Genomic DNA, 576,716 nt, shown 5'->3' on the forward strand with positions numbered 1-576,716 from the left:
AATACCAAAGTTAATACATGAAAGTTTTGAGAATTTGATGTGATAATAGATGCCTAATACAGTGCCTGGCACATCCTACTTCAAAATAAATGGTAAATTCTGTCATTGGTGTCATCTCTATATCTCCATTAACCTACAATAGCTCTAGGAGCAGAAATAGCATTCTTTAATATTTATTGAATGATTGGAGTTATTGAAACTTATACCTTTTATAAAGTTAAATAAGGTGACAGAAATAGAGAATCACTTCACCAATCCTTATAAAAATCTAGTGACACCTTGCAAATTGTAAGGGACATATTTGTTTGATCTATATTTGAAATACCTGGACCAACTCTGCCCATTCCGGAGGAATTCCCAACAACTTACAAGGCTCTGTCTCCTGCCTCATAGGCACTACCTGCAATGGCTGGTGCAGGATGAGTGATAGCCAGATCAAATCATCATGGGGTGTAGTATGCAAAGATTCTGCAAGAAAAAAGACAATAAGAAACAGAGTGTGTGTTGGGGGAGTGGTGACACATTAAAAAGCATTGCCAGAAATTACACCACAGACCAGGCAAAAAATGGCATCAAGTGTATCACCATGAATTCACAAAAGGAAATAAACCCACTGATTTATAAAACAAGAGTTTAAAGTTGGGTTATGAGGACCCATTAGGAGATGAAACAAACCCTCACAGAAACATGAAGAACTTTGTTTTGTTTGTTTGTTTTTAATTAATTAATTTATTTATGGCTGCGTTGGGTCTCTGTTGCTGCACACGGGCTTTCTCTAGTTGCAGCGAGCAGGGGCTACTCTTCGATGCACTGCGTGGGCTTCTCATTGCAGTGGCTTCTCTGTTGCAGAGCACGGGCTTCAGTAGTTGTGGCATGTGGGCTCAGTAGTTGTGACGCACGAGCTTAGTTGCTCCACGGCATGCGGGATCTTCCCGGACCAGGGCTCGAACCTATGTCCCCTGCATTGGCAGGCAGGTTCTTAACCAGTGCGCCACCAGGGAAGTCCCAGTAATATGAAGAACTTTGGAAGAAGCACAAAGGAGAATAGATACTGCTGAGAACACAGTAAGGAATGTGGAAAACAAGAGTGAGAAAGTAAAATAGAAATAAACAAGAGCAGGAATGGATTGGAGACAAAGGGTAAATATAGAAGACATATTAATGAGATCCAGACTTAATGGGAGGCTTGAATCTAAATTTTAGGCACATCTTATTCCAGGAAAAAAAACTTACATCAAATTATCAACACTGAGACACATCCTAGTAAAGCTACTGGATAACAAAGAAAAAGAAAGATTTCTTAACAATGGGAACATTCTAAAATAACAAAGTTCAGAGGAAAAGGAGGATATAAAGAGGAAAGTAATGTAGGTTTAGAGAGTTCCTTATCTTTCACAGCCAGGCATCAAAGCCGATAAACCAATTAATAGGAGTTTATTTTAAAATAAACATTGGACTTCCCTGGTGGTCCAGTGGTTAAGAGTCTGCCTGCCAATGCAGGGGACACAGGTTCGATCCTTGGTCTGGGAAGATCCCGCATGCCATGGAGCTACTAAGCCTGTGCACCGCGACTACTGAGCCCGCATGCTCTAGAGCCCTTGCACCACAACTACTGAGCCCGCATGCTGCAACTACTGAAGCCCATGCACCCTAGAGCCCGTGCTCCGTAACAAGAGAAGCCACCACAGTGAGAAGCCCGTGCACCGCAACGAAGAGTAGCCCCCGCTCGCTGCAATGGGAGAAAGCCTGCACGCAGCTATGAAGACCCAGTGCAGCCAAAAATAAATAAATAAATAAATATTTTTTAAAAAGCAGTAAGCTCGTATAAAAAAAAAAAACATTGAAAAGAATAATGAAAGTCAAAGAAAATCAGCTAGTAGAGGGAATATTGGAGAGAGGAAGTGGACATTAGCGATTTCAACATTAATAAAGTAAGGAGTCAAAGAACGCTGATAAGAAACAGAGGTCTTAAGTATACTATATTTTATAAAAACAAACAACTAGATAAAGTATTTAAAATTTTTCATATTATCAGCAAAAAGAAAAACACAGACCACACAGTGAAAGATAGAAATGGAAGTGTTAATAAAAATCAGAAGTATATCATTAATTATGACAAAATTAAGATCTGTCATATCCACTTCAAGAAATTTATCCTACAAATATATTAATATATGTGTAAATGATGTATGTAGAAAGATGTCTACTGAAGAGTTGTTTGTAATATCAAAAGACTGGGAACAATTTAAATGTCTATTAACAGCAACTGATTAAATAAATTATAACACATCCATGAAATGGAATACTATACAGCAGCCAAAAAGAATTGAAGCAGCTTCAAAATCAAATTGTTAGCTTTCACAGTAAGGTAGAGAGCACACAACCATTTGTATGAAATATCATATGCCCATATAACATAGGAAGCTCTCTATGTGTGTGTACAGGTGTAGGCATTGACTGTCTCTGGAAGGATAAAGAAATGGGTAAAAACATGTCACCAGAGAGGGAAATTGGCTCTGTGGAGGATGAAGACAAGAAGAGTTCACCATGTACTCCTCTCTACTTCCTGAATCATGTGCCTGAGAACATTCTATGTAGTCAAAACCATATAAATTAAGAAATTTACAACCACCAATCTACTCTTGGTAGATTATTGATTGCCAGGGGATGCCGGGAGAGGGAAATTGGGACTGTCAGCTAACGTCTACGGGTTTTCTTTGGGGGATCCTGGAAATGGTCTAGAGTTAGTTTGATAGTTGTACAAAACTGTAAAATATTAAAAACTACAGAATTGTTTAAGATGGTTTAAATGGTGAATTTTATGTCATGTGAATTTTATCTCATTAAGAAACAGAAAATCTTTCTTTTCATAGGAAAATATATATGTTTGTTTGTTTGTTTGGCCGTGCCTCACTGCTTGCAGGATCTTAGTTCCTGGACCAGGGATTGAACCTGGGCCACAGCAGTGAAAGCACCGAGTTCTAACCACTGGACTGCCAGGGAACTCCCATTCATAGGACAATATTTTAAACTGAGTATGAATAAACATTATTTGGTTTTAACAGACACACACAAAATGAAGTAATTTACAGAAGGCAAAGACAACCTTGATCGTGTTATGCAAGCGCCAGTTTATAAAGGGTTGGGAAAGGGAGATGGTTTGACTCAATAATTCCCCACCAAGGATGCCTCTGAAGTGCTCTGAGTGTCCAGTCTGCTTCTGTGTCCCATTGAGGGTTCAGGTTTCACTTTTGCCTTGGAGCCACTTAGAGCTTGACTTAGAAGGGACTTGAACCCAGAGATCACCCTTGAACTAGATAGAAACGGTCCAGACCAGCAGCCTAATGCCTGCTTCAAGAAAGGGTAGAAAATGGACACACTGTATGCACGCCAGTCAGACGCAAGGAAGCTGAGTGTAATCACACTGAAGCCACAGTTAGAGGTACGGAGTGCCAGGCCAGCCTGTAAGGCCATTGCTAAGTGCTCTTCAGTTTCTAACATTTCTAACTGAACGTCCACTCCCACTAAGAGCGCCCTTTTGCAGACTTCATTTGAAGTGAGAAAACGTCTTGCTTTGCCTCTAGTGTGTGGACTTTTTCAGCTTTCTGCTAATAGATTATAATCTCTAGACCTAGGTCTGAAGGACAATTTACACGAGACTCTTCAAATGGTAGTCCACAATTTGCTGTTTCAAGGCATGAAAAAATGAATCCCAATGCCTAGGAGGAAAAAAGAATTATAAGGGCAGCCTCCCTCTTGAGAGTTGAATTTGATCCTTTAAGGCCGGCAATTCAATCTTTTAAAAGGCACATCTCTGTTCTAATCAATCAAGCTTTCATTTCCATCAGCAGTAACCTCCCCATGGCACTCAAAAAATTAGAAACTAGAGTCTTGGACATGAAAAGTCAATATAGAATTTTCTACTAAGTTGACATGGTCGTACAAACCTACCCAGTATTTTGTCAGCAGGAAATCTGATGTTCCAGTATATCATGGGATGCCAACACCATCTATCAGCGCAAATCTGTCACATTAAATGGAAAAGATGTGGTTTGCATCTGGGGCTCAAGGAATAGAGTGATAAATTTGAGAAGAATCAAAGATAAGCAACAGCCTCCAGTGTGCTTTCCAACCTCTCATCTTGGGTTTATTGTTCTGTGATGACTGTATCCGAGGTTGATTGATTAGATATTCTGGGCCTTAGGTGTTTTGATCCTAGGTACTTAGCAAGTGGCTTTGCAGATGCTCTTGGCAAATAAAAGGGTCAGAAGCCATGGAGGTGATCCAAGTCCTCTGTCATCTTCATTAACTAAGCTTTGTGTGAAGCGACAGGAAGAGTCATACAATCTAGGTGACTCACACACAATGAAATTTACAGTACAAGACATTTTTAAGGGATTTTCTCCCCAAGGTGCCACATTAGAAATTTGTTCAGGGAACATCCAAGTTTCCATAAGACTAGAAAAAATAATAGTTTAGGCAAACATGTTCTAAGGGTTGAATAGTCAATATTATATCATGATGGAGTTTGTATCTTAACTTACTGATGTCTGGGTAGTTAATGGATGTGAAATCACATGGTGTGGCTTCAGGTCGAAGTCCTCACCCCCACCCAGACCACAGTAGGAGACATGTAAGATTTGGAAGCCATTTGACTTTCTAAGCCTGCAAAACAGGGATCAGAATAGCTGGTTTTCTGGGAGGGCAAAGGAAATGAAGTTTGTGATTATGTTTTGCATTCTGTAAAAGTTATGTCTGGGCAGTTTTCAGTGGTAGTAGCTCTGAGATCCTCACGAGTGCACTGCATCTGTACGTTTTATGGCAATTTCCCAGTCAGATGTAACTCTTTAAAAAAAAAACCACTGTATTGATATATGATTGACATACAAAAAGTTGTACATGTTTAATATGTATCCAACTTGATGAGTTTCGAGATAAGTATTCACCCATGAAACTATCACCACAATCGATGCCAGAAACATCTTCATCACCACTGAAAGTTTCCTCCTGCCCTCATTATTTATTATTATTTTTTGTGTAACCTAAGGTTTACCCTCTTAGCAAAATCTTAAGTATACAATACAGTGTTGTTAACTACAGGCTCTGTGCTGTTAAGTAGCCTCTGTGCTGTTAAGTAGAAGTCTAAGGACTTATTCATCTGTATAACTGAAACTTTTGGATTTAATTCTTAGTTGAAAATTTCTTGTCACTAGTGTCATGAAACTTTTTTATAGCTTAGTTGGAAACTAATCTTCATATGTTAACAGTACCATCATAAAACAAAGGTAATATTGCATTTCATGACCCTTTTAGATAAATTCTGATCATTTCATTAGACATGCAGTTATAAAAGACACTCGTTAGGACTGCATATTTAGATTTTCTTTAAGCAGTCTAAGCCTCTCTCTACTGCTTTTTGTTCAATGAATACACAAAAGTATTCTGAGTCAGCAGAATTGCTTAACAATCTTCTTAAGCATTTATCTTCTAGGTATTTAATAGGACAAATTTCAGCAACGCCGTCTTTCTGAATCGCTCAGCTGCATGTAGACATGATATTCCCCCTTTGCTACCGACTCCTGCTGCTGAGCCAGCCACCGACGTAGGGCCTGAGCCAGAAACGCGAGCAACAGCACATCAGTGGAGGGATTCCATGCTGGCAGGTCTCCGAAGATGCACACAGGATGGAAAATGAATCCATCCTGTGGCCAGAGTTGGAACTACCTAGAAATCCTCCTGACTCCCTAACGACTCTGGTTAAGACAGCCTGGTAGTAGTTGTTTTTAATTAGCACACTGCGTGAGCTTGGGCGCCCCAGGATACCTTTCATCACGTGAGAAGGGGCAGGAGACAAGTCACATTCACAGTTGTTTAAAGGTTTAAACAAGCACATCAGTCGCTTAATCAGAGGCTGTGCTGGAAAATGTTGTCGCCCAAGAAGCGGTTTGTGGTTTTCAAACAGGACAAATGGGTGTGGGCTGAAAATGTGGCATAACCACCCAGAAAGAACTGAAGTTGCCAAGCAGGAGGCATAACTACACACCCTGACGATATTCTGTTGCCTGGGCACTCCCTATAACATGAGCCCATGTCAGTTATCTGTAAGAAAATTCAGTTATCTATCTGAAAGTGAAGAAGGGCTTGAGGCATGACTTCACCTATCAGTGCGGGTCTGAGGGCAGCACCAAGGGGAGCCCTAGACGTGAAGGAGACCCCAGCGCTCCTGCCCTGGCTCTGTCACTGACGAGAGCAAGTCTTGCAAATGCTCTGGGCCTCAGCGTCCTCATTCATAAAATGGGAATAACCATCCAGCTGCATCTTCCTTGCAGAATTGCGCTGAGGCTCAAGAAAACCCATCATCAAATACCTATGAGCTCCCAGTTTCCCAGAAATATAGATCCTGAGGGGGGATGGCAAGTGGGTAAGAAAGAGTATCTGGCCTTGAGTATTTCATAACAGATTTTGCAGGAGATGGAACTCAAATCTGAGAAGTAATAGTAAACCATTGGACAGTATTTGCCCAAGGACTCAGTTTCAGAACAGAATCTCTAATTTCTCTAAAATTTCACAGGTAAGAAGGGAGTCCACTGAGGGGCAACAGCTGGGCTGGATCCTGAGTGAGGAGAATTTGGCTGCACAAAAGGAGAGGAGGACAGGTGTTCCTCATGAGAGGAGCTACAGTCAAGGAAGACTTGAAAGGAACAGGGGCCAGGGTTATTCGAGGGGCTACGAAGCGACTGGCAAAAAGTTAAAGAGTAGGGAGTAAAATTGTGTAGGTAGTGAGACCTGATTAAAGCAACCGTGAAACCAGATGGAAGAGGTATTTAGGAAGAAAGGGAAATAAGGTTCCAGGATAGTTTCAAGCAATAGTGACCCAGCGTTGAAGGAAGATTAATCTGGCAAATAATACACAGGCTGGTTAGAGCTAAGATGGAAAGGAATGTGGAAAATTATCTACTACCCATTCTTAGTAGTGGGAACAGAGAAAAATGGAGAGGTAGCAGAAGCATGATAAAGGAAAAAACTGAAAAGCGTAAATACTAACTGGATGTACAGGATAGCCTGGGTGATGACTGAAGTTCCACTCTGGCAGTATAGACTGAGACTGCTTTGCTTTGCTTTCTTGGGCCGTCATTTCAAGCCATTGCTCTCCATAGTACTGTGCATGCATTCATTGCTGACAATTCTTCCTCACTGCACACAGCTGTTCGTCACGTGGTTCTGTGAGATTTTCTTGATTCTTTCCATCTTGATTTAACATAAACTCCTGCTCTCCAGCTTTGCAATAAATGTTTATCATTGTGTCCTTTTCATTGGTTTTTTTCCCACATTATAGGGGTGCGAGAAGGAGAAGAGCGAGACAAGGGGTCCAAGACAATATTTGAAGAGAAAATAGCCGAAAACCTCCCTAACCTGGGAAAGGAAGCAGTCACCAAAGCCCAGGAAGCACAGAGAGTCCCATACAGTCAAGACGCATTGTAATCAAAATGACAAAACTTAAATGTAAAGAGAGAACACTAAAAGCAGCAAGGGAAAAGCAACAAACAACATACAAGGGAACTCCCAAAAAGCTATCAGCTGATTTTTCAACAGAAACTGCAGAACAAAAGGGAATGACATGATATATTTAAAGTGATGAAAGGGAAAAGTCTACAACCAAGAATGCTCACTTTTTTTTTAACCTGTGGAACTCTGAAGCTTGAAAGTAGACTTGTTTGTAGAATTCATCATTCTTTATCTGAATCAGTACACTATTTGTATGAATTTTAGCTACTGGATCTTGGCGGCAAGGTGCAATTCCAACTCAGTCCATTAGATGGCAGACAATAACTACATTTTCCCCATCCCATTCCAAAAACATAAAACGACAGGCTGGAAAAACTAAGCACCATGGCTCACACATTTCTGTTTATCCTCTAATCTCTTATAAGAAAACAAAACCTCTCATACCTACATCTATCTGCATTCCGCTGAAAAAGTGAGGATTTTCAGACTATTGAGACCTGAGTACACGCACTTTGTTCTTCTGAAGTTTTTGGTTTGATTGACTTTGTTTGGTTTTGCCCAGGAAGGAAACAGTGGAGGGAACAAATAATGAAAGTGGTCTTGACAGTATGAAGTGAAATTATACTGATTACAATACAGTATTTATTGATTGATTTTTGCAGGGCAGAGTTGGGGGGAGTTCCGGTGGGAAGGGCACAGTGGGAATATACAGACGGAAGCTATGGTCAGGATGAACAGCAATGAGATTGTTCCCAAAAGCCATAGAGCATCATCATCCGAGAGCCTGTGCCACCGTTTCAGAAGAGCCCTGACACCCCAGGGCTGAGAAACCCCAAGTTACTTAAGGGAGACATTTAGTTTATCCTTCTGCTTCTGGATAGAATTGTACTTCAGTTAGTAGAAAGCAGCTGACAGTGGACTTCACACCTGACTCTAATATGTAATTGCTTTGAAGAGTGACCCAGGAGGATAACCGCCCTGCGCGATTCGGTGAGATCTCGGGAGGGAGGGTAAGCACTTCAGCAGCAGCGGGGGCGCTGGGACCCGGGACCCCGGCAGGGACGGAGGACGGCAGGTGATGCCGCGCGACCTAGGGGAAGCTGGTGGCTCCGGGCAGGCAGCGTGGACTGAAATCTCTCCAGGAAGAGGTAAGTCTTTCTTAATCGCCTCTCACCTCTTCACTGAGGAGGAGCTGCCCAGGCCAACCGCAGGCTCCAGTTACGCTCACGTGATTTCTCTTTCCAGTTTTCCTCCGGGAAGCGCGCGCGGATCTGCTGAGCATTATTACCATATATAGAGAGAAACTGACGGGCGAAAAACCCCGGGGAAGCCTGAGTCAGTTGCCTTAAGTACGAGTGACTCGGGGGTGTCAGGACAAACCTGCCCTTCAGATCAGAAAAGGGAAGTGTTGCAAATGGAAATCTAACTGCAGGAAAGGTTGGTAAACAGTTATTAAAATTCTGCAGAACTAATGAAAGGCCTTTCTCAACGTTGACTTTTAAAACTAAGTTCCTACCTTCTTTCTACATGTACTTGTTTTTAATTTAAAGAAAACAAAAATATTCTAAATAGAGTCCAGGTGATGATCTAGGACAAAATCTCTGTGACTGAAGTATTGCTGTCGGTTAAAAAATAATGCAAAGTACATATAAGGCAACCTTGCTGACCAGTCGAAATGATTATGGATGTGTATGGTAAACTGCTTTGATGTTTGTGACATAATTGTTACTGGCAGACTGAAAAATAGAACTACCAGGGATTTTGACCAAAAAGATTTCAAAAGGAGGGAAGGGACTTTTGCATGAATGTCTGGAAAAGAATCAAAAGCTTTTACACCTATTCCCAACGTTTCTATTTTTCCAGTGTGTCCATAGCTCAGGCTACCTCAGTTTTCCACTCATAAAATGGTCATAGCATCGGTCTCTACTTAGTTTTTAGTACTGTATTAAATTTTTCTGTGATTATGCCCATAGAGCTTTTTGCACCTCTTGGAAGCAATATATACTCACTCTTTAAACTTTTCTGTCACAGCCTATTATCATCTGATCATCAATATATGGTTTTTTATGTTGTATATAGTGCTATTATCAGATGACAATAATCAATATATAGGTTTTTATATCATTATATTGATGATCAGATGATAATAAATAATGTCTGTAATATGGGAAATTTAAACATTACCAGAATGAGCCCATGGGCTTATTCTTGGATTCCATAAAATTGGCCAGAAAGGGGTGGGGGGAATATTGATTCTGTGCAAATTAACTAGGAAAATACCTCTATAATGCTGCTAAGATTAGATGAGCAAGGTAACATAGGAAACCAATCACCCAGTAAGCATTTCCTTGCATAAAGTAATACTTTGCAAATTTCCAAATATCCAAAAATATAACACTTTCCCACTAAATTGACTATCTTTCATTTCTTTAAGAGAGGTTAGCGGAGCGGCTGGGCCCGTGAGCCATGGCCGCTGAGCCTGCGCGTCCGGAGCCTGTGCTCCGCGCAACGAGAGAGGCCGCGGCGGTGAGAGGCCCGCGTAACGAAAAAAAAAAAAAAAAAAAAAAAGAGAGGTTAACATTCTCATCATGGAAAAATCAAGCAGTACTGAAATGCAAAAAAGAAAAATGTGACTATCCCTTAGAGTCTCACACTCCCCAGAGACCAGAGAGATCAAAAATATCCTGCCAGCCCTCTTTCTAAGGATAAACACACACGCACACACATGGATGTGATCATAATATCATGCTCTGCAATGGAATTTCTTTACTTAATGAATTTTATATAACTTTACAGATTAATATGTGTAAATCAACCCCATTTTTTGTATTGGCTGCAGCCATTGACTGACAGAACCGCCTATCAGTTGTATCTCCTCCTGAAGAAGTCTTAGGGTTCCCCTCAGTGATGTTTCTTGATTACAAAAAACACTGCGGTGAGCATCTTTGAATTCTTACACACCCATGACCAAGTTTTCCCCTGAAGGTAAATTATACATGAGGAATTTCTGGGTCAAAGTCAACAGACTTTAAAATGTTACAGTTTCATTTCTCTCCCTTTCCTCAAAAGCCTTTACATACCTACCTACTAAATTGTACGAGGGTCAATTTTCCGTTGTTGCTGTTTCTGCAGCTGAAGCTGTTCTTGTTGAGATGTGTTTGAAGTTTTACCAGTTCAACCATCATGGTATTATGATCAAAGACCCCTCCCCAAGTGTATCAGCTGATCCAACCAATCAGTGTCGGTCCCCTCGGCTTTCCACAGCAGGCGAAAAGACAAGGGTGCCCCTTTACTCTTAGCTACGTGGGTATTTAAACACTGAGCCCTGAAAACGCTCTCTCCAGAATGTGGTTCAGACATGAAGTGTGGGAGACGCCCTCACTCCCCTCCTGCCCAAGTCTGAATGGTAGGATTCTCACTTCCCCACAGTCCCGAGCAATGATGAGCTTGCCCAGGCGTGCACGTGAGAGAGAATCTGCCGAGCTTCCTCGGGCCCAGGGTCAGTTGACCCACCAGACACAGGGAAAGAAAAGGTGAATGTGGTGATGTCAGCCATGAGTTCATACCTGTTAACACCCAGTGCTTCGGTCCCCAAGTCCATTTTAACACCCAGTGCTTCGTCCTTTGGTACAGATGACTCTTCCGGAGGGGAAGCTAGGAAGGGCATGGTGGGAGGCAGGTCCCATGAGGGAACACTGCAGAAAGGCCCCCTCCCCTATTGTTTTTTCCTCCTCTCTCTTTCTCTTTTTGTATTTGGGGCATATTGACATGTAACATTATGTTAGTTTCAGGTGTCCCACATGATTTGAAATTTGTACATTTTGTGAAGTGACCACCCAATAAGTCTAGTTAACGTCCATCACCACACATAGTTACAGTTTTTTTCTTATGATGAGAACTTCTAAGATTTACTCTTATCTTCCTCTCTTGATTTATCCTTCATTAGACCAGTTTTTATATGTTTTTCTTTATTGACTAGGCAGTTCTACGTATTATTTTAGTCCTACTGGTGGTCGCTATTATATTTTACCAAAGACATGTGAGTCTGCATTTCTCTGTCGGAATCTACGTCAAATTAAAACAATGTCCTGGACTTCCTACCCCAATGGGAACCCTTTGCAAGCTTTTATTTTTCCCTCCTTCCCTTCCTCTGTCCTTTCCCCAGGTTTTACTGAATAATCTGCCCAATTTTCCAGAAGCTCTGATAATTATTTTCTTACAATAGGACTTCTTTTTCAAGATTACTTTTAATTGCATCACACTTCATTTCTCAAATTTTATTTAGCTTTTACTCTAAATTTTATTGGATTTTTACCACTTAGTGTCCCTTCTTGTATATTGTATCTTTTCCTTTCCTTTGGTCTTTACTGTGATTCAGATTTTATTTAACTAAAGTATCTTCACAAGTAATTATCCTAAAAGCGTACATGGTTGGTATACTATTACATTCTGAATCTCTGAATTATCTATGATGCTGAGTTATTCTTTTCCTTGTTAACTTGTAACTCTGGTAAAACCTCACACCCTTCATGGTTCTTGATATTAGAAATGGGCTTTTGAAAAATAATGCTGTGGTTAGTCAATGAACATTTTCAATCTGCAGGCACAATCCTTTCTCCAGCTCTGAAGAATTGCCTTTTATTATTTCATTGATTGTTCATTCTCTACTGCTTCCTTTTTTTTTTGCATTTAGAACTCTGATTATTTTTAGATTAGGCTTCTAAATCTGTTCTCCAAAGTACTTTTCTTTTCCCATGAGCTCTCTTGTGTGTACACTCCGTCAATATCATTCAGATTTTGGGATCGTCTATTACATTATCCACTGTCATTATTTAGATTTTTATTTTGGCAATTACGGTTTAAAATTTTTGTCAAAGAATTACTTTCAGAGCATTTATTTTGATGAAAACCTGGTTGGTTTGTTTGTTTAATGGATGCAATATCCTCTCAAATCTCATTGTGAATACGAACTAGGATGTTTCTTCCAAACTCTCTCCTGGTTCTTGTTTCATAGAGGTTCCTTTGTTCTAAACGGTCATCTTGGCGCTCCTCTTCTGACCGGAAGATTCTACTTCTGTAGTTACTGATGTTGCTGCTGTCTAGCTTATTTACTTGTATTAGCTGGAGTGAGTCTCTTTAGCACTCACATTGCTCTGGCTCTGGGATCTCCCAGGAAGAAACAGCCTCGACCAATAGTGAGTGAGCCTATTTTTAGGTGGGTTGGAGGTGAGGGCATAGAGCAGGTGGATACCTTTCAGGTGTGCCAGAGGAAAGCCGGCTGGCATGCCGAGTCCTCTCCACAAGGCAGACAGCCATGGGGCCAGCTGGGATTGGAGCTATTCCTCTGGCCAACTGGAAGGATTTAGGCTGGTGAAAGGATGCCCTCAAACACAGATCTGACCATGGAGTCCAAGGGTTTCCCCGAGGAGAGGTGGGCAAGACCACACAGGCTTTCTTGTAATCTGACTCTCCCCTGTATGGCCTCTGTATTAGTCTTCTGTTGCTGCATAACAAATGACCACAAACTTAATGGCTTAAAATAACATGCATGTATTATGTAATAGTTTGCGTGGGTCAGGAGTCCAGGCGTGTCCTCTGATCAGGTGCCACCAGGCCACAATCACAGTGTTGTCCGCGGCTGCTGTTCCCACGTGAGGCTCTGGATCCTCTACCAAGCTCATTAAGTGTATGGCAGAATTTGGTTCCTTGCCAAAGGACCGAGGCCCCTGTTTCCTTGCTGAGAACTGTGCTCAATTCCTAAGGCCACTTGCAGTCTGCTGCCGCGTGGCCCCCGAAGGCAGGTCACAAAGCAGATGTTTGCAAGTTTCCAGGCCAGCAGAAGTGCATTGCTCTGACTGCAGTCTCCTTAGTGTCTTGCTACAAGTGTGTCTTATGAAACATCATGCGATCAGGGGAGTGACTATCCATCCCATCAGCATTTGCCATGTGACACAATGTAATCAAGGGAGCAGCTACCCTTCGTATTCAAAGGTTCCCTTCACATTCAAAAGGAAGGCGTTACCCAAGCTGTGTACACCCAGAGGTGGGACTCTTAGGGAACCCTCCTAGAGTTCTGCCTGCCACAATCTCAAGAATGCAAGAATATGTTCCAGTTTCCACTGGTGGGATGAAATTCTCCTTCTACGTTAGTTGAGTCACTTGAGCAGAGAATCAGGGAGGGAGAGTTATGTTTAAGACACTACATCGTTAGTTAGGTAATTAACTTTCTACCTAAATGAACTGATGTTTTTAACTTTTTGTTATTGTGTTTACCTTTTTAAAAAATGTTCTTCGAACAAATCAACTAATCTGAAATGTAAATAAAACTACTTTATAAGGTTGAGGCAGTGTATCTGTTTTAAATAATAGACTTTATTTTTTAGAGCAGTTGTAGGTTTTCTGAAAATGGGGCATGAAGTACAGAGAGTGCCTGTACACCCCTGTACCACAGCACCCAACGCACAGTTTCATCTATTATTAACGTCTTGAGTTAGTGTGGTACATCTTTTACAATTGATGAGCCAGTACTGGTATACGATTATTAACTCAAGTCCATAGATTCCATTAGGACTCACTCTTATTGTTGTATGGTCTGTGGATTTTGCCTGATGCATAATTGGCGTTTGACATGTATACATGTAACAGCATCCATGACATGCATCTACCACTGCAATACAATACAGTATAGTTTCAACTCTGTATTTTTTGATCCAAAAAAAAATTTTAAATCCAATCTTTGTCCTGTCATGGATCACTTATATGATCCTTTCAGGCAAATGGAGGGTGTCCAGACAGCTATGTCGTGGGTTAGCACGTAACAGAGCCTTTTGTGACTGCATAGAGGTTGGCCTGAGAGCCCTGATATCCCAAATCAATTAGGCATGACGTGGTTCCATCTGTTTAAGAACACAGTCTCGAGGGAGGGAATTTTAAGACAGAGGGTAGTGTAGGTAATAATACTGATAGCATGATCCAGACCGAAGTCTAGCGGCACAGCAGAGCAATGAGTTGTCAGAAATAAACTTATCTTGAGGATGCCCTGCGAAAGATTGTGGAGAGAATGAGAAGCCAGGGAGAAAATATTTCACAAGACACGTCTGATAAAGGACTGTTACCCCAAATATAGAAAGAACTACTAAAACTCAACAATAAGAAAAGAACCAGATTTTAAAATGGGCAGAAGATCTGAATAGACACCTCACCAAAGAAGATACACGGATGGCACATAAGCATAGGAAGAGATGCTCTACATGACGTGTCATCAGGGAAATGCAGATTAAAACAACAATGAGAGACTAACACATACCTATTAGAATGGCCAAAATCCAAACACTGATACCACCAAATGCTGACAAGGAGCGTTTGAACTCTCGTTCATTGCTGGTGGGGATGCAGAACAGCGCAGGTACTTTGGTAGACAGTGCGGCAGCTTCTTACAAAACTAAACATACTCTTACCTTATAATTCAGGAATCACACTCTGGTATTTATGCAGATGAGTTAAAAACTTATGTCCATATACCAAAAAAAAAAAGAGTTCTCAAGCCACGAAAAGACATGAAGGACACCTAAATGCATATTGCTAAGTGAAAGAAACTGGTTGGAAAAGGCTGCATGCTGTATGATTCCAATTACATGGCATTCTGGAAAAGGCAAAGCTACGGAGACATAAACATAGTGGTTGCCAGTGGTTAGGGGAGAAGGAGGGATGGATAGGCGCTGCAGAGGATTTTCAGAGCAGTGAAGCTATTGGGCAGCTCTCTGCACTTCCTGCTCAATTCTGCTGAGAACCTAACACTTTGGTTAATCTAAAAAACAAAGTCTATTTAAAAATTATCTTGAGGAAAATGTGTTTCCAAGCCGGTAACCCAGACTAAAGCCGAGCTCCACAGGATTTGTAAAGGCTGCTTGAACACATTTGTGGCTGTGCTAAGTGTTCCTTCCAACCCAGCCACTCTGGCTGGCACAAAGCTTTTTTTTCCCTGCAGCGATGGCCGTGTGTGGCTGTATTCACTGTAGAGGCAGCTTGATTGAGCAGAGCAAACTCAACTAAGCTCATTCTCTCTAGGACTACGATGGGGATCAAGACAGAGCAGTATTGTGTGGAGTAGACTAGCCGCCTCTTTTGCCTGAGGGTGACAACTATGCAACGAAACTCCATTTGGCAGTGAGAAACAATGGCAATGCTAAATTGTTGAGATATAAGTATTGTGCTCTCTTGGGTATAGGAATCAGACGACCCTTTGAAGGTCACTGAAACCCAAGGGGGTGCTTAGGTGAATCACAAGTGTGATGGAAGGGAACACTGAAGGAAGGGTTAGACACTGATCTCCTAGATAATCTTGGTATTGGAGGTTTCCATTTATTTTGGAAAAGTAACATCCACTCAAACATGACATTCCAGATCTAAGAATGTGTAATTTATTTTTTTCTGAATTCTTTGATTTTGCTTTATGTCCTTAAATTGCCATCTATGTATTTGGAACTCAAGAGTATGCTTTGCACAGGAGACGGGTTTGGGAGGCAATCCATCCACCTTAGAGTCTATATAAAAAGTAGTTTAGTTAATATTGTATCCACAGAACTTTTGATAAGGTTGCTTCAATCAGATATCCTACCTATGACTCCAGAGAACAACAGATTGAAGTCATAACATATTTGGCATAAAACATAATCGTGTGCCTCTGCTTTCTCATTAGTGTATGGAGATCCCTAGGGAATATCCACAGCAGGATGTGGCAAGGAGACCCTACAACCGCTGCTTAGATGAAGTCTCTGAGTTGCTTTGGTTCTGCTTTAATGTCACTGGGTTCTTATGCTCGTTTGTTTCCTTTCTTCTTCAGCTTCTTACTTGATTAAAAACTAGTCAGGCCACACCCATCAGAAAGGCTATTATAAAAAAAAAAAGGAAGGAAGGAAGATGGAAGAAAGGAAGGAAGAGAGGGAGAGGGAGAGAAAGAAAGGAAGGAAGTAAGGAACAATGTAATTGTTTGCTCTCCTCATTGTATATTTTTCACATTCAGATATAGATTTGATTCTGAAATCAGAGTATCACAAAATATGAAAGCTGGAAGAAAAATTATTTAGCCTAGTAAATTATTTAGCAAAGTAATATTTTTTCAAATAAAATTCTACAGGGTTCACTAATATAGCAAAATAAAATATTAAAACTGGTACATAGCCTTCTTGGATAGTCAATTTTCACGGCTGGGCCAAAAACATGACATCAACTGTGGAAGACTTAAGCATATTCAAAAGCTCCTGATTCCTGAGGTTCACCTGAGCTTTTAGGCATCCACAGAGCACAGGTTGAAACCCCATATCTAGTACTACCCCTTCGTTCTACAGATTTAAGTGATCTGCCTAACACATATAACTTTTTTGTTGTGATTTTCAAAAAATAGTTCTCTAAGTTGCAATTGAAAATTGAAATCGTTTACTCTTTTACTCAGTTTTATAAATCTGTGAAACATTTGAAGATTAGAAAAGTCGGAGTGTCAATGAGGCCAGTTAGCTCAATATGGTAGAGTACAAGAGTATGGACTTGGAGTCCAAAAATCTAGATTCTGGTTCTAACTTTGCTGGTCACTAGTGTGTGACTAGAGAAGAATCAGCTCACCTTCCTGATCTTGATGCTGCGTTACGTCTGAAAGTAAGGATAATAATGCCCAATGCACCTAGTGTCTGAGGCTACCATGTACATGTTAGCTAAGTTTATATTTTTGAGGATGTTTTCGCCATGGTAGAAGAAAATGATAATAGCGATCACCAAAACGGAGTTCTTTTAAGTTTTAATAAGATGGTGTATACATTTAGAACTGTATGTTAATAAATGTTAAAAGTTCATGTTAGTCTGAATATTTTTAATTTATAAAAATAAAGTGTTACCAATTTTTGAAAAGCCAAGTATAATCTGTGAACAAGTTTTGAATTCTACATCTGTCATTGGGCAGGGATTTCTAGAGATTTAAAATAGTGGTTATTCCCGGGCTTCCCTGGTGGCGCAGTGGTTAAGAACCCGCCTGCCAGTGCAGGGGACACAGGTTCAAGCCCTGGTCTGGGAAGATACCACATAGCCTCGGAGCAACTAAGCCCATGCGCCACAACTACTGAGCCTGCTCTCTAGAGCCTGCGAGCCACAACTACTGAAGCCCACGCACCTAGAGCCCGTGCTCCGCAACAAGAGAAGCCACTGCGTGCACCGCAACCAAGAGTAGACCCCGCTCGCCGCAACTAGGGAAAGCCCACGTGCCGCAACTACTGAGCCTGCGCTCTAGAGCCCATGAGCCACAACTACTGAGCCCATGTGCCACAACTACTGAAGCCCGCGCACCTAGAGCCCGTGCCCTGCAACAAGAGAAGCCACCACAATGAGAAGCCCGCGCACCTAGAGCCCATGCTCTGCAACAAAGAGACGCCACCGCAATGAGAAGCCCGCGCCCCGCGACAAAGAGTAGCCCCTGCTCACCGCAACTAGAGAAAGCCTGCGCACAGCAATGAAGGCCCAACGCAGCCAAAAATAAATAAATAAATTTATAAAATAGTGGTTATTCTTGCATCAGTCAGTTTCCCCTTCACAGTAAGGAAAATATAATTTATTTGTCCTGCAAATTTATGATCACTCCATCTACTCAGAGTTCAGACTACGTAGTTCTTTCTCTTAATCAAATTTATATTTGGAATATAGGGTTTTAGAACATTAAATTTATTATTCTATTAAAATAGTTATATTAATTTAAAGATTTTAAGCTACATGCCTTGATAAGGTTATTCCTTTTCTGGAATGAACAGAAGCACAGAACAGGTAACAATAATTTGTATTTCATACTGATTCCTTTAGATAATCATCAAAACAACTAAAACAGAATACACCCCTATAAAATGTGAAATTATCTTTCTCTGTCATGGGTTCTTTTTTTAATGGTGCTTTTTGATCAGCAATTTTTAAAGAAAAATCAGTGCTCTAGGGCAGGGATTGGCAAACGAAGGCCTGCAAACCAAATATAGCCCACTTCCTGTTTTTGAAAATGAAATTTTATTGGAACACAGCCATGCTCATTTGCTTATTTACATTTTGTCCATGGCTGCTTTTGCACTTTGACTGCAGTTGAATCATTGCTACAGAGACCATATGGTTTGCAAAGCCAGAAATATTTCCTATTTGATCCTTTGTGGAAAAAAATTGTCCACTCCTGATCTAAGGACTAAGTACAGGAAAAAGAAATAGATGGTCCACTTTCTTGCAGCAGTGGTTTAATCGAAAGGTTCTAAAATATAAATATTCCGCACTGGGTTGAAAAGCAGGCATTCTGCCTAATGCTCATGAAAGCCTTACCTTGAAAGGTCACCCTGTGGTCAGTGTTCATTACTGCTGGATGCCAGGAAGTGTGAGTTCCTTTCCTCTGTCTGTGGAAACAAAGACCAAGTAGCTGTGTCCAGACTTCTTAGGTGATAAGATTTTTTTTAAGGACAGACAACAGTGATACATAAACAACAAATAACAAAATGATGCAGATCCTTTTCACAGATTTTTGGATGGGTGTTTGGACCACCTTGACCTTAGTTGACTTTGAGAAGCTGCTACTTTGGGGCCTCAGTTTTGGGGACGACAGAGGGTGGTCAGTGGCATCGCAGAGGTGTCTTTCCTACGGTCCCCTCTCTGCAGTCTTGGGAGAGGATTCTCTCCTTTTGTAGGAAAAATGTTGACTGTACTGGCCACAACCTTAACCCTTGCGTACAGCCAAGCCTCCTGCGAGTTCCACTCTTTTCAGACTTCGTCGCTATGTAAGGCAATACATTCCACTTTTGTTTAAGTGCTTTGAGTTGGGTTTCGATTACACATAATCACAGCTGTTCTTCATCTGAATGTCTGCAGCTCTAACATCCTATGATTTTTTTTTCAATTTTTATTGGAGTATAGGTGATTTACAATGTTGTTAGTTTCTGCTGTACAGCAAAGTGAATCAGTTATACGTGTATCCACTCTTTTTTAGATTATTTTCCCATATAGGCCATTACGGAGTATTGAGAAGAGTTCCCTGTGCTATACAGTAGGTCCTTATTAGTTATTTATTTTATATATATGTACTTAACGTCTCCACAGAGACTTTATTTTTTATTTTTTTAAAATTAATTTATTTTTGGCTGTGTTGGGTCTTCATTGCTGTGTGCGGGCTTTCTCTAGTTGCGGCGAGCAGGGGCTACTCTTCGTTGCGGTGCGTGGGCTTCTCATTGCGGTGGCTTCTGTTGTTGTGGAGCACGGGCTCTAGGCACATGGGCTTCAGTAGTTGTGGCTCGCGGGCTCTAGAGTGCAGGCTCTATAGTTGTGGTGCATGGGATTAGTTGCTCTGCGGCGTGTGGGATCTTCCCGGACCAGGGCTCGAACCCGTGTCCCCTGCATAACCACTGCGCCACCAGGGAAGTCCTATCTATTTTATATATAGTAGTGTATATATGTCAATCCCAATGTTCCAATTTATCCCCAACCCCACCTTATCCCCTGATAACCATAAGTTTGTTTTCTACATTGGTGACTCTATTCTCTTTTATAAATAAGTTCATTTGTACCATTTTTTTAGATTCCACATATAAGCAATATCTTATGATATTTGTTTTTCTCTGACTTACTTCACTTACTATAATAATCTCTGGGTCCATCCTTGTTGCTGCAAATGACATTATTTTGTTCTTTTTTATGGCTGAGTAATATTCCATTGTATATATGTACCACATCTCCTTTATCCATTCCTCTGTTGATGGGCATTTAGGTTGTTTCCACGTCCTGATTTTCCACTCCCAGGAAGCTCATCTATGAGGGCTGCTGCTTGTGATGTTTAACATCAGACCTATATTAAAATTGCAGCTCCACCATTTGTTCGTTGTGTGAGCTTTTAAGCTTCAGGCCTTACCTCTATAAAATGGAGATAATAATACCTGCTTTCAAGATTGTTGTGATGGTGAAAGGAGATTGAATATTTGAAAAGCGTAAGGCATAGAGGAGACAATAAATATTCTGAAAGTGTTCCCCTAGTCGTCCTCAACCAAATCAGGAACAGTGGAGTCAGAGGTCCTAACCCTCACCTCCTCCAACTCATCCTATGCATACTCATTCTTCTAGAATTAAGTCAATGGTTTCTCCTTTGGGAAGCCTTCCCTGCCCACCCACCACTCACTAAGCCTAACTCAATGCCAGTTCTCAATGGTCTTACAACCCTCTGAGATTAGCACTGACAACATTTATAGCACTTAACCCAGCTTTTAAGACTAGTTTTCCACTTTATTTATAGTAGCAATAGATGTTCATTATTTTAAAAATTGGAAAATATAGAAAAGTACAAAGATAAGCATAATAGATGCACAAATCAGCCATATTCCCATTCCTACAATTCAGGCATAAGTGAGAGATAATTCCCTCTCTCTCTCTCTCTCTTAACCTACATGTATTGATATTCATATGCTTTCAGCTGCAAGTAAGAGAAAACCAGGACTCAATATTCATTTGTCTTAAACAATCAGAAATAATTGGCTCACGTAAGTCCAGAGATAAGGTGACTTCTTAAGAGGGACAATTAATTAAAAGTCAGTCTCAAGTTATAGCAACAAGGAACTGGGACTAAAACAAATTTAATATTCCTTAAGTACTATTTTGAAGACTAAATGAAAATCAGTCAACTATATCTAAATATCTAAATAGTTGAAATAAGTGAGTAAATTCAGCAAATTGGGCGTATGGGGAATTGATTACAGTGGGTGGGCATTTGATGAATTGACTTTTGGCCACTGACCTACAGCAGATGATGCCAAGGTTGAGCACCCAGTGGATTAGCAGCCGCCCCCTCCCCTATCTGGGCCTTCCCATCTTCCCGCCTTCTCCTGGTGTCAGCTCAGCCCAGCCTCGCTGCGTGGCAGCCACATGGTGCAGACATCATGTGCAGACCCACCAACGTTTAGTAGAAACAGAACTTTGGCTTCTTGCTTCTCTTTTCAAGATGGAGGAAAACTTTTCCAGAAGCTTCCTCCCCTCCCCAAACATTTCACTGGGCTGAAATGACCTCATACCTACCCACGTCTCAACCTACCACAAGGGGCATTCATGGCGACCACTGGTGATGGGCTCCCCAGAGCAGGGCTGCTCCCTGAAGCACACAGCTATGCAGAGGCAGGTAGAAACCTTGACAAGACCGTGTTGTTCGGGAAGAGGTGGGAGATAGGGCTGGGAGGAATCAACAGTTCCTGCTACCACATCTTTTTTTTTTTTTTTTTTTGCGGTACGCGGGCCTCTCACTGTTGGGGCCTCTCCCGTTGCGGAGCACAGGCTCCGGACGCGCAGGCTCAGCTGCCATGGCTCACGGCCCCAGCCGCTCCGCGGCATGTGGGATCTTCCCGGACCGGGGCACGAACCCGTGTCCCCTGCATCGGCAGGCGGACTCTCAACCACTGCGCCACCAGGGAAGCCCTATCACATCTTTTTGATTTAACACATATAAATTTCCCCATGACATTAAATGTTTTTGAAAACGTGATATTAACTAAAAATATAATTGCACGAAAGCATCATAGTTTATTTAACAAGTTCCCTGTTGAGTTAGGGCAATTCAAATGTTTCACTATTATAAATCACTCAATGTTTTGTCCTAAAACTATCATATTAATGTTCATAAACCCATTTCCTTGAAAAATGCTATTTCTCTTACTGAAATAAATATTGCCGTTGATAGTTAGGTGTCCTTAATTGTTCAAGAAAAAATTGTATGTATAACTTATATTATATATACAGCCTTTTGTAACCTTTACTACCAGCTCCTTTGTTGACTCACTTTCCCCCCTAACTAGAAGAGCTCTTGGCCAACTCATTTCAACAAATGTTTACTGATGTTGTCAAGCCCCACAAAATGAATAAGAGCTAATCTCTGCCTTTTTGAGCTTATAGTTTAGTAGAGTTTTTCCTGAGTTAACCCTCAGCAGGTAGCAGTCTTTCGATGACCAGAGCTGTCTGATCCATATATTTATTTAATATTTCTTGAGCATTATTATTCACCAGGCCCTGTCCTAGGATCCAGGGGTGCAGTGTCCTCTTGGAACTTGGTAGCATCCCTAGGCACTGAGAAAGCAGTCCAAGTGGATCTTTCAAAGTTGTTCCTCCTACCTATTTTTCTCAGGCCCTTTGTCACTCAGAAAGGAAACATCTGGCCTCCCTGCCTTTTTCTGAGTACTTTTGAGGGAATAGATTCATATATATTTTCTTGCTTTTGGCCTTGTCACTGATGTCATAGATAATGTAACTTTCTCAACAGAGGCCTCAGTCAGAAACTTTAGTTTGACAGTCTTTGTTTCCTAATGCAGTTGGTAGGAAGGCAGGAAGCGCTGCTCACAATGAACTTGGCCAGCTGTGGCTGCAAACCGCATGGGAGAACTCAAATCCTACTGACCCAGCCAGCCGACTGCATTCTCTCCCGGGACCTGGAACCTACCCAGGCAGTGAGAGGCCAGAGAGCACTGGGCTCTGACTTGGGACTTCCGTTCAGTTTGGAATTTTTCAGGACAGAATTTCATGCTTACAAATTTCATGCTTAAACACAAACAGTTCTGCAGTTGCCCAGGTGAACTTGTTTTTTTTAAATTTTACTGAAGTATAGTTGATTTACAATGTTGTACTTAATTTCTGCTGTACAGCAAAGTGACTCAGTTATACATATATCTATTCTTTTTCATATTCTTTTCCATTATGGTTTATCACAGGATATTGAATATAGCTCCCTGTGCTAGACACTAGGATCTTGTTATTCATCCAATCTGTATATACTAGTTTGCATCTGCTAATCCCAAACTCCCACTCCATTCCTCTCCCTCCCCCCTCCCCCTTGGCAACCACAAGTCTCTTCTTTATGTCTGAGTCTGTTTTTGTTTTGTAGATACATTCGTGTCGTATTTTAGATTCCATATATAAGTGATATCATATGGTATTTGAACTTGGTTTTTAAAAAAACATATAAACATTTCATTCTTACCAAAATAAAATTATAAAAATCTTTCTACCTTTTTGTGGTCCACCTAAACCTACACAGTTAATAATTCCTTTTTTGACTCAGGGACTTGATTGGGGAAAAGAAGATCTTGATTCATAGAATTTTAAATTTAGATTCATAGAATTTTAAATTTAGATTCATAGAATTTTAGAGTTAGAATTTTAGAGTTAGCATTATTGGAAATGATCTTGTCCAATAATGCGCAAGCCCGGCTGCCCATCCAAACCACATGGGAAGTTTTTATGAATATAGTTTCCCAGGCTCCACCGGGGCCAAAGGAGTCAGATTCTCAGGACATCAGGTCCCAGTGCCAGAAACATTGGTCCAAACCTCACATTTCACAGATGATGAAATTATGGGCCAAAGATTTGTGGAGTCACACAGTCATATCATGTCACTGGGGTTAATACATTTTTTTACTCAAACATAAGCCTCTTTCTTTAGTTTATTACCCGAGAAATTTCAGGGAAGCTGGAAGAGAGGCACTGCTGAGTCTTGAATCCTCGTAAGGACATGGAGAGAGGTCAGTAAATGAACAGCAGGGGCAGAAAAAGCAGGAGAGCCAGGGAGGTCTGCAGAGTCGTCAGCGAGATGGCAGAAGCCATCAGCAGGCAGTGATCTGAGTGGCAACAAGGCAGTCTGTCCTGCTCCAGGAGCAAGGCCTGCCCCTGGCCCGCACCCCTCCTTTCCTGCACAGACTGCAGAGCGGGGAGGGGCTGAAGGAATGGCGCCTGCAGAGCAGCATCACGTAGAGATGCAGCAGCAGGATCTGACATCCGTTCTGGTGCTGGGAGAGCCTGACTCAGGGCGACAAAACCATGACTCAGGCGGCTACTCAGCTCACCCAGTGCACAGCCGGCGCTCCCTGCCCTGCAGGCAGGAAAGAGGCGTAGGTTCAAGGTGGCAGCACTACACACACCTTCAGCTGAAGCCCAGGCCTGCCTGTAGCCTCGGGCTGCTCTTTTCTGCTTAATGTAGATAAATACAGAAAAGTGGCATGATATAGCTTTTTAGTAGAAAAACAGCAAAGGATGTTATTATTTTTTTAATGATACATATTTTAAAAAGCAGACTTAAATAGAACTGAAAGGAAGATAACTTGCTGGGACTGAGTTCTCCAGTAAGATGCACTTGTTCCGCAGGTATATATGGAGTACCTACTATGTACAAGGCAGTGTTCCAAGCATTGGTTTCTGGAGCTTACATTCTTAGAACTGAAATCATAAATATCTTGGTAATTAACAAACAGTGCATAAATGATGGTTTCCTTTCCTTGGAGTAACAGCTTCCTGATGTTTTTTGAGCTCTGCTTATTTCAGTATTTAAAAGAGCAGCAATTTAATGAAATGAGAAGACCTGAAATAAAGATTGTGGCATCCTAGCAAATAGAAAGGAGGTATTAGGTTAATTGTGCTCTTACGTAGCATGTTAGATGGAACTCCATAAAGCCACACGTTATTGTGAAAAGCAAAATTTTGTAAAGTCCGACCAAGAGTCAAAATCCACAAAGTATAATACTCCACATTGTTTTACTCTTGTGTCAACCTAAAAAGTGCTGATATATAATTTTAACAATATTACCAATTGCTACAATGTATCGAATACTGTGTGCCAAACAGTGTGCATTTAAAAAATTGAATCCTGGGGCTTCCCTGGTGGCGCAGTGGTTGAGAGTCCGCCTGCCGGTGCGGGGGACACGGGTTCGTGCCCCGGTCCAGGAAGGTCCCACATGCCGCGGAGCGGCTGGGCCCGTGAGCCATGGCCGCTGAGCCTGCGCGTCCGGAGCCTGTGCTCTGCAACGGGAGAGGCCACAACGGTGAGAGGCCCGCGTACCACAAAAAAAAAAAAAAAAAATTAAATCCTGACCACAAGCTTTTGAGGCAGGTCTTCTCCCCATTTTACAGACGTGATAACTGAAGCACAGAGAGGTTAAAAATCATGTCTATGATTCCACAGCTCTTGAACCAAATTTAAACCCAGTTAGTCTGATCCCCAAGTCCCCATTATTCACAAACAAGCTTGAGTGCCTCCCCAGACATCCTCGTGAATCTGTCACGCGTTATAGGTGGGGAAAGTAGAGCACAGTGGTTAAATGCCTGGGCTTTGGTGTCAGGCACATCCCCTTTGCATCCTGGCTCTGCTGCTGCCTAGCCAAACAGTGCCTGCCTCACTGACTTGTCCTGGGACCACAGGATAATTCATGTTAAGCACATGGTACAATTCTTGGCTCTCAGTTCTCAGTCCATGCTGACCATGATAACTATGGTCAAAAAAGATGATGGTGGTGGTGACCGTACAGCAGCAGAACCTTGGCTCTGGTATGACAAATTGACATATGACATATTTGACATATGACAAATTGTCATCAGATTGCTGGCTTGTTTCTTTCTTAACTCATCATCACCATTATTGACTTGGGAAATAGTAGAATGTCATTCTAAACAGCAAGCGCTTTGAAGCCAGGAGAGGGTGTAAATCTTTATTCTGACATGCACCTGACATGCAACTTTGGACTAGTCATTAAATGTCTAAGCCCATATTTCTCAAGCTGTTTAAAGGAACAATCAATTTCTTTTTTCATCCTTCCTTCCTTTCTTTCTTCCGTCCCTCTTTCTAAGTCCCTTTCCTTCCTTCCTTCTTTCCTTCTTCCTTTCTCTCCGGTTATTTCAAAACTATCGTGGACTGATACTGTTGCGAAATACAGTAGAAATATTTTAGCCATGTCAAATTGCTACAAACACACCTACATGATTTCAGTTTGTGTTCTAATCTCACTGAGGACATTAGCAGTTTGTGGACCTCAGATACATACTTCTCTTAGCTTTTATTTCATAATCTATAAAATTGGGACCCTACCACTTTTTTCACATGATTCTTACGAAAAATCAAGTGAAATAATGTGGATAAAATTCTTGTCTAGTGTGTCATGAGCACTGAAGAATTGGGAGCCCCTTAGGAGTGCCTATTCCTGGCCTGTGCCAGAAACAAGGATAGAGAGACATAAGCAAGAGCTGTAAAAAGTAGGCATCTCAAGTATTCACAGCTGAATCCCATATGAGTCCATTTTCTCCCTATCTCTGTGGGCAGCTGAGTTGCTCCTTGGGAAATATATTCTACAACTCCAGTTTTTTCAGTGATGTTTTAAAAGGGGTACGTGACCAGCTTGGGCTAATCCCTGAGTCATGCCAAAGGTCTGTTCACTCTGAACCCAGCCTGTGGATCCATTTTGCTCAGTATAAGGATAACCCTAGAACGTTACTAAAGAGAAGCAGTATGGACATCACCGTGCCTGTCTAAAAGTGAGTGCATCATGGTCAGGCTTTCAGTTGTGGCTCAGAAGTGAAATAGCTCTGCCTGTAATGCCTAGTTAAATTAACCTGAGACAACACGGTTAAATTACATATTTAATAACTGTAATCACTCCGTTGATAGTATCATCCATTTGGCTTTAGAAGTGGGATGAACAGAGTTCCCAGTGGAGCTGAGAGAGGTGCTGGAGTGGCCCTGGAATGCTACTCACCAGGACAATTCCTATACTATACAGTGATGGGACAATGAAGAAGTGAGTCACATCAGCTATCTCCAGGCAACAGTTGAAGGCTTGGTGAGTGTCTAAGTGATTAAATCATGATGTAGACAAGAGACAGGATGACATCTCCTTGGTCATGATATTTAATTGAACCTGGCACAAGTTGCAATCAAAGCACCAAAAACCGTAAATAGGAAGATGACAAACATCTCTAAGATTTGTTTGATGACTCTAGCCCAGACCTCTCTTTGAGCCCCTGGGTAATGATGAGGCCTTAGGGTAGTTCCAAAGTCAGAACCACAGACCTCAAGTCTGAGCAGCTCTTTGAAAGCTCACTGGGCTTCCCTGGTGGCGCAGTGGTTGAGAGTCCTACTGTCGATGCAGGGGACACGGGTTCGTGGCCCGGTCCGGGAGGATCCCACATGTGCGAGCGGCTGGGCCCGTGAGCCATGGCCGCTGAGCCTGCGCGTCCGGAGCCTGTGCTCCCCAACAGGAGAAGCCGCAACAGTGAAAGTCCCGCGTACCGCAAAAAAAAAAAAAGAAAGCTCACTGCTCCTTCCCTGGTCCTTTCACGCCACGTAGAGAAAGCACCTTTAACCTTCTAGCTGTTTCACTTTGAGCCATCCTGTGTGTCTCTTCTGCCTTCGGTTTTGCCTGTCTCTTTCATTTCCTCTCTCTGGGATGGCTCACGTACTCTTTTGCCCCTCTCTCCAGCCTCACTTTCAGGACAGTTTCTCTGCCCCTTATATTTGACTTTCAAGTTTCATAAACTGGGAAAGAGAAGAGCTATCAGTACATATTTCTGTGAAAGAAAACATTATCAGAAGTCCTCTAAGGAGAAGAAAACTAGAATAATACTGAAGATTGCACTTTCCAAGGGAACCTACAATAAGATCCATAAAAGATTTTTAATAATTTTATAAATAACTAGAATTGCTGTGGACTAATCAGCTGAAAAAGTTTGAAATGTTATATCAACATTTACTAAGAAAACACTACTCACAGTAAAAGATTTTGTGATGAAATTTAGAGTAAAAATTTTTTAAATTCTACGCTGGCAGTGTCCCAAGCTCAAAAGCAAACTGCAAATCTGTCAATACTTGTAGCTAGAGGCAATATTGTCTTATTTTACAAATGACATTAAGATTACAGGAAAAAAAGAGGAAAGGGAATTTATTTTCAATGAGTTACGGGAAGTTCAAAATTTCAAAATGTAAGTACAGGTATCCAACCCAACACTGGTAACATGAAAATCTAATCAAAATGGAATAGTAACAAAAGCTGTTTTCCTTCCCATCCATTTTTGCATAACATCCTGATTGACCAGCTGCAAGCATTTTAACATGCTTGAGGTGGCAGCTCTAATTTACATCGCAGGCTCTCTCGGATTAGTCATCCTGCTGTAAAAACTGTGGCCTCGAGTAAGTGTAATCTTTGATGAGAATAATGTCATTAAGTATCTCTTGTAACATCTGAAAAAAATCTGCTTTCTGCTTTGTCAGCCTAGTGCTAGCCCCAATTTTTCTCTTTAATAGCCCAAGGGGAAGAGCACCCGTAGCTCTGAAAATCTACAAGTCTAGGGAGGGATGAGAAATCACGTAGCATGTTCCTCAGGCTTCCAGTCTGAATGACCTAAACTATTTAGTGGCAAATAAAACTACAGCCTGCTTGTAAAGATCTCTGGAGATGATTATGCAATGACTAATTCCTACTCAACAGTTCTTTGTCTTATTTAACCAGAATCCAAGGGCTGAGTACATTGCATTTCTCCGCCGAGAAGCAGGAGAGCTGGACCTCCCCCTGGATGGGACTGCAGCGGGCTTGGGTTTCACGGGGTGTGTTGTCTGAGATGGCCTGGATATGCCAGCAGGGCTGAAGCACCTCATGGTTATCAAGTGTGAGAGGTGTTTTCTGTGCCTAGATACACGAAATCCCCAGCCCTTCAGTCGTCCCTGAGCTTTGTCTCTCACCTGAGCGTTTCACCTGACGAGAAGGCTCACTTTTACTGCTTCCCCACGGAGCTGTCTCCCATCATGCCTCACACTCCACCCCACTTGTACATTCAGATATTTAATGGAGCGCAGGCTTCCATTTTCTGTCTCAGAGCTATCGCTTTTGAGACCTCTTCATCCTCACAGCCACCAAAAGTTGACTTCTTTTCCTCCCTAGAGATGGGAGATTGTTTTTCACCCAAATATAAGATTTTTTTTTCCTTTTATTCAAATTACTCTTTTCAGTGATAAAGAGAGAACTTCCAGGCTGTGGTGAGCTGTGGCTGCTTCCTGAACGCCCGCCTGCAGGAATCCTAATCACACCTCAACAAAGGTGCCAGTGACTCTAGTTTCTACTCTAGTTGCTGCAACTAGTGAGCACTGTAAATGCTACAGTGCTAACACCAACCAGTCACTTCTGATAACTGGGATCAGATTCCCCTCCTGGCTTAGGCCGGCTCTGAGCTGCAGAGACTACATCTGACCAGCTCTACTGTCTTCTCCTCTTTTTCTCTCCTCTCTCGTATTTTTTTGCTTCTTGGTTATATTCAAGTCTAATCTCTCTAAGCCCTGCCCCTCCCACGCCCATTTTTGTCAGTAGGGTGTGGGTCCCCAGGTGCACCAGGGCAGAGTTAACGTTTTTCAGAGTGCCATGGAGAACAACGTTGAGTGGCTTCTACTTTACTGAATAGCGTGGTGGCACTGGAATGCTATTCTCAGTAGTAACCAGCCTTTACTTTTCCTGGTACAAGAATCCTACTTGCTCTGGTTTTTTCCCTTAGTGTTTTAGCCTTCTGTCCTTTAATCTTCCCTGTGGCTCCTCTCTGAACTTTTCCGATTGCTCTGAGGCAATCAGTGCTTTACACAGCATTCTTGGAAGGATCTAATCAGCCCCTTAAGGAAATTACATGCCAGAGACAATAGGAGCTCTTGAGTGTTGAGGGTACAGAGCAATGCCCCTGGGTAGTTTACCCCACCCAGCCGGGCTGGTGAGGCTGGAACCAAGGTGCTCACAAGTGTGGTCTTCTAAGATGTTTTAAAGGAAGGGAGTTCAAATAGGTACCAGCACTACTATTTTCATTACAGATAGTATTTCATTTAACTTTTACATTATATGTATTGTGTCGTCTCCTTCGTTGTCCATAAGAACCATAAGAAGAAGGTCATTACATCTCCATTTAACAGGTGAAAAAGCTAAGCTCAGGGAGGAAGTATTTAAAATCAGAATGAGATTCCAGGTCTGCCTGACATCAGAGTGCAAGCTTTTGTACTACATCATGCTGTTTTGCAAAATGCAGTACGCAAGGAAAGACTTTTCTGCCTCAGAAACAGCCCACCAGAGTGCTTCTGGGCCCTCCTCAAATCCTCAAAATGGCATATTCATCCCCATAACTTTGCAGAAACCAGCAGCTTCTATTTTCCCTCTCCTTCCCCAGCTGAATACTGCTTGGGAGGGTGGGAGAGGGAGGTGGAAATATAATGAGAGGCAGAAAAAACATTGATATGGTATCAAAGATGTAGGATTATTGTTGAAAATAGATTTGAGATGCATGAATGGGATTTCTAAGAGACTGGATTGAAATTAGTGATAACTTGTCTATGCTAGGAATCTTCTTGATCCGTATAGGATGCTTTGGCTGCAATTTCTGTACTAGTGGAGTCTGCAGGCATGCCATTTTCAGAGGGACATTTGTCAGGGGCTCTACACTGTCACTGTTCAGCCATCTGTCAAATCTGTAGATAAATGGTTTCCATCTTGAGTTTATGTAAATTACCTTATGTTAATGTTGTCATTTATTCTTTCTGGGGTTTTCATTATTTTTTTTTCCCTGACTCACTTTCCAATACACCAATCTGCTTTCGATACTAATTCTGTTTTCCACAATGTCAGCAATCCACACAGAGTACCAATAAATGAGTCTCCTCTGTACTGCCTAGGACTGACTATGTATCTCTGACTGACTCAGAATCGCTCCTTAAAGAAGGAAATATCAACATTTTAGAAGACAATTATGGAGTAAGTTGTGAACATACCTCATCATCTATATACCATACAGTATCTTCTCTTTTTTTAAAAAAGGGTGTAATTATAATCACCAAATATTGTTTAACGTCCGTAAGGGTACAATTGGTGCTGTACTAGATTTGCTTCATTCTAAAAGCCAAGGTATTTGGAAGAATAAGTCTTTTCCTAGAATCAACAGAGATTATTCTCCTGAAAAGTGGGATTTATTTTGAAGTAGGTACTTACTTTCAAAATAGTTTCCAATTTTTTATGGTTTTTAAAGGTTTATGTTTTGGGGGAAAAAAGAACATGAAAAGATCTATTTATATTTTTATAAATGTAATTTTAACAAGTTTAAAGTATGAAAATTGCCTTCCTTATTTTTATTTACTCTGATTATGATTAAATTATATTTATTTATTTACTTATTTTTGGCTGCGTTGGGTCTTTGTTGCTGTGCTCCGGCTTTCTCTAATTGCTTCAAGCAGGGGCTACTCTTTGCTGTGGTGCGTGGGCCTCTCACTGTGGTGGCTTCTCTTGTTGCGGAGCTTGGGCTCTAGGGCGCAGGCTCAGTAGCTGTGGCGCACGGGCTTAGTTGCTCTGCGGCATGTGGGATCTTCCTGGACCAGGGCTTGAACCCGTGTCCCCTGCATTGGCAGGTGGTTTCTTAACCAGTGAGCCACCAGGGAAGCCTGATTAAATTAAAATTAAAACTTTCTTGTTTCCATCAATTTGAGGAAAACCAATAGAAAAGATTAGTGCAGTGGACAAATCTATATAAGGCACAAGGTTAGAGTAAGTTGAGAAGGAAATCCAGAAATAGGGAGGGAATTTTATTTGTTGAAATGTTGAAATTGTAGAGTATGTTTTAATTTCTTTACAGTTTAAAAGGCAGCATTTGTAATACATAATAATTTTAACCCTATAACATAAAAATTTATGAAAACACACAAAAGCAGAGACTAATATTATGAACCATGATACATCTTTCTCCTCTTCAAGTTTTCTTTTCAAGATTTTTACTTGTAAAAACCAGGTCAGTAGTCCTGTAGAGTATCCCATATTCTGGAGTTTTTTGATGTTTTCTTGTGGTGTCATTTAAATTGTTCCTCTTATCCCCTGTATTTCCTACCAATGTAAAGTAAGATCTAAATACCTGATTAGATTCTGCTTTTTTTCTGCACAACTATTCCACAGGTGGTGCTTTGTACTACATAATGTATCACGTTAAGAAGCACCTGTCTGGTTGACAGACTTTTAGTAATGCTAAGATGACCTGAGTTCAGGTGGGAGAAGTCCAATCCTTCTCTTGTGCAGCCCTCTGCCAAACTTTACCTAATAGCTTTTAGAAGAATCAGTTATTGCAACAGAGATTGCCAAATAGTATTTTTGTCACTTTTATCATTACTTCTATAGTTGTTATTGATGGCTGTCTTTCTTCTGTAAGGAAGAGCTTTGCTTAATCAAATACACTAATATAGATACTTTGCAAATCAATTCAAACAAGAAAGGCAGGATAAATGCTTAATTCTTTTGTTCTAGTTACCAGTTTCCAGAGTAAAAAATTAGTACTCTGGCCACCTCCAATGGTGACCAAAGAGGGTTTTCTTTTGTTGTTGTTGTTTTTAAATTTTTGTCTGTTCACTTTTTAACCATTTCTGTTTCTTCTTTCTTAAAAATGAACTCATTACAAATGCAACAAAAAAAGAATTAAATACCTAGTATTAAATCTAACTAAGGCGGTAAAAGACCTGTACTCAGAAAACTATAAAACACTGATTAAAGAAATTGAAGACAATACAAACAGATGAAAAGATATACCATGCTCATGGATTGAAATAATTAATATTGTTAACATGACTATACTACCCAAACAGATTCAATGCAATCCCTATGAAAATACCAATGCCATTTTTCATAGGATAAGAAGAAATTTGTACGGAAACACAAAAGGCTCTGAATAGCCAAAACAATATTAAGAAAGAAGAACAAAACTGGAGGTATCATGCTCCCTGATTTCAAAGTATATTACAGGGCTACAGTAATCAAAACAGTATGATATGGGCACAGAAACAGACACATAGATCAATGGAACAGAATAGTGAGCCCAGAAATTAACCCACACTTATATGGGTAATCAGTCTATGACAAATGAGGCAAGGATATACAATGGGGGAAATATAGCCTCTTCAATAAATGGTGTTGGGAAAACTGGACACCTACATGCAGAAGTATCAAACTGGACTACTTTCTCACACCATGCACAAAAATAAATTCAAGACAGATTAAAGACTTAAATGTAAGACCTGAAACCATAAAACTTTTAGAGGAAAATACAGGCAGTATGCTCTTTGACATGTCTTAGCAATATTTTTTTGGATATGTCTCTTCAAGCAAGGGAAACAAAAGCAAAAAAAAAAAAAAAAGAAATGAGACTACATTAAACTAAAAAAACTTTTGCACAGTGAAGGAAATTATCAACAAAATGAAAAGGCGGTCTACTGAATGGGAGAAGATATTTGCAAGTGATATACCTGATAACGGTTAATATCCAAAATATGTTAAGAACTGATACAACTCAACATCAGAAAACCAAAGCACCTGATTTAAAAATGGGTAGAGGACCTGAATAGACATTTTTCCAAAGAAGATAAACAGATGGGGACAGATGAAAAGATGCTCAACATCACTAATATAAGGGAAATGCAAATCAAAACCACAATGAGATATCACCTCACACCGTCAGAATGGGTGTTATCAAAAAGACAACAAATAACAAGTGTTGGGGAGGATGCAGAGAAAAGGGAACCGTCACACACTGTTGGTGGGAATGTAAATTGATGCAGCCACTGTGGAAAACAGTATGGTGATTCTTCAAAAAATTAAAACTAGAACTACCATATGATCCAACAATTCCACTCCTGGGTATTTATTCAAAGAAAATGAAAACATTAAGATATATGCACCCCTATGTTCACTGCAGCATTATTTACAATATCCAAGATATGGAAGCAACCTAAGTGACCACCAATAGATGAATAGATAAAGAAGATGTGGTGTATATATGCAACTGAATACTATTCAATCACATAAAAGAATGAAATCTTGCCATTTTTGACAACACGGATGGACCTGGAGGGTATTATGCTGAGTGAAATAAGTCAGACAGAGAAAGACAAATACTGTATGATTTCATTTATATGTGGAATCTACACAAAACAAAACAAATGAACAAACATAGCAAAACAAAAATGGAGTCATAGATACAGAGAACAAACAAGTGGTTGCCAGAGGGGAGGGAGTGGGGGAAGGAGAGACATAGGGGAGAGAGATTAAGAGGTACAAACTTTCAGTTACAAAATAAATGAAGAAAAATAATGAACTCATGAATTTTTATATATTCAATGTGTTTAAATCAATTGCAGTCATTTTTTCTCTTCAGTGCTCAAAATGTCGCATCTCTTTTCAACCCATCTCTGGTTCCTATGTCCTTTGATATGATCCAGTTAATCCTGATAGTTTCCTCAGTTTCAGGCACACATGTACACACACACACACACACACACACACACACACACACACTCACAGAGTCTCAATCCATCTTGTACATTTCCTGTTTCAAGTTTGGAATCAATCATTTTCCAAGCACCTAACAGGTGGGGAATTTCCAGTAGACCACACTTTTGACACTAAGGGTGATCATTGCTTCTAGGCTACCATTTGTTTCTAAGTCTTTTCAGTGTGTGAACTAGGAAATATGCATTTTTCAAAATTGTGTGAAACACAAAACAAAATTTACCATCTTCACTATTTTCAAGTGTATAGTTCAGTAGTATTAAGTACATTCACATTGTTGTACAACAATCTCCAGAATACTCTTCATCTTGCAAAACTGAAACTCTACACCCATTTGTTGCTGTTGACAACTCTCCATTTTCCCAACCCCTAATCCCTAGCAACCACATCTTCACTTTCTGTCTCTATGAATTTGACTATTCTAAGTACCTCATATAAGTGGAATCATACAATATTTGTCTTTTTTGACAGCCTTATTTCACTTAGCTTGATGTCCTCAGGCTCATCCATGTTGTACCATGTGTCAGAATTCTCTTCCTTTTAAAGACTGAATAATCTCATTGTATGTATGTACTGTGTTTTGTTTATCTGTTCATCCATGGATAGACATTTGGATTGCTTCCACCATTTGACTATTGTGAATAATGCTGCTGTGAACATGGATGTACAAATACCTTCTGGTGACCTCACTTTCAATTCTCATAGGTATGTACCCAGAAGTAGAATTGCTGGATCATGTGGTAATTCTATTTTCATTGTTTTAAAAAAACCACCAGAATTTTTCCACAGCAGCTGCACCATTTTACATCCCTGTCAGTAGTCACAAAGCTTCTAGTTTCTCCACATCCTCAGCCTGTACTTTGTATTACTTTTTTCTATAGTAGCCATTCTAATGGGTTTAAAGTGGTATCTCATCGTCGTTTTGATTTGCAATTCCCTAATGATTAGTAAGGTTGAGTATCATATGCTTATTGGCCATTTGTACATCTCCTCTGGAGAAATGTCTGTTCAAGTCCTTTGCCCATTTTTTATTGCATTGTTTGTTTTTTTGTTGTTGAGTTGAAGTTCTTTATATATGCTGGATATTACCCCCTTATCACATATATGATTTGCAAATATTTTCTCCCATCCCATAGGTTGCCTTTACATTCTGTCCATTGTATCCTTTGATACACAGAAGCTTTTAATATTGATGTAGTCCAATTTGTCTATTTTTACTTTTGTTGCCTGTGTTTTTGTTGTCACATCTAAAAAGTTGTTGCCAAATCCAATGTCATGAATCTTTTCTCCTATGTTTTCTTCGAAGAATTTTATAGTTTTGGGTCTTATGTTTCAGTCTTTGATATATTGTGAGTTAATTTTTTTTAATTTATTTTATTTATTTATTTTTGGCTACATTGGGCCTTTGTTGCTCTGCGTGGCCTTTCTCTAGTTGCGGAGAGCGGGGGCTACTCTTCGTTGCAGTGCGTGGGCTTCTCATTGCGGTGGCTTCTCTTGTCGTGGAGTATGGGCTCTAGGCACGCAGGCTTCAGCAGCCGCGGCTCACAGGCTCTAGAGCGCAGGCTCAGCAGTTGTGGCACACGGGCTTAGTTGCTCCGTGGCACGTGGGATCCTCCCGGACCAGGGGCTCAAACCCATGTCCTCTGCATTGGCAGGGAGATTCTTAACCACTGTGGCACCAAGGAAGCCCTGTGAGTTAATTTTTTATATGGTAAAATGTAAGGATCCAACTTTTGCATGTGGCTATCCAGTTTTCCCAATACTATTTGTTGGAGAAATTGTTCTTTCCCCATTGAATAGTCTTGGCACCCTTGTTGAAAATCATTTGAGCATATATGTGAAGATTTATGGGCTCTCTATTCTTTTCCATTTGTCTGTATATCCATCTTTATGCCAGTACCACACTGCTTTGATGACTGCAGTTTTCTGATAAGTTTTAAAATCAGGAAGTTATGAGACCTCCAAATTTGTTCTTCTTTTTCAAGACTATTTTGGCTATTCAGGGTCCTTTGAGATTCAATATGAATTTAGGATAATTATTTCTACAAAAAAAAAGTCATTGGGATTTTGATAGGGGTTGCACTGAATCTACAGATCACTTTGGGTAATACTGATATGTTAACAATATTAAGTCTTACAATCCATGAACATGAGATGTTTCTCCATTTATTTGTTTCTTCTTAATTTCTTTCAGCAACGTTTTATAGTTTTCAATGTACCTTCGTGGTTAAGGTTACTCCTAAGTATTTTATTCTTTTTGATGCTATTGTAAATTAAATTGATTTCTTAATTTCCTTTTTGAATTGTTCATTATTAGTGTATACAAGCACAACAAATTTTTGTGTATTGATTTTATATCCTACAACTTTGCTGAAAAGAACTAACAGTTGTGAGTGTGTGTGTGTGTGTGTGTGTGTGTGCATAATCTTTAGGGTTGTATACAAATTAGATCGTGTCCTCTAAAAACAGACATAATTTTAGTTTTCCTTTCCAATTTGGATGCCTTTTGTTTCTTTTTCTTGCTTAATTGCTCTGTCTAGGATTTCCAGTACTATGTTGAATAGAAGTGGTGAAAATGAGTATCCATATCTTGTGATATCTTGTGATCTTAGAGGAAAAACTCTCAGCCTTTCACAATTGAGAATGATGTTAACTGTGGGATTTTCACATATGGTCTTTATTATCTCGAGGTAGTTTCCTTCTATCCCTAGTTTGTTGAGTGTTTTTACCATGAATTAAATGGAATATTTTTAATAGCAAGATTTAGAATGAAAGCTGCAGTAAGCAATTGCTTTCAAAAATGTTATTTTAATGTTACTTTGTAATATTCCATGGTATTGAAATAATCATCATACTAGTTGCTAAATAAATAATGAATGATACTGGGACTTCCCTGGTGGTCCAGTGGTTAAGACTCCCTGCTTCCACTGCAGGGGGCGTGGGTTTGATCCCTGGTTTGGGAACTATGATCCCACATGCTATGGGGCATGGCCAAAAAAAAAAATGAACAAGTACTTATTCATTCATTCAATGACTATTTCTTTGCTCTCTACTTGTTCCAGGCACTTCTGGGAGCTGGGATAGGCAGACAAATTAGCTGCTCTTCTGGAATTTGCACTTTAGTGGAAGAAGATAGAAAATTATCAAAGAAAAAATAAATAGAAAAATATCAGCTAGACTGGAGCCATGCAGAGATTTAAACTATGGCAATGTGATGGAGAGGGCCTGGGAGGCTACTTTAGGTTGGGGGTTAGAAAGACCTTCTAAAGATGTGATAGTTAAGCTGAAATCTTATTGACAAGAAGGAAGTAGACATGTGAAGAGCATTTCAGGTAGAGGGAATGACAAGCACAAAAACTCCAAGATAGGAACATGCTTGGTGAAGTCATGGAAATATGGCTAAAGTATAGTGGGCAAAGGGGAGATGGTTTAAGATGATGTCAAATAAGACAGGTGGTGATATTATTTTCAATGAAAGAGAAGCAATATAATCGTATATGTAAAGCACTATGTTAGACATATAAACACATCAGATATAGCCACTGCCCTTAAGAAAGGTAGAATCTTATAAGACGTCTAATGAAAAATACGTACCTGATCAACATTGGAATAATTTGATTCAACAACCTCAGCTATGCCTGTATGCTTGTTCGCATGATATATAACAATGACAATCTTGTGTCATCCTTTCCTTCTTGAGAAAAAAATATAATACCGATATATGTGTATGTATTATATATATATTTCAATTAAGAGGTAGACAAGGAGTAACATAGATGGAGATGAAAATGTCCCCTTATTATTATTGGAAATGCTGGTATTGGAGAACATGGGTTATATGTGCAAAGAGATTGACGTTTTATTCCTGACCTTCAGAATTACAGACTTACCTGACTAGTCGCAGTGGAGGTGGAACAGGGCAGACAATATCTCTTGTGTAAAATGACAAAAGAGATCAGAGACGGTAAAGTGCAGTGAATAAACGTCTGGACCCTAGAGCCAGACTGCCTGCGTACCAATCTTGGTTCTGTTACTTATTCGTTTCTCAAAGTAACCTCTCGTCTCAGTTCCCTTGCCTATAGATGTGGATAATACTAACACCGCTTCATATAAAGAATTACGCACAATGTGTTCTTCATCTTGTTCGTTATGCACACATAATACTTACTAAATATCTTTCCATAATCAATGCATTCAGTTCTAACTCATTCTTTTTTAAAGCTGTTGATGATTTCATTCCCTGGACGTATTAGAATTTATTTAATCAATTTTGCCATTTCCTGAATGTCACACAGTTGGAATTGTACAGGATGCAGGCTTTTCAAAAACTGGCTTCTTTCACTTAGTAACATACATTTAAGTTTCCTCCCTGTCTTTTCATGGCTTGACAGCTCCTTTCTTTTTAGCACTGAATAATGTCCCATTGTCTGGAGGTACCGTGGTTTATTGCCCCACTCACTTACTGAAGGTCATCTTGGTTGCTTCCAGGTTTTGGCAGTTATGAATAAGTCAGTATAAACATTCGTGTGCAGGTTTTTGTGTGGACAGTTTTTCAACTCCTTTGGGTAGATACCAAGGAGGGTGATTGCTAGATCATATGGTCCGAGTATGTTTAATTTTGTAAGAAGCTGCCAAACTGTCTTCCAAAGTGGCTGCACCGTTCTGCGTTCCCACCAGCAATGAACGAGAGTTCCTGTTGCTCCACATCCTCACCAACATTTGTAGTATCAGTGTTCCAGATTTTGGCCATTCTAGTATGTGTGTAGTAGTATTTCACTGTTGTTTGAGTTTGAAATTCCCTAATGACATATGATGTAGAGCATCTCCTCCTGTGCTTACTTGTCTTCTGTGTATCTTCTCTGGTGAAGTGTCTGTTAAGGTCTTTGGCCCATTTTTTAATCAGGTTATTTGTTTTCTGATTATTAAGTTTTAAGAGTTCTCTGTATATTTTGGATAACAGTCCTTTATCAGCTATGTGTTTCGCAAATATTTTCTCCCTACTGGTGAAATTTTAATTGATGAGTTTCATTTCTACAGCCGATGTTGTGACTGTAAGAGAAAAACAGTCTAGCTGACATTTTAGGCATGTGGCAGCCATAAGCAGTTATAAATAGGGAATTCTTGTGATCATAGACTGAAAAGCCTATGACATCAGCCAACAACAATGCAGAAATCCTAAAAAAGAAGAGCCACAGGGCTTGTTATTCTTAATACTAAATGGAAAATATTCTTAGGAAGTATAATTAAAATTAATTTAGAATTGTTCTCAATCTAATTAAAAATTTACAACAGTTTTCAATCAGGGTGATTTTTAGATATAATTTGAAGGCATTTAAGTCCTAGTATGTAAAGTTGGAAATTTGAAATAAAATGTTCTGGTTTTCCTTTGAAATTTACTTTACATTGAAAAGTAAACACAAACAGCACACTCTTTAGTCATGTGGTTTGATCACAGAAGATTGTACTTTCTCTGTTCTACCTCCTACAGGTTAAATAACACTGCAGGGAAAATCTTATTATTGCAAAATATTTGGAGGTGTATCTGATGTTTAAAAAAATTGTTTTAGATAAGATTAATTAGCACACAAGTCAAGATTCCAAGCCCACAACAACAAAGAAATGTGTTTAGGCTCCTGGTCTATAAAAGGGACTTTGTTTAAAATAGTGATTTTTAATGTTTTGGGATTAAGATCCCATGAAAACCAGAATTATCTGCAAAAATGCAGATCTATATAAGTGAAATTGTGTCTATAGTTTTGGGGGGCCATGGATTCATTGTTTCCCATACCCAGGCACACGGCAAGAACTCTCTCTAAAATGTTATGGGGATTAATTTGGGGGAGGAGGGCTGTATCACTTACCAAACAAACACACCTTTCAGCTAACCTACTTGTCCCACTCCCTGATGAACCTGGCCCCAAATCCAGCTGCTCCTAATTCAAATTGCCAGATTTTCTCAAGATACTCGAAAGTATTTACATGAGGAGAGAAATAATGTTGTTTTAGAGTCTCTAGCCATAAGTTGCTGGTAGCACCATCATTTCCTGTACTGAGTGACCCCAGTTCCTAAAAATACCTCCAGCACTATTCAACTGCTTACATTTGGCATAGTCTTCATTCTTATTTGGGAAGGCACATTCCCTTCTCCAGCTGAAGAAACTCAGTGTCTGAAAAGAGCTGCCTAAAAACACTGTTCCCTCTGGGCTCTTAAAAATGTTCAGCCTCTGAAAGCTGGCGGGGAGTGCTCACACCCAGCGGAGGCAATACTCCATGGACTGAGCAAGAAAAAAATGAGCACGCTATATATGGAAAACAGGAAGCTGAACAGTTGAGGCAGCCTTACTCATACGTGGCCCATATTCAGATCCATAGCCCAGCAACCGTGAACTGTCTAGAAAAGGAAAAGACTCAGTGGCTAGCCCTAAGCTGGAAGGGCAGACTGTTCTGACACTTTTCCAGCTTACTTTTAAATAAGCAAAGGAATAAAGCACTAACGAAAGCCTCAGGATGGGCTAGTCCAGTACACTGCCACATACCGTACATACACAGTTGCTGATGACCTTGTGGCAAACCAATGGTTCCTCTGGCAGTTAGAACAGGGTATTGAGCAGTGTTCACTCAAAGTTCCAAGGACAAAAATAAGAAGTTGCAAAATAAGTGAACTTCCAGTTTCTTTGCAATATTTGATTATTTGTATGTTATTTGTATATTTGGAGACAGAAAAAGGAGGAACTGGAGGACCATCTCAACATTCCTTGGTTTTCAAAATGTTAATCATTCCCAGGGCTATTTTTTTTTTTTTTAAGCCAGGGCACAGAGATTCACACTGTAATAGAGAGAGTTTAGTGTCTTAGGTAAAGGAATGAAGTTATTTATGATTCAGAAGCACATCCACATACGTATTATAGGGAATTATCGGAGACTTCTATTCCTTCTAACATCATCCGCTCATCTTTTTTTTTATATTTAAAGAAGGTGGCAGATGAGAAAAATATATCCAGATCACTCTGTAGAAACATTTCTTAGAAAAGCAGCTGAAGACTTACCTAGCCACTGGCAATCAATCTGCTCCGGAAGCCATCGCACACTTTTACAATGGTATTTAAAACCCAAGTCTGTTGATCAGCCAAGCTACTTTCTAGGGTTTTCTTTCATTAAATCTTCTGGTAGGGCATCTATATCACATAGGAGCTGCCTAATTCATTTCACTTATCCCCACACAATTTTTTTCCTGATGATCAGTGTTGGAATTGGTCTTCACCTGTAAATCTGGGATCTGATTTGCATTGTGTCCCTATGTATCCCCTTTGAATTGCTAAAATTACTTTTTTTTTTCCCTCGTTGTCTGGACACTCTTATTTATAGGGTGATGGTACGATCTATCATCTGTATCAGGAGGTACTTTTGAGAATGAAAGGGGGTGCTATTAATAATTATGCTTGGACAACACACAAACTGGGGTTATCTGGACATACTGGGACACAAAGTCATACTTTTTTTTAAAATAAATTTATTTATTAATTTATTATTTTTGGCTGCGTTGGGTCTTCGTTGCAGCACAAGGGCTTTCTCTAGTTGTGGCGAGCAGGGGCTACTCTTCGTTGCGGTGTGCAGGCTTTTCATTGTGGTGGCTTCTCTTGTTGCAGAGCACAGGCTCTAGGCACGCAGGCTTCAGTAGTTGCAGCATGGGGGCTCAGTTGCGGCACATGGGCTTAGTTGCTCTGCGGCGTGTGGGATCTTCCTGGACCAGGGCTGGAACCCGTGTCCCCTGCATTGGCAGGTGGATTCTTAACCACTGCACCACCAGGGAAGTCCCCACACTGTTTATTTAAAACTGATCTGATATGGGTTGAGCCATAATGTGCCAGCCAGTGGTCAAGACCAAAACATTTTTGTCTTGGGTATACTCCTGTTCTCACAATGCGGGTATTCACCCTTTGCTCTAACCCCATGGAGTCTTGCCCAAGTGATATGATTATTGCAATTGGAAAATCATTTATAAATGAATGTGTACTAAAATATTTGCCTGTAAAATGTTATAGTTTAGAGGCTTTTCCACTTTCAAAAGATTGAAAAGGCTTCAAGTTATCATGGGATGATTTGTGGCTTACTGGACAGGATAATATTTGACAGGCTGAGTCCCAAAAGTGTTCAAACTACAAGAGAAAGACAGCATTCCACTCCTGAGTCAACATTGACTCACTCCCACTCCCAATTCTGTATTCCATAATCATGTGATTAAAAACAAGTGGAGTCATATTCATGACATGTTTCTTTAATTTCTTGTTTCCTCAAAGCTCATGACTTCTGTACATAAATTGCTTCTCACACTTTAGTTTAGCCAAATGTTCTGATGTGGTCCCAGGGGAGCAAAAGGACCCATTTAGTCATTTATCAACTATTAGCTGAGCCCCTATTGCGTGACCTGGAACAGTGTTTGACACTGGGATTAAAAAGATGATTACACTGCCTTTGAAATAATTTAGTTTAGTGTTGTGTAAATGTGAACCTCTTAATATTCTTGTGGCAAATCACATAGGGATGAAAGTTCTGGGAAATGTAGTGCAAGTCAAGCATGGATAAATTACGCTTTACCTTTGGAACTGTAATCTATGCTGAGACCAGGCCAGTTCTGATCAATTTTGGAGTGGTATAACCAGTATCTTTAAATTCAAGGATGTTGAGGTGTGATGGCAGCCGCACCACTGGGTTATTAATATAGAAACATTATTTTTTTATTTTTTTTAAGTACAGTTGATTTACAATGTTGTGTTAGTTTCAGGTGTCCAGAAAAGTGATTCGGTTATATATATAATATTTATGATATATATTATATACATATTTTCAGATTTTCCATTATACGTTCTTATAAGTTATGGAATATAGTTCCCTGTGCTATACAGTAGGTCCTTGTTGTTTATCTGTTTTATATATAGTAGTGTGTATATGTTCATCCCAAACTCCTAATTTATCCTACCCCCCCCTTCCCCTTTGGTAACCATGGGGTTGTTTTCTATGTCTGTGAGTCTGTTTCTGTTTTGTAAGTAAGTTCATCTGTATCCTTTTTTAGATTCCACAAATAAGGAAACATCATTTAGTCTCTTAGGTTTGGTCATCCATTAAGTGGGAAAAATCATTCTCATTTCTTTAGAGGTTTCCAGAGATTATCTAACCAACAGATTCGATTTTGCTGGCGAGCAACGGGCAAAATTTCCATAGATGGGATTGTTTTGTTTTCTCTTATTTAAGATTGGCAGCCAAATGGGCATCGCGGCTTCTAATCTCCCCCAAATGAAACACCAGTTTCACAAATCTAATAATTCGAGTTCTGTGCCCAACAGGGTGCTACAGCTCACCACGTGGCAACACACATTTTCAGCTAACAGAATGGCAGCCTGCCAGCAGCATATTCTGAGTTACCGGGTTTCAGTATGATGCCGGTTGGCACAAGTTTCAATCCTCTTATCAAAATGCGCCCAGCCATGCTCATAATGAAATGTTTCACTTCTCTTAAATGTCCCTTCTCCAGCCCCCTGTCCACCTACTCAAAAAAGTGAGGATGAACAGAAACTGTATCAAGGATGAAACTTTTCCTTCTCATCCCTGTGCCCCAGATTAACCTAACAAAAGCTGCTCCCCAACTCACCAGTTTTTCTCTAAAACTTTCCTCATCTCCATCTTTCCTGGCACCCATTTCCTCCCTGAGTCTTCCCCTTTCTCAAAGACATAAGTCAAGCAAATCCTCACGCCAGAAAAATAATACCGGCTTTAGCCACTTCCCTTCCAAAAGGGAAACGTTTTTGGTCCCACGAAGCCTTGCAAGGTGAGTGACTAAGTGTCTCGATTTGTCGGGGACTGAGGCGGCTCCCGGGAGGCAGGGCTTCCAGGGTTCAAAACCGGGCAGTCCTGGGCCAGCCGGACGGACCGCGAGCCGGACACACGTGGGGCTTTGGGGAAGCAGCGCCTAAGACAGGCCAAGAAGGAGGCTCCGGAATTCCCTCACGGGAGGATATTACGGCGCGCAGGGCCGCGCAAACCCTCCCTCTCCCGGCAGCAAAGGAAACTGAGGCACCGCGAAGGCCGCGGCGGAGTCTGTCGCCCGACCCTGCCGTTCCTTTGTCCCGGGGGCCCCCTTCTCTCCCCCGGTCCCGCACCGCCCCTGCCCGATTCCTCCCCCTCCCCCAGCGGGCACGGCTGACGCGGCCCGGGAGGAATGCGCTTCCGGAGGGAGAGGGCGGCGGCGGCGGCCTGAGGAGCGGGATCGCCGCGCCTGGGAGGCGGTGCCGCGGGGGTCGTTTCCTGCCGGGAGGCGGCCCCACGCCGCTGAGTTTCCTCCTCCCGCCCGAGAGGAGGAGGCGGAGCCGCCGCCGCCGCGCCCGAGCCCGAGCCCGGGAGGCCAAGCCAGCCCTGGGGACAGGCCGAGCGGGAGCCGCGGAGCACAGGCTGAGCCGACCGCGCGGGCTGGACGCCGCGGGAGAAGGTGGGCCTGGGCGGGCGGCGTGTACGGTGCGCGGCCGGGCCAGGGCCGCGGGGCAGGCGTGGGGGCCGCGGCCTCGGGGCGGATTCCAGTCGTCGGGCGGGGGAGGAAGTCGGGCCGCGCCCGCTCCCGGACCTTCCCGGCCGGGGGGCGTCGGAGGGCGCTGGCCTGCCCGGGCTCTGCCCTCGCTCCCGAGCCGCGGTCGCGGAGGCCCGGGGCCGGGACCCTCCGCTCGGACGCCGGCCGTGGGCACTACCCCGCGGGCTAGGCGCGGACGGGCCTCCGCGGGCCGGCGTCCGGGGAGTGGCCTTGACCCCGGCTGCTCCGAGACGGCGGCTGCCCCGAGACGCCGGCTGCCCCGGGATGCCGGCTGCCGGGCCTCCACGCGGGGACGACTCACCCCCGGCTCCAGTTCTGCGCCTGGGGCGTCGCTGAGCCGTCTGGAAACGGGGCGCGGGGTCGGCGCGTCCTGTGGGCCCTTTGCCCTAATGCTGGGTGTAGACGCCGCGGCGGTGTCCAGGGCTAATGCCCGACCTGTGCCTGATTCGTGCCGTTCCTTATGCCTCAGAACAAGTTGAATTTTCAAGAATGCTAGTATTTAATGCCTGAGCAATTTTTGTTTCATCAGATTTGTGTTTTTGAGTCAAAACCTAGCGCTAGTAAATTACGCTCTTTAAGGTTCCAATTCCCCATCTGTAAAATGGGAACAATACCTACACTAATAATAAAACTAGTAACTGTTATAATAACGACAGTAAGGGCCAAGCTTAGCTCTACGCACTTTACCTTTATTTTCTCGTTTAATCCCGGAACCGGTCCGACGAGGTAGGTGCCGTTTTTATCCCTGTTTTACAAATGAAGAAACTGAGGCACAGGGAGTGTAGGTGGTCATCCACCTGTATGAAGACAACCCGTGGGGTCTAGCAACCCATGTTTGAACCACAAGTAACTTTGCAAAAGTGCAGTGTAGTGAAAAGCAAATGTAAAATGGAAGACACCTAGAGTAGATGCTCAATAAATATTAACTCCTTTTCTTTCCTTCTTGGTATATTAAAAAGATTTTTTAAAAAGTCTCAGCATGTGATTGGTAATGTTATTAGTAAGGTTTCTTTGGATCTGCGTTCCACAGAAATAGGTGGGTAGAATTACTGGATTATTTTTTATTGTTGTTTTGATTGTACAAAAATAACAAATGCTTATTGAATTTTGATTAGGCATCTTTCTTAAACTACATCCAGCCTTTACAATAGGTTGTGTAATAGACCACTTTAGAAATGACTAAGGGATTTTAGTTGCAAGTTACCTCTTCTAGCTTTGTGGACATCTAGGCCCACGGGGTCAGGGCTTACTTAAGAGTCCCACTAAAATGTTCTATTTGAAAATAATTTTAGTTCATTGATTGATAATAAATGAGGGACTGAAGATGATTAACTGATAAATAGAAAACACATGAAACAAATCAATATTTTGGTTACAGGTGTTTGAGGGGAAAGCCATTTTACTCACCCTAAAATTCATTCCCTAGTTAAGAAGACAAGGGGATGTGGTTAATACTTTACTCTTGTGAATAGAAAGCAAACAAACTCCAAATTAAGTCATGTATGTTGACTTCACAGGCCTAAAACGTTAAGTTTTTGTAATGTCGATTCTTTTTAAAAGAATGTTAAGTTCTCTATTAAGATTATTTTCCCAATATTCTGTGTGTGCACAGAATAGAATAGAATCAGCAGTATTGAAAATCACTGGATTTAGGTGGCTTTCTCCTCAACTTTCTGGTCAGTATAATTAAAAGCTGCCCCAGATTAGCATCACCGAATGACCATGTAGTTCTATATTGGGGTCGATAAATTCCTAACGCCTGGAGAAACTCTGGGGACATCTGGTCACTTTAAAAAAATAGTGAAAATTAACAGTTTCAGGTGGTGCTAGTTTTCATGGAATGCTTGCCGCTTAATAGCTTCATTGCTTGGCTTCTTGCCAAATTGTGGCTTACAGCGTCGGGGGTAATATAATTGTATCTGAAGAAAATATATATTTTAAAAATCATTTTGTAAGTGCACTGGTTTTGTTCTTAAGTACTCTGCTGGAGTGATGAGATGAAACATCTAACTGGTAAAAGCTTCAGAACTTTGAAGTTCTGAGAATTGTGATTTCTGAACGTGTATCAAGCTGAATTAGTATCTGAGAGGATTCATGTGGACTGATTTCCCCACTCTGCATGGAGAGTTAGGAGCTGTCAGGTTGTCAGTAGAATTCTAGAAGATCATATTGTGCAAATATGTAAATTCTTTTATTGTGTTAGCAGGTCTATTCTGACTGGTTATATGTTGTGGGATTTTTGTCCTTTTATATTGCTATTGCAGAGGTGGGAGTCGGGGTCCGGAGGGTGGGCTTATAGGAGTATGAGTAGGGAAGAGTACATTAGTCTTCAGAACCCTGAAATGATAGCAGTATCTGTAGCTGTAGAAAACTGAAAAAATTGTGTGTATCTAGGTTACAGGAGGTGCAGTCCGTGAAACCCCCAGAACATTAGCAGCCTTCAAATATGTCAGTAGATGGGTGAAAAAAATGTGGTATCCCTTGTTCAGGAGCTGTATGCAAAAGGAGCTAAACTGTACTTTGTAAATTTCACATCTTTTTAAAGATGGCTAATTATGAGACTTTTACAGAGTTTTATTTATAAAATAATTTTTAAAAAAAGCCTCTAAGCTTTATTTTGGGTTTGTGGCTTTGGAAGATAAGGTTAAGGTTAGCTATATTTAGCAGTATGCTAAAGCGTGTGTATATCATCTCATCATGAAATGTGTGTATGTGAGTGAAAAACTGCTTCAAATATACATAGTACATACATGTATAAACACACAATTATAGGACTAATTTCGGTAAACAGTCTCCAAAGTACAGCTTCCTGGACCCCAGGGATGTATAAAATAACTCACTGGAGTGTAGGAAGAAAATATTAGACTTAATTCTATATGTATTTTTTAAACTCATATTTTAAAGTTTAAACTTTTATTATGGTTTATAATATCCTACTGTATTGCTGTAGAAGCACATGTATTTTAATTGGTAAGTAAATACATATTTTGGAGTACATGTATGCTCAAGTTTTTTTTTTTAATAATAAAGGTGAGTATTAAAAAGCTTTGGAGATCCTTGGTGTGGGGATGCCTTGGGTGGGGCTACGAGGACTACTTATTTCGGAGGGAGGACGGGTCAGACCTGGTGTCCGAGGTAAGAGAGGAGAAAGGAACTGAAGTGGCCCGGGTCTCTGCTTAAGAGGTGCGCTTGGCCGAGGCAGGCAGCGCAACCACAAGGGGGTGGTGCTGGTCGCCTGGAGGGAGGGGAGTGCTGAACTCATCCTGCTGAGACAGCTGGGGTGTAGTGGAATATGCCCATTGCGAGCTCAAAACCAGCAGTCGGGCTGGGAGACTGAGATTGGGGAATTCCTCGTCTGTTAGTACTGGTTGAGTCTCTAGGCTGCAGATGAAAATACTGGAGAGCGTGAAGAGTGAAAAGGGGCCGCGGAGAGGCCCTGGGAACACTTTCACAGTCAAGGGCCGGGTGAAGGAAAAGGAATCTAGAAGAGCATTTTCCTTCCCCAATTTGTTTGAATTTCTGATTCCTTCCTATGACAGCTAAGTGAGTGACCTGGGTATTTTCAGGGATTTCCTGTGATGGGCATGTTTGAGGTGAAGAGAGAAGCATCATTAGGTAAGCGGTTGGATGCAGCAAAGGCTTCTTGATTGGGGAACTTGGGTTTTGGGCAAGCTGGGCCTGAACTTCTCTGGGACGATTGTTGGAACACCTCACCTGGAAAGGGCTTTGGTTTCTGCATCTGCACCATAAAGTGGTCTCTTGGTTTCTCTCTCTGTGTCACCGAAGAGCTGAAGGCCAGCTGTTGCATGACCTGGCCCTGCAGAGTGCAGGTCTTCCCTCTCCCGTGAGCAGCCATCCTCTCCTGCCCTTCACCCCAGAGGATAGGTGCTGTGCCAAGTCGTGGCTTTGAGAGGGCTGCCAGTGCTGGCGAGCCAAGTGGGTTACTGTTAGCTGTCTGTCCGGGTGGAGCTCTGTTGTCCATGCCTTTTTTTAAAAAAAAAAAATGTATTTATTTATTTTTGGCTGCGCTGGGTCTTTGTTGCTGCGCGCGGGCTTTCTCTAGTTGCAGCGAGCGGGGGCTACTCTTCGTTGCAGTGTGCGGGCTTCTCACTGTGGTGGCTTCTCGTTGCGGAGCATGGGCTCGAGGCATGCGGGCTCAGTAGTTGTGGCATGCGGGCTCTGTAGTTGTGGCTTGCGGGCTCTAGAGTGCAGGCTCAGTAGTTGTGGCGCACGGGCTTAGTTGCTCCGCGGCATGTGGGATCTTCCCGGACCAGGGCTCGAACCCGTGTCCTCTGCATTGGCAGATGAATTCTTAACCACTGTGCCATCAGGGAAGTCCCGTCCATGACATTTTAATCCATCAGTGTACTGAGTGCCACTTCCCTGAGCAGTGCAGTGCTGAGTGGGTGTAGATCGAGGAGTTGACCTGCACCTTGCTGTTGAGGATACTGTCTAGTTGGGACAAGTTGTGTTCAATCTAGGGAAACATAGCAAATACCACAGAATGTTTTACACAAGGTACTGTACCAGGTAATATTCTCTAATAGATTTTGAGGAAAAGATCAGCATTGGCTTAAGTGGTTTTGGAAGGCTGTGTAGAGGAGCTTGGAATGGTATGACCAAAGAGACGGGTGACAGATGTGACATGGTCAAAGGACAGTATAGTTAGAAGGGAGAACACAGTCTAATTTAGCAAATAAATATTGCTTGACTACTTTGATATATAATCATACATATATAAGTATATATGCATTTATAGTATAAATATATATAAATGAAGGCTGTGTAAAATGAAGGCCTGGATTCTTGCCCTCCAGCTCTAGTCCAGTGTGGTTCACAGACATTGATTACAATCAGTTATAATAGAAATTTGAATTAAAACAACACTGTGTTATTGAGCATCACTGAAGGTTTGTCATTTACTGCGCTAGACACTATCAAGAATATCTTTTGGGACAAAAAAGGAGTAGTTAATTCGCTTATGGTGGTTGGTAAAGAGATTAAGAGCCAATGAAGGCTAAAAATATTTCAGAAAGGTAGAAGAAAAATTAGTATTTTGTTGTAGGGAATGTAGTTTCAGTGGAGTGATGAGGAAAGCATTTATATGAAAAATTGTGTACCACTTGATGTGTGGAGGTCACATTTCCATGTACAAATGTTTATTGAATGAATCTGTAAATAACAAGCTTTCATAGTCTGTGAAATTAGGAATAATTACCTCCAATATTTTATAGTTCATTATTTATTTCAGATAGTAATTTCTTTGCTTCTCAGAAGGCATGATGGTGGGTCATATTTGATTGTTGGAGGAAGAGATTGTAGTTTTAAAAGTTGCATTTAGTATTATGTTATTTTAGGAAAGCACAACAGAAACACAATAGGGAGTGGATTTGTGCTTACTAAAGAAGCATGGTTTAAACAGATTTCGAACCATTAATTAAGTAGTCACTCAGGTTCTTATGTTTAGAAGGCAGTGAATGAGTTGAAGCAGTAATCAAGTAAGCTGTGATCTGTAGGTCACTGTAAAGATATTTGTTTTACATTCATGGTAATATTTTATCCTTGCAATAGTTCTAAGGTAGACATTATTCCCAACATAGTGCTGAGTAAAAGTGAGAAATTGCTTTCTACCTATATTTAGTTAGGCTTTAAAACATTTATCCTCTCTCTCTCTCTCTCTCTTTCTCTCTCTCTCTCTTTCTCTCTCTCTCTCTATATTTAAAATATATTCAGCACTATGTTTGTTTCAATCCAGTACAGGGCAGAGAAGAGATGTGACAAAAGATATGGTCAAAATTTATTAAAGTTTTGATCAAGTAAGAATTTTGGAGTGATCTACCTAAAAAGTAGATAAAATTACACAAGGGAACATAACTTACAATTCTCCTTAATTGAAATTATGTGGAACAAATCTTGCTTTTAAGTGGTTTTTGATACCATTAATTAAGGTGGTAAACTTTTTTCTGCTAGCTCCATTCATAGTTATCTTTGTAAACTTGTCCCAAAGTAAAATTTCTCAACCAAAGCAGTTGCTAACTTACGCTTCTTTTCCCTTAGACATGGCCAAGTATAAAGAAGGAACAGCTCACTAGTCTGGTTTGAAATATGTCAATTGCTGGGTAATATCTGTTGAGTGGAAGGAGGATCTCCGAAGAATTAAGTTCAGGCAACTTTTCATGCTCGTTTTGGATCAGCCCTTAATATTATGCCTTAATAGCTTTGTTTAAAGTGTTTATTTTTTGCTTGTATTTTAAGTCCTTTTGCAGTCTTTATTTTGTGCCCCTTGACCAGTTTTTGGAATTTAATGCTTAATTCATTTTTTTTTTTTGGTCCTCATGTAAAGGCTATAACCTTTTTGATAGGGGAGGTGGTGGTGGTGGTATACCAGTTATCTACTTATTGGATCACTATTGGCTGTATCATAATGTTTCTAATTGCCTTGACTTACTTTGAATTCCCTGTGGTCAAGCCTGCTCTTCCTGGCATGTTGATTCTGTTCCTCATGTGTCTGAGTTTTACAGAGGATTTCAACTTAAATTTCCTTCCTTATCTCTGTATACTTTTCCTCTAGTTTTGTGGTTTTACTGTTTCTGATTGCAATAAAATCTATTTGAGATTTTCTAAATTCCTTGAAGAGCATAATGTGTTCATTCTCCTTTTTTCTTCAGAGAAGATTCTTCATTTTCTTTCTACTTTTTCTGCTGTAGAAATTTTTCTTAGATGTTCAGTTCCATGCCCTTACGTCTCCCCACTTCCAGCTTCTTTATCTTCGAGGCTTTTTATTTGCCCACTAGAAGTATGTCCATTCTTTATCTTTCCGTTACAGTGTGTGGTGGGTGGTGATGATTGATTTCCATGTTCTCATTTTCCTGGAGAAGGTGGGTAGAGTAGTCACTTGTGATGAACTTTGTTCTGTTACTGTCATAAAAGTATTAGCCCTGTTCTCAGGTTTCAGATTTTTTTGTAAGCCTGTAGCTTTGGAGCAGTTGAACATTTGTTGTTGGAACTCAACTCAGGCTGTTACTACCTTTGGGCAAGAAGGGGTCAGTGCTCAAAAAAAGCTTTTTTTTTTCTTCTGGGTGTGAGTAGTGAATTTTAGAAAGTTTTCTACTTCAGACTACTATTTATCGACCACAGTGGGTGGAAAAGGACTTCAAAGGGGGTGTTGTGTCTTTGCCTTGGAGTACTCAACCTCCTCTCTTTCCTGTTCCCTCTCATTTCCCCCTTTCATCTTATCTGCTAAGTTTTGTTAATCATTAATTCTAGCTTATTACTTGGGCCATAAGCACCTCCATGGTCACTACCAGGTACCTCTTCCTGCCAGAGAGAGGGGAAAGATGTTTAGTTTTAATTGTTCTTCCTGCAAGGGGGAAAGGTGCTCTTGCCCTGGGGGAATTCATCCCCAAGCACTCACTCTTAAATTGGCATAGAGAAGAGCAGCCTCTCAGAGTTCCTTCCGTTTACATTCTCCCATCTGCTTGCTCTGTGTGGGGAGAAGCAGGATGAACTGCACGGTAATTCCCTGAGGCTTTCAGCTTGGCTCCGTGTTCCTTTTCTGGACTGTGTTGATTTGTAGATATTAATCTATTATTGGACTATTTTTTTCCTTTTAAAAGCAGATACAGAAAATAGTGATGGTGGTACAGACTTGAGATGAATCTAACCTTATTATAGTTTTAGGAGAGGCTTATAATATATCTCAGTATAGGTATTTGAATCTTTTTCACCAGTAAGGTGAACAGATTTAAAATGTTACGGTATAAAAAAGGAAGCAAGTTCTGTTCTCTGGAAGAGAGTATTTGACTGGTGAGAACCCTTAACCTTTCTTATTGGAAACCTACTTACATTGAAAGCTTGGGCTTTCGAATACTCCTGGGTTCCCAGCTTTGTCATCTGTGTGTCTGGTACGTGGTAGATATGCAATAGGTATTTGTTGACTTGAATTTAATTAGTTGTATTGAATAAAAATGTGTTCTTGTGCAAAGATCTTGTAGGAATAAATCTTTTGTGGATGACTTCCTTTTGTACTATGACCTTTTGGGCATAGTTGGCTTCTGGGCACCAAATTTTAAAACTTGAAGTAAATGTAATAAAAGTAATTTTTCTCTCAAGTGTAATTGTTTAATTTCTACAAATAAAGTACTTATAAAATTTCTGAAGATTTTATCTGTAAATGTAAAAAGAAATGCCAAATGAGTGATTTGTCATATTGTTAAAAACATTAATAGATAATAAGTGTGTATTTAAAAGTTTGAACAGCTCATAAAACCACATTTAACCTTGATGAATAAAGATGAGTTTACAGTGGAGATAAAAGTAATTATGTACAATTTTTTTTTTTTTTGCATTACGCGGGCCTCTCACTGTTATGGTGTCTCCCGTTGCGGAGCACAGGCTCCGGACGCGCAGGCTTAGCGGCCATGGCTCACGGGCCCAGCCACTCCGCGGCATGTGGGATCCTCCCGGACCGGGGCATGAACCCGTGTCCCCTGCATCGGCAGGCGGACTCCCAACCACTGCGCCACCAGGGAAGCCCAATTATGTACAATTTTTGACAAGGGGAACAATTGCACATATTTGAGGTTGTTAACCACTAAAAGCAGATTGTTTCCGGGAGGTGTTTAACATTATTTACTGTTCAAGGGATGAGTTATGACCCTTTAGATAAAATTAAGCATAGTAAGAAATATTAGGATGAAATGCTTTTGTAGGAATGAGACCATAACTTGTGGGTATACTCATGAAATTTGACAGTTAAAATACTTTTGGCCTCCAATCACTTTGAAGGACTAAGAAATAAACTCACAGAACATTTTAAGTCCTTTCCATTTCTGTGCTCTGAGTCACTTCTAACAGTAGAAGGATGTTCTTTTATCTTTGAAATAGTGACTGAGTAGGCCTTCAAAAAATTGTGGTTTAATGGAGCACAAAGTCAGGTCATAGCTTCAGAATTCAGATGGTCTGATTTCAGTTCTACCTGTGCAACTTTGGAGAAGTTGTTTAACCTCTCTGTGGTTTGGTCTCCTCATATATAAAATAAAGGTAATATCATTCCCAACCTTGTAGAGTTACTTAGAGAAGGTAGTTAGCTGCTTTATTTTTATTATTATTGTCATCATTATAGTCATTTGAAGGTGTCGGAATAAAAGTAAGATAACTTTCTGTTACAAATTACCTTAAATCATCAAAACCTCAGTTACTGTATTACTCTTGTCTGCACCTGGTGTGCCTCGTCCGGCCTCTTCTGAATGAGCAGATCTCATGTTAATTTAAGTAGTCCTCAGTGGGCAGCAGTCCCTGAGCGAACCAAACTGTTACAAGCTTCTGATCCAAGTTTCTCCTGTATCTTTTCAGGGCAGTTTCCTTCTTTCTTTTTGCCTCTGCTAGATTTGCTTCCCCATGACAGAAGAAGCCTCAAGTCATTCTTCCTTATTTCTATTTGTATTAGGTATGTTATCCTCCACCCTGATCTTTTTTTAAGGTGATTCGTGATACTAACATTCAGAAATATCTGTGCTTTATCTAATGTAGTAATAAAAAGCACTGAGGTGTTGCTGCTTTTATTGTTTTACATACAAGTTGTTCTAAATATAATTGTTAGAAAGTAGAATAATCCTACTTAAATGTGGAACTGAAAATATTATCTAATTATACTTAACATAATTAGTATCTAATTAATATAATAATTAGCATCTGATTAACCTTATTATATACAATATAAGGTTTTGATGTCATATCAAAATAATATTTGAGTGGCTATAAAAATCAATCTTAATCTATTGTTCGCAGTTGTGTTCTTTCTAACCCTTACACTTTATCCTTTCTTCCGTATCTTGTGTTTCACGTAACATGGGTCAATTCAGAGTTTTTGGTTATAATTATGATTGAAAAAAAGCAAAACATTCAAACATGGTTACTTTTAAAAAAAATTTTTTTTTAATTGGGGTATAGTTGTTTTACAGTGTTGTGTTAGTTTCTGCTGTACAGCGAAGTGGAGTTCCCTGTGCCGTACAGCAGGTTCTTGTTATCTATTTTATACATATTAGTTAGGGTATGTATGTCAATCCCGATCTCCCAATCCATCCCACCCACCCTTTCCCCCCTTGGTGTCCATATGTTTGTTCTCTACGTCTTTGTGTCTATTTCTGCCCTGCAGACAGGTTCATCTGTACCATTTTTCTAGATTCCACATATGTGCATTAATATACAATACTTGTTTTTCTCTTTCTGACTTACTTCACTCGGTATGACAGTCTCTAGGTCCATCCATGTCTCTACAAATGACCCAATTTCGTTCCTTTTAAAAACATAGTTACTTCTTTATTGAATCAAGTTGTTGAGCTCCAGCTGTAATGTGTAGTAATAATGATAACAAGTACCGTCTAGGTAGTGCTTACCATGTGCCAGATGCTGTTTTAAATGCTTTATGTTTACAACTCATTTAAACTTCACGTAACCCCTGTAAGGTAGGAACTACCTTGCCCATTTTAAAGATGAAGAAACCGAGGCATAGATTAAATAACTCCAGTATCACCTACCTAGTTAGGGGTTGATCAGAGGTTTCAGCCCGAGCATCTGGCTCCACAGTCCACACCCTGAACTCTGCTACGCCTTAGCAAACAGTGGTGGGCACAGCACAGCACTCTTCTTGCCCTTGTTAAGCTTTTTTTTTTTGGATACCTCAGAGTATCTGCAGTTGTCTTTAGATTCTTTATTTATTAAATATTAAGATACCGTGCTAGGTACAGAGGACACGGAGACTTGACTTCTAGAAGATGACAATTCATAAGGCAGGTCAGCCTTACTACACATCTATAGTAGATGGGTAAGAGCTACATACATCTTAAATACTAAATCTTTTGAACAGAGGTTGTTGGTGTTTGTCTTAATATGTGTGTATGTCTGTATGTGAATCGCCCAGCTTAACTCCCCTCCCCAGTTCTTGCCATCATTGAGGCTCTCAGGAGTTAGTCCAGGTGATACTTCTCACATTCTGGTCTAACACTTTTCTGGCTCTTTCAACTCCCGTGGCTTTGAGCTCTGAACTAGAAACCTCTTCTGTCCTCCTCACTTCCTCCTGGCCTCCTGTGGGTCCCGCCGCTGCTGCGCAGAGCAGTTGTGTGACTCACTCCGGCTGACTGCATCTTGCCTCAAGTGCTTCTGTCTTTTCAATCCCTGGGGCTTCTCCAACAAGCCCTGTCTGTCCGTAGGATAAGAAGCTGGCAGCAGCCTTCTGGGCTGCTGCACTGTTGTTCTTGGAAGTGTAGGGCAGCTCATGCCCTTGGGGCAGACTTCTACCTGTGGGGACTCAAACTGACAGACGTGTCTTCACGGTGATCCTCCTCTGGACACACTTTCTACAGTTGTCCCTGGTATTCTAGGGGGACTGTTTCCAGGACACGTCCCGTCTGCCCCACCCCCACCCAAATCCGCAGAGGCTCAGGTCTCTCTTATACGATGGTGTAGTATTTGCATGTAACCTATGCACTTCCTCACGTACACTTTATATCACCTCTAGATGACTTATAATACCTAATAAAATGTAAATACTATGTAAATAGTTGCCTGTGCAGGGCACATTCAAGTTTTGCTTTTTGGAACTTTCTGGAATTAAAAAAATTTTTTTTTCCATCTGTCATTGGTTGAATCCACCAATGGAACCTATGGATTCAGGGGGTGAACTGTATACACGTCTCAGAACTTCTCAGTAAGACCAAGCCCCCAGGCACCGACTGCGGTAGCGAAAGCGCCCTGGCCTTTTCTCTTCTTGGCGTGCTCTCTTCAGCACCTCTCTGGTTCCCAGGTCACTTTCCAAGTGAGCTGCTAGCACACATGCTTTTATCTCAGGCTCCGCTTTGGGAACAAATCCCAGCTAAACCAGTTCCCATAGCTGTCTCCTCACCTAGACCTTTTACCCAACACTGCCTGACCCTGAAATGTTACACCCGGCTCTTTAGCCCCTTTCTCTCACCCCTGATCAGCCCCTGATCTCTAGGCCTTTGACTCTGTCGTCTTCTCTTTGTTGATGTTTGTCAGCACTGCCACTGCTTTGACCCCTTCCTCCTCTGGGCACTTGCTTTGTAAACAATGGAATTAATTCAGCAGTTTCAGATTGGAGTTTAAGGACCCATGGGAGGTAGTCTCAGTGATTTTTGAGTGTTTCTACAAGAATTTTTAAAAATTTTGGGCTTTTGTGCAAATAATTATAATAATAAACAACCAGTATGTGGATTATGTGGTTGACCACCTTCTGAGTGTGTGTGTGTATATATATATATATATATACACACACATATATGTTATTTCAGTGCCTATGTTTGTGTGTGTTTGTGTAAATGAATTTTGGTTCATAATGTACAAGAGCCTGGAGCATGAGGCATTTTATATCTAGCTGCAAGTTGGCTTGCATATACTTAAGTGAATTGAAAATTGTTATCCCTAGGGTATCTACAGTAACTGTTTGCTATTTAAAGAGGGTCTGCATAGTAACTAATTCTGAGAAACTCTTCTTTCCTGGGCTTCTAAATAACGTCCAAGAAAAATGTCATACAGTTTAACATATTTCAGCAAAAGTTTTTGAGCATTGATTTTATGCCAAGTGCTTCTAGGTCCTGTGTTCTTGGTGCTTAGAACCTGTCAGGGCAGACACTTAACAGGTAGTTTCAGGTGAGATGAGTGTTAGAAATGTGTCTTTATAATTAGGGTGTCCGGCACCTGCTGGGCCCTCAGCATTGCTCTATAATCCTGTCGCATCTTCTTGATTTTCTTCAGTCTCCCAACTCCCCTCTCCCCTTTTCTCCCAGCACTTGTCCTTGCTTCCTATTTCAGGAAGAAACGTGAGCTGTCATGCGTGAACTCGCTCAGCTTTTTACCCCCTGCCCTGACTTAGAGAAAGATGCTGCGCCTCTATTCAGGGGAATATGCCCCTTGTGCTGCCCGCCTCTTTGCTCCAGGGGGCCCTGGCTCCATCACTCTCTTCGTGTCTGCCTGCAGCTCTCCTCTCTCCTTAGTATTCTTTTCTTCACAATCTCAACCATCTTCATAATTTCATTGCCATCCACAACTCTTGGGTATGTATCTCTAACCCTGAATTCCTGAAAGCTAGGCCCATAGGTCTTAATTTCCCAGTTTGTATCTTTCCTAGATTTCACAAAGGCCTTTCACATTCGACATTTCTAAATCAAAATCAGTACTTTCTCCCCTAACTCCGTTCTCCTTCTGTCTTCTTCATTTGAAAGTGATGATTCCCTTCTTCTCTCACCCTGCCTTATCTAAGCAACCATCTTCCTTATCTAAGCAACCCTCAGATCCCTCCTAATCACTGATTTGTCTTCTTGTCCATTGTTACTCTGAAACCTCAGCAGTAAATTTTGTACCTGTCCAGTAGCTCCTGTCTTGCCATTCATCCCCTACCCCACTGATTTTCTGCCACTTACATGTTGTCATGTTACTACCCTGTGCCATTTCTTTCCAGCTTCCTTGCTACATGTAGAATAGAATCTAAACTCTCAGCATGAATGGCATTTAAGGCTCTCTGTAACCTGACTGTAACCTCCTGCCTTGCTGGTCTCGGTTTCTGTTATTTCCAGCTTATAATTTAAGTCTCAGAAATACCTAAGTACTTTAAGATTCTTTTTGGCCTTTATGATATTTTAAGATTTTAACATAATTTATACTTACTGTAGAAAATTACAGGGATAAAATAATCACTCATCCCACTGACCAGATTTAACTGCAAATAACATATAAATACATTTTTTTCTGTAGTCTTTTTTCTGTAAAGCTAGAGCAAATCAATTCCAGTTTGCGGGGAGAGAGAGAAGTCACCCAAACGTGTATGTTTAGTAATAAGATTGGAAAGAAGTTATTACAGTTCTTCTCAGGACTCCGTGGCCTTGCATGTGCAGACCTTTTGCCTGGGGTGTTTCTCTCCGGTGCCTACCCGTTTCCTATGAGGCTGCGGTTTGAACCTCCCTGAAGCTTCTGAACTTGCCCCGGCAGATTTTGGCATCCTCAGTGCACTTTGTCCTTATCTTCATTATAGAAACCAGCATATCACATTGTAATTATTTGTATTTTTTGTCTTCGAACTGAAAATTCCTTGAGACAGCGATCTTTGTATCTCCAGTAGGGCACAGAGCCTGACAGGGTTGGCAGAGGAAGCACATCCAGAGGTAAGGGAGAAGCCAGTAAAGTTCATGGGAATAGAGCATGTTAAGAAAGAACAGTGAGGTGTAGTCAGTGTTGCTGTGTAAGTTCTTTGGGTGGTAAACTGATGTATGTCCCCAGGTACGTTTTGTAGGCAGGCACTAAAGTTTTGAATGAATGAATGGATGGATGGATGCAGACAGTAGGATAGGCCTGGGAAGTTTTCTTTTTCAAGAGCAGTTTCACATGCGGATACCCAGTTACACAGGTGGAGGAGGGAGACAGAGACCCAGGTAGACAACTATTTCTAGAGCTTTGATCATGAAGACGGTGAAAGTTAAGATGAGGACAGGACCTGAAGGCATCTCTCCCTGGTGGCCTCTGCTCAGGAGCTGTTCTGTGTGGAGTGCTCCTGGGGGGGAGACTCCGCGGGGCACCTTTCTCAGCCTGAGAGTCACCTGGGGTGTAGGCCCCACCTCCCAGGATAGGGGTTTTCAGGCCTGGCGTTCTCCCGGGACCACACACTGACCGGTGCTGCCTCAGGGCCTCTGGAAGTCTCCGGAGCTCTTGGGTGCCGTCCTTCCTCCCTGCCCCCTCGCCCCACCGCCTCTCTGCTGCCTGCTCTCCTCAGGGCCCTCCTCGCTGCTGCTCTTGTCTCTGCCCGGCCAGCCTCGTGGCTTTCCTTTATCCCTAACTGCCGCCGTCTTCCGTCTCCTAGGGCTTCTCTGCTTCCCGGGGAGAAAGCCTGGCCTTTGCAGGCCTGGCCGCTGCCCTGGCGGGGCTGCTGCTGGCCTCGGGCTGCCCTCCCCGCTGTGTGCTGCCTGATTCCTCAGAAGGCTGGTCTTGGGCGCATCAAGGTTTATAGAAGGAAAAGAAAAAATAGCGTTAAAGTAGTATTTTAAAGCTACGGGACCTAAGAATGTTAGGAAACTTTTTCTGCTACCAAATAACTTTATCTTACTGGTGCTTCTCTGAGTTGTGTAACATTTTAAAGGTTTCCCAAGGTAGTCTAGTGGTCCTTAAGGTGACCTGAGTTGAATCCTGAAGACACACGTGTCAGAGTCCATATATGGACCAAATATCTGTTCTGTTCTCTTTGTGTAGAAACTGCCCAGATGTTCCATTCATCACAGTCATGCATTTCTTCGGGCGTCTTGCTGTTCCAGGTCCTTTTAATCATAGCTTTGGAATTGATAACATTATTTGAATTGTTCAGAATTAGAGTCTGCGTGGATTTTTTACACATTGAACCTTTTAGTCAGGCCTTAAAAGGTAAACTGTCAGGCATTTCACACTTCAGTGACCTGGCTTTTGTTGGGCTTTTGGATGCAGTCACAAGTAATAACGTAAGCAGAACCGTGGCATAACAGGACTGGCTGCTCTGAGCACGGTTGCAAAGTGGATGACTGTGCAAGTTATTCATACTGCTTTTCTTTGGGAAACCGGAAAATGGGAGCAGCATCTGACAGAGGAAACCCAGTATCCCAGGGGTACTCAGAGCATAACTTCAAAGCATTTTCCTGGAGCTGTGGGACTGTGTCCTGGAACATAGCCCTTGAAAATGAGGGGTTTTGAAAGAAATTTTTTTTTCTTATTAAAGGAAGTACACCAAGAAAGAAAAAAATTCCACACAGTACCCTGCCGTAATTGTTTTTACTAAGAAAGTGAAAAGAAGAAAACGCTACAACAATTTAAAAACAAATGAACCCATTGTCTTTATATTATGCTTATAACTCTGTCATCTCCAGGATTCTTTGGTTACTTTATACATTTATATACTGTTATTTTTACATACCTGTCATCTTAATGTGTTCTTTGCATCCAAAAGTTATTCTGTAAACCTTTTGATGTTACTACATTTTATTCTTTTGACTCTAGTACTCCATCAAGTTGACACGGTTAGCCCTTTCCCCATCATTCTAGAGGACGTTGGCACTTTTGTCTTATAAACATGCTAGAGTCTATACTGAAAGTGTATGTGCATGTGTATCACTTTTTATATTTTAAATTATTAGGATGAATTCCTAGTAGCTCGTTTACTAAGTCAGAGGGTAGAAACAGTTTTAATGCTTTTTGATATAGATTGTTAAATTATTTTCCCCCAAGTTATACCAGTTTACAGCCATCTCTGGTCTCTCTTAGCCATCTGCGGTAAGTCTTTGTTCTGTTGTTTTGTTGGGTTAAAAAACTTTTTATTTTCCTGCTTGCTGGTTTACCTTACATTGCTTTAATTTATATTTCTTTGCTAAGTAGTAAAGCTAAACTTTGCTTGGTGGGGGGGTGTTATATTTGCCTTTGGTTTTTTTGCATTCCTGTGGAAGGGGCAGGTGTTCATGCATAATTATCAATCAGACTGGCTGCTAGTCCAAGAGCAGTAAAAGTAGTTAAGGGATAGGGTCAGCGACCTGTGGCTATAGCCGTCTTTGACCAGCTCTGGTAAGGTATAGATTGATGTTGTGAAAACTTTGATTCACAGAAAGCAGTTACATACCTAATGGTTGGAGTGTGAGGTATCCTGCTTGGTATACAGACTCTTACTTCATTTTTCTTTAGAGATTCCAAAGGACACTTAAGCCTCTTTCAGGTCTTCTTATGTCCCTCTCCCCCACTTTTGTGTAGTTTGTAGATCTAGAAATTGTAGGAAATTAAACTGAATATTTTACTAATTCCATGCACAGAAGTTGATTTTCTTAAGAAATAGTTACAGGACATCAAACTCAAAAATTGAGCTGGGGCCTTGTGCAGGATGTTGGTCTTAGCCTTAGGAGAAATAAAAACGATTGAAAAGTTGTAAGCAAGGGGATGACATAGTCAGGATTTTTACAGGTTCACTCAAACTAACACTCAGTGTTGAGGTAACTGAGGCATAGGGATATGCCTGTTTGGCCCCCTCGGAGTCATAGGAGGTAATAGAGATTCCATGGGACAAAGACTTAATAGCTTTTAGGTGTAGGAATACTTGACACTTTTTGTTTTGAGCACTGTTCATTAAGTATTAATGTATAATTGGTGTGGAGAAAAGTAAGAGTGGATTCTGGGAATCTGGAGCGGAAGGTGAGGTGCTGGGGGGAGAGGTGGATGTTGAGCATGGAGAAGGGCTGGGCAGGAAGATGCCTTTACACTTATAAATTAGCGGACGATCAGGTGCGTGGCAATGATTAGGCTTTATATGTTGTTTTTCCTTAATATAACATGGTACATTTTATATTTCAGATGAATTTACAACTGATTTTCTGGATTGGATTGATCAGTTCAGTTTGCTATGTGTTTGGCCAAGCAGGTAAAAAAAGTTTCATAGTTGTCTTTTCAGTATCTTGTGACACTTTTGACCACTTTAGATTCCTGGAAAAACCTACATCCCGTCGTCTTGCTCCTTCTGAAAGCCTTGCCTTGCCGTGGCCTCACCTCCCTCAGAGTTGAGGGCGGGGCCCTTCCAGTGCCTGCAAGGCCCTTTCTCAGGCTCTCCCCCAGTCACCCAGAGCGACAATGGGAATAGGATGCGCTGCACAGAGCTCTTTGGGGAATATCATAGGGTGTGTAAGTGAGCATAGAGAAAGCAAAGGCGTGTTACATCTTTAGAAGGAAATGAAGTAAATGTGTAGAACAGTGGACTATGAACTCTCCACTACTATCTGAAAGAATGAAAGCAGGAACAGTTGGCTTTCCAGAAGATGTTCTTGCACTTTGATCACAAGTCTTGCAAAATGTTGGCATCATGTAGGAGAGGAATGAAAAATAAAACTGAAAATATATTTAATCCTCTTAGAAACCATGGTGCATCCACATCTGGAATAACGGATGTCCAATTCTGTTCTCCAAATCTCAAAAAATACACTGCATAGAACAATTGTTTGATATTAGGGTGGAAGGACTTAACACACGGAAAAATGAAGAAAGAAACCGTAAGGGACGTTATTGATAAATTTAAATTACATAAAACCAGCAATAACATAAAAAACCAAAGTGTCTGTGTCAAAACACCATCGACAAAATGAGAAACTAAATAGGATTTAATTTCACTTACAGATGTAGAGCTCTAATAAAAACAGATGAACATGATAATAGAAACTTTGCAGAAGATGTAACAGAAAATTTATAAAAGAAATGGCCAGTAAAAATACGAAAAAAAATGAAACCTTCAGTAACTGACAATTAAATTGATGTTCTTATTTATACCTGTTAAATGAATTAAAAAAAATCTTTGCATTAAAAAAGTGTTTCTTGTTGAGGGTATGGTGAAGTGGTGTGTGTACTCTGCTTGTGGGAGTGTGCGTTTGAACGTTACTGCTGGAGAGAAGTTGGTGTGTATTGAGAATCTTTAAAAGTTAATACTCTTTGCCTCAGTATTTTTTTTTTTAATTTGTGATAAGGAAATAATCAGAGTTTTACATTATAAGAATGGTCATCAGAGTGGGTGCATATATATATGCATGTATGTGTATATATGTGGAGGGTTCGTGTGGCATGTGCGAACTATGCAACTAAAAACAATCTAAATTTATCCATCATTGAAAAGGATACATTAATATAATGGAATATGTAATCATTAAAGCCATGTTTTTGAAGAATTTGGAATGAAACATTTGGATTAAGTATAAAAAGTAGTATATAAAATGTATATCCTTGATTTCATTTAAATAATGTCTGTATGCCTGCTTCCTTGCTATTGTTTTATTTATCTGCTTAGAAGAAAGACTGGGAAGAAATATACAAAAAGTGTTAACAGTAGTTATCTCTTAGTGAGCAGGTTTTGAGTGACTTTTAGTTTGTTCTTTATACTTTTACGTATTTTCCAAATTTTTTATAATGAGTGTGTGTTACAAAAACATACATTGGAGACAGTCCATATTAGTACTTACCACACGACAGACGTGCTGATCCTTACATGGATTTAAAGAACCATATGGCATACTTTGAACACAGACCTGAAAAATCAAGGGGTTGTGGATTGGATGAATGTGGACTTTTCAAGTATTTAACAAACGAAAATGAAAGTGCCTGCTTGAGGGGATGGGGTATGGGCGTGGTGGGGTGAGTTAAATGAAGAGAAATAATACTTTTACCCAGTTGTAAGAACACTCCTGAGAATTAATGACCATCCAACATGAGAGAGCCTGAAATCATGCCTTTGAAAAAAAAGGACAAATGTATAGATTAAGGGTACCTAGTCTTTGCTATAGAAGAGAGATAACTGTGTCTTTTTATGGTTCTCTGTGACAGGATGATCCAAAATCACCTCTCTCTGGGGGGGGGGGGGTAGGTCTGAATCAGCTTAGTAACGAGGTTCATAGTGTTTATATTTAACGTTTGTATATGTTGTATTATTTGTCATTGTGATCCAGATTTTTCACTGTTCTCTCTCTCGAAACTTCAAGTAAAGTGGTCTATTCTTTGTTTCTCCTGACAGATGAAAATAGATGTTTAAAAGCAAATGCCAAATCATGTGGAGAGTGTATACAAGCAGGGCCCAATTGTGGATGGTGCACCAATTCAGTAAGTAAGATTGTTCAGGTCTTCCCATCTATTCTCTAGTCATTTAGTGTTGCCCAAAACGGTATCCTTGGGAAGTGCTCGATGTGACTTTTCACTTCCTCATTGTTGACTGAATAAGCGTCAGCTCTGTGTAATCCTGTGTGATGCTCTGGAGCTGTGCTGCCCAGCACAGGGCATGCTAGGCATATGTGGTGATGTTGAGCACCTGAGATATGGGTGGTCCAAACTGAGAATTGCCGTCAGCCTTAAATACATACCAGAGATTGAAGACTTAGCATTTCAACGTTAATGATTTTTGAAATCACTGACATTTTGTATATATTATTAATTTCCCGTTTCTTTTTTTTCTTCCTCTCAGCGTGGCTACTAGACAATTTAAAAATACATACGTAGCTCACCTTTGTAGCGTGCATTGTTTCTATTGGACAGCTTCCCAAAAACCTCTAGCCATTTCATTGGACTGTTTTAGATTTTTCCCTTTTTTTATGATGGGAGAGGTATACATTAACCTGCCTAATTGTGTTTTAATTAAACTAATATGCACTTGATTTGCATCCTAATCAAAGCCCATTGAGGTTAGGCTTTAAATTTTATTCACTCTTGTCATCTCTGTACGTTGCTCAACATGGTACCTTCCACAAAGCTTACTGAATATTGAATGGATGAATGAATGAACAGATGAATGCTAAGTTGGTACTGGAGGTAACGGGAAGTCATTTTGAGGGTATATAATTTATTTACAGAGTGAATAATATCAGAAGGTCAAAGGCTTATTGTTTGTTTTTACTCAGGTGGTTGACCCCGCAGTCAAGTGCCTGTTTTGTGGGCGTTACTGGTCAAATGTCAGATATTTCGTATGATTTGACCTATGAAAGACAAAATGAGAAGTTTTCGTTTTGTTATTTTAAAAATTTTCTACTGGCACCTTCTGTCCTTCTGAAAACGGTATTCTGGAATTAAATTGGAGACAGTGAAGGAAATAGGGAGTGCCTTGAGTTTGTCTCGGACTGGGCTTACTTCGCTGAAACGCTTGGTTTTCTTACCTGGAAAATGAGCATGATCTGCCTCCTTTATCTCTGTTCTTACGAGAATCAAATGAACTTAAGGCAGTTTCACTTAGAAGATTATGATAGTGGTACGTGCTGTTCTCAACAGCAGCGTCCATTTTCTGAGGGTTACAGTTTATCTGGGGTTTAGGGTTATCCTAGCCAAACTGTTCTTTCAGTAATTTAGCCATCTTTATGGCATAATTCTTAAACTATTACAGGTATTTGGGGATATCTTCAGTGAAATTTTACTTGAGTGTTGTGATCTTAGTTTCCTGGATTGGCTGATATTTGGAAGCGGATCCTGCACTGGGCCCCTGTGCTCTGGCAGCATTGTAGGTTTGACCACACATAAAAGTTGTGCAGCTTTGAACTGTTGGGCCCATGGTTCTCCCTTCCAGTTTTTCTAAGTACAGAAAGGCTCTCATTTAGTACTGTGTTTCCTGTAAAAGATAACTGATCAAAACCGCTGTGTAATCTTCGTATATAAACACCTCACTTTATTCAGCACCATGAAATCGGTAGATAATAAACAACCATACAAAACATAGAGGGACCCCAAACGAAAGGCATTTCCTCATTTTCCCAATGTCAAGATTTTAAAAAAGATTTTTGGAAAAAAAAAAAAAAAGATTTTTGGCCAACTAAATACAAATTTTTAGGGGTATATGTGAAAAAGTTAGATGTCTATTAGGAGTACACATTTTAAAATGATACACATATACATGGATACACCGTCATTGTTCCCCTTCCTCACATTTATGAAAAACATATTTAGAACCTTTACATGCATCTTAACAGCAGTGTTTTTGCTTTCACTTAGTCAGTCATCTGATAAAAAGAGCACAGTTTAAAATCACGTCACTAGTGGAAATTTTACCCCGTGCCACAAGTACCATTCACACACCATTACAACGTTTTTTATTTTAAAAAAAATTCACCCTGTATATATTTTTGACCCTGTCGTATAATCACTTACTATGTTTTTTTAAAAAAATAAGTTCTAAAAGGCTTGATTACAATAATAGCCAATACCTAAAATATTTTTAAAGCTCCAAGAGTACTTACTAAATCTGTGGTAAATTTCTTGTTCTCCTTTTTAAGAAAGGTTTTAGGGTGACATGTTTTCCCTATACACTGAGTTGTTCAAAATATCGTGAAGGATGCTGCTACATAATATGAGAGACTCTAAGAATTTCTCTCAGGGAAATTTTGGAAAAAATATTTGTCTGATATTTGGTTATATATATTATTAGTGGCTCTTAACCATGCTAAATAAGTAATTTCACAAAAGAAATTTGAGTAGATACTCTGAATTTGAACATGAAACGGTTAAAATGTACACTTAGGTCAGTCCTCTAAGTGTTACTAAAGTAACACGGTACTAGTAATACATCAGCAATAACGGTATTACTTTCAAGGAAAAATTTTTGTTTATCTGTTTTGTTTATTATGGTTTGGATGAAGGGAGCATTTTGTTTAAAAACCAGAAATGAAATACATTAGATATGTTACCTGGTTTTTGCAATTTAATTAGTTATTTGCAGTTAGGATTACGTAAAAGGTTTGACCACTATACTTTTTATTTATACCTATATTTTACATGTCACTTAGACATTTTTACAAGAAGGAATGCCTACTTCTGCTCGATGTGATGATTTAGAAGCCTTAAAAAAGAAGGGCTGTCATCCAGATGACATCGAAAATCCCAGAGGCTCCAAAGATATAAAGAAAAATAAAAATGTCACCAACCGTAGCAAAGGAACAGCAGAGAAGCTGCAGCCAGAAGATATTACTCAGATCCAACCACAGCAGTTGGTTTTGCAGTTACGATCAGGTACAGAAATCTGCTTCTATGAATGCCTTTGTGTCTACTTGAGCTTTTTGACAACTTTATGTAAGTTTCTGTTGAGGGTTCATTTTCACATGTGGACTGACACTCAAACAGAAATGTTGAATACATTAACTTTTAGATATTTTTGGAGGTATAACAATTTGTAAGACACATGTACCTGAAGTAAATGTTACCTGTGTCTAATGTAAATTCTGTTAAAGATTTAGAAAGTATTAGATTTAATGTGTTTTTAAAGATAAAAATGTCCATCTTCTGGTATAATTACATAATATAAAGACAACATTTTAACCTATTTTTTCCTTTGTTTTTGTTCAGTATTGATAAAATATTAAGGTTTTCATAAGAATCTGGAGCAGTCCTGCATCTGGGAAAAAGAAAGAAGAAACAAGCCCCCTTTCTCCTCTTCTAGTTTCCCGCCCCTTCCTCTCAGAGGACTGTCCCGTGCCTGCCTCCCCGCCGCCCCTTCCCCTCCTGCTCTGTCTTCAGCCTGGTGCCGGCAGCCTTCCACTTCTAGAGCAAAGCTCTGCTGGCACCTGGAACCATCAGGCCTGGTGGACCCTCGTCAGGCCTTTTTTTTTTTTTAACCTTCCTGTCCAAGCGATGCCTTCGAGCTTCTTGAAATGCCCTCCTTGCGGCTTCTGCGATAACATTCCTACTTTTCTTCTTATCTCTTAACAGTGCTTTCCAGTCTCCTTTCTGTGTCTTTTTTCTTCCTTCCTCTTTGTAGTCCACATAATTGTTGGTTTTCCTCTCATGGCTTTAAAGCCACTTGTGGGCTGTAACACAGACTTTTAAGCTCCAAACCCAGTTATCCAACTGTCAACTAGAAGTCTATATAGAGAAAATCTGCAAGTTAAAAATTTAATGACTTTTCACCCAGACCTCTTCCTTCTCGTGTATTTTCTGAGTGGATTATATCTCACGCCTCTGGTACATCTCTTCTCCTTCCTCATTGTTTCAGATCCTTATCATCTTTTTGTTAGATTTTTGCTATAGTTTCTTAACAAATTTCTTTGTCTCTATAATCATCTTTAAAACTATTCTTCAGGTTTTCTACAGTGAAAATCAGGTTATGTTATTCACTGCATATAGTGCATCCCATTAAACAAAGAAGAGTCTTCACTTTACAACGTTAGTCTCTAGAAAGTCTGGTGTACCCTGGAGTGTATCTGCCTCACCCACCCAGTCTAGTTTACGTTGTTCTGGCTGTCTGTTTTCTTCTGTCATAGTTACCAACCCACTGTTTGCCTGTCTTGCCTGCTGTGGATGGGGAATGCTGTCTTTTTCACCATCCCCGGGGCCTGGCATTTTAAGTATTTGTGATTGAAATGAGTACACTTCCATTTATTCAGTTACCTGTGGAATGCCCAGGTTTTTGTAAAAACTATGTCGATAATACAGTTTATAGTGTTACCTTATCGATCGAATTTACTTGGTTTTGCTCGTTCGCTTTTTGATTGCTGGCAAGCTAATTTTCTTCTCTAATCTCTGTTTAATTAGGGGAGCCACAGACATTTACATTAAAATTCAAGCGAGCTGAAGACTATCCCATCGATCTCTACTACCTTATGGACCTCTCCTACTCTATGAAAGACGACTTGGAGAATGTGAAAAGTCTTGGAACTGATTTGATGAATGAAATGAGGAGGATTACTTCAGACTTCCGAATTGGTAGGAATTTTGAGAAAATTAATAGTTTTCATTTGTATAAATACTGGCAGTTTTGTTCTTCACCACATGCATGTGAGATAAATAGGCCAGGTTTTAGTCTTTTCTTTTTGAGAGAACTGATATTCCTGTCACACGTCTAATAATTTTTCCGCCTCCTTGTTCCTCTGTTACTGTAGGCGATCATGTTATTTGACACACCTTACACCACACGGGTAATAAAATGCTTGCATGTTTTCACAGGCATTTATGCATTGGTTTGTTGATATATTTTATAAACATGTTGATTACAGTTTTTTCATTACTAGTTAGTATGACCACACCTGCCTATACAGCCTTAATCTCACATCAGACCTGGATTTTTCATACAGTGATCTCCTTTCCAAACCTAATTATTAAAACCCTTATTATTTCTTATTAAAGAAAAAGATTGACTTACAGGCGGTAATGTACTTGATTTTTTTCATGCAGTTTATCCATCCGTCCATCCATCTACCCTCCATCTGTCATCACTGTGTGTGCATTTTCCTTCACAGGGTTTGGCTCATTTGTGGAGAAAACCGTGATGCCTTACATTAGCACAACACCAGCTAAACTCAGGAACCCTTGCACAAGTGAACAGAACTGCACCAGCCCATTTAGCTATAAAAATGTGCTCAGCCTTACTGATAAAGGGGAGGTATTTAATGAACTTGTTGGTAAACAGCGCATATCTGGAAATTTGGATTCTCCAGAAGGTGGCTTTGATGCAATCATGCAAGTTGCAGTTTGTGGAGTGAGTGCATTCATTTTCTACAAAAGGATATTATTTGTATGAATTTTGAGTGTGATTTTGCTGTCAGGAGAAATTACCTTAATTACTGTAGCATACTTGACTAATCCCTAAGTTCCCTCCAACTACAAATGCTTTATAAAAGCATAGTTAATCGTTATGCCCCTATCTAAACCAGGCAGTTAGTTCATTTACACAGGGTTCTAAAAGCCAGGATGCTCACCGCTTGAAACAGTGGGGCAGTTTAGCTTCAGCTGGTGCTCTAGGTGTTTAGAAGAGGCCCAGGAACCCTAGCTTTCCGGCTTCGTGCCTGAGATGGAGTTGGGGTTATCTGGGACGTCTCCAGGAGCATTAAAAGTGCTCAAATGGACTGTGTCTCAGACACCATTTTCCTCTGGTCAGTTTTCTTCTGCTTATCATCTTTGAGAGTTATCTTCCCCATGTCTTAGTCATTCAAAAAGAAAGAACTTTTTAAGTCTTAGTTTGAAAGCTATATGAGAACAGGTATTTTGAGAAGTCATATAATTGTAATTTTAATTGCAAGATTTTCAGTAGTAGTAAGCTGATCTCCATTGGACTAGTGGTTAGAATTTTATGACCCATTTACCAGGTGATGATTTTGAGGTGACCTTTTAATGATTCAGCTGAAGCTGAAACTAGAAAACATTGTGAGGTAGATGAAGTTTAAGTACCTGTCTCATTCCCCACCCCCCCCGCTCCTTTTTCCCTAGAGTACCCCTATGCTCTAGAAGACCTTTCTTGATTCCAGATGCTTCTTAATGGTTATTTTCCAACCAATTTTTAATGTGTAACTTGATACCCAAGATGATAATATGGTATAGCGTTTAAGAGAACCGTCCTTAGACTGTCAGGAAATGGCTTCAGATGTTCCCATCACTGCTCATCTACTAGGCAATTTCCTTGCCATTCTAGAGGGCTGTTTCCTTCTCCTTAAGAAGGGATAATAACAGATAAACCTCATAGGGTTGTTATGAAGTTTAAATACGGTAATCCATATACAGTGCCACTAAGCCCCCAGCAAATACTAACTATTAGATTATCGTTACTCTTGATCTCTCACTGGGGTAGTTGCAATTTAAGGATAGTCTCTGCTTTTAAAGGGGAAGAGAGTGATATTCCAGGTAGTGCCCAGCCTGATGCTTGTTTTCTTTCCAGCCATTCATTTGTGATCCTGTTAGCAGCTCACTGTGGAGAGAGCATTCTCTGGGCTGCCTGTACCTGTGCCTTAGCCTTGGGATTAAAACAAACCATAGCATCTGTGGCCGCTACTCTCGGTTTTCCTCATGCTGACTGAGAGTAACTGTTCCACTTCTCTACATGAAAAAGAGACAGACATTCCACTTGGACTGCCGGCATTAATAAACTTAATTCCTGCCTTCAAGGATTTTATAGTCTTATGAGGATATATACAGATATAATTGAGTATTTAGACAGATGAGATTATAAAATTACCATATTAGAGGATTTTACTGCTACTTTAAATTCTTTGCTGAATAAGGTGGAAAATAAAATAAATGAATAAATAAGCAGTACTGATGGGTTAGAATGGGTGGAATTAAGCAGGGCAAGTCTTTGGAGAAGGTACTTTTTTCTGTAATTAAAAAAGGAAGGCCTAATGTGGTGGCTGATAAAGGAAGTATACGCTACGGAAGGTGGAGCAAGGATGGATGGGAATGAGACAGTGACATTTGGGCCAAGATGGGTGTGGGCTGAGACATCTGCATTTACTCATTAAGCACGTACTATGTGCCAAGCACTGTGCTGCCCGCTGAAGATAAGATGAAGCACAAAACCTGATGGTGGTCCCTGCCCTGCACAGAGCGAGTGTACTTTCTAATGGGGAGAGAGACATGGACTTTAAAAGATACAGTTTTTAAAAAAGAGCTGAGAGAGGTGGACAGCCAGGCAGGGTGGAGTTCTACAGTGGGGTGGGGAGTTTTATTCAGTGGTCTCTGTGCCCTCATCCGCAAGGATATTGGCATCGTGAAAAGAGAAGGTACGGAATTAGGTTGAGATATAGTGGTAGCCTACATAAAGATGAAAAGATTTATGCTGAATTGTGGGTAGTATTTTAAAATTGAAATCCTTTTCTTTTTGAGTCTTTGATTGGCTGGAGGAATGTGACACGGCTGCTGGTGTTTTCCACGGATGCTGGGTTTCACTTTGCTGGAGATGGGAAACTTGGTGGCATTGTTTTACCAAATGATGGACAGTGTCACCTGGAGAATGATGTGTACACAATGAGCCATTATTATGTAAGTGCTTAGCTCCTTACGTATTGAATGGATGCAGGTTGAGCTTAGCGTCTAATGCTAAGAGTGTTGTGGGTGACTGGCTTGTGGGTTCGTCAGGGTTTGGGGTTTTGTTATTTTGGTAAGTTGGGCCCTGACCTAATGTGCAGGAAAGCTCGTGCTGCTGTTTTGAGGCTCTGGCTTTGTGCTTGCTTCCTTCCCTGTAGATGAGGGCCCGGGGGTGAAGGGAGCTGCTGACTCCCGACTCTGCGCCTCAGCCCAGAGCTCTGTCTCCTCTCACTCGCGTACGTCAAGGGGTAGCAAGCTTGATATTATGTCTAATCAAATCATTTGTATAGTCTTAACACTCCTTGTCTTATTTATACATGATTTAAGAAAGCAGGCACCCTGCCTCTGCTGAAAATAAAGATTGGCAAATTATTCAAGGTCTGGAAGAAATCTAAACCTTGCTGAATCTTGGTCTTTTTCTTAAGTGATACGTAGATAATATAACCTTTAATTACTGGCAGTTCTTTACTTTCATTGTTCTGACATTTAATATACACAGATAATCTTGCTCTTTAAAGTCTTTTTATTATGGAAATTTAAAATTTACATATAAAGATAGAAGAGGATTAGAAACCCACTAGACAGCACCCACTTCAGCAATAATTTGTGTTGTTTCAAGCAGTCTTTTGTAAGTAATCCAGTTGATATCTGCAAATCATTATTTTCAGCAAGTATTGAAAACCTGGAGTAGATTGGATGTAATTACATACTAAATTTTATTACTTAATTTCTTAGGATTATCCTTCTATTGCTCACCTTGTCCAAAAACTAAGTGAAAATAACATTCAGACGATTTTTGCAGTTACTGAAGAATTTCAGCCCGTTTACAAGGTAAATATATACATGTGAGATCAAAAGAGGAACACATTTCTAGACCCTTTTTGTTTAGTCATTAGAGGCAAAATGATATGTCTGAATTGAAATGCGGGCAAATGTCACCAGCTAAAAAAAAAAGTGGTGTATATTAATTTTAGTTACATTGTAAAGCTAGTTGTTTTTAGGTCTGACTCCTTAAGTTTATTTAGGAAATGTATCGAGAACTGTTATTTAAAAATAAATAGTAAGTACTCAGTAGATGCTAATTAGTTGAATGAGTAGTACTTGTATTTTATGTTTTATCTTTTAATTGCAGGAACTGAAAAATTTGATCCCTAAGTCAGCAGTAGGAACATTATCTGCAAATTCTAGCAATGTAATTCAGTTGATCATCGATGCATACAATGTGAGTGCATTTTAAATAAGATCTGTTTTGGGCAATACTCTGTGGAGAATACTTTTCTCAAAAAAAGTAAAACTCCTTTCATACACAATTCAGCAAGCCCCAGAAGACAACATAAAACTTAAATTCTGCATCTGGAGGAAAAACTCATATTCTCTTACAAATACATAATTATCTGCAGAGCAAAATGTCACAAAGGCATGTGGGGAAAATTTCTAAATTCTGTTTTAATGTTGTTAAGTAATAGGTCTCCTTGTTGGAAAGCAAGTGTGAAACAACTTATATTTAGATTTATAGGATGACCTCAGTCTTTTTCCACCCCTTCTTTTTATAGATTCATCTATTTTGATGAATTGTGCCAGAAAAGCTTTTTCTTTTTTTTGCTACTTCTTCTCTTGACATATATTCAGGGTATATAGTTCTCTGTTTTCAAGAGGTACACACAGTCATATATGCATGTACCATGAAGTATATATGAATGTATTTACATATATTTGACTTACCATTTTAATAAGATTTATAAGATTTTTTTTCCCCCCAGATTGGAAGGAAGTTGAAATTAAAGAGGAATTTTCTCCATCTTGAGCTTTAGTTCAGAGTACTTTAGTGATACTCATTCACCATTGGTCAATAACTGTTGTAAGTCGTCTGGAGGCCTTTGTAATATAACAGTAACCATCCTGTACTGTGTACACCACCCCAGCCTTTTGATGGGTTGAATTTTAGATATTTTCTACCTCATGCTAGGGGTTCCCAGAATTTTTTGGAAAGACCCTACTCGAAGAGAGAGGTTTTTACAGAGATTTTCTAGATTCTGGTTGTTCCCTGTCTCTCCCATAGCTGTTTTGTTCTCTGTCTTTACAGCATATCTTAATGCTTTCCTAACTCCATCCATGCAGGAGTGTGACCAGGAGAGAGCTTGCTGCTGCAGCCTTCTCCATTGGTCCTGAGCAATCTGCTGTTCTAAAAACGCAGTGCCTTGAATCCTCCCACTTCGGGTTTTCTTTTTTTGGGGGGTGAGGGCGCAGGGCTGCAACTGCGCCTCAGCAGATTTGTTCCCAGACAGTGTAGTAGATCATTTACTTTAGTCCCTAGTGAGCTGGAAGTTGGTAGGGTCAGAGGAGAGCTGTGTTGCCCACTGGGGGAGGAAAGTGTTCTGAGTTCTTAGGACTCCTCATAATTAATATCAGCCCTCTGTGCTGTATCATCATTAAAATTTCAAACTCAGTAATTAAACCATAAATACTTTTTTCAGTCATGTACATTATTTTGAAGAATTGATCCTTATTAATTAGAGCCCATTTCTCTGGGTTTTGTGTTTTCTGGTCACTCAAGATTTGGCTTCAGATATTTTATTTAAATGATACTGTTTCTTAACAGTTCATTTTACCCATTGGATTTATGCATTCAACTTATTTTATAGTAGCATTTGTTTGCCTTTCCTCTGTTTAATAGTCTTTCTTTTAGTCCTTGTCTTCAGAAGTCATTTTGGAAAACAGCAAATTACCAGAAGGAGTAACAATAAATTACAAGTCTTACTGCAAGAATGGGGTGAATGGAACAGGGGAAAATGGGAGAAAATGCTCTAATATTTCCATTGGGGATGAGGTATGTTACATAAACGTTTTCTGAAGAAAAGAAAAAACTGCTTGTTTACAGGCAATGTAGTTTATAATTTGAGAAACAGTTAAAGAAATATAATTTGGAGTGGCTTTTTGCAATTTTTTTAGTAGATTTAAATTGCTTAGTTGTTAACTTATCTTCTTGTTTTCCCTTAAGGTTCAATTTGAAATCAGCGTAACTTCAAATAAATGTCCAAATAAGAATTCTGAAACCATTAAAATTAAGCCTCTGGGCTTCACTGAAGAAGTAGAGATTATTCTTCAGTTCATCTGTGAATGTGAATGCCAGAGTGAAGGCATCCCTAGCAGTCCCAAGTGCCATGATGGCAATGGGACCTTTGAGTGTGGAGCCTGCAGGTGAGCTGGGGCTGTGGAGAGTGACGGGGTGCGGGGGGACTGCGGCTGGGACGGCTGCAGGGGCAGGCTCTGTTTGGGCGTCCAGAGATATTCTGTCTATTGGAGCAAATAAATGATTGTTCCAGCCACTGTTGCTCACCACAAGATCAATTTGATGATCTTGTGTGTGCTATTTATGGAAAGCTCTTCCCTGCCTTTTTTTTTCCTTAGGCAGACTGTCCTTTACTGTAAAATAAAAGCTTTTATAGCCATCTAAGATGTATATTTAACAAATGGTTAAGGTAGCATTTGGGTTTTCCTCTCATCATAGCAGTCTGAATTCTCTAGAGCTAAATAAGCTTATATAAAATAATAGTGATTGTATCTGGGAAATGGAATTAGGAAGCAGTAAAGGATGTTCACTGTGTATTACATGTACTTCTGAATCGCTGGAATAGTTTTTAAAAAACCAATATACTTCGTAAAATTGAAAAGAAAACAGTATTCTCAGAACATAGAATCTACTACTAACAAAACTATAGTCAGATTATTTTAAATTTTATTTTCATACTGTGATTACTTTTTAATTAAAAATTAAAATTGAATGTACTCTGAATAATCTTTCTCCTTAAAAGAATAGGAGGAGGGAAGAATATTTTAAAAGAATAGGAGGAGGGAAGAATATTTTGATGCAGATGTCAGCCCCAAATGACTATGCTTTGAAGCGTTTTTAATCATGAGAAAAATAGATGGCTGTATTTTGCCATCAGTTATTAGCTTTCTATTGTAAATAACAATTAAAATGTTACATTTTTAAATATTCCATGTCATACATATCCTGACTGAATTGTGTAGATCCATTTTTAGTAAAATATTACTTAACTGAAAGATCATCTTGAAAATGCTTTGCCTTCCTTCTTTTTGCGTATTTACCAGATACAGAACTAGTGTCTTCAGTGCCTGAACACTAGGTGTTCTGAAAATATGCAGTGTGGCTGAAAAGTCTGGATCCATAGGATAAATTTATTTTTAAACAGTGTGTTAGTTATATTTTCAAATGATAGGCTCAGTATGTTTTTCTTCAACTTCCATGCACCTTTTGGGGTGTGTTTATTAGATTAACAATTGGACGGTTGCTTCACCTATAATAGCAAATGTAATAAATAGCATATCATTTGAAAACATAGCACTTTTAAAAATAAGTTTATCCTATGTTTCTAAATGTCTTGTTCACCTGCTCATTGCTGGATTGTATTTTCATCTTGATCAAAATGGTTACTTTCCTGAAGAGGGCTTTTTTTCTTGGGCCCCTGTGTAGATTCCATATGGATTTGAATGGCTCTGTGTGTGTGCATAGGTACACTTTTGTGCACGTCTGTGACGTGTGGCATGACATGTAATAAAATTGTAGTTTGAAGATAATGTTCATAGTCTTACTTCCTCTCCCAGTCTTTCTCACAGCATGATTTGTTACTTTCACTTATTTTTATTTTATGTGATTGAAATTTTGGACTCTGTTTAGGTGCAACGAGGGACGTGTTGGGAGACATTGTGAATGTAGCACAGATGAGGTGAACAGTGAAGATATGGACGCTTACTGCAGGAAAGAGAACAGTTCAGAAATATGTAGCAACAACGGAGAATGTGTCTGTGGACAGTGTGTGTGTCGGAAGAGGGATAATACAAACGAAATTTATTCTGGCAAATTCTGCGAGTGTGATAATTTCAACTGTGATAGATCCAATGGCTTAATTTGTGGAGGTGAGAAGGGGTCTGAAAATGGTTATAAAATGTGGTCCTGTCTAATACAATAAAAAATCCTGAGAGTTTGCTTAGTGGATAAATAGAAAAAGGGCAGCATTGAGGGTCACTCCATCCCACAGACAGCCTTTCTTACATGTTATTGCTTGTTTTCCCTTTTGGGTCAATGCTCTGATTTTACATTTTTACCATTGTTATGAGAAATGATATTTTTTATTGGCAGGAAATGGTGTCTGCAAGTGTCGTGTGTGTGAATGCAACCCTAACTACACTGGCAGTGCCTGTGACTGTTCTCTGGACACTACCTCCTGCACGGCTGTGAATGGGCAGATCTGCAATGGCCGGGGCGTCTGTGAGTGTGGCGCCTGTAAGTGTACAGATCCCAAGTTCCAAGGGCCGACCTGTGAGATGTGCCAGACGTGCCTTGGAGTCTGTGCCGAGCATAAGTGAGTATTTCCGAATTGCTTGAAATGGGTGAGAACTCGCTGTCTGTTGGCCTCTGTATCAGCACACAATACAGAGAACAGCGCTAACATCAGGTTACGCTGTAAATAAACTGTCACATTGAAGCCCAGTTTTTAAATCTTAAAAATTATTTCTCAGTAGCTGGTGTTTGTCACATGATACTGAAATGTGTCGTACGAGAGTGATGGTACAATTATTTCAATCTGAGTTTGCTATGTAAGTGAATCCATGTGGTAACCTTTGTTAAATTAGCATTACCAATTGCTTAATTAACTATCTTTTGACTAAACTAAATAAAATTGAGTTTTGTCCCTTGAAGAAAGGACTACTATTGTACCAGCAACACGTTTCAAAAGTTATTTTGGCTTTAAATTGTGTATTAAATATCTGATAGGGCTAGTTTTATTTTCCTACTCTTATTTCTTTTGGAGGATTTTAGTTTGAGCTGTAATAAATCTATAATATCACTTGGGAAACTAGCATCTTTATGTTTAGTTTCCCCATCCAGAAATATGTTTCTTCGTTTATTTATATCTTCTTCTATTGCTCTTGGCTTAATGTGGTTAAATTTTGAGTCTAGCACACAAAATAATCTTTAAGCAAATATTATTTTAAATAATAAATGTAATCATTTGCATTTTAACAGGGAATGTGTTCAGTGCCGAGCCTTCAACAAAGGAGAAAAGAAAGACACGTGTGCTCAGGAATGTTCACATTTCAACATTACCAAGGTTGAAAATCGGGACAGGTTGCCCCAGCCAGGCCAGGTGGATCCCCTGTCCCATTGTAAGGAGAAGGACGTTGACGATTGCTGGTTCTACTTCACATATTCAGTGAATGGGAACAATGAGGCCACTGTTCATGTTGTAGAGACTCCAGGTAGAAATCTGATCATTTCAAAATTCTTTGCATTTTCTTTTATGTCTTTTTACTGCTTAGGGCTATTGGCAGTTGCCCTAATATCTAGGAACAGCTGCCAGCTGGACTATTATATGTCCAAGTTGGGACACTTTTAATCTCTCAAAGCTTAAATTAGTATTTAATTAATAAGTAAGGGAAAGAGAAAGCAGGTTTTAAGTTTTCTGAATGGGGAGTCCGAGGAGTAAATGTAGTAGCCCACACAGAGCCCTCAGCACGGCACCTGGCAGTAGGCTGTCGGTAAGAGCAGCATCATTATTAATGATATTTAAATATGAGTTGATTTTAGGCTTGGACACTGGGAAAGATAATTTGTTAAAGGATGTTATACAGCGTGAATTTGTTCAGCTTCTCAAAAGATGAAACATTTTTATCTTGGTTTTTCTGGGTGCTTTTAATATACTTTGGAATTTTCTACATTTGTGGTCAGATTTTTATGGGAATGTAAGTTTTAATTTCTCCTGGATAAATATTAGGAATGGATTTTGGAGGCATATAGTTAACTTCAGAAGAAACAGCCAAACTGTTTTTTTAAAGTCTCTATTGTTTTGCATATGTATTTTTCAAATATTGTCTCACAGTCTGTGCCTCCTTGTCTTTTCATTTTCTTAAGTGTTTTCTGAAGACCAGAAGCTTAAATTTTGATGAACTACGATTTACCAGGTTTTTCTTTTATAGATCTTGCTCTTTACTATTATGTCTTAGAACTCTTTGCCTAATTCAAGTTCATAAGGATTTTTCTCCTGTGTTTTCTTCTAAAAGTTTTATAGTTCTGGTTTTCCATTTAGGTCCGTAACCCACTGTGAGCTGATCTTAGTATATGGAGTGGGGTCCAGTTTTTTATATGTAGATTTCCAGTCGTTCTTGCACCATTTGTTGAAAAGGTTGACCTTTCTCCACCTTGGTTGAAAATGAGATGACCTTATATATGTGGGCCTGTTCCTGACTCTTGATTGTTTTCCATTAATCCAGGTGTCTGTCCTTTAGCCAATACCACACTGTCTCAGTTAGTGTTGCTTCATAGCTAGTTGTGAAATCTGGTAATACAAGTTGTCCAACTTTGTTCTTTTCTGAAAGTGCTTTTGAAACACTTTCCTAGTTCTCCTACTTCTTTGTAAATTTTAGAATAGACTTGCTTGATATCTACACGTCCTGCCAGGATTTTGATTGGGATAGCATTGAGTTTATAGATCAAATTGGGGGAGGGACTTCCCCGGTGGTGCAGTGGTTAAGAATCCGCCTGCCAGTGCAGGGGACATGGGTTTGAGCCCTGGTCCAGGAAGACCCCACATGCTGCAGAGTGACTAAGCCCGTGCGCCACAACTACTGAACCTGCGCTCTAGAGCCCTTGTGCCACAACTACTGAGCCCTCGTGCCACAACTACTGAGCCTGCGCGCCTAGAGCCCATGCTCCACAACAAGAGAAGCCAGTGCAGTGAGAAGCCCGTGCACTGCAACGAAGAGTAGCCCCTGCCCGTTGCAACTAGAGAAAGCCCACGCGCAGCAACGAAGACCCAATGCAGCCAAAAATAAAAATAATTATTTAAAAAAAATTGGGGGAGAATTGACATTTTAACAATGTTGAGTCTTCTAATCCATGAACATGGACTCTCTGTCCATTTATTCAGGTCTTTTTTTCATCAGTGTTTAATAATTTTTAGCATGTAAATCTTGCACATATTTTCTTAGATTTATACATAGGTATATCATGATTTTTGGTGCTATTGTAGAAAATACCATTTTCTAAATTTCAATTTCCAAATTGTAGAAATCAATTTCTATATAATACATAGAAATACATGACTTTTCTTTATTGATCATGTACACTGGGGTCTTGTAAACCCATGTTACTTCTAGTATCTTTTTTATAGCTTCTTTGGGATAGTGTACATTCACTTACCTTGGGATTTTAATTCCTGTGTGTTTTTTTATGAGACTGCCCAGCTCTTTGTAATTTTGGCTGTACCTTCACATTCTAATCCCTTATGTGCTCATCCTTTGCTTCTTACTTTACAGAGTGCCCCACTGGTCCAGACATTATCCCAATTGTAGCAGGTGTGGTTGCTGGAATTGTTCTTATTGGCCTTGCATTGCTGCTGATTTGGAAGCTTTTAATGATCATTCATGACAGAAGGGAATTTGCCAAATTTGAAAAGGAAAAAATGAATGCCAAATGGGACACGGTAAGTTGGAAATCGTGTAAAAAGCAGGGTGATTCATAAAGCAAATGTAACACTTCTAAGACTTATTAGCTCTAAAGCTGATTATTAAAGTCCTTTAAATATTTTATTCCCCCCAAAATTTATTATTCAGAAAACTTGCATTTAGTGAAAAATAGAAAACATCTTAAGTATATCCTATTAAAACAAAACAATTAAGAATGTTTCTTCTGGTTACTGTGGTCATTGTTTTTATTTCCTTAATAATTTTAATCTTAAATCTGCTCTTCTGCCTTTTTTTTCTCATGTAAAATAGAATCCTAAGTAATAGCAAGCTATTCAGTAGAAAGCTTTTTCTGTTTTTCTTTTCCCCCAACAAAGAAACCTAAGTAGAACGCAGCCAGACTCAAAAGGCTACATACTGTATGACTCCACTTATATGACAGTCTGGAAAAGGTAAAACCCTAGAGGCAGGAATGAGATCCAGTGGTTTGCAGGGGCTGGAGCTGGGGGAAGGGGCCCGAGGGATCGTGGGATGATCTTCACTGTGGGTGTGTTTATACATTTGAGAATTCATGGAACTGTGTACTTAAAAAGGGTATTTTTATTCTCTGCGATTTTACAACTTAATAAACCTGGCTTTATAAAAATTTAGAAGCTGCAAGTGATGAAAGTTGACGCCAGCAGTTAGTGCTTTGAAGCGTGGGGTGGGAGGCCAAGGTGGCCAAGCGTTGGCCTTCGTGTATTCATCTTTTGATACAAGAAGGCAGTGACAATCTTCAGTATTGTTAAATTGTAAATGAATTTTAGTTATTTGCATTTTACTACAATTTGCTTGGGTTTTTTAAAAAAATTAATTTTGGAAGTGTAAAAATAGTAAAAATTCTCTTTTATAGTGTTTAAACACTATACATGTCAGCTTTTTTCTGATGAAGTCATTAGAAACTATTTCTTTTACTTTAGCAAGAAAATCCGATTTACAAGAGTCCTATTAATAATTTCAAGAATCCAAACTATGGACGTAAAGCTGGTCTCTAAGTTGCCGTTCGTATTTTCTTTCATTTTTTGTCTTTGCATGTGAAATTTATCCTTTCTACTGCACTGTGTGCCCTTTATCACTATTGCTGCCTTTTTTTTTTTTTAAGTCTGGCTTTATTTATATGGCTATACTATGGCTTTTCTTTTTGTGTGTTAATACAGTTAATGTTTAGAGGGGCTTTGGATTAAGCTTTATGGTATAGAAGCAGCAGCTGTGTTGTAGTGAAAAGAGAATGTGCTTTGTGATCAGAGAGACCTGGGTTGAATCCCAGCTCTTCCACTTAGTAAGTAGAATGGCATTGGGTCACTTCCCAGAGCTTTAACGTGGAGTCAGTAGTGATATTGTTTGGTGTGGTTGTTCTTGGCTAATGACTGTAGTGTATGATAGCAGCCTGTCAGTTATAATCCTTACTAGAGTCCTTTGCTTTAGGTAGTATTATTATCCTTATAATAATATAACAAATCATTATATGTAAGTTTTAGGGTGAAACAATGAAAAGTGAACATGAAAACTAAAGTTCAAAATAGAATAAATGTAACCTGGTATAACATTTGTATAATATATAACTACAGTGTCATCGTTATTGATTCTAGAAATATTTTGAAAATCTTTAGTTCTTGACTGTAACTTAAAATTACTTTAAAAATCAGAACCTTTTATTATAATATTTATAAACCTATTTATAAAATAGGTTTATTTTATGTAAACCTTTTATTTATATATTATTATATATATTTCTTCTTCTTAGTTATTGAATAATTCTAATACTCAAAGCTAACACTGAACTCTTATTGAAAGGTAACAAAGACTTTAAAGAGAAAAATCCTATTATAGTTTTAAATAAAAACTTAGTTGAAAATTTCATAGTGGTAATAAAGCTTGGTTAACGTATTCTCTAAGCTAGGGTAAGTTACTTTGGTGAGTATATGCTTTACCTGGATGACAAATTTATCATTTTCTCTTTTAGCAGTAGTGGACAGGCTTCTTTCCTTGTAACTGAGTTTTCATGAAGTGCTTCTAGCATGTTTTAATATAATTATGTAAGCCCCTAAAACTCTCCGATAAAAAGATTGTGATTAGAACCAATTCTCCTGACTGGTGATCCAGAACTCTTCTTTCCTTTCCTAACTACTTTTTTTTTTTTTTTTTTTTTTTTTTCGGTTCGTGGGCCTCTCACTGTTGTGGCCTCTCCCGTTGCGGAGCACAGGCTCCGGACGCGCAGGCTCAGCGGACATGGCTCACGGGCCCAGCCGCTCTGCGGCATGTGGGATCTTCCTGGACCGGGGCACGAACCCGTGTCCCCTGCATCAGCAGGCGGACTCTCAACCACTGCGCCACCAGGGAAGCCCTCCTAACTACTTTTATTCTTATTTCACATATTGGAAAACTGAGGCACAGAAGGGTTCAGTAACTTGGCTAAGTTCGCAGGGCTAGTTAGTGGAAGAGCTGAGATTCAAACCCAGGCCCCTGGGCTCCAGGATCCAGGTTCTTAACCACTACCTTATATTAGTAGCAATCAGTGTCTGTCTTCGGGAGACGCTGTTACCTGGTTAGGAAGAGGGAGATCACTCTTTACAAAAAATGACACTTTTTGGTATTTCTGGTTAACTTAATGGTGTTAGTGTTATTCTAGCACTACTGTGTTGGGCAGACATTGTAACTGGGAGATCACTTTGTTACCTAGAAACCAACACTGCAGATTTGCTTATTTACTCTGCTGAGAAGTGTGCTTATAAAATAATAACAAGATCTTAAAGTACAGGAATGTTTAATATTTTTAAGAGATACAGGAAGTACTGATAACATTAGAAACCATTACTTGCAAGATTTTTCTTTTATTTCTAAGCAGATTTTAAGACTTTTGAAATGGCAAAGTTAAATTTGATGGCAGAAAATTATTGTCAGGTTCATATATGTGTAGTTTGGTACGTTTTCCTGTTAGTATGAGATTTGATGCATTCTTTTCTTTCTCACTTAATGCTTTACAGAAAGTTAGTTTTGGAAGGAAACTGATTTGCTGGGATCCCTTTCCCTCCCTCCCTCCCTCCCTGTCAAAAACAATCAAATATTGACTCTTTCGTGTGGTTACTTCTTATATGAGAAAAGTTTCTGTATCTCCTATTGAAAGGTGAAATTTTCACCTTTGCTGTCTGTTAAATTGTGCTTTGAAGGAAATTATCAACAATTAATAGTGAAACTTAATGTTTTCATTGTTAAGTCAGTTTTTGGCTACAGTATTCTTCAGTCAAAATAAGCATTTTGAGCAATTCAAGATGCGAAAGTTTTGTAAAAATTTATTCATTAGTGAAATCCAGGCAAATTAATGGCTACAGGTTATTTTGAGATGTTTTCTCAAGAAAAATTAAAGTAGAAATAAACAATAGAAATTAATGAATGAGCATTAAGAAATTAAAACAAATCATGGCTTATAAAGCACTTTTCCAATATGGGACCAAGGTTGCCAGTCAATTATATCATTAACATATTTCAAATAATAGGCACTCTGATTATTTCAGCACATAAGACTACTCATGTAGGTACATTAAAAAAATCAGATTATCAGCTTTGTAATTGTTAAAGCTGTTAAGCACATTAAATGTGGGCTGCTAATCCCCGCGGTTGTGCACTGCATTTCTAACACACCACAGAAATGATGCTGTCACCATGTCCGCCCTTCCAGAGGGAGCACAGGATGACATTTACTGAGATCAGAGGACGTCACTGCTGAACATAACCCTGCTCTCTTGATTTAAATAGGCTTTGCTTTTTGTTGGGATGGGGAGGGGTTGCACTCTGAACGTGGGAACTAATCTGCATTATTTTAGCTTACCTTCGTTTAAGGTGATGCCCAATGCAGATAATTTAATTTTACCTCTAACCTTGCATGTTAAAATTTTGTTTGGATGGACTTTGAAATAATAAGTATAAATGTTTGTGTATATGAAAAGGCAAACTTTTCTCCAAAGGTAAGTTTTGCCGTGTAAATCGTACTTTGGATTCATCTATAACTTAGGTGTTTTTTTCTTTCTTTTTTTTTTTGTTGTTGTTCTCCATTTTTTGTTGTTGTTGTTACCTCCCTTATAAGTATTAAACATTAGATTTATCTAATGCATTAGTTTAAAGAAACAATTAAATGGTAATTTATTTTCCTAGCATATTTGAAAGAATGGGCAGTCCTAGCTTCATATAATAGGAAGGTGGAAATAAAGAATGTAACTTACTTGTACTGATCACTCATTAGCAATGTAGTTGCCGGGATCCAGACTCCGGTCTCCATTATGAAATGTCTGCTATAATGTCTGTATAATCATATTTTAGCTCTAGTTGGGATGACAGCTCAGAGTTTGATATCCTATGAGATTTTTTATCATCCAGATTATATGATGTTTGTCTCTGAGGGATCCTGAGTTCCTCCATGTTTCAGAAATGACTGGTCAAATTGTGTTTTGTGGGGTGGGGCTAAGGCACTTGGGCACGATTCAGTCGGTATCCAGGCTCACTGCTAAGCTGAAGTCATAGTGGTTTATTTGGTGTCTCTCAAGACCCAGCCCTTATATGTTGCATTTTCCCTCAGTGATTTCCTGTCTGCAAGATAAATTCAGTCTTTTTAGCATGGCACACAGGACCTTTCGTGATCTGGCACTGTCTTCTTTCTTGTCTCCTTTCCCTTCCCCACTCCTCAAAACATACACGTGCACCCTTTAAAAACTTCTGAGCTATGTATATTTCTACCTAACTGTGCCATTCTTTCCCCAACACCTTGACTGCATGTGTATGTGTGTCTGTATACCTTTCAGTGTTTTATCTACAGTCAGTTTCATTTTGACAATATCCCTGATCTTCTCAGAGTCAATCCCTTTTTTCTTATACTGTTCCCTTTTTATGTACATAATTCTCTTTTGTACTGTTTCAGAGCGCCTTAATTTTATCTTCATGTTTGTCATCCACCAAACTGTACCCTCGTAGGAGGCAGAAATTGTGGCAATGGAAACTATATCCAAATATAACCTGCAGTCAAGTGTGAATAAAATTTAAAAGCAAAAATTACTGTTTAGATGCCTTCTATATTTTTTGAAATCACCTCAAATGGTTCTATAGTAAGATATAAAACTAAACAGCATTTCAAAATCTTAATTTCTGCCTAAAATTTAAATGTTTTAAGTTTTTCTTTAATATTTGTTTCATTTGTGCTCACTGTTATTTCCTCTGAGATAGGAATATTTGGCCATATTTCTCACTTGACTTTCAAGCAGGAGAAAGAATGCTGTAGCATTTAAATGTATCACTTAGCATAAGAGAATTTTTTAAGAAAATGATAGCATGGGGATGTATGTTATCTTCCTGTGTCAGTAAAGTTTTGGATATTGAAAAATCTCTTGTGTTTATGGCTTGGAGTCATTTACTGGGCTTGATTTCAGTACTTTTTAGTAAAATACAGAATTAACAATAAAATAAAATATTTCATCAGTACGATATTGAAGAATAGCAATTATTTCATGAAGAATGGAAATTATTTTTGTCTAAGCAGATGGGGCAATGTGATGCCTTGGTGGAGGTCCTGTGCTCGCAGTGACACTGTGACAGTCTTACCCCAGAACTCTCCACAACTTTTGTGGCAGAGCCTCAGAAGAATATCTCCCTCACAGAGGTGAAAAGCCAAGGAGTCTTCATTATCAGGCACCTTTGTGCACAGTAAAGGGTTAAGAATCAGGCAGTTGATGGCAGAAGAATTCCTTAAGTTCAAAATTAGTTTCAAGACAGCCATTCAAAACCAGTTTAAAAGAGAGAAGCCGTTAACAGCACGCCCTCCAGTGGAGGAATGGGTCAGAAAGGAAATAATGCCAGATGACAGGGGTACCTTTAGACTTGTAGGGCAAAGCTTTCATTTTCAAATTTTGTGTAAACTTTTTAATGCCTTTTAAAAAATTCACTGTGATGCCTGGACAGATAAAATGGAAATGACTTATGAAAACGATCTTTACTTTTAATATTGTCTTATAAATAATGTTACATGACTTCAGTAGAGTGACTGATAACTTTTCTCTTTTTTTTTAGGGTGAAAATCCTATTTATAAGAGTGCTGTGACAACTGTTGTCAATCCGAAGTATGAGGGAAAATGAGCGCTGCCAGTGCGTATCCACAACACTGAGTGCAAAGTAGTAATTCCACACCCACAGTAAGGTAGTTTCAGGGCAGTGTTGCTGTGGTTCTCTCTTGGGCAGGTTCTGAAAATGTACAATATGTATAATTTGAAAATTTTTTTATTATTTTGAAAATAATGTTATAATCAATGCCAGGGACTGACAGAAGACTTGAGACAGGATGGTTATCCTTATCATCTAAGGTTGCATTGTGCCTTTTTGACCTTTTCCTCCTGGACTGTTGAAATCCAGCTCTTAGTGGATTAAGCGATATTTCTAGAGTGATTGAAAGGGCAGTAGTTAAAGTAATGAGTATGATGAGAGTTTCTCTTAATCAAGTATTAAAACTGATTTCTTGCTTTGCAGATATATGTCACTTTTCAGTTATACAGAATCCAAAGTGAATGTCCTTCTAGCTAGTTTAGAATTGTTTTAAATTTGTTATTTTGTTATTTTCCTTATTAGACATGACTGATAACATGATGTATCTGAAAGATGAGTATGTTGGGAGTTGCTTGTGTAAAATAATGAAATGTTTGATCTACAAAGGCCATGGGAAAAGTCAGAGAGTTAGGAAGGGAAAACATAGCTTTAAAACCTGTGTGCCATTTCAAGAGTTACTTAATCTTGGTAACTTTTATGCCTTCTTTTTTTAAATTCAAGGCTTGTTTAAAAGTATTGGGGAATTTTCTGCAAAAAAAAAGTCCTTGATTTATATAAAGGCCTTAATTTACATAGTATTTGCTGAATTGGGGACCTCTGGGTGAATTTATTTTATTTTATTCATTTTGTTTAAAGCCTGGTGCTTTTTATCACCTCTTCTAATCTTTTAATGTATTTGTTTGCAATTTTGGGTAAGACTTGTTATCAGTACTTTTTCATTGATGTTTTAGCTGTACATTTGCCTTTTTAATGACCATGTGAAATTGTACTATGGCTTATGCAACAGCCATCAGTTAAGCAATTCTTAATTTCAATTAGTGATGTAACAGACCACTGTATATTTACTTCTCACTGTTTGAATTTCCTGTTTGGTTTCATACTAGCCACATTCTATTTTAAGTGCCTTTTAATTTTAACAGTTCACTTTTTACAATGCTATTTACTGAAGTTATTTATTAAATAAAAATGCCTAAAATATTTAAATTGGATGTTTGGGTTTTATATATTTTGTCAGTTTGTGTGCCTAAAATTTTTATAGCTTAAAGAGATTGACAGAAAATTCCTGGTCATTGGGTATTTTACTTAGACTAAAAGAGAGAAGGAAAGAAGGAAGGGAAGGAAAGAGAGAGACGGTAAAATAAGATTTCAGACTGTCTCTGGGCTCTCCATACAATACTGGATAAATCCCCTTCTCTCCCCACCCTTCTCTTACCTCCCTAGGAGATAGGTTTCATCCCTGTATTAAGCAGAATTAACTCTTTATGAACATCCTCTTAGAGCTATTAACTAGAAGCTGGAAATTATATCATTTTATTTAAGATATAGACAGGGAATTGTTACGTTTCTGATAAGTTTCTATTTTCATTTGGCTTTGGTTTATTTATGTTAGAAAGTATATGTATCCATAAAAAATACTTGTGTGAAGCTTATTGAAAGAAATATATCCCTTCCTGGAGCACTACAGTAAGTGTCAGAGATTTGGGGAGAGGATTGTGGTAAAAGTTTCAACTTTACCAGCCTCTCACATTTGCAGTGCCCCCCCATTAAAAAAATTGGTATCTTTTTTACCTGTTCCACTTAAATGTATTTCCTGGCTTAGACTAAATCATCTTTCAGTTGAGAATTATACATCTTTATGAGGAAAATTACCTCTTTCATGAACTATCCATTTCACCTGTTTCATTTTCCATTCCCACCACCCACACTGCCGCTTGGTTCAACGCATTTCCTTACACCTGAGGCATAACCCGATGAACTGAATACCATATTTCTGCTCCACCAGTTTACTTTTATAATGAGATTTTTTTATAAATAGGAACAGAGCCTATTTTCTGTTATATTCAATACATGATTCTTTTTCCTGTCATATGTTTTTGATGCTAAAATATGGTGAATTTTTAATTTTATATTATAATTTATAAACAGATTTTCTGACTATAGAAATCCTTTTATTTGGAAGCTGGAGAAATTGTATAGAATTTATTTCTCATGCTGACCATAACAGCATTGGCATTTGAATAATTTTAGGCTTAAAACTGGCAGTTTCAAAACACAGTCAAAGAGATTGATAATTAGCTTTGAAACCACATAGAACTTTGTCACTAAAATATTTTTTATTTTCCTAGCAAATAGTACATTTTGACCTCCAGTGAAGTACTTTCCAAAAGTTAATGAGTCCTGAGAGAAAATAACAGTTGTAAATTTTTTTTTCATTCAAACTCCTTATTTTGAAAATTTATGAAATGTTAGGTATCATGCCTAAGTGTCAATAGTGGCATATTTTGCAGTGATTCTCTGACATTTTACAAAGTTTTCTTACTCTTTTGCAGAGGATAAAACTTTATAAATTCTTTGATAAACACGCCCAGATAAGACCTTGAGCCACAAGAACACTTCATCATACTAGTTAAAAAGCACTGTGGTCAACTTCTGATTTTGGAATTGTCTTTTTCCCACTCCTCTGTTGCTTACTAGAGTTTGAGAGGTAACCTTACTGAATAGAGGCCATTTGTCTTTGTTTTTTTGCCTGTGTCCTTGAAAACTTAAGTTATTTCTGACCTAATAAGTTCACAGGAGTTCAGAAACAGCAAGTATCTCCAGGACTCTTCTGGAGCCTATAGAGACAGTCCACTGGCTCTCCGGACAGCTCTCGCGTCCCAGGATTCTCTTGAGAATTTAGGCAGATGTGGAAGTGGCTTCTGAGTGAGTGATCCGTGGGAGCAGATTTTGAGGCTGGATTAGATGAGATGGCCCATTAAGCCTCCACTACTGTGAGGGTGGTAAGCTGTCATACATATCAAAATGTACAAGATGCTAGGGTGAATCACAAGACGAATATTAGTTAAATCCACAGGTAGTAACTATCTTTTTATTTCATTTCCTTCTACAATCTAAGTCTTCACTGGATTTTAACTATGTTAAGATCTTACATGAATTTTTCAAGGATATAGAGTCTCCACGAAAGTATTTAGTGGTATTTCATTTAATTTTACTTGTGTTCTACCTACTCTGGGTTTTCTGGTCTCAGGACTAATTCTAAAATAGACTGGTATATTAAACAAGAGTTAATTAAGGATCACTTTGTGAGAGGAAACACTGTTCTGAATATTTAAATCCCATAATTTTATTCATTACTGTAATAGTTTATAGAACTGTTAGAAGACAGCATTGTCTTCAGTTTAATGTGTAGTAGGTGATATGTTGTTGATGTTACTTATTGATAACAATGTTATGTTAATGTTGCTTACTGATCAGAATTATTCCTGGGCGACAGACCAACATTCAGGTCTCCTTCAGTAGCTAAGTAACTGGCCCCTCGGCAACCATTTTAAAACATGGATTTGATTATATTGTCCCAACGCCCCCATTTCCATCTCCACTTTCACATCTCAATCCTCCCACACGTCCTTTGTAGTTGATGTTTCTGTCTTATCCCTAGATTTGATAGCTCCAAGAATATAGGACCCTGTGTCTTTTGATTCATCATTGAATCCCTAGAACAACGTCTGTCATGAAGTAAGTAGGTGACCGTAAGTATTTGTTGAATAGGTGGGATTCATCTCCCTGAGTTACCACTACTACCTACCTAGCAGCATTTGCAGTGATACACCTTGATGGGTAGAGTATCCTGGGTTGTGGTTTTTCTCTTTCAGCACTTGAAACGTTTCTGCAGAAAAATGTGATAGTTTTATGTCGTTCCATTCTCTTGCTGCCATTAAAATTATCTCTGACTTTTGCCATTTTAATTATGATATGTCTTGGTGTGGGTCTCTTTGGGTTCACCTTGTTTGAGATTCTCTGTGCTTCCTGTACTTGGAAATGTTGCCTCCTTCAGGTTTGGGAAGTTTTCAGCTTATAATATCCAATACATGTTCTACCCCTTTCTCTCTTTTCCTTCTGGGACCTCTATAATGTGAATGTTAGTACACTTGAAGCTGTCTCAGAGGCCCCTTAAACTATCCTTACTTTTTTTTGTTTTTTTTTTGCTTTTCTGATTGGGTGATTTCCATTAGTCTGTGTTCTAGGTTGCTTATGCATTCTTCTGTATCACCTAATCTGCTGTTAATTCCTACTAGTGTACTCTTCAGCTCTTACAGGTTCTTTTTTATATTTTCTAGTTCTTTGTTAAAATTCTCACTGTGTTCATCTATTCTTTTCCCAAGTTCAGTTAGCATTCTTTTACTGTTGCTTTGAACTCTTTTTCAGGTAAATTATTTATCTCTGTTTCATTAGGGTTTTTTTTCAAGGGCTTTTTTCCGTTCTTTCATTTGAAACATATTCCTCTGTCTTTTCATTTTAATTTTTCTGTCTCTATGAAATTAAGTGAAACCATTACCTATCCTGGTCTTGAAGATGTGTTCTTCTGTGAATGTCCCTATGTAGTCTGCAGGTACCCAGCAGATTTGGTGCGAACTGGATCTAAAGTGAACACAGGCTGCATCTTCCCTAGGGGTGTGCTGGCAGCCACCACCCTGGTGGGAGGTGGGGCTGGAATTGGAGGGGCTAGAGCTAGAGCCAGGTGCAAGCCGGGCTTCTCTGCTCAGTGGCTGTTACAAGCCCTATTGGATGGGGGCCCAAGAGGCTGGAGCAGAACCCCTGACGGAGTTGGGTTTCTCCTGGTGTGATGGTAGTCTCCTCCTTGGTTAGGGTTGTGGCCAGGGCCTGAGGGCTTGGGGCTTCACTTCTGTGCTGGTTTCACTTTTTCACCCAGTAGGTATGCCTTGGTTAGAGGCTGGGTTGGTGCCCACCTCTGAGCTGGCCCTACCCCCTCCCAAGTGTGCATAGGGACTAGTGCCCTGGAGCTAGCCTCACTTCCTCCTGAGTATGCACCAAAGCATAGGCTGGCAGTGGCTGTCTCCAGCCTGTTCAGAGGCAGGGCTGGCATCTCTCCAAGTGTGCACACTCTTGTTGGCAATGGCAGCCTCCACCTTAGTGGGGAGCAGTGCTGGGGAAAGAGGGGCTGGAACAGGAGCCTGGTACATGGACCATGCTGGGGGGGTCCTTGCAAGCTGGCCAGGGCCCCAGGCAGTCTTCAGTCTGCTCCCTTTGTGCCTGTGACTGAGAGTAAGTGGGTCTGTGCGTGTACTCTTCAGAAGCAGAGCCTCGGTTTCTTACACCCCTGTAAGTGCCACTGATTTTCAAACCAGCTAAGGGGGTTCCTCTTCCCAGAACTGTACCCCAGGGTTGGGGTTCCTAATATGTGGCTCCAAACCCTCCCCAGGGAGGTTCCCAGTGCTGGTGATAGCCCCCTCCTCTTCTGGGTCCCCTGCCAAGGGTGCAGGTCCTGACCACATCGCTTCTCACCCCCCATCCCCCAGTCTGGAACCAGACTCTGTAGATCTTTCTTTATGTCCTTGGTTGTAGAAGAGCTGTTCTGCCAGTCTCCAGGTCATTTTCAGCAAGAGTTGCTCCACATATAGTTGTATTTTTGATTTGTTTATGAAGGGGAGGTAGGCTTGACGTCCTGCTCTGCTATCTTGATCTCTGTTTCACTTTGGCTTTGATTTGCATTTCCCTGATGATGAGTGGTGATGACCACATTTCATGTACCTTTGGCAATTTGAATCTCTTTTTGAAAAAACGTCTATTCAGGTCTTCTGCTCATTTTTAAATAGATTGGTTTATTTTTACCTGTACATTTTTTGCCATTGAGTTACATGAGTTCTTTATGTATTCTGGATATTAACTGCTTATCAGATATGTGGTTTGCAGATATTTTCTCCCATTCTGTTGGTTGCCTTTTCATATTGTTGATTGTTTCTTTCACTGTACAGAAGCTTTACAGTTTGTTGTAGTCCCACTTATTATCTTTTTGCTTTTGTTGCTTATACTGTAGTTGTCATTAAGTATAATCCATAAAATTATTGCCAAGACCAGTGTCAAGGAACTTTTCCCCTTTGTTTTCTTCTAGGAGTTTTATGGTTTAAGGTCTTACATTTAAGTTGTTAATCCACTTCAAGTTCATTTTTGAGTGGTGGAAGATAGGAGTCCAGTTTCATTCTTTTGCTTGTGAATATCCAGTATTTCCACCAGCATTTATCGGAGAGACTGTCTTTTTTCCATTGAGTATTCTTGGCGCTTTTGTCAAATATTACTTGACAATATATGTGATGACTTATTTCTGGGCTCTTGATTCTGTTCCATTGGTCTTTTTATGCCAGTACCATTCCACTTGGAATACTATATAGTATTTGTAGTATACTTTGAAATCAGGAAGTGTGATGCTTCCAGCTTTGTTCTTCTTTCTCAGGATTGCTTTGGCTATTCAGAGTCTTTTGTGGTTCCATAAGAATTTGAGGGTTTTTTTTCTTTTCTGTAGAACATACCATTGGAATCTTGATAGAGACTGCATTGAATCTATAGGTTACTTTGGGTTGTCTGGATATTTTAACAATATTAATTCTTCCAGTTCATGAAAACAGTATATCTTTTCATTCATTTGTGTTGTTTTTAATTTCTTTCACCAGTGTATTACAGTTTGCAGTGTACAGATCTTTCACCTCCTTGGTTAAATTTATTCCAAAGTATTGTATTGTTTCCAGTGTTATTATAAATGAGTTTGCTTTCTTTAATTTTTGGATAATTTGTTATTAATGAATAGAAATGCCACTGATTTTTTTATGTTGATTTTTTATCTTGTAACTTTCCTGAATTCACTTACTAGTTTGGTGGAGTCTTTAGGGTTTTCTATATATAAGATCATGTCATCTCTAAGTAGACAGTTTTACTTCTTCCTTTCTGATTTGCATGCCATCTGTTTTAATTTCTTGCCTGATTCCTCTGGCTAGGTCTTTTAGTACTGTGTTAAATAAGAGTGGTGAGAGTGGGCATTCTTGTCTTATTCTTGATCTCAGATAAAAAAGCTTTAAACTTTTCACCACTGAGTATATGTTAGCTGTGGGTTTGTCACATATGGCCTTAGTTATGTCAAGATATAGTCCTTATAAATGCAGTTTGTTGAGTATCTTTATCATGAAAGGATGTTGAATTTTGTCAGATGCTTTTTCTGCATCTATTGAGATGATCATGTGGTTTTTGTCCTTCATTTTGTTAATACGGTGTATCACATTAATTGATGTTCATGTGCTGAAACATCCTTGCATCCCAGGAATAAGTTTTAACTGGTCCTAATATATAATTCTTTTAATATGTTATTGAATTCATTTTGCTAGCATTTTGTTGAGTACTTTTACATCAGTATTCATCAGGGATACTGGTCTTTTTAGTCATATAATTAGTTAAGATGCATTACCTCGTTACTTTTTTTTGAAGAATTTGAGGAGGATTTGTGTTAATTCTTCATTAAATGTTTGGTAGAATTCACCAGTGAAGCTGTCTGGTCCTGGAGTTTTCTTTCTTTCTTTTTTTTTTTGTGGTACGCGGGCCTCTCACTGCTGTGGCCTCTCCCGCCGCGGAGCACAGGCTCCGGACACGCAGGCTCAGCGGCCATGGCTCATAGGCCCAGCCGCTCCGCGGCATGTGGGATCCTCCCGGACCGGGGCATGAACCCATGTCCCCTGCATCAGCAGGTGGACTCTCAACCACTGCGCCACCAGGGAAGTCCCCTGGAGTTTTCTTTGTTGGGAAGTTTTTGATTACTGCTTCAATTTCCTTATTAGTTACAGTTGTGTTTAGATTTTTAATTTTTTTCCAGATTCAATGTGGACAGGTTGTATGTTTCTAGGAATTTTTCCATTTTCTAGATTACCCAATTTGTTGCCATATAATTGTTCATAGTATTCTCTTACATTCCTTTTTATTTCTGTAGCATCAGTTGTAGTGTCCCCTCTTCATGTTTAATTTTAGTAATTTGGGTCTTCTCTGTTTTCTTCTTAGCTTATCTAGCTAATAAAGTTTTGTCAATTTTGTTGATCTTCTCCAACAACCAATCTTTGTTTTATTGATTTTCTCTACTGTTTTACTATTCTCTGTTTATCTCTGCTCTAATCTATATTATTTCTTTCCTTCTGCTAGCTTTGGGTTAATTTGTTCTTCTTTTACTAGTTTTCTTAATATATAAAGTTAGATTGTTGGTTTTGTAATCTTCGTCAATGTAAGAATTTGCAGCTGTAAATTTCCCTCTTAACACTATTTAACTGCATTCCATAATTTTTGCAATGTTGTGTTTTCATTTGTCTCTAGATATTTTCTAATTTTCCTTGTGATATCTCCTTTAAAAAGTGAAATATAATTGACATACAACATGGTCTAAGTTTAAGGTATACAATGTGTTGATTTACATATTGCAACATGGTTGCCACTGCAGTGTTAGCCAACACCACTGTCACACCACATAATTATCATTTCTTTTTGAAGTGAGGACAATTAAGATCTGGTCTCTTAGCAACTTAGAAGTTTATAATATAGTATTACTGAGTATAATCACTGTAGTGCATTAGATCTCCAAAATTTATTCATTTACTAGTTGCAAATTTATACCCTTAAACAACATCTCCCCAGTTCCCCTACCCTCAGTCCCTGGTAAACACCATTGTACTTTCTATTTCTATGAGTTAGGCTTTTTAAGTTCCAAATATGAGTGAGATCATATGGTATTTGTCTTTCTCTGTCTGACTTGGCTGACTTAGCATAATGCCCTGACGGTTTGTCCGTGTTATCACAAATAGCAGGACTTCATTCTTTCTCATGGCCCCCACATCTTCTTTATCCGTTCATCTGTTGATGGAGACTTAGGTTGTTTCCATATTTTGTCTATTGTGAATAACGCTGCAATGAACATGGTACTGTTCTATCTTTTGGATGTCCTGTTTTTATTCCCTTTGGATATATGCCCAGAAGTGGGATTGCTGGGTCATATAGTAATTATATTTTTAATTTTTTGAGGAACCTCCATACTGTTTTCCATAGTGTATGTACCAATTTACATTTCCACCAACAGTACACTAAGGTTGAAGGTGTCCCCTTGTATGTAGCTAGTCTGCAAAGATTGGGAGAGCCGGATGTTCTTTCAAATGCCTACATTTCAACAGAAGGCATAAAAACTAACAGGGAAACATGTGCAAAGGAAAAAAAATAATCTCCAGAAAACGGAAACAGAGATCTGTGACATATAATTCAAAATAAAAGTATTATAGATGCTCAAATAGAAAAGTAAATGCAATGAGGTAATCAGTGCGTGAACAAAATGGGACAATCACAAAGAGACAAACTATAAAAAGGAATCAAACAAATTCTGGAGCGGAAGAATACTTTAACTGAATTAAAAATTCACTAGATGGTTCAACAGCACACTGGGACCAGGAAGAAGAACGAATGGATCAGTGAACTGGAAGATAGGCCATTTCAAGTGACCAACTCGGGGACAAAAAGAAAAAAGAATGAAGAAAAATGAAGGGATTTAGGGGGCACCATCAAGTGGACATATGCTTTGTAGGAGTCCTGAAATGAGAAGAGAGAAGAAGGCAGAGGATCTGTCATGGACTGAATTGTGCCCCCTACCTCCGCAAATTCCTGTTTGAAGCCCCAACCCCCAGTGTGACTGTATTTGAAGGTGGGGCCTTTAAGAACGTAATTATGATTAAATGAGGTCATGAGGATAAGAGCACTAATCTTTTAGAACTGATTGTTCTTATAAGAAGAAGAAACAGAGTTTTCTCTCTCTTTGTATGAGCCCTGAGGAAAGGCCATGTGAGGACACAGTGAGAAGACAGCTCCTTGCAAGCCAGGAATAGAGGCCAGAAACCAACCCTGATGGCACCTTGATCTTGGACTTTTTGCCTCTAGAACTGTGAGAAAATGCATTTTTGTTGTTTAAGCAACCCAGTCTGTGGTATTTTGTTATGGCAGCCCTAGCAGACTAATACTGATTTTGGTACCCAGATGTGGGGTGCTGTATTACAAATACCTAGAAATCTAGAAGTGCTTTTAGGATGAGGTGATGGGTCAAAGCTGGAGGAGTTTTGAGGTGCATGCTAGAAGAAGTCTAGATTGATTTGAAGGAGCTATAAGCAAAAATAAATCAAAACTTGAAGATTTAAAAATTCTCAGCCTGTCAGTATTGCAAAAAAATGAGAAAGTGTGTTCTGGAGAGAACCCCAAGGGTGTGGCTGGACAGTCACTCCAGAGATTACTCATGGATTTAATCAGCCATCTCAACTGAAGCCAGGAATAGAGGTGGGATTATACCAGCAGAAAAGGAGAGCTTTCAGACTTCTTTGTTTTAGTATCCGCAGACCATAAAGCTATTGAGCTGCATACAACTTTATCGTTCAAGAAAAGGGAAGAATGACCCCAAAGGCAATTCAGAGATCATCAGGGCTGCCACACCTGGATCCACACCTGCCACAAATCCAGTGCATACAGGCCCAGTGAACAAGGCTGTTTCCTCCTCGGTTTCAGAGAGTGGAGCCGCTTCCTCAGTTTCTACAAACCAGGCTGCTGCTGCAAAGAGCCACAGGCAGGGGGGTGATTTTGCCTTCCCAGGGGGCCTGGAGGGTAGAACACCCAGCAAAAGAGGATTCTCTTTGAGCCTTAAGGTCTAGTGGAATATGCATTGCTAGGTTTTTGTCCTTCGGGGGACACAGCACCATTTTCTGTTTCCCAGTTTCCTCCTTTTGGCATGGGAATGCCTATCCTATGCCTGTCCCATCACTGTATTTTGTAAGCAGATAACCTGTCTGGTTTAACAGGTTCAAAGCTGGAGAGAAATTTTGTCTCCAGATGAATTGTTCCTAAAATCTCTCCTATACCTGTTGAGATGATATCTAGATGAGACTTTGGACTTGGAATTGATATTGGAATGGGTTAAAACTTGGGGGCTGTTGGGATGTGGTGTATGTATTTTTCATGTGAGAAGAACATGAACTTTTGGGGGTCAGGAGGCAGAATGTTATGAACCAAACTGTACTGCCCCATTCATATTTTGAGCCCTAATCTCTTGATGTCACTGTGTTTGGAGATGGGGCCTTTAAGGAGATAATTAAGGTTAACTGAGGTCATAAGGTGGTGTCCTTATACAAAAAGGAAAAAACCCCAGTGAGCTCTGCTGTACACAGAGGAAAGGCCATCTGAGGACACAGTATGAAAGCAGCTGTCTACAAGCCAAGAAGAAACCAACCTTGACAACACCTTAATCTTGGACTTAGTGCCTCTAGAACTGTGAGAAAATAATTTAAGACACCTACTCTGTGGTATTTTGTTATGGCAGAAATAGCAGACTGGTAAGCCTATCTGAAGAAATTATGGCTGAAAACATCACCAATTTGAGGAAAGAAATGGACATAGAAATGCAAGAAATTTAACAAATTCCAAATAATAAAACCAAAGAGAGTCACATTGAGACATATAATCAAACTCAGAGACAAAGAGTGGATCTTGAAAGCAGCATGAGAAAAGTGACTTGTAAAAGGGAGCTGCTGTAAGATGATCAGCAGATTTCTCAGTAGAAACCTTAGTGGTCAGAAGGGAGTGCGATGAGATTTTCAAAGCATTGAATGAAAAAACACCAAGAATATTATATCATATTGCAGAGCTGTTGTTCAAATGGGAAGGAGAAAACAAAGCTTTCCTAGATAGACAAAAGCTGAAGGATTTCCTCACCACTGGACTTTCCCTGTAAGAAATGCTAAAGGAAGTGCTTTGACTTGAAATGAAAGGATGCCTGATAACAGCATGGGACCATATGAAAATATAAAGCTCTCTGATAAAGGTGAGTATATAGACAAATAGAGGATACTGTGGTATTATTGTAGTGTTGGTACATAAATCACTTTTAATTATGGTATAGAGTTCAAAAGATGAATGTATTGTAGCAAATCTATGTTATGGGCACACAATATAAAAATATGTAATTTGTGACATCAATAACTGGAAGAGTGGAGACATGAAACAGTTTTTTGTATGCAGTTGAATTTAAGTTCATTTAAAATAGATTATTTTAACTTTAAGATTTAAAAATTTTTATTTTATATTGGAGTATAGTTGATTAACAATGTTGTGTTAATTTCAGGTGTACAGCAAAGTGATTCAGTTATACATATACATGTATTTATTCTTTTTCAGATTCTTTTCCCATTTAGGTTATTACAGAATACTGAGCAGAGTTCCCTGTGCTATACAGTAGGTCCTTTTTGGGTTATCTATTTGAAATACAGCAGTGTGTACATGTCAATCCCAAATTCCCAGTCTATCCCTCCCCCCCACCCTTCCACTCCCTGGTAATCATAAGTTTGTTCTCTAAGTCTGTGAGTCTGTTTCTGTTTTGTAAATAAGTTCATTTGTATCTTTTTTTTCTTTTTTAAGATTCCGCATGTAAGTGCTATTGTCTTTCTCTGTACTTACTTCACTTAGTATGATAATCTCCATGTCCATCCCTGTTGCTGCAAATGGCATTATTTCATTCTTTTTAATGTCTGAGTAATATGTACCATATCTTCTTTATCCATTCAGCTGTGATGGACATTCAGGTTGCTTCCATTTCCTGGCTGTTGTAAACAGTGCTGCAATGAACACTGGGGAGCACCTATCCTTTTGAACTAAGTTTTTTCTCCAGATATATGCCCAGGAGTGGGATTGCTGGATCCTATGGTAGCTCTATGTTTAGTTTTATAAAGAACCTCCATACAGTTCTCCAAAGTGGCTGTATCAATTTACATTCCCACCAACAGTGCAGGAGGGTTCCCTTTTCTCCACACCCTCTTCAGCATTTATTGTTTGTAGATTTTTTGATGATGGCCATTCTGACTGGTGTGAGGTGATATCTCATTGTAGTGTTGATTTGCATTTCTCTAATGATTAGTGATGCTGAGCATTCTTTCATGTGTTTGTTGGCAGTCTGTATATCTTCTTTGGAGAAATGTCTATTTAGGTCTTCTGCCCATTTTTGGATTGGGTTGTTTGTTTTTTTGTTATTAAGCTGCATGAGCTGCTTATAAATTTTAGAGATTAATCCTTTGTCAGTTGCTTCATTTGCAAATATTTTCTCCCATTCTGAGGGCTGTCTTTTGGTCTTGTTTATGGTTTCCTTTGCTGCGCAAAAGCTTTTAAGTTTCATTAGGTCCCATTTGTTTACTTTTGTTTTTATTTCCATTACTCTAGGAGGTGGGTCAGAAAGGACCTTGCTGTGATTTATGTCATAGAGTGTCCTGCCTATGTGTTCCTCTAAGAGTTTGATAGTTTCTGGCCTTACATTTAGGTCTTTAATCCATTTTGAGCTTATTTTTGTGTATGGTGTTAGGGAGTGATCTAATCTCATACTTTTACGTGTAGCTGTCCAGTTTTCCCAGCACCACTTATTGAGGAGGCTGTCCTTTCTCCACTGTACATTCCTGCCTCCTTTGTCAAAGATAAGGTGACCATATGTGCGTGGGTTTATCTCTGGGCTTTCTATCCTGTTCCATTGATCTATATTTCTGTTTTTGTGCCAGTACCATACTGTCTTGATTACTGTAGCTTTGTAGTATAGTCTGAAGTCAGGAAGCCTGATTTCTCCAGCTCCGTTTTTCGTTCTCAAGATTGCTTTGGCTATTCGGGGTCTTTTGTGTTTCCATACAAATTGTGAAATTTTTTGTTCTAGTTCTGTGAAAAATGCCAGTGGTAGTTTGATAGGGATTGCATTGAATCTGTAGATTGCTTGGGTAGTAGAGTCATTTTCACAATGTTGATTCTTCCAATCCAAGAACATGGTATATCTCTCCATCTATTTGTATCATCTTTAATTTCTTTCATCAGTGTCTTATAATTTTCTGCATACAGGTCTTCTGTCTCCTTAGGTAGGTTTATTCCTAGATATTTTATTCTTTTTGTTACAATGGTAAATGGGAGTGTTTTCTTGATTTCACTTTCAGATTTTTCATCCTTAGTGTATAGGAATGCCAGAGATTTCTGTGCATTAATTTTGTATCCTGCTACTTTACCAAATTCATTGATTAACTCTAGTAGTTTTCTGGTAGCATCTTTATGATTCTCTATGTATAGTATCATGTCATCTGCAAACAGTGACAGTATTACTTCTTCTTTTCCCATTTGGATTCCTTTTATTTCCTTTTCTTCTCTGATTGCTGTGGCTAAAACTTCCAAAACTATGTTGAATAAGAGTGGTGAGAGTGGGCAACCTTGTCTTGTTCCTGATCTTAGTGGAAATGCTTTCAGTTTTTCACCATTGAGGACGATGTTGGCTGTGGGTTTGTCATATATGGCCTTTATTATGTTGAGGAAAGTTCCCTCTATGCCTACTTTCTGCAGGGTTTTTATCATAAATGGGTGTTGAATTTTGTCAAAAGCTTTCTCTGCATCTATTGAGATGATCATATGGTTTTTCTCCTTCAATTTGTTAATATGGTGTATCACGTTGATTGATTTGCGTATATTGAAGAATCCTTTCATTCCTGGAATAAACCCCACTTGATCATAGTGTATGATCCGTTTAATGTGCTGTTGGATTCTGTTTGCTAGTATTTTGTTGAGGATTTTTGCATCTATGTTCATCAGTGATATTGGCCTGTAGTTTTCTTTCTTTGTGACATCCTTGTCTGGTTTGGTATCAGGGTGATGGTGGCCTCGTAGAATGAGTTTGGGAGTGTTCCTCCCTCTGCTATATTTTGGAAGAGTTTGAGAAGGATAGGTGATAGCTCTTCTCTAAATGTTTGATAGAATTCGCCTGTGAAGCCATCTGGTCCTGGGCTTTTGCTTGTTGGAAGATTTTTAATCACAGTTTCAATTTCAGTGCTTATGATTGGTCTGTTCATATTTTCTATTTCTTCCTGATTCAGTCTTGGCAGGTTGTGCCTTTCTCAGAATTTGTCCATTTCTTCCAGGTTGTCCATTTTATTGGCATAGAGTTGCTTGTAGTAATCTCTCATGATATTTTGTATTTCTGCAGTGTCAGCTGTTACTTCTCCTTTTTCATTTCTAATTCTATTGATTTGAGTCTTCTCCCTTTTTTTCTTGATGAGTCTGGCTAATGGTTTATCAATTTTGTTTATCCTTTCAAAGAACCAGCTTTTAGTTTTATTGATCTTTGCTATCGTTTCCATCATTTCTTTTTCATTTATTTCTGATCTGATTTTTATGATTTCTTTCCTTCTGCTAACTTTGGGGTTTTTATGTTCTTCTTTCTCTGATTGCTTTAGGTGCAAGGTTAGGTTGTTTTTTCGAGATGTTTCCTGTTTCTTAAGGTAGGATTGTATTGCTATAAACTTCCCTCTGAGAACTGCTTTTGCTGCATCCCATAGATTTTGAGTCGTCGTGTCTCCATTGTCATTTGTTTCTAGGTATGTTTTGATTTCCCCTTTGATTTCTTCAGTGATCATTTCGTTATTAAATAGTGCATTGTTTAGCCTCCATGTGTTTGTATTTTTTACAGATCTTTTCCTGTAATTGATATCTAGTCTCATAGCGTTGTGGTCGGAAAAGATACTTGATACAATTTCAATTTTCTTAAATTTACCAAGGCTTGATTTGTGACCCAAGATATGATCTATCCTGGAGAATGTTCCATGAGCACTTGAGAAAAATGTGTATTCTGTTGTTTTTGGATGGAATGTCCTATAAATATCAATTAAGTCCATCTCGTTTAATGTATCATTTAAAGCTTGTGTTTCCTTATTTATTTTCATTTTGGATGATCTGTCCATGGGTGAAAGTGGGGTGTTAAAGTCCCCTACTATGAATGTGTTACTGTCGATTTCCCCTTTTATGGCTGTCAGTATTTGCCTTATGTATTGAGGTGCTCCTATGTTGGGTGCATAAATATTTACAATTGTTATATCTTCTTCTTGGATCGATCCCTTGATCATTATGTAGTGTCCTTCTTTGTCTCTTCTAATAATCTTTGTTTTAACGTCTATTTTGTCTGATATGAGAATTGCTACTCCAGCTTTCTTTTGGTTTCCATTTGCATGAAAACCTTTTTCCATCCCCTTACTTTCAGTCTGTATGTGTCTCTAGGTCTGAAGTGGGTCTCTTGTAGACAGCAAATATATGCGTCTTGTTTTTGTATCCATTCAGCCAATCTGTGTCTTTTGGTGGGAGCATTTAGTCCATTTACATTTAAAGTAATTATCGATATGTGTGTTCCCATTCCCATTTTCTTAATTGTTTTGGGTTCGTTATTGTAGGTCTTTTCCTTCTTTTGTGTTTCTTGCCTAGACAAGTTCCGTTAGCAGTTGTTGTAGAGCTGGTTTGGTGGTGCCGAACTCTCTCAGCTTTTGCTTGTCTGTAAAGGTTTTAATTTCTCTATCAAATCTGAATGAGATCCTTGCTGGGTTGAGTAATCTTGGTTGCAGGTTTTTCTCCTTCAACACTTTCAATATGTCCTGCCACTCCCTTCTGGCTTGCAGAGTTTCTGCTGAAAGATCAGCTGTTAACCTTATGGGGATTCCCTTGTGTGTTATTTGTTGTTTTTCCCTTGCTGCTTTTAATATGTTTTCTTTGTATTTAATTTTTGACAGTTTGATTAATATGTGTCTTGGCGTATTTCTCCTTGGATTTATCCTGTATGGGACTCTCTGTGCTTCCTGGACTTGATTAACTATTTCCTTTCCCATATTAGGGAAGTTTTCAACTATAATCTCTTCAAATATTTTCTCAGTCCCTTTCTTTTTCTCTTCTTCTTCTGGAACCCCTATAATTCGAATGTGGGTGCGTTTAATGTTGTCCCAGAGGTCTCTGAGACTGTCCTCAGTTCTTTTCATTCTTTTTTCTTTATTCTGCTCTCAGTAGTTATTTCCACTATTTTATCTTCCAGGTCACTTATCCATTCTTCTGCCTCAGTTATTCTGCTATTGATCCCATCTAGAGTATTTTTCATTTCATTTATTGTGTTGTTCATCATTGTTTGTTTCATCTTTAGTTCTTCTAGGTCCTTGTTAACTGATTCTTGCATTTTGTCTATTCTATTTCCAAGATTTTGGATCATCTTTACTATTATTATTCTGAATTCTTTTTCAGGTAGACTACCTATTTCCTCTTCATTTGTTAGGTCTGGTGGGTTTTTATCTTGCTCCTTCATCTGCTGTGTGTTTTTCTGTCTTTTCATTTTGCTTATCTTACTGTGTTTGGGGTCTCCTTTTTGCAGGCTGAAGGTTCGTAGTTACTGTTGTTATTTGTGTCTGTCCCCAGTGGCTAAGGTTGGTTCAGTGGATTGTGTAGGCTTCCTGGTGGAGGGTACTAGTGCCTGTGTTCTGGTGGATGAGGCTGGATCTTGTCTTTCTGGTGGGCAGGTCCATGTCTGGTGGTGTTTTTTGGGGTGTCTGTAGACTTATGATTTTGGGCAGCCTCTCTGCTAATGGGTGGGGTTGTGTTCCTGTCTTTCTAGTTGTTTGGCATAGGATGTCCAGCACTGTAGCTTGCTGGTAGTTGAGTGAAGCTGGGTGCTGGCGTTGAGATGGAGATCTCTGGGAGATTTTTGCCATCTGATATTATGTGCAGCTGGGAGGCCTCTTGTAGACCAGTGTCCTGAAGTTGGCTCTCCCACCTCAGAGGCACAGCACTAACTCCTGGCTGCAGCACCAAGAGCCTTTCATCCACACCGCTCCTTAATTTGGGATGATTCGTTGTCTATTCCTGTATTCCACAGATGCAGGTACATCAAGTTGATTGTGGAGCTTTAACCCGCTGCTTCTGAGGCTTTTTTCTTCGCCTTGGCGCTTCGTCTAGTTTCACTTGCTCACAGGGAGCCACGGGCAGAGGCCTCACACCAGCCCTTCTGCCCAAAGTTCCTGGTGCAGAACCGCCCTGGCGACACCTCGGCTCGGGACCGTTTCACAATTGCTGGTTTTGATATCATATTTGTGTGCAGCTGATTTCCTACCTTTACTATATATTTGCCTTTAGCTGTGAGCTTTTCCAATCGTAATTTGCTTGTTTCTAGTTGTGGCCTTTTCTGCTTAGAGAATTTCCTTTAGCATTTGTTGCAAAGCTGGTCTGGTGGTGCTGAATTCTCTTAGCTTTTGCTTGTCTTTAAAGCTTTTTGATTTTTCCTTCGAATCTGAATGAGAAACTTGCTGGGTAGAATATTCTTGGTTGTAGGTTCTTCCTGTTCATCACTTTAAATATATTGTGCCACTCCCTTTTGCCCTGTAGAGTTTCTGCTGAGAAATCAGCTGATAACCTTATGGGAGTTCCTTGTATGTTATTTGTTGCTTTTCCCTTGTTGCTTTTAATATTTTTTCTTTGTCTTTAATTTTTGTCAAATTGATTACTATGTGTCTTGGCGTGTTCCTCCTTGGGACTCTACACTTCCTGGACTTGGGTGACTGCTTCCTTTCCTATATTAGGGAGGTTTTCAAATATTTTCTCAGGTCCTTTCTCTGTTCTTCTGGGACCCCTAGAATACAAATGTTGGTGTTTTAATGTTGTCTCAGAGGTCTCTAATACTGTCTTCATTTCTTTTCATTCTTTTTTCTTTATTCTGTTAGGCGGCAGTGATTTCCACCATTATGTCTTCCAGCTCACTTATCAGTTTTTCTGCTATCAGTTCCTTCTAGTGTATTTTTCATTTAAGTTATTGTATTGTTCATCTGTTTGTTCCTTAGTTCTGGTAGGTCTTTGTTAAACATTTCTTGTATCCTCTCGATCTGTGCCTCCATTCTTTTTCCGAGATCTTGGATCATCTTCACTATCATTACTCTGAATTCTTTTTCCAGTAGATTGGCTATCTCCAATTCACTTAATTGTTCTTCTGGGGTTTTGTTACTTCACCTGGGACATATTCCTCTGCCATGTCATTTTGTGTAACTTTGATTGAGGTTTCTGTTCTGCAGGCTCCAGAATTGTAGTTCTTCTTCCTTCTGCTGTCTGCCCTCTGGTGGATGAGGCTGTTTAAGAGGCTTATGCAGGCTTCCCAGTGGGAAGGACTGATTCCTGCCCACTGGTGGGTGGAACTGGGTCTTATTCCTTGGTTGTTTGGCCTAAGGTGTCCTAGCACTGGAGCCTACAGGCTGTTGGGTGGAGCTAGGTTTTTGGGAGAAAATGGTGGCCTCCAGGAGTGTTAACGCCAATGAGTACTCCCAGGAACTACTGCTGCCAGTGTCTTGTCCCTACAGTGGGCCACAGCCATCCCTGGCTCTGCTGGAGACCCTCCAATACTAGTAAGTGGGTTTGGCCCAGTCTCTTATGAAGTCACTGCTTTTTCCCCTGGGTCATGGTGTGCAGGAGGCCTTGTGTGTGCCGTCTAAGAGTAGAGTTTTTGTTTCCCCAAGTCCTGTGGAATTCCTGTGATCAAACCTTACCGGTTCTCAAAGCCAGATCCTCTGGGGTCTCCTCCTCCTGTTGCCAGACCTCAAGGCTGGGAAGCCTGATGTGGGCCTCAGGACTTTCATTCCGGTGGGAGAACTTCTGTGGTATAATTATTTTCCACTTTATACGTTGCCCACCTGGCAAGTATGGGAGTTGATTTTATCACCCTCCAACTGTCTCATTGTGGTTTCTTCTTGCTTTGTGAAAGCAGGTTATCTTTTTTGTTCTAGCATTTTTTTTTGTTAAATCGTTATTTAGAAGTTAGTTGTGATTTTGGTGTTTTTTGTAAGAAGGGGTGAGCTCGCGTCTTTCTATGCTGCCATTTTGACACTTTCTCCTGACCATTACTATTTCAAACTTTAAGATGTTTGATGTAATCCCTGATACCATAAAGAAAATAGCTATAGAGTGGCCAAGATGGCAGAATAGAAGTACCCTAAGCTCACCCCCACTCAGGAGCACACCAAAATCCAACACTCTGCAGAACGATCATTGTTGAAAAAGACTGAAACCTACCAGAAAGATACATAAAGACATAAAACAAGGCACATAGGAGGGGCTGATTCATGATATAATCAAATCCCATGTCCCCCAGGTGGTTGACCCACCAACTGGAGCATAATTGAATTAGAGAGATTTTCCCACAGGAGTGAGAGTTCTGAGTCCTACATCAGGCCCCCTAGCCTGGGGAAAAGGAGCCCCCAGAGCATTTGGATATGAAGGCCAGCAGGGCTTGAGTGCAGAAGCTACACAGGATTGGGGAAAACAGACTTCACTCTTAAAAGAGTACACATAAAACCTCATGCGCACTGGGACCAAGAGCAAAAGCAGTAATTTGAAAGGAGCCTGGGCCAGACATACCTGATGGTCTTAGAGGGTCTCCTGGGGAGTCGGGGTGCAGCTGTGGCCCACCCTGGGGACTTAGACACTGGTGGCAGGTATTATCAGTGAGTATTCATCTGCATGAGCTCTCCTGGAAACAGTGCCACCCAACAGACAGGCTTCCTGAAGACCTCATGAGCACACAGCCACCTGCAGACACACCTCTAGACATCCTTGCCCCCCAGAGGACCAAGACTCACCTCCATCCACCAGGGTGCAGGCACCAGTCCTTCAGAAGTCTCTAGATTAGCTTCACCCACCAGTGAGCAGAAACCAGAAGCAAGAAAACTATAGTCCAGCAGCCTTCAGACTGAGTCCACAAATGCATGCCAGTGACCATCCTGGGACCAGCTGGCCCCCTGCCCTTGGGTGAAGAGAGGAGAGTGCACTTCTGGGATGCATAGGTTGTCTCCTATAGAGGGCCATTTCTCCAAGGTCAAACATAACCAACCTACCACATACATAAAAATACAATTAACTATTTAGACAAAATGAAGTGACAAAGGAATATGTGTCAGAGAAAGGAACAAGATAAAACTGCAGAAGAACAACTAAGTGATGTAGAGATAGATAGGCAATCTACACAAGGAACAATTTGGAGTAATGATCATAAAGATGATCAAAGAACTCGTGAGGAGAATGGATGCACAGAGTGAGAAATTAGAAGTTTTTAACAAATAATTAGAAAATACAACAACCAAACAGAATTAAAGAATACAATAACTGACATGAAAAATACACTATACGGTATCAATAATAGACTAAATGAGGCAGAGGACCAGATCAATGAGCTGGAAAACAAAGTAGTGGAAATCACTGCTGCTGAACAAAGAAAAAAGAATGAAGAGAAATGAGGACAGTTTCAGAGACCTCTGGGACAACATAAAGCACGCTAATATTTGCATGATCAGGGTCCCAAAAGGAGAAGAGAAAGGCTTGAGAAAATATTTGAAGAAATAGCTGAAAAGTTCTCTAACCTGAGGGAAGGAAACTGTCACCCAAGTCCAGGAATTGTGGAGAGTTCCATACAGGATTAACCCACAGAGGAACACAGCAGACACAGTGTAATCAATCAAAATGACTAAAAGAATATTAAGAGTAACAAATAACATACAAGGGAACTCCCATAAGGCTATCAGCTGATTTTTCAGCAGAAACCTTTGCAGGCCAGAAGGGAGTGGCAATGATATACTTAAAGTAATGAAAGAGAAAAACCTACAACCAAGAACACTCAGTAAGGCTCTTGTTCAGATTTGATGGAGAAATCAAAGCTTTACAGAGAAGCAAAAGCTAAAAGAGTTCACCACCAAACAAGCTTTACAAAAAATGCTAAAGGAACTTCTCTAGGCAGAAAAGAAAAGGCCACAGCTAGAAAGAAGAAAATTATGAAACAGAAAAGCTCACTACTAAGGCAGACATACAGTAAAGGTAGTAAATCATCCACACACAAAGCTAGGGGTTAAAAGACAAAAGTAGTACAATTTGTATGCAAAATAAGCAGTTAAGGCATACACACCCCCAAAGATAGGCTTACAATATCAAAAACAGTAATTTTGAGGGGAGATGAGTACAAATGCAGAATATCTAAAATGTATTTGAAATTAAGAGGTCAGCAACTTAAGCATGTATCTTTAACTGGTAATCAATCATATTTGGGTTCTGGAGGATGCATATTTGAAACTTGGAAATACTCACCTGACCCATATACCAGGTGATGCTGCCAGCTTTGAATGGGACTCAGGAAAGAGCTCTGGTGCAGGTGCAGTCTAGGGTTAAGCAGACAAGATGCTTGAATCCTATGAACTGATAGGCTCTGTTATATGAAGTGGTTGGAAAGATGAATATGGAGTTTATGGCAAGCTCAAGTAGCAGAATAAAAATATATATCCTTAGGGCAAAGCTGACATAAAAATCTGGACCTTGATTGATAGAGAACTACTGTCTGTGGGACATCAAGTTTCTATGAAACTATAACTTAATCATACTCTGGTTTTGTCAGATGATTCCTATTAAAATGACAGGTGGGTCCAATAGCAATCTATGCTAGGGTAGCTGCTGTGCATCTAAGATAGGGCATGAGTAAGGCCAGAGGACTCAAGTTAAGCTGAATGAGCTGATGACTCAGACCTCCATGTCACCCACCATCAGCACCTCCTCAGATCACATCCATAGATATATCAGTCAGAAGGTGGGAGAGCCCCTTATGTTTAGCTGATGGAAGAGGAAAAAAGCCAAACAAGATTCATGGAAGGATCACCTTGTAAATAGATGCAAGTTAAAAATGGATTGTTGCTATATTAACTCCATACTCAGGTGGTGCTGAAAGACAGGTAATCCTCCAAGGAGAAATCCTCCCAAAGGTCAGAGCTCAGGTTGAATGTGCTCGTCCACTTAGTATGTAAAGAGAAGTAGCCTGAGGTAAGAATACTTGCTCATTGGTAGTAGTGAATGACTTCTCTGGTTGGTCAGAAGCCTAGAAAGAGAAAAAATAGAGTGGGGAAAAAGGAGTTTAAAAAGAATCAGATAGATAAACTCACAGGTCCCACAGTGTGTAGTATCACATTTAATGCGCATCAAAGAACGTCCACTATGAAAGAGGCTCTTTAAAAAATACAGACTGAGTGAATCTGCCAGTTGAATTTACCTAGACTTAGTCATCAGGCACTCTAGTGCTTCTGAATACCATGAATAATTATTAATTTGAGAAGAATCAGAAATCAAAATGTGAAATAATGAACCATACTACTACTAGAGAAATGCATCTTCTTTAAGTAGGCAGAAATTTCTAATATTGGAAACAAAGATAAATTAAAAAATTATAAGTTGGTCTTCACTAAAATTAAGAACTTCTGTTGACAAATACTAATAGAGTGAAAAATCAAGCAAGATACTGGGAAATAAAATTTGAAATACATACATGTGGTAAAAGATTTGTATTCAGAATATGTTAAGAATTCCTACAATCAATAAGTAAAAAACAGAATAACCGACTTTGAAAAATTGGCAAAAGACCTGAACAGCCATGTCACTAAAGAGATCTAGATGATGAATAAACAAAGAAAATGATGCTCAATGTAATTATGCAACAGGGATATGTATATTAACGCCATGATTGCAATTACATGCTACTTCAAACACACCAGAATGGCTGAAATAGAAAAAACATGGTAATATCGACTACTCCCAAGAATGTCCAGCAAATGCAACTTTCATTTGTGGCTTGTGGGAATGTAAAAAAATGTTTGGCGTTATCTAGTAAATTTAATCATATGCATAACTTACAGCCCATCAATTACACTTCTAGGTGTTTACCCTAGATAAACGAGTACATAAGCCTACCAGATGTCATGTACAAATTGTTTCATAGCATCTCTATTTCTGATAGTCAACAACTTGAAGCAAACCAAGTGTTCATTATATGTTTATACAATGCAATACAAAACAGTGATTAAAGGAAAAAAGAATGAACTACTGATATATGCAACAACTTGGATAAGTCTCACAAATTAATGTTGACTAAGAGAATACAGACATGAGTACATACTGTATGATTCTATTCATGTGAGGTTCAAGATAGACAAAATAATCAGTGGTGATTGAAATCAGAATGGTGATTAGTTTTGGGTGAGAGTGGGTGATGACTGGGAAGAGCAAAAGGAAAATTTCTGTGGTGATGGAAACGTTCTATATCTTGACTTTGATTTTGGTGGTAGATATATGGTTATATACAAATGTGAAAATTCATTGAACTGTATACTTTGGATTATGCACTTTTCCTACTTTACTATGTTATACCTCAATGAAAACAATTAAAAATATTAATTAGTCCAATCTGCCATATTACAGAATTGAGGAATAATATCATTTGATAACCTTAATAGATGCAGATAAGTATTAAGTAAAATTCAAAACATAGTCATGTTAAAAAAAACAACTCAGAACTTATAATAGAAGAGGAGGAGGTCTTTATCTGATAAAGGGAATCTGCAAAAAAGAATAACTCAGAAAACATTATACTTAATTACAAAATATTGAAAGCATTTCCTCTGAGATCAACGACAAAAATGTCTCCTGTGAAGCAGGTCTCAAGACAGAATTAGAATTGTGCTAGATTTATTGGAGAAAATGCTTCTGAAAGATAAGGGAGAGATGGAGCAGATGTTGGCCAGGAGGGCCTTGAAATTGTGATGGAGGTCTAACACAAGAATGAAGGAAGGAAGATTGGATAAAAGAGTGTCAGACTACGGTGCATCTTCTAGAAAGAGTCATTCAGGCCAATGAGGAAACCAGATTAAAAATTGTTAGCAGAGTCATGTGTAAGGCAGAAATAAACTGACTCTAGAAAATATAAGTAAAATTATAATAAATAGAAAATACAGTATAATATATAAGAAATAATAGACAAATAAGCCCTAATGTAATAGCTGTTACAAAAGTGGAAATTGGAGTTAAAAAGATGCATCAAAATAGGTCATTTATAAGGGACACATTTAAACTGACAGGCAGAGTTTGGCACACACACAAGAAAAGATGGAATGTAAGAATACTGAGAAGATCTACTAATTAAATCCAACACTCTAATCAGCTAGTGGAGAAAATTCTAAACAAAACAGAAAGACAACCTACAGACTGGGAGAAAATATTTGCAAACAATGTGACCAACAAGGGCTTAATTTCCAAGATATACAAAGAGCTCATACATCTCAATACTAATAAAAACAAGCAACCCAATCAGAAAATGGGCAGAAGTCCTAAATAGACATTTCTCCAAAGAAGACATACAGATGGGCAACAGGCACATGAAAAGATGCTCAACATCACTAATTATTAGAGAAATACAAATCAAAACTACATGAGGTATCACATCACGCCAGTCAGAATGGCTGTCATCAAAAAGTCTACAAATAATAAATGCTGGAGTGGTTGTGGAGAAAACGGAACCCTCCTACACTGTTGGTGGGAATATAAGTTGGTGCAGCCACTATGGAAAACAGTATGGAGGTTCCTTGAAAATCTAAAAATAGAGTTAACATATGATCCAGCAATCCCACTCCTGGGCATGTATCTGGAAAAGAGGAAAACTCTAATTTGAAAAGATGTGTGTTTGTGTGTGTGTGTGTTTGTATAACTGAATCACTTTGTTGTACACCTGAAACTAACACAATATCGTAAGTCAACTGTACTTCAATAAAAATTAAAATCTCAGTAGATAGTTTTAAAAAGCATTCAGAGAGTGACATCATCAAGATGGCAGAATAAGAGAACATCCACTGGTAACACCACACAGCAACAATAATTTGGCAGCTATCCTATCCCTGGACAATAGTGCCTTTGTGGGATCCAGGTAGAGATCCACACATATGCTGTGGGTATCAGGCCCTCCAACCTTGGTCTGGCGATGGACCCTTTTATCAGCCTGTTATCTGGCTCCAGCCACTTTCACCTGAGGTCCAAGAGTGATCCTGCCAGCCCAGAGACCTGCTGGGAGTCGTGCCTACCTATACCTGCAGCAGCAGCCATATGGTCTGGCTCCAAGCACACTTAACTGCAATACCAGAGCAAATTCCATCATCTAGGAACCCAACAAGAGAAGGTCTTTACCTGCTAAAACCACACTGTAAAGACTGAAAGTGGTGTTTGTGCCTTAAAATGCATAGACACCAATGCAAGATTATAAGGATCATGAAAATCAGGCAAACATAACACCACCAAAGGAAACTGATGCAGCTCCAGTAACTGACCCCAACAAAATGGAGATCTACTAATTGCCTGACAAAGAATTCAAACTAATCATCTTAAAGGAGCTCAATGATATGCAAAAAAATACACTATAGACAACTAAATGAGATCAGGGAAATGCATGAACAAAATGAGAAGTTTAATAAACTAACAGAAACCATAAACAAAGAACAGATGAAAAATCATGAGGCTGAAGAATACAATGACAGAACTAAAGAATTCTAGAGAGCTTCAAAAGCTTAATTGACCATGCAAAAGAAATAATAAGCAAACTTGAAGACAGACCATTTGAAATTAGAGTGGGGAAAGCACATGAAAAAGAATGAAGAAAGCAAATGGGACTTATGGGACATAATTAATTAAACAAGTGAATATACACCTTATAGGAATTACAGAAGGACAAGAGAGAGAGAAAGGAGCAGAGGGTTTATTCAAAGAAATAAAGCTGAAAACTTCCCAAATCTTAGAAGGCACAATGACACCCAGATTTATGAAGCTTAAAGGACCCCCAAGCAAGGGCAACCCAAAGAAGACTACCATGAGACACATTATAATTAAATTGTCAATAGTCAAATACAAAAGAAGAATTTTGAAAGAAGAGAAAAATGACTTGCCACATAAAGCCTCCCCTCCCCTCATAAGGCTATCAGCAGTTTTCTTAGCAGAAACCTTGCAGGACACGAGAGTGTGATAATATATTCAAAGAGATGAAAGAAAACAAAAAACCTGCCAACCAAGAACACTATACATGAAAAAACTGTCCTTCAGAAATGAGGACAGATGAAGACATTCCCAGACAAATAAAAGGTGAAGGAGTATATCACCATTAGATCTGCCTATAAGAAATGCTAAGGGGAATTTTTCAGGCTGAAAGGAAAGGACACTAAGTTACAACAGGAAAATATATAAAGTATAAAACTCACTGGTAAAGATAACTATATAGTCAAATTCAGAATAATACTGTAATGGTGGTATATATAAATTACATATAAATATATATATATTATACATAAATATATTTATATATACAAATTATATATAATTTTACCTCAGATATAAATGTTAAAAGACAAAAGTATTACATGTAACTGTAGCTGCAATAATTTGTTAATGGATACACAGTATCAAGAGAGTTAAGTGTGATGTCAATAGCGTAAAAGAGGTAGGGACAGAAGTAAAAGTGTAGCATTTTTGTATGCAATTGAAGTTATCATTATCAATTTAAAATAGACTTATAACTTTAAGATGTTTGTGAGCCTCATGGTAACTACAAAGAAAAAAACCTCAGTAGATGCACAACAGATAGAGAAATCAAAGCATATCACTTCAAAAAATCAATAAATCATGAAGACAGCAAGAGAGGAAGAAAAAAAAGGAACTAGAAAACAGTTAACAAAATGGCTATAACTCCTTACCTATCAATAGTTGCTTTAAATTCAAATGGATTAAATTCTCCAATCAAAAGGCACAGAGTGCCTGACTGGATTTTTAAAAGCAGGATCCAGCAGTATTCTGAGTACTTAAAGCTCAATTTAGCTTTAAGGACACAAATTGGCTGAAAGTGAATATATGGAAAAAGATATTCTTTGTGAATAGTAACCAAAGACAGTAGAGGTCCTATACTTTTATCAGGCACACTAAACTTTCAGTCAAAGTCTGTCACAAGAGACAAAGAAGATCACCATTATGAAGGAGTCCATTTGTCAAGAGTATATAAAAATTATATATACCAAACATTGAAGCACTTAAATATATAAAGCAAATATTCTGACAGATCTGAAGCGAGGTAGAGACAGCAGTATAATAATAGTAGTAAGGGATTTCAATACTTTACTTTCAACAATCGATAGATCATCCAGATGGAAAGTCAACAAGGAAACAGCAGACTTGAATAACACTACAGACAAGTGGATCTAAAAGACTTATACAGACCAATCTATCCAACAGTTACAGAACACACATTCTTCTAAGAGTACACAGAACATTTTCCAGCATAGATCATATGCTAGACTGCAAAACAAGTGTTAACAATTTAAGAAGATTGAAATCATATCAGGTATCTTTTCTGATAACAGTGGTATGAACCTAGATACCAAAAATAAAAGAAAAATTGCAGAAGTCACAAATGTGTGGAAATTAAACAACAAGATCCTGAACAACTAACGGGTCAAAGAAGAAATCAAAGAGCTATCAAAAAAATAACTTGAGACAAAATTGGAAACATGGCATACCAAAACTCATGCGATGCATCAAAAGCAAAAACTAAGGAAAGTTTATAGCAGTAAATGCCTACATTAAGAAAAAAGAAGTATCTTAAATATCTTAAATAAACAACCTAATTTTACATGTCAAAGAACAAAGTAAGCCCAAAGTTAGCAGAAAGGAGATTCAAAAGATCAGGGCAACAAGAAATGAAACAGAACAAGAATACAAATGAGAATAGAAAAGATCAATGAAACTAAGAGTTGGTTTTTGAAAAGATAAGCAAAGTTGACAAACCTTTAGGTGGACTAACCAAGAAAGAGAGGAGACTCAACATACTCAAGTAATTATAATTAGAAATAAGATGAGACATTACAACTGATACCATAGAAATAAAAAGGAATCATAGGAGACTACTGTCAGTAAGCATATGTTAACAAATTGGAACCTGAAGAAATGGGTAAATTCCTAGAAACACAAACTACTAAGACTAAGAATCTGAACAGACCAATAATAAATAAGGGTATAGAAACAGTAATGAAAAGAAAAACAAAGCTGTAGGCATCATACTTCCTGATTTCAAACTATATTGCAAAGCTATAGTAATCAAAACAGTATCTTACTGGCATTAAAAACTGACTCATAGACCAATGGAAACAAAAGAGAGTTCAGAGATAAACCTACACATATATGTCAATTAATCTTTCACAAAGATGTCAAGAACACACAATGGGGAAAATGACAGTCTCCTTAATAAATGGTGTAGGAAAATATGGATAGCTGTCTGCAAAGGAATGAAATTGGACCCTTGTCTTACACCATAAAAAATAATTAACTCAAAATGTACTAAAGACTTACATGTAAGAGCTGAAGCCATAAAATTCCTAAGTGAAAACATTGAGAAAATTCTTCTTGACACTGGGCTTGGCAATGCTTTTTTGGATATAACACAGAAACCAAAGTAAACAAAAGCAAAAATAAACAAGTGGGAATACTTCAAAGTAAAAAGTTTCTGCAACAGCAGAGAAAACATTATGGAAAACAACAGAATGAAAAGGCAGTATATGGAATGGGAGAAAATATTTACAAGCCATACATCTAATAAAGGATTAATATCCAAAATGTATAAGAAACTCACACACCTCAATAGCAAGATGTAAAAATGGGCAAAGGATCTTATTTAGACATCATCCAAAGGAGACATACAAATATCCAACAGGTATTTGATTAGATGCTCAACATCACTAATCATCAGTGAAATGTAAATCAAAACAACAATGAGGTATAACTGTCAGGATGGCTATTATCAAAAAGACAAGCACTTTTTGTGCTGACAGGGATGTGGAGAAAAGGGAAACCTTGTACACTTTTGATGGGAATGTAAATTGATACAGCCTTTATGGAAATCAGTGTAGGGGTTCCTCAGAAAAGTTAAAAATAGAACTACCATATGATCTAGAATCCCATTTTTGAGTGTATATATATATATGTAAAGGAATTGGAATCAGGATCTCGAAGAGTTACCTGAACTGGTCCAATGTTCACAGCAGCATTGTTCCCTACAGCCAAAATATAGAAAGAATCTAAGTGTCTGTTGACAGATGAATGGATAAAGAAAATGTGTGTGTGTGTGTGTATGTGTATGTATATAACTTGAACTCATACTATCTGAGAGTAGAATGGTTATTGCCTGGGGCTGGAAGGTGGGGAAAATGGAGAGATGTTGACCAAAGGGTAAAAACTTTCAGTTACAAGATGAATAAAATCTGGGAATCTAATGTACAGCATGTTGACTATAATTAATAAGACTGTATTATATACTTGAAATTTGCTGAGACTAGATCTTGTGTTCATATAACACACATACAAAGTGGTTAGTATGTGAGGTTATGGATATGTTAATAGCTTGTGGTAATAATTTCACAATGCATACCTATATCAAATCATCACATTGTATACCTTATACATATAGTGTACAATTTTTGTCACTTATACCTCAATAATGCTGGAAATAAATTAAAAGACATTCTTGACTTAAAATGTCCATCTAGCAGAGGCCTAAAGCAAAAACATACTCAGTGGAAAAAAATTTAGACTGATTTGCTTTGATACTGGCAACAAACCAAAGATGATCTCTCTGCTCACTAGTGTTCCATAAAATGTAGAGCCTGTCAGACAATATGAGAGAAAATGTTTGCAAGAGAAATGACATACTGACTTCTATATAGGCAAACTATTAGAACCAGTAAGAAAGTTCAAAAAGATTGCCAGATAAAAACTCTGCTAGTAAAATTCAATACATTTTAAAACCAGCAATAACTCACTGGAAAAATATAAAATAAGCAACAAAAATTAAGCATTAAGACTTTAACCTAACAAGGGTTAGGTTATGTATGTATAACAAGGAATACATAAGACTTTAATAGAGAAATTGTTAAAGTTGCCTTTAAAATACTAAAAGAAGAAAAAAAAATGGATGGAAATTACCTCATATTCAAGGTGCGATGACTAATATGGTAAAGCTACCACTTCTCTCCAGATTAACCTAAGAATTTAATGCAATTCCCATACAGATTTTATGTAGAAGAATAAAGGTCTATGAATAGCTAGAGCAATTTTTAAAAATGGAGCTATGTAGGTGTCTTATCCTACCAGATAAATGGTACAATCAATACAAATCGATTTAAAAAATAGTGTGATAGTAGTGTAAGAACAAATAGACTATCGTAAGAAGCAAATCAGAGACCTGAAGAACATCCCATCTCTGTGGGAACTTAGCATACAATAGATGTGGCTTCATAAATCATTCAGGAAAAGAATGGTTCTTTTGGTAGATGGAACTGGAAAAAAATGACATAATATGGAGAAAAATAATATTGGATCCCTGTACTATATCACATACCAAAATGATTTCTCATGGATTAAAGATCTAAACATGAAAGACAAAAGTATAAAATTAATAGAAATCAATGTAAAAGATATCTTTGTAATAACTTTCCTAAGGCCCCTAAACCCAAATCACAATAAAACAATTAATGTATTTCACTGTATTAAAAATAAAGATTTCTGATTAACTAGACAATAGAGACATAGTTAATGGCATAGGTGGCAGAAAATATTGGCAACATTTAAAACCAATAAGCAATAAATATCTAGACTATGTAAGGAACCCCTGCACATCAACACAAATAGATAATAAATCAAACCCTTCCTTAGAATAGAATACCTAAATTGCTAAAAATGTATATGGATAAAAATATATACAAAAGGAAACGGTTGCTTAAAGATGATCATCATGATTAGAAAAATACAATTTGGAATAATGAAATACTACTTTATGCTCACCTGATTAGGACAAATTAGAAAGCCTGGTAACATCAAGTGTTAGTGAGTGGTTGACTGACAGGAACCTTCAGGCACTGCCACTGAAAGTGCAAACTAGTACTGCTGCTTTGGAACAGCTGAGTAGAACTTCAGGAAAACAAATTATACACTGGCCCCTACAATCTCACTCTTGAGAGTGTTCACCCTGCAAACATGAAAAAGGCATGTGGTTACAAATAATTGGATCCCATCACCAGGGAACTGGATGACTAGAGCATTAGAGTGGGATGCATCAGTGAGAAGCAGTGGCTCAGATATACTTGCAACTACAGAATAGTGCTTAAAACGTATGGCTGTTGAAAAGAAAAAAGTTAAGAGATCTGCAGTAGCACACTATGCAAATTTAAAATACTTGCATAAAACATATTTTTCAGACATCAAATTTATCTAAGGACACATTAAATACATTAGAGCAAATGCCTGTAGCTGAGTAGTAGAGGAGTGGGAAAAGGATAGGGATGAATGTGATAATGTAAAAATAAGAGAGGGACCTTGAATAAACTAGTGGTGATAATATGCCACAGTATTAGTAGTATGATTAACTCAACTCTATCTCCCTTCAGTTAAAAAAAAAAAAAGCAAAGTTAGAAATGTTACACATTCACAATCCATTTAAGGAAAAGTCACTCAGTATTGAATTGTATCTTTCTATTTGAATACAGAAAAATAATTAGCATTCAAGCTTACTGTTTTATGTAAAATTTTAATATTAAAATCAACAAAAATGTAGGTAGAAAATTCAGTGATATCTCAGAGTTTACATTAGTTTATTGATGCTATTATTTTAAAATTTTTAAATATAATTTTCAAGAAAATAATTGCTAAAGTTAAGTGACCCAGATATGAAATTTTGTTATACTCTTACCTTTATGTGACTTTGCTCTGTATCCTCTGGAAAACAAATTTATAAACTCTTCTAAAAGCTTTAAAGTCTTTGCTCCTCTAGAATATTTTCAAAGCTTATTCTTGTTAGATTTTCTTCATTTTTCTCTAAACAAATTAAATAGCAAATTACCTTGAAAAATTATAATTAGAAAACAATGTAAACCTTTTTTATTGGGTAAAATATTCATAACATAAAATCTGTCATTTTACCTATTTTTAAGTGTACAGTTCAGTGGCATTGAGCACATTCACAATGATGTGCAACCATCACTATCGTTTACCTCCAGAACTTTTTTTTAATCTTTCCAATCAGAAACTTTTGTCCATTAAATAATAACTCCCCATTCACCCTTTCCCTAGCCCCTGGCAACCATTCTAACTTTTGTCTCTATGAATTTGAGTACTCTATCTCATGTATGTGGAATCATGCAGTATTTGCCCATTTGAGACTGGCTTATTTCACTTACATAAGTCTTCAAGGTTCATCCATGTTGCATCATGTGTCAGAATTTCCTTCTTTTTTCAGGCTGAATAATATTACATTGTATGTACATGTATCATTTTCTTTATGCATTCATCCATTGTTGGAGACTTGGACTGCTTCTGTCTTTCGGCTATTGTGGAATAATGCTGCTATAAACAGGAGTATACAAATATCTGTTTCAGTCTCTGCCTTCAATTCATTTGGGTATATGTTTCATTATTTTCAGGAACTGCCATACATTTTCTACAGTAAACGTACCGTTTTACCTACTTGCTATTTTCTGTGATTAAAAAAAATTAACCATTCTAATGAATGTGAGGTGATATCTCATTGTGGTTTTGTTTTGCATTTTCTTAATAATTAGTGATGTTGAGCATCTTTTCACATACTTGTTGGCCATTTGTTTATTTCCTTTAGAGAAATGTCTATTCATTTGCCCATTTTTTTTAATAAATTTATTTATTTTTGGCTGCATTGGGTCTTTGTTGCTGCACGTGGGCTTTCTCTAGTTGTGGTGAGTGGGGCCTTTTCTTTGTTGCAGTGCACGGGCTTCTCAGTGTGGTGGCTTCTCTTGTTGCAGAGCATGGGCTCTAGGTGCATGGGCTTTCCGTAGTTGCAGCACGTGGGCTCAGTAGTTGTGGCTCACGGGCTCTAGGGTATATGGGCTTCAGTAGTTGTAGTGCATGGGCTCAGTAGTTGTGGCTCACAGGCTCTAGGGCACACGGGCTCCAGGGCACATGGGCTTCAGTAGTTGTAGCACACGGGCTTAGTTGCTCCGTGGCATGTGGGATCTTCCCGGACCAGGGATTGAACCCGTGTTCCCTGCATTGGCAGGCAGATTCTTAACCACTGTGCCACCAGGGAAGTCCCCATTTGCCCATTTTTAAATCAGGTTTTTGTTTTTGTTATTGAGTTGTAGGAGATATTTATATATTCTGGATCTTAATGCCGTATCAGATATATGATTTGCAAATGTTTTCTCCCATCCTGTGGATTGCTTTTTCACTCTGTTGATAGTATCCTTTGATGTAGAAAAGGTTTAAATTTTGTTGAAGTCCAGTTTATCTATTTTTTTCCTTGTTGTCTGTGCTTTTCGCATCATTTTCAAGGAATTGTCAAATCTAATGTCATGAAGCTTTCCCCATTTTAAGTTTTGTAGTTTTAGCACTCATGTTTACATCTTTGATCTACTTAGAATTTTTAAATATGTGTAAGGTAAGGATCCAACTTTTTCTTTGAATGTGGATATCCAGTTTTCCCAGCACCACTTGTTGAAGAGACTGTTTTCCCCACTGAATGGTCCTCACACCCCGTCAAAATTCATTCGACCATATATGCAAGGGTTTATCTATGGGCTCTCTATTGTACTTGATTGGCCTATATGCCTGTCTGCATGCCAGTACCGCACTGTTTTGTTTATGTAGTTTTGTGGAAATTTTTGATATCAGAAACTGTAAAACCTCCAAATATTTTCTCCTTTTTCAAGATTGTCTTGGCTATTTGGGTTCCCTTGTGGGTCCATATAAATTTTAGTATGGATTTTTCCATTTCTGCCAAAATTTAACTCAAATTTTGATAAGGATTGCATTGAATCTGTAGACCATTTGGGAAATACTGACATCCTAACAGTATTATCTTCTAGTCCACGAACATGGGAAGTCTTTTCATTTATTTGTGTCTTTAATTTCTTTCTGCAATGTTTTGTAGTTTCAGTGTACAAATCTTTTGCCTTCTTGGCTAAGTTTATTGCTAAGTATTTTATTCTTTTTGATATTATCATTAACAAAATTATCTTCTTCCTTTTCAGATTGGCCATTGTTAGTGTAGAAACACAACTGATTTTTGTGTGTTGATTTTGCATCCTTCAACTCTGCTAAATTTGTTTATTAGTTTTAACAGTTTTTCTGCATGTGGAATCTTTAGGGTTTTCTACACATAAGGTGATCATGTTGTCTAAAAATATAATTTGACTTTTTCCTTTCCAGTTTAGATTCCTTTTATTAATTTTTCTTTCCTAATTACTCTGGCCAGGACTTCCAGTACTACATTAAATAGAAATGGCAAGAGTCAGAATATTATTTTGTTCTTGTTCTTAGAGGAAAAGCTTTCAGTCTTTCATAATTGAGTATGTTAACTGTGGACTTTTCATATATGGCTTTATCATGTTGAGTTAGTTTCCTTCTATTCCTAGTCTTTTGGGTGTTTTTGATCATGAAAAGGTATTGAATTATGTCAAATGCTTTTTCTGCATCAATTGAGATGATCATGTGTTTTCTTTCTTTCATTCTGTTAATGTGGTACACTTCATTCAATAATTTTAACATGTTGAACCACATTTGCATTCCATTAATAAATACCGCTTGGTCATGGTTTGTAAAACCTTTAACTGTTGAATTCAGTCTTCTAGCATTTTTTTGAGTATTTTTACATTAATATATACAAGTGATACTGGTCTATATTTTTCTTCCCTTGTGATGTCTTTGTCTTTGGAATCAGGGTAATGCAGACTATTAGAATGAATGAGGAAGTGTTCACTCTTTCAATTTTTTAAGAGTTTGAATTAAGATTGATGTTAATTTTTCTTTAAATATTTGGTACAACTCACCCATGACGCCATCTGTTCTGGGACTTTTCTTTGTCGGGAGGTTTTTGATTACTGCTTCAGGTTCCTTGGTATTATAACTATGTTCAGATTGCCTATTTATTTATGATCACTGTTACTAGGCTTTTTCTTTTTTTTCTTTTTAAAATTTTTTTCTGTTTTTCTAAATTGAAGTACAATTGACTTACAATATTGTATTAGTTTCAGATTTCAACATAGTTATTTGATGTTTTTATACACTACAAATGATCACCACAATAATCTAGTTACCATCTGTCACCATATAAAATTATTATATTATTGGCTATATTGCCTATGTGATACATTACATCCCTGTGACTTATTTACGCCTGGAAGTTTGTATGTATGTCTTAATCTCCCTCACCTATTTAACTCAACCCCCTCCCCCCCTCCCCTATGTCAACCACCAGTTTTTTCTCTGTATCTATGAGTCTGGTTCTGTTTTGTTATGTTTGTTCATTTATTTTGTTTCTTAGATTTCACATATAAATGAAATGGTGTATAGTATTTGTCTTTCTCTTTCTGACATTTCACTTAGCATAATACCCTCTAGGTCCATCCCTGTTGTTGCAAATGGCAAGATTGCTTTTGGTTTTATGGCTGAGTAATATTCAATTATGTGTGTGCATACACACACACATACACAAACACACATATACACATCTTTATCCATTCACAAGTGAGACTCTTGTAGGCAGCATATATATGCATTTTGTATTTTATCCATTCAGCCACTCTGTGTCTTTTTTTTTTTTTTTTTTTTTGGCTGTGTTGGGACTTCATTTCTGTGTGAGGGCTTTCTCTAGTTGTGGCAAGCGGGGGCCACTCTTCATCACGGTGCGTGGGCCTCTCACTATCGCGGCCTCTCTTGTTGCGGAGCACAGGCTCCAGACGTGCAGGCTCAGTAGTTGTGGCTCACGGGCCTAGTTGCTCCGCGGCATGTGGGATCTTCCCAGACCAGGGCTCGAACCCGTGTCCCCTGCATTAGCAGGCAGATTCTCAACCACTGCGCCATAAGGGAAGCCCTGTGTTTTTTTTTTTAATTTTTAGCTGCGTTGGGTCTTCGTTGTTGTGTGTGGGCTTCTCATTGTGGTGGCTTCTCTTGTTGCGGAGCATGGGCTCTAGGAGCATGGGCTTCAGTAGTTGTGGCATGCGGGCTCAGTAGTTGTGGCTTGCAGGCTCTAGAGCTCAGGCTCAGTAGTTGTGGCACATGGGCTTAGTTGCTCCACAGCATGTGGGATCTTCCCAGACCAGGGATCGAACCCATGTCCCCTGCATTGGCAGGCGGATTGTTAACCACTGCACCACCAGGGAAGTCCCTACTCTGTGTCTTTTCATTGAAGTATTTAGTCCATTTATACTTAAAGTAATTATTGATGCACATGTACTTATTGTTTTCTGGTTGTTTTTGTAGTTCATTTTTGTTCCTTTCTTCTTCTTTTGCTCTCTTCTTTTGTGATCTGACTAGTTTCCAGAGCTCCTCCTAGTCCACCATCTTGCTGATGTCACTCCTCAAAGACAATGTAAATCTTGTAAATTTTTAACAAGTGTTAATTATCAATTAGTACCATTTTCCCCTTCAATCACCTTAGCAATGGAAGGTACCTCTGGGAATTCCCAACTTCATTTCTTATTTCTAAGTAAGACTGTAATGAAATAGGTTAAAAAAAAAAATCTTGCCAATCTAAGCATAACCTTAGGCCCTTTGAAATTTTTCTTTCTCCATCCCAGACCTACTTGAAACCAGGTTTCTCCATATTGGTGATGCAATCTCTAAAGGTAAGTAATTGTGAACATGAGTTTATAATCTATCTCTTCAGCCAACTCATGACTTGAAATTGTCATCTTACCCTATTCAGTCTTATTATTCCCTTTTTGCCCTATATCTAAGCCCTTCAATTTTCATTTTGGACAACTCTCTTAAGTCAGACCTGTGTGGTGCATCCTTCCTTTGCCACTCAGCCATTAAATCCAATTTTGTTTTCAGACTTCTATTTGAACAGCCTAGTTTATTTTGTTTCTTACATACCTCATATCTTCATCACACTTTCATTGCTACTATCCTATTTGATTCTTACAGTCGTTGGTCATTAAGCTTTATCCAAGGCCTTTAATGTCAGTCACTTTATCCTTACCTCTGAGGCATATATGATGTGTTCTACACACTTTGGAAAAAGGAAACATAATCTTGCAGTATTATGGTTAAATTATGAAAGCGAACATATATTATCAAAACAGAACCCTTAAAAGACAAGAGAAATCCCCTGAAAGAAAAAACAATGAAACAGACCTCTCCAGTCTACCAGATCCCAAGTTCAAAAAGGAGGTAATAAAAATACTGAAGGAGTTAAGAAAGGCTATTAATAGAAATGCAGATCATTGTAACAAGGAACTAGAAACTATAAAGATGAGCCAATGAAAATTAGAAAACTCACTTGCTGAGATGAAAGCTGAGCAAATGGCAATAAATAGCAAACTAGATAATGCAGAAGAATGAATAAGTGATCTGGCAGAGAGGATAATGGAAATCACCCAATCAGAAAGCAGACAGAAAGACAAATGAAAAAAAATGAAAGCAACATATGAGACCTATGGGATAATAGAGCAAGACAATCCATACATAATAGGGATCCTAGAAAGAGAAGAAAGAGAAAAGGGGATCGAAAATGTATTTGAAGAAACTATGGCTGAAAATTTCTGAAACATAAAGAAGGAAACATATCCAGGTACAGGAAGCACAAGATAAACCCAAACAGACCTACACCAAGATATATTATAATTAAAATGACAAAAGTTAAAGAGAGGATTCTAAAGGCAGCATGAGAAAAACAAAGAGTTAGTTACAAGGGACCCCCAAAAGGTTATCAGCTGATTTCTCTAAAGAGAGAGATTATCATACTAAGTGAAGTAAGACAGAGAAAGACAAATATATGGTATCACTTATATGTGCAATCTTAAAAAATGATACAAATGAACTTATTTGCAAAACAAAAACAGACTCAGAGACATAGAAAACAAACTTGGTTACCAAAGGGGAAAGTTCAGGGCGGGGAGGGGGGGATAAATTAGGAGTTTGGGATTAGCAGACACAAACTACTATATATAAACAACAAGGTCCTACTGTATAGCACAGGGAACTATATTCAATATTTTGTAATAAACTATAATGGAAAAGAATATGAAAATATAAAAGTATATATAATTTACATATATATAAAAGTCTATACATACATATAACTGAATCACTTTGCTGTACACCAGAAACTAACAAAACATTATAAATTAACAATATTTCAATTTAAAAAAGTGTTATACATAGATATGTGTATTATACATACTTATGTATTCACAAATTCTGTATATAATTCACCTTACTATATACATACTCATTTAACATTTGTTTCCCTCATTAGATTCTGAGTTGATGAAATGATGCTTGATTGGTTTACCCTTGTAAACCTAACAATTAACACTGTGCCTGGATATAATAAACACTGAATTTTAACTGAATTAATAAATGAATGGAAAAAACAAATATAACCTGTTCTTCTGTCCAAATCTTAAATTTAGGGTTTCCTGTTCATATTTCATTATACAAATACTCTCTGGGTGATTACTGAAAAATGTTTAAAAAATAATTCTAGACTTACATACAAGTTGCAAAAAAGTATGAAGACTTTCCAACATACGCATTACCATGGGGTTTATTCTAGGCTTTCCAATTTACTTACCTATAATTTCTCTCTCCAGCACTGAGAAACCTGGCTCTTACATTCCATCATTCCTGTATTTATTTGTTCAACCCCAGTATACACGTATATTCAGAATTGGTAGCCTGTACTCCTGCAAGAAACAAATTTATTGACTAGAGTTTAGTGTTTACATACATTATTTTTGTCTTGAATTTCAGTTACCAGTATAATTTGATTTTCTTCAATCAATATTGTACTTAAAGGATTATTCTTAATTAAGAAAAGCTTATAAAGCATTTTCAGTGGTTCTGATGATAATAATTAGGTCATCTTTGGTGCCAGGCACTGACCCAGGACTCTATTTTTAATATTGTCTCATTTAACTGCCTTTAAAATATTTTTCAGTTTTACTCAAGCTCCACCAACAGGAATAACTTACTATGAAGGTAGAATTTGACTCGATGTTAAGAACCATTTCTGACACTGAGAGACTTCCTACAAACAAGAAAGCGAGACTATTTTAGCTAGATAGCAGAGGCCAAAAAACCATCTTTCAAATATCAAATTGTGAAAGTAATTCTACATGGAGAAGAATTCTATGTTGTATACGATTTGTTACAAGTTGTGCTCTAAAATCGAGGGTGTTTAAAGAAATATATTCTACAAAATGAAGGTAGAGAAAATAGGATAAAATATTATCCTTCCCCTACATCTCACATTCAGGTCTCACATTTATCAAAATAAATCACTGTGCTGATGAAATATATATATATATATATATATATATATATATATATATATAAAATTATAAAATTTGTGTATCTGTATATAAAATTTGTCAATCTGTGTATCACTGAGGTGATAAAGAAACCACTTTCAATCTGTCTCTGGGATCTATAATGACTATATATTACATACTGGGTTCCTATAGGTGAAGGATTCTGTTTTTTTTTTTAACATCTTTATTAGAGTATAATTGCTTTACATGGTTGTGTAGTTGCTGCTGTATAACAAAGTGAATCAGTTATACGTATACATATATCCCCATATCCCCTCCCTCTTGTGTCTCCCTACCACCCTCCCTATCCCACCCCTCTAGGTGGTCACAAAGCACTGAGCTGATCTCCCTGTGCGATGCAGCTGCTTCCCACTAGCTGTCTATTTTACATTTGGTAGTCTATGTATGTCAGTGCTACTCTCTCACTTTGGCCCAGTTTACCCTTCCCCCTCCCCGTGTCCATTCTCTACGTCTGCATCTTTATTCCTGTCCTGCCCCTAAGTTCATCAGAACCTTTTTTTTTTTTTAGATTCCATATATATGTGTTAGCATATGGTATTTGTTTTTCACTTTCTGACTTTCTTCACTCTGTATAACGGACTCTAGGTCCTTGTTTCTTTTTATGGCTAATATTCCATCATATATATGTGCCACATCTTCTTTATGCATTCATCTGTCGATGGACACTTAGGGTGCTTCCATGTCCTGGCTATTGTAAATAGTGCTGCAATGAACATTGTGGTACATGACCCTTTTTGAATTATGGTTTTCTCAGGGTATATGCCTAGTAGAGGGATTGCTGGTTCATATGGTAGTTCTATTTTTAGTTTTTTAAGGAACCTCCATACTGTTCTCCATAGTGGCTGGATCAATTTTACATTCCCATCAACAGTGCAGGAGGGTTCCCTTTTCTCCACACCCTCTCCAGCATTTATTGTTTGTAGATTTTTTGCTGATGGCCATTCTGACTGGTGTGAGGTGATACCTCATTGTAGTTTGATTTGCATTTCTCTAATTAGAGATGTTGAGCATCTTTTCATGTGTTTGTTAGCAATTTGTATATCTTCTTTGGAGAAGTGTCTATTTAGGTATTCTGCCCATTTTTGGATTGGGTTGTTTGTTTTTTTGATATTGAGCTGCATGAGCTGCTTGTATATTTTAGAGATGAATCCTTTGTCAGTTGCTCTGTTTGCAAATATTTTCTTCCATTCTGAGGGTTGTCTTTTCGTCTTGTTTATGGTTTCCTTTGCTGTGCAAAAGCTTTTAAGTTTCATTAGGCCTCATTTATTTTTGTTTTTATTTCCATTTCTCTAGGAGGTGGGTCATCTTACTGTGTTGTATGTCATAGAGTGTTCTGCCTATGTTTTCCTCTAAGAGTTTTATAGTGTCTGGCTTTACATTTAGGTCTTTAATCCATTTTGAGTTTATTTTTGTGTATGGTGTTAGGGAGTGTTCTAATTTCATTCTTTTACATGTAGCTGTCCAGTTTTTGCAACACCACTTACTGAAGAGGCTGTCTTTTCTCCATTGTATACTCTTGCCTCCTTTATCAAAGATAAGGTGACCATATGTGCATGGGTTTACCTCTGGGCTTTCTATCCTGTTCCACTGATCTACATTTCTGTTTTTGTGCCAAAGCTACTGTCTTGATTACTGTAGCTTTGTAGTATAGTCTGAAGTCAGGGAGCCTGATTCCTCCAGCTCCGTTTTCTCTTTCTCAGTTTGCTTTGGCTATTCGGGGTCTGCTCTGTTTCCATACAAATTGTGAAATTTTTTGTTCTAGTTCTGTAAAAAAAATGCCATTGTAGTTTGATAGGGATTGCATTGAATCTGTAGATTGCTTTGGGTAGTACAGTCATTTTCACAATGTTGATTCTTCCAATCCAAGAACATGGTATATCTCTCCATCTGTTTGTATCATCTTTAATTTCTTTCATCAGTGCCTTATAGTTTTCTGCATACAGGTCTTTGTCTCCTTAGGTAGGTTTATTCCTAGGTATTTTATTCTTTGCTGCAATGGTAAATGGAGTGTTTCCTTAATTTCTCCTTCAGATTTTTCATCGTTAGTGTATAGGAATGCAAGAGATCTCTGTGCATTAATTTTGTATCCTCCTACTTTACCAAATTCATTGATTAGCTCTAGTAGTTTTCTGGTAGCATTTTTAGGATTCTCTATGTATAGTATCATGTCATCTGCAAACAGTCACAGTTTTAATTCTTCTTTTCCGATTTGGATTCCTTTTATTTCCTTTCCGTCTCTGATTGCTGTGGCTAAAACTTCCAAAACTATGTTGAATAACAGTGGTGAGAATGGGCAACCTTGTCTTATTCCTGATCTTAGTGGAAATGGTTTCAGTTTTTCACCACTGAGAATGATGTTGGCTAGGGGTTTGTCATATATGGCCTATATTATGTTCAGGTAAGATCCCTCTCTTCCTACTTTCTGCAGAGTTTTTATCATAAATGGGTGTTGAATTTTGTTGAAAGCTGTCTCTGCATCTATTGAGATTATCATATGGTTTTTATCCTTCAATTTGTTAATGTGGTGTATCACATTGATTGATTTGCATATGTCGAAGAATCCTTGCATCCCTGGGATAAACCCCACTTGATCATGGTGTATGATCCTTTTAATGTGCTGCTGGATTCTGTTTGCTAGAATTTTGTTGAGGACTTTTGCATGTATGTTCATCAGTGATATTGGCCTGTAGGGTTTTCTGTAACATCTTTCATTTTGGTATCAGGGTGCTGGTGGCCCTGTAGAATGAGTTTGGGTGTGTTCCTCCCTCAGCTATATTTTGGAAGAGTTTGAGAAGGACAGGTGTTAGCTCTTCTCTAAATGTTTGATAGAATTTGCCTGTGAATCCATCGGTCCTGGGCTTTTGTTTGTTGGAAGAGTTTTAATCACAGTTTCAATTTCAGTGCTTGTGATTGGTCTGTTTATATTTTCTGTTTCTTCCTGGCTCAGTCTTGGAAGGTTGTGCTTTTCTAAGAATTTGTCCGTTTCTTCCATGTTGTTCATTTTATTGGCATATAGTTGCTTGTAGTAATCTCTCATGATCCTTTGTATTTCTGCAGTGTCAGTTGTTACTTCTCCTTTTTCATTTCTAATTCTGTTGATTTGAGTCTTCTTCCTTTTTTTCTTGATGAGTCTGGCTAATGGTTTATCAATTTTGTTTATCTTCTCAAAGAACCAGGTTTTAGTTTTATTGATTTTTGCTATCGTTTCCTTCATTTCTTTTTCATTTATTTCTGATCTGATGTTTCTTTCCTTCTGCTAACTTTGGGTTTTTTTTTTGTTCTTTCTCTAATTGCTTTAGGTGTAAGTTTAAGTTGTTTATTTGAGAATTTTCTTGTTTCTTGAGGTAGGATTGTATTGCTGTAAACTTCCCTCGTAGAATTGCTTTTGCTGCATCCCACAGGTTTTGGGCCATTGTGTTTTCACTGTCATTTTTTTCTAGGTATTTTTTGACTTCTTCTTTGATTTCTTCAGTGATCTCTTGGTAATTTAGTAGCATATTGTTTAGCCTCCATGTGTTTATATTTTTTACAGGTTTTTTCCCTGTAATTGATATCTAGTCTCATAGCATTGTGGTCGGAAAAGATACTTGATATGATTTTAATTTTCTTAAATTTACCAAGGCTTGATTTGTGACCCAAGATATGATCTATCCTGGAGAATGTTCCATGAGCACTTGAGAAGAAAGTGTATTCTATTGTTTTGGGATGGGATGTCCTATAAATACCAATTAAATCTATCTTGTTTAATGTATCATTTAAAGCTTGTGTTTCCTTATTTATTTTCATTTTGGTTGAGCTGTCCATGGGTGAAAGTGGGGTGTTAAAGTCCCCTCCTATTATTGTGTTACTGTCAAAAGATTCTTAAATGTAGAAATTTAAATACCTATTGATATTTTTTTTACTAAATCAGTAGCCTATCAACATAAGCACGTTCTGAAATGGTGCAATAATTCTAGATTCTGGAAAAAATCTAATTAAATACGTAAGAGTATTATTTTATTTAGTTTTACTTCATTTCAGTTTTCAAACAGATAAAGAACCAAAATATTTATTAATAATATTTAGAACTGTTAGAAGCTGATAAAAATATTCTAAAAATAAATAAAAGACATCTTCACATCAAAAGAGGCACATGATTAGATAATAACCAGTCATGAAAATCTATCAGTCTCAAGACCAAAAGAGAAAACAAGGCAACAATAAAGATACTAGACTACTAACTTAATATTTACAAGTTTTTTCCTCTTATTCTTTTCAATGTTCCTTTAACACTAATACCAGTTAAACTTGATATTCATTAATAACATTCCCACACAGAATAAGTTCTTCGAATTTATAAATAATGTCTTTTATAGTTCAGCTAGAGCTAGTAGTATGATTTGCAGTCTCACTAGGTTTAATAAATATTACATAAATAATAACAACTTTGTTCTGATCTCTTCAATGAATTTACAGTTTTAATATGAAAAAAAACTAAAGCAAATTTTTTTCTAAATTCAGTTCCTCTATCTGGAAGTGTAAGATATGTATGGCAGTGACTTTTCTCTATATAGTATCATAAAGAATAGATTTGCAAATAATTGACACAAATAATTATGACATTTTCAAGATATGCAGAGCACAAATTTCATTTAATTGCTTTTACACCACACCAGAAGGCATTACAGGGACATGAGTGAATAGAAGCAAGTTGGAACTTCAACAGAGAGCTGCTTTCTTAACATCAGCAACAAAGGCTTTTATCTTAGCTTCAAATTTGTTCCACATGGTAAAGAAGAGTTCTGAAAATAAACCAAGTTGTTATATTTTTCATTTAATTGAACTTCTAATATACACACAAGCATTTCTAAAACTTTCAGCTTTGTGCATCTCTCTCATCATTAGAGTAAATTCTACACTAATTGCATGGCATTTTTCAAAATATTATCTAGCGATTTTGGTTTTCAAAAATCAATGATCTTTCTCTCAATGCTTAAAAAATTCATTTTAGCTGAACCTTGACCAAAAGTCCGTCCTTTAGTAAACTTTGGTTGGGTTCCTCTAAGACCTCTTTTCAAGTAGGCCTCATACTTGGCCCTGTCCTTGGCCTGCCCTCATCAAGAAGGCTGTTAGGGTAATTTAGTAGGAATCCTCACCCCTGACGCCTCCTCTTAGTAATATTACATCCACTGATCCACTCACTTACTCTGCTCATTGGCTATAAATCCCCAGCTGTTTTTGCTATGTTTAGAGTTGAGTTCAGTCTTTGTCCCCTACTGCAATAGTGTCAAATAAAGTCTTAATTACCATTTTAAACAAATATCAGAATAATTTTTTTAAAATAACATTGTAAAGCTGGCTATTATGAACTATGGCCTTTTGGTGGGATATATACTAGAGATTAAAATCCTGGACTTTAGAGTCCAATTTTATGGGTTCCCATCCTTTATCTGCTGCTAATGTGCTCTATGACCTTGAGCAATTTAAATGAACTTGTGTCCTTGACTCTCAGATGATGAATACATGCTCTGAACAGACAGACTTAACCATGAGACTATATGTACACATGAGAGCCTGTCCACACATAGTTTCTACCACTCTGACCCATGCCCAAACTGAAAGGCTTGGGAATTCTAAGATAGGAATAATGCTTGTATTTTGGGGAACTGAGAAAGTTGACCATGGGCACCCAGCCTGTAGCTTGCCATCTGCAACTCAGGCACCACACTGGCTGTCTGGAAGGTGATAGGAGGGTAGAAAAGGTATGGGAGAGAGAACAATCACAATGCTTTTTCTCTTCCCAGTCTGTATGTTCAGAGATAGCAGTCTATGTCTCCGTGAAACTCTTGAATTGTGGGTTCCTGCCATTCGATTAAAGCAATGATAGACTTCAAAATGTCAAGCAGCTGCATGGACCAGGATTTCATTCAATAAGAAGCTATCAATACCCTGGATTCTAGTGACCAATACCCCTATTCCCTGGCCCAGTGATTCAGCCATTTCCGTTGAAAATTCATATCCTATAAGTTACAGTTACTGCCTACACCTTGTTTAAAAATTCCATTTTAGTTGCCACTGCAGTGCTCACTGACCTAGAGAGGAGCATAACAAACTGAGAATTGTTTTCTAAATCAGAAAACAATTGCATGATGCCCCCGCCTCAGGAACCTAACTGTGTAATCTGGTATCTAGGAAACTCTACTCTCTCTCCGCACCTGAAATCATGGCCCTGTGCAAGAAGTTAGCCACCAATATACAGAGGGGGAAAATATGTTCCTTGAACCACGCCCCTCCCCCCAAGTAATCTCACGTTCTTGAAAAGAAAAATAAGGATTTTTACCTCTCATCAAATACTAAAATATCAAGTGGTTACATTTAGATTACCATCTGCTCCTGTTGCTCTCTAATCTCCTGGACCAGCTCTATGAGACATTTTGGAACTGAATGTTTAAGATACCAATATATGATTTCAATTAAGGATTGTGACAAGTAGAAAACAGAATGCTAGAGGTACTCTCGCCAACTGAATAAGCCTCAACAGCATGAATGATCACATAATTTTTTTTTTCTTGCGATATGCGGGCCTCCCACCATTGCGGCCTCTCCCACCGCGGAGCACAGGCTCCGGACGCACAGGCCCAGCAGCTGCGGCTCATGGGCCCAGCTGCTCCGCGGCACGCGGGACCCTCCTGGACCGGGGCACGAACACGCGTCCCCCACATCGGCGGGCGGACTCCCAACCACCGCGCCACCAGGGAAGCCCCCACATAATTTTTATGAACAAAAAATTATTCTACTACCTTCTGGACAGAGCTTGTTTATAAAGATGATATTCTAATTTACATACCAAAGCAGACCTCACATTAAACTTTGGATCAGGTAGTCCAGATCTCTCTTTAGCAGCACCATTTTTAGAACAACCATAGTAAAAAATGTATTCAGAAGTCTAGAGAAATACTGTGCCTTTTTCAGTTTACTTAAAGCATTAATATGATCTCTAAAAGTTTTTAGGTTTTGAGTGAATCACAATAAAACCAAAGGAATTATTGAATTTCTAGTGATCATTAGATATTCATTCTTATAACTGTGCCCTGACTACTAATTATCTGACCTCCTCAAGAATGGATGAGACTTGCCTTATCTTTGAAGGCAACCAAAGCCTTCCAAAGGCTGTAGCCTACTCACTTTTGCCCACTAATCCTGGCCAAATTTGAGCTATTCAGAGTCCGTGGTTGAAACTGACATCGTCTGCTCAATATTAAGGGCCATCCTGCTATCCTAAGAAGAATTACATCTTATCCAACAGCTCTGCTGAAATACTACTCCTGCTCCTACTTCTCCTGGGAGATATATTTAGTTGTACTGTTCATTCATCAGTAAAAAGGTTTCCTATATGTCCTTCTGGATAGCTCACTGCCTTCCCAGGTCCTGATTGGTTGCTGGATCACTGATAATTCTTGAGTTGTGCTGTCCAGTATAGGAGCCACAAACCATATATTGCTATTTAGATTTAAACTAATTAAAATATACTAACCACATTTTAAGAGCTCAATAGCTGCGTATGGCTCATAGCTCCTATATTGGAGGGCACAGATATAGAACATTTCCATTATCACAGGAAATTCTGTTGGGGAGTGCTTGGAGAGGAAGTCATAATTGCCATGAACGAGGTGGTCTGGGAGAAGAAACATTTAAGTGAACCCAATATAGACTGAATTTATTTATTGGGCCCCACTAGGCCAGTAGTTACAAGACCTGGATTTAAAAAAAAAATCAGCCACAACCATTTGTATATGGGCTGAGGTATCAGTTGATTTCCCTTATATCATCAAATAATAAGCATCATGGTGCTCAACTCTGGCTGCACAGTTTAATCACCTAAGGAGAATCTGGTTTAATTGGTCTGGGGCTGGGGCAGATAATTGGTAGCTTTTAAAGCACCCCAGGTGAATCCTATTTTGTAGATAGGCTTGAAAAGCACTGATTTAGCGCATATATTAGCTCATTTAATCAAATGATCACATAATTAATGTATAAATTATATTCACTGTTATCTAGATAGTCCACAGAAGCAAACTGAGAAGTTGGATTGGGTCCAGCAATCACCATTCATAGGATCAGACTGCTATGCTGAATTTACATGGGAAAAATAATTCTAGAGAGAAGTATAAAATTTGCATTGCTCACAATCCAATTATTGGCAACTTGCAACAACAATTCTCCTATTCATTTCTGCATATATTCTCTCTAAACCCTCACGAAAGTTATTAATACACATTATTTTTATATTACCTCTGGGACCTTTCACAGTTTCAGAGAATCAGTAATTAGTGAAGAATTCCTCCATTTATTTTCTCTTGACTGATACTTTATGCTCACTCAATTGATGATTTCTTCTTGCCATGTAAGTTGTACTTTTTTTACTACTGTATAAAATATAAATAATATTTTATAATGGGAGATTATAGAGGATAGCCACTATTTCATCAACTTTATTCCACTCTATATTGTTTCTGTAGAAATCCAAATTTCCTTATTAAATATTGATACAAAACATAACTCCAAAATACTTAGGCTAATATTATTACTAACTGCTCTAATTCTTGCTGACAAAATATAGTAACATTCAAGGTACAAAAGGATTTTCTATAAGTTTAAATACCTATGTCAGTAATAATCCAGACTGGATTATAGACAGTTTCATCCAATAATATTTATGCTTCCCAGGGCACAGTAAAAATGTGGTTAAAAATAATATCTTAACTATTATTAAAATTGCTAATAACACTGTTACATATATGTATACAATATTATACATTATTATAAACATATGTATACAATATTATACATTATTATAATAAGATTGTTAACAATATTATTAACATTGGTTGGCAAGATTCATGTCTTTAAAATTCTTATCACTTGTATTTTGTCTCATTACAAATTCCACAGAATATGCTCCAACACATATCAATTAGGTTATTGTCATGTGGCATTTATGTTTATTTCCTTTCCTTTTTGAAATTGGTTGTGCAGTGTTTTAACATTGCTATTTTGAATCAGGTGAATATTTTTATCATTTGTAATTTATTCAATAAAAGACAACTCTAACTTTTTCAAACTTAGGAAAAAGGAAAAGCCATTTAAACTCACCGTCCATGATCTGGGTCTACCCTGTTTATTCAGGATCTTTCTCATTATTGTTCAATAAGCAGCATCTACTGAAGGCAGTGTTATTTCCACTCTTGCAGGTTCATTGCTGTCTTGACGAATTTGCTCATGTTATTTATTTTGCCCAGAATTAATTTATTCTCAAAAGTATGGGTGGGGTAGAGATTTTCGGGTAACAGTATATGGCACTTTAAAGGAAAATTATTGTGTGATTAAAAAAATAGTTCTATTAAATTTCATTATAGTTGATATAATTTTTATTATATGTGACAGCAAAACAATATTATATACAAATATTAACAATGGAAATGGAAAAGAGTACATAAATCTAACTACCTATGTTTCTATAGAAATGTTTCTCCAATTTTAGCCTGCATCAGAATACCCAGAGAACCTGTTAAACAAATTAGTGGCCTTGAACCCCACAGCTTCTATTTCAGTAGGTCTGGGGTGGGGTCCAAGAATTTGTATTTCTAGTAAGTTCCTAGTTAATGCCCAGGCTGCCAGTCCAGGAACCACACTTTGAGAAGCATTGATAGAGGACTTCAAAAAGTTCAAGTTCACTAGAATACTGCTTTTTGGAATACATAAAATGTATATGCTTAATATATCTATGCTTTTCAAAAAATCAGTCAGTTTTAAATAAGTCAATTTCTGAGCTGCAAAAGAAAGGAATCAAAAGAAATCAGTTTCAGGGAAGAAACAGTGGCAATTCCTTTTAGGTGGAAGACTCATATCTCTGAACTGATGGCGTCAAGATTGGATTATAAACTTATCTACTGACCTCAATGATGTATGTTGCAACATTGTTATAGAAAGAAAACTGGAAACAACCAAAGTGCCCATTTAACAGAGGCCTAGTTAAGTAATATACTTTTATTGCCAATAATAACATACTTGTGGTATGCTCAGATATAAAGGACTTAAAAAGAATTTGGTTGATTTGGATATGCTGATGTGGAAATATTTTCAAGATACATTATTATGCTTTAAAAAGTAAAGGAACAAAAAAGGTGCATAATTTCTTTGAATAAATAATGATAGAGGTGATGTCAGCAAGATAGAGGGCTAAGAGGTCCCAATGCTTGTCTCCTTCACAAACAAGCAAAATAATAAACGAACAACTGCAAACCAATGAAAATAGCTCTAGGAGAGCTCTGTACTACAAAGAAAAAGCAGCAGAAATCCGGAGGAGCTCAAAATCAAGGATGGCTGCATAGAAAAATGCAGGAAGCATTTTACCTGAGTCACCTCATCTTCTAGCCCAGGCCAGTTAGGAGGGATCCCCTCAGAGGAATTTCACCCCATGAGGAAAAGGAGAGGAGAACCCCAGCAAGCCTCACTGCCATGGGGAACTCCCACATATGCACCAGTGCTAATCCCAAGCTGATGGAGCTGCCTGGAGTCCCCCCGCTACCACACCCCTCCCCCATTACTCCCCAGGGTTAGAGCTGTCATGGTAGTAAGACCTGTCACCAGGACCCAGTTGCTGCTGTGCCCCATTCTCTGAGACTGGGAAGCCATAGCGCCTTACTGCCTATGGAACCAGATGAGCTGCCACTGCTCTGAGCCTCACTCCAGGTCCTAGGTTGTGGCTTTGACTCACCATTGCCAGGCCAAGCTGCTGCTGCTCTGTACTCCACCCTCTGTAGCCATTATCTGGACCCACCTGGCTTTAATGGGTTATCAGCTGGATGCACTGCTGCTGCTCTGTGACTGCCTCCCTGGGCCAGAGTTGGGGCTTTGACACACCATCCCCATGCCATGCTGCTACTGCACCCTGCTCCCTGGGCCCAAGTCACTACTGCACCCTGTCATCCCAGGGCCCTTGCTGTAGCTGAGTCCCCCTCTCCCCAAGTCACTGCAGCAAACTGCAGAGACCTAGACCTCGATTCCACAGGAGATGTGCACATGCCCACACCTCAGACTCTAGCGCCAGACAAGAACACTATAAGAAAAGAAAATTATAGGCCAATCCCTGATGACCATACATGCAAAAATTCTTAACAAAATACTAGCAAATAGAATTCAAGAGAACACTTAAAGGATCATAAGCTACGATCAAGTGGGATTCATCCCTGGGATGCAAGGATGATTCAATATAGCAAATCAATAAATGTGATATGCCCCATTAACAAAATTAAGGATAAAAATCGTATAATGAATTCAATAGATGAAGAAAAAATTTAACAAGTTTCAACACCCATTCATGATAAGAGGTTTCAACAAGTTAGGTATAGAAGGAATATACCTAATAAAGGCCATACATGACAAGCTCACAGCTAACATACTCAATGGTGATAAGTTAAAACCTTTTTCATCCAACATCAGGAACAAGACAAGGATGCCAACTCTCACCATTTCTACTCAAAATAGTACTGGAAGTTCTAGCCATAGCAATTAGAGAAAAAATAGAAATAAAACACATCCACATCAGAAAGGAAGAAGTAAAATGTAGTTATTTTCAGATGACATGATTTTATATATAGAAAATCCAAAAGACTCCACAAAAAAAGTTAGAACAAATGAATTCAATAGAGTTGCAGGATACAATATCAACATACAGAAATCAGTTGAATTTCTATATACTAACAGTAAAACATCTGAAAGAGAAAATAAGAAAAAAAATCCATTTTACAACAGCATGAAAAAAATACTTAAGAATAAATTTAAGCAAAAACACTTTACCTTGAAAATTATAAGACAATGAGGAAAAGAATTAAAGAAGACACAAATAAATGGAAAGATATCCTGTGTTCTTGAATTGGAAGAATTAATATTGTGAAAATGTCCACACAAAGCCATAAAAAGATGCTCAGCCTCACTAATTATTAGAGAAATGCAAATCAAAAACACAAATTACCTCACACCTGTCAGAATGGCTATCATCAAAAAAATCTACAAATAACAAATGTTGGCAAGGATGTGGAGAAAAAGAAACCATCATACACTGTTGGTGGGAATGTAAATTGGTGCAGCCACTATGGAAAACAGTATGGAGGTTCTGGAAAAAAAACTAAAAATGGAACTACACTATGATCCAGCAATTCCTCTCGTGGGTATATATTCCGAAAAAAGTAAAAACACTAATTGGAAAAGATACATGTGCCCCAATATTCATAGCAGCACGATTTACAATAGCCAAGACACAGAAGCAACCCATGTACCCATCAACAGATGAATGGATTAAGTAGACGTGGTGGGTATATATACAGTGGAATATTAGTCATAAAAAGAATACTACCGTCTCACTCCCTCTTGCGAGAACACCAGAATCACAACTAGTTGCTGGACAATCATTGACAGGAAGACACTGGAACTCACCAAAAAAGATACCCCACATCCAAAGACAGAGGAGAAGCCACAATGAGATGGTAGGAGGGGCCCAATCACAGTAAAATCAAATCCCATAACTGCTGGGTGGGTGACTCACAGACTGGAGAACATTTATACCACAGAAGTCCACCCACTGGAGTGAAGGTTCTGAGCCCCACGTCAGGCTTCCCAACCTGGGGGTCCAGAAACAGGAAGACGAATTCCTAGAGAATCAGACTTTGAAGCCTAGTGGGAATTGATTGCAGGACTTCGACAGGACTGGGGGAAACAGAGACTCCACTCTTGGAGGGCACACGCAAAGTAGTGTGCACATCGGGACCCAGGGGAAGGAGCAGTGACCCCAGGGGAGACTGAACCTGACCTACCTATTAGTGTTGGAGGGTGTCCTGCAGAGGCGGGGGCAGGGGGACTGTGGCTCACCGTGGGGAGAAGGACACTGGCAGCAGAAGTTTGGGGAAGTAGTCCTTGGCGTAAGCCCTCCCAGAGTCTGTCATTAGTCCCACCAAAGAGCCAAGGTAGGCTCCTGTTGGGTTGCCTCAGGCCAAACAACCAACAGGGAGGGAACCCAGCCCCACCCATCAACAGTCAAGTGACTGAGCTCTTTGAGCAACAGTCAGCTCTACCCACCACCAGTCCCTCCCATCAAGCCTCTTAGATAGTCTCATCCACCAGGGGGCAGAGACCAGAAGCAAGAAGAACAACAATCCTGCAGCCTGTGGAAGAAAAACCACATTCACAGAAAGATAGACAAGATGAAAAAGCAGAGGGCTATGTACCAGATAAAGGAACAAGATGAAACCCAAGAAAAACAACTAAATGAAGTGGAGATAGGCAACCTTCCAGAAAAAGAATTCAGAATAATGATAGTGAAGATGATCCAGGACCTTGGAAAAACAATGGAGGCAAAGATCGAGAAGATGCAAGAAATGTTTAACAAAGACCTCAAAGAATTAAAGAACAAACAAACAGAGATGAACAATACAATAACTGAAATGAAAACTACACTAGAAGGAATCAATAGCAGAATAACTGAGGCAGAAGAACTGATAAGTGACCTGGAAGACAGAATGGTGGAATTCACTGCTGCGGAACAGAATAAAGAAAAAAGAATGAAAAGAAAGGAAGACAGCCTAAGAGACCTCTGGGACAACATTAAACGCAACAACATTCACATTATAGGGGTCCCAGAAGGAGAAGAGAGAGAGAAAGGACCAGAGAAAATATTTGAAGAGATTATAGTTGAAAACTTCCCTAACATGGGAAAGGAAATAGCCACCCAAGTCCAGGAAGTGCAGTGAGTCCCATACAGGATAAACCCAAGGAGAAACAGGTCAAGACACATAGCAATCAAATTGGCAAAAATTAAAGACAAAGAAAAATTATTGAAAGCAGCAAGGGAAAAACGACACATAACATACAAGGGAACCCCATAAGGTTAACACTGATTTCTCAGCAGAAACTCTACAAGCCAGAAGGGAGTGGCATGATATACTTAAAGTGATGAAAGGGAAGAACCTACAACCAAGATTACTCTACCCGGCAAGGATCTCATTCAGATTCGATGGAGAAATCAAAATCTTTACAGACAAGCAAAGGCTAAGAGAATTCAGCACCACCAAACCAGCTCTACAACAAATACTAAATGAACTTCTCTAAGTGGGAAACACAAGAGAAGAAAAGGATCTACAAAAGCAAACCCAAAACAATTAAGAACATGGTCATAGAAACATACATATCGATAATTACCTTAAATGTGAACGGATTAAATGCTCCAACCAAAAGACACAGGCTTGCTGAATGGATACAAAAACAAGATCCATACATACGCTGTCTTCAAGAGACCCACTTCAGACCTAGGGACACATACAGACTGAAAGTGAGGGGATGGAGAAAGATACTCCATGCAAATAGAAATCAAAAGAAAGCTGGAGTAGCTATACTCATACCAGATAAAATAGATGTTAAAATAAAGAATGTTACAAGAGACAAGGAAGGATACTACATAATGATCAAGGGATCAATCCAAGAAGAAGATATAACAATTATAAATATATATGCACCCAACATAGGAGAACCTCATTACATAAGGCAACTGCTAACAGCTGTAAAAGAGGAAATCAACAGTAACACAATAATAGTGGGGGACTTTAACACCTCACTTACACCAAAGGACAGATCATCCAAAATGAAAATAAATAAGGAAACAGAAGCTTTAAATGACACAACAGACCAGATAGATTTAATTGATATTTATAGGACATTCCATCCCAAAACAGCAGATTACACTTTCTTCTCAAGTGTGCACAGAACATTCTCCAGGATAGATCACATCTTGGGTCACAAATCAAGCCTCAGTAAATTTAAGAAAATTTAAATCATATCAAGCATCTTTTCTGACCACAACGCTATGAGATTAGAAATGAATTACAGGGAAAAAAACATAAAAAACACAAACACATGGAGGCTAAACAATACGTTACTAAATGACCAAGACATCACTGAAGAAATCAAAGAGGAAATCAAAAAATACCTAGAGACAAATGACAATGAAAACACGACGATCCAAAACCTATGGGATGCAGCAAAAGCAGTTCTAAGAGGGAAGTTTATAGGTATACAAGCCTACCTCAAGAAACAAGAAAAATCACAAGTAAACAACCTAACCTTACACCTGAAGGAACTAGATATAGAAGAGCAAACAAAATCCAAAGGTAGCAGAAGGAAAGAAATCATAAAGATCAGAGCAGAAATAAATGAAATAGAAACAAAGAAAACAATAGCAAAGATCAATAAAACTAAAAGATGGTTCTTTGAGAAGATAAAGTTGATAAACCATTAGCCAGGCTCATCAAGAAAAAGAGGGAGAGGACTCAAATCAATAAAATTAGAAATGAAAAAAGAGAAGTTACAACAGACACCGCAAAAAAACAAAGCATCCTAAGAGACTACTACAAGCAACTCTATGCCAACAAAATGGAAAACCTGGAAGAAATGGACAAATTCTTAGAAAAGTATAACCTTCCAAGACTGAACCAGGAAGAAACGGAAAATATCAACAGACCAATCACGAGTAATGAAATTGAAACTATGATTAAAAATCTTCCAACAAAGAAAAGTCCAGGACCAGATGGCTTCACAGGTGAATTCTATCAAACATTTAGAGAAGAGCTAACACCCATCCTTCTCAAACTCTTCCAAAAAATTGCAGAGGAAAGAACACTCCCAAACTCATTCTATGAGGCCACCATCACCCTGATACGAAAACCAGACAAAAATACTACAAAAAAGGAAAATTACAGACCATTATCACTTATGAATACAGATACAGAAATCCTCAACAAAATACTAGCAAACAGAAACCAACAACATATTAAAAGGGTCATATACCATGATCAAGTCAGATTTATCTCAGGGATGCAAGGATTCTTCAATATATGCAAATCAATCAATGTGATACACCATATTAACAAATTGAAGAATAAAAACCATATGATCATCTCAATAGATGCAGAAATAGCTTCTGACAAAATTCAACACCCATTTATGATAAAAACTCTCCAGAAAGTGGGCATAGAGGGAACCTACCTCAACATAATAAAGGCCATATATGACAAACCCACAGCAAACATCATTCTCAATGGTGAAAAACTGAAAGCATTTCAACTAAGATCAGGAATGAGACAAGGATGTCCACTCTCACCACTATTATTCAACATAGTTTTGGAAGTCCTAGCTACGGCAATCAGAGAAGAAAAAGAAATAAAAGGAATACAAATTGGAAAAGAAGAAGTAAAACTGTCACTGTTTGCAGATGACATGATACTATACATAGAGAATCCTAAAAATGCCACCAGAAAACTACTAGAGCTAATCAATGAATTTGGTAAAGCTGTAGGATACAAAATTAATGCACAGAAATCTCTTGCATTCCTATACACTAATGATGAAAAATATGAAAAAGAAATTAAGGAAACACTCCCATTTACCATTGCAACAAAAAGAATAAAATACCTAGGAATAAACCTATCTAGGAAAACAAAAGACCTGTATAAAGAAAACTATAAGACACTGATAAAAGAAATTAAAGATGATACCAACAGATGGAGAGATATACCATGTTCTTGGATTGGAAGAATCAATATTGTGAAAATGACTATACTACCCCAAGCAATCTACATATTCAATGCAATCCCTATCAAATTACCAATAGCATGTTTTACAGAACTAGAACAAATCATCTCAAAATTTGTATGGAGACACAAAAGATCCCGAATAGCCAAAGTAGTCTTGAGGGAAAAAGACGGAGCTGGAGGAATCAGAGTCCCTGACTTCAGACTATACTACAAACCTACAGTAATGAAGGCAATATGGTACTGGCACAAAAACAGAACACAGATCAATGAAACAAGATAGAAAGCCCAGAGATAAACCCACACACCTATGGTCAATTAATCTATGACAAAGGAGGCAAAGATATACAATGGAGAAAAGACAGTCTCTTCAATAAGTGGTGCTGGGAAAACTGGACAGCTACATGTAAAAGAATGAAATTAGAACACTCCCTAACACCATACACAAAAATAAACTCAAAATGGATTCGAGATCTAAATATAAGACCAGACACTATAAAACTCTTATAGGAAAACATAGGAAGAACACTCTTTGACATAAATCACAGCAAGATCTTTTTTGATCCACCTCCTAGAGTAATGGAAATAAAAACAAAAAGAAACAAATGGGACCTAATGAAACTTCAAAGCTTTTGCACAGCAAAAGAAACCATAAACAAGATGAAAAGACAACCCTCAGAATGGGAGAAAATATTCGCAAATGAATCAACGGACAAAGGACAAAGGAAAAATATATAAACAACTCATGCAGTTTATTATTAAAGAAACAAACAACCCAATCCAAAAATGGGCAGAAGACCGAAATAGACATTTCTCTGGAGAAGACATACAGATGGCCAAGAAGCACATGAAAAGCTGCTCAACATCACTAATTATTTTAGAGAAATGCAAATCAAAACTACAATGAGTTATCACCTCATACCAGTTAGAATGGGCATCATCAGAATATCTACAAACAACAAATGCTGGAGAGGGTGTGGAGAAAAGGGAGCCCTCTTGCACTGTTGGTGGGAATGTAAATTGATACAGCCTCTATGGAAACAGTATGGAGGTTCCTTAAAAAACTAAAAATAGAATTACCATATGAGCCAGCAATCCCACTACTGGGCATATTCCCAGAGAAAACCATAATTCAAAAAGACACATGCACCCCAATGTTCATTGCAGCACTATCTACAATAGCCAGGTCATGGAAGCAACCTAAATGCCCATCGACAGACAAATGGATAAGGAAGCTGTGGTACATATATACAATGGAATATTACTCAGCCATAAAAAGGAACGAAATTGAGTCATTTGTTGAGACGTGGATGGATCTAGAGACTGTCATACAGAATGAAGTAAGTCAGAAAGAGAAAAACAAATATCGTACATTAATGCATGTATGTGGAATCTAGAAAAATGGTACAGATGAACCGGTTTGCAGGGCAGAAGTTGAGACACAGATGTAGAGAACAATTGTATGGACACCAAGGGGGGAAAACCGTGGTGGGGTGGGGATGGTGGTGTGCTGAATTGGGAGATTGGGATTGACATGTATACACTGATGTGTATAAAACTGATGACTAATAAGAACCTGCAGTATAAACAAACAAACAAACAAACAAAAAACCCAAATAACACTAAACTTTCTTTGGGTTATTGGTATGGAAATATGTTAATATAAATGTTTCAGACGTTACATGAAATTTCTAAAAATCTTATATGTTCTGTTATAATGTTATAAGCCATTATTCTAGTTATTATTTTAAAATGTATACCTCAGAAATAACTAAATTTCCTTGTCAATTGCATTATTATGAACTTTCATCAAATCTTTAACCATGGTCATTTTTAAGTCTTTTGCTATTTACATACAGTTCTGGGTGTACTCTGATGCTTTCGCAAAAATGTTCCTATAAAAGGGTTTCATCTTCAAGGAATTCATGGAAAAGACTCTGACAAGTACAGGTTTCTGGTAACTGACTATACTGCTGAACTGAATGAATAAGCATTTTCAGAACTCTAATGGAAAACTGATGAATTCATGAAAGTTCTAACAAAAGATTAAGATGAAAAAAAATTACATGGGACTGAGTGAACTGATGAGGATGATTGTAATTTTTGTGACTTTCTGTTTGAATTAAAAAAAAAAAAAGAAAATCCCAGAAGCACTCAGAGGCAAAAATATACGAATCAATTTTCACAGCAAAGTAAAGGAGCTGTTACAGTGGAGGATTACTGGACTGAACATCAATATTATGACATAGTATGAGTGTGTTTCGTGTTTAGTTATTGCAATCATTGTTGCTCTTGTTGTGGTCATCCATTTACAATGCTTGGTGTCAGTTTATTTATCTCTTGTAAAAATAAAATACAGTGTGTGTGGAAAAAAAAAGAATACTACCATTTGCAGCAACGTGGAGGGACTTAGAGAATATTATGCTTAGTGAAATAAATCAGGGTAAAATGATATATGATATCACTTATATGTGGCATCTGAAAATAATACAAATGAATATACATTTACAAAACAGACTCACAGATATAGAAAACAAACTTGTGGTTATCAAAGGGGAGAGAGAAGTGGGGGAGGGACAAATTAGGGGTATGGGATGAACAGATACTAACTACTTTATATAAAATAGATAAGCAGCAGGATATACTATATAGCACAGATAATTTTCATTATCTTGTATTAACCTATAGTACAATATAATCTGCAAAAATACTGAATGACTATGCTGCACACCTGAAACTAACACAATATTGCAAATCAACTATACTTCAATAAAAGAAATGGAAATGTCTTTCAATAGAAGAATGGTTAAATAAGTTATAGCATATTCATATGATAAAATATGCAGCAACTTAAAGGTGTGAGAAATAAAAGAAGTCTATATCAAGTTACTGGGATCAAAAAATTTCACAATTTGTATGGAAACACAACAGACCCCAAAGAGCCAAAGCAAACTTGAGAAAGAAAAACGGAGCTGGAGGAAATCAGGCTCCCTGACTTAAGACTATACTACAACGCTACAGTAATCAAGACAGTATGGTACTGGCACAAAAACAGAAATATAGAACAATGGAACAGGATAGAAAGCCCAGAGATAAACCCATGCACATATGGTCACCTTGTTGTTGATAAAGGAAGCAAGAGTATACAATGAGAAAAGACAGCCTCTTCAATTAGTGGTGCTGGGAAAACTGGACAGCTACATGTAAAAGAATGAAATTAGAACACCTCCTAATACCATACAAAAAAATAATCTCAAAATGGATTAAAGACTTAAATGTAAGGCCAGACACGATAAAACTCTTAGAGGAAAACATAGGCAGAACACTCTATGACATACATCACAGCAAGATGACCCACCTCCTAGAGAAATGGAAATAAAAACGAAAAGAAACAAATGGGACCTAATGAAACTTAAAAGCTTTTGCACGGCAAAGGAAACCATAAACAAGACAAAAAGACAACCCTCAGAATGGGAGAAAATATTTGCAAATGAAGCAACTGACAAAGGATTAATCTCTAAAATTTACAAGCAGCTCAGGCAGGTCAATATCAAAAAAACAAACAACCCAATGTAAAAATGGGCAGAAGACCTAAATAGACATTTCCCCCAAAAAGATATACAGATGGCCAACAAACACATGAAAGGATGTTCAACATCACTAGTCATTAGAGAAATGCAAATCAAAACTACAATGAGGTAACCTTACACTGGTCAGAATGGCTATCATCAAAAAATCTAGAAACAATAAATGCTGGAGAGGGTGTGGAGAAAAGGTAATCCTCTGCACTGTTGGTGGGAATGTAAATTGATACAGCCACTATGGAGAACAGTATGGAGGTTACTTAAAAAACTAAAAATAGAACTACCATATGACCCAGTAATCCCACTACTGGGCATATACCCTGAGAAAACCATAATTCAAAAAGGGTCATGTACCACAATGTTCACTGCAGCACTATTTACAATAACCAGGACATGGAAGCAACCTAAGTGTCCATCGACAGATGAATGGATAAAGAAGATGTGGCACATATATACAATGGAATATTATTCAGCCATAAAAGGAAACAAAATTGAGTTATTTGCAGTGAGGTGGATGGACCTAGAGTCTGTCATACAGAATGAAGTAAGTAAGAAAGTGAAAAACAAATACCGTATGCTAACACATATATATGGAAACTAAAAAAAAAAAAAAAGTTCTGATGAACTTAGGGGCAGGACAGGAATAAAGATGCAGACGTAGAGAAAGGACTTGAGGACATGGGGAGGTGGAAGGGTAAGCTGGACCAAAGTGAGAGAGTAGCACTGACATATATACACTACCAAATGTAAAACAGATAGCTAGTGGGAAGCAGCTGCATCACACAGCAAGATCAGCTTGGTGCTTTGTGACTACCACAAAGGGTGGGATGGGAGGGTGGGAGGGAGACACAAGAGAGAGGGGATATGGGGATATAGGTATGCATATAGCTGATTCACTTTGTTATACAGCAGAAACTAACACAACATTGTAAAGCAATTATACTCCAATAAAGATGTTAAGAAAAAATTTACTTGGATCAGAGGTGAGGACAATCAATGCATATGATCCTCTTATTGTACAGAACATATATGTTCTCTGTGTGTGTGTCTGTGTGTATATGAAAAAATGTTTGGAAAAATATACTTGGCTTTGCTCCTAATAGGTTGTCGGGAGGAGAGGGCCCGTAGGTTTGAGGTGATTGGTAAATGGAGTCACTGGAAACATAGTATAAGGTTTTATTTCATATATCTTTGTATAGCATGGAATATTTTACCTTTATAGATAGGTTTTCTAGCTGTAGCGATCAGAGCAGGCAGAGTATCAAGTTCACCTTTCTTTTTGTTTAAGGTCAAATTTTTTCGATGCCCTAAAAAATAATAGTGTCACTAAATTATTCTAGAAATAACCTCATTTAAACTTTTAAAAAGTTAAAATAAATCTCATTAATCCACTTCTAAAGTACAGCTTCTGTAATTATATTTTAATAATTTAGATAAAGCAGCTTTACTAACACAAATATTTTCTCTTTGATTTTTCCTTGCCGGGTATTTGATATTTATAAACATAAACAATAAGTGTGCAAATCAAGAAAACGAAATAACTAAAAAACTATATAAAAATGTTAGAGAAAGAGCTTTTTAAATAGTATGTCAAAAATAAAAAAATACTTAAGCAATCAAATCAATCTCAAGTAAATCTCAAGTAAATCTCAAGTAAAGTTTTTATCTCTACGTATCTTTATCTTAAATAAAGCATATCTTTATTTAACAAAAAAAGAAGTCTGTATTCCTACAGTGAAAAATCTAGTGCTAGAATGGAGGGAGAAATGCTATAGAAATGCTATTTTAAAGATACATATTTTGAGCACTGTTAAAAATAAAAGTATGTAATAATGAAAACAGTTTCAGTATGCTCACTTAGAGAAAAATACATTAAAATAAAATGCAGAATGTGCAATATTTAGATGGTAGTTTCTCAAAGTTAGTAGATAAAATTACATTAATGTGTTTAATTTCCACAACATGTATCTTGCTGAGAAATAAAGCATGATTATATAACACCACTGGAGCAATGGATAAGAAATAGGGTCTGTAAATTAGTTCTTAAATATTAGTGGATTAGATGGTTGGGAGATGATAATGAAAGGAAAGGAAGAAAATGAACATAACGTTTATTTTCCTTCATACTTACCCTCATGTTGACTCTTTCTATTGACCTTGCCTGGGATTGGACAAAAGAGGTATATATAAATATAAGGAAGAGGATTATAAGATGGGTTTATCTCAGTCATCTGCAGGATCTATAATAGTGTGTAAGAAAGGAATGTTGAGAAAAAACTCGAGTTCCAGTTTAGTGGTGGTGGGGAAGGAAGAGCCATGCCAGAGACACCACTCATCCACTAAGCATGCATGTATGTTAGATAAGCTTAATTCAGAATTTACTTTCACTTATGTTTTGCTAAACTGGTTATATAACTAAGGCTAGTACAATCTGGTAACTTCCATATAATTAAATCTTTATTCATTGAAAACATCACATTGTACACTAAAAATATTACAAATTACCTGAATGTTCTTTATTCAATGAAGGAAAGTGGAAGGTTTTATAAACACTTGACCCAGCCCTAGATGCTCTATGAAGTACTTTTGGACGTTCAGTCACATGGGGTGAAAAGTACTCATAAGGTTCTTCCAGAAATATTTAGAAAATAAGTTAGCTGTAAGATGGGTCACACTTATAACTTTTTATTTTTAATACTCACACATTAAGTTAGTTGCCAATAAAAATAAAATTAAATAAATTAAAATAATGAACATTAAGTTTTTGAGATCATTAATTTAATTAAAATAATAAAGATGTATATTTAGAAGACTAGTTTGGAGATCAGAGCTAAGTAAAAGAAGCAAATCACAAAAGAACTCATAAGATTCCATTTCTATGAAATGTCCAGTATAGGCAAATTTTATAGAGACAGAAATTAGATTAGTGGTTGCCTAGGGCTGGGGGAGTATGAGGACTAGAGGAGAGAAGGCAGGGGGATTCTGTTTTCAAAGTGCTGAAAGCAAAAATTCACAACCAAGAATTTTATACCCAGAGAAACTATCATTCAAAAATAAAGATGAAACAAAGATATTCCTAAATTAAAACAAAAATTAAGAGATATTGATCTTATACTACCAGCCATGTCTTAAAAGAAATGCTAAAGGGAAAACCTCAGGCTGAAACAAAATGACACCCAGATGGTAACTCAAATCCACATGAAGAAATAAAAAGCACCTTAAAGGTAATTATATAGGTAAATATAAATGACAATATACATTTTTCTCTTTTCTTCAATTAACTGACTAAAAAAGACTACTGCATAAAAATGTATTGCTGGACATATAAAATAAAACTCAATTTTATTTCTATATAAGAGCATTGAATAATCCAAAAACGATATTAGGGAAACAATTTTATTTGCAAAAGCATCAGAAATAATAAAATAGTAATAAATTCAACAGAGGGGCACAGCTTTTATCACAAGTTACAAGACATTGCTCAGGGAAATTAAAGAAATCTAAATAAAGATATACATTCACTGGAATGAACAGTATTCCATTGTGTGTATATATGTATACATATATATGAATATTGCATATTTTGTAGATTAATAATATCATATATAATTATTAACACATACAAAATAAAACAGCTATTTTGAATTCTTTATTGGGTAAGTTGCAGACCCCCATGTCTTTGGGGTTGGTTTCTGGAAGATTATTGTGATCCTTTGGTAGTATCATGTTGCCTTGATTTTTCGTGTTGCTTGGGGTGTTGTGTGCTGTCTTCACAGTTGAAGTAGCAGTCACTTCCTTCAGTCGTTACTACTGCCTTCAGGGAAGAAACCTTCCATCAGCACTGTTACAGACTGAGGCTTTCTCAGACCTTGAGTGGATACAACTACTCACACTTCTTGCTCCCTCTTGTGGCAGAATTCTTAAGCTTGTATATCTTTGGATTCTGCAACGCATCAGCCCCAATCCTGACTGCCACCCTTTTGTTTCCCTAAAGTGGTGCTACAGCTCAAGTTTCTGGTTTCTCTCTGGTCCACAGACTCCGGCCTGCTTTCTCCAAGTGCTCCCTAGATGTCCAACAAAGCTTGCTCTGCCGCCACCCTCAGGAGCATCCACAGGGAGCTGGCTGCAGTGTGAGGGAAAGTGGGTGAGGCATGCCTGTTGCTTGGGGTGCCACATGCTAGCCGGGGGTATCCGCAGGTGAGGCTTTCCCAGAAGTTCATGGGTGAGCTTTCTGATGGAGTTCACAGCATAGTCAGCAGGAACTGAATCCCTTTAATGCTCCCCCAAAATGTTACGTGCCTCTCTCCTGAACTCTTCTCACCCCAAATTTAGTACTCTGGATGCTGCAGGAGAGAAATGAGTCTCTTTGGCAGTGTCCTGTACAGCTGGGGAAGCCTGGTGTTCATTCACCTGCTCTTCCTCCCACCCCACCTCTCACCCCCCTCAGAGGATGGCCTTGCTTGGCCCTAGCTGTGTCACCTTGGGGAAGGTGGGCAAAGTCAAACTGTTCCTCTTATCCACTCTAATGTGTCCAAATTCTTATTTTTCACTCCACTGGAGTGCTGGAACTTCTCCTCTAGAAACCCAGACTTCCATAAAAGCTCTCTTGTCTGTGGTGACTGCCCAAGTCGAGGTTATCCAGATGCTTCTGGACCATGGCCAAGAGGGGCTGGAACCAGTTCATAAGCTACTGAAGAGCGCACAGTCAGGATGGAGGTCTATCTTCCTATTATTTGATGCACAGGTGGATGAAACTCTGGATCCTTTGGCGTATGATGCTGGATCCCAAACTCTCACAAAGCCACTTTTGTTCATGGATGGATGTCAAATTTTTGTTGTTGAGGAGAGTTTAGGAGGGGTATCTTATGCCATCATGATGATGATGTCACCTGTCATAAATTTGCAGTGAAGTAAGTTCTGTATGTCCTAGTCTGCATTCCCTCCTGGGATCTCCCAACATCCTGGTTTTTGAATGCATAGTTTTACTGAGAAAATTATAATTAACATATAATCAAATGATGGAAAAGATGACCTAAATTTATGGATCATTGACTGCTATATGCCTCTGCTTTTTTTTCCCACCTTTTTGTAGGGGAGTGCCTACCGTGGAGTCTATCCTTGTCTGTGCTACTATATTGTGTGTGTGTGTGCATGTGTGTGTGTGCGTGTGTGTGTGTGTGTTTTGTGGTAAGTCACATCACAGGAACTGTCCCTGAAAATGATTACAGATCACAAGACTGTGGTCTTTGGCACTGATGCCAAATTTTAATGAGAATCTGTGTAGCTCTTGGAAGAGCACGTGTGTTTTGCATGCAGGGGGTAGGGATCACGGATATTTGCAAACAGAGGGAGCACTGGTGCACTGGATTCGATAACAGCCTCAACATGTCCTTGACTACCTGTACTCATGTCCTCTCACACAACTCTGATCTTAGTATATGACTTTAGTGAATGCAAGAAAAGCAAACAAATGCAAGCAGAGATGTCAAAATTGCTTGTTCATTAAGGTTTGCCCCACATGCTGTGCTAAGAACCTGAGGTTACAATGTAAAGACCCCTAAGCCAACCAGCTGGAAGATGAGAGACATGTAGCCAGGTCACCTCCTGTGACACCTGAAAAGCTTATTTTCTCTTATCTCCCAAACCACTCTTCTACATTCTGCTTTGTGGTACTGGATCTGGGATTCTAAGAACTACATTTTTGCTTTGCCAGGTAGCTCCAAGTTAGGCTGTGCAAATAGGGCAAGCTAGACGTAGATTGCAAGTTTGGAAAAGAAACAAGGGATTTGTTTCTCCCACTTGGTTACCAATGGGCTTCCTGAGAGCTCATGTCCCTTTTCAGTTCTGGTGAACATCATGCCAGCAATGTTTCTTTTTCCCAGGAGCAGAAGTTCTTTCCATGACACAAATGGTTTGCATTCTTTCCAACATATGCAGAACAAGTTTTATTAAATTTAATTTATTATTTAAAATTATTTAAAATTATTAAAAATTATTAAAATTTTAAATTTATTACTAAGTTTTATTAAATTCTCACCCGAGACACTAGCAGTGCCTCCTCTTCAGAAGTACATCTGAGACTCTTCCTGAAACATCAGCCAAGTAACATCCTCTACACTCAGAGGTCTCCTTTACCCCTAATGGTGGAAACTTCTCCTGAAACTGCTTTCTCCATGTTACTTTAGAATTCTTTTTACACTTTCAGCTACTTGGCTAACAATTTTATACTTAGTTAACTAGTTTTTTATTCTTGCTCTCTTTTCAAACAGTTAGTGTGGTCTCTATCTCCTGATGAACACCAACTATATACCTGTATTGTCCCAAATAACAGTGAGCCAACTGCTAGACAAGTGAGTGAAGCCACTGACCACAAGCTGACCAAAGATGTGTAAGTTAGCCCAGCTCACAGCAGTCTACATTGCTAACTCCCAAATCGTGAACTGTATGAATAGTTATGCTTTAAGCTAAATAGTTTTTGGGTAATTATTTAGTAAAATAACACTAACAAATGTGGAAAAAATTTTAAAAAGGTTGAGATATGATTTAATAACTCTAAGATGGGCATAAATGAAAAAAAACCCCACCCATCTGTATGGCTGACGGTTATGTAGAGAAAAGTATATTTTTCCCAAATTGCTGGTAAAAATGTTAACACCCTTTTAGGAAAACAGTCTCACAGTATCTTTTAATATTAAAAATTAATATACACTTTAACACTACCAATCCTGCGACACTACCCCAAAGAGATAAAAACATCAAATGTAAGAATATATACTCATGGACACATTTAGTAGTGAAAAAACTTAAAAAGTCAATGACCTTTAATAGAAGAATGATCAAATAAACAATTCTGCTAGTAAAAAGGATAAATTAAAGTTGTTTCATTTTCAGGCTTACAAGGATTTATCTAAGATGTTTCTGAATAAAAAGATGCAAAAAAGAGTAAAATGAAAAACCATACCACAAGAACCATTCTAAGTAACTATATAGTATTTTATATCTTTATATATAATTTTTTACCTTCATCATCAAAGGGTGATAAATTCATCACTTTTGTTTTATATTTACTTGGTGCAATGTGCCTGGTGTAGAAATCTTCTTGATATGAGAATGCATCTTTGTTTTTAAATAAACTCATACCTAAAGTAAAGTTTAAAAACAAAAATTATATGAAGTCTGAATATTTACACACTACTCCTCAAAGTCCATGTATTAGTCTTTATGCATTTGTAATGTTTCCTTCCCACAGTTTGGCCACTCATCTATTACTGTTACTCCAGTTTCTATAAACTATTTCATCCCTTTTTCTTCCTTCTCTTTATTCTGTGTTCCTTGGGTAGCGTCTTTTTCCCCCCAACTTCACTGAGGTATACTTAGTATACAAAAATTGTGCATATTTATACATTTTGATGAATTTGAAAATACGCATACACCTGTGATGCCATCACGATAAGGTAATAAAAATATCCATCGCCTCTAAAAGACTACTCGTCTCCTTGCTTTTTTATGTGTATGTGGTAAGAACACTTAGCATGAAGCACTCCCTCTAACAATTTTTACATGCACAAGACTGTATTGTTAACTATAGACATAATGTTGTTCAGAAGGTCTCTAGAACTCACTCATGTAGTATAAATGAGACTTTACACCCATTTAACTACTACCCATTTCCCCCTACCCCCAGCCCCTGGAAACTACCATTTTATTCTCTGTTTCTGTGAGTTTGACTATTTTACATCTCATATAAGTGAAATTATGCATTATTTGTCCTTCTGTGACTGGTTTATTTCATTTAGCATTAATACCTTTCAGGTTCATCCTTGTTGTTATGTATGGAAGGACATCTTTATCTTTTAAGACTGAATAATATTCTATGTCTATACTACATTTTCATTTTTCCTCAGATTTACTGAGACATAATTAACATAAAACATTGCATAAGTTTAAGGTGTACAATGTGATTATTTGATACATGAAAGGATTACCACAATAGAATTAGTTAAAACCTCCATCACCACACATAATTACCTTTTTAAATTTTGTAGTAAGAACACTGAAGATGTACTCTCCTAGCAACTTTTAATTATTGTCATCACACTGTATATTAGATCCCAGGACTTATTCTTCTTCTCCCTAGAAGTCTGTACCCTTTAACCAACATCTTCCCATATCCTCCACCCCACAGCCCCTGGTAACCACTATTCTACTCTCTGTTTCTGAGTTCAACTTTTTTAGATTCCACATATGAATGATATCATACAAACGCTTTCTGTCTCACTTATTTCACTTCTATAATGACCTCAAGTTCCACACTGTCCCAAATGGCAGGATTTCCTTTTTTTATATAGCTGAATGACATTCGATCGATTATCTGTCTTTATCTCTTCATCTGTCTTCAGACACTTAGGTTGTTTCTAAGACTTGGCTATTGTGAATAATGCTGCAGGGAATATGGGAGTGCAGATATCTCTTCTTAAATAGTGACTTGACTTCTTCAGATATGTACTCAGAAGTGAAACTGCTGGATCATATGATAGATCTATTTTTATTTTTTGGAGGAACATCTATACTGTTTTCCATAGTGGCTGTATCAACTTAAAATCTCACCAACACTGCACAAAGGTTCCCTCTTCCCCACATCCTCACCAACTTTTATCTTTTTGATAATAGTAATTTTAACAGGTGTGAGATATCTCACTGTGGCTTTGATTTGCATTTTCTTGATTAGTTGAGCACCTTTTCATGTGTCCGTTAGCCATTCATATATCTTCTTTGGGAAAATGTCTATTCAGGCCCCTTCCCATTTATAGTCGCATTGTTTGTTTGTTCTAATATTGAGCTGTATAAGTCCTTATATACTTTGGATATTAACCCCTTATCAGATAGATGGTTTGCAAATCTTTTCTCCCATTCCTTAGGTTGCCTTGTGATTTTCGATGGTTCCTTTTGCTGTGTAAAAGATTTTTAATTTGATGTTGTCCAAGCTGTTGACTTTTGGTTTTGTTGCTTGTGCTTTTTAGTGCAATGTCTGAAATGTCATTGCCAAGACCAATGTCAAGGAGCTTTTTCACTGTTTTACTGTACGAGTATTGAGGTTTTAGAGCTCACATTTAAATATTTAATCCATTTTGAGTGAAACATTGTAAACAATATAAGATACAGGTCCAATTTCATTCTTGCATATGGATATCCAATTTTCCAAAACCATTTATTAAAGAGACTATCTTTTCCCCATTTGTAAGATATTCTCTGTAGATGACATGATCATATTTTTTTCTTATTGAAGTTGATTTACAATGTTGTGTTAATTTCTGCTGCACAGCAAAGTGATTCAGTTATATATATGTATATATTTTTTATATTCTTTTCCATTATGGTTTATCACAGGATATTGAATACACTTTCCCTGTGATTTACAGTAGGACCTTGTTGTTTATGCATTCTATATATAATAGTTTGCATCTGCTAATCCCAAATTCCCAATCCATCCCTCCCCAACCCCCTCCCCCTAGGCAACCACAAGTCTGTTCTCTATGTCTGTGAGTCTGTTTCTGTTTCATAGATAGGTTCATTTGTGCCATATTTTAGATTCCACATATAAGTGGTATCACATAGTATTTGTCTTTCTCTTTCTGACTTACTTCACTTAGCATGATAATCTCTAAGTCCATCCATGTTGCTGCAAATGGCATTATTTCATTCTTTTTTATGGCTGAGTAGTATTGCATTTTATATATGTACCACATCTTCTTTATCCATTCATCTGTTGATGTACATTTAGTTTGTTTCCATGTCTTGGCTATTGTGAATAGTGCTGCTATGAACGTAGGGGTGCATGTATCTTTTTGAATTACAGTTTTGTCCAAATATATGCCCAGGAGTGGGATTGCTGGATCATATGCTAACTCTATTTTTAGTTTTCTTGAGGAACCTCCATACTGTTTTTCATAGTGGTGGCACCAATTCACGTTCCCACCAATGGTGTAGGAGGGTTCCCTTTTCTCCACATCCTCTTCAGCATTTGTCATTTATGGACTTTTTAATGATGGCCATTCTGAATGATGTGAGGTGATACCTCATGGTAGTTTTGATTTGCATTACTCTAATAATTAGTGATGTTGAGCATCTTTTCACATGCCTGTTGGCCATCTTTATGTTTTCTTTGGAGAAATGTCTATTTAGGTCTTCTGCCCATTTTCTGATGGGGTTGCTTGTTTTTTTGATATTGAGATATATGAGCTGTTTGTATACTTTGGAAATTAAGCCCTTGTCAGTCGCATCATTTGGCAAGGCTCTTTTTTTACGGTCTTGACTCAAGCAATACGAGCCCCAGATTTCATGGCTGAATGGTGCCACTGGCTTTGCTCTGCTGAAGATCAGCTTTGCCTGCTGTACTCTCTGCTCAAGTGTTGCTTGGATACAAATCCTCCAAGTGTTCTGGCCAGGCTTTCTGGCCAGGAAGGGCCAGGAGCTACACTCAGGAGTGAGGCAAAATTGAGCTCCCCTGCCTGGGCAGAATGGGAGGGCCACCTGCAAGCAGGCCCCCTGGTCTTCCTGATCAGGCTTTCTGGTCAAGAGGGGCCAGGAGCTTTGTCCAACAGTTGATGGGGGCTATTAATTAGCTCCCTGCCTGTGCCAAGCAGGGAAACTGACTTCAATCCCTCCAAGGCTCTTTGAAGTCTTGACTCAAGCTGACCTGCTCCCCAAGTTCCCTGGTTAAATGGTGCCACTGGACTTGTCTATGGACAATCAGCTTTGCCTGCCATACTCTTCACTCAAGAAGTGCTCCATAGTTTCCAGGTGTTCTGACTCAAATGCCTGGTAAGGTGGGGCAAGGAGCTACTCAGCAGTATATCAAGCTAGGGCTCAGCTCCCCTGCTTGGAGGGGGTAGACAGGGCTCCAGAGCTGTCAAGGCTCTTCATTTGAGGAACCAAACCATACAGACCTGCATCTCAGTGTGTCACCTGGTGAGACTGTACCACCCTCCCTCTTGTTTCTCCAGGTGAGCAAAGCTGCTGGTCAGGACTACTACTTCGGTACTGCGGGTAAGAACTTGGTCTGCCAAGATCCCAGTGCTGGTTGTTGCAAGCCCCTCCCCCTTCTCTGTCACAATCAGATTCCCAGTAGTCAAGCCCAGCAGATTACCCCGAAATCCCTGTGGTAAGAAGTGAGGGCTCTCAAGAAGTGACCCACAATGCTGGTAGAGCTGGAAATCCACGCTGGGCTCTTCTTTCAAACTGGAGGAACTGAGGGCTGAGGGGAGACTTCTTGGTGTTGTGCTGCACCAGCCTGGGGGAAGGGCAATATGGTCAGTGTGTAGCCGCTCCTCTTATCCGTCTAATGTGGTGTGTCTTGGTCTCTGTTGTGCAGGGGGTGTGCTACAGCCTCACTCCCATGTTCTAGGATTTTTTCAGTGGTGTCTGGTCCATGAACAGTTTTTAGTAATGCTTCTTGTGAGGAGGAGTGACATCAGGAATGACCTATGTTACCATCTTGGTGCCATCACTCCTCACCTTTTATGTCATAATTTACCTTTTGTTTATATTGTGTATCCACTACTGTAGCTGTAGTTGTTTTTAATGTTTTTGTCCTTTCACCTTTATGACAGAGTTAACACGCCACCGCGTTACAGCACCAGAGTGTTTGAAATTTGACTATATACTTGCTTTACTATGGTGCTGTATATTTTCATATCATCAATTAGTGTGCTTTCATCTCAGCTTGAAAACCTCCTTTCAATATTTCTTATAAAGCAGTTCTAACGGTGATGAATTCACCCAGCTCTCCTTTGTTTGTGAGCCTTATCTCACCTTCATTTCTACAGGAAAGCTTTGTCTGGTAAAGTATTCTTTTTAGGCAGTTTTTTTTTTCTTTCAACACTTTGAATATATCATCCTACTCTCTCCTGGCCTGCAGTGTTTTTGCAGAAAAAGCTTCTAATAGCTTGATAAGGATTCACTTGTATGAGAGAAATATTTTCCTCTTGGTACTTTAAAAATTCTATCTTTGGTTTTGATTTTAGACAGTTTTATTATAATATTTCATGGCAGATATTGTTGTGAATTGAAATTTGGGGGTGATTTATTAGCTTCATGACCTTGGACATTCAAATCCCTCCCTAGATTTGGGAAGTTCTCAAGCCATTACTTCTTTAGATAAGTGTTCTGCTGCCTTCTCCTTATCTTCTCCTTCTGGGACTCCAATCATTTATATATTATTTAGCTTATTGTCTTATAGTTCACGGTTTTACTTCATTCTTTAAAAAATTTTTTTCTTTACTCTTCTTTGTATAATTCCAAAGGTACTGCCTTCTGCTTCACACATTCTCTCTTCTGCTTGATCTATTATGATGTTAATATTCTCTATTGCAGGGCTTCCCTGGTGGCACAGTGGTTGAGAGTCCGCCTGCCGATGCAGGGCACATGGGTTCGTGCCCCGGTCCGGGAAGATCCCACATGCCGCGGAGCGGCTGGGCCTGTGAGCCATGGCCGCTGAGCCTGCGCGTCCAGAGCCTGTGCTCCACAACGGGAGAGGCCATAACAGCGAGAGGCCCGTGTACCGCAAAAAAAAAAAAAAAAAAAAAAAAAATTCTCTATTGCATTTTAAATTTCATTCACTGTATTCTTCAGCCCCAGAATTTGATTCGATTTTAATGATTTCTACTCTCTGCTAAACTTCTCATTTTATTTATGCATTGTTTTCCTGCTTTTGTTGACCTGTCTTTCTGTGTTTTCCTGTAGCTCCCTAAGCTTCCCTAAAACAGCTATTTTGAATTCTTTATCAGTTAGATTGCAAACCTCCTTTTCTCTTGGGTTATTGGAAAATTATTGTATCTCGTTCATGGCATCATCATGTTTCCTTGATTTTTCATGTTCCTTGATGTTTGTACTGCTGTCATTGAATTTGAAGAAGCAGTCACCTACTCCTTGCTTTACTGATGGCTTTTCAGGAATAAATCCTTTCTATCAGCCCTGCTGAGGATTCTGAGGCTTTCTTAGACCTTTCCTATGATTACATCTACTCTACACTTCTTGCTATCTTTTGTGGCAGAATTCGTAAGCTTGTATGCCTTCTTCCTATCCTGTAATGCCAGACTGGTTGCTGCCAGCTTCCATTTTGCCTTCCCTCTGGCAGTGTTGTATGTTCCATTTTGTGGTTTCTCCAAGGCCTTCAGATTTGGGCTTGCTTTCTGTGGGTGCTCACTAGCTGTCTGTGAAAGCTCATTTTTGCTGCCTTCGGGAACACACACAGGGAGCCAATCACAGGGTGAGGGTTTGTGGGTGAGGTGCATGGAGTGTTGGAAATGTGTATGGGCCAGTTTTAGGGGGTTCACAGGTGAGGTGTTCTCAGCAGCTGATGTGTGGGACTCCCAATGGAGTCCTTGACATGGTTAGCAGTAACCACATCTCTTTCATATATTCTATTCTGAGCCCTGGCTGCTGTTCTCTCAGCCACTCACCACTCCTAGTCATGCAGCTCATGACACAGTTCTCTGGATGGGACAAGAGAGAAATGGGTCTCTTGACAGTGTCCTGTACAGCTAGAGAAGCTGGGCAGTCACTCATGTTCTCACTTTGCCCCATGGGATAAATCATGGGAGGAGAAGGGCTCTTTTGGTACCGAGGTTTGCTGTCCTGGGGGAGGAGTGATGCAGGTAAACTGTTCTTACCCTCTTCAATGCCTCCAACCTTGGATTTTTTTTTTTATTCCAACAGTGTGCTGAAACTTTTCTGCTTTAACTCCTGGACTTCCACAAATGCTCTCTTGTCTGTGGGTGACTGTCAAGTTGATTTTCTTTGGGTGGAAGATGGTAGAAAACTCCTGTTCTATCTTGTTGATGTCACCACTGTAAAATTCCTTTTCTCTTGCCAAATATTCCAGAGGGAATTTCACTCATTGTCTTTAGTTCCCTGATTTGTCCAATTCTTTCAAAGTCATTTAGAGGGCTTTTTTCCTTCTGGTTGAGAAAGATTCTTTCGTAAAGAAAGGTTCTTCTTTTATAGCATTTTGATGGAGTAACATTTTTAGTATTTGCAAATGCACATGTACAAGAGCTCTTCCTACTCTTCGTGGGTAAATTAATTAGCAGCAAAACCCTCACTTTTTTTTTTTTTTTTTTTAAACGGATACGGAGGGTGGCACACATGGCTTTTCTCTGATGGACAGTTTCCATTCTTAGCATCTTCCTTAATTTCAACCTGTATCCCAACCCTGTTTTACTTTGAAGCAGAATATTCACTTCTTTATTTGATCTGTACACTATATTTAGAAGGATGCATTTATAAGAATAGTTTTGGAGATCAGAGCTCTATGCATGAAACACTGGCTTCCCCTCACCCCATTCAATCAATGTTCATAAGATTTATTTTTCATATATCCTACTTATTATAAAAGTAATATGTGCTATTGTAGAACACTCCCATTTAAACAAAGATTATAAACCTCATCTTATTTTATCAGTGGCTAGAGATTAAACTGAAGCCACAGCCTGAGAGGCTGTTACTGAGAAAATAAAATATGGTTGACACAATTTACTCCAGAATCCATGACTCTAAGCTAGCCATTCATATTTGTCAAATAAGAGTAAACTCTGGGGAGGATATTCAAATTACTAAAAATAAAAGCCTTAAGGCATGTTAGGGTAATGGGGTCATACTGTCATGTTTATGTTTATTCTTGATTTTATTTTCATGAAAGCATCAAGCCTAGATTGTTTGTATGAAAATATTTTGGTACAGCTTGGTATTCCAATTTAAATGTAATTTTGAATGCAGTAGTATAGGACACTAGCTATCCCAAATGACCTCTCTAATTCCAAGAACTAAAACGCTAGATTAAAAAATGTACTTTAAAAAGTATTGCTGAGATGGCATAAAAATATACTCTAGAGACCAAAAAGGAAGTAAAAGCAGTTAACTTGGGAATTTCTACTAAAAAGGAGTGTGTATGTGTGTGTGCGTGCACACACATTTTTTATAAATTTGACTGACCTGCAGTAATGTGGGTAGTGGGGAGGAAGACAAGGTGGGAAATTCCATAATGAAGAATAGTAAGAAATAAAGAGGGCACAATAAAATATTTTGCAATATATTTGTATAGAGCATCATTATATATTCTTTATGACTGCATGTGATAAAAGCTGAGAAGGGAGAGATTGGGATTGTAACATCATAGATAGGGAACCATTAGAATGTTGTGTATTTTATGTTAGTGTTACATATTTTCTGGGTGTTTAAAATATTTCATAAAGAGTAAAATTTTAAAAGCATACTACAAAAAGTATTCTAAGTAGTCAGATATTTATTTTATATTGGTATATCTCTTATTTTGATTGTCAAAGGGTGAAAAATTGATCACGTTTGTTGAGAATTTACTTGGTGCAACGTGCCGGTAAAAAAACTGTTTGATGTTGTGTGGACATATCTTTGTTTTTAAATAAATTCTCACATAAAGTAAAAAAAAAAATCACATAGACACCATTACTATTTGCACTCTACTTCCCAAACTCCATGTATTAGCCTTTGTTTCTGCAGTTTGTCTTCCCACATTTGAGTGGTTACTTTTCTATCACTCCAATTTCTATAAACTAATTCTTCATTTTCTCTTCCTTTTCTTTGTTCTGTGTTCTTAGGTACCATCTTACTTAATTTTGACCTTTAATCTAACCACATTTTATCTTATTTCTATATTTGATCTGTACTCTCCTTTTAATACCTTTTCTCTTAGGAATTTATATTGCTAATATAAAATTTTCTTTAGAGCATTTAATTATAAACTCACCATTAAAAGTATAAATTAATTAACTTAGTTTTGTTGATAAAAGGCATGACATTTTAAATTGAATGGATGTAAATGAAAGCACTTTACTGCTGTGTCTAAGGCTGTTATTCAAAACTGACAAGGATTCCTATTAATAAGTAACACTGAAGCAAAAATTAATTGAAAGAACCTAACCGAAAATACTCTGAAAATTAAAGACATGGAAAAATGGCTTATCGTAATACACCAAATTTAACTGCTTGGTTCCAACAATTTCATTTTTACACCACCCAGCTTTTCCCCAGTGAAAAGCTGTTGGAGCAAGTAATATTTATTTGATTCATTTACAACACTATTTTTTTACAGGAATAAAAGCGAGAATATAATAAAATAAAGCATTCAAAAGCAAAGTTTCAGAAATCTTGCCTTAAATTTCAGTGAAAACATGTATTTTGGTGCTTATATCTAAGGATTCAGTTACTTTCCAATGCTAGCTTTCAGCATCAATTCTGTAAAAAGTTCAAAACGACAGTATTTCTTGCAACAAAGAGAAATGTATCGAACCCTGTTACTCCAGGACTAAAGCAGTAATCTGTGAATAATGAAACTCAGCTAGAGAACTCCACTCTAGTAGAGATATAAATTTACATACCAACTTAATTATGTAGAGGAAATTGGTAATCAGTGAAATAACTGTTATGTTCCTCTTCTTATACCACTCATCAACTAGCTTTTTTGCTTCTTCAATTTCAAAGCAATATTCCTTTCTAAGCCAGCAAGAAAGTGAGTAGAATCACAGTTATAAATACTTAAACCAAGCATATTCTAAGGTCATTAGAGCATTGGATTATATGGATTACTTTCCAAATGGATGAGATTACAACTGAAAAATATCCAGCTAAATTTCCATTGACAGTAAATACTAGAGTTTAACTAATCATAAGAGGAAATTCATGAAGATTACTGCCCATTAATACTAACATACAGTTACTGTTATCATTAATGATTCATAGTTAATTAAATCCCAGAGAAGACATAAACCATAAATATTAGACTTGGAAAATTCTTGTTCTTACCAGGGTGACTCTGATGATGTGTCTTGATTTCACCAACTGCTTTTTCTCTTCCAACAGTATCTCTCATGCGTTGTATATCAGTCTCTATGGATAGAAAACAAATTTCAAAACACATTGTAAGGTAACCATTAACACACATGTATGTGTGTCTTTGTGTCTGTGTGTAGTACTAACTTAATTAGTACTTGTATTATCGAAGAGACATAATATAATGTCTGCATTGCACAATCATAAAACATTAGAATTTGAAGGGCTCTTAGCAATCATATAAGCCTCATGCTATTGAAGCTTAGAGATGTTTTGTGATTTGATTGAGAACACACACCAAGATAATGCAAAACTGAGTACAAGCTGATGCCCCATAATTCCTTAACCAGTGCTTTTCATACACAATGCACTGTCCCATACAAACTTCAATCATCTTGGGGAGTTTGTGTAAATGATATAACTGCAAAGTTTACACTAAGAGGACACTCATACTGTTAAGGATATACCTATGAGTGGAACGTGGCATTTTTTCCCCACTGGTCAAGAGAGAAAGCATGGTCCCACATTACGGAAAGTTACTACCAGGTAGAAATTCTTTGACTCTCTCAAGAATGTTTAATGCCATTTTTAAGGCTATGTAAATCAAGCAGACATCAAAGATGTAGAAGAGTAACAAGATATTCTACAGTCTAAGAAAAACTGCCTATCAGGTCCTCTTACTATGTACACCTTGTAGCTGGGGAGGGGGAAATGGGTAAATCTGAGGCAGTACCAGCATTGGGACTGCATCCCATCCCATCTGAGTTTTTATGTGATTTGGACATTTGGCGGGATTTAGAAAGTACTAACTAGGTCAAAGGAGAGAAATAACATTCATGTATTTTGTTTTAATACATAAAAGTTTAAAGAAAAATTCATATTGAAAGAGGGGTTAAGTAGGATTGCTGACTTGGGTCAAATTATGTGTCCAGTGTTTTATGAATGAAAGCTAGTTACAGAAGAGCATGCACCAGAGGTTGGAAACCTATCCTGAACCTGACACCATAAGGTGGATCTTACTTTGTTGTAATGGCTGAGACCAGAAGTAAGTGTTAAAGAGCCAATTGAGTAGATATAATTGAGGCTCTCTGGTTTTTCTCCAACTGGTATAGGTTAAGAATGACAGGCCCAGTTGAAAGAAGCATGTAAAGATGCTTATATAAGCAAGGAAGCATTAAGAAGAGCATTTGATAGCAGATAGCAGATAGAATTAAGGACGAGGGAAAAGGGAGTATGTGCTAGAGAAATCTGAAATCTAGTAAGAATCACAATTTCCCTCCTCACAATACCCTCCCACTGCTTAAATTATTTTTTAAGCCTACTCTTCCTGAAGTTCCTAGTATATGATCCACACTTTACTGTTTCTTTGCATGTCTCATATTTTTGGGGGTTTTATACTGGGCGTTCTAGACAATATCTTGTAAGAAATCTGGATACTGAGTTCCTCTCCCCTTTGGAGGCTTGCTGTTGCTGTTTGCCTGATTATTTATTTAGTGACTTGGCTGGAATATATTCTATTGTAGAGAAGTCTCCTTCTCTGCAGTGTGAATCTTCTAATGTTGCTCCTCTGGGGGCACAGACTTGGGCATGCAAACAGTCACCTTTGGATGACACTTGTTTTTCCTGCTGACGGTCTCTTTCCCTTGTTTTTCTGTTAAGCTCTCTGCCTCCTTTAATATCACACCAAAGATCAAGAAGCAGTGTGTCAAACACTATAACACCAAGACAAGTTGCAGTAGTGTAAACTACGGACTATGTAACAAAACTAAACACCTCTACTTCACCTGAGATACTGAAAATGTGCCTGGTATTTCAATTATATAGAGGGAATTAGTAAGCAATGAAATCTCTCTTTTAATCCCATTCATAAGCTAGCCTTTCTGCTTTTGCAACTAGCCTAAAAAAGAAAGTGAGTAGCACTTAAAATGCTTCCATCAAGCATATTCCAAGCTCACTATACCACTGAAATTTTGAGGATCACTTTTTAAATGAAGGAGTTCTAAAATTCACAATATGTAAATCCATTGATAATAACTGTTGGAGTTCCACTAATTATAGGAGGGAATTTATGAAGACATTGCATCATGTAATAACAGCTTATAGGTACTGTAATCAGATTCAAACTTAAATAAACTTAAATAAACTCTAGATAAGATAAATAAGCCAGAACAGTCTTGAAATATTGTTCTTACCAGGATAACTCTTGGATTGTGTCTTGATTTCACCCTTTATTATACCTTTTCCAACAGCATCTGGGAAGCGCTCTGTATCAGTGTCTATAGAAATAAACATTTCAAAACACTTTTGTAAGGTAAATATTAACATGTAGTTGTGTTTGTTTGTAATACTCCTTTAATTAGCATTATTTTATTATAGAAGAATTATAATGAAATATCTTACTTTCAGAATCAGTACACGTTAGAATTGGAAGAGCCATTGGCAACCATATAATCCTCATTATATTGTAGCTTAGAAATGGTTAGTGATTTGACCAAGACCACATAGTCAGGTAGCGATAAAACTGATCCACAAACTGATGCCACATTAATTCCTTAACTAGAACTTTTTCCATAAAATACAAAGTTTCTTGCAAATTTAAGTCATCCTATAGAGTTTATCTTAATAAATATAACTGTCTTGTGTACATTAAAAGCACATTCATATCATAAGGATATATCTGGTGAGGCCGGACATGACATTTTTTTCCCAGACCAAATTGTAAACAATGGGCATCACAGTCACAGAATGTTACTGTGAGGCAGAAATTCTTTGACTTGTCCAGGAATATTTTAATTCCTTTTTTAAAGGCCACGTAACTATATGTCAGTAGACATCAGTGATGGAGAAAAACAACAAGTAATTTGTAGACTGGGATAAAGTATCCTCTCAGGTTCTCTTAGCATGTAGACCTTTATGTGGGGAGGAAGAAATGGGTAATTTGCAGGAATGTGAGCATTGGTATTGCACTCACTCCTTCCATTTGAGTCTTTATGTGATTTTCACTTTGTTGCTGGATTCAGAAATGATGATCTAGGTCCAATGATAGAAAAAAAATTGAAATTTATTTTAAAAAATTTTATTTTGCAAAAGGAATACTTAGAATTGGTGACTCTGGTTAACCTGTTGTGTAAAATTTTGTGTGGGCAAAAATTGGTTCTAACACAGCATGTAAATGAAGTTGGAACCTGTCATATCCAGAATTTATAGACTGGAAGTCTTGCTTCGGAGAAATTGCTGAGCTCATGAATATTTCAAACACTCTCTATCACTGAGGCAGCACAAATTTATCACCACTGCAATCTAAACAAAGGTGAAGACCACATGGGGCATCACTACTAAAATCAAAGACACGTTGGATTGGGCAGAACAAGTTTTTAGTAATTAAGTTACAGCATTTGTGAAAGTAATGTCTGCTATAGCAACACATAACTGGAGAACATCAGCAGACAAACTTTAGCCCTCTGGTCTTTCTCCAACAGATATAATTAGAAGAACTGATTCATTTGATCTGAGAAAGCAAAGGAGCCTTAGGTGAGCAGGGAGGCAGTACAGTCCTTGAGGGCAGACTGAATTAAAAACTAGGAGCATAATAAATGATATGGGGTGGAGAAACCGAATCTATTAAGAGCCACAATTTTGCTCCTTCACAACATCCTCCCACTGCTTTTAAGTATTTAAAAAAAATCCTATCCTGCTTGGAGTTCACTAAACTATTTTTTAAAAAAACATTTAACATACTATACTACATGCCCATTTAAAATGTGTAATCAATGGTTATTAATATAGTCATAGAATGTGTAACAATCACCATAGTCAATTTCAGAATCAACTTCAGATTCATACTAATTAAATTCCAGGTAAATGCAGAAACATGACTGACACATAGTTTTATTCTCTTATCTCCATTTTTGTGCTACTGAATTACATGTTACACATATAAAATTAAAGACATTGTTAAAATTGTTCTTATAATTTCTTTATGAACCTTTATAACTTTTAAAGAAGATGAGAGACAAAAAATTAGAGCAAGTTTGGTATATATTTACACTGTTTGTTATATCAGCATTCTTATTTACAATCTTTGGTTCTTTTCATTGGTTCCTATGGACTCAGGTTACCATCTGGTGTCATTTTCTTACTCAAATTCATCCTTGTTCACACCATCTTCTTTGCACAGCTCTTGTGAAATATATTATATATGTCTATATGTTAGAGGCCCAACAATACATTTTATACCTATTGTGTTATACAATTGCCTTTTAAATCAGTTAAGAGAAGAAAAGAGACAAATATGCATTTATATGGTCTTTTGCAATACTAGAATTATTCTAAGCCATGTTTTTTTGTTTATTTTTTGTTTCTTTTTTGTGTATTCAAATTACTGTGTGAGATCATTCACTTTCAGTGGGAAAAACTTCCTTTAGCATTTCTTGTAAAGTGCGTCTGCTAGCAGTAGATTCTCTGGAATTTTTTACTTGGGAATTTCACCATTTTTGAAAGATGGTTTGCCTGATATAAGTTTCTTGATTGACAGATTTTTCTTTCATCATTTCAATATTCCATTCCACTGCCGCTGGTCTCCATAGCTTCTGTTGCTAAATGAAGGTTACTGGGATTCTGTTTTACACCATCAGTTGGTTTTCTCTTGTTGCTTTCAAGATTTTATCTTTGTCCTTGTCTCTCAACATTTTTACTATGATGGGTCTGGTTGTAGATTCTTTTGTGCTTATTCTATTTAAATTCACTGAGGTTGAATGTGTAGATTAATAATTTTCATTGAATAGTTTTCACAATTTTCAGCCATCTTTTCAAATATTTTTACTGCTCCTTTCTCTCTCTGTTCTCCTAGTATTCCCATACCTTTAGTTTGCTGTTTCTTCCTTCAGACTAATCCAATCTCTTGAACCCCTTAGGCAATATTTTCATTTCATTACTGTACATTTCAACTGCAGAATTTGCTTTGGGTTCTTTTACATTAATTTTTATTTTTAGTTGATAATGTGTATTTGACAAAATATTTTCATGGTATCTTCTTTTTGTAAAAGTTTTTTTTTTTTTTTGATGTGGACCATTTTTAAAGTCTTTACTGAATTTGTTACAATATTGCTTCTGTTTTATGTTTTGGTTTTTTGGCTGCAAGGCATGTGGGATCTTAGCTCCCCAACCAGGGATCGAACCCGCACCCCCTGCACTGGAAGGCGAAGTCTTAACCACTGGACCACCAGTGAAGACCCTTATTGTGTATCTGTTTTCCTTTAATTCTTTGAGCACATTTATAATAACTACTAGGTAGTCATTGTCTGCTAAGTCCAACATCTAGGATTCTCGCAAGCATATTTTGTTTCCTACTTTTTCCTGTGCTTGGGTCACAATTTACTATTTCCTTACATGTCTTAATTTTTTTTTTTTTTACTAATAACTGGACATTTAAGATAATATATCATAGCATCTTTGGACTCTGATCTCTGTTTCCCTTTCTGAGGCTTGTTGTTTAGTGTGCTTTCTTGCTTGTTTGTGTACAGTGAGTTCTCAGAGTTATCTTACTAACATATCTTTCCCCTGAGGTGTGAAGCCTTGCACATTGCTCCCAGAGGACATATCCTTGGGCATGCACACAGCTAGCTGCCTCTTGATGTTTGTGGTTTTAACAGGGCTCTGTTTGAATGTCTATTTCCCTTTTTTCTCTATTTAGGTGTCTTCTTTCAACATCACGGAAAACACCATAGAGAAACGTGTCTAGCACTGTTACTTCAGGTCTAATAAAGAGGGAATTGATAACCATCTGTTATATTCATCTATCACATTCCTTAACTAACCTTTCTACATTTGCAAATTCAGAACTGCCTATCTAAGCTGAAAATAGAAAGTGAATAGAATGTAATTGGGCATATTTATTTGTACCAAGCATATTCTAAGTTTATTAAAGGACTGGTTTTTATGGATTAGCTCTTAAACAAATGAGCTCTAAGACTAACAATATGTAGCTAGTTTTACACTGATATTCAATACAAAAATTCAACTAATTAAAGGAAGGAGTTCTTGAAAACTTTTGCCCATGTAAAAATAAACCATAGATACTGATGTTATTCATGATTCTTAATTAAACTCCAGAGAAGATAAGGAAACCTGAAATCTTAGATCTGTAAAATTCTTGTCCTTACCAGGGAGATCCATTGATTGTATCTTGAATTGTCCCTTTATTACACCTCTTCTAGTTTTATCTGTCAAGCCTTTTACATTAGTCCCTGTAGAAACAACAAATTTCAAAACACTTTGCATGGTAACCATTTACATACAAACGTGTGTGTGTCTGCATGTGTGTGTGTGTCTGTGTGTGTGTAGCACTAACTTAATTAGCATTTATTACAGAAGATGAGTTTTGTTGAAATGTCTGGTTTGGAGAATCACAAAGCCTTAAATTAGAACAGATAAAGCAATTACATAAGTCACATTATATTGAAGTTTAGAGGTTCTTTAACCAGTACTTTTCTATAATTCCTTAACCAGTACTTAATTCCTTAACCAGTGCTTTTCAATATAATGCTATCTCTTACATAAGTGGAAATCATCCCAGAGAATTTATGATGGCAATATAATTTCCAGATTTATATTAGAAGAACACTTATTCTGCAACGATGTACCCAATGAGGCAGAACTTAACATTTTTTTTTTTCCCAACAAGACAAGATGTAAACCATAGTCTTCTTAGTCACAGTAACTTACCATGAGCCAGAAATTCTCTGACTTACTGGACATTTTAATTCCCTTTTAGGCTATGTAACTGTAAACCATGTAGGTATCACTGATTTAAAGAGTAACGCGATATTCACTGAATTGAGAAAAAGTGTCTCTGAGATTCCTTGAGCATGTACACTTTATGTCTTGCAAGGAGGAAATGGTGAAATTTGTACCACAAGCAGGACTCTGATTGGATCCATTTCCATTTGAGCTTTTATGTGATCTAAATTTTTGCTATAATTAACAATGATTAACTATGTTCGATGACATGAAAAATACATGAAAGTTATTATAAAGGTATTCACACTGAGAAAGGGATAACTAGGACTGGGGACCTAAAGGGTACATCCTTGGGCATGCACACAGTTGCCTTTTGATGTTAGTGGTTTTAACAGGGCTCTGTTTGAATGCCTGTTTCCCTGGGTTAAAAGTTTAGTGAATGCACTACCAAACGTAAGGTAGATAGCTAGTGGGAAGCAGCCGCATAGCACAGGGAGAACAGATCGGTGCTTTGTGACTGCCTGGAGGGGTGGGATAGGGAGGGTGGGAGGGAGGGAGAAGCAAGAGGGAAGAGATGTGTATATATAACTGATGCATTTTGTTGTAAAGCAGAAACTAACACACCATTGTAAAGCAATTATACTCCAATAAAGATGTTAAAAATAAATAAATAAATAAAAGAGCAAGAACCCCCCCAAAAAAGTTTAGTGAATGAAGTTGGTTCTAGTAGAGCATGTAAATGGAGTTGGAAACCTGTCATGATCCTGACATTGTCTAGTAGAAGACTGCTTTGAAAAAAGGGCTGAGCCCATGAATAAATGTAAAAGGTCACACTATGATTTTGGCAGCCCAAATGTACCATATTGCATTCTTCACAGAGAGGATACCACCTGGGGCATCATTAACAAAGTAAACAAAGATGCATCAGATTAGGCAGGCAAGTTTTCAATAAATAACATTTTGTGAAAGTAATAAAATCTATAGCCACACAAAATTAGGGAATATTAGCACATATATTTTAGCCACTCTGGTCTTTCTTCAACAGATATAACTAAGGTGAATGGAATCATTTGAATCAAGAAAGCAGAGGATCCTCAGATAAGCAGGGAGGTAATCAGAACAGCATTTGAGGGATGACTGGGTTAAGCACTAGGAGTTAAAGGTATGCACTAGAGAAATCTTTAATCGAGTAAGAGTCACAATTTCCCTCCTTCACGGTATCCTCCCATTGCTTTAAATCTTTTAAAATCTCTTAATTCTTGTAGTTCACTAAGCTATTTTTAAAATATATAACATACCATAATATTCGTCCACTTAAAGTGTGTCCAAATCAATGGTTTCATTAAAAATTATATTCAGAGTTGTGTAACCATAACCACAATCAATTTTAGAGTCTACTTCAGATTTATATTATTAAATTCCAATTATATATAGAAATATTACTCCTATATAGCTGTGTTATCTCTTCCCCATTTTTGTGCTATTGTTATACATATTATACCTTTAAATATAAAAGAGTTTGTAATAATTATTTCTTTATATAACTCTGTGCCCTTGAAAAAAGCTGACAGAAGAAAGAAGAGCAAGTATATATTTACAGTGTTTGTTATATTAACCTTCTTGTTTACAATTTCTGGTTCTCTTCATTTGTTCCTGTGGATTCAAGTTAACATCTGCTATCATTTTTTACTCAAATATATCACCATTCTCATACATCTCCTTTGCACAGGTACTACAGAATATATCACTTTTCCATATTTTTATAGGCCCGACAATACAATGATATACATATTGTTCTATACAATCACATTTTAAATCAATTAAGAGAAGAAAGGACACAAAATATGCATTCATATTGTCTTTTGAAGTACAGAATTCCTTTTATAAACTTTAATCTATTTACTTCTATTTTTTACATGAACTTGTTCATGCAGTAGCCATAAAGTACATTGGGAACATATATTTTGTTTCACAAAGAAGGAGAAAAAACTGAAAAAATATCGTTGCTTATGGAAAGCTGCAAAAGGGAAGGAGAAAGCATGATGGAACAAAAGAGAATACAACCCAAGAGTCTTGCTCTTCAGACTATAGTTTAGGTTACTGTGTAAAAACAGTTTATACCTTGGCCATTAGGGCTGCTCTAATTACTTGGGGGTCTAGAACTTCAGAGCACTATTTTTGTTTCAGGTTTGTTTTCTGTTTCCCAAGTGAAACACCTTATTGTTTCTTATGATTATTAAAGTAATACATGGTTAACTTTTAAAATTCCACATATGAGTGAAATCATGTGGTACGTATTTGTCTTCCTCTGTCTGACTTATTTCACTTAGCGTAACACCATCAAGGGTATTACGGGTTCCTCCATGTTGTTGCATACGCAAGATTTCATCTTTTATGGAGAGTAGTATTCCATTGTATATACACATACCACATCTTTTTTACATTCTCACCAACAGTGTATTACGGTTCCCTTTTCTCCACATCCTCTCCAACACTTTTTGTCTTTTTGATAATGGCTATTCTGACAAATGTTAGGTAGCATCTCTTCATAGTTTTGATTTGCGTTTCCTTAATAGTAATAGTGGACATCTTTTCTTGTGCCTGTTGGCCATCTGCATGTCTTCTTGGAAAAATTTCTGTTCAGCTCCTCTGCTCATTTTAATGGCATTGTTAGCTTTTTTGTTTTTGAATTGTATGAGTTCTTTATATATTTTGGATATTTATCCCTTGTCAGATATATCATTTGCAAATATATCTCCCATTTGTTAGGTTGTCTTTTCATTTTATTTATAGTTTCCTTGCTGTGCAGAAGCTTTTCAGTTTGATGCAACCCCATTTTTTCATTTTTGCTTTTGTTTCCCTTGCTTGAAGAGACACAAATAGATAGTGCTAAGACTGATGTCAAAGAGCATACTGCCCATGTTTTCTTCTAGAGATTATGGTTTCAGGTCTTACATTCAAGTCTTTAATTCATCTTGAGTTAATTTTTCTGTATGGTGTGAGATAGTAGTCTAGTTTCACTTTTTTTGCCATGTGGCTGTCCAGTATTCACAATATCATTTATTGAAGAGACTATCATTTCTCCATTGTAGGTTCTTTATTCCTTTGTCCTAAATTAATTGTCTATATATGCATAGGTTTATTTCTGGGCTCTCAGTTCTGCCTCATTGATCTTTATATCTGTTTTTCTGCCAACACCAGGCTGCTTTATATTACTATGGCTTTCTAATATAGTTTGAAACCAGGGAGTGTGATACTTCCAGCTTTGTTATTTTTTCTCAGGATTGCTTTGGCTATTTTGGAGGAGTCTTTTGTGGTTCCATAGAAATTTTAGAATTTCCTGCTCTGTGTCTGTGAAAAATGTCCTTGGGATTTTGATAGGGATTGCACTGAATCTGTGGATTGCTTTAAGTAATATGGACAGTTATTACAATGTTAATTCTTCTAATTCATGAGGATGGAATATCTTTCCATTGTTGGTGTCTTCTTCAATTTAACAATGTCTTATAGTTTTCAGTATAAGTCTTTTCACCTTCTTGGTTAAACTGATTCCTAGGCTTTTTCTGCCTTTTGTTGAGACTGTAAATGGGATTGTTTTTGTTAATATGTTTTTCTGCTAGCCCACTGTTAGCATATAGAAATGGAACAGATTTTTGTATACTGATTTTGTATCCTTTACTGTATTTGTTTATTATTTCCAATAGTTTTTTGGTGGCGTCTTTAGGGCTTTGTATATACAAAACCATGTCATGTGCAAATAGAGACAGTTCTACTTCTTCCTTTCCAATCTGGATGACTTTTATTTTTCTTGCCTAATTGCTCTGGCCAGCACTTCCAACTCTATGTTGAATAAGAGGGGTGAGAGTGGCATCTTTGAATTGTTCTTGACCTTAGAGGCATAGCTCTCAATTTTTCACCACTGAGTATGACATTAGCTGTGGGTTTATCCTATATTATGTTGAGGTATGGCCATTCTATACTCACTTAATTGAGAAGTTTTATAATAAATGGATGTTGAATTTTGTCAAATGTTCTTTCTGCATCTATTGAGATGATCATGTGGTTTTTATTCTTTATTTTGTTAATGTGGTGTATCACACTGATTGATTTGTGGGTGTTGAACCATCCTTGCATCCCTGGAATAAATCACACTTGTATGACCCTTTGATGTATTGTTGAATTTGGCTTGCCAATATTTTGTTGAGGATTTTTGCATCCATCTTCACCAGAGATATTGGCCTATAATGTCCTTTGTGTGTATGTCTGTGTCTGTGTGTGTGTTGTATTTTTCTGGTTTTGGTATCAAGGTGATGTTGACCTCATAAAATGAGTTTGGAAGTGTTACCTCCTCTTCAATTTTTTCAAATAGTTTTAGAAGGATTGGGTATTAAAGCTTTGAATGTTTGGTAGAATTCACTTGTGAAGCAGTCTGTTCCTGGACTTTTGTTTTTTGGGAGGTTTTTAATTACTGTTTCAACCTCTGTACTAGTGACTGGTATATTCAGATTTTGGAATTACAGAATTATTTTAACACATGCTCTTTTTTGGAACGGATTAAAATCACTGCCTAAGGTCCACTGCTTTCAGCCTGAAGAACTCTCATTAGTATTTCTCAAAAGGCAGGTCTGCTAACAAACAGTTCTCTCAGTGTTCATTTATTTGGGAATCTGTTTATCTCACCTTCACTTTTGAAAGAAAAAGTTCATGGTGACAATTTCTTCCTTCAGCATTTTAATATGGCATCCCACTGCCTTCTGGGCTACATAGTTTCATTCTTTTTTTGGCCACACCTCACAGCATGCAGAACTTCCCTGACCAGAGATTGAACCCATGCCTCCTTGCAGTGGAAGCATGGAAGTGCAGAGTCTTAACCACTGAACCACCAGGGAAGCCCCTGGGCTTCATAGTTCCTGATGCTAAGTAAGCTGTTAATCTTACCAGGGTTCTCTTTTTTAATGATGTGTTGCTTTCCCTTTGTGACATTCGAGAGTTTCTGTCTTTGTCTTCCATTACTTTTACTTGATGTATCTGGTTGTAGATTTCTTTGTGCTTACTCTTAGACTTCATTTGGCTTGGATATCCAGATTTATATTCATCAAATGTGCTTCCAAACTGTCAGCCATAATTACTTCAAATATTTTTTCTGCCCCCTTTTCTCTCAGCTCTACTTCTTCTGTAGTCATTAAGTGTGGAGATTCTTTCTTTTGACAATCAAATCTACTCCTGAACCCCTCTAGTAAATTTTTCCTTACAGTTATTGTACTCTCAACTCCACAGTTATCACTGTGTTTTTTTAACAAAAATAATTTCTATCTCTTTGTTAATATTCTCTATTTGATTAGACATTGTCATCAATATTCCTTTCTGTTTTAAGCATGGGTTTCTTTAATTCTTCAAAAATATATATAACTGTTTTATAGTATCTTACATCCGGAACCGCACTGTGGTCTGCTTTTTTTCCTTAGTTCATACGTTACTGTTTTTTCGCATATCTCATATTTTGAGGGGGGGCAGTGTATCTAATATATTGTAGGAAATCTGGATACTGAGCTCCCATCCCCTTTGAAGGCTTGTCGTTGTTTGCCTGATTAATTATTTAGTGACTGGGCTAAACTATCTTCTGTCCTACTGAAGTCTCGTTCCCTGCAGTGTGCAGCTTCTAATGTTGCTCCTCTGTGGGCACAGCCTTGGGCATGCATGCAATCACCTTTGGATGACCTTTTTTTTTAAATTTTTTATTGAGGCATATTTGATTTACAATATTATACAAGTTTCAGGTGTACAACATAGTGACTCACATGTTTAAAAAGTTAACTCCATTTATAGTTATTATACAATATTGGCTATATTCCCTGTGTACTACAATACATCCTTATAGCTTATTTATTTTAAATATAGTAGTTTGTACTTCTTAATCCCCTACCCTTATCTTGCTCCTCCACCATTTTCTCTCCACTGGTAACCACTAGTTTGTTCTCTATATCTGTGAATCTGCTTTTTTATTATATTCACTAGTTTGTTGTATTTTTTAGATTCCATATGTAAGTGATATCATACAGTATTTGTCTTTGTCTGACTTACTTCACTTAGCATAATGCCCTCTATCTATGTTGCTGCAAAAGGCAAAGTTTTGTTCTTTTTTATGGTCAGTAGTATTTCATTGTGTGTGTGCATATGTACATCTTCTCTATCCATTCATCTGTTAGTGCTAGTGGATGCTTAGGGTGTTTCTATATGTTGGCAATTGTAAATAATTGCCATGAACATTCGGGTGCATGTATCTTTTTGAATTACTGTGTTTGTTTGTTTTGGACATATACCCCAAAGTGGAACTGCTGGGTCATATGGTAGCTCTATTTTTAGTTTTTTGAGAAACCTCCATACTGTTTTCCACAGTGGCCACACCAATTTACATTCTGACCAACAGTGTAGAAGGGTTCCCTTTTCTCCACACTCTTGCCAACATTTGTTATTTGTGGTCTTCTTGATGATAACCATTCTGACAGGTGTGAGGTGATATTGTGATTAGACTAGCATATCAGTATATTAAGTAGTGATGTTGAGCATCTTTTCATACATCTGTTGTTCAACTGCATGTCTTCTTTGGAAAAATGTCTATTCAGGTCTTCTGCCCACTTTTTAATTGGGTGTTCATGTTTTTGATATTGAGTTGTATGAGCTGTATATATATTTTGAATATTAACCCCTTAACAGTTATATCATTTGTAAATATTTGCTCCCATCAGTAGTTCCCATTTATTTTTGCTTTTGTTTTCTTTAACAGACATATCCAAAAGAATACTGCCACCATTTATGTCAAAGTGTGTTCTGCCTAAGTTTTCTTCCAAAGTTTTATGATTTCCAGTCTTACATTTAGATCTTTAATCCACTTTGCATTTAGTTTTGTATACGGTGTTAGAGAATATTCTAATTTCATTCTTTTACATGTAGCTGTCTGGTTTTCCCAGCACCACTTATTGAATATACTTCTCTTTTCTCCATTGTATTGTATATTCTTGTCTCCTTTGTCATAGATTAATTGGCTATAAGTGTGTGGGGTTATTTCTGGGCTCTCTATTCTGTTCCTTTGATCTATGTGTCTAATTTTGTACCAGTATCATACAGTTTTGATTACTGTAGCCTTGTAGTATAGTATGAAGTTAGGGAGCATGCTACCACCATCTCTGTTCTTCTTTCTCAAGATTGTTTTGTCTATTCAGGGTCTTTTTTGTTTCTATACTACTTTGAAATTATTTCTCCTAATTCTAAGAATGCCTTTGGTACTTTGACAGGGATTGCACTGAATCTGTAGACTGCCTTAGGTAATACAGTCTTTTTTTTTTTTTTTTTTGCGGTACGCGGGCCTCTCACTGTTGTGGCCTCTCCCGTTGTGGAGCACAGGCTCCGGACGCGCAGGCTCAGCGGCCATGGCTCACGGGCCCAGCCGCTCCGTGGCATGTGGGATCTTCCCAGACCGGGGCATGAACCTGTGTCCCCTGCATCAGCAGGCGGACTCTCAACCACTGTGCCACCAGGGAAGCCCCAATACAGTCATTTTAACAAATATTAATTCTTCCAATCCATGAACATGGTATATCTTTCCATCTGTTTGTGTCATCTTCAATTTCTTTCATCAGTGTCTTATAATTTTCTGATTTCAAGTCTTTTAACTCCTTACATAAGTTTATTCCTAAGTATTTTATTCTTTTTGATGCAACTGTAAATGAGACTGTTTCCTTAATTTCTTTCTGAGTTTGTTGTTAGTATATAGAATTGCAATGTATTTCTCTATATTAATTTTGTACCTGAAAATTACTGAATTTATCCTTGAGCTCTAGTATTTTTTGGTAGCTGTTTTTAGGATTCTCTTTGTTTAGTATCATGTTGTCTACAAAGTGACAATTTTACTTTCCCTTTTTAATTTGGATTCCTTTTATTTCTTTTCTTGTTTGACTGTGGTGGCTAAGACTTCTAATAATATGTTGAATAAAAGTGGCAATAGTGGGCATCCTTGTTTCATATCTTAGAGGAAATGCTTTCATCTTTTCACTGTTGAGTATAATGTTAGCTATGGGGTTATCATATACGGCCTTTATTATGTTGAGGCATGTTCCTTGTATACCCACTTTCTGGAGAGTTTTTATCATAAATGGATGTTGAATTTTGTCAAAATCTTTTTCTGTATCTATTGAGATAATCATATAGTTTTTATTCTTTGTTAATGTGATGTATCACACTGATTTGCAGACACTGAAACATCCTTGTATCTCTGGGATAAATTCCACTTAATCATAGTGTATGATCATTTTAATGTATTGTTGGAGTCAGTTTGCTAATATTTTGTTGAGGGCTTCTGCATCTACTTTCACCCATGTAATTTTCTGTTCTGTGATATCTCTGTCTCATTTTGATATCATGTGATGCTGGCCTTATAGAATGACTTTGGAAACATTCCTTTCGCTGCAACTTTGTGCAATACTTTGAGAAGTATAGGTATTAATTCTTCTCTAAATGTTTGGTAGAATTCCCCTATGAAGCCACTTGTTCTTGGACTTACGTTTTTTGGTTATTTTTTTAAATTACTGGTTCAATTTCATTACTGATAATTGGTCTGTTCATATTTTCTTTTTATTCCTGGTTCAGTCCTGGTTGTCATACAGTTTTTCCAACTAACGTCTCATGATCAGTTGCACTTCTGTGGTGTCGGTTGTAACATCTTTTTCATTTCTGATTTTATTGATTTGGGCCCTGCATATTACTTTTGATGAATCTGGCTAAAGGTTTGTCAATTTTGTTTATCTTTTCAAAGAAACAGGTTATAGTTTCATTGATATTTTCCATTTTTAAGTCTCTATTTCATTTATTTCTTCTCTGGTCTTTATGATTTCTTTCCTTCTGCTAACTTTGTGTTTTGTTTGTTCATCTTTTTCCTAGTTCCTTTAGGTGTAAGTTAAGTTGTTCATTTGAGACTTTTCATGTTTCCTGAGGTTTGTTAGTATCAGTATAAATTTTTATTTTAGAACTGCTTTTGCTGCATCTCATAGATTTTTGGATCATTTTCTGTTCATTTGTCTCTAGGTATTTTTTGATTTCCTCTTTGATTTCTTCATGATCCATTGGTTGTTTAGTAGCATGTTGCTTAGCTTCTGTGTGTTTGTGATTTTTGCAGTATTTTCTTTTAGCTGATTTCTAGCCTCATAGTGTTGTGGTGGGAAAAGATACTTGATATGATTTCAGTTTTCTTAAATTTACCAAGGCTTCTTTTGTGGCCTAACATTCCTAGAAAATGTCCCATGTGGACATGAATGTGTGTTCTGCTGCTGTTGGATGGAATGTTCTATATCTATCTATTAAGTCCATATGGTCTAATATGTCATTTAAGGCCAGTGTCTCCTTATGGATTTTCTTTTTGGATGATCTGTCTGTTGACTTGAGTGGGCTTTTAAAGTCCTTTACTATTATTGTGTAACTGTCTGTTTCTCCCTTTATGTCTGTTAATATTTGCTTTATTTATTAAGGATCTCCTATGTTGGGTGCATATATATTTCCAATTGTTACATCTTTTTCTTGGATTGATCCTTTGATCATTATGTAACGTCCTTCTTTTGTCTTAAAGTCTATTTTGTCTGATATAATTATTGCTACCTGGGCTTTCTTTTGATTTCCATTTGCCTGGAATGACTTTTTCAATCTCTTCACTTTCAGTCTGTGTCTTTAGATCAGAAGTGAGTCTCTTTTAGGTAGCATATACAAAGGTCTTGCTTTTGTATCCATTCAGCAACTCCATGTCTTTTGATTGGAGCATTTAGCTCATTTAAATGTAATTATTGATATGTGTGTTCTTATTGCCAAAAGAATAGTTAATAGTAGTTTTGTTAATAGTTTTTGGGTTGTTTTTCTAGGTCTTTTTGTTCCCTTCTTCTTTTGTTCTTTTGTGATTTGATGACTATCTTTAGTGTTATGTTTGGATTACTTTCTCTTCTTTGTGTATCTATTACAGAATTTTTGGTTGTGGTTACCATGAGGTTTATATACAGCTATCTATCTATCTATCTAAAGTTCGATCTCTTAATTTCAAACACATTTTAACTATGCTTCATTTGTACTCTCCTCCCCTCATGATTACTATTTTTGACATATTTTACATCTAATTATTTTGTGTATCTGTTAACTTCTTATTGTGGTTATAGATGACTTTACCATTTTTGTTTTTAATCCTTCCTATGAACTTTGCATATGGTTGATTTTCTACTTTTACTATATATTTGCTTTTACTGATGAGCTTTTCCTTTCATAATTTTCATGTTTATAGTTGTGGCCTTTTCTTTTTTGCTTAGAGATGTCCCTTTAACATTTCTGGTAAAGCTGGCTTGGTGGTGTTGAACTCTTTCAGCTTTTGCTTGCCTGTAAAGCTTTTGATGTCTCCATGAGATGTGAATGAGAGCTTTGCTGGATAGAGTATTCTTGGTTCTAGGTTTTTCCTTTTCATCAGTTTAAATATATCTTGCCACTGCCTTCTGCCTGCAAAGTTTCTGCTACAAAGTCAGCTGACAGCCTTATGGATATTCCCTTGTACGTAACTTGTTGCTTTTCCCTTGCTGCTTTTAATATTCTCTCTTTAGCTTTAATTTTTGCATTTTTAATTACAAAGTGTGTTGGTGTGTTCCTCTGGATTGGGACTCTCTGTTCTTTCTGGACTGGGATTTTTTCATCTCCCTAGTTAGGGACATTTTCAGCTATTATGTTTAAATATGTTCTCTGTCACCTTTTTTCTCTCTTCTTCTTCTGGGACCCCTCTAATGTGAATGTTAATATGCTTGATGTTGTCCCAGAAGTCTCTTTAACAGTCTTCATTTCTTTCCATTCTTTTTTTCTGCTAAGCATCAGTGATTTCCACTACTCTGTCCTCCAGCCCACTGATCTGTTCCTCTGTACCATTTAGTCTACTGCTGATTCCCCCTAGTGTATTTTTCATTTCAGTTATTGTATTCTTCATCTTGTTTAGTGGTTCTTTATATTTTCCAACTCTTTGTTAAAAACTTCTAATTTCTCACTCTGTCCATCCATTCTTCTCCCAAGTTTTTTGGGATCATCACCCTGAATTCGTTGTTGGGTAGTTGTCTATCTCTACTTCACTTAGCTCTTCTTCTGGGTTGTATCTTATTCCTTCATTTGGACCATTTTCCTCTGTCAATTCATTTTGTCTAACTTAACGTTTATATTTCTATGTATCTGGGAGGTTGGTTCCATTTCCCAACCTTGGAGAAGAGGCCTTTTGCAAGAGACTTCCTATGAATCCCAGCAGTACACTGCTCTCGTCATCAGAGCTATATCCTCTAGGAGTGCCCCTATATGTGTTGTGCGGGTCCTTCTGTTGTGGTAAGCTGATGGCTATGGGTGGCCTGGTTGGCTTGGTTGGCCCCCAGTCTGGTTGTTTGCCAGGACCTTCCTGTGTGGAGGCTGCCGGCCTCCACTGGTTGGCAGGGTTGGGTCACAAGGTGGCTGGCTGTAGAACCCTGGGGAGCCCTGGGGTTAGTTCTGTATCACTGGTGGATGGAGTCAGGTCTAGAAGATCCTGAGGCTGGGGCCAGCCCACCAATGGGTGAAGCCAGATCCACGGGACAGTGCCAGCCCAAAGGCAGGCAGTGACAGGTTCTGGGGTCTGGCTGCAGGGCTGAGGGCTTCCAGAGATGGCAATGGACTGCTGGTGGGTGGGTCTGGTTCGAAGCTAGAGCAAGCTTATTGGTGGGTGGAGTCAGTGATTCTGGGGCTGGTGCCTGCCCACTGGTGGGTGGATCTGGATCTCTGGCTGCAGGGCCCTGGGGGTCCTGGGTCTACTGCCTGCACATTGGTGTGTGGTGCCAGGTCCTAGACCCTCTGGTGTGCAGGTATGTGTCCAGGGGTGGCTTTTGGCTCAGAAAGTCTTAAAGCAGTCTCTCTTCTGATGGGTTGGGCTGTGTCACTGCCCAGTTAGTTGCTTGGCCTGAGGCTTCCCAGTACTGGTGCCTACAGGTTGGTTGTTGTTGGTGGGGTGGATTCCAAAATGGTGCTGCAGCACCAGCGGTAGAATGAACTCTCAAGAATGGCTACTGTCAGTGTCTATGTCCCTAGGGAGACTCTTCAAGATTAGCAGGTAGGTTTGACCCCAAATCCTTTAAATTACTGCCTCTATGCTGGGACCTGAAGCATGTGAGATGTTGTGTGTGCCCTTGGAGAGTGAAGCCTCTATTTCGCAGAGCCCTCTGGAACTCCTAAAAGCAAGCCCCACTGGCCTTCAAAGTCAAATGTTCTGGGGACTCATCTTCTTGTTGCAGAACCTCCAGGCTGGGCAGACTGATGTGGGGCTCAGACCCCTTATTCGCTGGGAAGAATCTCTGCAACTGTAATTATTCTCCCATTCATGAGTTGCCCAAGCCAGGGAACTGACTATACTGTGACTCTGCCCCTACTACCTGCCTTGCTGTGGTCCCTTTTTTATATCCTTAGTTCTAGAAGACCTTTCTTGGTAGGTTCCAGTCTTTTATATCAATGGTTGTTCGGTAAATAGTTGTAATTTTGCTATGTCCATGAGCTAAGGTGAGCTCAGGGTTATTACTCTACCATTTTCAATGACAGTTGTTTTAAAAAAGATTCTGTTGACTGTCTCTTTCCCTTTTTTTTCTGTTAAGCTCTCTGCCTCCTTTGGTATCACACCAATCGAGAAGAAGTGTGCCAAACACTGTTATGCCAACACAAGGGGCAACAGTGTGAACTATAAACTATATAATAGAACTAACGGTGTCTACTTCACATGAGATATTGAAAATGTGTCTGATATTTTAAACATATAGAGGGAATTAGTAACCAATGAAATAACTACATGCTAAATCCCTCTTTTAATCCCATTCATAAAATAGCCTTTCTGCATTTGCAAATACAAAGCAACTATACTTCTAGCCTGAAAAAGAAAGTGAGTAGAACAGCATTTGAAATGTTTCCATCAAGCATGTTCCAAGCTCACTGTATCATTCCATTTTTATGGATCATTTTTTTAATTGAATGGATTCTAAAATTAAAAATATGCAGCTAATTCTCCATTGATAGCAACTGCTAGAATTCCAGTAATTATAGGAGGGAATCTGTGAAGACGTTTTATCCTGTAATAATAGCATATAGGTACTGTAGTCACTAAAGATCCAAAGTTAAATAAACTTCAGAGAAGATAAAAAACAGGAAATAGACGTGAAATATTCTTCTTCTTACCAAGACGACTCTTGGGTTGTGTCTTGAATTCACTCTTCATAATACTTCTTCCAACAATATTTGGGAAGCGTTCTGTGTCACTCTCTATAGAAATAAACAGTTTCAAAATACTTCTGTAAGCTAAGTATTAACATGTGTATGTTTGTAGAATGTGTGTATCCTTTAATTAGATCTTTTTATTATAGAAGAAGAATTATAATGAAATGTCTGGACTGCAGACATAATACCTTAGAATTGGAAGAGCCATTAGCAGTTGTTTAAACCTCATTATATTGAGGCTTAGAAATGCTTAGTGATTTGACCAAGACCATATATCCAGGCAATGACAAAACTGACTCATAAACTGAGGCCTCATAGTTCCTTAACTAGGACTTTTCCCATGAAATACAAAGTCTTTCACAAATTTAAGTCATCCTAGAGAGTTTTTCTTAATAAATATAACTCTCTTGTGTATATTAAAAACACATTCATATGGGAGGGATGTACCTGGTGAGGTGGGACAAAACACTTTTTCATTTTTGTATTTGATTACTACATTCATTTCAACTCCTTTCCTCGTAGCAGTTTCTGTCTTTCAGATTTTATTTAGTGTTTAATTATAAATTTACCATTAATAAATATAAAATAATTAATTTTGTTGTTAAAAGGCATGATTCTTTTTTGTATTTTATTTTTAAACATCTTTACTGGAGTATAATTGCTTTACAATGGTGTGTTAGTTTCTGCTTCATAACAAAGTGAATCAGCTATACATATACATATATCCCCATATTTCCTCCCTCTTGGTCTCCCTCCCACCCTCCCTATCCCACCCCTCTAGGTGGTCACAAAGCACCAAGCTGATCTCCCTGTGCTATGCAGCTGCTTCCCACTAGCAATCTATTTTACATTTGGTAGTATATAAAAGTCCATGCCACTCTCTCACTTCGTCCCAGAATTGAACGGATGTAAATGAAAGCACTTTGTTGCTGTGTCTAAGGCTGTTATTCAAAACTGACAAGGACTCCTATTAATAAGCAACATGGAAGCAAAAATTAATTGAAAGAACCTAACCAAAAATACTCTGAAAATTAAAGACATGGAAAAATGGCTTATCGTAATACACCAAATTTAACTGCTTGGTTCCAACAATTTCATTTTTACACCACGCAGCTTTTCCCCAGTTAAAAGCTGTTGGAGCAAGTAATATTTATTTGATTCATTTACAACACTATTTTTTTTACAGGAATAAAAGCGAGAATATAATAAAATAAAGCATTCAAAAGCAAAGTTTCAGAAATCTTGCCTTAAATTTCAGTGAAAACACAAATTTTGGTGCTTATATCTGAGGATTCAGTTACTTTCCAATGCTAGCTTTCAGCATCAATTCTGTAAAAAGTTCAAAACGACAGTATTTCTTGCAACAAAGAGAAATGTATCGAACCCTGTTACTCCAGGACTAAAGCAGTAATCTGTGAATAATGAAACTCAGCTAGAGAACTCCACTCTAGTAGAGATATAAATTTACATACCAACTTAATTATGTAGAGGAAATTGGTAATCAGTGATATAACTGTTATGTTCCTCTTCTTATGCCACTCATCAACTAGCTTTTTTGCTTTTTCAATTTCAAAGCAATATTCCTTTCTAAGCCAGCAAGAAAGTGAGTAGAATCACAGTTATAAATACTTAAACCAAGCATATTCTAAGGTCATTAGAGCATTGGATCATATGGATTACTTTCCAAATGAATGAGATTACAACTGAAAAATATCCAGCTAAATTTCCATTGACAGTAAATACTAGAGTTTAATCATAAGAGGAAATTCATGAAGATTATTGCCCATTAATACTAACATACAGTTACTGTTATCATTAATGATTCATCGTTAATTAAATCCCAGAGAAGACATAAACCATAAATATTAGACTTGGAAAATTCTTGTTCTTACCAGGGTGACTCTGATGATGTGTCTTGATTTCACCAACTGCTTTTTCTCTTCCAACAGTATCTCTCATGCGTTCTATATCAGTCTCTATGGATAGAAAACAAATTTCAAAACACATTATAAGGTAACCATTAACACACATGTATGTGTGTCTTTGTGTCTGTGTGTAGTACTAACTTAATTAGTACTTGTATTATCGAAGAGACATAATATAATGTCTGCACTGCACAATCATAAAACATTAGAATTTGAAGGGCTCTTAGCAATCATATAAGCCTCATGCTATTGAAGCTTAGAGATGTTTTGTGATTTGATTGAGAACACACACCAAGATAATGCAAAACTGAGTACAAGCTGATGCCCCATAATTCCTTAACCAGTGCTTTTCATACACAATGCACTGTCCCATACAAACTTCAATCATCTTGGGGAGTTTGTGTAAATGATATAACTGCAAAGTTTACACTAAGAGGACACTCATACTGTTAAGGATATACCTATGAGTGGAACGTGGCATTTTTTCCCCACTGGTCAAGAGACAAACCATGGTCCCACATTACGGAAAGTTACTACCAGGTAGAAATTCTTTGACTCTCTCAAGAATGTTTAATGCCATTTTTAAGGCTATGTAAATCAAGCAGACATCAAAGATGTAGAAGAGTAACAAGATATTCTGTAGTCTAAGAAAAACTGCCTATCAGGTCCTCTTACTATGTACACCTTGTAGCTGGGGAGGGGGAAATGGGTAAATCTGAGGCAGTACCAGCATTGGGACTGCATCCCATCCCATCTGAGTTTTTATGTGATTTGGACATTTGGCAGGATTTAGAAAGTACTAACTAGGTCAAAGGAGAGAAATAACATTCATGTATTTTGTTTTAATACATGAAAGTTTAAAGAAAAATTCATATTGAAAGAGGGGTTAAGTAGGATTGCTGACTTGGGTCAAATTATGTGTCCAGTGTTTTATGAATGAAAGCTAGTTACAGAAGAGCATGCACCAGAGGTTGGAAACCTATCCTGAACCTGACACCATAAGGTGGATCTTACTTTGTTGTAATGGCTGAGACCAGAAGTAAGTGTTAAAGAGCCAATTGAGTAGATATAATTGAGGCTCTCTGGTTTTTCTCGAACTGGTATAGGTTAAGAATGACAGGCCCAGTTGAAAGAAGCAAGTAAAGATGCTTATATAAGCAAGGAAGCATTAAGAAGAGCATTTGATAGCAGATAGCAGATAGAATTAAGGACGAGGGAAAAGGGAGTATGTGCTAGAGAAATCTGAAATCTAGTAAGAATCACAATTTCCCTCCTCACAATACCCTCCCACTGCTTAAATTATTTTTTAAGCCTACTCTTCCTGAAGTTCCTAGTATATGATCCACACTTTACTGTTTCTTTGCATGTCTCATATTTTTGGGGGTTTTATACTGGGCGTTCTAGACAATATCTTGTAAGAAATCTGGATACTGAGTTCCTCTCCCCTTTGGAGGCTTGCTGTTGCTGTTTGCCTGATTATTTATTTAGTGACTTGGCTGGAATATATTCTATTGTAGAGAAGTCTCCTTCTCTGCAGTGTGAATCTTCTAATGTTGCTCCTCTGGGGGCACAGACTTGGGCATGCAAACAGTCACCTTTGGATGACACTTGTTTTTCCTGCTGACGGTCTCTTTCCTTTTTCTGTTAAGCTCTCTGCCTCCTTTAATATCACACCAAAGATCAAGAAGCAGTGTGTCAAACACTATAACACCAAGACAAGTGGCAGTAGTGTAAACTACGGACTATGTAACAAAACTAAACACCTCTACTTCACCTGAGATACTGAAAATGTGCCTGGTATTTCAATTATATAGAGGGAATTAGTAAGCAATGAAATCTCTCTTTTAATCCCATTCCTAAACCAGCCTTTCTGCTTTTGCAAATACAAAGCAACCATCTTTCTAGTCTGAAAAGGAAAGTGAGTAGAGCAGCATTTGAAATGCTTCCATCAAGCATATTCTAAGCTTACTACAGCATTGAATTTTTATGGATAAGTTTTAAATGAATGGGTTCTAAAACTTACACTATGTAGCTAATTTTCCATTGTTAGTAACTGCTAGAGTTCCAATAATAATAGGAGGGAATTAGTGAAAACGTTTCATCCTATAGTAATAGCATATAGGTACTATAGTCATTTAGACCCAAACTTAAATAAACTCGAGAAGATAAATAAAGCAGAAATAGACTTGAAATATTCTTGTTCTTACCAGGATGACTCTTGGATTGTGTCTTGATTCCACCCTTTATTATACCTCTTCCAATAGCATCTGGGAAGCGCTCTGTATCAGTGTCTATAGAAATAAAGTTTCAAAACACTTTTGTAAGGTATATATTAACATGTGTTTTTGTGTGTGAGTTTATGTGTGTATAGTACGCCTTTAATTAGCATTTTAAAATTATAGGACAGCAATTATAATGAAATGCCTGGACTGTAGGCTCACAGGACCTTAGAGTTGGAAGGGCCGTTAGCAATCATACAAGCCTCATTATATTGAGGCCTAGAAATGGTTAGTGATTTGACCAAGGCCACAAATCTAGGTAACAACAAAACTGATCCATAAACTGATACCTGATAATTCTTTAACTAGGGTTTTATCCATAAAATACAAAGTCTTTTGCAAATTTAAGTCATCCTAGAGAGTTTATTTTAATAAATGTAACTTTCTTCTCTACATTAAAAGCATATTCATATCGTAAAGATATACCTGGTGAGGCCAGACATGACATTTTTTTCCCAGGTTAAATTGCAAACAATGGGCATCACAGTCACAGAATTTTACTGTGAGGCAGAAATTCTTTGACTTGTCCAGGAACACTTTAATTCCCTTTTTTTAAGGTTATGCAACTGTTTGTCAAGTAGGCATCATTGATGGAAAAGAAAAACAAGTAATTTGTGGACAGAGATAAAGCACCCTCTCAGGTTCTCTTAGCATGTAGACCTTTTCTCCCCTGTGCAGGAGGAAATGGGTAATTTGCAGGAATGTGAGCACTGATATTGTACCCCTTTCCATCTGAGTCTTTACATGGTTTTTACTTTTTGTTGGATTCAGAAATGATGATATAGGTCCAATATCAGAAAAAAATTTATTTAAAAGAATTTTATATTGCAAAAGGAATAATGAGAATTGGTGACTCTGGGTCACCTGTTGCGTAAAGTTTTGTGTGGGCAAAAATTGGTTCTAACACAGCATGTAAGTGAAGTTGGAACCTGTCATATCCAGAATTTATAGATTGAAAGTCTTCCTTTGGAGAAATGGCTGAGCCCATGAATACTTCAAACATGCTCTATCACTGAGGCAACACAAATTTATCACCACTGCAATCTAAACAGAGGTAAAGACCATATGGGGCGTCACTACTAAAATCAAAGACACATTGGATTGGGCAGAACAAGTTTTTAGTAATTAAGTTACAGCATTTGTGAAAGTAATGTCTGCTATAGCAACACATAACTGGAGAACATCAGCAGACAAACTTTAGCCCTCTGGTCTTTCTCCAACAGATATAATTAGAAGAACTGATTCATTTGATCTGAGAAAGCAAAGGATCCTTAGGTGAGCAGGGAGGCAGTGAGAACAGCCCTTGAGGGCAGACTGAATTAAAAACTAGGAGCATAATAAATGATATGGGGTGGAGAAACCTAATCTATTAAGAGCCACAATTTTCCTCCTTCACAACATTTCTTATTGCTTTTAAGTCTTTTAAAAAATCCTACCCTGCTTGGAGTTCGCTGAACTATTTTTAAAAAAACATGTAACATGCTATACAATTGACCCATTTTAAACATCCATTCTATGCTTATCAGTATATTCATAGAACTGTGTAACAATCACCATAGTCAATTTTAGAATCTACTTCTACTTATACTAAACAGATTAAATTCCAGGAAGATTTAGAAATGTTATTTTCATATTCTACATATATAGTTCTCTTTATAACTTAATTCTTATAATTTTTTCCCATTTTTATATATGAAACATATAAACATAAATTCATTTATTACAATTGTTTTTTAAATTATTTATTTACATAACTTTGTGCTACACAGAGAAACTGAGAGAAGACAAAGCATGTATATATAGTGTTTATTATTTTAACCATTTTATTTATAATATCTGGTTTTCTTTTCTGTCATTATTTAAAATGATATTTTCTGCTCTTTAATGCCTCTGCTGTCCATGCTATATTTCCATACTTTAAATTTGCTGATTCTTTCTTCTGACAGTGTTAAAAACTGAACACCCCCTACTGGATTTAAAAAAATTCAGTTATTGTACTTTCAATCCTGGATTTACATGTGTTCCTTTTCAAAATAATGTATTTCTCTTTGTATATATTCCCTATTTGATGAAACACTATCAGACCTTCCTTTCCTTCTAAATAATGTTTACATTTAGTTCTTTGAACATATTTATAATAACTGCTTTTTAGTCTAGTTTAGTTTTAGTTTTGTCCAATATCTAGGATTCTCACAGGCAGTTTTTTGTTGCATGTCTTTTTCCTTGTTATATGTCACATTTTACTGTTTCTTTACATGACCCATAATTTTATGCTGAAAATTGAATATTTTAGATATATAATATAGCATCTCTGCATACTGACTTCTTCCTCTTACAGGGCATATTATTATTGTTTTCTTGTTTATATATTTAGTTATTTGGCTAAAATATTTTACTGAAGTCATTTCCCTTAGCAGTTTGAAAGCATAACTGTTGCTCCCCAAGGGAAAAAGCCTTGGATAATAGTGGTTTTAGGAGTGTTGTCTTTGTCTCTTTCCGTTACATCTCTGTTAAATTGTCTGCCTCTTTTGGTGTCACAGCAGAAGTCAAGGGCAGTGTGCCTATCACTGTTACAAGAGTAAAGGCTGTAGTACAATCTCTGAACTACGTAACACAACTAATGACTCTACCACAGATGAGTTAGGATAATATACCTGATATTTCCATCGAATAGAGAGAAATGGTAACCAATGAATTAACTATCTGTTAAATTCCCCTTGTTCTTATCACATTGATCCGGAAACCTTTCTCCTTTTCCTTCTATCTAAGCCAGTAATAGAAAAAGATTAGAACAGAACTGAACATACTTGCATCAAGTATATTCTAAGGCCACTATAGCATTTAATTTTATGGTTTAATTTTTAAATGGCTCATTTCTAAAAATCAAAATGTCTAGCTAACTTTTAAAGTTCTAGTAAATACCACAGTACAATTAATTATGAGGGTAATCACGAAGACTTTACCTATATAATAATAATATACAAGTACTCTTATCATTAAAAAATTCATACATAAACTCCAAAGAAGGTAAATAAACCATAAAGATTAGACTTGGAAGGATTAGACTTACCAGGGACACTCTTTGGTTGTATCTTCATTTCTGCCATTAATATACGTCTTCCAACAGTATCTTTCAAGGGTTCTAGATCAATTTCGATAGAAATAAACAGATATCAAAACACTTTGTAAAGTAACCCTAACACATGAGTGTGTGTCTGTGTGTTCATGTGCAGTACTATCTTTTATATATATATATATATATATATATATATACACACACACACACACACAACGGCTGTGTTGGGTCTTCGTTGCTGCACGTGGACTTTCTCCAGTTGTGGCAAGTGGGGGCTACTCTTCATTGCAGTGCACAGCCTTCTCATTGTGGTGGCTTCTCTTGTTGCGGAGCATGGGCTCTAGTTGTGCAGGCTTCAGTAGTTGTGGCACATGGGCTCAGCAGTTGTGGCTCATGGGCTTAGTTGCTCTGTGGCACGTGGGATCTTCCTGAACCAGGGCTCAAACCCGTGTCCCCTGCACTGGCAGGTGGATTCTCAACCACTGCGCCACCAAGAAAGCCCCATGTGTGGTACTATCATAATTAGCCTTGTTATTAATAAATATGCATTATAATGGATTATATGGGTTGAAGAATCATTAAACCTTAGAATTGGAATGGCCGTTAGCAATCATTAAGCCTCCATATATTGAGGCTTAGAGATGTTAATGACTTGACCAAGATTGTGTATCCAGATAATGACAAACTTGATGTACAACCTTCCAACTTATAATTCTTCAACCAGTGCTTTTTCCATACAATGCTATCTCTTATGCTAAATTAAAATATCTGGGAGAGTTATGATAATAATATAACTCTTAAGTGTACATTAAACTCATAATCATACTGTAGGGATATATACCCAGTAATGTGGAATATAACAGTTTTTTCCTCAGATTATGTTGCAAACTAGGGTCGCCATGGAAATTTACCACAGAGCAGAAATACTTGGACTCATCCAGGAATATTTTAATGCCCTTTTTATGTTACTTAAGCATAAACAAAGTAGGCATCAGTGATGGAAAAGAATAACAGAATGTTTTATAGATTGAAAAAACGTGCTCTCCCAAGTCCTTTCAGCATGTAGACCTTGTTGCTTGGGAGGAAGAAATGGTTAAATTTGTAGAAGTACCTGGATTGAGATTGGGTCTCTTACCATTTGAGTTCCTATGTCATTTAAAATTTTTGCTTGATTTAGTAACTGCAGTTAGGTCCAATTACAAGAAAAATACATGAACATTATTAGAGGAGAGTTTATACTGAAAAGGAATAATTAGAAATGATCAACTATTGGGTCTAAAATTTTGTGGTGAATTTGTTTCTAGCAGAACATGTACCTGAAGTTAGAAACCTGTCATGACTAAGATACCCAGATGGAAGTCTTTTTTCAGAGAAATGGATGAGTCAGTAAGTATTAAAGGTTGTGCAATCTGTGTAGAGGTGGTTACCTGCTGCAGCACCATTACCAAAATGAAACAGGTGTGTCAGATTAGGCAGAACAACTTTTCAATACTTAAGTAGCAACATTTTGTGAAAGTAATAAGATCTATAGCAAAACAAAACTGGGGAATATTAGCAGTTAATATTTTAGCTTCTCTAGTTCTTTCTGCAACTGGTATATGTAAGAAGGACTTGCTCATTTGAATTAAGGAAGCAAAGAATACTTAAATAAACAAGAGGCAATGAAAACAGCATCTGAGGGAAGGTTAGGTTAAGTACTAGCAATTAAAAAGTATGTGCTGGAGAAATGTATTATCTAGTAAAAGTCAGTTTTCTCCCTTATCATACCCTCCCACTTTTGAAATCCTTTTTTATCCTATTCTTGGCATTCATTGAGCTAGTTTTAAAACATATATAACATATTATACAATTTGCCCATTTAAAGTGTTCATTTCAATGTTTTTAAAGATATATTCACAGAGTTGTATGACCATCACCACAGTCAATTTTAAAAGAGACTAGGCAATGTTCTTACCACAAAAAAGAAATGATAATTATCTGACATGATGGAGGCATTAGCTAACACTAGGGTGGTCATCATGTTGCAATATACAAATGTATCAAATCAACACCTTGTAAATGTTAAATACACAATGTTATAGGTCAATTTTTTCACAATGAAAAAAGAATCTACATCAGAATTATACTAAGTAAATTCCAGTAATTCCAGTGAGGTACAGAAATGCTACCCTCATATACCATTATTCCCTCCTCCACATTTTTGCACTGCTATTATACGTATTATAAATATAATAACCTATAAGCTATAAAGTCATTTTTAAAACTTAACATTATTTATGTTTAATTATTGTTTAATTATTGCTTTATTTCTTTACATATATGTATTTATACTACCTTTTATAATTACAGAATTACTTTTACCCAGTCTCTTTTTTAGGGGATTCAAATTTTCAGCCTGAAGAATTTCCTTTGTAGTTGTCATAAAGTGAATCTGCTAGCAATGAATTTTCTCAATTTTTTATTTGTTTTAAAATCTCTTTACTTCACCTTTATTTTTGAGAGATAATTTCGCTGGATATAAAATTTTGGGTTGACAGTTATTTTTCTTTTGCATTTTGAATAGGCCATCCTATTGCCTTGTGCTCTCCATAGTTTCTGATGAAAAGTCAGCCATAAATCTTATTGGAGTTCCCAATAAGGAGTAGAAATAACAGTTTTCCAGTGTGTGCATGTATCAGTTTATACTACTACCAGCAGTTTCTGAAAGTTCTGTAATAGTTGCTCTACATTATCATGACTTGATTCTGTCATTCTTTCTGATTTAGGCTCAATGATGGTATGTCATAGTATCTTCATGATTTTAACTCCAATTTTCTAGATTACTAATAGGGCTATAATTTTCAAATGTTTATTAGTCATTTAGATATCTTCTTTGGTGAAGTACATGTCTAAGATTTTGACCACTTTTCTATTGGGTTTTCAATTTATTTCTATGCTAGAAATTCTTTAAATATCTGGTTGAAAGCTTTCTGTTGGATGTTTGTGCTGCAAACCTACTCTGTCATTTGCTTTTTTTTTCTCTTAACGGTTGAAATGATTTATTTTTAATGTTTTCTTTACAGCATTGGGACTGGCTAGCTAAAACTCAGTTTATAAGGGAACATACTGATCAATCATGGCCCTGAAAATTAAGTACTGAAACTATTTTAACAAACCAGGAATTTAAGGCTAAAGTTTAACTCCACAGCAACAAAGAATAATTCCCTTTGTGCTAAACCTTTACTGCAGCTCTTTCATAGACTACCTGCTGAGTTTCTACTTTGTGGAATTGTGGATGAACAGCCAATTCTTTTTCTTTTTATTAGTTACCTATTTTATACATATTAGTCAATCCCAATCTCCCAATTCATTCCTCCACCCCCCTGCTTTCCCCCCTTGGTGTCCATATGTTTGTTCTCTACATCTGTATCTATTTCTGCCTCGCAAACAGGTTCATCTGCACCATTTTTCTAGATTCCACATATATGCATTAATACATGATATTTGTTTTCCTCTTTCTGACTTACTTCACTCTGTATGACAGTCTCTAGATCCATCCACATCTCTACAAATGACCCAATTTCATTCCTTTTTATGGCTGAGTGATATTCCACTGTATTTATGTACCACATCTTCTTTATCCATTCGTCTGTCAATGGGCATTTAGGTTGCTTCTGTGTGACCTGGCTATTGTAAATAGTGCTGCAATGAACACTGGGGTGCATGTGTGTTTTTGAATTACAGTTTTCTCTGGGTATATGCCCAGTAGTGGGATTGCTGGGTCATATGGCAATTCTACTTTTTGTTTTTTAAGAAACATTCATACTGTTCTCCATAGTGGCTGTATCAATTTACGTTCCCACCAACAGTGCACATCCTCTCCAGGAGTTGTTTGTAGATTTTCTGATGATGCCCAGTCTAATCGGTGTGAGGTGATACCTCATTGTAGTTTTGATTTGCATTTCTCTAATAATTAGTGATGTTGAGAAGCTTCTTATGTGCCTCTTGGCCATCTGTGTCTTCTTTAGAAAGATGTCTATTTAGGTCTTCTGCCTATTGCTTGATTGGGTTGTTTGATTTTTTAATATTGAGCTGCATGTGCTGTTTATATATTTTGGAGATTAATCCTTTGTCCGTTGATTCGTTTGCAAATATCTTCTCCCATTCTGAGGGCTGTCTTTTCATCTTGCTTATAGTTTCCTGTGCTGTGCAAAAGCTTTTAAGTTTCATTAGGTCCCATTTGCTTATTTTTGTTTTCATTTCCATTACTCTAGAAGGTGGGTCAAAAAAGATCTTGCTGTGATTTATGTCAAAGAGTGTTTCCCCTATGTTTTCCTCTAAGAGTTTTATAGTGTCCGGTCTTACATTTAGGTCTTTAATCCATTTTGAGTTTATTTTTGTGTATGGTGCTAGGAGTGTTCTAATTTCATTCTTTTATATGTAGCTACCTTCCCAGCACCACTTACTGAAGAGACTGTCTTTTCTCCATTGTATATCTTTGTCTCCTTTGTCATAGATTAGTTGACCATAGGTGCATGGGTTTATCCCTGGGGCTTTCTATCCTGTTCCATTGATCTGTATTTCCGTTTTTGTGCCAGTACCATATTGTCTTGATTACTGTAGCTCTGTAGTATAGTCTGAAGTCAGGGAGTCTGATTCCTCCAGCTCCATTTTTTTCCCCTCAAGATTGCTATTCAGGGCTTTTTGTGTCTCCATACAAATTTTAAGATTTTTTGTTCCAGTTCTTTAAAAACTGCCATTGGTAATTTGATAGGGATTGCACTGAATCTGTAGATTGCTTTGGGTAGTATAGTCATTTTCACAATATTGATTCTTCCAATCCACAAACATAGTATATCTCTCCATGTGTTTGTGTCATCTTTGATTTCTTTCATCAGTGTCTTATAGTTTTCTGAGTATAGGTCTTTTACCTCCTTAGGTAGGTTTATTCCTAAGTATTTTACTCTTTTTGTTGCAATGGTGAGTGTCATTTGCTTTTTAAATATCTTAATGGTGTATTTTAATGGATACAATTCTGAAGATTAAATCCAGTTTTAAAACATTTACATTTATAGTTAGTGTCAATTGTATCCTGTTTAAAAAATATCTAGTCCAAAGACAGGAACATATTTTCCTATAGCATTTTCTAGGAGGCCTATTATTTTATAATATGCATATGAATAGAATTATTTTGAAAAGAATATTTTTTTTACTGTTGTTACATATTTTCTTGTCTTCAATACATTTAAGTCTATTTATCTATCATTGTACCAGTAGCAAACTGCTTGTATTATTGTATTTTTATAATAATACCTGATACCAGGCACTTTATATCCTTCAATTGTAGTCTTCTTTGTCAAGATTATATTTCCTACTTTGGCCCTATGCATTTCTATATAAATTTTAGAATTACCTTGTCAATTTTTAGAAAAATTATTGCTAAAATTTTGATACTGACTGCATTAAATACACAGATTTTCAAGAAATTTGTTCTTCAAAATATTGAGTCTTCTAATCTATAAACCTGGAATATAGTTCCATTTATTTAGTTCTTTAAAATTCTCTAAATAATGTTTTGCAGTTTGCTGTGTTGAGACTCTGAACATCTTTTTGAACATTTTAATAGACTTTGTTTTTTTAGAGCAATTTAGGAGTTCAGAGAAATTGTGCAGAAACTACAGAGAGTTCTGCACTCGCTTCCACTGGTATAGTTTCCCTATTATTACCATCTTGTATTAGATCATACGTTTGTTACAACTGATAATCCAATACTGATACATCACTAATAATTAACACCCATGATTTACATGAGAGATAACTCTTATTTTGTACAGTACATTATGCATAATGTGCATAAATGTAAATTATGCATTTTGATAAATGCATAAATGTACATTATGCATTTTGATAAATGCATAATGTCAAGTGTTTACTACTACAGTATCTTACAAAATAGCTTTGGCACATTAAGAATTCCCTGAGCTCCAACCATTTATCCCCCTTCACCCTGAACCCCTGGGAACTCCTGATCTTTTTACTGCCTATAGATTTACCTTTTCCAGAGCGGTATACAGTTGAAATTACACAGCTTTTTCAGACTGGCTTCTTTCACTTAACAATATGCATTTAAGTTTCTGCCATGTCTTCTCCTGGCTTGATAGTCCATTTATTTTTATTGTTGAATAATGTACCATTATATGGATGTACCACAGATTGTTTATGCATTCACTTACTGAAAAACATCTTGTTTGCTTCCAGTTTGGGGCAGTTATAAAGCTGCTGTAAACATTAATGCAGGTTATTGCATGAACGTAAGACCTTAACTCATTTGGGTAAATACTAAGAGCACAACAGTTGGATTGTATGGTTAGAGTACGTTGAGCTTTAAAATAATGCAAACTGTCTTCCAAAGTGGGTATAGAATTTTGCATTCCCAACAAGAATGAACAAAAGTTCCTGTACTCCACTTTCTTGACAGCATTTGGTGTCGTCAGTGTTTTGGATTAGCCATTCTCCTAGGTGTGTTTCATTAGGTATCTGATTGTTGTTTTAATTTGCACTTATCCAATGACATATGAGTTCACACACTTAGCCATCTTCACATCATCCTTGATAAGGTGTCTGTTCAGATATTCTGAGAGTTTTTAAATTGGGTTCTTTTTTAAGTGTTGAATTCAATCTTTTAAAATATATTTCAAATGCAAGTCCTTCTTAAGATATGTGTTTTGTAAATATTTTCTCCCAATATGTGGCATGTCTTTTTGTTCTCTTAAAAGTGTCTTTCACAGAGTATAAGTATTAATTTTAAACAAGTCCATCTTATCAAATATTTTCTGCCATTCCTTTTCTAGTTTACTAAGGGAGCTTAGATAATTGATTTTTGATCTTTCTCATTGTCCAATATATGCATCAAATGTTATAATATCCTTTTAAGCACTTCTTTCACTGTGTCACATAAATTTTTATTAGTTGTATTTTCATTTTCACTTACTTCAAAATATTTTTTATTTCTTTTGATACTTCTTTGAACATGTGCTATAGAAGTGTATTGTTTCATCTTCAAGTATTATGGGATTTGCCAGCTATCTTTCTATGATTGATTTCTAGTTTAATTCCATTGTGGGCTGAGAGCATAATTTTTGTGATTTCTATTTCTTAAAATCTTCAAGGTATAATTTGTTTTGTAATGAGGTCTATCTTTGTGAGCAGAGTATGTGAATTTGAGAGCAATATGTATCCTTCTGTTGTTGCAGGACGTATTCTAATAGACATCAGTTAGATCCAGTTGATTGATGGTGTTGTTGAACTCAACTGCTGTTACTGATATTTTTTGCTTGCTGGATCTGTCCATTTTTGATAGAGGGGTGTTAAAGTCTCCAACTATAATAATGGATGTGTCTATTTCTCCTTGTAGTTCTATCAGTTTTTGCCTCATGTATTTTGAGACACTATTGTTAGGTATAAACACATTAAAGAATGTTACGTCTTCTTGAAGAATTGATTCCTTTATCATTACCTAATGCATGTATTTATTCCTAGTAATTTTCCTTGCTCTGAAGTCTACTTTGGTAATAATATAGCTACTCATGTATATCTTTCTCTAAGCCTTTACCTTCTGTGCGTGTGCGTGCCTCTTTGTGCATGTATTTATTTTTTTACAGCTTTAATAAGGTATAATTGACAAAAAACTGTAATATATTTAAAGTATACAACATGATGATTTGATATACATATGTATTGTGAAATGAGTCCCACAATCCAGTTAATTAGCACATCCATGACCTTACATAGTTACTATCTCTTTTTTTTTTTTTTGGTGAGAATGCTTAAGATCTACTCTCAGAAAGTATCAAGTATACAACACAGTATTACTGGATATAGTCATCATGCTGTACATTAAATCTTCAGAAGTTATTTATCTTATAACTAAAAGTTTGAACCCTTTGACCAACCACTCTCCATTTAACCTACCACCCCAGGACCTGGTGACGACCATTCTCCTCTCTGTTTCTATGAGTTGACTCTTATTTTAGATTCACATATAAGTGATACCATACAGCATTTGTTTTTCTCTGTCTGGTTTACTTCAGTTAGCAAAATGCCCTCCAGTTTCATCCATATCATTGCAAAGGGCAGTATTTCCTTCTTTTTTATGGCTAGATTATGTGTGTGTGTGTATAACACATATACATACATACATATATGTGTATATATATCATAAACATGGGTGTACAAATGTCCCTTCAAGAGAGTGATTTGATTTCCTTCAGATATATACCCACATGTGTGATTGCTGGACCATATGGTAGTTCTATTTTTAACTTTTTTGAGGAAACTTCATACTGCTTTCCATAGTGGCTGCCTGGGAGGCAGCATTTCAAGTAACCCTGTGAGAACTGCTCCGAGGAGGTGAGGTGGGGAGCTAGGTTATATAGAAGTTTTGTAACAAAGGGCAGGTAGTCTGAACTTCAAGATTATTGTTAATTAAAGAAAACCAGATGACCCAAGTTAAGGAATTTAGCGCTTTTCTATGTATGGGAAGAGGCAAGAGTCTGGGCTCACTGAAATCATACCTTTGATTTTTGACAGTTTTTAAAATACTCTGTTCCACTTTTTTCGTTATTTTTCTCTTTGCCTTTCAGTTTGGGAAGTTTCTATTGCCATATCTTCAAGTTCACTGATTTCTTTCTTTGGCTGTTTCCAGTCTACTGGAGCCCATCAAAGGCATTCTTAATTTCTGTTATAGTGCTTTTGATTTATAACATTTCATTTTGATTATTTCTTAGAGGTTTAATCTCTGCATACATTATGTATATGTTCTTTCATGTAGTCTACTTTTTCACTAGGGCTCTTATTGTATTATAGTTATTTTAAATTCCCAGTTTGAAAATTCCAAAATTTCTGCCACATCTGCATCTGGTCTTGATGCTTGCTTTGTGTCTTCAGCCTGTGTGTTTTGCTTTTATCATGCCTTATAATTTTTTGTTTAAAGCTAGACATGATATATCAGGTAAAAGAACTGAAGTATATACAGTTTTGTTATGATGTTTTATGTTCAACTGGAGACGAGTTAGACTGTGTTTTCTGTTTTATTGTAGCTGGTGTCACAGGCTAAAATTTCCTTTATTTTCCTTTTTTGGTCTCCCCTATTGTCTTTGGCTTTCCCTAGAAAATACTTCTTTAATGGAAGCTGAGAATTGCAGTTTTTCCATCTGTAACCCATTATCCATGGGCCTTGGTGAAGTCGTGGTAAGGTATGAGGGAGTAGAAAAGCATTCTATAATCCTATGATTAGATCTCTGTCTTTTATTGGCAGTCTCCTCTGGTCTGTGACTTTCACAATTGCTTCTCAGCTTGTTTCCCCCAGAAACAAGATTCTTGATTCTTCTAGATTCTTGATTCTTCAAGATTCTTTAGACAGAAAGGTTAAAGAGGGCTGGACTTGGATATCTCCCTTCCCCAATGTTTAAAGTCCAAGAGGCTGGAGTTTGGTATTTCCTTTACCTCACATCTGTTAGGTTCTAGTAAAGTAGTTTTTCTTGAAGGCAGGCCTTTGTTAAGAAGAATGCTATTGGTGTATTTCAAATGTTTACTTTTCTCCTCCCTTTGCTGAAAGCATGAGTAGATTTTATTTCTGATACTCAGCTAAGGTACCTGGTAGGGCTCCTGGAGGCAAATTTCATGAAAGTGTATGGCATATCCAGGGCTGTGTCCTAGAATTTTTTTATTGCTCAACCTAGTTCATGTTCAGTTTCTGGCAATTATTCAATTATTCTTAAGTTTTCCTCCTAATTGCTGGCTCCAGTGTTGGTTTCTATTCCCAGGAGTATGTAATTTTCAGTATTCATCTATCTCCACAGATTGAGAGTGGCAGTTTGACCTGTGACTTCAATTCTCTGACAGGGCTAAGAAGAGTTGTTGACTGTCAGTTTTTTCAGCTTTTATTGGTTTGGAGTGCAGAAGTGAGGACTTCCAAGTTCTTTACACATGGAAGACAAAGTGGAAGACAGAAGTCTTGCATATCTTTAAAAAATAATTATTCCTAGATTTTTTATTTGTTTTGGTGCTAATACAAAATTTCATCATTCCTAAAAAATGTTCATTTTCTAATTTTGTGTTCTTAGTATACAGAAATAAAACTGGGTTTTATACATTTTTACTTTATATTCAGTAATTTTAATAAATCCAGTTGATTAAGAGTTTATCTGTAGACTACAGATTCTTTTAGACTACATACCTGCACAGTTACATCGTCTGCAATTTATGAGTTTTATTTCTTTCTTTGAATGCTTACAAGTTTTATTATTTTTTTGTAAGAACTATGGTTGCCAGTACAAAAATGAGTAGAAATAGTGATAACACACGTTTATCTCATTCCCAGTATTGGAGGAAATATTTTACTATAAAATTGCTAAAATTCTTTTGTATTTTTTACAGATACAAATGTCAAACAAGGAAATATTATGAAGAGTGTTTTATTGAGATTTAATGATTTTTTTTCCTTATTCAATAAATATAATGTTTTTTATTCCTGTAAAATTGGCAGTAATGTTCCCAATTTCTATTCTGATTTAATAGCGTGAGTCTTCTTTCTTTTTTCTTCAACAGTCTAGTTAAAGTTTTGTCAATTTTGTTGATCTAATGTGAGTCTCTTATGGAAAGCATATAGTTGGATATTTTTTTTTTATCCATTCTGTCAATCTCTGCCTTTTGTTTAGAAAGTTTAATCCATTTACATTTAAGGGACTTATTTATGCCATTTTGCTATTTGTTTTCTGTATGTCTTATTTTTCTTTGTTCTTCATTTCCTCTAATACTGCCTTCTTTTGTGTTCAATTTATTTTTTTTGGCTGTGTCATGCAGCATGTGGGATCTTAGTTCCCCAACCAGCGATCAAACCCATGCCCCCTGCATTGGAAGCACAGATTCGTAACCACTGGACGGCCAGCGAAGTCTGTCAATTGATTTTTTTAAGGGACTAGTTTTGTTTCCTTTCTCATTTCCTTTGTGTATATTCTACAGATATTTTCTTTTTGGTTACCAAGAGGATTATGTATAACATCGTAAAGTTATAAAAAATCTAGTTTAAATTGATGCCAATTAACTTCAATAACATCCAAAAGCTGTACTCCTATACGGCTCAATCCCTCTCTTTTTGATACTGATGTTATGAATCGTATCTTTATACACTGTGTGCCCAATAACATAGACTTATAATTATTTTTCTTTAAACTATTATATAAAATTAAAAGTAGAGCTCCAAACTAAAATTACAATAATACTGGCTTTTATATATGCCATGTACTTACCTATACCGTAGATCTTTCTTCATACAGCTTCAACCTACTGTCTAACATCCTTTCACGTCAACCTCAGGGATTTCCTTTAGCATTTTCTATAGAGCAGGTCTAGTGGTAATCCCTTCAATGCTAGGAGTGCTCCTATTCTTTGTAGATTTTTTTTGTGCTGGGCACTGCTTCACATCTCCACAAAATTTTCTTACCAGTTTGAAGATGGCTTTTTCTTAATTGTGCATTCTCTTGGTTACTGTAAACATTTCACTGTTTCCCAGTGCTCTGACAAAGTTGGTTCTGATGGCTTTCTGCTTTTTGTTTTTCTTTTCTTTTTTTTTTTTTGCGGTACACGGGCCTCTCACTGTTGTGGCCTCTCCCGTTGTGGAGCACAGGCTCCGGACGCGCAGGCTCAGCGGCCATGGCTCACGGGCCCAGCTGCTCCGCGGCATGTGGGATCTTCCCGGACCGGGGCACGAACCCATGTCCCCTGCATCGGCAGGTGGACTCTCAACCACTGCATCACCAGGGAAGCCCTCTTTTTTTTTTTTTTTTTTTTTTTTAATGTTTCTGTCAGGGAGCAAGAGCTTAGGGCCTCCTAGTCTGCCATTTTGCTGACATCTGCTTTAAAGTGGTTGTTTGAAAGCTGCTACAGAACACTTAAATTTATCTTATTGCAAAGTACTTAAGTACTTAGTCCTTTGGCCACATCAGCTTTAACATAGGTTTTTTTGGCCGTGCTGCATGGCTTGTGGGATTTCAGTTCTCTGAACAGGGACTGAACCCAGGCCATGGCAATGAAAGCCCTGAATCCTAATCACTAGGCCACCAGGGAATTCCCTAGCACAGGTTTTTTAACTATTAGAAATTTGCCAACTTTGTGATAAGAAGATCACAAAGCAGCCATATTGCCTATCTAGTGATAATTCCATTTTTTCATTGTCTTGTTATCATAAAAGATGATATAAGTAACGAAAATTGTGTTCTCTGAGGAACTGATAATATAGCATCTAGTCTATGTCATGAAAATTCATAATGTAGGGAAAAGCCTATACATATATTTTTTATGAGCAGATAAACTCTTAAGCATTACCTAATTAATGTTTGTTTGGTGGAGTAATGAGCACATGATAAATTCTTTTAAAATACATATTAATTGGGCTTCCCTGGTGGCGCAGTGGTTGAGAGTCTGCCTGCCGATGCAGGGGACACGGGTTTGTGCCCTGGTCCAGGAAGATTCCACATGCAGCGGAGCGGCTAGGCCCATGAGCCATGGCCGCTGAGCCTGCGTGTCCGGAGCCTGTGCTCCGCAACGGGAGAGGCCACAACAGTGAGAGGCCCATGTACCACTTAAAAAAAAAAAAAAAAAAAAAAAAAAGATACATATTAATTGATATATTGATTGGTTAATAAAATAATGAAATTATTACAGTTGTCCCTCGGTATCTGCAGGGGATTAGTCTCAGGATCCCCTGTGGATGCCAAAACCTGAAGATGCTCAAGTCTCTTGTATAAAACAGTGTAATGTTTTCCTATAACCTATGCACATTCTCCTGTATACTTTAAATCATCTCTAGGTTACTTATAATACCTAATACAATGTAAATGCTATATAAATACCCATAAATGCTATGTAGATAGTTAGTTGCCAGTGCATGGAAAATCCAAGTTTTGCTTTTTGGAACTTTCTGAAAATTTCTTTTCAGAATATTTTTGATCTGTGGTCAAGTGAATCTGTAGATGTGAAACCCATGGATACAGAGGGCCAACTGTATTAAATTGAGAAAGGTTGTCCTATGTTTGAATTTCTTGTTTTCTTTTAATAACTGTACTACACAGTTGAAATACTGTAACTCTTAGTAAGTGTTCTACTGTGCCCAACCATTATAAATCTCTACTTACCTACCACTTTGTTTAAACCTAATTGAAATATTAGGTCATTAACTGATGGATTCACTGCTGGAAGATTTTCTGCTGTATCTGGATGTTCTGAGGCTGCTTCATTTTTAACTGTAATAATAATAGATTGCCAGATTAGTTGATTTAAAACTAACATTTTGTTGGGGTAAAATTATAAAGTTAATAAGAGCGATTTACCGTATACTTATTTAATCTTGTTTAATTAACAATTTAACATACTGCTTATTCAATTAAATACAAATATGTCTAAAAATTTTTAAAACTTTACTAGCTACTAGTTGCCAGATATTATTATATCTGTACTTTTCAAATATTATCTCATTTAATAAGAATTCTAGGAAGTAGGTATTTTTATTCTCATTTAACAGATGAGGAAAATAGAGCTTAGAGAGATTATGCATATTTTGGAAGGTCACATAGTTATTAAGCACAAAAGTTTGAAATGAATTTTGTTCCTTTAGACTCTAAAACCTACACTCTAGCTAGTAAACTGAAATGTCTACTGAGATTGAGAATGTAGTATGAGTGAAATAAACCTGATGATGTTTGGAGTGGCATGAATAGCAGAAATGAAATGGAGAGCACAGGCATACCTCATTTCATTGTGCTTCACCTTTACTGCCCTTTGCAGATACTGCGTTTTTCACAAATTGAAGGTGTGTGGCAACTGTGCATGGAGCAAATGTATCAGCGCCACTTTTTTTTTATTGGCGTATAATTGCTTTACAATGGTGTGTTAGTTTCTGCTTTATATTTCAGTGCCATTGTTTTTTTAACAGCATTTGCTTACTTCATGTCTCTGTGTCACATTTTGGTAGTTCTGGCAATACTTCAAATGTTTTCATTTTTATTATATTTGTTATGGTGATCTGTGATCAGTGATATTTGATGTTACTATTGCAAAAAGATTACAATTCGCTGAAGACTCAGATGATCGTTAGCAGTTTTTAGCAATAAGGTATTTTTAAATTAAGGTATGTACATTTTTTTAGACATAATGCTACTGTACACTTAATAGACTACAGTATAGTGTAAACATAACTTCTCTATATACTGGAAAACGAAAAATTTGTGTGACTCAGTTTATTGTGATATTCACTTTATTGCAGAGGTCTGGACCAAACCCACAATATCTCTGAGGTATGCCTGTACATATCTTATATAAAGTTATTACTCCCATTGATTGTTACAAATGTAGGTCTGAGGTTCCTGGGTCATCTAAATTCGCAAGAGAACCTAGAAAGGTAGTTAGTTACAAGAACTCCAAGATTTTAAAATATCTGCAAGTAATTAAAAAGTTTTAAGCATGTTCGTAGGATAAAACAAATCATCAATTATTGACCCAAGAGAATTACCTAACTTGGGAAAGGATTAATTCTAACATGTGGGTGGGATTTGAAAGCCAATAACTGGTTATATTTCTTTGGAAAACATCATCATTTATCCACCAATATATCTCTATCATCTAGGAACAGAAATAAGATTTAAAATCTAGATTAAATTGGTACTTTCAAAAGAAGAAAAAAAAACAAGATATGCCAGGAAAAAAATGGAAAGAACAATTAAAAATTAAAATGTGCAATTAAATTAATCACTTTTGAAAACTGCCAAGAACAAATATTTTCATGGGTAGAATTCTTCATAAATCTTAAAGGATTAAATCCTATGCTATGGCACATAAAAATGGAATTTTCTATTTCTTTCACAAGGTCAAAAATACAGTAGTCCCCCCATATCTGCAGTTTCCGTGGTCAACCCTGGTCCAAAAATGTTAAACAGAAAATTCCAGAAATAAACAATTAATAAGTTTCAAATTGCGTGTTGTTCTGAGTAGGGTAATGAACTCTCACACTGTCCTGCTCTGTCCTGCCTGGGACATGAATCATCCCTTTGTCCAGCGTATCCATGCTGTATATCCTGCCCATTAGACACTTAGTAGCTATCTTGGTTATCAGATTGAGTGTCATAGTATTGCAGTGCTTATGCTATAGTAACCCTTATTATACTAATAATGACCTATTGACCATCAAATAAATTATGGACAGGAAACACAGGAAAAGACACAGTATATACAGGGTTCAGTACCATCTGGTGGTTCTCAGGCATCCATTGTTTTAAAGTATTTCATATAATTCCCACAATTATTTTGTGAGGTACATACTATTACTAGCCCTATTTTTCAGATGAAGAAACTGAAACATGGAGAGATTAACTAGCTTACACAGTTAGTAAGAGACAGAGGTAGGCACCAAAGACAGGCAGTCTATTTTCAGCATCCGTACTTTTAAACACTACCCCTACCATTACCTCTCATAAGAAGATAGGCATCTCCTAATGGAAACAACACAAATATTCATCCACAGGAGAATGGGCAAATTAATTATAATATATTCATAAACCAGGTCAATATACAGCAATAAAAATAAATGAATAAGGACTAGAATTATCAACAGTGATCTTGAACCAAAAAAGCAAGTTGCTTAAGAAAGCATACAGCATACTACAAACAAAACAATAGCATAAATCCTTTACAGATGAAAACATACCTAACAAAAGTATAAAGAAATATATATGGTAATGATAAATATCAAATTCAGAAAAGAAGGAGGCAATAATCTGAGAGGAATAGAGAGGGTCGGACTTCAATATTTAACGTATATTATATTCATTAAACTGGGAAACAGACACACAAGTGTTCATTACATTAACTCTTATCATACCTTTCTGTATTTCAAAATAAATTAAAAGTAACAGAAACAACCTAAAACACCTAGGTTTTATTTGGTTCTCTTTCACTTGAAAATATTCTTTTTTTAAATTAATTTTTATTGGAGTATAGTTGCTTTACAATGTGTTAGTTTCTACTGTATAGCAAAATTAATCAGTTATACATATACATATATCCCCTCTTTTTTGGATTTCCTTTCGATTTAGGTCACCACAGTGCATTAAGTAGAGCTTTCTGTGCTACACAGTATGTTCTCATTAGTTATCTATTTTATACATAGTACCAATAGTGTAGATATGTCAATCCCAATCTTCCAATTAAGAAGCACAAAGATAAACCAAATCTTCTGTTACACTAAGTCAAAAATCCAAATAAAAATTTTCCAATCTTTCTAATAATGTCCATTTTTCCTCAAATCCATTTTTTAAGCAAACAGAAAAAATAAACAGATAAATTTATTTAAAATATACAACAAAAAATACACTAATATCAAAGAACTATAGTAGAAAATATATAATGATATCAAGAGTAAGATCCAGTAGATAAAAAACAAATGTTCCTTTTCTCTTCTTGAAACCATATAACAATATAAAGAATAGGTCTACTGGATAATAACAAATATTTTTAGCAGATAATGTACTTGATAAGAATTGAAATGTGAATGCTGGATATAAGTCATACTTTTAAAAATGAAATAACTGTAATAGCTCCATAAGATTCCTAGAAAAGCATGTCCTAAACTTGTTCTCTATGAAACACTGCTCCATAAAAAGAGAAAGGCAGGGTTTCTTGCTCAATAAATTTAAGAAATACAGTATAATAATGAGAATATTAAAGACTACAAGAAGGAATGGGGGGTGCTAATATCATTACAGCATTTATTAGTTCTGCAGAATTCCAATTTTTGTTAAATTGTATTCTAAAATATCTAACCTAAGGAAAAAATTCAACTATAAAACATAAACTAATTGATGCACATTTAAAATATATTTTTAAATTGTCAAATATTTTATGATGACTTTTAAAATATGTTTATCAATATCATTCATACCTCTCAATTTTTGAGACTCATAAACTCCACTTGTTTGAATTTTATCCTTGTATCCTTTAGCTAGTACTAGATCTTCAAGTATAAAATTCTCATCTGAGAGTTCATTCGCATCTTGATCTACCAAGATGAAGAAAACTTTCCGTAAACTAAATACAGAAACACTACTGAAAACCACACACTGCGGCCTAATTCCAAGAAGATTATAATGTCTAGAGGTTAGGAAGATATTCTTACATCAAGTGAGAAGAGAAAAATGATTACTCAATAAATGTCAGAAGTTCACTTAATAGATTTCAATATCTACTCTAGATAAAACTCTGTGAAAAATTAGAACTATAGATTTACTCCTAGTCATTACTCTCTTAATATAGAATATATTTCTGTCTCAATCCAACAGATAACACCTTGATTTATGGTGAAGCACCAAAAAATATTCTTATTAAAATTATAAACAAAACCAGAATGTGAATCATTATCATTTTAACAATTACCTAGTTCTGGTAAAGTTGGTATGATAAATATATGGAGCAGAAATTATGATGAAACTATAGAAGAAAATGTAGGGAAGAAGCTCCTTGACACTGGTGTTGGGAATGATTTTTTTTTTTTTTAATATATAACACCAAAAGCGCAAACAACAAAAGAAAAACTCAACAAATGGGACTACATCAAAGTTAAAACCTTCTGCACAGTAAAAGAAACAATTAATATAGTGAAAAGGCAATCTTTGGAATGGGAGAAAATTTTGGAAACCATGTATCAGATAAAGGGTTAATATCTAAAATATATAAAGAATTCATACAGCCTAATAACAAAAAACCAAACAATCCAACTGAAAAATTGGCAGAGAACTAACAAGTTATTTTTCTAAAAAAGACAACTGGACTTCCCTGGTGAGGCAGTGGTTAAGAATCTGCGTGCCAATGCAGGGGACACAGGTTCGATCCCTGGTCCAGGAAGATCCCACATGCCCTGGAGCAACTAAGCCCATGGGCCACAACTACTGAGCCTGCACTCTAGAATCCACGAGCCACAACTATTGAGCCCACATGCCACAACTACTTAAGCCCGTGCACCTACAGCCCATGCTCTGCAACAGAAGCCACTGCAATGAGAAGCCCGTGCACTGCAACGAAGAGTAGCCCCTACTCGCTGAAACTAGAGAAAGCCTGTGTGCAGCAATGAAGACCCAATGCAACCAAAAATAAAATAAATTGAAATAAATAAATTAATTTAAATAAATAAATAAATAAGACAACCAAATGGCCAACAAATATGTGAAAAGATGATCAACAATATTAATTATCAGAGAAATGCAAATCAAAGCTACAATGAGATATCATCTCACACATGTTGGGATGGCTATCATCAAGAGAACAAGAGATACAAGTGCTGGCAAAAATATAATGAAAAGGAAATCTCTGTACACTGCTAGTGGGAATGTAAATTGGTCTACCCACCATGGAAAACAATATGGAGGTTCCTCAAAAAATTAAAAATAGATCTACCATCTGATTCATCAATTCCGCTTCTAAGTACATACCCAAAGCAAATAAATACAGGATTTTGAGAAGATATATGTACTTATATTTTTATTGCAGCATTATTCACAACAGGAAGATATGGACACATCCTAAGAGTCCATCAGTGGATGTGGATAAAGAAGATGTGGTGTATATATATATATACAATGGAGTATTATTCAGCCATGTGAAAGGAGGACACCCTGCCATTTGAGACAACATGGATGAATCATGAGTACATTATGCTAAGAGAAATAAGTCATACAGAGAAAGGAAAATACAGTATGACATCATTTACATGTGGAATCTAAAAAAGCAAAACTTGTAAAAACAGAGAAAGAAATTGTGGTTAACCACAGGACACGGGGTGGGGTGACAGAATCAATGTTGTTTAAGAGTATACAAACGTGAGTAGTAAATAGAGATCTAATGCAAAGTATAACGAATATAGACAATATTGTACTAAAATCATCAAACTTGCTAATAGGCTAGAACTTAATTATTCCAACCAATAAAATGAAAGAATAATTATGTAATGTGATACAGGTGCTAATTATCACTACAATGGCAATCATATAACAATATATAAATGTATCAAATTAACATGTTTTACACCTTAAATTTACACGTTTTATGTCAAATGTACAATAAATGAAAAACAAAAAAATGTGTACATGAAAGGCCGCTAAATCATAAATAATAGAGTTTAAATCATACAGGATGTTGAAATGTTAAAATAATAGTAGTGAGAGGACTTCTATTTCTTGTATGACATGTAAAGTGCTTGGAAGTCACTACTTCCACTCTCACAATAAGAAAAAAGCCTAGCAAACTTTTTAAATTAAACATTTTTTTTCTTATCAAAGTCAAGGCAAAATGCTGCCCCCCAAATTGGAGAGAGAGGTGGATAAAAGAAGCATAGTTTATTGGCAGCTGAACTCCAGGAGCAGAAGCCCACTACTGAAGTCAGGACTAGTAGGAACACTTAAACTGTGATTGATGAATTGCTGAAAGTTCAGTATATACTAGCTTGAATCTTACTGGTACCCCCATGTTACTATGAGTTTCATGTCTAGGAAACCCAACCAGGTTCTCAGGATGAAGATCAGAGGAAAATTGCCACATGCTTCCAACAGGGAGAGGGGAAAGTAACTGTTTTTAATCATGCCCAGAGCTTTCTGTTCTCCTTAACAAAAGACTGCCCTCAAGGGAATCTATTTTACCAGAGCTTAACCAAAACACCGTTTACCAGAACCTAACAGACCTTAGGGAAGGGAAATGTTCAACATGGGGGTGAGCAGATATAAAATTTCAGCCCCTTCTAGCCTTCCTGTCTTACCAAACAAGTAGGAGAGACATGAGAAACACTTGTGAAGGTGGAAACCTAGCGACACAGGCTTACTAAAAGACTGAGACCTAATCAGAGGATTACAGAATGCTTCCCCTTCCCTGACACCTTACCACCACATTAATAAGCCTCCTATATAATTGCAAGTTACAGCTAAAAGGACAGCAAGCCTCAGACCCTACTTAAGGAATCTAAAGGGAAACCCAAAGATATCATGGGAGACAAAAAAAGGGATAATACAGGAACTTTTAGCATCTGATACCTACAACTACAGTAAACAAAAAATACAGCCTAATACCTAACCAGATAAACATGAAGCCTCACACTAAAGGCCTATATAAGCCTCAGTTCCTTTTACACAATACATCATGTCTGGATTTCAACAACAAAAACAACAAAAATGCAAGACACGCTAAAAGTAAAAACCTAGTCTAAAGAGTATGAGCACCAGACTCACACGACAGAGATCTTAGATTTATCATACTGTGTATGTGAAGTAATTATGGCTAATGTGCTAACAGCTCTCATGGAAAAAGAGACAGTATGCAAGAACATGCAAGAGTTATTTAAGCAGAAATCTGGAATCTCTAAGAAAAAATCAAAAGGAAATGTTAGAAATCAAAAACACTGCAACAAAAATGTAGAATTTCTTTGATGTGCTCATCAGTATATTGCATACAGTCAAGGAAAGACTCAGTGAGCTTGAAGATATGACATTAGGAACTTCCCGAATTGAAAAGAGAAAATAAATGGAAAAAAAGGAACAAAATATCAGAGATCTTTTGGACAATAATAAGAGGTGTAATATACACATAATGAGGACATCAGAAGGAGAACAATGAAACAGAATAAATATTTAAATAATGGCTGAGAGTTTTCCAAAAATAATAACAGACATCAAATCAATGATCATAGGAACTCACAGAACACCAAAAAGGATAAATACCAAAAAAAAGCTACACCTATTCGTATCATATTCAAATTGCAGAAAATCAAAGACAAAGAGAAAATCTTGAAAGACTCCAGAGAAAAACAAAAACAAAACACAAATATACTTTATCTATAGAGGGACAAGGATAAAAATATCTTATACTTTTCATCAAACTAAGCTAGCAAGAAGAGAATGGAGAGAAATATTTAAAGTGTTGAAAGAAAAAAATAAACCAACCTAGAATTTTGTATCCAGAAAAACCATCCTTCAAAACTGAAAGAGATATAATGATTTCCTCAGATTAAAAAAAAAAAAAAATTTGTTGCCAGTAGGCCTGCAGTGAAAGAAAATGTTAAAAGAAGTTCTTCAGAGAGAAGGAATAGGATACAGATCAGAAACCTAGATCTATATAAAGAGAATGGCATTAGAGAAGAAATAAATGAAGGTAAAATAAACTTTTCTTACTTAGTTGATATAACAGATAACAGTTTATTCATAATAATAATAGAAACAATGTATTCAGTGATTATAGCTTATAGGTAAATGAAATGAATGACAACAATTCTATAAGTGACAGGAGGAAGGAATTGGGATTACACTGTTATCAGATACCTGCACTACCCATGAAGTGGCATAGTGTTATTTGAAAGTACGCTTAGATTAGTGGTAAATGTATACTGCAAATTTTAAGACAATCACTAAAAATTTTTTTAAAGAAATATAATTGATATGCTAAGAAAGAAAAGAATATGGAATCATATTAAACATGTAGTTAAAGCCAGAGAAGGTAGGAAAAGAGTGGAAGGTGAAAAATAAAGTACTAGGGCACTGAAGAGAAAATAGTTACAAATATGATTAATATTAAATGAAATACCAATAATCACTTTAAATGTGAATGGTCTATTAATTAAAAGACAGAGACTGTCAGAGTGATTAAATAAACTGACCCAACTATAAGCTGTCAACAAGAAACTCATTTTAAATATAAAGATAAAGTAGACTGAAAATAAAGGGATGGAGAAAAGTGTATCATGCTAATACTAATCAAAGTAAAGCCAGAGAAGCTATATTAATCTGAGACAAAGCAGACTTCAGAGCAAGGAAATTACCAGGGGTAAAGAGAGCACTACATAATAATAAAGGGGTCAATAGCTAAGAAAACATAACAGTCTTTAATGAGTATGCACCTAACAACAGAGCAACAAAATATCAACACATGAGGCAAAAACAGAACTGCAAGGAGAAACAGACAAATCTACTTTTATACTTGCAGCTTGCAATACCATCTTATCAGTAACAGACAGATACAACAGGCTGAAAATCCATACCTTAACAAATTTAAAAGAATAGAAATCTTATGAAGTATACTCTCAGATCACAATAGATTTAAACTATATTAATCTAATGCCAAAACTAGGCAAAGAAATATCTCTCACAAATAAGATGCAAAAATCCTCCACAAAATATTAACAAATTGAGTGAAACAATGTATAAAAATAGTTATATATGATGACCAAGGAGGATTTATTCCAGGTATGCAATTCTGACTCAATATTTGGAAATCAATTAACGTAACTCAACAGACTAAAGAAAAAAATCATTTGATCAATCAGAAATGCAGAAAAATTATTCAAAAAAATCCAAAATCCATTCATGATACAACTGTCAGCAAACCAAGAATAGTGCGAACTTCCTCAATTTGATAAAGGACACCTACAAAGAAACCAACAGATAACATCACACTTAATGGTAAGAAACTAAATGCTGTCATCCTCAGATTAGGAATACATCAAGGATGTTTCTTTTCACCACTCCTATCCAACATCATACTGGAACTCACAGCTAATGTAATAAGTCAAGAAAAAGAAAGAAAAAGTATATAAATTGAGAAAAATAAACAAAACTATTCTTGTTGAACAACAACAGCAACAAAACTCCTGGAATTATAAGCTGGCTATAGCAAGGTTTCCAGATACAGGTTAATATACAAAAGTCAATTGATTTCCTGTATGTCAGCAGTGAACAAGTGAAATTTGAAATTGAACACAATACCATTTATATTAGCACCAAAAATGAAATACTTAAGTATAACTCTTCAGACACAAGCGTCATCAAAGATTTAATGTAGAGATTTTCCATGTTCATGGATAGGAAGGCTCAATATTGTTAAGCTGTTAGCTTTTCCCAACTTGATTCAATGCAATCCCAAGCAAAATTCCAATAAGCTATTTTGTGGATATTGACAAACTGGTTCTAAAGTTTATATAGAAAAGCAAAATACCTACATTAGCCAATACAATATTGAAGAAAAACAAGGTCAGAGAACTGATGCTACCCAACTTCAAGGCTTCCTACAGAAATCAAGACAATTGGTGAAAGAATAGATAAGTCAGTCAATTGTAACAGAACAAAGAGATACAGACCTATAAAAATACAGTCAATGATCTCTGTCAAAAAAGCAAAAGCTATTCAATGGAGAAACGACAGTCTTTTCAACAAATAGTACTTATACAACTGGACAGCCAAATGCAAAAAAAAAGTGAATCTAGACCTGACACCTTACCAAGAATTAACACAGAATGGCTCATAGACCTAAATGTAAAATGCAAACCTATAATTCTCCTAGATGGTAACACAGATGAACATCTAGGTGATCTTACGTTTGGTGTTGATTTTTCAGATAGAACACCAGAAGCACAATCCAAAAAAAAAATTGATAAGCTGGGTTTCATTAAGAAAAATACACACACAACTTCTGCTCTGTGAAAGACACTGTTAAGAGAGTGATAATACAAGCCACAGGCTGGGAGAAAATATTTACAGAACAGATATTTAAGATCTGTTATCCAAAACATGCAAAGAACTCTTAAACCTTGACAATTAGAAAACAAATAACACAATTACAACGTGGGCAAAGATGTGAACAAATAACCTACCAAAGAAGTCATTTAGATGGCAAATAAGCATATGAAAAGATGTTCAGCATATACATCATTAAGCAATTGTAAATTAAAACAACAGTGAGATATCACTACATACCAATAGCTAAAATTCAAACACTGAAAACAACAAATGATGTCAGGAATGTGGAGCAATGGGAAACCTGATTCGTAGCTGGTAGGAATGCGAAACACTACAGCCACTTTGAGGACGGTTTGGCAGTTTCTTACAAAGTTAAATTATAGTTTTACCATATGATCCAGCAATTGTGCTCTTAGGTACTTATCTAACAGTGTTGAAAATTTATGTTCCCACAAAAGTTATGCAGTAACCAACAGGTACTAAGTTGTTTGTACACAACTAATTAATAAAGAAACTGTTGGGCTTCTGTTGTGGTTTAGGATCATTATGAAAAAATTACTGAGACCATGCAAAACACCACAAACTTCTGTCTGAATTGTTTACAGAAGACTGTGTAAATACTTATCATAAGAAAGCAAACATGGCTATATTATTATCAAACAAAATAAACATTAGGCAAAAGAAATGTATTTTTAGAGATAAACAGTGTACTTTTACAGAGATAAACAGTGTACTTTTATAGCTCATGTTTACCAGGAAGATATAACAAGTATAAATTTGTACACATTTAATAACATCATTTCCAAATATATAAACCAATCTGGCTAAACTACCCGTAAACACAAAGAAGTCCGTAATCACAGTGGGAAAATTTAACATACATCTCTTAGTAACACAGAATAAACGAAACTTCAATGGAATTGAAAAAGAATTGACTAACACAGTAAATATATTTGATCTAATAGATTTATACAAAAGATATGAGTAAACATTCATAAACCTAAGAGAGAGGGTTTTTTTTCACTTACTTTAATTAAAAATAAATCAATAATATTGAAATTTATCATACTTACTATTTAGTGCTTTCATTGTGACAGCTCTAAGTTTCTTAGTTTGAGATTGGCTTTTTGACAATTCAACTTCATCCTCGGGTAATACGTCTTCTGCTTTCTGAGCTACGAGAAAGATGCTTTTAATCCATTAAATAGAGAACTGGATTTATTGAAAATCCTCTGTAATTCAAACACATGTCAATTATCCAGGAATATTTCTTCTCATGGCTTGAAACAATAAAGTCAAATACCACATTATTGAGAGTGAATTACAGAGTGAGTATGAGAAGTGTAGAGACAATGGGAGTACTGTTCAAAAAGAATAGTTTTATAAGGTATCACATTTTAGGATTAAGTGCAATATTTTCATAACAGATATATGAGTGAGAAAAAAAAGAAATGATAAATAATACATTCAAAATAAATTTAGAAGATTCAAAAGCAGATCAGGTAAGAAAGACAGAAAATACAGGCAATGGTATACTTACCTCCAAAATATCCATGCTTCCAGTAAATACAAATGTATTCAATGCTCCATTTAAAGCACAAAGAGTGTTACATTGGATTAAAAAATAACCAATTATATACAGCTAAGTCATAATAATAGAAAAAGGTTAAAAATAAAGTGACGAAAAAATTATTCTATGCAAGTAGTTACATAAAGAAAGATACCACGCCAACATCAGACAAAACAGACTAAAGGCACAAAAAAATTACTACAAAATGTCCATCATAAAGACAGAAATTTCAGTTCACTAAGAATAGATAACAATTTAAAATGTGTATATTTATTATATATATATATCTGTATGTAATATATAATCTATATGTAATACAGATTATGTGTCTGTATATTTTTATTTATAATAAAGCTTTAGAAACATAATTAACTTCACCTAATGGAGAATACATACACAAACACGTTGTATATGCTATGTATATGTGTACCTATATGTATATATGATACACTATATAGCATGTATTTCTATGGTCAATTGAATAAATATTAAACAACCAGAGAAATTTAATTAAAAATCATTATATGATATTCTTACTACAAATCCTCACTTTTCTGGCAGTTCCAAGTGTCTTAATTTGAGATGAGTTTTATAAGGTTTAAACTTTTTCTTTACATGAAAGATTTCATCTGACATCCATTTTCTCAGCTACAAGTATAGAGGCTCTTAATCCAATAAAAAGTAAAACAGCTGCATTGTAAAACCTCTGGATTATTAATGTATACCAAGAACAACTTAGTTTCCATTCAGCTTTACAACAACTTAAGCAAATACACACAATTTAAACAAATGATCAAACCGTCCTCCCCTTGCCCACCCCACCTCCAATCTTCTGGTGCATTTTCAAAATGGACTATGAAATTAAGCATAAAAATCATCAGAGTGCTCTCCTCAAAGTATGTGGAAGACTCTTGTTACTGAATACATACACCTAGAAAGTTGTAATTAGGGACTTCCCTGGTGGTGCAGTGGTTAAGAATCCGCCTGCCAATGCAGGGGTCATGAGTTCGACTCCTGGTCTGGGAAGATCCCACATGCTGCAGAGCAGCTAAGCCCGTGCACCACAACTACTGAGCCTGTGCTCTAGAGCCTGCGAGCCACAACTACTGAGCCCACGTGCCACAACTACTGAAGCCTGCGCACCTAGAGCCCGTGTTCCACAACAAGAGAAGCCACCGCAATGAGAAGCCTGTGCACTGCAACAAAGAGTAGCCCCTGCTCACCGCAACTGGAGAAAGCCTGTGTGCAGCAACAAAGACCCAACGCAGCCAAAAATAAATAAATAAAACAAATAAATTTATTTTAAAAAAAAGAAAGTTGTAATTAGATTTTACTGTACTAAGGGTATTAATATTTTTAAAATATTAAAACATTTTTAACAACGTATATGATTGATTTAAAAGTTAAACTAACTAGAAAGTAATAATTCAAAAATAAGGAAAGAAAATAGAAAGAAACCTGGATCAGGTAGGAGAAATAGAAAGCACCCAAAAAAGGAAATATTTAAATCTAAATATATTAGTAAGTACAGTAATTATAAGTGGCTTACATGTTGTAGTGAGAGACAAAGACAGTCACACTGGATTTATAAGCAATTTAACTATAATTTATTTATGAGAGGTCACTGAATTACAAGAACATAGAAAATTGTAAAGTAAGGAAGTGAAAAAAGATATGCCTGAAAATACTAACCAAAATAAATCTGCAGGAGTTATGTCAATGTCATACAAAATAGGATTTTAGTCAAACGACCTTACTGGAGACAGGCTAAGATGGTACCTTTTATAAAAAGAAAATGTTGAGTCCATAAGGACTATCAAATATTTTTTTTTGTATGCACCTAACAACATAGACAGTATAAGGAAAAAGGACAATACTACAAGAAGAAATAGATAAATCCACAATCATAGTGGGAGAATACATTCACTCCATAATCGACAGACAAACAAAATGCAAGAAAATCAAGAAATAGGAATTTAAATAACACAGTAAAAATTTGACTTAGATGTCTGTAAGCTCACACATTCATGAATATAATTCTGCTTAAAACAATTAAAATGTAAAATAATTTTATAATACTCATAATTCAGTATTTACAAGTTGAGTCTTTTCTTTCTAGCAGTTCCAAATGTCAGGCAAAAGACTTTCATCTGGTACCTCTTCCATTTTCTGAGCTTCAGGAAGAAAGGCTCATAAAAGCACTAAATAGAGAACCAGATCTGTGGTGGAACCTCTATATTTACAATATATGTTAGTTACCCAACAATATCTTATCTCATCTTTTAATGATATATACAAATCACTATTTGAAGTGTAAACATCATGTGAACACAACACTTTTCACACATGTATATATAAGCAGTCGTTACTTTTTAGATATACAGAAGCATTAAATGTATTTAATTTAGAAATATTGTTATTATAAACATTATTATACTTAGGTTTTAAATTATTATTTTGTTTTACAGTATGCATATTTTTGAATAAAGTTTAAATTTTTGGTATTAAATATGGCTAATGAAAAATATATATAATGATAAAAAATAGAGTGAAAGAGTGAAAGAAACATCAGATACAAAAAATGGTGGAATACAAAATGGTGGAATTACACTTAAAAATATCAATAATTGGTTTATATATGATTATGAGAGGTAATTAAAAGATCAGGCTGAATTCTAAAATATAGACAATTATAAGTTTCTTACAAAAGATAGAGCAAAATCATAAAGACACAGGAAAATTAAAGTAACACGATAAAAAAAAATGTATCACACAAATACCAACCAGAAGAAAATTTATGGAGCTACCCTGATAGCAGATAAGGTAGTTTTAAAGGAAAATAAACAAATAAAAACTATAAAAATGATGAAGTGGGTCTCTTCATTAGGACAAAATGTTCTGTCCCCCAAGAATGTTATCAATTTAAAATTTATATGCACATAAATAATAGAGTATCATAAGATATAAACCAAAGCTTGCCATGACTAAATAGAAAAATCCACAAAGTGTAAGATTTAACATATCTAATTCAGTGATTATAAAAGAAACAGATAAATCATCAATAAAGATCTAAAGTATGATGGGAATAATTACTAAAGAAGCAAATGGTTGAAGATATATTCATGAACAAAAAAGTGTTTTGAATTTAATTAAAAACAATTTATAAGATTTATGTTTAATTACTTACTATCAAGATTCTCCTGTCTGATAGCTCTAAGGTTCTTAGTTTGAGATTGGTTTCTTGAAAAAAAACCTTTCTTCTCAGGAGGTAGATTTTCAAGTGTTATCGTATCGTTTTTCTCGTTTTGAAGAGGAAATGCTAAGTAGAAAATGATACATGTATAATGGAACTTCTGGATATGCCAAATAATCAAATTTTCTTTCCATAAAGGTGAATTGAGAAAAATCATGTGAATAGTTTTCATGACTGTGTGTGGAAGTAGTCAGTCTTGTTACTTAGTAATTATTGACTGCACAAATACCAACCAAAAGGTATCATTACTTTTGCTTTTGTTCTCTAATTATCTTAGGGTATTCACACTTTAGGTCATTTAGTTTTACTTCTATGAAATATATGCTCAAATACATATTCATGAACCAAAGGAAAAAAAATCTTCTGATGAGTTTAATTTAAAATGATTTAAAGTTTCCTTTTATTATACTTACTATTGCGTCTCTCCTCTCTGGAAGTTATTTGTTTCTTTACTTGCAATTGGGGTTTTGAAACTGAAACTTGTTTCACAAGCACAGGATTTTTATCTGGTACTCCATAATAACCCATATAAAGAGGTGCATTTAGTCCACTAAATGTGCAATCTCTAGATTTCAAATTTATAACAAGTGTACAGTAGCATTTTGTCTCATTTTTATAAAGTCATAAGTCAATAATTATAATGCTAGATCTGTCATAAAACTGGATGATGCTGAAGCTGTCTCATTATTTCATAAATATTCCTAAGCAACAAATACATTTCATATTGGTCTTCAGGTTTCATGGGTTATTTATGCTTTAGTTTAATACATAATAATAGACCAAGCAATGAAAATGCCTATGCAGAAGATCATTCATTAATTGCAAAACACTTACAACCATCTACATGTTCAAGCACAGGACACTGATTGAATAAACTGATATATATACCACAACTATGGTATTGGTATAAGTACTGCTACAATGGTAGGTAATTAAATAGATAAGATAGTATATAAACATCTGTACGCAGAGTGAGATATTCCCCTCTGTACTAATACATCAGATGTTTGCTGGATGACGTTTCATGGGGAAATGAAAGACTAGTTGAAACACTGGTGGAACTCATGCCCTTTCATGTTTAGACTCATATTATTGCAGTAAGTGAATAAAGGCTTGTTATTTTCAGTTTGGTTCGTTGTCTTTATACACCACCTTCACAACTGGTAGCTCTCTCTCAGTGACAAATGGTGGCAAGCAGGGTGGCCCAATTAAGCACAATGCCTTTCTGGAAAAGTAAAAAGCATGAAGACCCCCCAGGGCATTTTGGGGAGATGCTTGAGAAGACTACAAGGCTTCTTGGGAAGTACCAGCTGGTCATTTGCAGGAGTCTGAGGGTCCTAAAATGCACTCTGCCAGCCACAGCAATGAGTCTCAGGAAGTGCTATGTCAAGAATGCCCTGGGGCACTGCTGGAGAGGGCTAGCAGATTGTTTATGCAAGCTTTTGGGGTTAGAGGGGTAACAGTGGTCCTTCTCTTTAGTCCCAGACTCCCTGCCAAAATGCCTGGTGGGTCAAATTAGGGATCCAACAGAGGGGCTCTGGGAAATCTAGGGAAGCAATTCCCTGGCTACTGCTATTGTCCTCTGATGATAGTACTAAGTACAAGCTAAGCTGCACCCAACCATTGCTGTCAGCTTTTTTTTTTTTTTTCCCAATACGTGGGCCTCTCACTGTTGTGGCCTCTCCCGTTGCAGAGCACAGGCTCCGGATGCGCAGGCTCAGCGGCCATGGCTCACGGGCCCAGCCGCTCCACGGCATGTGGGATCTTCCCAGACCGGGGCACGAACCTGTGTCCCCTGCATTTGCAGGCATACTCTCAACCACTGCGCCACCAGGGAAGCCCTGCTGTCAGCTTTAATGAGGTCCCAGACAACGATGGACAGCCTACAATATAGTAAGTTATTGAGACTCATGATTTAATTAAATATAGAACTCCTTGGGATTGCTTTGCCCAGTGATATAAAGAGATCTTAGAGACCTGGATTGTTCACTTGCATGATGAAGGAGGTAATCTTAAACTTCGTGAGGGACCATGATACTTTGGGTTGTGGTCACTCTAAAACCCCTTTTTAAGTCTGCCCTGACAGCAGAAAGTTTGCTCAAGGAGGAGGAAGAAAGAGGGAAGATGAGAGGCAAATACCAAGACGCTCTCCTTCCTCAGCTGGGAACTGTTCATGCTCTGACAGCTTTCCGCCTGAACCTATCACTAAAATCATGTTTGGACCACCAATGCAGAGTCTAGAGCAGCCCTTTTAATCATGCTACAATAATGAGTAAGAACAGTAGATAAGATTGTTAACCAGCTCACATTTCTAGGTTTATTTGTGCTACTCCTGCTGGTTATCGAACTAAATCAAACTTCTTCATCAGGTCAGGTGACAATGTTCTGCAACAAAATCCAGAACCTAACGGACATATTTTCAGGCACGGAGAAAACAGCTTCTGCCCAAATAGTAAAGACTGACTGACAAAGAGAGCAATATAAAACGGTAACCATGTGCTCTCCCCTGGATGATGCTTCTAGAGAAGCCCTCTGAGTCTGGTTATTCAAAGAGGAGGTTGATGACCAGATATTAGGCTATAAGGGCCACAAAAGGTAGCACCATTAGGGTCTGCATGTTAACAAGTGCTATGATTAATGAAAGTGTTATCCCCTCAGCTTCTCCCTGTGAATATGGAGATGAATAGGTGAGCCCTTCTAACTTGTACTGCGAACTCTCAACTTTCAACAACAAAGACTGGGTCCCAATATCCCCAGTAGGGACCAGAGGTTGTATCCCAGGGTCAGAGTTCAATGGGGAGGTAGGGAAGAACTATATTTCTGGGCCTTTTGGATACTAGCGCAGAGGCAACTGTGACGCACAAACCCCATCACCAGAATGAGGGGAAAACAAATAATGTCTCTGATTTTGGGTCTGAGGCCACTACCAGTTGGACCCTTACCTAGACCCACTGTGGATGGGTCTCTGTGGCCAACTCCAAACTCCAAATAAAACCTTTTTATGGCATTCACTACTGAATGTATTACCAATAGAGATGTATTGTCTAAGTGAACACCTGCTCACATTTGCCCACAAGCCCCGAAGAAAACTGCTCCAGTTAACACCATTTTAGTGCGGTACATGGAAGACCACAAACCTCCCTGACTAGCAGCCCCTAGTGCTGTTGTTTCTCAAAAATAGTAGCAACTGCCTAGAGTGAAAAAGAAAAAAGCAATGCCTTCATTGCTGAGTTTAAGAACAACAAAGTTCTTCATGAGACTAATTCTCCACTCAATAGCCCTATCTCACCTGTGCACATGGCCCTAGGAGCATGGAGTCTCAAGGGATTATCGGCAGCTCAACACTGTAGCAAAACTCTAAGCACTGGCAGTAGCTGACTTTGAAACTGTCACAGAGGCGACTGCCCACCAAGATAAAGAAACTTGGTGTACAACAAATGACATCACTGTCCACGTGGATAATCCAGGATCAGTTTAATTTGATGTGGAGTGGGGTGCAATATACGACTAATGTCCTTCCACAAGTCTACCCAAATTCCTACTATTTGTCATCAGATACAATAAGACCTAGAAGAAGTCTGGCTACTGGAAGGAACACTAGCCTTCCACAAAACCGAAGATGTCTTCCTGGTGGTCCCAGACAAGGTCATTACCCAATAAGGACTGGTCACTCTGCAGACTCACATGGGGCAACATGACTGAGCCATTAACACAAGGTACCAAGATCTATCATCCAAGTGAAATTCCTAGGCATGATCTGGAAAGGGTGACAACATCCTATTCCAGAGGAGATGATTGCCAATATTTGATCCTCTCAACTCCCCCAAATAAAAAAGAGATCCAGCAATTGGTCATACTTTTCTGGTACTGGCACTTTCCACGCAGGGAACTTGATGGTACCTATCTATGAGGTTACCAAGAAGACCTCGCCCTGTGTGGGGCCGGATTAACAGAATACACTGGTGCGGGTATGGGGAGTCTCTAGCAAGCCTCCCAGGCTGCCCTTCCCCTAAGCCTCTCTGATTCCTATTTGCTGTTTTAGTTACAGATCTCAAAAACTTCTCGGTTTGTCAATTGGCGCCTATGGCAGAATGGCCCTGATACTGGTCAGAAGTGCCCACTGGGCATAACTTCCCGGAACCTGTAATCTCCCAGAATCATCTAAAAGGTACACACACTTTGAGATACTATTGGACAGCTATTGGTCCTTGGTGGATACTGAGTGCACGTCCTATGGCTGTTAAATAATCTTATGACTAGAAATTCCAATCTGAAGGTATTAACACTTTTGATTTTGTTCTCTAGTTAACTTAGGGTATTCACAGTTTAGGTCATTTATTTTTACTTCTATAAAATATACACTTAAATACATATTCATGAACCAAAGAAAAAAGATCTTCTGATGAGTTTAAAATAATTTAGAGTTACCCATAATTATTATACTTACTATGACTCATCTCCTTTCTGTAAGGTATTTGTTTCTCTACTTGCATTTGGGGTTTTGACACTGAATCTTGATTTACAAGCGTAAGATTTTCACCCAGTACTCCAATATGACCTACATAAAGAGATCCATTTAGTCCACTAAATGGGAAAACAGATCCATTGTGAAATCTCTAGATTTCAAATTTATAACAAGTGTACAGTAGCATTTTCTCTCATTTTTAAAGTTATCAATGAACTGCCATAATGTTAGGTCTTACATGAAAATAAGAAAAGTTTTAATGGGTGCTACTGAAACTGTCTCGTTATTTCATAGATATCTTGAGGAATCAAATATATTTCATACTAATCTCTACTTTTGGGGTATGTATACATTACATAAATACACAATAGTAGATGAAACAATAAAAATACATATGTACAAGGTTATTCATTACAGTATTATTTGTAATTGCAAAATATTTTAAACCACCTAAATGTTCAAGAATAGGATATTGGTTGAATAAACCAAGGTGTAAATTATGGTATAGTATAAACTATGGTATATAATGTACTATTTTACATATTTATGTAAAAATTTTTAAAAGATTTTTATAAACTACATGGAGGAATTTCTAGGAGGTAATGTTAAGTGGAAAAAATTTTTTAAAGGTTATCTAGTATACTAACTTTTGGCTCAGAAAGCAGTAATCGGAAGAAATGAGAAATAGATACTAACTTTACAAGATGAAGCACAGAAAAGATAAGCAAAAAAATCATGTAGTTGGTTACCTGCCAGAAGACAGGGTGGGAGAAAGGACTGGGGAATGCATGGGAAGGACTGGGGAAGAAATGACGCTCTTAAGTATACCTTTGGTATAATATTTACTTCTGGAAGTAGGTCAATGTTCCATACATTCCAAAAATAAAACTAAATCAACAAGGATAAGAAAAAGAAATGAAAAAACATAATGAAATGAACCTACTGAAGGGTTAAAAAAATGATTCAAATTAGTCATAAATAGTGTTTGAAACATACCCTCAGACTTGGGCAAGAGTATGGGGTACAGACAGAAAGCAAATCACTAAATCTTCCTAGTAGGCTTTTTTTTTTAGTGGTATGTGCTAAGTAATTCTGTAACAAGGGTTGAAGCATTGTAGAGTTAAGCAAATACATAACTCTGCTGATGTTTTAAGAGTCAGGATTAACACCCTGGAAGAAAGGACACACACATATGAAACGGAGGAAGGCAAGAAGGAGACCTGAGGGACTAGAACTGAAGGTGTCTGGGAGTCCTCATGATTTCTAAAATATATGTGCACATAACATATGCATATATGTGTGCACGTGCACATGTATGTATGAATATATGTACATGTGTGTCAAAACTAAGGAGTGTGGATCCAAGTGAAAATCCTATGTGTCATCTTACCTGGCAGTTACCATGGGAGAAAGCTTCCTACCCACACTAGACCGACTGCACAGCCAGTATATTCATGGGTTCAGGCCCCTCCAGGCCAACCACAGTCTTACACAGCCCCAGTTAAGGGCTCAAATGATGCACTGTTCTGTTCAGGTGACTCTGCTTTGACAACCTCACTGGGGAGGCTTGAAGACGATTTTCTCCTATCTGACTCAGTTTTCGCTACTTTTCCATTCCTAGACCTTCCTGCATTCCCTACCTCCTGGGTCCATAAAATGGCAAGAGCCTTTAGTTTAGGGCTCCTTTGGCAATGAGACAATCCCCCAACCATTTCTGATAAAACATCTCTTACCTGGGGCCTTCAGTGGGGAAAAATGGAATAATAAAGCTGGGACCTTTCCTGTTTAGACTCATACTTATGCTATCACAGTAATCGAATAAAGGTTTAATTGTTATTTTCAGTTTGGCTTGTTATAATTGACCAACTCAACAACTGGCAGTGCTTTCTCTGACAAATTGGTGCAGTGAGCAGGATGGATAGTACAGGCACACCTTGGAGATGTCACGGGTTCAGTTCCAGACCCCCGCAACAAAGTGAATATTTCAGTAAAGCGAGTCATATGAATTTTTTGGTTTCCCAGTGCACATATAAAAGCTATGTTTACACGATACAGTAGTCTATTAATTGTGCAATAGCATTATGTCTATAAAAATCAATGTACGTATCTTATTTTAAAAATACTTTATTGCTACAAAATGCTAGCCATCATCTGAGCCTTCAGCTAGTCCTAATCTTTTTGCCACTGAAGGGTCTTGCCTCGATGTTGATGGCTGCTGGCTGATCAGGGTGGTGGTTGCTGAAGGCTGGGGTGGCTGTGGCAATTTCTTAAAATAAGACCACAGTGAAGTTTGGCTCATTGGTTGACTCTTCTTTTCATGAATGATTTCTCTGTAGCATGCAATGCTGTTTCACAGCATGCAGAACTTCTTTCAAAATGAGAGTCAATCCTCTCAAAACTTGCTGCTGCTTTATCAACTAAGTGCATATAATATTCTAAATCCCTTGTTGTCATTCCAGCAATCTTCACATCATCTTCACCAGGAGTAGATTCCATCTCAAGAAACCACTTTCTTTGCTCAACCATAAGAAGCAACTCTTCATTCATTAAAATCTTCTCATGAGATTTTAGCAATTCAGTTGCATCTTCAGTCTCTACTTCTAATTCTAGTTTTCTTGCTATTTCCACCACATCTGTAGTTGCTTCCTCCACTGAAGTCTTGAATTCTTCAAAGTCATCCATGAGGGCTGGAATCAACTCCTTCCAAACTTCCCTTAATGTTGACATTTTGACCTCTTCCCAAGAATCATGAATGTTCTTAATGGCATCTAGAGTGGTGAATCCTTTCCAGAAGGTTTTCAATTTACTTTGCCCAGATCCATCAGAGGAATCATTATCTATGGCAGCTATAGCTTTACAAAATGTATTTCTTAAATAATAAGACTTGAAAATTGAAATTACTCCTTCATCCATGGGCTGCAGGATGGATGTTGTGTTAGCAGGCATGAAAACATTAATCCTGTTGTACAGCTCCAGAAGAGTTCTTGGGTGACCAGGTGCATTATCAGTGAGCAGTAATATTTTGAAATTTTCTGAGCAGTAGGTCTCAACAGTGGGCTTAAAATATGTAGTAAACCATTTTGCAAACACATGTGCTATTATCTGGACTTTGTTGTCCATTTACAGATCACAGGCAGAGTAGATTTAGCATAATTCTTAAGGGCCTTAGGATTTTCAGAATGATAAATGAGCATTGGCTTCAACTTCAAGTTACCAGCTGCATTAGCCCCTAACAAGAGTCAGCCTGTACTTTGAAGTTTTGAAGCCAGGCATTGACTTCTCTCTAACTCTGAAAGTCCTAGATGGCATCTTCTTCCAATAGGGGGCTGTTTCATCTACATTGAAAATCTGATGTTTAGTGTAGCCACCTTCATTAATTATCTTAGCTAGGTCTCCTGGGTAACTTGCTGCAGCTTCTACGTAAGCACTTGCTGATTCCCCTTGCACTTTTGTGTTATGGAGATGGCTTCTTTCCTTAAACATCATGAGACAACTTCTGCTAGCTTCAAACTTTTCTTCTGCAGCTTCCTCACCTCTCTTGGCCTTCATAGAATTGAAGAGAGTTAGGGCCTTGCTCTGGATTAGGCTTTCGCTTAAGCAAATGTTGTGGCTGGTTTCACATCTTCTGTCCAGACCACTGAAATTTTATCCGTATCAGCAATAGGCCTGTCTCGCTTTCCTATTATTTGTGTGTTCACTAGAGTAGCACTTTTAGTTTCCTTCAAGAACTTTTCCTTTGCATTCACAACTTGGCTATAGTTTGGAGCAAGAGGACTAGCTTTTGGCCTTTCTCGGCTTTCGACATGCCCTCCTCACTTAGCTTAATCATTTCTAGCTTTTGATTTAAACTAACGTGCAACTCCTCCTTTCAGTTGAACATACAGAGGCCATTGTAGGGTTATTAATTGGCCTAATTTCAATATTGTTCTGTCTGAGGAAACAGGGAGGCTAGAGGAGAGGAAGAGAGCCGGTAGAGCAGTCAGAACACACATAACATTTATCAATTAAGTTTACCATCTATATGCGTGTGGTTTGTGGTGTCCCAAAACAACTACAATAATAACATCAAAGCTCACTGATCACAGATCACCATAACAAATATAATAATAATGAAAAAAGTTTGAATATTGTAAGAATTACCAAAATGTGACACAGAGACATGAGGTGAGCAAATGCTTTTGGAAAAATGGCACCGATAGACTTGCTTGATGCAAGGTTGCCACAATCCTTCAATTTGTAAAAAATGCAGTATCTGCAAAATGCAATAAAATGAGGTATGCCTGTAAAGCACAGTGCCTTTCTAGGAAAGCAAAACTCTGAAGATCCCATGGGGCACTTTTGAGAGGTGATACAGAGGTCCATCAGACACTCTCAAGTGATACTAATGGATCACATGCAAGAGCCTGAGAGTTCCATGGGTGCTTCATCAGCCATGCTCATGTGTCTCAAAAAGGACTAGTGGACCCTGGGGTTTCTTTGGGGAGTGCTAGTGACTTTTTACATAAGCTTTTCAGGTATAAGGGGGAACAGCGGTCCTTCCCTTTAGTTTCCACCCCCTTGCCCAAACTTGACTCAACTCCATGAGTCAAATTACAGATCCAAAAGAGACACTCATAGGAAAGCTAGGGAAGCAATTCTCTAGCTACTGATGGGAACAAAATTCCTTCCTCTAGTGATGGGAACAAAATTTGTCAGAGACCCTGAATTGCATCCCAATACTACTGTTAACTGTAAGCACGTCCCTGGCACCAAAAAACAGCCTAAAACAAAGTGAATTTTTGTTGGGACTTATGCCTAAAATGTAAAATAATGAAGAGCCTTTTGGGATTACTTCACCCCAGCAATCTGAAGCTCTCAGAGACTTGGGTAGTTTGCCTCCAAGATGGAGGAGGTAATCTTGTTTTACTTACTAAGAGAATGGTACCTCTGGTATGTGACCCCCACTTTCAGAGTACAAAACAGCAGCTACTTTGCCTAAAGAAGAAGATGGCACTGGGATGAAAGGATACAAGCACTCAAGATCATTTGGGGTCTGAGAGATTTGACCCCATGCACCATGAGTTCCTTGCCACTAAACAGCAAGGAACTCATGGTTCCATGGTTGAATTATACTTCCAGTGGATATAGTTTCCTTGTGAGCCACCCTAGTGGTGTCTTAGATGTACAAATGTGGGGTAAGAACAATAGATGATGAGACTGTCAACAAGACTCAGATTTCCAGGTTTGTTCACGTTAACTTCTTCTGAGCTCAATTAAACCTCCTCACAAGGCCACATTGATCATTCTGTAACAGTCCAGATCTTCACCGACAAATCACTGAGTTAAAAAAATGTGACTACTGCCCAGAAGGCAAAGACCAACCAGTAGAAAGAGCAATGTAAAAATGGTAAGCCTGTTGCCCCTCTTAGACCATTTGGGCTAGATCCTTCCCAAAGAGATCTCTGGATCCAGGTTACTGAACAAAAGCTTCCCAAAGAGGAGACTGATGGACTTTCCCACCAAGAACTTATGGTCATAGAGTGAGTGGGTCATGGGATCCACTAGGCTGCTCCACTAGAGTCTGCAAGGTCATGGCCTTACGATTAATACAAGTGCTATTCCCTCTGCTCCTCCCAGTGAACCTGGGGGTAGGGGTGGGGAATTAAAATCCCCTATTAACTTTTAACCAAGTTTTTCAGCTTTTAAAAATAAATAAGACTAGTGGCTGGGCCAAGGTTTCTATGTCTCTAGTGGGGAACAATGGTCCTATATCAGGTTAAGAGTTCAATGGGGAGCTAGGGGAGAACCGCATTTATTGGGTCTCCTGGATACTGGTGCATAGTTAACTGTGCCCTCCACAATCCCTGACACTACAATGAGGGGGTTATAGGTTAAATTGTTCCCACTTCCCCTCTACCAAGAGGGAATTCTTATCCCACGGTACCTTAGAATGTGACCTTATTTAGAAATAAGGTCTTTACAGAGGTAATCAAGTTAACATGAGGTTATTAGAGTGGGTCCTAGTCCTTATAAAAATGGGAAATCTGAGCACAGAGACAGACAAACATATGGGGAGAGCACCTTGTGAAGATGAAGGCATAGATCAGGGTGATGAATCTACAAGCCGAGGAATGTCACATGTTGCCAGAAAACCACCAGAAGGTGGGACAGAGGCAAAAAACAGTTTTTTTGCTCGAGTCCTCAGAAGAAAACAACCCTACCAATATCTAATCCCACACTTCTACCATCCTGATTGTAGGACAATATTTTTTTAAGCCATTCAGTTTGCGGTCCTTTGTTATAGCAGTCCAAGCAAACTCATATAGATTTCTGGTACTGGGAAGTGGGCTACTGCTGTCAAAAAACCCTTTAAAATGTTGAAGCCAAAGAACACCAAATATTGCCAGCAAACCACCAAAAGCTAGAACAGAAGTATTGAACAGATTATCAATAACAATCCCTCAGAAGTGACCATCCCTGCTGACACCCTGATATCAGACTTCTAGCCTCCAGAACTCTGAGACAATAAATTTCTGTGTTTTAAGTCAATGAGTTTGTGGTACTTTGTTACAGCAGTGCTAGGAATCTAATACAAAGAAGAAACAAACAATGCTCTCTGGTTTTGAGTCTCAGTCCAATACCATCAGAACCTTTACCAGATACAACTATAAGTGGGCCCCACTGGAGCATTACAATTGTTATGACCACCATTGTAATGGCTCCCACTATTGAATATATATTGGTACAGATGTACTGTCTAAGTGTATCCCTGCTTGAATTCACTCCAAAGTCCTGAAGGTAGTTGCTGCAGTTAGGGACATTTTATGGCATGTGGGGACCATAAACCTACCCTCCTAACACTGTGCAGTTCTACTGTTTACCAGTAAGGTATCAATGGACTAGCAGAGAAAAGATATAGCTATCCTAATTGCTGAGCTTAATGGAGCCACAGTTTTCTGAGACTAATTCTCCATTCAGTAGCCCTGTTTGACCTGTGCACCTGGCCTCAGTCGCGTAGAGACTCAACTGATCGTGGCTCAATGCTGTAGTGCAGCCCTGGGCACTGGCACTAACTGACTTTGGGACTGTCACAGAGGCTACTACCCAAGATGAAGAAGTTTGGTGTACTACATCTCAAACTCTCTCTTCAGTATCACTGTCCACACAGATGATCAGAATAGGTATAGATATAGGTATAGGTATACATATAAAAACTGGGGAGAGTCTGACTCCAGGCCAAAATTCTATGTGTGATCTTTCAGGCTCAACCATGCACAATTACAGAGGCCTTATCTGGCAGCTGTCATTGGGAAAAACTTCACACCCCATACTATATTTGAGGCACAGCCAGTGCACTGCAGGCGTTGGAGGTAGTTGCAGTCATGGACTAAGATCCATCCGGACTGGCATATCTGCATTCTAGCTCAAGTGTATCCATTGGGAAAACTCCTTATGAGGCAGAGGAGACCTCAGGTGAGGCATTATACTGTTCAGAACTTCTGCCTAGACCATCTTACTGGGTGGCCTTAAAAACTCTTTTTCCATTCTGGTTCAACACTTTTCCATTCTAAGCCCTCTCTCCTCTACTTCCTCGTGGCACTTGGGTCCATAAAACATCAGAGGCTTTTGGGGGGACTTAGTCCACAGTAAGATGTTCCTCTCATCTGCTCTGATGCACATGACCCACCTCTGGGCCATTCTGTGGGGCAAATAAAACATTGGTGGAGCTAGGGCCTTTCTTGTTTAGGCTCTTGCTTATACTATCTCAGTAAATAAATAAATACTTAATTGTTACTTTCAGTTAGTCTTAATTTACCAACTAAAAACTGGCAGCTCACTTTTTGACAAACTGACACACTGAGCAGGCGGTCGATGAAACACAATGCTCTTCTAGAAAAGCAAAATACTGAAACTTCTACTGGGCAACTTTGGGAGATATGAAAAAAGTCTTTGGGGGTGCTCTGACATAGTACTAGTGGATTGTTTGCGTGAGTCCAGCAGGGCTCGTTATCAGCTATGCCAGTGATTCTCAGACAGTGACAGTGGATGCCACAAAACACTCTTGGAGAGTGCTAATGGATTGTTTACATAAGATTTTCAGTTCTCAGGGGAATGGTCCTTCCCTTGAGCTCCCAACTCCCTGGCTGAGTTCCCACAGTAAGTCCAATTAGAGAACCAACAGAGGGACTCTAAAAAAGCTAGGGAAGCAATTCTCTAGATGCTGATTATTGTTCTCTGATGATGGATCCAACAATCAGAGACTCTGTGAGTTGAACTGTATCCAATGACTACTGTTATCTCCAACCACATTCTTGGTGCCAAAACAGAGCCCAGAACACAGCAGTTATTAAAGCTTGTCCCTTTAATTAAAAATAATGTAGAGCCCTTTGGAATCACTTTATCCAGTGACCTGAAGAGGCCTTAGAGCCTTGGGTAGTTTGATTTCCTTAATGAAGGATGTAATCTTATTAAACTTAGCAAGAATGGTGCCTGGTGGTATCCATCAATACAGATCCTTCCCACTTTTACTCAGACCTCTAAGCTTTCATAAATAAACGTGACTAGAGGTTAGACAAGGTCTCTATGTCGCCAGTGGGGAACTGAGGACATATGCTAAGGTCAGAGTTCAAACTGTGGAGGGGAAATACTGCATTTCTTGGGCCTTTTGGATACTGGTGAATAAATTTCTGGGATTTCGACAGTCCCTTATAAAAGGATGAGGAGGAAACAGATAATTCTCTGTAGTTTTAGTCTACCTACCACTAGGACTCTTTTCCAAACCCAACTATGAGTGAATGCCCTTTGGACCACTACAAACCTCCATTATTGTGGTTTCTACCACCGAATATGTTATTGGTAGAAATGTACTTTTTATATCAAGCAGCACTAACCACCCCCCACCAAGATAAGATTTACAGTTAGGGTATTTTAGTGGGGTATGTGAAAGATTATGATCTACCAAACTACTGGCAACTAGCACCTCTGTCTACCAAAAACAAAGTCACAGGCCTTGGTAATAAAAAGGGGCAACTGTCTTCATTGTTGAGCTTTCAAAGGCCAACAAATATCTGTAAACTATTTCTCCATTCAGTAACTCCACCTGGACTGTGTGCAAGACCTTTGGTGCCCAGACTCTAAATTGATTAGGGTTACACAAAGCGTTAGAGCTACCTATGGCACCAGTGGTACCTGACATTGTGACAGTTATAGAGGTTATATCATCCAAGATAAAGAATCTTGGTGTCCTGTGGTTGACATCACAAATGCCCTTCTCAGCATCCCTCTCCATATGCATGTTCAGAATTAGTTTGTTGTACGCAATATGGGTTGTATTACACCACTAATGTCCTTCCATGAGACTCCCTAAATTCTCTACCTGTAATAATGCATAGGTAAAGACTTGGAAAAAGTCCTGCTCCTTGAGGGAGCACTAACCTTCCACTCTATTGATGAAATCATCCTAGTGGGCTCAGACAAGGGCACTACCCAAAAAGAACTGGATGTCCTGTTCACCTACAAGTATCATATAGTTAGGCTGTTATTAACAAGGTACATGGACCTAAAAATGAAGTAAAATTCCTGGGCATGATCTGTAAGGGGCATAATCCAGGGAAGATGACTGTCATGCTTTCGGCCCTCTCTGTCCCCCTAAATAAAAATCATCTGAGCAATTGGTGGGACTATACAGATACCGCCACACTCTCACAGGGATCACACAGCACCCAACAATCTGGTTACCATAAAGATGACTACATTTGGCTGGGGCCTTGATGGACAGGATCCCCTGGAAGCCATTCAACTGACTACCCCAGATGCCCTTTTTGTGGACCCCTCTGATTTTCGTTTGCTGTTTCAGTTAGGACTCTCAGTAACATCTCTCTTTGCCTACTGGAATCTATGGCAGAAGGCCACTACCATACATCAGAGGCATTCAATGGACTTTGGGTCCACAATCTGCCAGAGCTGGCTAAAAATTGCATATCCTTTATGAGAGAGTTGGTGCATATCCTTTATGGGACAATTATTGGTCTGTTATTGGCCTTGAGAGCATGACCTTGGTCATGTAATAATCTTAGGACAAGAAATTCCAACCAAAACATAGAATACATTTGCTTTTGTTCTATAGCTTTGTTAGGGTATTCATATCTTATGTCAAAGTTTAAAACATCTATAAAATATATGTACAAAGACATATTCATGAAACAAATAAAGTTCTTCTGATGTATTTAATGTAAAACTCTATAGAAAAGGACTTGGGATTAGCTCAAGATGGTGGAGTAGGAGGACATGACTTCACCCCCTTCTTACAGAACCACCAAAATCACAACTAACTGCTGAACAACCACCAATGAAAAAAAGCTAGAACCTACCAAAACAAAGATACCCTATATCCAAAGACAAAGAAGAAGCCAAAACGAGATGGTAGGAGGGGCACAATCACAATAAAATCAAATCCCATACCCGCCAGGAATCCAAACACAACACTAAAGTTAGTCATCAAATCACAGAGAGAACAAAAGAGGGAGGGAAGAAAAAAGACCTACAAAAGCAAATCCAAAACAAGTAACAAAAAGGCAATAAGAACATACATATCGATAATTACCTTAAATAAATGGATTAAATGCTCTAACCATAAGACATAGACTGGCTGAATAGATACAAACATAAAATCCATATACATGCTGTCTGAAAGAGACCCACTTCAGATCTAGGGACACATACAGACTAAAAGTGACAGGATGGAAAAAGATATTCCACGCAAATAGAAAACAAAAGAAAGCTGGAATAGCAATACTCCTATCAGACAAAATAGACTTTAAAATAAGGACTGTTTTACAGAGTCAAAGAAGGACACTACAATAAATAAAGAAACAAAGAAGGACACTACATAATGATCAAGGAATTAATCCAAGAATAAGATATAACAACTGTAAATATATATGCACCCAATATAGGAGCACGTCGATATATAAAGCAAATACTAACAGCCATAAAGGGAGAAATCAACAGCAACACAGTGATAGTGGGGGACTTTAACACCCCACTTTCATTAATGCACAGCTCATCCAGATAGAAAATTAGTAAGGAAATACAGGCCTTAAATGACACATTAGATAGACGGACTTAATTGATATTTCTAGAGCATTCCATCCAAAAGCAGCAGCACATTCTTCTCATGTGCACATAGAACATTCACCAGGACTGAACACATGCTGGGCCACAAAGCGAGCCTTGGTAAATTTAAGAAAACTGAAATCATATCAATCATCTTTTGTGACCACAGCACTATGAAATTAGAAATAAACTACAAGAAAAAAAAAACTGTAAAAAACACGAACACGTGGAGGCTAAAAATATGCAACTAAACAACCAATGGCTCACTGAAGAAATCAAAGAGGAAACCAAAAAATGCCTACAGACAAATAAACATGAAAGCACAATGATCCTATGAGATGCAGTAAAAGCAGTTCTAAGAAGGAATTTTATAGCAATACAATCTTACCTCAGGAAACAAGAAAAATCTCAATTAAACAACCTAAACTTATGCCTAAAGGAACTAGAGAAAGAAAACAAACAAAACCTAGCTAGTAGACGATCAGAGAAGAAATAAATGAAATAGAGATGAAGAAAACAACAGCAAAGATCAATGAAACTAAAAGCTGGTTCTTTGAAAAGATAAACAATATTGATAAACCTTTAACCAGACTCATCAAGAAAAAAAGGAGAGGACTCAAATCACTAAAATTAGAAATGAAAGAGGAGAAGTTGTGACACCACAGAGACACAAAGAATCATAAGAGACTACTACAAGCAACTATATGCCAATAAAATGGACAGCCTGGAAGAAATGGACAAATTCTTAGAAACGTACAGTCTACCATGATTGAACCAGGAAGAAACAGAAAATATGAACAGGCCAATCATAAGTACTGAAATTGAAACTGTGATTAAAAAACTCCCAACAAACGAAAGTCCAGGGTCAGGTGGCTTCACAGACAAATTCTATCAAACATTTAGAGAAGAGTTAACACCTATCCTGAAACTGTTCCAAAAAACTGCAGAGGAAGGAAAACTCCCAAACTCATTCTATGAGGCCACCATTACTGTGATACCAAAACCAAACAAGGATACCACACAAAAAAGAAAACTACAGGCCAATATCACTGATGAACACAGACACAAAAATCCTCAACAAAATACTAGCAATCTGAATCCAACAATATAGTAAACAGATTGTACACCATGATCAAGGGGGATTTACCCCAGGGATGCAAGATTTTTCAAGATCCACAAATCAATAAGTGTGATACATCACATCAATAAACTGAAGAATAAAAACCGTATGATCATCTCGATAGATTCAGAAAAAGGTTTTAAGAAAATTCAACACCTATTTGTGATAAAAAGTCTCCAGAAAGTGGGCATAGAGGGCACATACCTCAACCTAATAAAGGCCATATATGACAAACCTACAGATAACATCAAACTCAACAGTGAAAAGCTGAAAACATTTCTTCTAAGATCAGGAACAAGATAAGGATGTCTACTCTCACCACTTTTATTCAACATAGCTTTGGAAGTCCTAGCTACGGAAGTCAGAGAAGAAAAAGAAATCCAAATTGGAAAAGAAGAAATTAAACTGTCACTGTTTGCAGATGACATAATACTATAGATAGAAAATCCTAAAGATGCTACCAGAAAACTACTAGAGCTCATCAAAGAATCTGGTAAATCTGCAGGTTACAAAATTAATACACAGAAATCTGTTGCAGTTCTACACACTGATAATGAAAGATCAAAAAGAGAAGTTAAAGGAACAATCCCATTTACCATCACATCAAAAAGAATAAAATGCCTGAAAATAAACCTACCTAAGGAGGCAAAAAACCTGTACTCTGAAAATTATAAGACGCTGATGAAAGAAATAGAAGTTGACACAAACAGATGGAAAGATATACCATATTCTTGGCTTGGCAGAATCAATATTGTCAAAATGACTATACTACCCAAGGCAATCTACAGATTCAATGCAATCCCTATCAAATTACCAATGGCATTTTTCACAGAACTAGAACAAAAAATCTTAAAATTTGTGTGGAGACACAAAAGACCCTGAATAGCCAAAGCAATCTTGAGAGAGAAAAACAGAGCTGGAGGAATCAAGCTCCCTGATGTCAGACTATACTACAAAACTATAGTCATTAAAACAGTATGGTACTGGAAAAAAATGGGAATATAGATCAATGGAATAGGATAGGAGGCCCAGAAATAAACCCATGCACCTATGGCCAATTAATCTATGACAAAGGAGGCAAGACTATACAATGGAGGAAAGACAGTCTCCGCAATCAATGGTGCTGTGATAACTGGACAGCTACATGTAAAAAAAAGAAGTTAGAACACTCTTTAACACCATACACAAAAATAAACTCAAAATGGATTAAAGACCTAAATGTAAGACTGGACACTATAAAACTCTTAGAGGAAAACATAGGCAGAACACTCTCTGACATAAATGGCAGCGATATCTTTTTTGATCCGTCTCCCAGAGTAATGGAAATAAAAACAAAAATAAACAAACGGCACCTAACTAACCTCAAACTTTTGCACATCAAAGGAAACCATAAACAAAAAAAAAAAGACAACTCACAGAATGGGAGAAAATATCTGCAAACGAAGCAACCAACAAGGGATTAGTCTTCAAAATTTACAAACAGCTCATGTGGCTTAATAGCATAAAAACAAACAACCCCAATAAAAAAAAAATGGGCAGAAGACCTAAATAGACATTTCTCCAAAGAAGACATACAGATGGCCAAGAGGTACATGAAAAGATGTTCAACATCACTAATTATGAGAGAAATGCAAATCAAAACCGCAATGAGACATCACCTCACACCAGCCAGAATGGCTGTTTTTGCACCAGTACAATACTGTCTTTATTACTGTAGCTTTGTGGTATAGTTTGAAGTCAGGGAGCCTGATTCCTCCAACTCCGTTTTTCTTTCTCAAGATTTCTTTGGCTATTCGGGGTCTTTTGTGTTTCTATACAAATTGTAAGGTTTTTGGTTCTAATTCTGTGAAGAATGACATTGGTAGTTTGATAGGGAGTGTACTGAACCTGTAGATTGCTTTGGGCAGTATAGTCATTTTCACAACACTGATTCTTCCAACCCAAGAACATGGTATATCTCTCCATCTGTTTATGTCATCTTTGATTTCTTTCATCAGTGTTTTACAGTTTTCTGAATACAAGTCTTTTGCCTCCTTAGGCAGGTTTATTCCTAGGTATTTTATTCTTTTTGTTGCAATGGTAAATGGGAGTGTTTTCTTAATTTCTCTTTCTGATTTTTCATTGTTGGTGTATAGGAATGCCAGAGATTTCTGTTCATTAATTTTGTATCCTGCAACTTTACCAAATTCATTGATTAGTTCTAGTAGTTTTCTAGTGGCATCTTCAGCATTGTCTATGTATAGTATCATGTCATTGGCAAACAGTGACAGTTTTACTTCTTCTTTTCCAATTTGTATTCCTTTTATTTCTTTTTCTTCTCTGATTGCTGTGGCTAGGGCTTCCAAAACTAAGTTGAATAAGAGTGGTTAGAGCGGACATCCCTGTCTTGTTCCTGATCTTAGTGGAAATGCTTTCAGTTTTTCACCATTGAGTATGATGCTTGCTGTGGGTTTGTCATATATGGCCTTTATTATGTTGAGGTAGGTTCCCTCTATGCCCATTTAATGGAGAATTTTTATCATAAATTGGTGTTGAAATTTGTCAAAAGCTTTTTCTGCATCTATTGAGATGATCATATGGTTTTTATTCCTTAATTTGTTAATGTGGTGTATCACACTGATTGATTTGTGTATATTGAAGAATCCTTGCATCCCTGGGACAAATCCCACTTGATTGTGGTGTATGATCCTTTTAATGTGCTGTTGGATTCTGTTTGCTAGTATTTTTTTCAGGATTTTTGCATCTATGTTCATCAGTGATACTGGTCTATAATTTTCTTTTTTTGTGATGCCTTTTTCTGGTTTTGGTATCAGGGTGATGGTGGCTTCGTAGAATGAATTTGGGAGGGTTTCTCCCTCTGCAATTTTGGAAGAGTTTGAGAAGGACTGGTGTTAGCTCTTCTTAAAGTTAGTGAGGATCAGTGGCACTTCGTGGGTGGACCTCCTTAAGAGTGTCTGACAGCAGAAAGTTTGGTCAAGGAGGCTAAGAGGAACACTCAAGTCCTTCTTCCTCAGCTAGAAACCATTTGGGCTGTGACAGCTTTGGCCCACCAGATGGGTTATCTATGACTAAAACACATGTTTAGACCAAGTTTCCAGAGGATAGCAGCCCTGCAGACTACACTGGTGGTCCCTTGGTTCTACAATGAGAGAGTGACAGTGGTGGATGATGAGATTGTTAACAAGACTCTAAGTTCATTAGTGCCACTCCTGCTGGTTATCAAGCTCAATTAAAGCTCCTCATAACATCAGGTCCGTCTGTTAGTGACATAATCCAGAACTTAACTGACAAATTCCTGGGCAGGGAAAATGTAACTACTGCCAAAATAACAGAGAGAGACCATCACATAAGGTGACATGAAAATGGTAACTGGGAACACACTAGTGGAGAATTTGGGTAGTGCTCTCCCAATACCTCTGGGTCTGTTTTTTAAACAGTGGGAGCTCAAAAGAAGAGATTAATGGGTTCTCCACTTAGGAACTCATGGCCAAGTAGCATACCTTAAGGGGCCAAATGGCAACCCCTATAGGGTATGCCAGGTAATAATGACCCCTATGACTAACAGAAGTGCTATTTCTTTTCCTTCTTCCAGCAAATTCTAAAATGAATCATAGAGCCTTACCAACTTTTACCCAAACTTTTTGGATTAAACAAGACTATGAAATGTCCAATGTTCCTAAGTCCAGAGTGAAGAAGTGAGATCCTATGCCAAGGGTCAAAGTTCAGAGTACACATGAGGGAGAATTGCATTTCTTGGGCCTTTGGTAATGGTCCACAGTTGATGGTGACCCCCAATCCCCTGGAATGAGAATGAGAAAATTGATAATGCTCTCTGATTTTCTGTCTGAAGCCAACACCACCAAGATCCTTACCCAGCCTGACTACAGGTGTAACATATCATTATTGTGGCACCACTACTGAATGGATTATTGTTATAGATGTATTATCGATATGTATACCGGATTACACTTACTCTAAAGCCTAAAGGATATTATTGCATTTAAGACCATTTTAGTGGGGCATATGGAAGACTGTAAACCTACCAAACTATTACCTGCTAGCAGTATTGTCTCTCAAAAACAGCATTAATTGCCTCAGGAATTCAAAAACAAACAAACAAAACTGCCCCCATTGCTGTGCTTAAGGAAGCCAAGGTTCATTATCTGAGTTTTGCAAAAGGCCTTGGGTACCTGGAAACTCAAGCAAAAATCAGGCTCAGTGATGTAGTACAGCTATGGCAATAGCATTACCTGACACTGTGACTGACATAGCTTTTGCCCAAGCTGAGGGAAATAGGTATGAAGCAATTCACATTGCAAATGCCCTTTTCAGCATCCCTGCCAAACAGATGATCAGGATCAGTTTGCCTTTGGTGTAATGCGTTGCAATACACCTTTAATGTCCTTCCACAAAGCCATGAGCAGGAAGAAGTCCCACTTCCAGATGGAGCCCTAGCCTTCCATATATTAATGAATGCCTCCTAGTGGGTCGAGGAAAGGGTACCACTCAACCAGGACTGTATGCCATTTTGACGCACATGTAGCAACATGTCTAGGACATTACTATGGACAAGGCACAAGGGCTTATGAATCCTGGGAAATTTCTGGGAATAAACTGAGAAGGGACAGTAGCTCTCAGTCCAGAGACAATAACTGCCTAGTTTTAGTCATGCTCAGGTTCTCAGCCCCAACAAACACAAAGGATGCCCAGTGACTTGTGGGAGTATTCAGATACTGGTACTCACAACTTCCCCTACAAGGCCACCTTGATGACAGCACCCATCAATCAGGTAACCAAAAAGACCTTTACCCTGAGTGGGGCCTGACAACAGGATACCCTAGAGACCCTCCAACGGGCTACACAGGCAACCCTTTCCCTTGCCCCCTTGAATCCACCGCCTTTTAGGTTGCGGGTCTCAGCAACCTCTCTGTTTGCCAATTGGAGCCTGTGGCAAAAGAACACTGCCACACATCAGAGGTGCCAGCTGGCTTTGGACTCATAATCTTCTACCGTTAACTGAAAGTAAACACCCTTTGAAAGACTACTGACCAGTTATGGATCTTGGTGGACACTGAGTGCAGAAGTCCCGCCATGAAGTAGTTTTATAACAAGAAATTCCAACCAAATGTTAAATGTTTCTTCTTCTCTAGTTGTTTTATGGTATTCACATTTAGATCAAAGTGTAAAATTCCTATAAATTATATGCTCAAATACATATTCATGAACTAAAGAAATAAGTTCTGATGTGATTACTTTTTTAACATTTAAAGGTACCTATAATTGTTATACTTACTACTGTGTTGTCCTCCTCTGGAAGTTATTTGTTTTTGTACTTGCATGGGGAGTTTTGACACTGAATCTTGATGTTTAAGCACAGGATTTTTGTCTGGTGTGTCATCATGAGCTACATAAAGAGATGCATTTAGTTCCTCCATGGAAAAACATATCTAGTATGCAATCTCTAGATTTCAAATTTATAACATATATACAGCAAAATTTTCTCTCATTTTGATAAAGTTATAAGTAAATTACCATAATGTCAGACGTGACATAAAATTTGAGAGGATATTTTTAATGGGCATTTGTTAAAGAAGGTGTAACACTAACATTTCTAGGCAATATCTATTGATCTACCTATCTATATATATCTGTTGTATGTGTGTGTGTGTATATATATATACAAATATATATACACACACACATACATACACAAAATATTCCTACCACGGGTGGTGATCTGAGCATGTATGCCAAGGTCAGAATTCAAAGTGGGGTGGGGCACTGCTGCATTTCTAGAGCCCTTAGGCTACTGGTGCACAGGCGACCATGATCTCCATAGCCTCTGACACCAGGTGCTGGGGGAAAGAGATAAAGCTCTCTGGCTTTTCATCTGAGGCCACCACCAAGGACACCCTTGGTCAAACACTACACTGAGTGTATCCTTTCAGGCAACCACAAAACTCCATTTTTATGGTCCCCGCTACTGAATGTGTAATGATGTAGATGTATCTTCTATGTGCACCCACATTCGAATTCAGTTCCCTCATGGGAACTGCTGTATTTAGGGGCATTTTAGAGGGGCACGTGGAAGACTGAGAACCTCCAGACTAAACAGTGCCTCCCACTTGTGTCTCCCTAAACTAATTCCTGGGAAGAAAAAGACATAAACTGCTCTCACTGCTGAGCTTAATAAACAGAAATTTCTCCATGAGACTATTTCCCATTTGAATAACTAACTTGATCTTTGCACACAGCCTCAAGTACATGTGACTCAACTGATTTTGGTAGGTCAATGCTATAGTACAGCGGTGAGACCCGGTGGTACCTACACTGTAACTGTCATACAGGCTGTTTTCCAAACTGAAGGACCTCAATATGCAAATCAAATGCCCTTTGCTGCATCCCTCTCCACATAAATGATCCCAGTTATTAGTTTAACCTTATATGAAAGGAGTTGCAATATCCTACTAATGTCCTTCACATGGCCACCAAATTGCTCAAATATCTATAATCAGGGCACAGCTCATGACGTCTAAGCAGCCTGCTCTCAAAGGGAGGACTAGTTTTCATTCAAGTGGGCCCAGACAAGGACACCCCCAACAAGGATTAGATCCCTGTGAACCCACCAGTAGCTCTTGGCTGGGCCATCAGTACACACAAGGTACAGTTAGTTACCTGGTAACTTAGTGAAATTCCTGGACATGTCCTCTAAGGGGCATGACATCTCATTCCAGAGGATAAGACTGCCACACTTGGGCTAATCAACTCCAATAAATAAAAAGCGGTCCAGCAATTAGTGACATTCTTTGACCACTTGCACTCTCATTTGCCCATGTGGAGCCCTTGATGACACCCATCTATGGGGTTACCAGAAAGGCTGCTTCCTTTCAGTGAGGACACAACCAAGAGGGTGCCCTAAGGACCCTCCAACAGGTCCCATGACCCCCATCTGATGCTTGATTTACAGATCTCAGAAACATCTGTTTGCCATTGGAGCCTATGGCAAAAGGCTGCTGTGACACGTAGAGGAATCCATTGCACTTCTGTACCCATAATTACCTGGAGTCAGCTGAAAGGCACACTACTTTGGAGAGACAATTATTCACCTGCTATTGGGCCTTGGGGCATTCATCTTCTGGTCATAAAATAATCTTAAGAACAGAAATTCCAACCAAAGGGTTCAATATTTCTGTTTTTCTCTAGTTATCTCATGGTATTCACACTTTAGTCAAAGTGTAAAATTTCTATAAAACATATGCTCAAAAAATACGTATCCATGAACCAAAATAAAAACATCTTGTAATGAGCTTAATTTAAAATCACTTGAAGTCTTCTGTAGCTTTTGTACTTACTAATATGTCTTTCCCCTTTGTGAGGGCTTTGTTTCTTCACTTGAATCTCTGATTTTGACACAGAATCTTGATGCTCAAGCATACGATTTCCATCTGGTACTTCATCCTGAGCTACATAAAGAGAAGGATGTAGTCCATTAAATAAAAAAAGAGATCCCTAGATTTCAAATTTAAAGCAGAGAACAGTGGTATTTTCTCCCATTTATATGAAGTTATAAGTAAATCACCATAATGCGAGATCAGATGTGAAAACTATGAGTCTTAATGAGTGTGTGTGGAAAGTATTTTTTCATATCATTAATATTCCTAATTTTAAATATGTTTTATATTAGTCTCTCATTTTCTGAGTTTTCCTGATGTTTTCAGTTAATACACACTGATAGATCAAACAAGGAAAATAGATATGTTCAAGATTATTCATTGCAGCATACCTGTAATTGCAAAATACTCAAAACCACTTAAGCGTACAAGCTAACGAATTGGTAAGCTAAAGTAGTGTATGTAAACTATGAAAATATAAACTATGGGATATGATGTAGCGCACACAGCTGTACAAATAGGTATAAGAGGAAATGAAAAACATCCTGACAAACTGACTTGGGAGCATTTCTAGGATGTAAGGCTTAATGAAGGAAAAAAACCTGAAAGAGAGAATTTTAACAGGCTAACTTTTAAGAAAGAAAGAAGAAAAGGGGAAAAAAAAAAGACAAAGATAACTTATCTTCAAAAGATGAAACAGAGAAAATATAAACCAAAAGACAACCTGGAGGGTTACAGAAGTCACTGCAGAAAGTGCTGGCTGAGTTGTACCCAGTGACTACTATTAACTCTTAGCCTGTCTCTGGTACTGATGGATAGCCCGTGATACAGTGAGGTTTTGAAACTCATGTCTAATGAAAAAGGCTCCAGATTTCTCAGTTTCACTTGACCAGCAACCTGAGGAGACTACAGAGACTCCACCATGGAGGAGCTACTCTTGTTAACTTCGTGAAGGACAGTGGCACCTTGTTGGCGGTGTCCCAACAGAACCCCTGGTTCTGAGTTCCCTGACACGGAGCACTTTGTCCAAGGAGGACAAGGAAGGGGGTGGGGAAGAAAAGACACAAACACCTAAGACACTCCCTTTCCTCTTCTGGCTGACATTTGGTTTCTGAAAATTTCCACCCACCCATGGTGAGTTCCCTGCTGCTGGAAACACTGTCTAGTTACCCAGCAGTGGAGGCTCAAGGAAGGGATGGATGGACTCTACCAAGGATCCTGTGGACAGGTACTGAGCCATGGGGGCCAACACACAGCCCCACGAGAACCAAAATGGTGATGACACTTATTACTAATACACATGCTATTCCTTCTGCTCCTCCCAGCAGTCTCAAGATGAAATGGAGAACTCTATTTTTACCCAGAATGCTTGGCTTATAAAATTACACAAAATTAGGGATTAGCCAAGTCCCTATGTCCCCTTTGGCACCTAAGAATATATGCCAACTCAGAGTTCATAGGGGCAGTGGGGGGAGACTGCATACCTTGGGCCATTTGGCTACTAGTTTACCAATGACTGTTACCTTCACAACCGTGACGCCAGGATGAGAGGAAAACAGTTAATGCTTTTTGGCGTATACTTACACCTGGCCATGGTGGGGGGTGCCTTTGGACACTATATACCTCTATTTTATGGCCCCCACTACTGAATATATAACGAGTACAGGTGTATTTTCTATGTGAACTCCAACTCACATCAGCACCAAGCCGTGATGAGCACTACTGCACTCAGGGTCATTTTAGTGGGGCATATGGAAGACTGTAAACCTACCAGACTACCAGTGCCTAGAGATTCGTCTCCAAAAACAACTACTAAGCAAAGAAAAACAAATGCCTGCCCTCTTTGCTGAGTTTAGGTAAGCCAAACATCTCTGTGAGATTACCTCTCCATTCAATAATTGAGTGAACCTGTGCATATGGCCTAACATGCCTACAGACTGGATTACAGGCAGCTTAATGCTATGGTACAGATCAGGACACTGGCCTTACCGAATACTGTGACTGCCATAGAGGCTCTTGCCCAAGCTGAGGGAAACAGGTATAAAGTAATTCACATTGCAAATGCCCTTCTCAGCATCCCTGTCCACACAGATGATCAGGATCAGTTTGCCTCTTGTGTAATGGATTGCAACACACCTTTAATGTCCTTCCCACAAGGTCATGAGCAGGAAGAAGACCCACTCTCAACTAGCTGCCCACTATATTGGTGGCATCCTCCTGGTGGGCCCAGGCATGTGTACTACCCTACAGGGACTGATGCTATGTTGATCCATACTCAGCAACACAGCTGGGTCATTAACAGGGACATGGACAAGGACTGTGTGGGAAAGCACAATACGTATCATCTTGAGGAGATAACCACCAATATTTGTCCTCTTACTCACAACAAATACAAGAGTCCCAAAAATCTGTGGAGCTATTCTGCTACTGACACTCTTACATTCCCCTCAGTGGGATCCTGACTGCAACCAACTATTAAGTTTCCAAAAATGCACCTACATTTGAATGGATCTCAAGCGGATGGTCTGGAGGCCATCCAACAGGCCTCCCAGGTCACACTTCTCCTTGGTCCCTCTGATAATGAACTGAGATACAGCTCTCAGCAACTTCTCTGTTCATCATTTAGAGTCTTTGGAAGAAGGCAATTCCACAAGATAGTGGATTAATTTAGGCTTCTGTATGCCTAACTTCCTGTAGTAGGGTGAAAGGTACACACATTTTGAAAGACAATTATGTGCCTATTATTGGTTTAGTGGATACTAAGTGCATGAACCATGACTATGAAAAATATTACAATCAGAAATACTGACCAAAAGTTTCATAACTTTAGCTTTTATCCTCTAGTTATCTTAGGGTATTTATACTTTAGGTTAAAGTATAAAATTTCTCCAAAATATATATTAAAATACAGATTTATGAACCAAAGAAGATCTTTAGCTGTAATTAATTTTAAATAACTTAAAGTTATCTGTAGTTAGTATACTGACTGTGTCTTTTCTCTCTTTGTTTCTTTATTTGCATTTGGGTTTTTGACATTGGTTCTTGATGCTCACATATAAGATTTTCATCTGATGCTTTATCATAAGCTACATAAGAGATATACTTAGTCCACTGAATAGAAAAATACAACTATTATAAATCCCTATATATCAAATTTATAATAAGAATACAGCAACATTCTCACTTTTCTGAAGTTATAGTGAAGTCACCATAATGCTAGATCTGATAAGACTGTGAGAGGAGTTTAATAAATAGATGTGTTTTGACTCTTTCTCATTATCTCATAAACATTTCCAGGCATTATACATAGTTTATATTTGTCTCTATTTCTCTTAGGTTATTTATATTTTACAGATCACATAGACTTCATAGACCAATCAACAAAATGCAAGTGTACAATTTGCTAATTACAGCATTATTCGTAATCGCATATAAATGTTCATGCATGGGAAACTAGATAAACAAGCTAATACATATACTATAAACTTGGTAAATTATGGTAAATAACATGGTACAAACTGTTGTATGTAGAGATGTAAAAGGAATCAAATGAACCTCTATAAACTGACTTGGAGGGATTTCAAGAAGATAATATCAAGTGGAAAAAAAAACCCAAAGGTGAAAAGTTGTGTGGTACCTTCTAGGTAAGGAAGAAGGGAAAATAAGGAAATAAGAGACAGAGAGAGACAGAGAGAGAGAGGGGGAGAGAATTAGTGAGATACTTACCTTTACAAAATGAAAAACAAGTGAGATAGAAAACAATGTAGTTGGTTACCCATACGGTAAAAGGGAGAGAAATGAAGAAGAAATGCTACTCCTCTAAGTATACCTTTTTGTATAGTTTTTACTTTTGGAAGCAGGGTCAGGTTCCACATGTTTCAAAAATAAAATTAAATAACAAAAGAGGAACTAAAACCGAAAGCAAACTTAAAGAAATGAACCTACTGAAAGAAAAAAAGTACTAATGCAAGTAACTCATCAATACAATATTTGACATATACCCTCATTCACGGGCAGAAGTGTGGAGAGACTGTAAACACATGACAAAATATTTTCAGGAGGATTGTTTTTCCATACCTATAGGTGAAGAAATTCCAAAATAATTTTATAGGCATAACAAGATGGACCAAATGAGTAAATGTGTTATATTAGTCAGAGAGAGTATTCACGAAGTGGAAGAAAGGACATGCACACATGAAATGGAAGTAGGCAGAACAAGCCCTGAGGGGATGAAGTAGAATTGAAGGTTTCCAAGATTTATCATGAATTCTAAATATGTCTATGCAGGTTTATATACACACGTGTAGGTATACAGGCCAATATATGTGTATAACTACATATGTATATACAAGTACATATATAAAAGTGTGAATATACTTAAGAAACCTGACGCCAGGCTGGATCTCATGTGTGATCTTTCAGGCACAATCACAGACAATTATAAAGGCATTACCTGGCAGTTACCATGGGGAAAAGAAGTTTCTCAACCCACAGAGACTTGATGCATAGCCAGTGCACTGCAGGCACTGGAGGTGGTTGCAGTCAGGGACACAGCCCTTCCGCCCCCATCACTCTCTCAAGTACACTGCATTCTTAGCCCAGTCACCGTCAAATGGAGGCGGGGGGTGGGACTTGACTGGGACACTGTATTGTTCGGGCACTGCTACTGCCTAGACTACCTTATGGGGGGTGGGCGGGGCTTGAAGAAACTTTTCTCAGTTATGATTCAGTATTCAGGATGTTTCTACTCCCATCCCTCCCACCACTACCTTTTGAGGGCGTAGGACCCATAAAATAGCAAGAGTCTTTTGTCTGGTGCTCCTTCAGCTGTGAGATGATCCTCTCCTACATCTCATACCAGTTTGCACTGATACATCTAACCCTCACCCACTGCTGTTTCAAGTGGGAAAATAGAACATTGCTAGAGCTGGGGTCCTTTACTGCTTGAACTATTGAGGTAAGTGAACAAAGGTTTGTTACTTTTAGTTTGGTTTGTTATTTTAATTGACCAACTCAAAAACTGGCGTTTCTCTCTCAGACAGATTGGAGCAGCAAGCAGGGTAAGTGAAGCTCAATGCCTTTTGGGAAGGCACACTTTGGGATGTGCTCAGTAAATCAGTGGGACATTTCTGGAGTGATGGGGGAGAGGGTACCATTAGCCAGAGGGTATCATTAGCCAGAAGTCTGAGAGCCCCCTGGGGCAGCCAGGCCAATGTGCTTTGGACAGGGCTAGCAGACCACACAGGGTGCTCTAGGAGAGTGCTATTTTATTTTTATAGGCTTTTCAGTTCTGAGGGGGGAGCAAAGTTTCTTCTCTTTAGACCTTGATTCACTGGCTGAGACACCTCCTGGGTCAATCAAATTAGAGATTCACCAGAGGGACTCTGAGAAAGCTAGGGAAGCAATTTGTGGCTACTGCTTATGGTCCACCAGTGATGGGATCTAAAGTTGTGGGAGACCCTGCATGACCCAGTAGCAAAAGAAATCTTAGAAACCTGGTAGTTTGCCTCCATATTAAAGGGATTAATCTTGTTAAACTTGGTGAAGGAGAAGGTCACACACACTGTTGGGCCTGTCACTACAAAACACCTTCTTTAGAGAGTCTTGACAGCAGTCATATTGGCTGAGGAGGTGGAAGAAAAGTGGGGGATAAAAAAAGCAAGCATCTGAGACTCTCTCCTTCCTCATCTGGATACTATTTGGCTCTGACAGGATGACCAATCTGTGATGAGTTCTATACCACTGAAAAACATGTTTGGATCACCACTGCAGAAGTGACCGTGTCCCTCTGTGCTGCGCTGGTGGTCCCAGGGTCTACACTGATAGAGTGAGGAGAATGAGATTCTTAACCAGACTCAGATTTCTTGATTCATTCATGCCACCCTTGCTAGATAGGTATCAAGCTCAAGTAAGCCTCCTCATAAGGTCAGGTCATTTGGCACTAGACAATTTAGATATTAACTGCCAAACTGTTGGACATGGAATAGCACCTACTGCCAAGGTAGCAGTGACTGACCAACAGTAAAAGCAATGTGAAAATGGTAATCAATAACCTGCTCCTGGACAATCTAGACCTAGATCTCTATAAGAGATCTATGGGTGAATATCCAATAACGAGGTGTCAAAGAGGTAGGCTGATGGGCTCACTACCAAAGAACTCATGGCCTGGTAGTGGGCCAAGGGATGCCTGAAAGGAAGCTGAATTGGGGTCCACGCGGGGATGACCCCTATGACTAATACAAGTGCTATTGCTCAGGTCTTTCCATTGAATTTTGACATGAGACTGAGAGCCCACCAACCTTTTTCAAGAACACTCTGTTTTCAAAAATGAACAAGACTATGAGTTAGACCAAGTCCCTTTGTCCTCAGTAGGAACATGAGGACCTATGCTAAGGTCAGAGTTTAATGGGGAGGTAGGAAAGGACTGCATTTCTTGGGTTTTTTGGATACTGGGGCTATGTGACTGTGATCTCAACTCCTGACACCAGCATGATGGAGAAACACATTATGTTCACTGGGTAAGGGTGAGGGATCTGGGTAAGGGTCCTGGGTCATTGGGTCTGAGGCCATTACCAATGGGGATCCTTATCCAGATCCAACGATGGGTGTTTCCCTTTAGATCACTATAAATTTCCATTGTTATGGCCCCATTAATATACGTTATCATTACTATAAATGAACTGTCAATGTGAATCCCTGCTTTGTATTAACTCCTAACAGGAATTGCTGCAGTTAGGGCCATTTTAGTTGGCATGTGTTAGACTGTGAACCTATCCAATTACCAGTGCCTAGTGTTTTTTTCTCCCCAAATACCTACCTGGGGAAGAAAAATGACTGCTTCAGGGAGTGAAAGTTTTCCATGAGACTATTTAACTATTCAATAACTCAGTCAACTTGTGCCCACAGCTTTAGATGCACAGAGACTCATTTGACATACATAGCTCAGTGTCATAGTGTAGCCTTACACCTATGGTATCTGACATTGTGACTGTGATACAGGCTATTGTCTGAAGTTGAGGGAACTTGGTATGCAGCAGTTGATATAACGAAAGCCATTTTCAGCCTCCCTCTATTGTGGATGATCATGATCAGTATACCTTGTTGCGGGTTGGTCTGCCATACACCACAACCATACTCCCAACAAGGCTACCAAAATTCTCCAAATATGTCATCAACACAAAAGTGATGATATGGAAACATCCCACTCTCAGAGGGTGCAACAGACTTCTACTCTATTGATGACATAGTCTTAGGGCCCAATATGGGTACTATTAAACAAAGACTGGATGCCTCACAGACCCACATATAGCAACTCAGTGGGGTCATTATTATAGAAAAGGTAGTAATCTGGCACCCTAATAAAATTCCTGAGCATGATCTGTAAGGGTCATGATATCTCATTCCAGAGAAGTGTGCCAAGCGTTGGTCCTCTGTACTTCCACAAATGAAATGAAGACCTAGCAACTGGTGGGACAATTAAGCAACTTACACTGTCACATTCCCCATGTATGGTCCGTGATGGCACCTACCTATGGAGTAACTAGAAAGGCCTCTTCCTTTCAGTGGGGTCACGACCAAGAGGATGATGTGGAGATCCTCAGACAGGCCACCAGGCTGCCCTTCCCCACCCACCCCCCGCCATTTGCTCTTTGAGTTACAGAACTCAGCAACATTTCTGTTTACCAGTTGGAGGCTGTGGCAGAAGACCGCTGACACAGGGGTCTTGAGGCACCCCTTTGGGCTTTCAAACCCATATCTCTAGGAGTCAGCTGAAAGGTAAACACCCTTTAAGAGACATTTACTGACCTGTTATAGGGTCTTGGTAGATGCTGAGTGGCTGACCTACGACCAAGGGATCAGAAATACCAACCAAAGGGTACGAATAATTTTGCCTTTGTTCTCTAGTTATCTTAGGGTGTTCACACTCTAAGTCAAGGTATAAGATTTCTATAAAATACATGTTCATGAACTAAAGAAAAATAATCTTCTGATAAGTTTAATTTAAAATAAAGTTATCTATAATTATTATACTTACTATTGAGTCTTTCTCCTTTAGAAGGTCTTTGTTTCTTTACTTCCAGTTGAGTTTCTGACATTGAGTCTCCATGCTCAAGCACAGGATTTTCATCTGGTACTTTACGATGAGCTACACAAAGAGAGGCATTTAGTCCAATAAAAGGAAAAACAGATACACTGTTTGATCCTATACTTTCAAGTTACTGACAAGTGTACCTCAGCATTTTCTCACATTTTCAAAAGTTATATGTAAATTACTATAACGCTGGATTGATATGAAAATGGTGAGAAGAGTTTTAATGGATGTGTACTGAAACTGTCTCATCATTTCATTAATATTCATAGGTTTCAAATATGTTCCAGTTTGGTCTCCAGTTTTCTTAACACTTTAGGTTAAAACACAGTCATAAACCAAACCACAAAAAGGTATATGCACAAGATTATTCATTACAGCATATCTGCAATTGTAAAATACTCAGAACCACTTACATGTGGAAATGTAGGAGACTGGTTCCATAAACCAAGGTATATACTATAAACTATGGTAATATCAACTATGCTGTACAGTATGGTCCAAACAACTGTACATACAACTGTAAAAGGAATGAAAAAGATCCCATAAACTAACATGGCGGAATGTCTAGTATATAATGTTAAATGAAATAAAAAACTGATAGAATAGTATATTATCTTTTAGGAAAGAACAAAAAGAAAACAAAAAAAATAGAGAGATAGTTACCTTTACAAAATGAAACATAAGAAAGATAAACCAGAAAACAAAATAGTTTGTTACCAAAGACACTGAAGACCATGCTCACTGAATTACTACTGTTAGTGCTAAGTCTGTCCCTGGCATTGATAATACAGCCTATAATGCAGTGATTTTTTGAGACTCATTTTTAATGAAAAAGAATGTAAAGCTCTCAAGATTGCTTTGCCAGGGCTTCCCTGATGGCGCAGTGGTTCAGAGTCCACCTGCCGATGCAGGGGACACGGGTTTGTGCCCCGGTCCGGGAAGATCCCACATGCCACGGAGCAGCTGGGCCCGTGAGCCATGGCTGCTGCGCCTGCGCGTCCGGAGCCTGTGCTCCGCAATGGGAGAGGCCACAACAGTGAGAGGCCGGTGTACCGCAAAAAAAAAAAAAAAAAGATTGCTTTGCCAGTGACTTGAGGAGACCAGTTAGACTGGGGTACTTCTCCTCTATCATTAAGGAGGTTATTTGTTGCTTCCATGACCTGACTACTGTAAATAGTGTTGCAATGAACATTGGCATGCATGTGTCTTTTTGAATTACCATTTTTCTCTGGGTATATGCTCAGTAGTGGGATTGCTGGGTCATATGGTAGTTCTATTTTTAGTTTTTTGAGAAACATCCATACTGTTCTCCATAGTGGCTGGATCAATTTACATTTCCACCAACAGTGCAAGAGGGTTCCCTTTTCTCCACCCCCTCTCCAGCATTTACTGTTTGCAGATTTTCTGATGATGCCCATTCTAACCGGTGTGAGGTGATACCTCATTGTAGTTTTGATTTGAATTTCTCTAATAATTAGTGATGTTGAGCATCTTTTCATGTGCCTCTTGGCCATCTGTATGTCTTCTTTGGAGAAAAGTCTATCGACAGACAGAAGAATGGATAAAGAAGACATGGTACATATATACAATGGAATATTACTCAGCCATAAAAGGGAACAAAATTGGGTCATTTGTAGAGATGTGGATGGACCTAGAGACTGTCATGCAGAGTGAAGTAAGTCAGAAAGAGAAAAACAAATACCGTATATTAAGGCATATATGTGGAATCTAGAAAAACGGTACAGATGAACCTGTTTGCAAGGCAGAAATAGAGTCACAGATGCAGAGAACAGATGTATGGACACCAAGGGGGGAAATGGGGGGTGGGCTGAATTGGGAGATTGGGATTGACATATATACACTAATATGTATAAAATAGATAACTAATGAGAACCTGCTGTATAGCACAGGGAACTCTACTTCACTTCGTTGTACAGTAGAAACTAACACAACATTGTAAAACAACTATACCCCAGTAAAAAAAAGGAGGTAATTTGTGAAACTTGGTAAAGAGATGTGTCACAGCAGACTCCCTCTTTCAGAGTGCTTTGACAGCGGTCACTCTGCCCAAGGAAGTGGGGAGGGCAATGATGTGAACACTTGATTCCCTCTCCTTCCCCAGCTCCTTTCTCAGGTTTGGCCCACTTATGATGAGTTTCCTGACACTGAAAAAAGGTGTTTTAACCACCCGTATAACCATCTGGAAGGTGCCTGATAAGCCACCCTGATGGTCCTTTGGTTCAACAACGAGCAGCAAGAACAGGAGACAATGAGACTGGTAACCAGACTCAGATTTCCAGTGTCATTTGTGCCATATGTGCTGTTTTCCTAGTTCAATTAAACCTCCTTATAAGGTGATGTCAATTGGTTTACAAGACAATCCAGATCTTCACTGACAAATTTCAGGGAAAGGAAGAACCAGCAACAGATAGATATCATCTGGCCAGTGAAGAAAGTGACCTAAAAATGGTAATCAGGAACCCATTTATGGATGACCTGTTTAAGTGCTTTCCCAAGGAAATCTCTGGGTCTAGTTACTCAACAACGGGAACTCACAGAGAACACTGATGGACTCTCCACCAAGGAATTCACAGGTGACCCAACACACAGACACTCTAGAGTCCAAATGATGATGACACCTATGACTAACACTAGTGCTCTTCCCTCTGCATTTCCCAGTGAATCTTGAGATGAACCTGAGAAACAACCCCCCTGCCATTACTTTTATCCAACCTCTCCGTTTTCTATATAAATAAGAATTAAGGTTAGGCTAAGATTCTTATCTCCCCAGTTGTGATATGAGGATATGTGCTAAGGTTCAATGGAGAGATAGGTGTGAATTGCATATCTGGGCCTTTTGGACACTGATGCACATATGACTAAGATCTCTATAACCACGGACACTACAATGAGGAGAAAACAGATAATGCTCACTGGTTTTTGGTCTGAGCTCACCAAATGGGATCTTTATCCAAATCCAACTATAGGCATGTCCCTACACACCACTAAAAATCTCCATTGTTATGGCTTCCATAACTGAATGTATTACTGGTTTAGATGTATTTTCTATGTGCATCTCACCCCTAAGGCCTGATAGGAACTACTGCATTTTAGGGCCATTTTAGGGGGGCATGTGGAAAACCAGTGCCTAGCACCTTTACCAACCAAAAACAACTCATTGCCCTTATTGCTGAACTTAATGAAACAAAAGTTCTCCATGAGGTTATTTCTCCATTCATAAGCCCTTTCGCTCTGTGTGTAAGGCCTTGGGTGCCTAGAGACTCAATTGATTACCGCTGGCTCAATGCCATAGTACAGCTCCAGACACTGGCATCACATGGTCCTGTGACCTTCACAGAAGTTTACTGCTCAAGGTGAGTCACGTAAGTATGCAGCAACTGATATCACAAGTGCCCTTTTTAACATTCCTGTTCTCACAAATGGCCAGGATCAGTTTACCTTATGTGCAATGGGTTACAACATACCTTTAATGTCCTTCCACAAGCCCATGACCTAGAAAAAGCCCTGCTCCAAGATTGAGTACTAAAACTTCCACTATATTGATGACATCCTCCACTGGAACCAGATAAGAGTACTACCCAACAGAGACTGGATTCTATGATGACCCACATGTGACAGCACAGCTGGGTCATTAATGTAAACAAGGTATAAAGATCTAATACGCAACTGAAATCCCTGGGGGCAAAGTGGAAAGGGGTACACTGTCACTCCAAGCTCCAAGGAAACTAAGTTTTCCTTCTCCATCCCCCACCAAGATACAAAGGAGGCCAAGCTTTTTTCAAGCACTCCAAAGAGCCAAGCTTATTTCTATCTCTACCACAACAAACACAAAGGACACTCAGTGTAGGTGTGTGTATGAATATCTGTATATATATGTGCATATATATGTATACATATGTATATACAGGAGTTCAACTCCAGGCCAAAATCCTGCTTGATTTTGCAGGTCCAACCACAGACAATTACAAGGTCTCTACCTGAAAGTTCTCATGGGGGAATGCTTCTCACCCCACACCAAATTTGATGCATACCCAGTGAACTTTAGACACTGGAGGTAGTTGCAGTGGAGGACTAAGGCCCATCCATCCATACCATGCTCTTATGCGTTCTGGATTCCTACACAGGTGCCTCCATCACAGGCCGCCTTGTGAAAGGGGGAGGGGTCAGCTGATACACTGCACTTTTCAGGTGCCTCTGTGTAGACCACTTCACTGGGGGAACCTAAAGATACTTTCCTCAGTTACTACACAGTATTCAAGACTTTACACTCCTAGCCATCCTACATCAATATCCACAAGGTTCCTGAGGTCATAAAAGGGCAAGAGCCTTTCATTTGGGGCTCCTTCAGATATGAGATAATCTTCCGCCAACCCGTACTCCCATCCGCACTGACATCTGACCCTTGCCTGGTTTGGTTCCATGGGGAAAATGAAACACTGGTGGAGCTGGGGCCCTTTCCTGTTTAGACTCTTGCTTATACTATTATAGGAAGTACATAAAATCTTAATTGTTACTTTCAGTTTGGCTTGCTATCTTAATTGACCAAGTCAAAACAGGCAGCTTTCTCTGACAGATTGGCAGAGAGAACAAAGTAGTCAATAAAGTAAAAAATTCCTTTCTGGAAGGAGCACTTTGAGAGGTGCTAGTGAGACTCTTTCAGGGCATACTGCTGGATCATTTGCAAGAGTCAAAGGGTCCCACAGGGCACATCAGCAGCCAGGCTAATGTGCCTCCAGAAGTGCTAGTGGACACCATGGGGCTCTCCAGGAGAGTACCATCATAACTTCACTCTCATTCTTCCAAGCCCTGGTGGAAATTACTGCACTGAAGGCCATGTTAGAGGAGCATAAGAGGATTGTGAACCTACCCGATTACCAGCACCTAGTACCTCTATCTCCCAAAAATCTGCCTGGGAAAGAAAAAGGAAAAACTGCCCTCTTTACTGAGTTTAACGCAGAAAAAGGCTCCTTGAGACTATATCCCTATTCAATAATTCACTTGACTTGTGTACCTGATCTTGAGTTCACAGATACTCAATTGATTTTGGCTGTTCAACCAACAGGACAACCTTGGCATCAGTGATATCTGACAGTGTGACTGTCGTAGTAACTTGTCCAGAGTGTGGGAACTTGTTATTCAGCAATGGATATCACAAACGCCCTTTTCAGTATCCCTCTGAATGGGAATGATTCCAGTCAGTTCATCTTTATGTGGAATGGGTACAATTCACCATTCATATCCTTCCACAAGTCTATCTGAATTTCCTATCTGTCATCAATGTATCAAAGCCTGGAAAATCTCCAGATTTTCCAGAGGAGGGACTGGCCCTCTACTTTACTGATAATGTCATCCTATTGAGTCCAGAGAAGGGAGCTGGACAACAGCCCAACAAGGGCTGGACACCCTGCTGACACACAAGTGGCAACTTACTGGGCCACTTTTACAGAAAACGTACAAGTACGCAAGTGAAATTCCTGGGCTTGACCTGGGTATGGAGTCTCATTGTTTCATTCCATGGGAAAAGACTGGCTTTGATCCTCTCTGCTCCAGCAATTAAAAAGGAGGCCCAGGGACTGATGGAACTCTTCATCTACTTGCATTCTTAATGCCATCCATCTAAAGGGTTACAAGAAAGGTCATTTCCTTTCAGTGGGGCCACAGCAAGGAGGATGACCTGCAAGCCCTCCAACAAGCCACCTAGGCTACCCTTCCTTTTGGCCCCTCTGATCCATTTTGCCATTTGAGTTACAGCTCTCAGCAACTATCTATTCACCAACTGGAGCTTAAGGCAGAAGAACACTGCCACAGGTCAGAGGCACCTGTTGGGGTTTTTAATTCATCATCTCTAGGAACAGCTTGCTGAAAGGTACACACCCTTTAAGAGACAATCATTAGTCCATTATTGGGCTTCAGGGGATACTGAACACATGACCCACGACTGTGAAACAGTCTCAAGACAACAAATTCTGACCAAAAGTTATCAACAGTTTTGCTTTTGTTCTCTAATTATCTTAGGGCATTCATACTTTACGTCAGTGAAAAATTTCTATAAGAACATGCCCAAATAGGATTCCTGGAGTGGAGATGTCCATGCTTGCTCCGCTGCCCCCACTGCCCCCACTGCCCCCACAGCTTAAGAGTGTACACCATCATCTGAGGACGGCTCAGGAGCATGACAAGCGGGGACCCCCTGTGGTGGCTTATTACTGTCATTTGTATGCAATGCAAACAGGAATGAATGTTGATAGTAAAACTCCTGAATGTCGTACGTTTTCACCAAAGCTAATGGATCAGTTAGATGCTCTTATGAAACAGTTGGGTGATAATGAAGCTGTTACTCAAGAAATAGTTGGCTCTGCCCATTTGGAGAATTATGCTTTGAAAATGTTTTTGTATGTAGATAATGAAGATCATGCTGGGCGATTTCACAAAAACATGATCAAGTTCTTCTACACTGAAAGTCTTTTAATAGATGTCAAAATAGCGGTTGGAGAACTCACTGATGAAAACGTGAAACACAGAAAGTATGCAAGGTGGAAAGCAACATATATTCATATTCATAATTTTTTAAAGAATGGAGAGACTCCTCAAGCAGGGCCTGGTGGGATTGAAGAAGAGAATGATGTTGGAGAAAATGAAAATTCTGGAGCAACCTCTCTGCCCACTCAGCCCCTCAGCCGTCATCTTCAACTTATGACCCAAGCAACATGACATCAAGCAGCTTTACGGGAATACAAATTCCTCCCGGTGCCCGCATTCCTGCTAATACCCCAGAAGAAGCTCCTCACAGCACAGGTGTAACAAGTAACACTATCCAGCCTACTCCACAGACTATTCCGGCCATTGATCCTGCACTTTTCAGTACAGTTTCCCAGGGAGATACCCAACTAACATCAGAGGACTTTGCTAGACCTCAGAAATACTGCAAATAACGCTGGCAGAGCTTTGCAGTATGAAGATGTCAGCAGTGCAGAATCTACAGAAGACCCTCAAGTTACTGACCACAGGCAGAGAATGAAGCCTTTGTAGAACAGATCCATGCATTTTTGGCTTAAAGAACTAACAGTCCATTACTCTATCTTCAGCCTATCAGAAGCACAGTTTTAAGGAAGATTTCAGTTCCACTGACTATAACAATAAAGTCTGTGTCTGTGTATCAGATTCCTGTTGAAGCTTTCATCAACAGCCTCGACCAGTTTTCATTGTCCATTTAGTGGATCCAGTAATCTCTGGGTATACACAGGGCTGATGCGAGCAAGATCCTAAAAATGTCCACTGAACCCTGCTTGTTCAAAAAATGAAAACACCCTTCTATGAAATATACTGGGAATCAGCTTTGTATCTTAATTTAAATAAATTAAGGAATTTTTAAATCCATAATTTGGACAAACAGACCATATTACTTTGCTATAAAATTCTAATTTAACTTTTAATAAAGATTGCAAGAATATTCTAGATTAGAGGTCACATTTTGTTTTCCTTAGGACTTATGAAACAGATATGAACGTCCTAAATTGTCAGATGAATCTGAAAGAGATTATGTTTAAGTTTCAATTTATATTCATATTAATTATAGCTACATTAAAAGTTAAAATGTTCATGGAAAGAAATACAACAAGGTAAACAGGTAGAATCAGTTTTAGATGTAAGAATAATGTTGGTTTCCCAATTGTTTTCCCTTATCCATTGGCGTTTAAGGTGAATTGGTATTTGCTTCATAGGCAGTTTGACTGCATGTATCAGAGAATGAAAACAAGACATTTGCAGTAATGCCTGGAAACTTGGTGCTTTGAGTTACGGTTCTCCTCTGCTACTATGGAATGGATTCCATAGAGTGTATAGCTATGAATGATGCAGATTTTAAGAACATAGATTCTCAGTTGATAAGTTAATAAGTTTTGTGAGGAATTATGGACTTACTGTGTCACCTGCATTTGTGCTGTGTAAAAAATAAATACAAGGATTCTTTTAACTAGTTCAAAAAAAATATGCCCAAATACATATTCACGAACCAAAGAAAAAGGATCTTCTGATGAGTACAATTTAAAATAATTTAAAGTCATCTATAATTATTAAACTTACTAATGAGACTTTCATCTCTAGAAGATTTTTGTTTCTCTGCATGCATTTCTGTTTCTGACTTTGAGTCTTGATGCTTAAACATAAGATTTTCATCTGACACATGATCATGAGCTACAAAAAGAGATACATTTAGTGCATTAAACTGAAAAACAGGTCTATTGTGAAATCCCTATATATCAAATTTATACACATGTTTAACAGTATTTTCTTTCATTTTTATAAACATAAAATATAAGTAAATTACCATAATGCTAGACCTGACATAAAAATTGTGAGGAAAATTTTAATGTGTGTAAGACTCACTGTTTCATAAATATTTGTTGGCATCAAATACATTTTATATTAGTCCCTACTTGTTTTAGATTATTATAACTTAGGTTAATATATACTCATAGACCAAATAATGAAAATGTATATGTAAAGGTTATTCATTACACCATATTTTTAATTGCAAAATACTCAAAAGCACCTAAATGTACTAGCATGTGAGACTGGTTGAAAAACAAGGTACATACTATAAATTAGGGTAACACAAATTATGGTGTATGATGTGGTACAAAGAGTTACACATAAAGCTATAAAAAGATACTTATAAACCAACTTGGAGGGACTGTTAGGAGATAGGTTAATTGTAGAAAAAATGAAAAGAGAAGGTATCAAGTATGCTATCTTTTAGGAAAGAAAAGAGTGGGAAATGGAAAGAAAATATAAGATACTTACCTTTAGAAAAGGAAATACAGGAAAGATAAACCAGAAAACAATGTAGTTGGTCACCTAAAGTTGCATGCAGAATAGGACACAAGGACTACTGTTAAATCTAAACATGTCCCGGGCACTGATGACATCCTTGATGCAGCAAATGTTTCTCATATTTAATGAGAAAGTAGGTAGAGCCCTCAGGATTGCTTTGCCCAGTGACCCAAAGAAACCAAAGAGATTTGGATAGTTTGATTCCACCACAAAGAAAGTAATCTTGTTAAAATTATTTAAGGACAGAAGCACCTTTTCTGGTGTGTTACGGCAGAACCCCCTCTTTCAGAACATCTTCCATGACCACTTTGCCCAAGGAGGATGAAGAAGGAGGTGGGAGAAATGTCATGTACACCTGAGACCTTCTCCTTCCTTTACTAGCTATTATTTGTTCTTGGACTGGTTTGGTCCAATCATGGTGAGTTCTCTGACACTGGAAAACTTTTCTGGTCTACTCTTACGGCCACCTATAAGGGGCTCTGCAAGCCACCTGACAGTTCCTTGATTTGACAATGAGAAGTAAGAAAAGTAAATGATGAGATTGTTTACCAGACTCAGATTTAAGTTCATTCTTGCCACTCTCACTGGTCATCTGTCTCAATTAAACCTCCTTATAAGGTGATGTCACTTGGTTCACGGCACAATCCATGCGTGAAATGAAAAATGTCCAAGCAAAGAAAAAGCAGCTACTGGCAAGACACCAACTTTTCACTAGTAGTCAGAGTGATGTAAAAATGGTAATTGGGTACTTACTCCTGGATCATTGGGTTAAGGTCTTTCCCAAAGACATCTATGGGTCCTGTTACCCAACAATGGGTCTCAAGGAGGAGACTGATAGACTCTCCTTCAGATACTTGTGACTAGATAATGGCCACTGGGGGCACAACAGAGTCCACATACTGACAACTCCTATGACTAATATAAATAATATTCCTTCCAACCCTCCCAGTGAATCTTGACCTGAAATCTCTCTACTTTTATCCAAACCTCTTAACTTTAAAAATAAACAAGACTATGAGTTAGGCCAAGGTCCCTATGTCCTCACTGGGAACATGAGGACGTTTGCCAAGGTCACAGTTCAATGGGGAGGTGAGGAAGAATTTCATTCCCTGGTCCTTTTGTACCAAGATGAGGGAAAACTATATATATATATATATATGTATATATATATATATATATACACACACACATATATATGTGTGTATGTATTTATATAGTCTAAGTGTGCGTCCTTAACACCCCATCCTTATCCCCAAGCCATGATCATAAATACTACAACTGAGGCCATTTCAGTGGCTCTGGTAGTCTGTTAGGTAGTCTGAACCTAACAGTCTATCAGTACCTAGTCCCTTTGACTACCAAAGCAACTCCCTAGAGGATGAAAAGAGACAGCTTCCTCATTACTGAGCTTAATGAAGCAAAAATTATCCGTAAGACTATTTCTCTATTCAGTAGGCCCATCTGGCCTGTGGATTAGGCCTCAGGTGTATGGAGATTCAATTGATTATTAGAGGCTCAATGCAGTCACGCAGCTTGAGCACTACTAGTGTTACCTGAAGTTATGACAGCCATGAAGGCTGTGGCCCAAGCTGAGGCAAGTACAAAGCAACTGACATTACAAATGTCTCTTTCAGCATCCCTGTCCACAGGGATGATCAGGATCAGTCTGCCATACGTGTCATGGGTTGCAACGTACCTTTAATGTCCTTCCATAAGGCCATGACCTGGAAAAAGTCCCACTCCCACATGGAGCCCTAGCCTCCCCCTATATTAACAATAACCTCCACTAGGCCTAGGCAAGGGAATTACCCAACAAACACAGAAAGCATGTGGACTTACATGTGAGTTAAGTCTGGGCCATTAATACAGAAAAAGTACCAGGACCTGGTACCCAAGTGAAATCTCTGGGAGTAAACTGAGAAGAGGCAGTATGTGTCATTCCATAGGAGACAACTGCCAAGCTTTAGTTCCTCTAAGCCCCCACAAACACAAAGGAGGCCCAAAGATTGGTGGAACTTTTCAGCTACTAGTACTTTGACATTCACCATGTGGTCATCTTGATGGCATTTGTCTATTAGGATACCATTTTTGGTCTCTACCTTTGAGACCAAAACAGGATGTCCTAGAGGCCCTCCAACAGGTTTCTGACTCTGTCCATCCCCTTGGCTCCTCTGATACACATTTGTGTTTGAGTTACAGATCTCAGCAACCTCTCAGTTTGCTGATTAGAGCCTATGGCAGAAGGACACTGCCAGAGGCCAGAGGTGCCCATTAGGCTTTTGGTATCATAGTCACCTGGAGTCAGATGAAAGGTACAAACCCTTTAAGCGACTACTATTGGCCTGTTATAAGGCCTTGGTGAATAATTAGTATATGACCCATGGCCATGAAATAGTCTTATGACTAGAAATACCAACCAAAAGTTATGAATATGTTGGCCTTTATTCCCTAGTTATCTTGGGGTATTCACACTTTAAGTGTAAAACTGCTATAAAATATATGCTTAAATACTGATTCATGAACCAAAGAAAAATATCTTCTGATCACTTTAATTTAAAATAATTTAGGGAGTGACATCAGCAAAACGGCAGGGTAAGAGATCGCAGTCCCGAAGCCCATGGAAACACTGATTTAACAATTCGTGGATGAAATACATTTATGAGAGCTTCAGAGTCCACTCAAGAAGTTCCAGCATGCTGGTGGAACATAACATCCTAGATAGCTGCATTAAAAAGGGTAAGAAGAACAGTTTTGCTTTACCTATGTCACCCCTCCACCAAGTCAGCACAGCTCAACACAGAGAGAGATTCCCTCACCCACAATTTTTCCCATGGGAGAAAGAGAGAGGGAAGTGAGCATAAGGCTCTCAAAGCCTTTCAGGGTGCTGCCTGAGAGGCCCACTTCTATCTCAGCTTAATTAGAACACTGAAGGAATCAACATAGCTGGATTGTCTGTGGGCAGCTAGAAAAAAGACCTCAAATAAAAAACCTAACTTTACACCTCAAAGAACTAGAAAGAGAAAAATAAACTAAACTCAAAGTTATCAGAAGGAAGGAAATAATAAAGGTTAGAGCAGGAATAAATGAAACAGAAAACAGAAAATTTTTCTAAAATTTTAGCCCATTCATGAATGGGCTAATCCCACTCATGAGGGCTCCACCCTCATGACCTAAGCACCTACCCACTCCTAATACAATTACATTAGACATTAGGATTTTAACACATGAATTATGGGGGGGACACAAACATTCACTGGTAGAAACTTCCAAATTCATTTTATGAGGCCAGCATTACCTAGATACCAAAGCCAAACAAAGACACCACAAGAAAATGACAAGCCAATATCCCTGATGAACTCATGCAAAAATTCTCAACAAACTACTAGCAAACAATTCAACAGCACATTAAAAAGATCATACACCATGACCAAATGGTATTTACTCTACTCAGGCAAGGATGGTCCAACATCAATCAATGTGACACATACACCACATTACAGAGCAAGGGATAAATATTACATGATCATCTCAACAGGTGCAGAAAAAAAATCTGAAAATATTCAATACTTTTTCATGATAAAAACTCCCATAAATTAGGGATAAAAGGAATTTACCTCAACCCAATAAAGGCTATATATAGAAAATCCTGAAGACTCCACCAAAAAGCTGTTAGAACTAATAAGTGAATTCAGTAAAGGTGCAACATACAAAGTCAATATAAAAAAAATTAAAAATCAATTGCATTTCTATACACTAACAACAAACTATGAGAAAGAGAAAATAAGAAAATAATCCCATTTACAATGACATCAAAAAGAAAAAAATAAATTTGACAAAGGAGATAAAGTATTCATACACTGAAACTATAAAATATTGATGACAGAAATTAAAGAAGACAAAAATAATGCAAAGATATTCCATGCTCGTGAACTGGAAGAATTAATATTTTTAAAATGTCCACACCACCCAAAGCAAGCTATGGATTAAATGCAATCCTTATTAAATTTCCAATGGCATTTTTCACAGAAATAAAACAAAAAAATCCTAAAATTTGTATGGACTCACAAAAGATCCTTTATAGTCAAAGCAATCTTGAGAAAAAAGTACAAAGGTGGAGGCATCATACTTCCTGATTTCAAACTACAGCTGACCCTTGAACAACATGGGGGTTAGGGGCACTGACCTCCCTTCCCACCTACACAGTCGAAAATCCACACAGAATTTTACAGTTGGCCCTCTATATCCATGGCTCTGCATCCACAGATTCAACCAACCACAGATTATGTAGTACCATAGCATGTATTTACTGAAAAAATTCTGTGTATAAGTAGACTCATGCAGTTCAAATCTGTGTTGTTCAAGGGTCAGTTGTGTATTACAAAGCTATTGTAATCAAAACAGTATGGTATTGCCATAAAAATGGACATATAAATCAATGGAAGAGAACAGAGATTCCAGAAATAAACCTACACATATAGGGTCAATTAATTTACAACAAATCAGCCAAGAATAAACAGTGAAGAAAGGACAGTCTATTCAATAAATGATGTTGGGAAAACTGGACAGCTACATGCAAAAGAATGAAACTGGACCACTATCTTACACACACAAATCAATGCAAAATCAACTAAAGACTTGAATGTAAGACCAGAAACCATAACACTTCTAGAAGAAAACATAAGCAGTAAGCTCCCTGACATTATCAGTCTTGGTGAAGACTTTTTGGATTTGACACCAAAAATGAGACTGCATCAAACTAAAAAGCTTCTACACGGCAAAGGAAAATATCAACAAAATGAAAGGCAACCTACAGAATGGAAGAAAGTATTTGCAAATCGTATATCTGACAAAGGGTTAATATTCAAAATAAAGAAATAACTCATACAACTCAAAAGCAGAAAAAAAATCTGATTAAGAAATGGATAGAGGATTTGAAAGGACATGTTTCATTACAGGTGGCCTACAGGTACATGAAAAGGTTCTCAACATTATTAATCGTCAGGAAAATGCATATCAAAACCACAATGAGATACCACCCCATACCTGTTAGAATGGCTATTATCAAAAAGACAGGAAATAAGTGTTGGTGAGAATGTGGAGAAAAGGGAGCCCTTGTGCACTGTTGGTGGGAAGGGAATTTGGTGCAGCCACTGTGGAAAACATTATGGGAGGTTCCTCAAAAAAGTAAAAATAGAACTACCTTACAATCCAGCAATTCCACTTCTGGGTATTTTTCTAAAGGAAATGAAAACACTAACTTGAAAAGATATCTAAACCCCTATGTTCACTGCAGCATTATTTATAATAATAATATAATAGCCAAAACATGGAAACAACCTAAGTGTCCATGGACAGATGAATGGATAAAGAAAATGTAGTATACATATATACAAAGGAATATTATTCAGCCATAAAAAAGAAGGAAATCTTGCCATTTGGGACAACATGGATGCATTTTGAGGGTACTATACTAAGTGAAGTTAAGTCAGTGAAAGAAAGACAAATACTGTATGATCTCAATTATATGTGGAATTAAAACAAAAACAAAACCAATATCAAAACTCATAGAACAGATTGGTGGTTGCCAAAAGCAGGGGGTAGAGGGTGGGTGAATGGGTGAAGGTGGTCAAAAGGTACAAACTCGCAGTTATAAAATAAATAAGTACTGGAGATAAAATATACAGCATGGTGACTACAGTTAATACTGCATTGCATATTTGAAAGTTCCTAAGAGAGTACATCTTAAAAATTCTCATCACAAGAAAAAAAATTTAACTATATGTGGTGATAGATGATAACTAAACTTATTGTGATACTTTTTGTAATATATACATATCTCGAGTCAGTATGTTGTACATATGAAACATGTTATGTGTCAATTATGTATCAACAGAAAAGTTAAATTACAAAGCATAAGAAAAGGAACTAAAACTGAAACTAAATTTAAAGAACTGAATCTACTGAAGGAAATAAGAAAGCACTAATGCAAGTAAATCATCAATATAGTATTTGACGTACACCCTCACTCCTGGGCAAAAGAGTAGAGGGGTGAACTGTAAACAAATCACAAAATCTTTTTCCTCTTTTTCAACTGTAAGTTAAGATGTTTATTGAAGAATTTATTTTTAAAATTTATTTTATTGAAGTACAGTTGATTTACAATGTTGTGTTAATTTCTGCCGTATAGCAAATTGACTCAGTTATATATGTATATATATATTTCATATTCTTTTCCATTATGGTTTATCACAGGATATTGAATATAGTTCCCTGTGCTATACAGTAGGACCTTGTTGTTTATCTATCCTATATATAATAGTTTGCATCTGCTAATCCCAAACTCCCAATCCATCCCACCCCCACCCTCCACTCCCTTGGCAACCACAAATCTGTTCTCTGTTTGCAAATCACAGAATCCTCTTAGTAGATTTGTTTTTCTAGGGTTCTACATTCTGAAATAATTTTAGAAGCATTATACGGTAGAGCAAATGAGTAAATGTACTGATGTTGATCAGAGTCAGATTCACACTGTGGAAGGAACGATATACACACCGGAAATAGAGAAAGATAAGAACAAGTCCTGAGGGGAGAGAATGAAATTGAAAGTGTCTTTGAGAAACCATGATTTCTAAATATGTCTGTGAATATGCATATATACATATATGTGCACATTTATGTATGTAAGCATACATGAAGATGACTATATGGATATGTATATCCATATATGTATATCATGTGTACCTGTATGTGGACATGCATATGTGTTTACACTGAGGCACTGACAACATGCCAAAATCTTCTGCGTGATCTGTCAGGCCCAACCTTAGACGATTACAAAGGCTTGATCTGGCAGCTGCCATGGGGGAAATCTTCATACTCCACACTAGACTCTGAGACATAGCCAGTGCACTGCAGACATTGGAATTAGTGCAGTCATGGACTAAGGCCATATCTGCATTCTTAGTCTGAGTGCTTCAATTCTGAAGCATTCTTATGTGGGGAGGACTCAGCTGAGACCCTGTACATAGACCACCTTTTCATTGGACCTTGTAGACCTTTTTATTATCTCTGACTCTGTTTTCAGTACTTTTGCACTCCTCCTAGACCTCCCACTTCTATCTCCTCTCAGATCTATAGAACAGCAAGAACCTTTTGTTTGGAGCTCCTTTGGTTGTGAGATGATCTTCCCCTACCCCAGCCCTGTCAGCACTGATGTATCTGACCCTCATCCAATGATGTTCTGTGGGGGAAAATGGAATATTGGTGTGGCTGGGAACCTTTCCTGTTTAGACTCTTATACTATTACAGTAAGTGAATAAATGCTTAAATTTACTTTCAATTTACTTGCTGTCTTACTTGACCAACTCAAAAACTGGCAGCTCTCTCCCTGACAAGTTAGCACAGTGAGCAATGTGGTCAATGAAGCACAATTCCTTTCTGGAAGGAGCACTAGTGAGTCCTCAGGGCTCTCTAAGGGGGCACTTACTGAGTCATTTGTTAAGAGTCTGAGGTTCCCACAGGGCACATGACCATTCAGGCCAACGTGTCTCAGGAACTGCTGACAGATTGTGTGACATGCTTAGGAGAGTGTTACTTTATTGTTTACATGATCCTTCTTTTTTTTTCTTTGCGGTACGCGGGCCTCTCACTGTCGTGGCCTCTCCCGTTGCGGAGCACAGGCTCCGGACGCGCAGGCTCAGTGGCCATGGCTCACGGGCCCAGCCGCTCCGTGGCATGTGGGATCTTCCCGGACCGGGGCATGAACCCGTGTCCCCTGCATCAGCAGGCGGACTCTCAACCACTGTGCCACCAGGGAAGCCCCATGATCCTTCTATTTTAATAGTCCTGTTTTGCTGGCCAAGATGCCCAGTGGGTGGGTCAAATTAAACATCAAACAGGGATTTTGACAAAACTGGGGAAGCAATTCCTTGGCTACTTACAGTTTCATCAATAATGGGATCAGGGCTTCCCTGGTGGCGCAGTGGTTGAGAGTCCACCTGTCGATGCAGGGGACACGGGTTCGTGCCCCGGTCCGGGAGGATCCCACGTGCCGCAGAGCAGCTGGGCCTGTGAGCCATGGCCGCTGAGCCTGTGTGTCCGGAGCCTGTGCTCCGCAGCGGGAGAGGCCGCGACGGTGGGAGGCCCGAGTACCGCAAAAAAAAAAAAAAAAAAAAAAAATGGGATCAAAAGTTGTTGGTGACCCTGCATGCTGAGTTGCACTCGGTGACTACTGTTAGATCTAATGCTCCTGGAACTTGTGTTCAGCCTTTGCTATAGTGGTTACTGTAATTCATGATTTAATGAAAAGGAATGTAGAGTGCTGAGGATCACTTTACCCAGTGACCTGAAGAGACCTTATAGACGTGAGTCATTCATCTTCACATTTAAAGGAGTATCTTGTTAAAGAAGTAATCATGTTAACCTTGCCGGGTTGCTAATACAGAAACATTTCTTGGAGAACCTTGACAATGGCCACACTGCACAAGGAGGTGGAATAAAGGAGTATGAAAAAATACAGACATCCAAGACTCTCCTTCCTCAGCTGGGTACTGTTTTGGATCCGACAGATGGCTCATCCTTGCCTTTGTAAAACATGTTTTAAGCATACGTGAAAAGGCAATAGTGACTCCATGAGCCACCCTGGTGGTGCCTAAGATATACAATGAGGGAATGAGGACAGCAGATGATGAGATTGTTTTTTTTTTTTTATTTACCAGATTCAGGTTCCTAGGTTCATTTGTGCCACTATTGCTGGACATCAAGCTCGATAAACATCCTAATAAGGTCAGGGCAATTGGTCTACGACACAATCTGGACCTTAACTGACAAATTTCTGGACAAGTAATAGTGAATAATGCCAAGATAGCAATGACTGACCAGAAGAGAGAATGATGTAAAAATGGTAGTCTAGTAACCGCCCCGGACCATCTGGGCAAAGGCCTTAAAGAGATCAAAGGGTGTGTTACCCCCAAAACAGGGTCTGAAAGGAGTAGACTGATGGGATATTTACCAAGGACCCGAAGGCCAGGTAGTGGGATAAGGGAGGCCCAACAGGCCACTACTGTGGCCTATGACTAACACAGGTGCTATGTTTCTGCTTTTCCCAGTGATCCTTGCCATGAATCAAAATGCTCTGCCAACTTTTACCAAGACTTTACGGCTTTCAAGATAAACAAGACTATGGGTTAGGCCGGGCCCCATATATCCAGTGGGAATGTGAGGACTTATGATAAAGTTAGAGTTCAATGGAGATGTGCAGAATTGCATTCCCAAGCCTGTGGGACATGGGTGCATAGGCGACTGTGATCACCACAACCCCCGACACCAGGATGAGGAGGACACTGATAATGCCGAGGTGGTACTCCACGGCCACCACCAATGGGAAACTTACCCAGACCCTACAACAGTGTACCCACCCAGGCCACCTCAAAACTCCATTGTTATAGCCCCCACTGTTGAATGCATTATTGGTATAGAAGTACTGTTTACATGAACCCCTACTTGCATTCACCCCAAACCCTGATAGAAATTACCACTTCAGCAAGACAAGTGGAAGACTGTGAAACTACTCAACTACCAGAATCTAGTACTTTGTTCCTCAAAAACAAATGCGTGAAGAAGAAAAGTAAATAACTGTCCTTATTGATGAGCTTAATGAAGCAAAAATTCTCCCTGAGACTGTTTCTTCATTCAGTAGCTCAGTGGACCTGGGCATATGTCCTTGTGTGTATAGAGACTCCAGTGATAATTGGCAGCTCAGTGATGTAGTCCCCAGGCACTAGTTATATCTGATATTGTGACTGTCATGGAAGCTACTGTCCACAGTGAGAGAATCTGGTATTCTGTAATAGACGGTGCAAATACCCTATGCATAATCTCTGTCCACATGGATGATTAGGATCAGTTCATCATATGGGGAACAGATTGCATTGCCTCACTAATGTCCTTCCATAAAGCTACATAAATTCCCCAACTATCTTTCACCAAACAGTCTTGACCTAGAAATGTCCTACACCCAGAGGGAGCACTAGCCTTCCAGTCTATTGATGACATCATCCAAATAGGTCCATACAAGGGCACCACTTAACAAGAACTAGACGTCCTACAGACCAATATGTAGCAACATGGCTGGACCATTATTACAGATAAGACATAGTTACCCAGTACCTAACTGAAATCCCTGGGCAAAATCTGTGAGGGGCACAACATGTCATTCCAAAGGAGAAGACTGCCAAGCTTTGACACACTCTACTTGAACAACTGAAAATGAGGCCCAGCTATTGGTGGGACTATTTGGATACTTGCACTCTCATAGTCCCCATGTGTGGTTCTTGATGGCATCCATTACATCCATTACTATTAGATTACTTCAAAGGCCACTCTTCTCAGTGGGGCCACAACCAAGAGGATGCACTTGAGGCCCTCCACCAGGCCTCTCAGGCTATCCTTCCCTTGGGGCCCTCTGATACTCATTTGCTGTTAGAGTTACAGCTCTCAGCAACATCTCTGTTCACCAAGTACAGTCTGTGGTAGAAGGCTACTACCACAGGTCACAGACAGACACCCTTTGGAGTTTTGGACCTATAATCTTCCAGTCTGCTGAAAGGTATGCATCTTTCGTGAGAAAATTATTGGCCTATGATTGAGCCTTGGTGTCTGAGTATATGACCTATGACTGTGAAATAATATTACAACCAGAAATACCAATGTAAGTTATGAATACTTTGACTTTTGCTCTCTAATTTTCTTAGGGTATTTACAACTAACATCAAAGAAACTATAAATGTTGCATAAAATATAATCTCAGATGCATATTCATGAACCAAAGAAAAATATTTTCTACTGAGTTTAATTAAAATAATTTAAAGTTATCTGTAATTATTATACTACTTAAGGTATATATTACCTTTGAATGTTCTCTGTGTATTTACTTGCATTTGTGTTTTTGATATTGAGTCTTGATCCTCATAGAGAAGATTTCCATCTGGTACTTCAAACTGAGCTACATAAAGAGAAGCATATAATCAAATAAATAGAAAAACAGATCTATTGTGAACCCCTAACTTTCAAATTTATAACAAATGTACAGCATAAATTCTTCTCAATTTTATAGACTTATAAGTAGATTACCATAATGCTAGATCTAATATGAAAAGAGAAGAGTTTTAATGGGTATACATTGAAACTGTCTCATTATTTCATTAATAATCCTAGGCATCACATGTGCTTTCTATCATTCTCTATATTTCCTACGTAGGACTTTTATACTTAAGTTAAAACTTAATTATAGGATAAAATATCAGGAAGATGGAGGACTAGGAAGTTCCAGACCCTCATTACCCTATGGAGACACTAAGTTAATAACAATATACAGACCAAAATACCATTATGAGAACTCTAGAAACCAGTTAAGAAGCTGCATCATCCAAGTGAATTACTAACCAAGAAAAACTGTACCAAAGAGGATAGGAAGGGTCATGGCATTTTGCCCAGCTTAGTTAGCCCCACCATCTCCCTGGCAGAGTGTGCCACAGTGTGCCACAGTCACAAGGAAGTCTCGCAATTTCCAGATCCTCCATTGGGATGAAAAGAGTGACACTTGCATCCAACTTTCTGGCATGTCTAGGCACTGTCTGACTCATTGGTTGCTGTCTTGCCTGATCTGGAAAGCTGATGGGGACAGTTCCATAGTTAGATACCAGGTTGGAGACTGCTGAAAACAAAGGCAAGTGCCGTTACACATTAGAGCTGCAGGGGTTATGAAGTTCTGCAAATGATGGAGGAGCAAGAGATTACAGGTGGAGGAATACAATAGAAACCAAAACAAAAATCTCCTGAGAAGAAACAGGAGAGATCCTCTTAGGGAAATTAGGAGAGTAAAAAAAAGTCATATAGGGCTTCCCTGGTGGCGCAGTGGTTGAGAGTCCGTCTGCTGATGCAGGGGACACGGGTTCGTGCCCCGATCTGGGAAGATCCCACGTGCCGCGGAGCGGCTGGGCCCGTGAGCCATGGCCACTGAGCCTGTGCGTCCAGAGCCTGTGCTCCGCAACAGGAGAGGCCACAACAGTGAGAGGCCCGCCTACTACCAAAAAAAAAAAAAAAAAGTCATATACACTAGAATAAAAGTACACACAAGCCCAGAGAAGATACATCCCCAGCGAAGGTTTGAGAAGTATCAGAACCTCCATGTCAGGCTGATTAGTCAAGGTGTTCCCCTGTATCTGAAAAGACTGAGAGAGATAGCTATGTTTTCAAATTCCCAAATCTCAACAAAATATGACAAAGCATACAAAGAAACATGGAAACATGTCCCAATCATGGGAAGAAAATAAAGTTCCAGAAACCAACCCTAAAAAACCACAGGTCTGTGAATTACCTCACAAGGAATTTTAACAACTGCCTTAAAGATTCTCAATGAGCTGAAAGAAATATAAACTAAATGAAATCAGGACAATGAAGCATGAACAAAATTAGAATATCAACAAAGATATAGAAACTATAAAAAAAACCTCTGGTGCTGAGCAATATAATAACTGAATTGAAAAATTCACTAAAGGGGTTCACCATCAGACTTGATCAGGCAGAAAAAAAATCAGCAAACTGGGAGATAGGTCATGTGAAATCATTGTATCTGAGGAGCAAAAAGAAAAAAGAATTAAGAAAAGTGTAGAGAGCATGAAGGATTTATGGGACCCTATCAGGTGGACCAAGATATGCATTATGAAAGTCCCAGAAGAGAAGAGAGAAAAAAGGGAGCAGAGAGTTTATTTGAAGAAATGACAAAACTTACCAAATTTTAAAAAGAAATGGATATACAAATTCAATAAGCTTTATAAACTCCAACTAGGAAAAACCCAAAGAGACCAACACCGAAACACAATGTAGTCAAACTGTCAGAAGTCAAGGAAAAAGAGAAAATCTTAAAAGAGGCAAGAGAAATACAATTTGTCATGTGCAAGGGAGCCGCTATAAGATTATAAATGAATTTCTCAGAAACCTTGAAGGCCATAAGACAGTGGGATGATACTTTCAGAGTGCCAAAAGAAAACAACTGTCAACCAAGCATATGATATTTGGCAAAACTGTCCTTCAAAACTGAAAGGGAAATTAAGATTTTCACAGATAAACAAAAGCTGACGGAGTTCATACCACTAGGCCTGCTCTGCCAGAAATACTAAAGGAAGTCTTTCAAGTTGAAATGAAAGGATATTAGATGGCATCATGAAGCTGTATGATAATATAAAGGTTTTGGTTAAGATATATGGACAAATGTAGAAATGTATATTACTGAAATTTTGATGCATAACTTCCCTTTTAATTCTTATACAGAATTAGGAGAAAAAGCATAAAATAACTATAAATCTATGTTAATGGGCACACAGTATACAAAGATGTAATTTGTGACACCAATAAATAAAGTGAGGGGAAAGAGCTTTAAAAGAGTACAGTTTAGTGACAGAAGTATGTATGTGTTTGAAGTTAACTTGTTACTGGTATAAAATATATTATTGTAACCATAACAAAAACATTTATAGACTATTCATGTTATGGATACATGTTTGTATCTCCCAAAATTCATATGTTGAAGCCCTAACCTCCAATGTGATGGTTTTGGAGATGGGGGGAAGGGAAGTAATTAAGGTTAAATGACATCATAAGGGTAAGACCCTGATCTGATGTGATTGTTGCCCTAATAAAAAGAGACACCAGAGCTTTCATTCTCTCTCTCTCTCTCTCTCTCCATTTGCACACAAAGAAGAGGTCATGTGGGTACACAATAGATGGTGGACACTTACGAGCCAAGAAAAGACATCTCAGAATGAAATCTAACTTACTAGCACCTAGATTTTGGACTTCACCTACAGAACTGTAATAAATAATTTTCTGTTTTTCTTTTTTAAGTGACCCTGTCTATGGCTTTCAGTTATGGCAGCCTGAGAAGACTAATACACAAAAGGAAATGAGAAGAGAATTAAAGCATGCCACTGCCAAAAAAAATCAATGAAAGACAAAGGAAGAAAGTAAAATAGGAAATGAGGAGCAAAAAATTATGAGACATACAGGAAATAATTAACAAAATGGCAAAAGTAAGTCCTTTCCTAACCAACTGTATGCCAACTAATTGGATAACCTAGAGAAATGGATAAATTCTTAGAAACACACAACCTACCAATGTAAGTGGGTTAAACTCCCTGGACACAGAGTAGCTGTACGTATAAAAAATAAGACCCACCTATAATGCTGTCTACAAGAGATTCACTTAGGTCTAAGGACATATATAGACTGAAAGTGAAAGGATGGGAACAGATTCCCCATGCAAATGATAACCAAAAGAGAATAGTGATGGCTATACTATAATATCAGACAGAAGAGACTTTAGTCAAAACCTGTTAAAGAGACAAAGTAAGACATCATATAATAAAAAGGTCAATTCTCCAGGAATATGTAACATTATAAATATAAACATTATAGTGTTTATATATATAAACATATATTCATCAGACATGAGAACTCCTAAATACATGAAGAAAACATTAACCAGATTGAATGGAGAAATAGACCATAAAACAAAAATTGTAGGAGACTTCAATACCTCATTTTCAATAATGGAAAGAACAACCAGAAAAAAGATCAATAAGAAAATTAGAGGATTTGAACAACACTATAGGCCAATTGGACATTATAGATATATGCAAAAAAACCTCCACCTAACAACATCAGAATACATTTTTCTCAAGTACACATGGAACATTCTCCAGGATACTGTTATTACGCAAAATAACTTTTCTGATCACAATGGAAAGAAACTAGAAATTAACAGTAGCAGAAACACTTGAAAATCCACAAATATGTGGGAAATATAAAAATATATTCTCAAAAAAAACAATGGGTGAAGTAGAAATTGCGAGAGAAATTAGAAATTATCTTGAGACAAATGAAAATGAAAACACAACATAACAAAATATATGCAATGCAATGAAAGCAGTGCTAAGAGGGAAATTTATAGCTATGAATGCTTACATTAAAAAAGAAGAAATATTTCAAATAAACAACCTAACTTTACAACTCAAGGAACTAGAAAAAGAAGATAAAACTATACCCAAAGATAGCAGAAGGAAGGAAATAATAAAGATTAGAGCAGAGGTAAGTGAAACAGAGAAGAGAAAAACAATAAAGAAAATGAATAAAACCAGGAGTTGGTTTTTTGAAAAGACCAACAAAATTGAAAACATTTAGTTACATTAGCTAAGAAAAAAGGGAAAAGACTCAAATAATTAAATAAGAAATGAAAGAAGAGGCATTACAACCAATGCCATAGGAATAAAAATTATTATAAGAGAACATTATGAACTGTATGCCAACTATCTGAAATACCTAGAAAAAAATGAATTCTAAGAAACACAACCTACTAACTGAATCATGAATAAACAGAATATCTGAAAGAACAGTAACTAGTAGATTAAATCAGTAATCAAAAACCTCCCGACAGATAGAAACCCAGGACCAGACAGCTTCACTGCAGAATGCTACCAAACATTAACAACAACAAAACTAACACTAGTCCTCATCAAACTCATCCAAAGAAATGAATAGGAAAACTTTTAAACTCATTCTATGAAGCCAGTATTAACCTGATACCAAAGTCAGACAAAGGGATTATATGAAAGGAAAATTACAGGCCAGTATACCTGATGAACACAGATGCAAAACTCAACAATATACTAGCAAACAGAATTCAAGAGCTCATTAGAAGGATTAAATACCACATCCAAGTGGGATTTATTCCTGGAATGCAAGGTTGATTTAATACATGAAAATCAATTAATGTGACACATCATATTAATAGCATGAAGGAAAAAAAAAAACACACATGACCATCTCAGCTGATACAGAAAATTAAACATCCTTTTATGATTAAACAAAACACTCAACAAACTAAGATTAAAAGCAAAATACCCACATATAATAAAGACTATATAAGCAAAGCCCACAGCTAACATCACACTCAGTGATGAAAAACTAAAAACTTCCTTTGAGATCAAAAATAAGGCAAGGATGCCCACTCTCACCACTTCTATTCAACATAGTACTAGAAGTCCTAACAACAGCAACTGGGCAAAAAAAGAAATACAAGATATAAAAATTAGAAAGGAAGAAGTAAAATTATCTGTTCATAGATAAAATGTCCTTATACATAGAAAACCCTAAAGATTCACACATGCATACACACACAAAAAAACCCCCAGGAGAATTAATAAATGAATTCAGCAAAGTTTCAGGGCACAAAATCAACATGTAAAAATCAGTTACATTTTTACAAACTATTAATGTACAATATGAAAAGTAAACTATGAAAACAATTCATCAAAAATAATAAAATATGTAGGAATAAACTTAACCAAGGAGGCAAAAGGCATGTACACTGAAAACTATAAAACACTGCTGAAATCAACCTACCTAAGAAGGCAAAAGACCTGTGCATGCAAAACTATAAAGTACTGATGAAAGAAATCAAAGATGATACAGATGGAGAGATATACCATGTTCTTGGATTGGAAGAATCAATATTGTGAAAATGACTATACTACACAAAGCAATCTACAGATTCAATGCAATCCCTATCAAATTACCAATGGTATTTTTCACAGAACTAGAACAAAAAATTTTGCAATTTGTATGGAAACACAAAAGACCCCAAATAGCCAAAGCAATCTTGAGAAAGAAAAACAGAGCCAGAAAAAAAAAGGAACAGTAAAAAAATAAAAATAAAATAAAACGGAGCCAGAGAAATCAGGCTCCTTGTCTTCAGACTATACTACAAAGCCACCGTAATCAAGACAGCATGGTACTGGCAAAAAAACATAAATATAGATCAATGGAATAGGATAGAAAGCCCAGAGATAAACCCATGCACCTATGGTCACCTAACCTATGACAAAGGAGGCAAGAATACACAATGGAGAAAAGACAGCCTCTTCAATAAGTCGTGCTCGGAAAACGGACAGCTACATGTGAAAGAATGAAATTAGAACACCATAACAAAAAAATAAACTCAAAATGGATTAAAGACCTAAATGTAAGGTCATACACTATAAAACTCTTAGAGGAAAACACAGGCAGAACATTCTTTGACATAAATCACAGTGAGATCTTTTTTGACCCACCTCCTAGAGAAATGGAAATAAAAACAAAAATAAACAAATGGGACCTAATTAAACTTAAAACCTTTGCACAGCAAAGGAATCCATAAACAAGATGAAAAGACAACACTCAGAATGGGAAAAGATATTTGTAAATGAAGCAACTGACAAAGGATTAATCACCAAAATATACAAACAGCTTATGCAGCTCAATATCAAAAAAACGACCCAATCAAAAAATGGAGACCTAAATAGACATTTCTCCAAAGAAGACATACAAATGCCCAACAAACAAATGAAAAGATGCTCAACATCACTAATTATTAGAGAAATGCAAATCAAAACTACAATGAGGTATCACCTCACATTGGTCAGAATGGCCATCATCAAAAAAATCTACAAACAGTAAATGCTGAAGAGGGTGTGGAGAAAAGGGAACCCTCTTGCATTGTTGGTGGGAATGTAAATTGATACAGCCATGATGGAGAAAAGTATGGAGGCTCCTTAAAAGACTAAAAATATAACTACCATATGACCCAGCAATCCCACTACTGGGCATATACCCAGAGAAAAACAAAATTCAAAAAGCTATATGCACCCCAATGTTCAGTGCAGCACTATTGACGATAGCCACAACATGAAAGTGAAGCCAGAAAGAGAAAAACAAATATCATATATTAATGCATATATGTGGAATCTAGAAAAATGGTATAGATGATCTTATTTGCAAAGCAGAAACAGAGACACAGACTCGCGAACAAATGTATGGATACCAAGGGGGAATAGAAGGGGATGGGATGAATTGGGAGATTGGGATTGACATATATACACTATTGATACTATGTATAAAATAGACAACTAATGAGAACCTACTGTATAGTACAGGGAACGCTACTAAATGCACTGGGGTGACCTAAATGAGAAGGAAATCCAAAAAGGAGGGGATATATGTATACGTATAGCTGATTCACTTTTCTGTAGAGTAGAAACTAATACAACATTGTAAAGCAACTATACTCCAATAAAAATTAATTTAAAAAAACACTGCTGAAAGAAATTAAAGAAGAGACAAATAAATGAAAAAACATCCCATGTTCCTGGATTTGAAAACTTAATATAGTTAAGGTCTCAGTACTACCCAAAGCAATCTACAGATTCAGTGTAATCCCTATAAAAATCCAAGTGCATTTTTTGCAGAAGAAATAGAAAAACGCATGCTAAAATTTATACAGGATCTCAAAGGATCCCAAATAGCCAAAACATCTTGAAAAAGAATAACGAATTTATACCTCTAGCATTTACTAATTTCAAAACATATTACAAAGCACAGGTAATCAAAATAGTGTGGTAGGGGCATAAAGACAGACATACAGACCAATGGAATAGATTAAAGAGCTTAGACCCTCACATGTATAGTTGATGACCTTTAATAAGGGTGTCAAGAACAATCAATGGGGAAAGAACAGTGTCTCCAAGAAATAGGTGAATAAACTGATATCTACATGTAAAACAATAAAGTTGGATGTTTACCTTACATCATACACAAAAATTAATTCAAAATGGGTTAAAGACTGAAACTTAAGACCTAAAACTATAAAATTTCTTGAAGAAAACATATGGAAAAATCTCATGATGTTGAATTTGACCATTCCCTTTGGTCCCTGTGATCCACATCTCCTGTTTGAGTTACAGGTCTCAGCACCTCTTTGTTCACCAACTATGGGCTATGACTAAAGGACACTGCCACAGACATGTCAGAGTTAACTGCTGAACTTATGGACCCAAATCTCCTGGAGAGAGCTCAGAAGTGTACACCCTTTAAGAGTCAGTTGATGGTCTGTTATTGAATCATACTGAGTACATAACCCAAGGCCTTAAAATAATCTTAGTACTAGAAATCTCAATCAAAAGGTATCAATACTTTTGTTTCTGTTCTCTAATTATCTTAGGGTATTAACACTTTAGGTCAAAGTAGAAATTTTCTATGAAGTATATGCCCAGGACTTCCCTGCTGGTCCTGTGGTTAAGACTCTGCACTTCTACTGCAGGGGGCGCGGGTTTGATCCCTGGTTGGGGAACTAAGAGCCCACATGCCATGCAGCAAGGCCAAAAAATTAAAAATAAATAAATTGACTTAATTTAAAAAATAAAATAAAATAAAATACATGCCCAAATACATATCCATGAACCAAACAAAAAAGCTCATTTGATGAGTTTAATTTAAAATATTTAAAAATTTTCTATAATTACTATACTTACTAGTGTGTCCTTCCCTTCTGAGATTTCTTTCTTTCTTTACTTGCTGTTGGATTTTTGACACTGAATCTTGATTCTCATGCATAAGCTTCTTATCTGGTACTTTATCATGAGCTTCAAAAAGAGATACATTCACTCCACTTAAATGGGAAAATAGATTTATTGTGAAATCTCTAATTTCAAATTTATAATAATTATGCAGCAGCATCTTCTCTCATTTTTATAAAGTTTTAAGTAAATTGCCACAATGCTAGATCCACATGAAAATTGTGAGATCATTTTTGATAGATGTATGGTGAAACAGTCTCAGTGTTTCATAAACATTCCTAGACATCAAATATGTTTTATATTAGTCTCTAGTTTTCTTGTGTTATTTATACTTTAGGTAAATACATATTTATAGGCCAAACAATGAAATTGTGTACATACTACCCCATGTAAAATAGATAGCTAGTGGGAAGCAGCCGCACAGCACAGGGAGATCAGCTCAGTGCTTTGTGACCACCTAGAGGGGTGGGACAGGGAGGGTGGGAGGGAGACACAAGAGGGAGGAGATATGGGGATATATGTATATGTATAGCTGATTCACTTTGTTATAAAGCAGAAACTAACACACCATTGTAAAGCAATTATACTCCAATAATGATGTTAAAGAAAAACACAAACCTATGTTGACTTCTTAAAAAAAAAAAAGAAAATGTGTAAGTACAAGTGTTTCATTACAATATTATGTGTAATTGCAAAATAGCTAAAAGCAGCAAAATATATAAGCATAGAAGATTGGTTGAATAAATTAAAGTATATATTATAAACTATGGTGAAGTATAAATTATGGTATATGATGTAGTATAACAAGTGTACCTACTACTGTAAAAGAAATGCAAAAGGTCTCTATAAAACGAACTGGAGGGATTTCTAGGAGGCAACAATAAATGAAAAAAAAAACTGAAATAAAGAATATCTAGGGCTTCCCTGGTGGCGCAGTGGTTGAGAGTCTGCCTGCCGATGCAGGGACACGGGTTCGTGTCCCAGTCCGGGAAGATCCCACATGCTGCGGAGCGTCTAGGCCCGTGAGCCATGGCCGCTGAGCCTGCGCGTCTGGAGCCTGTGCTCCGCAATGGGAGAGGCCACAACAGTGAGAGGCCCGCATACCACAAAAAAAAAAAGAATATCTAGCATGCTATCTTTTTCACCTTTGGTAAAAGAAAGAAAGGGACATAAGAAATAAATACATAAAGAGGAAAAAAAGTTATTTTTTCAATGAAACACAGAAAAGACAAACCAAAAAACAATTTAGTTGGATACCTACTAAAGGAGGGTGAGGACTAAGGAATGTAGGGAAGGAATAAGAAAGAAATGATGCTTTATATATATTTTTGCATATTTATTACTTTTAGAAAAGGGTCATGTTTTACATATTCCAAAAATAAAACTAAAGTAAAAAATAAAAAGACTAACGTTGGAAGCAACCTTAATCAACCTACTGCAGGAAAAAAATAAGCACAAATCCAAGTAGTTCATCAACAGTATTTGACATATACTCTCAGTCTTAGGCAAGAGAGTGGGATGCAAAAAAAAAAAAAAAAAAAAAAAAATCACAAAAAATTTAGTAGGTTTTTTCCCTAGTATCAGCTAAGTGACTGAAACAATTTTAGAAGTATTATAGGATGGAGTGAATATATAAATGTGTTGATGTTGCTCAAAGTCAGGATTCTCACTGTGGAAGGACATCCACATATAAAATGAAGGCAGGCAAAAACAAGCCCTAGGGATATTAACTGGAATTGAAGGTGCCTGTAAGAACTCATAATTTCTAAATATGCCTATGTATGTGTATATGCATATATATGTTCACTTTTATGTGTATGTAGGTATAGGTACGTATGAATGTGTGTGTGTGTGTGTGTGTGTGTGTGTGTGTGTATATACATACACTGAGGTTCCAACTGCAAGTCAAAACCCTGTATATGATCTTTCAGCCCCATAAGCAATTACAAACCTACCTGGCAGTTCTTACAGGGAAAAGCTTCCAACCCCACACTGACTTGATGTATATACACTGCAGGCACTAGAAGTAGCTGCAGTCAGGCTGACCCTTAACCTCCACTTCTAGATGACCATGATCTTACATTTATCTGCATTCTGGCCTAGGAACCTCCATTCAGAGGTTCAGATGTACTGAACCTGTACTGTTCAGATGCCTCTACCTACGCCACCTTAAAGATAGACCTGGAAGACACTGTTCTCAGTCTGATTCGGTGTAAAGTACTTATCTGCTCCAAACTCTGCCTCCTCATCCTTCCCCTGGGCCCAGTGTCCTTAAAACAGCAGGAGCCTTTTGTTTGGGGCAGTGAGATGTTGCCCCCACTCTCTCCTGTCTATAATGATACACCTGACCCTTGCCTAGTGCTGTTCTGTGGGGAAAATGGAAGACTGGTAGAGCTTCAGCCCTTTTCTGTTTAGATCCTTGCTTATACTATCAGAGTAAGTGAAAAAAGGCAGAATTTTACTTTGTTTAGTTTGTTATCTTAATTGGCCAACTTGACAACCGGCAGCTCTCTAGCTCTCTGAGAAACCGGTACAGTGAGCAAAGTGATCAATATAATGCTGTAGATCCTACAAAGCACTTTTAGGAGGTGTGAGAGAAGATTTGGGCCACCCTTGGACTTTGCAAATGGATCAACTGCAAGAGTGTGAGGATCCAATGGGACACTTAGCCTGTGAGCCTCAGAAAGTGCTGGTGGAGGCCACAGAGCACCTTAGAAAGTTCTCACAAATTGTTAAATAAGACTTTCAGTTTGAAGGGAACATTGGACCTTCACTTTAGCCTCCAAACTCTGGTCAAGTTCCACTGATGAGTCAAATTAGAGATCTAACAGAGGGACTCTTAAGAGAGCTAGGGAACCAATTCCCTAGCTAATGGCTATGGTTCTCCAGAGACAGACCTAAAAGTCATCAGAGACCCTGAAAGCTGAGTTATACTCTATGACTATTGTTAGTTCTAAGTCCTGACACCGAGACTCATGCCTTTAATATAAAAGAATGTATAGGACTTTGGAATCACTTTGCCCAGTGACCTGGAGAGAACTTAGACTTGGGTCTTACCAGACTCAGATTTCTAAGTTCACTTTTGTGAATCCTATTGGTTATCAAGCTCAATCAAATTTCCTCATAAGTTGTGTCAGTCAGTTGTGACACAGTCAGATCCTAATTGGCAAATTTTCAGGCATGCAGAAATTGCTGCCCAGAAAGAAAAAGTGATGTAAAAATGGTAATAATGCTCCCTCTACTGGATGTTATGGGCAATGACCTTACCTAAAAATCTATGGGCCTGATTACCATACAGTGGGGTCTGAAAGCAGCAAATTAATGCTCTCCACCAAGATACTCAATGTTAGATGATGGGCCATGAGGACCCAGCATGTAGCCCCACTACAGTCCACTTTGTGGTGGCCGCTATGAATAATGCAAGTGCTATTCTCGCTACCTTTATCAGTGAATTCTGAGATGGATCAAAGAACTCCACATACACTGACCCTGATCACAGCTTTCAAAAATAAAAAACAAGGGCTTCCCTGGTGGCGCAGTGGTTGAGAGTCCGCCTGCTGATGCAGGGGGACACGGGTTCGTGCCCCGGTTCGGGAAGATCCCACATGCCGCGGAGTGGCTAGGCCCGTGGGCCATGGCCGCTGAGCCTGCGCGTCCAGAGCCTGTGCTCCGCAACGAGAGAGGCCACAACAGTGAGAGGCCCGCATACCACAAAAATAAATAAATAAATAAAAATAAATAAAAAACAAGATAGGGTTATACCAAGGTTCCTACATCCCCAGTGAAGATATATGAGGGCCTATTCCAGTACAATTGCAGGCAGGCGAGAATTACATTTCTTGGGCCTTCTGGATGGCGGTACACTGATAACTGTAATCCCCACAAGCCCTGGCACCAGGATGAGGGGAAAACAGATAATGCTGTCTGGTTTGGGGCCACCATCACAAACAGAAACCTTTTCCAGGCCACACTACCGTACAGTGCATTGCTATGGCCTCTACTACTGAATATATTGTCGGTACAGATGTATTATTTATGTGACCCACCACTCGCATCCACTCTCATGTTGTGACGGGATTTGCTGCAGTTAGGATATTTTAATGGGGCAGGTGGAAGATCTTGAGCGACCCAACTACCAGAACCTAGTGCCCATATCTACCAAAAGCAATATTGACTCCCTGGGTGTAAAAAAGAAATAACTGCCCTTGTTGCTGAGCTTAAAGAAGCCAACAAATTCCATAGACTATTTCTCCATTTAACAGGCCTGTGCACAAAACATCAGGTGCCTACAGACTAAGTAATTAAGGCTGCACAGAGTGTTAGTACCAACCTGGCACTGTGACTGTCACAGAAGCTATTGCCCAAGGTGAAGGAACTTGGTATACAGCAACCAACAACTTGAACTCTCTTTTCAGCAACCTTCTTCATGCAAATGACCAGGATCAGTTCACCCTTATGTAGAATTAATTGAAATATGCCACTAATGTCCTTCCACAGGGCTCCCTAAATTCCCCATCTGCCTATCTTCAATGGATAGAGCATGTCTTAGAAAAAGTCCCACTCACAGAGGGAATAATAGCTTTCTACTATATTGATGACATCCTTCTGGTGGGCCCAGGCAAAGGCACCATCCTACAGGACTGCACACCCTGTCGATCCATATGTGGCAACATGGCTGGGTCATTAATATAGACAAGGACTTAGTATCCAAGTGAAATTCCAGGGTAGCAGATAAAAATCTTACTCTAGAGGAGATGTTTGCATATCTTTTGGCCCTCCCTTCCCCAAATTATAAAAAAAAAAAAGTCTGAATATTGATGGGACCCTCTGAGTACTAACACATTTGCATTCTGCCCACAGGGGTTTGATGGCACATATCTGTGGGGTTAGCATAAAGGCTATTACCTCTGAGTGGAGACCCAACCAACAGGATGCTCTGGAGGACTTCCATCAGGCCATTCAAGCTGCCTTCCCTCGGACCCACCTGATCCCCATTTGGTTTTTAAGTTACTGACCTCTTTTCACCCATCGAAGCCTATAGCAAAAAGACACTGACATAGGTGAGAGGCACCCACTGATCTTTTGGAGCAGAAATTTCCCAGGTTGGCTGAAAGGTACACAGCCTTAGTGAGACAACTATTGACCTATTATTGCCCTTAATGGATACTGAGAATGAAATAGTCTTATGATCAGAAATTCCAACCAAATTGTATCAATAATTTCAGTTTTGCTCTCTAGTTGTCTTAGGGTATTCATACTTTAAATCAACATGTATGGCTTCCCTGGTGGCGCAGTGGTTGAGAGTCCGCCTGCCGATGCAGGGGACACGGGTTCGTGCCCTGGTCCGGGAAGATCCCACATGCCGCAGAGCAACTGGGCCCGTGAGCCATGGCCGCTGAGCCTGCGCGTCGGGAGCCTGTGCTCCACAATGGGAGAGGCCACAACAGTGAGGCCCGTGTACCGCAAAAAAAAAAAAAAAAAAATCAACATGTAAAATTTCTGCAAAACATATGCTGAGATATTATCTTCAGGAAGCAAAGAAAAAAGATCTTCTGATGAGTTTAATTTAAAATAATATGAAGTTATTTATAATTATTGTACTTACTAGAGAGTCTTTCCCTTTTGAAAGTTCTTTGTTTCTTTACTTGTGTTTGGCGTTTTGACACTGAATCCTGATGGTTAAGCATAAGCTTTTCATCTGATGCTTCATCATAACCTACATCAAGAAATGCATTTAGCCCACTGAATAGAAAATATATATCTATTGTGAAATACCTAAACTTCAACTTTATACAAGTGTACAGCAGAACTTTCTTTCATTTTGATAAAGTTAAAAATAAATTACCATAATGCTAGGTATGACATGAAAATTGTGAGAAAAGTTTTAATGAGTGTTTTGAATATATTTCTATTAGTCTCTAGTTTTCTTCGGTTATTTATACTTCAGGTTACAATCATAGGCCAAACAATGAAGACACATATGCACAAGGTTACTTATCACAGCATCATTTGTAATTGCATAATATTCAAAACCAGCTAAATATTCACAGACTATTGCTTGAATAACCTAAGAAATATACTATAAACTATATATATACAGCTGTAAAAATGAATAAGTTTTCTAGAAACTGACATGAAAGAATTTCCAAGAAAGAATGTTAAGTGAAAAATAAAAGTGAAAAAGCAGATATCTAGCATATTACCTCTGAGGTAAGAAAGAAGGGGAAGGGGGAAAATTAAGAAAAATAGAGACACTTACATTTACAAAATGAAATACAGAAATAATAAACCAGAAAACGATATAATAGATGGTTACTTGCAACAGAAGGGGTAAACTGGGGAATGTAGGGGAAGGGATTCAGGAAAAGATGATCTCTCTCTCTCTCTCTCTCTCCGTCCCTCCCTCTCCCTCTCCCTCTCCCTCTCTCTTGGTCTCTTTTGAAAGTAGGTTGATATTCTATATATTCCAAAAAATTATATTAACAAGGATATGACGAGTGCACTAAACAGGAAAGCAACTTAAGAAATAAATCAACTGAACTTAAATTAAAAAGGCACTAATCCAACTAACTCACGAATACAGTACTACACTCTCAATCTTGGGTAACAGAAATAAAATCATGAAATATTTTACATGGTTTGTTTTTCTAATGGGATAAGCTAATCAGTCAGTTCTAAAACATTTTTAGAGTTTTACAGGATTGAGCAAACAAGTAAATAGGCTGATGTTGTGCGAAGTCAGGATTTACACTATGAAAGAAGGGACATGCACACAGAAGTGGAAGAAGGCAAGAACAAGCCTTGAGGGGATAGATTAGAATTGAAAGTATCTGTAAGAAACTCATAATTTCTAAATATGTCTATGTATATATGCATGCACATACACACATGTGTGTGTTTGTAGGTATATGTATGTATGAATATGTATATGTATGTGTGTATAAATATATATATACACATATAGACACACACGCGTATTTGTATTTTCTAGTCTGACTGCTCAATGTACCTCAAAGCTACCCCAGTACCGATGGGCACAATTAGTTTTCAGATCTTGGTTTCTAATAACATTTCCCATTAAAAAAAATCACGGCTCCTAGGAAAAAGAGCTGATTCCAGCTATGAGACAGGAAACGTGCAAGACAGGAAATGTGCAAGACAGCATGGGACATCTTGTCATACTAAACTAAACAGTAGGGAATTTCTCAATGACTACTAGTACTAGGGTCATGTCATAAAGCCACAGTAATTATCTTGGATAAATTCCTACTTGCTAATGCTAGGATAATCTTAGAACTAAAAAAAGAAGAATAGTATGAGTTATAAAATCATACAAAGTAATTTAATTAGAAGTTTAAAAGAAGAGAGTGCCAAGGGCACAGTCTACTATTCACCAGTTAGAATTAGAATTCATGATTTCTGTCTACTCTGATTTCAGGAGAATGATTGCTCTGGGATTTGAAGAAGCATTAGAAGCCTGTCAATAACATAGTACTATTGTTATCAGTGTTGTTGTTGTTCTGTAAAAAGCTAAATTTTTTAAAAGGGAAGGAACTACGTTGGATTCCATCAGAAACTTGTGAAAATGTCCGGGACCACTTTAAGTTCTCAAGTTTATGTCTTAATTATCAAAATGATTCTTTGAAGCACAAAATATTATTCCTTCATCTGTACATGAGAAAACTGAGGGACAGAGAAGGTAATTAGTTTAACCAAAGTTATATGATTAATAACTGGCTGAGCTTGAATTCATACCCAAGAAGTTCAGCTCCAGAGCCTGAGCTCTAAACTACTACTTTTACTTCTTCCAGTAAATACAAGAAATACAAAAAGAATATAACTATAGAAAATAGAAGATATTTTAAAATTATAAGACAATATTTTATATATCTTTGTATCAAAAGTGATATAAGTCTAGACAAAGTAAATAACGTTCTCACAAAATATATTACCAAATATATTTAATGAAATACAAAAAAACTTGAATAGACTAATATCCTCAGGGGAAAATACTGAAAATCTACTGCTAAAAATGTCATAAGGCTAAAGAGTTTTAGGGGAAATGTCTATGAAACCATCAAGGATTACAGAATATCTATGCTATATAACCTATAAAAAATTTAGAAAAAGACACATTTTTCTCCATTTCATTTTACAATGTTAACAGTACCCTGATGCCCAAACTAAAGAAGAACAGAACAAAAAATCGGCCATATCATTTATGATTGTATCATTGCAAACTGTATAAACTGAGATAGGTGAGATTATGTTGAAGTAACAAACAATTGTAAAATTCCAGTGGCTTAAATACAAAGATCTATTTCCTGTCCCTACTCCATGTTCATTAAAGTTTACCTAGAGGTTCTGCTCAACATTATCACTTTGGAACTAGGGCTGATATAAATCTTACTATCTGCAACATTCCTAGCCACAGCAGCAAAGGAAAAGAGAGAATGAAGGGAAGCACACACTGGCCCCTAATGCTTCCACACATGACCAATTCATGCTAAACTGACCTAAGGAAATCACATGGCCACATCTAAGTTAAGAAGTCAAGATGGTGACATCAGGAAGATGGCAGAACAGAAAACCCTAGACTCTCCTCCCCATGGAGATACCAATTCAACAACAATACAAGGACCAATTCTCTTTGTGAGAAATGCAGAGACCAGGTGAGAGGTTCCTGCAGAATGGGTTGAAGATGAACCAGCAACACAGAAGCCAGAAGGTAAATTTGTGATGCCCTCTAGCAATAATTCTTCCTCCTATCTCAGCACCACTAATCAGGAGGAAAATGTCAGCTCCCAGCTTGCCCCTGGGAAGTGAAGAAAAGGACTAAAACATGTGTCCAAAGCTCAGACTTTTTGGGGGGCTACTGTGGGACTGGTTTCTGTCTGGATTGAATCTCAACACTGAGAGGAAAGGGCCTAAGGTTGGGAGCTGCTGAGAACAAAGGTGATAATATGAGCTAGTATACACTCAACGAGTATACATTCAATATGAGCTAGTATACAAGCAGGCAACCCCCCCCCCCAATCCCAGCTTCTTCCTGGGGAGGAAAAGAATTGGAACATTCACCCACATTTCAGCTTTTCAGGGGGATGCCTGAGGCCCTAGCTTCTGTATTGCCTGTCTTGATGTACTTATGGGACCCAGAATATTCTAGTTGTTTAGGGACCACTAAGAACAAAGATGACAGTTTAGACTAGTATGCACTCAAAAGTCAAAGCTCCTCTCCCCAGCTCAGAACAATGCGTTTGAGAAAACAGTTTCAAGATTCTCCCTGGGGAAGGAAGGAGAAGACTCAAATATATGTCCAATGTTCAGACTTTTCAAAGAACTATGCCATGGGACTGTTATCTGTCTTGTATCTCTCAGAGCACTGACCAGCCTCCACATACACTACAAGCCTGGGGACTTGTGAAAACAAAACCAACAAACAAACAAGAGTTGGGTGGTAGGCTGCTGCTCCACAGGGTCTGCAGAACAGCAGAGAGATACCAGAGGGAGCAAGAGATCATGAACTCCTGTAAAAAAGAGAACCCCTTCTAATTAAGAATTTACATACACAAGTCCAGGGAAGACACACCAACACAATAGGTGTGACAGGTTTCCAGAACCTCTAGCCTGGCTGAATGGAGAAGGTTTTCCTCTGTATGAATCCAGTCTGTAGAGAGGTGGTAGATTTTTCACATGTGCAGACATTAACACATAGTGTCAAGGAGCAAGAAGAAAGAAACATGGCCCAATAAAAGGCTCCAGAAACTTATCTTAAAGAAATGTATGTATATGAATTACCTGACAAAGATTTCAAAATGCCCATCATAGAAACTCTTAACTACCTCAGTAAAATGTTGCAAGAACAAAATGAGTATTTCAACAAAGAGATAGAAAATACTTTAAAAAACACCACACAAATTTTGGAGCTAAAAAATACAATAACTGAAATTTAAAATTCAGTAGAGGGGTTCAATACGAGATTTGATAAAACAGAAGAAAGAGTCAGCAAACTTGAAGACAGGTCATTTGAAATTATCCTATCATGGAAAGAAAAAAGATAAAAATGAAAAAGTAAAGAACTGAAAGGACAAATGGTACATTATAAAACAAACTAGTATACACATTACAGAGTCTCAGAAGAAGACAGAAAGGGAAAGAAAGTTTATTTGAAAATAATCGCTTAAAACTCCCCAAATCTGGGAGATAAAATTGATACCCCGTTTGAAGAAACCTAAATGTCTCCAAAAAGGAAACCTAAAGAATTTCACACCAAGGTACATTATAATCGAAGCATCAGAAGTCTAAAACAAAGAGAGAATTTTGAAATCAGTAAGAGAAAAGTGACTTCTCACATACAAGGAACCCCTACAATACTACCAACAGATTACTCAGCAGAAACCCTGAAGACAACAAAGGAGTGGGATGATATATTAAAAGTGCTGAAAGAAAAAAAAATCCTGCCAACTAATAATACTCTATCCAGCAAAACAATTCTTAAAAAACAAAGCAAAAATAAAGACTTTCCCAGATAAACAAAAGCTTGAGAGCTTATCACCACTAGACCTGCCCTATAAGGAATACCAGAGAGAGTCGTTCAAACTGAAATTAATGGAATCTAAACAGAAACACAAAAGTATACAAAACACAGACTATAAAAACATGTTAATAAATACAAAATATAAAAAAGATATAATTTGTGACAACAAGAACATTAAAAGGAGAGTAAAACAGTAGAGTTATTGTGTGAAATTGAAATCAAATTGTTGTCAATATAAAATAGACTGTTATAACTATAGAATGCTTTATGTAAGCCCTATAGTAACCACAAAGAAAATATCTATAAAAGATATGTAGGAAAAAATAAGAAAGTAATGAAAATGAAAATTTTTAAAAATCAATAGAACAAAAAGGAAAGAGCAAGAGAGGAAAACAGAGACAGAAAGCTAAAAAGAGACCCAAAAAATTAACAAAATGATCAGAGTAAATCTTTCCCTATCAATAATGACTTTAAAAATACACTCCCCAGTCAAAAGATACCTATTTTTGACACACACACACACACACAAACACACAGAAAGATACCAATTTTTAAAAATTGAATCAATTTTTTAAAGACCCATCTATATGCCATCTATAAGAAAATAACTTTATGTTTAAAGACATAAACAGGCTGAAAGTGAAGTAATGAAAAAGATATTCCATAAAAATGCTAACTAAGTGAGAGAAAGAGTGACAAAACTTGTATCAGACAAAACAGACTTTAAAACAAAAACTCTCAAAAGATACAAAGAAGGACATCATATAATAGTAAAAGGGCCAATTCATCAAGAAGATATGACACTTATAAATATATGTGCACCCAATATCAGAACCTCCAAACATATGAAGCAAACATTGACAGCTGAAATCCACAACAGTGGATTTTAATACCCATTTTCAATAATGGATAGAACATCCAAACAAAATATCAATAAGAAAACAGAGGAGTGATATCATCAAAATGGCAAAATAAGACTTTTCTACCCTCTTTTCCCCAAAGGACACTAAGTTTTACAATTACCCACAGATGAAAGTGTCTTTGTGGAAGTCTGGGAGTATAGCAGAGAAGTTCCGGCACAGTGTTGGAGCAACTACAACAACAAAAATCCAAGATTTGATGCAATAAAGAGGATAAGAAGACTAGTTTCTCTTTAACCACATCACTCCAAGGAAGCAAAGCTCAGTTCCAAGAGAGACTTTCTTGGCCTATGATTTCTCCCATGGGAGAAAGTGAGAGCATGTGAGTGAGTGACTGGCTTTCCCAGCTATTCAGGATGCTGCCAAAGAGCCCGACTTCTTTCTTATCCTATCCAGAAAGGTGAGGTTTACTGAAAAACTAGAAGGTAGGGAGGTGCTTGGAGAACAGCATCCAGGACTCTTGGAGGCATCAGAGGGATGTTAATCCTACTAACCACTTTGTGGAATCATCAGGAAGCCCATCCACAAGCCACCGGGAAAGCCTCACCTGTGGATACCCTCAAGTTGCCGTGGGCACCATCAACACTAAGTGTACCTCACACACACACACACATACACACACGCCCCACATGGCTGGATCACTTTGTGTACACTCAGTGGGAGCAAGATTGAGCCTTTGTAGATAGTGAGCATGTTCAGAAAGCTTCCTCAATTCTGCCATATTGGGAGGAAGCACATAAAATTTTATCATTCAGCACCACTCTGGGGAAAGTAAACAAATGGGAGGGTGTCAGCACATAGCCTGGCTTTGTAGGACTGAGAGAAGGCATATAATCTTAAGAATTCCCCCTCCCTAAAAATGTGACAAGAAGTGTGGAGCAGGCACATCCCTAGAAAAAGCCTGAGAAAGCCCCAGAATACCAAGCAGATTGGACATATGAAGGTATGTCTCTCATTAAGCCAATAAGTAAAGACTGAAGGAGGGGCCTGCTTATTCAAATGCAAAGCCAGGAAAGCAAGATGCCAAGGTATATGAAAAATCAAGGAAACATGACGCCATCAAAGAAACAAATAATTCTCTAGTAACCAACCCCAAAGAAATGAATATCTACACTTAGCCTGAAAGATAATTCAAAAAAAATGTTTAAGGAATCTCAGTGAGCCACAAGAAAACACAGACAATCCAATAAAATCAGGAAAACAACACATGAACAAAATAAGAAGTTTAACAGAGTGACAGAAAACATAGTAGAGAATCAAACAGAAATTCTGGAGCTGAAGAATACAATTAATGAAATGAAAGATATAATAAAGAGCATCAACATCAGAATGGATCAAGCTAAAGAAAAAAAATCTGTGAAGTAGAAGATGGATTGTTTTAAATTATCCAGTAAAAGGAAAACAACAACAACAAAAGAATAAGAAAGACTGAAGAAAGCCTACCTGAACTATGGTATACCATTAAAAGAATCTATGCATTATTGGAATTTCAGGAGAAGAGTGGGAGAAAGGGTAGAAAGCTTATTTTAAAGTAATGGTTGAGAACGTCCCATCTGGAGAGAGATTTGGACATCCAGGTTCATGAGCTAATAAGTCACCCCAAAATTTCAACCCCAAATGATCATTTCTAAGACATTATCTAAATAATGTCTAAAATCAAAGACAAATAGAGAATTTTAAAGCCAGCAATAGAAAAAAAAATTCCTCATATACAAGGGAGTCCTCATAAGGCTATCTGTGGATTTCACAGCAGAAGCCTTGTGGGCCAGAAGATAGTGGGATAATATATTCAGAGTTCTGAAAGAAAAAAAAAAAAACTTGCAACCAAGAATATTTTAACTGGTAAAGATATCTGTCAAAACTAAAGGATAAACTGTCACAGACAAACAAAAGCTGAGGAAGTCAATCATCACTAGACTTGCATTACATTAGAAATGCTAAAAAAAAGTTATTCAACGTGAAATGAAAGAATGCTAATTAGTAACACATGAACATATAATAACACTAATAAAGATAGATATATAGGCAAACTCAGAAAACTCTAATACTGTAATATGGTGGTGTGTTAATCACTCAGCTCTAGTATGAAAGTTACAGGACAAAATTATTAAAAATAAGTATAGTTATAATAATTTGATAATGGATACATAATACAAAAAGAGGTAAACTGTTACATCAAAAACATAAAATATTGGGGGGTAGTAGAAGGGTAGCATTTCTATATGTAATCAAAGCTAAGACATTATCAGCTTAAAAAGATTGTTATATCTGCAATATGTTTTATGTAAGCCTCATGAAAATGACAAGCAAAATCCTACAGTTGATACATAAAAAATAAAGAAAAGGGAATCAAAGTGTACCACTACAGACAATCATTAATTCACAAAGGGAGGCAGCAAGAGAGGAAGAAAAGAACATGGGAAATACAAAATAACCAGAAAACAATAAGACACATTAGCAAGTCCTTGCCTCTCAATAAATATTTTAAATGTAAATGGAATAAATTCACTAATCAAAATGTTCAAAGTGGCTGAGTGGATAAATAAAAAAATAAGATTCAACTACATGCTGCCTCCATGAGACTCACTTCATCTTTAAGGACACATAGGCTCAAAGTGAAAAGATGAAGAAGACATTCTATGCAACATGGACACCAAAAGAGCAGGTATAGCTATACTCATATCAGACAAAATAGACTTTAACTCAAAAACTGTAACAAGAGACAAAGAAGGTAATTATATGATGATAAAGGGGTCAATTCATCAAGAAAATAAAACAATAAATATAAATGCTCCCAACATCAGAGCACCTAAACATGTTAAGCAATACTAACAGATATGAAGGGAAAAAAGAGAAAATAGTTCTGTTGAAGAAGGGCACTTCAACACATCACTTTCAACAATGGATAGATCATCTAGACAGAAAATCAATAAGGAAACATTGAATTTGAACTATACGTTAGACCAACGAGCTCTAACAGACATATACAAAACATTCCACCAATAGCAGCAGCAGAATATACATGCTTTTCAAGAACACACAGAACATTCTCCAGAGTAGATCATATGATAGGTAACAAAACAAATCTTAGCAAATTTAAGAACACTGAAATCATACCAAGTATGTTTTCTGAACCCAATGGTTGCAGAAAAGAAATCAATAACAGGAGAAAAACTGGAAAATTCACAGGTAAGAGCAAATCAAACAATACACTCTCAAATAACCAGTGAGTCAAAGAACAAATGGAGATAAAATAAAAAATTATCTTGAAAAAAAAGAAAATAAAAACAACATGCCAAAATTTATGGGATGTATCAAAAGCAGTTCTAAGAAGAAAGTTTAAAGTAATAAACATCTATATTTAGAAAAAAGATCTCAAACAACCTAACTTTACAACTAAGTACTAGAAAAAGAAGAAAAAAATCCGAGCCCAAAGTTATCAGAAGAAAGGAAATAAATATCAAAGCAGAAAGAGACTAGAAGAATAATACAAAAATCAATAAAGTAACAGCTGTTTTTTTTTAAAGTTAAACAAAATTGAGAAACCTTTCAACTGAGAAATAATAAAACAAAGACTCAAGCAAATAAAAAATCAAAGAGGAGAAATTATAATGGACACCACAGAAATAAAAAAGATAAGAATACTATAAAAACTGTACATCACCATTGGATAATCAAGAAGAAACTGATAAATTACAAGAAACATACAGTCTATCAACACTGAATCATGGAGAAACAGAAAATCTGAACAAACCAATTAATACTAAGGAGACTGAATCAGTAATAAAAACCTCCCATCAAAGAAAAACCCAGGGTTAGATGGTTTACTGGTGAATTCTATGAAACATTTAGAGAAGAATTAATACCAACCCTTCAAAAAGTTTTCCAAAAACTGAAGATGAGAAAACACTCCCTAATTCATTTTATGAGGTCAGCATTACCCTGATACCAAAGCCAGATAAGAATACTACAAGAAAAGTTCTCAACAAATTGAGCATAGAAGAAACATCCCTCAACATAATAAAAGCTATATGACAAGCCCATATTAACATCATAGAAACCAAACTCACAGAAACCAAGAGTAAAATGGTGGTTACCATGGGCTTGTAAGTGGGGGAAATGGGAAGATATTGGCCAAAGAGTACACATTTCCAGGTATAAGATAAATAAGTTCTGAGGAGCTAATGTACAGCCTGGTGACTATAGTTAATGACAGTGTATTACATACTTGAAAGTTATTAAAAGAGTAGATCTTAAATGTTCTTACCACAAAAAATATTTCAGATGATTGATGTGTTAACTAACCTTATTGTGGCAATTATTTTGCAATATATGTGTGTATGATTACCATGTTTTATTCCTTAAACTTACAAAATGTTACATGTCAATTATATCTCAATAAAGCTGCGGGGTGTAAGAGGGTGAAAATAAAGGAAACAGAAGTCTTATATGTTAATCATACCTGAATAACAAATAAATAAATTAAAGAAAATCGGTCAAGAAAATAAACAATAGAAAGCCAGTCTGTAAAGAGAAGGAGAGGAAATAGTTTTTTCAAATATGTGGATAGCAACACAGGTGTCGAGGAACAACAAGAAACAGGGAAATATGACCCCAAAAAAGGAACAAAAAAAGTCTCTGGAAAACAACTCTATAAAGTTGTTGAGGATTTCAACACCACTATTAGTCCAACAAACGTACATACATTTCACCCAGCAGCAGAATACACATTATTCTTAAGTACACACAGAACCATCTCTAGGATAGATTACATGTTAGGTCAAAAACAAGTCTTAACAAATCTAAGAAGACTGAAATCTTCAAGTATATTTTCCTACCACAGTGGAATGACACCACAAATTAATAGCAAAGGGAGGTCCCTGGTGGTCCAGTGATTAAGATTCAGTGCTCCCAATGCAGGGGGCCTGGGTTCAATCCCTGGTCAGGGAACTGGATCTCACAGGCTGCAACTAAGAGCCCGCATGCCATGACGAAAATCCCACATGCCACAACGAACATCCTGTGTACCGCAACTAAAAGATCCTGCATGCCGCAACTAAAAAGATCCCACATGCCACAACGAAGATCTCACACACAGCAACAAAGATCTTGCATGCCACAACTAAGACACAGGGCAGCCAAATAAATAAATAAATATTAAAAAGACAGAAATTAATAGCAAAAAAATTGGAGAATTCACAAAGATGTGGAATCTAAATACACACTTTTAAACAACCAGTGAATCAAAAACAAGCCAAAAGGGAAAGTAGAACAAACCCACACATATATGGTCAATTAATTTATGACAAAGGAACCAAGAATATACAATGGGAAAAGGACAGTCTCTTCAATAAATGATGCTGGGAAAACTGGAAAGCCATGTGCAAAAGAATGAAATTGACTACCATCTTACACCATACACAATTAACTCAAAACTTGATGTAAGACCTAAAATGATAAAACTCCTAGAAGAAAACATAGGCAGTAAGCTCCTTGACATTGGTCATGGAAATGATTTTTGCGGTTTGACAATAATATCAAAGGCAAAAAAAGCAAATATAAACAAGTAGGACTACATCAAACTGGAATGCTCTGGCAAAGCAAAAATCCAACAACAAAACAAAAGGGCAACCTATCAAATGAGAGAAAATATTTGCAAATCATGTATCTGATAAGGGGTTAATATGTAATATATGTGAAAAACTCATACAACTCAATAGCAAAACAACAAAAACTAATCTGATTAAAAAATGGGCAGAGGATCTGAATAGATATTTTTCCTAAAAAGATATACAGATGGCCAAAAGGTACATGAAAAGAGTCTCAACATCACTAATCATTAGAGAAATGCAAATCAAAACCACAACATAATGTACAGCATGATGACTATAATTAAAATACTGTATTCAATATCTGAAAGTTTGCTAAGAGAGTAGATTTTTAAAGTCCTCACCACAAGAAAAAATGTTTTGTAACTATGCATGGTGATGGATGTTAACTAGACATATTGTGGTGATCATTTCACAATATACACAAATATCAAATCATTATGTTGTTAAAGACCTAAATGTAAGACTGGATACTATTTATAAAACTCCTAGAGGAAAATATGGGCAGAACACTCTCTGACATAAATTGCATCAATATTTTTCTGGATCTGTCTTCTACAGTAATGGAAATAAAAGCAAAAATAAACAAATGGGACCTAATTAAATTTGAAAGTCTCTGCATAGTAAAAGAAACCATAAACCAAATGAATACACAAGCTACAGGATGGGAGAAAATATTTGCAAACGATGCAAGCAACACAGGATTAATTTCCAAAATATATAAACAGCTCATATAGCTTAATATCAAAAAACCAAACAAGCTAATCAAAAAAGGGCAGAAGACCTAAATAGACATTTCTTCAAAGAGGTTATACAGATGGCCACCACACACAGAAAAAGATATTCAACACTGTTAATTACTAGAGAAATGCAAATCAAAACTACAATGAGGTATCACATCACATCAGTCAAAGTGGCCATCATCAAAAAGTCTACAAATAATAAATGCTGGAGAGGGTGTGGAGAAAAGGGAACCCTCCTACACTGTTGGTGGGAATGTAAACTGGTAAAGCCACTATGGAGAACAGTCTGGAGGACCCTTCAAAAACTAAAAATAGAGTTACCATATGATCTAGCAATCACACTCCTGGGCATATATCTGGAAAGGACAAAAACTCTAATTCAAAAAGATACATGGACCCCAATGTTCACACCAGCACTATTTACAACAGCCAAGACATGGAAGCAACCTAAATGTCCATCGACAGAATGGATAAAGAGGTGGTGTGTATATATGTATGCGCGCACACACACACACACACACAATGGAATATTAGTCATAAAAAAAGAATGAAATAATGCCATTTGTAGCAACATGGATGGACCTACAGATTATCATACTAAGTGAAGTAAGTCAGACAGAGAAAGACAAATATCATATGATCTTACTTATTTGTGTAATCTTTTAAAATGATACAAATGAACTTATTTACAAAACAGAAACAGACTCACAGACATGGAAAACAAACTTATGGTTAACAAAGAGAAAAGGCAGGGAGAGATAAATTTGGAATTTGGGATTAGTAGATACACATTACTATATATAAAATAGATAAAAAAGGGCTAACTGGGCTTCCTTGGTGGCACAGTGGTTGACAGTCTGCCTGCCGATGCAGGGGACATGGGTTCATGCCCCGGTCCGGGAAGATCCCACATGCCGCGGAGCGGCTAGGCCCGTAAGCCATGGCTGCTGAGCCTGCGCATCCGGAGCCTGTGCTCCGCAACGTGAGAGGCCACAACAGTGAGAGGCCCGTGTACTGCCAAAAACAAGGGCTAACTGTATAGCACAAGGAACTATGTTCAATATCTTATAATAACCTATAATGGAAAAGAATCTGAAAAAGGATATATGTGTGGGGCTTCCCTGGTGGCGCAGTGGTTGAGAATCCGCCTGCCAATGCGGGGACATGGGTTCGAGCCCTGGTCTGGGAAGATGCCACATGCTGCGAAGCAACTAAGCCCATGTGCCACAACTACTGAACTGTGCTCTAGAGCCTGTGAGCCGCAACTACTGAGCTCACGTGCTGCAACTACTGAAGCCCACACGTCAAGAGCCTGTGCTCCACAACAAGAGAAGCCACCATGATGAGAAACCTGCACACTGCAATGAGAAGCCCGTGCACCACAATGAAGAGCAGCCCCCACTCACCGCAACTAGAGAAAGCCTGTGCACAGCAATGAAGACCCAACACAGTCAAAAATAAATAAATAAAATAGATTAAAAAAGAAAAGAATATATGTGTGTATGTGTGTATACACATACACACACACATATATATATATATATCTGAATCACTTTGCTGTACACCAGAAACTAACATAACATTGTAAATCAACTATAATTCAATAAAAAAATTTAAATTAAAAAATCATTATGTTGTATATTTGAAATTAATGTTATATATTAACCAATTATATTTCAATAAAAAGCCATAAAAAAGAATAAAGTACCTATGAATAAATTTAACCAAGGAGGTCAAATATCTGCACACTGAAAACTATAAGACACTTATCTCAGATAACCAATCACCACAGGTGAAAGTGTAGAGGCACTCTCAGTTCAAAGCACAAAAGAAGAGTGATACTCCTGCACTCTACATCACAACCATTTAATTTGATTTTGGAAGTTCTGGCCAATGCAATAAGACATGGGTTGGTTATAAAAGCTATACATGTTGGAAAAGAAGAATAAACTTACATTTAAAAATATATATTATACATCAAACACCCAAAAAACTTAGCTAAAATATTACTTATTTATAACACAAATCATCTGTTTTCCTGCTTATACCCTGATGAATTTTTGGTATAATATTATGTGAAGAATTCATAATGCCATATACTGTTATTTGGTTGAGACAAAGCTATCACTTCCCTTTACAAAAATTTTAGTTAAGACAGACTGAGTAATATGTTAACTCACCAAATTAACTTTTACGTATTGGTCAATATATTTGTATATTATCTCATGACTGTCTAAGAAGTTATTTCTACATTTAGTAATGTTCTCACTTCATTTACTTATAATACGGGAACACACAATCATTAACATTTTTATCTTACAAAACAGAAAATCTTTTTACCTTGAAATTCTCTTGCTTCTTCGTAAGTTTGCTTTTTAATCTTACTTCGTAAATTCTCTTCTAAAATATCAGCCTTAATTACAAAAGTTAAAATAAGTAATTAAAAATTATACATCTTAGAACTCTAATTACCTTCTTTTATATCTACAATGTCATTACAGCAACATTTTACTTTTCATTATTTCCTGAATGTATCAAATTTAAAACTGAGAACAATTAATGGATCTGAGAGACATTTGGGAACACTTAATGGTGTGGAGGGACCCACCAAGCAATATTGTGATTCTTCCTCATAAATAATTCCAAATACATCATGTTAATAATTTTTTATTATGATTCTAGTTTAGATTTATATTTTCACCTGATTCAATCTCTAGAGAAACTCAAATGGCTTTAAAAATTATTTTTATAAGGCCACTTTAATAACTTACATGATAAAAAAATTGTGAATATATGTTAAATATGTACAGCAATTTGATCATTTCCCTTTTTCCCCAAATTTTAAAATAAGAATTTTCTAGGGCTTCCCTGATGGCGCAGTGGTTGAGAGTCCGCCTGCCGATGCAGGGGACACGGGTTCATGCCCCGGTCCGGGAAGATCCCACATGCCGCGGAGCGGCTGGGCCCGTGGGCCATGGCTGCTGAGCCTGTGCGTCCGGAGCCTGTGCTCCGCAACGGGAGAGGCCACAACAGTGAGAGGCCCGCGTACCTCAAAAAAAAAAAAAAAAAATCCTAAATATAAAACAGATTGTATCAAAAGACAAACTTTTTATTCCACTTAAATAAGAAAATATTGATGTTTTTAATTAACATTTATTCAAAATATTGAAGGAGTATAGCAATTAAAATAAGTAGCTTTCAAGTTATTGTATTGTATCTTACCTTTGAGATGTCAGTAGCCAGAGTCTTCATTTTAACAAAAGGGGGTGAAACGAATGATGCTGTCACTGTTTCATTCCCTTGAAGCAATGTTCCAACAGACTGTGAATCTTGAATTTCTTTGCTCAATAATATTCTTGTAAGTGATTTATCATGGGTCTTTGATGAAAGTAGATGGGACAGATCTTCATCAGTTAAAATTTCATTTGAAGTGTTTAAAAAAGGTGATCCATCTTGAGACTTGAGGATCTGTGAAAGATCTGAAATAGCAGGGCTAGCTCTTTCCTTCTCTGAGCTTTAGAATTACGAAACATCTGCTATTAGATTATATGAACAACATTTATTTGTAACTAAAGAATCATTTTCATAATCTATAAGAATAGTAAATAAGCAATTATAATTATTCAGTAATAGTAATACAAATGTGAAATTGATGCTAGATAACAGGCTAAGGATAATATATCTCCTGGGTTTTAAAAGGCACACAGAGGCTCAGCTTGGCCAAGATGGCAGAGTAGGAACACCCTGAGCTCACCTCCTCTAATGGGCACACTAAAATGACAACTATTTACAGAGCAACCATTGATGAGAAAAACTGGATGATTAGCAGAAAAGATCTTCTACTAAAGATACAAAGAAGGAACCACAACAAGACAGGTCAGAGGGGTGGAATCACAGTACAGTCAAGATCCATAGCCCCAAGTGAGTAACCCACAATGGGAGGATAATTACAATGGCAGAGGTTATCCCTGAGAAACAGGAGGTCCAAGCCCCACACTGGGCTTCCCAGCCCAGGAGTCCTACACCAAGAAGACAAGCCCCCAGAATATCTGGCTTTGATGGTCAATGGGGCTTACTTTCGGGAAAGTCACAAGGCTATGGGAAATAGAGACTCTACTCTTAAAGGGCACAAACACCATCTCACGTGGTCCAGGAGTCATGGTAGAAGCAATAATTTGAAAGGAGCCTGAGTCAGACCCACCTGCTGATCTTAGAGAGCCTACCAGAAAGTCAGGAGGCAACTGGAGCTCACCATGGGGGACACATCAAATGGTGTCAGCCATTTTAGGGAGCTCTTTCTACCACATGGACACTGGTAGAACAAATGTCACTTTGGAATACTCCCTCTAGCTTATTAGCACTGGGACCCAGCCCTGGCCACCAGACTGTCAGAACCGGAACCAAGGTTCTCAGGCCAAGTAACTAGCCAGGCAGGGACATACCCACTAGCTGCCTTAAGATGCCCTGAGCCCACAGCCACCCTGGGACATAGCCCTATCCACCAGCAGGCAGACACCAGCCCTGGGACCCCCTGGGCCCTAGCCCCACCCACTAGCAGACGAACACCAGGTATTAGCCACCTCAGGCCCATCAGCCAGCTGCCCAGACACTGGCCCCACCCACCACCAGACTGAAACAAGCTTCAGGACACCCCAGACCTTACAGCTAGCTATGTCATGAACCAGCCCTGCCCATCAGCAGTCTGACACCACTTCCGGTACCCCTAGGTCCAACAGCCAGAGACACCAGGACCTACCAGTGGCCTACCAGTGGGTCAGAACTAGGCCCAGGATGTGGATTCACATACTGGTGGGTGGGCACCAGCCCTGGGACCCCTTGAGCCCTGACCCACACCACCAGTGGGCAAATGCCAGCCCAGGATCATCACAACCCTGCAGCCTACCTTATCAGGATTCAGCTGCCCACCAGGAGGCCAGCACCTGTGCTGCAACCCCTGGGTCCTGGACCTACTCACCAGCAGGCCAACATCAGCACTGGGACACCATGGGCTCCGTAGCCAGTGGCTCTGGGATCTAGCCCAACCTACCAGTGAGTAAACACCAGCTTTGGGACTCCCAGGGACCTACAGCCAGAGACCCAGGACTTACCCAGGATTCATCTCTGCCCACCAGTGAGCCAGCACTAGCCCTAGGACACCTTGGGCCCCAGCCCTGCCTATCAGCACACTGACACCAGCTCCAGGACCCCAAGACCTGGTGCCATCCACCAACAGGCCAACACCAGTTATGAGACACTTTGGACCCCTCAGCCAGCCCTGTCAGGAACCAGCCCCACATGGCAGCAGGCTGACACTAGATCTGGGAATACCAGCCCAGCAAACACCCAACCCAGAACACAGCTCTGCCCACCAGTGGGCCAGGACTAGCCCTAAAAGCCCCCAGGGTTCCACAGCCAGCTACCTCATGACACAGCCCTGTCAACCAATGGCTGAGAGCCTCCACACATGGCAAGGCCTGGCAACCAACCAGACCAGGGCCCAGCCACACCTAGGAGACTACTCATGGTAGTCAGCCTGCCCACATAGGGGTCACTCCTAGAACAGACAGCTCTGGTGACCAGAGGGGAGTGTGCTGCTGGGACGCATAGGATGTCTCCTACAAAAGGCTCCTTCTCCAAGATACACAGAAAGAAAAACAGAAAACTAGGCAACATGAGGCAACAGAGGATCATGTTCCAAACGAAGGAACAAGATAAAGTCCCAGAGGAAGAACTAAGTTAAATGGAAATAGGCAATCTACCCAACAAAAAGTTCAAGGTAATAATCATGAAAATAATCAAACAACTTGGGAGAAGAATGAACACAGTGAGAAGCTTAACAAAGTTAGAAGATAAAAAGAAGAACCAAATAGAGCTGAAAAATACAATACCTAAAATGAAAAATACACTACAAGGAATCAATAGGAGATTAAATGATACAGAGAAATGGAACAGTGAGCTGGAAAAGGAATAATGAAAAGAAAAAAGAATAAAAAAGAAATCAAGACAGTTTAAAAGACCTCTGAGACAACATCAAGTCTATTAACATTGGCATTAGAGGCATTCCTGAAGGAGAAGGGAGAAAAAGGGGCAAAGGACATAATTGAAGGCATAATAGCTGAAAACTTCCCTAGCCTGGGAAGGGAAATGCACATCAAGGTCCAGGAAGCACAGAGAGTCCCAAACACAATCATCCCAAAGAGGACCATACCAAGACACACTGTAATTAAAATGAGAAAATATAAGATGAAGAGAGAATATTAAAAGCAAGGGAGAAGCAACAAGTTAGGTACAAGGCAATTCCTGTAAGTCTATCAGCTAACTTTTCAGCAGAAACTCTATAGGCCAGATGGGAGTGGCATGGTATATTTTAAATGATGAAAGGGAAAACCTACAACAAGAAATGCTCTACCCCACAAGGCTTTCTTTCAGATTTGATGGAGAGAGCAAAAGTTTTACAACCAAGTAAAAGCAAAGAGTTCAGCATCACCGAACTAGCATTATGAGAAATGTTAAGGGAACTTCTCCATGTGAAAAAGGAAAGACAACAACTAGAAACATAAAAAGTACAAAAGGAAAAAGCTCATTGATAAAGGCAAATATACAGTAAAGGTAGTAAATCAACCACACACAAAGTTAGTAGGAAGGTTAAAAGACAAAAGTAGTAAAATTATCTATATTCACAATAAGCATTTAAGGGATACACAAAACAAACAGATGTAAAAGATGATGTCATAAACAGTAATCATGGGGGAAAGGAAGTAAAAACACAGGGTTGTTAAAATTCGTTTGAAATTAAGAAATCAGAAATTGGAAATAATCATATATATATTGAGAGATTCCTATATATAAATCTCATGGTAACCTCAAACCAAAAACCTATTATAGACACACACACAAAGAGAAAAGAATCCAAACATGACACTAAAGATTGTCATCAAATCACAAAAGAACAAAAGAAGAAAGGGGAAAAAGACCTACAAATCCAAAACAATTAACAAAATGGCAATAAGAACATACTAATCAATAATCACACTAAATGTAAACAGAATAAATGCCCCAATCAAAAGACACAGACTGACTGAATGGATACAAAAACTATATATATGGCTACAAGAGACTCACTTCAGATCTAAGACATACAACAGACTGAAAATGAGGGGATGTAAAAAGGTATGCCATGTAAAATGGAAAGCAAAAGAAAGCTGGGGTAACAATACTTATATCAAAAATAAATAGACTTAGAGATTATAACAAGAAACAAAGAAGGGCATTAAATAATGATAAAGGGATCAATCCAAGAAGGTAAAACAATTGTAAATATATATGCACCCAACATAGGAGCACCTAAATACATAAAGCAAATATTAATAAACATAAAGAGAGAAATTGGCAGTAACACAATAACAGTAGGGGACTTTAACATCCCACTCATATAAATGGACAGATGATCCAGACAGAAAATCAATACGGAAACACTGACTTAGATTACTCATTAGACCACCACTACATTAGACCACATGGACTTGTTTCTACTCCCTCATGCTGCAGCATGAGTCCCAATAAAGCCTTGCCTCAATTTCTTGTCTGACCTCATCAATTTCTATTCATTAAAGAGTCCAAGGACCCTGGTCAGCAACAGTATCTCACAGAAAGGAGCCCATACACTCGTCTAGAGCCCCAGTTTTTTGACTGCTGCCCAGGACACCTCTAGTTTGCCCAGTTCTGGGGGCCAGCAGGGCTTACACTTGCAGTCACATGGGGCTGTACATATTTGCATCCTTTAAAAGCTATTAGCGGAGGGTCTCACTTCAAGTCAGCCTGAATCTAGGAATGAGATCTCCCCTCTAAGACACTGGTCTAGGAACACCCTCAATAACTGAGAATTATTACAACTAAAATAGGCTGCTTGGACAACAACAAAGGTTTGAGAGACAACCCAGACCTAAGGCAGGGTTGAACGACAAGGTCACCTTACACAAGGCCATCCAAACAAAAATAACATTCAGAGATACAAACCACTATGTATAAAATAGATAAGCAACAAGGATACACTGTATAGTACAGGGAAATATAGCCATTGTTTTGTAATAACTTTAAATGGATTATGAGCTATAAAAATATTAAATCACTATGTTGTACATCTGAAACTAATACAATACTATAAATCAACTATACTTCAATTTTAAATAGACAGAAAAAACATTAATGAAACAGTGATAAGTAACACCTGAGAAAGGGTTCAAAGTAATGGTCATAATAATATGCTCACCAAACTAAGGAGAATGGAACACAGTAGGAACTTCAACAAAGAGAAAGAAAATGTAAGAAAAATCCAAGAAAAATCCAAACAGAAGTCACAGAGCTAACATCTCTAATTATTAGAGAAAGATAATCAAAACTACAATGAGGTATCACCTCACACTGGTCAGAATGGCCATCATTAAAAATATCTACAAATAACAAATTCTGGAGAGGGTGTGGAGAAAAGGGAATCCTCCTACACTGTTGGTGGGAATGCATACTGGTGCAGCCACTATGGAAAACAGTATGGAGGCTCCTCAAAAAACTAAGAATAGAGTTGCCATGTGATCCAGCAAAACACTCCTGGGTGCATATCCGGACAAAATTATAATTCAAAGAGATACATGCACCCCTATGTTCACAGCAGCACTATTCACAATAGCCAAGACATGGAAACAACCTAAATGTCCATCGACAGCTGAATGGATAAAGAAGATGTGGTACATATGCACAATGGAATATTACTCAGCCACAAAAAAGAATGAAATAATGCCATTTGCAACAACATGGATGGACCTAGAGATTATCACACTAAGTGAAGTCAGAAAGAGAAAGACATACCATATGATATCACTTATATGTGGAATCTAAAATGTGACATAAATGAACTTATCTACAAAACAGAAACAGACTCACAGACACAGAAAACAAACTTATGGTTACCAGAGGGGAAAGAGGGTAGGGGAGGGATAAATTATACAGAATGGATAAACCACAAGTTCCTAATTTATAGCCCAGGGAACTATATTCAATATCCTGTAATAAAATATAATGGAAAAGAATATGAAAAAGAATGTATGTGCGTGTGTGTGCGTGCGTGTGTGTGTGTGTGTATATATATATCTACACACACACACGCACGCACGCACACACACATAACCGAATCACTGTGCTGTACAGCAGAAATTAACAAAACATTGTAAATCAACTACAGTAAGTCCCCTACATATGAACCTTCAAATTGCGAACTTTCAAAGATGTGAACATGAGTTTGCATGTCCAATCACGTAAGTTAGTCCACATGTCTGGTGTAAACTGTCATATGCGTGCATCCTCTACAAGTGGTTGTGCTTTTGTGTACTTTATTGTACAGTACTATACAGAGTACAGCAGTACAGTATCTTTATTTCAAGCCCAGGATGTCCGGAAGCAAGTGTAAAAGCAGTGGTGATGTAGCTGGTACTGCTAAGAAGCACCAAGCGATAATAATGGAAACAAAAGTGAAAATAATTGAGAGAGTGGAGCGACAAGAAGAAGAAGTACTGAAGAACTGAAGAGATTCACAATGCAGGAAATGGCAAGGGGATTTTCTTTATTTGAGGAAGCAATGTTAGTTTTTGAGGCATAGGACCTGAATGTAGAACAGTACACATGAAGATTGCAGCAGCCATTGAGAATGCAATCCAGAGCTACCATGTCATCTATGACAAGAAAAAAAGAGCTACTAACTAGACATCACTGGAACCGTTTTTCAAGAGGATAGGTAGACTTGAATCCAGCAAGCAACCAGAACCTGTGTCATCAACGTCAGGCGTGAGTGAAAATGCAGCTTGCCCTCCCTCTCCTATTTCTGATCCTTCAGCTCTACCATCTCCCACCTCCACTCCCTCCTCCAGTCTATAACTCTTTTTGCCTGTTCACTCGATGCCAGCTGTTGTACTGTTCTACTGTACTTTTCAAGGCACTGTACTATAAGATTAAAAATGTTTACTTTTGTGTTTGTTTTTTATGTTTCACTTGTATGAAAAGTATTATAAACCTATTACAGTACAGTACTATATAGACAATTGTGTTAGTTGGGTACGTAGGCTAACTTTCCTGAACTTATGCCAACAAACTGGATTCATGAACATGCTTTTGGAACAGAACTCATTCGTATGTAAGGGACTTACTGTATACTTCAATAAAATAAATTAAAAAAATAAAAATTAAAAAATAGAAGCCAGAGAGCTAAAGAATACAATAACTTAACTGAAAAATACACTAGAGGGGTTCAAGAGCAGACTAGATGAAGCAGCAGAAAGGATAAGAGAACTCAGACAGGGCACAGGAACCCACCTAATCAGAGCAGCAAAAATTTAAAAAAATTTTTTAAGTGAAGATAGCTTAAGGGACTAACAGGACAACATCAAGTGGACTAACAGTCACATTATAAGATTCCCAGAAGAAGGAGAGAAAAAAAGCAGAAAGCTTTTTTGAGGAAATAATGGGTACAAAACTTCCCTAAGCTGGGGAAAGAAACAGACATCCAGATCCAGGAAGGCCAGAGAATTCAAAATAAACCGGACTCAAAGAGATCCACACCAGGACACGTTATAATTAAAATGTCAAAAGTTAAGGACAAAGAGATAATTTTAAAAACAGCAAGAAAGAAAAAAAAAAAGCAACGGGGCACCTCCATTAAACAGTCAGCATATGGACTTCCCTGGCAGTCCAGTGGTTAAGACTCCACTCCGTGCTTCCACTGCAGGGGATACGGGTTTGATCCCTGGTCAGGGAACTAAGATCCCGCATGCTGCATGGTGTGGTCAAAAAATTAAAACAAACGAAAAAGAAAAAAAAAGGAGTCAGCATATTTTTCAGCAGAAACATCACAGGCCAGAATAGAGTGTTGTGATATACTCCAAGTGCTGAAAGAAAAAGATTCCCATCCAGTACTCTACCTGGCAACATCTTTGTTCAGAATTGAAATAGAGAGAGTTTTCCAGACAAGCAAAAGCCAAAGGAGCTCATCACCACTAAACAAGACTAACAAGAAATGTTTAGTGACTTCTTTAAGCTAAAAAGAAAGGGTGCTAATTAGTAACAAGAAAACATGTGAAAGTGTGAATCTCACTGGCAAAGGTAAATATATAGTGAACGTAGTGAATGCATCATTTATAAAGTTAGTGTGAAAGTCAGAAGTCTAAAGCAGTAAAAATAACTGCAACCACAATAACTAGTTAAGAAATACACAAGACAAAAAGATGTAAAATGTGACATCCAAAACATGAAACATGGCAGGGGGAGAGTAAAAATGTAGGGCTTTAGAATGTATTTAAACTGAAGTTGTTATCAACTTAAAATAGACTGTTATAAATATAACTTGTTACATGAAAGCCTCAAGGTAACCACCATGCAAAAACCTATAGTAGATACACAAAAGATGATAAGACATGAATCTAAGCATACCACTAAAGAAAGCAAACCACAAGGGAAGAGAGAAAGAGAAATAAGGCACAGACAGTGAAGGGATGGGAAAAGGATATTCCATGCAAGTGGAAACCAAAAGAAAGCTAGAGTAGCTATACTTCTATCAGACAAAATTTGAAACAGAAACCATAATAAGAGACAAAGAAGGGTATTACATAATGATAAAGGGGTCAACCCAACAAGAGGATGTAATATTATGCATGCAATATAGGAGCAACAAATATATAAACTATTAATTGACCTAAAGGGAGAAATATATAGCAATACAATAATAGTAGGGGACTTTAATACCCCACTTACATCAACGAATAGATCATTCAAACTGAAAATCAATAAGAAAGGATTGTCTTTAAATGACATATTAGATCAGATTAACTTAACAGATATATATAGAACATTACGTTCAAAAGAAACAGGATACAGATTCTTCTCAAGTGCACACAGAACATTCTCCAGGATAAATTACATGTTAGGCCACAAAACAAGTTTTAACAAATTTAGGATTAGAGTAAAATCATATTAAGTATCTTTTCCAACCACAATATTATGAAAATAGAAATAAATTACAAGAAGAAAACTGGAAAATTTACAAATATGTGAAGATGAAACAACATGCTACTGAACAACCAATGGGTCAAGAAGGAAATCAAAACCAAAATTAAAACAGTACCTTGAGACAAAAGAAAATGGATATACAACATACTGAAATATAGGGGATGCAATGAAAGCAGCTTTAAGAGAAAAGTTCATAGTAATAAATGCTTAACTCACAAATAAGAAAAATTTCAAATAAATAACATAAATTTACACTCTGAGAAAAAGAAGAACAAAGCCCAACTTTCGTAGAAGAAAGGAAATAACAAAGATCACATCGGAAATAATGAAATGGAGTCTAAAGAAATGACCAAAAAATAATCAATAAAACCAAGAGCTGGTTCTTTGAAAAGATAAACAAAAATGACAATTAGCTAGACTCACAAAGAAAAAAAGATAAAAGGCTCAAATAAATAAAATCAGAAATAAAAGAGGAAACATGACAACTGATATCACAGAGATACAAAGGATCCAAAGGGACTACTATGACAATTATACACCAATAGTATGGACAATCAAGAATAAATTCATAAATTCCTACAATATACAACCTTCTAAGACTGAATCATGAAGAAAGAAAAATTGAACAGTCTGATTACTACTATTAAGGATAATGAATCCATAATTTTATTTATTATCTCTGGAAATTGGCATTGTTAGGGATATTTATTCTTTCCTTGTTATTTTCTGAATATTTTAAATGTTCTACAGAGAATACATGCTGTTACAATAAATACATACAAGTAACAGTATAAAAAAGAAAATAGCCTTGTGGGTTCTTGCTACTAAGTTTAACCTCATATTCAGTACATTTATAAAGCTAATGATCATTTTCCCTGGAACCTATCAGATTTTCCAGTGTTTGTTCACAGTGATTTCTTCAAATCCAGATACTTTTACTGAAAGCAGAGAAACTGTCTACAGTAAAGATGCAGGAATAAAGATGCAGACATAGAGGATGGACTTGAGGACACAGGGAGGGGGAAAGGTAAGCTGAGACGAAATGAGAGAGTGGCATGGACATATATACACTACCAAATGTAAAACAGATAGCTAGTGGGAAGCAGCCGCATAGCACAGGGAGATCAGCTCGGTGCTTTGTGTCCACCTAGAGGGGTGGGATAGGGAGGGTGGGAGGGAGACGCAAGAGGGAGGAGATATTGGGATATATGTATGCACATAGTTGATTCACTTTGTTATACAGCAGAAACTAACACACCACTGTAAAGCATTATACTCCAATAAAGATGTTTAAGAAAATAAATACATAAAACTCCTTAAACAAAGGTCCAGGACCAGGACACTTCCCTGGTGAATTCCATCAAATATCCACAGAAGGATAAACACCAATCTTTCTCAAACTCGTCCAAACAACAGAAGAGGAGGAAATATTTCCAAACTCATTTTACAAGACCAGCATTACTCTGATACCAAAACCAGACAAGGTCACCACAAGAGAAGAAAATTACAGACAAACAACCCTTAATAACATAGATGCAAAAATCCTCAACAAAATGTTAGCAAACTGATACAACAATCTATTAAAAGGATCATACATCACGAGCAAGAGGGATTTCTATCAGGGCTGCAGAAATGGTTCAATATCTACAAATCAATCAATGTGATATACCACATTAACAAAATGAAGAATAAATGTTGTATGATCATCTCAATAGCTGTAAAAGAAAAAAACATTTCACAAAATTCAACATTTATTTATGACAAAAACTCTCAACAAAGTGGGTATAGAGGAAACGTACTCAACAAAAAATAGGCCATGTATAACAAACTCACAGATAATGTAATACTCAAAGATGAAAAGCTGAAACCAATTCCTCTAAGATCAGGAAGAAGAAAAGGATGCCCACTCCTGCCACTTTTAGCAAACATATTATTGGAAGTCCTAGTCACAGCAATTTGGCAAAATAATAATAATAAAAGGCATCTACATTGGAAAGGAGAAAATAAATCTGTCACTATTTGCAGATGACATGATAGAGAAAACCCTAAAGACTACCAAAAAACTGTTAGAAATATAAAGTTGCAGGATACAAAACTGATTAACAAAAATCTATTGCATTCCTATACAATAAAAATGAACTATCCAAAAGAGAACTTAAGAAAACAATGCCACTTACAATTGCATCAAAACGAATAAAATAGCTAGGAATAAATTTAACAAAGGAAGTGAAAGACCTGTACACTGAAAACTATATGTCCTTGATGGCACAAGACACAAATAAGTGGAAAGATATTCCATGCTCATGGATTGGAAGAATTAATATTGTTAAAATGTCCATAATACTGAAAACAATCATCAGGTTTGAGGCATTCCTTATCAAATTTCGAATGGCATATTCACAGAAATAGAACAAACAATCCTGAAATTTGTATGGAACCATAAAAGATCCTGAATAGTCAAAGCAATCTTGAGAAAGAAGAACAAAGCTCGAGGCATCATGTGCCCTGACTTCAAACGATATTACAAAGCTATGGAAATCAAAACAGTATGATATGGGAGGAAAAACAGACATCGATCAATGGAACAGAGTAGAGAGCCCAGAAATAAACCCACACATATATGGTCAATCAATTTATGATGAAGGAGCCAAGAATATACAACGGAGAAAGGACAGTCTCTTTGATGAATGGTGTTGGGAAACTGGAAAACCACATGCAAAGAATGAAACTGGACCACTTTCTTACACCATACAAAAAAATTAACTCCAAACGAATTAAAGACTTGAATGTAAGACATGAAATTATAAAACATCTAAAAGAAACATAGATGATAAGTTCCTTGACATAGGTCTTATTGAATTTGGGGGGTTTGACACCAAAAGCAAGACATCAAAAGCAAAAATAAACAAGTGGAACTACATCAAACGAAAAAGCTTCTGCAGAGCAAAGGAAACCATCAACATAATGAAATGGCAACCTACTAAATGGGAGAAAATCATATATCTAATAAAGGGTTAATATCCAAAATACATAAAGAACTCATAAAACTCAATTGCAAAAAAAAAAATAGTATCAATCTGAGTAAAAAATGAGCAGATGATCTGAACAGACATTTTTCCAAAGAAGACATACATATGGCCAATAGGTACATGAAAAGATGTTCGAAATCACTAATCAACAGGGAAATGCAAATCCAAACCACAATGAGACATCACCTCACACCTGTCAGAATTGCTATTGGCATAAAGACAAGAAATAACAAAGTGTTGGTGAGAATAGGTAAAAGGAAACCCTTGTGCACTGTTGGTGGGAATGTAAATTGGTGCAGCCACTATGGAAAAGAGTATGGAGTTTCCTCAGAAAAACTAAAAATACAACTACCAGATGATCCAGGAAATATCCACTTCTGGATATTTTTCCAAAGTAAATGACAACACTAACTGGAGAAGATATATGCAGTCCCATGTTTAATGCAGCATTATTTACATTAGCCAAGGTATGGGAACAGCCTATGTGTCCACTGTTGGGTGAACAGATAAAGAAAATATTATATATATATATACACACACACATACATAAGTGCATGCGCACACGCGCACACATACACAGTAAAGTATTATTCAGCCATGAAAAACAATGAAACCTTGCCATTTGTGACAACATGGATGGACCTTGAGAGGATTATGCTAAGTCAAATAAGTCAGACAGGGAAAAACAAATACCATATGACCTCACTTACATGTGGAATCTAACACAAAATAAAACAAAAACTAAGCGCATAGATACAGAGAACAGATTGGTAGTTGCCAGAGGCAGGAACTGGGGGTGAGGGGGGTGGCTGGGCAAAATGGGTGAAGGGAGTCAAAAGGTACAAACTTCCACTTATAAAATAAACAAGTCTAGGGGATGTAATGTACAGCATAGTGACGACAGTTAATACTACTACACTGAATATTTGAAAGTTGCTAACAGAGTAAATGTTGAAAGTTCTCATTACAAGAAAAAAAGTTCTGTAATTATGTATAGTGATACATGTTACCTAGACTTGTGGTGATCGAGTCACAATATATGTAAATACTGAATCATCATATTGTATACCTGAAAATAATATAATGTATGTCAATTATACCTCAATAAAAAATTTTTAAAGATAAAACATTATTTTATATCTGACAAGTCTGTATTGGATCAACTGTCCTGAACAAAAAAGGAAACATCTGGATTACCAAAAACCCACAAAAATCAATACACAGTTAATTTATAGATTCAAATTCCAGATAATAATGAACTGATATAACCAAAAAGCAAAAGGCAAAATTCCAAGCAAAAGATAGTACATAGAAAAAATTTTAAAATAATATACAGGGCTTCCCTGGTGGCGCAGTGGTTGAGAGTCCGCCTGCCGATGCAGGGGACACGGGTTCGTGCCCAGGTCCGGGAAGATCCCACATGCCGCGGAGCGGCTGGGCCCGTGAGCCATGGCTGCTGGGCCTGCGCATCCAGAGCCTGTTGCTCTGCAACGGGAGAGGCCACAACAGTGAGAGGCCCGCGTACCGCAAAATAATAATAATAATAATATACAAGTGAAGTAAATAATAATATAAAAGGTTAAACTTCTCACAACACTTATTACTGTTTTGGTTATTTCCTTACCTGTGGATGTTTAATTTTATCATTTTCTTTTTGTCCACCTGAATCTGCCACTAGTGTTTTTCTTGTGTCTTTCTCCAATGGTATATATTTTGAATCTTCACCTTTAACTTTTATTTTATCAATACCCATTTCTGCTGTTGTCTTGGTCTTTCCCTCACTTTTAAGTAACTCCATTTCTTGATTTTGGAAATAGGCAAGTTGCTCCTTAGCTCTTTCAGCTTCCTGTTTTTAAAAAAGTAACTTTGTCAAGCATTATTTCTATGACATTTTCCTGCCAACATGACAACTTTCAGGAATCTTCATATATTCATGGCCACACTGGTTCTTAATTTTATTTTTACAGAGTTAGAGGAAACTAAGTTAAACCACTGGTATAATCCATAGTTTAACAGATCCAAATTAAAATTAAAAACTATGAAGAAATCTCTTCTACTTAAAGGGCTATTTTCATATGCAAGAGGTTCTACTGGCCACTGTTTTTTAAGGCTCTAATTATAATACAGGTACAATAAAAGTTAATAAAATGCATACATTATACATAGAATGTACCCAAGATAATTAAGATCTGTAATGTCAAATAATAAAAGAAAATGTGAAAAGTAATTTATTTCTTCTAAAATAAATTTTTTAATGTCACTTTTAATATTAACAAAAGTTATTTGTATGAAAGAAAGAAAAAAGTTCACAGTCTCACCACAAACAGAAAGCTCACTGTTAACATGTTGATATATACTCTTTTTAAGTATTTCTAATTATAGCTAGTGCATATGTGTATATGTATTTTTAAACTTTTATCTAGATTGGATCATACTATACATAGAGGCATAATATGCTCTTTTCATTAAATAACGTCATAAGGTATGTTTTCATGATGATAAATATACATCCAAATCAGAATAGCTAACAGAAATATATTTTAATAATATACCTTAATTAATTTAGCAAATTTCTTATCAGTGGACGTATTGGTAATTTTTAAAAAACTGCTATTAAAATTTTTCTATTCTACATACTTGTACAAAATCTTTGTACATTTTTTCTTTTTTACAATAAATTTTTAGAAGTGGGATGGTTCACTGTAAAGACTTTGTCTTTCCAAGACTTTTGTTATGTATTTTCTTCCAGAAAAGTATCAATCCATACTGACAATAGAAGTATGTGAAAGACTGCTCACTGCAGCATAAATCCACAAATATTGGTTATTTCTGTTCCTTAAATTTTTAACAAAATGGTAGGTAAAAAATATGTATCCCTCTGCTATTTTAAAATGCATTTATTTGATAACTAGTAAGGATGAATATATTTGTATGCATTTATTGACCATGTGTGTTTCTCAATTATGACTTGCCTATTTGTGTCCTTTGTCTATTTAGGAGGAAGAATATCCATATTTCCTGTAGATTTGTAAAAGATCTTGATATAAAACATTTTGTAAAGATTTTCCATTTACCTTTATATCTCATGAATTTTTTAACCATAAAAAGTTTTATTTTATATATAGCCAAATATATTAACATATTCCTTTATGGTATAATGCTTAGGAAGCCTTGTTCTAGCCAAGACATGTAACTGTTACTCAGTGTTTCTTCCAATATATTAATAGTTCATTTATTACTTTTGGATCTTAAACCAATCTGCAACTTATTTTAGTGTATTACATTAACTAGAAACCCAACAATGTTTTCACAGTAGTTTACTTTTGTGACTATTTTATCCTTCTATGAAAAAATTTTAATAACTAAAACTATAAACTATAAAATTACTATATTCATTTGAATCTGTTTCTGGACTTTTCATTCAGTACCAAATCCAGAACCACACTGCTTTAGTTATTGTGTTTTTATATTTTATATTGATTTTTGGATGAGCAAATCCTCCTTAATTGTTCTTCTGTGAAATCACCAGTTTCTTATCTCAATATATCCTATAATAATTATGCTAATTTCAAAAAAACCCATTTGTATCTAGAAATAAATTGCTTTAAGCTTGTATATCAATTTTCTTTCTAGCTTACTGTTTTGGAAAGAATACATACTAAATTTTATTAATATATTTCCATTGCATAAAATGGCAAAATAATACTATAGACCTATTAGTTTACAAAGTTAAAATTATTCATTTAAAAAGTTGTTTATAGATATTTTCTTCCCTTGTTAACAATTTCAAAGGAACATGATATCTTTTTACCTGTAAAGCTTGTTTCAGTTGTTCCCGAAGAACTCTGTTCTCAATTTTCAGAGCATGTGCTACTTCCTAGGATGTAATATGGGGGGAAAGTATTCATTGGTATTTTTGTTTTTATTAATTTATTATCATAATTATTACCTTTCTAAAGTGCATAGATAGCCAAGATGATGATTTGAGCATAAACATTTACTGCACACTTCTCAGGCAGAATGGTGGATAACTTCTGTAGCTATAGCTTCCTATTGATTTTCCATAGGAAAAGTGACCTTGAATCTACGAAATTATAACTACAGTAAACATTTCATTACTCCTTTTCTCAAGGCCTGAAATATTTAAATACAAATATTTCAAATTTTAAGAAAAGAAGCAACTCTACTCTTAACACAAAAGAAATATAGTTCTGATTTTGTGAGAACGAGTAGATTCTACTATGCATGGAAAATCTCAAGAATTCTCCATCAGATGGAAGACAGTTTGAGGAACCATATCTAAAATCCCCAGTTTCTTTCTTTCCTTTTTTTTTGATGATAGCCATTCGGACTGGTGTGAGATGATATCTCATTGTAGTTTTGATGCATTTCTCTAATAATTAGCGATGTTGAACATCTTTTCATGTGTCTCTTGGCCATCTGTATGCCTTCTTTGGAGAAATGTCTATTTAGGTTTTCTGCGCATTTTTTGATTGGGTTGTTTGTTTTGATGATATTAAGCCACATGAGCTGTTTGTAAATTATGGAGATTAATCACTTGTCACATCATTTGCAAAAAAAAAAAAGTGATACAAATGAACTTATTTACAAAACAGAAACAGGCTCACAGACTTAGAGAACGAACTTATGGTTACTATGAGGGAAGGGTGGGTGGAAGGGATAGTTAGGGAGTTTGGAATTGACATGTACACACTGCTATATTTAAAATGGATAACCAATAAGGAACTAGCACAGGGAACTCTGCTCAATATTCTGTAACAACCTAATTGGGAAAAGAATTTGAAGAATAGATACATGTATATGTAGCTGAATCACTTTGTTGTACACCTGAAATTAACACAATGTTGTTAATCAACTATACTCCAATATAAAATAAAAAGTTAAAAAAAAAAAAGTCCCCGGTTTTGATTCTGGTATAGCAGAGCAAGTTCCTACTGGACAAACCCTGCCACACATAACAACCACAAACTCTAAACAAAATACAAATATCAACACTAGAGAGCAAACAAGAGTAGGTAGATTCTTGAGAGAAGCTGACACTTGGAAGAAGGGAAAAGTCCTACATAAGATCCTTGTTTTCCAGCTTCTAATCTGAGGGCAAACCCACTGAGCCAGGCAGAACCCTAATAGCTAATTAAAACAAACAAACAAACAAACCTGAGTTTTTAGACCTTACAAACCAGGGTACAGAGTTCAGGGCAACCACAGCCACTGGAAAGGTTAGGGGAAATCACACAAAGAAGGGAGCTGGAGACAGGGCGCCCCAAACCATTTGTACAAACTACACAAATCTACCCCTGACCCCTTAAGCATATATGCATAAGGAAGATTCTAAACAGCCTAGCAAAAGCTATAAGAAATTAAATGTGATTTAAGCTGCTGCCTAAATACAGAATTTTCATTTTGTACCCAATCATGTTAATAATAAATTAAAGCAAAATAAATAAACAAAAATAGTACCAATCATAAGAAGAATATAGCAGAATCCAGAGCTTCAACAACATGACATTCACAATATCCAAGATACAATTAAGAATTATTTGAATCTGAAGAAACAGGAAAATGAGACTTACTCTTAAAAGAAAAGAAAATTTACAGGGAAGGTGGTTAAAGATGGGGCACAGCAAGAGCCTGGACTTACCTCCTACCATGGAATCAGCAAATATATACCTACATACAGATCAGTTCCCTCTGAAAAGAACTTTAGAACTAGCCAAACAAGTGCTCCACAACAAAGAATAAAAAGGGACTATATCAAGACAGGTAGGAGAGGCAAAGAAACACTCTCACCAGAAACCCTACCCCCAGCATGACAGCACACTTTAGAGAGGGATCTCACCAGACAGGCACTTTTCCCAGAGGAGCAAGGGATGCTTCCCATATCAAGCACCCTGGCTCCTGGGATCTACACCAGAGAGAGGAACCCCTGAAATGCCTTGCTTTGAAAACCAATGGGGCTGACATCCAATGGTCCCAAAGTGCTATAGAAAACTGAGAACCCCCTCCCCGCAAAGGGCTGACATGTGATCTCACTCACCTGGAGACCCAGGGAAATAACAGCGGTCTGGAAAGTGTCATGATTATATGTGAAGGGGAGTCATTTTCAAATCTAAAAGCATCAGCTGGAGGGGTGGTGGACAGCAGAAACACTCCCCAGAAACAGAAGCACTGTCAGACACCATTATTGCACTCCCCACCTCATCTGCTAGCACAGGCTTACAGCTTGGATGCAGGGGTGAGCCAATCATGGCAATACCCCACTGCACTACTGAAGCCAGAGAGCTCCAGAGGCTGCAATGTTCCCCCACTCCCTGCCTAGGATGGACAGGAACGAATGGTCACAGCATTTTCCTGCAACCTAGCTAAAGTCTGCAAATGCAGGCAACTACTATACTCCCCCTTCCTCTGGCTGGGGCTGATGAGTGCAAGCAGTCATGGTATTTTCCCTCTCCCAGCCTAAAGCTGACTCAACACTCCCCTGCCCCCTAAGCTGAGGGTGGCAAGACTGAGAAGTCAGGGTCTAAACCCAATGCATGCACACAGACAAGGCACTCTCAATGCTGCATTGCTAAAGCCTGTGGGCAGGCAGTCAGGTCATTTTCCCATTGCCTTCCTGAAGCAAGAGAGCAAGACCCACCCCCTACACTCTCCAGCTACCCAGCTAAAGCCAGTGGGAGTACACAATCCACACAAGGGAAACCCCCTGATCACTTAGCCCCAGTGGCCCATGGGGCTGGTGTTCCTGAGTTCCATGGGACTGTAACTTGGAGACAGTTATTGGCAGGCCACCACCCTCAGCCTGGAGCTTCACCCTGAGGGACAGGCTTCAGGTTTACCACACTTTCGGAGGCTAAGGACACACTCCCAGGAAACGTAACCAGGGACACATCAGGTTTGTGTACCCCCTTGGCCTCACCCCTTGACAAGACTCCCGAGAAAGGAGCTTATATACTCATCAGGAGCTTAGCTTTTTGCAAATGTTCCCCAGGGGACACCTCCAGATCTCCTGGTCTGGAGACCAGCAGGGATTACAATTGTGGCCCCACAGCATAGTATATATCTGCACACTTTAAAAGCTACTACCTGAGGGCCTAGCATCCAATCAACCTGAAACTAGGTGTTAAACTAGGTGTTAAATCAGATTCCTCCCCTTGGAACACTGACAGGGCATGGCACACCATCAATAACAGAAACACTTCAAGAATTAATCAAACAGCACCCCCCACAAAACCAGGATGGGTAAACGTTCTGAACCCTGCTCTGCCCATGCAGTAAACAGGCCACAACTTGGCCAGGCAAGGGCCCCAAGCTCTACCTAGCCCACACAGAGACCTAGCTACAACCAGGACGGGCAAGTGACTCAAACTCAAGCCTTGGTTGCATCACAGCTGGTGGATGCAGCCCACTGTGAGGGATGCCCATGAAGTGCCTGACTCCTGTGGTCAGGGAAGATTGCACTTTTAGGCCACGCAGAACAGCTCCTACACAAGGCCACTCCTTCAAGACTGCAGGAGGTAGTTACTTCCCCTAATACCTATAGACAAACACAGAGAGACAGGCAAAATGAAGAGACAGAGGAATATATGTTCAACACTATAGACCAAGGCGAATCCCCAGAAAAAGGCCTTAATAAAACAGAGATGACCAACCTAAAAGAGTTTCAACCTAAAAGATTTTAAAGTAATGATCATAAAAAAGCTCACCAATTTCAGGAAAGGAATGAATGAGCATAGTGAGACCTTCAACAAAGAGACAAAAAATATAAGAAAATACCAAACAGGAAGTTATAATGAACTGAAAAACAAGCTAGATGGGTTCAACATCAGAATGGATGAAAAAGAAGCAAAAATAAGCAAGTAGGAAGACAAAGCAATGGAAAACACCCAGAAAGAGCAGCAAAATGAAAAAAGAATTTTAAAAAGTGAGGATACCTTAAAGGACCTCTAGGACAACACTAAACAAAATAACATTTGCATTTATGGGGGTCCCCAAAAGGAGAAAAGGCCAGAAAAATTACTTGAAGAAATAATGGCTGAAAAATTCTCTAATCTGGGGAAGAAAACAGACATCCAGGTCCAGAAAACAAAGAGAATTCCAAATAACATGAACACAAAGAGAAACACACCGCTATACTTTGTAATTAAAATGGTACAAGTTAAAGATAAAGAGGAAATCTTAAAAGCAGCAAGCGAAAAGCAACTTATTAGGTACAAGGAAAACCCCATAAGGCTATGAAAAGATTTTTCAGCAGAAACTTTGTAGGCCAAAAGGGAGTGGAATGACATATTCAAAGTACTGAAAGAGAAAAAGAAACCAGCCAAGAATTCTCTACCTGGCTAGGTTATCATTAGGAAATGAAGGAGAGATTAAGAGTTTTACACACAATCAAATGCTAAAGAAGTTTATCACCATTAAACCAGCCTTAGAAGAAATGTTAAAGGAACTTCTCTAAACTAAAAAGAAAAGGAACTAATTAATAGTAAGAAAAAATATGAAAGTAAAAATCTCACCAGAAAAGGTAAATAAATAATAAAGGTAGTGGATGGTTGGTTCACTTATAAAGCAAGTACAAAGGATAAAAGACAAAAGTAGTAAAAGTAATTAAAATACAATAGTCAAGGGGTACATAGAATTAAAATATGTAAAATGTGTCATGAAAAAAATATAAAAACCTTGGGGGGTAGTAAAAAATATAAAGCTTTGGAATGTAACTCATAATTTACTATCAACTTACAAGAGACTGTTATATACATAGGATGTTATATGAAAACCTCACGGTAACCTTAAAGAAAAAACTTATAGTGGATAAACAAAAGAAAATGAGAAAAAAAACTAAAACTAAAGAAAACAATCAAATCACATGAGAACAGAGAAAGAGAGGAAGAAAAGAACAGAGAACTACAAAAACAGCCAGAAAACAATTAACGAAATGGCAATAAGTACATATATGTCAAATTTACTTTAAATGTAAAAGGACTAAACTCTCCATTCAAAAGGTATAAGGTGGCTGAATGGATTTTAAAAAAAACATTATATATGTGTCTATAGGAGACTCACTCAAACCTACCAAATGGAAGTGAAAGAATGGAAAAAGATACATGATACAAATGAAAACAAAGAGATAGCTGGGTAGCAATACTTACATCAGACAAAGCAGACTTTTAAAAAGACTAACAAAATAGATCAATCCAACAAGAGAATATGACACTTGTAAACTTTATGCATGCAACATAGGAGCACCTACATATATAAAGCAAATATTAACAGAAATAAAGAGAGATATAAACAGCAATACAATAATAGTAGGGGACTTTAATACCCCCACTTACATCAATGGATAGAAAATTCAGACAAAAATCAATAAGGAAACACAGGCCTTAAATGACACATTCAATCAGATGAACTTACTAGATATATACAGAACAGTCCATTCAAAAGAAACAACATACATTCTTTCCAAGTGCACATGGAACATTCTCCAGGATAGATCACATATTAGGCCACAAAACAAGTCTGGATAAAAGTAAGCAGACTGAAAGCATACCAAGCATTTTTTTCTGACCACAGTGGTATGTAACCAGAAGTTAATTACAAGAAGAAAACTGGATAAAAACACAAACACATGGAGACTAAACAACATGCTACTTCAACAACCAATGTGCCAATGGAGAAACCAAAGGGGAAATAAGAAAAATGAAAAACAACTTTCCAAAATCTATGGGACACAGCAGAAGCAGTTCTAAAAGGGAAATTCACAGCAATACAGGCCTACTTTAAGAAACAAGAAAAATCACAAATAAACAATATAACTTTATATTTAAAGGAACTAGGAAAAGAACAAACAAAGCAAAAGTTAGTAGAAGGAAGGAAATAATAATTATCAGTACAGAAATAAATGAAATAGAAGCTAAAAAAACCCATAAAAGACCAATGAAACTAAGAGGCGGTTCTTTGTAAAGAAAACAAAACAGACAAAACTTTTGTCAGAATCATCAAGAAAAAAAAGTGTGTAAATAAATAAAATGAGAAATTAAAGAGGAGAAATTATAATTGACACCACAGAAATACAAATAACCATAAGAGAACAGTATGAACAATTATATGCCAACAAATTAGACAACCTAGAAAAAATTTCTAGACACATACAATCTTCCAAGACTGAATCAGAAAGAAATAGAAAATATGAATAAACCAATTTATAATAATGAAATTGAAATAAAAATTCTAAAACTCCCAACAAAATTCCAAATGTGATGGCTTCACAGGTGAATTCTACCAAATGTTTTAAGAGTTAATACATATCCTTCTCAAACTACTCCAACAAATTGAGAAGGAGGGAACATTTCCAAATGCACTTTACAAAGCCAGCATTACCCCAATACCAAAACCAGGCAAAAACACTCCAAAAAAGAAAATTATAGGTCAATATCACTGATGAACATAGATGCAAAATTTCTCTACAAAATATTAGCAAATGAAATTCAACAATACGTTAAAAGGATCATACATCATGATTCAGTGGGATTCCAAACAGAGATGCTAGGATGGTTTAACATCCAAAAATCAATCAATGTAATATACCACATTAAAAAAAAAACAAGGAATAAATATTACATAATCATCTAAATAGATGCAGTAAAGCACTTGACAAAATTCAACATTTATTTTTGATAAAAAATTTCAACAAAGTGGGTATAGAGAGAATGTACCTCAATGTAATAAAGGCTATATACGACAAACATATAGATAACATAATACTCAATGGTGAAAAGCTGAAAGCCTTTCCTCTAAGATAGGAACAAGACAAGGATGCCCATACTCACCACATTATCCAACATAGTGTTGGAAGTCCTAGCTAGAGCAATTATGCAAGAAAAATAAAGTAATCCAAATTGTAAAGGAAGAAGTAAAATTGTCATTATTTGCAAATGATGTAATACTATTATAAAAACCCCCAAAGACTTCACCAAAAAAACTATTAAGGTTGCAGGATACAAAATCAGTATATAGAATAACAAGCTATCAGAAAGAGAACTTAAGAAAACAATGTTAATTACAATTGCTTCAAAAAGAATATAATACCTAGGAATAAATCTAACCAAAAATATAAAAGACTCATACCCTGAAATTTATAAGAATGATGGAAGAATTTCCACAAATGGAGAAATATTCTGTGTTCGTGGATTGGAAGAATTAATATTGTTAAAATGACCATACCACCCCAGGAATTCAATGGATTCAATGTAATCTCTATCAAAATATCAATGGCATTTTTCACAAATAAGAACAAATAATTCTAAGATTTTTATGGTAACATAAAAGATCCTGAATAGCCAAAACAATCTTGAGAAAAGAAGAATAAGCTGGAGGTATCACATCCCCTGATTTCAAACTGTACTACAAAGCTATACTAATTAAAACAAGATGGTACTGGAGCAAAAACAGACACATAGATCAATGGAACCGAACAGAGAGCCCCAAACTAAACCCACACTTATATGGGCAATTAATCTATGACAAAGGAAGCAAGAATATACAATGAGGAAAAGACTGCCTCTTCAATAACTGGTGTTTGGAATACTGGACAGCTGCATGGAATAGAGTCAAACTGGACTATTTTCCACACCATATACCAAAAAATCCACCTGAAATGGATTAAAGGCATAAATGTAAGACCTGAAACCATAAAACTTCTAGAAGAAAACATAGACAGTAACCTCTTTGAAACTGCTCTTAGCCATATTTTTTGTGTATGTCTCCTCAGGGAAGGGAAACAAAAGCAAAAATAAACAAACGGAATTACATCAAACTAAAAAGCTTTTGCGCAGTGAAGGTATCAACAAAACAATAAGGCTACCTACTGAATGGGAGAAGATATTTGCAAATGATATATCGGATAAGGGGTAAATATCCAAAATACACAAAGAACTCATACAAGTCAATATCAAAAAGACAAACAACCTATAAAAAAAATGGGCAGAGTACCTAAAAAGACATTCTTCCAAAGAAGATATACAGATAGCCAATCAGTTCATGAAAAGATGCTCAACATCACTAATCATCTGGAAAATACACACAAAAACCACAGTGAGATACTCCCTTATACCTGTCAGAATGATAATCAAAAAGACAAGAAATAACAAGGGTTGGGGACATCCCTGGCAGTGCAGTGGTTAAGACTCCACACTTCCACTGCAAGGGGCACAGGTTCAATGCCTGGTTGGGGAACTAATATCCCACATGCCGCACAGTGCAGCCAAAATAAATAAATAAATATATATATAACAAGGGTTGGCAAGGATGTGAAGAAAAGGGAATCCTAATACACTGTTGGTGGGAATGTAAATTGGTACAGCCACTGTGGAAAACAGTAGGAAGATTCCTCAAAAAAATTAAAAATAGAACTGCCATATGATCCAGTATTTTCACTTCTAGGTATTTACCCTGCCAAAAAAATCCACTAATTCAAATAATATATGCACCCCTATGTTCATTACAGCATTATTTACAATAGCCAAGATATGGAAGCAAACTAAGTGTCCATCAACAAATGAATGGATAAAGAAAATGCAAGATGAACACACACACATATATACACATACACAATGGACTATTACTCAGCCATAAAAAATGGAATCTTGCCATTTGCAACAACATGGATGGACCTAGAGTGTATTATGCTAAGTGAAATAAGTCAGACAGAGAAAGACAAATACCGTATGATCTCACTTATACTATCATCTAAAAAACAAAACAAACAGACAAAATGAAATGAAAACAGACTTGGATACAAAGAACAAATTGGTGATTACCAGGTTGGGGGGAGTGAAATAGGTGAAGGGTATCAAGAGATACAAACCTCAAGTTAAAAAATAAATTAGCCATGGGGAATGTTACATACACTGAAGGAATATGGTAAATAACATTGTAATAACTTTGTATGGGGACAGGTGGTTAATAGACTTATCATGGTGATCATTTCATAATGTATGTAAATGTGGAATCACCATGTAGCTCACCTGAAACTGTCATAATACTGTACATCAACTATAATTAAAAAAAAAAAAACCCACAAACATACATATACAAATTGCTTCAGGAGAAATGAAAGGGGAAAAATAAAAGAACAGACCTAGGAATTATAATATTCAAATATCAGTTCCAGAGGGATAAAAAGAAGAAGAAAGATAAACAATAATAAAATAAATAGGTAAATAAAACTTCCTTGAGATAAATTTTTAAATTTAAGATGTAATAAAAATTTCTAGACGTCAATGAGAAATAAGAGCAAGAAGTGGAGAGACGGGGTCCCAGAAACATCAAACTATTATACCCACCTGAAACCACTTACCCAAACTTTCAATGAGAGGAAAATAATATTCTATCTTGTTTAAGCCATTGAATTATATAGGATCTCTTTATATAGCAGTCCAGCCTATTCTCTAACTAATAAAGGTACAGAGAATTAAAATAACCTAGATGTAATTGAATTTTGTACAGAGAGAAAATAAGAGGAGGACAGAAAGAAAGGGAAAAAATATATACCCCACTGTGGTAGACTACAAATAGCCATAAATTCTCTGCAGTAGCTCCCAAAGGTGAAATCTATTTCTTCACCCTTGAAAACAGGCTAGCCTGTGACTTGCTTTGGCCAATAGGATGCAATGCAAATAGCACTATCTGAGGTCTGAGTTTAGGCCTCAAGAAAGTCTTCCAGCTTTGTTTTGTTCTCTTTCTACTGAGAATCCTTCTGTAGACTACCCAGGGCTGGCCTCCTGGAAGATAAGACTAAAAGAGGTCCTATCTGTCCTAGATGCCCCAGCTGGGATTCCATACATACCATGCCTGCCCAGAGAGAACACCTATACAGCCACTAAGAGAAATAATGACTATCTGCTATTTTAAATCACTAAGTTTTGGAGTAATTTGTTATTAAGGAAAAGCTGACTGGTATATCTAGCAATAGAAAATGTGCACTATGTCATTAGAACATTTACAAAAATTGAATATTGTGTTGGATTACTTCCATAAATGGCTGCAGACAATTTCTCCTACTCTATGCCACTCCTCCCCCTGAATATGGACTAGCCTAATGACTAGGACTTCCTTACAGAATAAGCTGAAAAAACTTCAAGGGTTTATAATCCCAGCCTGTAACAAGCTTAACTGTTTTTGCTTTTGCCTGCTTGGTTCCCAGTCACCATATAAAGAAGCTTGGGCTAGACTAGTGAATGACAGGGCAACAGACATGTGAGAAAAACTATCTTGGACATTTCTAGCTCTAGCTGAGCTCCCACATGAATGCAGCCACTTGACAGACCTTAAGCAACATGACATCAAACAGAGACACTGCCCAGCTGAGTGCAGCAAACCCACGAATTGTGAGAAATAATAAACCATTACTGTTTTAATTCACTAAATTTGGGGGTAGTTTGATATGAAGTAATAGAAACACCTGCAAGCAAGGTGATGCAACAACAAAAACTAAAAACATTTAGCACTGGCTTTGGGTCCAGCAGGTAAGCAGAAGTTGAAGGGTGGTAAAGACACTATTGTTGGATACCAGAAAAGTAGGAAGAAGGCTATAGGTGAAGCATGGAGGAATGGCAAACAATCTGTTAGTGGAGGCTATAAAAGGCAGTGAGGTTGGAAAACTGATACTGGGGGCTGGAAAGGGGGGAAGGAACTCTTTTACGCAGTGACAGAACAACTAACAAAACTCAGGGCTGGAGTAACTTGCAAGCTTAAAAACATACCTACTAAACTTGTGGATGTGGCTGAGGAAATTTCCAGCCAGAAAGATAAAAGAACTGTTTCGCTTATATTAGGGTTGGATATATAATAAGGTACTGCAAAAAGAAAGAAGAGTTAAAGAAAGAACTGATCAATTCTAAAGCAAAAATTAGAAAATATATAGAGGGTCCAGGACACTATCTCTCGTTCTCAAAAAAAATTCTCAAAGAAAGAAATTACTTTAGGACAAAGATCAAAACCATGGTATTGACAATGAAATGTAGCTTCAGAGTAAAAGTCAAATCAAGGGTGTGCTATAAAACCCTTTGTTAAAATCTCAGAAAGATTTAAATATTCTTCAAAAATCCTCCTAATTAGACAAAAGAACTTATAATCTTGAGAGTACTGTCCTGCAGAAGCCTAAAACAGCTTAAGTAAAATAAGATCTATCTTAGAAAGAATCATGTATGTTGACTTTTGGGTAAAAGAATACACATATGACACCAATGAACTTATCTACGAAACAGAAACAGACTATAAACATACAGAAAAGACTTGTGGTTGCCAAGGGGTGGGGGAGGGATGCCATGGGAGTCTGGGATTAGCAGATGCAAACTATTATATACAGAATGAATAAATAACAAGGTCCTACTGTACAGCACAGGGAACTATATTCAATACCCTGTAATAAACCATAATGGAAAAGAATATGAAAAATAATATATATACATATATGAGTGTGTATGTATGTATATATGTATAACTGAATCACTTTTCTGTACAGCAGAAATTAACACAACACTGTAAATCAACTATACTTCAATAAAATAAATTTAAAAAAAAGAATGCACCACAATAACATACAGGGAAAACAGTTTTTAAGAGAAACACCATCATACTAGACTAAAAGGGACAGGGACATTTCAAAATGAAATCTCCAGATCCCTAATTTTTTATGAGCAGAAAGCAGGCTAAGAGAATTATTCCACTGCAAACATGGGTCATTTCTTACAGAAAAAGAATGATGAGTCAGACAGTGGATTCAATGTACCATACCATAAAATCGAGGGCTACTTATAAAAATGAATTAGGAAATCATTCCCAGGAAGCAAAACTAGACCCTAATCTAGGTACATTCCCCACCCTGAGAGTCAAGAGAACTAGTGACAAGTGTCTGGCTGGATTTCAGAATTGCCCTGAATCATGTGCTTTCTGTTTTCCCCTCTTTTGAATAATAGTGTCTCTTGCAGTCATCTTATTCTTTTCTCAGTAACGTGTTAGGCATGTGTTGGAGGGTGGTAAAAATACAATAAATTGCCTGTTTATTTATTTTTTTCTGCTACGTTTCCTGTGCTGTACAATATATCCTTGTAGCTTATGTATTTCATACATAGTAGTTTGTAACTCTCAATCCACTACCTCTATGTTGCTCCCCACTGTTTCCCTCTCCCCACTGGTAAACACTAGTTTTTTCTCTATATCTGTGAGTCTGTTTCTGTTTTGTTATATTTATTTGTTTATTTTTTTAGATTTCCAATATATATGGTAACATACAGTATTTGTCTTCCCTGACTTATTTCACTAAGCATAATACTCTTCAGGTCCATCTATGTTGTTGCAAGTGGCAAATTTTCATTCTTTTTTTATGGTTGAATAGTATTCCATTATATATAAATATATATATATATATATATACCACATATATATATTATTGATATATATATATATCAATAATATCTATTCATATGTTGATGGACACTTAGGTTGTTTCCATATTTTGGCTATTGTAAATAATGCTACTATGAACACACTGGGGTGCATGTATCTTTTAAATTAATATTCCTGTTTCCTTTGAATATATACCCAGGAGTGGAATTGCTGGATCATGTGGCAGTTCTATTTTTAGTCTTATGAGGAACCTTCATACCGTTTTCCTCAGTGATTGCACCACTTGCCTTTTTAGATAACACATCTCCAGATCAAAAGGAGCTGTGCCAAGAAGCCTCATCCATATCTAGACCTGGTATAGATGATAAGATCTTAGACTTCAAGATAAAACTAGAATGTAATGAGATTTTAGAAGTAAGAGGTGAGTACATTTTGCATGTGGGAGAAATATTAACATGTAGCCAGAGGGAAGACTATCATAGACTATTTCCAAAAATGACCATCTATAATTTGTACCACCCCTACCTACATATGCCCTTTCTCCCATCAAAAAGTAGAATATATTTTCCCTCCCTTTGAGTCTGGGCTGGCCCCTAACCAGTAAAATGTGGGGAAATTATGTTCTAAGGCTTCTGAGTGCAGGTCTTAAAGGGTCTTGCAGTTTCTTTTGAGCTACTGGAGTCCAGCTTCTGTGTAATGATACGTGGGCTTGACTACTAAATGATGATCAACCACATGAAAGAAAGATTCAGCCCTTAGCCATTCCACTTACCACCAGACATTTGAGGAAGCCATCTTAAACATTCTAAAGCTGAATGAAGCTACATGAGTGACCCCAGTACAACATGGAGCAGAAGAATCATCCCGATAAGCCCAGCCAACCCCAAAATCAATGAGAAATAATTAACTATTGGTGTAGTAGACCTCTATATATTAGGGTACTTTGTTATAGAGTAATAGAAAACTGAAATAAACATATGCACTTGACCACAAAACATACCTTTTAAAACTTTCAAAAAGTATGGACTTTCTATGTACTATTTTCTGATGTTAATTCTATAAAAAGGTAAACCAACAATGAAAAGATGAACTAAAAACATTTTTGTGAAACAAAGAAAAACTCAAACACCTATAAAATACAAATGAAGTTGTATTCAGTGAAAAATGTGTCGCCTAAATATTGTTTAACTGTAATTAAACAAATGTAAAAATAAATAAACTACCTATATAACTAATACAGATTTGAAAAGAAACTAAAAATAAACCAAAGACAAAAAGTGGTAGAAGAAATTAATAACAATAAAGGTTAGAGTAATTAAGTAGAAAACAAACAGTAACAGCAACAAGAAATAAAACAGTAAAATAGCTAAGTGAAACTCCAAAACTATTTTTATATAAAAATTATAATCCCCTGACAAACCTGATTAAAAGGAAAGAAAAAAAAACAACAAATACTTCTGTAAATGGAAAAAGAAGTTAGAAATAGAGATACAGAAAAAAAAAAATAACGTAAAATTCAAGCAGTACACTTGAAAAACCATTAGAAATAGATAAATTTATATGAAAATATAAACTACAAAAATAGATGCACCAATAATCTCAAAAGGAATTTGGAAACTGGTCAAAGAACTACCATTTTTTAAAAGGCTCCTAGATAATTTTACAGGTAAATTTTACATAATCTTCAAATCATTTCTCCCTTTTAAAAAAGTCCTTTTTGAATTCTGACTAGAAATGCAGTACATTTATTAATTTTAAGGGATTAATATTTTTATAAAATTAAATCTTTCCATTTGGCAACAGTAAAATTTGGATTATAAGAAATGTTATTTACATTTCTATCTTAATACATTTAACTTATAATTAACTAGTTTATCACTGAGTTAAATTATTGCAAAAACTCTCTAGTTGTTCTCCCTGACTGCAAAATCCAATCCATACCCTAATGAACAACTAATAAAAAAACTATGTCATGTAAAAAAACTAAAATATAGTTTTACATGACTTATTAAAAAATTTTACAAACATTATACTTACTTGGACAGATAGATAATAATACCAACTGATTCTAATACCCATGCCTGCCTGAGGAAGCAAAACCGAATACATTTTCCCTATAACTGACCCTTGAAAAACATGGGGGTTACAGGAACCCACCCAACAGAAAATCCACATACAAATTTACAGCTGGCCCTTTGTATATATACATGGTTCCACACCTGCAGATTCAACCAACCACAGACTGTGTAGTACTACAGTACATATTTATTGGAAAAAATCCATGTATAAGTGGCCCCTCACAGCACAAACCCATGTTGTTCAAGGACTGACTGTAATTGCAAATGCTAAGCAGGATTCAGAGAGCCATGTTTGCAGTTCAGATTTCAGTACCAATTTGTTCTCTAAACTAAGCAAGTCACATTTTAGCTTCTATTGGTCTCTGTAAAATGGTCTAGATCAGTGATAGTTCATAATGAAGTTTTGGAGGAGGGAGATAAATTCCCAAATTCCTTTAAAATTCTCATTATATCCACAGAACTTCTCCAGAAAAAAGTATACCCACACAGAAAATTTTTATTTTAAATTCAGAAAAAAAAATTTAAATGACACTATCTGCTACAAATTGAATGCTTGTGCCCCCCAAAATTCATATATTGAAATCTAATCCCTAATGTAATGGTATTTGGAGGTGGAGCCACTGGGAGATGAATAGGTCATGAGGGTGGTACTCTCATGAATGGAATTAGCACCCTATAAAAGAGATTCTAGAGAGCTCCTCTGCCATTTCTGCCATGTAAAGACACAGCAAGAATATGGCCATCTATGAACCGGGAATCAGGTTCTCACTGGACACCAAATCTGCTGGTGACTTGATCTTTGGACTTCCCTACCTCCAGAACTGTGAGAAATAAATGTTTGTTATTTAAGCTACCCAGTCTAAAGTATTTTGTTATAGAAGCCTGCTATGGTCCAAATGTTTGTGTCCTGCCCTCAAATTCATTATGTTGAAATCCTAATGCCCACTGTGATCATATTAGGAGGCAGAGCCTTTGGGAGGTGATTAGGTCATGAGGGCAGAGCCTTCATGAATGAGATTAACGCCCTTATAAAAGGGGCCTGAGAAAGCTCTCCTTCTGCATATGAGAATACAAGAATTCTGAAAGCCAGAAGAGGACCCTCACCCCATCATGCTGGTACTCTGATTTTGAACATCTAGCCCCCAGAACTGTTAGAAATAAATTTCTGTTGTTTATAAGCTACCCAATCCCTGAAATTTTGTTAAAGCAGTCTGAAGGGACTAAGACATGGCCCAAATGAACTAAAACACTAGTTTCAAGACTTACAATATTAATTTAAAAATGGAATTATAATAAATGTTTTTAAAATACACACAAAATGCTGTTCTATATAAAATCACCTGGTATGGTAGGCAGAATACTAAAATGGCCTCCATGATCTCCATCCCTGAAGTTATGCTCTGTATAATCCACTCCTTTTAGTGTGAATACAACCTGTGACTTGCTTTTAGCCAAGAGAATATTGCACAGTGATGAGATGCCAATCCACTTACTAGACTGTATTATGTATTTGACCTGTGAACAACATGGGTTTGAACTGCCTGGGTCTACTTATACAAAGATATTTTTCAATGAATACTGTACCTATATTTTCATTTTACAGATCTTTGTATCAACTAAGTATAGGGAAAAGTGTGTTCGATTAGAGATCACAATATGTGGAATCAAAAGAACTAGGGTTTGGGGCTTCCCTGGTGGCGCAGTGGTTGAGAGTCCACCTGTGCTCCACGACAGGAGAGGCCACAACAGTGAGAGGCCCGCGTACCGCAAAAAAAAATAAAAAATAAAATAAAATAAAATAAAATAACTAGGGTTTGAGTCCTGACTCTACCCTAGCTGTTTTGCCTTCCTGCCCTTTGGTGAGTCATTTATCAATTCCTTTGTTTTTGAGGCAGAGATAGCAGTATGCAAATTTTCGACTGTGAGGGAGGGGACGGCATTCCTAAACTCCATGTCGTTCAAGGATCAACTATATAGGTGAGGTGATAAGGTGTCACTCTCATGATCATATTATATTGCATGAGACTGTCTTAGCAAGAAAGAGAGACTCTTTGCTGGCCTTAAAGAAGAAGTGAGATGCTATAATGTAAACTGCTTATGGAGAAGGCCACATGGCTAAATGCCCCAGTCCTACAACTGCACAGAACTGAAATTTGCCACATCTACTTAAGCTTGGAAGAGGACCCCAAGTGACCAAAAAAAGCAGAGCCTAGCCAACGCCTTGACTGCTGTATGGTGAGGCCTTGAGCATAAGGCACAGATTAGCCATGCTCAGACTCCTAAGCCATTCAAAACTATGAGACAATTTAAATTGTTTTAAGCTGCAAAATGTGATGTAACTTGTTATGCAGAAACAGAAAACTAATACCATAAAGTTGTTCATTTTATACTCAGTATTTCAAGCAGTACTCTCATTTTCTTTGCAAATTTATGTTATTTGATTCTTGAATCATGCAGGTACATACTTGTAGGACACTTAAGTCCAGCCACTCATGGGATGAGAGTGACCAAATGGGTGACATGATGCTCTGATAGTTAAGAAGTCAACTTGTAGCAAAAGAAAGTTTACCAAAGACAAGATGAAACAAAGGGTTACTTGTATTCTTTTCATTGGATCACGTAAAAAAGAGTGGGCTATATTTACAATGTCTGAAAATTTTTCCTATTTGCTTCTTGCATCTCTTATACCTTCTTAAAATAGATAGGGAAGCTATTGTTTTACCCATTTTAGTGATGAAAAATATGAAGTTCAAGTAGGTTAAAGGGACTTGTCCAATGTCACTTAACTAGTAAGTCTGCTCTGACTCATAATATGATGGTCTTTCCTCCATGATACTGCCTATAACTGAGTGAACTATGGTAATTTTCATAACCTTGACAGTAAATGTGTCTAAATTTACCATTTGGTTTTCGAAACTTGCTGAGAAAAGCCAACTGACAAGAAAGAAGTATCTTAGGAAGAAATTTAGTACACATATACACTCACAAACACACATACATACACACCTATATTCATATACATACTAATATCATCTATATATACAATTATCAGAGCCTTATTAATCACATTTAGATGCACAGAAAGAGATTCTGTGTTACCTGGACTTGAGGCATATCTTCTTTTACTTTAAGCTCTTTCACTACAGACTTCTTCCTGAAAAAAAAAAATGTTTTTAAATATATCATGATATTTTATGATATTTGCATGACTACTTTGCTTTCTTGATGAGTACTCAAACCATTTTAAAGAAATGAAATTTTGAGAGGTGCACCCAAAATGATGGAGTAGGAAGACCCCAAATTTACCTCCTCCCACAGGCACACCAAAATTACAACTATTTACAGAGCAACTATTGATGAGAATGACATGAAGACTACCAGAAAAGTAAAGATATTAAGAAGTAACCACAATGAGATGGATAGGAGGGGTAAAGACTCAGTATAGTGAAGACCCACATTCCTGGGTAGGTGACCCACAAATGGGAGGATAATCACAATTGCAGTTGTTCTCCCCCAAGGAGTGAGGGGTCTGAGCTCCACATCAGACTCCCTACCCCAGGGGTCCAACCTGAGAAGATGAGCCCCAAGAACAATATGCAAGCCCTGCTGGCCTGTGAAGGCCAGCAGGGCTTGCATATTGGAGAGCAGGAGGGCTGTAGGAAACGTAGATCCCACTCTTCTGGGACATGCAAAATCTAACATGCTGAGTCCCAGCGTAGTGGTGGTAATTTAAAAGGAGCCAGGGTCAGACCCATTTGCTGATTTTGGAGAGCCTCCTGGAGAGGTCGGAGGCAACTGGGACTCCCCTTGGGGACACAAACGCTGGCGGCACCCATTTTGGGGAGCTCATTCTACCATGAGGACAAGGTGCTCTCAAGCACCATTTTGGAATCCTCCCTCTAGACTATTAGTACCAGGGGCTTACCCATTCACCAGCAGGCTGATACTAGCCCAAGGAGCCCCTGACCCCCAGCCTGGGTACCCAGCCCTGCCCACCAGCAGGCCAGCAACCACCACATGAGGCAGGATCTGGCACCCTACCTCAGGAAACAAACACACAAAATCTCAAATAAACAATCTCACCTTACACCTAAAGGAAGTAGAAAGAGAAGAACAAATAAAGCCCAAAATTAGTAAAAGGAAATAAATAGTACAGATCGGAACAAAAATAAATCAAATAAAGACTAAAAGAAAAAATAAAAGAGGTCAAGGAAACTATGAGCTGGTTTTGAAAAGTTAAACAAAACTGACAAAACTTTATCCAGATTAAACAAGAAAAAAAGAAAGAGCGGTCCCAAATAAATAAAATAAAAAATGAAAGAGAAATTACAACTGACACCACAGAAATACGTAAGAAATTAGTACAAACAATTATACACAATAAATGGACAACCTAGAAAAAAATGGATAAATTCCTAGAAATGTACAATTTCCCAAGACTGAATCAGGAAGAAACAGAAAATATGAACAGAGTGATTACCAGAAATGAAATTGAATCAGTAATCAAAAACCTCCCAATGAACCAAAGTCCATGACCAGATCAATTCAAAGGTGAGTTCTAACAACCATTAAGAAAGAGTTAACACTTACCCTTCTCTAACTATTCAAAAAATTTAAAGAGGAGGGAACACTCTGAACTCATTCTATGAGACAAGCATCACCCTGATATGAAAACCAGATAGAGACACCACAAAAAAGGAAAGTTACGAATCAATATCACTGATAAATATAGATGCAAAAATCCTCAACAAAATATTAGCAAACCAAATTCAACAATACATTAAAAGGATCATACACCATGATCAAGTGGGATTCTAACTATGGTTGCAAGGATAATTTGACATCCAAAAATCAACTAACATAATAAACCATGTTAACAAAACAAAGAATAAATATCATATGATCATCTTCATAGATGCAGAAAAAGCTTTTGACAAAGTTCAAAATCCATTTATGAGAAAAACTCTCAACAAAGTAGATACAGAGGGAACATACCTCAACATAATAAAGGTACCATATGAAAAACCCAAAGCCAACATCATATTCTACAAGAAAAAGCTGAAAACATTTCCTCTAACATCAAGAATAAGACAAGGATGCCCATCACCTTTATTCAACATAATGTTGAAACTGAAGTCCTAGCCACAGCAATCAGACAAGACAAAGATATAAAAGGAATTCAAATTGGAAAAGAAAAAATAAAACTGTCATTGTTTGCACATGACATAATACTACATTTACAAAATTCTAAAGATGCTACCAAAAAAGACTATTAGAAACAATAAGTGAACTCAGTAAAGTTGCAGGATACAAAATTAATATACAGAAATCTCTTGGGTTTCACACACTAACAACAAACTATAAGAAAAAGAAATTAAGAAAACAATCCCACTCATAATTGTATCAAAAAGAATAAAGTACTTAGGGATAAATCTAACTGAGGAGGTAAAAGACCTGAACCTGGAAACCTGTAAGAAAGTGATAAAAGAAATTAAAAATAACATTAACAAATGGAAAAATATTCTATGCTTATGGAGTGGAAGAATTAACATTGTTAAAATGACATACTACCAAAAGAAGTCTACAGACTCAGTACAATCTCTATAAAAATACCAATGGCATTTTTCACAGAACTAGAACAAATAATTCTAAAATTTCTATGGTAACACAAAAAGACCCCAAATAGCCAAAACGATCTTGAGAAAGAACAGAGCTGGAGGTAGCATGTGCCCTGATTTCAACCTATACTACAAAGATACAGTAATCAAAACAGTATAGCACTGGACAAAAACAGACACACAGTTCAATGAAACAGAGTAGAGAGCCCAGAAATAAATTCATACATATATGGTCAATGAATCTAAGACAATGGAGGCAAGAATATACAATGGGAAAAAGGCAGCCTCTTCAATTAATGATGTTGGGAAAACTGAACAGCTACATGTATTGTAGAAGAATCAAACTGGACTACATTCTCACACCATATACAAAAGTAAACTCAAAGTGGATTAAAGACTTAACTATAAGGCCTGCAACCATAAAACTCCTAGAAGGTAACATAAGTGGTACACTCTTTAACATTGGTGTTAGCCATATTTTTGGTATATGTCTCCTCAGGCAAGAGAAACAAAAGGAAAAATAAACAAATGGAACTACATCAAACTGAAAAAAGCTTTTGCACAGCAAAGCAAACTATCAACAGAATGAAGAGTCAGCCTACTATATGGGAAAAGATATTCCCAAATGATACATGTGATAAAGAGTTAATATCCAAATACAAAGAACTCCTACAACTTAACATCAAAAAAACCAAAAAATCTGATTTTAAAATGGCAGAGAACCTGAATAGACATTTTTCCAAACAAGGGGTCTAGATGGCCAACAGGTGCATGAAAAGATGCTCAACATTACTAATCACCAGGGAAATGCAATTTAAAACCTCAATGAGGGGCTTCCCTGGTGGCGCAGTGGTTGAGAGTCCGCCTGCCGATACATGGGACATGGGTTCGTGCCCCGGTCCGGGAAGATCCCACATGCCGTGGAGCGGCTGGGCCCGTGAGCCATGGCCGCTGAGCCTGTGCGTCCGGAGCCTGTGCTCCGCAACAGGAGAGGCCACAACAATGAGAGGCCTGTGTACCACAAAAAAAAAAAAAAAGAAAGAAAAAAAAACCCTCAATGAGATATCACCTTACACCTGTCAGGATGGCTATTAGCAAAAAGACAACAAATAACAAGTGCTGCAAGGATGTGGAGAAAAAGGAACCCTTGGTGCTTTGTTGGTGGAAATGTAAATTGGTGCAGTCACTATAAAAAAAAGTATGGGAGTTCTTCAAACAATTAAAAATAATACTACCATATGATCCATCAAGTCCATTTCTGGGTATTTTTTCAAAGAAAACAAAAACACTATCCCCAAAAAATACATGCACCCCTATGTTCATTGATCATTATTTATAAATGCCAAGATATGGAAGTAAACTAAGTACCCATCAATAGATGAATGGATAAAGAAGATGTGTGTATATACAGATATAGATATACAGATATAGATATAGATACCATATATATGATTTAATATAACTCAACCAACAAAAAGAATGAAATCTTGCCATCTGTGACAACATGGATTGTCAGACAAAGAGACAAATACTGTATGATTTCACTTATATATGGAATCTAAAAAACAAATGAACAAACATAGCAAAACAGAAGCAAACTCATAGGTACAGAGAACAAACTGGTGGTTTCCAGAGGGGAGGAGGGAAGGGGAATAATTAAAATAGGTAAGGGAGATAAAGAAATACAAAATGCCAGTTATAAAATCAATAAGTTATGGGATGTAATGTATAGCATAGGGAATATAGTCATTAACATCATAATAACTTTGTGTGGTGACAGACTTACCATGGTGATCAATTTGTAATGTATTAAAATATCAAATTACTGTGTCATATACCTGTAACTAATAAGCCAATTATACTTGAATAAAAAAGAAAGTAAAATTTCATAAGAAATTCATATTTTTAAAAGCCATAAAATCCATAAAGGTTAAATGATAAATAATTGAATAACATTTCTCAAACTGACATCTCGTTGGTATGATTAAAATATGGTACATTGAGATGGGAAAAGGATTTCCAAAGTACATTGGTCATTTTTTCTTCTCTGGTCATCTTTTCTTTTCTCAAGAAAAGGCCATTTGTCTGATGAATTTCTTTTCAGAATTTGTGGAACTCTATAAAGTTTGAATTCATAGTTTTGTTAATAAGCTATATATTTATATGAGGGCTTGATCAAGCAAATTCCAACTGCATAAATTATATTAGTAAAGAAAATATTCTCTTGGTAAGGCCACTTTACAATAACCCATATACATTAAAAACAGATACTTTTTTTAATAAAATAAGACAACCAAGAAGTACAGTAAAAAGGAAGAGCCCAGAATGGGGAGAGGGATTAACATACAAATTACAAATCATTAGCGAAACCAAGAAAACACTGTAAATCCTTTTTTCCCTAAAATTATTTGTATTTAATTGTTTACCTATTCCTGAATATCTTGTGATTTATTCTACTCTAACCCATTTTTAGTTCTTTGCTCTTTACTTCTCAGCTTTCTCCCATAATCATATCCTGGTCTGCTTATAAAACTATATATTTGCTAATGCTATGCTTTTTTAGAAACCTGTTAATAAGTTATATTTATATGACCCTAAATTGTATAAAATGAAAATATAAGTTTATAAGTAAAAAATATTAACAAGTATCTTTATGTCTTACTCTTCTAAATCTTCAGATATTCCTTCGTCTTTTTTCTTCTCCATTTTCATAGTTTTCTTTTGTCGCTCACTTGTAGCCTTTGGTTTCTATGTAGTTTTATATAAGCCAGAAATAAACAGTTAAGGAGACCATAAATTAAAGGTAAATACATGATAATACACATTACTAAGATTGCCATTTTACTTTGAGAATCACTATACTATGTTTCAAGGGAAATTATCTGAATAAAAGCAAAACAAAATTAATGATATAGGCTGAATGTTTGTTATAGTGCTTTACAGAATGTAAGTTGCAAATAAGCTAATACATATCAAACAATTAAATTCCTTGACAAATTACAGTCAGTTCTGCTATAACATTGCATACAACATCCTGAAAATCACCTCACTGTGAAAAATCATATGATAAAAACTGCAGGATATATGAGGAAAATGGGGTAAGGTGCACAGAACGCAAAAAAACTGTCGATGATACATTAAAAAAAATAAAAACTTAAGAACATTAATCCAGTTTTATACAGTTAAATGATTAAGAAATACATACTACGAGAAACATAGCTCTTTATCTTGAATAAGACATGAAGCTTGTTTTTGGAAATGAGCATCAAACAGATTTCAACTTGTGAGTTATTATGCAGTATGCGAAGGAAGGATATCTGAAATTGGATGAAAAGTTTTAACACCATATGTGGACTGGTGTGGTACACAATACACATGGTAAACCGAAGAAGCTTGTAGAAGCTGTTTTTCTACATTCACCTAGTACTATTTTCAGATGAATTTGTGCATAAGCAAATGTAAAATTCACATTATGCTCAGACTGTTCTGTCATGTTGTAACAAATCTGCATTTCAAAACAAATATTAGAGCAGAATTGACCACAGGTTTTAAAGTATTCTTGAACTACTATGTAGTAGTGGATTATTTTCTACAAGGAAGTATAGAAAAAATTTGACAATTAGAGTATTGAAACTTTTAGATGAGCTTAATAATAGACACTACTAGGTATTGGGAGATCATTTCCTATTTCAGACCACAACCTCCAACAGATACCAAATTCACTGTAGCAAAGTTCTCACAAGTTAAACCCCAAGTGTAACAATTCCTATAAAATATAGAAAATAAGTATAATAATAACATTTTTAATGAGAATTGTTAAGGTTGCCAAATAATTTTCCAGTTTAAACACGAGTTTTGGTACATATTTCCTACTAAGAAAAATCTAATATACTGGCAATCAAAACATACTAAAATAACGAAAGGGAAAAAAGACTAAAAAATAACGAACAGATCATCAGTGAGTTGTGGGACAACTTCAAGTGGATTAATATACTTACAGTTGGAATTCATGGAGAGAAGGGGTGGGAAAAGAGAATAACTATTTGAAGAAATAATGGCCAATTTTTTTCAACTTTGATGAAAACTGTATATCCACAAATCCACAACAGTACAAGGAAAACTAACCCCCAAAATACATCATAATCAAATTACTTAAAAGCAGCAATAAAAAGAAAATCTTAAAAGCAGACAGCGGAGAAAAGCAGAATACACACAAGAATAAACAAGAAAACAGATTTCTTGTAAGAAATAATGCAAGCCTGAAGACAAAGGAGCAATATCTTTAAACCACTCAACCTAGAATTCTTTATCCAGGAAAAATATCTTTCAAAACTGATGGCAAAAGAAATTTTTTTTGGTTTGGAAATCAAAGAGGTGAAAGAATTCAGCAGCAGCAGCCCTGCACAATAAAAAAAATAAAGAATCCTTCAAGGAGAAGAAAAATGATACCAGATAGAAATAAGAAAATACACAAAGAAGAATACCACAAATGATAATTATGTGGGTAAATATAAAGACTGTTTTCCTGTTATTTAAATCTCTATAAAAGGTAATATTTTACAGCAAAATTAATAACAATGTGTTGTGCAGTAAAATGTATAAAAACAATTGCACAAAGGCCAGAAAGGGACAAATGAAAGTATGTTTCAAGACTCTTATATATGAAGTGATTCGATGTCATTTGAATAGAAACTACAGTAAGTTAAAAACAAGACTGTAAACCCTAAAGCAGCCAATAAAGCAACCCACTGAGCAGCAAATTAAAAAGTAATACAGATTTTGCTACCTGAAAGTAGGGTGCTGTTGCAACACATAACTAAAACTATGGAAATGGCTTTGAAATAAGGCAATAGTGGCAGAGGCTGGAAGAATTTTAGGAAGCATAAAAAAAAATATTCATGAAAATATATTATGGGAAGAGGAAACATCCTTTAACCTGATACATGGTTTTGAAAGAGAAAGAGAGACAGAAAGGCAGGCTGACTAATCACAAGAAACAAGAAAACATTCCCCTTAATATCAGGAACAAAACAAAACAAAATGCCTGCTTTCATACTGTCTATTCAGTATTATTCTAGAGGTCTTTTCCAGTGTAGCAAGGCAAGAAGAAGAAAGTATTACAAGTTGGAAAGCAAGAAAATTTAGGCAATCATTTACAGATACTTCAATTATGAAAGTAGGAAATAAAAATCTAACCATTATGATAGTGTAGCTAGGTTTGTAGATGGAAAATTCAATATACAAAAATTTGTTACATTTCTCTAGCAATAGCTTTAAAATATTTTGTAAGATACAAATAACATAGCATAAAAATACAAAGTACCTAAGATTAACCTAACAAAAATGAATAAGAGCTTTATGAAGAAAATCATAAACACTGATTGTAAGCATTACAAAACTTTCCAAAATTGTGACATTTAATGTTTGTAAACAAAACGATGTATCTTGATATCCTATATGTAAATCTCTCAAATTTGATGTACAGCTTGAGTGCAATAGTAGAATTTGACAAATTAACTCTAAAATTTACAAGAAAGTGCAAAGACCAAAAACAAATAAATTCTCATATATTACAAGGTGGGTTAACTTGCCCACAAAATACCAGGACTTACTATAAATATATAATCATTAAAGATCTCAGTCATTGGTGTAGGAATACACAACACCAATAGAACAGAATGGAAAGAACAGAAACAAATCTTTTTATGCAGTAATATTTTCTAGCAATAGCATATCAAAAAATATATATCTAGGAGCTCCTATTTAGGAAGCTATAGTAGAAAGCCAGGTGATGGCAGAAGTGGAATAAATAAGGAGTCAGGCTAATGTAACTGTGGTTGGCACTCTGCAGAGCCAAGGGGAGCTGCAGGTACAGTCTCAGCTCTCCTGTTATTTTCCCAGCCTTTGCCCTGTGTAATGATGAAGATGCCATAAAAATATTGGCAGGAGTCCCTCCCATCAGGAAGCTTGCACAAGTCTCTTAGATAGCCTCATCCACCAGAGGGCAGAAGCAAGAACTACATTCCTGCAGCCTGTGGAACAAAAACCACATCCACAGAAAGACAGACAAAATGAAAACGCAGAGGACTATGTACCAGATGAAGGAATAAGACAAAACCCGAGAAAAACAACTAAATGAAGTGGAGATAGGCAACCTTCCAGAAAACAGAATTCATAATAATGATAGTGAAGACGATCCAGGACCTCGGAAAAAGAATGGAGGCAAAGATCGAGAAGATGCAAGAAATGTTTAACAAAGGCCTAGAAGAAATAAAGAACAAACACACAGAAGAATTAAAGAACAGAGATGAACAATACAATAACTGAAATGAAAAACACACTAGAAGGCATCAATAGCAAAATAACTTAGGCAGAAGAATGGATAAGTGACCTAGAAGACAGAATGGTGGAATTCACTGCCATGAAACAGACAAAAGAAAAAAGAATGATAAGAAATGAAGACAGCCTAAGAGATCTCTGTGACAACATTAAACACACCAACATTCACATTATAGGGGTCCCAGAAGGAGAAGAGAGAGAGAAAGGACCTGAGAAAATATTTGAAGAGATTATATTTGAAAACTTCCCTAACATGGGAAAAGAAATAGCGACCCAAGCCCAGGAAGCGCAGAAAGTCCCAGGCAGGATAAATCCAAGGAGAAACACACCGAGACACATAGTAATCAAATTGGCAAAAATTAAAGACAAAGAAAAATTATTAAAAGCAACAAGGGAAAAACGACAAATAACATAGAAGGGAACTCGCGTACGGTTAACAGCTGATTTCTCAGAATAAACTCTACAAGTCAGTACGGAGTGGCACAATATATTTAAAGTAATAAAATGGAAGAACCAAGATTACTCTACCCGGCAAGGATCTTATTCAGATTCGATGGAGAACTCAAAAGCTTTGCAGACAAGCAAAAGCTAAGAGAATTCAGCACCACCAAACCAGCTCTACAACAAATGCTAAAGGAATTTCTCTAAGTGGGAAACACAAGAGAAGAAAAGGACGTACAAAAACAAACCCAAAACAATTAAGAAAATGGTAAGAGGAACATACATGTCGATAATTACCTTAAATGTGAATGGATTAAATGCTCCAACCAAAAGACACAGGCTTGCTGAATGGATACAAAAACAAGACCCATCTATATGCTGTCTACAAGAGACCCACTTCAGACCTAGGGGCACATACAGACTGAAAGTGAGGGGATGGAAAAAGATATTCCATGCAAATGGAAATCAAACTGGAAATCAAAAGAAAGCTGGAGTAGCAATACTCATATCAGAAAACTAGACTTTAAAATAAACAATATTACAAGACACAAGGAAGGACACTACAGAATGATCAAGGGATCAATGCAAGAAGGAGATATAACAATTATAAATATAATATATGCACCCAACATAAGAGCACCTCAATACTTAAGGCAAATGCTAACAGCTATACAAGAGGAAACTGACAGTAACATAGTAATAGTGGGGGAATTTAACACCTCACTTGCACCAATGGACAGATCACCCAGACAGAAAATGAATAAGGAAACACAAGCTTTAAATGACACAATAGACCAGACAAATTTAATTGATATTTATAGGACATTCCATCTGAAAACAACAGATTACACTTTCTTCTCAAATGCACATGGAACACTCTCCAGGACAGATCACATCTTTGGTCACAAATCAAGCCTCGGTAAATTAAAGAAAATTGAAATCATATCAAGCATCTTTTCCGACCACAACGCTTTGAGATTAGAAGTCAATTACAGGGGAAAAAATGTAAAAAACACCAACACATGGAGGCTAAACAATACGTTACTAAATAACCAAGAGATCACTGAAGAAATCAAAGAGGAAGTCAAAAAGTACCTAGAGACAAATGACAAGAAAAACACAATGACCTAAAACCTAAGGGATACAGCAAAAGCAGTTCTTAAGAGGGAAGTTCATAGCTATACAATCCTACCTCAAGAGACAAGAAAAATCTCAAATAAACAATCTAACCTTACATCTAAAGCAACTAGAGAAAGAAGAACAAACAAAACCCAACGTCTGTAGAAGGAAAGAAACCATAAAGATCAGAGCAGAAGTAAATGAAACAGAAACAAGGAAAACAATAGCAAACAGCAATAAACTAAAAGCTGGTTCTTTGAGAAGATAAACAAAATTGATAAACCTTTAGCCAGACTCATCAAGAAAAAGAGGGAGAGGACTCAAATCAATAAAATTAGAATGAAAAAGAAGGACACCGCAGAAATACAAAGCTTCATGAGACACTACTATGAACAACTCTATGCCAATAAAATGGAAGACCTGGAAGAAATGGACAAATTCTTAGAAGGCATAACCTTCCAAGACTGAACCAGGAAGAAACAGAAAATATGAACAGACCAATCACAAGTAATGAAATTGAAACTGTGATTAAAAATCTTCCAACAAACAAAAGTCCAGGACCAGATGGCTTCACAGGTGAGTTCTCTTTAGAGAAGAGCTAACATCCATCCTTATCAAACTCTTCCAAAAAATTGAAGAGGAAGGAACATTCCCAAACTCATTCTACGAGGCCACCATCACCCTGATATCAAAACCAGACAAAGATACTACAAGAAAAGAAAATTACAGACCAATATTACTGATGAATACAGATGCAAAAATCCTCAACAAAATACTAGCAAACAGAATCCAACAACACATTAAAAGGATCATACACCATGATCAGGGGGATTTATCCCAGGGATACAAGGATTCCTCAGTATATGCAAATCAATCAGTGCGATACACCATATTAACAAATTGAAGAATAAAATCCATAGGATGTCCACTCTCACCACTATTATTCAACATAGTTTTGGAAGCCCTAGCCATGGCAATCAGAGAAGATAAAGAAATAAAAGGAATCCAAATTGGAAAAGAAGAAGTAAAACTGTCATTGTTTGCAGATGACATGATACTATACATAGATAATCCTAAAGATGCCACCAGAAAGCTACTAGAGCTAATCAATGAATTTGGTAAAGCTGCAGGATACAAAATTAATGCACAGAAATCTCTTGCATTCCTATACACTAACAATGAAAGATCAGAAAGAAAAATTAAGGAAACAATCCCATCACCACTGCAACAAAAATACTAAAATACTTAGGAATAAACTTACCTAAGGAGGTAAAAGACCTGTACTCAGAAAACTGTAAGACACTGATGAAAGAAATCAAAGATGACATAAACAGATGGAGAGATATACCTTGTTCTTGGATTGGAAGAATCAACTTTGTGAAAATGACTATACTACCCAAAGCAGTCTACAGATTCAATGCAATTCCTATCAAATTACCAGTGGCATCTTTTCGAAAACTAGAACAAAAAATCTTAAAATTTGTATGGAGACACAAAAGACCCCGAATAGCCAAAGCAATCTTGAGGGAAAAAAACGGAGCTAGAGGAATCAGACTCCTTGACTTCAGACTATACTACAAAGCTACAGTAATCAAGACAATATGGCACTGGCACAAAAACAGAAATACAGATCAATGGCACAGGATAGAAAGCCCAGAGATAAACCCATGCACCTATGGTCAACTTATCTGTGACAAAGGAGGCAAGGATATACAATGGAGAAAAGACAGTCTCTTCAATAAGTGGTGCTGGGAAAACTGGAGAGTTACATGTAAAAGAATGAAATTAGAACCCTCCCTAACACCATACACAAAAATAAACTCAAAATGGATTAAAGACCTAAATATAAGACCAGACACTATAAAACTCTTAGAGGAAAACATAGGAAGAACACTCTTTGACATAAATTACTGCAAGATCTTTTTTGACCCACCCCCTAGAGTAATGGAAATAAAAACAAAAATAAACAAATGGGACCTAATGAAACTTAAAAGCTTTTGCACAGCAAAGGAAACTATAAACAAGACGAGAAGACAACCCTCAAAATGGGAGAAAATATTTGCAAATGAACCAACAAAGGATTAATGTCCAAAATATACAAGCAGCTCATGCAGCTCAATATTAAAAAAACAAACGACCCAATCCAAGAATGGGCCGAAGACCTAAATAGACGTTACTCCAGAGAAGACATGTCTTCTCCAGAGAAGACATGTCTAAGACAGATGGCCAAGAGGCACAGGAAAAGCTGTTCAACATCACTAATTATTAGAGAAATGCAAATCAAAACTACAATGAGGTATCACCTCACACCAATTAGAATGGGCATCATGATAAAATCTACAAACAACAAATGCTAGAGAGGGTATGGAGAAAAGGGAACCCTCTTGCACTGTTGGTGGCAATGCAAACTGATACAGCCACTACGGAGAACAATATGGAGGTTCCTTAAAAAACTAAAAATAAAATTACCATATGATCCAGCAATCCCACTACTGGGCATATACCCTGAGAAAACCATAATTCAAAAACACACTTACACCCCAGTGTTCATTGCAACACTATTTACAATAGCCAGGTCATGGAAGTAACCTAAATGCCCACTGACAGATGAATGGATAAAGAAGATATGGTACATATATACAATGGAATATTACTCAGCCATAAAAAGGAACGAAATTGGGTCATTTGTAGTGAGGTGGATGGACCTAGAGACTGTCATACAGAGTGAAGTAAGTCAAAAAGGGAAAAACAAATATCGTATATTAATGCATGTATGTGGAATCTAGAAGAATGGTACAGATGAACCTGTTTGCAAGGCAGAAATAGAGACACAGATGTAGAGAACAAACGTATGGACACCAAGGGCGGAAAGCGGGGGGGTGGGGTGGTGGTGGTGGTGGTGGGATGAACTGGGAGATTGGGATTGACATATATAGACTAGTATGCATAAAATAACTAATAAGAACCTGCTATATTTAAAAAAATAAAGTAAAATTCAAAAAAGAAAAAATAAGGAGTCAGCAAAGTATAGGCCAAATCTGCCCTGCTGCCTGTTTTGTAAATAATATTTTATTGTAACACAGCCATGGTCATTCAGTTATGTATTTTCTGTGGCTATTTTCATATCACAGCAGCAGACTTGAGTAGTTGCAACATAGACCCTGTGCTCTACAAAACCTAAAATACTTGGCCTTTACATTAAACTTTTCTGACACCTGAAATAAGTAAATGGCTAAGATATTAATTAGGGAAACATTACCAAGTACAGTGGACACCAGCTATTTGTGCCCAGTATCCTTTTTCCATTCTGTTAAGAAACAGCACCAGATTTAAAAGTGTTCTTCAACTCCCTCATCTCAAACTGTCTTGGTGACATCTGACCCCAAGCAAGACCAGTAAGATACAATCATCTAAAAATTGACATTGTAGAAGGGAAGTAGTAGAGTTTAGTAATTCCAGAACCAGTATCCAAAGGGATGGGAAGAAAACAGTCATAAACTCCCTCTCTAAAATTTCCCTGAAAGGACGGAAGTAGTGGCTATCCATGAATTTCTGTTATTTTAACTCTAAGAGTTGTCCTGGTTCTATCTCTCACCAAACATGTTGTTCAATTTTCCCTCAATTCTTTGAGTTACCCTACTAGCCATCCAATACATTTCTTGCTTTAAATAGTGTCAGTTTCTCCTGCTTACAAAAAGTAAAATAAAACCCTTAACTGACACACATTAACATCTGGCAGACATGGTTCTTGATTACTAAAGTTGGTTGCCTATGAAAATAAAATTATTAAGAGATAATATCAGTTAGTAAAGAAAGCTCACTCTGGAAGAAAATTGATATAGTTGTTATTAGAAATCCTGACTTTAACATAATTCTGTTAGCCATTATTCTCTTCCTACCATCCCCTTCTCTGAAAACAGGCTCTCTCTCAGATCTCTTGGTCACCACCTTTGTGTGGATATAATATTGCTACTGTATATGCAGTAATGCTCCTTCCACATTTCTCATTCACACTTCCATACTTCTTTAGGTTTTCACATACAAAATCTAAAGAAACAGTATAAGAAAGTAAAACCAGAAACTGCTGCAACATTTTCAAGTCATGTACAAAGCTCCAAAGATTTTGAATGTGGATCTAACAGTGCATGATTAAGTGTTGAATCCTTACACTTGGCCAGACTATTCAATCATTTACTATGACAATTTACTGCTTTATTTTAATTTTTTTTATTTTTATTCCCACTGGGACCTATACCTAGATGAAGCTATTCCTAATTCAACTTATGTGACAGCCCTGGTCTTACATTTGACACTTATGTAGGATCACTGCTTCTCTAACTGATTAAGTAGCAAATCTGGTACTACTTCTGCTTCCTCCTCTACTAAGGAGGAAATACCAAGTTACCAACATTAGTAGATTCAAGAGTATTTTTCTTCATTCTATGTTAATTTTGTGTCAGAACATACATCTTATATTTTTACATAGTTAAAAATTTGCTTCTAATCCACCATTTGACTTCATTGTGTATAGTTTGAAATTTATAAGCTATATAAAAATGGCAGAGGAGGAGGGGAAAAAAAGGAAACAAATTCTATCCTTGGTATTTCTATTCACTCTATGTAGTAAGAGTGAACTGGGACACACACATTACACAGTTGCAAAGAATACAATAAAATGCATTTAAAATATATTTGTAAACCTAATTTATTGATATTTTAATAAAGTTAAATATTTGGCTTAGACATACCTTTCAGAATGTTTCAATTTTATGTCTGCTTTTCATAGCATCCTTTCAGTTTTGATAGCTAATATGGTAATTTAGGACTTCCCTGGTGGCACAGTGGTTAAGAATCTGCCTGCCAATGCAGGGGACACGGATTCGAGCCCTGGTCCGGGAAGATCCCACGTGCCACAGAGCAACTAAGCCCGTGTGCCACAACTACTGAGCCTGCGCTCTAGAGCCTACAAGCCACAACTACTGAGCCTGCGTGCCACAACTATTGAAGCCCACATACCTAGAGCCCATGCTCTGCAACAAGAGAAGCCACCACAATGAGAAGCCTGCACACCACAACTAATAGTCCCCACTCGCTGGAACTAGAGAAAGCCTGCGTGCAGTAACAAAGACCCAATGCAGCCAAAAATAAATATAAAATAAATAAATTTTTTAAAATATATGGTAATTTAGAATATAGCATTATCTTATTTTTTTAAAGCACAGCTGCTACCAATTAGTAATATTGGTATGTATGCCATTTTCAGACACTAAAATTAACTAACCTCTGTACTCTTCAACTTTTGTAGTTCATTTTCCAGCATCAGTTTCTCCTCTGACAACACTTGGAGGTCACTTTGAATCTGTGTGTTTTTCTAAAAGAAATATTATAACTTCATTAATAATGAAAAGCAAACATATCAATATAGAGAGGTTATTTGGGCACTTAATTATTAAAGTAAGAAAGTCTTCATTAACTCATAAAAATAATGAACCATTGGTATTAATCTGCATAGTGAAGTTATAATTGGTGTTGAAAGAGGCAAAGGAACTATCAGTGATAGTGGAATTTCAAAAGACTGTGGGAGGGGCTTCCCCGGTGGCGCAGTGGTTGGGAGTCCACCTGCCGATACAGGGGAGGTGGGTTCATGCCCCGGTCTGGGAGGATCCCGCATGCCGCGGAGTGGCTGGGTCCGTGGGCCATGGCCGCTGGGCCTGCGCGTCTGGAGCCTGTGCTCCACAACGGGAGAGGCCACGGCGTTCAGAGGCCCACATACCGCAAAAAAAAAAAAAGACTGTGGGAATGGAATATTACTCAGCCATAAAAAGAAACAAAATTGAGTTACTTGTAGTGAGGTGGATGGACCTAGAGTCTCATACAGAGTGAAGTAAGTCAGAAAGAGAAAAACAAATACCATATGCTAACACATATATATGGTATCTAAAAAAAAAAAAGAAAAAAATGCTTCTGAAGAACCTAGGGGCAGGACAGGAATAAAGATGTAAACATAGAGAATGGACTTGAGGACACGGGGAGGGGGAAGGGTAAGCAGGGACAAAGCGAGAGAGTGGCATGGACATATATACACTACCAAATGTAAAACAGATAGCTAGTGGGAAGCAGCCGCATAGCTGAGGGAAATCAGCTCGGTGCTTTGTGACCACCTAGAGGGGTGGGATAGGGAGGGTGGGAGGGAGACGCAAGAGAGAGGGGATATGGGGATATATGTATACATATAGCTGATTCACTTTGTTATAAAGCAGAAACTAACACACCATTGTAAAGCAATTATACTCCAATAAAGATGTTAAAAAAAGAAAAAGACTGTGGGATGTTATAGTTCAGTATTTTAGAAATGAAGTGTTTCTGAGTGACAATTAAATCTAATAAAATCAAAAGAATAGACAAAGCTTTCCAGCTCACATATGCATAAAAATCTCTTGAATAAACTGACTCTCTTGACATATCCTGACAATTTCTAGACTGTATTAACAACATCAAGGACAAAGTGCAATTTCAAACTGAAAGCACTATACTTACAGCCTCTAACAAAACTTGCTCACTCATAGCTCTGAAAAACAAACCAAAAATATCTATAATGTATTATAATTTTAAATTTATATTTTTATGTAATATGCTTATATATTTTCTTTGTAAAAACCTTAATATAAATAAGGTTAGAGTAAACTTTGACTAGCATTCCAAAAATTCAATGCTTTTCCTAGAGATACTGTTAGCTTGCTGTGTCTCTTCCCAGAACTTGTTCCATGGATTTATATAACACTTCACATACCCTTTCAATTCTATACTTTTTGTTAGTGGGCTGGATGTCTGTTTTGTTTTCTTTTTCACATAAATGATATTGTATATGATGTTCTCAACTTTTCCACTTAACACAATTTCTGAGATGTATTTATATCAGTAAACATAGATTTCTCTCACTCCCTTTAAATACAACTTCTTATTCCATAGCAGGGTTTGGCAAACTTCTTCTGTAAAGAGTCAGATGGTAACTATTTTAGACTTTACAGGCCAGGTGATCTCTGTCACTACTACCCAACTCTGCAAAAGCAGCTACAGATGATGGGTAAATGAATGGGTATGGCTACGTTCTAACAAAACTTTATTTACAAAAATAAGCTGCAGGCTAGATTTGACTCATGGACTGCAGTTTGCTGACAACTGTTCCATAGTATGGATAAACTATATTTTTTTGACTGAGTTTTTATTCATTATAATCAGAATTTTTTAAAGCTTAAGATATGATTAACATATAATAAAATTCATTCATTTAAAATATACAATCCAATGGCTTTTAATATATTCACTAAGTTGAGTAACTATTACCCCTATCTAATTTTAGCACATTTTAATTACCCCGGAAAGAAATGCTGTAGCCATTAGCACTCACTCTCCATTTCTCCCAGAACTGCCTAAGCCCTGGCAGCCATCAGTCTATTTTCTGTCTCCACAGATTTGCCTATTCTGAATATTTCATACAAACAGAATTGCACAGTATGTGGTCTTTTGAGACTGTTTTCTCACAACTAGCATAGTGTTTGTATCACGTATCAGTACTTTGTTCCTTTTTATTGCCAAATAATATTACATTGTATGAATATGCTCATTTTATTTATTCATTCATCAGTTTATGGACATTTGGGTTGTTTCCACTTTTGGGCTATTATGAATAATGCTACTATGAACATACATGTACAAGTTTTTGTGTGGACCTATGTTTTCATTTCTCTTAGGTATAAACATAGGAAAAGAATTTCTGGGTCATATGTTAACTAAATATTTAACATTTTGAGCAACTGACAAACTGTGTTCCATAGCAGAGGTACCACTTACATGATGTACCAGCAATGTATGAGGGTACCAATTTCTCTCCATCCTTTCCAACAATTGTTATTGTCTGTCATTTTTATTATAGCCATCCTAGTGGTTGTGAAGTGGTATATCATTGTAGTTTTGATTCCCTAATGACTAATGATGTTGAGTATCTTTTCATGTGCTTATTGACCATCTGTATATCTTGTGTGGCAAAACGTCTATTTGGATTATTTGCCCATTGTTAAACATGGTTATTTATCCTTTTTATTACTGAGGTGTAAGAGTTCTTATATATATTCTGGGTGCAAGTCCCATATCAGATACATGATTTATGAATAGTTTTCACATTCTATGAGTTGTCTTCTCACATTCTTAATTGTATTAAGAACCTGCAGCACAAGTTTTTAATTTTTATGTTGAGTTTATCTATTTTTTTTTTCTGTTGTTGGTTGTGCTTTTGATATCTTATTTAAGAAACCATTGACTGGGACTTTCCTGGTGGTCCAGTGGTTAAGAGTCTGCGCTTCCAATGCAGGGGTCCTGGGTTCCATCCCTAGTTGGGGAACTAAGATCCCATGTGCAATGCAGTATGGCCAAAAAAATTTTAAAAAGAAAGAAACCATTGACTAACTCTAAGTCAAAAATATTTACTCCTGTGTTTCTTTAAGAGGTTTATAGTTTTAGCTCTTAAATTTAGGTCTTTGGTAATTTTGAGTTAATTTTAGTGCATGGCACAAAGAAAGGATCCAACTTAATTCTTTTGCATATGGATATCCAGTTCTCCAAGCACAGTTATTAAAAAAACTATTCTTTCCTCACTGAATTATCCTGGCCTCCATGTTGATAATCAGTTAACTATAAATAAATGTAATGGTTTATTTCTGGACATCATTTCCATTCATTCTATTCCATTGATCTACATAGGTCTATCCTCATGCCAGTACGACATTGTCTTAATTACTACAGGTGTATTTAGTTTTAAAATCACTAAAGTATGAGTCCTCCAACATTGTTCTTCTTAAGACTTCTTTGACTATTCTGGGTTCCTTGTATTTCCACATGAATTTTAAAAGCAACTTGCCAATTCATGCAAAAACAAAGCTGGGATTTTGATAGAGATTGCATTAAATCTGTAGATCAATTTGGGAAATATTGCCGTTTTAAGATTAGTTAAGTCTAACAGTCCATGAAAATGGGATGCCTACCTGTTTGAGTATTCTTTAAAGTACTTTCAGTGTTTTGTAGTTTTCGGTGCACAAGTCTAGCACTTCTTTTGTTAAATTTATTCTCATTCTCTTTGGTGCTTTTGTAAATGGAATTGTTTTATTTCATTTTTGGAATGTTCCTTGCTAGTGTATTACCTTCCTATGCTATGACAAAGTGTCACAATCTGCGTGACTGGTGACTTAAAACAACAAGAATTTATTCGCTCACAGTTCTGGAGACTATAAATCTAAAACTAAGGTGTTGGTACAGCCATGCTCCCTCTGAAACCTCTAGGGGAGAATCCTTCTTTGCCTCTTCCAACTTCTAGTACTCCCAGCATAACTCCAATCTCTGCCTCCATGACTGTCTTCCCTCTGTGTGTATTTGCCTTCTACAATATTATTATAAGGATACCAGTCATATTGGATTAAGGGCCCATCCCCCTCCACTATGACCTCATCTTAACTAATTACATCTACAATGACCCTATAGCCAATTAAGTTCATTCTGAGGTACTAGAAGTTAGTAACATGTATTTGGTGGGGGGGGGGCACAATTCAACCCATAACAACTAGTGTATTAAAATATAATTGATTTTTATTTATGAATCTTGTATATTGCAACCTTGTTAAATTAATTTACTTCTAATAGTTCTAATAGATCCCTTAGAATTGTCAATAGATAAGGTCATGACATCTGCAAAAAGAGGTAGTTTTCATTTCCTTTTCTTCTCTAAATGCCCTAGATAGAACCTCTACTACAATGGTCGACAGAAGTGGTAAGAATGTCCTATTTTGTCCCTGATCTTAGAGAGAATATATTAAGTTTTTTCACCATTAAGTTTTTTCTTTAATATATTAGAGAGAATATATTATGATGTTAGTTATAGGTATTTGTAGATAGTCTTTATCAGATTAAGAAAGTTCCCTTCTATGCCTAGTTTGTGGAGTATTTTTTATCATAAAAGGCTATTGGATTTTGTCAGATGCTTTTACTTTGTCTAGTAAGCTAATCACGTGATTTTTTCTCCTTTATTCAATCAATATCATGTATTACATTTATTGATATCTGCATTTTATTTTTTTATAAATTTATTTATTTTTGGCTGCGCTGGGTCTTCGTTGCTGCATGCGGACCTTCTCTAGTTGCAGTGAGTGGGGGCTACTCTTCATTGTGGTGCACAGGCTTCTCACTGCAGTGGCTTCTCTTGTTGCAGAGTGCAGGCGCGCGGGCTTCAGTAGTTGTGGCTCATGGGCTCTAGAGCACAGGCTCAGTAGTTGTGGTGCGTGGGCTTAGCTGCTCCACGGCATGTGGGATCTTCCCGGACCAGGGCTCGAACCCGTGTCTCCTGTGTTGGCAGGCTGATTCTTAACCACTGTGCCACCAGAGAAGCACAATATTTGCATTTTGAACCAACTTTGCATTCCTGGGATAAACCCCACCTGCTTGTGGTATATAACCTTTTTTATATGTTATTGGATTCGATTTGCTAGCATTTTGTTGAGTATTTTTGTGTTCATATTCATAATATATTGGTCTGCAGTTTTCTTGTGACACTGTGGTCTGACTTTGGTATCAGAGTAATACTAGACTCATAGCATGAGTTGAGAAGTATTAACTCCTCTTCTACTTTTTGAAAGAGTTTGTAAAACAGTGATATTAATTCTTCTTTAAATATCTGATAGAATTCATCAGTTGAAGCCATCTGAGAATTTCTTGTTGGGAAATATTTTAATGAGTAATTGAATCTTTTTACTTGTTTCAGTTATACTCAGATTTTCCAGTTCTTGAATCAGTATAGTCTGTCTTTCTAGAAATTTGTCCATGTCATGTAAGTTGTCTAATTTGTGGTCATACAGTTGCTCATAGAATTCCCTTACAATCCTTTTACCACAGATGATTGAACCATACTCCTACTAAAAAAATGTAATTCTTTCTAGATTTTTGCTATTATCACAGTGATATGATAAATTTCTTTTTACATATGCCTCCTTGAGAATAGTCCTTTCTCTAGGGTAGATTAAAAGAATAAGGCAACCGTTTTGTTGCTATTGTTAAATAAACTATGCTAAATTGTTCTTGAAAGTGGGCAATTTCTATGGTACTAGCAATTTAAGAGTATTTATTACACTACATCTCTGTCAAGACTTGATATTAGAAAACTTCTACTTTTTGTTAAACTGATGGGGGAAAAAATGTATTGTTGCTGCTTTGCTTTCTATTTCCCTGATTACATATCAGATTGAGCATCTCCTAAAATGTTTATTGGCCATTTTTTGTCTCTTCCTTAAATATCTATCTATATCTATATATATATATGTACTTTGCCTATTATTTGAAGGTTGTTTGCCTTTTTGTGGAATTATATATTCTTATTATCACTCTTTTCTTCTATATGCACACATATTTTCTCCCATCCACTGCTTATCTTTTAACTTTGATTCATTTCTGAAGATACTTTTAATTTCAATAGTCAAATGCCTTCCCTATATTTATGATTCTGTTTTCTGACATTTATGTCTGTAATAAACATTAAATTTAATTTTTTGCATGGAGTGAAGACTCTGTCATTATCTTCTAACCAAATGGATGCCTTTTGCCTTGCCAGTGCCCTAACTGGTCACTGAAATTCATTCAAGACTTTGAATTTGCCACCTTGGAATTATGATAATTCCACCTTTGACATAACATACCTACCTGTGATACATGTACCTGGGCTAAAGACAGTTTGAAAGGCAAGACAGCTTATTATCCTTCCTTCTGACTCTTCCGCCTCTTTAGAAAACACATCATGATAGATTTCTTAATAGGCCTGCTGTCCCCTCCGGACTACACATGATTCTGGTGATGGGCAATATTGTCACCGATGTTGACAACTTCATTCCCAAGATTAGTCACCAGATCTAAACACTCTCTTCACCAAAGAGGTACTATGCCTTGGAAAAAATACCCTGCAATCCAATCTCTACTTGTAATCCCAATATGGCCCATAACTGAAGAAAGAACTTTTCAAGGTCCTCTGAGTCTATGATTACTTGTCCATTTCCCACTATCCACAGACCAAACGGCTAGACAATGCATTGACCAGATCCTGAAAAAAAGGTATATCAGCTTTCCCCAAGGACTAGCATGATTGCCCTAACTTGTTACTGTATAATTCATCCATAATAACGAAATACAATCCTTTTTTCTAAATGTTATCCTATATTATGGTTTTCATCCCACCACATCTGCTTACCACTAAGCACCTCATAGGTAGACCCCACTCCTTTTTCTGGGAACCCCCTGACCCCACCCCTCTGAATTAGTATAATTCCTAAGAAAGCTTACATGACCATAAGCCTTCGATTAGAGCTGACTGGTCCAGAAATAGGCACCTGCCTCTGGCTGCACTGACAATTTTCTCACCAAGGACTTTTAGACTTGGGAAATTCAAATATTATCCCTCAGAGTAACTAAACCTGAAAGATTAGATTTAGGAATTGTCAGCAATCAGGGCCTCCCACCCATAGGCAAAAAGTTAAAAAAGAAAATAGAAGGAAGAAAGAGATCTGCAATAGGAGAAAATGAAGCTCTTGTACAGAGGGGGAAAAAGTGTCTTGATAGTGTTCAAGTTCTGGTTTATACTTGTTTCTGAAATTGAGCCATATTGCTGTTGTCTTCTTAATAAAATTCATCTTTTGCTCAGACCAATTTGAGTTGGGATTTTGTCCCAAGCACTCAGCCAGATGACAGAAGTTCAATAAACACAAGATACTCTTAAAATGTTAGTGTAGTTTTAAGCTTCAATGACTTCAGAAGTATAAATGCTACAAACTTACCCCAAAAATAAACATTTGAAAGTTTAATTATTTCCATTCTTTAACACATTTAGTTTTGTGAATTTTAAATAAATTAATTTTTTTCAGTCTCTCTGACTGAATATGGAAAATGCTGACCCAAACAGAATTTAACCAAAAAAAATTTACTATTCAAAAATTTTTAAATAAGTACAAAAGAAATGTACATAATCAAATTTCGAAATGGTGTCTTTTGAACAGTTGTATCATTATAGTCTCCAAATTATTAATTCTTAAAACTGCACTAAGACTTTTGTCACAGCCTGTTAAAGGATATAACTGTAACAGGCTGTTAAATGGAGGCATCAACTAAGACTCTAAGCCCACTGCTTGTATCATGAGGAATATTATATTCCAATAAAGATGTGGAAAAAAATGCAAAAAAAAAAAAAAAACTAAGAAGAAAGAAAAAAAAGAGGGACTTCCCTGGTGGTGCAGTGGTTAAGAATCTGCTTGCCAATGCTCAAACACGGGTTTGAGCCCTGGTCCGGGAAGATCCCACATGCCACAGAGCAACTAACAACACCACAACTACTGAGCCTGCGCTCTAGAGCCACAACTACTGAGCACCACAACTCAGTGCACCACAACTACTGAGCCTGCGCTCTAGAGCCCACGAGCCACAACTGCTGAGCCCACGTGCCACAACTACTGAAGCCCACGTGCCTAGAGCCCGTGCTCCACAACAAGAGAAGCCACCGCAATGAGAAACCTGTGCACTGCAAAGAAGAGTAGCCCCCGCTCGCTGCAATTAGAGAAAGCCCGCGCACAGCAACAAAGACCCAATGCAGCCAAAAATAAATAAATAAATTTATTAAAAAAAAAAAAAAAGAGGAAGAAATGAGGCAGGTGACCATTACCACTGAAGAAAACAGTAGGCAGCCAAGGAAGGGAGAGTGCTAAAACCTTTCACCCACATGGATAATATAAAAGGGTCAGGAAAGAAGATTTAGAAAGAGTACTTCTAAATATTCTTTACAGAGAGCTGTCTGGTGCCTTGAGACCTACTCAAATACTTAAGGGAGAGGTGGATATGATGGCCATTATTAGAGAGAGGCACCTTAAGGAGAATACTCAGAAAACTGGTTTATGTTATTTGAATTTATGCAGAAGGAAGGCAGTGACAGTCAAATAAGACCTTTCTTTTATACCTTACCTTTCTTCCCAAAAACATGGAGAATAGAAAATACAAATAGTTAGTGAGAAAGGAGGTAAGAAAAGAGAAAAGCCAACCACATCCCCCGGTAGGCTCTAGGGAAAGGGGAGAGAATCCTAACTTTGAATGAAAATGAAAATATTGACTAATATCTGACAGGGGATTTTAATTTCCAATTCAGGACAGTGCTTATAATTATATTTAAATTAATTACCTAAGAGTGATCAGAACACTCATGGTACTGCCCTAGTCTTTTCTAGGAGCAGAGGGAAAACTAGCCCCAGTAAGCAAATATAAATGAATATAAGGAGTCTGAAAAAAGTTCCTTTGTGATTTTATTCTACACGACATGCTTTTCAATATAACAATTGTGAAACTAATATAGCCACCTGTAAGAACTGTAGGTCATCCACAATGACTTTCAAGATGCTTCTCGACAAGCAAGCAATGTACTGAGCATATTCTGACCAGACAATTATACAAAGCTTATTCTGTGTATAAGACAATTCAAGTTGAGAATCCTCACCTTTATAGTAATCCATTCAGCTAATCCTTCCCACTGCTTTCTTTTACGCCCAGGAATTTTAAAACCAGTTATAACTAGTACCCATAGTCTAATATGAGGAGCTAGAATAAATAATAATAATACATATGACTGCTTTAATACCCTGTTCCAATAGAAAGAATATTCATGGAAATCAGCCTCCTACTTTAAGAATGCCCCTAGAACATGCTAAAAGCTTTCATCTGACAAATTTGTGGAAGTTTTTACCCTACCCTTCTGATAGGGAGGACTCTAATGAGATAGAAGAGGGAAAAAGTAAAATAAGGCCTAACTTGATTACATACCAAGTACCTGACCACCAATTAATGTAAGCCGTTAAGTTCTTTAGTTCCATTTTCAACAGCTGCCCAGGATATCCTTTTCTTTACATTTTATGTTATATTCTTCTATTAAATCTTGATCCTTGGACTTGATAATTAAAAAATCTGATCATGTAAACTTTCTCAATTTTTCAATGCTAATCTAAAAAAAGTTCTTTGAAAATGCTGTGATGTGAGCTTGTCTGAATATGTTTTACTTTAATTTAAAACATTTATTTTAAAAAGAATTTTATGAGTTTACAAAGAACTATAAGTGAAACATCTATATGCAAACTACATTTTGTATGATTATCATATTTTTTACTGTTTTAAAACTGTAAAATACACATAAAATTTACCATATTAACCGTTTTTAAGTGTTCAGTTCAGTAGTGATAATTATATTCATATTGTTGTACAATCAATCTCCAGAACTCTTTTCATCTTGTAAAACGGAAACTCTATACACATTAAAAATAACTCCACATTCCTGATTCTTCCCAGACCCTGGCAACTACCATTCTACTTTCTGTCTCTATGAATTTGACCACTCTAAATGCCTCATATAAGTGAAATCATACAATTTTGTCTTTTTATGACTGGCTTATAATTAATCAGCATTAATATCCTCAAGATGCATCCATGTTGTACCATATGTCAGAATTTCTTTCCTTTTTAAGACTGAATACTATTCCATTGTATGTATATAACACATTTTCTTTATCCATTCATCCATCATTGGACACTTGGGCTGCTTCTACCTCTTTGCTACTATGAATAATGCTACAGTCAACATGGCTGTACAAATACCTCTTCAAGACCCTGATTTCAGTTTTGGGGGGTATATTCCCAGGAATGGAATTGCTGGATTTCCATTCCATGATCCAAAAAATGGATCATATTTTTTGAGGAACTAACATACTATTTTCTGTTGTGGTTATACAATTTCACATTCTTTATGATTATAATTTTAACTTTTAAAATTATATATATCATAAAAATTAACAACACTAAATTTTTTATTAGTGGTTTTATTTTCTTTTCTATGTTTCCAATTTATCTGAAATAAATATGCACTTTATTTATAATGATGAAAAGGAGTTATTTTAAAAGCTTACCTCTTTAATTTATTTGCCTGATTTTCAAATATTTTCAACATGGTATTCAATCGATTAGTCATTGTAGAAGTTTCTACTGTTTAAAAAAAAAAAAACATTTAAAGGTATTATAAATGGCAGAAGTTATACCTGTATGCTGATACAACTCACTGCTATATGTGAGAACTAGATAAAGAGGAGGCAACAGAAATGTGCAACATATATAAAGGGGACCAAATAAATCAAGTATATCAAGAAACCAAGTAAACCAGAGGCCTTGCTTTGGGAGGGTCAGTACTCCCTAAATAGTCAAAGAGTATACTGGGAGAAGTCAGCTTTAGAAGAAAGAATCAAATTCAGAATTGCTTACAGGCAAGAGAGAGTAATTAAAAATGCTTGCATAGAAAGTAATATGGCACAATAAACAATATTTTAAAATTAATCTGATAATAGTATAGGACATAATTTTAAATTATGCCTTGTATACAGTAAAGGGTTACAAAGAACATTAACTATTATTCTTGTCACAATTTGAAATTACAGTTCGCAGGAGGGAGAAAAGGCCCTGCTATGGACGGAATATTTGTGTTCCCCCTAATTCGTATGTTAAAACCCTAATCTCCAATATGATGATATTTAGAGATGGGGGTCTTTGAGACCCCCATCATGAGAATGGAGCCACATAAGACACAAGAGAGCTCGCTTGCTCTCTCCCTGCTCTCTCTCCATTATTTGAGGACACAGCAAGAAGACAGCCATCTGCAATACAGGAAGAAGGCTCTCACCAGAACGTGACTATGCTAGAACCCTGATTTGAACTTCTCAGCCTCCAGAACTGTGAGAAATAAATTTCTGTCGTTTAATGCACTCAGTCTATGGCAATTTGTTATGCAGGCCCCTAAAACAGGCTCATCTCTACGATTCTACTAGTTTAGGAATTACAACTCAGTAACATAGAATGTATAGATGGGAACATTACACTTCCATTGCCAAATGCAACAGCTTGGGTCCAACTGCTTCTTCCTCAAGTTCTCATTATGAATAACTTTAAAACAGAAGAAAAGAGATCAGAGAACCCATGTCTTATTGAACTGTTCTAGTTAAGGCCCTTTCCTGAGCAGAGTGCCTCTGGTTAACAAAGTGGCTTATATAGTCATTCTGAAGAAGCCAAAATGGTAAAGGGAGATCCAGTTGTTTGCTGTGTATTGTGGAGGGAGGAGGACCTCTTTTCTCTATTATAATAAAGCTTCAGTATTTTATTAGTAAGTAAAAAATATTAATAATGCATGCATATTATTTATCTATGGACAGGTTTTTCCTCTTGGGAAAATATATGAGACAGTCAGCACCTAGAATGCATGTTATATAGAATGATTATAAAAATGGGATAAAATGTACATATAGTGTTTTTATCTTGTTTTATCATTTTAAATATCAAGGAAAATGTTTCTAAGCATTTTATATGAAATTATCTTATTCTTTCTAAAAGCTACACAGCACTCCATTGCTATGAATGTACTGTAATTCATTCAGCCAGTCCTAAAAATGCACATTGTTACTATGTTTTTACTCTTACAAATATGTTAACAGTAGTACTGTTTATGGAAATAGAAATATAGAAATCATCTATATGAACATCAACAGAAGAACAGTAAATAAATTATGGCATAACCATAAAATGGAATACTATATGGCCATTAATGCATACATTCATGCATTAATTTGCATTTCCCTGATACTAGTTAGGTCAAGCATCATTTCATATATTTTGGACATTTTTATTTCTTCTTCCGTAACATGCCTGTTCATATGTTTGTCCATTTTTCTCCTGAGTTGTCTGCCTTTTTACTACTCATTTGTAGGGGCCAATTAATACTAGCATATAGTGTGTAATACAGTTAACAGTCTACTATTAATTATATACTTACTGATATTTTCTAATGTACAGAATTTTTATACTTAACCAAATCTATTGATTTTTTTGTTCTATAGTTTCTAGGCTTTGCTTCATTCTTTAAAAGTCCCAATATAAATAAATTCTCTTAATATTCATTTGTATTTTATAATCATGAGCTATATTATACGTACCAAAACATAAATAAAAATATATTTATAGTTTAATGAATAATTACAAAGCAAACATCCACACAACCACCACTCAAGGTCAACAATTAGGCACCTGGGATTGCCAATATCCTAGAAGCTCTCTATGTGGCCCACCCCATTCATAACCCTTCCCCTCACCCTACAGGTGCCTACTATCCTTTTTTTCTCATCTTTGTATCTTTTCTACCCTTGTTAGTATCCTTAATGAACAGAGTTAAGTTTTCCTGGCTTTTAACTTATCATAAATGAAAATACTCTACATATTTAGGACTTCATTCAGTCAATAATATGTTTGTAAGATGAATGATGTTATCAGCAGCTAGATTTCAAACATACTCATTATGATATGCTTTTCCAATGTATGAATAGACCACAACTTATTTATCCATTCTACTCGTCACAGATATTTGAGATCTCCAATTTGGGGACTATTACAAACAAAACTGGTATGAAAACAGTCCAAGAGTTTAAGGACATGACATCACTAAGACAGCAGAGTAGGAGACCCTAGCCTCTGTCCCCCAACAAAGATCAACAATTGACAGTTTAACAGATTAACAATCAACAGTTCCCAGTGAGCTGCTCCACTGAGGAGCCCAGCAGCTTTTACGGCTGAAGAAACCAATGGCCAGCACAGCCACTGCAGACCCCCGCAGAACACACCAGCTTTCACCCCACAGCTGCTGCCAGCTGCCTGAGTCCCTCCCTACTCCCCTGCCCCAACCACCACCATCACTGCAGCCCAGGAACCATGCCAGCAGCCAGCCCAAGCCTCCGTGGCTGAGTGAGTGTGAGACACCAGCCTAAACCTCTGTGGCTCATGTAGACCATCACGTGCTTACACAGGGCTAAGCCGCTCCAGCTGTACACCTGCATGCTCCCAGCCCAGCTCGTCACCAATCACCACTGCCTTATGCATACCCATCAGGAGACTGTGCAGCCACAGGAGAGCACACCAACAGCCAGATCCCCATAGCTGCTTGTGGGCCCAGATCAGGCCCTGTCTTCTGTCACCGACCTGCACCACTGTAGTCACTTGCAGCTAGCCCCTCCAACTGTGCACCTGCACACCCGTGGCCTATCACCAGCCTCCACTGCTGTATGCCTGTAGTGAGACCCAAAAGCCACAGTGGTGCACACTGACTACCAGGACTCCTGAGCTGCCCGTGTGCCCATAGTTGACTCCAGCCCTTGCTGCCTGTCCTGGCCCCCGCCACAATGTGTGTGTTTGCACCTGGCCACTGCCGCTACACAGGCACTTGCGGCTGGCCCTCACAACTGAGCGTGTGCATACCACCAGCTCTGGCCACTCCCACTGCCTGCCCTGGTTCCTTGCTGCTGTACCTGCAGACAATGCTGAGGACCCCAACAGCCTGTGAAGCCTCTGAAGACCCCCAAGACACATACCAAGGACCACACGGTTGTCAGTGCTATGGACTACAATGGCCTGAGCAAGTGCGTCACAATCCCCCCAGCAATCCCACCACATGTCCCCACACCTGGCACCCACAGCACTACATGTGGGGTGATGGCGTACTTGGGCACTCCCCCACCTGTGGTTGGAAATCCTTCCTTACTGAAGTCACTCCATAGAGTCAGGAAGAGATGACTGCTTCTTCAAATGTACAGGTGCCTACGCAAGGACACAGGGATCACAACAAATCCGGGAGACATGACTCCAACAAAGGAATACATTAAGCCTCCAGTAACTGGTCCCAAAGAAATGAAGATACAGGAAGCGCCCAACAAAGAATTCAAAATAATTGTTCTGAATATGCTCAGAGAGCTAGGAGATCACAAAAAAACAATTTAATGATATTAGGAAAATAATACAAGAACAACTGAGAAGTTCAACAAAGAGATAGAAAACATAAAAAAGAATCAAACAACTTTTCAAGCTGAAGAATAGAATGAAATATATATATATTTTAAAAAGTGAAACTACTTCATACTAAAAAGCTTCTGCACAGAAAAGGAAACCATCAACAAATTGACAAGGCAGCCTTCCGAATGGGAGAAAATATCTGTAAACCATATATCTGATAAGGGGTTAATATCCAAACTACATAAAGAACTCATAAAACTCCATAGCAAAAAAATAATAATCTGATTAAAAAATGAGCAGAGAACTTGAATAGACATTTTTCCAAAGAAAGCATACAAATAGCCAACAGGTACATGAAAAGGTACTCAGCTACACAGATCATCAGAGAAATGCAAATGAAAACCCAATGAGATATCACCTCATACCTGTTAGAACGGCTATTATCTAACAGACAAGAGATAACAAATGGTGCTGAGGATGTGGAGAAGGGGGAACCCTGATGCACCACTGGTGGGGATGTGAACTGGTACTGCCACTATGGAAAACAGTATGGAGGTTCCTTGAAAAATTAAAAATAAAACTACTATATGATCCAGCAATCTCACTTCTGGGTATGTATCCAAAGAAGATGAAATCACTATCTCAAAGCAACATCTGCTCTCCTGTGTCCATTGCAGCATTTTTTTGGCCACACTGCATGGCTTGTGGGATCCTAGTTTCTCAACCAGGGATTGAACCCAGGCCATGAGTCCTAACCACTGGACCACCAAGGAACTCTGACTGCAGCATTATTTATAATAGCAAAGACATGGAAACAACCCAAATGTCCACAGACAAGTGAATGGATAAATACACACACACACACACACACACACACACAGACACACACAGACACACACACACACACACACACACACGGTGGAATATTATTCAGCCATTAAAGAGGAAGTCTTGCCATTTGCAACAACATGGATGGACCTTGAGGGAATTATGCTTAGTTAAATAAGTCAGACAGACAAAGACAAATACTGTATAATTTCCTTATATGTAGACTCTAAAAACACTGAAATGACAGAAACAGAGAGCATAATGGTGATTGCCAGTAGCTGTGGGGTGGAGAAAATTGGGAAATATTGGTCAAAGAGTACTTTCAGTTATAAGATGATTAAGTTCCAGGGACCTAAGGTCACAGCATGGTGACTACAGTTAATACTGTATTGTATACTTGAAAGCTGCTATGGGAGCAGAGCTTTAATATTCTCTCCATAACAATGCCAACAACAAAATGGTAATTATGTTAGATAAAGGGTATGTAAAAAACCTTATTTTGGTAAGCACTTCACAATATATATGTGTATCAAATTGTTATGATAAACACCTTAAACTTGTACAATGTTGTATGTGAATAATATCTCAGTAAAGCTGTTAAAAAGAAAAAGAGTTTAAAGGTATGCACATCCACAACTTAATTAGATAAAGAAAAGCTATTTTTCAAAGTGATTGTGCCGATGTATACCTCACTCACAGTTACATATCCTTGTCAACACTTACTGTTGTCAGACTTTTTTTTTCTGGCCACACCACACAGCCTGAGGGATCTTAGTTCCCTGACCAGGGATTGAACCTGTGGCCTCAGCAGTGAAAGCATGCAGTCCTACCCACTGGACCATCAGGGAATTCCCATTCTGGTACTGATTTTTAATTTAATTGTTTTGGGGTCTGAAGGCAGACATTATATGATTTCTATTTTTTAATTTGTTAAGGTGTATTTTATAGCCTGGAATATGATCTATTTTGGTGTATGTACCATGTGAGCTTGAGAATAATGTATATTCTGTTCTTGTTGCATGAAGTAGTCTATAGAGGTCTATTTTATCCAGCTGAATGATGGTGTTTTTGAGTTCACTAAGTCCTTACCAATTTTCTGCCTGCTGCATCTGTCTACTTCTGATAGAATGGTGTTGAAGTCTCCAGTTATAATAGTGGGTTCATATATATCTCCTTGCAGTCAATCAGTTTTTGCCTCACTTATTTTGACATTCTGTTGTTAGGCACATACACATTGAAGACTACTGTGTCTTGTTGCAGAACTGACTCATTTAGCATTAAACACCCCTATTTATTCTTAATAAATTTTTTTTGCTCCAAAGTCTGCTCTGTTCAAATTAATATAGGTACTCCTGCTTTCTTTTGGTAAATGTTACCATTATCTTTATTATTATTTATTATTAACTTTATATTTAAAGTTGCAGACAATATATAGTTAGGTCCCAGGAAAAAAAAAATCAGTACCAGAAAGACAACATGAAAATATTTTGGAGATTAGGTAACATACTACCAAATAGCGCATATGACAAAGAAGTCTCAGAGAAACTAAAATACATTTTGAACTAAATTAAAATGAAAATGTAACATCAAATTTTGTGAAATGCAGTAAAAGGGAAATTTATAGCATTTAATGAATACATCACAACAGAAGGAAGATCTTAAATCAATAATCTAAGCTTCTGCCTTCGGAAACTAGGAAAAAAAGACCAAATTAAATCTGAAGTAAGCAGAAGAAAAGAAATAAAAATAAGAGCAGATATCAATGAAAACAGGAAATTACAGAAAATCAATTAAACCAAAAGCTGATTCTTTGAAAAAAATCAAGAAAATGAGTAAGCTAACTAAGAAAAAAGAGATATGACACAAATTACTAACATCAGAAATGAAAGAGGGGACATCACAACAGATCCCATGGACATCAAAAAATAATAAAAAAGATTATGAAAAACTTATGCCAACAAATTTGATAATTTAGATGAAAGGGACCAATTCCTTGAAAGACACAATTTACCAAAACTCACACAAGGAGAAAAAGATATTCTTAATAGAATATATATCTTATATAAACTGGATCAATAATTTGATATCCTTACAAAACAGAAAGCACCAGGATCAGATAACTGCACTGGCAAATTCTACCAAACCTATAGGAAAAACTATACCAGTTATCTACAATCTATTTCAGATGACAGAAGCAGAAAAACATTTCCTAACTCATTTTATGAGGCCAGTATTACTCTAATACTAAAACAAGACAAAGACATTACCAAACAAGGATAACCACGCACCAATATCTCTCATGAACACAGATGCAAAAACCCCAACAAAATATTAGCAAATTTAATCTGACAAGGTATGGGACAAATTATACACCACAACCAAGTGAAATTTATCCCAACTATACAAGGCTGGGTCAATATTTGAAAATCAGCTAATATACCTATCATATCAATAGTCCATATGATCATTTCAAAAGATACAGAAAAAGCATATGACAAAATCTAATACCCATTCATGAAACTCTTTGCAAACTAGAAACAGAATAAAACATCCTCAACTTGATAAAGAAAATCAAACAAAATACCTACAGCTAACACCATACTTTTTTAACATTTTTATTTTATATTGGAGTATAGTTGATTTACAATGTTGCGTTAGTTTCAGGTATACAGCAAAGTGATTTAGTTATACATATACCTATTATTTTTCAGATTTTTTTCCATAAAGGTTATTACAGAGTATTGAGTAGAGTTCACTGTGCTGTACACTAGGTCCTTGTTGATTATATTATATATAGTAGTGTATATATATTAATCCCAACCTCCTAATTTATCCCTCCCCCCACCTTTTCTCTTTGGTAACCATAAGTTTGTTTTCTAAGTCTGTGACCTACAGTTAACACCATACTTAAAGGTAAGATACTAAATGCTTTCCCCCTAGATCAGGAATAAGACAAGGATGTTCCTTCTCACCACTCCTACTCAACATCATGCTAGAAGTCCTAGCTAATGCAATAATACAAGAAAAGAAAAGAAAAAGTATAAAGTTTGAGAAGGAAGAAGTAAAGTTGCCTTTTTTCACAGATGGCATGACTGCCTGTATTAAAAACGGTGATTCCCAAAGAATCACCAAAAATCTGCAATGAGTAAGTGATTACAGAAAGATTACAGCATACAAGAGTAATATACAGAAGTAAATTGCAATTCCTTTCTTATATACCAACAATAAACAAGTAGAATTTGAAATTATAAACACACCATTTACATTAGTACCAAAAAACTCAATACTTAGGTATTAATCTAAATAAATATGTACAGGATATATATTAAGAAAAAAACTATCTCATGAAAAAAATCAAAGAAGATACACATAAATGGAGAGATATTCCATATCCATGGATAGGAAGACTCATTACTGTTAAGACATCAGTTCTCATCAATTTGATCTGTAGATTCAAAGCAATCCCAATCAAAAACCCAGCAAGCAAAAAAAAAAAAAAAAAAAGGGAGTGGACTTGCCTGACGGACCTTGGTTAAGACTCCAGGCTTCCACTGCAGGGGGTGCAGGTTCGATCCCTGGTTGGGGAACTAAGATCCCCTATGCCACACAGCATGGAAAAACAAAAACAACAACAACAACAAAAACCCAGCAAGTGATTTTGAGTGTATCAACAAATTGATTCTAAACTTTAAATGAAAAGGCAACAGATCCAAAGAATAGAATACAATACTGAAGAACGAAGTTGGAGGAGTGACACTATCCAACTTCAAAAACTTACTATAAAGTTACAGTAATCAGGGGCTTCCCTGGTGGCGCAGTGGTTGAGAATCTGCCTGCTAATGCAGGGGACACGGGTTCGAGCCCTGGTCTGGGAGGATCCCACATGCCGCGGAGCAACTAGGCCCGTGAGCCACAACTACTGAGCCTGTGCGTCTGGAGCCTGTGCTCCGCAACAAGAGAGGCCGCGATAGTGAGAGGCCCATGCACTGCGATGAAGAGTGGCCCCCGCTTGCCACAACTAGAGAAAGCCCTCTCACAGAAACAAAGACCCAACAGAGCAAAAATAAATTAATTAATTAAAAAACTCCTACCCCCAACATCTTCAAAAAAAAAAAAAAAAGAAAACCACAGCTTTAAAAACAAAAAAAGTTACAGTAATCAAGACAGTATGGTATTGGCAAAGAACAGAAAAACAGATCAATGGAACATAACAGAGATCCCAGAAATAGGCCCACACAATACAGTCAACTGATTTTTGGCAAAGAAACAAAGGCAATTCAATGGAGAAAGGTTAGTCTTTTTAACAAATAGTGCTAGAAAAACTGCACATTCACATGCAAGAAAAATTAATTTAGACACAGACTCAATTCAAAATGGATCATAGATTTAAATATAAGAGGCAAAACTATGAAATTTCTAGAAAATAACATAGGAAAAAGTCCAGGTTACATTGGGTTTGAAGATGACTTTTAGGCACAACAACAAAAGCACAATCCACGAAAGAAAAGTTCAACTTCATTAAAATTCAAAACTTCTGCTCTGCAAAAGACACCGTTAAGAGAATGAAAATATAAACCACAGACTGAGAAAAACATCTTTGCAAAACACATATCTGATGAAGAACTTGTGTCAAAGATATACAAAAAACTTTTAAAACTCAACAATAAGGAAGCAAATGATCCCCCCATTTAAAAATAGGTAAAAGATCTGAACAAATACCTCACCAAAGATATACAGATGGCAAATAAACATATGAGAGGATGCTGAACATTATATATCATTAGGGAATCACAAATTAAAACAATGAGATAAAATTTAATTTAAAAAATGATATAACACTATGCACCTTTTAGAATGTCTTAAATCCAAAATTCTGACATCAAATGCTGACAAAGATGTAGAGCACCAGAAATTCTCATGCTCGTTTCTAGTAAAAATGCAAAATGATACAGTCCCTGTGAAGGACAGCTTGGCAATTACTTACAAAACTAAACATACTTTTACTATATGATCTAGCAATTGTACTCCTTAGTATCTACCCAAATGAACTGAAAAACTTCTGTCTGTAGAAACACCTTTGTTTATAGTAGCTTTATTCATAATTGCAAAAACTTCGAAGCAACATAGATGTCTTTCAACAGATGAATAGATAAACTATGGTACATCCATATAACAGATTACTATTCAACAATAAAAATAAATGAGCTATAAAAGCATAAAAAGACATGGAGAGACATTAAATGCGTATTGCTAAGTAAAAGAAAGACTGCATAATTTCAAATATATGATATTCTCGAAAAGGCAATATTCTAGAGACAACAAAAAGATTAGTGGTTACCAGGGATTCAGTGGATGGAGGGAGAGATGAATAGGGAGAACATGGGATTTTCAGGGCAGTGAAACTATTCTGTATGATACTGTAATGGTGAATACATGACATTATGCATTTGTCACAATCCATAGAACTGTATGACACAAAGATTGAACCCAATGTAAACTATGGACTTTAGTTAATAATAATGTATAAATACTGGTTTATCAGTTTTAACCAATGTACCACGCTAATGCAAAATTTAATAACAGAGGAAATTTTGTGTGAGGAGTGGGGTGGAAAATGGGTATGTGGAAACTCTGTACGTTCTGCTCAATTTTTCTATAAACCTAAAACTTCTCTAAAACAAGAGTTCATTAATTATGAAATGAAGCAACATCAAGATTAAATGATAGTACAAAAAACAGAATGAAATTCAAAGGTAGCTTTTGTCTTATTGATTAGGCTATGGAATCTAATAGAATTTAGGGAATGAGAAGGGAAGAACAGAATAAATTTCACTGGAGAAGATGAAAAAGGGTACTTTTAAGAGAAAAAGAGTATACAAGTGAACAGGCAGTACTGAGAAAGAGTAGACATATACCAGTGGAGCCCAGGGACTGAGACAGCTGCCATGGGAAAAGAAACTGAGGAATTTGCAAAAGGGTTTTCTCCACATTGTACAATGTAACCCTGTCCTCTGCTTCCCTTAAAAAATATGAGTAAAATTTCTACTATTATACTTTATTATTTTAGAACTTGGTTTTGTGATTGGACAATGTGTTCCACTGGCCTACAAGTGGGCACAGAGACTTCTGTTTTTGTCCATGATGGCTCATCAGGGACCAGAGTTACCTTTTCACTTTAAACCAATTAAAAACTGGACAAAATATATAAAACAGCAATATTCAGACACTGGAAAACAGAAGGTGCAATGCAGTAATTCCTCACAGAAGGAAAACAAAGGATGGCTCTATGATGACCCCAGCTTACTGCCTGGAGTTTCCAGGCCACAGCATAAGGAAGGGAAACCCAGACAAAATTTACTGGTTTCCATGAGTTCAGAGACAAAGTTTAGAGCCTGGGGAGGCCAAAGCAGCTAGAATTCACAGGGCACAGTATTAGACGAAAGACAGCTGCACAGATTGAGGGAGACAGAGCTGCACACATGTGCAGAGGGTTCCCCTTGATGCAGAGAGAGGCTTTTACTATCTACTCCAAAGCTCTAGACACCTTTCTACCCCACCTAGTCAGGCAGGGCTGCCTCAGATCAGAAGCCTCTATAGGTTTTGGGAGTAATGTAGAATGTATAGCTACCCTTCATTTAAACATGGCAACGTTAGGGTTTAAAGCTGAATTTGAAAGAGGGAAGGATTTCCATCAACTTTTTTCAACCAAATCTTATTTTCTACTTCTAAAAATATATTCCACAGTATACATTATATGATTGTTTCAAAATTCTCTCCAGTATTAAGACATAAGCAAGGCAGTTTCTCCTTTCTGTTGACAAGTAGTCAGAAGTTTGAATTCTAGAAGTTTGAGTTCTAGCAGCTCTTTATATTCACGAACTGATAGGTACTCAGCTGCAGTCAAACCACCAGTATATATGAGATAATCTATAATTCATAGTAACAAGACGTGCAAGTGACCTCTTAAATTTATCACTGCTCCACCTCAAAGGCCTACCACCTCTGAAAGATTTTTGTAGCATATTCTCATCACAATAAAAAATCCTCCATTCCTAGTAATAACATGTTACTCTTTAAAAATGAGTCTGTTTTTGGTAGCAAGTAGCTAACTAGGAATTTCAGTATTTGCTTGATCGCCAGCTCAACTGTATAGCTCCAAACTCCAGGGAATTTATGTTGTAACTTCATAATTATTACTTTAAATTATAGAAAATTATAGAAATTAATACACTCAACAGAAGTTATTAATACAAAGATGCTTAATGAGTGGAAACTTACGTGGCTCAGTCGCAGAAACACCAGTAATTTCTTCAGTTGAGTGTGTTTTTATGAATTCTGAAATAACAGGGAATTTGTCATGAGTTTCAATATGAATTATATTTATTAACTGAGTTTAAATTTTATAGTTTTTATTTTAATAACTCATTCAAGAGAACAAAAATTTTAAGAAAAACAACTGAGCTGTCTACAACTGTAGACCTTCCCAATCAGGCAACAAAGTGTAACATCTAAAAAAATGTGTGTAACAACTGAGTGATATGAACTCATCATTTTCTCAACAAAACTTGTTTTTCCTCTTATATTCTCCTAGCTAATGTTACCATCATCTAATCTCCCTTCCTTTCATATCCAATCACCATGTTTTGCCAATTTTATCCAGTAAATATTTCTCAAATATTCCCCTTTTCCTCTCTTTATTTGTGCTCTAATATAGGCACTTATCACACATTTAAGGTACAGCAGTAACTTCCATCTCCTACTCTCAATCTCCAAATCTAGCTTCTTAATGTGGCCAGAATAATCTCTCTAAAGTAAAATTCAACATGTCACTTCCCTAGAAATAATCTTCAATGATTCCCTATTATATATGGGGGAAAAAAGAAAGTATTCCTAAAGCATTTAATCCCTCTGCCTAGGCTCTTTCTTATCTTACTCCTACCTATTACTTCACACTTTATAACCATTCCAGTGGTATTTCCCTATTTATACTGTTTCTCATGCTATACCCTCTTCTTAGAGTACCAAATATCTCCCATCTTCACTTGACAAAGTCCTATTCATCCTTCAAGGTTGCATAAAACCTAAATAACTCCCTCAGGTTGAACAAGCTGGCTTTCTATGGACTCACTGCAAATTACACATACCTTTATCATGCATTACACTATATTAAAATGATACATGATGTGCTTGTATCCTTACTATGTTGTGGATTTTGAGGGTAATAACCAAGTGTTATTCATTTTATACACTCCCAGAATCTGGAACATAATAAGAACTTTTATTGAAAATATCAACTGCTATTGAATATCTTTGAATTTATCATTGTATAATTTTTATGGCTATAAATTTTTAAACTTTAAGTCTCAAAATGTTGGTGCATTTAGGAAACCCTATAAAGGCTGGACTTGTATAAAATATTATCACCTTCAATTTTCTGCAGTACAGTTTCATAAGTTTGCACTTCTTCTGGTGGAATTTCACTATCCCTGTTAAGATTTCAATAAATATAACATATTTATTATCAAAGATTAAGCATTTAAATTACACTTAAGAACTAGAATATATGCTCTCTAGACATATGCAGTTTGTAAAATAAAATTTAACATGTTCTTTAACCTTTATTCACAGACATTAAGGTAAATTATCTAGTAGCAAGAAAACAAGTAAAAAAGTCAAACTATGTAATTCTATGAATTCTGTGTATTCCATGAACATAATTAGGTATACCAACAACAACATAAACAAAAATAATAAAACTGTATTTGGTAGAACCATGAGATTTCTTTTTACCAATATATTATTAATGGTGTAATCAATTGTTAAGAGCACAAGTTTTAGAGTCAAATTGCTTGGCTCAAAACCTGCTGTAAATTACCCACTTACTAAATATGTGGCCTTGGGTAAGTCACTTAACCTGAGCCTCAGTTTCTTCATCTATCAAAATTGGGGTATTAGAGTACTTATTTCATAAAGTATTATAGTTGTAAGGACCAAAGAACACATGTAAAGTTACTAGGAAAATACCTAGCACATATCAGACATGTAAATTTCAGGTATTAATATTAATATATGGCCTGAAATTAATTTCACGCCTCACAATAGATAGCTCAGGTTAATATATCTGAACCTCTGAACCAAGGCTCTATTATGCAGCTCCCACTGAAGCCAACTCAAGTATCACTGCCTTCATTCCTTTAAGTCTAGTCATTGACAGATGGAGAGATCAATAAAGTAACTGCATAATAAATAGTAGCCCATCCTAATTATGGGTACTTTCTATTTTAACACTGTAAAATAAAAGGATTTTGTGTATGTTTAATGCAAAAAAAAAGGTTGTTTATAAATGTAAAGTTTTACTTGGATAAGTTAGTATACTAGATATGGTTAGGGATAGGGGAACAAATGACTTGGAGTTGATTTAATTCAGGTATTCATAAAAATTACTCACATTTATTTACTGTTTATTACATGTGATAGGAAATATGTAGATGTGCATGACTGGTTCTGATCTTGAGGAAGTGACAGTCTTGACAGGAAAACTTACACGTGAATGATTAAATTAATAGCTTATTAAGTTAAATTGGTAACTAATTATTAATTCATAATAAAATTATTAGGTATATTATTTGATGCCAAACAATAGGGGACAAGAAAGAAGTAACAAAGGAAGAGATCACTGTAGGACGGGTTTCTCAACCCCGGCACTACCAACATTTTAGACTGGATAATTCTTTGTTGTGGGAGACTGTCCTGTGCATTTTACAATGCAGCATCTCGGACCTCTACCTAGTGCCAGTAGCATTCTCCCACTCCTAGTTGTGACAACCAAAATGTCTACATACAAGTGTCCTCTGGGGCACAAAGTATCCCCCATTTGAGAATCAATGCTATAAGGGAAGAGCTCTACCATGGCACTCTATCAACATTACACAGATCCACAAAGGCTTGACAGCAGTCAGACCCAAATCATAGTAGAATGCCCTGAAATTTCTGCTGCAGAAAGAGAAGATAAGCCTGGTGAAGAGTCTCCATGAGGCAGTTTTCCATTCCTGTCTTGTGGAAGACTAACACAAGCTCACTTCTCATCTGTCTCCCTAATTTCAGTTGAGCACAGAGCTTTCTACCCCTCTCTTCTTTACAGCCCAGTTGAAGCCCTCTGTTAAGACTATAAAGCTGCATACAGCAGAAACTAACACAACATTGTAAATCAACTCTACTCCAATAAAAAATAATTTAAAAAAAACTATAAAGCTGCATGGATGTAGTTTACATTTTGCTCCTTCATGGCAGAGCAACAAATCGCTTGTGTGGCCTGTCATCTGGTCCCTGCTGCTCCGTGTCGTCCTGTGGAACTAGGAACACAGGGAGCTGACACCATGCTGACCTTGTTCTTGCTGTCTGTATAAGTAATTCAACACCATTTGTGCCCACTGTCTCCGTACCAGCCTAATATTTGGAAGTATGACAAGCCAATCTCATAGCTGCCACTGTGCTGCCACTTTGGGGCTGCCTGACTGCTTGCCAATAATGTAAACAAAAGCATGTTTAAAAAATAGTTTTTAAGATACAACAATGAAAGGGGTAGAAAGTACCGAAGAAGTTTAGCGGAATGAACTGGAAAGAACTGGGCAGATTATGAAGTTTATAAAGATTATAACTCAGATCTACTAAGTGAGACATCTCAAAATATGAATTCTGTTCAGGCTGACTTCTTGCTAAGGGAGAAAAGGTCTGATACTCATACAGATATTCATATACTGGTATGACAGTAACACTGAAATTCTCCTGATCCAATCGGTAAATAGCTCTGCCCCATGATAAATGGGTAAATAGCCAATCAAGTGTCTGCCAACTGCCCTCACCCCTTGACCTTCCCAGGATCCAGCACCTAAAGGAGTAATCTTCAGCACAACAAATGGTATACAGAACCCTGCTTCACTGCTAATATTTATTCTAATAAGTTGGTGCCCATATTATCCTGGTTCTTCATATTTTTAGTATTACCACCAAGAACAAGACAGTATATGCCTGAAGAATATAAATTACATACACACACACATGCACACCATTTTTTTTCTAGTATCAAAAAAACGTTAAAAAGGAAACTTTAAAAAGGACTGGAGGGCTTTCCTGGTGGTGCAGTGGTTGAGAGTCTGCCTGCCGATGCAGGGGACACGGGTTTGTGCCCCGGTCCGGGAAGATCCCACATGCCGCGGAGCGGCTGGGCCCGTGAGCCATGGCCGCTGAGCCTGCGCGTCCGAAGGCTGTGCTCCGCAACGGGAGAGACCACAACAGTGAGAGGCCCGCGTACCGCAAAAAAAAAAAAAAAAAAGACCGGAAATAAAAGCAGAGTAGAACTGTCAAATAAAGAAGGGAATAGACTAAGAAGGGCTGGCAGCAAAGCAATGGATAAAAATTACAGCAAACCAAGGAAATAAAGCTATACTAAAGATTCCTGTTAAACTAAGTAAAATAAAATTATACATTTTCCTAAAATATCTGATACCATAGTAAAATAGTTTCTTGCACTCTATATGGCTGGCTAAGGGTGATTTTATGAATGATTCATTACAACAGACAGGATATTAGAAATAACTGGGTAACTAAATTGGTTGAACAGAGACAACAGTATTAAAGAGACATCTTACTCCAAATGCATGATTTCAAGTAGGCCTTCAATATCACCAGGTAATCAAAAGATATGTCCCTGTCCATTCACTCTTCCATTTAGTGACTATTACAAATCCTCATCTCTCTTCTCAAAACTCCTATCCTATCCTCACTCTCACCTGATAATCTTTCTTTCTACTTCCCTTAGAAGACTAAACCAACCAAAAGAACTTCCACAGGCTTCTACACCACATCTACCCTATATCAGCATCTGTACCCTGATACTTTGCCTTCCTACCTGGTTTCATACATAATTATTCAAGCCCCTATTTCATCTCCACTCACATATTCAAGGATACTGCCCCAGCAATTCCTCTTTGACTCTTTATATCATAAATCTTTTCCTGTCTAATGGGTCATTCCTATTAGCCTACAAACATTCTGTTATTTTTCCTAATTTATAAGAGCCTTATTTTGTCCCCACTTCCCTCCAGCTACTATGCTATTCTTTTCCCCCTTTTGCAGCAAAACCACTCCAAAGCATTGTCTATGGCTACTGTCCCCAACTGCCCTCTGTCCAGAGATTTCTCCTAACAACTGCTCTTCTCAAGGTCAACAAATGACATCCTTTCTAAATCCACTGGTCAGTTCTTAGTCCTAATCTTCTTGACTGACCCACAGCATCTGACATCATTGACAGTCCCTTTGCATAGTCTTCCTTCTTCATTTATCTTACAGGACAGCACATTTACTGGTTTTCTTTCTGCCTCACTAGGTCACTCCTCATTCCCCTTTGCTAGCCCCTCCTTTTGTCCCAGACTTCTTAATGTTGGAAGGGCCCCAGGGATCAGTCCCTGGTCCTCTCTTCTCAATTTACACTCACTCCCTTCACTATATATCTACCCTTAAGTTCCATCCATATGTAAACGGCATCCCAATTCCTATTTTCAACTCACACCTCTCTCCCGAACACCAAAACATATATGTAATGGCTCCCTCAAATATGCCTAACAACATTTCTGGCAACTCAGAATTTCCAGTATCTTCAAACCAGAACCCCTGATCTGCCTCCTCAAAACTTGCTTCACCTACAGCCTACCTCAGTGAAGGTAGTATCAATTCCATCCTTCTGGCTGCTCAAGTCAAAAGTCTTGAACTCATTCTTGGCTATTTTTCCTCTCACACACAATATCCAATCCATCAGGAGAGTTTACTGACTCCACCTTCAAAGTATGTCCAGAATCTCGGGTCTTCCCTGGTGGCGCAGTGGTTGAGAGTCCGCTTGCCGATGCAGGGGACACGGGTTCGTGCCCCGGTCCGGGAGGATCCCACATGCTGCGGAGCGGCTGGGCCCATGGGCCATGGCCACTGAGCCTGTGCGTCTGGAGCCTGTGCTCCGCAACGGGAGAGGCCGCAACAGTGAGAGGCCAGCGTACCGCAAAAAAAAAAAAAAAAAGTATGTCCAGAATCTCAAAGCTCACCAACTCCACCACAACCATTACCCTGATCTGAACCACCATCATCTCTTCCATGGATTACTGCAAAAGTCTCCCAACTAGACTCCCCATTTCTACTCCTGACCCTGTATAGTCAATTTTCAACACAGCAGTCAGAATGGTCCTTTTGAAACATATGTCAGATCATGTTACGCTCTGCTCAAAACCTTCCCCAATGATAATCAGAATAAAACCCATTTTTTTTTAAGAAGACCTAAAGAGCCTTCCATTTATTTCCTGTCAGGACCTTTTCAAGTTTGGAATAGTTTGAGATCAGGAACAAGACAAGGATGCTTAATCTAGCCTCTTTTATTCAACATAATATTGGACATTCTAGCCATAGGAATCAGACAGCAATCAGAAATAAAAGGAATCCAAACTGCAAAGGAAGACTTAAAACTGTCACTGACTGCAGATGATATGATACTATACATAGAAAACTCTAAAGACTCCACCAAGAAACTATTAGGACTAATAATTCAGTAAGTTGCAAAATACAAAATTAATATACAGATATCTGTTGCATTTCTATACACTAATAAAGCTCTATCAGAAAGAGAACTTAAGAAAACAATCCCGTTTGCAATTGCATCAAAACTAATGAAATACCTAGGAACAAATTTAACTAAGGAGGTGAAAGACCTGTACTATGAAAACTAAGAAAGTGATGAAAGAAATTTAAGATGACACAAATAAATGGAAAGATATACTATTCTCATAGATTGGAAGAATTAATGTTGCTAATGTGCCCATAATAATCTAAAGCAATCTATGGATTCACTGCAGTTCCTATCAAGGTACCAATGGCATTTTTCACAGAACAAATAATTCTAAAGTTTTTATGGAAACACAAAAAACCCAAAGAACCAAAGCAATCTTGAGAAAGCTAGCAGTATCACGCTCAGTGATTTCAAACTATGCTACAAAGCTATAGTAATCAAAACAGTATGGTACTGGCACAAAAAGAGACACATAGATCAATGGAACAGAATAGAAAGTCCAGAAATGAACCCATGCTTATATGGTCAATTTTCTACAACAAAGGATGCAAGAATATACAATGGGGAAGAGACAGTCTCTTCAATAAATGGTGTTGGAAAAACTGGACAGCTACATGAAAAAGAATGAAACTAGACCTCTTTCTTACACCATATACAAAAATAAACTCAAAATGGATTAAAGACTTAAATATAAACCCTGAAACCATAAACATGCTAGAAGAAACACAGGCAGTAAACTCTTTGACAGTGGTCTTAGTAATATTTTTTTGGATCTCTGTCCCCAGACAAAGGCAACAAAAGCAAAAATAAACGTGTGGAATTATATCAAACTAAAAAAAAAAAAAAGCTTTGCAAAACAAAACAAAAAGGCAACCTAATGAATGGGATAAGACATTTACAAATGATATATCTAGTAAGAGGCTAAAATTCAAAATATACAAAGAACTCATACAATAGCAAAAAAACAATTCAATTAAAAATGGGCAGAGGACCTGAATAAATACTCTTTCAAAGAAGACATGCAGATGTCCAACAGGCACATGAAAAGAGGCTCAACACTGCTAATCATCAGGGAAATGCAAATCAAAAACCACAGTGAGAAGTCACCTCCCAACTGTCAGAATGGTTATCATCCAAAAGACCAAAAAAATAACTGTGGGCAAGGATGTGCAGAAAAGGGAACCTTCATGCACTGTTGATAGAAATGCAAACTGATGTGGCCACTATGAAAAACAGTATGGAGGTTCCTCAAAAAATTAAAAATAGTACTGCCATATGATCTAGTAATTCCACTTCTGGGTATTTTTCCAGAGAAAACAAAAAAACTAATTCAAAAATATATATTCTCCCCAATGTTGATATGTTCATTGCAGCATTATTTACAATAACCAGGATATGAAAGTAACCATCAATAGATGAATGGATAAACAAAATGAGATATATACATATATTCTTAGAACCAGAAAGCAGAAATGGTGGTTGCCAGGGGCTGAGGGGGATTGGGGAAATGCGGTGATGTTGGTCAAAAAGTACAAACTTATAGTTATAAGATGAATAAGTTCTAAAGATCTAATGTTTAGAACATTAGCATGGTGTTTACTGTTCATAATACCATTGTACTGTATACCTGAAATTTGCTGAAAGAGTAGATCTGAAGTGTTCTCACCACAAGAAAAAATAACTATGGAGGTGCAAAATATCACTGAAGATATTCTATGATGATGATTTATTCATCTATTTAATTTCAAGACAGATAAACCTCAAATATCAAACATGAGTGTCAACAGATAATGGAAGTATTCTTGTAATCATTCATCTGAATCTTCCTCCCACCTACCAAAAAAAGGATTTTCTCAACTAAAAAGTACAAATTTAATCTTTGGAACATATCCCTGTCCCTGTGCAATTTTTAAAGATGGTGTTCTTGAGCAATGAACTATTTCACTACACCTTAAATATATTAAGGAAGCTACCTAATCAAACTGAGAGAAGAGTTTATAAGCCAGATATTTCAAAGCCAGCAGTGTCCAATAGAACTTTCAAACAACAGGCATATGTGGCTACTAGGCACTTGAAATGTGGCTAGTGTGACTAAAGAATTGGTTTTTTAATTAAATTTAATTGAACTTTAATTTTCATAGCCACACGTGCCTAGTCCCATTTCAAACTATTAAAAATTTCAAACAGGAACGAGCTGGCTAGATCTTCTGATTTGATTTAGAAGCTCTATGTATAGTATAAAATCTGAACCATTATCTTCCATTCATTACTAATTATATACCCACTCTTACTGTTTAATTCTTTTAACTCTTACATTTTACTTACTTGGGTTTAGATGACATGTCTTTGAAGGTGAATTTAGACCTTTCTTTAAGGCGATTTTTCAGTTCTTCAAGTTTGTGCATCTGCTTTACTATTTGTGCAATGCTTAAACTGACTGTTTTATCAGGTGCTGGAAACTCTGCTGAAAAAGTTTGACCTCTACTTATCTAAAATAATAAAATTAGCCAGTTACTTAGGAAATACTCATTTTTCTCCCATACCTCAAAGAAATTTCATCATTTCATTTATCATATATAAATGTTGTATTATTCTTATCTATCTATAGCTATAATCACATACTAATATTTCACAATATTAGTGAAATTATATGAGCAATTGCCTAGCAACAGAATTATAGCTAAGTGTTGGCTTTTACATGTCAGAGCTCAAATTCAATCTTCTGTTTATTATTTTAATATATAAGAATTTTAAGCAAGTTAAATAACAATTATAACAGGATCAGTTAAAGGCAATTCAAAATATTTAAAAGAGAACTCTAATCCTTATGATGGGAGGAAGAGCTGAAAAAAGAAAAGTAGTCAAGCCATAGTCTTAGGACATAGCAAATAGAAATTCTAACATTGGGAATTTAAAACAGAGACTTCACTTTAGTAATGGTTACCTGAATGGGATTAAGATATAACAGCAGTAAGTAAGTACTGGGTAATGTACTGGAAGTCTGAGACTGTGGGATGCAGAACAGGTGGAAGGGAAGCTGAAGTTGTGTGAATACTCTATGGACAAAGGCAAGATCCCTAATAAGAGGACATCAATCATAAACTGAACCTAAAAAGTGACATAGCAATCAGCTACAATTATCAATTTATTGCCTCTCATCTAAAATCCATTCTTCACTGTCCTGTTTATAGTAGTGGAACATTTCTGTCTTGACAGGCAGCATGATGTTAACTTTTGTCAGCAGAGGGCCCTAGACACTAGAGGAGGAAGAAGCTTTTCTTCCAAGTTCTGTCATCTCTCTGCTTAATCCTAGGGCAGTACACAGTGTAACTAGTAGTACTCACCTCCAGCAAATTTCAACAGCACCACCCCTATGGATGGTTTCCTGGCAAGGTCCCTGGCATGGCACATTCCCCACAGGCAGCTTTTCCCAGAACTTTAAGGACTAAACCACAAACATAGCCAAGGTAGAACTAGAATAATTCTCTAATTCCCTAAGGCTATCCTGGAAATCATTCTGCTGTATTAACAGCATACATAAAATCTTTTCCAAAATAAGGATAGAGACCAGTATTTCTCAAACTGGTGGCAAAGCACGTGAAAATAAAAGTATAAAAAACTCATTAAAATAACATTAAATTTAAAGAAAACAAATATATAATTTTATGAATAAGCATATATCATATTATGCATGACTTTTTAAATACAGGAGAAATATTTAAGTTGATAAGTTTTGTCTTGCCACTTATTTACTATTTTGTGTAAATTATGGAAAGAATAATAATTAATTTTCCATTTTTCAATTTTAGGAGAAAGAATGGGTCAAATTCAGAGTAGACCACATACATGCAGGAGTATTGTATATAAATCACTAAGAAACATTTTAGTCTACCCATTTATTCCTTCTTTACCTAAATCAAAAGATTATAACCAATGGTTATTAAAAATTTTTAACTTATACCTCAAACTGGTTTTCAAATGAGACAAAATATTAACTTAATTAACAAGAAATGCTACACTTACCTCTTCCATCTGATTGACCTGTCGCTGAAACCACTTTAAATAAAAGAAGGAACAGAAAGGAAACAATATTGACAAGTCAATTTCTGCAGTGAAATAAATGAGTGTGTGTGTGTGTGTGTGTATCAAATATTAGTCCTACACCAAACATCATTTTATCTTAGGGTTCAGAATGGGGCTAAGGCAACATGTAACTGAAACGTAAAATTTTTAAATATATATAGCAGCAAGTTTGGGAGTTATTTTTACTTCCTCAAAACTTAGAAAACGCTTTTTCACTTATATGTATTTCTGTATTAAATTTTAGTAGGCAATATATTGAACATACCTTAAAAAGAGATTCCAAAATCTGAAAATAAAGTTTTAATGAAAACATTTAAAAATAAAGTTCCTCACAATGTATGATATAATAAAATATTTAATTCAAGTCTCTTGAAATTTTCAATCACCAAAATACACAAGTTTCTAAAATATAACTATAAATCTATAATCCAATCACAATATTTTTATATTTACAGAGTTTTTAGTACATCTTGCATAGACAACTTAGTTCTAGAAAAGAAAAAGAATCTTCCATTGTTACAGATCTACATTAAAAAAACCCAAACTAATTCACATATATGATTTCATATATTTTCTTAATATAGGTAAGAAATAAAATTTAAGTTCTTCTCAGAAGAGCATTATTTTTTTCATAGAGCTGAGAGTACAATAATGAAAAGCATTATCTTATGAACATTATTTCTTCAATATAACTTTGCTATGCTAAAAGGTCTAAGAATCAAGATATAAAATATTACACTACTACTTGATTTTTTAAATGGAAAATGCAAAGAACTGGTTTGGGAGATTATGAGAGAAAATGAATATACAAAACCTATCACATGGTCCGAACTACCAATATTTACCATTTACTAAATGTAATGCTAACCTGATTACATTTGCCACAAAAAACAACCAAACCCACTCTATTACAACCAAATTAAAAGTTTTGAATTACATTATTGAAGAAAAATTTTATTACATGCATTCAGGCAGAAGAAAAGTTGCTTAACTGAAAAAAATCAGGCTAGTCTAAATTTCTCTTCTTTGACACTAACTCTAGATCAACAGTTCAAAAACTGTGACACCACAACCAAAAGCATCAGCATCACCTAAACAACCATATTTGTTAGTAATGCAGATTACTAGGCCCCACCCCAGCCTACTGACTCCAAAGCTCTAGTAAGTAGGACCAGTAATTTGTATTTAAACTATCTATCCCTCCAGTTGATTCCTTTGCATGCTAAAGTTTAAGAATCACTGCACTAAGTAATAAGAAAGCATAGGTCTAAGCAAAAAGGGCTGAGACCCTCAAGAAAACATACCACAGCAAATTAATGTCCACATCTGAAGGAAAATATTTTCAGCTGTATAAGGATTTAGAAAGTAATGTCCAATAAGGCATACTACCTTGCAATAAAGTCATTCTTTCTACTATCTGGAGAGATTCCAAGGTTCTCAAAATCTCCTTTACTGTCTGGGAACGTAATGGGAATCCCTTGTATGTATCAATTCATCCACTCATTGCAGTCAGGGTTCTACAATTACTTAAACCACTTAAAGCCTAGAGAACAGTGGCTTTCTTAACTACTGAACCATCAATAACACACCATCAATTATTACTGGTACTGCTGAATGTAGGACATTATTGATAAAAATAAGTGGAATATGAAAATTGCCCAGAAGTGAGGAAAACCAACATTAGACACAACACTAAGCAGAAAAAAAACTTCTATGATACTACGGAGCAACGTCTATAAAGTTCTTGGGGGAAATATTAAACCTCCATTCTAATTTTAAAGATATTATCATTTAAATGTGAAGCCAAAATGAAACTATTTGCAAGAATTCAGAGATTTAGAAACTATTTTACCACACATTCTAACCTAGCAAAACAATAAGTTAATCTCAGAAAATGAACACAAGAAAAAACTATAAGCAAAGTAACAAGGAAATACCCTACTCTACAAAATTGTTGTTAATGGGGCTGGCATTTAATGTAGCTGTTATAAAAAGCTTCCTAAAGAGAAGATAGATAGCATAATGTTTAAAAAAAAAGGAAAGTAATAGTAATATGAAACTGACATACCAGATAGACACAGGGTGTCACAGAAGCCAAGGGAAAGGCACTTCAAGAACAAAATGGTCAACAATGTCAAATCTGCTGAGGTGTCAAGAAAGATGCACACTTGATTTAACACTATGGGAGTCATTACTATCTTCAGATGGCTAGTTCAGTAGACATTGGGGGCAGAAGGCAAACTGAAGTACAGATAAATGGGAGAAATATGAAGTAAGTATAAGAATATTTTTGAAGAGTACTGTGTGGGAAAAGGTAGAACAATGTTGGGCAGTACTGGAAGGAAATATGCACTCAATGGAAGAATTTTATAAAACCTTGTTTAAAAGTCAACATTTTACTTTTTTATGATGGTAACATCCATAATCACATTCCCTGGATACTAAAAATTACTAAAAGGGTAGAATACATCTTGATATTTTTATGGGCTATTTGTATTTCCTCCTTTGCAAACACCTTTTTTATCTCCTTTGAGCATCTTGTATTGATTTACCTTATACTTATTGACAGGTAAATGTTATCTATATACTCTGGATTTCCTCTGTCTGATATATGTGATCTAAGTATTTTCCGCTATTTGAAACTTCTGCACTTCTCTTTATGAATTTTTTACACAATAGAGGTTTTAATATAGTTGAATTTAGCAATCTTTCCCTTTATGACTTATATATTCTTCTGTAATTGTTCCTTGCTCCAGGTCATAATGACAGCCTCCTATATCTGTTTCTAAATATGTTATTGCTTTTGATTTTTTATTAGGTCTTTAGTCCATCAGAAAATGATTTTTGTATATACTATAAAGAATAAACTTTTTTTATCTTATAAATAACCACTGTTCCAGGGCCATTTATTATGCTACTACTTCTCTATCATTAATAAAATTTTCCATATATAAAAGGGTCTATTTCTGAGCCTTTATTCAATTCCATTGGTCTATCTAACCTTGCACCAAAAGCACACAACCATAATTCATATAGCTTTCTAACAAGTCTTGATATCTGCTAGGGCAAGTCCTCTCACCTGTTCTTTGTCTTCAGAACTCACTTGGTTATTCTTGGTCCATTTAACTTCTATATAAAATTCACAGTCAGTTGCAAATTTCCACCAGAAAGATAAACCTATTTGGGGAATTAGGGAGTGATGACAGCAAAAATGGCTGTAGGGAGTTCCAAGGGCCTATCCTCCACAGAAAACACTGAAGAAAAAGTGAGCAAAAACTGTTACAATCAACTTTGTGAAAACTCTGGGAAACACTGAAGGCTTTACAGGAGCCAAATAGTGATGGATCAAGAAAAATGCAGGTTAAACATGCTAGGAGACCTTTGCGGCATTTAAACTTAGCCTTGCCCCACCCACTTCCCCAGAGCACTGGCAGTCTTAAAGACAGCAGCCTCCATTCCTGGTGTGGGTATATATTACAGTTCTGGAGGAAAAAAGAGGAATTGTGTTTTTCTGTTTTGTCCTGTCTAGAGGTTCCTTGAAGGACTTGTAGCTTTTACCTTTGTTTCATCTCAGAACTCTCTCAGGGCAGAAAACCAGCGAAGTGGACAGTATTCCTCAAAAAAACTGAAAGGTAGTTAAACAAGCCACTGCTCCCTGGAGAAAATGATTATAGCTGAGGCAAACAATATACATGTCAAAGCCTAGAAGTAAAAACGGGAGAGAGTTACTTTGGAAAAATAAGGATTTTGAAATTCCCATATATTAGGGGGAATCTAGTAAGCTACACACTTGCCCAGAGCAGGACTCATGCTCAGAAAATATCGTAGTAGACACTAAACTTTCACCTCTGCCTGGTCTTTAGCTCCACACAAGTAGAAAATTAAGGCTAAGGCAGTTCTGTAAACAGCCTGGCTAAGTTTTAAAGAAGTGCCTCAAAACAGAGCCAGTCTTCAAATGCCAGGAGAATTTTTTTTTCTCCTTTTCTTTATGTTTTTGTGGCTCCAGGCACTTAAGGAAATCTCTGTCAAACCCACTAGTTGACCACATCTATAGGAACAGAAACCTGAGAGATGAAACACAACAAAAACTACAAACTTGAAAAACAGTTTAGATTTCTATTTTCCAATTTGGCACGTAAGAAGCCTAGATCCACCACATTGTCCTAACAACAAGTAAAAAGCTGAACAAATTAAAAATCAACAAATCTTCTTAAATCTATCACAGAACTAAAGTCACAGAGCAAAAACTATGGCCTCCAAAATTGGAGAGACAGGCAATACAGAAGATCACAAATTACTGGAGCAGAAATCTGTGAGCACAAACCTCCACAGTACTGGGGTACAAAAACCTAAAGTGTAAATGGTGAATCACTGCAGGCTCAGCATGGACAAGCTTGAGAGTTAAAAATTCTGGGGATGGGGCCAAGTTTTGAGGGATTTTTTTTAGTAATTAAACATACACTTACTACTTGGTGTTTACCCAAATGAATTGAAAACTTATACACATAAAAAAACCTGCACACAGATGTTTATAGCATCTTTATCCGTAACTGCTGAAACTTGGAAGGAAGCATGCTGCCTTTCAGTAGGTAAATAGATAAACAACCTGTGGCACAAGACAATGGATTATTCTGCACTAAAAACAAGCGAGCTATCAATCCATGAAAAGACATATAGGAATCTTAAATCCTTACTACTAAGTGAAATAAGCCAATCCAAAAACACTCCAAACTGTATAATTCCAACTATACAACATGGTAAAAAAGGAAAAATATGGAAACATAAAAATCAGAAGCTTCCAGGATTTTTAGGGGGCAGGGAGGGATGCATAAGTGGAGCAGAGAGGATTTTTAGGGCAGTGAAACTATTCTGTATGATAGCATCATTGTGATGCATGTCATCATACATTAGTTAAAACCCACAGAATGTACACCACCAAGAGGAAACCTTATGTAAACTATGGACTTTGGGTGATAATGCTGTCAATATAGGTTCATAATTCATAAAAAAGATATCACTCTGGTGCACAATGTTGATAGTAGGGGAGGTTGTGCAAGTGGGAAAAAGGGGTATATGGGAATTCTCCGTACTATCTGCACAGCTTTGCTGAGAACATAAAACTACTCTTAAAATAAAATCTATTTTATAAAATAATAGTTTAGGAAAATCACTAAACAATCAATACAGCAAGAAATAAGAATAAAATTTGAGGAGAGGAAAATTTGATGTCCAGAGTTATAAAATTAAAAATGTCTAGTTTTCAACAAAACTTATGAAGCATTCACAAGAACAAGAAAGTACGACTAATTCCTTGGAAAAATAAACAAACATTGTCCCTGAGGAAACTCACATATTGGATTTAGTAGACAAAAACTTTAAATCTACCGTCTTAAACATGCTCAAAAGCTAAAGGAGAGGCTGCGTTCAAGATGGCGGAGTAGAAGGATGGGCTATCACTCCCGCTTGTGAGATCTCTGGGAATCACAACTAACTGCAGAACAATCATCGACAGGAAGACACTGGAACTCACCAAAAAAAATACCCCACATCCAGAGACAAAGGTGAAGCCACAATGAGATGGTAGGAGGGGCGCAATCACAGTAAAATCAAATCCCCTAACTGCTGGGTGGGTGACTCACAGACTGGAGAACACTTATACCACAGAAGTCCACACACTGGAGTGAAGGTTCCAAGCCCCACATCAAACTTCCCAACCTGGGCGTCTGGCAATGGGAGCAGGTGTTCCTAGAGAATTACACTTTGAAGGCTAGTGGGATTTGATTACAAGACTTCGACAGGACTCGGGGAAACAGAGACTCTACTCTTGCACAGCACACACAAAGTAGTGTGCGCATCGGGACCCAGGGGAAGGAGCAGTGACGCCACAGGAGACTGAACCAGACCTACCTGGCTAGTGTTGGAGGGTCGCCTGCAGAGGCGGAGCGTGGCTGTGTCTCACCGTGAGGACAATGACACTGGCAGCAGAAGTTCTGGGAAGTATTGCTTGGCATGAGCCCTCCCAGAGTCTACCATTAGCCGCACCAAAGAGCCTGGGTAGGCTCCCCTGTTGGGTCACCTCAGGCCAAACAACCAACAGGGAAGGAACACAGCCCCACCCATCAGCAGACAAGCAGATTAAAGTTTTACTGAGCTCTTCCCACCAGAGCAACAGCCAGCTCTACCCACCACCAGTCCCTCCCATCAGGAAACTTACACAAGCCTCTTAGATAGCCTCATTCACCAGAGGGCAGACATCAGAAGCAAGAACAATAATTCTGCAGCCTGTGGAACAAAAACCACATTCACAGAAAGACAGACGAGATTAAAAGACAGAGGGCTATGTACCAGATGAAGAAACAAGACAAAACCCCAGAAAAGACAACTAAATGAAGTGGAGATAGGCAACTTTCCAGAAAACGAATTCAGAAAAATGATACTGAAGATGACCCAGGAACTCGGAAAAAGAATGGAGGCAAAGATCGAGAAGATGCAAAAAATATTTACCTAGAAGAATTAAAGAACAAACAGAGATGAACAATACAATAACTGAAATGAAAAATACACTAGAAGGAATCAACAGCAGAATAACTGAGGCAGAAGAACGGATAACTGACCTGGTAGATAGAATGGTGGAATTCACTGCTGAGGAACAGAAAAAAGAACGAAAAGAAATGAAGACAGCCTAAGGGACATCTGGGACAACATTAAACACAACAATATTCACATTAAAGGGGTCCCAGAAGGAGAAGAGAGAGAGAAAGGACCCGAGAAAATATCTGAAGAGATTATAGTCAAAAACTTCCCTAACATGGGAAGGGAAACAGCCACCCAAATCCAGAAAAAGCAGAGAGGACCATACAGGATAAACCCAAGGAGAAACACGCCAAGACGTATAGTAATCAAATTGCAAAAAATTAAAGACAAAGAAAAATTATTGAAAGCAGCAAGGGAAAAACAGCAAATAACAAACAAGGGAACTCCCATAGAGAAAGAGCTGATTTCTCAGCAGAAACTCTACAAGCCAGAAGGGAGTGGCATGACATATTTAAAGTGATGAAAAGGAAGAACCTACAACCAAGATTACTCTACCCATCAAGGATTTCATTCAGATTCGATGGAGAAATCAAAGGCTATACAGACAAGCAAAAGCTAAGAGAATTCAGCACCACCAAACCAGCTCTACAACAAATGCTAAAGGAACTTCTCTAAGTGGGAAACACAAGAGAAGAAAAGGACCTACATAAACAAACCCAAAACAATTAAGAAAATGGTAAGAGGAACATACATATCAATAACTACCTTAAACGTGAATGGATTAAATGCTCCAAGCAAAAGACACAGGCTCGCTGAATGGATACAAAAACAAGACCCATATATATGCTGTCTACAAGAGACCCACTTCAGACCTAGACACATACAGACTGAAAATGAGGGGATGGAAAAAGATATTCCACGCAAAAGGAAATCAAAAGAAAGCTGGAGTAGCAATTCTCATATCAGACAAAATAGACTTTAAAATAAAGACTATTACAAGAGTCAAAGAAGGACACAAAATAATGATCAAGGGATCAAACCAAGAATAACAGTTATAAATATTTATGCACACAGGAGCACCTCAATACATAAGGCAAATACTAACTGCCATAAATGGGGAATCGACACTAACACAATCATAGTAGGGGACTTTAACTCCCCACTTTCACCAATGGACAGATCATCCAAAATGAAAATAAATAAGGAAACACAAGCTTTAAATGATACATTAAACAAGATAGAGTTAATTGATATTTATAGGACATTCCATCCAAAAACAATGGAATACACATTCTTCTCAAGTGCTCATGGAACATTCTCCAGGATAGATCATATGTTGGGTCACAAATCAAGCCTTGGTAAATTTAAGAAAACTGAAATCGTATCAAGTATCTGTTCTGACCACAACGTTATGAGACTAGATATCAATTACAGGAAAAACACTGTAAAAAACACAAACACATGGAGGCTAAACAATACACTACTAAATAACCAAGAGATCACTGAATAAATTAAAGAGGAAATAAAAAAATACCTACAAATGACAATGAAAACACGATGACCCAAAAACTATGGTATATAGCAAAAGCAGTTCTAAGAGGAAAGTTTATAGCAATACAATCCTACCTCAAGAAACAAGAAAAAATCTCAAATAAACCACCTAAAGCAATTAGAGAAAGAAGACCAAAAAAACTCCAACGTTAGCAGAATGAAAGAAATCATAAAGATCAGATCAGAAGTAAATGAAAAAGAAATAAAGGAAAGAACAGCAAAGATCAATAAAACTAAAAGCTGGTTCTTTGAGAAGATAAACAAAATTGATAAACCACTAGCCAGACTCATCAAGAAAAAAAGGGAAAAGTCTCAAATCAACACAATTAGAAATGAAAAGGGAGAAATAATGACTGACACTGCAGAAATACAAAGGACCATGAGAGATTACTGCAAGCAACTCAATGCCAATAAAATGGACAACCTGGAAGAAATGGACAAATTCTTAGAAAAGTACAACCTTCTGAGACTGAACCAGGAAGAAATAGAAAATATAAACAGACCAATCACAAGCACTGAAATTGAAAACTGTGATTTAACATCTTCCAACAAGCAAAAGCCAAGGACCGATGGATTCACAGGCAAATACTATCAAACATTTAGAGAAGAGGTAACACCTATCCTTCTTAAACGCTTCCAAAATATAGCCGAGGGAGTAACACTCCCAAACTCATTCTATGAGGCCACCATCACCCTGATACCAAAACCAGAAAAAGATGTTACAAAAAAAGAAAACTACAGGCCAATATCACTGATGAACATGGATGCAGAGATCCTCAACAAAATATTAGCAAACAGAATCCAACAGCACATTAAAAGGATCATACACCATGATCAAATGGGGTTTATCCACTTGATAAAGAAATGCAAGGATTCTTCAATATATGCAAATCAATCAATGTGATACACCATATTAACAAATTGAAGGATAAAAACCATATGATAATCTCAGTAGATGCAGAAAAAGCTTTTGACAAAATTCAACATCTATTTATAAAAACTCTCCAGAAATTAGGCATAGAGGGAACTTAACTCAACATAATAAAGGCCATATATGACAAACCCACAGCCAACGTCATTCTCAATGGTGAAAATCTGAAACCATTTCCTCTAAAATCAGGAACAAGACAAGGTTGCCCACTCTCACCACTCTTATTCAATACAGTTTTGGAAGTTTTAGCCACAGCAATCAGAGAAGAAAAAGAAATAAAAGGAATCCAAACTGGAAAAGAAGAAGTAAAGCTTTCACTGTTTGTGGATGACATACTATACATAGAATCCTAAAGATGCTACCAGAAAACTACTAAAGCTAATCAATGAATTTGGTAAAGTGGCAGAATACAAAATTAATGCACAGAAATCTCTTGCATTCCTATACACTAATGATGAAAAATCTGAAATAGAAATTAAGGAAACGGTCCCACTTACCACTGCAACAAAAAGAATAAAATGCCTAGGAATAAACCTACCTAAGGAGACAAAAGACCTGTACGCAGAACACTATAAGACACTGATGAAAGAAATTAAAGATGGTACAAACAAATGGAGAGATATACCATGTTCTTGGAATGGAAGAATAAACATTGTGAAAATGACTCTACTACCAAAAGCGATCTACATATTCACAGCAATCCCAATCAAACTGCCAATGGCATTTTTCACAGAACAAGAATAAAAAATTTCACAATTTGTATGGAAACACAAAAGACCCCGGATAGACAAAGCAATCTTGAGAAAGAAAAATGGAGATGGAGGAATCAGGCTTCCAGACTTCAGACTATACTACAAAGCTACAGTAATCAAGACAGTATGGTACTGGCATAAAAGCAGAATTATAGATCAACGGAACAGGATAGAAAACCCAGAGGTAAACCCATGCACTTATGGTCACCTTAATTTTGATAAAGGAAGCAAGAATATACAATGGAGAAAGACAGCCCCTTCAATAAGTGGTGCTGGGAAAACAGGACAGCTACATGTAAAAGAATGAAATTAGAACACTCCCTAACACCATACATTAAAATAAACTCCAAATGGACTAAAGACCTAAATGTAAGGCCAGACACTATAAAACTCTTAGAGGAAAACATACGAAGAACAGTCTTTGACATACATCACAGCAAGATCCTTTTTGACCCACCTCCTAGAGAAATGGAAATAAAAACAAAAATAAACAAATGGGACCTAATGAAACTTACAAAGCTTTTGCACAGCAAAGGAAACCATCAACAAGGTGAAAAGAAAACCCTCAGTGTGGAAGAAAATACTTGCAAATGAAGGAACTGACAAAGAATTAATCTCCAAAATATACAAACAGCTCATGCAGTTCAATATCTAAAAAAAGCAACCCAATACAAAAAGGATAGAAGATCTAAATACACATTTCTCCAAAGAAGATATACAGATTGCCAACAAACACATGAAAGGATGCTCAACATCACTAATCATTAGAGAAACGCAAATCAAAACTACAATGAGGTATCACTTCACAACAGTCATAATGGCCATCATCAAAAAAATCTACAAACAATAAATGCTGGAGAGGCTGTGGAGAAAAGGGAACCCTCCTGCACTGTTAGTGGGAATGTAAATTGATACAGCCACTACAGAGAACAGTATGGAGGTTCCTTAAAAAACTAAAGATAGACCATATGACCCAGCAATCCCACTACTGGGCCTATACCCTGAGGAAACTATAATTCAAAAACAGTCATGGGGCTTCCCTGGTGGTTGAGAGTCCACCTGCCGATGCAGCGGACACGGGTTCATGCCCCGGTCTGGGAAGATCCCACATGCCGTGGAGCGGCTGGGCCCATGAGCCATGGCCGCTAAGCCTGTGCATCCGGAGCCTGTGCTCCGCAACGGGAGAGGCCACAACAGTGAGAGGCCCACGTACCGCAAAAAAAAAAAAAAAAGAGAGAGAATCATGCACCACAATGTTCATTGCAGCACTATTTACAATAGAGCCAGGACATGGAAGCAACCTAAGTGTCCATCAACAGATGAATGGATAAAGAAGATGTGGCACATATATACAATGGAATATTACTTAGCCATAAAAAGAAATGAAATTGAGTTATTTGTAGTGAGGTGGATGAACCTAGAGTCTCTCATACAAAGTGAAATAAGTCAGAGAGAGAAAAACAAATACTGTATGCTAACACATATATATGGAGTCTAAAAAAACAAAAATGGTTCTGATGAACTTAGGGGCAGGATAGGAATAAAGATGCAGAGGTATAGAATGGACTTGAAAACACGGGGACGGGGAAGGGTAAGCTGGGACGAAGTGAGAGAGTAGCACTGACATACATACACTACCAAATGTAAAATAGATAGCTAGTGGGAAGCAGCCGCATTGCACAGGGAGATCAGCTCGGTGCTTTGTGACCACCTAGAGCGGTGGGATAGAGAGGGTGGGAGGGAGATACAAGAGGGAGGGGATATGGGGATATATGTATACATAGAGCTGATTCATTTTGTTATACAGCAGAAACTAAAACATTGTAAAGCAATTATACTCCAATAAAGATGTTGGAAAAAAAAGTCAGTTGCATTCGTATATGTTAACAATGACCAATCCAAAAAGAAAATTAAGAAAATAATCCAATTTACCATAGCATCAAAAAACATAAAAATATTTAGGAATAAAATAAACCACGGAGATGAAAGATTTTAACAGAGGGAACTATAAAACATTGCTAAAAGAAATTAAACAAGATACAAATAGATGGAAAGACACCCCATGGTCATGGATTGGAAGACTTACTACTGTTAAAATGTACATAATAGCCAGTGCAATCCCTATCAAAATCCCAATGGCATTTTCTGCAGAAATAGAAAAAATACTAACATTCATATGGAATATCAAGGGCCCCCAAATTGCCAAAACAATCTTAAAAAATCAAAACAAAGTCATAGGCCTCAACCTTCCTGATTTCAAGATACACTACAGCAAAAGTAATTAAGACAGTGCTGCACTGTCATATAGATAGATACATATATATACCTAAAACTAATACAGTGTTATATGTGAATGATATCTAAATTTTTTGTTGTTGTTTTTTTTTTTTTGTGGTACATGGGCCTCTCACTGTTGTGGCCTCTCCCGCTGTGGAGCACAGGCTCCGGACGCACAGGCTCATGGGCCATGGTTCACGGGCCCAGCCGCTCCGCGGCACGTGGGATCTTCCCAGACCAGGGCACGAACCCGCGTCCCCTGCATCAGCAGGCGGACCCTCAACCACTGAGCCACCAGGGAAGCCCAATATCGAAATTTTTAAAAATAAAAATAAAAAAATAATTTGAAAGATACATAAACCAATGGAACAGAATTGAAAACCCAAAAATAAACCCTATTACATATGGCAAAATGATTTTATACAAGAGTACCAATGGGGAAAGAACCATCTCGTCAACAAATAATGCTGAAAAAATTAGATATCCACATGCAAAGAATAAAGTTCATCCTTCCCTTACACTATGTATAAATATTAACTCAAAATGGATCCATAACCTATATACAAGATCTAAACCTATTAAACTGCTGGAAGAAAACACAAGGGAGAAGCGTCAGGAAATTGGATTTGGCAATGATTTCTTGGACATGACACCTAAAGCCCAAGCTTAACAAAAGCAAAAATAAACTAATGGGAGACTTCCCTGGTGGTCCAGTGGGTAAGACTCTGCGCTTCCAGTGCAGAGGGCCTGGGCTCAATCCCTGTTTTGGGAACTAGATCCCAAATGCATGCCACAACTAAGAGTCCACATGCCACAACTAAGAAGTCCACATGCTACAACTAAGATGTCTGCATGCCACAACCACGAAGCTTGCATGCCGCAACTAAGACCCAGTGCAGCCAAAATAAATACATAGAAAAAATAAAACTTTGAAAAAGAATGAAAAAAATAAACAAATGGGTCTACATCAAATTAAAAAGTCACCACACATCAAAGGAAACCATCAACAAAATGAAAAGGCAATCTATGGAAGGGGAGCAAATATTTGCAAGCCATATATATTAACTGTAAAAAGGCTTAATATCTAGAATATATAAGGAACTCATGCAACTCAATAGCAAAATAACAAATAACCTGATTTTAAAATGGGCAAAGAAATAAAAAATGAATAGACATTTTTCCAAATAAGACATACAAATGAACAACGGGTACATGAAAAGGTGTTCAACATCACTCATCATCGGGGAAATGCAAATTAAAATCATATGAGATATCACCTCATACCTGTGAAAATGTGTATTAAGAGAAAATAAGCACTGATAAGGATGTGGAGAGAGGGAACCCTCATGCACTGTTGGTGGGTATGTAAATTGATATAGCAACTATGGAAAACAGTATGTAGGTTTCTAAAAAATAATTAAAAATATAAGTACCATATGATCCCGCAATCCCACTTTCAGGTATATATCCAAAGGAAACAAAATCAGTATCTCAAAAAGATATCTGCACTCCCATGGTCTTTGCAGCATTATTCACAATAGCCAAGATATCGAAAAAGTCTAAGTGTCCATCAATGGATGAATGGATAAAGAAATTGTGATATACATACAAAATGCAATATTATTCAGGCATTAAAAAAAAGGAAAACCTGCCATTTGTGACAACATTGATGAATCTGTAAGACACTATGGTAAGTGAAACAAGCCAGACACAGAAAGAAAAATATTTCATGACCCCATTTATGCATGAAATCAAAACAAACAAAAACAACCCCTCATAGTAACTGAGAGTAGAATGTGATTACTACGGGCCAAACAGAGGGGGTCACAGGAAGTTATTGTTAAATGCAGACAGTTTCAGTTTTGCAAGATGAAAAGAGCTCTGTAGTGGAAGGCAGTGATGGTTACACAATATAAATGTACTTAACACCACTGAATTGTACACTTAAAAATGCTTAAGATAGTAATACTTTATGTTCATTTTCCAATTAAAAAATTAGAAAAAATGTGTATATAAATATATATATGTGTGTGTGTATATATATATAGCAAAACACGAGAAAGTATATTTTATAATGTTACTAATGCTTATGCAGAGTAACATTACACATAATTTATTTTCCTATGTACTTTTCATACTTCTTTAAATGTTCCACAATAATACTTTCAAAATCAGCTAAAACACAATGAATGTTATTTTTCAAAACTCACAAAATAAGAAAATGTATTACCAAATAATACATACGGTATTATTTAATTTCTAAAGAATAATATGTGTAACTATGGAAAAATAAGAAGGTAAACAAAAATATGTTGACAAGAGTTATCTCAGAGAAACAGGATTATGATGACTTTTATTTTCTTTTTGTATGCCTTCATTTTTAAATTTTCATTATTTATGCCATTACTTTTGTAATATAAATGTACTTATTTAAAAAACACAGTAAAATATAAATACTACATATGAAAATATTAATGACCCAGTCAATGCTGTACATAAAGGACAATTCACAGACATAAACGCCTACGATAAATAATGCTTTCCAATGCTTTTTTTTTTTTTTTGTGGTACGCGGGCCTCTCACTGTTGTGGCCTCTCCCGTTGCGGAGCACAGGCTTCGGACGCGCAGGCTCAGCGGCCATGGCTCACAGGCCTAGGCACTCCGTGGCATGTGGGATCTTCCCGGACCAGGGCACAAACCCATGTCCCCTGCATTGGCAGGTGGACTCTCAACCACTGCACCACCAGGGAAGCCCTCCAATGCTCTTTATAACTACTTAAGGCACTATATCTAGACTAATATTGCTGCCTGGATTATCATATTCAAGATCAAACAACCAATATAACTTTAAATATTTTATTATTAAAATGATTGTTAATAATAATGAATAGTAATTATTATCAGTTTATCTTGTTTTATTATTAATATTATTAGTAGCTTATAATTAAAATATTAAGTAATATTTTATGCTTAGCAGTTTACACAGAATACGTACATTACGTTCTTCCTTAGCTGCTGCTTCTAACTGAGCTGCAAGTTGTGAACAACATACCAAGAATGAATTCAGATCATTCTCAACCTTATGAAAAAAAGAGAAAGTTACTTTTATTTCAGAATTCATATGCATATCCATCTATATTTTAGAATATTTAACTACTTTTGAAAATAGTTTTGTGTATGTAATTTCTGTCCCTTGAAATGCATAAAACGAGAAACCATGTTCCAAATGCTATACCAGCAAATTTTCCCAGAAAGAAAGTACATTCTGGGGAGTGGCTCAGTAATGACATATACCCAGCTATGTCTCTCTTCACATTCTCCTCTACACAGGTGTAGAAAATCAAGCATTCCAGCCTTAGCCTTCTGAAATTTAGGGGTAGCAGAAGAAGTACACACTTAAATATACGTTAAATGATGCTTTGTGTTAAAAAATGAATGCTAATTATGACTTCTGATTATAACTATACTTGCCAAGAGATAATAGTCTTTCACCCTTACTTAATGAGCAATAGAAAATTTTGAGGAAAAAAAGTTACATATTAAAATGTCACAATGACTGAATCTCTTTTAGTAGAGCAGTGATCTGTAAATCCGAGAATTGACCAAAGATAAATAAACCTCAGATGCTTATATACAGTTAGAATTCTGACAGAATGTTCTCCAGGACAAATATGATCCCTCAATATTACATTTTAAACATACTCAGAGGTTCATATTTTTTCATCATGGTAAAACCTATAGTCATATGAGAGACAGAGGGGGAAACTAAAATAGTCATTCAGGAGAGTGGGAAAATGAATTAACTAGAGTTACTAATCACAAATATAAAGTGAGACCATTAGCAGACTTGGGGATTTTCTTCCACCCACATTCAGGTGCCACAAATAGACGATGAACATCAATTTGATCAAGATACATGTTCTTTTCAAGTGCACACAGAACATTATCCAGGATAGATCACATGCAGGGCCACAAAGCAAGCCTCGCTAAATATAAGAAAACTGAAATATCAAGCATCCTTTCCGACCACAACACTATGAGGCTAAAAATCAACTACAAGAAAAAACTGCAAAAAACACAAACACATGGATGCTAAACAATATGCTGCTAAACAACCAGTGGCTCAATGAAGAAATCAAAGAGGAAATCAAAATATACCTAGAGACAAATGAAAATGAAAGCATGATAATCCAAAACCTACGGGATGCAGCAAAAGCAGTTCTACAGAGGGAAGTTTACAGCAATACAAGCTTACCTCTGTAAACAAGAAAAATCTCAAACAACCTAACCTCACGCCTAAAGCAACTAGAATAAAGAACAAACAAAAGCAAAAGTTAGTAGAAGAAAAGAAATCATAAAGATCAGAGCTGAAATAAATGAAATAGAGATTAAAAAATCAATAGAAAAGACCACTGAAATCTAATTCTTTGAAAAAACAAACAAAATTGATAAAACTTTAGCCAGACTCAAGAAAAGAAGGGAGAGGGCCCAAATCAATAAAATCAGAAATGAAAAAGGAAAAGTTACAACCAACACCACAGAAATACAAAGGATCATGAAACTACTACAAGCAACTATAAGCCAATAAAATGGACAATCCAGAAGATATGGACAAATTCTTGAACCAAGAACAAAGAGAAAATATGAACAGACCAATTATCAGAACTGAAATTGAAAGAGTAACTTAAAAACTCCCAAAATACAAAAGTCCAGGACCAGATGACTTCACAGGTGACTTCTACCAAACATTTAGAGAAGAGTTAACACCTATCCTTCCGAAAATATTCCAAAAAACTGGAGAGGAAGGAAGACTTCTGAACTCATTCTATGAGGCTACCATCACCCTGATACCAAAACCAGACAAAGATACCACAAAAAAAGAAAATTACAGCCCCACATCACTGATGAACATAGGTGCAAAAATCCTCAAAATACGAGCAAACCTACTCCAACAATACATTAAAAGGTTCATACAATATGACCAAGTGGGATTTATCCCAGGGATGCAAGGATTTTTCAATATCCACAAATCAATCAATGTGATACACAACATTAACAAATTGAAGAATATAAACCATATGATCATCTCAATAGATACAGAAAAAACTTCTGATAAAATTCAACATCCATTTATGATTTAAAAAAAAACTCTTTAGAAAGTAAGAATAGAGGGAACATACCCTCAACATAATAAAGGCCATATATGACCAACCCACAGCTAACATTATACTCAACTGTGAGAATGCCCACCCTCACCACTTTTACTCAACATAGTTTTGGAAGTCCTAGCCACAGCACTCAGAGAAGAAAAAGAAAAGGAATCCAAATTAGAAAAGAAGAAGTAAAACTGTCACTGTTTTCAGATGACATGATAGTATACATAGAAAATCCTAAAGACACTACCAGAAAACTACTGAAGCTCATCAATGACTTCAGTAAAGTTGCAGGATACAAAATTAATATACAGAAATCTGTCGCATTTGTATACACTAACAACAAAAGATCAGAAAGAGAAATTAAGGAAACAACCCCATCACATCAAAAAATAAAATAAAATAAAGTACCTAGGAATAAACCTACCTAAGGAAACAAAAGACCTGTTCTCCAAAAACTGTAAGACGCTAATGAAAGAAACTGAAGGTGACACAAACAGATGGAAAGATATACTGTGTTCTTGGATTGGAAGACTCAATAGTGTTAAAATGACCATACTACCCAAGGCAATCTATGCTTTCAATGCAATTCCTATCAAATTACCAATGCCATTCTTCACAGAACTAGAGCAAAAAAGTTTAAAAATTTGTATAGAAACACAAAAGACCCCGAATAGCCAAAACAATCCTGAGAAAGAAGAATGGAGCTTGAGAAATCACTCTCCCTGACTTCAGACTATACTACAAACCTACAGTAATCAAAACAGTATGGTACTGGCACAAAAAGAGACACATAGATTAATGGACCAGGACAGAAAGCCCAGAAATAAACCCAAGCACATATGGTCAAATAATCTACAACAAAGGATATACAATGAATATACAATGCAGAAAAGACAGCCTCTTCAATAAGTGGTGCTGGGAAAACTGGACAGCTACATGTGAAAGGGTGAAATTAGAACACTCCCTAACACCATAAGACAAAAATAAACTCAAAATGGATTAAAGACCTAAATGTAAGGGCAGACATTATAAAACGCTAGAGGAAAACATAGGCAGAACACACTCTGACATAAAACATAGCAATATTTTTTTGGATCCCTCTCCTAGAGTAAAGGAAACAAAAACAAAACTAAACAAATGGGACATAATTAAACTTAAAAGCTTTCACACAGCAAAGGAAACCATCAACAAAACAAACTTACAGACTGGGAGAAAATATTTGCAAATGATGCTACCAACAAGGGATTAATTTCCAAAATTCACAAACAGCTCATGTGGCTTAATATCAGAAAAACAAACAACCCAATCAAAAAATGGGCTGAAAACCTAAATAGACATTTCTCCAAAGAAGACATACAGATAGGCATATGAAAAAAAGACATACAGGCACATGAAAAGATACTCAATATCGCTAATTATTAGAGAAACACAAATCAAAAATATAATGAGATATCACCTCACACTAGTCAGAATGGACATCATTAAAAAGTCTACAGATAATATATGCTGGCGAGGGTGTGGAGCAAAAGGAACCCCCCTACCTTGTTGGTGGAAATGTAAATTGGTGCAGCCACCATGAAGAACAGTATGGAGTTTCCTCAAAAAACTAAAACTAGAGTTACCATATGATACGGCAATCCCACTCCTGGGCATATATCCAGAGAAAACTCTAATTCAAAAAGATATGTGGGGGCTTCCCTGGTGGTGCAGTGGTTGAGAGTCCGCCTGCTGATGCAGGGGACACGGGTTTGTGCCCCAGTCTGGGAAGATCCCATATGCCGCGAAGCAGCTAGGCCCGTGAGCCATGGCCGCTGAGCCTGCGCGTCCGGAGCCTGTGCTCCGCAACGGGAGAGGCCACAACAGTGAGAGGCCCACGTACCGGAAAAAAAAAAAAAAAAAGATATGTGGGGACTTCCCTGGCAATCCAGTGGTTAAGAATCCATGCTCCCATTGCAGAGGGCACAGAGGGCACAGGTTCGGTCCCTGGTCAGGGAATTAAGATGCCGCACGGCACAGCCAAAAAAAAAAAAAAAAAAGAGAAAGAGAGAGACAAGGAAATAAAAACATTCAGCTTGGACAAGAAGAAGTAAAACTGTCCTTATTTGAAGATGACATAATTGTCTATGTATAAAACCCCAAAACATCTACAGAAAGATTCCTAGAATAAAGAAGTACATTGAGCAAGGTTGCAAGATGTATGATCAACACACGAAAATCAATCATATTTCTATATACTAATAACAAACAGGTGGAAACTGAAATTAAAAATATAATGCCATTAAAAATCATTCCAAAAAACATGAAATATTAATGTATAAATCTGAAAAACAATATACAGGATCTTTATGATGAAAATTACAGAATGCTGAAGAAAGAAATCAAACAGAACAATGAAATCAATCAAATAAATGGAGAAACATACTATGTTTATGGTTTGAAAGACCCAACATAGCTATTTTATTACATGAAGCCAAACTCAATCCCTAACTAACAAAACTAATTATAAAATAGAAGAATAATGACCAACGAGTACAGTGTATTAAAGTATAGTCGACTATTAAGAAATATGTAAAAATAATTCGTCTCATCAATAGACTGAAGGTGAAGCACATAATCACCTTCAGTCTATTGATGATGATCTATAATCACGTATATATTGAAATGATATAACTATTAAGGTGATCTATAATCACCTTAATAGTTATATCATTTCAATATATACAACACAGACATTTACTAAAACTCAGTAATCTCTTCAATGTTGGGGGTTTTTTATTTAGCAAACCATAAATAGAAGAATACTTTCTTAACATAATAAAGAATATACATTGCAAACCAACAGCCAACCACAAGCTTACATATTAAATAAGAGATGCATTAGCATCAAAAGTAGGCTCAAGATATAGATATGCGGTGGTGTGATGATTTGGGAGATTGGGATTGACATGTATACACTGATGTGTATAAAATGGATGACTAACAAGAATAAAAAAAAATAATAATAAATAAAATGTTTAAGAACATATACAAATGCATGAAAACAAATTTAAAATTGAAATCCAATAAATACTTTAGTAATAAAAAAAAAGATATAGACATGTCTTAATTAAACTTTAAGTGTTGGCAGAGAATGGAAAAATCAGTACACTACTTTCAAGTTTCCTAGGAGGATCATTTTCATGGATGGGGGATTCATCTGAGAACATATACAGACTCTAAAAGAAAATCTTAGCCCTTTTCAGCATTAATGTCTCTACATTAGCATTACATATACTCACAGGAAAGGTTAATCCTTCATGTTCAGGCTTCACAACTGGTTCTTCTCCACTTGGAATGCTAAATCCATAGGTTTCTTCCAAAGTAGAAACAACCTATGAGAAAAATCAAAGCAAATTATGTACTTATATAGGGTAAAAATATTACATTAAATCTAAAAAGATATTTAATCAACTATGTCAGAACCATTTTAGCAGTAAGACTTACTTCTACCAGTACCATAAACTTAAATTTTCCACTTCATGCCCCACCTCATATCATCCTGAAGAAGGAGTATGAGCAATAGGCCTTGATCCCTCCCTAGCAATGAAGATAGGCCCTATGACTCTTCCACTTCTGTGTTGAAGAGAGTCTATGAACAGCTGAAGCATCAACTCTACTTACCATCAAAGTTTACCTCAAAATCTAATTAACTTGGCTTTCCTCTTTGAAGAGAGTGGGGAAAATAGGGAGATAGAGACCAGAAAGCAATACATTTTTAAAGGAAATTCTCTGAGCTAACCCCCTGAACTTTGAACAAACTTGTATTTTGGAAGTTTGATGAACTATATTTTTTTTCTATATTTGTGCTATTCCTCATTGTTCTCACTTGGTATTTGGTACATTTACAACTCAATTCTGGATCACTGTGCAAGGAACTCAGAAAAAAGGAAGATATTTTTTCCCCAACACTAACAGCTAGAGTTTCTAAAGTGCAGAGAAAAGCTACAGAGCAGGCATGAGACTGAGAAAAGCCTACCCTTAGAAAGATCTGCTTGTGTCTCAGAACTTGGATTTCAGGAGGGTTCCCACTATTCATTGACTGATGACAGTGGCTCACTGTCCCTAAACTCATTGTACCAACTATATGATTTATGCTGAACACATGCTTTCCTTCAGGGAGTCTGGAATTTTGGTACATGCTAGGCAGAGAGTACCTAGGTGACCAACCTCCAATAAAACCCTGGGCACTGAATCTCTAGTGAACTCCTCTGGTAGGTATTTCACATGTGCTGTAACAACTTGTTGAAGGAATTAAGCAAGTCCTGTGTGACTCTAAAGGGAAAGAAATCTTGGAAACTTGCACCTGGTTTCCTCGAGACTTCACCCCATGTGCCTTCTCCTTTTGCTGATTTTGCTTTTAATCCTTTCACTATAATATATCTTGGCCATCAATATGACTATATACTGAGTCCAGTGAGTCCTCAAAGGAAATCACTAAACCTGACGATGGTCATGGGGACCCCCAACCCAAGCACCAACAAGTATCTTACCATCTTCAGATGTTTGGTAATCTTCCTGATCAATTCATCTTCTGCTACTAACTCCTCTGTCTTACTTGATGGAATGGGCAAAGCATACCTTATGATGGATTCCCCTGTTGGTGGAGATCTTAAGACCACTGGTTCAAGTTTATCACGTACTAATTTTGCACTATGTTTTTCCTTTGGTTTAGGTGACAATGGTGAATTAAATACTCGTTTTTTATATGTTAATTCTGGAACATTTGCCAATTTACTACTAGATGCCAACAGATGCTTTACTGGCTTCATTTTGTTATTTACTTAGCTTCTGAATTATAGATGAAAAATTTTTATTCCTCCCTGTAAATAAAACATTAAGATTTCAGATTAAAAATGATGGCAGATTAAAAAGAATGAAATAATGCCATTTGCAGCAACGTGAATGGACCTGGAGATTATCATACTAAGTGAAGCAAGTCAGACAGAGAAAGACAAATATCATATTATATCGCTTATATGGGGAAACTATTATTTTTTAAAAGATACAAATGAACTTATTTACAAGACAGAAACAGACTCCTAGACTTAGAATAACAAACTTATGGTTACCACAGGGGAAAGATGGGCCGGGGTGGGGGAGGGTAGATAAATTTTGGGATTCACATATACACACTACTATATTTAAAATAGATAACCAGGGACTTCCCTGGTGGTCCAGTGGGTAAGACTCCGTGCTCCTAATGCAGGGGGCCTGGGTTCGATCCCTGGTGGGGGAACTAGATCCCACATGCATGCCACAACTAAGAGTTCGCATGCCACAACTAAGAAGTCCGCATGCCACAACTGAAGATCCCGCATGTGGCAACTAAGCCCCAGTGCAGCCAAAATAAATGAATAAGTAAAAGAGATAGCCAACAAGAACCTACTGTATAGCAAAGGGAACTCTACTCAATATTCTGTAATAACCTAAATGGGAAAAGAATTTGAAAAAGAATAGATATATATACATAAAACTGAATCACTGTGGTGTACACCTGAAACTAACACAACATTGTAAATCAACTATACTTCAATATAAAACAAAAATTTTAAAAAAGAAAAAAAAATGACAGCCAGACTATCAATTGCCATGAAGATGGTGAATCCCAAAATCAACTCTGGAGAAATTACAAAATGGAGAGGGAAACATTCCTAACAACAAGAAAAAAAAAACAAACCTGTGAGAAACCCCTAGACGTGTGATTTATGTGTGGGCATTCAGGACAGGAGCTGAAGGGAGGGAAGAAGACAGTGGCAGCAGTGAAAGAACGTATTTAGAAAACTTTAAAATTTTATTTTTACCTTTCCCCACCATCCTTGAGCTAATATAGGCCCTTTATATATACCATTATTTCCATAGACAGTAATAGTCTATTATTTGCTGATCCCAGGGTATCAGCAGAGTAATACTGGGGCAGCACCAATGTCATGCTAGAATAAGGAAGTATAGACTGGGTAGGACTTATTAAGCTTTCATTCTCCTACTTCTCTCTTTCCAAAGCTGATTAAGACTCAGAACAATGCCTCCTCCCATGGGAATTGTCTGATAGACTGGCAAAATTAAGACAGAATAGCATTGGCTCTCTGTTGTCTGCAGTGCTCCACACACAGACTAGTCCTATTGTTGTGGGTTGAACTGTGTCCCCGAAATAGATATGTTCAAGTCCTAACCCCTGGTACCTGGGAATATGACCGTATTTGAAAATACAGTCTTTGCAGATGTGATCAAGTTAAAATGAGGTCATATTGGAATAGGGTGGGCCCTAAATCCAATGACTGGCGTCATCATAAGAAAGCCATGTGATGACACTTGTACACAGACGTACAGGGAAGAAGGCCACGAAATGACAAGGGCAGAGATTGGAGGGGTGCAGCTGCAAACCAAGCAATGTTAAGGATTGCCAGCACCCACCAGAAGCTGGGAAAAACCTTCAGGGGGAGCACAGCCCTACCAACACCTTGATTTCAGACTCCTAGACTCCAGAATTGTTAGATAATAAATTTCTCTCACAATAAATTGTTTTAGGCCACCCGTTTTGTGGCACGTTGTTACGGCAGCCCTAGGAAACTAATTTGCTGATGGAAATGATTCAGTAGAAAGCAAAAAGTATGACTGGGAGAGAGGGAATTGCTGTGATGATACCCTTGAGTAAACAAGAAGAAATGGGTTTTAAGGCACGAATGGGCCAACTCACTTTAGACAGGAACAGGGAAACTTTACCTAAGGCAGCAGACAGGAAGGCAGAGATGTGGGCTACTTCAAGAAACCAACAGAAAAGGATGGGGCACTCACCAGGTGCTAGAAAACGGCCTAATAAATGGATCCATGAAAGTTCACAGAAACTTAAAAAAAAAGTTACATGCAGTGAACACTTATAAAAAAATACTTAAGGATTTTACACATTTGCTCCATTTAACTCTCCTAACAATGCCAGGAGGTGGATACTCTATCACCATAAAATTACCCAAGTTTATCAGTCACTTTCCACCACGAAGACAAACGTTTTCTGGTTTCCCTTCAAGGATTAGCTTGATATCCATTTCAAGTCCTTTAACGACACATTATACAAAACTGTGGGGGTGGGAGGCATAGGGTTTACGGTCCTTAAATTCTCCATCAAGACACGAGAAGCTCAGCCGCAGCTGAGGCAGTCACGCGGGGGGGAGGGGGGGCGGGGAAATGAAGAGAGAAGCAAGGATGCTTTGGTCAGGGAATCTGTGAACACGCTCACAGCTGACGAGGTAAGTCCCCCACCACTCGGTATACCTGCCGAGGCTGCTGGCAGTCAGGCTACTGGGTGGTTTGGCCCTGGCGAGGCTGGCTCTACGGTGAAAACGCTGGAAATTCTGAGCCTCCCAGACTTCCTTCAAGACGGAAGCCTGCAAATCCTGCAGACTCCAGCCCTGCTGCTTTACAAACGGACATTTGTGCCGCCAGGAAACGCCGAGCTTCAGCGTCCCCGGGCGGCCGCAGCGAGGATAAGACGCCAGCCGCCGGACGGCCGTTGACGCCACGTCACGACGCCGACGTCCTACGTCAGACGCCGCGGGCGGGAGCCGCCCATCCCACGCGCGCGGGGAGAGGGGCGAGGGCTTCCGGCAACGGCGGGGCCTTCGAGAGGCTGCGCGCCTCCACCGCGCCCTCGATATCCTATGCGATTACTTCCAGACGCCTCACACGCGGAGATGCTTACAGGCTTTTGGCCTCGAGAAATAACGTCCCGTTTAGTGCTATAAGAGCTTGGACTACACCGACAAAGCCTGAGCCCCAGGCCCTCCTCTGACACCGTCTAAATGTTTCACTGCGAGGTGTTGTGGAGTCCTATTTTTTTTTTTTTTAGACTATTAAATATTTTGTTGTTGTCGAACTATAGTTGATTTACAATGTGTTAATTTCTGGTGTACAACAAAGTGATTCAGGTACATATGTTAAATACCATGTTGTACCATGAACATGTACCACTCACATTATTCTTCAAGGGATAATAGGAAGATTTCTGCTTCCAACCAAAATGGTGTAACAGGGACTGGGTTTATCCTCCTAGCTCACCAACTAAAAAATCAGACAAAATATAAGAAACAATGAATTTCAAGATATTGGCTATCAGGCAATTAATGACAGTGATCCCTGGGTAACAGGAAACAAACAAGATGAGCCCTGTGATTTCCTAAACTTACTTTCTGAAGAGAGGAGTTTCCAAATCATAATGCAAAGAGGGGGGAACCCAGGGAGACCCCAGAAGTCTCCCTGAGTTGAAGAAAAGATGTCCAGTAAGGCCAAGGAAATTCAAGTTAAGAGGAGGGAATACTAAGAGATTGAAAAAGAGGGGGAGAGCTCCATAAATTCTCAGAGGGACCCCCTTCAAGTCCACAGCGGATTAATGTCACCGTATGCATGTATGGGCACACACATGCTAGGCTAGGGAAAGAGCCACCTAAAAGCATCAAAGGGTACAATACTCACAGCTCACAAAGAGCTGGAAATATTTTATATTCTCACCAGCTAGAGTGAAAAGCTTTATAATTTATGGGTACTCCCTAAGTACTCACAAGGATTTTGCCACAGGAGGTGGTCAAAACTAGTCTTACACTAAACACTTCTCTGGACCTGACAAATGAATCTTCAAAGTAATACCTGAAAGAATCAAACATTTCCAATAACTTGACTGAGACCCAGAACAGAGCTCAAGAATATTTATACGCATATCAAAACATCCAGCACCCAACAAGGTAAAAATCACACTGTCAAGTATCCAATCAAAAGTTGCAGGGGGGGCTTCCCTGGTGGCGCAGTGGTTGAGAATCTGCCTGCTAATGCAGGGGACAAGGGTTCGAGCCCTGGTCTGGGAAGATCCCACATGCTGCAGAGCAACTAGGCCCGTGAGCCACAACTACTGAGCCTGCACGTCTGGAGCCTGTGCTCCGCAACAAGAGAGGCCGCAATAGTGAGAGGCCAGTGCACCGCGATGGAGTGGACCCCGCTTGCCACAACTAGAGAAAGCCCTCGCACAGAAACGAAGACCCAACACAGCAAAAATTAAAAAAAAAAAAAAAAAAAAAAGTTGCAGGGGAATTCCCTGGCAGTCCAGTGGTTAGGACTCTGCACTTCCACTGCAGGGGACACAGGTTCGATCCCTGGTCTGGGAAGTAAGATCCCACATGCTGTGCAGCACAACCAAAAAAATAAAAAGTTGCAAATCATGCAAAGAAAGAGGAAAATACAATATACTAATGTAATGGGATAAAAATCAATCAGTCAAAATGACCCCAGTCATGACAGATGATAGCATTGGTAGACAGGACAAAAAAATTACTACAACTGTATTCCATATATTCAAGAATCTAGAGGAAAGATTGAACATGTTAAGTGGAGACATAGAAGATATGACAGAACTCAAATCAACGTTCCAGAAATGAAAATGTCTGAGAAGAAAAAATGCACTGGCTAAGAGAAACAGTAAGTTAGCAATCACAGAAGAAAAGATTCATGAACCTAATAGTAAAGAGAGACCACCCAGAAAGAAAGATACAGAAAAGATTCTGTGGGGGGAAAAAAAATTCAGGATTTCTGTGAGCCATAGAACAACTTCAAATGACATAATATACATGCATGTGGGTTCCTAACTATTTTTCTAAGTATGATGAAATGTATAACTCCACAGATCTGAGAGGCTCAGTGAACACCAAGCACAGGAAGCATGACACATCATAATCAAATTGCTTAAAAGCAGTGAAAAAAAGAAAATCTTTAAATAAACCGTAAGGATAAAAAGGCACATTACAAAAATAAAGTAACAAAGACAAAGATGACCACAGAGTTTTTTTCTGAAACAGTACAGGACAACGTTATGCTAAGTGAGATAAGCCAGATAGACAAAGACAAGTATTGTATGGTATCATTTACATATAGAATCTAAAAAAGTCAAACTTTTAAAGAAACAGTAAAATCATGGTTACCAGAGGATAGGGGAATAGTTTGATGTTGTTTAAGGGTACAAACTTAGTAGTAGATAAGCCATAGAGATCTAATGCACAGTATAATGAATACAGACAATAATATTACGATTATATAACATGATAGAGGTGCTAAATATTGCCACAGTGGCAATTATGTTACAATATATAAATGTTTCAAAACTTTATTTATTTACTTTTTTGGCCTTTCCCCACGTCTTATGCGATCTTAGTTCCCAGACCAGGGATTGGACCCAAGCCCTAGCAGTGAGAGCACAGAGTCCTAACCACTGGACTGCAAGGAAATTCCCTCAAAATTTTTAAAATGCAATACTGGAGACGACAGCGCAACATTATTAAAGTACTGAAAGAAAAAAATGGTTAATCTAGAATTCTTTAGCCAGAATAATTATCTTTCAGAAAACGAGGTGAAACAGAGAATCTGTCAGACACGCAAAAGCTGAAAGAATTAATCAACAGCATACCTGCACTAAATAAATATTGAAGGAAGTCTTTCAACCAGAAGGAGAATGATACCAGTTGCAAATCTAGATCTGTCAAAGAATTGAAGAGCACTAAAAATGGAAACTATGTGATTATACATAAAGATATTTTTCTTATTTAAATCCTCAAAGGTAATTGTTTAAAGAAAAATCAGTAACAATGTGATGAAGGATTTAGAACATAAGTGAAAGTAAAATGTATAACAATAATAGCACAAAAGCCAATTGGGAGAAATGGAAATATAACATTGTAAAGTTCTTATTCTATATGTGAACTGTTATAATACCACTTGAAAGCAGTCTGTGATGTAGGCTGGATAATGGCCCCCAAAGATAAAAGTCTTAAACTCTAGAGCCTGTGAACATTCAGTACCTTTTATGGCAAAGACTCAGCACATGTGATTAAGGATTTTGATATGAGGAGATTATCTGAGATAATCTGGGCGTCACAAGTGTCCTTATAAGAAAGAGGCAGAGGGGGACTTCCCTGGCGGTCCAGTGGTTAAGACTCCACGCTTCCACTGTAGGGGGCACAGGTTTGATCCCTGTTCAGGGAACTAAGATCCTGTGTGGCACAGCCAGAAAAAAAGAAAGAGGCAGAGGGAGATTTGACATAGAAAAAGGGAATGCAGTATTACCAGGGAGGCAAAAGATGGGAGTGACATGGTCATAAGTCAAGGAATGTCAGCAGCCACCAGGAACTGGAAGAGGAAAGAAGCAAATTCCCTTCTAGAGCTTCTGGAGGGAGTGTAACCCTGCCAACACTTTGACTTTAGCTCAATGAAATATTTCACATTTCATGAGAGAATATATTTGTTTTAAGCCACCAAGTAATAATTTGTAACAGAAGTCATAAGAAACTAATACGTGTAATAAGTTAAAGCTGTATACTCTAAAACCTAAAGTGAACCATAAAATAAAACAGAAAAGAGTTGTAGCCAGTGACTCAAAAATAAAAAGGAGCTAAAATGGAATTTTAAAGATACACATGGGAGGTGAAGAAGCTGGGGCCATTTGCTGCTATTTCCAATACAGAGAAGTACGATTAAGAGAACAGCAATCAAACTGCAATCAAAGCTGTGTATCAGATAGCAACCCAGGAGTCAGTTAAATTCAAGGATCTTGCAATAGTTTGGGAGAGTTGCACTAAGGCATTTTCCTCTGTGAGGAAGAGTCTTGGAGCTGTTCTAAAAGACAAAAGAATATTAATGTCCCTGCATTTCCCTGTACTTCCCAGTGTTTAAGGTGCTCCCTCCCCAGGTGCTTGTTTTTTCTATCCTTCCATTGCCACAAAATAAATGTGTCCCATTCCAGGAACTAAAACTATTGATATTTCTTTCCAATGATACTTTACTTTCACCCAAACTTTTCATCTGGAAGAATCAGTCAGGAGCAAGAGGGACAAGAGTATTTTCATAAAACTTATAAAGACCCATTATGTCCCCATCTTTCAGCCTGTGGGGGCCAGTACAGGGGAGAGTATAGATGCAACGCAGGGCAATAAGTGCCCAAATGCTACACAGTGCTTCACCTGTGATTTCCCACGTGCTTTTCTCTATCTCAGGAACTTTCACTAAGAGGGCCAGAGAGTGCCTTTACGGTCAAAACCCACTTCAAGAAAACTCTGACTTTTTACTGTCATCTCTGAAAGGATATAAGATTGGCTTGATAGAATTCAGAAGAAGTTGAGCTGTAAGAGGGCCAAGCTATTCCCATCCCTCCTTAACAAATATGTGTGCCTTCCCCTTATCTCCCAAGCTACCCAGCCAAAGTTCTATAGATTTGCAAGATTTCTGCCCACAGCAGACATAAATTTCCCTCTTTTTGCATTTAGCATTGGTGAGTGTCTCTGTAATTGTTGTATGAAAAGGATCAGAACTTTCCTCTAACCCACGGTGGATCTTAGCATTGGTTGTTATCATAGGATGGGTGTGAGGCTGACCATCAGATCGACCCTCTAGCCCTCACCCCAAGAAGAGATAACAAGAATCAAGTCATGAACCTGCCTCCCAGTACTCAGCCTGCAGCCATCTCCCTAATTCCTCCTCAGTGACAGAGAATGGAGTGGAGGATTATTTATTGCTGGATTGAACAATATGGCTGTTATTAAATCCAAGGACTTCCCTCAAATCATGTTAAGTGAACTAAATGGACTGTGGAGAGGCTCTTGTATTTCCTGTTCCAGGAAGCCATGTTGTGTCAGTATTCCATCTTCGTCACTGAAACTGTCAAGAACTGTGAAGGGTCTACAGTTTTCCTTATTTGTTAGAAAACAAGTCAGCCTACCACAGTATCATAGACACTGGCAGAAGATATGAGACTCCTGGGCCAGAGACAAAGAACAGTTTATTAATCACAGCAATAGCAGCAGCCAGAGTAACAACATTTGTGCTGGTTCCCGAAGCCCTGACTCCTGTAGAGCAAAGCAACAGTGGCCAGCTGATGCCTGTAGACTCAGTGAGCTGGGTTCCTTGAGAGGAGCCCTGTTTAGCAAACTCTGATCTTTCCCCCCCCCCTCCCCTCTGGGAACTCACCTCCCTGAAGCTCAAGGAGAGCCCTGTTGGGGCCGATTTTTGGCCCTAGTCTCACACCTTCCCATGAGCCATGGGGTAGAGTGACCAAACCCACTCAGCTCACGGCCCCACCCACGAGCCTCCCTCCACCCTATCCTTAATCTTTTCTGAAAATGCTGCTAGCAAACCTTCTCATCCTTTTTCCGGTGGGAGACATTGTCTTTATTATCATTATCAGCCAATAAATCCGTCCTCTGCCCCAGAGAGAGATGCTAAATTTCTCAAAACTATTTGCTATACAAATATCCTTGAAAAGATAGTCCAGAACAAAAAGGTATCAGAAGATAATCAGAAACATGAAAAGACTCATGGAGAATTCTAAAGACACAGTGAACATTCCATGCGTGCACGCAATGTTCTTAGCAATGTTCTTAGTTAATTGAGTAATAAATTGAATTCAATTCCAGCTGTAGCCAGTTCTTCGAAGTTTTATCTATAGTTTGTAATAGTTCCTTCTGAGGAATATTAGATATACGTAGTTTTTTAAATTTTTTCATTCCCTAGTTGTTTGACTTTTTTTTTCTTGAAACTAGGACTAGAAATGTCCCTTTGAGCCTCTATTTACACAAACACAAAATCATTAAATATAAACTTATATATATAATACATATAATTGGCCCATAAATATATGGGCCAATTCATGGCCGTGAATGTTAATTTTCATAGGCTTAGTACATACTTGCCTTTAGTATCAGAATGTTTAGTATCAGAATGTTGAAGCACACTACCTTGCGTATAAGTCTTAAAGGGTCTTTGAACCGTAACACTGGGAGGACATCATAAGTCATACACTTTTACTTGTACAGGTAACGATATTGGGGTGTTAAAAGGCCACGCTGCCAGGGTTCAAATCTACCACTTGACTTACGTCCATAGTCTTTTCAATTAATATCTCTCCTTCAACTGGTTTCAGGGGAATTTGTTAGGTTCCATCCTAGTCTGTGAAGCTTTTAAGTTTGTTAAACCCTAACCACGGAAGAGAAAATGGAAACGAAACTATTACGTAGCAAATTGTCTTATATATATGCAGACTTCTTAGTTAACTGAGTAATAAATTGAATTCAATTCCAGGTGCAGCCAGTTATTCCAAGAATTTTCTGAAATTAGTGTACAATAGTTCTTACTAAAGAATATTATATATATGTATTTTTAAATTCCCTAGTTGTTCAAATTTTTTCGTTGAAATTTCAGTTTGTTTTGCACTTTGTAGCTTTTTCTTCTATTTTGTTGAACTGGAAAGAGCGATTCCTAGGACTCCATTTTAATTAAAGGAAGTTATTTCCAATCAACACTTCACAAAATACGTTTTCTTATTTTGTGGACTGAGGAATCCAAGAAAATACCGAAAACAGCAAAATTGGGGGACCTTAAGTTAATCACATAGCTGAACTGTGGCTACTGGCATTCCATGGATCGTCTCGCAATCAATTCTATCCAGAACTAAGAATCACGGCAGAACCCCAAGCCTGCTCGCCAGCCTGAACTGGGTGAGAGTTGAGAAAAAAACACCCCCCACTTCCGTGCACCAAACGGCGGCTACTCAGAGTAACTGCAGTCTGTCTCCAGGTTTACGGGCCAGGGATGCACCTGCTAGACAGCAGAAACTCAAGAATGGGAACCAGCAACCGCTTCTAAACAGGAGGACGAGATGCTCACCCTGGGAAACTCCGCGATTCCCACGCACACCCCCACCTTCCACCCCTCTGGCAGCTCGGAACTCACCCACCGGAAGTAAAACTGAGGAAACGCCATTTCGAAGAACTGGGCTGACGTAAGCGCTCCGACTTCCGGCCCCGTCCTTCCGGAGATGGGTGGTCCTGGGATCCGGAGGGGAGGCGGAGCGGAGGCGGGGCTTGAGGCTGGTTGAGGCTCTGGTGGGTAGGTGGGTTCAGACCGAAGGGACTACGGGTCGGCGTTGGGCTCAGTGGACTCGAACAAAGGACTCTCGGGCAGGGACTTGGCACGGCGTTTTCTGACGGGTAGCTGAGCGGCCGATCGCGGCTTCTCCGCCAACCAGTGCTGTCGCCGCGTGGTCCCAGTCTGCTTCTCCTTGGTTCCCCACGGCCAGCGCCGCGGTGGGGGGCCCGGCGCAGCGGCACCTGCTGCTGAGGGAACCCCGTGGCCCGCCCAGGTGCTCATGATGGGGCTGATCTTCGCTAAACTGTGGAGCCTCTTCTGTAACCAAGGTGAGAAGGATGGAGCTGCGCAACGGCTCGAATCCGAGGCAGAGGTCTAGCCGCCAAAGGGGACAGCCGAGGGGAGACAGGTTTCTAGGTGGACACAAACGTTCTGAGACTCAGAGAAGTGACTTAGTCGAGGAGGTGGGTAGAAACTCACTATTTTAGGCTGGAAGAAGGTGCAACGTGATGGTTGGGAGAAATGGAATGTCAGAAGAGGGGGCATTTGGTGTCCCTGGATCCAAACCAAGAATTTGGGGATTTTAGAGAAGGAAAGCGGAAAGCACCTAATGATACCCGGAGGCACTTGGAGGGCCTTTTCCATCTCTATTAAGCATCCTAAGTCTTGCCCCAGGATAAGTGTCCACCCAGAAAGCAATCAACTTTTTTTTTTTTTTAATTACTAATGATGCTTTGTTTTGCGCCCTGCTCTTTAAGCCAGTGCGCCTTCACGTTCTCTCTGATTTCGCCTGCTTTCCAGGACTCGGGAATGAGTTGTCCTATTGAGATACACCAGTTTCTGGAAATCTTCGTCTTAAACCCTTCATTCCTTTCTTCGATGTTGGAAAACGAAATGCTTTTGGTTCTATGTAGGCTATTGCGTATCCGTAATTAGTCTAGAACTGGTTCTGAGACGTCTAAAAGTTGCAAGTCCAAAGGGCCAAGAAGTTGTAAAACCTGTTCTGAGTCAGAGTGAATGAGATGTGATGGCTTCTGAAGAGAGAAAATACCCAGATAAAAAGGGCCGGGAATAGGTAAAGTTTTAGGCATTCTTTTAACAGAGTGTTTTCTCAGTAACTGAAACCAGTTTTAAAACTCAAATAGTTTCATTTTGCATTTAATACCCGGGCGTAATAAAAGCCAGTGTTTTATGATGATACCAATTTGTTACTGCTAATGCGGTATTTTTTCTTTGGATTTAAGAAGTTATGAACAGAATGAAATGGTTTTAGTCACTTGTTCCGTAGGTCGATAAGAATACTAAAATAGCCTTTTTCAAGGTTACAAGTTAATAAAGATAGATATATGCATACGCATATACACGTATACGCATATACATGTGTGTGTATAAACGAAATTACTGCAGATAGCACTTATCAAGTGATTTCAAAGTGGCCAGAATTTAACTCCATACATTTTTTCCATATAGATATTATCCATAAATTTAATACATTTTTTTCAGTAGTTTATATTTTCTAATCCTTGTTACATGAATTTACTATGTAAAGCAGCTTTTTAAGACATGTTTAAAAGTATAAAGATTAATAATCACCTGCTTATCTTTTCCCATAGTTTAAGAAATAAAACATTACCAAAGTCGTTGGTTCTCCCTGTGTAACTTGTCCCATTCCCTTTTCTCTCCTCTCTGTTTTATTACTGTTGTGTATCTTTTTGTTTTTGGTGTTTTTTTTAGGCTTTCTTAATCAGACTAGAAGGGAATGAAGGATGTAGAGGGAAAATTCGGCAGATGATGAAAGACATTCATGGGCTACTTTTGTAGTCACAATTGTTTAGTCCTCTTAAATCCCCAGTACTGTTTAGAATTTTTCTTTCCCTTTAACTTCCTTATTGAAAATTTAGAACTACATAGTGGTTATTCTGTCATTTTATTCCCATTTATTCATGCAACTAACATTTAGTCATAGGCCATAACCCAGTCATCAGAGTTAGGCCTAAGAGACGCAAAGGTTAAAATACAGAAAAGTTACATATAACTTGCTCTCAAAGTACTCAAGAATCAGTAAATGATACAGATTGGGGAAAAAAAAGATGTAGCATGGTAAATTATTTCACAGGTATGTATAAAAGCATGGTGATGGTCAACAAGAAGGAAGTGATTAATTTTTTCTCAGGTGATTCCTGGAAGACTTTACAAAAAAAGGTATACTTGGACTTTAGCGATAAGTAGGTGTTTACAAGGCATGCTATGTTATTCTAGGCAGAAGGACTAATACGCAAATGGGAGAGGAATGAAATAGTTTGGTGCATTGAGGGAAGCTGAAAATAGTTTAGTTTGGCTGTATTTTAGTTTGCCTGTGGGGGAGTTAGAGGAGATGAGGTTGGAGAGGTAGCTAGGAGAACCAGATCACAGAGGGCCTTGTGTGTAGACTAAGATGTTGAACTGCAAGCCATGGGAGCCGAGCCATTAGAGTTTGGTCATGTATGTTGTTTTAAAGCAGGGGAATAATGTGATCAGATTGATACTAGTCCTGTATTTTTACTTTCTATATGTATCACCTGACAATCTCAGCATTTTCCATTTTTACCAGTGTGACACATCTAATCCAGTGATTAGAGTGACACATCTAATCACTCAGTCTTGGTCGCATAGTATGCCCAATGCCCCACCTCAGAGCAGTTAAATCAGAATGGGGTGGAGCGCCGTGGGCATCAATGCTAAGATGACTCAAATGTACAGGCAGAGTTGACTACGGCTTATATTACCTTAAATACTCCTTTCCCTTATCTTTCTTCCAACATTTTTCCCTGTAGTATTTTAGAGCACCAAGCATCTTCTTATAAATTTGATACCTTTCTGGGAATAAGTATACTAAAAGCATGTATCCTCTAAATAAAGCTGTTACAAACTACGTTCTTAGTCTCTGTGATTTTGTATTGCTTGATTTTAAGCTAGAAGACTGATTACTTCAATGCACTTATCAATTGAAGGAAATAATTTCAAATCTGATTATCTTTTTAGACATTATTGTATATATCTTTGTGTTTGTTTATGTGTGTTGTACAGGCATACCTCAGAGATATTGTGGGTTCGGTTCCAGACTACCAAAATAAAGCGAATATTGCAATAAAACAAGTCACACAATTTCTTTTGGTTTCCCAGTGCATATAAACGTTATGTTTAGGCTATACTGCAGTCTATTAAATGTGCAATAGCATTATGTCTAAAAAACAATGTACATATCTTAATTTAAAAATACTTTATTGCTAAAAATTGCTAACTATCATCTGATAGCGCAGGGTTGCCACAAACCTTCAATTTGTATAAAACGAAATATCTGCGAAGTGCAATAAAATGAGGTTATGCCTATATAAAATACATACGTGTATATCTATCTTTAGATTCACCTCAGAAGTTGAGCGTTCCTTTTTTTTAAACTTCTTTTTAAACTTTCATAGACCTTGTTCTTTTTCTGTCAGTTATTTCTTGTTTTATCCAGACTTAAGAATGAATGGAATATGATTTTAATTGTAGTTCATTTTCAGAACCAAAAACAATGACATTTTAACTTAATTTCATTATCTCATCATTTCTTTCTCATTGGTGAATTTCATGGTATCATTTTGAGCACTGATATCCAATTTGTATGTCATCGTTATTGTTCTTCACTTCTGATGGCTTACATCTGATGTCTCCTGTTAGTATTCTGCTCTTAATTCTGTTCTTTTTGCTAGTTTCAAACACACCAAACTTAAACTTACCACTGTCTGCTCCCTGTTTTCCAGAACCCACTTTATTCATACCTTCAAATGGTTCAGACTTCTGATCAAATGTCACTCCGCAGAGAGCCCTTTCCTCCCCTGACCACTCTTACCTCCCCAACATTCAGTCGCTATGTTTTAACCCTTTGTTTTTCTGAGTAACGTTTATCACTACCTGTAATCATATGATAAGTTTATTTGTTTACTTGTTGTCTGTTTCAATAGAAATAAACTTCTTGAGGCATGAACTTTGTCTTATTCGCTGTTGTATCCTCATTACAAAAGCTTTTGTTCAATTTTTTGTTTTGTTTTTCAAACATAAAAAGTTTATATTGAAGTAACACATACATATTCTTTTTTAAAAGTTACATAATGCTAAAGTCTGAAAATGATGTGTGTTCGTCAGATCTCTTTAATCTCTTAACTTTTTTCCCAGCATATACTTCCACATTTCTGGATAATATACGTATGTGGAAATTTTAAACACTGTAATTTTTTTTTTTAAGAATTGAGATATAAATCAACATATAACATTATATTTGTTATCCCAGTATAATATTTTGGCTTAATCCACACTCTATCTTTTCATTTTTGTGACTATAAAGTTTTGTTACTACTGAGCCACAATGTGCTGTAATTATGTTTCCCTTTTTTCTACAGCTTTTTCCCCCCTAGAGTAAATAATCATATCTCATTGCCTTAGTTTTCTTTGTACATTTGGCTAAGTCATTTTGTGCCATCCAAAAGCTCTCTGTACAGTTTACACACATCACGACTATCAGATGATTTATCCTTCCTACCCGCCCTCTCAGTATTCCATCCTGCTCCAAATTGGACCTGTTTTTCCTCTGTGCCCGCCACACAGCTGTTCTGGACTTGTCCTTGCTATCTATCATTCTAGGAATTTCCTTTGCTTTTCTGTCTTATTAGAACTTAACGTTTTTCTTGCTTTACTTTTACTTTGATGAAGTATATCCTTCAGAAGTTTCCTGAGAAGTTGCCCAAAGTGGTCATTTTTTTGTGTGATTCCAGATATCTGAAGATATATTGGTCTGTCCTCACTTTTGATTTATAATTGGGCTGGATATAGTTAAGTTGAAAACGTTTCTTTCAGAATTTTGAAGGTACTGTCATTGTCCTCCAGCTTCCAGTGTTGTTGTTAAGACCAGTATCATTCTTTTCTGATTTTTTTCCCTCTCTTTGTAGTAGATATTAGAATTTTCCATTTATCCCTGGTATTTTTAAATTTGAAAGAGGTGTGCCTTGTTGTGTCTTCATTCATTGGACCTTTTCAACACAAAGTTGCACCTTTTTCCATTGTAGGAATTCTTTCCTTCCTTCATCCCTCCCTCCCTCCCTCCCTTCCTTTCTTAAATTTAGGATTTCTTCCTCTACTTTTCTGGAAATATTATTGGTCATATGGCACTAAATTGATTATCAATTATCCTTTCCCATTTTTCTGGCTCTTTTTTTTGGAGTCCTGGGATATTTCCTTTGTCTTCCAATCCTATCGACTATTTTCAGCTATCATAATTCTAATTTATAAAAACTTTTTATTTGCTACATTGTTTTATTCTTGTGGCGTTGCTTCATAATGCTATGTCTTCTAAGTGTCTTAGTTTTTTTGTTTGTTTCTATTTATTTTTATATTAGCCCTTCACACTGGAAGCTTTCCCCATAGATCTGTTATAAGTAATTCCATGCATGAATATACCACAGTTGTCTATTCATTTGCATCATGATGAGTTATAATATTGTGAAACTGTTAGATTGTTTTCTAAAGTGGTTATACCATTTTTATACTTTCACCAGCAACATTTGAGGCTTCGTTGCCAGTATTTTAATTTTAGCTATTCTGTTGGATGTGTACTGTTATTATCTCATTTTGGTTTTAATTTGCATTTCTGTGATGATTTTTGGGTGTTAAACACTTCTTCATGTGCTAATTGGCCATTTGTGTATCTTCCTTTGCAAAATGTTCAAATCCTTTGCCAGTGTTTTTTTGTGGGGGGGGTCAAAAAAGTTATTCTTTATAATTATTTCTATATCCCGGAATTGAGTCTTTTGTCAGATATGTTTTGTGAATATACCCCCATCCCCACCCCCAGCCTGTGGCTTCCCTATTCATTTTATTAATAGTGATTTTTGCTGAGTGGAAGTTTTTGGTTTTGGTGAAGTCTCAATTTCTCTCTATATTATTTTTCTTTAATGGCTGTTACTTTCTGTGTCCTGTTCCTTTCATCTAGAAGCTTTAGCTTTTATGCTTAGGTCTGTGAGCCATCTCAGATTATTTTGAGGTTATGATGTGAATAGGGGTTGGGCTTCATTATTTTTTTACGTGGATATCTGCTTGTCCCAGTATAATTTACTGAAGACTTTTCTTTACCAGTGAATTACTTTGGAGTCTCTATTGAAACTCAGATGATTCTTATCTCTAGACTTTCTCTTCTCTTGCAGTAACTTCATGGTAAATTTTAAAGGTGGTGTCAGTCCCATTTTTGTTTTGTTAATCTTTTCAGAGAAAAGATTTTAATTTTCTCTGTTTTCTAATTTACTAATTCTTGTTGTTTATTTCCTTCCAACTGCTTACTTTGAGTTTGCTTTACTCCCCTCCCCCCACCTTCTTAAGGGTTAGCTGGGTGTCATTGTTTCTGTTTCTTTTTCCTTTCATATATAAACATCATTGTTTTTGTTTCTTTTTCCTTTCATATATAAACAGCTGGCTGTAAATGTTCCTCTTAAGTACTGCCTTAGCTTTATTCCATAGATTTTAATATATTGTATTTCATTCAGTTGGAAACATTTTAAAAATTGTTTCTTTTTAATTTCTTCTTTGAACTATGGCTTATTTATGAGTGTTGTTATAGTTTCCACATACTTGTTTTTCTTGATAGATTATTTTTGGTTCCAAATTTAATTCCATTGTGGTCAGAAACATGCTCTGTAAGCTTTCCTTTTTTTCTTCCTCCCAAATTTATTGAGACTTTCTATAGTTCATCTAAATGGTCTGTTTTGGTGCATATACCATTTGCGCTTGAAAAGAATGTGCATTCTGCATTTGTCTGCAATGTTCTATAAATGTTTATTAGCTTAAGGTGGTTGTTAATTTTGTTTAGATATTTTATATCTTTATGTGCATCTCTTATAGAGAGCATATGTTGGGATCTTGTTTATTTTGTCTAGTGTGAAATTCTCTCCCTTTTAATTGGAATGTTTATCCGATTTATTAGTGTGCTTAGATTTATGGCATGGTGAAATATTAAGGTATACTGTTTTACCATTTGTTTTCTGTTTGTCCCATCTGTGTTTGTTTTGTTATTACTCTATTCTTCCTTTCCCACTTTCTTTTGGGTTGACTGTTAAATTTTTTAAGAATTCTATTTTAATTTATTTATTGACTTTTTAAGCAATTCCTTTTCACATTATTTTTATGGTTCTTCTAGGGATCGCAACATGCGTTCTTACCTTTTTGCAGTCTACTTAGAGTTAATAATGTAACACTTGTAAAGTGTAAGAACCTTGAAACTGTATATGTAATTGCATACTCTCCTCCCTTGTCGTTTATAACCATACAGCTTACATGTTATTTGTATTGTATCTACATATGTTATAAACTGCACAATACAGTGTTATAATTTTTGCCATAGACAATCACATGTTCTTTAAAGTTTTAAGAGAGGGTAAAATTTTCTCTTATATTTACCCACATTACTATTTTTCATGTTTTGAATTTCCATCTTGTGAATTTCCTTTCAAGCGGAAGAACTCTACCATTTTTGTAGTGTGGTTTTGCAGGTAAATGAATTCTCTTAGTTTTCTTTTATCTGAAAATGTCTTTTTTTCCCTTCATTCCTGAAGTGTATTTTTGCTGAAAATAGCATCTTGGGTTGATTTTTTTTTTTTTTTTTAACTTCATAGGCCTGTAATTTCTTTATCTGTAAAATACGCAGGGTGGCCCAGGTCAGTAGTTTTGTGCATTTTTGGAGACCTGGGTTCCTCAAAGTTGCCATATAGGTAACACATTTGTTGATGAAGAAGTGGGAGAGAAGGAGTAGATCTCACGTTCTGCAGTCTCTTCTAAGCTGTGGTATTTTATGATTCTATAATAAGTATAATATAAGACAGAGTTTTTTATAGCTCTCCTTTTTCTTTCTTTTTGTTCTCTCCAAGAGGCAGACTGCTCCTCGTTGCTGTCCAGGACTTCAGGTCTCAGGTTGTGACATCACATCCTCTGACATTTTACTACCTACCTATTGCAATAATGCAAACTTATTTTCTGTAAATGCAGTATTTCAAATTTTAAGTCACCAGATTTGGCATAGGGCATTTTTATTTGTTTAGTTATATAGTTGTTTACATACTCTGTGTTCACATAGGGCTTGTCCTCATTATATAACAATTTTAGTGCAGGTATTATGTATCTAGAAGGTAGCAATCCCTATTTCATGATATTTGGGTGGCTATCTTATATCTCAAAATTAAAAGTTAGTCATTTTGTCATATACTTTAACAATATCCAATTTTAACATGATAAAATAAATGTTAACATATTATTTCACAGTTTATTAACACTGCCAATATTTAGTGCTTCTCTAATGCTTTTCTCATGTGAGTCTGTTTTCATTGTTTGGTATTCTGTACTAAAACTACAAATTCTATTTGTTTGGTATCTGTACTAAAACTACAAACTGAGTTTATAAAAAAAATTTTTCTAATTGGGTAAAGGGAGAAACTTTTTTTTCTTGTTGTTTTTCTTTTACTTATTTTTTTTCAAGTTCCTTTTTCATCATTTTTCTTGTTAGCCATTTAACCTGTATTTGTCTACAAGCAAGTGAGCTTACTAATTTGCTTTGAAGCTTCATCCTGTAAAGGCATGTCTTTATGCCTTCCCTAAAAAAAAAAAAAAAAAAGAAAAGAAAAGTAAAGCCGGCTTTTAAGGAAATCCAAGAGAATAAACACCAAAGCCAAGCCAATAGAGAAACTTATGTGTAAACACTTGGTCAAAATTAAACAAAAGCTCTGTGATGAGCATTCCTTCATTTGATGTAAATAAACTTGCTTTGTGTTGGGCTCTGGAGATGCATCATTAGTAACACTGGAAATACTCTTCTCACACCTTTGTTATGAGGAGAGGTGCAGCTTGGTCTCCTGGAAGAGATTTCTCGTGAAATAAGATGCCCAAAGTGACCATCTCGTGGTGTGCAGACACTTTTAAAACATTTGGATTCCTTATAACTCTGATTCTTATGGTAATGCTTAACCCAAAATTATTTAGCTATCCACAAATCATCTTAAATTGTACACGCCCCGTCCCCAACACGCACATTCCTACCCCTAAGCGTGGTCAGCCTATTACTCTAACATCATATATTTTTTAATAATGCTATTGGTAAACATTGGGAAAAAATAAATTTTCTATAATTACATTTGTGAAGTCCATTCTAAATAAAGAATTTAGTATTATCCATGTTATAGTTTGCCCTCTTTAAGGTTAACTGAGAAATAACTGTTTCAGTCCGTCAACTAAATATTTTGTTTTCATGGAGAGTAATTTGAAGAGTTGGAAATTAAGAATATATGGCTTAGATATACATATTGAAGAGCAGTTGAAGTTGTAAAAGTATACAATTGTATAATTTTCTCCTCATAACTTTAGAAATTTCAATTTTAGTGAAATGGAAATCTCTGCTTCCTGCTCTGTAAATAAAAATGATGTTAAAACGTTTCATGTTTTTCTCAGTGGCAGCAATTCACAATTTGACCTTTGGCATAAAGCCTTTCTCACCTTAATTTGAGACTGACTTGAACCATAACTGATATATTTTGAAAGTTTTTTTTTTAACCTATTAGATAAATACATAATAAAACCATCTTTCCACATCTGCTTTAGTTAATTATGACAGGCAAAGGAAATTGTTTTTATCAAAGCTACTCTATAGGAAATCACTCTGACAGTTACATAGCTTAGTTGATCTTTTGTGTTTCAGTACATAAGATAAGATTTGTATATGGCCTGTTGATTATGCCCAACCAGAAAGACAGCAGTACAGAACAAGCACCCCTGTGTCATGTTTTTCAAGCATGAGGGCCCCCTTTTAACATCAAGTAATATGCACTACTGTGTGATCATAGTTATGCTTTTGGTATGTACTGATGTGAACATTTGATAGAGCACTGTGATTCAATAATACCTTCAAGAAACTTTATACTTAATTAATCTAGATACCACTTGGGGACATTTAAAGCAACATTAATTTTATTTTCAATAACAAGAGAATATGTGTCACTTTCCGTATTTTTCTCATTGTTCCTTGAATAGGTAAAAACTTTAAAAACATTTGTGAACTGAATGAAGTCTTTGGTCACTGACATACTCAAGTAGCAGCTAAGTACAACAGAGGCATTTGAAAAAAGAAAGAAGAATTACAGTTGTGCATAGAGTACAAATAGCTTTTATTTTGTACTTGGTTTTTTAGTAAATGCTCTTTGAACTTGACTTTACTCTTATTGTATAGATAATGTTAAAGACAGTTTTCAAAGAAAAGATTTAAAATAAACTTCTGTTTATTTCATGCTTTTAAGCACTTAGCTGTTCCTTTACTGTTACTTTTTTATATAAACTCAATTTGAACATCAGAAGATAGGTCTCAGTTTACCTGAAGGATAGATATACATACTTCATCATAAGACAGAGTTGAAATTTTGTGTTTTGTCTTAATTCCTAGACTTGCCTATCAATGAGGAGGAAAAGTCACCTTAAAAAACCTTAAGTTAATCAAACATTTGAAACTTTAATGAAATTCATACTCTATCTACATTCAGGGTTTGTCATTCCTGACTTAGTTTAAACGGGGGACCAATCTTTCAAAATGATGCATTATTTATGAGTTTTACCATCACAGGCCTTCAGTACTGTGATCATCATTATAATACAAATGTGAAGCCAGGGGCAGGCACGTTTGAAAATGGCCCTGGTGTTCACTTGAGTTCAACAATGATGGTACTACCTGGTACTATCTTTCCATTCCCTCCTCCCAGCAGGAGTATCTGCACCCAGGTTGAGATTACCTTTATACTAGTGGCTTCCTTCTCAAGCCGCTGGGACCACGTGGTCTCCAGATCGTGGGTGGGTGGAGTTTCCAGCTGTCACCAAAATTTCACCAAAATTTAGAATGTTTGTTCCTCCACTGGTAAGAGTGCTCTCATTCTCACACTGTAAGGGACAGAAACAGGGCAACACTTCGATTGGCTCCATTAGAAATTAGGGGATACAAATCAAAAGAGTCAGAAAGAGAGAATGATACTGAGTTATAATAAGCAAACAAGTTTTATTTATTTTTTTACAAAGTAGCTCCTGCCATAGTGAAAACAGCCCTTCCAGAGGACCATGTCATTTGTCCTGCATTAATATAGACAGTGCCTACAGCATGCAGGTCATGAGAAGATAGAAAGATGGTTTGTCATATAAGAACTTGTCTGTGAACTATGGCTCCTCTTTTGGACTGATGTAATATTGATACTTTAGGAATATCAGCTGATATTTGATTAGATGTATAATCAGAATTTTGATATTCATCAGAGGTTAACAAGAGCAGCAGGGATCTGGTATGAAATGTGTCAGATTCACTACAAATCAGTTGATTATGTGCAGAGGTTCTTATGGTGACTTCCTTGCATACCCTGCTGAGTTTCACTAGTAACTTTTTAAGCATTCTGTCCTGGGGAAAAGGAATCTTCAATATATTCTGTATAGTTTAAAATCTAGAAAAGATGACCTGTGAGTTCTAAGGATGTTTCAAAATATCTACCAAGTAACAGAATAATTAGATGGGCCTTAAAAATCCTTACGAAAGAAATGATACTTTTAGCCGATGGCACCAGAGGAGGGAACTGAAGAGGTTTTTGTTGTATACAAAGAGTGAAAACAGTATCTGCTCAAAAGAGTTATAAAACCCAGATTGAAAAAGCCTTGAAGACTAAGTAATTGCTTATTTATCTGTAAATTAATGGAAGGAATGAAAACTGGTTGAAATTATGTGCCTTATTATTGACAGGGAAAACTCTTTAGTTTTATGTTTTCAATTGTATTTTAAAGTGAAAAGAAAAAATCTTGGTACATTTAGGTAGGAAAACGTCTGGCTGTAAAAACAACTTGATAAAAAGCTAATGTGATTGGTAGAGAGGGCAAGCAGGTGTGTAAAACACTTTTATTTTTACTTATATTTTAAGTCATAATGTCTCATCAAGTTTAGTATTTGGGTTTTTCCCCCCAAATTCAGCAAAAGTGACAAAGTTGTGCCTCCCTCTTAGCCATCTCCCTCATTCTTTTATAAGAGATGGATAGAGAACGTCCTAATAGATTGCCTCACTTAAGGCAAGTAGCCTTGACATCATGAAGTTCTCTTTATTTCCGGTATCTTATTCCAGGAGTAAATATCCAGTGAATGATTCTCATTAGAGGGCTAACTAATAATCATTGTTGAAAGCATGTAATTGAAGTATGCAGCAGTGTTAAATGCTTATGGTTTGCTTTCTTTTTGTAGAACACAAAGTAATTATAGTGGGACTGGATAACGCAGGGAAAACCACCATTCTTTATCAATTGTAAGTATGGGTGTTTATTTAAACAGTTTTTATTATTTTTGTTATTGGAGCTAATTTTGTATCATTAATAAGAATGAGATACCATTATAATATAATGGGAAAACTTAAACACATGGTTTTGTGTTTTACCAAACACAAAATTTATTAAAAAGTGAGTAAGGTAAACTGCCGTATGTTTGCTACAGTCAAAAACACTCATCTTTTTCCAGCCTTGAAAGAAAGAATTAATATTAAACTAAAAATAAATGAAGCACACATTCTAGTGCTGGAAGGAAGGAATAAAGTACATTTTGCTTAGTTCTTCCCCCTCTGAAGTCCATGTAAAATAGACTGATATCGATCTAGGAAGCTATTGCTACTCTCCTGACTAATAGTCCTGGAATTCTTTAACATACCCAGACTTGTCAAATCAAAAGAAATGAAGATCGCCCCTGAAAATATTGCTTTGGTAGCTTGCAACAGAAAGAGGCTTGAGACTTTCAGAGAAATACATTAATACTTTAAGGAAATTTTTTAGCAGCCACTTGTCAGACAACCTCCCATTATCCTTTCAGTGCCAATGAAATGATCCTTGTTAAACAGTGGAAATGGATCTGTGTCCCAGGCATTTAACAAATAGTTATGAAATACAGTGCTCCATTGTGTGCTTCTTATCTCTTCCCACCTCATCTTAAGTACATCAGCTGGCAGCTCTCCAGAAGTACTTCACTTAAGCAGTGCTTAATGTTTTTTTCAGCTACTCTGCTAAAAAGCCACAAACTTATGGCTTGTTGTTTCAGAGTTGAATAACTACTCGTTTTTCTTTAAAACATTCATTCATTGGCCATTATGTAATTTAATATGACACAGCCTTTGGACATTAGAAATGAACATTTCAGAAACCTGTCATCATTGTTGAAATAATTTTGCACACAGCTTCAAAAATACATATATTAAACCCAAGGGAGAGTTGCAGACTTCTTCCAACATAGTACTGACATGTTATAGGCAAATATGTATTTGTTGAATTAATTAATGTAGCTTAACCAATGAGTATGATAATACATGTGATATGAGCATCAGTGTTCTAAATAACTTTTCATTTGCCCATAGACTGTAGTTTTCGTTAATAGGCATGCACTGATTTTTATGGTTGAGCTAAGTGTCTTTTCTCACATAGACAGTCTTTAAAATGATAGCCTACTATTCAGTGGTTACTACTTTGCAAGTGTTGATGACACAGTCCCCTGGAAACTTGCTCTTTCAGGATGGGGGATTGGTTCTGCTCTAACCGATAACAGGGCATGGGGTTATTGGCATTTTGGCCACGAAAATGCAAACTCACACCACACAGTTCCCTTCTGTCCAGATCAAGCCTGTAGTTTATTCCATTAAAAGAACAAAAAAAACTGCCTTTCTTCAGGAGTTGTTCTTTGTCTAGGTATTTGTCTGCACAAATGTTCTCCAAGGTTCTAGTTTTGTTGCTAGCGATTACCATCATTGGTGCAGGTAAGGAAGGTTGATTCGTATAAAAATACAGAGATAAAACTTGCTTTAGGTTCTCAAGATTTACAAAAGAGTTTTTATGGTGTCTGTCTTTTAACAGCTTAATGAATGAAGTGGTTCATACATCTCCAACCATAGGAAGCAATGTTGAAGAAATAGTTGTGAAGAACACTCATTTTCTTATGTGGGATATTGGTGGTCAAGAGTCACTGCGATCATCCTGGAACACGTATTACTCAAACACAGAGGTATACTAAAGTTACTTCCGAATTTGAATGAAAAGAACTAAGGGGTAAACCCAGAAGACAGATAGGCTGTACATAAGGCATAGTGACAGTTCCCTTTTAATAAGATCGTTTTTTGTAAGGAATTTGAGGTTTTCAGATAAAAGAAAAAAGGCAAGTCAAAAGAGTAATGGGAGCTATTATTAGTGGAGTGCTTACTGTTGTCAGGCTCTCTCAATTCATCCTCAGGGCAATACTATAATATCTCCATTGTTGGAGACAGCAGACACTAAGATAAATTATATAACCTTTCCCAACTTTATAAGAGGCCCTAGTTAGTTAGAGGAGGAGTAAAATATTTTAAGCATAATTTAATATAGGATTTTCAAATAACATGAATTGCACATTCAAATTTTTGGTGAGATTATAATTAAAAAGCAGATGATTTGCAAGCCATCCCCCTAGCATTCTTTGTCACTTATTTTCATCATTGGAGTCGACCCGGGGAACAAATCTGGAATATCTTCTATATCTGTTTTTATTTCTTCTCAGATTTTTTTTTTAAACCATGCAGTGCTATTGAGAGAGGTTTATCTTCAGGAATACTAATGCACAATTGCATCCATAATTTTGCTTTACAAAGAGGTACCAAACCAATTACTTTTTCTATAATGAAACCTCTTAAAATTTGAGGTTTTTTTTTTTTTTTTGAGGGGGATTGCGGAGGAGGTGGAAGTGTTGATGCAAGGAATTTTTGGTGAATAAGTTGCCTTTTAAAATAAATAAACATGTATTCCTCTAGATTTACATTGTAATAGCCTATGTGTATGTGTGTATATATTCCAGTGCAGTGTATGACTGGTCAAACCAGATGGCATATCATAGATAAGCAGCAGCTGTGGCAGCACTTAATTTTTTTTCTATTTGCGGGGGAGGATAGGTTGGTAAGCTAATATTTATGGTTATAGGTTAGTTTAATATATATTCCTACAGTAAAATAACGTTCTGAAACTAAAATGTGTTAGAGAGTAAGGGAAGAACAACATTTTAGCATAACTGTTGTTATTTTTTCAGAGCTCAGAATTAACCCCAAGTGTGAAAAGACCAGTTATCTTTGGTGAATAGGTCAAAGTTGGTTCTAACTGATCCCTGTATATTGATAGCATTACTAAATGGTAGTTTTTTGAAATTGTCAACACTCTAGAAGATTTCACATGGGTCCAGAAAGATATACATTGTTAGTGATGCCATTTATATGAAATGTTCTTATAAACTATTTCTACAAGAATATCAAAATTACTACAAAGATCCTTTGACCTTTCATGTAGCACACCAGCATGGCACATAGCATTTGCAGTCTTAGATTCCAGGTAGGGATCTAATCTATGTGGTGTTTCTCCGACCACTTTGTTCACCCTACTTATCTCGCTTCTTAAATTCTTTGCATGGAGGCATCATCCAAAAGCTGAAATGTCTCCCTCTTAATACAGCAAGTTACAGTTGTTGACTAATTTCTGACATCTTCCTCTCATTAACTTACAGAGTTACTTCCCCATATTCTGTCTATTCTGACTTTTCCATGTTTCTTATATTTATCCCCTCTATTTTCTTTCCTTGTATCTCTTTCTAAGCCCTTGTTAGTTTATATTCAGGTTACTCTAGTTGTCTCTTTCCCTAATTGTAGTCATTTGAACAATCTGATTCTACCCTTCCTGTCTGTTTACTCACTCCTCTTCTATAACCCTCAAAACCATTTAATCTCATTTCTTAACTTTTTCTTCTGCATAAAATGTTCAATTTAGGGGCCCTTTCTCATTGTATCTTCTTATTTTTCTTATCAAAGATGCTTTTTTTTTTTTTTTTTTTTTTTTTTGCGGTACCCGGGCCTCTCACTGTTGTGGCCTCTCCCATTGCGGAGCACAGGCTCCGGACACGCAGGCCCAGTGGCCATGGCTCACGAGACGAGCCGCTCCGCGGCATGTGGGACCCTCCCAGACCGGGGCACGAACCCGCGTCCCCTGCATCGGCAGGGGGACTCCCAACCACTGCGCCACCAGGGAAGCCCACTACAGAGTACTTTTAAGTTTTAGTGAAAGAATAAATTACTGTGACTTTCTTTTTAAAAATTACTTTTTTTACCTGCATTTTAAAATAAATCTTAGTACATATTAGGGCATATTGTATATTCAAACATCACCTTTTCCAGCATGGTTTTTATTTGTTGAAGTTGTGAGTATTTTTCTTATTAACATTTGGATTTTACTGCTTGATGTGATTCAGTATAATATAAACTCTTTATGATGAAAAAGCAGTGGACCATTTTATAGTGATGATGTCATAATAGAAAGTACTTCTAGCACTTAGAGTAGTTTTGCAGAAAACTTCAACATCCCATTTAATTTTCTTTCTTTTTACTTGTCTTCTAGTTCATCATTCTTGTGGTTGACAGCATTGACAGGGAACGACTAGCTATTACGAAAGAAGAATTATATAGAATGTTGGCTCACGAGGTAAATTTTGAAAAGCAAACGTAAAACAAATGGAGTAAGGTATCTGTACACTGGTTTAGCTTTTTCACAAAGATTAATGTCCTCTGCTGTTGATTATTTCATCATTAACAAAGTTTTATATATCAAATTGATGAAAGTCATGAGGTCAAAAGTTTTTAATACTTTTTCAAACTTAAGAAAACCGAACACATTAATTTGGAGACTAATACCATTACTGAAAATATTTTTCTAGGTTAAAACTACTTAGTCATGCCTTTGAAAGTCTGATAAATTGAGGCAAGAGAAAGGAAAATTTAAGGTTTTTTTCCTCCCTACAGTTTATAATAACTGAAAATTCTTTAGTGAATAATTTGGGATTACTTAATTCTAAATAGTTCATATATATGAAAGACTTAGATAATAAAACACATTCATGCACCCACTAGTCAACATAAGATATTAATTATCTTATGAGACCTCTTCAATCTGATTTCCTTCCCTTGTTTCTCAGAGAATCCTAAAAGAATTCCACCATCCTAAAAGTAGTGATTATTATTCCTGTGCGTATCTTGATCTTTTTGCTACATTTTTATGTACTTGTCAGTTCTACAGAATATTATATTTCATGTTCATAAAACTTTATATGATGGTATTGTGTCTGTGTGTGTGTGTGTGTGTGTGTGTGTGTGTGTGTGTGTGTAATCTTTTTGTAACTTGGTTTTGGAGGGTTTTTGCACAACACTGTGATTTATCCACTGCAGTATGTACAACTTTAGTTCATTCCTTTTAACAACTACATAGTATTTCACTGTAAGAAGATACCACACTTGATCTGTTCTTCTATTAATGAACATTTAAGTTACTTCTAATGTTTTGATAGTATAAACAATTCTGCAGTGAACATTAATCACTGAACTTAGGTTGTACAAAGACTTTAAGTAGTAAGTATTGCCCAGCCCTTACCTTCAGTACTCTCCTTTAAATTTTGGAGAAATTCTGTAGTATTTGGCAGTGTATACTATACTTGCCTATTAGAATAGTGCTCATATAGTTTTAAGTCATTATTTCAGATTCAGGTTTATTTTACTTTTAGTTTGACCCATTTGGCCCAATAGTAGAAAAATAATTTTTAATATCTAGTTTATATTAATCTGTCTTTGTTAGAGTAAATCATTAAATCATGGTTATTTGAGGTCATTTATTTTTATTTCAACAAAATTTTTATATTACATAGTAGTGCCTGATTATTTTAAAGTAGAAAGATTTCATAATAATTGTTCAGTAGGGCATATTTTATCCTCCTGCTTCATTACTTTAATTTGAATTGTGATATTTCACATATTAGAAATATTTCATGTTGATTGCAGGATTTACGGAAAGCTGCAGTCCTTATCTTCGCCAATAAACAGGATATGAAAGGGTGTATGACAGCAGCTGAAATCTCTAAATACCTCACCCTCAGTTCAATTAAGGATCATCCATGGCACATTCAGTCCTGCTGTGCTTTAACAGGAGAAGGGTAAGTACTCATCAGTGTGAGCGGACGTATGACTTCTTTCAAATTTCTTGCAACTTTTTTAGGCCAACTTTCTTTCTTCTCTGAATCTGTTCCATTTTTGTTTTTAAAGATAGTTTTTATATTGTGTCTCAGGCTTACAAGGTTGGAATAATTTTAGTCAATTACTATTGTTAAATTACAATTTAACAAAGTTACTGACAAATTTTTTGTAACATTTCGTGTAAATGGAATGTTTCACCAAAAAAGGGCAAGAACAAACTTTTGAATTAAGTTTTCACAGTCTAGATTTTCAGTTGTTCATTTCTTGCTTTTATCATTCACTAACTGGGAAAAAACTGTAATGTCACCTGAATGAAAGAGGAAGCTTCAAAAAAGTTTCACGTTTTCTGCAAGGGCTTAATTAAGCCTAAACTCCCAGCTTTCCACAAGAGTGCGTCTTCTTTATTATCAGGAGTCATTTTTGGAGGCATGCTTCTAAACAACAAACATTTAAGATAAATGCCATTCTAATGTATTCCTCCTTTCCTAAGAATTTGAGTTTGGACATAGTAGGCCGAGGAGAACCCAGTGTGTTATATATGGTTTACCCCGTTTATTTCTAGGAACTTTTTTTTTTTTTTTTGCGGTACACATGCCTCTCACTGTTGTGGCCTCTCCCGTTGCGGAGCACAGGCTCCGGACGCGCAGGCCCAGCGGCCATGGCTCACGGGCCCAGCCGCTCCGTGGCATGTGGGATCTTCCCGGACCGGGACACGAACCCGTGTCCCCTGCATCGGCAGGCGGACTCTCAACCACTGCGCCACCAGGGAAGCCCTCTAGGAACTTATTTATCTTCAAATCAAACTGACCTTCTCATTATTTCTCATACTAGAAATAGCTTGTAATATAATAGCTGTATGTTGACTTTTTTGATCTGTACTTTTAAGACTAGGCCATAAGCACTCCATTCTTTAGCATTTAGGAGAGTAGGGTGAAATTCCTGCCGTCTTTCTATAGTGGTTTCAGTTTAGTTAATATTTTTTTTCCATAAATAAGCATTTATTGATTAATAAATCTTAATATTAAACATAAATACTCAGTGCTAGCTCTGGGTTCTGGGAGCATCAAAATGAATAAGATATCATCTGTATTCACAGTCTGATGAATTCACAGTCTGATGGTTCAAAAAAGGGAAACATTACAATAGCCAAGACATGGAAACAACCTAAATGTCCATCGACAGATGCATGGACAAAAAGATGTGGTACATAGTACTCAGCCATTAAAAAGAATGGAATAGTACTCAGCCATTAAAAAGAATGAAATAATGCCCTTTGTAGCAACATGGATGGACCTAGAGATTATCATACTAAGAGAAGTAAGTCAGACAGAGAAAGACAAATATCATATGATATCACTAATATGTGGAATCTAAAATACAATACAAATCAACATATCTACAAAACAAAAATAGACTCGCAGATATAGAGAACAGACTTGTGGCTGCCAAGGTTGGGGGGAGGGAGGGAATGAGAGTTTGGGGTTAGCAGAGGCAAACTAATATATATAGGATGGATATATATATAGGATGGATGAACGACAAGGTCCTACTGTATATAGCACAGGGAACTATTATATATTCAATATTCTGTGACAGACCATGGTGGAAAAGAATATGAAAACATTTATATATATGTATATATCTGGGTCACTTTGCTGTACGGAAGAAAGTAACACAACATTGTAAATCAACTATACTTCAGTAAAATTAAAATTTTAAAAAAAGGGGAGGGGCTTCCCTGGTGGCACAGTGGTTGAGAGTCTGCCTGCCGATGCAGGGGACACAGGTTCGTGCCCCGGTCCAGGAAGATCCCACGTGCCGCGGAGCATTTAGGCCCGTGAGCCATGGCCACTGAGCCTGCGCGTCTGGAGCCTGTGCTCTGCAACGGGAGAGGCCACAACAGTGAGCGGCCCACATACCGCAAAAAAAAAAAAAAAGAGGGAATCAAGCCAGACAGAGAAGTGTCAGTGTAAAACTGTATACTGCGTGCAAATCTTGGTGCCTCCATCTTCTGGCCATGGAATGGCTGTAGCTCTTTGCACAAGTTTCCAAGGAGGAGGAACAGGGAGGCGGCATCACATCAGGATCAGCAGAGGCCTGATCTGGGCAAGCTGGCTGCAGCGTGGGAGACCTCCGGCTGGTCATTCAGCCACGCGGCCACCATTTTCTCCCGCATCCATTCACCAAGCCACCAAGCACGCAGTTCGACATCCACCATTCCAGGCACACCTCACCAGTGGGAGCAGAAACCCCCGAACCCCGCGCCCCCAGTTTAGTTAATCTTAAGGCGGGGGTGGGATAGTTATAGTCTTAATGGCAAAACCCCCAAAGCTGTATCTTCAAGATGAGACTAAAGCAGTTTCCCACAATTCTCAACTGATTAGTATCATTTTGTTTAGATAATCTTACACTTAGAAAGTCTACTTATTATAGTGTTACCTGAATGTTGGCAGTTAAATGTATGAATAATTATTGTAGAACCGACTTTTGCGTTAAGACTTAAAAATAATAAGTATACTTTCAATTTTTAAGTATAAAGTTTTTCATTTTGAAAATACTTTTTTTGTTTCAGGTTATGCCAAGGTCTAGAGTGGATGACCTCCCGGATTGGTGTGAGATAACTTTTTGCTCGAAAGAGACTCTCTATTTATTCTGTGACATGAACATTTTTCCTAGTACCTTTGGCTGCTAAGGCAGCAGCATGTTTAATTTATAACAACACAAACCTCTATGAGCAACACTTGAATCAAGTGCAGCTGAACTGGAACATAAAAGATTTTTTCTTAACTTTTTTTTTTAATGCACTAATCTTCAGTTGGATGAACATAATGTGTAACTATTTTCAGCAACAGAATTCTTCTGACTGCTTATTCTAATTATTCAACGACTGCCTTGTAAGAAATGTTTATCATATGTTTAATGTTTTCTGAAGTATTGTAATAACTTTAATGACCAGTTCCTTTCATTTCTTGACTGCCCCCTCCCCCCACCAGATAATTATTGGCTTGACAGAGCAGTAGTGGAAATTATCACGTACTGTTTGCAAACTTACCCAGCACTAAATATTTGCTCCCTCTGTAAACTATTTATCTTTTGGGCAGAACTTATTGTAAATGAGAAAGAAATATGCCTAGAAGATATGTATTTAAGGGGGAGGATGAAACATCATGAGAACTGCCTTTAAATGAGTTAATTTCCCCCACATTATTGCAAGTCATGGAATAATTTTAAGTTTCTATTAGCATGGAAATTAAGTAGGCTATTTATCTAAAAGAATTAAGTTCACTTTTCTGCCTGCAGCACAGGATTAGTTTTGGTTAAAAACGAATCAAAATAAAATATTTATTTCAAAGCCCAACTTTGATAGTAAATATTTTGAATAAATCTGGTATTTTTAAGAATGTCACATTATTCAATGCATATATAACAATTGGAAGTTACTAAAGCATACCAGCACTAAAATTAAACCAAGACACTTGGAATATATTTTACTATCAATTACAAACAACTTTATTATCAGCAAAAATTTCAACTATTCCATTTGCAAGGGGCACCGCATCTGCTTTGGGCAATAGCTAAAGCAGGAATACAAACAGTTCATTTTATTTCTTAGAATTTGAAATTGTGTCTATTACAGCATTTCTATCACCAGCAGTATATTACTTAAAAAACCATATGGCTTTCCTTGAATTTGTTAGAGGTTGTAGTGTAATAGGCTTGAAACAACTGACATTTGTATAATTATGCCTCATGTTCTAAGATCTTTTGCTGGATAATAGGAAACTGCTGAATTTAATCATGGCTTTTAGAATATTACTATGAGACTCAAGTTTAATACACTAACAACTTAAAAAATTTTTAAATAGTTAAAAACTCATAATCTAGCAAAAGTATACTTATTGGATAGCATTAAAACATTTTCAAGGCAGTCGTCTAATATGAACAATAATCTAAATAGTGCATACCTTAAGAGGGAGGACAGGTATTGTAATTTTGATCCTCTTTATTTCAAATGTGTGATTTTGCTATTATGAAAGGGATAAAACACACATAGAGAATAATACTTTATTTTTGCAGTATTTTTCTTTCATCTGGGTCAAAAATAGGATTCAGTGTTCATAAGAACATCAGTACCTGTTCAAAAGTGATACTTTAATATTTTTTATCGTAAGTTGGTTTAAATTTTGCTGTTTTCAGTTATACTTGATTTATTCTATTTAGTCTAATTAATTTAGTTGAATGTGGTAGCATTTTTCTGATTTCTGTTTAGTGGTAGCACACCCTGGAACTGGAAATGACCAGAGGAAAGCTTTCTGGGCTTTGGGAAGGAGTTGTTCATTAACCTTGTTCTGAACCTTTTTCTTAGTGATTCTATACCAGGTAGAGGATAAATTTTGTTTTTAATACAATGCATAATCAAGAACATGAGAGAAAAGCAGACATGAATCAATATGGATGCTTTGTGTTGTGTATGTGGTGGTGGGGCAGGAGAAATTATGATAGCACACTTTGCCAGAATTTCTATCTTGGTTGTATAGTTTAGCCATGAATACTGAGGATACTCTGAATTCTGAATTCTGTCCTGAGAAAAATCATATTTAATATTCCTATATTTGTTGTTATTATGAAATCTTTCTTGTATCTAATAAGATTGGCTGGCTCCATTTTCTTCTGTCAAATTATATGGTTATTTTTTTATATTACCGCATCAGCATTATATTGAAAGTGTTAATAGTTGATTGTATTTTGTCAAACTACTAGTATAAACTCAAGTTTTCAATTTGATTTTTAAAATACAATTTATTTTATTTTCTAAATCCTTTTTGAAAAACAGTTTGTTGTTTTTGGATTAGATTTATGTTAGCTGTGTGTTGAAGATGAAATCAACATCCAACTAGGTTTTGTGCCAACGATTGGGAAAAGTTCAATTAGGAAATTCATGTAAGACTTTTAAAAAGTATTTTATAGGTTCTCATTAGATATTTCCTCTTACAGTAATATGAAAACTGATTACCCTTTACTCCAAGAGAATGTTTTGACTCAAGCACGTATCTAACGCTAAAGCATTGATTCTGACATTTATTGAAAATCAACCAGCTATAAGATATTGTCTGATGAAAAATGTAAATTTGTGATTAGTGCCTTTATTCATATTTTGAGATAAGTTCTCAATTTTGTATTATACCTGTTCTTTAGAAGTCATATTAGCAGGTAATTAATTTAACAATGAAATAGTTCAGCTTTCACCCTCCCTAATCAATCCCTCAATTGCCTAGCGAAGTTTCTAAGTGGTGGAAAGCAGGGGATCCACCCATGTTACTTTCGGGAGGTTATTCTACATTTTGTTTTTAATGTGAAGAGGAAGAAACTAAATTTTAACAAACATTTTGTTATAACTAAAATGTAACTGCTACCCTTGTAAGTTCAAGGCATTTTTCTTAATTTTGAACATGTTGCATTCTTCATATTTAAACTCATCTTTCTTATTGAAGCCCATCTGAGAACTCTTTTAGAATTAATAAGCCCTTTTATATGGGAACATACTGCATATTTTGTATTGTTAGTGTAATTTAATTCCTTAAAATTTGAAATAATATATCTATAATCTATTGAATAACACGATTAAATACAAAGTTTTGCTTTTAGGTTCTTTGGTAGTATGCTTAAAGGTATAATTTTATTCTATATTCATTAGAGGAATGATAATAAATTGAAATTTCATTGTTAAAAATCATTTTTGAAATGGATGCTACTTCTGTAGCTGTAGTCATTTTGATTAAGCATAAATTAACTTTCATTACCTATAGCATAAAGAGAAAATAATTATTTTCCTATGGAAACAGTGAGTGATATAGGCAGTGCTGTAAACATTATTCTCTGAAGAGTTATGGGGAGTCACAAGGCAAAGAAAATTTTAAAACAATAAAAGCTTTATTTTTAAAAAAATATTTTTGATGTAGTATCCTAGGACAAATTATAAATGGAATTGTCTCTGACTAGCACTCATTTAATTATTAACTATGTAAAACAATACCAGTAGAAAAAATGTACTGGTATTATACCTAGAATAGATGAATTCCATTGACATTTATCTTTGAAGACCAACTTAATGAGCCTAACTTTTCATCTATGGCTTTGGATCCAAAACATTTCATATCTAGTTCCCTTCTAAAGGATCTTTTATATTTTGTCAGAGTAGAGTCACTTCGAGATACAGCATGATGACTTGTATCCAGTAGAATATTGTGCTGGCTATCTAAAGAAGTAGGTTTGAATCTTAATTTGGCCGTGACCTGTTTTACCTTAGACAATTACTATCGTTCATGGCCTTCCTACTATTTTTCCCATACTGAGGAACTTAAACTAGAGCACCAACACATCTTTTGGCTTTAAAATCCTGAACCTTTATACACTACTACTAAAAACTAAAAAACAAACACAAGAAAACCAAACCAAATGAGGGGAAGACATGTAATATGAAATTACGTTTATTTTTATCTATTATTTGATTCCCACCTCATTATCATTTCATTTAGTATATGAATACAAATAAGAAAACAAAGCATCAACTAGTAACTGCTACTCCACTTACATTGAGCTAATAGTTAATGACAATGCAAATAAGAAAATAAGCCATATTGCTAAGAAGATGATATTTAATCTACTTATAAAACACCAGTGTATATTGGAAATACTCTCTTCTGGAAACTGTCTTGCTTGTTTTCCTGGCTTTTACTAACTGGATGCAAGTGGTTAGTTTGTTCAGAGTTTATTGGCTTTAGAGGCTGCCCCAAGCTCCAGTTCTGTTTGACTTTCCAGTAGTGAAAAGGATAGTGCAGTGAGGATGTCAATATTTTACAAATGTCTGTATAAATCTGGAAGTACTTTATATTCAAGGTTAGTTTTTTTCAGTAATGTCTCATCCTTATTCATTTAGCATTATTGTGAAGACTGAAATCTAAAAGCCAGTTTCCCAAAAAGTATTTTTTAAGAGTTTCAGGTAACCAGAGATAAATAGAGAAGGCCAATAAAAATAATCTTTTTTCAGCTACTTTGTTTTAAATTTAAAGTAGAAAAAATATTGTGTTCCACAGACCTAAAATCAGCTTTAAATGTATAAGGTCTAGTGAAATGTTTGGGAAATGTTAATTGGAGATTTAGAGGCATACCTAGAAACAAAAGTCAAAGAACTTGACAGTAAAGATTAATATAAGATAAAAAATCTCCAATAGGAAATTTGAATGAAAACACTGAATTGCCCCCATTCAAGGACTTAAAATTACTAGAAAATTCAGTCTTTTACTATAAAACTGGATGGCCTATATTATTTTTAATGTGACCAAAGGACTGAAGACTGATCAGGTTTCTAGAATTTGGGAGTGTAGTCAGAGAGTGGCACCTTTTGCATTTTTATAAACCAGTAATCTACCTTCTTCCCTAGAAATGGAGAAATAATAAAATGTGCTGTGCATATCTTTTGGAATAGAAAACAAAATTCTAGAAGAATGGAAATGTTCTCTTGCACAAACTTGTAAAATTTTAATTAAAAAATTACCTCATTTTTCAGTCCATACATAAGGTGCTTTGCTCTAGTCTGTGGGATGTTGCACAATCCCATAAAAATCCCCTTCACCCAACCTGTATTTGAAATATGCAAAATTCACAACTAAGAGAGAGCATTCCTTGGAGATTTTGTTTTCTTTTACTCTTGTTTACCACTAGCAGGGCTAACATGGTGTAGCAAATCCACATACTGTCTTCATTAAAGCACATGGGCAAGTGCATAGTCAATATTTAATCAGTTTAATTAAAATCAAGTAAGGGAAAGGAAAAACTCTAAAATTTGATTGATTTTATTATACTGTGAATATATTTCCATCAGTGTTGGTAAGATATCAAATGACTATCAGTTGGTGTTGGTTATGTTTATAATTTATTTGCATATTTTAGCCCTTTTTATAAGAGACTATAATCATTTTAATCTTCTTACATTTTCCTTCAGGAAATGCAGGGATTCTACAGCCCCTGTTTTGTTCTCTTGGAGTAAACTGTTCAGTGTAGTTAGGAAAACTTTTCATTTTGACTTTTTAAAAGAGTTGAGCTGCTATTTCATTAAAAGTGTGAAATAAAATGACGGTTATGATATTTCCAATTATGTAATAGTTACAAATTTTACCCTATTCATCTATTGTACAGAGCATGGTTAAAAAAACTAAAACTAAAAGCAGTTACAGCCTTGCTCTTGCAATTGTTCTATCAGAATATAATGATTATAATTACACATTGCCATCTTAACATAAATTGGTGCTTTAGAGCATTAAAGAGGAAACAGCAGGCCCTATATACTTCTTGCCTCAGAATGTAAAACTACATTAAAGTGTCTATTTATATTTATGTTCATTTCTTAAGGTTTAAATACAAATTATTGTTATCCATCAAGCTTCAGGCTTTCTGCAAACACTGTAACAATATCTTAGCCAATCAGCTTGGTCAAGTGAAGATGGTGTTAATAAGGCCAAAATTATGAATTGGATCTCTCTGGGGGCCCCCTGGTATCGTACAGAGGAAAAAAATGTCTTTCAGAGCCACAAACTGTGCTTCTTAAACCCAACCAAACAACTGAGATGTGTGCTGTTGGTTCAATATATAAGCATTAATAAAATTAAAAGAACAAACAAATTAATGCATTCACATCATCACTTCTTGAAAGTGGTTCAAAGCACGTTCTTCTAATGGTGGGTTGTTGAAAAGACATGTTTTAAATTTTTAATAACTTTATTACTGTCATAAAATGCTTCTATATGTTAAGTTTAGGTTACTGGTACTCATAATTTTTTATTTCTGCAATTATGCTGTAATGAGTTGCTTGCATGCCTACTTACCCAAGTGAAAGGATGCTGTTTGCTCTGGAATGTTCATCTTTTAGACAGGTTTTGGCTCATTTGCAGTCATGGTGCAATACAGTGTAACATTCATTTGTTTTCAGTCAACAGTTTTATTTTTGTCATAATAAATAATTACTTTTCCAATATGACGTGAACTGTGTTTTTTTTTTTAAGATAAAATTTGTTTTAACAATCTTGCTGCAAGTGCTAGAAACTCACCTAGGCAAACAAAGAGAGGAATTTTTATGATTAAGAATGAGATGGGACTTCCATGATGGCGCAGTGGTTAAGAATCCGCCTGCCAGTGCAGGGGACATGGGTTCGAGCCCTGGTCTGGGAAGAGCCACATGCCATGGAGCAACTAAGCCCATGCGCCACCACTACTGAGCCTGTGCTCTAGAGCCCACGAGCCACAACTACTGAGCCCATGTGCTGCAACTACTGAAGCCCGTGTGCCTAGAGCCCATGCTCCTCAACAAGAGAAGCCACCACAACGAGAAGCCCGTGCACTGCAATGAAGAGTAGCCCCTATGTTCGGTTGGAAGCACAGGTAGCAATCTGAACTCTGGATCAGCATGTGAGGGGGAGTGGGTGTTGAAGGTTTTTGGTACAGCCTGTAAGCTGTGGGATCTGATGCTATATCCAAGTAAATAGTGTCAGAATTGAGTTACATTTTAGGACATCAAATCAGTTTCTGCTGAGAAGTGGAGAATTGCTTGGTGGTGTTGGAAAAAAACACAATGGAGTATGTACTCCATTGACTGACAGGTAATTGGGATAATCTACACATTGTACTTAAGTTGTGCTCTTCTTTAAAAAGTTGAGAGGTACTCTAATTTGTGTGGGATAAGCAATTTTCATTATATTCTTTATCTAGATTCCTCTAAAGTAGTGATTTTTAACTCCTTTTTTCAAAAACCTCTTTGAGAATGTGATGAATGATACCTACGTTGAAGAATTACACATATGTACAAAGTTCAAATTTTGTATGGAAGTTTAGGAATTTAAGGTACTTCAACTTACGAGTTATGCTATGCTCTAGGACTTCAGTGGCTGAACATTCCGATTTCTTCTGAGAAACATACCCAAATAAGGTTTCATCCTGCCTGTTTTTTAACAGCTTTATGTTGCTATAGCTAACACATATTAAACTGTACATGTTTAAAGTGTACAATTTTTTTTTTTTGGCTGAGCCACATGGCATGTGGGATGTTATTTCCCCGACCAAGGATTGAACCCGTGCCCTCTGCAGTGGAAGCTTGTAGTCCTAACCATTGCACCGCCAGGGAATTCCTAAAGTGAACAAACTGAAAAGCTTTGGTGTGTATACACCTGTGAAACAATCACCACAATCAAGATAGTAAACATATCCATCATTCCAATTTTCCTAGTGCCCTTTGTAATCCCTCCCTTCAATTCCACTATCTACCTCCAGATAACCATTGAGTTGCTTTCTGTTGCTTTACTTTCATAGAATTGTATATAATCTCTCAGCACCATTATTTTGAGATTTATTCATTTCATTGTATCAATGGTTCATTCCTTTTTATTTCTGAGTAGTATTCCATAGTATAGATGTATCACAATTTGTTTATGTACTCCCTGTTAGTGCACATTTGGGTGGTTTCCAGTTTCTAGCTATTACAAATGAAGCGGCTGGATTGCTAGAATGTTTACATGTGTCTTTGTATAAACATTTACTTTCACTTTTCTTGGGTAAACTAAGAAAATTAGTAGTGGAATGGCTGGGACATATGGTAAGTGTACATTGAACTTTTTAGGAAACTGGCAAACTTTTTCAAAGTGTACTATTTCACATTTCCCACTGTTGGTGCGTAAGGGTCCTAGTTGCTCTACATTTTTACCAACATTTGATCTGGTCACTCTTTGATTTTAGACGTTCTAATTGGTGTCTCGTTGTGGGTTTAATTTGCATTTCTGTAATGACTAATGATGATGAACATCTTTTCAAGTGCTTTTTTGCCATCTTTAGATCTTGGCAAAGTGTTCAAATATTTTGCTCATTTTTTAATTGGATTTTCTTATGATTGAGTTTCAAGAGTTGTTTATTCTGCACAGAAGCCATTATCAGATATATTATTTGCAACCTTCTCCCAGTCTGTGGCTTGCCTTTTCATTCTCTTAATATCTTTTTTTTAACATTCTGCCTATTTTTAACACTACTTCTTAATTTACAGATGACCAAATATAAAAGCATCAATATGTGGATTATGGCTAATCACATGGTTAAATTTACCTAACAGATACCTATATCGCCTCCACATGTAATTTTTATATAGTTCTCTTAATATCCATGCGGTTTTCTAATAGTTAACCCAAGCTGGCTTCGAACATACTTCATAGGAGCAAAATTTTTTGTTTTTCCTTAGCAGGGAAGCCTGATGTCAAAGTATAATTTTAAAAAGTTAAAAACAATGTATGTAATTATATCGTGATCACTTAAAGATTTATTTAAGTCAGGATTAAGGAACCAGAAGGCTCCAAAGCTGATTCAAAGGAGTATAAATCTGAAAAACTTGCAAACTAATTTTCTACACATTACCATCGAACTTTATGGAGTCTGGGGCCTAAGTGATAGTAAGCAGAAGTCAGTTACATCTTCCTCTAGAAAAATCAGATGATCTTTCAGTGGACTTGGTGGACAGTGCCCTAGTATGACTTTGAAAGAGTATGGTAATCTTTTTGCCTTATTTCTAAGTTTTGGATTAATTAAAAAAAAATTTTTTTTCATTTTATTAAAACTCTGGTCCATCAAAATATGGAATACAAAGTGGGTTGCAAAGAAGGGAATCAACCAACCAGAGACAGATCTTTTTTGGCTCCTGAAATCCAATGTAAATACTAACTAGTGCAGAACAGGTTCTCTGACTTACCATTTCAAAGTGCAGGATGGTTCAAACTAGGCTGATTATGCAGAGAATCTCCTGCAACCAATAGCTGCTGGGAAATCAAACTAGAGAACTCTGGTCAGTGGTTTGGTTACTAACCTACACTCTCCCAAATTACAATTGAGTCAGAAAGTGGCCAAGTACCAGCACGATAGATTGTTTTGATTCTGGACGTTCCTTTAGCTCACATGAAGTACTGATTCACTCCCCAGAACCTGTGACTATGCTACCTTACATGGTAAAAGGATCTTGAGATGGGGAGATTATCCTGGATGGTTTAGGTAAACCTAAATGTAATTGCCAGGGCCCTTAAAAAAAGGGCCCGGGAGGATCAGGATCAAGAGTAGGAGAGGTAGGGCTTCCCTGGTGGCGCAGTGGTTGAGAGTCCGCCTGCCGATGCAGGGGACACGGGTTCGTGCCCCGGTCCGGGAAGATCCCACATGCCGCGGAAAGGCTGAGCCCGTGAGCCATGGCCACTGAGCCTGCGCGTCCGGAGCCTGTGCTCCGCAACGGGAGAGGCCACAACAGTGAGAGGCCCGGGTACCGCAAAAAAAAAAAAAAAAAAGAGTAGGAGAGGTGAAGAAAGAAGCAAGATTTTGGAGTGAGGTGAGGAAGGGGCTGGGAGCCCAGGAATGCAGGAGGCCTCTGAGAAAGGCAAGGAAAGCTTGTCCCCTGAAGTCTGCAGAAGGAATGCAGCCCTGCTGGCACCTTGATTTTAGAATACAGTTCTGGAACAAATTTTTGCTGTTTTTAATCACTAAATCTGTGGTGATCAGTTACATCAGCAGGAGGAAACTAAAAGAGGACCACATCTGCTTTCCCAAACGATTTGAGATCTGTGAACTAGAAGGTCTAGCAGAGGTTTTACTTGGGTGAAGCAGTCAATTTGTGGTTTCCATAGCTCTTACTCACAGAAAAAGCTGTGTAGGTATTACATTGAGGTTTATAAATTTTAAAACCTAATTGCTCCTTACATCTTTAAGTTCAACTGTTTTTTTCTTTCAGTTTTATTGAGATATAATTCACACACAGCACTGTATGTTTAAGGTGTACAGCATAATGACTTACATGTATTGTGGTAATTATTTAATTACCACAGAAAGTTTAGTTAACATTATCTCATACAGATACAAAAAAAAAAAAAAAGAAATACCAGTACCCATTTATCTTATAACTGAAAGTTTGTACCTTTTGTCCACTTTTATAAGTTCCACTTATAAATCTTAAGTTCATCTTCTAAATGACTGTTAAAATGGACTAAATTATTTACCTATTAATAGTTATTTTCAAGATTATTATTTATCCCATTATTAAACATAGTTGAATTGTCTTAAATAATTTTAAAATGTACTCTTAAATTATTTGAATATTGTAAATACTTCAAATCTTACTAAACCTCACATATTTAGATAATTCTAGTAAATCTAACATGTATTTAATGTAATAGATCCTCCTTTTCTTAAATATTCACTCAGCAAATTTTCTAATAACTTTTACCTTAAAATCAACAAATCTAACATCAATCATCCATTTATGTATTTTAAGTTAGAATCATAAATTAGTATGTTAGCGTCTCTAATGTAACAAATCTTAAATATTACATCTGTTTTACATACTAAACAGGCATGGAATATTCTTAAACCTAACACGAAAGCATTATACTATGGGTTTGATTTACTTAATCCTTCATATATTCAGTCTTGGTTTAAAAGACCCTTCTCACTGAGAAGACAATTATATAATCCTAAGCAAAGCTGATTTATCATTTCAGTGGGCTGAGATCTCTGACCTGAGATTTTTGTGGGGATTTGGAGACTTGGTGCTGTAGTCATCTAGGAGGATTCTTCTGAAACAGTAGCAAAGGCAACATGAGTTCTATGACAGAGAATCAATGCCCTCCGAATGGGGCTGGTTATTTCATCATTTCTTTCAAATTAATCACTTTATTTTGGTAGATGAGGTATAACTCAAAGTCAGGGTACATCTTAACTCGATAGGAATCATCTAATCTATCTATTGCTTGATTCTATGCTGAATTATTTTCACATGCCATTTAAATTAGAGCCTATTGAATTCTGCCTAACTAGAAAATGAGATTATTTCTGGCACTGGATCCAGTTGCTGAGCCAACAGGAGATGGGAAGTCAAATATAGCCAGTTACTGTGGAACTGGTGGAGAGATGAGATGCAAGCCACAGTATGTAAGAATGTGTTGAGAGGATCCGATAACTGTCATAAGTTAACAATGACATCTACTATTTTGAGCATTCCACACACCAGGCCATATGCTAACCACTCTATTACATTAACTCATTTTTCCACAATAATTTTATGAAGGTAAATGTATTTATTCCTAGTCTGTAATAAGGAAACTGACTCAGAGAGGGAAAGTGACCTGCCCAAAGTCACAAGTTTAGTAAGTGGCAGAGCCAGGATTCAAAAGAGGTATATGCCATTTTAAAGCTGTTAACTATCAATGGAGAAGGTTCTAGAAACTTTAGCTCTGGATTCATTTTCTCCTATCAACAGAATGAAGGGGAAATGAAAGAATTCCCTGTGGATATGCTTTGTCCAGAAAGAAGGTTCAGGAGATGCATAGGCATGATGGAAATCCCTTGTCTAGCCAAGAGAGTTTGGATTCCTGTGGTCAGAAGAGGCTTGGAGAAGGATTTCATGTTCTGTGGATAAATCAGTTGTATGCCTGACTGAGCTAAATAGGGACTCTGGATTCTTCTGCTTCATAACAAAACAAAAAGCAAATGTAAATCAGGTCTTTTCTGTTCCTTCCTCATTAGTGTTATAATTTCCTTTTTTGTGAATTCTTACCTTTAATAAAGTTCATAAAACAATGTGCACAACTTAATAGAATGAACATATGTACCCACATCCTGTCATTGTCCTCTTGGTCCATGCAGAATTCCTCCCTGGAAACAAACACCTTCATATGGTCATGGCTACCACTCTCATTCAATGTGTTTAAGACCATCTTCTACCTCCGAAGTTTTCCCAGTGTGGGCTTAGGGCTGCGACTGATCCTCCCCCCAGAGAAGCCACAGAGCTCCCCAGTGATTGGTATAAGATATAGGGATAAGGAGAAATCTAACAGGGGAAAGACTTTGATCTCCTATTTGCCCCTTTTATTTCCTGGAGCTTGTGACATGGAGATAACTCAGATCTGAGCTAACAGAGAAAAACAAAGAATCAAAACAATTGACACTGATAAATGTTACTTAATGGGGAAATCCTCAGTAGCAGTGGTTGCCAATGAGTTATGACTTCCAAAGACCCCCACTGGATTCCATCCGCACGTAAACCCCTGCATTTCTAATGAGAGTCCCTTAGTGATATCTTCTGCTAAGAGACAACTTTCGATGCACATCTTTTTGGGAGAAACCAGACACCCCTGCTTTTGAAAGCGGAGGAACAATCTGCGTCTATGCCCATGAAGGTGAGAATGAAAAGGTTTTATGCTCCAGATTCAAGAAAAGAAGTCTGTCCTTTTGCTACAGTGCCACAGTGCAGGGATGTGCTGCCCGATCCAGGAGCCACTGCTAATGTAGAGCACAATCCCATGGTGCCTCTCTAGCGCCAGGCCCTGCCGTAGTGCAAGCTATTGTCATATCTGTCCCCTAATTGGGCGTGTGCACAGTCTATTCTTGCTTTCTTTCTCTCTGCACTCACTGGATCCAGTGCAATCTTTCAAAAGCACAAATCCGATTATCTAAATCCTCTTCTTGAAACTCTCCAAAGCTTGCTCGTTGTCTGTGATTGGCCTCCTCCTCTCCAGATGATTAGACCCCATGCAGCCTAGGCAGACTCATCTCACACCTGTTTCTCACTGATATTTTAGTTCCACCAGAGCATCAAGCTTCCCTCCTACCTCAAGGCCTTTGCAAGTGATGTTTACTCTGCCAGGAATGCACTTTTCTTCCTGCTTTGCTTAATAACAACTATTTATCTTTTGGATCTCTATTTGAAAGTAACTTCTAGGGCTTCCCCGGTGGCACAGTGGTTGAGAGTCCTCCTGACGAAGCAGGGGACACGGGTTCGTGCCCCGGTCCAGGAAGATCCCACATGCCGCGGAGCGGCTGGGCCTGTGAGCCATGGCCTCTGAGCCTGCGTGTCCGGAGCCCGTGCTCCGCAATGGGAGAGGCCACAACAGTGAGAGGCCCGTGTACCACAAAAAAAAAAAAAAAAAAGAAACTTCTATACAGAAATCATACCTGCTCTTCTGGACCAGACCAAGTTCTGTTCCCACTAAATTCTTTCTTTGTCCCCTGTACTTTCATAGTTTCATATGGCTCTGATTAATGTTTCATCCCCAGCAGACTGTTAGATTCTAGAGAGCAGGGGCTGTGTTTTTTTTTCACGCGGCATTTCCTGCTCAGTGTCTATCACAATGCTTAGCTTAGTAGGTAAGCGCTAAGTATTTGTTGGATGAATGGATACACGAAATGAAAAACATTGGATTTAAGAGTAGGCAATGTGTGTTATCATGAAAACTCCACTAATAACTACTGTGTGATCTTAGAGTTATAGAATCTCTTGATCTCAGTTTCTTCTACTGAAAAATGAAGAAATTAAAGTAGATCATGTTTACTGTTGTTTCAGTTATAAAGTTCTCTGAGTACAGGCACACCTTGTTTTCTTGCACTTAGCAATATGAGAAATTGCTGCAGAATTCTGGGATGAATCGTTTGGAGAGAGTCAAGTTAGAATATTATCAGAAATATTTGAGATTGCTGATTGAGTCTGATGAGGTCAAACCTGGATGCCCCAGATAACTCTGGTAACCCCCTGGCAGGCACAACGAAGGCTGTGCTCTTTTTCTTATGGTGGCCAGGAATGTGTTCTTAGGGGATGTAGCTGTGGCCTGGGTGCTGCATTTGCAAGTGGCCAACGCCTTGGAGGCCAGATGGGGCCAAGCAAATTTGGCAAAGTGTAAAACCTCAATTTGGTGCATATCTAATCCACAGGGGTTTTTTTAATAGCTTTTAAAAATGTTATTTTCTTCTCTATGGTGAAATCTGATATAATGTCGTAGAGCAAAATACTCCCCTCCACCCTTTTTTAAAACAGAATATCTTTTTTTATTTTAAGCTTTTGGGGCCGTTAAAGACATATTTTCTATGCCATTAGTGTGTGTCCTCTAGATGGCAGAACAGGATTTCATTTTGCACTGTTGAATCCTCTTGGCTATTTAATTGAAGTTTCCTATTGCAGAAAGTTCTTAGTTATTTGGTAACTGAAAGACTCAATATGAGTTTAAAAATTTCTTTTCTTACAGATAACATCTCATCTATCCAAAGTCACAGGAATGAGAGGCAAGGTACATTAATGGAAAATCTGAACAATGCATTTTAATTTTTCTTACTTAAAAAAAAATTATTTATTTATTTATTTATTTAATTTTTGGCTGCATTGGGTCTTCATCGCTGCACAAGGGCTTTCTCTAGTTGTAGCTAGTGGGGGCTACTGTCCCTTGCGGTGCGCGGGCTTTTCATTGCGGTGGCTTCTCTTGTTGCAGAGCACAGCCTCTAGGCGCACAGGCTTCAGTAGTTGTGGCTCATGGACTTAGTTGCTCCAAGGCATGTGGGATCTTCCTGGACCAGGGCTTGAACCTATGTCCCCTGCATTGGCAGGCGGATTCTTAACCACTGCGCCACCAGGGAAGCCCTGAACAATACATTTTTTAAAAGTCCAAAATATTTGATGTTCTCAAGTTGCATGTTATCTTGAATAAATTGCTAATTATCTTGCCAAAATGTAGATCCTGCTCTACTAGCTTTAAAGGATAGATAAGACCTGTTGTTAATCGACATTTATTGTTTCAACTTAATGAACATCACTGGAGTCCTTGAAAATTATTCTCTTACTCTCTAGGTTAAAAATGTTGTTACAAATGTAAGGCCAGATACTATCAAATTCTTAGAGGAAAACATAGGCAGAACACTCTATGACATAAATCACAGCAAGATCCTTTTTGACCCAACTCCTAGAGAAATGGAAATAAAAACAAAAATAAACAAATGGGACCTAATGAAACCTCAAAGCTTTTGCACAGCAAAGGAAACCATAAACAAGACCAAAAGACAACCCTCAGAATGGGAGAGGATATTTGCAAACGTAGCAACTGACAAAGGATTATCTCCAAAATTTACAAGCAGCTCATGCAGATCAATAACAGAAAAACAAACAACCCAATCGGAAAATGGGCAGAAGACCTAAATAGACATTTCTCCAAAGAAGATATACAGACTGCCAACAAACACATGAAAGAATGCTCAACTTCATTAATCATTAGAGAAATGTAAATCAAAACTACAATGAGATATCATCTCATACCAGTCAGAATGGCCATCATCAAAAAATCTAGAAACAATAAATGCTGGAGAGGGTGTAGAGAAAAGGGAACCCTCTTACACTGCTGGTGGGAATGTGAATTGGTACAGCCACTATGGAGAACAGGATGGAGGTTCCTTAAAAAACTACAAATAGCACTACCATATGACCCAGCAATCCCACTACTGGGCATATACCCTGAGAAAACCATAATTCAAAAAGAGTCATGTACCACAGTGTTCATTGCAGCTCTATTTACAATAGCCAGGACACGGAAGCAACCTAAGTGTCCATCATCAGATGAATGGTTAAGAAGATGTGGCACATATATACAATGGAATATTACTCAGCCATAAAAAGGAATGAAATTGAGCTAATTGTAATGAGGTGGATGGACCTAGAGTCTGTCATACAGAGTGAAATAAGTCAGAAAGAGAAAGACAAATACCGTATGCTAACACATATATATGGAATTTAAGGGGAAAAAATGTCATGAAGAACCTAGGGGTAAGACAGGAATAAAGACACAGACCTACTAGAGAATGGACTTGAGGATATGGGGAGGGGGAAGGGTAAGCTGTGACAAAGCGAGAGAGTGGCATGGACATATATACACTACCAAATGTAAGGTAGATAGCTAGTGGGAAGCAGCTGCATAGCACAGGGAGATCAGCTCGGTGGTTTGTGACCACCTAGAGGGGTGGGATAGGGAGGGTGGGAGGGAGGGAGACGCAAGAGGGAAGAGATATGGGAACATATGTATATGTATAACTGATTCACTTTGTTATAAAGCAGAAACTAGCACACCATTGTAAAGCAACTATATTCCAATAAAGATGTAAAAAAAAAAAATGTTGTTACATTTCCCTTTATGTTGCAAATTTGCTCACTGACACATTTTTTCCCCCAAAGAAATTTCAAAACTAAACTTTAGAATAGACCTGGCTTAGTTATTAGGAATTTTGGATGTCACATCCAAAAGATGGAATTTACATAAGGCTCCTTAAGCAATCATCATTTATAAGAGTTTATGATATTATGAAATGTCATCTCTGAGTACAGTTGCCATCAGGGACTATTAGCTTTCCCATCTCTTAATAACCTATTCCTACCAGGGAATATATTTTCCACAGCAGACACAATAAATACTTATACATATGAGCAGACTTAAATACAAGTCACATTCACAGCTTTGATCTGAAATATCCAAGGTGATGTACTTGAGAGTTCGAGTTTAATCTTTCTTTTACAGAGGATCATCTTTCTGCCACAGAAAGCTTGGATCTCATGTTTTCCAAATGAAGATCATTCTTTCTCCACTAATAGGGAGGTAAAGTAATAAAGGCTAATTTCTGGATTTTAGTTTTACATATATTGAGGTCTGCGTTCTATATTTTTTGTTTTAGGTAGTAAAACAGTGCTTTCTCAGTCTCTGATAATTTTGCCCAAGACTGACTAAAATAAGCAAAAATGACACATAAATGTCGTCTAGAGTAATGACAGCTATGGCGTTTAAGAGAGCGTTGCTGAGGATTCTGGGGCCGAGTCTGGCTTTGGGAGGAAAGGACACTATGATTGATGAGCATTTTCTGTCATGTGAAAGAGTAGGGAGGAGGGACAGGAACACAAATTTGCCTTCTCGTCTGGGTTCTGGCTGCATTATCAGAGGGATTTCAAGTTCATTTCTTCAAAGGAATTCAACAATGTGACTGCATGATTAGACTAGCTCCACTAAGAGGTCTTTTTGAGTCCACTCTGCTTATAGTTTAGGCTAGAGATGAACAATTCCAAATTTCTAATCTCCTTATGCTTTTCTGAAGGCTTTGTCAGGCTTCTCACCAATTGCTCGTTTTTGTTTTTTTGTTCTTCCCTGGTTAGCATGCAGGTAGAAGGTATTAGCTGGGAAAAATATCTCATTACACATTTTAAAGACCAGTAGCACTGATTCTTTTCAATTGAGGAATTTGGTCATTCATCTCAGACACAGATACTTGTTTAAAAACTATTATGCAGCATGGCGCTTTGTCAGGTGAGGGATCCACAGTGCTGGGAAAAAACACCCTTGCCCTTCTGGAGTTTCCTTTTCGATTTGAGTTCCTCTAAAATTACTTCATTGAATGGCTCTTCTGTGTCCACTTACTCCACCTATGTGCCAACAGTTATTCTAGGTGCTGTGAACACAGCAGTGACTAAAACAGACAAAGTTTCTGCTTTCCTAAGTCTTTCATTTTAGGGGAAAGAATAAATGAATATACATATGGTGTAATATCAGTGATACATGCTATAAAGAAAAACAGGAGAAGGTAAGAGGAGTGGAAAACTGGTCAGGGAAGGGCTCTCTGTGGATTTTTTAAATTTAAGCAGAGATATGAATGAAGTGAAGGAGACACCTATGTGAAGATCTATGGGAAGAGTGCAGAGGGGCAGTAAGTACGAGCTGAGGTTCTCGCTGGGTGAGTGCAATGATCATGGAAGGAGCCACATGATCCAATTCTGTTGAGCCCCTAAGGGGAAGCGGTAAGATAACAAATTAGACATGAAGCCAGATATGAAACCATGGTAAGGACTTTGGCTTTTATTCCAAGCCTTTTGGGGCATATTGGAGGGTTGTGAACAGGGGAATGGTACATTCTGAACTTGTGTTAAAAGATTCACATCGATAGAGTAAAGGCCAGGGAGGAAATGAGAGTAAGCATGGAGACCAGATAATAAAACTCTATTGTAAAGAGTGATACAAATTATCATAAAATTCTATTTTAAAATATTTTAATACCTTATATACAATTATATATATACTATTGTCAAAATACTTAGAGGTTAAATCCACACACTTTTTAAGAAATTCTAAGCTTGCTAGCCCTTGTCTTATGTTGTCTAACTCAAACATCTATATATATATCACATGATATTCTAGAATTTAAAGGACATATAAAAAACAGTGATTTCTTTCTTTTTTTTTTTGGCCACTCCATGTGGCATGTGGGATCTTAGTTCACTGACCAGGGATCGAACCCGCGCCCACCTGCAGTGGAAGCATCGAGCCTTAACCGCTGGACTGCCAGGGAAGTCCCCAGTAATTTCTTAATTTAGGTACAAAAGAAACACCCAGGCCCCTCACCAGACTGCATAGACACCAATGATGCTCAGTTTGAGATTACGGGGGACAAGTGAAAATATGTCCAGGCCTCAACAAAACCTACATCTGGGCACCTGAAGGTCTAAGCAGTTTGGCTGGCAGTTCTAAGAATATATAGGGTGTTAAGAAAGAATATTAATTGTTATTATTACAAACCCCCAATTTGAACATGGTAGTAGGATTATTTGACCTTCAAGTTGGAAAACAAAGATAAAAGTTTCCTCACAGTGATATTTGCTGAGGTTTTGGGAGTAGGGGGGCAATGTTGTCATTAGTGTTATTTGCAAATATTTCTAGTTCATTCCCATTCTGGGCACATGAGAAAAATGGGACTTTCTGACTCCTTGTGATTGGGAAGCCACATTAGTAATTCTGACCAATGAACTGAGAGTAGAAATAATGCCCATCACTTCTGGGCCAAACCTTTAATGCTCATACAAGATATTCCAGAGCTGTTTCCTCTGGCACGGAGACCAATGCTTGGGGTAGTGTTTCCCAATCAGCTTGAGTCTCACAGCAGCAACAATGAGCAAATTCTACCCCCCTGCCCAACCTCATTCCCTCCATCTCAGCTCTGGAGGACATATAGTAGGAAGAGGAAATGAATCTTGGTAGTTTTATGCCACTTAAAATTTAAGATTACTTGTTAGTCCCTATAACCTACATCCTAATAGGGGCAACAAAGTTCTCTATGAGTGGAAATACCATTTAAGTGCCATTGTTAATAAACTGTCACACTTTCATTCAATTTGGCTAATAGGCCATTTCACTTATCCAAAGATACTGTTATTGACAGAGTCGTGATCAGGTGGGATTTTAAAAACCATCAAGTCCTGTAAGAGAGTTATTAGGAAAGTATCTATAACATAACATAGCACTAGATAGCTGAAGAAAAGCCCTACTTCTTACTTTTTAGATGACTTACAACTTGGATCTACTGCAGTTTTCAAAGATTAAGTCTTCACTATTTCCGTCCTCTTTGGGCCACGTTCAACATCATGACCAGAAAAGAAAGTCACACCCAAGGTTCCAAAACTTAACTGATTCATAGCACTAAAGTGACCCTACTGGCCTAAACTTGAAAAGAAAATATGAAACAAAATATAAGAGCTGAAAAAGGATAACCCCAAATAAGATGGCCTGGAAGAACAGCTGTGGTAAGCAGCCTCCAAGATGGCCCCCCAGTGACCACTGCCTCCTGGCGTTCATGCCTTTGTGTAATGCTCACCCCTTGATCTGGGTTGGACTGAGGGATTCACTTCTAATGAATAGAAGGTGACATATGTGATTGCCCCTTCTGAGACTGGGTTACAAAAGACTGTGGCTTCCATCTTTGGTTGCTCTCACTTGCTCTGAGGGAAAAGCCAGCGCCCGTGTTGTGAGCTGTCCTTTGGTGACACACTTAGCAAGGAACTGAGGGAGGCTTCCAGCCCACAGCCAGTGAGGAACTTGGATCCTCAGCCCAACAACCTGAGAGGAACTGAATCCTGCCATTCATCATGTAAGTGACCTGAGAAGCAGACCCTCCTCTAATCAGACCTTCCCAATGTGTCCTCACCCCAGGCGCCAGTGTGACTGCAAGCTCAAGAAAGGTCTTAAGCCAGAGGCACACAGCTAAGCCACATCCAAATTCCTGATCCACAGAAACTGTGAGATAATGAATGTTTGCTGTTTCAAGCTGCTAGGTTTTAAGGTCATTTGTTACGTAGAAATAAACAATACAATACTTTAAGTATATCCTAGCATACAATGCCAAAGAATAAAAATGCAAAGCTATGGGTTTCTGAGCGTATATTTAAAAAGTGCCTGGACTAAATCCAATTATCATAAAGGAAATAGTCCTTTTAGCTAAACCGTCAAGACCATGTGTCAAAAAGCAGAATTGCTTGATAAGACCAAACTGTACTGTGGTAGAAACAGTTAACACTCATATCCACATGTCCCCTCTTCATTTCTCATCTTTTCTTACGGTTGGATTCACCATGTTATGAGTTCTGTCCCATGGAATGTAAGTAGAAGTAAACTGTTTTACTTCTGGGTTTATTCCTTCGCCCAATATTTCAACTAATCTTTAAGCCAGGAGATGGCAAGACTCCAGGATAGAAGAAGCATGTGGCAAGAGGGAGAAATAAACTTGAATTAAGCCACTAAGATTTCAGGTTTTATTTGTTATCATAGTGTAGCCTATTGCAGATCCTGGTTACTATACCACAATGCAGTTTCTAAGTATTCTGACTGATCTATATGTGGATACAGTTATCACTAGTCCAATTTGTAGGACAGATTGTGTATTTTCGTTTTTCTCCAATTGAGAAGGCTCTTCTCGTCCTCCACAATGATCTGGTTACATAGTCCAGAGGGGACTGAGATGCAATCTGTGCCATGGAAATTGATGTCACTTGCATTTCCTGCTCATTTCCATCTAAATTTGACAACTGGTTTACTTGTATATGAAACTTCTGTATTTTTAATATTATTCTGTGTGCTTCTTTGCTTTCCCTTTAGGATATAGTTAAATTCTTGGATCGCTTCAGCTCTTTAGAAGCTGACAAATGGTCAAAGTATCTGCTTTAATAAAGAATTATGTGCTTTAGGGAATTCCCTGGTGGCCTAGTGGTTAGGACTCTGCACTTTCACTGCCAAAGGCACGGGAACTATGTGCTTTAACAAAGAACATTCCTTCCTAGCCTTGATTGGTGTGGAAACAACCCCGTATAAAAGGTGGGGCTTTTGGTTTCACTTTTATCTTTTAGGCCACATTTATACACCTGGGTGTCTAGACGAATGTTCTATGGAGAAAGCCCTATGATATCATGTTTCTAAAAGCAACTGTCTCCTGGTGCCAATTCGCAACCACCTGTAAAAGTGCATCAACATGCTTGAATTCATCCATTCATGTTTCATCAACTAATTCAACAAATATTTATCAAGTGCCTAAAATGTGACGGGCCCTATGTTAAGGGTTAGGGATGAAAAGATAAAGAAGACTGGGTCTCAGCCATCATGGACCATATAGGTCATGGGAAAGAGCCACGCTGAAAAACCATTACAAGTATGAAGAGCATTACAGAGGAGGCCTGGGGGCAACAGTGAAAGTGTAAGGGTGTGAGGGAAGGAAACCTGGGTAAGGGGGCGCTGTCTGAGATAATCACTGTGAGGGAGTGATGTTTAAATTGAAATTAAAGGAGAAGTGGAGTTAGGTTTTGTGGGGAGAGCATGCAGTATGTTCCAGGTTGAGAGGAGGACCAGTGTGATGGCTCTGAGGTGAGGAAAAACTGAATTGAGTTAGAGAAACTGAAATAAGACCGGGATGCAGGCAGGTGGATCTTCCAGGGCCTAATACTGCCAACAGCATCTTATCATGGTCAGAGAAGCTTTGCGGAAGAAATAGACTCCTGACTAGAAGTTTCCAAATTCAACAGAGAAAATGAAAGAATTTTTTCCTTTCTGATTCTGATTGCTCTCTTCAATATTGTCCGTGTTCTCAAAAATGAAGTTGATCAAATGCATTCTTTTCTTTCTTTTCGTTTTCAAGTTTCGCTGATCGTATCAATACTTGGCTCAAGCTCCCCATTCCTGGACATTTTATTTATTTAGAAGCATCAGTGACATATTAACACGCTGGGGAAGTTGAGAGGTTAAATGGTCAGGCTTTAAACAGCTGTAGAATAAATTCTGTGGTAAAGATGATGCTTACTTTTCACTGTGAAGGTTAATCAGAGGATTCAAAGTCCTTGTAAAATTCTCACTCTAAAGCCATGTTTGTGCCTCTCCTCTGACCCTGGAAACTCTCATCCTCAAATTTTAGTCAAAACACAGTCTTTTACTTTTTCCTGATTTCATTCTGGAAAACAGGAGAGCTACCAAAATGTTCTATTATTCTGTCTGCACTATGTGGCTATGTTTGCTAGTGGCCTGGAAATGAATCAACTGGACTGTTTTAGAAAGGATCTCTTTGCAAAAGCAAACCGCAGAATAATACGAGAGTATTTTGTTTGATGACAGTCAGTGATTGGCAAGGCCATGTGGCCTGAAACATGGAGACTGCCAGGTGCCATCCACCAAACCCTGGGTGCCAAGAGTGATTTGCAGAATGACACTGCCTCTCCCTGGGCTCGTCTACATGTCGTGGCGGACACCCTGCGCCGGCAGCTCATTTATCGGGACGCAGTGCCATTCGCATCGATAATGTCTGCAATTAGAGCAGATTAGTCCTGATTGAAAGTGAGCTGTCAAAGGTATCATGTAATCTGAGGAAGAGAAATAACATCTGGAGTCCTGTCATCTCAGTGGAACAGAGTAACGAAAACCTGGGAGAGAGTAAATGTGAGCTTTTGTAAACAAGAAGTTGTGGGGCATTTTCTTTAGAGATCAAATTCCAAATAACTTCGTAGATCTTTAACAATACTGGTTAGCATTTATGGAGTGCCACAGGGATGGTGATAAATGTTTACAGGTGTGAATTCCAAAACTCACCACAGCCCCGTGAGAGTCGTTCTTATTCTCATTTTACATTTGGAGCTTTAGAAACAGGGGATGAATCAATGAATCAACCACCCATACAGGGCCTTAGGATGTGGGGAGGCTGAGGCTGGAGTGACTGACAGTGACACTGGACCCAGGTCTTTTGGTTCTCCACCCATATCTCTTTACCCTGCGCCATATTTCCAGTTCACCAACAGAAACCAAGGGGACAGGGACTTTGCTGGCGGCGATCCAGGGGTTAAGACTCTGCGCTTCCACTGCAGGGGGCACGGGTTTGATCCCTGGTCAGGGAACTAAGATCCGGCATGCTGCACGGTGCAGCCAAAAATAAAATAAATAAATAAATAAAGTCTCTAAAAGAATTGTTCTCGGTATGAAAGAAAGAAAAGGAAGGAAGGAAGGAAGGAAGAAACCAAGGGGAGGAGGACCCTGAAGTTTCATGAAAAATAGCAAGCAAAAGGCTGGCTAAATATAAGACGACTAGGTGCTCATCTGTATGAGTTTTTACCAAGGATACGTTGGGGAGGAAGAAATTTTCCTCTTATGCTTTTAGCTTCCTCTGGCTGGTCTAAGAATTAAACTGAAGTGAGACAGATTAACAGGAGAAAATCAAAGTTTAATAGCTTGTATACATGGGAGAGACCCAGGAAAACTGATTAACTCACCAAAATGGCTGAAACCTTCACCCTTAAGTACCATCTTCAGCTAAAGACAAAGAGGACATTAAGGTAGAGATTTGGGACTTTAACGGGGAGGAAGGCAATTGACATGGAAAAGCAAATGTTTGGTAAACAAATGTTTGCTGGGCCTTGCAGAGACAGTGGGACACACAGAGGAATTTTAACAAACAGACTTTGCTAGGTTCCTTTCTGTCTACCACACCTAGTTTATGCTATAGTTATCTATGGTGATAGCTCTAGTCCTGTAATAGGCCCTTAATCTAAATTCTGTAGGCAGCTAAGGGGGAAGGTCAAAGTTTCTTTCTGAGTCTTTTGGGCCTTGTTTGTTTTCAGCTCAAAATAATCCACATGCCAGAGACATTTTGGGGTGGCAAGTTTTGCTTCCCTACAGATGAGATGCTTGGACATCCCCAGATATTTTCTTCTACCTGCTAACTGACGCGTGAAATTCTAAAGCCTTCAGCCTCAGGCTCTAATCTTGTCAAAGTATTTTTTTTCCTCCTGTTATAATGCAGGAAGGGTAGATCTTTAAGCTCTAAATCTGTCATGGTATTTGTATAATATGAACGAAAGGCAAGAGATCTAGTTTTCCCAGGAAAAGGGGGCACTGGGAAAGAGTGGAAGAGGCTATAAACAAGAAAGAAAAGGAGGAACACAAAGTAGGAGCATTTATTTAGACTACAATGTGAGTGGTGTGCCCAGAAGTGCCCAACATGGTGGTGGGCAGGGAGTCGGGGCAAAGTGTGTGTGTGTGTGTGTATGTGTGTTTGTGTTCAATCAATATTTTGCTTCCTTGTCAAATACTTCTTATTGCAGTTTTTGAGGCATTTCCATGCTCAACTTTAAAATTTGCCCTACTATTGCACTGGGCTGAATTTAAGAAGTTTCTGAAACCTGAGCTGACCTACATATTCCCTACCGTCAAATAGTCTTAACAACTTCTCCATGTTGTGACCACAGAGAACGTACGTGACATCAATACTCAGCATTATTCCATTTGGTTAAAAAAGGAAAAATATAAACTATCAGCCTCAATAGTTTATGAATAGTTTATTGAGATTTGATTAGAATGGGAAAATTTTTAAAATTTGCTTAGCATCAAAGTTATAAAAAAAATTAGTCTTTTAAAAATTGTTCCTACAAGCAACGTGCTTTGAATTATTACAAAGCAGAAAAAAACAAGGGCTATGTTAGGGCCAGATGATAGAAAATGAAAGCTACATGTGGTTTTTCTAGGAAGTATTCCCGAAGGGGCCTTGATGGCTGGGTACATGCTTTTGATTAAATTCACTGAGTTTCCTCTGTTGTGGCTACAATCCTGAGCTGGTTACTAAATGTGTCGCTTTCATGGAGATTTGTGTATTAAAAACCACAGAAAGGTGTTCTCTGAATATGTCATATTATATGAATATTTTATAACATTATGTGAATGTTGACCATTTTGGATATGGATTTTAACGTCAAGATAATTACACCCATTGTACCTAGTGTGGGCATCCAAAGGTTAGCAAGATGGAAACTACATTTCATTCACCAGTTCCTGAAGGTTCCTTCTCCTTGCAGCACGTGTGAAAAGCCCCTTTACTGAACTGTATTTTACTGACAAGTATAGACATTAGAGTCAAACTGCCTGGATTTGAATTCTGGCTCCATCATTCATTAACTGCTCAACTTTAGGCAAATTATTTAACCTCTTTGTGCCATGGTTTGCTTCTCTGTTAGAATGAGAACGATAACAGTGCCTACCTTGTTGAATTGTGACAATTAAATGAGATAATATACACTAATTGCATGGCACATAGTAAGTTTTTAATAAATATTTATTATTACTATTGCCCTTTCTAGTTTTCTTTTCCTAACCCTTCTCCTCAATCTGCTCTCCATCACTCTTGCATCAAACATTTCTTAAAATACCTTATAACATTTACTGTTTGATCTTTAAGTTTCCCTCCAACTATGAGCTTAAGGTTCTAGGATTCTTTTACATGTCAGGCATTGCAATAGGTATGCTGGGAAGTACAAGATGAGTAGTAAGATGTGTTCTCTACTCTCCGATTACAGCCCTGCAAAGGAGGTAGGACAGTCTTAGCTAACTGCTGCATTAGGCAGAATGTGATGTGTTCTTACAAAAGTATAAAATGCATTGGTAATACTGGAAGAGGGAGGAAAGATAAATTTCAATAGGAGAATGAAATATGATCCAGGAAAGCTTTTCAGCCAGAGTGGACTTTGCAATTAGAACTTGAATGAGGACGTTTTAAGATGACAAAACACGTGAGCAAAGGCATTGAGGCCGGAAAGCAAAGAATGAGTCTGGAGAATTTGAGTAATTCTTTGAAACTGGAACCTATGTAATGATGGTTGGCAATGCAGCCTAGGAATTAGTGATTCCTAGAGAATTAGCATGGCATGCTAAGGACTTTGAAATTTATTTTACTCTTAATGAGAAGCCATCAAAAGTTAAGAACAAGAAGGGGCAAAATAGCTCATTGTTTTTTCTTTCTTTCCGTTCTATTCCCTCTCCTGTTCCTTCTTCATCTTCACCACTGATTAAAGGGTTGCTTTTCGTTAAAGCACTAGGTCAGTCCCACCTAGTCCTTCTCTTTGCCTCACTAGACTTGCCATAACTCTCTGCACAGGGAGCACTGTATCCTCTGTTAAGGTTGTTTACTCTCCTTGGGGATATTAACTTAAATCTACATATTCTCAGTGACAGATGCAAAAAGAACATTCTCGATAATATATATTCTAATGACTTGAGCTTCTTCAATGATTAGTTTTTGAATAAAAACATTGTAGATCATATTGGCCTTGGGTCAAATGTTGATAATGTAAACTAATTAGTGGATTTTGGTTTATATTAGCATAAAATTGGCATTCTTTTGAAATAGTGCTCCCTTTTTGAGTACTCGCATTACAACTCTATAACAAGCACAAGTTTAAGGTCACTACGTATAGAAAGAAAATTGCATTCTGAATCTACAAAAAACAATGAGATTTTCTGTTTTACAGTTGACCCTTGAACAACACAGGGGTTAGGGGTGCTGACCCCTGCACAGTCAAAAATCCACATATAACTTTTGACTCCCCCTAAACTTAACTACTAACAGCTTACTGTTGACCAGAAGCCTTACCGATAACATTAACAGTCAATTAACACATGTTTTGAATGTTATATGTATAATATACTGTATTCTTACAATAAAATAAGCTAGGAAAAAGAAAATGTTATTAAGAAAATCATATGAAAGAGAAATACATTTACAGGACTGTACTGTGTTTATTGATACCATAAGTTTACCAAGCCTGTTTATAAGATGAATTCTGTCTTTATCTACATCAATATTGTCTTATATGATACAAAACACTGTAGATGTTGTACATATTATAACACTAGACAATAAGAATGAAAAGATAATGTGAAAAAGAAATTCATATTTATTTACAGGTATAATGATTCATGCATTGATAACAAAAAGGCAGCAATATGCTTGCTTTATGGTCGCCTGGTGTCATTGGTATGATTGCTTCACTGTAGCTTATACACTAATGAATGGTTATAAAACTTTTATGGCAGACAGCATTACAGTCATATTCATAATACAGTATTGGAAATATCGTTACATTAAAAAAAATCACTTACCTGTGATGATCGGTTGATAAGCAGTTTCTCTAATTATGAGACAGAGGCATAATGTCTGGTAATGTAATTCTCTGGAGGCATAGTTACAAAACAGTAAAAAACAGACGCATTATTAATTTTATATTAAATATCACTTACTTTATGCCTGTAAAAAGATAGACTAGTGTATACCTATATTTTATGCATTCATGATAAACCTTTTTCTTAATGTTTTTGATATTTCTAGGCTACACAGTTCGTCTGCAAACTTTTTCAAATTGTCGCAAATCTCCAAAAAGTTTTCTAATACATTTATTGAAAAAAATCCGCGTATATGTGGACTCACAATTCAAACCCTTATATTTCAAGGGTCAACTGTATTTTCATGTAAATTGATTCTTTGGTATTACAGTTTAGTATAAAAATATAAAATTTCCAAACTCTTGCTTGAGTAGGACTCTATTTAATGCCCCCAAATTTAGCTGTATTCTATTAAAGTAATCAAATAAGGAGACCATTAGACTGAGGTGGCTCTAATACCTTGGGAACCTATGTAAGCAAACAGAAACCTAAGCCAGAGGCAATGCACTCGAATCTAAGGAAAGGAAACTTAGGAACAACCGGTCACAAACAGCCAATTAGGTTTTCCCAAATAAAGCAGCCAAGTACGCTACAGCCAATCAGATAATTTCCTTGCTCTACTTCTGCTCTGTCCTAGAAAGGCCTTTTTCCTAGATTCTATCCATGGAGTGCTCCTAACCGCTTTCTATTTGGTACTGCCTGATTCAAATGGTTGTTTGCTCAAGTAATCTCTTGTAAATTTAATGTACCTCAGTTCTGTCTTCTTGTTTCCTTAGAAAGTATGAACCAGACTTCACCTGTTTCCGTATTTTTCTGCCTCCTCAGCAACTCTCTTAACCTCCCTGGTCTGTTTCCTTGTCTGTATCGGAGTAATTATAAAAGTAGCTACCTCATCGAAATGTGATGATTAAGTAAATTTGATTATTAAGTAAGTTATGTATACTAAGCTTTTTGAATATGCCTGATATAGCAAACTCTGTGTGCCAGTAAATCTACTACTTTATCAATAAAGATGAAGTTGTTTTCTTTACTCGGTAAATTTTATTCATTCATTACCCCACTTCAATCTTTTTTTTAAAAATATACTTTTTTCTTTTTAAGAGCAGTTTTAGATTTATAGGAATGTTGACCAGAAGCATAGGGAGTTCTCCCAAAACCACCTTCCCACACATGCACAGCCTTCCTGACTACCAGCATACACCACCAATATGATACATACGTTATAATCGATGAACCTACATTGACAGGATTTTTTACGGCAGTGAAACTAGTCTGTATGATACTGTAATAGTGAATACATGTCATTATACACTTGTCTGAACCCTTAGAATATACAACACCAAGAGCTAACTGTAACGCAAGCTATGGACTTTGGGTGATGATGTGTTCATGTAGCTTTATTTTTTTATTTTATATTTTTGAATTTTATTTTTTTATACAGCAGGTTATTAGTTATCTATTTTATACATATTAGTGTATATATGTCAATCCCAATCTCCCAATTCATCCACCCCGCTGCTGCACCCCACTTTCCCCCCTTGGTGTCCATATGTTTGTTCTCTACATCTGTGTCTCTATTTCTGCCTTGCAAATTGGTTCATCTGTACCATTTTTCTAGATTCCACATATATGCGTTAATATACAATATTTGCTTTTCTGATTATGACTTACTTCACTCTGTATGACAGCCTCTAGGTCCATACACATCTCTACAAATGACCCAATTTCATTCCTTTTTATGGCTGAGTAATATTCCATTGTATATATGTACCATATCTTCTTTATCCATTCATCTGTCAATGGGCATTTAGGTTGCTTCCATGACCTGGCTATTGTAAATAGTGCTGCAATGAACATTGGGGTGCATGTGTCTTTCTGAATTATGGTTTTTTCTGGGTATATGTCCAGTAGTGGGATTGCTGGGTCATATAATAATTCTTTTTTTTTTTTTAACATCTTTATTGGAGTATAATTGCTTTACAATGGTATGTTAGTTTCTGCTTTATAACAAAGTCAATCAGCTATACATATACATATATCCCCATATCTCCTCCCTCTTGAGCCTCCCTCCCACCCTCCCTATCCCACTCCTCTAGGTGGTCACAAACCACCGAGCTGATCTTGCTGTGCTATGCGGCTGCTTCCCATTAGCTATCTGTTTACATTTGGTAGTGTATATATGTCCATGCCACTCTCTCACTTTGTCCCAGCTTCCCCTTCCCCCTCCCCGTGTCCTCAAGTCCATTCTCTACGTCTGCGTCTTTATTCCTCTCCTGCCCCTAGGTTCTTCAGAACGATTTTTTTTTTTAGGTTCCATATATATGTGTTAGCATACGGTATTTGTTTTTCCCTTTCTGACTTACTTCACTCTGTATGACAGTCTCTAGGTCCATCCACCTCACTACAAATAACTCAATTTCATTTCTTTTTATGGCTGAGTAATATTCCATTGTATATATGTGTCACATCTTCTTTATCCATTCATCTGTCGATGGACACTTAGGTTGCTTCCATGTCCTGGCTATTGTAAATAGAGCTGTAATGAACATTGTGGTACATGACTCTTTTTGAATTATGGTTTTCTCAGGGTATGTGCCCAGTAGTGGGATTGCTGGGTCGTATGGTAGTTCTATTTTTAGTTTTTTAAGGAACCTCTATCCTGTTCTCCATAGAGGCTGTATCAATTTACATTCCCACCAACAGTGCAAGAGGGTTCCCTTTTCTCCACACCCCCTCCAACATTAGTTGTTTGTAGATTTTCTGATGATGCCCATTCTAACTGGTGTGAGGTGATACCTCACTGTAGTTTTGATTTGCATTTCTCTAATGATTAGTGATGTTCAAATTGCCTACATTGGAAATACACTATTTCTTTTATTTTTTCTCTTTTAACATCTTTATTGGAGTAAAGATGCCAGTGTCCTTGTCCCCGAGGTGAGCCACATCCACCCCCTGCCTCTGCAGGAGACCCTCCAACACTAGCAGGCAGGTCTGGTTCAGTCTCCTGTGGCGTCACTGCTCCTTCCCCTGGGTCCTGATGCGCACACTACTTTGTGTGCCCTCCAAGAGTGGAGCCTCTGTTTCACCCAGTCCTGTCGAAGTCCTGCAATCAAATCCTGCTAGTCTTCAAAGTCTGATTCTCTGGGAATTCCTCCTCCTGTTGCCGGACCCCCAGGTTGGGAAGCCTGACATGGGGCTCGGAAACTTCACTCCAGTGGGTGGACTTCTGTGGTATAAGTGTTCTCCAGTTTGTGAGTCATCCACCCAGCGGTTATGGGATTTGATTTTATTGTGATTGTGCCCCTTGTTCCGTCTCATTGCCGCTTCTCCGTTTTCTTTGGATGTGGGGTATCTTTTTGGGTGAGTTCCAGTGTCTTCCTGTCGATGATTGTTCAGCAGTTAGTTGTGATTCCATCGCTCTCGCAAGAAGTGAGTGCACATCCTATTACTCCGCCATCTTGAACCAACCTCCCATGTGGGTTTATTGATTGAAACAGATGTGGGGGATGTTGGCAGCGAGGGAAGCTGGCATGAGTGGGGCAGGGTGTATATGGGAAATCTCTGTACCTTCCTCTCAGTTTTGCTATGAACCTCAAACTGCTCTAAAAATTACAGTCCATTTTTTAAAAATCCTGTATGCCTGACCTATTCATCCTTTCCCTCCCCCTAATCTCTGTCAAGCACTGATCTTTTTACTGTCTTCATAGTTTTGCCTTTTCCTGAATGTCATATAGTTGGAATCATACAGTCTTTTTAGATTGCCTTCTTTCACTTAGTACATCATATACATTTAAGTTTCCTCCATATCTTCTCATGGCTTGACAGCTCATTTCTTTTTAGCACTGAATAACATAGTTAATTGTATGGATGCCCACAGTTTACTAAATCCTTAACCACTTACTGAAGAACACTTGGTTGCTTCCAAGTTTTGGCAATTATGAATAAAGCTGCTATAAACATCTGTGGACTTCCCTGGTGGCACAGCGGTTAAGAATCCACCTGCCAATGCAGGGGACATGGGTTTGAACCCTGGTCCAGGAAGATCCCACATGTCACGGAGCAACTAAGCCCATGCACCGCAACTACTGAGCCTGAGCTCTAGAGCCCATGTGCCACACTACTGAAGCCCGCGCACCTAGAGCCTGTGCTCTGCAAAAAGAGAAACTACCACAACGAGAAGCCCATGCATCACAGTGAAGACCCAATGCAGCCAAAAAATCTAAATAAATAAAAATAAAAACTGCTATAAACATCTGTGTGCAGACTTTTGTGTGGACATAAGTTTTAAACTCATTTGGATAAATACTAAGGGGCACAATTGCTAGACTGTACTGTAAGAGTACGTTCAGTTTTATAAAAACTGTTAAACAGTCTTCCAAAGTGTCTGTGCCACTTTACATTCTCACCAGCAGTGAATAAGAGTTCTTGTTGTCCCATATCCTTGTTAGCATTTAGTGTTGTCAGTGTTTTGGATTTTGGCCATTCTAATAGATCTGTAGTGGTATCTCATTGCTGTTTAATTTGCAATTCCCTAATGATGTAAGATGTTGAGCACCTTTTCATATGATTACTTGTCATCTGCATATCTTCTCTGGTTAGGTGTCTATTCTTTTGCTCATTGTTTAATTAGTTTATTTGCCTTATTGTTGAATTTTAAGGGTTTGTTGTATATTTTGGATAACAGTCCTTTATCAAGTATATCTTATGCAAATATTTCTCTCAGTCTGTGGCTTGTTTTCTCATTCTCCTGACCTAAGTCAATCTTTTAAATTAAAAAAAATTTTTTTTAATTAGAAAAACATTAAATTAGAAACTTAAAACAGAGTGACAAGAAACAACATTTGAACAACCAAAGAAGGGTGTGGTGTTTTGGTTTATATTTTTAAATTTTTGCTGAAAAATACTAAGTGGTTTGATTGCTTTTCTAGTCCTTTTTTTCCTAATTAAAAATAATTTTTGGCTGCGCCAGCATGTGGTATCTTAGTTCCCCGACCAGGTCCAGGATCGAACCTGCACTCCCTGCATTGGATGTGTGGAGTCTTAACCACTGGACCCCCAGGGAAGTCCTCGCTTTTCTAGTCTTTTAAAGAACATTTGTATTTTGAAATAATTTTAGATGTGCAGAATTGCAAACTTAGTAGAGTCCTGGTTTACCCTTCCCCCCAGCCTCCCTTAATGTTAACATCTTACATAACATTGATACATAATCACAACTAAGAAATTAACATCAGAACAACACTTAGCTAAACTGCAGACTGTTAGGATTTGATCAGCTTTTCCACTAATGTCCTTCTTCCATTCCAGGATCCCACAGAGGACATCACATTGCATTATTTGTTACATCTCCTTAGTGTCCAATCTTTTATGGTTTCTCTGTCCCTCCTTGTACTTCATGATTTTAACACTTTTACCTGAGTACCAGTCAGGTGTTTTGTAGAATATGTCTCAATTTCTCATGATTAATTGGACTGGGGTTATGGAGTTTTGGGAAGAATACCACAGAGGTAAGGTGACCTTCTGATCTTGACATATTAATGGGGACACGACATCAACATGACTCATACTGTTGATATTAACCTTGATCATTTGGTTAAGGTGGTGTCTGCCAGGTTTCTCTCCTGTAAAGGTACAAAATTTCCCACTCCATGTTCTGTTCATTAGAGGCTAGTCACTAAATCTGGACCCCATTCCACCTCCTGGAACCGTAGTAATTAACAGGCACCACAATAATTAATAAATACTGTGGGGTGATACTTTGAGGCTATGCTAATATCCTGTTTCTCCTTAAAGTTTTGCCCACTAATTTTAGTATCCATCAGTGGAATTTTCCTGCAGCAATAACAACTGTGGCACTCTAATGATGGTTTTCTATTTCTGTCATTTCTGCTACATTTATTTTTGGAATCCTTTTGTAAAAAAAGTTTTGTTCCCATTTATTTATGTATTCAATCATTTACTCATGTCATAGATATTTATTTTATTCTTTGTGTTATCATCTACTACTACTGTTTATTGCTTTGCTCAAATTTTCCCAGCTCTGGGCACTGGGAGATCTTTAAGGTTGTCTCCTGTATCCCGTTCACATGTCCCCATCCTGCTGCATTTTTTTTTTTTTTAAACTCATCTCGAGTACTTTCTTACACTCTAGCCTCAAAAGATGCCCATTTTATATTTTCCCTGCCCCACATTCGGAGGACTGGCTAGAAAAAATGTATTATACATATATATGTGTATACATACATATGCACACTCATACACACAAATACAGCAGTGTCTATTTCTACATCTCTTCTCATGTATGTACATATTAAAAGTCATGAGTTGATACCAATAACCCTTATTCCAATTCAACATCTGGGTTCTTTATGGCTTTCCAACTTCCTGTATCTGTAAATTCCTTGTCCGATAGTGAGAAACCTGGCTTCCATTAACCCCGATAGGTTGACTTGTTTGCTCAACCCCCTTCTATGATCCCAATTTCCTGACTGCACTGCTGTCACCCCAGTCCACCACTTCTGCACCTCTTCCCTCAAAGGCCTCAGTGCAGCTAATTCCCCACAGGAAAGGGGAAGGAGGAGAGGAGCCTGCTATTTTGAAGAACCGTGTTTCAACAGACAAGACTCCAGAGAGACCCACACAGCCATCTTGGGATTTAGCCCTGGGGACTGAAAACCACCCAGGCAATGTGTTTTTCCCATGAAGGCTCTGAGGAAAATGTTTGTTATACTTTTTATCTGGAGCCTCAGGTTTTCGCCTGTCAACCTGCCCTAAGACACTTTCACTTATCAAGGCAGGTGCTTCTTCAGAGATCCTGGGAAGAATTTCCTTCAGATCACAATGTAATTCTCACTTGACCCATGGTTCCTAAAGTCATCTCAACGTGGGTAGAAGAAAACCTTTCATACCCAAGCAGCATCTGAAATGGACACAACCTGCCTCACATTGACCCCTTTATTTGTTTCACCAACTAGCCCAGACCTGCACTTTGACATCCTGATTAGGACCAACTCTGGCATCTGCCTGTTATGCCTTCTCAGCTGCTCCCATCTGCTTGTTATGTCTTCTCAGCTGTAGGTGACATTCCCCCCTACCCCCAAGTAGGAGCCCTGTTGGGGTTGACCATGAGAACAGCCCCTATTGAGTCAGGCCTGGCTTTCCTGCCCAGATGCTCTTCTCTGTCATCAACCCCATGCCAATCCTGGCTCTGAAGGGTGGAGCCTGTGACAGTCTATAGTCACGAATGTAATTTAAAAGTCAAAAGTTAGCTTAGATGAAACAGCCACAGAAGTCTGTTCTCAAGCAAATCAGATCCTGGTAGGGTCAGTAAATTAGCATTTTTCTCTGAGTCAGTTTCGCTTGAACTAATTTAGTGTTCCTTTGCTCACCACCCTTTGTTGGATTTTCTCAAGCTTTTTGTGACTCATTGAAAACACATACTTGTGCCTCTCTTCATACATTACTTAAAGATCAGCATGTCAGCAAATAACTTATTAGCAGAGAGCTAGTGAAATGTAGGGATGACTGACAATTGCTCAATGTCTAGGAAAAACACAGTACCAAATAGAGCACGTTGGGAAATGAGTATAGAGGCTTGAAAGCCTTAATGTGCAGTTCTAGGTCTGAATGCAGAGTGAATTAATATAAAAATGAAGAGTGTGCCTACTGATTGATGGAAAAAAAATCAGGATATTCCTTTCATGCAGTATTCATTAAGCACTGACAAAGCCACCGTTTCACCATATTTTGGCTTTTTTTATATGCCATCAGAGACAGAAATTAAATTTTTTTATTTGGGCCTGTTGGATCTGAATGATGAAAATACTAGCAAATTAGCTAAAAAACTTACAGTGCTGTTTGGCATTGTGAGAGCTGAGATTTTAGAAAGGGGATGTGTGGAAAAGGACTGGGTAAGAGGAAGAAGTCATTAAAGTTACAAAGGTAGCACTTTGGGGGAAGATTGAACTGTAAGGAAGGAAAATATGGCAGTGCTTGTTGCACGGTGATTCTCCTCTAGCTGATCCACATTCAAATACTGAGCCTCTTCCATGTGTGGGAATGACAGTGATGGCCGTGGCAAGTGACAGAGGTAACCTTCCATGCAGGACATGAGTAGGGCTTTACAGGTAGGATCTGTGCAGAGTGTGGGGGGCCTCTTCCATCACTATGCTTCTGGAATATTCAGTGATGTCTGCAGTTTCTATTATTAAAATGACACATATCTTTGCATCATAATTTGCGTTGCTGAATGCTCTTGTTATCAGGACAGAGGAATATCTTAAACATTAATAACCATCAAAATTCTAGATTACCGGTTTTCCTCCCAGCAGTGAGAAAAACTCACTAAAATAGGATGAGGATGCACTGGGCAGTAGGCAATGATGAAAAAGGTGGGACTACTTCTGCTGAAAGTGGAAGGATGGACAAAAACAAATATACTAAACCTTCCAAGCAAGAGCTCAACTGTGGATCTGGAAGATTCTGATATTCAGGGGTGTTGAATGAAAAATAGGTCTTTTATCATATCAGCACATTCTTGCATTTTCTTTTCTTTTTTTTCACTACTTGCTGTGCCTGCAGTTTCTTCTATTCAAAATGCAATTAATATGACTGAAACAGTAATAGCAGTAGACCATTTTACCCAGACTTAGATCCCTGTTCTGCATAAAATTTGGAAATTCCTAAAAGTTTGTATCCAATTATGTAATATTATAAGCAATCTACTGTTATTAAAAGCTTAAAATCTATAGTCAAAACACAACTAAAATATATTATGTATGCTTTATTTCAAATAAGCCAACTGATAAAAACCTGCAAAGCAGCTACTAACATTAGGTAATTGTCTGCATCTGAAAGTTAAATGCTCCAAGGACCCACAAGGAACACTTGGCTGACAAGGTCATGCCGAAGGTCTTCCTTTTGATTTGATATTCAAAAATATTTCATTAGACAGTAGTGACAATTGAAGCTTTCATCATTATAATGTTTGGATTTGGTGGTGACTTTTGTTGTATGGATCTGTATTGTTACGAGGCCAAGCAAATTCACTTTTCAAAAATTGGGTGAGGAATAATAGTTTCTCCTTAGTACAGAGTAGCTGTGTTTCGTTTTCTCTAATTTCTTGTTTCTACTCTTACCCCAGTAGAGTCTATTTGCATATAACAACTAGAGTAATCTTCTCAATGTAAACAGGATTATGTCACCCTCTGCTTTGACTTTCCATCGGTTTGTATTTAAAATTGGAACTCCCTTACCCTTGCTCTGAAGCTGAAAAGAATGAACCCTTTCCCTCCAAGCTCATCTCATGACACTTTCCCACTGGCTCTTTTTAATCTCTGTTCTAATCATACAGACCATCTTTCTAGATAAACTGCCTGCTTCAGTCTTGTCTTAGATCTTTGTCATTGCTGTTCACACCGCCTTGAAAGCCCCGCTCCCTGATTTTTGCATGAATGGCTGTTTAATCAGTCTCCACTCAAATGCCATCTCCCCAGTAAGGTCTTCCTTGCTTCCCAAACCTAAGGGTAACTTCGATCCCAGTTAACAGCACGTCACCTGGCCTTTATTTTTATTTTTATTATTTTTTTTTTGCGGTACGCGGGCCTCTCACTGTTGTGGCCCCTCCCGATGCGGAGCACAGGCTCCGGACGCGCAGGCTCAGAGGCCATGGCTCACGGGCCCAGCCACTCCGCGGCATGTGGGATCTTCCCGGACCGGGGCACGAACCCGTGTCCGCTGCATCGGCAGGTGGACTCTGAACCACTGCGCCACCAGGGAAGCCCTGGCCTTTATTTTTAAATATTATTTTTCATTATCTGAAATTATCCTGTTCAATCCTCTGTTTAATTTTTGTTCTCCCTCCACAAGAAGGTAACCTCCACAGAGAAGGGCCATTGTCTATCTCCCCACCCTCTACTCCCATACTTCCAGTCTGATAACAGTCTGGAGCTACATAAATATTTCTTGAATGAGTAAATGAATAAATTCTTTCTTCTTTTCTTGGATGGTTAATTGATAAGCCACAGATACTGCACAGTAGTAAAGAAGAGAGTTTGACAATTAGCGTCATCAACTCCTAGGAGATCAGGTTTCTCTGGCTTTTGACCTAAGAGTAGACCTTTGTGTATAGAAAAAACAAATGCTGCTGGTTTATTCAGAGTACAGTCTCTTCAGATTAGTCAATCAGACAATACGAATCACTAATTAAATACAATATAATACAGTACAAATTAAAAAGAAGGCTATGAGGGGAGTTCAAGAGAGGTTGCAGGGTAGACCTGATATATAGATTAACCAAGAGAATCCTTATTCTCAATGTCAAGGCCTCAAGATAGAATGGGAAAGGACACTGACAGAGGGCTTGGCAGTGACTCTGATGCTTTCTAGATGTACCACGAAAACTGAGTTATGTGGGACACATAGCAAGAAAGCCAATCCCTGTGTTCAACCAGCACTTAATCTAGAGTAAGGGAAATTTTTCCACAAAAGAACGTTGGGGAAGCAGTGGTAGAGCAGTTCACAGAGGGTTAGAGAGTGAGTCTCTGTGTGTGTAGCCTAGGGGGTAAAACACAGCTAAAATAGATACTAAGGGCCTCCTGGAAGGGTGAAAAAGTTTCTAAAAATAAAGGTGTGTGTAGAGGGAAAAAGAGGCTATCTCAGACTTGGTCCTTAATGATAATTATGGGTGAGAAATGGAATGCTGTGTTCGGGACTGGTTGTAGGGAAATGAAACTCCAGCCACTTTGAACAGTAGTTCATAGTCAAATGTTTTCTGTCCACTGGTCACCTTCTTAAGCCACTAAGCAGACACGGGGAGCATAAAACAGATGCACAATAACCTCCCTGGGCAACTGAACCCATTTCAAAAGCTGTGGGCAAGAGTTTTAACCAGGCGTCCACAGGTGAACTTCAGGAATATGTGAAGTCCTGAAACCACGTACACATTTGCAATTATCCCCTTTGTGTCTTTATTTCTAGGGAATTATTTGTAAGTTTTTCTTGCATTCTCAAAGGGATCTGAGATTTTTTAAAAAGCAAGATCCTCTGCTGGATGGCTTTGCCAATGCTACACTTTTTATGAGAAATATCGCTCAGGTAGTAACAAGCAAGGGGACCCAAGGGGGCAAAATTGGAACTAAAAGCCTTCTACAGTTTGGTAAAGGTAAAAAAGCCTTTCTACAGTCTAGGAGGGAGCAATCCTGCTACGCAGAAAATAACTATGGCTATCAGCAACTCTGAAAAGCAAGTTCCTGTTGCAGTGTGAATAAGACTGTATATAGACTTTGGCTGATAGACAAGACTCATTGGCTTTGAAAATACTATGGAAAAAGCTATGCTTTGCATCTTCCTGGGGTGTAAAATTTGCTTTTGATTGACACTGTGATGGCAAACAATTTAAAGTAGAGAAGACAAAAATGTCATCTTCGTGGGCAGATGCTACTATTAGAAGCTCAAAGTGTGACGGAAGTGCTTTTGAAAATGTGTTATTTCCCTGTGTTCTTTTATGCTACTGTAAGCCCAGGGAAAACAATTTTTTAAATTCTTACCCTTGTTTAAAAAAAGTCATGGATGCTGACACTCACTGTAAGCACAAAAACACTGTGAATATGCATTGTGTGGTAGATATACAATGGTGTGCTAACAAAAGATGTGGGGGGCCTGTAACTACAATTACTGTTGCAGTTTAGAATGATGGAACAACTACTTTTTGTGAAATACTATTGTCTGAAAACTCACAAGTGTTTATTGGAAATTCTTTCTAAAACGTCCGATGCTTTTTGTCCTGGAGCTTTGGGCTCAAAATCTTTGAGTTATTGGGTAGAATGCATTGTTCTAGCCCAACATCACAAGTACCAAGACATTTTTGTGGCTCCTCAAATTCAGTTAGTGATTTTGGTATTTGCAGATGATGTGTTAATTTAAAAAAATCATTAGGGAGACTTTTAAATAAGCACTGACACTGGCCTGAACAAGTTCATGTCTCTTAGCCCAGGGAGTTGCCTCTATCCTGGGAAAATCAGATTTCACAAATATAATGATGTTATCCTTTACTTACCCTGGAAAGATAAGATGGGAAACTAGCACACCCTATTCAATAATAGATAAGAAACACGTACTCTTTTCTTTTCTGAGAGCTATGTAACCTTTGGGTCAATTTGTGTGTTTAGAGAATTTTTCTTTTTGTACTTTGTGGGAATTTAAAAGATTATATATATATATATATACACCAATGAGTTTATATATCAAACAAAATGACCTATTTAAAATAGAAAAAAGAGAACTGGTTCCATTCATCTGACCCAGCAGAAGCTGAAAATCCTCGACCCTGTTCTTTCCTACCAACTATCTCACTCCAGTTGAGTTTCTTTCAATTTCCCTGACACTCCTCCTCGAAAGGGGGCTGAAACCTATCAGCCCCAACACACCTTCAAATGTGCACCCCAGTTTCTTTCTGGGAGACCTCTTGGGCTATTCACTCCAAGTTACTATCTGATAAGACAGGACTTACATCCAGAAGCCAACTGTCACTCAAACTCCGTCCACTCTGGCCAGCCTTCAGAGTGTCCTAACAAAGGCAGATCTGTCCCCCCTTCCCTGGGGCATGCCACTCCCTGGCTCAGTGCATCTACAGCAAGCCTTTCCTGGGCTCTGACGCTCAATGGCCACTTGGCTTTTGCTGATCTCTAGGTGTCAAGATCTTGTCACCTTCTAGTCCCAAGTGTCTGCATCACCACGTCGTTCTCAGCTTCACTTCAGCTATTGATGCCTCCCAGAACCCAGGGAGCATGCAGAATGTGAAAAGTTTAGAAAGGTCGTCATAGAGCCGAATAACCTGATTTCCGAGGACTTTACTTTCTTACTTTCCAGTATTAATTTCTTTGAGGATTTTTGCTATTTTTCTCAAGATCATGTACGGCCAGTGGTGAGACTAATCTGCATTACTCACTTTCCAACAGACTGTAAACGTGAGCAGACATCAAACCTATTGCTTATCAGGGCCAAGGAGAGAAAGAGAGTGAGCTGTAGGTATGCATTTACCCACATACATACACCATCCATGAGAAATTGGTATCCAGAATTCTAGAATTTTCTAAAAATTGACATATAATTGACATATAACATTAGCTACATGCATGCAACATAATGATTTGATATTTGTACATAGTGAAATGATCACCATAATAAGTCTAGGTAACATCCACCGGCACACATAGTTACAATTTTTTTTATGATGAGAACTTTTAAGATCTACTCTCTTAACAGCCTCAAATATACGATACAATATTACTGACTACAGTCACTATGCTGCCCGTTACATCCCCATGACTTATCTAACTGGAAGTTTGTACCTTTTGACCACCTTCACCCATTTCACTCACCCCTCATTCCAGAATTCTAGAATTTAAAGGCCCATTTTGCTTATGCCAAATAATTACTGTATCAGAAAGGTCTAGTTCCTTATTTATTATTATTTTTTAATTAAAAAAAATTTTGGCCATGCCACACAGCTTGCAGCATCTTATCTCCCAGACCAGGGATCGAACCTGGGTCACGGCAATGGAAGTCCTAACTTCCTAACCACTGGACCTCCAGGGAATTCCCCCTTTATGTATTTTTAAAATGAAAATTCCAGTTTAGACCATAATATCTTTAGTCATAACCTTACCTTCTTAGAACATTTTACTCTTAGAAAGCCATTCATTTATACATTACAAATTCAAAAATCCCATGAAATTATGTTGTTAGTTATGACGTTTTGGATAGATTTAGGGGAACTTTGTCAAACCAGAGATTGCTTTTCTAATACCATTCTCAAGGTGACTAAATTTATATACAGTTTTATATAGGAACTGTTTACCTCATGTATGGACAATGTGGGACAGAAGCCAGCTATCTAGTGACTCGGGTATCTATTTGAATCTGTCTAAATTTAATGTAGCGAATTCAAGAAAAGAAATATTAAGTGATTGAGAATCCATTCAGATATTAAAATTCTAAAATAAAAATAAAAACCTTTACTTAAAAGATCTCAAGACATGAAATCCTATCAGTTATAATTTTCCCAGTGTTGTTAGTGGGAGTAATTTAATCATATTTGGAAGCTGAAGTGACTCTTTCAGGCCATTAGGGAGTGAATTTTTTTGTAAACTAGAGTTTTGGTGTGTATCTGATCAAGATTTGTTACTCTGTGAGGGAACCCTCTGAAAAGTACCTGAACAAACTTCATGGATTTATTGGCTCCCCAAATCTGAAACTTTAATGATGATATTTGGAATCAGTCAGACAAAATATTCTCAAAAATAAGTGGACTCTCCTTCCATGGTGAGAATGTTGACCTGGAGTTTTGAGTAAACCACGTGGGACAGTGGTCTGGTTGGAGCGCTTTCCTCTCTCTAAGAATTTGCAGGGTATGACATGTCCTGAGGAACCAGAGAAGAGTAATCAGGCTAATATTTATCAATTGTTGTCATTCTGAAGGTTTTTAAGTGAAAAACTCACTAATCTTACGAAGTGATTTATTATTAAGCCATTATAATTTTGTATTTCATAAATGTATAAGCATGCATACTGAAATTCTTTTTAATAGAAAATTAGTGTCTTTTGTCAACTAAGAAATGCAGAAGGCTGCAAACAAGAAAAGAGTTTATATGGGGTCTAATAATCACAGTTTGGGAGACACAGATTTGGGTAAAACCAGAAGGCTGTTCTGCGGAAGAGAAAGTCAGGGGCTTATAGGAGCAAAAGTCGCAAGGTTGTTAGAGCTGTCTAGCAAGAATTATGACTGACCTTGATTCAAGAAAGGAAATATTTGTCCTTAGGGTACAGGCTATCACGAGTTATTTTAGGGTAAGCGTTCAATACATTTCTGGAACATTGGGCACATGTTCTGGATGCCTGCATTAAGACAATAAGTGGTCAAAGTTCAGATTCCATCCAGGCTGAGACGTGTGTAAGCTACACTCTCTCAATGCCTCCTGGCTCCACTTTGGACAGCTCTCTTAGCAATACCGACTCCACTTTTACTTTCCTTTCATACTTTTTAATCAGAAAATTGATGTCATTTATTATACCCAAGTGTCATTCTATTATTCCTTTCTGAGAAGCCCAGAAGTAACCTAATCAAAGAAAAGAGCATCACATTATAAAACGATAAATTTTATGTCTGTTTGATATGAAAGAAACTATGCCGTAAGCAGTAGGAAAAAATAATGCCTTTGTCTCTGAAGCAAAAATTTTAGGAATGATTCCCTTACCCCTAGTAAATTGAAAGATAACATCCCTTCATCAGAAAGAATCACTTCTGGGGGCCACTTTCCCTTTCTTTATCTCAGAGGATTTTTGTGAGGATAAAGTGTGCAAATGTAAAACCGTGTTTTCATTTTTTCAAAAAACTTTTACTGAATACTCATTTTATGAAAGCGTCAAATGGCTAGTCTAATTTATATAATATCTAATCTGTAAAAGCGGTTTACATAACAATGTATTGTGTCTATTTTCTCCCACCTGACATGGTGCCTTTTCAGGTAGTACATACAACCATAGAGAGAAAAAAAGGAGCTAAGGAAGTGCTGACTCTCTTTTTGTCTGTTAACTACGACCCCAGTGTTTTCCATTCCCTTTGCTACCTGTTCCATTCAGTCTTGTCATTAGCCAAGCCCATTAAAAATTCCTGGGAGGAACTTCCCTGGTGGTCCAGTGGTTAAGAATCCGCCTTCCAATGCAGGGGACGCAGGTTCCATCCTGGTCAGTGAACTAAGATCCCACAGGCCGAGGGGCAACTAAGCCTGTGCGCCACAACTACAGAGCCCATGCACTCTGGAGCCCGCGAGCCACAACTGGAGAGAAGCCCGCACACCGCAATGAAAGATCCCGTGTGCCGCAACTAAGACCCGAAGCAGCCAAAAAAAAAAAAAAAAAAAACAATTCCTGGGAAATAAAAATAGAATCTGGGTAATACAACAAAGTCTAACCTTTTTTTCTTTTCCTTTGTGCTTAGTTTCACTTGCTCATAGGGTGCTGTGTGCAGATGCTTTGCACCTAGCACTTCAGACCAGAGTTTATAACATGAAATGGCTGCGCCCAACACTTCAACTTGGTGGGCTGCGTGCCGAAGTGCTTCGCACGACACTCATTTCAAGATGGTGATGATGTGTGTGCAGAGATACTGCACCTGGCACTTTGATCTGGGGTGCCTCTCCCTAGTGGACCAAGGTGGTCAGGAGCCAACATGTCTAAGCTTCCCTGGGCCAGAGGCAAGTCCTCTCTAACCTCCTGTGGGTTATTCTGACTGAGGAGGGACTACCTATCTTAAGCACAGGCTGTTTGCAAACTCAAGGGGGACCCCCAGTTATATCAGAGTTCATGCCATTTGGATGCCTCCTATTTTGGATTTTTGAGGAATCCGTTAAGAGTTTGGTGCTGGTCCCCAATTTCCCAAACCAGAAATCCTATATAATACAGCCTAGCCCAATACCTGCTGGGAGATGGAGAAAGCTGGCCCATCAGTAGGTGTCTAAATTACAACACCATTTTATAATTGGGCCTACTATGCCAGAGACAAAATAAATGGATGAAATTGCCCATGTTCAGAGTTTTGTGTCCTTACATCAGAACAAAGGCTTTTAGAAGGGGTGTGGGATCTCCCCCACTGCGGTAATAGTAACACCAGTCCTTGCCGTCCCCTGAGGACTTTCGTGATCTCCTCCCTAACCCTCCTCCTACTGCTCCCTCCCTCCCTCCCTCCTCCCTTTATATACCCCGATTTGGGCCACAGGTCTGAGGCCCCCCCGCTCCATACCAGCCCCCTTCCCCAGAGCCCAGACCAGCAAGTATATGAAATAGGATTAATTACCAGCCAGCGTCCAACAACCTGCCAGGAAAAGCATTCCCCTTGAGGCAGGTCCCCAGTGGAGAAGGGTGCCTCATCCAGGTACACATCCCATTTACCACTTCTGATCTATGTAACTGGAACAGTCATCATAAGGGGTTGAGGGAAGATCCAGAGGGGTTCCTGTATCTGATTAGGGGCACCTCTCAGACCCATGACCCCACCTGGGCTGACATGCAGCGCCTCCTCAATGTATCCCTAATAGAGGAAGAAAAGCCACCAAGAGGAAGCTGACAAAGAGAACAGAAACAAGGCAGGTCACCCTGTTTTCAGACCAGGAGATCAAGCGGTTTCAGATTAACGAACCCAAACTGGGACCACCAAGACAATGGAGAAGGGGTGGAGACAGGCTGATCAAAATATGATCCCAAAGGGAATCCAGCAGCTGGAAAGAAACCAGTTGGAATAAGATAAGGGAAGTCAATCGGGAGCCAATAGAAAACCCTTCGGCATTCCTGGAGCACCTCCGGGGATGCCTCTGAATCTATTCTACTGCTGACCCCGAGTCACTGGAAGGGAATGTAATCCTGAGGTCGTATTTCATTTCCTAAAGCACTTCTGACATTAGGCATAAACTTCAGAAACTAGAAGTGGAACCAGATACCACTACCTTTCGCCTGTTGGGTGTTTAATAACCGAGATCTAGAGGAGGAAAGGTCAGGGGATCAAAAGGCCTGGAGGCAAACCCACCTCCGGGCTGTTGTCCTCCAGTTTCAACCGGTCAGCATGGGAATCTGGACTAACTGTCCACGGAGACTCTCAACTCTGCTGAGTGACCCCCAGCCCCCACTGAGGGACAGCAAGCCAAGGAAACTAGGACCCAATCGTTACATCACATGTAAGCAAGAGGGACACTGGAAGGGAGATTGTCCTTGCCACCCCCGAAGGGGGACAGAAACAACAGATCCCGGCCACTACCCTCAAAGGCAGGTGGTCCAAATAGATGAAGAATGGCTGGGCCAGGGACTCCTAAGCAGGCACTTTGATTGACCCCAGAAGAGCCCTGGCTGACACTGGACATAGCGGGAGAGCCTGTCAAATTCTTAGTCTACACTGGTGCCATTACTCCATTCTGAACACCAGATCCTGGCAAACTCGGTCACAAGAGTTGTAAAATTATGCAGCTATCAAGGAAGGCCGAAGAACGGACGTTCACAGAGTCATTAGAATGCAAATTAGACGAATACACACTACTCACCCATCCCTTCCTGTATGTCCCTGAATGCCTTCTACCCCTGATAAAAAGAGATATCACATAAATTGGCGGCTACTATCCACCTAATGGGAGACAAGTTGGAGATTGGCATCCCTTTAGATAAAGGGCACAAATGATAATGTTAATGACTGAGGACAAACCTCCCCAGACAGAATAAGTCGATCTCCCCAGAGTAAATCCTGGGGTCTGGGTCCAGGGATGGGTGTGACAAGCTGGAAGAGCCAGTCCCTTGATAGTCCAACTAAAATCCAGACATACATGGCCCAATAGAAAACAGTACTCTGACCGGAGGCCTTGTTGGACATTGCCCCTGTTATACAGGACCTAATTAAGCAGGGCCTTATTAGACCAGGCCAATCAGCCTGTAATACCCCCATTCTCCCCATAAAGATACCCACTGGGGAATACTGGATGGTACAGGACCTCAGGGCAGTAATGAAGCCACCAGGGATATACATCCAGTGGTCCCTAATCCCTGCACCCTGCTGGCCACTCTACCATCCACCAGGACCTGATATTCTGTATTAGATTTAAAAGATGCCTTCCTCTGTATTCCATTAGCTTCAGAAATTTTGCTTTTGAGTGGCAGGACTCAAAAGTGCAACAAAAACAACAATGTGGCTGGACAGTCCGGCCCCAAGGGTGGGACAACTCATGGGAACCTCTCTCTGACCTGAAGCTTCTCTTCTGAAAAGCAACAAAAGTGTGACCAGGGAGATTCAGGTCCCGGCAGAGCACGTTCGCCTACAGGCAGAAAACTGAGATACATGCTCTGTTAGCAAAAATTTGACATATGACCATTAGGCTCTTGCTAATATTTGGGCCACGGATCTTAAATTGCTTGGGGTCCTTTGTCTCTAAATGGTTAGACATCTCTCTTTCCACTGTTCTCTTTAATTCCATTATAGCCTCCCTGGCCTTCTAGCTGTCTCCAACCTCACTAAGCTCATTCCTGGGACAGGGATTTTGCTTTTTCACTTGCTATTTCTTTTAAGATGAAATAAGATGGCTTGTTCCTTCACTTCATATAAATCTCTGTTTCAATGTCATCAGTTTAGAATGACCCCGCTTGACACCTTTTCCAAAATAGCATCTTCTTTCTCCAACCATTTTCTATCCCTCCAGTCTGCTTGAATTTTCTTCAGAGCACATACCAAAAACTAAAATTACTGTAACACACTACCTGGTTACATGTTTGTTGTTTGTCATGTCCACAATTGTATAAGGTCTGGGAGAGCTGTCTGAATCCCCAGCATCTAACACAGAGCCTGGCATGCAATACTGCCAGGAAATATTTGTTGGATAAGTAAGTGATCATTGTTTCCCTTATAGCATTCATCAAATATTACTTTTCTTTTATAATTTTTCTTTGGCCTGGCATTGTGACCTATTCTCATCTGAAGGCATTGGATCAATCAGTTGGTGTGGTCCATTATAACTTTAATATTAAGATTTCTAGGGGAATTCCCTGGTGGTCCAGTGGTTAGGACTCTGGGCTTTCGTTGCCGAGGCCCGTGTTCAATCCCTGGTTGGGGAACTAAAGTCCCACAAGCCCCGCGGCACAGCCAAAATTAAAAAAAAAGAGATTTCTAGAGAACGTACCTGTGATAATTTAGAGTTAATAAGCTGCCAGTTAAGTTCTGCATGCATGAAAATCAGTGCTTCCAATGGCCCAGGGTATAGTAGCTGTTGAAAAGAAATATGAACTTTTTGCAAATTGATAAGAAAATTCTAAAATTCTAATAAAGAACAGTCAAAAAAGAGAGACCAATAGACAATCTGAATAGGCCTATATCTATGAAAGAAATTACATCAATAATTAATAACCCTCCAAAACAGAAAGTACCAGGCCAACATGGGCCCGCTGGTGAATTGTACCAAACATTTAACAAAGCAATCATACCAGTTATCTGCAAACTCTTTCAGAGGATAGAAGTAGAGGCACGACTTTATAACTTATCCCATAAGGTCAGCATTATCCCAATACTACAATTAGAATAATTTCTGGACCCCTAATGTATACCATGGTGACTATAATTAATAATGAGGTATTATATCCTTGAAATTCACTAGGAGAGTAGACCTCAAGTGTTTTTACCAAACACACAAAAAGGTAACTATGTGAGGTGATAGATGTATTAATTGTCTTGATTGTGGTAATCATTTCACAAAGGATATGTGTACCAAATTATCATATTGTACACCTTAAATATATACAATTTTTATTTGTTAATCTTACCTCAATAAAGCTGGGGAAAAATAATTGCCTTTAAGAAATATATTTTCCTGTAAATTTTGTTTTATCTTGTGAGTAATTTTCCCTCTCTTTCAACATTTTCTGCGTATCATTTATAATATTAAAATTGGATTTAAATATAAAATGTAAAATTACTTTAGATAGTGGCACATTTTAGATATTAGTTTTGATATTATATTCTTTTTCCATGGGTATTTCAAGTGTTTTTCAATGATAAGTTATTCATAACACAACCTTTTAAATATAAATACAACAGTTTATAAAATTCAGAGGTTTTGTTGAGGAGGGAGGGATATGTAATTGATACATGAAATGGACAAAGAGGAAAATTTTAAAATATTGATATTATTTTTAAAGTAGGGTGGTGGTGGGATAGATAAATTAGGAGTTTGGGATTAACAGATACACACTGCTATATATAAAATAGGTAACCAACAAGGAACACTGTATAGCATGGGGAGCTCTACTCAATATGTAGTAATAACCTGCAATGGAAAAGAATCTAAAAAAGAATATATATATATATATATATATATATATATATATATATGTATGTATATAAACAAAATCACTTTTCTGTACACCTGAAACTAACACAACATTGTAAATCAACTATATTTCAATAAAAACTAAAAAAAAAAAAGGTAGGGTGGTGGCTATATTGTGCCTATTTCAGTATTATTCTTTACACTGTATATATAGTACATTTGTATGTATTAAATATTTTATTAAAAAAATTAAAAATATTCTGCCTTTATGTGTGCTATTACACCTGCCTTATACAAGTTCCAAAGATGACAACATGCTCAGGCAGAGGCTCATAAAAATACTTAACCATCAGGAATTTGTCAGTTCCTGAACACAATGAAGTCTAAGGTCTATAGTAATATAGTACCTTAAAGTAATATATAGTAATATAGTAGTATCTATATATATAATATAGATATATATAATATATAGTAATATAGTCCCTTAAAGTCCCATTTAAGAATAACATCCCATCCTTAACAACTGTAATAAAAATGAGAGTAGTGAATGCTATCACATGGCGGTATTAAAAATGAAGATTTAAGGGACATTAGAAGTGTATTAAAATTTTCTACATGACTGTGAAATATTTTTTAAAAGTTTAAATAAAGTGACCCTCGAGTTTAGCATTGATGTCTGAAGGAGAAATATACTTAAAGAACATGTCAGAACAACAGAAGTCTGAGACATTTTTTTTGTGTGGGAAAAATCCTCATCGCTGTGCAGAAATCTCTAGAAATGTTATACTCTAGGGTTTGGGAAGCAGAGATGAAGAAATAAAAAATAAACTTTCTTTTGGGAGAAACGTGAGGTGAAAACTGATGAAGTAGGACTAGTAATTGCCAAGGTTCAGCTGCATTTTTACCTCACATGCCCACCTGCATTCATATTTGACCAGTTCAGGAGGTAAAATGTGTTTGTCTGTTCATGACTGGTAGACATTTATCTCCATGACAAACCCACTCAATGATGAAAGGACAAGAATAGTGCAAACAAGCCATTTCCAAATGTAAATCAGCTTTTCTATTTTGCATAAGGCCCTGTCTGACAACTGACTAGATAATTCTGCTAATTATGTTAATAATTATATGTATTGTCAAAACTCCAGAAGTAGCAAAATTAAAACTACCAGATCAATAAAATAGTATTTAGTAAAACTTTATTGTGCATGTAAGAACAGTTTTCGAACTGGGAGCTTTGAAATTCAAAACTGATATGAAGTTCAGGGGCATGGAGTTACAGAATGGCTTATAAAGTGAAAATGAGGAAGTCCATTAAACTGTACAATGATTGGTTATCACAATAGGGGTCTCCATATGGCAGGAGACTAGTTAAAAGTGATTATCTTATGCCATTTTTAGGATGATGATTTAAGTTTCTTTCATGATTATCAGAGGTATTTGCAAGAAATAATCTAAGTTAAGTTTCACTTATGTTGAAATAAACTAGATTTAGTTTTGCTTATATGGCTTAAATGATTTTGTCTGGTGATTGTCAGAGGCGGGGGTTTGGGGGGGGTGAAATGGGTGAAGGGGCTCAAAAGGTAGAAACTTCCAATTATAAAATAAATGTCATGAGGTTGTAATATACAGCATGGTGACTATAGTTAATATTGTCTTGCATATTTGAAAGTTGCTAAGAAAGTAGATTGTAAAAGTTGTCATCACAAAGCAAAAAAATTTTTGTAACTACCTATGGTGATGGATGTTAATTAGATTTATTGTGGTGATAATTTCACAATATATACAAATTTTGAATCATTATGTTGTAAACCTGAAACGAATACAATGTTATATGTCAATTATATCTCAGTAAAAATTTTAAAAATATAACTTATCTCTCAAAAAATCAGTAAACCTATTGTGATATCTTAAAAAATCAACCAGGTTTACATATATTACAAATTAATTTCAAGTTAATGAATTATAGAAGGACTGATAAAAAATTTTTGAAAATCACCACTTGGTAACCACCACATTAATAATAATTTCAGGTGGGACTTCCCTGGTGGTCCAGTGGTTAGGACCTCTGTGCTTTCACTGCCATACCCCTGGAATCAATCCCTGGCGAGGGAACCAAGATCCCGCAAGCCATGTGGTGCGGCAAAAAAAAAAAAAAAGGAAAAATAATTTCAGGTAATACTCATCAATGGGTGTTAAAACTAGTGGGTAAAAGTTTAATTAGAAATAGGATTTTACACTGTCTCAAGGTATTCCCTACTCCCCCTCCACTCTCCCATCCCCCCCAAATATTTGTCTGCTCAGAGAATTTCCAAGTCTGATATCTATTTTATATTTAAACGGTATTTAATTACTTACTAATTTATATAACACCATGTTGCACAAATCATAGGAAGCAACTCAATTATGATATTTATATAGTTCTTTATATTGTGTTTTAACCGGTTTCATTCAGTTCTAACAATAAGTCTCTGAGACCAGCATTAACAGCCTATTTTTATAGCTAGAGGAACTGCAGATCACAAAGATTAATGGACTTGCTCAGTTGAGAGGTAGGTATTAACACTGTCTTCTTGTTGGTGGGAAAGTGAAGCTTAGAGCAAAGAAGGAAATTGCTAAAGAAGACATACTTAGTTTGAGGTGTTATTAGGAGGTGGGATTTCAACTCAGATTTACTGACCTTAAAGACTGTCATTAACTGTTGTGGTATATTACCTCCTCAAAATGTTACTTTTCTGATGGTTTTATCCAAAGAAAAGAGTCATTCAGTTGACTCCTATTTCCAAATACCATTTTATTTTAGAACATGGATGCAATTTAGAATTAATTTCAAATTCTTCTGCCAATATGAGACAATCCATTTTTATTTCTAAAAGATTGTCCATCCAGGGAATTCTCCTTCTGTTTTCTCCTATAATTTTTACCTAGTAAATTCTAAGAGAAAGTTAACCTTGGTAGGAAAACATTTGTTGTGTAATCTGTGGAGAAACCTAAGTCAGTGTAGTTGATTTTTAAGAAAGATCAAAATAGTGTGTTAACCTTTCCTGTTCATCTTGTGCCCTCAGGAAATATGTTTTCAACCTGACAAAATAGAATCGATTGCCTGTGACTCAATTCCTTTCACCATTAAAGTGCAATTAGTTTACAATTATATTATAGAGGTTAAAATAAGAATATAAGAGTGACAAGGGAAAATTAACACTGGATACTATCTCTTTTTAAATCTGGACTTCATTTACTTGTGAGGATAAGCCCAAGGTTGCTTTGGGAGACATGTTCTGAGAGCTCTTTACCATGCATATAGATTAAGTAAATACTTTAATGAACTGTCTGCTCTTTGCTGAATACTAAAAAGCTATAAAATATTACTCTTCTGATGGCTGTCTGTCCTGGTTGCAGGATTTTGAGACTCCAGGGATCAGGTATGAACCTGGTACCATGCAGGTCAGTTTGTGTCCTCCAGGGGTCGCTGGAACCTAGCCTCTCTATACAGTTCTTTCTATGGCTGGGGGTGGGATTGGTGGTCCTTGAGACGTTACACAAACTGCCATGTACCTTCCGTGTTCCAACTGATGTCAGGGATGTCACACTCCTGAAGTGCTTACCTAAGGAGCCCCGTAAGAACCTGAAGCCTGGAGCTTGTGCCAGCCAAGCATTTCTCCACAGCTCAGCTGCCCATGTTATCTATGCAAGAGGCCTCCTCGTGGTTACCTGAGACCAGCCGCCCAGATGGCTTGACTTCTCTCTCCTGCAGTAGGTGATGACGGCTTTTTGTTTTCGCATTCTCATTGTGCTGTGGGAACTCCTTTTAGGATGTAAAACTGATCCCCCGCCACCAGCGTGTGTCCTTGAACCATTCTGATGATCCCTAGATGTGGTTGAGAACCTTCTATCTTGCATCAACCCCTCTTCCCTGAAATCTGGTCCTTTTTTTCCTTATATTTCTGGCCAACCACCTCCCTAGGATTCTGTCACCAGATGAGACATAGGTCTTCAAAGCTTTTACAACACATAGGTGACAAGCTTTGCACTTACTAATGTATAACATAGACTTCTGTAAGTAGGTTGTGGAGAATTAAATTGGGAATTTCTATAATAATTAGAGAAAATTAAAAATTAATTATAAAAAATGAAGCATTAAATAATTAAAAATTGGAAATGAACAAAAAATATAGCAGTTAAACTTAAGGGTGACATACAAACTTCCAGTTATAAGATAAATAAGTCCTGGGGAGGTAGTGTACAGCATGGTGACTGTAGCTAAAATACTGTATTACATATTTGAAAGCTGCTAAGAGAGGAGATCTGAAAATTTCTCATTACAGGTAAAAAAAAATTGCAACTATATATGGTGATGGATGTTAACCAGACTTATTGCAGTGATCATTTCATAATATACACAAATATTGAATCATTATGTTATACACCTGAAATTAATGTTATATGTCAAATGTAACTCAAAAAAAATAAACTTAAGGGTGACAAAGATAGCATTCAATAAGCATTTCTTTAAAACCAAGTAGTTTAGGTTTATGCCTAGGTACGTCGAAACTCTGAATGGCTCACATATAATATTGTCTTGAACTAAGAATGCATTAATAGCATGCAACTTTGGCCTAATGATTGGGAAATGGATACACACTGTGAGAGCCCAGGTGTCAATAAGACCTTCATGAACTTTTGAAGAAGTGTTGTGCTCAGTATTGACTTTGCTTTTGGAATCTAGGGTACAGCTGAATTGCTTAGTGCCAGTGGCTGACTGTCTCATCTGGAGTAATCTGTCTCACAATCTTTGTTAGCCCAACAGATATTTCAATCTCACACATTCGCACCAGATATCTACTCTCTTCTCTTCTTTCTACTGTTTCCTTGAAGAGAAGGGATAGTTCAACAAAATGAGAAGTTGAAAACAAAACAGCAAACTTTACTTTCTAAAACAGCCGTGTAGAACTAAGGTTACAGTTTCATATGAGATAACTTGTCCATATACCAAACTTTGGAACCCTTGTTATATACCCATAAATGGCCTAATTTAGCATTGAAAAATAATAGTTTTTATCTATTCCTCAGTAGAAGGACATGTGAGTTGTTTCCAGTTTTTGGTGATTATGAATAAAGCTGCTATAAACATTTTTATACTGCTTTTAATGTGAATCTAAGTTTTTGTTTCACTTGGATAAATATTGCTGGGTTGTACAGTAAATGTGTATTTAAGTTTAATGGAACTGCCACACTGTTTTCTAAATTGGGTGGGTGTAAATTTTGTATTCCCACTAGGAATTGAGGAGAGTTACATTTGTTCTGCATATTTCTGATCACTTGTTATTGTTAATTTAAAAAATCATAGCCATTCTATAGGTGTTTAGTGGTATTTCATTACGGTTTTAATTTTCATTTCCCTGATAACTAATGATGTTGAGAATCTTTTCATGTGCTTATTGCCAACCATATATCTTATGTGGTGCACTAGTTGTTCAAGTCTTTTGCCCATTAAATAATTTTAAAATATTATTGTGTTTTATGAGCCCTTTATATATTCTGCATACAAGTCCTTTCTCAGATATGTTATTTGCAAATATTTCTTCTTACTCCATGCCTTGTCTTTTAAATATCTTAAAAGTGTCTTTCAAGGAGTGGAAGTTCTTTTTTATGTGGTTATAAGTTTTTTAATTGAGGTGTAATTGACATGCAGTATTATATTAGTTTCATGTGTACAATGTGGTGATTCGACATTTATATACATTGTGAAATGATCACCACAGATACCATCTGTCACTATAGAAAGTTAAAACAATATTATTTACTGTGTTCTCCATGCTGTACATTACATCCTGGCTTACCTATCTTAAAACTGGAAGTTTGTACCTCTTGATCCCCTTAGATAGTAGAAGTTCTTAATTTTGAAGTCTAATTCATCAAATTTTTTCCTTTATGAATTGGAATTTTGGTTTCACATATAATGGAGTATAATTCAACAATAAAGGAAACAAACTAACAGATATACATAAAAATGTGGCTGAATATCCTATACATTAAATTAAGTGAAAGAAGTCAAATTTGAAAGGCTACATACTGTTTAATTCCATTTACTTGATGTTTTGAGAAAGACAAAACTCAAAAGACAAAAAATAGATTAGTAGTTACCAGGGGCTGGGGGTGCAGGGAGAATTCACTACAAAGAGGGAAGGGGAATTTGGGGGTGGTGGTAATGGAACTGTTCTATATCTGACTGTGGTGCAAATTGTGTAACTATATGTGCTTGTCAAAACTCATAGAGCTGTTCACTAAAAAGGGTGGTTTTACTGTGTGTAGATTATGCCTTAATTATTTAAAAAGCAATAGTTTTACTTAGTTGTCCCCTTACTGTAACTCACTTCCTTTAGAAGCCTTCATTATAACAATGGTCAAAAAGTGGAAACAACATAAGTGTCTATCAATGAATAAAAAATATATGGTATATCTATACAACTGAATATTACTCAGACATAAAAAAGAATGAACCACTGATTCACAATACAACATGGATCAACCTCAAAATCATTATGGTAAGTTAAAGCATCCAGATACGAAAATACGTGTTGTATGATTCCATTCATGTAAAAAAGAATAGAAAATGCTATATTAGAAAAAATATATATCAGTAGTTATCAGGTGCTACTGGTGGAGGGTGGGATATACTGCAAAAGGGCTTGAGGAAACTTCTGGGGTGATAGAAATGTTCTGTAGTTTGGTTGTGGCAGTCGTTTTACAGTTGTGCTAATCTATAAAAACCCACTGAGTTGGGTTTTTATTAAATGTATACAGTTCATTTTAAATACATTCTACATCAATAAATGTGATTAATTTTTTAAATTGGGTTTCAAATTCTAACAGCTAATTTTTCTTAGCAGACAGATCTTCCTCGACTTATGATGGGGTTACAACCTGAGAAGCCCATGATAAGTTGAAAATATCCTAAATTGAAGTTCATTTAATATGCCTAATTTACCAAACATCATAGTTTAACCTAGCATCCCTTAATCATGCTCAAACATTTACATTAGCCAAGAGTTGGGCAAAATCATCTAACACAAAACTTACTGAATATCTCATGTAATTTACTGAAAACTCTACTGAAAGTGAAAAAAAGAATGATTGCACAGGTACAGAATGGTTGTCAGTGTATTGCTTGTTCACCCTTGTGACCTCATGACTGGGAGTTGCTGCTCACTGCCACTGCCCAGCATCACAAGGGAGTGTCGTATCACATATCGCTAGCCCAGGGAAAGATTAAAATCCAAAGTATGGTTTCTACTGAATGTGGATTGCTTTCACACCATTGTAAAGTCAAAGAATCATAAATCAAATCATCATCAATTGGGAACTCTCTATACATGTAATTCTACTGTCTTTTGGGTTCCATTGTCATAGATGATAATCAGCTGTCAACGTAATTATTAGTAATTATGATTCTCTTTAGGGTAATCTGTCTTTTCTTCCCCCTCTGGTTGTATTAAACGCTCCCTTTTTCTCTTTGATTTTTGGTAGTTTCACTGTGATGTGGATTTCTCTTTATTCTGCTTGAGAGTTGTGAGGCTTTTTGATTCTGTGGTGAGGGGTCTTCCATAAATTTTAGAAAGCTGAAGTCATTATTTCTTCATATATTGTCTTTACTTCATTCTCTTTCTCCTCTCCTTCTAGTGAACTCTTTTATTTGGGCATTACTTTTTATTCCTGCACCTTTAAAACCATGGAAACCAAAGCTTAAAATTCCTAAGCTCAGAAATAGGCTTCCTTCAAGGAATAACCTGTTTTAAATTCTTAGTACCTAGCTGGGTTTCTGCCCTCACTTAATTTTTGGCATCTGAATATTCCTTACTTTCCTGCTGGACTTAGGCATTTGAAAATATTTTAAAATATATTTTACTTATCATTTTAACTTGTTTTGGATTAGACGATCAGTTATGGAACCCAGTCTCTACTGTCAGAAGATGGAACTGCATGGTACAGATGATGCCATTGGAAAAATTTATCATGATATATCCATTAATATTTAAATTCTTGTTTAACAATTATCCCTTAATCACTACATAGCTCAGGGTCTAAAGATGTTTTCACAAGCTGAAAGAGACTTTATAAACACAAAACACATCAGAAAATCATGAAGAAATTTTGCTTTAGTGGTATTGAATAATCTGAGGCCTGCTTCCAATGAGATTGCAATAAAACCAAAGAAGTAAATTGAACAAGAGCTTATATCGCAAAGGGTGCACTGTTTCTTAACAGTTCACATTAGAAATTGTATCTATATTTCAAAATGATCTCAAAATTACACGAAGCAAAATTTGGTAGCTGTGAAGAAGATCTTTTGAGACAGGGCAATATTAAAAGAAAAAGGAACAATTCATTTCTTTTCTCTAGGTTGGTGAAATAATATTTCAGAAATGACAGAACTTATTGATAGAAAGTTTTAACTTTATTATTATTCAACTATGCCAATTTAAACCTGTATTCAATAGAGAAGTTATTCTCAGTATTTTGGAATTTTATACCTAGTCATTTCATAGTCACTTTACTTTATTTTATAGAACCTTTGAATTTCAGATATCGTGGTGGTGTTAATCAAGTTTGGGCTTCAGTATTCCTAATGTGCATTGGCCACCATGCTATCTTCTGCTTATGTAAGACAATTTTAGCTGTTTCCCAAATCTCCCAGGGGAATAACTATACTTATAGGTTGTCAAATTGATCACGCACACACATACATACATAAACATATATATCAATGAAATATGCATTGTTGATTTTTAGCTCTGAAAGATTTATTTAAGCATTTTAATGAACTTATTTAGATGTCTGTGTTATTTTGTTACTGTTATCAATGTCCTAAATATGTTTGTTTGATATATTTTAATAAAGAAGGAGATTTTGAAATTATACCTTATTATGTATCATTCTGGAGGAGATTCTTACTTTTTTTGAATAAAACTTTTCTAAGTTGTCACTTCTTGCAATGCACATTAAAGTCTGTTAGTTGTGCATTTATATTTCAGATGCATGATAATTTTATATAAGGCTCTATTTCTGAAAAAAAAGTATTATTTTAATAAGCATTCCTTTATATCTCTAAACAGAAAATAGTATGGAAGACTGAGAGCAGTATTTGATATCATAGAAGGAGGGTAAATTTTGAGATCTGAGTCAAGCTCTGCTGTTCACCAGATATGTAGCCCCAGAAAAACATTGCATCTCTACAAATTTCAAATAGCTCAAATGTAAAATGAGTTGAATATTACCCAGGGTTGTTATTTATATTGATTAAGTAAAATATGTGTGATGACTGCAACACAGGTACTCAAAAAATTAGCTTTTCTATTTTTGGGTCAATTCTGCTCATTAGCTCAAGTTTATTTAATTTGTGGGGCAAGAACTAATGGAGTCTACAACTTATGCTTAAAGCTGTGAAAAAGACTTTATGGTTAGAGCCTTAGTGGCAGTTTTCTAGAGGTTCATGGTAGGAATGGTAATTTGAGTATCTCTCTCCATTCCATTTACTCTCATTGTGTGACAATCAAGGACCAGTTGTGAACAATGAGGAATGCAACCACCTTAGCTGAGAGGAGGCACTCTATCACTTTTTCGTCAGAGAAAGTTTTTAGATGAAGGAATGCATCTATTTTTGTATTTTGAAAACCTCTGCCCCTGCAAGATGTCATGTTAGGCACTTACACAATTATGTTAAAATGACAGTTCTTATCTCCAAGAAATTTGGAGACACACAATTGGGACAGATGTTAAACTGAAGGATTCTCAAGAACTTATTATTTTTAGTATTTCTCAAGCCCCACTGAGATAAATGATTTCTATGGAGGATTGTTTGAAGCAACTCATTCTTCTCTGTGAACCAAGCCAGAGCATCAAAGAGCTATGGAGTGGTCCATATTATTTTGGTTTCCTTACAAAATTCCTTTTAAATTTCTCTTGCATATGCCCTCCCATAAATCACATTATAGGATGCATATATTTTTTCACTTATTGTAAGCAGTTGGGAAAGCAGCTGAAGATATCATCTACTGCATCACTGAGTGGCCCTTGTAAGGAAGATCCAAGGCACATATAGGGAATTATAGACTTATTATTCCTTTGTTGGCCATCAGGAAGTTCTAGAATTAATATGTGGCCCAATTTTTATAACTTTAGAACCTATAACATCCATAACTATATACTAATGCTTAGTCTTATAGTTCAGGTTTATCTTATAGTTTTCTGACCTTGTTTTATATTCACTTGTTTATATTGGGTTGGCCAGAAAGTTCAACTGGTTAATGAATATGTTTTTCAATAAAGTTCCTGGTGAAAATGAAAAATGTGTCTTTTATTTTTATTTAAAACCGAATGAAATTTTTGGCCAACCCAATATTTTATTTTATTAAATTAAGCTGTCAGTTTGTCAGGACTTGTCAGTGCTTCATATCCTTTGTGCCTTGGTATATATGTAAGTAGATAATTCCTCTAAATAATATTTCTCTTATTATCAACTTTCTGGAAATGCTAGTTCACTTTTGTATTAATTCCCTAGGAATATTTTAGTTTAAAATTCAGTGTTGTATTTTCAACATATTGAGGAGAATTAAGGAGAAAGAAAATGGGAAGTGTGCAAAGATTGGAAAGCTTAATAATGGTAGTTATCACAGAAGACAGAGCTATGCATGAAATAATTACTCACTCACGTAAAATTCAAACTGTTCTTTATGTAATAGTTTCAAATAGCCAGGCTTTTAAGAAAAAAACAGCCTTTTTTCCAAAATAAAAATACTATACATCACAAAAAAGACTGTTTATGAGGTTATACATCATAATGCTTAAAACTGAGTACTTTGTGCATTCTCAAGCTTCTCTCCCCACCAGAAAGTAACCCCTCCTACCATTTAGATAATAAAAATATGTCTTGCTGCTGGGGATTGGTGAAAATACCGTTTAATTTAAGGATAGCTTCTTAGGTGAATTTCATTTTATCAATTCCCTTAGCATAATTCTGGACTCTTGTGTCCCTCATGCCATTCTTTCATCTTTCTCATTGCTTGAAGCAAATTTATAGTTATTATTTAGAGTTATCCAAAATTTATTAATATTTATTCATTTTTATTGTGTATCAGGTACTGTGCTAAACAGTAAAAAGATGACAAAAATATTCTTAAGTGATGCAGTTAATTACTCTGCCATCTTTGAAACACGTTGTTTTTCATTCTGTCTTGGATCCCTCCTACCTCACTCTCTTTCTTTTCCAATTTACTCCCTGGTATTTCTTATTTCCCTGAGGTTTGAAACTGGAATGTCCCAGAGCTCTGTCCTTAGCCCTTTTCTCCATCTACACAAACAAACTTGGAGATCTATATGGTCTTGTGGTTTAAATATCATATAATAATAATATTGTTATCTTGTGGTTTAAATATGTGCTATATATTATGTGGTTTAAACATCTCAGCCCAGACTTTGCCCCTAAACTTCAGTCTTATGTGTCTAACTGTCTAGACGACATTTGTACTTGGATCTCAAACTTTACGTTTCCTCAACTGAGCTCTTGATTCTCCCCACAGCCTGGTCCTTTCTGTCTTCTCCAGCTCAGAGAGATGTAACTCCACCCTTCTAGTTAGTTGCTCAGGCCAAAAATCTTGGGAGTCATCTTTGACTAGTGTTTTAAGCTCCCATCCCCAATACAACCTCTCAGTATTGTATGAACCAATGGGGTTCATTTTCAAGATATATTAAGGTTCTGACTGCTTCTATCACTGTTACCACTCGATCCAAGCCATCATCATATTTTACTTGGATCACTGCAATAGCCTCCTGTGTTAGTCATGGCATTAACTGCTGTTAACAACTCCCAAATCTCAGTGGCTTAGTGCAACAAATGTTGATTACTTGCTCACATGACAGTGAGTGGGTGAAGGGGTGCTGACCTGCATGGTCATTCAGGGACCCAGGATTTCTCCATCTTTCTCTAGGACACGAAATTCTCCACTGGATTCTCTGCACATGGCAGAGAATGTGGACAATGTGTGAGTTTTCTTGCCAGGCCTGGATGCTGCATCCATCACTTCTGACTGCTTCCTATGGCTGGAAGTCAGTCACATGGTCTTATCTAACTGCAAGAGAAGCTAAGAAATTGCCTTGAATGTGAATACAGGGAGGAAATAAAATTATTTGGTGAGCACACAGCAGTCACAGTGAGCTCGTTAAAATGTAAGAATCAAATTGCTTTATTGCTGTAAATTTTCCAATGGCTTAACTTCTCACTCGGAAAAACAGCTGACTCTGTACAATGGGTTAAGGGGTCCTACATGATCTGGCTACCATTACCTCTTTCACTTTATTTCTATTACTCTTTATTTTCACTCCTCTCCAGTCACTCTGACTTCTTTGATCTACCTCAGGGCTTTTGTACTTGCTATTTCTTCTGCCTCCAGTAAGCTTCCTCTAAATATCTGCGTGGCATTCTGCCTTATCATCTTTGTATCTTGGTTCACATGTTGCTTTCTCAGGGAGTCCGTTCCTGCTCACCCAAATTAAAATTGCAACCATCAACACCAGTACTCCTTACCTTGCTTCTTTGCTTGATTTTCTTTTCATAGCTCTTACCACTTTCTATTGTACTATTTATTTTGTTTCTTATCTCTCTCTTCAGACTACAATATAAGCTCCATTAGGGTAGGGGTCTCGCTTGCTGTGTTCACTGCTATAACCTCAGCTCCAGGAGTAGTGCCTGGCATTTAGTAGGTTCTGAATAATAATTATAATAAATATAATTATGTTAAAAATAATTATGATGATAATAATAATGGTTTGTTGAATGAATGAATTCTCCATTTCCAAGCACTTTAAAATCAAGCTAGGAAGACAGACAGATAACTATATTATCTCACTACAAGACACAGATACCAAGAGTTATGGAAACAAAGAAAACTGATTTATTCTGCCTGGAAGTCTGGAGGCTTCACAATGAGGACAATGTTAGACCTGGGTATTGAAGAATGAATAGGTGTTTTCAGGTTTTAAGGGGCATTCTAGGAAAAAAATAGCACAAACAAAGGCTTGGAAGCAGGAGTATTGTGACACTTGGAAACAACTGAGGAATCGGAGGGGTCTGGAGTTGGATATGCGTGTGTGTATTCAAAACAGGGATATTAGACTAAAATGTTAGGTTTGTCTAAAAGTGTTTAGTACTGTAACACATTTGGATTTTACTCTGTTGGCAGGGGAGAAACTTGGCAGTCTTTAGTAGAAGTATGATGAATCCAGGTGTGCATGTACAAAAGATAAACTTGGTGAACTGTGTAGGAGACTGAGGGTAAGTGGCAGGGAACTTAGTGAGAGGCTATTCATGACAGAGCAGATGAATAGCTGATCTAAAACATTCATCAAGGGCTCATATGGACAAATCTACTCAGTCACAAGGACAGCATCTAAATTGTTTGCCTATCTCTAAATGGCAAGGGAGAGAGGTCTGCGTAAATGTGGTTAACCCTTTAGACCAGAGAGATTGTTAGGAACATTGGCTTTGTTAAACCTAAGCATTCTATACCTCCATCAATGTGAAAACTGCTTCTAATGTTTTTCATGGCCATTACAGCAAGGGTCTCAAAGCCTGAATCTCAAGCATCTTCTTGTGAATGTATTTTGTGAGCGAGAGCAGACGTGGGCGTTTACATTACTAAATGTTGACAAGTTATTTGGTTTTGAATTTGATCCTTGATTCATCAGGCCTACTTGGCCTCTCTCAAGTGAACACCATGATCTGGGAATGATTTATGCTACACTGATTTTATTCCATGCAATAATGTAAAAATTATTATTGAATGCCCACAACATTCACTTTATAAAGTACTACAAGGCATAAAAATACGATTAATACTGAGAGAAAAGCATTCGAGTCACAGAGCCTGTTTATCATTGCCTCAGCCCCATTACAAGTATCCCCATAATAGAGTGCTAGTAAAAACCTGTGGGCCTTGCAAATAACACTTGGAATAGGATTGCTTCTCCGGCACTAAAGCATCTGTGCTTATTTTAACTTTTTTTTTTTTTTTTTTTTTTCCAGCCACGCTGTGTGGCATGTGGGATCTTAGTTTCCCAACCAGGGAATGAACCTGCACCCCCTGCAGTGGAAACGTGGAGTCTTAACCACTGGACCTCCAGGGAAGTCCTATATTAACTTTCTAAATCTGAGCTGAATCATTTCCAAAAGACACTCTTTTTGTTTTTGTTGTCTCTGAATGCTCTAAAATTTAGCAAGTGAAGTTGGATATAATAAGTTGTGTGTGTGTACTTATGTCCTGGCTAAGTCCCAGGACTGATAAGAAGCTAGGCTGCAACTAAGTGAGTACTAAGACCAAGATCATCCATGAGTTTTTAACTGACATAATACATTTATCCCTTTAGAGAGCACAAAATCTGGAAACAACCTTGTTTTGTTTTATAATGATAGATGCTATTTCTTAGTAATGATTTTTCTCTATTCAACATATGTATACATTAATAGTGAAGAAATGTAAAAACCCAGGCTTACTAGGAAACTGCATATATGAAAAATCCTCTAAAGTAAACATCATGATGAATGTTTCAAGTCCTAGCACTTGGAAAATTGGTGATCTAAAGCATCTGAGCCTGGATTGTAATCCCTCTGTGAGTTCATTTCACACTGAGTGGTAGAACTCAATAAAATATACTTGACTAAATTCTGGATGCTTATGGTATTTCATTTTTGTGGGTGTTTTTAGCTTCACTGGACTTAGCCTTGTTCTAGGAGTGTAAATAAGTCTTCTCATATCCTTTTCATTCTTTATATTTCAGCTGCAGCATCCCTTCTCAGCTTCAGTGTCAGCTTCTCATTCTTCCTCCATCTTTCCCAGCACAGGCTAGGTACTCTGAACTAAGACATTTCTTTTGGAATCCTGAACTTAGCTCTTTTCATCATTGCATAATACATGGCTGCAAATACTTCTCTTTTAGATTCATTTTCCTATAATCATTAAATTGAAAAGGCTCTGTATCCTATTGGGTACTTACTTTTGGTTTTATCTGGAAGAAAGCAATATGGTTCTAAAAAGTTAAGCAAAACATGTTTTCAGTTGTTATAAGTGTTCTGAAGAAACAGGAGGGTAGAGGAGACATATCTGCATTATTTTAGTCTAAACAGATAAAAAATGCTCTCCATAGAAAAGTGAACGTGCTTATTCATTTTCTTGCTCATCTGAGGAAAATGCTACAGTTTTATATTTTGCTTTGGGAGGACTTTTGATATTTCCAACGAAGTAAGTGGTCATTGGTGTGAGTAGATGATCATTGAGGAGGCTGCTAAATCCCAGTGGGGATGACCCGAGAATCAGCCTGTTTTTTTTTAAATTTCAGATATGTTGAGGTATAACTGACACATAAAATTTTAAGATATTTAAAGTGGTGATTTGATACATGTATACATTGTGAAAGAATTCCCCTATTGAGTTAATGAACACATCCATCATCTTATATATTTCTCTCTCTCGGTGAGAACGTTTAAGTTCTATTTTCTCAGGAGATTTTGATTATACAATACAGTATTATCAACTATTGTCATCATGTTTTATATTAGATCCTCAGATCTTATCCATCTTATAGCTGAAAGTTCATACCCTTTTACCAATCTGTCCCTATTTCCCACCCCCTCTCCCCACCCAGTCCCTGGCAAATACTTTTCTATTCTGTTTCTATGAGTATGACAATTTTTAAGGCTGTTATGTCGAATGAAGAAGGTTGAAGCAAATGAACTGAAAGAGCTCTTTAAAAAAGCAAGTGATTCTGTAGACTAAGTCTTCCCCAGTAGTATTTCAATATCTAACTCTGGCCAAAAAATGTTTTGGTAGAATTTATCAGTATCAGATTTCCATTATCCATAGCTCATCCCAAGTGTTCTAGTCATGAACTGCTATATTAGAACCGTGCCTGGTGTGTTGTAAGTGCTCAATAAAATATTCATTGAATGAATAATTTTGGAAGTGACATTTATTACTTACTGTAAGCTAGGCATCATTCTAAGCATGGGAAATACGGTGGTATATAGCAGTACATGAATAAAACAGTTGGAGTCCAGTGGGAATTCTTGTACTTTCCGCAGTGGGATTCATAAGCCATTAAACCATAGTCATCTCCCCCAAAGTGGATGTACTGGACTCTGACACTCCTCACAAATGTGACATTTTAGAGTGCCTACACTGAGATTATTTTCAGTCAGTGTGGTTTGTAAACTTTTATGGAAACAATCCAACTTAGTCCCTGGCATACTAAGGTACTTAAAGCAAATGAGATCTTTATTTTGTGTCTTAGGTGCTTGTCAGAGAGTCTGGTCTGGATTATACTATTCTTTTCTCTCAAAAGACAGATGAAGACACTTCATGTCTGAGAGTCATCATCTAAGGTTCTTCTCAACTGGTATTTCCACAGGTGGGTTGAGGGTATGCAGAGATACCAAATCCTTGGTCTCCTGCAGTTGTAGATAGGCTTGTTCAAGGCCATTTGGAGGAACACGTGTGGGTCTGAAAAAGTCTCCAACAATCTGGTCCAAGGGATAAGTGTATCATGAATTTTCTGGATTTTCTATTATAATACCACCAAAAAGTTCGATTGATGCTTTAGATGACATTAATTTTCTGTAGAAATTCCCACAAAAATTACAAAATATGTCCTAAGGTTTTGTGTTTAGAAGATTGTTATTAAAAAAAAGCCACATGGACTAAATATTTAGCAATATTCATTATGTTGTTAAATATTCTTAATGAAGTTACTGGCAGGAGACTTTCTCTCTCCTGAAAATAAGAAACAAATTGGTAGCACTCATTTTCTTTCTTTTCCATTTCATGAATAATTTTATTATTTTTTGTGGGAAGCCAAATGTTAAGTTTTGTGCTTAAATGATGTATATCAAGAATTTAAAATTGATGTATATCAAGAATTTTAAAATATATTTTCTTCAAATGGCTAGCATTTTTTTTTTTTTTTTTTTTTTTTTTTATGGTACACGGGCCTCTCACTATTGTGGTCTCTCCCGTTGCGGAGCACAGGCTCTGGACGCGCAGGCTCAGCAGCCATGGCTCACGGGCCCAGCCGCTCCGCAGCATGTGGGATCTTCCCGGATCGGGGCACAAACCCGTGTCCCCTGCATCGGCAGGCGGACTCTCAACCACTGAGCCACCACAGGAGCCCTGGCTAGCATTTTTATAACGGGAGTGTACCCTAAAGATTCCTTAAAAAATATGCTTTAAAGATTGCCATGGAAATGATAGGATTGAGAAAAATATCTATTTGGCTTTTTTTCCCCCTTGGACCTTATAATGAAGCTACAAAACTCTGATATTTGCCAAGGGATAATATAAGAATGGATCTTTTCACATCTTTGAAAATATAAAAGCTGCTTGAAATATTTTCTATCCAAAAACCTTCTCGACTCCACATTTCCTACCAGGTCTTGTCCAATTTCTCTATGTCCTTCACGAGCAAACTTCTTCAAAATGGCAACAAGCACTTTCTGTTTTCTCATTCTCTACAAAACCCCCTCCAGCAGGGCCTTCTTCCTACATCATCCTACAGCTGTTTCTTATCCATGTCCTCCATGTTCCTAAATCCAGGGGTCAACTCCCAGTCCTCACCTTACTGATGCAGCAGCAGCATTTGACATCATCTGTTGGCCCTTCCTCTTTGAAACTGTGTCTGCCCTTGGTCACCAGAATATCATTCCCTTTTTATTTGTACCTACCTTATTGGACTACTGCTTCTCTGTTGTCTTTGTTGGATCCTACTCAGCTCTAAGACCTCAAATACTGGAGTCTCTCAGGGTATCGTTGTTGGATCTTTCCTCTTCTCTGTCTATATTCACTTAACTGACTTATCTCATCTTGACCCAGAGATCTGACTCTCAAATGTTATGTTTTTCCCTTAAGCCCCATATTTCAAATTATCATAAAATCTTGTCAGCTCTACTTTCAAAATATATTCTAATTTTGAGCTATCAATTAAATAATTTTAGTCCAAGCCTCTATCATCTCTCACCTGGACTGTTGCATCAGGTTTGTAATGTGGCTTCCAGCTTCTCCTCTTGCTCTGTGCTCATCCACCCCAGTAACAGCTTACAAATGAACTACCAAGTGCTTACCACGGCAAGTAACATTCTCTATGAAATGGTCTTCACCTGCTTCTCTACATGCATCTCTGGCCAATCTTGGCCTCACTCACTTGCCTTCAGCCACTCTTGCGGCCCTGCGGCATCTCGATCATGCTAAGTGCCCTCGGCCTTGGCACACAGGGACGCTTCCGCCAGAAGCATTTATGCGCTCGCCTCATAGCTCACTCTCACTTCATTCAGGTTTTCTATATATAATGACACCTGATCCAAGAGTCCTTCCCTGAACCTTTATCAAACGTATGAGCCCTGCCAGCATTTTAACTACTATCTGTCCTCTTACCTGCCTTTATTTTCCTTAGAGTACCTATCAACATTAATTACCTATTGATTCAGTTGATTGATCATTGCCTTTCTCCAGTAGAATGCAGGCTCCCTAAAAGTAGGGTTTACCGCTCCCCCCGCCTTATTTTGCATTTATAGTCTCAGTGTTAGAAGAGTACCTGACCTGCAGCAGGTGCTCAATAAATTTTTTTTTCAATGAACGAAGAAATAGTAGATGGTTTTCAGTGTATTGGTATGGAAGTATTTGATTTTATTTAAAATGTATAAAATGCTCGTTGTGGCTGTGCAATTAATCAACTCTGACTCTTTACCTCTTTGCTCCTTTACTGAGCTCATACAGGGTAATGGAAGATTCATGCTAAATGGGCTTTGCTAGAAGACTCTCTTCCTGCTTGGAGTTCTACTGGAAAATTGATCCACCGCTATCGAGAAACATGATTTTTGTGAAATTTCCTCTGCAACACCACTGAAGATCTCTCCCACTCCAACAGTGATAGATCAGGGATTGAACAAGATCAGCACCCTTTGGTCACTTCTTCACAAGAGCAGGATTTATTTTCAACTCCATCTAATTATTTTCTGGAACCTTCTTTTGTAGAATCATTACTGTGTTATTTTATGGGAAGATGCTGGGGGTAAACTGCTCTAAAGCAAAGATATATTGAAAATGTTTCCTCTGTGGCCAGATTGCCCAAATTTGACTTTGGAGTCAATATTTTTATTGGATATTTAGTGCTTATTAAAATCACTTGCAGCCAAAATAAAATGTCAATCAGAGGCATACATTATACTGCTAGAAATTCAAGATTTCATAGGATTTTTGTGATGTATGGTATGATATGACAGAAATTAAACTGAATATGCCATTTCAAATAAATCCTGAGGATGGGAAAATATAGATAATTTTTAATATTTGCTAAAAATATATTATTCTCTAGCAGTGAATGCCACAGTCAAAATACATAACTAATTTTAAGCTAGACCCCAAACGAGTAAATACATATAAAATTTCAAATGGTGGTATGCACAGTAAAAAACAAACAAATAAAAACTAAAAGAACACTGTAAGCAGACCTGTTTTATATAAGGTGGTCATAGACAATCTTCCAAGTCTGAGATATTAGAATCAAGACCTGAAGGGGAGGAGGGAACAGCCTGCAGGTCTGTGGAAGAAGAACTTCCAGGTGAAATAATAGCAAGTGCCAAGGTGTAGAGGTGGAGACATTCTGGGTATTGTCCAGGGAAGCAATGAAGCAGATGTGTTAGGGAAGAGTGAATGGGGTCAGGACTGGTGTTAGATGAGTTAAGGAGGGTGGTGGGGGTGTAGGTGGTGTAGGACTTTTAGACCACTCTTACTTAGTGTGAGATTAGAATCCAAGACAGGGTTTCCACTGGAGGAGAAATGGGGTCAGGTTTCCTTTAAGGGAATGATTCTGCAGTGAGGAAAACTGACTGTACAAAGAGACAATATAAAATGAGAAGGAAAAAAAGGAAAACCAGTTAGCAATCTCTGTACAAAAGAGAGGCAACTTTAGCTTGGAGACAGTAGAGGTGGTCAGATTCAGGATCTATTTAGAAGCTGATAGGTCTTCTGATGGACTGAATGATGTTAAGTGAGAAGACAACCATGACTGAGACTTCTTGCTTGAGCAACTGGTCAGAGGGGATTGCCATTTATTGAGATACAAAACTGTGTGGGAGGAGCCACCTTCTGGTTCATTTTGAGTTCACTTTTGAATATGGTATAAGGTAAGGGACCAATCTTATTCTTTTGTGGATATCCAGTTTTCTCAGCACCATTTGCGGGAAAGACTGTCCTTTCTCCATTGAATGGTCTTGGAAGTCTTGTCGACACCGTTTGACCACATTTATTTCTGGGCTCTCTTCTGTGCCACTGGAGTACATGTCTGTCTTTATGCCAGTACCACACTGTTTTGATTACTGTCCCTTTACAGTAAGTTTTGAAATCAGGAAGTGTGAGAACTCCAATTTTGTTCTTCTTTTTCAAAATTGTTGTTTATATGTGCACAACACTGTGTAAGTTTTATATATATATATATCTATATATATAACATTATATCTAACGCTGTGTAGGTTTAAGGCGTACACTATGATGATCTGATACATGTATATACTGTGAAATGATTACTTCAGTATGGTTAGTTCATATAATTTGATGCTATTTTATTTATTTATTTTTGGTATTATTTATTTTGATCCTTTCAGGATCTTAGTTCCCTGACCAGGGATCAAACCCAGGCCCTGGCAGTGGAAGCTCAGAGTCCTAACCACTAGACCACCAGGGAATTCCCAATGTTATTTTAAATATGAATTGTTTTCTTAATTTCCTTTTGAGGTTGTTCCTTGTTATTAAATAGAAATAAACTAATTTTTGGTGAATCCTTCCCCCCCCGCCATATAGTATCTCTTAATATCCAGTGAAAGTAGTGTTCTGAAGAGCACAGTTTGAAAAATACTGTCCAAAGGGATATCCTAATTTTTATTGTTGTTGCAGAGTCTTTCTTTGAACCTATTTGCTTTTTCACATTATTTGGAGAACTTTCCTTATGTAATTTTTAACATTTATGATGAATCATGTTCTTATTTATTTTGAAGGAAAAAACCCTACAGAATTTGAATAATGCCCATAGTCCAATGAAAGTTAATTTATCCATCTGCCAGAACTCCCTATTTATTTACATTTCACTAATTCAAGGGATGAAGTTCAAATTTAAATTCTATTGCATGTGAACTATATGACTTTGGACATCCTGCTTCATGATTCTGAGCTTAAGCTTTCTAAACCTGTAAGACAGAGTAACAGCATCAGGCTTATTTTTGTTATAATCAAAAAGTATACATATGTGTATGTCACTTCAGAGAGTGTTTCCGGTTGGGGAATGAAGAATGTGGATTATATTTAGACTTTGATCTTTATGTTCTAAGTTATGGTATTAAACTTTAAAAAACTTGCTTTATACCCTAAAAAATGAAGACGTATATGCAGATCATATGGTCTAATAATACCATTCATTCATTTCCATTATTTAGGCTTCAGAGTGTTACTACACTTATTAATTTCTCTGATACGGTCTGACAAACTGATGTTTGAAAGCACAAAAGTGAGTGGTACTTTCTGAGGTGGGGGAGTTAGATGAGACATTTCTAAACATGATTTCTAGGAAACAATGTTTGAACAAACTAGTAAGTGAAAAGGAGTCAGGTCCTTGCTTTGTGGTAGCAATATTCCCTTCTCTTCATTATAAAATGCAATCATTTAATTTTATTTATTTATTTTGGCTGCACCACATGGCTTGCAGGATCTTAGTACAGTACCCTGACCAGGGACTGAGCCCGGGACCCCTGCAGCTCCAGTGCAGAGTCCTAACCACTGGACCACCAGGGAATTCTCCACAATCATTTAATACAGCCCAACATACTGTGTAAGAATAAACTCATTAATAAGGATAAAACACCATTGAAATCATTGACTGAAGAGGCTTTACCTGAGATCTTTTATTTCCCTTATTCAAAATTGTGGAACAGATTTGCCCCCAAAGATTGTAATTATTCTTGTCTTTAATCTCAGTTTTCTGGAGAATTTTAAACTAACTTCTTATCACTAGCCTCAGAGGTGGCATTGCTGTTATCTCCATGGTGATAACGTGCTTTCTGCTACACAGAATATAGTTGCTGTTATTTCTCAAAGGGCTTACTTCCCAAGCAGGAAAGTCCATTCTAGTGTAAAAGGTTCTAAAGGAGAAATGTCAGCAGTATGTGGTTTCTTATTTCTTAACTCTGGTTGGAGGTAGGAAGAAGAGGAAAGAGATTCTGGTTCTCTGAGAAGTCACTGTTATCAGAGGTGGTGCATGTGTCCAGGTGCCGTCCCTGTGTTTCTGAGGTGCCTGGTGTCCTGCAGGCAGCTCTGTCCCTTGCTCAGGCTCAGTGAGATGGCAGGATTCCATATCATCGCTTCATCCCACCCGCCAAAACCCTCAGTCCCAGAAGGGTCCCCACAGTTGCTTGTCTCTCTGTCAAAACCACAAATGCTCAAGGATCCATTCATCCTTTCCTTCTTTGATTTGTTGACTTACTCACTTGCTCATCAACATGTATGTACTGAGCACAACGTGTAAGGCATTTCTGGAGATACAGAGATGAAAAAAAATTTATGTCTTCTAGGGAATCTCAGTCTATTGAGCTGATACACAAATAGGTAATTCAACTCCAATATGATTATTGTCAGAGCACAGAGGAAGGATACCTTATCCGTGAGGTGGAGGGAGAAGGTTACACTTGAGATTAAAAGATAAATGCACTTTTTCCAATTTAAGGAGTAAAGTTTGAAATTCCAGGCACAGGGGACATCGCATGCGAAAGCACAGGGCCATGGCACCAGGCAGTTCGCTACTGTTGCTGGAGGATGGACGATGCTCCGGCTGTTTACACTGAGTCTCTGCTGCGGGTTGCCAGGCTGCTGGGAATTGAGCCTGATGTCTTAGCAGATGGCAGGGTTGGGCGGTTCCTGTCCAGCTCCACTTTCAGAAAGTGGCCATTATCCTGCCCTTGATTACCTTACATGCATCTCCTGGAGTGATCAGACTTTTTACTGACTTTCTTGGCCTCTGCCTCACTTGATGATCTGCATGTCTCTTTCAACAACTCACTGAGATAAAATCTTTACCGCTGGTGGGGCTAGCTAAGCCTTCTCCCCACATTTGCAGCTCTGCGATTACTCCCTGCAGGCCTCCTGTGAGGCTGCATGTCCTCCTTATCTTCCCATAATGGCCAGTTGGTGGAGAGTCCCCTCTTTCAACTTCCATCTGGGTCTTCACAGGGATAGAAAGAGAGATTGTTCCAGAAATAAGTTATAGTTCAACACTTTTAAGAGAGTAGAGGACATAAAGGAGTATATACATGGCCAAGAGGAAAATAAAACAGTAAACAGTAGTAAAGAAGAGAAAATAAACACTAAAAATAGTAGGGTGGTAAAGTCTTTATATTATTGAAATGCATATAATTAAAGTGGTGGCTCCAAAGCCTTCTAGGAAGGGATGTGGCTACATTGGTTGTCTGGACAGAGGGACAGCAGTTATGGCTTAGAACATGTATTTTACGATAATGGTTTCAAAAACATTCCGTATCTATTAATTCTTTACACAAACCCTCCACCATAAGAGTCCTCAAGTATAAGAATAATTTTGGCTTTATCTGTCATTTACCTTTATGGTACAATCTGATACCCTAGCAAATTAGGGATGTCCTGAAAAGAGCTGCTAAGGGTACGAAGTGGGAAGACACTGGGAGGGGCTTGCTGGGAGGAGGAAGTGTTGTGTCAACATCCCTGAGGCTTCAGATTAGAGAGAATGCAGACATTCTTTAGGTGGCTTGCCGGGACTTGTGGAGGTGGAACTTTTCCCCAGCGTTCTGCAGGGGCCGGGGACAAGGCACTGACGGAACCCCAAGGTGCTGGCTTCACAACACACAAACTTCTAATCCATTTGCTCAAATACAATCCAAGTAATGGAAAGAAAAAAAAAAATCAGACAATCTAGTCACTGGACAGCAATAAGTTAAAGTAGTCACAATGTTGCCACTGGAGTCACGGCCTCACACCTTTAACAGGGATTAGTGTAACATTTCTAGGTGAAATCCAGGCAACTGGGAATTCCCTACAGGACACCAAGACAGCTGCTAGGGTTCACAGTCGCCATGTTTGCTCTAATATATTCCTCTTGCTCCAAAGACAAAACTTGGGTAATCACCTAGTGAATTTGATGCAATTTTTCATGAGTTTCCCAGCAGAGTTTCCCCCTCTTTTTTTTTTTTTTTTTCAGTTACCAGATGCTAATATGCTAATATGATGATGTTGGCTTAGATGGGGATCATAAATATTCAAATCAGTTCCATGACTACTTGTTATGTGCCTGGCTGTTGCTCCGATAAAAGATGAGTAAAACACAGTCCTGATCCTCAGAGAAGCAGGCTAATTGTTTGAGAGGAATGCTAAAAATGAGGTATGACGTTGTCTCACATTTATATCAAAATTATACCCTCAAATACTGAAATTCAGGGCAGTGTATGACAAAGGACCCAAATGAGCATCCCAGATAAGGAATTTTAGTATTTATGTATGGGTAGCAGGTCACATTCGCATGGATTCACAGTAATACAGGAAGTATTGGTGAACTAGTTGTGTCAACAAGAACAGAAATGATCAGGAAAAAAAGAAGCTAACAGGTAGCACTTTTTTTTTTCTTCTTTTTCTTTTTCTTTCAACTCTGGTTCTGTTCCTCATCCCGTGTCCCCATCTCAATGACACTGCCTGCAGTCACCCAAGCTAAGAAATGAAATCAGCCCCATCTCTCCTTTCCCCACGTCCACTTTAACTCCTATTAATTCTAGCTCAATAATATGCCATATCCCTCCCTCCCCTCTAATTCCTCAAGGCTTCTTTGTGGCCTTGGAACCTTTAACCTGGCTTCCAGGGTCCTTAGTGGTCTGTCTCCTGCCAACGTCCTTGCTTGTTGTCCCTACCTTCCACCCTACAGGACATCTGCTGCTCTAACAAGTCTGGCATGTGGGTTCAGGGGTTCTCTCCATACGTCCTCAACCCCAACTCTCTTGACCTTAAGACCAGCTTAAAAGCCATCTCTGAGAAGAGCCTCTCTCAACTCCAAGATTGCATTGAAGACCTCTCCTATCCAACAACTCCCCCATTAGAGCTCCAATGATAAGGGACTGCACTTGCCTGTGTACTTGTCCCCACTGTGCCATTCACTGGCTGTCAGTACCTATTTACTCACCTGCAGAAATGGAAGTAAAAGAGTTACCTAACTTTGGGATGCTTTGAGGATGAAAATGAGCTAATAATAATGTAGCACTGAAGTCCTTTAACCTAGTGCTAAAGTTTCCACTATTGCTTCTCTTTACTAGACTGAGTTCTATGAGGTTCATGCCGGCTCACTCAAAGCTCTGCAGAATGCACTGCCTGTTGATCACGAACGCGCTAAATTAATGGACCCTTCTAGGTCTGAGGTCATGAAGACGTAACCAAGAGCCAAGCATGGAATGACTCCACACACACACAAAACCAGTTCCTGGAACACTTTTGGTCTTATAGCCCCACTTGACTCCATGACAATTCACCTAAATCACCTACGCCTGGGGAGACCCCCAACTTTCCTCCTAATTCACACCCCACCCACTTCATTCACAGGCACGGGTGGGATGAGGATATAATACTTTATTCACTCTAATGAGGGGGAGGTGGGCGCGTTTCCAGGGACCCCAGTAGGGGATCCTCCCTGTCTCCCAGTTCCAGGGCAGCCAGGGCCGCCGTCCCACCCTATCTGAGACGCAGATGGCGGGGCAGGGAGTTGTCCAGGTTAACGCAGGCCCAGGTCGGGATACCAGCGTGCCCCTCCCCAGTTGGCACCCCGCGGAAACAAGAATGGTGGTTCAACTGCACTCACAATCTGGGCAGCGCTCGGCGGCAGTGCCTCCGGCAGGTAGCTTGAAGTCCCGGCCGCAGCCCGCGCAGATACAGAGACGGCACTGCATGTGCGTGCGACGGTGGCTGACGAAGTGCGAGCTGAGGCGGAAGCGCCGGCAGCACTCGGCACGTGGGTAGGGCTGCTCGCCTGTGTACGTGCGCGCATGCTCCTCCAGGTTGGAGTGGTGGCCGAAGCCGAGGCTACACACAGCGCAGGAGCGAAGCTTCTCGCCCGTGTGCACGCGCCGGTACTTGGCCGGCGCCGAGCTCTGGGCGAAGGGCGTGCTGCAGTCGGCGCATGCGTACGGCCGCTCGCCCCTGTGCGTGCGTCGGTGGCGCGCCAGACACGAACTGCCGCCGAAGGGGCGTCTGCAGTCCGGGCACGAGTACGGCTTCTCGCCCCTGTGCACGCGCAGGTGTTGTGCGTAGTTGGAACTCTGCGCGAAGTGGCGGCCGCAGCGTACGGCTTCTCGCCCGTGGGGCGACGGCGGTGCTGCCGCAGGTTCGAGGCGGCCGAGAAGCGCTTGTCTCATTCCGGGCGTTCGTAAGGCCCCTCGCCCATATGGGTGCGGCTGTGTTTGGTCTGGGCCGACTTCTGCGAGAAGCGCCGGCCGCACTCGGTGCACGCGAAGGGCCGCTCGCCCGTGTGTATGCGGGCGTGCTTGGCCAATGTGGAGTGGCGCGACAAGGCACGGCGTGCCAGCACGCATGTAAGTGCGCTGGGTACGCCGACGGGGCTGGCGCCTCGCTCGGGACCTCCTTGTTGTCCATGGGGATCTTGAGTTTCACCACTTAATACTTCTCTTCACCCTCATCCTCTTCACCCTTCACCAGTAGCACCATCTCTTCTTGCATCCCTTCCTCCTCCTCTGTCCGCTGTTCACCGGGCATCTCGGTGTCCAGCCGCAGCTTTGGGCGCTCGCGCTGCCCCAGGCCAGGGCACCGGGCCCACGTAGCACTTGTGATGTGGCAGACACTTTTCTAAGTTCTTTACTTTGGGGACTTACCTGGTGATTCAGTGGTTAAGACTCCACTTTCCCAATGCAGGGGGCACAGTTTCAATCCCTGGTCGGGGAATTAAGATCCCGCATGCCACATGAGGCAGCCAAACAATAAATAAGTAAAACAAGTTATTTACTTTATTACATTACTCATTTATTCCTTGCAAAAACTCTCTATGGGGTATGTACTATTATAATAATCCATGACAGTAGTCTGTGCTCTTAACTGCTAAATCCCATTGCCTCTCTCTCCAGTGGGTACAAGGCGTGTTTATGAAGAAATTTAGATAGCATTTGGAAATTATGTACTGTATGTGAAGAGAGACAGTGCCATCTCTATCCTGTGGGTAGCATTTAATTGTTTCTTCAACATAGCATATTGTTTGAGTTAAGGATAGATAATATACTTTCAAAATAGAATGATGACAGATAAATTTTTAAATTTTCTTCCTTGATTTGCTTTTAAAATAGCAGAGATAACGTCAATCTATTTATTCAAATACCTCTAAAATGATAGTTTATATTTTCTAGATATAAATTTTGTATCTTGAGATGTCGATTTATCAGACTTACTATTTGCAATTGTAAACGTGATTGATTCATACTATATACAGACTCCAAAGGAGGACTTTTCTACATATTAGATTGATTGTAGGTTTTGTAGCAAAACCCACACATTTTCCTTTATACAGTTGGCAATTTGCCGAACAGCTTTTGGGTAACTTACTAATGTGCCAATAACCTGTTTTCAGCTTCACTGTGATGAGTCCTCAGTCCTTATGTCTGAAGACAGAAAAAGACCCATAGAGAAGAATATATCACTTCTCCAGTTCTTAGTATTTAAGTGGTGAATTATACTTCTAAAGAGAGAACAATCTCATATTTGGGATCTGTTATTAAATATGTGGTTTCCATCTTCTTTGGGGGTAAATTTTTAAGTTGTTTCATAAAAATTCTAACACTTTTGTATTAGTAACTAATCAACACTGATAGAAGTGTAGAGCATTTTAATTAATATCATATCTGACTGCACTTGTTCTGAGTTTAATGATGGGAGAGGTAAAATATTAATGACCTCAAAATGAATGTATGAAAACATTTTATTGGTCTTGTCCCAATTATAATTTCTTTTAACTTGGTTTTTAGTTTGAAGCATTTTTTTTTTCAAATAAGGAAGATACAGCAAGGATATATTTATTTATTTCAACACGGATTGGTTGATATTAATTTTTAAAGAAGAACAGAAAATGGTCTTATTAATGCGTAATGGAATATGATAGCTCTTATTTTAAATTTTTATTTGAATTTTTCATTTGTTGCATTGAGATGTTTTGGACACGTTGAATATTCCAGTGCAAAGTTTCAAGTTCTTTCTTTGTGGTTATTTGCAAAGAAGGACAAGAATATTAAAGACTCTTGATGAAAGAGGCTGGTCTTTCTGGAAAAAGCCTCTTCATTCAAGGGCTTTTCAAAATTTGCTTTGGGAGTACTGTTTGTCATTTAACTCTTGCTTGTGTTACCTTACTTATACAATCAAACTATTTCATTTCCTTTCAGGGATATGTGTCTTAATACACCATTTGTAAAAAGATTTAGAATTTCTGGGTGAAAGATTTTAGTGACTCTATGACATGTAGACAGAACAGACAAAGTGAACTTCAGAATTGCTGGGACATAAAACACCAGATTGATTATTTGTAGAGTCTAAAGCCACTAGAATTATCTGGAGAAAGGGAAAAAAAAAAAAAAAAAAAAGAAACAAAAAGTATGTTTATCTCCAAATGGTATTCATTGTATATTTACTCAAGCAGTGATTTCTATTATTTTAATAGCAGTATTTTCCAGAATAGATAATTTTGTGACATGCAAATGAAAACCATCCCCGATTTATAATAGCAAAAATATAGTTTGATAAGTTGCTATGCAGATTGCTGACTTTCTAGTGATCATAGACCTTAAGATAAGGAATTTAGTTCTCTATGTGTGTAACATTTAAATATTAACATAATAGAAAGTGCAAAACTTTAGTTATGTCTTTTTTGTCAAGACTGTGTAGGGTTGCATGAATTGTTGAGAAGAATGTGCATGAGAAGGAAGAGCAATAAATGAACATTCAAATATGTACTATTTCTGATTATAGAAATATTGTATTTACAAAACTATATTGTTGGAGGGAGCTTCAAGATGGCCGAAGAGTAAGACGTGTAGATCACCTTCCTCCCCACAAATACATCAGAAATACATCTACACATGGAACAGCTCCTACAGAACACCTACTGAACGCTGGCAGAAGACCTCAGACCTCCCAAAAGGCAAGAAACTCCATACGTACCTGGGTAGGGAAAAGAAAAAACAGAGACAAAAGAATAGGGACAGGACCTTCACCTCGGGGAGGGAGCTGAGAAGGAGGAAAGGTTTCCACACACTAGGAAGCCCCTTCGCGGGCGGAGACTGCGGGTGGCAGAGAGGGGAAGCTTTGGAGCCATGTAGGAGAGTGCAGCCACAGGGGTGCGGAGGGCAAAGCGGAGAGATTCCCGCACAGAGGATGAGGGCCGACCGGCAGTCACCAGCCCGAGAGGCTTGTCTGCTCCCCGCCGGGGCGGGCGGGGCTGGGAGCTGAGGCTCAGGCTTCGGAGGTCAGATCCCAGGGAGAGGACTGGGGTTGGCGGCGTGAACACAGCCCTTCAGGGGTTAGTGCACCACGGCTAGTCGGGAGGGAGTCCGGGAAAAGGTCTGGAGCTGCCGAAGAGGCAAGAGACTTTTTCTTGCCTCTTTGTTTCCTGGTGTGCGAGGAGAGGGGATTAAGAGCGCCGCTTAAAGGAGCTCCAGAGACGGGCGCGAGCCACGGCTAACAGCACGGACCCCAGAGACGGGCATGAGACGCTAAGGCTGCTGCTGCCGCCACCAAGAGGCCTGTGTGCAAGCACAGGTCACTATCCACATGTCCCCTCCCGGGAGCCTGTGCAGCCAGTCACTGCCAGGGTCCCGTGATCCAGGGACAACTTCCCCGGGAGAACGCACGGCGTGCCTCAGGCTGGTGCAACGTCACGCCGGCCTCTGCCGCCGCAGGCCCGCCCCGCACTCCGTGCCCCACCCTCCCCCCCCGGCCTGAGTGAGCCAGAGCCCCCGAGTCAGCTGCTCCTTTAACCCCGTTCTGTCTGGGGGGGAACAGACGCCCTCAGGCGACCTACACGCAGAGGCATATCCAGATCCAAAACTGAGCCCCTGAGAGCTGTGCGAACAAATAAGAGAAAGGGAAATCTCTCCCAGCAGCCTCAGAAGTAGCGGATTAAATCCCCACAATCAACTTGATGTACGCTTCATCTGTGGAATACCTGAATAGACAACGAATCATCCCAAATTGAGGAGGTGGACTTTGGGAGCAACGATATATACATATTTTTCCCTTTTTCTCCTTTTGTGAGTGTGTATGTGTATGCTTCTGTATGTGATTTTGTCTGTATAGTTTTGCTTTTACCATTTGTCCTAGGGTTCTGTCTCTCCGTTTTTTTTTTTTTCTTTTCTACAGTTTTTAGCACTTGTTATCATTGGTGGATTTGTTTTTTGGTTTGGTTGCTCTCTTCTTTTCTTGTTTTTTTATTACTTAAAATATTTTTAATAATTACTTCTTATTTTAATAACTTTATTTTATTTTATTTTACCTTCTTTTTCTTTCTTTCTTTTTCTTCCCCCTTTTATTCTGAGCCATGTGGATGACAGGCTCTTGGTGCTCCAGCCAGGCATCAGGGCTGTGCCTCTGAGGTGAGAGAGACAAGTTCAGGACCATGGTCCACAAGAGACCTCCCAGCTCCATGTAATATCAAAAGGTGAAAATCTCCCGGAGATATCCATCTCAACGCCAAGACCCAGCTCCACTCAACGACCAGCAAACTACAGTGCTGGATACCCTATGCCAAACAAGACAGGAACACAACCCATCCATTAGCAGAGAGGCTGCCTAAAATCATAATAAGTCCACAGGCACCCCAAAACACACCACCAGACGTGGACCTACCCACCAGAGAGACAAGATCCAGCCTCATCCCCCAGAACACAGGCACTAGTCCCCTCCACCAGGAAGCCTACACAACCCACTGAACCAACCTTAGCCACTGGGGACAGACACCAAAAACAACGGGAACTACGAACCTGCAGCCTGTGAAAAGGAGACCCCAAACACAGTAAGTTAAGCAAAATGAGAAGACAGAGAAACACACAGCAGATGAAGGAACAAGGCAAAAACCTAACAGACCTAACAAATGAAGAGGAAGTAGGCAGTCTACCTGAGAAAGAATTCAGAATAATGATAGTAAAGATGATCCAAAATCTTGGAAATAGAATGGAGAAAATACAAGAAACGTTTAACAAGGAACTAGAAGAACTAAAGAGCAAACAAACAGTGATGAACAACACAATAAATGAAATGAAAAATTCTCTAGATGGGATCAATAGCAGAAAAACTGAGGCAGAAGAACGGATAAGTGACCTGGAAGATAAAATAGTAGAAATAACTACTGCAAAGCAGAATAAAGAAAAAAGAATGAAAAGAATTGAGGACAGTCTCAGAGACCTCTGGCACAACATTAAATGCACCAACATTTGAATTATAGGGGTCCCAGAAGAAGAAGAGAAAAAGAAAGGGACTGAGAAAATATTTGAAGAGATTGTAGTTGAAATCTTCCCTAATATGGGAATCGAAATAGTTAATCAAGTCCAGAAAACACAGAGTCCCATACAGGATAAATCCAAGGAGAAACATGCTAAGACACATATTAATCAAACTATCAAAAATTAAATGCAAAGAAAAAATATTAAAAGCAGCAAAGGAAAACAACAAATAACACACAAGGGAATCCCCATAAGGTTAACAGCTGATCTTTCAGCAGAAACTGCAAGCCAGAAGGGAGTGGCAGGACATATATAAAGTGATGAAGGAGAAAAACCTACAACCAAGATAGCTCTACACAGCAAAGATCTCATTCAGATTTGACAGAGAAAATAAAACCTTTGAAGACAAGCAAAAGCTAAGAGAATTCAGCACCATCAAACCATCTTTACAACAAATGCTAAAGGAACTTCTCTAGGCAGGTAACACAAGAGGAGGAAAAGACCTACAAAAACAAACCCAAAACAATTAAGAAAATGGTAATAGGAGCATACATATTGATACTTACCTTTAATGTAAATGGATTAAATGCTCCAACCAAAACACATAGACTGGCTGAATGAATACAGAAACAAGACCCATATATATGCTGTCTACAAGAAACCCACTTCAGACCTAGGGACACATACAGACTGAAAGTGAGGGGATGGAAAAAGATATTCCATGCAAATGGAAATCAAAAGAAATCTGGAATAGCAATTCTCATATCAGACAAAATAGACATTAAAACAAAGACTATTACAAGAAACAAAGAAGGACACTACATAATGATCAAGGGATCAATCCAAGAAGAAGAGATAACCATTGTAAATATTTATGCACCCAACATAGGAGCACCTCAATACATAAGGCAAATACTAACAGCCATAAAAGGGGAAATTGACAGTAACACAATCATAGTAGGGGATTTTAACTCCCCACTTTCACCAATGGACAGATCATCCAATATGAAAATAAATAAGGAAGCACAAGCTTTAAATGATACATTAAACAAGATGCACTTAATTGATATTTATAGGACATTTCATCCAAAAACAACAAATTACACATTCTTCGCAAATGCTCATGGAACATTCTCCAAGATAGATCATATCTTGGGTCACAAATAAAGCCTTGGTAAATTTAAGAAAATTGAAATTGTATCAAGTATCTTACCAACCACAACGCTATGAGACTAGATATCAATTACAGGAAAAAGTCTGTAAAAAATACAACCACATGGAGGCTAAACAATACACTACTTAATAACCAAGAGATCACTGAAGAAATCAAAGAGGAAATCAAAAAATACCTAGAAACAAATGACAATGAAAAGACAATGACCCAAAACCTATGGGATGTGGCAAAAGCAGTTCTAAGAAGGAAGTTTATAGCTATACAACCCTACCTTAAAAAACAAGAAACAATTCAAATAAACAACCTAACCTTGAACCTAAAGCAATTAGAGAAAGAAGAACAAAGAAACTCCAAAGTTAGCAGAAGGAAAGAAATCATGAAGATCAGATCAGAAATAAATGAAAAAGAAATGAAGGAAATGATAGCAAAGATCAATAAAACTAAAAGCTGGTTCTTTGAGAAGACAAACAAATTGATAAACATTTAAAAAGACTTATCAAGAAAAAAATGGGAGAAGACTCAAATCAATAGAATTAGAAATGAAAAAGGAGAAGTAACAACTGACACTGCAGAAATACAAAAGATCATGAGAGATAACTACAAGCAACTACATGCCAGTAAAATGGACAACCTGGAAGAAATGGACAAATTCTTAGAAATGCACAACCTTCCGAGACTGAACCAGGAAGAAATAGAAAATATGAACAGACCAATCACAAGCAGTGGAATTGGAATTGTGATTAAAAATCGTCCAACAAACAAAAGCCCAGGACCAGATGGCTTCACAGGCAAATTCTATCAAATATTTAGAGAAGAGCTAACACCTGTCCTTCTCAAAGTCTTCCAAAATATAGCAGAGGGAGGAACACTCCCAAACCCATTCTACAAGGCCACCATCAGCCTGATACCAAAACCAGACAAAGATGTCACAAAGAAAGAAAACTACAGGCCAATATCACTGATGAACATAGATGCAAAAATCCTCAACAAAATACTAGCAAACAGAATCCAACAGCACATTAAAAGGATCATACACTCTGATCAAGTGAGGTTTATCCCAGGAATGCACGGATTCTTCAATATATGCAAATCAATCAACAAGATACACCATATTAACAAATTGAAGGAGAAAAACCCTATGATCATCTCAATAGGTGCAGAGAAAGCTTTTGAAAAAATTCAACACCCATTTTTGATAAAAACCCTGCAGAAAGTAGGCATAGAGGGAACTTTCCTTAACATAATAAAGGCAATATATGACAAACACACAGCCAACATCATCCTCAATGGTGAAAAACTGAAAGCATTTCCACTAAGATCATGAACAAGACAAGGTTGCCCACTCTCACCACTCTTCTTCAACATAGTTTTGGAAGTTTTAGCCACAGCAATCAGAGAAGAAAAGGAAATAAAAGGAATCCGAATCGGAAAAGAAGAAGTAAAGCTGTCACTGTTTGCAGATGACATGATACTATACATAGAGAATCCTAAAGATGCTACCAGAAAACTACTAGAGCTAATCAATGAATTTGGTACAGTAGCAGGATACAAAATTAATGCACAGAAATCTCTTGCATTCCTATACACTAATGATGAAAAATCTGAAAGTGAAATCAAGAAAACACTCCCATTTACCATTGCAACAAAAAGAATAAAATATCTAGGAATAAACCTACCTAAGGAGACAAAAGACCTGTATGCAGAAAATTATAAGACTGATGAAAGAAATTAAAGATGATACAAATGGATGGAGAGATATACCATGTTCTTGGATTGGAAGAATCAACATTGTGAAAATGTATATACTACCCAAAGCAATCTACAGATTCTGTGCAATCCCTGTCAAACTACCACTGGCATTTTTCACAGAAGTAGAACAAAAAATTCCACAATTTGTATGGAAGCACAAAAGACCCTGAAGAGCTAAAGCAATCTTTAGAAAGAAAAATGGAGCGGGAGGAATGAGGCTCTCTGACTTCAGACTATACTACAAAGCAACAGTAATCAAGACAGTATGGTACTGGCACAAAAACAGAAATATAGATCAGTGGAACAAGATAGAAAGTCCAGAGATAAACCCACACACATATGGTCACCTTATCTTTGATAAAGGAGGCAGGAATATACAGTGGAGAAAAGGCAGCCTCTTCCATAAGTGGTGCTGGGAAAGCTGGACAGCTACATATAGAAAAATGAAATTAGAACAATCCCTAACACCATACACAAAAATAAACTCAAAATGGAATAAAGAACTAAATGTAAGGCCAGACACTGTTGAACTCTTAGAGGAAAACACAGGCAGAACACTCTATGACATAAATCACAGCAAGATCCTTTTTGACCCACCTCCTAGAGAAATGCAAATAAAAACAAAAATAAACAAATGGGACCTAATGAAACTTCAAAGCTTTTGCGCAGCAAAGGAAACCATAAACAAGACCAACAGACAACCCTCAGAATGGGAGAAAATATTTGCAAATGAAGCAACTGACAAAGGATTAATCTCCAAAATTTATAAGCAGCTCATGCAGCTCAATAACAAAAAAACAAACAACCCAATCCAAAAATGGGCAGAAGACCTAAATAGACATTTCTCCAAAGAAGATATACAGACTGCCAGAAAACACATGAAAGATTGCTCAACATCATTAATCATTAGGGAAATGCAAATCAAAACTACAATGAGGTATCACCTCACATCAGTCGGAATGGCCATCATCAGAAAATCTACAAACAACAAATGCTGGAGAGGGTGTGGAGAAATGGGAACCGTCTTGCACTTTTGGTGGAAATATAAATGTATACAGCCACTATGGAGAACAGTATTGAGGTTCCTTAAAAAACTACAAATAGAACTACCATATGACCCAGCAATCCCACTACTGGGCATATACCCTGAGAAAACCATAATTCAAAAAGACACATGCACCCCATTTTTCATTGCAGCACTATTTACTTTTTTTTTATTTTTTAATTTTTATTATTTTCTTTTTGCTGTACACGGGCCTCTCACTGTTGTGGCCTCTCCTGTTGCAGAGCACAGGCTCTGGATGCACAGGCTCAGCAGCCATGGCTCACGGGCCCAGCTGCTCCGCAGCATGTGGAATCTTCCCGGACTGGGGTATGAACCCGTGTCCCCTGCATTGGCAGGTGGACTCTCAACCACTGTGCCACCAGGGAAGCCCTGCAGCACTATTTACAATAGCCAGGTCATGGAAGCAACCTAAATGCCCATCAACAGATGAATGGATGAAGAAGTTGTGGTACATATATACAATGGAATATTACTCAGCTATAAAAAGGAATGAAATTGGGTCATTTTAGAGGCTTGGCTGGATCTAGAGACTGTCATACACAGTGAAGTAGGTCAGAAAGAGAAAAACAACTATCGTATATTAACGCATATATGTGGAACCTAGAAAAATGGTACAGATGAACTGATTTGCAGGGCAGAAATAGAGGCACAGATTTAGAGAACAAACATCTGGACACCAAGTGGGGAAAATGGTGGGGGTTGTGGTGGTGATGTGATGAACTGAGAGATTGGGATTGACATGTATACACTAATATGTATAAAACGGATATCTAATAAGAACCTGCTGTATAAAAAAATAAAATAAAATTCAAAAAAGTAAGAAGATACAGTGTGTTATAATTTACTTGATGATTCTGTTATTTGTACATTTAGTTTATTTCTACTTGATCCTGTAACAATTTATGTATAATTAACATCTTGGTATATAAATCTTTGTCATCTCCATCTCATTATTTCCTTAGAGTGATTCCTAGAATTGAAACTACTGGTTTGTTTATTTATTTAATGATTCCTTGAACAAACATTCTTTGAAAGCCAATTTTCTGCTGTGAAACATTTTTAAGGCTTTTGATACATATTATAAAATTGCTATCCAGTGTGGTCATACCAATTTATTGGTGATTATGCCAAATAAACCTACCTCCTGTTATTTATGCCCTTGTCTAATTCCTTCTATAATGAATAGGCTTGACCTGTGTAAATCAATATTTTATTATAGAAATTTTTTATGGCTGGTCATAAAAGACACTGTGGCATTTACTTTGCTCTCTCTTAAATCCCATGCTCTAGAGGAAGCCAGGTGCCATATCATAAGAACACTTACGCAGCCCCAAAGAGTGATACACGTAGCAAGGAACTAAGGCTTCCTGCCAAGAGCCAGCAAGGACCTGAGGCCTCCATCAGCAGCCATAGGTGTGAGCCATCTTGCAAGCAGACCTTCCAGCCCTGTTTCAGCCTTTAGATGACTGCAGTCCTGGCCAACACTTCGATGGCCACTCATTAGAGCTCCTGCGCCAGGACCACCCAGCTAAGCTACTGCTGGATTCTTGACCCTCAGAAACCAAGTAAGATAATAAATATTTGTTGTTTTAACTTGCTACATTTTGGAATAATTTGTTACACATCAATAGATAAATAATACCCACTCCTACCAGCAATTGGGATAGAGTCCTTGCTGACATTGTCATTTGTAGGCTAATTTGGCAGATAAAAATCATCTTATTGTTTTATTTGCACATTTTAGTTAATAATTTTCTCTTTTTTTTTTTTTTGCGGTACGTGGGCCTGTCACTGTTGTGGCCTCTCCCGTTGCGGAGCACAGTCTCCGGACACGCAGGCTCAGCGGCCATGGCTCACGGGCCCAGCCGCTCCGCGGCATGTGGGATCTTCCCAGACCGGGGCACGAACCCGCGTCCCCTGCATCGGCAGGTGGACTCCCAACCACTGCGCCACCAGGGAAGCCCTCTCATGTTTATTAACCGTTTTTTTCACTTCTAATTTATAGTTATGTCCATCCATTTTGTTTTAATCAGTGTTTCATTTCTTTCCTGGGATTTGAATTTCCATTAAGAACCAATACAACAGCATAAAGATAACAATAAAAACCATAAAGAAGCCTCAGAAATGCATAATTCAAAGATTTTGTTAGATTAACAAAGGTCTAGGTTTGGACAAAAATTAACTCTTATAGGTGCAGTTTGGTATTTCTCCTGGTACCTTCTTTGGTCATCAAAGCAACTGTGTACATTCCAAAAATGCTATAATATTTCCAATCTACATGCTCTTCCTACAATGTGAATTTCACACTCCTTTCATTAATTGGTAGGGTCTATAAACTCCATCACCTTGAACCTGGGCGGACTTGGGTGTGTAAGTGAGGCTATGTAACTTTTGAGTTAGATCATAGAAAATGATTCTTTCCGGTTCTCTTTTGATGATCACCCTTGGAACTTAGCTTCTCTGATGCAAGGAAGTCCAAACTAGTCCACTTGAGAGGACACCAGGAAACACCACTCATAGGCTTTTCTGGCCAACAGCCCAGCTGAGATTCTAGTCAACAGCCACCACCAATTGCCAAATATGTAAGTTAAGATGCCTCCAGATAATTCCAGCTCCCAGCCAAAGAGTCATCTCCAATCTTTAAATCTTCCCAGGTGTGCTGCAAACATCTTGGAGCAGAAACAATAAAGTCCACTCTGCCCTGTTCAAATTCCTGACCGACAGAAACTGTGAGTATCATACAATTATTTTATACCTCTAAGTTTTAAGTGCTTTTGTTATGCAGCAATAGTAACTGGCACAGCAACCATATAAAGAAAGGTAGGTGATTCAGATAGTTTTAATCCTCATTTTGGTGCTGAAGAAATACAAGCAAAGGCAGAGAAGGAAGTGATATTTTCAGGATCTCCTAATAAGTTAGTGTCAGTACAATAGTGGATTATTTCCACCACTGGATGCTATTTCAAAGTTATAACTAGTGGTAAAAATATAATGGAAACATTTTACACCCAATCATTGACTCAGAAATATTTACTGAGTAGTACTTCTAGGTTCCAGGCACTAGATGAAGTTTTAGGGTTCAATGGTGAGGAGAAAGCAGGCATGGGCTCCACCTACATGATTATAGTCCAGCACAGGAGATATACATTCATCAAATAATCACACAAAACTTAACGACTTGGCATATCAAATGAAGGAAATTGTAACAGTGCTCTGAGAGGAAGAACAAATTAATAGAGATCAGGAAATTTTGAAGAACTGGCATTTAACTGAAGATGGGTGATTGTATTTAGCTGTACGTAGGTTTTCTTTTTCTCACGTTATTTAGTTTTTTATTTGTTTATTCACTTTCCATTAAATTATATACTACTTTAGGCCAGAAAGTGTTTCATTTGAATAACTCCACAGAGCATACTTATGCTCCTACTTACGCTCAGGCTTCTGCAAATGACTTAATGGAACACAATGGATTTAAAAGTAATTTAACCTAAGTTTCCATTTCTGTAATTGTTTCACAATGCTGCTTTTATGTCACTCACCTCCAGGGTTTAGCTGAGGTCTCTGTATCACTTGCACAAAGCTGTTCTGATGAGTATGAGAGTTTGGACCCTGATCTGCAGTGGAGGATTCAAGTGGCTGATGAGTCGTGCATTTCTTTGGCAAAATGATGGGTTTTGTTCACTAGTAACATCAGGGCCTCCTGTGCTATTAAGAATGCAGGGACATTTAGTGGTCATGAATTGGTAAACCAGGAATAGTTTATGAAGATTTTCAGAACTTAATTTGTTCTTACTAATAATGTAAGAATGGAAAGAAAGAGATGAGTAAGGTCCAAAATCCCAACATTCTCTAAAACTCATTTTATAACTTACAGCCTTATTAGGATTCTCAATACTATATAGACAAATTTCTATGAATGAGTTGTAACTTTAAAGGAAGACTCCCAGACTTAGAGGGTCTTGTGACTCACAGGATGGATAGGCAAGGAGGTGGCAGTGGGAATGGAAGGGAACATGAGGCAAAACCCCTGGGCTTTCCGGTTTAGTCAAACACTGATACTCCATCAGGGCTGTAAAGAACAGATGTTCTGAGATGAATATCACTCCAGAATTGCCTTCTGATTTATAGTCTCCTCTCTTTTGGGAGACCTATCAATTGTGGTACTGTGCCTCTCCTAGACTTGCTGAAATACAGTCCCTTTATCTTCTTGTCAAATGCTTTAGCTCTTGAAGGACTGAGCAGTAGTCGAGGTAGACAGAATAATGGCTGGAGATGTGATATAGCGGGGTTGGGGACCAAGAGATGCCCTGAGAGGATATATCCTCTGGCATAGGTTCTGATTTGCACCAGGGACAAATGGATGGTGCAATAGTCTTTCTAATAGCTTGAGTTAAATTAAAGCTGTTTCTTGCATTTGAAGTTAACTTATCTGCTCTGATCAGTTGTATGGCGGGAAAGAAGTACAGTCATATCTGAGACTGAGAAAAGGTTACCTCAGATGTGAGACAAGATTATGAGCCTTCAGTCCATGGAGATGTCATCTGGGAAGTCTTGGAGCCAAAAGTCTCATAAAAAGAGCATTTCACATTAGATACACTTACTGAAAGGGCTGATTGTTCTATATTCAAGGAAACTAGTAAACCAACAAAATTTGTTTTCCACCTGTTTAATCAGTCAGTGACAATTCTATAGGCATGGTAACAACAAACAGACCTGGTTTACGTCTCTTTAGTCGACTAATAACAAACCATTTCAGTTAAACACGCATCTAAAAGCCAGCCATGAATGACAGCTTCACATTTTGAAAACTGGACAATTGATGGTGGAATCATTCTGATGATCATGCTTCTAAGGGGCTGATGTTAACCCAGCCCCATCTCTGTAACTGAAATAAAACATGTTCACATCAACTCATTCCTGCTAACATAACCAACAAAGCTCTGAAATGAATGCTTCCTTCAAACCCTGTATAAAATCAGCAATTTATTTTGTCCAGTAAGACTGTGCTTGGTCAGCATAGCTCTCCCTTCCTTAGCTAAACAATAAGTTCAGTTTTTAGTTTCAGATACCGAGATGCTCTTCCTTTGATAGTTTCAAAAGCCGAGCTGGGATAGAGCATACCACAGAAATCCAGAAAGGAGATGAATTGGTCTTTCTTGTGCTCCGTCTTGGATGAGGGACCAGACCTCTGATGCGTGGTTATTGAGAGGGTCTAGGCTCTTCTGGACTATTTTCCAGGATGTTTGTAAACATAGTGAACATAGAGTAAACATAGTAGACATAGTGTCTTCTGGAATGAAAGGCAGGGTCGTTTGGTATGCTAGGAGGAAGGAGGCAGATCTTTAGAAGAGAGCAGATCAGGTAAGAGAAAACAGGGTGTTGAATTAATGGAGTAACAAGGGAGACAAAGGGGATGCCAGCTGGGCTGATACCTTCCATTTCTCTCTCCAGTGCCTGGTCTACAGAGTGTTAAAATCCAGAAGCTGAACAGTTTGGACTGTATCAATGAGTATTTTTACCTTCTGGCTTCTAATTAAGTTCAGACAATGATGTGCCTTGGCTGGACATCAGACGAATGAAAGAGGATAAGCTCAGGGTATTTATACCTCCTTCAGCCCCACTCCCCAACACCACCACCATCTCCTTCTGTCAGGGATTGTCATGGTCTTACTGTGACCCAAGGCCATAGCTCTCGTTAGGTGGCCTTCTCCAAGTAGCTTCCTCTCTCCATTAACAATTTTCTACTCTTGTTCACCTTTTAAACCTAGGTGTAGTAACAGGTTCTGCCCCTTCCTTCCACATTATTGCATCTGTATCTTTATTAACCTCTCTTCAAATTGCCCAATTTGAGTGTGTCATCCTAGATCCTGACAAGACCTAATCAGTCCACTATCGATGCGATGATGCAAAGGCAGAAATGATAAGATTCGGCAACTGACTATGTTGGAGCAGAGGAGGGGAAGAGGCAAAGTCTGTGTTGTTTAACTAGTAAATAGAGGCTATTACAGAGACCAGAAAACCAGGAGAAAGTTGAGAAGAAACTCTGGCAAATAAACCTTAAGGAAATTGTGTTTGAGGTACGGGCAGTTAAAATATAAGATTGGTGCTCAGGGCAGAAAGCAGAACTAGAGTTATAAATATATTAATCTATATAAGGAGAATATAGAAGTCATGGGAATGATTGAAAACAACCAAGGAAGACTCTACAGTAATGCTACTAAGCTAGAACTCAGATAGCCCAGACATAAAGCACGGTCATAACCCAGCAGCATAAGGTATCACCAAGTCTAAGTCAAAGTAATTAAAATATTTACTTGTGTTAGTCAAATATTATTAAGGAGACAATAAGTAAAATAGTAAATGCTTAAAATTTTTTTTCATGGATTATTTCTCCACTGACAATTTTACCCCCCCTGGTAGTACCTTCTTTTCACCAAGTACATGCACATCATAAAACTTCCTTTCCTCCCATCTCATTTTCCTGACCTCTTTATCACAAAATTCTGAAAAGGGGGTAATAAATGAAAGTAGTGAGAAGAGGTCAGATTTTAGAGATATTCAGAAGGTAGAGCCAATAGAGCATACTAACAAACGCGACTAAAGTTGTGAGAGAAAGAGATGACTTAGCAGCTTTGGACTGAGAAAACATTCATAAAAGAGAAAAATGTTAAAGAACCAGTGGAGGAACAAAAGAAAATATACATGTCACTTCCATTACAATTTTGACCAGCCCTGATAACTTCCTATTAACTGTAAACATATGTGCATGCATGTGTATGTGTGTGTGTGTGTGTGTGTGTAACTGGTGTTAAAGTAGGGGATGGATTGACATCTGTAACTGATACATTATCTATTGACAGGATGAAACTTAAAATAGCCCTGGAGGAGCCTCATTGGAAGTCAGTATTTTTATCAATCTGTATTCTATGAGAATTACTTCTCTAAGACCTTGAAAAGCCCTTACAAAATTGCATTTTTATATTTCTGTTCTGTTTTAGCATTGGGTGTTTACAGTTCAATTTTTAAAGCTCTCAATGCATATTTATGTATTTTTATTTTATTTTTAGGTGAGTGTTCAATTGACATTCACCTGAACTGCTTCACAGAGGAAATCTCTAGGTGATGCTAAGCAAGAGTAATGATTCAGGACCCATTCAAGCCAGACTGCAGCAGGATGCTGGTAGAAGTCAGAATACAAAACGATAAGAATGTGGAACCGAGGTAGACTACAGGCATGAAAGGATAGAAGCACTGAGTTTTGTGAATGCATAAATATTAGCTTTAGGACATAATAGCTGTCATTTGCTGTTCCAAAAACATCCCCATATTTATAGTTTTACATTAAATTCACCATCAAGAGTAAAAGTAAGACAGCCTCAAATTTACCTATGTTCACAGATGTGTTAATTTTATAAATGTAGTCATATTTTTTGTGAAACTAAACAGTTTATCTTATATTACAATCAGATATATAAATACTTCTTACATGTTTCTCATCTTTTTTTATCTTCACTTCCTTTGACCCCCAACACTTACGGGGTAAAGTTAAAAAAAAAGTTATATAGAATACTGAGCATATAAAGCCTTTATAATCTGGCATTTGCCTGCTCTTCTACTCTAATCTCCTTCCATGTTTTACTGAGGCAAACTTGGGTCTACTGGCCCAAGCGCAGTAAAGACAATCTACTGACACTGGGTTGTGGCGAAGGAAAGCACAGCATTTATTGCAGGCGCCAAACAAGGAACATGGATGGCTAATGCTCAAAAGACCTGAACTTCTCGATGGGTTTCACGGAAGGGTTTTTAAAGACAGGGTAAGGGAGAGGCTTGTGGGGTGTGTGATCAGCTCATGGACATTCTTTTGATTGGTTGGTGGTGAGGTAATTGGGAGTTAACATCATCAACCTTCTGGTTCCAACTGGTCTGGGGTCTATGTGCTTATGGTCAGCAGGCAGTTAACTTCTTCCACCTGGTGGGGGTTTCAGTATCTGCAAAATAAAGGGTATGGCTCAGAACATTATCTATAGCCCTTTAGGAGGAACTAAAGGTGTTTGTCTTTGTTTAATGGCTAAATTATTATTATTTTGTCTTGCTAGATGGTTTTTCTTTGTTTCTGCCTTTTCTCACTTCTCTGATTAAATTTGTTCTTTTAAACTTGGGGAAGGCCTAGGTGGCTAAAATTTTTCTACAAACAAGCATCAGGCAGAGGACATGGTGTGTGTGTGTGGTGTGGGTCTGTCCTGGGAAGTCCCTGTAGGGTCCTGCTTGGTTGTACATTCTTACCATCTCCTTCCTCAACATAGACACACACAACAAAATATTAATCATCTTCTGTACATGCTAAGTCTGTTCGTGACTCTGCCCTTGCACATGTAGTCCTGATTTTTCTCTGTTGGGAAAGCCTTCTAGGATGTGCACATATCCTGATCAACTCCTTATACTATAAATGTCAGTTTGAAGAGGGCTTTGAAATAAATCTCTGTTTTCATCCCAGGAAAGGAGTTGATTGTTTCAAGGACTTACTTAGCATCTAAACATCTTCTAGCACTTACCGCAAGGGATTGTAATTATTTTCTTACGTGTCAACAGACTCTTGACAGGAAGAGCTCAGCTCTTATTCTTCTTTGTATTTCTAGTCCCAGAAGCAAAGAAAACTTACAGGAAATGGTTGTTGAATTACTGTAAAAAATTCTTTCCAATTGGTTTATGGTAACCAGTGCATGGCAGCTAGGAAATAATCAATGAATGATATATTGGGTGAAAACCTTCTATTTTTGACTATATTTCCTGAAGTGTAACTGGATTTTTAAAAATTTGATCATAATGGACCAAAATTAAAAAGAATAAATTCCACCTATCTTACTTGACACTTTTCTCAAGACTACAGAAATCACACCCAATTTCAACATTTTTTGGGCAGTATTTGTTAATTATGATTGTTCCATTTGATAGGTTTTCTTAAATTCCATAAATCTAAACAAAGAATGTCTGCTCACAACATCTTTTTCTTGTGTTTTAGTAAAAATGTCCTTTCCTTGAATAGAATCTCAAGTGAAACAGCATTTCCAGTAGAAGAACTTTTCATCCTCTGTTAAGTGTAGGGACTTGTTTGCTCAGCCTGTTTTTCTGAAATGTGTGTTAATGCCTCTCTTCCTCATAGCTGCCATTAACAGGCTTTTAGGACCACTCCAATAAAACTCTAACGAGGCCTTGCTCAGACAAAGGTAAAAGGAAAAAGAAAAAGTGTATACAGATACACACAAACTCTAAAGTGTCTCAGGAAAATAATTAATGTTTACTTCGAGTTTTTCTCTTTGAAGACATTTCTTAAAAACAGATTTGTAGTTCATTAGGAAGACTAATGGGTAACATGTTTGCAAAGAAAAACTCCAGAGGAAAAGCACATTTCTTCCTGAGTTCTTTGTGAATATAAACTCAGAATGTGTAATACAAGGGTTAGATTTATAGTTGAGTTTTTGGGGACTAAAACTCATTTACAGCCGGGATTAATTTATGTCAAGTAAGTGGGGAGTATCTTTAGAAAATGTCAGGAGGGAACTGTTTTTATGAAGGGGTAAGTTTCTAATTGACCCAGAGCCATTCTGACTTTAAAACATCATAGCACAAAGGTCAAAGCTATACCGAAGATCAACGAGCAGACAGTTGGGGTCAGTTTGTTCAAAAGCCCAGGTTTAACCTGTACTCACAGTGGGAAGTTTATAAACCTGGGTTCTGGGTAAAGAGAGTAGTTAGATCAACCAAAATATTATCTCTCGACCCAGAACAGAACACAAAAAACAGCAAGACAAAACCAAGACCAAAAGAAGATGTTTAGCATCTAAACATCTTCTAGCACTTAGCACAAGGAATTGTAAGTATTTTCTTACATGTCAGCAGACTCTTGACATGTGTTCCCTAAAAGAGAATCAACATTTATGGAGGATAATTTATGAAAAATAGCATATTAAAAGAATTGTCTTCTTGCTTTCATTGCCTCTAAATTAAGCCTTTCTTTAAAATGGTTTGCATTGGCAAGTGTGTAATAGAAAGAATTGGGTTATGGTAGTACCAGGGGCCCAGAGTTTTGAGCTAAATGGGCCAAAATTAGCCATATCACCTTGGACGTGACCTCTAGTCTTCAGCTTTTTCCATTTGCAAATTGAGAGAATTTAATTAGATAAACCGGAAAGTCTCTTCTGGCTGAGTGTTATTTAAGAAGGATTTCAGAGGAAGGATGATTATATTTGGAAGCATAGGTCTGCAATGCCCACTGATGCCATATTAGGACATTTCCTACAGCTAAAAGTTTCTGGAAACTTGAAATTAATTACTTGCCACAGATGGTACAACATTCAGTTGATTTCTGGTTTGAGCATGGGAACAGATCTGAAATTGCTCTCTAGGAAATCTTGGCACAACTTGTAAGAATTCTTCCAGCAGGCTTCCCCTGTGGTCATATTTCAAGTCAGGAACTTTACTTCCTATACTAAAGTATCTTTTTATCCTTTCTCCCCCATTTATATGTCCAATATAAAAAGATTTATACAAAAGCTATAACAAAGTTTTTCAAATTTTATTGTGCAAAGAATCACCTGCAGTGTTAGTTAGAATGCAGATTCCTGAATTCTACCACTAACAGAGGGATTCTCCAGCTCTGGGATGAGTTTTAAAAAAATGTATTTTTAGGGCTTCCCTGGTGGCGCAGTGGTTGAGAATCCGCCTGCCGATGCAGGGGACACGGGTTCGTGCCCCGGTCCGGGAAGATCCCACATGCCGCGGAGTGGCTGGGCCCGTGAGCCATGGCTGCTGAGCCTGCACGTCCAGAGCCTGTGCTCCGCAACGGGAGAGGCCACAGCAGTGAGAGGCCCACGTACCGCAAAAAAAAAAAAAAAAAAAAAATGTATTTTTAGAAGCTACCAAGAGGAATGGGCGAACTTATCTTGGAGACCATGGTTCCTCCTACTTTCAACCAGTGTACCTGCCAAACTTTCACTGGGGTCTTCTACCTTGAATCAGAACAATTCCAGCAGTTACCACTGATTTTTGAAAGTGGCAATTCTAGGAGGTGGTTTTCCACAATCACTTGAGAATCATTTGTTCTATGTGTAGATTTCTGATCCCAACTCCAAAATCTAGGGACCAGTATAGGAATTTACATTTTTAAACTGCTCTTGTGTAATTCTTACATATGATTAACTAGGGGAAACACAGGCTTAATGGACTTGTTAATTTCTCAAGCTTTTCTGAGGATAATGTGATACTCATCATTCTTCTGTTAGAAGAAATTACCAGAAGTCTGCATATCTTTACAAGATCATTACCGCTATGTCCTTTGCTTTCACTGAGGCTTTGATTGAAAAATAGCCGTATGTTGAATAACAACATTCTTTATTCTTTACTGCTTTAGCATTCACAGCCCATTACATTCTCAATGTTCCTTATATAAAGACCCTTGGGACCAATTTTTCATAACACTCAGATTTAAGAAAAAGTTTGTTTCTTCTGATGAACTGACGTGCTTTCTCCTACCAGACAAGGAGAGGTATATAACAGATCAAAATTTCCTTGTTACTTAGGCTGCTAGGAAGCCCAGGGCAAAGCTTTGAGTTCAGTTTTTATAGCTTTCATCCGTCAGAGTTTTATGGATGTTAATTGTTATCTTCCATCTTTATAAACTGGCATTTAAATTTATAATAATTATTAAATGTCCATTATTTGTATTTTTTTTGTTGTTTTATTGTATTTTATTGCTTATTGTTTAGCCAGCCCAAGTCGTTTCTTGAATTGGAAAGAATGGGTGGACTCAATGAGAATAAGTTACTTTTAAAAGCTGCATTTATTGACTATTCTGTATGCTCTGGTGAAATATTTTCTTCCTTTTTCTTTACATCTAAGGCATGGTTTTAATGACTTACAATCTACATTAGGTACTGTGATCATCAGCTGCCTTTCCTAATCTATTGGATTAAGCATTGATTGTTTCCTACATGTCTTGACTGATTTTAATTTTTCCCCTTATTCAGTGTTTCCAAATCTTGCCTAATCATAGAATTACTTGCAAGTGCTTGTTAAGAAATACAACCCAGTCCCAGGATATTCTCCCCTGTCCCAAGATTCTGATTTAGTAAGTGGATAATATAAGGATGCATACTATTTAAGTAGTTGTTTGTCTTATTGATGCTGGACTTAAGGAATGGTCAAGCCACACCTTTTGTTCTAAGATAGCTACTAATGTCAAGATTCTGCTATGCTTTCGTTGAAGAATGAAGTACACCTTTCAGACAGGATTGAGACATGATATTATCTACCACCAGTTGGAGTCCTGGCTTCATGAAGGAAATATCTAAGTCAGATTGGTCTTGTTTTCATTAAGTCTTCCTATGAATTAAGAGACCAGTATCTGTGAAGGAACATCCTGTACCTGAATTGAGAAAGAGGTATAAAAATACTATTATAGGGACTTCCCTGGTGGCACAGTGGTTAAGAATCTGCCTGCCAATGCAAGTTCGATCCCTGTTCCGGGAAGGTCCCACATGCCGTGGAGCAACTAAGCCCATGTGCCACAACTACTGAACCTGCACTCTAGAGCCCGCGAACCACAGCTACTGAGCCTGCGTGCCACAACTACTGAAGCCCGTGCGCCTAGAGCCCATGCTCCAGAAGAAGAGAAGCCGCCACAATGGGAAGCCTGCACACCACAACAAAGAGCAGCCCCCGCTCATCGTAACTAAAGAAAGCCCACGCGCAACAACAAAGATCCAACGCAGCCAAAAAACAAACATACTATTATGAGTCAAAAGCAAGGTGAGTTATAAGATGAAAAGGAGGCAAAAGTCAAAGAGATTTATAGCCAATCATTCTTTGATTTATTCAACAACTATTCATTGAAAATTTATATGTTATGCTGGGGGCTCTCGATTTTGGGTGCTTCAGTATTACCTTTGGTGCTTTAAAAAGATACAAATGCTTCAACCCAAACTCTTTGCCTGCTGAATGAGTATCTCTTGGGTTGAGTCTGAATGTGTATATAGTCATCCCTCAGTATACACAAGGGATTGGTTCCAGGACGTGCCCCCACCAAGCCCCACCAGTGCCCACATCCACAGGTGCTTAAGTCCCTTGTATAATATGGCATAGTATTTGTATATAACCTACGTAGATTCCCCTGTATACTTTAAATCATTTCTAGATTACTTCTAAAACCTAAGATAGTGTAAATGCTACGTAAATAGCTGTAAATGCAATGTAAATGCTATGTAAGTAGTTGCCAGCATGAGGCAAGATTAAGTTTTGCTTTTTGGAACTTTCTGGATTTTCTTTTCAAATATTTTTGATCTGCCATTGGTTGGATCCACACATGCAGAACCTGCAGTTATAGAGGGCCCACAGTATTTTGAACAAGTCTGTTTGAGAACCCCTGAAATGGGCACACTCTTGCTGAAAAAGAGTTTATTATCTCATAATATAGACCGGTAATTCTCAATCCTGACTGTGAAACACCTGGGAAACATTTAATGATATAAATCCTTGAATTTCATTGCAATTTTATCAAATCAGAATCTTTTGGAGGTGGGACAAGAAACCTGTATTTAAAAGAAAAATATGAATCGAATCTGATGATTTGGCTAGCTTTGAGAACCAGTCATCTAAATTTCAAGGGACTTTGGAAGAAAGAATTTATGAGACAATTTAATAAAATGATCTTTTGAATAGGCAGTATATCTCAAGCTAACATCTGGGAAGTGGTAGAATTCTAGAGAAATTTTTTTTCTAATTGTAGGTCTGAAGACAGCAGAAACAATCTTCTCTAGTACCTTCTAGTCTTCTCTTTTCATTTTCCTTCCTAACTCCCTGCCTTCCCTTTTTTCATTCATGCTTGGAATCTCTATTACAGAATTTAGTTTACTGAGTTGTATAATTTATCTCAGTAAACCCTAAGATACAATTGTGATTAGGTTTAGGGCAGAATTTCTCAGATCCAATCTTACATTAGATTTACCTGGGGAGCTTAAAAAAAAGCCTGGACTCCACCTCAGAGTAATTAAATCTGGGGCTAGAGTCCTGCTATGTATATTCTTCTGAAAGCTTTCCAGTTGATTCTAATGGTGTTCAGGTTTAAGAATAACCAGTTAGTTCATTTTGTTTGTCACTGATGCCTTCATGTTTTAAAGTTAGGACTGAGATCTTTTGCATTCTGCCTTTTTTTGTTGTTGCTTCTCATATCTTTTTAATGCAAAAGTTTATATTTTATAGGATAGACTTTAATGAGATGGTAAACTGTTTCATGGAGGTAAAAGAGAAAACAATGTGATAAGACATTACTTTGTACCTTGTAACCTGAGCACTTACCACCAAGCTCTGACATCATCAATGGGGAATAAGGATATAGTCCCCCAAAAACCAAGATTTGGGATTGTGTCTTGCTATCCATTTTCTTTGTATAATTTTTAGATTCCACATATAAGTGATATCATATGATATTTGTCTTTGTCTGCCTGACTTAACTTCACTCAGTATGATAATCTCTAGGTCCATTCATGTTGCTGCAGGTAGCATTATTTCATTCTTTTTTATGGCTGAGTAATATTCCATGGTGTGTGTGTATGTGTATATCTGTAGTGAACTATGCACCTTCCTTAGAGACTGAAGTATTTAGGCCTTAGGCCTTATAACTTTCAGAACGTGACACAGCATATTTCTTTCTTTATTTAAATAAATAAATTATTTATTTATTATCAAAGTAAGGAAAACCTTAGATTGTAATTATTTTCACAAAATCTTTTAAAAATCCATAAATAAGTGTATTTTGAAATACCTGTATAACTGAAGGAAGTAAAATAATGAGATATTACGTTTCCTTCAGAACATTTGTATCTCTGTTTATCACACATTTAGGGAATCTCTACACCATGCAGTAATGGCCATTGGGAATGAATACACAATAGCTTTCTGCCCTCAGGGAGTTCACACTGAATGAATGGAAAAGACATGTTAAGTGATAACATATGTGCAGTCTAGTTGGGAAAATAAAACCAATACACATGACACAAATATTAGGAAGTTGTTATTTGACCATGGTTGGAGAATTATTACAGAATAATTAAGGGGAAAATAGAGTGCTGCTGTTTAAAGGGTCATAAGAATTGAGAAGCAATTGGAATAAGCTTTATGCAGAAGGTGGGTCCTGAAAAAGAATGGGACTTGGATAGAGGGGTGTGGAATAAAAGGCCATGCACCAGCAGAGCCCCAGCAGAGCAAAGAGGCCAGTGTGGAATGTGGGTTAATGTATGTGTAGAGCATAGCAGACACAGAATAAGTTCTTATAATTTGGAGAGGTGTCCTGAGTCCTTTTGATAAGCTAGTGAAAGCTATGCAATCTTTTCTCCAGAACAATGTATGTGTATACAAATGCAAAACTTTGTATTTAATTTTAGGGATTTACAACTTCTTTCAAGACTAATGGAGGAAATGAAGCAGAAGTAGTTGGTTTCAAAATGACTACTGATTTATGAGCAGGGGAGTGAAGGGGTTACACTGGGTTTAAGGATATTTTCCTGCTTTTGGGAAATTTTCCTGGTAGCAGTATGACAAATCATTGGAGCCGGGAAAGAGTTGGAAATAGAGAAATGTAAATATAAAATGAAGATGCCCTGGACTAAAAGGGCAGCTGTAGGAATGGAGATTAAAGCTATAAAAGGAAGATATTGCTCATTAATTAACTGAAGACACATTTTTAAATGGATGAAATGCAATGAGTCATTTTCTGTGTGTGTTTAAATTTTGATGTTTAACGTTCCAAATATTTTAGGAAGCCTTCTATGATATCAGCGGTTACGTTGTTTGTTATTTTAGAAGCAAGAAGACTTCAGTTGAAGTTTTTAGAAGTAGCTATTGTAAATGAAGGAAAAATAGTGTTTTTCACAGATTAGTTTGTGGGAGATGTAAGAAAGGAGGGTCAAAATAGGATGGTGTTAGTAAATTCTTCAAAGTTGTTGGAATTTGACAAGAAGGAAGGTTTTGCTTATAATAAGTTCACTAAAAACCTATGGTTTTAAAAAGTTTTCATTTACTAGTTTGTTCATAGCCTCCTTAGGTAACTTGGTTCTTTATAAGAAAACGTGAAATAGAAAATCTAATATGGAAAGGAAATGCACATGAGAGGAAAAGATGATGAATTTATGCTTTGAGAAAGACAGCTGTTACCAGCAGAGGGAGTATGTTAACTGGATTTTCGATAGTGTTAATATTTCTCACAGTTAGCAGTGGCTGAGTAATATGAAAAGGGTAAAAAAGCAAAGTTATAAAAATGCCTTATACCCTGGTAAGTAGGATTAATTACATTCCTTCAGGAGAATCTCTGCATTGTGCTTTTATGAAATTGGACATGAGGCTGAAACTGGCAAACTGAAGAAAATGTGATAATAAATGTTGTTTTAGTCATGTTTGCTATTGCGAAGTTCATAGCTTTCTTTCCCTGCCTTCTGTTGGGATGCAGGAAGAGACGTCTGATTTTTGAGAACTAAGATGTGGTTGTGCAGATGTTCACGTTTTTGACAAAAATATTATTCTTGTACAACTTTTTTTTCCTAAGAAGCTTAATTGTGTTAACTTATCTTCCATTTAAATTTTATATACTAGACTTTTATGTGAAAGTTTTGCTTAACTTTACACAATCCTTTTGTAACAAAAGCAAACTGATTTTAGAGCAGGCTGTGCTCATTTTGTATTACCTGCCAAAACTGAATATGTCATAGAACGAGTAAGAATAGCTGTAGTTTAAGCAATCGATTCTGCAAGTTAATAGTTGCTTCAAGGTAAAAGTTGCTTCAAGGTAAAAGTTTTTGGTAGTTCTTTTGGTTATTCTGTTTCAAATGTACAGAATTCCTTGAGATGGCACAGACATAACCAGTGTTCTTAAAATATTAGCCACAAAGGGAAAATATTACCCTATAATTAAAGGAAGATGAGATTTTCAAATATGTGAAACTCAGTAAATTACATTTTTGTAGGAATTTTAATTTTGTCTCCTCTAAAAAACTGTAAATCTGGTATACATTGTGACTATAGACTAGGTATGCCCAAACCTGTTGGTTAAAAGAACAAAGTTTAATTAAGTTAATAATAACAGCTTAATTAATGGTGAATAGTGTGATCATTCCAGAGAGAAAATAAGACAGTGTACAAGTTTACCTGGAGACTAAATAGATGCAGAATAAATAAGCGAATAAATCAAGTCTAGAGGGTTGGGGACAGGAGAGATGAAAAGACAAGGGCAAGAAAGTGGCAGATAAAGCTGCGATGAAATTAGTGTCTAAAAACATAATCTGTCAAGTTTATACATTTACTGAAGTCGTACACAAGTTTGACTGACTTCTTCATAGTAGGAGATAAAGATGTTATATCATTTTCTTCTTTTTTAATTAAAAAAATTAACAGCTTTATTGAGATAGAACAATACACTTCACACTTGGAAAATATTCAATTTGGTGGTTTTTATTATATTCACAGATGTGTGCACCCATCACTCAGTTAACTGTGGAACATTTTCGTCACCTCAAATATGTATACCTTGGCTTTTACCTCTCGGTTCTTCAGCCTACCCCCTATCTTGAGCAATAAGAAACCATTAATCTACTCTCTGTCTCTCTAGATCTCCTTATTCTGGATTTTATATGAATGAAATCACATAGTATGTGTTTTTTTGTGACCGGCTTGCCTCACTTAGCATAATGTTTTCAAGGTTTATCTATGCTGTAGAATATTAGCAATACTTCATTTTTGTAATGGCCAAATACTATTTCATTATATGGATATGCTTCTTTTTAAAAAAGCCTTTCCTCCATTGATGAATGGGATTATTTCCACCTTTTAGCTATCTTGAAAAATGCTGCCCTAAACACTGTGTACAAGTTTCTGTGTGGCATTTGTTTTCACTTCTCCTGAGTATATACCCAAGTGGAGTTGCTGGATCACATGGTAACTCTGTGTTTGATCATTTGAGGAACTGCCAGACTATGTTCCAGAGTAGCTGCCCCATTTTCCATTCCCATTACCAGTGTATTAAGGTTCCAGTTTTTTCACATACTTGCAAATACTTATTACCCTATTTTTTTTTTTTTTTTTGGCTGTGCTGGGTCTTCGTTGCTGCGCGGGCTTTCTCTAGTTGCGGCCAGTGGGGGCCACTCTTCGTTGCGGTGCGCAGGCTTCTCTTGTTGCGGAGCATGGGCTCTAAGTGTGTGGGCTCAGTAGTTGTGGCGCACAGGCTTAGTTCTGCGGCATGTGGGATCTTCCCGGACCAGGGCTCGAACATATTCCTCTGCATTGGCAGGCGGATTCTTAACCACTGCGCCACCAGGGAAGCCCCTATTATCTGATTTTTTTTTTATTCTAACCATCACAGTGGATGTGAAGTGGTATCTCACTGTGATTTTGATTTGCATTTCCCTGATGATTAATGATGGTTACTTGCTCTTTAATGATCATAGAATAAAAAGAAATAACTTGCTAAATGTTATACATCCATATTTCTGCTATGTACATGGGCCCAAGAGAATTTTATTTTATGGATCTTCTTGATGAGGACTCTCTAGGGAATAATCTCCTCTAGAACATTCCTGCAGTCAACATAATAATATGTCTCACAGGGTAAAGAGCAGTTAATAAATGGCTCCATGTCAGAGTTGGGGGATGTGAAACATACAAGAAAGATTCGAATTTAGAACTGTGTTTTATTATCAGGGCCACCTAATGTTTCCTTTAATGATGTTGACTAAGGAGACAGCTATTGCACAAATATACATTTTCTCTGAAGCACATCTAGTGAACAACTGAGGTTCACCTTTATTTGTCATTATAGGTGTGCTAATCTTGCCAAATATAAGTCCACAATTCTGTTTACTCTGTTTGCTCTGCTTGAAATTAAAAGGAAACTATTTAGGGCTGCTTTGAAGAGCTCATTCTAAATAATACAATTCCTATTTTTCTTTCCAGGAATCTTTTGTTAGCAGGTTAGCTCTGCAAAGATTATGAATCCTGCCTCCTGCTGAATGTCTGCCCCATTAGAAACTCAGTTTCACTATGCTTTTATCCACTGTAGATTCTATGTTGATCTTCCCAGATTTCTACAGTTGGGTTGAAAATAATAATAGACAAAAGCCCTGGGAAGGATTCATCCTCTCAGGTGATTTTGCTGCTGGGACTCAAACAGGGCTATTTTCCTGTGTCCTTTTCTTAAAACAGAGCAGCAGAGCAGGCTGAAACTATGATATTAAGAACCAAAAAGTTACTCTCTTTTTCCCTCAAATTAAACCCTGTGGTGTTGAATTAGCCCCTGGACATGATTGAGTAGGGATACTGCATCTGTTCAAGAATTAGATACTTTACAGTTACTAAGACTGCATTTGATTCTATATTATTCCCTTGTCAGAACCTTATAAATCATTTCATAATTTTGAAAGAACTGTAGAAAGTTGTGATAAAACTTGACTGTCTCGTTCACAGCCCTTTGTTACTGACAGTTTCCTCTAGCTTTGGGGATTTAATCTTTTGATGATTTGGTTAATGTGTTCTAGATTCTCTGAGTTTGGCAAAGAGAAGTTAGAATTTAAAAAAAAATCACTAACTGCCCTCTTTGTGAAATTTATGGGTTTCAATCCCTCTACTGTGAATTTTCACCAAGCAGATGAAAAAAATTCAGCAATATACAGAGATGTTGCTAGGCTGCCCCAGCAGATATACAAAATAACCAGGCAAAATTGTTCTGATTCATTATCATATATCAAGCACATAGTTCTATATTCTTTTATCAGTTAACTTTCAACTAGTGGGAGAATTAAATTCAATCAAAATTTGATTCAAATCTGTGAATTTCCTTGGCACTGCAGTGAACAAAAAAATATGTGGCTTGAGTAAAGAGGCAGAAATAGGTAAAAACAAAACAAAAGATTTACTTCCTTAACATTTTATAGTTATCTGGTAACAGAAACTCTATTAATAATAGTGTCACCAATAATAGTAAAAAAAAAAAAATGAGCCAACTCGAAGCGTTTCCCAGAAAGTCTCACCGTCCTCGCAGATTTGGTTAAATCTTCTTTGTTGTTCCCTGGCAGCTCACCAGAGCAGAGAGAGGTAAGGAAAGGAGGATTTTCCTGGGCCAAAGTAGCCATTTCCACTGGCTCCGTCCGCTCTAATTTGTCATCATTTAATTACTCCCTATGCCCTCGGTTTGGACCATTGTGAGTTATCAGGACATGTGTGTGACCAGTGCAGGCAACTTGCGGTTTAATGCTCTGCAATTGCCACCTGGAAATTCTTAATAATTTAATCTTTGAATTTGTGCTAAATAAGTGAATTCTGATGGAGCAATGGAATATGTGGGGGGTGGGGAGGGGCTTGGAGCCTTGTTTCAGGTGGGGGCCGCCTCCTGCCACCTCGGTGCCTCCCAGGACAGACGCTCAGGCACCTGCTCTCCTGTCCCTCCCAGCATCCGCCCTGTGGCCTCCACCGGCAGGGGGGCGGGGGCGTGGGCGCGGGATGGCTGGAGTTGGGAAGCACCCTATGCGAGCAGTTGCGGGGCGGGGCTGTGAGGTCTCGGCTCTCCCAGGAGAGTGCAATATTAAACAGCAAGTAAAAAACACCGTGGCTGGTTGAGAGATGGACGGGGAAATGGAGGAGGAATTTTGCCAGTTTTGTGAACAAGAGGTCCCGCATTTTCGTTTCGCACCGGGCCTTGCAAATTATGCAGATGGCTCTGTCTATTACACAGCGATTCTCCCTTCTCACCCTTGCTATCCGTTCTCTTCTTTTGAAACGCGTGGATAGCATAAAAATAACATCATGTTTTCCTTGTTTTTTTTTCCCTATGCGTCTGAGTGCTTTTACGGGTTTTTCCACTGGTCAGATACACTCCTAAAGCTCAAGGATTTCAATGACACTTTCCTACAAAGGCCATTGTCCTAAGTATGCCAGGGATTAATATCTGTCTGAATGGATTTTTTTTTTAACCTCGAGGTAATGCAAGGAACCATGACATAAATGATTTTTGTAATGTTTGTAATGTCCCCATACTTATTTTTGTTATAGTCTGTATCCATTAGCAACATAATTTTACAGTTACAGAGACTTATCTACTTACCTCTAAGGCATGACATAAAGGCTGGTCATTGGTTTTCCTATAGTTTTTTTTTAAAATTAATTAATTAATTTTTGGCTGTGTGGGGTCTTCGTTACTGTGCGTGGGCTTTCTCTAGTTGTGGTGGCTTCTCTTGTTGTGGAGCACGGGCTCTAGGTGCGCAGGCTTCAGTAGTTGTGGCATACAGGCTCAGTAGTTGTGGCTCACGGGCTCTAGAGCACAAGCTCAGTAGTTGTGGTGCACAGGCTTAGTTGCTCCACAGCATGTGGGATCTTCCTGGACCAGGGCTCAAACCTGTGTCCCCTGCATTGGCAGGCGGATTCTTAATCACTGTGCCACCAGGGAAGTCCTCTTATAGTTTTTTGATTGGAGTGCTTCCCTCAGTAGGGTGGGCAAGTCCCGGGGTAAATTTTGTTTTCAGATACAGAAAGCCACTGAATACTCTTCTCTGGCCCCTGTAAAGTAAAAAATGGTCATGGACCCTTATAGATCACTCAGAAAATACTTTCAGATATTATCTAGCCCTACATATTGATATGCCATAGGGCAAATTTTTGTAATTGGTAGAATTTGATAACAAGCAAAAGACAAAAAAGTATCATATCTTTTAGCAGGAATTTGTAAGGTATAAAACAAAATATGGATGTATTCAAATATGTGGTGATTAAATGAGCATGCTGGAATGTCATTTGGCTCAGAAAAAGATACCTGTCTCTACAGTCCTGACCACATGATGATATTTAACTTTTATTTACTTCTAAACTCCCATTCACACCCCAAAGCTTCTGCCTCTTATTTACCCCATCTAGTCAGAGTAAAACCTTCATTTCCAAATTTGAAAGTCTTATGGAGGCTGAAGTAAATGGATGTGTGCATAAAATTGTATTTATTTTGGGAGGTGATACTTCACTAATACTAAAGACTGTCCATGGACGGAATTACCATCAAGGAGGAATCAGTCCACGTGCATTGATGCCGAGGGTGGTCTGTTCTCACGTCTACAGCAAAGCATCATGGCCTGCGAAGCTGATTTGATCACTTCTGAAGTCCAGGAGCCAGGTATCAATCCTGGCTTCTGCTGCACATACAGGACTGGATTCACTGGCCAGTGGTCGGTTTAAATGGAAATGAAAACCCTTCCACACTCCATTGGCTCAAAACTGTCTTTTCTGAGCTGTTCTGACATGCTGGCTGCTCCTGTTCTTATGCCATTCCTCTGCCCTCCCTGTCCTTCCTACAGCTACAGTCTTGTCTGTTACTGTATGATTTAGAGGCATTCTGTGTATTCTGATTTCTATCTGGGCTGAATCTCCTGGACCAGTTCTTCACCTATCTTTAGCAGGCCCTAATCTCTCCCCATGGCTAGGTTATCATTCTTGATGAGGCTCCCCACTGTTATTATTTTTTTCATTTTATTGTGGCACTCAGCTTCAAATCCTGATAATTGGGAACTCAGCATATTGGGGACTAGAAAGGATCATAATTTTTCTGTCTTTCTCATCAAATGTTAAGCTCAATTATCTTTCCCCCATCATCAGCAATTATATAGCCTTGTATAAATTTACCCTGACATGGTAGTCATATTGCCCAACTGAATTTCTGGCAAGTATGAATGTCATTGTCAGAGGTAATTTATAGCACAAATCAAATAGAGAGCCTCCTCAACTAAACTCTCTTTCCCCTTGACTCTCTGGAAGTGTAATTAGAAAACCGTAGAAAGCTGCATGTGAGGACACATGGAAATGTAGTTGCTATATTAAAGGAAAAGAGAATTAACAAACTAAAATGATTATTGCTGACTTCTTTAAAGTGTGTGTATGTGTGTGTGTGTGTGAAAGAGGTAAATATCAAGGAGAGACGGCAAGTCCTTGTTTTCCTATATAGTTGGGTCAGCTCACTTAAAATTTCTTTCAATAAACAACAGACATCACACATTTGTTAACGATACAACTCAACTCTCTGCAAGGCATTGTGGATACATTGAAAAATAAGACAAAACCTTGTTTTGTTTTCGGTGAACTTTCTTGGATGAAGACCACTCTGCAGCTTTGAAAATGAGTTGAAAGAGAAGGGACGATACCTTACTTGGGCCATTTGCTATCATCCTTTATGTCTATGTTGTATGGGAAGTTAAACAATTTTTCTCCTTTTCAGTGTCCAAGCTTGGCAAGGTAATTTACGTAATGTCACTGAAGCCTGAAATAGGCAATCTACTTATTTTCTGCAATCCAAAATAATTAAAGAAAGGGTGGCCTGATGCTTTTTTATGCCCTGTGCTTGAAATATTTGTAGAGAAAAATGGACAGTGGTTTATCCCTAAGATTTTGTCTATTTATCCTAGGAGATCCTGTGCCTTTTGGTATTCAGTGAGTCTGTAGTGTATAAAGAATATTAGGTGTATGGTAAGATGACACAAATGGTGATTTTCAACTTACTAAGCTTGTTAAAGTTAGATGGCATTTAATGAGACCCTGATTCTGAGAAAAAAAAACTTGCCCTATGTGTATTATTTTTCATTATAGTTTGTTCAATCTCTGTGCGTGTTTTACTGCTTGAAGTTCTTCCTTTTCTCACATATTTAGTGGTATAAGGGGAAGGAATAATAGTCAAAGTAGAAATAATAATCCGTTCCTGTTTCACACCATTCTTTGCGTTTTTTAAAGGGAATAATCATGAGCTGTATTTAAAAGCAAAGCGTTCTTTTGAAGAAAGATTGGGTTGAAAAACCATCAGAATAAAACTACATTTTTCTCAAAGAAAATGACTTACTGTTTTCTGCCTTAAAGTTTCCTGAAAAACATTGTCATAGTTTAAAGAAAATAGTAAGTGCAGTCATTCTAATATCTCCTGCAGGTATCTGACATTTACTCTCCAAGCTGTACCCAAATAAATTTTCATTTTTGGATGTAGAATTTTATAATGTTTTTGAAATTTTACCTTTTCATGAGGATTATTCAGAAAGTAAAAATGACAACACAGATAATTAAATCCATTTCCAGGTGAAATATTAAGTATTTCATTCAGGAGGGATTTTAGTTGAATTAAATTGACTCATAATAAAGACTCAGTGCAAATATTGTATTCCCATAGGGAGTACATTCTGCTGTTAGGAATCACTCTAATATAGACACTTCACAATTCAGAAAAATTTACCTTTCAGTTTTATGAGGTACATGTCTTAAACTAAAAGCAGAAATAGTGTGGTTTCTCCCCATCTATGTATTTTTACATCTGCATCATCAAAAAATAATTATTTGGTGACTTTATTTTCCATCACTAATTGAAGTAAAAATTTACATTTCATTGGGAAGTGAGCTTTTAGGATAATTAAAGGATATTTTAATTTTTTTATTATGCATTAGTAATTTTTTTAAAGAGTGGATTTTAGAAAATTCATGTATGAAATGTTGGATTGCATAGAAGCTGAAAGTTCCTGTTACCATTTTAAACACACACAAAATATGGTGGCAGAACTATGTCCACATACATTACTAATAATTATGAATAGATATGGGTTTAAATCCATTAACACAATCTCTGAGATTCATTAAAGAAAATGAAACCAAATACTATGTTTCATTCATTCTAAGATGCATATTATTTTCACACTTGTCAACTCTGAAATTCAAAATACCTTATAACATGTCTAGGCAACACTTATGATGTAGTTGCCACTAAAGCAGTGCAACTTGCTTAGTATTCTTCGTGGCATGATTTGGCTATAGCAACCCTTTGATGTTTCAGTTAACAAATCTTTAAGGATCATTTGAAAGAAATCTGCATCTGTGCTGTTTGGAAACCTTCTGTTGACATCTTTAGATAAGATTAAGAAATCACTGACATGAAACCTTGCAGGGTGAATGTCAGCAGCTTGGAAGGAAATTCTGGAGACAAGTTTGATAATCTTTTAATAAATGATGTCTCACCAATCCTCTTGATGGCATAGAGGACAATATCATATGTGAAGAAATTTTGTTCTGAGGATATCTTTACCATTCTATTTCTCTTGTCTTTTCCTTTTTTTAAGGCACGCATACAATTGTTATAAATTAACAACCAATTTCTAAGTATTGTGTTTATGAGTTGTTTCAATTAGTGCAAAATTGTAGTTTTAAGTAATAAACGCATTATTTGTTTTTATATATTTATTTGTTTATGTTCATTTGTAATATACATTGTATTTATTATTGTATAGTTATTTATACATTAATTGACAGAAGTTTTTCTTTCACAGAGGTGAATAACAAAATGGTATACATATAGCCAGCTTACAATTCCCTGGTGACATATGGTATTGAGAATCTTTTCCTATGCTTCTTTGACATTGGTCTATTTTCTTCAGGGTGGTATCTGTTCATGTATTTTACCCGCTTTTAAAAATTGGATTCTTTGTTTTCCTATCATTGAGTTTTAAGAGTTCTTTGTGTATTTTTTTGTTTTTTTTTTTCGGTACGCGAGCCTTTCACCGCTGTGGCCTCTCCCGTTGCGGAGCACAGGCTCCGGACGCGCAGGCTCAGCGGCCATGGCTCACGGGCCTAAATGCTCCACGGCATGTGGGATCTTCCCGGACCAGGGCACGAACCTGTGTCCCCTGCATCGGCAGGTGGACTCTCAACCACTGCGCCACCAGGGAAGCCCATGTATTTTTGATACCAGTCCTTTACCAGATATGTATTTTGCAAATAATTTCTCACAGTCTGTGGTTTATCTTTTTATTCTCTTAGTGCTTTCATAGAGCTGAAGTTTTTAATTTTAATAAAGTCTAATTTTTCAATTTTTTTTCCCCTGGCTAGTGTTTTTGATGTTCTGTCTAAAAAAGTCATTGCCAACTCAAAGTCACCTAGACTTTCTTCTATGTTATCTTCTACATAGAAGATAGTATAGTTTTATAGTTTTACATTTTATATTTAGATCTGTGATCCATTTTGAGTTCACTGTTACGAAAGATGCAAGGTCTGTGTTTAGATTCATTATTTTACATGTCAGTGTCTAGCATTCCAGGACCATTTGTTGAAAAGACTATCATTCCTCCAGTGACTTGTCTTTACTTCTTTGTCAAAGATGAGTGGACTCTATGTGTGAGGGTCAGTTTATGGGCTCTTTATTTGTTCCATTCATCTATTCTTTTATTCTTTTGCTGATACCCCACTGTCTCAATCACTGTAGTTTCATAGTAAGTCTTGAAGTCAGGTAATGTCAGTCCTCTGACTTCGTTCTTCAGTGTTGATATGTTGGCTACTTTGAGTCTTTTGCCTTCCACATAAACTTTAGAATAAGTTTGTCAATAGCTACAAAATAGCTTGCCAGAGTTTTGATTGGGATTGCATTGAATCTATAGATAAAGTTGGGAAGAACTGTTTGCTTAACAATATCAAGCCTTCCTATCCAAGTACATGAAATATCCCTCCATTTATTTAGGTCTTTCTTCTTTGATTTCTTTCATCTGACTTTGGTAGTTTTCCTTATATAGATCTTGTACATATTTTGTTAGATTTATACCTAAGTATTTCATTGTTTTGTTGGTAATGTAAATGGTACTGTGTTTTTAATTTCAAATAACAGTTGCTCATTGTGTATATAGGGAAGCAATTGATTTTTATATATCAACTTGTGTCTTTTAACCTTGCTGTAATCACCCATTAGTTCCAGGAGTTTTTTGTTGCTTCTTTGGGATTTCCTGCATGTAATCTGTGAACAAAGATAGTTTTATTTCTTCCTTCCCAGTTTGTATACCTTTAATTTCCTCTTCTTGTTTTATTGCATTAGCTATGACTTTCAGTACAATGTTGAATAGGAGAAGTTAGAGTGGACATATTTGCCTTGTATCTGATCTTAGTGGGAAAATATGCAATTTCTCATAATTAAGTATGATGTTAGTTGTAGGTTTTTTTGTTGATTGTCTTTACCAAGTTGAGGAAGTTAATCTCTACTCCTAGTGTACTAGTTAGGGTTTTCCAGAGAAATAGAACCAACAGGATATATATTTACTGTAAGAAATTGACTTGTGATTGTTAGGGTTGGGAAGACTGAAAATCTGTAATGTAGGCTGGAGACTCAGGGAAGAGTTAATGTTTCAGTCTTGAGTCTAAAAGCAGTCTGGAAGCAGAATAACTTCCTTTCCAGGGGATCTCAGAGCATCTAGACTGAAGTCTGGACAACCAACTGGGTGCCATAGCCTAGCCAACTTGATGCATAAAACTAACAATCACATCTAGTTTGCTGAGAGTTTTTAAAATCATGACTGGATTTTGGACTTTGCCAAATGATTTTTGAGCATTTATTGATATGATCATATGATTTTTCTTCTTTAACCTTTTGACTTGATGGACCACAATAACTGATTTGCAAATGTTGAAGCAGCCGTTTGTATCTATAATAAATTTCACTTGGTTGTGGTATATAATTCTTTTTATAAATTGTTGTATTTTATTCGTTATTTGTTAATATTTTGTCAAGGATTTTTGCATCTGCGTTCATAGGAGATATTGGCCTGTAGTTTTCCTGTCTTGTAATGTCTGTGTCTGATTTGATATTAGGTTAATGCTGGTCTCCGTTAGGCCATGAGTTAGGAACTATTTCATCTGCTTTAGTTTTCTGGAGAGGTTGTAGAGAATTGGTTTAATTTCTTCCTTCAATGTTTGGTAGACTTCATGAGTGAACCTATCTGGGAGAGGTGCTTTCTCTTTTAGAAGAATATTAATCATTTATTCAATTTCTTTTATAGATATAGATATATTAAGATTATCTGTTTCTTCTTGTGCAAGTTTTGATAAACTATCTTTCAAGGAATTTGTCAATGTCATCTATCAAATTTGTAGAGATGGATAATATTTCTTTATTATTCTTTGAATGTACATGGGATAAGTAGTAATAGCTCTTCTTTCATTTCTAATATCAGTAATTTTTGTCATCTCTCTTTTTTCTGGCTAGAGGTTTATCAATTTTATTGATCTTTTCAAAGAACCAACTTTTATTTTTATTTTTGGCCACGTGGCATACAGGATCTTAGTTCCCTGATCAGAGATCGAACCCATGCCCCCTTCAGTGGAAGCACGGAGTCTTAATCACTGGACCGCCAAGGAGGTGACATCAGAGATTTCATTGATCTTCTCTGTTTTCAGTGTCATTGATATCTAATTTTTATTATTTCTTTTCTTCTGCCTACTCTGCATTTAATTTATCCTTCTTTTTCTAGTTTCCTAAGGTGGAAGTTTATATTATTGATTTTAGATCTTTCTTTTTTTCTGATATATGCATTCAATGACATAAATTTCACTCCATGCACTGCTTTCACTGCATCCTACATAATTTGTATTATTTATTTAATTTTTATTTTTTTTCATTGAAGTATAATTGATGTACAATAATATATAAGTTAGAGTTGTATAATACAGTGATTAACAATTTTTAAAGGTTATACCCCATTTATAGTTGCTATGAAATATTGGCTCTATTACCTATATGGTACGATTATATCTTTGTAGCATATTTTATACCTAATAATTTGTAATTCTTAATCTCCTACCCCTATGTCTCCTCCCTCCACCCTCTCCCCACTGGTAACCACTAATTTACTCTCTGTATCTGTGATTCTACTTCTTTTTGTTACATTCACTAGTTTGTTGTATTATTTAGATTTCATATGTGATATCATACAGTATTTATCTTTTCCTGTCTGACTTACTTCACTTAGCATGATACCCTCAAAATCCATCCATGTTGTTGCAAAAATGACACAATTTTATCCTGTTTTATGGCTGAGTAGTGTTCCATTATATGTATGTATGTATGTATACTGCTTCTTCCTTATCCATTTGTCTGCTGATGGGCTTTGGTTGCTTCCATGTCTTGGCAATTGCAAATAATGCTGCTATGAACATTGATGAATCCTATATAATTTGATCTTTTGGATTTTCATCAACTCAACATCCCCTTTTTCCTTCCACAAAAAGCACATGTAACTTAGATTTTATTTGTGGATACAAATCATAAAAAGACAATAAGGCTGATCAATTGAGAAAAATTTCATTTTAATACGTTCAATAAGGCTTATAAGTCATGGATCACATCCATAGATCGAGGTTAAAATCATGTTATGCTTTACAATTTTTAAACAGCTACTACTTAACTAAATAGGAATACTCAGGCAAATGATTTGGATTCTCAGTCTCCGTTTGGTTTTGCGGAAATTATATTTTTAATGTCTTCACAGTTGGTAGATTATTGTCATTCATGTACAAAGCTTTAAAAATCAGCATATAATTATTTGCAGTAATCTTGTCAAACAATATAATGCATCATGAAGTACCCTGTTTCTCATTAGTGTAAATGTTTTATAGCATCTTTGATTTTTAAAGATGTAAAACCCAATCACCTTTCATGCAGTATAAAAGAAGAACGTATTATTAGGTCAATTCCTCTAATAATTCTACATAAAATATCATTTCTAAGTTTGAGACTTACTTTGGAAAGAGAAATTTCAGTTTTGAATATTTGAGACCAGCACTAGTTAGTGATGTTTTGCTTTAGGTTTGAGGTAAACTAAGTTAGTAAATGTCTCTCATTCCCACCTTTATTTCAGGAAGCTATACTCCCAGCAACAGTCACCTCTGAAGCTGCCTTGATTAGTTATGGTTCTAGACAACCAACTATATAAAGTAGACATACAGAAAAGACCAATTTTTTGCTTTTAAGATGACCTTTTCCCTCATGAGTTTCTATAACCTTGTTGGAAGGGAAAACGTGTTCCATGACTGTCTTAGCATCCCTGGCTGGGTCTGAAAACTTAACTGGTAAGGACAGATTAATAGGAAAAACGCATGCAAATGTATTTAATATAAAATTTACCTGACATGGGAGCCTTCATAAGGAAATGAAGACCCAAAGAAACAGTCAGACCTGTGTATTTTTATGTGAGGTTTGAAGAATCGGTAGTCAGGTAGAAATTTAATAGGTTAAGGAGTATAAGTGTAATAAACTGGAGAAAACTTAGCAAGGTCTGATGTGTTAAGATTATGCTTGGAGTCTCTCTGTCTTTGGAGATAAGGATGCCCTTTTCCTTTGGGTACAGGAAGGCACCTCTCTTGTGAGGGTTTTATGACCTGTTTCGGGTGAGAAGAGTGAGAGGAAGGTCAGAGAGCCCTTTCTGCTTCTGCCATTTTCTCAAACTCCTTTGGCTGAAAATATTCAATATGCCAAGGTGCTATATTTTGGGGTAGTAAGCCCCCATAGTTTGGTATCTTGAACCCCATCAACCCCTACATTATTTGGGCTTAAGATTTCCCACAGGCTGGTAAAGGCACTTGGAAATGTCACCCTCATGCTTCATTAGGTAGAGAAGTATTTGGAAAGCGATTACAATTAAGTTACTCATTGTTAGAAAGTCCTATGAGATATGGATTTCTACCAAAACACCATGTTCAAAAATGAGAACAGAATGTAGAATGTAGCTGCAGAGGGAGGGCTGGTTGGAAAAGAACAGATTACCTGTACCTTCAATGTCCTGGCTATTCACAACGTCTTCCATGAAGGTAGAAAACAGCAAAACTAAATACAATTGTGAAATCACGGAAGCCCACCACATAGGTGAAAACATTCTGAATTTCTGGAGCTCTTTCCTACTCCATATTATGCCCAGTTTACCCTCCAGCCATCATTTTGTCCTCAATTTTGCTAAGTTGCTTTTTCATCTAGTCTGCTATCTTCCTTTCCATGTCTTTCTAATAATTTCAAGTGTCTGTTTATTTTGAACTTTTTCCTTAAAACAAGAAACATACTACTTGTACTTTCCTGGGTAAGTGAGAAAATCTTTTTTTTTTTTTTTAATCTATATATGTTGGACTTATATTGTGTGATTTCAATGCTTTAAATAGAATAGCATTTAATGACCCAGAATGACACCTTTCTGTTACTCTTCTTATCATCTAAATTGACCCCCTGGAGTCATAGGAAGTACACACCTCCAGAAACTACAGTGAAACAAGAAATGGAAGTTTACTTAACTTTCATGTCCTAACTTTGTTCATTTAACTAATGCTTCCTTAGCTCCACGGATCCTACCTGACTTGAATAAGAAATGAGTGTAGGCATTCACGGCATGGTGATTTGCCAGTCAAGCCTGTTGTCCATAGTTAACTTGTCTTCCTGTAACTAGAAATTCCTGATTGAATATATAATTTAAAAAAAAGTGAATGGCCCATGAAGATTGCTGAAAGCAGATAGCTTAAAATCATCAGACATGATTGGCTTCTAGTGGTCCCTCTTAATGTAATAATCAAATTGGGTTATCTTCGAATAATCCAGATTTAATGTGCATCGGAATCAACTGGAGGGCTTGTTAAAACAGATTGCTGGGTCCCAGTCCTAGAGGTTCTTGTTTTTTTTTTTTTTTTTTTTTTTGGTTGCACCACTTGGCATGTGGGATCTTAGTTCCCTGACCAGGGATTGAACCTGTGACTCCTGCAGTGGAAGGGAGGAGTCCTAAGCACTGGACTGCCAGGGAATTCCCTCCTAGAGGTTCTGATTCACTGAGTAGGGTGTGGGTCCAGATAACTTGTATATCTAACACATCCCCAGTTGATGCTGATGCTGTTAGTAAGGGACCACACTTTAAGATCCCTGTTCTTAAGTGAATTCATTCCACTCTCTGACCTCCCCCCAATAGGTAATCTATAAAATAATTTGTGCTGTTCTTTTCACGCTTAAGAATGTTGATTGCGTCTTCTCTGAAAGGGTTACCTGAAAATTTACTTTTCCTTTCCTGAGAGTTAGAAGGTAGGCAAGGGTCAGTTTTCTCACTAAGCTAATCATTGAGAATGTCAAATAAAATCATGCCAAACACAGAAGGCATCACTCATGCACAGGAAACTTTCACTTTTATTTCAAATGCCTCTCTATTTTGTGTATCTTTCTGCTTCTCTGTTGCTGACAAATTGATGATCTACTTTAACATAAATAAAATATTTTAAAAAATAAATGTGTCTTAGGACCAGTTTCAACCATGGCTGCTGTAATAGTCCATCTATTATTTAAAAAGCCATATCAGGTAACTAAACATTCTCACTTTTATTTCTATATTTTTGACAAAATGTTCAGGGGAAATTCCACTTTTGGCCTTCTGTGGGTGCTTCTTCATTTTCTTAGACCACTGTCTCAGATACTTCCCTGCTATAAAATAACACCAGTCAATTTCGGAAGTGATCGCTGCCTCTATCATTGCAAGCCTCTGTTGCCTAGAGGACAGATATCAAACTGGAGTGAAAATGGTGGAGTGAAGTGTGTATATTTATTCTAAAGTGATAAATGTACTCTTCACTTACTGCTGTAGGCTATAGACATCTCTTTTCATATAAAGATAGGAAAAAAATCCAACTTAAAAAGATTTTATTAATCTACTCTTTTACGGTCTAATCTCCACCACCATATAAATTACAATTTATATTGTCAGAGGAACTCTGGAATTCCTCAGGTGATAATATTTCTTTCCATATGGAGAAGCTTGAAATAATCACAAGATTAAACTTATTTGTAGGAGAAATAAAGTATTTTTTATGTTATCTCAAAATGTTATCTTTCTAATTGACTTGGGGTTAGTTAAATCTAAATGATTAGAAATTTGGTATCATTGTGGGTATAGTTTACATAGTTCCCTGTGGCATATTATACAAATGGGAACAGATCTCTTCCATCTTTATGTACACCACTTTATATTTTTGACTTTGCCCATTGGTCCCATCAAGAGGTGGAGTCTATTTCACCATTTCTTGACTCAGAACTTGGCCACATGACTTGCTTTGGCCAATGGGGAAAAAATATCATAAGCAGAAGCTTGAAAAATGTTGTGCAATCTGACTTGCTATCTTGTTGCATCTGGAACTCCAAGTACAGCATGTGAATGAACATAGGATAGCCTCATGGAGAATGAGAGCTTAATGTAGAAAAGAACCAGAGCATCCCAGCTGATATTAAGCTAACCAGCCAGATGTGTGTTAGACCACGTAGACCAGGGATGGGCAAACTATGATCTGTGGGTCGAATCCAACTCACCATCTGCTTTTGTATAGCAGGTATATTACCTTTCAATAAAGTAGTATTGAAACACAGCCATGCTCATTCACTTATATATTGTCTATGGCTGCTTTTGTGCTACAAAACCAGAGTTGAGTAACTACAACAGAGATCGCATGGTCTACCAAGTCTTTAACAGGAAAGGTTTCTTTTTTGTGTGTGTGGTACGTGGGCCTCTCACTGTTGTGGCCTCTCCCGTTGCGGAGCACAGGCTCCGGACGCTCAGGCTCAGCGGCCATGGCTTACGGGCCCAGCCGCTCCACGGCATGTGGGATCTTCCCGGACCAGGGCACGAACCCGTGTCCCCTGCATCGGCAGGCGGACTCTCAACCACTGCGCCACCAGGGAAGCCCCAGAAAAGGTTTTTTGACTCTTGCCCTAAACCGTCCAATCGCAGGCAAACTGGCCAAGACCAGAAGAACCATCCAGCCAAACCACAAAATCATAAGGAATAATAAATATTTGTTGTTTCAAACCTTCTAGTTTTGGGTGGTTTGTTATTCAGTATAAACTGATACTAACTGAAATTAACTGATAATTAATTTTATCCCCATCACCTCAATCCCCGTTTTACTTTTATGTTTGTTAGTGATGCCCTTTCTCTGGAGCTTTTAAGCTTGGAGGCTTGGCCCATAAGCTCAATGAATAAAGAGTTGGATCATGTTAGAGATCATTTTGTCCAATCACTTCATTTTACAGACAAGAAAATAAACTCCAGAGAGAGTATTCAAGGCTACACAGATAGCTCTTTGCCAACTAACTGGCAATGGGCCTCTCACTTGTGAAACTCAAATCTTTCTTCCTTTCCAATGATCCTGTGAAAATGCTGTGATTTTATTGCCCCAGGAGGCAATTTAACATTTGTTCAGTCATCCTTAATGCAATTTGCACTTCTTCCATATTGTTTTTCCTAAAGGGGTACTTTGGAACAGGGAATATGGATGTAACAACTTGAGATCACTGGGAATTCTGTCACAAAAATGTTTGAGAGTGGTGTTTAAGAGAAATGATGGTTCATCTCTTATCACATCTGAATGGGTAGTTTGGTCTCATGAAGCAAAAATGTATAATTTTTTGACTTGTTCCTCAGTTTCCCTGAATAATTCTGATAGGCTTCAGTTGGATAAGTTAAGTTGTTTGTTTTTACCTTCTCATAGACTTCTTTTTGTATTGTATGGCAGACACTTGCAATGCAAATTTTTGAAATGCCTTGAAATATTGATTAAAATAAATAATTCCGTAAAACTACAGTTATTATTTAAGTTTATCTTGTGGGTCTCTACAGACATAAGATCAAAATAACGATTTTTAGGATACATATAGGCTGGCTCTTGCAAACCTTTGGCAAGATTAATTTTAGAACTGATATTATAGAATTGATAAGGATGATGATAATTTTAAGCTTGGTTTTATTTCGATTCCATATCTAGCTATTTATTCATGTAAAAACAACTGTCACATGTATTTCTAAAAGACTGGGAATCTAAATGCAAACTGAAAGAAAGTAGTTTTATTGATTGTACTTTTGTGGATGTACGTTAGTATTGCTTCTCTTCTGTGTTAATAAAAAGTCAATATACAGGGCTTCCCTGGTGGCGCAGTGGTTGAGAGTCCACCTGCCGATGCAGAGGACGCGGGTTCGTGCCCCGGTCCAGGAAGATCCCACATGCCGCGGAGCGGCTGGGCCCGTTAGCCATGGCTGCTGAGCCTGCACGTCCGGAGCCTGTGCTCCACAATGGGAGAGGCCACTGCAGTGAGAGGCCCGCGTACCGCAAAAAAAAAAAAAAAAAAGAAAGTCAATATGCAGAATCAGTTACACGTGTATTATGTATTGACAGTATAATATTTGTTAGGTACATATTACAATGTTATAAAGTAGGTTGGCTATAAGTTCTTACCACTTAAAATAGGTTATATTAGTCATTTACCTCTCGCTAAGATGAATCACTGTTAATATTTGGTGTTATATTCCATATAGCTTTCACTAATTTGCATATTTATGTATATGTCTGTATTTTTTAAACATAAACTGTATTTTAATGTACACATTGTGTATCACCTCAATTATTTTACTGACATTTGGGGAGCATTTTCTATGTTAGAACACATAGGTCTCCCTTTTCTTAACATGTAATTTTGTAAAATGGATTATCATGATATATAAAAATTCTTTAATAGACATTTAAGTTGTTTTAATTTTTTGTTATAATCAATGCTTTAAGTAATGCTTTTGTACATATTCACTTGTACACTTATTCAAGTATTTCTGAGGGATAAATTTGAAGAATTGAAGTACCTGGATCTATATCTGTGCCCATTTTACATTTTGACTGATTTTGTCAAATGTCCTTCAAAATGGTTGTAACACTGTGTAGTCTTACCAATAGTATCAGAGCATGCAAACATTGGATTTTATTAGTTTTTTCACTCTATACCAAATTGATGGTAAACCTGAATTCCTAAGGTTCTTACTAATTTGATCATAAATGGTGATTGAGATTTGTATTTATTCTTCTGTGATTTGCTTATTCATACGTCATAAAGACATTTCTATTTCTTTAAAAAAAACAAATGTGTAGAAATCCTTTGTACACTATAATCCTTATCCTCTCATTCATTTTTACTTTGTTTAAGGGAGTTTTCTTATTAAAATTTTTTTTCTTAAATTATACAATTTTTTTTGGCTTCTGGGTTTTAGTTTTGTTTAAGAAGACTTTTTCTATAAAAACATAGTAAAATTTCCTATATTTTCTTCTAAATTTTGTAGTTTTTGACAATTATGTTTAGGCCTTTAGTAAGACAGAAATTTATTTTTGTGAATTTGTGATATAGTGATCTATCTTTAGTTTTTCAAATGGGTAGTCGCATTTTTAAATGCTATTTTTCTCAATTATCTGAAATGTCAACACTATCATATATTAATTATTCTTGTGTGGATAGGTCTGCTCTGCAGTATTTGGTGCCGTTTATCTACTTTACCATTTCTAAGACAATCAGACTCTCTTAGGTACTGAAACTTTTTGCTATTGTTTTGGTATTGGAGTTGGAAGATGAATCACTCTTTCACTATTCTTTTTTATTTCTTTAAGATTTTTATAACTTATTTTGCACATTTAGTTTTTCAGTTAAATTCTAGAATCACTTTGTAAAGTTCCATAAAATTTCTGTTTTAAAATTTGATTAAGATTGCTTTGATTTTAATTTAAGGGAATTTAATAGGCTTACAATATTTTTACCTTCACTCCTGAACATGGTATGATTCTCTATGTTTTCAGGTCTTGTCTGTGTCCATGAATAGAGTTTAAATTTAATAGCTTTCTTGATACGTCTCTTGTACATCAATTCTCCTGTTAATTCATAGGTATTTTACAGTTTTTGCTGCTATTATAAACTGGATTTTTCTTAAAGTGAAAAATAGTGCTTCAGTCAAAAATTGTTATTTACTTGAACTATCCAACTTCTATATCATATGATATCGTATCGTGGTCTGCAAGTCTCAGAATACATTTTAATATGTAAGTGGCTTTTTGAAACTGTTTAAAAATCAAGAATCCAATATTTTAATTCCTATCATAAAAAAGTTTTGCTTGATAAAACAAACACCACTTGGGCTTCCCTGGTGGCGCAGTGGTTGAGAGTCCGCCTGCCGACGCAGGGGACACGGGTTTGTGCCCCGGTCCGGGAAGATCCCACATGCCGCGGAGCGGCTGGGCCCGTGAGCCATGGCCGCTGAGCCTGCACGTCCGGAGCCTGTGCTCCGCAACGGGAGAGCCCACAACAGTGAGAGGCCCGCGTACCACAAAAAACAAAAAACAAACAAAAACAGACAAACAAAAAAAACACCACTTAAAACTGCCCATGTTTGTAACTGTCATTTCCTTTTTATTATATCTCCTTGTTCTTAATTTCAGATCTTGTCTGTTTATTGTCTGTTTATTTATTCAGATCTTGTCTGTTTATCATCAGAGGTCTTGGACCTTCTTTGCTTCTCTCCATTTTTCTGAATTTATTTTTGCCATCCTTGGGGAAAGAGAAACTCATCATATGGAGTACAAAAGTTTTATCGTACTTAAGGTAATCACAATTCTTCCCATACAGTGTCCTCTTTCAAGTGTGTCACTACCAATGTAGGGTTTGGGGTATCATGTTTGCTGACAGTTGTTTATTTTGTGAAATAAATGATTGTTTATTTCATGTAACAAATTTTTTTGGACAAGTGGTATCATTTTAGTTGTTATTACCACTGGGATGGGCAGGGCAAAGGGGAATGGGGCAGGTTGTGGGTTTATGAACTAAGCGTACAGGTCGTGAAGGTGCAGACCCAGAAACAGCCGTGAGGTGGCTCCAGGCTGCACAGGTTGCTCCAGGATGCATGGTCCAGGATGTGCGATCTGGGGCTGGGAGCTGGAATCTGTTAGCAATTCCAGGAGACTCCAGGGCTGGGCCTCTACAGGGCTGGTGGGCTTGGGAACCCCCCTCCCTCAGGCCTCAGCCTCAGCAGGGTTTCTCTCCAGTCCAGGGAGCCCAGCTTTGGGGCCGGGGCCAGGCCTCGGTGGTGCCCATCTGTTTGAGGTGCAGTTTGGCTGTCACAGCGGGGATGGCGTCCAGCCCTGCCAACTGGGCAGAAGGTCGGTGACCATCTTCTTCGCACGCTGCCAGGTCCTTTGCAGCAGGGAGGGCCCAAGACCATTGGGTCATGGTGCAAAAACTCCGCGTAATCCTGCGCCAGAGGTTGCAACTGTGGGTGAAGGCCACCTTGACCACTTCCTGGAAGTTAGCATAGATTTTCTGTGCAGGCAAGCTGAGCACTGGACGGAGGCCCTGTGCCCATGGTCCTCGCCATCTCCTAGCCCCTCTGGTAGGTCACCAGCTCCAAACCCATTCTACCTCAGCTTGTTCACCAGCGACGTGTCCTTGCACAGGTCAGTCTTTCAGCCCACGATGATGGGCACCTCCTTACAGAAGTGATTCAGGTACCACCGGCTAAAGATGTTGTTAGCGCTGTCTGGGCTAGTGACCTGGAAGCGGAGGTGCAGGATGCTGGCGCCATGGTAGAACAGGGCCGCAGGCCGTCCTGGTTGACTTGTCCTGCAGTCCCTTGTCCTGCTGTGTTCCTTGCCCTGCTGGGTTCTGTTGGGGCAGCAATGTGGAAGAAGTGGGGTAGGGGGAAGTAGAAAAAAATTTTTAATCTTAATGTTTTTCTTTTTTAATTTTGTCAGTTCAATACACTTCCCACGCTGTGGTATATCTAAAATCTTGGGCACAGTTACTCAAAATAATGCTTAGATATTTGAAATCTAGTTTAAAGTCACCTTAAAAACCTGATGACTTCAAGATGGTGGAGGAGTAAGACGTGGAGATCAACTTCCTCCCCACAAATACATCAGAAATACATCTACACGTGGAACAACTACAGAACACCTACCGAATGCTGGCAGAAGACCTCAGACTTCCCAAAAGGCAGGACACTCCCCGTGTACCCAGGTAGGGCAAAAGAAAAAAGAAAAAACAGAGACAAAAGAATAGGGACAGGATCTGCACTTCTGGGAGGGAGCTGTGAAGGAGGAAAAGTTTCCACACCCTAGAAGCTCCTTCACTTGTGGAAAGGGGGTGTGGGCGCGGGGGTGGGGGGAGCTTCAGAGCCACGGAGGAGAGCGCAGCAACAGGGGTGCAGAGGGCAAAGCGGAGAGATTCCCGCACAGAGGATCGGTGCTGACCAGCACTCACCAGCCTGAGAGGCTTGTCTGCTCACCCGCCGGGGCGGGCGGGGGCTGGGAGCTGAGGCTCGGGCTTCTGAGGTCAGATCCCAGGGAGAGAACTGGGGTTGGCTGCATGAACACAGCCTGAAGGGGGCTAGTGCACCACAGCTAACCGGGAGGGAGTCCGGAAAAGACTCTGGACCTGCGTAAGAGGCAAGAGACCATTGTTTTGAGGTGTGCAAGGAAAGGGGATTTCTTCCCTGTCTGCTCACAGAAGGCAGAGCACCGCCTAAACGAGCTCCAGAGATGGGCGTGAGCCGTCGCTACCAGCTCAGACACCAGAGGCGGGCATGAGACACTAACACTGCTGCTGCAGCCACCACGAATCCTGTGTGCAAGCACTGGGCACTGTCCACACCCCCACACACACCCTCTCTGGGAGCCTGTGCAGCCCGCCGCTGTCAAGGTCCTGTGATCCAGGGACAACTTCCCTGGGAGAACACATGGTGCGCCTCAGGCTGTTGCAATATCATGCTGGCCTCTGCCGCCGCAGGCTCGCCCCGCACTCCATACCCCTCCCTCCCCCCGGCCTGAGTGAGCCAGAGCCCCCGAATCAGCTGCTGCTTCAACCCTGTCCTGTCTGGGCAGGAACAGATGCCCTCAGGCGACCTACACGCTTAGGCGGGGCCAGATCCAAAGCTGAACCCCAGGAGCTGTGCGAACAAAGAAGAGAAAGGGAAATCTCCCCCAGCAGCCTCAGGAGCAGCAGATTAAATCTCCACAGTCGACTTCATGTACCCTGCATCTGTGGAACACCTGAATAGACAACGAATCAACCCAAAATTGAGGAGCAACTGTAGACTTGGGATTTGCTGTCTGTGACTGACTTGTTTCTTTTTTTTTTTTAATTTAATTTTATTTATTTTTTTATACAGCAGGTCCTTTTTAGTCATCAGTTTTATACGCATCAGTGTATACATGTCAATCCCAAGCACCCAATTCATCACACTACCACACCCCTCTCCCCTGCCGCTTTCCCCCCTTGGTGTCCATACGTTTGTTCTCTACATCTCTATTTCTGCCCTGCAAACCGGTTCATCTGTACCATTTTTCTAGGTTCCACATATATGCGTTAATATACGATATTTGTTTTTCTCTTTCTGACTTACTTCACTCTGTATGACAGTCTCTAGACTGATTTTTATGTTTATCTTCATATAGTTTTTACCTCTTGTTATCATTGGTAGATTTATTTATTGGTTTGGTTGCTCTCTTCTTTTTTTTTTTTTTTGATTATTACCTTTTTAAATATTTTTATTTTAATAATTTTTTTTACTATAATAATTTTATCTTTTTAAAAATTTGGTATTATTTTTTCTTTCCTTTTTTCTCCCTTTTCTTCTGACCTGTGTGGCTGACAGGGTCTTGGTGCTCTGGCCTGGTGTCAGGCCTGAGCCTCTGAGGTGGGAGAGCCGAGTTCAGGCCATTGGACCACCAGAGAACTCCTGTCCCCACATAATATCAACTGGTGAGAGCTCTCCCAGAGATCTCCATCCCAAGCTAAGACCCAGCTACACCCAACGCCAGCAAGCTCCAGTGCTGGATGCCCCATGCCAAACAACTAGCAAGACAAGGAACACAACCCCGCCCATTAGCAGAGAGGCTGCCTAAAATCATACTAAGTTCACAAACACGCCGAAACACACCAACAGATGCAACCCTGCCCACCAGAGACACAAAATCCAGTCCCACCCACCAGAACACAGGCACCAGTCCCCTCCACCAGGAAGCCTACACAAGATACTCAACCAACCTTACCCATTGGGGGCAGACGCGAAAAATAATGGGAACTACGAACCTGCAGCCTTTGAAAAGGAGACCCCAAACACAGTAAGTTAAGCAAAATGAGAAGACAGAGAAATATGCAGCAGACAAAGGAGCAAGGTAAAAACCCACCAGACCAAATAAATGAAGAGGAAATAGGCAGGCTACCTGAAAAAAAATTCAGAATAATGATAGTAAAAATGATCCCAAATCTTGGAAATAGAATGGAGAAAATACAAGAAATGTTTAACAAAGACCTAAAGAAAAACTAAAGAGCAAACAAACAGTGATGAACAATACAATAAATGAAATTAAAAATTCTCTAGAAGGGATCAATAGCAGAATAACTGAGGCAGAAGAATAGATAAGTGACCTGGAAGATAAAATTATTGAATAATTATGCAGAGCAGAATAAAGAAAAAAGAATGAAAAGAATTGAAGACAGTCTCAGAGACCTCTGGGACAACATTAAACACACCAACATTCGAATTATAGGGGTCCCAGAAGAAGAAGAGTAAAAGAAAGGGACTGAGAAAATATTTGAAGAGATTATAGTTGAAAACTTCCCTAATATGGGAATGGAAATAGTTAATCAAGTCCAGGAAGCACAGAGAGTCCCATACAGGATAAATCCAAGGAGAAACACGCCAAGACACATATTAATCAAACAATCAAAAATTAAATGCAAAGAAAAATTATTAAAAGCAGCAAGGGAAAAACAACAGATAACACACAGGGAATCCCCATAAGGTTAACAGCTGATCTTTCAGCAGAAACTCTGCAAGCCAGAAGGGACTGGCAGGACATATTTAAAGTGATGAAGGAGAAAAACCTGCAACAAAGATTACTCTACCCAGCAAGGATCTCATTCAGATTTGATGGAGAAATTAAAACCTTTATATACAAGCAAAAGATAAGAGATTTCAGCAGCACCAAACAAGCTTTATAACAAATGCTAAAGGAACTTCTCTAGGCAAGAAACACAAGAGAAGGAAAAGGCCTACAAAAACAAACCCAAAATAATTAAGAAAATGGTAATAGGAGCATACATATTGATACTTACCTTAAATGTAAATGGATTAAATGCTCCAACCAAAACACATAGACTGGCTGAGTGGATAAAAAACCAAGACCCATATATATGTTGTCTACAAGAGACCCACTTCAGACCTAGGGACACAAAGAGACTGGAAGTGAGGGGATGGAAAAAGATATTCCATGAAAATGGAAATCAGAACAAAGCTGGAGTAGCAATTCTCATATCAGACAAAATAGACTTTAAAATAAAGACTATTACAAGAGTCAAGGAAGGACACTACGTAATGATCAAGGGATCAATCCAAGAAGAAAACATAACAATTGTAAATATTTATGCATATAGGAGCACCTCAACATATAAGGCAAATGCTAATAGCCATAAAAGGGCAAATCGACAGTAACACAATCATAGTAGGGGACTTTTAACACCCAACTTTCACCAATGGACAGATCATCCAAAATGAAAATAAAAAAGGAAACACAAGCTTTAAAAACACATTAAGCAAGATGGACTTAATCGATATTTATAGGACATTACATCCAAAAACAACAGAATACAGTTTCTGCTCAAGTGCTCATAGAACATTTTCCAGGATAGATCATATCTTGGGTCACAAATAAATCCTTGGGAAATTTAAGAAAATTGAAATCATATCAAGTATCTTTTCTGACCACAACGCTATGAGACTACATATCAATTACAGGAAAAAAAAGTGTGAAAAATACAAACACATGGAGGGTAAACCATACACTAGTAAATAACCAATAGATCACTGAAGAAATCAAAGAGGAAATCAAAAAATACCTAGAAACAAATGACAATGAAAACACAATGACCCAAAACCTATGGGATGCAGCAAAAGCAGTTCTAAGAGGGAAGTTTATAGCAATACAATCCTACCTCAAGAAACAAGAAACATCTCAAATAAACAACCTAACCTTACACCTAAAGCAATTAGAGAAAGAAGAACAAAAAACCCTCAAAGTTAGCAGAAGGAAAGAAATCATAAAGATCAGATCAAAAATAAATGAAAAAGAAATGAAGGAAACAATAGCAAAGATCAATAAAACTAAAAGCTGGTTCTTTGAGAAGATAAACAAAATTGATAAACCATTAGCCAGACTCATCAAGAAAAAAGGGAGAAGATGAAAATCAATAGAAATGAAAAGGGAGAAGTATCAACTGACACTTTAGAAATACAAAGGATCATGAGAGATAACTACAAGCAACTATATGCCAATAAAATGGACAACATGGAAGAAATGGACAAATTCTTAGAAATGCACAGCCTTCCAAGACTGAACAAGGAAGAAATAGAAAATATGAACAGACCAATCACTAGTACTGAAATTGAAACTGTGATTAAAATTCTTCCAACAAACAAAAGCCTGGGACCAGATGGCTTCACAGGTGAATTCTAACAAACATTTAGAGAAATGCTAATAACACCTATCCTTCTCAAACTCTTCCAAAATATAGCAGAGGGAGGAACACTCCCAAACTCATTCTACAAGGCCACCATCAGCCTGATACCAAAACTAGACAAAGATGTCACAAAGAAAGAAAACTACAGGCCAATATCACTGATGAACATAGATGCAAAAATCCTCAACAAAATACTAGCAAACAGAATCCAACAGCACATTAAACGGATCACACACCATGATCAAGTGGGGTTTATCCCAGGAATGCACGGATTCTTCAATATAGGCAAATCAAACAATGTGATATGCCATATTAACAAATTGAAGGAGAAAAACCATATGATCATCTCAATAGGTGCAGAGAAAGCTTTTGACAAAATTCAACACCCATTTATGATAAAAACCCTCTAGAAAGTAGGCATGGAGGTAACTTACCTCAACGTAATAGAGGCCATATATGACAAACCCCAACGTCGTTCTCAGTGGTGAAAAACTGAAAGCATTTCCTCTAAAACAGGAACAAGACAAGGTTGTCCACTCTCACCTCTCTTATTCAACATAATTTTGGAAGTTTTAGCCACAGCAATCAGAGAAGAAAAAGAAATAAAAGGAATTCAAATTGAAAAAGAAGTAAAACTGTCATTGTTTGCAGATGACATGATACTATAGATAGAGCATTCTAAAAATGCTACCAGAATACTAGTAGAGCTAATCAATGAATTTGGTAAAGTAGCAGGATACAAAATTAATGCACAGAAATCTCTTACATTTCTATACAGTAATGATGAAAAATCTGAAAGAGAAATTAAGCAAACACTCCCATTTACCATTGCAACAAAAAGAATAAAATACCTAGAAATAAACCTACCTAAGGAGACAAAAGGCCTGTATGCAGAAAACTATAAGGCACTGATGAAAGAAATTAAGGATGATACAAACAGATGGAGAGATATACCATGTTCTTGGATTGGAAGAATCAACATTGTGAAAATGAATATACTACCCAAAGCAATCTATAGATTCAATGCAATCCTTATCAAACTATCAATGGCATTTTTCACAGAATAAGAGCAAAAAAAACTCACAATTTGTATGGAAACACAAAAGTCCCCGGATAGCCAAGGCAATATTGAGAAAGAAAAATGGAGCTGGAGGAATCAGGCTCCATGACTTCAGACTATACTACAAAGCTACAGTAATCAAGACAGTATGGTACTGGCACAAAAACAGAAATATAGATCAACAGAACAGGATAGAAAGCCCAGAGATAAACCCACACACTTATGGTCACCTTAACTTTGATAAAGGAGGCAAGAATACCCAATGGAGAAAAGACAGCCCCTTCAGTAAGTGGTGCTGGGATAACTGGACAGCTACATGTAAAAGAATGAAATTAAAACACTTTCTAGCACCATACATAAAAATAAACTCCAAATGGATTAAAGACCTAAGTGTAAGGCCAGACGCTATCAAACTCTTAGAGGAAAACATAGGAGGACACTCTATGACATAAATCACAGGAAGATCCTTTTTGACCTACCTCCTAGAGAAATGGAAATACAAAGTAAAATAAACAAATGGGACCTAATGAAGCTTCAAAGCTTTTGCACAGCAAAGGAAACCATAAACAAGATGAAAAAGACAACTTTCAGAATGGGAGAAAATATTTGCCAACGAAGGAACTGACAAAGGATTAATCTTCAAAATATACAGGCAGCTCATGCAGTTCAATATCAAAAAAACAAACAAGCCAATCCAAAAATGGGCAGAACACCTAAATAGACATTTCTCCGAAGAAGATATACAGATTGCCAACAAACACATGAAAGAATGCTCAACATCACTAATCATTAGAGAAAAGCAAATTAAAACTACAATGAGGTATCACCTCACACAAGTCTGAATGGCCATCATCAAAAAATCTACAAACAATAAATGCTGGAGAGGGTGTGGAGAAAAGGGAACCCTCTTGCACTGTTGGTGGGAATGTAAATTGATACAGCCACTATGGAGAACAGTATGGAGTTTCCTTAAAAAACTAAAAATAGAATTACCATATGATCCAGCCATCCCACTAGTGGGCATATACCTTGATAAAACCATGAATCCTAAAGAGTCATGTACCACAATGTTCATTGCAGCTCTATTTACAATAGCCAGGACATGGGAGCAACCTAAGTGTCCATCGACAGATGAATGGATAAAGAAGATGTGGCACATACATACAATGGAATATTACTCTGCTGTAAAAAGAAATGAAATTGAGTTATTTGTAGTGAGGTGGATGAACCTAGAGTCTGTCTTACAGAGTGAAGTAAGTCAGAAAGAGAAAAACAAATACCGTATGGTAACACATATATATATGGAATCTAAAAAAAAATGGTTCTGATGAATTTAGGGGCAGGACAGGAATAAAGATGCAGAGGTAGAGAATGGGCTTGATAACATGGGGAGTGGGAAGGGTAAGCTGGGGCAAAGTGAGAGAGTAGAATTGACCTATATACACTACCAAATGTAAAATAGATAGCTAGTGGGAAGCAGCTGCATAGCACATGGAGATCAGCTTGGTGCTTTGTGACCACCTCATGGGTGGGTGCCGCGGACCAGCCGGAGAAAGAGGATTTCACCGCCCAGGGTCAGAAGGGAAGGAGTAAGGAACTGAAATAGCACTGACGAATGGGGTCAGAAGGACCAAGACAACTGATGGTTGCAAGGCAAATTTTATTATGCTACAGTTGCAGATTATATAGACTAGAAAAAGGGAAGTTGGTTGCCAGATGGTGGTTTACATCATCTACAGACTGTCTCGGCTTCAAGGTTAACTTCCCTGGGAGAAAACCCATAAGCCCAGAATCATCCAAAATAACCTGCGTGTGCAGGGGGGGACAGCTTTGCTCGTCTCAGTTTCCATTCTTTCTGATCCCTGGGCCCTGGTGATTTATCTCCCATGGAATGAAATGAGGGGAACAAGTAGGCACAGTTCTTTCGAGCAGCGGCAGCATGCCTGGCATGTCCGCAGCTTGCTCTCAAGGCAGACCGTTTCCCGCAGGTGGGATAGGGAAGCTGGGAGGGAGATGTAAGAGGGAGGGGATATGGGCATATATGTATATGTATATCTGATTCAGTTTGTTATAAAGCAGAAACTAACAGACCATTGTAAAGCAATTATACTCCAATAAAGATGTTAAAAAAAATGTTTGATTTGCCATTTGGCAAAAGAAAAAGAAAACCTCATGACTAAATGGCACAAGGAAAATTAAAACCATTATTTCATAATTTTACCCCAATTTAGTATCACTGGAGCTATTATTGGCATTTAGATTTCCTAGGCCTCATATTTATATGTGTATACATATAAAAACCCAATCCTTACTTAAGGGTATAAAAATAAGAAAACATATGTTTTAAAACACTTTATAAATTTAAAGTGCCTTTAATTCCTAATATCAACAGTACATTCTGATATTCTAAGTGTGGTACAAATTAGAGGCATTGAAAGCATGGATAATGCATTTCCATTTTCAGCCATTAAAGAACACCCACAGTAAAAGGTAATTATTTTCCCTTGATTATGAAACATTAGGTTGTGATGCTGTATGCAGAAATTTTGTTTAATTATAAACAGAAGAGCCTGGGATGACATGGTGACAATGGCTACAAAAGCCAGGTTTAAGTGCTTTCCAAGCTGTGCTTGTTTCATTAATGTGGAACTGTCATTTTTGCTGACTTCTGTTTACTTGCTGAGGAACTGACAAGGGAAAAGTGTCCATCTCTAGTTTCTAATACTAATGTTAATCTCATCTTAAATCCAGCACATCATTTTCTCTTATATAACAAAGTTATCAGTCAACCCCCCAGTGTCCCTGGCAGAAGGAATAAAAGCATATTTTTTTTTAAAAACATGACACACTTTATACTTCCTCAGTACCCACCATCAGAGCTATCATTTGTTGACCATTTGTGTGCCAGAACATTTACAGACCTCTTCTACGTGCCTCATAACTACAGCATAGGGTAAATTTTGTTAGCCCATTTTATAGAAATGACTATTTCTTGTAGTTGTGTGTGAAAAATTGTAGAGTGATTTTGAGGCCCTGCATGCTATCTTCCTGCCGAGAGAATTTACCTTTGCTCCTGGCATGCAGGAAGTTAGAGGGGGAGTACTTCGGACTCATTTGGGAATGAGCTGATTTGCAGCTGTATTTAAATTTTTTTGAAAACTATTCTATTTCAAGTTGCTCTTATTCCTGTAGAATAGTCCCCTGATGAGTCCTAAGTGAAAGCTAGGAGTGTTTACTAGGATCCTCCCCTTGGTGGGATCTCATCTTTATTTTCTTAGTCCACTGAGACCACTGAACTCTCTGTTGAACTCTACTCAGCTTTCTGGCCTCTGAGTTGCTGCCTCTTGGACTTTTCAGCCTCTTGGCCACCACCTTCAGCCAATGACTGAAGGGAACATATAATGATGAATTTGGGCCTTGCCTCTTCGTACTTTCCTTTTCTCCGGGATATTGGCTCCTCCTCAAGTCCTTGCTGCCTCGGTAGCACATTGCCTTCAGGTGTTTTGTTTTTTTAAAAAAAATATCTACCCGGGGCTTCCCTGGTGGCGCAGTGGTTGAGAGTCCGCCTGCCGATGCAGGGGACACGGGTTCGTGCCCCGGTCCGGGAGGATCCCACATGCTGCGCCGCGGAGCGGCTGGGCCCGTGAGCCATGGCCGCTGAGCCTGCACGTCTGGAGCCTGTGCTCCGCAACGGGAGAGGCCACAACAGTGAGAGGCCCGCGTATTGCAAAAAAAAAAAAAAAAAAACAAACCAAAAAAAAAATCTGCCCAGCTTTTCTAGTTGTTTTCAGTAGAGAATGGTCTGACAACAGCTAGTCCCCCATAGCTGTAAGTAGAAGTCTTTCATGGAGGCTTTGTCTGGAAGCTCATTGATTTTTTTCCTCAAAACAAACTCCAGCATTTTTGTGGAATCACATTGATTTTGTTGTTCCCCTGCTCTACCAAAAACAATTCATGATCCACTAAATCTGAAATAATACAGTGCTTTCTACAATATTTCTCTTAAGTGGAAAGCTCTGTCCATCTCACAGTTGGTTGACAGGTACCCCATTCCTAAGGCTGCTGTAATTACTGTTGTAATAACTAGAAGAGAGATAAACAGTAAATTTAGGGGATGAGAATTCAGGAGATTTCTTTGACTCATATTCTGATTATAATATAGAATATAGTGGATGTTTAGTAAAGCATTATAAAATGCAATATTTCAAGCCTATTGTGTGTATAGTGTAAAGGCCAATTAAAACTTTGGGGAAATTATCTCATCAAAATTTGAATTTCATTTACTTTGCTTGATATTAAGTCAAGCCATGAGGCACTAAATAGTACAGTGATGATCAACCATGGCTGTATTAGAATCACCTGGAGAGTTTGAAGAATTAAACTATACTCCAGGTGCCGTCCACAGAAATTCTGATTGAGTTGATCTGGGGTGGGACGCAGGTGTCTTCCTACTTTATAGCCCTGATCTGAATCCTACTTAACTAAGTGTTTTCTTCTCTGTAAAATTTTCATCCATATCTCTGGTCTGTTTTTTGTCTTAATCTGAATTTCCAAGTTTATACTTGGAAATACTATAATACTATACCCTTATAGTATTAGAACACTTATTTATATGTTAATTTCTTTTCAAATTATCTTACACAGGTCTTGCCTCACCACTAAATTGTCAACTCTTTGATTAGGGATTGTATCTCAAAATTATTTTGTATAACCATGAACCCAGCCTAGTCCCTGGCAAAGAGAAGGTACATAAAGGTGAAAAAAAAAAGAAAGAGGCAGGATAAGATACCACTCAGAGAAAGCACTACCTTTGCATGAGAAAATAATTGATAAATCATTCATGATGGAATGTGAGAACCTGAAGTTGTTATTAGTAGAAGGATACACCTGAGGCAACCAATAAGCTTGTTAAATATCCTTGCTTTAGAGATGAAGAGAAATCCAGGGGTGAGGACAAAGAAAAGGCTGGATGAGATAGAACCTCAGAGTGGAGAGGTGAGAGAAAAACAGAGGAAAGTGGAGTGTAGCTGAACATAGTAGGTGGCTGGGGAAATTTCAAAGAAAGAACATTATTATTCAATTTTAAGTTGTTTCTCTTCCTGCAATTAAAAAAAATAATAAACTCTGTCTCACCCAAGAAATCATTAGTTTGCTACATAGTGCCTTATTAAACATATTATGACTTATTTAGCTTAGTTTTTTCTTTTTTAAAATAGTGGGAATTGGCCGATTACCATGTATGGTTGTCTCATGGGCCAAAAAAGAATAAAACATAAGGAAGGGCAAGACCAAGGGCAGGATGGACTAATTCAGTGAAGGTCAGGGCTTGGAGTTAGAACTCACCACTTTAAGACCCCGTGTAGAAATTTGGGGAAGGTAATAAGACTTTCACAGATAAGACAATGGATGTTCAAGCCAATCTCATTTAAATTTTAAGGTCTTTAAGCTTTAAGATTATAAGATTTAAGATCTTAAGCCATGACAAGGGCTATAGAAAAAAATTGCTCTTTCTTATTTGATGTAAGGAACATGTGTATATATATATATATATATATATATACCAATATCTATCTATCTCTCTCTCTATTGAGGACTGCCTGGGTTTAAATAGCAGCTCCACCATGCATTTCCTCTGTGACCTTGAGAAAGTTATTCCACTTATCTCTGCCTCAGATTTCTTAACTGAAAAATAGAGATAATAATAGTCCCAATATCGGAAGGTTATTATGGAGATCAAGTGTGCTGAGACATGTAAGTCCCTCAGCCAAGCACCTGGCACATGGCAAGCATGCAAAAATTGTTAACTACTATCAACGTTTTTTCTGCAGGGGTATAGTTCTCCATCTTGCTATGCACCAGTCACCCATGGAGTTTGGGAAAAAGTGTGCTTTCTCGGGTTCTACCCCAAACCCATTAATCAGTATTTCTGGAATTGGAGCCTGAGCATATGTGAAAGAAAACCACAGGGATTCTGAAGTGTAGTCAGCTCTGAGAAGCACTTCTAAGATATGTTCTTTGGTAGAAAAATGTGAGGATATGTGAGAATTTCGATCACCTACAGAAATTTTACCACTAGAGACACATAACTCAAGCTACCAAGCCCTAAACCCATTAGCACCAAAGTGAGTAATGTCCAGGTGTCTTTGGCTGTCAACTGCAGATGTGGAAAAGCAGCTGTTGAACACATTTGAGGGTCTGCCTGGAACACATCCTTGAGGGAAAAATGTTTGCCTGTGTATTACCAGGAGGCTCTTATTGAAAGACAATAGCATTTTTCTGTTTTGTCTTGAGAATGAATTCAAGGACTCAGAGAAACCAGCGGCTCCGTGGTTATGAATGTTCACATTAAAATACAGAACTGTCTTTTCCCTTCAAAGTGAACCCAACTGTTATTGGCGCATTAGGATTTTTGCATTGCAGAAGGCTAGAATGGGAGTAATGATGTCCTGACCCTTGTGACAGATGAGGTGGACCTTTCTAAATAGTTGTGGTTTCCTGGAATCCCTCTTGCCTACCACTGACTACTACAGGTTTGTTATATTTTTGTTGCTCAAACTTATACCTGACCACATGCACATGTTCTTAACTTGTTTGTCAGGTTCTTTAAAGGTTCTTTATTATTGTGATTGCTGGATAATAAAGACTAAACTAGTTGGCTTGCATTCAAGATTCTCCAGTGTGATTCATCCAGTGCAATTACTTTATTCTTGTTTTAGCCAATTTAGCCTATTTCTGGTGTACCAAACACTCTAAAGATAGAGGTGATTTTTGATATAGTTGTTATAATTAGCCTGGATATGAACATTTGCCAGAAGACTCAGTTCTTTTCTCCTGACCTTCCCTTTACAACCTGAGGATAGGCCAATGATAATTATAAGGGGGCAAAAACTTGTAATAGGGATTCAGGGCGTGATCATATACTCCTAACATCGATCAAATTTTTAATTTGGAGGGAAGCAGAAGACTGCTATGATTAAAAGAAATACTTCGGAGGTAGATTTTTCTTAGAAAATTTGCTTAGCTTCTACCTGATTCTAGCTAGTCCCCATATTTCACGGGCAAGGTAAAAGCCACTGGGCAGTGTGGACTGAAAGGTGTGTTCAGAGCCGAGGAAGAGATATGAATAAAAAAACATTTAGGAGAGTGGGGTGGGCTACTTGAGGGAATAAAACAGTGCTGGTTTAAATCATGCTTTTGTCAGTTGTGTATAAAGAAACACTACTTCATGTAATTCTCATTAGATAGTGAAGTAAATTTCGTTGGGAGGGGGTGTTCAAAGAAGTTGAACAATTTGAGTTAAATAAAACAATGGTAGGTAACAGAGCTGGGATTGGCAGATAGATTTAACTCTGAAGTTAACTTCTTTCTACTGGTTTTGGATAAAAGACTAAGAGAAATGATGTGATCAAAGACTAACTGACAGGCAGCATTCTATTTCTCACATAACTGTTGGAAGAACATTACGTCAGTGTTCATCATGGTCAATCATATCAATGTCAATACTTACTTGTGGAGTAAGTATCTATTTAGGGGTGACCATTATTAGCAATGAAAACACACTGGAGTTATGAGATGATTTTGCTTAATGGTGAAGCTAGATACTTTTAAATATATTTTCAGAACCATGTGAGCAAGTGAAATGAAAAGCTGAAAAAAAATAGAGCTTTATAAATAATAAAAGTCTTGACCTTCTTTAATATTACAGAGCAAATAGCTCTACATTCTAATTATTGGTGGATAATGCTGAATATCTTTGGTGAAGTTAATTAAAGAGTGGCTCTTGAATATTTTGCCTAAAATATCCATGCCTCACTTTTATGCTGCTAAGTCCTTTAAAAAACACATACTAATAACTGAGAAGAAACACAGTCTAGACTACATTTCTGTTCAGACTCTGCATCCTGGTTCTTCATATTAAGGGGCTGCAGCAGTTTCTATTATTTATGCTGGGAGAGAAGACAGGGGTATCCTAAGAGTCAGTATTAGTGCTTTTTGTTCTTTTACATTCTTGCATTAATCTCTTGGGTGAAGTCAGTGAGCTATTCTGTTTGGGGGACTTTTCATTCTTTTGCTTGTGGGTTTTTTCTTTCGTCTAATGCTGTAGTCTTGCACAATTATGCAGAAGATATCAGACTACTTTTTTTTTTTTTTTTTTGCAGTATGCGGGCCTCTCACTGTTGTGGCCTCTCCCGTTGCAGAGCACAGGCTCCGGACGCACAGGCTCAGCGGCCATGGCTCACGGGCCCAGCCGCTCCGCGGCATGTGGGATCTTCCCGGAACGGGGCACGAACCCGTGTCCCCTACATCGGCAGGCGGACTCGCAACCATTGCGCCGCCAGGGAAGGCCGATATCAGACTATTTTTAATGTTCAAATCATGATAGACCTGGTAGAAAGAAAATTTTACTGTTCAAGGATGTGTATTGATTTTTGACTTTTTTTTTTTTTTTTTTTTTTTGTGGTACGCGGGCCTCTCACTGCCGTGGCCTCTCCCGCTGCGGAGCACAGGCTCCGGACACGCAGGCTCAGCGTCCATGGCTCACGGGCCCAGCCGCTCCGCGGCATGTGGGATCCCCCCAGACTGGGGCACGAACCCGCGTCCCCTGCATTGGCAGGCGGACTCCCAACCACTGTGCCACAAGGGAAGCCCACTTATAATTTTTATGGTGGTTGACATGACAAAAATGCTGTGAATTTTAAAATACATTCAAATAATTTGTAATGTATTAATCACTAAAATCTATTTGAAATGCAATAAGTACATGTGTTAAATACATTATTTGTTCCACCAAAATTCAATGCTTAGTGCTGTGTGGATCCACCAACTTATTATAATACTGCTTTCTAGAATTCAACAGAAATGATCTAGAAAATGCCTTCACAGAGGAGTGAGAGGGAAGGTAAGCAAAATAGCAAAGGGCAGTAGATCTCTCAGGAGAGGATGCTAAGTGTTGGATGGTTTTCAGAAATTTCTAAAACCCCAAATAAGAGACATCTAGCCTCACAATCTAAATTTTTACATTCAGTATGGTAAAGTAAGTGAGGGATGTTCATAATAGACTCAGGTTACTCTGAAGATAAATTTGCCGTTTGAATTTTCTAGTCAGCACTGTATTAATTTAGAGAGATTATGAGGGGTTACTCTGAAATGTTTAGCCTATTCTTTTGCCACTAATATAGAAACCTCTAAAAGTCTAAAACCAAGTGAAGCCATTTTTAACGAGAAACCACGTTGTATAGAGGTCGGGATTCAGGTACTGACGCATGTTCTAGCTCAGAGGCTTATTAGCTACCTGCCCTTGGTCATTGCATTTGATCTCATTGGTTCTCAATTTCTTTAACTGCAAAAAGGAAATATTAATAGGATTGCTGTGGGGATTAAATAGATTATATTTAATGCACCTAGTACAAGTTTGGCACATTTTAGTGCTTATTAAATGATAGCTATTATTATCATTGTCATTATTATTATTAAATTCCATCCTTCCTAGATGTAACAATAATTTCTAAAGCAGAAGCTATGATGCCAGAGTTGCACAAGTAAATACTACTAGAAAAAAAAAGTCCTTATATTTTCCTGTATGGAAGTGTTTTGCTAATATTTCCAGTAAAACTCTTTAAACAAATCTTTTGGAATATGAATTTGTATTAGGGAGTGGCTCGACATTAAAAAAAAATCAGTTTGAGGGCAGTAGTCCATGTCAAAAGGGGTTTATGTGGAGGCCTTGATGTTTCTGCTGTGGTCAGTATTTAGAGTGAGGGAGGGACTGGCAAGCCACATTGATATTTCAGTGGTTTACATGATGCTTTCTTTGTCATGGATACAACATCCTTACATGTAAAATTGTTGGAGAGAAAGCAGCCTATGCTGCTTATTTTCTCTCTATTATTCTAAAGCTGTTCTCATTAGAGGGCCTCGTCAAGAAAATAAAAAATATAAAAGGAAGACTAATGATCTCTATCCAGTGATTTTTTATTCTTTCTTTTTTTTTTTTTTTTTTCTTTGGGGTACGCGGGCCTCTCACTGTTGTGGTCTCTCCCGTTTGCGAAGCACAGGCTCCGGACGCGCAGGCTCACGGGCCCAGCCGCTCCGCGGCATGTGGGATCTTCCCGGACCATGGCACGAACCCGTGTGCCCTGCATCGGCAGGCGGACTCTCAACCGCTGCGCCATCAGGGAAGCCCTATCCAGTGATTTTTAAAATAACAAATCTAGATATACGAGAAGGCAATGGATTTTTATAGGTAGTTCTGATGGTACTTAAACTGAAAAAGATAAATATTTACTTAAAATGAGAGTTCAAAAGAGAAACAGGAATGGAAAGTAAACTAATTGCCAAATAAACAGAAAGAATTTTTTAGGTAAAACCATGGAGCAATTAATTTATTAAATGAAGACAGCAGTTGGAGTGGTGACATTTGTCTTATTATTGCATATTATTCCATATAATGTATGTAAGTGTTGCTGTGTAAAAATATAAAAGTAACCAAAAACGTGTCATTGAACTGCATCCTATTACCTTGAAAAAAGGAAATACCACAAGCTAGAAAACTAGCTCTGTCCTTTTATTTTTGAAGCTTCAGGGTGAATTTTTGACTTTTCTAAGAATTAACATAAATAATTCAGTGACTAGACGTAACCTCGTTTAAAATATTTAAAGTACAAGATTACAAGAGCAACAGCATAAACCCCCCTGAAAACTCACAAAGGTGCTTAATGTCTCTAATTACATTTAAAGAATACAGTGGCTGGGCCTGGGGAATAGCCACTGTGGAAGTCGGCTTACTCACTGATCGACCCATTTGGATAAATAGAAAAACCTGAACCCTTTCTGTGTAGTTGCTTCAGCTGAGGACCCTTGAGGCAATCTCATTTTGCAAGTATCCTCTGAGACTCCAGAAGTGATTTGAGGCGGGAGTAGGTTGAGTGAAGAAGAAATAAAGCTCACTTAAAAATATGGAGTCTGTAAAGATGATTTCTATCTAAGGGTATTTTTATCATAGCGGCTAATTACTACTGCTGTGGACTGAATATTTGTGTCCCCTCTAAATTGATGGATTGAAACCTAATCCCCAGCGGAATGGTGTTTGGAGGTGGGGCCTTGGGCGGTAATTAAGTCATGAGGCTCGGCCCTCACGTGGACTAATGCCCTTATAAAAAGAGGAAGAGAGGCGGGTTCGCTCTTTCTCCCAGCATGCATCCGGGATGTGGGGCAGTGTGAGGATCTACGAGGAAGACAGCCCTGCCGGAGACCCAGACCTCCAGCCTCCAGAACTGTGAGACATGAATGTTTGTTGTTTAAGCCCTCCCGTGTGTGGTATTCTGTTATATCAGCCCATACAGGCTAAGACAACTACGAATTTCAACCTGTCCGTACAGAAATGTATAAAAACATTTTCTCTACTACACTTTTAAGGGAAACGCCTGTTAACACTGACTTGTTTAAGGAAGTTTATTTATAGTTGTAAACTATTTTCTTTTGACCTTCTTTAGATTTTTTTTGATACTCTAAATTGTAGCTTGAGTTGCCTAATGATTTGGGAGTAATTGATAATATTTTAAGACAGCTCTACCTCATGCAAGCAATTCCAAATTAAATGGCATTAAGAAATCTGCTGTGTCATGGTAAGTTGTTTTGTATCTCAAAGAAGTATTTGTAAACAAATGAGAACATCTGTGTTGTGGGCGAAAGGTGAAATTAGAAAAGCAGAATGTGAGAAATTGATATTGAGGGACTAATTCCCTTATAAAAAGACTTGAAAGGGCTTCCCTGGTGGCGCAGTGGTTGAGAGTCCGCCTGCCGATGCAGGGGACATGGGTTCGTTCCCCGGTCCGGGAGGATCCCACACGCCGCGGAGCGGCTGGGCCCGTGAGCCATGGCCGCTGAGCC

At 37.6% G+C, this 576,716-nt stretch overlaps 3 protein-coding genes, 2 long non-coding RNA genes and 2 pseudogenes across 17 annotated transcripts; 3 read left to right on the forward strand and 4 right to left on the reverse strand.

Annotated features, from left to right (window-relative positions):
* The first annotated feature begins 8,477 nt into the window (after positions 1 to 8,477).
* ITGB1 (integrin subunit beta 1) lies at positions 8,478 to 88,322 on the forward strand. 9 transcript variants are annotated; one of them, XM_027121780.1, is made up of 16 exons: positions 8,478 to 8,496; positions 62,569 to 62,635; positions 64,763 to 64,848; positions 67,509 to 67,731; positions 69,250 to 69,420; positions 69,954 to 70,192; positions 72,310 to 72,465; positions 73,246 to 73,341; positions 73,643 to 73,732; positions 75,197 to 75,337; positions 75,509 to 75,708; positions 77,210 to 77,448; positions 77,672 to 77,894; positions 78,560 to 78,792; positions 80,848 to 81,014; positions 87,085 to 88,317. In XM_027121780.1, the coding sequence occupies exons 2-16, from the start codon at positions 62,569 to 62,571 to the stop codon at positions 87,148 to 87,150; spliced, it is 2,397 nt and encodes a 798-aa protein (XP_026977581.1). In that variant the 5' UTR covers positions 8,478 to 8,496; the 3' UTR covers positions 87,151 to 88,317. The 9 variants fall into 9 exon arrangements, with proteins under 9 accessions (XP_026977581.1, XP_026977578.1, XP_026977579.1 ...); XM_027121777.1 differs by lacking the exon at positions 8,478 to 8,496 and adding an exon at positions 8,925 to 8,943; XM_027121778.1 differs by lacking the exon at positions 8,478 to 8,496 and adding an exon at positions 44,436 to 44,454.
* On the reverse strand, positions 61,735 to 126,873 carry LOC113628320 (uncharacterized). Its single transcript, XR_003435985.1, has 8 exons — positions 126,461 to 126,873; positions 120,090 to 120,255; positions 119,603 to 119,727; positions 118,699 to 118,882; positions 109,670 to 109,885; positions 109,108 to 109,178; positions 64,215 to 64,280; positions 61,735 to 61,983 (listed from the first exon to the last, which is right to left on the reverse strand). It is a non-coding gene; the product is annotated as an uncharacterized LOC113628320 (long non-coding RNA).
* Positions 84,306 to 91,528, reverse strand: LOC113628321 (uncharacterized). The gene is made up of 2 exons (XR_003435986.1): positions 90,920 to 91,528; positions 84,306 to 90,147 (listed from the first exon to the last, which is right to left on the reverse strand). It is a non-coding gene; the product is annotated as an uncharacterized LOC113628321 (long non-coding RNA).
* Positions 126,874 to 131,834: 4,961 nt separating the features above from the next.
* On the reverse strand, positions 131,835 to 408,487 carry CCDC7 (coiled-coil domain containing 7). Of its 5 annotated transcripts, XM_027121767.1 has the most exons (44): positions 408,292 to 408,487; positions 405,516 to 405,845; positions 404,265 to 404,357; positions 398,826 to 398,909; positions 384,050 to 384,070; positions 383,725 to 383,757; positions 382,027 to 382,190; positions 374,520 to 374,581; positions 373,374 to 373,430; positions 361,358 to 361,433; positions 351,879 to 351,909; positions 350,623 to 350,712; positions 340,105 to 340,190; positions 334,924 to 334,978; positions 317,136 to 317,201; positions 314,949 to 315,170; positions 301,470 to 301,715; positions 300,588 to 300,660; positions 286,044 to 286,154; positions 280,394 to 280,504; positions 271,900 to 271,995; positions 260,244 to 260,354; positions 252,084 to 252,194; positions 244,010 to 244,120; positions 241,951 to 242,061; positions 224,426 to 224,536; positions 219,913 to 220,044; positions 216,229 to 216,330; positions 208,552 to 208,668; positions 204,756 to 204,862; positions 191,577 to 191,661; positions 188,435 to 188,518; positions 186,195 to 186,278; positions 184,264 to 184,347; positions 170,445 to 170,528; positions 166,476 to 166,559; positions 164,257 to 164,340; positions 158,567 to 158,710; positions 154,441 to 154,560; positions 149,552 to 149,581; positions 148,635 to 148,727; positions 136,353 to 136,558; positions 135,492 to 135,625; positions 131,835 to 132,001 (listed from the first exon to the last, which is right to left on the reverse strand). In XM_027121767.1, exons 2-42 carry the CDS (start codon positions 405,792 to 405,794, stop codon positions 136,512 to 136,514), a joined length of 4,092 nt encoding a protein of 1,363 aa, XP_026977568.1. In that variant the 5' UTR covers positions 405,795 to 405,845; positions 408,292 to 408,487; the 3' UTR covers positions 131,835 to 132,001; positions 135,492 to 135,625; positions 136,353 to 136,511. The 5 variants fall into 5 exon arrangements, with proteins under 5 accessions (XP_026977568.1, XP_026977569.1, XP_026977570.1 ...); XM_027121768.1 differs by lacking the exon at positions 260,244 to 260,354 and having other exon boundaries at positions 408,292 to 408,486; XM_027121769.1 differs by lacking the exon at positions 158,567 to 158,710 and having other exon boundaries at positions 408,292 to 408,484.
* On the forward strand, positions 256,638 to 259,900 carry LOC113628318 (vacuolar protein sorting-associated protein VTA1 homolog pseudogene; annotated as a pseudogene).
* Positions 408,488 to 415,916: 7,429 nt separating the features above from the next.
* Positions 415,917 to 443,064, forward strand: ARL5B (ARF like GTPase 5B). The gene is made up of 6 exons (XM_027121782.1): positions 415,917 to 416,240; positions 428,216 to 428,276; positions 429,862 to 430,009; positions 432,412 to 432,495; positions 433,842 to 433,993; positions 436,606 to 443,064. Exons 1-6 carry the CDS (start codon positions 416,192 to 416,194, stop codon positions 436,652 to 436,654), a joined length of 543 nt encoding a protein of 180 aa, XP_026977583.1. The 5' UTR covers positions 415,917 to 416,191; the 3' UTR covers positions 436,655 to 443,064.
* Positions 443,065 to 510,952: 67,888 nt separating this feature from the next.
* On the reverse strand, positions 510,953 to 511,877 carry LOC113628443 (zinc finger protein 771 pseudogene; annotated as a pseudogene).
* Between the last annotated feature and the right edge of the window lie 64,839 nt (positions 511,878 to 576,716).

This window comes from Aethalodelphis obliquidens, unplaced genomic scaffold (genome assembly GCF_003676395.1).
Source record: "Aethalodelphis obliquidens isolate GAN/ISIS:26980383/991018 unplaced genomic scaffold, ASM367639v1 scaffold23, whole genome shotgun sequence".
NCBI lineage: Eukaryota > Metazoa > Chordata > Mammalia > Artiodactyla > Delphinidae > Aethalodelphis > Aethalodelphis obliquidens.

Bases quoted from the DNA above. Each gene is read 5' to 3' on its own strand.
- ITGB1 (XM_027121780.1), top strand. From the start codon at position 62,569: ATGAATTTACAACTGATTTTCTGGATTGGATTGATCAGTTCAGTTTGC. The intron at 62,636-64,762 runs GTAAAAAAAGTT...TTCTCCTGACAG, and splicing joins CTATGTGTTTGGCCAAGCAG to ATGAAAATAGATGTTTAAAA. The intron at 73,342-73,642 runs GTAAATATATAC...TTTTAATTGCAG, and splicing joins AATTTCAGCCCGTTTACAAG to GAACTGAAAAATTTGATCCC.
- CCDC7 (XM_027121767.1), bottom strand. From the start codon at position 405,794: ATGAAGCCAGTAAAGCATCTGTTGGCATCTAGTAGTAAATTGGCAAAT. The intron at 373,431-374,519 runs GTGATAATATTT...CTGTTATTTCAG, and splicing joins TGTACTGCAGAAAATTGAAG to AATTCATAAAAACACACTCA. The intron at 260,355-271,899 runs GTAATATATACC...CTCTTTTTGTAG, and splicing joins TACACAGAGAACATTCAAAG to CTCATGATCATGTGTCAGAT.
- ARL5B (XM_027121782.1), top strand. From the start codon at position 416,192: ATGATGGGGCTGATCTTCGCTAAACTGTGGAGCCTCTTCTGTAACCAA. The intron at 428,277-429,861 runs GTAAGTATGGGT...GTCTTTTAACAG, and splicing joins ACCACCATTCTTTATCAATT to CTTAATGAATGAAGTGGTTC. The intron at 433,994-436,605 runs GTAAGTACTCAT...TTTTTGTTTCAG, and splicing joins TGTGCTTTAACAGGAGAAGG to GTTATGCCAAGGTCTAGAGT.